Source organism: Nomia melanderi, chromosome 2 (assembly GCF_051020985.1).
Source record: "Nomia melanderi isolate GNS246 chromosome 2, iyNomMela1, whole genome shotgun sequence".
Taxonomy (NCBI): domain Eukaryota; kingdom Metazoa; phylum Arthropoda; class Insecta; order Hymenoptera; family Halictidae; genus Nomia; species Nomia melanderi.
This window is the reverse complement of record NC_135000.1, coordinates 26,128,904-26,655,283: the sequence shown is the minus strand read 5'-3', so window position 1 is coordinate 26,655,283 and position 526,380 is coordinate 26,128,904. Positions and strand designations below refer to the sequence as shown.

General features: G+C 46.5%; 30 protein-coding genes across 86 annotated transcripts in view; 14 read left to right on the top strand and 16 right to left on the bottom strand.

Moving 5' to 3' along the window:
- LOC116433949 (protein Wnt-6) overlaps positions 1-26,335 on the top strand; it is a 64,397-nt gene extending 38,062 nt beyond the window's left edge. Inside the window, exons 2-6 of one of the 2 annotated variants that reach the window (XM_076364323.1) lie at positions 2,312-2,974; positions 11,992-12,212; positions 24,680-24,799; positions 25,030-25,229; positions 25,340-26,335. In XM_076364323.1, the coding sequence (XP_076220438.1) occupies positions 2,907-2,974; positions 11,992-12,212; positions 24,680-24,799; positions 25,030-25,229; positions 25,340-25,801 (1,071 nt within the window). In that variant the 5' untranslated portion in view covers positions 2,312-2,906 and the 3' untranslated portion in view covers positions 25,802-26,335. The remainder of the gene's footprint in view (positions 1-2,311; positions 2,975-11,991; positions 12,213-24,679; positions 24,800-25,029; positions 25,230-25,339) is intronic. The other variant, XM_076364322.1, reaches the window with a different exon arrangement.
- A 13,314-nt stretch (positions 26,336-39,649) lies between these two features.
- On the bottom strand, positions 39,650-53,653 carry wg (Wnt family member 1 wingless). The gene is made up of 4 exons (XM_031992621.2): positions 53,266-53,653; positions 49,320-49,582; positions 42,072-42,346; positions 39,650-41,628 (listed from the first exon to the last, which is right to left on the bottom strand). Exons 1-4 carry the CDS (start codon positions 53,364-53,366, stop codon positions 41,071-41,073), a joined length of 1,197 nt encoding a protein of 398 aa, XP_031848481.1. The 5' UTR covers positions 53,367-53,653; the 3' UTR covers positions 39,650-41,070.
- Positions 53,654-77,375: 23,722 nt separating this feature from the next.
- On the top strand, positions 77,376-83,145 carry xmas (RRM_XMAS2 and SAC3_GANP domain-containing protein xmas). Its single transcript, XM_031992620.2, has 3 exons — positions 77,376-81,794; positions 81,885-82,166; positions 82,250-83,145. Exons 1-3 carry the CDS (start codon positions 77,818-77,820, stop codon positions 82,827-82,829), a joined length of 4,839 nt encoding a protein of 1,612 aa, XP_031848480.1. The 5' UTR covers positions 77,376-77,817; the 3' UTR covers positions 82,830-83,145.
- A 181-nt stretch (positions 83,146-83,326) lies between these two features.
- fzy (cell division cycle 20 protein fzy) lies at positions 83,327-85,803 on the top strand. The gene is made up of 7 exons (XM_031992615.2): positions 83,327-83,770; positions 83,860-83,996; positions 84,087-84,181; positions 84,260-84,548; positions 84,693-84,990; positions 85,086-85,402; positions 85,475-85,803. Exons 1-7 carry the CDS (start codon positions 83,658-83,660, stop codon positions 85,801-85,803), a joined length of 1,578 nt encoding a protein of 525 aa, XP_031848475.1. The 5' UTR covers positions 83,327-83,657.
- Positions 85,804-86,227: 424 nt separating this feature from the next.
- Positions 86,228-90,252, top strand: in (inturned planar cell polarity protein). 4 transcript variants are annotated; one of them, XM_031992611.2, is made up of 11 exons: positions 86,228-86,578; positions 86,665-86,968; positions 87,046-87,318; positions 87,390-87,461; positions 87,540-87,796; positions 87,877-87,966; positions 88,059-88,395; positions 88,455-88,792; positions 88,865-89,193; positions 89,260-89,426; positions 89,499-90,252. In XM_031992611.2, the coding sequence occupies exons 1-11, from the start codon at positions 86,421-86,423 to the stop codon at positions 89,982-89,984; spliced, it is 2,811 nt and encodes a 936-aa protein (XP_031848471.1). In that variant the 5' UTR covers positions 86,228-86,420; the 3' UTR covers positions 89,985-90,252. The 4 variants fall into 4 exon arrangements, with proteins under 4 accessions (XP_031848471.1, XP_031848470.1, XP_076220953.1 ...); XM_031992610.2 differs by having other exon boundaries at positions 86,229-86,578; positions 88,053-88,395; XM_076364838.1 differs by lacking the exon at positions 87,877-87,966 and having other exon boundaries at positions 86,229-86,578.
- On the bottom strand, positions 89,990-92,064 carry LOC116433947 (F-box only protein 44). 2 transcript variants are annotated; one of them, XM_031992616.2, is made up of 3 exons: positions 91,054-92,063; positions 90,824-90,967; positions 89,990-90,702 (listed from the first exon to the last, which is right to left on the bottom strand). In XM_031992616.2, the coding sequence occupies exons 1-3, from the start codon at positions 91,606-91,608 to the stop codon at positions 90,526-90,528; spliced, it is 876 nt and encodes a 291-aa protein (XP_031848476.1). In that variant the 5' UTR covers positions 91,609-92,063; the 3' UTR covers positions 89,990-90,525. The 2 variants fall into 2 exon arrangements, with proteins under 2 accessions (XP_031848476.1, XP_076220957.1); XM_076364842.1 differs by having other exon boundaries at positions 90,562-90,702; positions 90,782-90,967; positions 91,054-92,064.
- A 133-nt stretch (positions 92,065-92,197) lies between these two features.
- Positions 92,198-93,340, bottom strand: RpL18A (ribosomal protein L18A). Its single transcript, XM_031992617.2, has 3 exons — positions 93,261-93,340; positions 92,694-92,873; positions 92,198-92,611 (listed from the first exon to the last, which is right to left on the bottom strand). Exons 1-3 carry the CDS (start codon positions 93,276-93,278, stop codon positions 92,276-92,278), a joined length of 534 nt encoding a protein of 177 aa, XP_031848477.1. The 5' UTR covers positions 93,279-93,340; the 3' UTR covers positions 92,198-92,275.
- Positions 93,341-93,521: 181 nt separating this feature from the next.
- Positions 93,522-97,636, bottom strand: LOC116433944 (uncharacterized). Of its 2 annotated transcripts, XM_031992613.2 has the most exons (8): positions 97,140-97,636; positions 96,819-96,930; positions 95,046-96,740; positions 94,925-94,939; positions 94,440-94,800; positions 94,067-94,356; positions 93,880-93,991; positions 93,522-93,809 (listed from the first exon to the last, which is right to left on the bottom strand). In XM_031992613.2, exons 1-8 carry the CDS (start codon positions 97,150-97,152, stop codon positions 93,687-93,689), a joined length of 2,721 nt encoding a protein of 906 aa, XP_031848473.1. In that variant the 5' UTR covers positions 97,153-97,636; the 3' UTR covers positions 93,522-93,686. The 2 variants fall into 2 exon arrangements, with proteins under 2 accessions (XP_031848473.1, XP_031848474.1); XM_031992614.2 differs by lacking the exon at positions 94,925-94,939.
- A 74-nt stretch (positions 97,637-97,710) lies between these two features.
- Positions 97,711-111,804, top strand: Smox (Smad on X). The gene is made up of 6 exons (XM_076364841.1): positions 97,711-98,152; positions 106,486-106,694; positions 107,402-107,670; positions 107,751-107,974; positions 108,247-108,560; positions 109,067-111,804. The coding sequence occupies exons 1-6, from the start codon at positions 97,953-97,955 to the stop codon at positions 109,333-109,335; spliced, it is 1,485 nt and encodes a 494-aa protein (XP_076220956.1). The 5' UTR covers positions 97,711-97,952; the 3' UTR covers positions 109,336-111,804.
- Positions 111,805-114,286: 2,482 nt separating this feature from the next.
- LOC116433206 (uncharacterized) lies at positions 114,287-118,052 on the bottom strand. Of its 2 annotated transcripts, none has more exons than XM_076364843.1 (3): positions 117,912-118,052; positions 116,000-116,078; positions 114,287-115,797 (listed from the first exon to the last, which is right to left on the bottom strand). In XM_076364843.1, exons 2-3 carry the CDS (start codon positions 116,048-116,050, stop codon positions 115,654-115,656), a joined length of 195 nt encoding a protein of 64 aa, XP_076220958.1. In that variant the 5' UTR covers positions 116,051-116,078; positions 117,912-118,052; the 3' UTR covers positions 114,287-115,653. The 2 variants fall into 2 exon arrangements, with proteins under 2 accessions (XP_076220958.1, XP_076220959.1); XM_076364844.1 differs by lacking the exon at positions 117,912-118,052 and adding an exon at positions 117,633-117,874.
- Positions 115,795-126,695, top strand: LOC116433205 (integrin beta-PS). Its single transcript, XM_076364839.1, has 16 exons — positions 115,795-117,606; positions 119,953-120,150; positions 120,325-120,530; positions 120,610-120,837; positions 120,911-120,995; positions 121,120-121,290; positions 121,647-121,745; positions 121,830-121,994; positions 122,062-122,220; positions 122,328-122,459; positions 123,037-123,336; positions 124,390-124,605; positions 125,134-125,250; positions 125,321-125,513; positions 125,578-125,711; positions 125,789-126,695. The coding sequence occupies exons 1-16, from the start codon at positions 117,589-117,591 to the stop codon at positions 125,861-125,863; spliced, it is 2,496 nt and encodes an 831-aa protein (XP_076220954.1). The 5' UTR covers positions 115,795-117,588; the 3' UTR covers positions 125,864-126,695.
- Positions 126,696-158,284: 31,589 nt separating this feature from the next.
- Positions 158,285-269,306, bottom strand: LOC116433208 (homeobox protein aristaless). 4 transcript variants are annotated; one of them, XM_031991047.2, is made up of 5 exons: positions 268,776-269,306; positions 267,628-268,703; positions 181,099-181,492; positions 166,574-166,619; positions 158,285-160,897 (listed from the first exon to the last, which is right to left on the bottom strand). In XM_031991047.2, the coding sequence occupies exons 2-5, from the start codon at positions 267,779-267,781 to the stop codon at positions 160,304-160,306; spliced, it is 1,188 nt and encodes a 395-aa protein (XP_031846907.1). In that variant the 5' UTR covers positions 267,782-268,703; positions 268,776-269,306; the 3' UTR covers positions 158,285-160,303. The 4 variants fall into 4 exon arrangements, with proteins under 4 accessions (XP_031846907.1, XP_076220436.1, XP_031846908.2 ...); XM_076364321.1 differs by having other exon boundaries at positions 267,628-269,306; XM_031991048.2 differs by lacking the exons at positions 267,628-268,703; positions 268,776-269,306 and adding an exon at positions 187,871-188,109.
- Positions 269,307-269,887: 581 nt separating this feature from the next.
- On the bottom strand, positions 269,888-326,327 carry Lrch (Leucine-rich-repeats and calponin homology domain protein). Of its 6 annotated transcripts, none has more exons than XM_076374201.1 (14): positions 325,937-326,327; positions 296,700-296,844; positions 296,379-296,611; positions 294,604-294,740; positions 293,559-293,774; positions 293,078-293,242; positions 289,286-289,407; positions 289,005-289,151; positions 287,276-287,676; positions 287,049-287,200; positions 286,093-286,230; positions 285,362-285,439; positions 284,358-284,505; positions 269,888-273,474 (listed from the first exon to the last, which is right to left on the bottom strand). In XM_076374201.1, the coding sequence occupies exons 1-14, from the start codon at positions 326,121-326,123 to the stop codon at positions 273,455-273,457; spliced, it is 2,289 nt and encodes a 762-aa protein (XP_076230316.1). In that variant the 5' UTR covers positions 326,124-326,327; the 3' UTR covers positions 269,888-273,454. The 6 variants fall into 6 exon arrangements, 3 of the variants coding, with proteins under 3 accessions (XP_076230316.1, XP_031846948.1, XP_031846945.1); XR_013001393.1 differs by having other exon boundaries at positions 273,324-273,474; positions 279,513-284,505; XR_013001392.1 differs by lacking the exon at positions 269,888-273,474 and adding an exon at positions 275,545-278,331 and having other exon boundaries at positions 279,423-284,505.
- Positions 326,328-326,526: 199 nt separating this feature from the next.
- On the bottom strand, positions 326,527-330,025 carry mEFG1 (mitochondrial translation elongation factor G 1). Its single transcript, XM_031991054.2, has 9 exons — positions 329,816-330,025; positions 329,550-329,705; positions 328,977-329,475; positions 328,638-328,899; positions 328,379-328,550; positions 328,020-328,310; positions 327,727-327,930; positions 327,340-327,651; positions 326,527-327,262 (listed from the first exon to the last, which is right to left on the bottom strand). Exons 1-9 carry the CDS (start codon positions 329,885-329,887, stop codon positions 326,993-326,995), a joined length of 2,238 nt encoding a protein of 745 aa, XP_031846914.1. The 5' UTR covers positions 329,888-330,025; the 3' UTR covers positions 326,527-326,992.
- Positions 330,026-330,195: 170 nt separating this feature from the next.
- Positions 330,196-335,975, bottom strand: wit (kinase protein wishful thinking). Of its 2 annotated transcripts, XM_031991052.2 has the most exons (12): positions 335,499-335,975; positions 335,201-335,411; positions 334,640-334,933; positions 334,431-334,533; positions 334,148-334,345; positions 333,829-334,065; positions 333,591-333,746; positions 333,327-333,509; positions 333,083-333,252; positions 332,608-333,004; positions 332,314-332,532; positions 330,196-332,237 (listed from the first exon to the last, which is right to left on the bottom strand). In XM_031991052.2, the coding sequence occupies exons 3-12, from the start codon at positions 334,817-334,819 to the stop codon at positions 331,204-331,206; spliced, it is 2,877 nt and encodes a 958-aa protein (XP_031846912.1). In that variant the 5' UTR covers positions 334,820-334,933; positions 335,201-335,411; positions 335,499-335,975; the 3' UTR covers positions 330,196-331,203. The 2 variants fall into 2 exon arrangements, with proteins under 2 accessions (XP_031846912.1, XP_031846913.1); XM_031991053.2 differs by lacking the exon at positions 335,201-335,411.
- A 26-nt stretch (positions 335,976-336,001) lies between these two features.
- On the top strand, positions 336,002-339,485 carry Jasper (JIL-1 anchoring and stabilizing protein). 3 transcript variants are annotated; one of them, XM_031991044.2, is made up of 13 exons: positions 336,002-336,395; positions 336,808-336,878; positions 336,956-337,110; positions 337,183-337,346; positions 337,637-337,841; positions 337,910-338,005; positions 338,076-338,180; positions 338,364-338,424; positions 338,487-338,661; positions 338,743-338,796; positions 338,866-338,931; positions 339,029-339,161; positions 339,222-339,485. In XM_031991044.2, the coding sequence occupies exons 1-13, from the start codon at positions 336,315-336,317 to the stop codon at positions 339,356-339,358; spliced, it is 1,503 nt and encodes a 500-aa protein (XP_031846904.1). In that variant the 5' UTR covers positions 336,002-336,314; the 3' UTR covers positions 339,359-339,485. The 3 variants fall into 3 exon arrangements, with proteins under 3 accessions (XP_031846904.1, XP_031846903.1, XP_031846902.1); XM_031991043.2 differs by having other exon boundaries at positions 338,076-338,424; positions 339,231-339,485; XM_031991042.2 differs by having other exon boundaries at positions 338,076-338,424.
- Positions 339,486-340,762: 1,277 nt separating this feature from the next.
- On the bottom strand, positions 340,763-413,563 carry Ndae1 (Na[+]-driven anion exchanger 1). 13 transcript variants are annotated; one of them, XM_031991060.2, is made up of 23 exons: positions 413,344-413,563; positions 411,819-412,064; positions 394,594-394,724; positions 390,615-390,749; positions 384,752-384,817; positions 379,530-379,668; positions 375,916-376,135; positions 374,983-375,106; positions 372,781-372,957; positions 363,911-364,020; positions 362,396-362,581; positions 361,873-362,079; positions 360,320-360,732; positions 360,085-360,250; positions 359,523-359,681; positions 359,276-359,425; positions 358,310-358,585; positions 356,680-357,069; positions 356,498-356,605; positions 355,756-355,890; positions 352,086-352,267; positions 351,226-351,349; positions 340,763-349,703 (listed from the first exon to the last, which is right to left on the bottom strand). In XM_031991060.2, the coding sequence occupies exons 3-23, from the start codon at positions 394,715-394,717 to the stop codon at positions 349,626-349,628; spliced, it is 3,669 nt and encodes a 1,222-aa protein (XP_031846920.2). In that variant the 5' UTR covers positions 394,718-394,724; positions 411,819-412,064; positions 413,344-413,563; the 3' UTR covers positions 340,763-349,625. The 13 variants fall into 13 exon arrangements, 11 of the variants coding, with proteins under 11 accessions (XP_031846920.2, XP_076221099.1, XP_031846918.2 ...); XR_004236256.2 differs by lacking the exons at positions 411,819-412,064; positions 413,344-413,563 and adding an exon at positions 399,727-399,819 and having other exon boundaries at positions 351,114-351,349; XM_076364984.1 differs by lacking the exons at positions 411,819-412,064; positions 413,344-413,563 and adding an exon at positions 409,338-409,420.
- On the top strand, positions 341,422-343,966 carry LOC116433209 (putative gustatory receptor 28a). 2 transcript variants are annotated; one of them, XM_031991050.2, is made up of 4 exons: positions 341,422-342,405; positions 343,054-343,122; positions 343,603-343,692; positions 343,763-343,966. In XM_031991050.2, exons 1-4 carry the CDS (start codon positions 341,422-341,424, stop codon positions 343,964-343,966), a joined length of 1,347 nt encoding a protein of 448 aa, XP_031846910.2. The 2 variants fall into 2 exon arrangements, with proteins under 2 accessions (XP_031846910.2, XP_076221123.1); XM_076365008.1 differs by having other exon boundaries at positions 343,603-343,956.
- Positions 413,564-414,971: 1,408 nt separating the features above from the next.
- On the top strand, positions 414,972-415,455 carry mRpL34 (mitochondrial ribosomal protein L34). The gene is made up of 2 exons (XM_031991083.2): positions 414,972-415,121; positions 415,196-415,455. The coding sequence occupies exons 1-2, from the start codon at positions 415,081-415,083 to the stop codon at positions 415,422-415,424; spliced, it is 270 nt and encodes an 89-aa protein (XP_031846943.1). The 5' UTR covers positions 414,972-415,080; the 3' UTR covers positions 415,425-415,455.
- Positions 414,977-417,222, bottom strand: LOC116433218 (pseudouridylate synthase RPUSD4, mitochondrial). The gene is made up of 4 exons (XM_031991081.2): positions 416,595-417,222; positions 416,355-416,526; positions 416,077-416,266; positions 414,977-416,015 (listed from the first exon to the last, which is right to left on the bottom strand). Exons 1-4 carry the CDS (start codon positions 416,794-416,796, stop codon positions 415,533-415,535), a joined length of 1,047 nt encoding a protein of 348 aa, XP_031846941.1. The 5' UTR covers positions 416,797-417,222; the 3' UTR covers positions 414,977-415,532.
- A 51-nt stretch (positions 417,223-417,273) lies between these two features.
- LOC116433216 (TBC1 domain family member 20) lies at positions 417,274-421,229 on the top strand. 3 transcript variants are annotated; one of them, XM_031991078.2, is made up of 5 exons: positions 417,274-418,014; positions 418,424-418,581; positions 418,718-418,921; positions 419,006-419,225; positions 419,299-421,229. In XM_031991078.2, the coding sequence occupies exons 1-5, from the start codon at positions 417,646-417,648 to the stop codon at positions 419,602-419,604; spliced, it is 1,257 nt and encodes a 418-aa protein (XP_031846938.1). In that variant the 5' UTR covers positions 417,274-417,645; the 3' UTR covers positions 419,605-421,229. The 3 variants fall into 3 exon arrangements, with proteins under 3 accessions (XP_031846938.1, XP_076221122.1, XP_031846937.1); XM_076365007.1 differs by having other exon boundaries at positions 417,274-418,105; positions 418,338-418,581; positions 419,282-419,485; XM_031991077.2 differs by having other exon boundaries at positions 417,275-418,105; positions 418,338-418,581.
- Positions 420,422-422,435, bottom strand: LOC116433217 (lysosomal phospholipase A and acyltransferase). The gene is made up of 7 exons (XM_031991080.2): positions 422,284-422,435; positions 422,068-422,210; positions 421,764-421,998; positions 421,448-421,675; positions 421,209-421,380; positions 421,010-421,132; positions 420,422-420,930 (listed from the first exon to the last, which is right to left on the bottom strand). The coding sequence occupies exons 1-7, from the start codon at positions 422,384-422,386 to the stop codon at positions 420,711-420,713; spliced, it is 1,224 nt and encodes a 407-aa protein (XP_031846940.1). The 5' UTR covers positions 422,387-422,435; the 3' UTR covers positions 420,422-420,710.
- A 116-nt stretch (positions 422,436-422,551) lies between these two features.
- On the top strand, positions 422,552-425,679 carry IntS14 (integrator complex subunit 14). Of its 6 annotated transcripts, none has more exons than XM_031991065.2 (7): positions 422,552-422,693; positions 423,711-423,877; positions 423,955-424,279; positions 424,374-424,585; positions 424,647-424,901; positions 425,002-425,331; positions 425,395-425,679. In XM_031991065.2, exons 1-7 carry the CDS (start codon positions 422,552-422,554, stop codon positions 425,620-425,622), a joined length of 1,659 nt encoding a protein of 552 aa, XP_031846925.1. In that variant the 3' UTR covers positions 425,623-425,679. The 6 variants fall into 6 exon arrangements, with proteins under 6 accessions (XP_031846925.1, XP_031846933.1, XP_031846931.1 ...); XM_031991073.2 differs by having other exon boundaries at positions 422,579-422,693; positions 423,444-423,877; XM_031991071.2 differs by having other exon boundaries at positions 422,580-422,693; positions 423,401-423,877.
- A 48-nt stretch (positions 425,680-425,727) lies between these two features.
- Positions 425,728-426,401, bottom strand: LOC116433219 (pyroglutamyl-peptidase 1). Its single transcript, XM_031991082.2, has 2 exons — positions 426,183-426,401; positions 425,728-426,117 (listed from the first exon to the last, which is right to left on the bottom strand). The coding sequence occupies exons 1-2, from the start codon at positions 426,399-426,401 to the stop codon at positions 425,728-425,730; spliced, it is 609 nt and encodes a 202-aa protein (XP_031846942.1).
- A 378-nt stretch (positions 426,402-426,779) lies between these two features.
- Positions 426,780-433,708, top strand: Socs36E (Suppressor of cytokine signaling at 36E). Of its 6 annotated transcripts, none has more exons than XM_076365006.1 (8): positions 426,780-426,930; positions 427,211-427,832; positions 427,913-428,226; positions 428,306-428,545; positions 428,620-428,886; positions 428,983-429,517; positions 429,629-431,539; positions 432,203-433,708. In XM_076365006.1, exons 2-6 carry the CDS (start codon positions 427,358-427,360, stop codon positions 429,271-429,273), a joined length of 1,587 nt encoding a protein of 528 aa, XP_076221121.1. In that variant the 5' UTR covers positions 426,780-426,930; positions 427,211-427,357; the 3' UTR covers positions 429,274-429,517; positions 429,629-431,539; positions 432,203-433,708. The 6 variants fall into 6 exon arrangements, with proteins under 6 accessions (XP_076221121.1, XP_076221120.1, XP_076221119.1 ...); XM_076365005.1 differs by having other exon boundaries at positions 429,623-431,539; XM_076365004.1 differs by having other exon boundaries at positions 428,983-429,526.
- Apf (purine phosphoribosyltransferase family protein Apf) lies at positions 430,870-432,418 on the bottom strand. 2 transcript variants are annotated; one of them, XR_004236258.2, is made up of 3 exons: positions 432,275-432,418; positions 431,110-431,479; positions 430,870-431,018 (listed from the first exon to the last, which is right to left on the bottom strand). XR_004236258.2 is itself a non-coding variant. In XM_031991084.2 (2 exons), the coding sequence occupies exons 1-2, from the start codon at positions 432,381-432,383 to the stop codon at positions 431,163-431,165; spliced, it is 426 nt and encodes a 141-aa protein (XP_031846944.1). In that variant the 5' UTR covers positions 432,384-432,418; the 3' UTR covers positions 431,051-431,162. The 2 variants fall into 2 exon arrangements, 1 of the variants encoding a protein (XP_031846944.1); XM_031991084.2 differs by lacking the exon at positions 430,870-431,018 and having other exon boundaries at positions 431,051-431,479.
- A 1,283-nt stretch (positions 433,709-434,991) lies between the features above and the next one.
- LOC116433157 (serine/threonine-protein kinase MARK2) lies at positions 434,992-487,920 on the bottom strand. Of its 13 annotated transcripts, none has more exons than XM_076364988.1 (17): positions 487,777-487,920; positions 462,571-463,454; positions 461,927-462,254; positions 457,847-458,062; positions 457,393-457,771; positions 457,056-457,276; positions 456,839-456,950; positions 456,193-456,305; positions 455,847-456,054; positions 455,293-455,493; positions 454,431-454,632; positions 452,838-453,005; positions 449,915-450,029; positions 448,832-448,920; positions 439,683-439,724; positions 438,557-438,668; positions 434,992-438,240 (listed from the first exon to the last, which is right to left on the bottom strand). In XM_076364988.1, exons 2-17 carry the CDS (start codon positions 463,281-463,283, stop codon positions 438,022-438,024), a joined length of 3,438 nt encoding a protein of 1,145 aa, XP_076221103.1. In that variant the 5' UTR covers positions 463,284-463,454; positions 487,777-487,920; the 3' UTR covers positions 434,992-438,021. The 13 variants fall into 13 exon arrangements, with proteins under 13 accessions (XP_076221103.1, XP_076221107.1, XP_076221106.1 ...); XM_076364992.1 differs by having other exon boundaries at positions 454,431-454,614; XM_076364991.1 differs by having other exon boundaries at positions 456,851-456,950.
- Positions 487,921-493,804: 5,884 nt separating this feature from the next.
- Positions 493,805-495,776, bottom strand: LOC116433187 (macro domain-containing protein PG1779). The gene is made up of 6 exons (XM_031990987.2): positions 495,560-495,776; positions 494,923-495,049; positions 494,526-494,777; positions 494,331-494,447; positions 494,066-494,274; positions 493,805-493,992 (listed from the first exon to the last, which is right to left on the bottom strand). The coding sequence occupies exons 1-6, from the start codon at positions 495,572-495,574 to the stop codon at positions 493,906-493,908; spliced, it is 807 nt and encodes a 268-aa protein (XP_031846847.1). The 5' UTR covers positions 495,575-495,776; the 3' UTR covers positions 493,805-493,905.
- A 1,455-nt stretch (positions 495,777-497,231) lies between these two features.
- Positions 497,232-502,237, top strand: LOC116433186 (lysosome-associated membrane glycoprotein 5). The gene is made up of 7 exons (XM_031990986.2): positions 497,232-497,418; positions 498,095-498,231; positions 498,666-498,866; positions 498,954-499,070; positions 499,373-499,460; positions 499,550-499,688; positions 499,774-502,237. Exons 1-7 carry the CDS (start codon positions 497,376-497,378, stop codon positions 499,982-499,984), a joined length of 936 nt encoding a protein of 311 aa, XP_031846846.1. The 5' UTR covers positions 497,232-497,375; the 3' UTR covers positions 499,985-502,237.
- Positions 502,238-510,951: 8,714 nt separating this feature from the next.
- Positions 510,952-519,291, top strand: Six4 (homeobox protein six4). The gene is made up of 4 exons (XM_031990954.2): positions 510,952-512,061; positions 512,586-513,047; positions 515,156-515,481; positions 518,498-519,291. Exons 1-4 carry the CDS (start codon positions 511,715-511,717, stop codon positions 518,680-518,682), a joined length of 1,320 nt encoding a protein of 439 aa, XP_031846814.1. The 5' UTR covers positions 510,952-511,714; the 3' UTR covers positions 518,683-519,291.
- The last annotated feature ends 7,089 nt before the right edge of the window (positions 519,292-526,380 follow it).

Here is a 526,380-nt window from a genome sequence, read left to right as displayed (position 1 = left end):
CACTCTCGATCCGTCCCGCCGCTATCTGGGCCGGTGGGACACCGAGAAGCGGAGGACAGAGCCGAGCGGATCGGCGTCGACGCTGCCTCGCGCCGGATCACGCGGGACAGCCTTATCGATCCTCGCGCCGCTATCGATACGCTTTCCGAAAAGGAGACGCGTCCGAGGGACGGCGGATCGGCGAGGGTACCTGGCCGGAGCGACCGCGGCTTTGTCGTGGCGGCGGAGATGAAAAGGATGTAGCGAGCCACACGCCGACAGCTTAAGCCCTCAATAGCCCTGTACGATGCGCCTCCGCCGTGTACCGGCGAGACGCGATCGGAGGGAGAGCCGGGATCGGGTTAGAGCGAGGCGGACGCCGCGCGAGCGACGGAGACCGAGAGGAACGTCGGACAGCCGGAGAAGTGGGAGGATAACAGCCGAGGAAGCGTACGGTGTCGAGGAGCGGCCAACGGAGAGGAGATCGCTACCGAGCTAGGTAGATCCCGCGACTGTTACAGAGCTTTCCCGAGTCGCTTAACGAGGAGATCGAATCGCACGGTGGCACCGTGCGCATCGTCGGAACGATCGTCTGTCCAGCGGGCGGAGAATGTCATTGTAATCGATATCCTTCGAGGTGGCGCTACCCGGGAAGAGGAGTTCGCGCGGAAAAGAGGCTGCTCGTTGGCTAGGCCTGGGAAAGCAGCAGGCTGGACGCGAGAAGGGTCGAAGGGATTTGCTCGGCCATGCGTAGATACGACGGACTCCTCAAGAGCGAGGATCGCGTTGAAAGGAAGCACCGAAAGCTCGCGACCGGCCCGATTATCCGAAATCGCGTGCACCGTTGCCCCGGTCCAATCGGAAAGGTCGAAAACGATAGTGGTCCGCGCTCGGGACCCGGTCCTCCCTCCGTGGACCTCGAGGCGGCAGGTTGCGAAGCGGAGAGGAGCCGAGCCGAGAGGTTCTAAGAGAGGAGAGCTAAAAGAGGAAAAGAGGGGCTCGGTTGCGTCTCGTTGCCGCCGAGCGGCGCTCACCTGCCTAGTCCGCAACAGTCTCGTACGGTTCGCTCCGACCGGGAGCCTCGTCGCCGATCACGGACCAACGATTCTCCTCTCCTCTCCCCTACCATCGGCTGCTTTCCACCTCCGCACGGATCGCGCCACGCCACGCGAGCTTTTCGACCTTCTTCCTTCACCCTTCTCTCACCCTTTCTTCCCGCCCGCCCTATTCCTCGTCTTTGTCTTCGTCTTCGGCGTCGTCCTCTTCTTCTTCTCCCGCCTCTCTCTCTTCGCCGTTGTCCCCGTTGCACGCCGATTTCCCCGAGATCCCGAGCGATCGATCTCGCCTCCTTCTCCCGTTCGCCCCGCGCCGTCCGGGATAGGCGATCATTTTTCTCCAGGGGGGATGTCGGCTTTCCTCTCGGTCGCGAATCCCGCTGACGGAACGATCGAGCACGATGCCGCGATCGTGGTGACGATGCCGGCGTCGACGTCGATGGTGCAGTGAAGGTGGTAACACGGTGATGTCGTCGAGAGATCCCGAGCTGGGGGAGGAGAATCGTCAGAAGAGGCGAAAGTAGAGGAGAAAAGGCAGAGGAAGAGGAAGAAGAAGAAGAAGAAGAAGAAGAAGAAGAAGAAGAAGAAGAAGTGGAGGAGAAGGAGGAAGAAGAAGGAGAAGAGGAGGAAGAAGAAGAAGAAGAAGAGGAAGAAGAGGAAGAGGAAGGAGGAGAAGAAATAGAAGCAGAAGACGAAGAAGCAGAAAACGAAGGCGAATGGTGGGGCAGATGTTCTCTACTCCTCGGTACATTTCTGGTGGGGGTAAGGCAACACTCAAAGTTCGTGGTGACGTAGTTCTGGCAGGAACGCGACGCGTTTTTGTCCCCGCCGGAAGAAAACGGCAGCTTCCTAGATTCTGACCGCGTCTCGGCGACGGTGCTCTCATCGGGATTCGACGGGAAACGTGGAAAACGGAGAGTTTCGCGTGACCGAGGACCGCCGTTAGAAGGGGTTGAACCAGCGGGAAAAGCAACGGCCGCGAAGAACCGGGGCCCCGAGAGAGGAAGCGGACAGAGATAAGTGGAGCGGAGCAAGAACGGAAAGAGGGAGGGGGACGTGTCTAGCCGGGGAAACCGGAAGAGAACCGACTCTTCCGGAGGTTTCTCGATCGGTGTCGTGACAGCGGCCATTTGCAATCCCCGCGGATTACGATCGGCCAGCCGGCGGGCCAGGCCGTATAATCTGATTGTTTTTCCACGGTTTCGCGGTACTCCGGAAGGAGGAGATCATGAAGATTCGAGGCAGCCAATATTTATATCCGTTCGCGTGTTTCAAAGAGGCTGGTTCTCTTTGATCGGTGTATACCGGAGCTGTAACGGGGCGAGAAAAAGCCGAGGAAAAGGAACAGCCGGCCCTGGGGAAGGAAGAAGAGGGCTGCTACCACGTCGAGCAGCAACGGGAGCAGCAGCAGCAGCAGCAGCAGCAGCACCACCACCAGGAGGAGGAGGAGGAGAAAGAAGAAGAAGAAGAGGAACAGCGCGATCGTGCTTCGGTGAAGTGTCGACAGGAGCAAAGACCAGACACGAGAAAGTAGTCGAGAGTGAACGGTCGAGGAGATCGGGTGCTCGATAAAGAATTTCTCCTACGAAACAGAGGAAAAGGACACGGGCGTCGTACCGGGCGTTTCTCGAAGGAATTTCGTGTGATCGAGCGCGGCCGCGGGCTGATTCGTCGTGCCGTTCCTCCGCAGCCATCGGTTTCCCGTAGGTCAGGAATCCCGCGAGGTTCGCCGCGGCGACGTCGAACGCACCAGGACTCCACGGATCCGCATCGGCCGGGAACACCGCGCTGCAGTCTTCCGGTATTCGGCGAACGGCAGAGAAAGGAAGCGACCGGCAACTGTCGACGGCACCGCTCCACGGGGCGGAGGGGATGGAGATGCGCCTCGTTCTCGTGGCGGTCTGCCTCCTTCTCGTCACCCCTATCGCCGGCTCGTTCTGGTACGTATTCCTCTTCCGAGATCCACCGGACCCGCTCCGATTTCCGCGGCCGGCCCCCGTCGAGAGATCGCGAAACGTCGTTCTCCACTGATCTTCTGTTCCAGTTCCGGGGATCGCGCGCGCGCGACCGCCGGCTCTTCCGTCGCTAGCGAGGTCCCGCGAAAGAGTCGTTGTAATCAAGAGCGTAACACTTTTACACGGGTAATTACGCGGAAAACGGCCGTTCCTCGGGAGCGGTTAACGTCGGTACTTTCCAAACGTGACGGACTAACGAGTGCTCCAGTTCCGAAGTACGTCATCTGGGTTATCAATTACGCGGCACGTTACGGGCACGCGGAATGATTAATGACGCCATAAATCCACCTTTGGTTGTTACTCCTGCTTCTCCCCGTGAGTAAGACCTGTCCCGAGATTTACGGTTTCATTTCTCCTCGGTTAAATTGCTCGTTACCGTTGCCGGGAAAATCTCGCCGCCGAAAAACGGGCGCCGACGCGGCCCCATCTCCGGCTCGGGACGACGCTCCGCGGGAACAGAGCCGCGAGACGACGAGACGCGAATCCGTGGCCGGCGCGTGACGATCCTCTCGTAACTGCGTCGCGCACACGGCAGGTATCTCGGGGAACAGTAAATTATTCGGTAGCGCGAGCTGCGCGCTGCGTACCGGAGTTTATTGCGTAAATATTTGTACGACGATAGACCGTTATCGCTGCCCTGCCATCCAAGGTTCCAGCATCCAGAGACGAGCCAGCTTCGTAAACGTTCCACCGATCAGCCGTCGCGTCCGAGTTTTACTCGACCTCGATCGCGCCGACGATTCATTCGCGTTCGTTCGTTACTCGACGATCCTCGGGACGTCGTCCTCTTTTCTCGCAACGATCTCCTAGATCCCCGGAGCTCGCCGTCGCGGATATGTTCCCGTGGGAAATTGACCGACGTCGAGAACGTCGCGGTCGAAACGTCGAGATGTTGCTGTTACCTCCGAAAGCCGAGGGCGAAAGGTGATGTTGCTCTCTCTCCGAAAGGTCGAGCAAATATTTGTCAACGATTTAAAGGGGATTTCTGCGCGCAGCCGACGCTGTACCGTCGCACCTCGCGCGCCTACCTGTCCGCGTCGTCCACACGACCGAGTGTTTGATAAATATATTAGAAGGTCCGCGGTTTGTTTCCGACGACAGGTATTTAACAGGTATTTAAGCGGGTTCGAGGAACCTTCCCGGCGAGCATCGCCGACTTTTTCGACGTCCCGACGCGACGCGACGCGGCGTCGCGCGGAATTTCGCGTCCGTGGAGCCGTCCGGAGACGGTTTATCGATGCCCCGTCCGAATCCGAGGGCCGATTACGCTCGATCGGAACCGGATTCCCTCTCTTTCTCTCTCTCAATCGAGATTCCCCGGTTTTTTCGCGACGAATACTGCATCCTATCTCCGTCCCCCTCGCTTCGGCCGCTCCGCTCCGTCCGCTGGTCCTCCCCGTGTTCCGTTTCACGGCACCGGAGGAGACACACGCGTAGCTCGGATCCGTACGATCCACGGGAGGACAAAGACGACCGAGTGGAGGAGTAAAGAGGTAAAGAAGCGAGCAGCGAGGATGGACAATGGTCTCGCTCGGAGCGTCACCGTAAATCTCGTCGGGCGCGTATAATTTGTAAGTCGGCAGCAGCCCCGTTTCGTCTCTTTTTCTCCGATCCCTCTCCCGCTCCGTCTCTCGCCGGGGTCCCTCTTTCTCGCTGGCCAAACCGCGAACCGTCTCGAAACACGAAAATCGAGAGCGAACCCGGCCCGAGTGGACCGCGCGGCGACTTCGAGCGCAAGAATGCATTCTTGCGCGTTCCGTCCGGCGAATTCGCCCGGCGACGCACGGAATTCGTCGCGCGAGTTGCTGCTTTTCCGCCTGACGCGAATCACCCGTCATTTCCATCCGAAGAATCTGTTTCGCCGGATTTCGTTCCGGCGTGCAACGACGAACGACTTTCATTACGCTACGCGGCCCGTTCGAGAGTGAAACCATCGCGAGTTGTTCTCGGAAGCGTTTCTCGTGAACGGTTACCGTCCCGAGAGCTCATCTTCGCTCTCGGGTAATTACTCCGGGCCGCTCGCGAAAACACTTCGAAGAGCGACTCGCGATACGCTCACCGTGAAACGAGCGCGTACCATTAGATCGCAGGTGGAAAAGGTGTCCGGCGACCGGCGGTGCCGCCGCGGTATCGTAACGACCAGCCGCCGATAATACGATAGCGTTCGGTCGGGTCGCGAAGTCGGCCAATGAGCCGCGGTGGGCAGTCCACGGCTACCTTCTCGCTGGTTGGACAACCCGATACTCCCACCCGATGCGCTCTCTCTCTCTCATCCGGCTCTCTCTCTTTCTGTGCCGCGGCCGGGTATAATCATAATCATAAGAGCGGGCAGACCGTGCGACGCGAGGTCACGCGTTTCGCATCGATCGGCGAGCGCGCGATCCACGGCCCCTTACACAACCGAATCGCCGGAACACCGTGTCCCTCGCCTCTCGCGGGCCAGCTTCGGCTTTTCAAGGTGCTCGCGCCTCCGCAGGCCCCCGTCCCGGGCGTGTTTGCTCCCGATACGGAGCGTATTTCGGTCAGCCGCAGCCTCGTAATGCTTATTTTCGTCGGGAACGTTCCTCGAACGTTTCGCCGAGGATTAGTACCCTCCTCTCGCGCGCAGGTTTACCCACTTGCAGTCGTAAAAGCTCCGAGGTTCCTTCGGCCGGGACCAGGGATGCGTGCAACAACGTCTGCGCGCGTTGCCAACGTAAACAACGAGAATTCGTTCCCTTTTCGCCGCGACGTTTCAACGCCGCATTCTGCCCTAGATCTTCCTGCGCCCCGCCGATCGCGAGGGATCTCTTCCGATCGCGATGGACGATGCTTTTGCAATCCGAGAGGTCGCAATCGCTCGAGGCTGTCGGAAACGAGCGCAACGGAGCCGGGCGCAACGGCGGCGGAAGACTCGCGATAAAAGTTTGACTCGCACGCGTATCCCTACGATCGGTTTCCTGTTTCGAGAGGAAACACAGACGCGCGTCGCGCCGGCAACGCCGAGGCTAGCGTAATCTCGGCTGCTTATCCACGGTCAGTTTCGATTCGATCTACGTCGACGGAGCGATAAATTTAGTGCTCAGCCCTCGAGTCACGCGCGCACTCCATCATCCCCGGCCGCGACATCTCGATCCCCAACTTGCAAGACAGAAATAATTTTGTCCGGCTCTGATTTACCGCCCGGCCGACAACATTACCGGGATTCTGAGCGCTGTTCTCCGAGGACTTTACACGCGAGTCGGCCGCGACCTCGAGAGTCCGGCTTGTAGGGAAATGTTTCGTTTCTCTTCCGCGGACCGTTCGTCTAAGCAGGTTCCACCGGGACCGAACAAGCGAAAAACCCGGCGACGATAATCGGCGAACTCGCAATTACGTTTACCGGTGCCCGAGAGTCCGCGGCCGAGATTCCCGAGCGGCACGGACGACAATCGCGAAACGTCGAACCGACCGCGACCGTTTCCCCATCTGCGGCGCGTTAACTGGCGAATCCAGCATGCCGGGCGTCGTTTCGTCGCGTCGAACGGTCCGTCCGCCGCGGCGCGATCAATTAGCGCGAGGCGATCGGCAGCGTAGCGCGGTCCCGCTTACAAGCATTCCGGCGTAAGCCGTCCGCGTTGCGTTCCTCCCGAACGAGGAACGTCGGGACGCCGCCGTCGCGGGGCGGCGCGCTAAAGAAATTCCCGATTTGTCACGATACGGGCCGCGTCGATCACAGTTGACTCGGAATACGGCGCGGTCGCAATAACGCCGGCCGGTCGGCGACACGCGTATCGGCGAGCGAGGCGGTTAACGACGAATCCATTCACGGTGTTGCACGCGTTCGCCTCTTCTGTTCGCGCGGAATCGGCGTACCGTGGCGCAACGGCACGCACGAACCGCGCGAGCCGCCGCGCCGCTAACCTGACCTCTCTCCGGCGCTTTTCAATCTTCCCGCTCGCTCGTCCGTTCGCCGGAGATCGAACGTTGCCGGTCGGTTTCTATTTGAATGCCCCGGCGAACGTTGGCCAACCGGCCGAGCAGATTTACGCGTTTTCCTTTTACCTCGATGGAAACGCCGGAATCGGGTGAAATCCCAACGCGACGTTCTGAAACGCGAACCGGGGCAACGGAGTCGATTCGAAATCGGCCCCGAGCTCGATTTTATCTACGATCTCCCCGGTGTGTGTGTGTGTCGTGCGGCGAACGCTGGAAGGAAGAGGCTTAAAACGTTTCCATCGTCAGTAGTTGGGCTCGTTAATTGGAAGTCATCGATTACCGGTCGCTAATAGCGCGTACGCGTTCTGGTGACGCAACGAGCGATTAGCTTGAACGACGGCGGCGGCGGCGGCGGCGGCGGCGGTTCGTCCGAGGACGATCGAGAAGGAGAAGGGACGGAGGAGAAGGCCCGGTGAACGTAGTTAACGCGGCTGGAACGCGTGTCCCGCACAGGCGAGAGCAAGGAATCGATTTTCGTGGAATGCTCGGACGGGGGCGTAGCCGCGTTTCCCGGCGCTGCTAGACGCTGCGGCCGCGCCGGAAGAATTCGAAATTGTTCCGCAGCGGGCCGCTATGCGCGGAATTTTAAGACCCTCGCGTTCGCCCGGGCTTGCGCTACTCTAATTTTATTAGTGCTCGATTCGATCGAATCGGATTTCATCGGGCCGCCGCGTGCCGCGCATAACCGGCGGCGAGCGGGGAAACGGAAACGCAGACCGGGATCGGCGTCTCGCGGAGGACCGGCCGCGCGAGGGGCCCTCCTTTTCTTCCGTTCGAACGATCCCGAGGCTCGGGACGGGTCTCGAGCCACGAATTCCTCGGGGTTCTTGGGAAACGACGCTCGAAACGCGATCTAGACTCGCGAGAGCTAACCCTTGCCACCAATTTGTTCGGGCATTCCCGGCCCGAGTCGAATCGGCCTCTTTACCCGCGCCACTCATCTCGCGCAACTTTGTTTCGTTCGACGGCGCGACGATCGTCGATATCTACGATCTTAGAGGAAACAACGATGCCGTTGAACAATCGGCGAGAACTTTCTCGATGCGCTTTGAAGCACGACACGGCGCACGGTGCGAATCGTAGGAACCTGGACTGAATTCGTATTTTCGTTATTTTTATGTGTATAATTATGGGATGATCTGTCTTGTAGGGTTTCCGTGGTCGTAGAATCTGATTCTGGCCTCGATTTTTAGTGAGATGAGGAGGTATCTTTATAAAACTACCCTTATGGGAGGTGTCTCATCCTAAGAAAATGAAAGTTCGCCGATTGATTCAGAATGTTGTTTTAATAAAACAAAATTCCTGTTCATTTTGATGTAGGTTTACGCGTTCAGGATGAATTTCGACGGCTACGGCCTCTTTGAAAAGGTCGTAATACGTCTGTTTCTTTAAAATTACACGTGCGTATAGACAAAAGAATGCTCTTCAAAGCTACACAATTAAACCTGAGGTAACTCTTATTCGTAATCAACAAATAGTAAAACAAGGTGCACCAATTTCAAAGAAAACGGTATTCTATACCAACCGTTCCCTATGTTCGAAGCTTTCCCAATCAATTTTGAATGACTTCCCGCGAATTATAAGCATATCACGGGTTACTACATACATTCAATACACGGTAAAAATCTCGTGTCCCTCGAAACAGTTCGAAAATTCGATTTTACCGCAGGTTTTTACGATTCCGGCCTGTGCGGCGGGGCGTTCCGTTGCTCTCTTTCGTTTCCTTCGTATCCCGTTGCGTCCTGTCACGTGCCCTCTCAACGCGCGGCAGAGCAACAAGAGAATGATTTAGATTAAGTGCGCGTATTTAGCCGGCACGAGCCCTGTTGTGACTTTCGACTTCCGTCCGCCTCGTTTTTTCTCGAGTTTCCCCCTTCGCGGTGTCCGCTTCTCCTCCCGGCCGCTTCTTTGGCTCGCGGCTGACGGATTCCTGCGTGGAAGTCGCGCGAAAAAATGGAAGAATCCCGGTGACAACGAATCGACGCGAAAAGTTGATCCTATCATCCTGGCCCCTCGAGTCCTTGGAGTCGCGGCGAGGCGAGGCGAGGCGAGGCGAGGCGAGGCGAAGCGAGTCGGGATTCCCGACTTCCGTCGTGTTTTCTTCCTATCCTCGAGGGTCTCGTCCGGACGGTGCGAGATATTCGAGGAATTCGCCGATGGACCGAGCCAGCTCGCGTTCCTCTTCTGCTCGTCCCGCTGCTCGCGTTCCTCGTTCCGTGCCTTCTTCTTCGGGGTTCTTTCGGCAGCCGGGGGACGGCGCGCCCGTTCTCCTTTTTCTCGCGCTCTCTATCGCGTTCGTCGTTCTCTCCCTTTCCGGCTCGGCGGGCATCGAGCGGCGTGTACCAGCCGGCGACGAGCCGAGTGAGGCCAGCTACGTTTGCTCTCTCGTCACTGTCTATCCGAGCAGACAGCGTGGAGCTGCCTTCGAGCAAAGTGAGTGCGTCTAATGAGGCAATAAATAAGTCGACCGCCCTAACCGGCCTCTCCACGCTTTTCGTCCGCGACGACGTGTCCATCCTCGAGTTCTTTTCTTGCATGCGCATACGCTGGGACCAACCCCTTCTTCTCTCCCTTCCTGCCGGGAATACCACCCACCCCATCCCACCGCGTCCCTCTTCCCTCGGCCGGTATCGATCCTGTTCCTCCCGATCCCTCGAAGTACATCGAAGTTTCTGAAGACTTTCACTCTCCTCTCCGAGTCCGTCGACTTCGCGGCGAGGCTGCTGTGGGAGCCGAGAGAGCCGGATGGAACGCCGATAAATCTTAGTTCGCAGTTGCTGTGATCAACTGAATCAGTTAGATAGTAGATTAATCTATTAATCAATTATCTAAATGTAGCCATATGCGTCGTGTTTCTACTATTCGCTCTCATCTGCCGAGCCGATCGAGTATCGCAGCTCCGTTCCCCTGATCCGTCACTGAGAAGATCAACTCGGAAACGAGACTTCCTCCTCAGCTCTTGACCACTCCAATTCCCATCAAACCGAGCCGATATTAATAGCCCGCGAGCGATCGACGGGCCAGAGACGAGTCGAACGACGTGTTTGCACTAATAACGTCGTAACGTTCCTCGCGCAGGAGATCTGTCTCGTTTATTTGCGTTAGGAGAGGCTAGCTGCACGCTCGTTAAAGAGCCAACGCAAATATTCCCCGGCTGTCATCCTTTGAACCGGTAAGGTCGGGACAGTGTCACGCAGCGGGGCTCCGGTTCTCTCGCTTCCTGTTTTTTCGCCGTCGCTCTTTTCGCATTGTAACCGAAACCGTCGAAGACGGGGGGGACCGGGATTGTTCTCTCGCGGCCGAGGATCGGACGGTTCTCTCTCCTCGCCGCGACCCGCTTCGAGGCCCGTCCGACGGAGAAATTCGCTATTTTTAGGAGCGCGCGCGCGTGACGGCTAGTTCCTCGTTTGTTAGCGGCGAGATAAGAGAATCGTGTCACAACTTTCGACTTCCTGGAAACCGCGTCGCCTGTTATTCACCGCGACGGCGCGGACCGAGAGAGATCCGTTCCCACGCGGATCCGTGGAATTGGCCGCGCGCGAAATGGGAATCGCCGCGACGTCCTCTATGTTTGGCGCACTCCGTTTGCGAACCGTCCGTTCGATCCGTACAGCTCTCCGACTCGTTCCGCCGGGGCACTTACGGCCGAGGTCGATTGTCTCGCGAGACGTCGCGTCATATTTCGTCCGCGGACAAGAACGGCGGCAGGCGTTTAGCCTTTTTCCTCCGACCGGTGTCCCCCTCGGGCATCGCGCTGGCGAGCTTTCGATGCCCGGTTCGCGAGTTTCTCGTGAATTCCTGTCCGCGTATCGGACGTTCTTGTCCTCGCTGTTCCAGTCGCCGTCCGAGGCAAAGAATCCTCGCCCAAATGACGATGTCACCGGTGCACGACTCTCCGCCGCCCGTATTACCTCGGACTTCTTCTCCTCCTTCTTCCCCTGCTTCTCGTTCCACCTCCTCCTTCTCCTCCTCCTCCTCTTCATCCTCCTTCTCCTCCTCCTCCTCCTCCTCCTCCTCCTCCTCCTCCTCCTCCTCTTCCTCCTCCTCCGTTGTTCCTGTTCTGGTCGCGGTTCGTGCGGAACGAAAAGCGGCAGCGTCGCTGCCCGCAACCAGCGTCGTACACGGGCGCGAGCAACCGTCCTTAACGGAATTATTGCCATTAAGGTCGTTGCATTCCCGAGAGGCCGTCGTGTACGCGCCCCGGCATCCTACCGACGCAGAACTAATGATCTTAATTAACGTTTCGTAACGAAGGTCGCTCGGACTGTCTTCCCGCCTCCCATCCTTTCCATCTGCCTTCTCCACCTCGCCTTTCGTTTCTCCTTTCGTTTCGTTTCGTTTCGTCCCGACGACCCATCCAGCGTCTCGTATCGCTCCTCTTCTTTCGATTCGTACGCGAGTCCTCTCTTCTTCAGCCGCTTCCCAGGCGTTTTTACGCCCGGATCCCGGTCTCGATCCTCCGTTCGTCCCTGTTCTTCTTGCCCCTCTTCTTTTCGGTCCCGAAGGAGAGAACTCGCGGTTCCCACTGGCGGCCGCGGTTCCCTTCGGCTCCGGACTCCTCTCTTTTTGCCACCGAACGATTCTTTCTTGCATCGGTTCCGTTCGCTCTGTCCGTTTCTGGATAGTTCTTTGCCGCTGCCCTGTCACGAGTACAATGGCTCGGAGATTTAATTACCGTAATGGCTACCCCGCGGCCGTGCACCACCGGCTCGTCCCTTTTGTTGCCGCGCGCTTCGGCTCTACCTTCAGGGAGGGCCTCGAATCGACGATTCCTCGGAAAAACGCTTCTTCGTCTCCGCGGTGATACACGGCCGCTATCGATTCGCAGGAGACAATACAGAGGCTCGTTAATTGAATTGAAAAGTATCGCGAATTCCTTCGGTTCCGAGATAAATTGATAATCGAATAGGAGCATTTTTAACGCTTGACACGAACAGCATTTCCCAGGAAACTCGAATAACCGAGTTGGAATTCTTTGATTCCAGGACCATTGGTAATCAGCTGGTGATGGACCCGATGCTAATCTGCAAGAAGACCAGGAGGCTGAAGGGCAAGATGGCGGACATCTGCCGCAAGGAGCCCTCGCTGCTCAAGGAGATCGCGAAAGGTGTGCAGGTCGGGACCAAAGAGTGCCAGTACCAGTTTCGGAACCGCAGGTGGAACTGCACCACCATTAGGAGGTCCCTCAGGAAGATCCTGCTGCGGGGTAAGTGGCGACAACGGGAACCGGGTCAAAAGGCGTGCGAGTCCGGGGAGAGGTGCGACCGAGGCAAAGATTACAGGGCACTCAGGGGCCGAGATTAGGCGAGCCGGATGTCGATTACACACTCCTTTTCGAGGCTGCGGGCCGATTCGTTACGATGAAACGCAGGCGACCGAACGGAACGCCTCCGGAAGACGTTCTCCTCGGGGTCCGTTGCGCTCCCGAGCTCCGCCTTGACATTGATCGCTCTATTCGAGACGAATCGCCGCCGATCGTTCATCGAAGCAGCGCGCTCTCGCTCGGGGACGCGACTCTGTTCTCGTACCGGTCGCCGAAGGACCGAGCGAAATCCTTTGATCGCGAACCAACGTGCTCACCGCGGCGAACGCCGTTCCCCGGCGCTGATTCGGAAACGCCAGCGTCATCGGGCGATTTCTTTTTTTCGAAGAGTCCGCTCCCCGGACCTTTCCAGGGTTAACGTCTCGACGAGACCGCGGCGACCGGGAGAAAGCACGCCGAACGACGGAGATCTTTTTGCGCCGACCGTGTTGCGCAACAATCGGTTTCATTAATCTCGGAAATTGTTTGCGTACTGCCGAGATTGCCGCGGCGAACGATCCCGTCCGTCCCGTCTCGAAATCCGTAGGCGGTGCAAACGGTTTCGCTTCTCGGTACTTTTTTCCCGGCGATTCCAGTGCAGAGGGCGTTCCGTTTCGTAAGAGATGTTTAATTAACGCGGCAGACTTTACTGCGAGCGTTCGTTTAGCGAAATGCCCTCTCCCGCTTCGGGGAACTCGAGAGCGTAAACGGTTATGCTCGGTCGGAGAGAGAGTGACGGAAAGTGACAGAGAGGGAGGGAGAGAGAGAGGGAGAGAGAGAGAGAGAGAGAGAGAGAGAGACGGGGAGGGCAAAGGAAAAAAAAGAAACGGAAAGAAAGAGGAATACGCGCGCAATCTCGAAGAACGATTTCCCCGGAATTGAAATCGTCGAAAGGCTCTCTCGGCCGGTCAGAATTTTGCGGCGGTAAATGGAAGAAATTGATCCGGAGCGGGGCCCACGTTGGAGAGCAGCGGCGGCGGCAGCAGCCTCCGGCTCGTGTACGGAGGAAAGATTCTCACGCGGCTGCGGGTTAGCGCGCGCGCTCCGGACGAGACGGGAAAGAAGGAGAACGAACCTGTCCGCGTGGCTCGCTTAGTTACCCGTCCGATGTATTAATTCCGGGTGATCGAGCACGACAACTAAATCGAAGACAGCGTGTCCAATAGGCCGAACTGCTCTCTAGGTTCCGCTATCAGATCGGTGCCTTTTGGTAGCTTGACAGATTGACACTGTCCGTCGGATATTAGTGGCAATATGTTCCCTTAATTAAAGGCTTCATTGGCGGACAGGACCTGTCCTCGAGGACCGTTCCATTCCGTGCCGTTCCGCTCCGTCTTCCCTCTGTCCTTCCCTCCTTCGATCTCCTCCCGATCTCCTCTCGATCTTCGCCCCCCCCCGCCCGTCCCGTTTCGCTCTTCAGCTTCTTCTCCCTTTCAACTCCTCCCGTTGCCCGACGATCGCGAGATTACCATCGATCCTGTCGATCGTGATCGTGATCGTGCGCGGGCCCGATGCGGCCCGAGCCGAATATCTCGCCGGGCGAACCGCGCGCACCGTCGCGTCGCGTCGGTACACGGACGCGCGTGGATTCCACGCAGCGGACGATCGATGATCGAATTATATCCGACACTGTCGGCGATGCCTGACGATCGGCGTCCGCCCCCTCCGAGATTCCAGCGATACGGCTCTACGTCGTATTATTTCACGAGCTGCCTCGGCCCGTCTCCTCGATGGTCCCGGACGGATCGCGACGGGATTAATTAACTCTCTCTCTCTCTCCCGATGCGATACGATATTCGCGATCTTTCCGTACCACGATGGAATTCACGGAATCGAATTCCGATACCGCACACCCGTGGACCACGGAGGACGGGGAGGGCAGGAGCGAGACGGGACGAGACGAGACGAGACGAGACGAGACGAGACGAGACGAGGGAAAAGAAGCTTCTCGTCCGGCAGAGGAGAACCGGCGTCGTCGGGTGGGTACCCGTCGCAGAAATTGCCACACGGCGGACCGACAGGGATCTAATTTGCGTTCCACCTGGCGCTTACGAGCTCCCCTCACCCCATAAAAACGATACCGCGCCGTAAAGACGACAAAGTCCGATTATATTATGCTTCGTATGGGAATCGTAAACTTCCTCGCGGCGGCTGCGTCGTAAACGATCAACAAGCTTCCGTTGCTACTGATTTTCTACGCGATTCTCTTGTAATCGCGAACGCATGCGCCTATACGTATCCGTTCAGCGTGCAGCGTCTCCGCTGTCCGTTCTTTCGTTCGTTCGTTCGTTCGTTCGTTCGTTCGTTCGTTGGTCGTCCGTTGCGGGTAATTAGCAATACGGTCGGTTGGTTGCATGCTTTTAGCCGGTGCCGGTTTTAGTCGGTCGACGAACCTATCTCGAGACAACCGGGTCCCGGGAAAGCAGAAGAGGGAAGCATCATCGACGCGGTACCCCGAAACGGTAGTCGGCACTCGGCTCCGCTCGGAAAAAAGGTTGAACGGCAGGTACATAAATCCTGGCTGCCGGGTGCATTATTGGACGGCGTGGATCGATGACAGGGGCGGCGATGTGTTAACCGGTCGTTTCGGGTGACAATCCCGGACGTCGTCATTTATCTGCGACCCCGGGCGAAGACAGCTCGCCCTGGGAAGTCCGCTGCGAGAAGAATATACGAGTTTTTGGCCCACCCCGGGCGACAGTGCCGCCCGCGTACTCGCACAATCGCGCTTTATGCTCGCGGCGGTCGCGTTTCCACCTTCCGCCGCGTCCCCTGCGAAGCGGAAACCGCGCTGTTGTGATTCGCATGACATAAATATCGTTTTTTCGAACTTGACGAGATTATAAGGGAGAGGATAACGGTAGTCACTGAAGCAGCAGTTCTAATGAAATGAAAATGTGAGGTGAAATATTCATTGAAATGAGTGTTTCGTGAAACTAGATGGATTAGAGGAAAGTATAGACCAAGAAAATTAGCAACTTCGGATTTGTCGCTTTGTAATCATATCATCACTGTCAGCTGATTACCCTATTCTCTATTTAGTTTTGATAGCCTTTTACATAGGAATACAACATATTAACGCGTTATCGAGAAACAATGACAGTTTCTAATGACAGCATTGTTTTCGGCTGTATCTGCTTCCTCTTCTCTTATTCCTTTTACAGTCTAACTACAGAAAATACGGAATCATTGTTATCAAATCATTCTTTATCGTCCCGACCGCCTTCTAGACTCCACAAAAGTTTCCATTTCGATATCGTAACAGAATTCTGAGCATCGGTAACCTTCTGCGCGAAGAGGAGGACAAGGATGACGCTTAAATGAAATCTGACCGGTATCAGGACACAATAAATTACCGCGCGTACGTCGGCGCGCCGTTGATAAGATGGGCCGGCCACGCAACAGCGCTTTATGCAACTTTATGCAAGTTCCTCTATTTGCAAACACGCCCCCCTTCCTCGCGCGGCTCATTGGCTCGCTCCACTCGAGCCGACCGCGCGTCGACTAGATTACCACTATAATCTTTCGCACAAATTATAGATATCCCGGCTAACCTGTGCAACAGAGATACCACCGCACGATTATTTTCAGGTTACTCAGAATAACGACAAAGTTGGCCGTAATTTCTCAATCTCGTTTCTTTCGCGTATCGTACGGCGACTAGAGCGCAGGCTGCTATTAGTACACGTGTACACCGACATTGAGACGCATAATTACCCGGCCGTGTAACGAGAACAGGAATTTTTCGTTCCGCGGCGCACGATACACGTGTCCGGCGTGCACGTGTCCGTTTAATGCACGCTCAAAATCATGACCTCTAGTCGCTGCGCCGAACGCATTCCATTCGAATACCGGAGGGGTACGAGCGCCAGCCCTTTCGGGGTACCTACTTGTTTCGGTAATTAATTACGAGGCTCGCGGTGTTCGTAAACGAGGTTCATCATCGTCGAGACGGAACAAAGAGAACAAAGTTCCCGACGAATTGAAAGAAATCCACGCGATACGACGTGAAAATCTCCCCCGCGAAACGTCGCGATAACGAGAGACTGACGGGTAAACGGCGGGACGTGTCCGTGGGATAGAGAAAAATTCGTGGGAGCCGGTCGAGGATCGAGTCGGGTCCTGTCGGCCGATCCTTCGAGGCGAGTAGGATCGAATCGAGGAAAAATTCCTAACGGGCGAGCAGCACAGAGGGAAAAGGCGAGGAGGAAGGCACGCTACCGGCGGCGCCTATCTTAATTCTCGATTGACGTTTATTTATCTGGCGACGTTTAATTTTTATGGGCGCGATCCGGCCGATAGGTTAGCCGCGCAGGTAGCTCCCGCTGTGTGGTCCGAGTTCGGAGGAGATCCGAGGTTGGACTGGTAGAACATTCGTGGACGAGCAGCACCTCTTAATTGAGGGGTGCCGCGTGTCGCGATAAGAGGAACACGGGCGTCAAAACCCGTGGAAAGAGTTACCAAGGGGGAAACGAAAGGAGGAAGGAATTTATTGTGCTGCCACATGGTTCCTCGGTTCGGCCGCTGATGCCACGGACCCGGCCAAGGATCCTCGGCGGACCTCTCGAATCCTCCACGGTCGATACGGTGCCTGTCTCGGCCAAATTAAGAGAGTGGTTCTCTCCTCGTTCGGCCGGGATTTCGTCGAGTCTTACCCGGCCACGGAAGGAACGGCTGGCTCCCAAAAACGGCCTCCACGAATCAACAAATTGCTCTTTCTTCTCTCGATCGGGAGGCGGGCTTCCAGGGACAATTTCGTCCGGCCGCCGAGATTTCTGTAGGCCCCCGGGTGAACGACCGGCTCCGATCGAGCCCTCCGCCGTTTCAACGAATTTTCCCAGGGACAGCTTTATCGCGTTCCCAATCGAATCCGTCTAAAACGCGTCCCCGCTCCCTCCCGGCGTTCGTGAAACCACGTCTCCCAGGCGGCGGCGGCGGCGTCGCGGTGGCCACGCTCGGAGACCGTTCTCAGCGCCGTACGTTTCGCATCGGCTCGAAAAACTTTCTTTTCGCCGACGTTTCTCGACTCTAACGAGGATGCTCACCTTGGCGCGTTAATAAACTCGAGCCCCGTCTCGCGCGATTCGATCCGTGCGCGCCGTCCGGCGTTTTCGCAACGATTCCGTCCGCGATAATTGCCTGCGTTCTATTTCAGTTAGCCGGAGGAGCGACGGACTCGGCCGCGGGGCCTCTCTCCTGCCTCGCCGCTTCCAAAAACGAGCTCGAAAAGCCGCGCGCCACGGCCGACGCGATGGCGATTAAGCGATCAAGCGATCAAGCGATCAACGCTCGCCGTCCGCGACCGACTGCCCAGAAACTCGGGCTAACCGGAGAGCGCTCGGTAGCTCTGCCCGGAATAAAGAGGACGGTTTACGCTTAATAAACCACGCTTTCGACCAAGGTGGTCCCGAGGATGCCGCGTCCCCGTACCGTCTCGGGCCGCTTCGAAACACCGGGCTCGCGTTTATCGGTAATAGGGTGGGAGCGGCGAGCTAAATGGAATCGCCACTAAATCGGAGGCTAATTATTTGGCGGTAAGAGCGCGGCGAGCGGCGTCGCCGGCTCGTAAAAACTCGCTCCTGAATATCTCATCGGATCCCCGATCCCGCGTCGCTGGAATCTTCCAGTAAACTCGATAACTTACGACGCATCGCGCTCCCTTCGGCCGCGAGAGCCACCTTCTTCCCTACTAGCTCTCCGCCGGAACGGAGGACGACTCGCGAGCCGATCGTTCCCCGAGCCGCGCGGCTCCTCGAGTCCCCGTCCGTGGAGAACGGCCGCGTTCGTTGTTCACGGTGGTGCGTTCCGCGGTGCCTGAACCGCGAGGAGAGGCGAGGACGTGGGACGGGCCGGGGCAACACGATAATGAGCGAGCTAAAACCGATTTAGCGCCACGGCGCTAAGTGTTTTGTCGCCTCGCGAACGCGGTGCTAACTAATGCGCTCCGTAAAGCTGCGCGGACCGGGCTCGACTCGACTCGACTCGACTCCGCTCGGCTCGCCTCTCTTCTCTTTCTCGTCCTCGCCTTCCGCCTGCGGATATTCGTCGATTCGCCGACGCGTTTTCCGCACGGACAACCTGGACCTCCGTGGCAATCGCCACACACGTCGATCGTCGCGCTCGTACCTCGGCTGTCCTCTTTTCGCGTGCCTCGGGGAGCTTTCGTCCGTTCGAGCTTCGCCGCTTCTGTTGATGGATCGACAGATCCCCGTTTAAACTACGTGCTTGAAGAAACTATTATGTCACGGACACCATCGATGCCTGATGGAAGCGGATACATGCGCGGAAGCGAACACGGAGATGAGAACAGTTAATACGCTCTGGGATTTCGAGCTAATCGAATATTCTTCATTTCTTAGCTTCTCGCTTATAAAATAAAGGTTTTTAAGCTCCTCGACGCTTTCTTCTACTGATGTTCAAGCGGAGTGTCTATTTATAAGGAATTTACGAACAGAATTGTTCATTCTCAGTTTCAACTATCAACTCGCTGTCAAATCTGATTCGTCTCTAAAATGTCAAATGTCTATACTTTCTATTACTTTTGTAATTACTATTGTACAAGAGTCTAAGGTAGACCATTTGACATTTTAACACTTTGCACTCGAAAGTTTTTCACTAGAAATATTCAATATTTCAGACGACCTTTGAAACTAATTAATGAGAAAACATATATGAATTAAGAGGGAAAGTTATTTTCTTTCAACATTCCATGTATCGATGCATCATACAAAGCTTAATATTACACATAAGACTTTATAATTTTGCAAATCAAATCAAGTGGTGACTGAGAGTCACCTCTCGAGTGCAAAGGGTTAAATCGACTCGTTTCACTGGGAATCACCCTATAAGAAACCGAACCCTGTCTAACGCTGTTCGAGCCGGGCGCTGCACCTAGAATCAAAGTCCCCGGGCCCCTCGCGTTTCGCTTCCTCCCGTCGGAATGTATTCCTAACGGTCCGGGCCCGTTGTTCCATGGGATTCGAGGAATCGCGCGAAACTCAATTGACACGGTGCGGCCGAGGAGTGGGGACGTGCCTCGCCGGTGGGTCCGAGGCAATTTTTGACGATTTATCCGTGGCACTCTCCAGCGGCGAGGCGGCGGCCGCTCCGTCGACACCCTCGCCGCAGGAAACGACAATACGCGAGCTATGAGCGCCGATTATGGGGGAAGCGTGTCTTCCGCTTGAAAAGGGAAACCCGAATTTCTCTCGCTTCCAGCGAGGAACGAGCGGCCGAGTCGCGTCACCTCGGCCGCCGGAGGAAATTGCCCGTGACTAAACTGGGCCCCGGTGTCCACCGTCGGCGGGGACCGTAGCCTTTTCGGCCGTACCTCGCAGCCGTGCCTTTCCACCTTTTCAACGTCTTCTAACGCTTCTCCATTGTCCGCGCGTCCACGGTCGCGTTACGCGCCGGTGTGCGCGTTCCCCGATTCGAGACGGCGCTAGGCGTGTGGCCAGATAACGCGTACCGTTAACGCGTTCGGTGCCGGACTATTTCCGTGCGTCTTACCTGCGGCGCCGAGGCTTTCACGAAACAGAATTGCGCAAGTCAAAGAGTACAATGTGAAACTGTCGGTCGAGTTGCGCTGTCTTGGCGAAATTTGACGAGACGCGATTATCGTAGTTTGAGGGAGGAGACGTTTTATGGATGTTAATTTGTTCGTTAGCTCAGTTAAGATGTTACGTGTGTTACAAGTAGTATGTAGTTAGATTAACAGGTGATCTGGAATTAGAAGATTAATGGTGTGTTTATAGATATACAGATGGCGAAAGAGACTTTTAACCCTTTGACGAATGTCGACATTTCGGCGAGATGAAACGTTCAGATTCGGAAGACTAAGTCGCAGGCGAATGATTTAATCGCTCGAACAGCAAGAGATTAGCATGTAGCTTCTGTTTTTGCTATTATTTAAGCAATTAATGTATAATTTAGCTTCATCTGTTGAAGATTTCATTCATTTCAAAGAATCTTCGTCTGCAAAGGGTTAATTCAGTTTTCCAGGGTTCAGTTCGCCACCTGATTTTCCTCTGATAATCACGGCCGTAGGTTAGCCATTGCTAGTTGAGTCGGGCTCGCCGCAGTAATTCGATTCGCTGGACGATCACGATCGCGAAGCCTGCACGTGGAACCTGGAACCCGTGGAAAGGATACTTTCCCCGGCGACTGTACCCGGCGGTGCTCCGATGCACCGCGGAGATGCGCGCAGCCGGTATCCCCCCACAAAGGATTGACAATAGCAAACAGTTTAATGTCCCGTACGTTTATTGTATCTCGGCTACCGTGGCTTTAACTTCCATCGGAGGAATCGGAGAAAGGGTGAAAGGATGGGGAGCGCGAGCGGGATAGAGCGAGAGAAAGAGGAGAGCGGAATGCCGGGACAGATCTGTTATTCTGTTAGACTCTGCCCGTTCGCCGGTGACATTTGAATGCTCGCTCGATTTCACGAGTCGCCGAAGGGAACGCCGGGAGGAAGAGGAACACCGGGAGGGAGAGAAAACGAGAACTTCCATATCTTTTGCGTTCTCCGTTCCAGCGGTCTGCGATCTCTCTCCCCCTCGCCTCCCCCACAGTGTGTTCCAGCAGCTCCGCCTCGTATCTCGTGCGCCTCCGGCCTCCTCGAAACGCGTTTTCCCCGCGAATTCTCGGCTCGAATCGCGCGGCGTTCGGCCCAGATGCGCCCACGTCGCCCGGGAAAAGAGGAACGGAGAGGAACGGAACGGATAGAGAGAGGACTCGCCGTAATTACCGCGGTATCTTCGAGTCCAGGCTCCTTCTGGGCCGCCGAGCAGGGTGAAGGTAGAGAAACGGAGAGAGCGAGAGAGAGAGAGAGAGAGAGAGAGAGTGTGTGCGAGAGAGGGTAGGGACCGCGGAGAAATTCCTGCGAGAGAAGAGAATCCAGCGGTGATACCGCGCCGCTCAAAAATCCCGCGGAATCTCGAGAAAAGGCGAGTGGCCGTTGCCGCAATTGGTCATTGGGCGATTTTTGCCGGCATTCATGCGTCCGTTCTCGCTGTATTTATTGGAGAGGTTTCTCTCGTACTATCCGCTATACACGGGGGTTAACTAAACGCGTATCACGCGGCCTCTCTCCCTCGCTCGCTCGATATTCCCCTCTTTGTTCGCGCGAGCCGCGGCCCGCAATTTATCTCCGGCGTTGTCCTCGGTCGACGCGATCTTCCTTCTCGTCCTCCCTCCCTCCCCCCCTGCGCGCGCGTTCGTTCGTTCCCCTACCAATAACCTGCGGACCACCGGATCTATTCGCAATTAGAGCGGAGTCGATGAAACGGCCGGGCAACACGGCATCCGGTCCAGAGCGCGATTCGATCCGTTTCAAAAAGGGTCGACGCGAAACGACCGAGCCGATTTACGAACGCGAGTCGATCGATCCACCGCACCGGCCGCTCGGCCGGTCGGCCGGCCGAGCGGCGATCTATTGCGCACGAATCGGCGCATCCACCGCGATAAATCGCGAGCCGGCCAAACAAATCACTCGGCGAGACCGATCGATGGTATCTGGCCGCGTCGATCGGCCGGACCGGCGACATAATTCCTACAATGGCGGCACGACGCACCGCGTCGTCGCAAATTACACGCTTACATAATCCCGCGGACCGATTAATCACCGGGCGATTTACGACGGAGTCCCCGAGGCCGGGCCTGCGCGCGAAAATTCCATAAATCAACCGGATCCTCTTGCCGCGCGGATCCTCCGCGATTCCGCAATTTCGACGTGATACCTTGGCTCCCGCGGAATCGGACGTTCCGCCTTCTTCGGGCTGCCGTCGTGCGTCGGAGGCTGCGTCGCTTCCAGAGACGGCCGCCGGATTCCCTTCGCACATAAGTTTGAAACGTCCGCCGTTTAAGGAGATCCGCAGGCGAGAGTCGCGCGCCGTTCGTCCCGTTAAGCCGTGCGTCGACCGGTCGCCTCGCCGAGAGTGCCTTTCGGCGAAGCCCGTCCGCCGTTGCCGCGCTAGATCGACGATCGGACCGACGGAGATCGTCCGATCGTTTCGCGACGAATATCGGAGACGGGTGCGCGCGATCGACGCCCGTTCGCCCGGCGGTGCGCGGGTTGCCAGCCTCGGTTCGCGAGTAAACGCGAAAATCAGAGTCGACGCAAGAACCGGCGGGGGAAGGAGACGGGCCGAGGGGTGAGAAGAAAGGGGAGAAGAAGGGGAAGAAGAAGAACGCTCGCAATTAAACACGGCGTAACTCTCGCTCCGAGGATAATGCCCCGGAATGCTGATAATTGGCTGAGCCGTCGGGGCGACCCGAGACGATGGCCGCGGTCCGTGCACCTGGCAGCCCGGCACTGCAAGATCATCGGCTCGCGATCCCTCGTGTCTAATTGATTCGAAGTGATTTATATTACCTGCTGCTCCTCTCCGCCTCGAACATTCCCCGACCCCGACGCCACGCTCTTTTACCTTTTCTCCGCCGCGAACGCAACTTCTGCCCCGATACCGGCGACTGCCGCTTATAAACGCGCCTCGCGTCGATCGGCCGATCGACGAATTTCAACGCACCGCGCGATCCGCCGCGTTGTCTTTTTGCGCCCTTTTCCCTGCGGGCCGAGGAGACAAACGGGCTGGCCGCTAATGATCGATCTCCTTTCGCCATCGTCTTTCTTCATATTCACGGGATACCACGGGGGCCCGACGCACCGGAGATCGAACGATTTCGTCGCGTTAAAGGATCGACGAGAACGCGCTGGATCCGGGGCTGCGGCCGCGAACCACCGCCGGGGGGAGACGCGATCGCGATCGGGGGAACGCCGGAGCAAAAGGCAAGAGGGACGCGGCGCTGCCGGCGGACGCAAACTCGGAGCCAGCGGGAGCAGCCAGCCAGAGCCTTTCGCTCTCGAACCTCGATATCAGATCGCTCGTATAAAACTATCGTATCGTTTAAATACGCACTGAAAGGTGAGGCGATGCATCGGGAGATACGCGGGCGGTGGCAGGCTGCTTCTCTCTCCGCTCGCGTCTTCTCGTTCCGTCTGTCCGTTCGTACGTCCGTCCGTCCGGCCGTGCGTCGATCCGCGCAGCAGATACCCGCCTGGAATCCATGGGAACCACCGAAGAACCAGGCTTAACGCGTACGTATAACCCATTCTCTGGCTCGCGCGAGACCGCGCCGCCCCGCGACTCGCTTCCCTCGCGTTTCGCGCGCTCTGCTCGCGGAGTGCACGGGATTGCACGGTTTCAGCGTTACCACGGATCAACCGTTTTCGCCAAGGCCCTACACACCTGTACGGACATCGCGGATTCGAGTGACGAACGCGACGGATCACGGGAACTCTCGCGGACGATTGGTTTTTGCGCCTCGATCGGAAACGAGCGAACAGCATTAGCCGCTAGAATTTCAACTCAGATTTTATCCAACTGAACGACACTGCAGGAAATCGAACGACGTTCGTGCAAATTCTCTTCCAAGAGTTTCTTCCGTCGACAAGAACCTCCTTGCCCCCGTCGAACGTTTTCCCCGCGACGTCGGCCGGGACACCCTCGCGCGGGCTTTGATCCGCGACATTAGTATTCCCGGCCGGTCGTCGCCGAAGCGTATTCGAAACGGATAATTGCCTCGCGTCGCGATACCGCCGCGCGGAAGCGGCGGAGCCGGCCGATTCGATCGCTCCCTCGAGCAGATCTGCTCGCGATACACCGCGCCCTTCCGCCGTTTCCATGCGCAACGAAACCCGGTAATTGGCCCCGCATTCCGCGTTACGATTATAAGTTAATCCGGACCCGCGAGATTCTATCTGTCGCGAGTCGAGCGACGCGAGCTTCGATCGGAACCACGGGGACATCGGTTGCCGGGGGCGAGGCAGCGGCGCGGGGGCGGGGGAGGGAGAGAGGAAACCTCTCGAGGCGCGGCGCGGATCTGGAGAAAGGGAGAGGGAGGAGGGTCCTGGACACGCGGAAGTGGAGTAAAAAAAGGATCCGAGAGGATTTGCAAAACCCGGATGCCCGGGCAGGTGAGAGACAATGGGTGACGCGGATAGACAGGGAGGGGACACAGGGAGCCGCTGCACGGAGGCGGTGGTAATCTGCCGTTTTGAAAAGGGGTGGAACTCCGGGGCACATTGTCCGCCTAATGATGGAGTGGAGACGTGACAGGTGAAACCGAATACACACGCCACCGAAACCCGACGTCGCGGCCCTCTCGCCCTCTTGCCCGTTCCTCTTCGCCGCGCTCTCCCGATCACCGAGTCCGCCTCGAATCGTCGGACGCGTTCGGACGCGCGCTCGTGATCTCGAGATCCTTGATAATGTCCTGCGTTTCTCCTCCGCGGACACGTTTCTCCCTTGCCGGAAAGCGATCTACGCTGACCTATTGCGCGGTTTTCACCGGGATTCGTCGTTTCGTTCCAGATACGAGGGAGACGGGTTTCGTGAACGCCATCACTGCGGCCGGCGTTACTTACGCCGTCACCAGGGCTTGCACCATGGGCCACCTCGTCGAGTGTTCCTGCGACAAGATGACTTCGAAAGGTGAGTCTTCTTTGTTAGCTCCCGTTGCTGGGGATTCGTATGATTGCTGGCGACAGTAGCAATCGTTGGAGTTGCTACGAGGTCTATAGAGTCGCGTGTACGCTTGGAAAATGTCACGCGAGACACGGGAGATATTGACGATTCGAACGACCGAGATTCGCGTCCCGACGATCGGTGGCTGAAACGCGTGGACGCTCGATCCATCTCGCGAGTCTCTGAACCTTGTGCAGGTAATCGCCTGGGGAAATTCGCCCCCACCGCTGACCTCGAGAAGAGCCTGCCAACGGAGGGCGATTGGGAATGGGGCGGCTGCGGGGACAACGTGAAGTTCGGATTCAAAAAGTCGCGGGAGTTCATGGACGCGCCATACCGAAAGCGCAGCGACATCAAGACGCTGGTCAAGCTGCACAACAACGACGCTGGTCGTCTGGTATGCAACCCGCACCCTTGTTACCCCTCCCGGTGCCGCTCGTCGAACCGGCGAGCGTCGCTCCACGGATCTGGCACGGTTTCCGCGACGAATTTCACTGTTTGATTCAGGCGGTGCGCGACTTCATGAGGACGGAGTGCAAGTGTCACGGGCTGTCCGGCTCGTGCACGGTTCGCACCTGCTGGCGGAAGATGCCGCCGTTCCGCGACGTCGGGAACCGGCTGAAGGAGTCGTTCGACGGCGCGGCGAAGGTGATACCGAGCAACGACGGGCACAGCTTCATCACCGAGGGGCCGACCATCAAGCCGCCGGATCGGTTCGATCTGATCTACAGCGAGGACTCGCCCGACTTCTGCAAGCTGAACAGGAAGACGGGCTCCCTGGGCACCCAGGGTCGCCGCTGCAACTCCACCAGCCAGGGGGTCGACGGCTGCGAGCTGCTCTGCTGCGGCAGGGGATACGACACCCGGATCGTCAAGGAGAAGATCAACTGCGAGTGCAGGTTCCGGTGGTGCTGCGAGGTCACCTGCAAGAGCTGCTTGGTCAAGAAGACGATCAACACCTGCCGCTGATGGGCCCGGGCGTGTTCCAGGCTCGCGCTCTAGGATAAGCACTGTTGTAATATACGCGTCGCGCGGATCGAGTCGCGCGTTACCAGCGGGAGGACCGTTCGTTCGTCCCCCGCTGCTCGAAGCTTTCCAGGTATCTCCAGCTGTTCGTTTTTTAAGCGTTTCTCTTTCGTTTCGCGCGCGGAATGATTCTCTTTAAGCTTCCCTGCTTGCGTCCTTCGCCCGAGTTCCAGGGGAACGCCTACTCCTCGTTGCGTGGGAGGAGACCTCTGGAAGGAATCCAGTTGATCGGCTTTGCTCGTCTCGTTTTCGATACTAATTTCGCGGACACGGTTACGCGTGACCGATCAAACCCTCGACGTAACCTCTTGCGTCGTCCACGGGTCTTCTCCCGTGCAACGAGGAGTACCTGAACGCGACCCGTTCCCCGTTACTCCCGTTGCTTGCGTACGCCGCGTACATGTTTCTGTACATAAGACTGAGACCGAACAAATCGTTTATACATTGTGCACCGTAAAATGCGAATAAAAGCGTGTATCCTCGGCCGACTTCTCGTTCGTTACTCCCGATGCAATTGCAATGATCCCGTTCCGCGTGGCGATACATCACCGTCTCGGAGGCTCGCAGCATTGATCCATAGGAAGAGCGGTCAGGGCTGGCGGATTGTTCCAGCCGGATAGGCCGGCGATTCGTCTTCTCGGCGGACCGCGAAAGCGTCAAGGTAAGAGTCTCGCGGTTCCCGCAAGGAAACACGACGGCGGAGGGACGCGTCGAACGCGGTAGACGCGTGGTCGGAGCGACGCCGGCGAACAGGACGGTAAAGTATGGAGGGGAAGTCGGCGGAACGTTGAGAAGTTAGGAGGTCTCGTATATTAACGCGTCTTGTAGAACACAGACTTTTAGCTGTAATTCGACCTTGTACACGGGAGAGGTCGCGCGAGCAATAAACAACCGGTGTCTACATCTCCTATAAAATAGTTTTACGGCGAGACCGGGGAGAGGAATTTCGCATCGTCATAAAGCCGGAAAGGAGGCGCGCGTCGCGTCGCGCCGTCTCGTCTCGTCTCGCCTCGCCTCGACTCGTATCGCGCAGCGGCCGCCGCCGCCGCCGCCGCGTTTCGACGATAGCGGAAGCCATAAACCCGCAGAGAAATCTTTTTCCCTCCGTGGATGCGCGCACCGTTTATTAGACGTGAAAATTAGCGCGTGGTCCGACCGGCCGAATATTCGGGTCGGACACGACTCGCTCGGAATCGGCTTTTTTTTCCGACGCTCGGAAAGGACCCCATCCTGTTCGAGACTTGATTGTTCCACCTCCCTTTAGGAGAACAAACGTCTAAGAAAACTTGAGCGTTTCAAAAATACTGCAGTTCTTGCATTTAGAGTCGAAGCGGTACTTTCCAACGGCCTATTTCTCATCGATCCCCTCGATTAAACGTTTCGATAGTTCTCTGAGACTATAGCGATCGCTGTAGAGAGCCAAGAATCGTTCCGAATCACCGAGAAGTTTTACACGGAGTAATTCTACTGTACAAGTAGACGGAGTCGAATCTCGCGCGGGAAGGTGGCAGAAGATCGCGCCGCGTTTCGGTTCCGCCGGAGGAAGGGTGGACGGGCCGATCGGCGGGCAATCGAGGATCGAGGGTCCTCGCGAGCCCGAGGAAAGTCGTTCGGAGGGGTTAAGTAAAAAGTTTAGGATCTCGCCTACACCCTCCAATTTAATACGTGACGCGGCAGAGGAGCGGGCCGCGCGAGAAGAGGCAGCGTAAAAGGTCTCTTAATAGAGAGGTCGACCTCTGGAGGGTACGAAGGTGGTGAGCTGCAATTAGCCCCACCAGCGATCCGGACCGGACCGTCCGGACTCGATTAGCCCATGGCCAGGAGATTGGTCTGCTCGTAGCCGGCTGGGTGGTCCAACCGGGGTAATTTTCGGCTGCCGTCGACGTTCCCCTTTGAGGGAAAAATGGCCCCCTTCCAAAATTGGTCCCGGACGTTACCGAGCGCACCGCGTACCAGAACATCGGCCGGGTTCGTACAATCCGGCCGCCATTTTCGTCGTTCCCGGCCCGCCTCTCTTCTCCTGTTTCCAGGGGGAGCAGCAGAGGCGAGATCTTTCGGTGGTAATTCAATTTCACCCGGCGGAGACGCTCCGTACAGGTCATTACCGGCTTAATGAAAACATCGCGGCTACGGAACGATGCTCGATTTATCGATTACCGAGTTTGCGCGCTTATTCGCCCCTTCTTTTCCCCTTCCCTCTCGAGCGGTGCGCGGGACGTGTTAAAACGGATGAGATACACTTTGACTCTTCGATCGAATATCAGCTAAAGTCCTGGAAGTTAGCAGTACTTGTCAAAGACGGAGCATTCTTCTAACTCTGTTCGATCGTGTAAAACGGAAAGAATAAGGATCATTCAACGAATGCGTCCGTGGTCCGCGCTGGCGTCTAAAACGCTCATAAACGTCCGCGGCGCTGAAAGGGTTGGACTCGCACAATGCGAACGCACCAAAGGCTGCGGAGTTTCACGGGAACACCGGGTCCGGCGACAGCCGCATGATTTTTCAATCGGTCCGAGCACGCACGGTGAAAAGCAACGCGCTGCGCTGGGTCGGAAGCTCGTAAAGCGGCAGGAGAAACGAGCCGGGGGTTGTCCGCGGACATCCGGAGTGAGCGGAGGGCGCGCGAGCGAGACTCTCCCACGGAGGACGATCGTTCGGCACCGTTCCTGGAACGATTAGACACGGAACAATGGGGCCCGCGGAACGCACGTGGGTCGTGACGCGCGACAAAACCGCAAAACGCGACCGTGATTAATCGTCCTGCTCGCCCTCGTCGCACCGGGCCCGAGGGAGAGTCAAGGGCCGCGCGCTGTCCCCGTGGCTTTTTCCTCCTCGCCTGCCCCCCTTACCGTCGGCGTCATCCTTTTTCGCTGTTTCCGCGGGCTCGTCGACGATCCAGACATTTCCTCGTTGCCTTTTGGCTCGTTGGAAGTTCAAGATCGTTCGGTTTCTCCCGGAGGGAGACCGGCGAAACGGATGCCGCGCGGTCGGCGAGGAACGGGCGCGTCGACGGGAATAAAGGAAACACGTTCGACGCCGGTAGGAAAGGAAACCTCGCCGGCGGGGAGAGGAAACTGGAAGCGGACACCGGTGGTGCGCGTTAGACGGCGCAAGTCGCGAGTGTACGGGGGCAAGACATCGAGGCGCCGGAGGTGGTCGGTCGTTCGAGCCGGCCGCGCTGCTCCGACGCCAATATTAATTAAACGATCCCATAAGCGCCTAACAAACTGGCTGTACGTTAGGCGGTTTATTGGGGTCCCCGAGCAGGACGTTAAAATGTTCCAATCTTAATTAGGTAGGTGTTTACAGGAGGATAATTCCACGGGCCTTAAGCCGGTGCACCGTTCACCGTTTCTACCGGACGCGGGCCACCGGCCACGAACGCATCCGCCGCACCGGTCGCATCTCCCTCCTCCTCCTCCTCCTCCTCATCCTCCTCCTCTGCCTCCACCTCCTCTTCCTCTCGCCACCCCGGAATATTCTTCGAAAAGATATTTACTCCGACGTGGAGGACCGACGTTCCCTCTTCTCCCGTCGTCCTGGTCGTCCTCGGCGTCCGCATCCTCGTCGCCGTTCCTTCCGCACCCTTTCCTCCGTCCAACCCGAAGGACGAAGGACAGTGTCGCGAGGTAGGTGGAGAAGGTCGTTGAAATCTTTACGGTTCTTCCAGCTTCTCGGAATTTCTCCGTCCGCCTCGGCACCCCTCCCGCCCGCCCCCGTCCCTGCCCGCCGTGCGGACGGTATACTGGTCTTGCGTAATTAGCCGCGCGCGCGTTCTTTTCCTTCTCGTTTTTCTCGGTTTCTTTTATTTCCCTCCCGGCGTCCCTCGAAAAGCAGCGCAGAGCAACAGGGGCGGGACGAGTAATTTTCGCTCGGAATGCGAAAGCGCGGTCCGGATAAGCGCGGCCGTCCGTCCACTCCCGGCAGCGAGATCGCCGATTATACCTGGCCCGCGAAAGGATTCGCGCCGATCTAATTTTACTCCTCGCCCCGGGGTAACGGCGGTGCCCGCAATTCGCGCCGGTTCGAGAAACGTTTAGGAACGGTTAGCGTTTCCTCGCGCGGCGCGCTCCTGATACCGGGATCGGGAAATCGCCGATCTCCGTGGCCTCCGGTTGCGCCCGCCGTCCTCGGATCCTTATCGCGGGCCCGATCGAGCCACGGAAATAATCCGATTCACGCGAATCGCGGAAAATCGGTTAACCGGCAACGCCGCGCGTCGCGTAGCCAGCCGGCTCGTAATTTCCCCGTGGCCGAGCCGGCCGTAGCTAATTACGAGCCGCGCGCGCGAGCGCGAGCGCGCACGCTCGCTGGTATCGGTCAGCTCGTTTTAAAGAACTTTCCTCCTCCCCCGGCGAGGAATTCGGCGTTATCGGCTCCGCGCTCTCGCGGTACCACCGACTTCCACTGAACAAGACCGGTCGTTTCGTTTCGCTGGACCCGCCTTCGTCTCGATTTATCGGGAACGCCGGTGATTTAGACTCGAGATACCGCGGCGATACTTCATTACCGATTCGTACCTGGCTCTGTACAATATGTTTCTATCCCAGAAGTTTCCCCTGTTACTACCATTGAGAATCTGTAACGAGAATAAAAGATACATTTATCCTTGCATACCTTCGGCAAGTGTTCGAGATTCGATGTATTCTTCGAACAAATCTAGTCTATTATCTATCGTTCTCGATGGACAAGTCGAACGGATCGCAAGAGATCCGGCGAGTCCTATGAAAATCGCGTTCACCTCGCGAGCCGGAAAGTAGGAGCGTAACGAGGCGGGCGAGCCTCGGCAGAGAGACACGAGCGGAGTCGGAGTCGGAGGCAGAGGCAGCAGGACGATAAATATCTCTGTGCGGTCGCGTTGCGAGCACACGACATTGTGGGCAATGGTCGTAAACCGACGTGTTGCCGACCCCTCACGGCCCGCGGCTCCCTCCTCCCTCGCACACTCCGCGCCGTGTGTTTCCGATGCCAGATTATACGCGCTGGACCGTGGCACCGACAACTTCATCCGCGGGGCGCCTCTGATTTATCCTTATTAATAAAACTTTAAAGTGCTGTTAACATGTGCCGGAGGGTGGCGGTGACGGAGAACGCGCCGCAGAGCCCGAGGAGGACCGGGCGCGCGCGCGGAGGGTGGGACGACAGGCTGGACAACGAGGAGGACGAAGCGAGCCACGGCCGGACAAGTATTGCGCCTTACCCCGTCCGATCGCGCGAGACCAGAATTTCGCCTCGTCGATTCCGCTCTTCTACCGTCCTCTCGTTATCGAACCGGGGCATTCTATTCGAAGAAACTACCATCCTCGAGTCGATGGACTAATCTCGATTCATGGAATATCTCCATGCACCGAAGACAGCTCGAAGCCGACGGAGTTTCGGATAGTCTCGGGAAACTCTGATAGCGGAGCAAAGTAGTAGACGATGTAGGACGCAGAAGAGACGCGGATAGAGAAGCAGCGAATCCGGTCGAAAGTTTCTCCGGCTCGCCGGAGCACACGCATGGTCGCGCAGCGGGGTGCTCGTTGCCGGCCGGCGGGGGGGTCGAGGGCGCGGAGGATGGTCGAGGGGTCCCGAGGATTCGAGCAGCGCCTCGACGAGATATCAGGCATTATTAAAAGTACATAAACACCGCGAGGTAAAACGCGAATTATGGCCGAGGCCGGCTGTGAATTAAGGAGGGGCGACGACAGAGCGATGAGAACACCGGATAAAAAGAGCCATCGCGAGCTTACGCCTCGCTACTTCCGAGCCCCCGGATCCTCCGTCTGGCTCGAGCGTGTCTCTCCTCTCCGCCTCCACCCGTCGTTCGAAACCTTTTTTATTTATCTACTCGAGCCGAGGCTGATCTCGTAATCCCCGTTGCTCGAGAAACCGTGAGATAAGGATCCGGGGCGGTTGGCGAGGGGTGGGCCGAACGGGAGATGTCGGGGCAATCGTATCGCGAGAGGTTCGTGGACCGCGTCGATCAGCCGGTGAAAGACGAGGACGCGGACGAGAAAACGAAGGAGAAGAGGGGCTGAAGGAAGCCCGCGCCGCGCGCCGGTCCAGCCCTAATGAAGCCGTTTTCGTGGACGGACCCACCGTTGTCCCGCGGGTGGGAGCGTGGATCGCTTCTTTATCGCGGACGCTCGATCTGAGATCAACGTTCAGCTCCGTATATCCGTTCGATCGGCCATCGATTCCCGATGGAACTCGGACGTAATTCACGATCTCCCGTCGTCCGGGGACCTCCGCGAACGCACGGGGCCAGATATCCTGTCGTGACTGCGATTTCGATTTCGAGCCTCTTTCTCTCGATCCCCGGTACGATCGTCGCAGACGCCACGACACATTCCGAGTGGAGTTTCTGATTGACCGTTCTCCTTGATCACGAACAACGGACTTGCGATTTATCAGCGGTAAGTATTCCGAAGCGAATCTTGTTCGTCCGCTTAAACGACGGAAGTTACATTCTGATCAAGACGCGTTAATCGATAGCAATTCATTGGTATCGGATTCTAATACCGTTCGCCTTTATTACGAAACAATGAGTAGCGTTATAGAGAGCACTCGAGACGCTCGTGGCACGGAACGCGCGAACAGCGACGAATGGCACTCGAGTTTCCAGCAACGCGAAGACACGAATTAGCGCGCGCTTAAGCGAGTTCCTTCGCTCGCGGCCCTCGTTAATCGCCGCGCATTTTTCTGCGGCCGAACGCGCGGCTGTTACGAAAATCCCCGGGGAACGGCGCGGCGTGTCTCGTGCTTGTCCCCCCGGCTTTCGGCTCATGTCGCGCGTCCACCCACGATCGGGAGGATATGGATGCGAGCAGTTAGCCGGTGGAAGGGTCCGCGGACGCGCGGTTGAATCATCGCGGCCCTCGCGATAACGCGACCCGTAACGTGTTCTCGGGCCAGCTTCCCGCTGGACGGGGCCGATCCTTCGTCCGGCCGGGGCGAACACCGGAACCGACAACCTCTTAAACCGGCTACTCTGTAGGAAATATCCCGTCGATCGGCCCATACGCCGGTCGTTCGATTTCCCCGGAGCTATCGGCGACACGGTCGGATGCTTCAATTTTCATCGAGACCTCCTTTTTCCCCCCGATCGGCACCAGCTCCCCGCTAGGATCCAATATCTATCGGGAAACGTTGAACAGCCGGGAGGATCGCGAGCGCAGGTGTGTCCCCCCTTCGGCTCCCTAGTCCCGGATCGCTAGAGAACGTTTATTGCACGGCGACCGGTGGAAACGATCCCTACTCCGGCCGCGTCGGTCCCATCTCATAAACGGCCCCGTTTTACGATCCCAACGGTGGTTTTCGCTGCACTTTTTGCCGGTTGCTCGCTGCCCGAGAGAGCTTACCTACCGGCGACGGTGCTCGGAAGGACAGGCCCCGTTCCCCCGCCGCCAGTCCCCGCCACCGCCCCGTCCCCCGTCCGCCGGTCGATGGAACACCTACCGCGATAATTACGTGACATTTTGTTTTGCGACCGCAGGGGATTTTTTCCTCGCCTCCGTTCCGACCTCGCGCGCCGAGCCGTCGAACGCTTCCTCTCTCCCCCGAACCTTTCCCCCGGAGAGGAGCGCGTCGGTCCCCGGGCCGGCCAGCGCCAAATCATTTGCCCGTTTTAATTTCAGCCATTACCTTCAAATTATCCCGGCCGCCGACCACGAGTAGCCTAATTTTTATCGTCGCCGGACGGGGACGAGGGGGCGGACTCGAAAAAAAAGTTCGATCCCGTGATACCTCCCTCCCTCCTCCCGAGACCCGCGCTGCCCCGACGCCGCGGACCAATCGCCTCCGTCCGGATAGACCGGGCGAGCCCGTCGGCGACGATCCGCCGATTATAAACCTCGAATTATCCCGGGCGATTCGTAATTATCGAGAAATAACTCAATAAAGGATAGAAGGATTACATACGTGGCGCGGGCCATCGATAAAATATCAATTTCGATAATGGTCGGTGGGGCGGCGCGGGACCGCGCGGGCAGGAGCGAGCCGTGGGGTACCAGGGCGGCGAGGACGCGAGAACCGGAGAGGAGAAGACGATTTTGACGCCTCTCTTTCGCGGCGGCCTTGCGGCGTAATTACGAGGCTCGCGGAACACGGCGGTGGGTCCAGCTGAGGCCCTTCGGTCTTCTTTCCACTCTCCTTCTCCCACCGGCCGGCCCTGCGCCCCCCCTGCCTCTCCGCACGAGTCTACCCCTCTCATTCTTGCTCCCCTGTTCGAGACGTTTCTGCGAGTCGCTCCACCTTTCTCCGCCGCCACCCCCCGATCGATCCGATTTCGCCGGCGAGCTCGCCCCTCGCGCGGAGGAAAGCGGTCGCGCGATTTCTGCTCCGCGAGGAATCGGGACCGTCGTTCGTGCGTTCTTACGAGTGAGAACAAAGAGGCACGGATACCTCGCCAGTCACCGATCCGAGCGGTGTATGCTAATTTACCAGGAATCCCTGTTCTTCTGCTTCTTCTTCTTCTTCTTCTTCGTCTTCTTCTTCTTCTTCTTCTTCTGTCGCTGCTGTTGTTGCTGCTGCTGCTGCTGCTGCCGCTGCTGTTGCTTCCGTTGCTGTTGCTGCTGTGACTGTGGCTGCCCCGCGTCCGTCCAACGTCGGACAGAAGAATGAGCCGAGTCCTCGGATGACCAGGTGGTCCTCTCTTTGCGCGTACGCGTCCCGAGTGCTCTCCACTTTTTCCCTCGCTTCGCCTTCGTTGTCGATGATCCGTACGTCGAATCGAATCTACCGTGTCCGGTTACACGCGACGTTTCGCTCGCTACGCTTCCCGGAACATTTTCCTTATTGGTCCCGTCGCCGTGACGTCTATTCCTTCGCGTCCGATTCCTGCGCGTCCTGACACCGATTCGATCGGACTGGGAGCGGACCGTGGGTGTCCGGTCTTTGACTTGTCTGCGCGCTGCCGGAGGAAGAAGAAATCCCCTTGCGACAGAATTCCGATCGCTTGCTGTTCGATTCGACGAGGGAAGATTGTAAAGTTTAGAATTCAGTATTCAACGATCAAGTGAAACGGTCCTTTAATTTATGCAAGATTGTTCTCCGTATTGGTTGGACGAAAATATCAATTACATCGGACAATCAACATTTATATCAATATTGCCTTATGTGTGCTAGAAATAGAGACTGACTCATTCGTTTACATCCACGTTTATCTGAAGGTATTGTATCAATTGATAACAAGAAAACAATAATTCATTTCTATTGAAACAATTGCCGTTTATTTCTCATTTCCGACGCGATGTATACAATCTTATGGCGCCGCGGTATTACCTTTCCCAGACCGTGCGTCGGACACGGAATGGACGAAGAGGGGACGTGGGATTTCGATCGCGAGAGTCCTACGATCGCGCGGGCTCCCGGCAAAAAAGCGCGGACCGATGAGTCGTCCGGCGGCCGCGACCGGGGGCGGAGGCGGGGACCGACCTTTCGTTTTGACGCCTGAACAGATTCTGCTCGGCTGCTCGCAAGATATTTCCAATATCGTAAAACCATTAATTACCGGGTGGACCGGTGTCGGTGTATCGGCTCTCGCTCTGCCTCCGAACGGATCCTCTCCTCTGGCCGACTACTTAGGTGGCCGTCGCAGGCCGGATGATGTATTTCGGCGTTTTTGCTCGACATTAATAATAACGTCGCTGGACCCCGACCCCGGGGCCCCGTTCTCGAGTCGCTTCTCCGGTGAAAGGACCTCTTTTCTCCCCGATTCATTACCGGTCCCCGGTTTTCATTCCACTTCGCGAGCAGCTTTTTCCGCATCTGGCCCTCTTTTCGGAACGTCGGTTTTATTCAATCGTCCCTCAATCATGAACAGTGTTTCAAATGAGTGTCAGACAATTTCATCGCGTGGTCCCCGAAAGCTCGAACTTATCCATAGAATCTAATCGAGTTGATGTATCCATTTGTCTCTGCATCCATTGCTTAGAAGCAGAGAAACGAGACGCAGACGACGCTAAGTGTGTCGAAAGTAGAATTAAAAAGACTCCGCGAGTTGTTTCCGCATGTCGCCCTCTTTTCGGAAGGTTGGTTTTAGCGAACCGTTTCTGAATCATGAACAGTATTTCAAGAGTGACAGACGATTTCATCGCGTGGTCCCCGAAAGCCCGAACTTATCCACAGAGTCTAATCGAGTCGATCTATTCATTCGTCTCTGCATCGATCGCTTAGAATCAGAGAAACTCGAAGCAGACGGCGCTAAGTGTGTCCAAAGTAGAATTAGAAAAGCCGACCGGAGACCAAAGACCTCGAGTAGAAACCCGATCGTTCGGGAACCGTCGTCGACATTGGACTTAGTCCCCAAGTCTAGCCGTGGGGGCGGAAAGAACGTCGAAACGAGCGCATCGCGCGAATTCCTCGCGCGGCCCGTCGAACCCGATGGAAGGGGAGGAAAAGGGGCGCGAGATAAACCTAGATAGGATAGGAATCTGGTTGTCGATGAACGCCGAGGAACACGGTGTACGGAGAATCGCGATCTCGTGCTTTCGTTCCCACAGTCGACGGGGACGTGGATTCCGGAGGAGATTCCCTTTGCTCGTTCCGCGGAAGACGGTCGAGGCGGGAATGGGAGGACGGTGGAACGGGCTGGACGGGGCCAGGAGAGAGGAGAGGGAGGCCTCGACGAACAGAGAAGGACCGAGCGAGGACCGAGGAGAGGCGAGGCGACGGGAGGAAGACAAGCGCAGGACGTGCGCGCGCGCGCGAGCGAGGGCGAACCGCTGCGACCACGCGCAAATTCGGCTACCAAGAGGTGAGAGAGAAGGAGAGATCGCCGGGGAGAGCCCTGTAACATGCCGAAACACCGATAATTCGACCGTGTGGTCTCGAACGTCAGCCGATATTCTTTCCCACGGATGGCCCTCGGAAAGGACGACGAGATCCAGGACCCGCCAAAAGGGATTCCTGCCATTCCGGCAGGGTATGCCCCGGCGAAGACGTCCACGACCCACCTTCCTCCCAATCGCAAAAACGATAAATTAGTTGATTTACTCGCCCGTTTTTTATCGGGAAATAATTCCTGCCCGGGGACGAGGCCTCTCGGTCCTGGAAGATTAGCGCAACAGGAAGCACGCCGGACTTCTTCTCCCTCCGGCCGCTCCGCCGCCTTCCTTCGTCCTTTCTCGTCCCGGGCTCCTCGTTTTCTTACGCTCCCCACACCCTCTGACCGTAATCGTTTACTTTAACCTCTCTCGCCGTGCCTCTATTTTCCCCCGTGTCGCCCGCTTCTCGTTCAAGCTGCGCGATCGCGAGCAACGAGGATTACGCAGGAGAGCTTCCAGACGCAGGAATAAAACGTGACTTTGATTATGTACTTTGTTCAGAGATTTCATTGGTTAGGTTGCTTGAGACTTTCGAGTAAGAGTGGAAGAAATTTATCCCAATGTTTCGTCATATGGCTTCAAGGATTCGAAAGACGCGCTGACATGCGTCCAGCGCGACGCTGTGTAAATGGTACTGTTCGAGTCTCCGTAGTTACCGATCGGTCAGTTTTTACAGTCGTCCAGCCGTACGTGTAACCGCACCGAAGAATAGCGAATTGGTTTCGAGAGTAAAAGACGAAAGCCGATCAATTAGAGCCGCATTCCGTCCGGAGCACTTCTCCCGAGCAACGGGGAACAGAGGTGCGCGAGCGAGATCGCGCGAAACGCGGCCGATGGGAGGAAGGCGAGGCGTTTCGACGGAGGCGGAACGGACGCAAAGTTTAAGGGTTAGCGGAGAAGCCGGGAGGAACGATAAAATCGGGGCAGCAGGAAGGCGGGCGAAGCGGCACGCGGCGCGTCGCGGCCGATCACACGCGCGTGGCATCCCTGATGGGGTTCCCGTCCACGGGGACGCCCGTGGGAGGCCCCCTCGCCGATTGTTAACCTCGCGCTGACTGAATTTCGTATTCGCCGGGCATAATGAGAGCCGTCTCGATCGGCGATCGAGGCGGATCTTCTCGCGGGACCGTGAGAGAACGACCGGTTCCCGTTGCGACGCTTCCGCGCGCCCGTTTTTTGGCGGACGGTCGAGCCTCCGCGGGCCCGTCGTCTTTGGACCTGAACGCCGGATTATTTTTGTACAACTTCCATCGAAAGTTCTTCTCTTTTTCACGCAACCTTCAACAGAAACATCCGTAACCGTTCGCTAATCGCAAGAGAAGAGATCGTGACTGGTTGTCTTCGCTCGTTCGCTTTAGGGTAAACCATCGCGACTTTCTCCGGACGAATCCACGCTGTCTTCGATTCCTCCCGGAGTCGAGCGTGACGTTCAATCTCGCAGGCAGCCGAGATTTCCGTCCAGACGGAAATTGGCACGCGCTGGTCGCAAAGGTCGCGTCGCTGCGAGTCGGCAGTCGTGAGGAGATGGCCGGAGGCGGCGAGCAGTCAAGGATCCGCTGCGCCGCGGTCCCCCAGGACCCGCGCAGGACATTCCGGGACGTGGAACGACGAGCTGCACGCGTGACGGCATGCGTAATAATAGTAAAACTGAATGAATTCGGGCTGATGCCCCGGTATATCTCGGCGGGCCTCGGGTCGTGCGAGACCGCGTCGCGCGTAGAGGAACAAGCCTCTAACGAGGGGAAAGGGGGCGGCAGCGAGAGCAACGGGTAAAAAGCCGAGGGAGGCGGTCGTGGTCGCTGCCGTTGCTGGTGCTGGTGCTGGTGCTCGAGTGACCGTGATGGAGACGAGGGGGTGGTCGGCCAAGATCAAAGGGGCCGCCGTGAGAAGTGGCCCCGCTGCCCGAGATTCTTGTCTGCCGGGACACGCTGGGAGCTCCTCGCGCACCAAGAATTTGTTTTAGTATCGCGGTCAGCCTACTACCCTTCTCCGGTGCCACCTGATTCCGTCTGCTCGCGCTTGCCCGACCAAGTCCGGTTAACCCCTTGGCTAGCGTTAAAAGTCTTTGTCAAAGAAACCTGAATTATCTATCGAACTCTCAGATATTCGAAACAGAATGAAGCTACGTGGATCTCAACGTTTGAATAACTGAACCATTCCCTTGCAACTTCCTGCTCTAAATCTGAGCGTGCGAGAGGTTCTTATTCCAAGTTAGGTTAATTCCATGTCTTTTCTAGCTCGTGCTACCTGTCGAAATAGGTCGAGTTCACGAGCATTGCATCCTCCGAGCAACCGCTACGACTGGCTCGCGTCGGCGTTCGATGCGCAAGGGTTAAAAATCGAATCGATCGTAGGCTTCGACGCGCAACGCTCGATCCGTCGATCGACCCGCGGAATTCGCCGGCCAGTGGGAATACCGATCGTTAGAGAGAGAAGGAACGAGGACGGGAGCAGAAGGTAGGCGATGCCCGGTGAAAAAAGGAGCAAGAATCTAGGGAAGGCGGAGGAGCGGCGGCGGGGCCGGGGACGGCGGGAGTGTCGGAACCATTAGCGCGGATGCCTGTTCGTATGCGGTCAGAATCCTTTTATCCCGTACAGAGATTCCTGCGGGATTCCTTCGTTCGTTATCATCGCGTGCAGCAGCGCGCGGCCAACGAGAAACGAAACAAGGTAGAAACGTAGGAGGATGGAACGCGATGGGAAACGGACGCGCGGGGGAGACGCTGAGGGTAGGCCGAGGAGGGAGGGGGAGGAGAGTCGAACCAGTCTTCTCTTCGGGGCACGGGCCTCCCACGATATTCGCCCGGCGAGGAGTTATGAAGTCGTCCAACTGTGGAGAACCAGTCGGCTATATTTCGCGGGCAGAGAGAGAGAGAGAGGGAGAGAGGGAGAGAGGGAGAGAGGGAGAATGGAAGAGAGATGATAAGGAGAGCGAGGGGACAGCGCGCGCAGCCTCCGCGGAAAATCCGTGGAAAGATCGCGCGCGCACAATCGGCCGAGACTATTCAACTCGAATTACGCCTTTATTCTTTTCATTCTTCCTCTTACACGTCCATAAATTACAAAAAAGAAAACAATCGGGAGTTATTGTCGTTACACTGTGCGTACAAATATATCTTAATCACCGTTTTCTCGTAGGGGGACGGGGTCGGGGGATGAAATTTAGGGCCGAGCATCTGACACTGGGCTAATTGAGAACGGTATTCTAAACCTACGGGACAACCGTGCGCGGTCACGGTCCGTCCGGGGTGAATTGTCGGGGGGGCGGGTGACGTAAAAAAATAATTTATCCGCCCTCTCGCGGAGCGTCGGCTTCTCTCGTCTCGGTAGATTATGTACAAACGCGCGGCTACTTTATGGCGCGGTAGTCTGACGAACGCGATGCTAGAAAATATACATTATAGATTTTTACATTCGATATATCCGGTATTTATAATTGTATTTATATTCATATTTATATTTATATTTATATTTGTATTTATATTTGTATTTATATTTATATTTATATTTATATTTATATTTATATTTATATTTATATTCATATTTATATTTATAATATGTATACGCATACAGCCGCACTCTATACGTATATACAAGCGCGCGATCCTGCGGATCGGAATAAATAACGAATCTAAGATCGTGCCTCGCGCGCGGCCGCGGGATCGAGAGGATGGAGGGCGTGTGGCGCGCGAATTCGAAATTCGGTATCCCGAGAGCGAACGGGCAACGGGCGGAGGAGGGGGATAGAGACGCGTCGACGGAACGGAAAACGATCGTATGTACATACAGTGGAATCTACGAGGCGTCGACGTCTCAAAGTTTCGTCCACCCGGGCTCGTCGGGAGAAGGTTCTCAGCCGACGATCGCGAACCACCGAGCTGCTCTCGACGCTTTCCACCGCCTCAGTCTCTGGTACGCGTCCGTGGAGCGTCGCAATAAATACATCTGTGTACGTCGCGGTATCTCGATCGTCTCGCGTAATACTGGGAGAGAAGAGCTCCCCGTTCGGACGAGGGCTCCGCGCGACTGTTCAACCGTTCGAGTGCCAGGCGGCGCGAATCCATTCGCCGAAAAGTGTCGCTCCAGTTCCTTCTTTCGCTTGTCTCCCTTATAACCGTTCACCTTCGTTCTCCGTTACCCTCCTCGAAGTACAAAAATACGATCGGCATTCTAGACTCGTCCGAACGGTCGCGCCGCTTGGCAATTTCCGAATTTTCGCGATCCGTGGCGTCGAGACGGTTGAACTCGCATAGTTTCGCGGTAGGATCACCTGGACCACCTTGTCTGGGACAGTGCCGGGGGTTGATGAGCGAGAGACTACGGGAACATCCTTCACCGGGAAGGGTGTAGTCTCTCGGAGAAGAGCTTGGAGAAGGGAGGGAGCGGGAGAGGGGGGAAGGTGGCCTAGAGGCATGTGTGTATCGTCTTCTTGTTTCTGCAAAGCTGGCACTTGACCTCGCAACACCAGTGGAAGGTGCATGCGCATCTTTCGACGACCGTCACCTCCTGGGTCTTGAAGCCTCTGCCGCAGCACATCAGGTCGCAGCCGTCGACGCCGATGCTCGTGTCGTTGCACTGCCTGCCGTGCGTGCCGAGGATGCCCAGCTTCGGGTTCTTCTCGCAGAACGGCGGGGACGGCTCCAGGTAGACGAGATCCTTGGACCCGGGTGGCTTATGCTCGGGGTTGTACGGTTTCAGGTGGAAGTTGTACCGCTGCCGGCGACCCAGGCCGTCCCGGTGCCCGTGCACCGAATTGCTCGCCGAGTTGCTCGCGATCGCGTTCCCGTTCCCGCGGACGCGGTCCGAGTTGCTCACCATCACCCTGGACGCGCCGTCGAAACGGTCCTTCAGGTTGTCGCCGACCATGCGGAAGTTCGGCAGCCTTATCCAGCAGGTCTTCACGGTGCAGGAGCCGGACATGCCGTGGCACTTGCACTCCTGCCTCATTTCCGAGGACACGTGCTGCAACAGAAAGCGAAGGTCCGGTGCTACTCTGGTTCTTTCTCGATTGCGTCGTCGGCATTTAGAACTGGAGCGTCTAACTGTATCTCCTTCGACAACTGAGCCATTCGTTCAGCTGGACGAGAGAAGCAGCAGTGTACATTGATCAACACGTTAAAACCCGCGCGATTTTATACAGCAAAATTCACGAAATAAAAGAAGTATAATATTAAATCGTTTGCTTGAATCGCATCATTATTATCGTAGGTTCAGCAGGATGTCATTGCAATAGCATTATTTATAATATAGAAATTTTCAAATAATCATTTAACCTCCATGGCATTCAACGTGGTGAAATTCCCTTTTAAATGGAGGGTCACATAACAGTACCAGGTATTAATACAAATAATATCGTTGGTGAATAGACACCAGTTTACTCCTGCTCCAAAATAAAGGACACTCACCGCTCTGCCAGCCTCGTTGTTGTGCAGGTTCATCTTCTCGCGGAGATTCCGTCCGCGTTCGCCAGTATCGACGAACTCGCGGGAGAATTTGAAGCCGTACCCGATATTGTCCGAGCAGCCGCCCCATTCCCAGTCCTTGGAGCCGGACGGCGCGCGCGCCTGATGGGTGTAGTCGCAGGAGCACGACTGGATGCTGCCCTCGCTGCACGCTCTGGCGATGCTGTGGGTCACGGCCGCGCTCGTGATGGCGTAGATGAACGCGGTCTCCCGGCATCCTGCAACCAAACGATTCAATCCTTTTACGACGGATCCGGTGATCGCGGACGATCCTCGGCAACCCCTAAGAATCGCGGTTCCGGTCGCGCGGACTAAACTTTTGCGGCGGTCGGTATCGTGGGAGGCGAGCGAGCGAGCGAGCGGTGACCACAGAGAACGTCTCAATCCTTCGTGGACTACCTGCGAGATCTCTCCCGGGCGCAGGTGTGGAAGGAACCCGCAACGAACGGCGCGTGCAACGGACAAGGACGCTAGCCGAGCAGCCGAAAGAGGAGCCGAGAGGGACACGGCAGCGGAGGAGAAGAGAGAACGAGAGAGAGAGATAGAGAGAGAGAGAGAGAATGAGTGGGAACGCGACCTTAACCCCGAGTGGGCTGACCCGAGAGGCACCTCGACCTTATCTGCATAAGGCGCAGGTGCCTGCCGGCACCTTTGCGACCCGCCGAGCAAGGTATCGTGAGCCACCAGAGGGGAGGAGCCAGTCGTTTCGCAAATTGCCACCTTTATCGCGGCGCAGATAACGGGCGACGTTATCTCTCGCGCCGTGCACCGTCAGTTTGTCGAACGGTACCGACGGTAATGTCCGGGCACCGTGACGAGGTCGATGGTTCGCGTAAGCCGCTTCAGACCCGTTAGCACCCTACAGCTAGCGATGAACGCTCGAGCCCCAGCCTCGAAGCAGCTCCATGTTTTCGTGACTGTCCGAGCCGGACTCGCTTCCAACAGGACAACCCTGCGTCCATAGAATACCCCGAGAGTCTCGAATCCGTGCAGAGAGGCACAATGCTCGACCGATAATATTTCCCTGCGCGCGAGCGTAAAAAGCATTCCAGGTGGGAAAACGAGCGACGGGGGTCGGGAGGACCGAGGAAATTGGCTGGAAGTGAGACGTCGAGCGACTCGGCAGCCGCGGCAGAGATAATCGACCGCGTCAAATTCCGGAGCGGATCCTGGATTCGTCACGAGTGTTTTCCGCGCGGCAGCCTCGCCGGGCCCCGTTTCCGTGCGCGCGATCTGGCCGGGGAGTCCTCACGGCGGAACGACGGAAGAAAGGCGCAGGGCACGGAAGAAAAGCGGACGGACAGGGACAGAGGGAACCGATTTTCCCTAATCCCCGTCCAAGGCGAAGACCGGGGGCCGAGAGAGCGGTCGACGGTAGCTGCGACCGCACGGTTCCCTCCAGGCCAGAGGCAACTCGCTCCCGGCCGCGCATCTACGGGGGGGAAGCAAGATTTACGCCGTTTCACCCTGTTACCGCACCCCGTAGCCTCGCCTCGCTTCGACCTGTCACCGCGAAATTTCATCGGTTCCAGATATTATTCGTCATCATCCCCGGACTGGCATGACCGAGAGGATTACACGGCCGGCGGGGGGTGGGGGGGTTTCCCTCGCGAAAAAGGGCCTCCCCGTCGAAAGCGCGGCCAAGGACCGGGTGGAATCGTTCCCGACGATGAGCACACATTCCGGTAATCCATCGGGCGGCGAGCAAAGGACCGCGACTTTGACGGCGCACGGGCCGCGATCGTTTCCCCGAAGATTTTACGATCGTCAAACAGCCGGATAGGCCGAGATAACGGCGATCCCCGAAGCGAAAAATCGTTATCGACGGTGGAAAGCGTGGCTCGATAATCCCTCGGAGCGGCCTGTTTGCCGTGCAGGACGCTGCGGCGCGCGCGGCCGATCCCGCTCTTCGACTTTCCGCGCGCGATAAACGGTTTGACGTCCGCTTTGTCGGGCCGTGCAAACAGCGCGAGCAAGGTGGAGACCGGGGTTGGTTACCGGAGGGCAAACAGCCGGTCGAATCGATGGAAATTCCTGGCTCGCGTACTTCTACCTGCCCGAGGCGACGACGACGACGCGCGCTGGTCCAGGCGTTTCTCCCGGAGCGACGAAAAGAAAACGGCGGAGCCGGCCGGATAAAAATTGCGCCGAGGGAAACGCGATCCGGCGATACCTAGGCCGAGAGGGCCGGCCGAGCGCGACTCGTCAGCTTCGAGATCGAGCCGAGCGACATCGCGACGCGACTTTACGGCGCACGTTCGCGACCGCGCTGAAATTCCAGCCCGATAAGATCGCCGGAAATTATTGCTACCGCGAGGAGGAGGATCTCTCCGTGTCCCCGCGCCGGCAGCCGAAAGCGAGGGGAAACGAGAGAGAATCCGGAGAGGAGGCCTCGCCGGGGCCCGTCTCGCGGCGGGCAGCGACGCCGATCCACGAAAAACTGCATCGACCGGCTCGTGTCGTTCGAATGCGGGAGCGGTTCCGTGGCTGTTCGCGCGAGGGGGGCTGGGGGGCGCGAAAACGCGACCGCCATATAGGCCGGCCTCCGTCCGTGCCGCGGGAACTCGTGCGTCGAGAACCGTGGAAGCAAACAAGATGTAAAAATCACGGAGTACCGATGCTCGGGGGCCGGCCCATTGGCTCGCGGCTCACGTTTTCGCAAGAAATCGTGGCGTGCCGTCGACACATGTAGCCCATCATAGGCCGCGATTTATGGCGGCGTAACGCCGTCGCAAAAACCACGGACCGGGTCTCCGTATAAGACGCGACCCGCGCCACGCTGCTCCACTATCGATCCAATTTATTTATTTATTTCTGCGTTTAGTTATTTACATGGCGAGCTGTCCGCGCTAACGACGGACCGACGGTGGATCGAGTGTAACGCCCGGTTCACCGATAATCGGTATCGCTTTCGGTGATTGAATCGTCGGACGTCTTCCGAGCTTTTCTTTCGACTGTTCCTCGAGTTCGAACCGTTTCACCGAGATAGACGCGCGCATCGATACGAACGGTGTACATTTACGACAAATGATATTCGTTTGCCACGGTTCGCTCGGCGTTTCACTAAACCGGTGTGAAATCGCGGACGTTCGTAATCCAGGCTGTACGAAGTGTGCGTCGCTCGCGAGGATGAAGGTTCGTTTCGGTGAAATCTATTTGGGGATTGTAATAAATAGTGGTTTCCGTAAACGGAAAGCAATTCTCGCGGCCTCCGGCTTGCGCCATCCACGTCATCGACGACTCACGATCTCCGCGTCATCCCGCACGACCGTACGAACCCGTTCCCGCGGCGTCGGCGGACGCGAGATCCGTGAAATCGGCGGAAAACGCGAGCCGCACGGAGAGGCTCTCCCGCGGGATTCGCAGTTTACCGAGCAATTAGGCTGCGGAGCTGTGCTCGGCTTCCACGCGAGTGGCCTGGAACGGCGTGGCGCTGCGCCGCGCGTGGGACAAGGAGAGGAGAGGAGCGAACGAAACCGAGGGTAGAAGACCGATGCGGTAGGTGGCTCTTGGCGGCGAAATGATTACAGGCCGCAAACCTACTCACTACCAGCTATAATATCGAGTACAAACGCTTCCAAAAGTATCGCGCCGCTCCGACAGCCCGAACACGCGCGAAACGTTGCTCCTCTCTTCGTGGAACGCCGCGTGATCTTTCGAAGATCGACTGCCGGACGAATCCGGATCGTTTCCGTTGTAAAACCATCGATCGGATAATAAACGGTCTCACCCGCTTTGTCAGACGAGCGATTCTTTTTCGAAAGTTCGAAGATGTTTCCTCTTCTACTTGAAAACATTCGAGTTCTCTGGGACTGTTTGCTAAACGTTCGGTTAATAAACAGACGCGTTTGCGCGAGTAGTAAAATGGGGCGAAGTGGGTTAAAGAACGAGTCGAGCGGCGCGACGCGAAAGGGAGGAACGAGGAAAAAGAAGAAAAGGGCGCAACCCCCGAGCGCGCGATCCGGAAACGACCGTTTAGGGCGGCGCGCGACGGCCACGAACCAGTCGCCGGCGATCCCCTTCTCGATCTCCAAATACAGACGAGTACGTACGCGCGAGCGTTACGGATCGACGATAGCGATCTGCGTTTCCCCTGCGATCCACGGACCGAGCCCAGATCTAATCTCGGAGATCGGTTCGATGACGAACGATACCGGGGAAAAACGAAGAGCGAGTGGGACAGAGACGGGAACAGGGGGCGAACGAAGAAACTGGTCCTCTCTATGCGCTCGAAAAAGACGACCTAAAAGGGTGAAAGGTCGAGGCTGTTGCCGGCCGAAAGGGAATCCCGTCCAGAGGGGGGACGAACGATAATTTCGTTTTGTGCGGTGTCTCTCTCTTTCACTGCGATCCGCTGCGACTCAATTTTCACCGGGTAGCTAAAAAAGCTGTAGGCCACCGAGGGTGTTCCGCATTGTTCGCGAACGCGATGCGACGCTGCGATCGGCGGGGCGGGGCAGCGGGGCAGGGGTCGGGGAGGAACGCGAGGCTCGTCGCTAATAAGGTCGTCGAGGATTTCGATCGGAACGATGGCATCTGCGACGACTATTAGACGCTTCGCAGCCCATTCTTCGATCCCCCGTTTTCGTCGCGTTCACGGGGAAGACTATTAGGCTGTGCGACAGGGGGGTTGCGATCCGGGGTGGGGTTCGGGCGACGCGTCGTGGCGTCACGCCGCGGAAGGGTTACGCTCTCGGGCGCGATCTCTGCTATTTTGTAACCCGTGCCTCCTTTTTTTTCGGTTTTACTAGCGCGATAAGTGGCCATATGGGGACACTGGACGCGATGGGGTGGGACGGGAGCGGGCCGAGCGAAAAAGCTCGGCTTACAATCGCCTCGACGAGATCTAAAAGAGCCGCAGGGGAGCCAGAACTGGTACAAGAAGGTCCATTATCAGGTTGCAAAACATACATCTGGTCGGTGAGGGCACGTGCCCGGGGTCTTCGGAGCAAGGGCACGCCCCTTTCGATCCCCTCGTCCTCTCCCGCCCGCTCTCTCTCACTCTCTCTCTTTCCCGCTCACGATCCTCATCCTCCCCTGGCCCCTGCAACCCTTCACGGCTACCCGTCGACACCCTGTCGTCGTCTTCGCTCGAGTTTGCAATCTTCCGGACTGCCAGCGAAATTCGAGAAAGCTCTTGAAACCTCTCGGCAGCCTCGATTGCGTCTTATACGAAGCGAACAACCGCTGAACCTTTCATCGCGAGAACCTCTGTTTCATCGTTGCAACCGTCGCGACGCGAAATGACCTATTTCCGACAGCTCCCGTCGCGTCGATCGCGAATACAACGAATTCCCCCGTGAATTCCACAGAGAGATTGATTCGATTGTGCCTAATAGGAATCGGCTAACATTAATTGAGATCTCGATAGCTGCACTATTGAAGTTTCTACATGAGAAATTAACAAAAGTCGATTAGCCGGCCCGGTAGTGCGAACGTCGAGACGCTTTCGATACACAAAGTCCGCTCGACTGTAGAGGTTTCACCGGCGTGCCTATATGTATACCGCAAAGGAAACTCGAGAACGTCTATCGCGACCGATTTATGCCTCCTCGAAATTATCGCGTACGGCTAACTAACCGTAATCCGTTTACCGGTACTCTAATTATGCGGCCAAGGGGTTAGTTTTCTACGGTGCTTCACCAATCGATCGGCTAACGCTATTACCGCGCGTTGAAACTCGAGCACGGTACGCGTATTACCCGCCCGCCCACCTGCCCATCGACGCGATTATCGATCACGCGGATACCCATGATCGAGAGCGACAACGACCCTTATATATCCTCGATGATCCGGGCATTCCGCAACGCGGCAGTCAACCCGTTGTCCGTTGACGGATTTGTCGCTTGCAATTTGGTGGATTCGCGCGATCGCGGAACCTTCCGTACCCTCCCCCCCATTCCTCCTCTTTCCACCTTTCGTCCTCCGCTCGCCGCTCCCCGCATTCCGCCGCCTCCGCCGCGTCCGTCTCTGTTTCCACCGAAACTCGTCTCCTGTAAATCTCTATCGAGAATACCGGTTGTCGGAGACGACCACGGACAATGGGCTGTTTTTTGGAACGTGGAACGAGTCCACCTTATGGTCCGTTATATATACTTGTATAAACATACACGGACACAGGCGGCCGCGTGTGTACACACGCACGCACACGCGCGTAGCTTTATCACGAATCTCGACTCCTACCGACCACTCCGATTCGTAGTAGCCGCGTCGTCGTTGTCGTCGTCGTCGTTGCTACCATCAACGTCGCGCTTGAGAAAATTGAAACACGGTCAACACTTCGTGGTTCACAGTGTTCTGAGACTTTACAGATCGAACACTCGATGTTCAATTGTTAACCCCTTGTCATGCGATGACGAGTGAGATGGTGAGGATTTCTAGATTAGTTTAACCCTTTGCACTCGGATGTTTCTTACTAGAAATATTTCACATTTTCTTACGATGTTCTTTGAGACTAATTCGAAGGGAAATCACCAGTGCATTGAGGAACAAAGCTGTTTTATTCCAATGTTTCACGTATCGAGGCGTTATACAAAGTTTAACGTTAAATATCACATTCTATGGCTTTATTGTGTCAAATCAAGTGGTGACTGAGTGTCACCTCTGAAAGGATTAACGAGAATCGATGTTGTTCATTGCTTATGGATCAAAGCGAAAAACTATCGCTATTATCAATTTATTTTTAAGTGGAATTTTTATTTTAATGAAAGAGGAGAATTATGTTGCGTTTCTTCCAAATCGTCGATAGTAAAATGTTACGAGTTTAGTAGCGAAAGTACGCCAAGGGGTTGACGATTGAACGATTTGCTTGGGAAGTTTTGGGAAACACTGTACTCACACACCTGTAACGATCAGGAGATTACGAGTAATTTGCAGGAGAAACCGAGAATACGGTGAACGTTCGAGGAACCCGTGAGATTTTCGATGTTGCGTCACGATTCAATTGTCCATCGCGCCGCGCGACACTGAATAATTCGACTGTCATCCGAGGGTTGCCAGTATGCAACGATTCCGAGCGAACACCGTCGGCCGCAAGAAACGGAACGCTTTCGCCGTTCCAATTAGCGGTGCTCGATCGCCTCGGCCGCGTAATTCCGCGAACGATAATTGAATTCTTCCCGCTGCGCGGCAGCGAAGAACGCGCAGGGAAGAAAGGCCGGGAAAAGAGAAAGGGAAACTCGGTTTGCTCACCTCTGTCGACGATCTTGCCAAAGAGATTTTTCCCACGGAGGAAATTCTTGGTGGAGCAGTTCCATCGGCGGTTGCGGAATTGGTGTTGGCACTCGGTGATCGCCTGGTTCGCGCCCCTGGCGACCGCCATCAGCACCCCCGGGTTCTCCCTGGCGAGTTTCCTCTGCTTTCTCCTCAAGGTCGCGTACACCGTGGGATCCATGTTCAGGGAGGCCGGCGACAATGGCAAAAAATTGTTCGGCTCGCCAGCCTTCGCGATTCCCCTGAAGAGAAAGGAAAAGTTATCGAGTCGGTCGTAACAGCGCGGCTTCCGCGAGGCTTCATCTCGCTGCGCGAGCTCTTTCGATCGGACGAACAGTCCCTCCAAAGCTGCGACGGCACGGTCGTTTCGCGCGTTAACGCGCGGCCGGGTGTTACGGTGTTAAGTAATACGATAAGAATCGACGAAATAGAAAAATCTATGTTGCATAGTTCGGATGTCTCGATTAATATTAACGAGAGAAGTGAGCAGCGAAACGGAGATATTCTCGCTTCAGCGGAGGAACCGCGGCGCGAGACACGCCCGTGTAATCCCGGCGTAAACGTTTCGCAGCTTATCGCTGTCGTTACACGCTTCTTATTACGAAATAATTGGACTCGAACGTTAGTTAACCTTTTGCCGCGTAACGACGGGTAAAACTGGTACCGGAGATTCCTAGGTTAATCGAATAAAAATCACGGCTATCCCGTGATTATCAACAGTCTGCCTTCGACGTAAATTTACGCTCGCCAGTGGAAGCTTCCTGTGTATTCCTTACAAGTTGTCGGTAGTAAAATCGGTAATACCAGTCGGGAAGAGAATCACACGGTCCGACCGCGGTGGGACGATCGAAGGGTCGCGGCGAGGATCGTTTTCGGAACGGTCGTCGATCGGACGATCGGTATTTCTCGAGCGTCCGATCGACGCTAATTTCGTTCGCGCGTAAAAACGACACTCTCCGGACACTCGGGCGGACGAGGAAAGGCGAAACGGTCCGGAGAGGAGAGGAGAGGAGAGGAGAGAGCAGATGGGAACGGGGAGCGAAGGGAGCCGACGATGATGCCGGGAAGGGAGGCCGAAGAGGAGGAGCGCGGTGAAGGATTAGTCCGAAAGACGAAACTGGTTCAACAGTTTCGGTCAACGGTAGCCGGGGTATATATAAATCAAGCTGCCGCGCGAGTCCAGCCTGCGAAAGAATTCGCGTCGTCCGATCGATCGAGCGTCGCGCAGAAAAACGCTTAAGAGCGTTCTGCTCGCGTCCCTTCGTGGGAAGAACGTGCAAACTTTCGAGAGAAAGGTCTCGCGCGCTGCCCGGATCGCCGCCGCGCCGAAATCCCGCGATATTTACGACCGTTTTACGGCCGCGATCGCACGCGACAACGACCGCTCCCGCCGCCGGATCCCTCTTCCGATCTCCCGTGCGCGCCCTAGGCGAGCCGCGCGCGAGAAACCTAGGAGACGTTTAATTATTTTTCCTGCTCGCATGGAACACGCTCCGCTCTTCCCTCTCCGGATACAGTCCCGTCCAAAAGTCTGGTCGTCCCGTGAAGTAGCCGGTTGTCGAAAACCGTGCTCGATCAACACCCGGTTACACGGCCACGGCTCCTCCGCGGCTCGAGGACGATCGTGTATGGTCTATAAAACGGCCTTAGCGATCCGAGATTTCTCGACGGGAACGCCGCGCGAGCAGGGATCGGATCGCTCGTCGCCGCGCCGTCCATGATAAACAGCCGATCGCCAGCGCTGCTCCGTCGACGCTCCGTTGTCAACGACTTTCCTGACGGCTAGCAGAGACAGCTAGTCGGATAGACAGATAGACAGACGAACGGACAGACGAGAACCCGGACGCTGGATGCCACCGCGAAAAGCGTGCCAGCTGCGGCCGAGGCTTCCCGTTGACACTCTCGGTGCGCTCCGAGTAAATAAACCGAATCACCGAGCACAACCTCGTAAAACCTCGCTCCGGAGCGGCTGGCTGCGGCGAATCGGTGTCGGGAAATCGTCTTCCAGAAACCGAACTCTCTCGTCTCGACCACGTCGACGCGACGCGTCTCGTTCTCGGTTTTGGAACCTGAAAACCGGCGACGTCCGCCGGCGCGATTCGCGAAACGTTCGACGAGCGGCGAACATAAATACACGCCGACCGGGACCGGTTAGAACGTATCTATCGCTTGTAATTCACGTCGAGCAGAAAAGCTCACGGGGACGAGCTGCGGAGCAGCGCGATCCTGTCCCTGCCCCATCCCTCGTCCCCTCGGCGAGACCGCCGCGCAGCCCGTCCACGTGTTTTCTGCCAGCGACCACGAAAATAATTTATCGAGCGGAGAGGGCTAATATAACGAGCCGGTGCCACGCGCTACCACCGGCAAAAATCCCGCATTAAATTCCCGCGATTACCGCTGAATTATCGTCCCCGCGCCGCGGCTCGAACCGTTCCAACCTGCTCCGAGGCGGCCGTGGACTGGCTTTGCCGGAGACCGCTCGACGACGCGACCTGTCGCATCCAGGACGACGACGCCTCCAGCGAGATGCCACGAGCCGGAGAGGAATCGCCGATGTCTTTTTCAATCGGCCGACCGACTTGCTCGGCGCGTCGCTGCTCGGACGCGACCCCGCGCGCCTCGTTTCTAATGCCGATCCGCTGCGACGAATGCAGTACGCGCTACTGGTTTCCAACCGGCGCGTGATTTTTAGTATTATCGTTGCTGTTATCCTGGCGTTTCGGGGAATCGAAATGAAATAACTTCAAGATCGAAGCTGTCGCGAGACGAGTTTGATACGTGCACAATTCGGTTAAAATGGAGTTCACCTTTGACTTCCGAAGAGGATTACGAACGTTTGTTAATATTTTGTGCTCGATAACGGAAGAAAGCTTCGCAACCGGAAAGTCTCCCGCTGATCGGAGTTCGAGAGGTAATAATAAGCGACGCGGCGAGGTAATAAGCAAACGCGATGATGTGGGTTTTACGAATTCCGTTTCCCTTTCTCGCGGTGGACGTTACGCGGAAATTGCAGCGAGTCACGGGGCCTAAGCCCGACGAGACCACCCAGAATCGGCACCGCTCCGGCGAGGAGCCGGCGCACGGCACGGCACGGCGATAAGCGATTCCCCCGTTACCGCGGGATATATCGCCGATCCGCGCGCGATATATCTATTTCGGGAACGCGACCGGCCGCCGCGAGCCGGCGGTAAATTCACCGAAAAGATCAATCCGCCTTTCGCCGGGGGAGTCGCGATAAATTACGGCCGGCTGGGAAATCCAGGTGGCAGGTTGTCCGGCGTCCGCGCGTCCACGCGAATTTACCGACGTATTAGATTAATTAATTCGTAGGCAATAATTAGCCGCGCGTGGCCGTGCCTTAAATCAACTCGCGGCTTGGAAAAGCGGCCGGGCAACGGTTGATTTATCGCTGGCAGTTTATCGTTATGTGGATATTTCCGTGGCTATCTCTTTCGGTTGTAAACGCGGCCGTTGGTCCGGTCCCGGGCTGCTCGGTAGCTCGATCGCACAGCGAGCATTATTTATTGCCCGGCTAATGAAGTTAGCCATTATCTAACATCCATCCAGCGTTTTCTTGTTCCTGCGAGAAATCATTTGCGGGTCGGGTGGTCGCGCGCGGTGCCGCGAGACGTATGATTAATGGATTAATAAGAAGCCGCGCGCGGGCACCGGTGCCACCGTCGCCGGGATAAAAGATTCGGGGGACAGGTGTTAACGCGGTGCCGGTGGCGCGGCGCAATTAACTCTGAAAGGTTAATTCGATTCCGCGTGGGATCGTTGCGCAATCTATTTTCCCGTCCCGCGGGCTCCGCCGGACGGCGCGACGGGCAGGATCGCGCGGCGTAGAACGCGCGGCGCGCTCAGCGTGGCCGGCACGTTAACCGAAGAACGCGAGCGAAACGGATGACAGACTGAGAGAGCTTACCACCACATGGATCCTCTTCCGCGGTTCTTGTTCCTGGTGATTTCAGTGAGAGAGGCGTGGATCGCCACCGCGAGGGCGCCGAGGATCACCCAGAGCCTCATCTTCTCGACGTCGGTAGCTCAGCCGTTGCCTTGCCGGGACCCTCTGTGATCGGGCTCGCGATCGGTCTCGATGGAACACGACGATACACCATGCACCAATCCCGTGTCACTCACCGAATTGCGAACATCACACGGTACCGGTCGCGATCGGGCGTCGCGCACATAACATAAGCCGCAGTACCGAGCGTTGTCAGTTTTCCACGTCGGTTCGGAGAGTCCTCTCGTGTCTGGGACGGCACAGCCCGCGCGTCGCCGAGTGGAGATCGGTCCCGAGAGCTTCTAAATCATCGTCGAGGTCGGTCGCGTGGCCGTTAAACTGGGGAATTCCAGCAAAGCAAGAAGCGTGGTGGTTCGTGGCCGTGCCCCCTCGAGTGTCCGAACGGAGCGGTGTGGTAGAATGGTCAGCTGTCAAAGCAGGAGAGTTCGGTGGCAAGAACCGCAATGCCGACAGTCCGACAGTTGAGTGACTGTAGCTGGTAGCGGGCGACGTCGGCAGCCTCACGGAAACTCACCCCCCGAAGGGCTTTTTTCGAGGGGTGGGTGTCACCCTTGCCGAGTTCTCGCCGAATCAGAGGTGGTGGGAGAGGCACGGTGCAGCCGCCAGGATACCTGGCAACCCTCCTCGGAGCTTTCTGTCGGCTCCGCCGGCCCGGATAATAATGGAGTTGCCTCGAGCCCCGAAATCGGTAGTCGCTGCCGTCCCGACCGAACGGATCGCTCCGTTCCGTTTTGCCCCGTCCCGTCCCGTCTCGTCTCGTCTCGTCTCGTCTCGTCTCGTCTCGTCTCGTCTCGTCTCGTCTCGTATCGTATCGTCTCGTCTCGTTCCAGTCCGTCCCGTCCTGTCTCGTACCGTACCGTACCGACTCGACCCTTCCCGCGTCCTGACCCGATTCCGATTCTACTCGCGCGAGGACGCGCGCTATCGCTCCTCTAATCGGAGAGAAGAGTGCGCGGGCGCGATCGATCGGCCGATCGATCGAACCGACGAACAGACGAGCGACCGGACAAACGAACGAGCGTACGAGCGGACGGAACGATCGAGCGAACGAGCGTCGACCCGCGAGAGAACGCGCCAAGGGGAGCCAAAGCTCGTGGTCGTTTCCTTTTCTTTCGTTCGCGTCTCGGGGGGTACGGTACCGCGGATTCGAGAACCAATACCCTTCGACGGACAAGTATAGGCCTCGGCTAGCGACTGCACGCGCTCGTCCGCGGAAGAGCCGATCTCTCTTCACAGAGAGAGAGACCGAAACCTTCTCCCCTCTCCACCCCACGAGCTGTCCGCTCCTCGCGTCTCGCTTCCTCTCCTCCTCCACCTCCTCCACCTCCTCCTCCTCCTCCTCCTCCTCCTCTTTTCCCTCCTCCTCCTCCTTTTCCTGCTGCTCCCTCTCCCCCTGATCGCCTCCTGCTCGCCTCCTGCTCGCCGGTGCCCGTCCAAGGCACCACTCTTCGACTCGTTCTCTGTTCCTGTTCGCGGTCCTCTCTCCGCCGGCTCGGCCTGCGCCGTTCCCTTTTCCTCGCCTTTTCCCTTTTCTCTCGTCCTCTCTGCTCTCTCTTCCCGGTCCGTTCTCTTTTCCTTCGCCTCCGGTCCTCCGGTCCGCTTCCTCTCCCGGGCCGCGCAGAGATCTCGCACCGGCTCCCCCGAAGATCGATCGGATCTCGCTCCGCCTCTTCGTCGTCCGGCCTCTCGCCCTTCTTCACACGCCGATCCTTACTCTCTCTCTCTCTCTCTCTCTCTCTCTCCCTCTCTATTTCTCTCTCTCTCTTTGTCCCTCTACCTACGATCCTACTCCAGCATCCCTCCCCCTTTTCCTGCTTCCGCTCGGACTCCGTTCCGTTCCTCTCGTTACTCCGCCGGTTCGCCGTGCGAGCGATTCGAAGGGATCGATCGTCTCGCGCGGATCGAACGTGACGCGTAAGTTTAAATCCCGGTGTCTCCGAGCATCGCGCGTGTACACCGGTCATGCGGGGGATCGGCGAACGTCGGCCCGTTTGCTCGAGAGCCTCGCCACGCGCTGGACCCCGTGGGGAACGGTATCCGGCAGGCTCTGACAGACGTCTCCTCGGAAGTTCTCTTTGCTCCTCGTAGACGAGCACGTGGCTTTCGAGGGGAAATGGCGGGCGGTCCTTATCAAGGCCACGCCTGTCGGCCTCCCCACCATGCGGCCCGTGGTCATCGCGCAAGGAACTTTCGTCGATGCTCTCCCACTCCCTGAAAAACATCCCGGATGTTTCCCTCTCGCTCTTTCCTCTTCTCGCGCCTCCTCCCGCCCCTCGCCGTCGTCGTTCTCGCCCGTACCCTTTCTCTGTCTTCTTCCCCATCCTTCTGTCTCTCTCTCTCTCTCTCTCTTTCTCTCTCATTCTCTCTCGCTCTTTCTCCCCGTGGCCGCCGTTGGTTCGTTCTATCCCTCTGCTCGTCGCTCTCGATCGTTCGCAGCATCCCTCTCCTCTCGCTCCTCTTTTTTTCCCCATTCATCCGTCGGGAGAGAGAGCTCCTTCCTCGTTCCTCTTTCCCCCTGTTCCCTCCCGCGGCTCGTCGCCCGTTCGATCCGTCGTTCCCGTCACCCTTCCTTCGACGTCGAGGGACGTCGCGTCCCGGAGAATGCATGAATCGAAAGGCGGTGGTGCACATGCGTGCGTGCGTGCGCTCGTGCGTGCGTACACGGCCGATACGTGTGTGGGAACCGCGGCTCGGAATGCGGGAGAGAAGCTGCGTAGCCATGGAACCGCGCCGCAGCCACCGCAGCAGCCAGCCGCCGGTGCTTTGTAGCCGAGAAGCTTTTTCCGCCGATTCACTCTCTCTCGCTCCGTCCTCTTAAGCGACGTCTTCTCTTCCGGTGCGGATTCCGCTGCGAATGCCTCCCGCGATCCGACAGTGGACGACACTCCTCGACGATGGAACACCGCCGTTTAACCCCGGCGAGACGGACGCACGGAATATCCTCCTATTCGCTGTTTTAGCAACGGTCGCGCGGCGCTGCAAAATGGCGCGTGGAATCTACTGCGTCGCTGCTGCTTCGGAAGCGCGAGAGTTGCCGTGGATAGGGGTTGAAATCTACAATCTTTATTACTTCGACTGCCATTAGCGTTCTACATGATGTTACTTGCGCTTTTGTAATAGAGGTGGTAGAAATAATTAAGAATTTCCTATCGCAGCTGTTACGGTACACTATTATCTACTTTCGATGCAATTAACACCGTCAACAGGTTCACGCCGACGCTCTTTCCATATACGGTGGTTTACATCAGCCGTGAACCACCAAATACGAATCTCTTTACTCGAGTTTTCTCAGTATACTCGTTCCCAAACGATTTGGAAGCTGTATTCATCGGTGACCACCATGCGAACGTTTCTTATCGTACCATCGGTCTCCTTGTCGTCCCCGAATTTCACGGTTCCAAGTGGAGTACGGTTCCGCGCGAAATACGCAAAGATGTCAGGTGGCATTCTTCCCTCGTGTCTGGGTTAGGCTAGGTCCCGTGGTAGCGAGAGATTCCGAAAGGTCGGCCAGAAGCCGAAAGTTTAGGTGGCGCGGCCCACGAGAAAGCGTAATTTACGGGGGTTCGCGCAAAAAGGCTGGCGAAACAGCCGGATATTCGGGAACGAGGTCAGGACAGTCCCCGCGAGTTCCCGGCGAAGAGTTACGGAGATTGATCGGCGTAAATCGCCGCGGCGACGAGCGCGATTACGTTTTTGTCGGCGCGTGCCCGTTCGCCTCGCTCGGAGCCCTCCGGATCGCGGATCACGCTGGAAACGCGAGCAGGGAAAGGAGACGGGGACCGAGTTTGTCGCTCGACGGCAAAATCCCAGGCAATTATGTGTCCGGAATGCTCGAGCCGAGCTCGCGGAACCTTCTTTCGTCCGTGTTCTTTCGCTCGCCGCAGCGAGTCTGTCGCTGCTCGCTGAAAATTGATCGCTTAACGACGCGACGAACGCGACGGGGAATCGATGAAAAACGCGTTCCACGAATCTTCGGTTCCCTTCGCGCTCCGGGATTTACATCGATCCGGTCCTCTTAAAGATACTCGGCTCTCGGAATGCCTGCTCCGAAAATTCGATAATTGTCAATCTCTGCGCGTCATTGTTCGAGAGTCCTAGATCGCGATCGTCGCGAAGTTCCTTCTATCACGGTTAACACCGTACAAGTTCACCTCGAACGCTGGATTGTCATTTGAATTTTAAACGCGACTTATCCCACCGCGCGAGAGACAAGTAAATGAATCCTCTTCGCTACGAAAGCGACCGAAGACGGATAATCGCGGAATCACCGCGAAACGCGAAGCAAAGCTGAATTTCGCCGGGCCAGTAATGGCCGGCGATGATAGCGCGCACGGTCGAAAACGAGCCCAATTCGCTGATAGGTTCCTTCACGGTTTTCTATCCGCGCCGGTGAAAGAATGGCGGCCGCGTCCGAGTCACGGGCGAATAAGTCGTTAGCCGGCACGATCGCCGCGAGCCCCGGGACCGTGGTTTCGCGTGACGGACAAGTTCGTCGATTGCTCGGCCGAGTCGACGCTTTACGGTAATGACTTAATGCCGGTACACAAGCCGGTAAGGCGTGTTGTTGCTCGACAACGTATTCCCCCGGATCGGGGCAAAAACGGGCGCTCGTTTCGTGTTCGCGGCCGCGTACCCGGCTCGTGCTTCGCGCTTCGAAGCGACGAAAATAAGCGGATCGGTGCGTGCACCGCGACGCGGCGCCAGATAAAAATAAGCGCGATCCCATTCCCGTTATCACCGCGAGTGGATCTGGCGCGTGGCTTTCCGAGCAGATACGCGCCCTTTCCGACGAGGTGCACTGTAAATCAAACGGTTATCGGTCGCGCGGAGCACCGATTTAGAACCGACAAAACCGCGAGGGGGTGGCTGAGTCAAAGGAACCATTAGGGACTGCTTGTTCTCAATGAGAAGGACCGTTCACCGATCATTAGCGACTCGATCGCTCAATGACCATTGAATCGTTCGCGAGATCGCGTTTTCGACTCGTGTGGTTCCCAACTGATTGCTCGCTGACCTGGTACTTTTAAATAACAGTAGACTTCAACGAGCGAGAGGACGGTAAGAATCTCGATCGTCGACTAATCGCAGTCATCAGAGACTCGAACACTCTCCAATCTATTATTCCTCGCCGATCTGGTATTCCTACGATCAATAACTCTAACAGCAGACTTCACCGAAAGAAAGGACCGTAAGAATCTCGATCGCCGACTAATTGCAGTCATCAGAGACTCGAACGCTCTCCAATCTATTATTCCTCGCCAATCTGGTATTCCCGCGCGCAATGACTCTAACGGCAGATTTCGGCGAACGAGAGGACCGCAAGGGCCGCGATCGGACTCGGTGGCCCCGGTGTCAGGGCGAGAAGGTGGGGCGGCGAACAGAAGAAGATGGTGGAACAGCGGTGGCTCGGCAAAGCTTAGCGAGGCGGAGAAGCGGAGGGAGGCGAGGCCAGGCGAGAGCGAGATAGCTCGTAAATCTAGAGGCCGTGTTCAGAAGGAAGGAGGCTGAATAGGTGTAAATGAAGTTGCGCGGCCTGTGGCCCGCCGCAAACTCGACCGGACCACCCCACATATTTTGTCTCTCGCGCGCACCGGGCCCCGAGCTTCGGCTGAACGCTGCCCGCTCGCACACGCGCGGTGGGCCCGCTCTCGACCCGCGCGATAACAATGTCGTTCGGAACCCACTCCCATTTTGGGCTCGATCTTCCTCCCTTCCATGTTCCTGTTCCTCTCGGCGTCGACGTACGCGGTGGTCCGCTCCGGCCGCGCAACGCGAAATCCCGGCGACCCTCGCAAGACAATTCCGAATGTTTAAGCGGATAATCCGATTTCACGGTCGCCGGTGCCTCGCGCAATCCCGTGAAATCGATTTTTATTGGGCCCACGGACCGGGGGGGGTGAACCCCGCGCGTCCGCGGACGCGCCCTTGCGAATTCCAGCGGCGCTGGCTGCGACTCGGCCCGACAGGTGGCTCCTTCGGCCCCTCTCCCGCGGGGCAGGCCCAGGGAACGGCTTTCGAAGGATCGGCTTAATGTAGGTTAACGCTCATCCTCATTAGCTAACCGAATAAACCGGCAACAAAGAGGGACGAGGTTTACCGGGTAGATGGACTCGTTTGTTTCGGATCATCCCCGGCCCTGTTCCCTTTCGCTTCGCGGAGGAAAGCCTCTGATCCTGTTTTCGAGATTACTCTCGCGGAGGATCTCTCCGCTGGAGAGTATCGCCGAGACGCCGACGGTATAATGGCGCGTGATTAGCCCCTAACTGCTCGGCAGCGTCTAACGGACACTGTTCCCGACTGATTTATCCGCATAAATTGTTTTCCTAAATAAATCGCTGCGGACAGACTCTCTGCACAGTATCCATGACCTGTACAACGCGGTAACAATGGACGCTTAGCAGATCACGCTTCGCAACCCTAGGAACGCGTCGGATTTCAGTTGTACGCTTTGAATGCACGATTTCACAGAGCGGAATACACAGAAGAAGAAATGTAATATCGAATCATTCGATTGAATCGCGTTATTGCACATCCATCTAACTGAATATCACCTAGGTAACATTATTTATACAGTAATGTTTCCAAATAATCGAATAACAAATAGACTGCAGTAACTCGATTTAGTCGGACGTCACCGTTGACCCCATTCAACGCAAAATTGCGCCATGAACTACGCTTTCAACGATCCGTCACACGTCCGATTACCAAAGTGTCCACCAAGGGTTAAAAACACTCGTGTCACTCAGAACCTCTACAGTTCCAATTTATTCCCCAATTCGTCTCGATCGCCGATCAACAGATCGACGATTCCCGACCACCGCGCCGACGAAACGAGAGTAGCCTCGCCACGATTCAGCCCCAGGGCGAAAAGGTCCCCGCGAGGCCCGCCGTCCAGCGAATTCCGGAACGTCCGTGTCCGGGGATGAATGCAAAAACGCGAATGGACACGAATCCTCCCGGGCCGGGTCCCGGATTCGGCGAAAGGTGCGCGCGGACGCGTGTAACGCCGTACACCGTCGGCCGGACGATTTCGGTGTGCGTGACCGTGGTATGGCCAACGACCACCCGGGACACCGGTACCGGAGGATTTCTGGGCGGAGTGCGAACGCGTCGGAGGACATCAAAGGACCCGCGAGAGGTAATTATTGTTTCTCGATGGTAGGCCAAGCGGAACCGTGAACACGGTGGCGCCTGGTGCACGATAGGCGCTGCCATTCTCACCCTCGTCCGCCCCCTCCGCCCCCGCCGTCACGGACGCCTGGCTCCGTTCCCCCGGCGTTCACCTCTCCGGCCGGCGGTCGCAGCGAGGCTTTCTTTGCTAGATATCGACCGGGACCAAGGGAAGAAGAACGAACCTGCTTTCCCGAGGCACACCTCCGACCACCCTTAATTAAGAGAACGCCATTCGGCTCACGAGCGATTCTCCACGGTCTCGCATTCCTGCGAGATCCCGCGCGTCGCAAGGTCGCCGTCGTCGTTCTGGAATCGTCCGGGGCCCCGCAGGCTGACGGCAGACCTCGCGGATCTTCTCGATGGATTTCCGGCAGAACATTCTCCGCGCTCCACTTTAACCCTTCGCAATGGAAGTATTTCGCTGGAAATACTTAACGTTTTCGAACTGTACGGAGACGATATTTTTTCAAATGAACTCGAAGGAAAATCGCAAGTAAATTGAGAGGAAGCTCTTTTGTCCGAATATTTTATACAACGATGTATTATACGCAGTTCAATGTTAACCCTTTGCACTCCGTAGACGCCTCTCAGTCGCCAATTGATTTGACGCAATAAAATTATTAAGATTGATATTTAATATTAAACTTTGTACAGTGCATCAATATGTGAAATATTGAAAGAAAATATTTATATATTAAATATTATACGCAGTTCAATATTAACCCTTTGCACTCCGTAGACGACTCTCAGTGGCCAATTGATTTGACGCAACAAAATTATTAAGATTGATATTTAATACTAAACTTTGTACAGTGCATCAATATGTGAAATATTGAAAGAAAATAGTTCAGTTCCGTAATTTATGTGCGATTTCTTGTCACCTCAGTTTGAAAGAATGTCGTCGACATCTCATTAGAAAATGTTGAGTGTTTCCACTAGAAAACTGGAATGCAAAGGGTTAAATATCAAATTTTATAGTTTTACTGCATCGAATCAAGTGACTGAAAGTCACCTCTCGAGTGCGAAGGATTAAATTCCATGCTAGAATTCGGGCAAGTCTTTAGAAATTGTAGAATGAAGTTCTAAACTGAATTTTATTCTAGAACTATGGGTGGACCATGATCGTTTTGAAACTCGTTTCAGTATTATTGTAGTTAGGATACTTTCTAGAAGATTGTAATAAATTCGTATATATGGAGTCTTCGAATCTAAGGATGAACTACTCGAGCGATTTGGTCGATGTGCTATACCATCCTGTCAATGGCGATGAAAATTTGAATCCGACTAGTCTCTCGTTAACTATTCCCAAATACAAATGAAATACTACTGTTCTATTATCAAAGGATATTCTCCAGAGCGAACGCAGTGGTAGGACAAACTGAAAATCCCCGTCGTCTTAACAAATTAACAAGAAGGTGGCTTCATCAGGCGCGCTCGCGAAAGAAGTCGCCGGCCATGGGGTTAATACCTCCACGCGATTTCGATGCTCCTCGGCTGAAATGGTTCTTGCGCCGCGCCGCTGATTGCTCCTCCGCCGGTGTCGTTACATTAAAGACGTGCAAATGCCGGCACGTAAACGGCGCAAAACTGCTGGATTGCCCCTGATATTCCGGAACGAACGATTCCCGTTCCGTGATTTTCCTCCGGCCCCGATGATTTCGCAAAAACGCGCGGCTCACGCGCCTCGATTCTGCCCGCGAGCAGCGGCGAGGGGGCCGAGGGAACGTCGCGAACTCGCCGGGTTCTGGGAAAACGTCCGGCCGTTCGCGGATGAAGAGATTCGCCACGGAGTTCTAGCCAACGGAGAAGAAAGAGGAGAGCTCGTCCGCCGCCTTGTCCTCCGGTTCCCGTGTCGGTTGCGGCCGCTCGTTCCTCCGGTCTCCCGTCTTTTTCAGCCGACCGGCTCCACCCTCTCTTTCTCCCCGTTCTTTTCTCTTTCCCCGCGTTGCGCTCGACTTAATAAATACGTTACGCCGAACGTGTGACTCTCCGGTGCTGCAGACGACGGCGACGGGAAAGAAAACGCGTGCCGCGGCCAGGCTCTACCTGACCGAGGCCGAACGGCCGGGCCCTCCGACCAAGAGACCGGGGAGTACCTGAAGCACGCCACCCATGGGGCTTGCACGCCGAATTATCCCTTCTGTTATGGGCAAACATTTATGTATTTATTGCCGGACAAACGGCTGGCATAATAACCTCACGGACGTGATCGATACGAGTTACTACCGCTTCGGGTTCCAGACGCTACGGGGTCCCCGCCGGGGCACCCCGATGAAAAAAGAGAGAATCCCGAGAACAGAAGGAACCCGGTGAAACAAGAAGCGTCCTGCGAGCGTCCCGTAATAGTGGGCCGCGGTTCGCACCCGATTCTCTGCGAGTCCCGACGGAGGGAACGACAAAGGAGGGAACGGTGCGGTGAGCAGCGAGGAATATTGCTTTCGACTGCGATTTGTTGGTTGTACTGCGGTAAACGGGTCGTCGGGGAATCATCGCTCGGTTGTGTTCAGCTGCGACAAGCTTAACTCCTGTAACAATGTCGATGATGGGAACTAGAGATTCCATATGATCGAGAGATTTAAGCCTTTGAACTCTGTAGGCTCCAATATTAAATTAGAATATTGAATATTTTAATGAATCAGAGAAACTACCCTAAAATTATTAGATTTTCTGTTCATCTAAATTTTGTACTAAGGAAAATAAAAGATCGAAGGAATGTTATAGCATTTCTCATTTTCGCTAGAAATATTATAATAATTAGTTACTGATAGATTACAAAACAACATGCAGTACTGAGGGTTAACGTTGTATCTACTCTTTAACTAGTTAACTGTGTTTGACGAGTATACACGTCATAAAGCTTGACATGATACTAATTCTTTCATGAATTCTTGATTTTTTCACATAAACATGTGATTCTTTGTTTCGCTTTGCTCATTCATTAAAATATACTCTACGCGCATCCGTCCTGCGTTCGACGAGTACACGCTCCATCTTTCGATTTTATTGCGCGCCGAACGAGAGGTTTTTCCAAATAAATCCCACAGTCAACTGGTTAATAGAACTCGAACACGATTTTACAAAATTTGCGACTCGACTCTATGGTGTCCTTCTGTCTGTTGTCTTCCCCTGCTTTTCCGTTTCGTGATATTCTGTTTTTCCAGTTTTTCCGTTTCTTCGGAGCTCATCCAACCTGTCAATGGACTATCAAGTTTGAAGCTTTGAAGATTTGAAAATATGAAAGTTTGAAGCTTTGAAGATTTGAAAATATGAAAGTCTGAAGCTGTGAAGTTTTGAAAATATGAAAGTTTGAAGCTTTGAAGATTTGAAAATATGAAAGTTTGAAGCTTTGAAGATTTGAAGGTGTGAAAGTATGAAAGTTGAAATTTGAAACTTAAAACGTAAAACTTAAAAGTTGATTTAACCCTCCATGGGTCGAATTTTTGTTCATGATTATAACAAAATCTATGTAGTACAAAATTAATGAATATCCACATATGAATACGAGTTAACAATGTACTCGATAGTTTCAATAATTTCATCAAACGAGTGTATTATGTAACTTTCAAGTTACAATGACAAACTTTCATGCCTGAGCGTATAAATGTTGAAGTTAACCGATTACTTAATTTCACTCACTTCCAGTGCAAAATGAAATAAATCAACAAGATTCCAATATACTGACATGTGACTTCAAAGTTACATGGGCCTGCAGAGGGTTAAGCCAACACTACCAAATTACAAACAGAGTTCGAAAAATCGACTAATACGTGGTTCGCAAACTATCTGAAATTTCCAATACGAGTATCTTCGTATCTCAAACATATTTGCGAATGCGTTCAGTTCATATTATTCAGAACCGCATTGCACTGGACTCGTTATTAGAAATCGTGTGAATCCAATGACTTCGCTTCGCGTTACTGACAACCGTGTTCTCGGATGCTCGCAAGCACGCGAAAGAAATCATGCAGCCGAAGTACCGTGTCGTGCGATTAATAATCCGGTTATTGCGATTCCCGGCCGCGCCACTCGAGCGCCGTAATTTTACGGGTCCGAATAATATTCGGGACGACTCGGGGAACACCGTAGGAGGACCATCGGCGAACATAATGTTTTCATTAGGTCGCGATCATTATCCGAGGCAAGCGAACAAACGAGCGGATGCCAGGGGGCGCATAGTGCGCGCGTATTAAGACGAATGGCTGGCCCGGTACGGTAATTAATTACGGCCTCCCCCAGTGTTACTAATATTAATTAATCCCGTTGGCCAGACCCGGAGAGCCGTTCCGATTTCGCTCGCCCCTCTCTCCCTCTCGATCTCTCTCCATCCGTCGAACGATATTCTCCGAGGACTCCGTGACCGTGCCACCTGTCCGCCATCCTAAGGCCCGACACACACTATCGGTCGGGTCTCGATCTGCTCTCGGTTCGATCGAACATTCTTCGGCAGTTTGCAACATGTTCGATCTAGTTTTAACTGTAGGCCCATGTAACTTTGAAGTCACATGTGAGTATATAGGAATCTTGTCGATTTATTTCATTTTGCGCTCAAAGTGGTGAAAATTAACCCTTTGCACTCGAGAGGTGACTCTCACCACTTGATTTCCTACAGTGAAGCTATAAAGTTTGATATTTAATATTATACTTCATATGATGCATCAGTCTAAGAAATATTGACGTAAAATAGCTTCGTCCGTCGATTCACGTGAATTTCTCGTCGAGTTGGTTCTACGAAATATTGTCTTCGTCTTATCAGAAAATGTTGAAATATTTCTAGTGGAAAACTTCGGAGTGCAAAGGGTTAAGTGATCGGTTAATTTGTACTTTTATACGCTCAGGCGTGAAAGTTTCGCGTCGTTGTAGCTTGAGAGTTACGAGATATACTCGTTTGATGAAATTATTGAAACTATTCGATACGTCGTTAACTCGTATTCATATGTGGACACTTATTAATTTTGCACTGCAGATTTTGTTATAATCACGAACAAAAAGTCGGCCCACACAGGGTTAACCTGTTGGCTACGGCGGAATTTCTCGCAACACTGTATCTCCGTGTGCAAGCTTCAATATGGAGTGTATATGAGGATTAACTGCGAGAGAATTGCGAGGAAAAATTTTAAGCGAGCTTCATGGATGAACAAATTATTTAGTTATTTATAGGCTACTTTTCCAACGATATCAGTTGTAATACAAAACCGATAGAACTAGAAGTAACATTTTGACGATACATTAGGATAATGCACAGAAGCTATTTGAATAGTAATACCAGGCTATGGATATCCTGTTTCTAAGGAAATCTTAATATATGGGTTAACTTTTTTATAAAATATTTCCCACAGTTCCTTGCTGAGCAAGTTAATACACAATCTAAAAAGAAAGTTATACATTAGATCGGATCCTCATTAGAAACGTTGTTAGGGGACAGTTAGGCGATATGTTAAATATTTAGATTCGGTATAGCGTTTAACCCTTTGAACTCTGTAGGCTCCAATATTGCACCAGTTATAATATTAAATATTTTAATGAATGTTAAAGAAACTGCCCTAAACTTATTAGGTTTTCCACACATCCAAATTTTCTACCGAGAAGGAAAATAAAAGATCGAAGGAATGTTATATTTTTCATTTTCACTAGAGATACCATAAAAATTAGCAATTGCTGATAAATTATAAAACCATCTGTAGTGCTAAGGGTTAAAAGCGTGATATCCATGAAAGACGTCATAGTGGCGTGAAAAAAATCACTTGCGAGAGTCACTGTAGTAGAGTACAGTATCTAAAAGGTTACGTTGACTGCCACAAGAACAGTTTTATGTATCACTCAATTTTTCTGCAGTAAAGATGAAGAATTATTAGTTGATCGCAATTCTGTCGTTGCACTGTTATCTAGTTACCTACTGAACACTTTTATCCAACATCAGTTATGTTACAAGTAATAATTATTTTATAATTTGGTAGCTCCGGTCATCGTTGACCGTGACGGTCAAAGTACTAACGTTGTTCTTCGAAGACACCGGACAAGAAGAGAACATAGAGCAGAGCGTGATAGACCGGATACGCGCCATCTCCGATGGACCAAAATACGAGCGAGATCGAGGAGAGATCGACCGTGATTCATAACGCGAGCACGTGCAGCTAAACAACCGAAGAATATTTAATCGAAAACGAGGACGAACCGATACGAGATACACGGTGCGAACACGTGTATTATAAACAACCGGGGTATATTTGATCGAACCGAGAGCGGACCGAGAGTTCCGAGCGACGGTGTGCGCCGGGGACCGACTCGGATTCGACGCGCGTACTCGCGGCAATTATTCGGGCGACGAACGCGATACACGATACGGGACGATAACGAACGTGATCTCGGACGAGGAACCGGTCGATAAATCTCCCGCGCGCTCCCGTCGATCGCGCCGAGGGAAAAAAGGGGAGTGAACGGGCGAGGTGGTGGCCGGCGAAAAAGAAATAGAGACGCGTCGACGCATTCTTCGCGTGACGGGGCGCGTTAATATCGATCGGAGGATCGGGCCCGATCTGCCAAGAAATGACGTATCGCCGAACGCAGCGGGCCTGCCGATTCGCGAATCGGCTGAAAAAAGGTTTACGAGGCGGGGCCCGGTCCCCGGGCTGCGGGCGCAGCCGGCGCGAACCGATCTCGCCGGAAAGATTGCGCTTCTTGTGCGCGCGGTCGTTCGCTCGGTCGCGCGTGCCGCGACGCGTCGATCGCCTGTCGGCCATCGGCCGAACGGAAACAGAACGGGCCGCGCTCGTGTCACACCACCGGGGAACGGACGTCTTCGTTCCGTCGCGACAGCGGTCAAGCTGCTCCGAGCGGAGCGGCCGCTCGACGGAAACACCGATCGTAACGGAGAAATGTCACCAATTGGGGAATCGATCAAAGGTTTTGCTCGCCGCCGCTCGGACCTGTCATCTCCGAAGAAACGGAATTGCTCTTGGCGCTCGGATTCCATCGGTCGACCTACCGAAGTCACTTCAGGGGAATCACCTTGAAACTTTATGCAAGGGTTGAAGTAATCAAGCCTCGGGAACTGTGAACGGTTTGGAATTCCTGGTTCCCTATGTGGCACTACTAGAGGGCTACGAGATCCGAGTCTTTCTCGCTACTGCTCCGTCCTCCGCGATTTGTATAAATACATCTTGAAAACCTCCGTTACGTCTCTGTAACTAAGGCAAGGACCTACTGGGAGAAGCTTTTACCGATGAGTCCATGGAGATGTCTTCATTGTTTTCTAATTCTTCCTTCTACCACTTGTTCAGCAAAGCTACCTATCGAGAACTATTCTAATAGAAATACGGAACAAAGTGATTCGATCGAGTCGTGAACAGACACTGATCCGAGGCTAACTCGAAAGAGGGGCGTGTCCGTCGTTTACGGGTCTACTCAGGAAGTCAATGACTCGAGGAACGAGATTGACTAATGCCATTCCCCAAAGAAACGTCAGAAAATCGGCTACCCGTGGAACCTCGGATGCTCCCGCTCCGGTCTCGCGCACTCGAATCGATATTGATCGATGATCCGTACTTCGGGACCACCCCGTGGGGTCGGCCTCGATCGGATATTCGTCCCCCTTCCACCGGTGATCCCCGTTTCCCTCCGGACGACCTTTCTTCGTCCCAGCTCGGGCTCTCGGGCCCGCGTTTCCCTCCGGCGGCGGGGCCCGGGGAAAAAAGTAACGAATGCTGTGGGCGCGCATTAATAAATCGGCGTGGACGCACCAAGCGTAGATCATCGTGTCGCGGGCCCACGATCCACGCGGGGATCCACGGCGAGGTTCGGGTTCGTGCGGGGCGAGACAGGGCCGAGGGGATCGGAGGATGAAGATCGAAGGAGGAACGGACGGACGGAGGGGTGGGCACGGGACGGGCCGCTCTCTCCTCTTCTCCTCTTAATTGCTCCGATTAATTAGCCACCACGGTTTCGCTAGAGCTAATGGCCGCTCGTACGTTTCCCCGTGGCCCCGCGGACACGCGGATATATACGTTTTAATAACGTTGCGTTAATCACGCGACACGCGAGGCGAATCGGCGAATCGCGGGCCTCGCTTCGTCCTGGGACGAAGCCGGGCCACGGACCCTGGATCCTTGGACACGGGACGATACGCTTGCAGGAGATTCTCTCCGTGCATCCTTTATACTCCGTGTACTCTGTACTCTGGTACTCGGGATGGTGCGAGGACGACAAGGGTTAGATTTTAACCCCTCGTCCTATTTCTTTCCGAACTGCGTCGATTTAACTACTTCGTTGTCGATGATTTAGTAGAAATAAGGGAAAATTCCAGTCTTGTTCTATGTCAACGTGCGCTCTGTATAATTATTGATGACGGGATATGTAACTTGCATTCAAACGAATTGAATATTTGTGTTTGTTAAATTCTGTTTGGAATCTTCACCATGGGTGACACAAAGGGGTTAGATTTAAATCTTTGGCTGTGTTTTAGGGTATTGGTTAGGAGAATTATTTGTAAATCTTGGATAAATAGTGAAAATGTCATATTAATCGACAGTCGAAGTATTCGCGATTCGCCACTGGGAAGTCCTACGGTTTCTGAGATACAGACGTTTTCTGGGAGTAACTTGGGAGACCGAGAACGCCACGGATCGCAGTAGGTTAATTACATTTCTCCCGAGTGGCAATTCGTCAGCAACACGGAATATGTTCGCGGGAGGGGGGAGAGAGGGGGAGGAGGAGAAGAGTTCACCGCCGTCGGGGAAAACGTCGTTTCACCTACATCAATCTGAGCAGGCGCTCTCCCGCTTGCTCCTCGGTGCCTCCACGAAAGCTTGGATCACGAAGATCGTGACCGCGCGGTCGATCGAACCACCCGGGATCGATCCATTAGCGCTCCGCGGGATGCGTTCCTCCGCTGTCATCGATACCTACGATTCCCACAGTGGGACCGAAAGGAGTCGAAGGGGTCGAAGACCCCCTCGAAGCGTCCGTCCGGTAGGATCGAAATCGATTTTCTGGAGCGGGCAGCTTCGCGGTCGAAGAGAGAGAAAGCTGACCCGCCTGGCGGGAGAGAGAGATAGACCGGTGATACGGCTCCGATAGTTTTCAACTTGTAATCGTTTAGAAATCTGTCCGAGGTTTCGCCGGTGATTCGTCGAAACGTTCCGTTCGGAGAAACGGCTGATGGGCGCAGTGAATCAACGTTCGAGGCGTTCGCGCGTCATTTCCGCAAACCGTTCGCACGGCCGGCTAATTTGCGAGACCGGCGCGGAGAGTCACCTTGGCGAGTCATCTTCGTTAATAGAAATAAACGAGCGTCGCGTTCGATCGGCCCGTCCGCGACTCACCGGGACTTTTCGTCGTGAAAGTGGACTGCGACCGAACGAATCCGCTTCCGAGGGGAGTCCGAGCCGACTGCCGGGCGGACAGGTACGCGACGTAGCCGAGGAGGAAAGCGGAGGCGAAGCGAGGCCTCGGCGAAAACGAAACGGACGAAATCGACGAAACGGTCACGGATGACCATCTGCCGATCGGCCACCCGCGAGACCGCCGACATTAAGGCGCGTGAAAAATCGGAAATGCCTCGGCTACGTGGAATCCGAAGAACAAACAGGTGTAACTACGGTTCTTCCCGTGGCCACGGGAACGTCGGGCCCAGCCCAGGCTTCTTCTCCGTTGTTCCCCGGAACGTTTCACCGCGCTACATAATTGCATCCAGCGAATCCGCGTGTCCGTTGAACAGCCGTGAAACCATTCGTTTTTTATAACGTCCACTGCGTACATTTAGGAAACACGCTCGCGCGCCGCGCCGCTCGAACGTTCCCACGGTGCGAGTTATCCGTGGCGGTTCGCTCGCCGAATTTGACTTTTCGCGGTGGAACTTCGAAGCGATTTTCCTGAGCGAGCGGGAAATGGAGGAAGATTCTTCGCGAGGATCGCTCCGTTAACACGTTGAACGCACGATTTCACGGAGCGAGACACATGGGACGGGAGAAATCGAATATTAACCCCTTGCCGTACAATGACGAGTGAGACTCGCGATGAAGATTTCTAAACTAATTTAACAAGAATCAATGTTGTTCATTACCCACGAATCAAATGAAATTTCCACCTGAAGTAGAATGGAAAATTTTGTTGTATTTTTTACAAAATTGTCAATAGTAAAATATTATACGAGCTTAGTAACGAAAGTAAATAGTACGCCAAGAGGTTAAATCATTTGATTGAGTTGCATTATTACTGCCCTTCGATCTAGCCGAATGTCACTGCGTTAGGTAGCATTATTTAGAATATAGAAACGTTTGAAGCGATCATCGTTTAATTGAGTGAACCATAATAATTCGATTCGGTTGGGGTCACCGGTGACCCCACGGCACTCGACGTGTTAACCTCCTTGCGTCCCGTAGGTGATTGTCATTAATAATTCATTGGAGAGAAATTCGGAGCGTATTCCACGTCTTAGTTGCTCGACGGAATAATTGATGGCAAAAGTACAATGTTCCATTTGAATCTAAGAGAATCGAGCGACATTCACTCTTCGTCGGATTCCGTGCAAAATCCTCGGCCCGCGATTGACACGTTATACTAATGGGGGTTGAGATTATTGTAAAAGGGGCGCGACCCGGAAGAGAACGCCGAGGCGGTTCGAGGAATGAAGTTATTAGATTCGTCGTTCTTCTTACCCGGGGCGAATCGAGGATCGTTGCGGTAGGTAAGAACGGAGCGCAGGGATAACAGCGCCTCCCAGGCCGAGGCTGCTCCCTCTCCGGAGGATAATTAGGCGTCCTGTCGTAATTTCGGCGCGAAGAAGCGCGCGAAACTTGCGCTCGACGGGCGGTTTCGGTAACGGGTCCCGGAACGGCCGTGCGAAATCGCTAATAATCGCGAGCCCGGCTGGCGGGGTGGCCAGAGGCGAGGGAAAAAGGAAACAATAAACGGGCGTTCTCCGTTATTTGGATAAAATCCGACCGGTGGTATTCGACGAGTCACCGGGCGAGGCCTGGCCCACCGCGGAGGCGGAGGGAAAATAGAGGATCGCCTCGCTGGGAGCCGTTGTCGGAGGATGTCGCGCATCGGCGGCCGTCCGAGGCGTCACGGATTCTCAGGTACGAATTCCGAATTAGCCATCCCCGGTGATTTTCCATCGGGAACGGATCCTCTTTGGAGCGGGTGCCCTCGCAAGAGCTGGTGCTCCACCTTCGCGGCGTGCCTACAAATATTTTTTGAATTTGTCATAGCCAGGTGAGCTGAGGGCGAGCAGGCGACGACTCTTTTAGGCTGTGCGCGCGGCCAGTCAACCCAGTCACCCCGGATGCACGGTAGTTAAGGTTCGGTCAAAGGGGAATTCGGTCTGCTTAAAACTCGAGCCGGTGGTGACACCCACGGCTGCACGGAACCCCGCCGGCACCTACCTGACCATGAATGGACGCATGAACTAGTTGTCCGGTTCGTGTCGTCCCGGTGACAGTTTTAACAGGTCCATTCATTGCCGCACTCGAATCAGCCTAGGAAACGGAGAGGGTTGCCGAGAGAAAGGGAGGAAAGAGAGGCGAAGACGAGAGAGAGAGAGAGAGAGAGAGAGAGAGAGAGGTAACCGCAGTGGCTATCTCCGATTCGAGTTCTCGAGAGGCAAGCTACCGGAATCTTCTGGAGACGATCGATCGGTTTCCCATCGTTTCCTTTCACGAAGCATTCGACTATAAAGTATCCAATTTCGGTAAATTAATCGATCGTCCGTGGACATAATTTATCGAGCTCCCCGGGCCGAGGTATCCCGAGTGTGGTCCGAGTGTATCCCGGCGTATCGTCCGGATTCTCCGATAAATTAATAGCGAAACGACATTGACGAGGGCCGATAACGATCGACGCTAGGCCCCGGCAGCATGCGAACCGTCCCGGTGGCAGGGATTTCGCGCAAAACGGCCGACGCGACGGTGGGACGCGATCGAACCCGCCGCGCACACCCACCGAACGGACGAAACACGGCCCGGGACGAGAGGAGACGGGAGGAGAGGATAGGAGAGAAGAGGAGAGCCAGACGAGACGAGACGAGCAATCACCGATGGAAACAGACGCGGGAGGAGCGAGCAGAAACCGAACGGAGGCCGAAGGAGGCACGCGGAGGTGGAGACGGCGGTGGCGGCGGAGGTGGAGACGGGGGAGAGAGAGAGTAGACGACGGGCACGAATATCCCTCCGTGGAGGAGCACGACATTCCAGGTGCGCTGTAACCAATTTGTGAGCCGGACGATAGTGACAAATACACGATATTGCCATAACGTATCGCCGAGACACGACTATCGTTCGAATTAATAGTCAACGCCGCTGACTAATAGCCTCGTTAATTAACGATCCGCGGGGCCAGATTAGCCTAATCCGGCTTAATTTAGTGATCGTGCCGTCGCCCTGCTATCCACCTACCTGTCCTAGAGCCCGGGAGTAGCCCATTTCTTCCGTGCAGGTAAATCTCGAGGTTTCCGCTCCCCTCGCCGCCACGCTCGCGTCCTCGTTCTCTGCCCCCGTCCCGCTCCGTTCTTCCCTGGTCCACCACCACCCCCCCCCCCCGCCCCCCGTCAACCCCGCCCTCGAAGCGTCTATCCCGATCGAATCTACGAGCGTAAGGCTCTAGGCCTAGGCCAGCATCCGCTTTCGTGCCGATCACCGATCCCTCCAAGATGGTAGCTGACGATCGGCCGGTCTTAACGCGACGCGACGTCCCCAGGATTGTGAAATCGAGACGGCCCGAAATCCGTAGCCTGGAAGCCAACGGGAATCCCGTGAAAACAAAGAAGTCGATCTCGCTGCTCGCCCGCCGGTCGCCCGGTCCGTTCCCATCGATGAAACGTCGCCGCCATCGGCCGACGTTTTTCCGCCGCTGTGCGCGCGGACTCGCCCCGGCCGGCCTCCCGTCGACCTTATCTTCCGGAACACGATTAATACGAATCGCTAACGACCCGGAGGATCGAACGTGACGGCCGACGGCGGGGGAGGAGGGAGGGGGGGCGGCGGGGGGGACGGCGGGGACAGGCGAGAGACACGAGGAGCCGGCGAAGGAGAACGCGAACGGGAACGAGGAGATCGAGGAGGATCGAAGCGTCAACAGGTTGGCCCGGAAAGTGGCACCCTCGAGAGTCGATCGAGGGTTCGCACAACTCCCTCGAGGAGGCTCGAGCCCGGCTTATACGTCCAGCCGGAGTTGTTTAAGCGGTTGTACAAATAGAATACAAAGCGCCGTGCAAACAACGGCTAAAAGGTTTGAGTTGTAACGCGCTCGAACGCTCTTCACGCGGGTAAACAGTTATCGGGACTGTCGCGATCCGGGGCCTTCGTCTTTGCCTCCGGACCGCGGTCCCCGCCCCCCGCCGCCCCTTGCTCGCCACGCCGAAGTATTTCGCTCCGGCGGCTACCAACGAATCCCTGTTAACCTATCCTCCGTCGTCCCGTGGAAATATTTCTCGAAACGCGGCTTCGTTCCTGTGAAAACGCCTCGCGAACAGGACGCGCGCCCGCGCGCCTGTTCGAATCGGAGGGAGCCGATGATCGAGCAGAACGAGGCCGCGTAAATGGAGAAACGGGCTGGGCCGTGCGAGGGGCAGGGAGGACAGGTATCGGCGAGGATCGAAAATGAGCCGGGCCCGTGGCAAAACGCACGTCCGTGTTCCATTATCGCCTAATTGGATGAAGATGCACATCCTTTTGTCCCTGGCAAGGGGGCCACGAGCTCCGAGTCTTAGCCGCTTACAGGTGATTTCGCCTCGTCTTTAGTGGGCATTAGCCGATCCGGGTAGGTAACGACGAGTCGCGTTTAATTGTTTTGCTCGGGGAGATAATTGGGGAGAGGCAGTGCCGCCTGCCGATTGCCCGTTAAGATGACTTAAGCATTCGCGGCGTTTAAGTGCTCCATTGTTGCACGACATCTTTGAAGAGAGAGACGGCGGAGGCGGACGCAGACGCAGAGGCAGAGGCGGACGCGGAGGCGGAGGCCAAGGCGCCCCTTAAGTAAGAGTTAATCGCTACCAAGCCCACCCTCTCCGGCCCTGTCCTTCGTTAAGGCCTTCCGCTCGACCTCTCCCTCCGCCGTCGTCCATCGGCTCCGCGTTTCTGTCCTGACGCGTCGTTCGCTCGTGGGATCGGTATGGAGACTCCTCTCTCTGCTTTCTCACGAATTCCGCGCGCTCCTTTCGGCGGGCCGTCCTCGTCCTCCCTCGCCCGCCGCGTCGGCCGTCTTTCTTCGCCTGCCGGAAATTTCGAGCCGCGAAAACGCCGTGCGGCGCGTACACCCCGAACACGTGCGTCTGGCTGGGTTACCGGACTCTATCGCCGCCCTACGACGGAGCCCGCCGGCGTGACCGATCGATTCGAGATCGACGGCGCGCCACCGGACAAATCGGAGAAGCGAAATGTTGTGACAGAATCTCGGAACCGGGCCGGCTCGATTCGGACTCGGTGATCCGCGCGCGGGCGGACCGTGAGATCGGTTCGAGTATGGTTCGATACGCGTCGATTCCCCGCAACGTACAACAGTCGGACGCCGCGTGGAAACACGTCGGGCATGTCGCCATCCATCATCCGACGGTTCGATCCCACGATCGTCTTTCCTCGCCTGGACCTTGCCCCGGCGGGCTTGCTCGCGCGGATCGGTACAAGTAAAACACTCGAACTCCCGCGAATCCATTACGCTTCGGGGACCGCGTCCAATCGCGCGCTCCGTTGCCCGATCGAGAGTCGTCGACGCGAGACGGGGTGGAGTTGTGTCTCTCGTCCGGTGTTTACGTTGTTGCGCGAGCCATTATTTGGTAACGGCGATCCGGAGGATAAAACGTCCGCGGCAAATTGGTACGTTACGCATTGCCGCAGGAGTAGGTTTCACCGTTAAAAAGATTAGACGAGGACCGTCATAGTTTTTATTGCATCCTCGGCCCTCCGTGAAAGGAGATATAGAAGCGAGCCCTTCCGCCATGAATGTCTTCGATTTGCCTAAGCAAACGGAAGGGCCATAAACGCGTGCTTGGCCCGTACGACCCGACATTAGCATCGCTATCGAGGAACCATCGGCCTGTGTGATTGCTTAATCCTGCGTGGCGCGGCCGGGCGCTCGTCCTGGGAAAGAAATACGGGCTTTCCGAGTTGCTCGCCTCTCTTTCCCACTCTCGTCGTTTCTTATCCCCTTCCCTGTTGTATTCTCCTTCACTCTTTGCTCTCGTTACCACAAAAATTCATCCACGACCGTCGCGGCCCTCTCATCGGTTCGCTAAGATCTCCTCTACAACCTCGCCTCCATCCGACGCGCGACTGCAACGGTTCGTCGCGTCGCGTTCCCTGTCATTACCGGGTTTATGGATTTTCAGAGTACACCGAGGGAAATCGTTAAAGTTATTTTCGGCATTCCGTGGCGTCGATTGCTAGTGGAATTTGAAGAGGACCACCTCCACCTTCCTGTAAATATTTGCCAGCAACGTGGCCGGAAAAACCGCGCGGATGTTCTCTCGGTGACGCTCCTCCGTGCCGCGCTCCCGAGTGCAACGCAAATATCGGGCTCTCGGGGAACAGGGGAAAAGTCGATTTTTCGGCTTCGGGCGGACTCGAGAGTTCACGCTGATATCCCCGTTGTTCCGTAACCGTGCCGGAATCGGACGTTCGTAGACGGCCGGCAGACAGCGCGGCGCGCGTATTGAAATCGCCCGGAATGTCAAACAATGGAACGCTACACTTTTAACGATCGGCCCGCGCGGTACGGCACTTTGCCCGTTCCACGCAGGTGTCCAAGGTAAAGCGTACAGATACGCGCGCGTATCCGATAATATTTGATTTGAACGAAAGGAAAGGAGGCGCGCCTGGTTTGTTCCTGCTTGGCCTCAAACACCGTGCTCTCCACGGCCCTTGCACCTCTTCCTCGCCGGCTTATCTTAATTCCCAAACAAAGGAAACGTCAGGAGGATAGACCTCTCTTATCTGATCCCCTTGTCGCGTCTTTGCCGATGTCCTCGGCCACCCACGATTCGCTTCCGTGTTATTCTTTCGACATTACCTCGTCACCATCTGTTACGGATTTCGACTACCGCTTCCTCGAAACAACGGGTCTCCTAAACTGTGTCGAAGATCGCTCGATGTACACCGCTACTCTAATTTTCCTTCGTTCGTTAGGAGCGTTTGATACTTTTCTCGATTTTGATTCCCTTGTTCGGCGTAGTCTGGTATGAACAGACTTGTTAATGTTCCTTTTGAACTTTTTAGATACCTTGTCTCTCGGCGATGAATATAATTCTTTTGAAATTTTTTCAATGTTCGAAATTCTTCGAAAGGAGAGTTGATACTCTATCTTTGGGAAGGCAATTTCAAATTCAAATTTGAGTGATGTAATGTTTGCATATAACCGTTTCGTGTAATCACAAATGGTTCTTGACGTTTTGGGTATAATGGAGTAAAATTGGTACAAATTATGCGCTTAGTGGAATCTGCTTTTTAAGCTGGTGGCGCCATCGGTGGCAAACCCTCCAAACTGGTAGACGAGTGTCACGAATTTAAGGTTTGTACAGACTGTGCGTACAATGTATTCTTCTGTCTACTGTTCTGAAATATCGACACTGTCAAAAATGCCAATGTGTCGGTAACAACGGTTTCTACTTGTAGATAAAGTCAGTTTCTGTTTGTTATTTGAAATCGTTTAACTGTACATTTTAATGTACTTATAATAATAATATATACTTATAATAATATTTTTTTAGTTTCAGTTAGAAACAAGCCGTCATAGAAGTTGGTCGATAAAATATTTCAATTTTGTCGAATTAGATTTGTACGAAATTGAGGCTGGTAACGAAAGCGTTCAGGTTTATAAGATAATTTATTATTGTAAAATACGATAAATGTTCTACCTATTACGGATATTAACTTTGTTTATATTTAAATACACACTGGTAGGTGGCGCCGCAAACGCACGTGGTCAAGTTTGTTATTGCGTATTATAAAATGGACATTTTTTACTTCTCATTATAAATATCACAAAGAACAATTATTAATATATAATATGAGTTGAATATAATTTTATGAACGATATAATATCTGTAAAATATATATTTCATAAGAATTTATATGGTGTTTCTCTCTTTTTCAAATAACTCTTGAATCGTCAAAGTGAAAATGGTAACGGATTTGACTATTTATGTTAATATCGGCAACTCAGAGGAGGTATACAAACCTAACCTTACGTGTGCTTGAATCAACTGAGATCAGGCAAAGGTAAAAATAGGCGTTACTGGAAGAAATGACGTTTTAGTTAATAGTTAAATAAAACTTCAGAGAAACATCTCGAAAAATGGAACACAGAGAAAATACTCAAGGTAATACAATTCCAGGGGAAAGTATAACTTCTAAAGCATTTGTATTTTCTGCACCTAATGTACTTAGTCTGCCTAATACTATTAATTCCGAAGTGAATACAGAAGCGACAGATACGTCAATCATTAAGAAAAATGTTTTTACTTTCGCTACACCAACGTCGGTGCCGCAGATGAACTTTCAAGATGCATCCATTCATCAGACAGGAACTTTTGAAAAACAGTATAAACCTAAAATATCTAGACACTCTTTTAAGCCAGCTGTTAATGTATTTGCTCAAGCTCTTAAGGATACTGCAATGTTCGAACAGTTAAGGAAGAATGCTAGAACACAAGCTGTTAAAAGTAATCCAGAAAATTCAATAACATGTACCAATGTACCTCACACTTTACTTACAAAAACAACAGCGAAAGAGTATTTTATGATGTTTGGAAACCTTATAAAGATAACTATTCGTCCTAAGAAGCAAATAATTATTGTCACGTATGCTACCAAGGAAGAAGCAACAGTTGCATTTAATGAAAGTGGGGAATATTGTGGTAAAAAATTTAATGTAGAATGGACTAAATTGTGTGTATTACCAAAATCACCAACAAAACGAAAAGATATGCAGAAGAATATTGTTACAAATTTTTTGAAATCATCTGATGATGATATTAAATCTGAATTAGATGCTATGATGAATCTGGAATATAATATGCATGATCCTTATGATGAAACTTCACTTAAGAAGAAGAAAATACAAAAGTCCAAAGGTACATCAAAGTCAACAACAAAGGTAGAAAAAACATCTGCTAAATCTGAGAAACATAAAACTGATAGTCAAATATCAGATCTGTTACCCAATGCTAGCATTGAAGAATTACAACACATTGTTCGTCAACCAGCATATAGTTCAGAAGATAAGTATAAAGTGTTAGAAGCAAGAGATAGACTTATGAGAATGAAGCAAATTAAATCGCACACATTAGCAGCTGCTAAAGCAATGGTTGGAGTATGTCCTGATATGTGTCCTGAAAAAGAACGTCTAATGCGTGAATCCAAACGACAGCTAGCATTATATGAACAAGTTGAAAGCAATGAGTACAAAATAAATCACGCGATAGCAGTGAAACAATATTCAAGATCTTCAGCTGATCAGGAAGAACCAATGGCACATGATCTAAGACCCGTGAAATCTTTAAAAATGACTATGAGTTACTTACTTCATGAAATAGCATGTCTCTGTGACCAACAAGGCACAAATTTAGGAGAATGGTATCATTTTTTATGGGATAGAACGAGAGGAATTAGAAAAGATATAACACAGCAAGAATTATGTTGCATAGATAGTGTTGAGTTAGTTGAACAATGTGCTAGATTTCATATTGTTTGTTCTGAAAGACTTTGTGCAGAAGAACCGTCTGTTTTTGATAAGAAAATAAACTCTGATAATTTAACAAAATGTTTACAAACATTGAAATATATGTATCACGATTTAAGGGTTAAAGGAATAAATTGCAGAAACGAACCTGAATTTCGTGCATATATTATCCTATTGAATTTGAACAATAGCAATTTCATGTGGGATTTACAAAGACTGCCAAAAAGTGTACAAAGATCAGCAGAAGTTCAATTTGCACTGGAGGTATATTCTGCTTTAGAATCAAATAATTATTATAAATTCTTTAAACTTGTTCATAAAACTACATACTTAAATGCTTGTATCTTACTTAGGTACTTTAATCAAGTAAGATTAAGAGCATTATCAGTAATGGTAAAAGCTTATTGCAGAACTACATCAACAGCTTACCCATTGTATGAATTAATAGATATTTTAGGCTTTGAGAATGAGTGTGAAGCTATTTACTTCTGTGAACAAGTAGGATTAAATGTTTCAAAGGATGAGTTGCATGTACTATTAAACCGACAGAATTTCTCTATGCCTGTATTAAATATGAAGCAAAACAGAGCTTGTAATGTAATTGAATCTAAGAGAATTATGGAACGATTATCTATTGGAGAATGTATAGCAGGAGGAAAAATGCCAGAAAAAAATTATAAATTTCATAAACCACACAACAGTTTTGATTCAAAAGGTTATTTAATGCCGAACTCTATTAATGCGGAAGATCAACATAAAAATGATGTTTGTAATCCAAATGACCTGTATGAGTATCCAGATGATGGTATAGAATACAGTCACTTTCATTCAATTTCTGAACAAAATCAAAGTAAAAATGAAACTGTCGACACTACTGAATGTAAAAATCTATTTACTACAACTGCAAGCTTTCATTATAATATAAGTACCACACCTCAAAAGCCCAGTACAAATGTATTTTCGGTCTTTAAACCTCAAACTCAAATCACTGAATCTCAAGAAAATGTAAACTTAGCATCAACATTAAAAACAGAGAAACAGAAGAATGCTAACATATTTAACTTTTTACCAAAACAAGAAGGTACTGTGCCAGAAGCAAGTAAAAACAGCGAAGCTTCTACTTTTAGTAGCACATTGTCTACATCAACAACTTCAAAATCTTCTAATGTATTTTCAAAAACATTGGATCCACCACCGTATAACAGTGCAGCTGTACCATTTACAGCAGCTACAAATAAAAGTATATTTTCAGGAGTTACACAAGGAAATGTATTCATGAGAAATGTTGCTTCTTCTACAATGTTCCCAAATACATATCCAAGTATGCAAATTGCTTCAAAACTATCAAATGACTCTGCAGTAACTTCAAGTGACACTAAATTGAAAGATGTACAGAGTTTTCTTACTCATCCAAATCAAGTAAATGAAAAAACGAAAGCTAAAGATATAAAGATGAAAGAAGAAATTTCTGTAAACAAGATTGAACAAATTGAAAAAACAGCAACACAAATTTTAAACGATATCGAGGGCGAAGTTGTAGAAACTCATTGCTCTGATCTTATAAAAGAGGAAATTAATAGAATGAATATTTATAATACATTGAGTGAAGATATCAAAAATGAAATGTTAACTGAAGTTACTCATGAAATATGTAATAGTATTCTACAAGAAGAAATTAATGATACACAAAAATTACATGCATTGTTAATAAAAATGAAAAATAGAATAGTTAAAAAATACTTCAATGTATGGAAGTTGAATGCCTTGAAAAAAAGACAACGAGAATCACTGGACAGTACACCAGTATGGTTGCAGAAGTATTCTAGTGATCAATGTGCAAAGTTATTATATTCTGAGAACCAGAATCTAGTTATTGAAAATATGTGTAAAAGGCATGAACATGAACCAAAAATTACCAAATCTTACATTGATTCTTTAGCTCCAGTTGAAGTTATAATCTTTATGGGTATTAAAGAAAATTTGAAATCTTTGGAAATAAATATGCTTTCCAATTATTATTGGAAATTAATTATTTCTTGGCCAGACTTGCACGATAAACCAATTTTATGGCATCATAAAAAAATAATGAATCAATATCTTTGTCCTGAAGATTATACTAGAAATCCAATTATGAAGACATATCAGTCAAATCCACTTGAAACTTTATATACTTGCATTCGACATTTTGAAGGCCTGATTAGTGACTACCATTTAGTGGGTTCAGATGGTCTCCTTTTCATAACAGGTACCTCTGAAGACACAAATTTTGTTATAAAACGTTTAACAAAAACTATATTATCAAGAGATAGGCTTATGCCCATACCTCTGGTATTTATTGTTTTGGGTGATGAAAATTCACACCATGTACAAGATGCAGAAGTTGTTTCTACCTTAGAAAAACTATTAGATGCTAGATATTTATCAATATATACTATTATGCGTGAAAAGGATTTAAATGAAGAAACAGTTTTAAATCTAACACAAAGTGCATTACTATGGCTGACCATAAATAAGCCACATCAAAACCCATTGGAAATGGATTACTTGGAAAATATTATTGACATTTGTTTAACAGAAGAATTATGGTTGAGGTAATTACCAACATATTTTTTTATTTGCTTAGATTTTTTATATTTCTTACTATCTCATTTATCATTTGTAATATCTTGTTATCTTTACAGAATAATGGATGGCTCATCCTATAATGAAAAACTATCATGTGCACTGAAGGAGCCTAAATTCATAATTGATTTATATAATGAAGCTGTTACTCATCTAACGGATATAATATTGGATCCAGAATCTTATATGTATACAAAGTTTGCTCCAGAGTTTAAAAAATTCGTTAAAAACGAGTACATGATGCCATGCAGCTATGAACACTTTGACGACACCTGGAAAAAAGATGATTATAAAGCAAGAATAGAAAATACGGTGCTTAATTTTAAATTACCTCAATGGAAGTGAGTACTACTATAAATTTTCCATTCTCGGTTAAGTATAAACGAATATAATTAAATTTCTTCGTGTATAAATATTATTTTAGGTACAGTTGGCCATTGGATGATTACATCATGTTTCATCAAAGTATAACAAATTATTGTAAAGAAGCATTATTCAATGCCGATAACAACGAAGTATCCAGCGGTTTATTAAGCAACTTATTTTTTACATCTGACATTTTGACCATGTCAAACTTTATTGATGTTTTATTATATATTATTAAAAGAAAGATAAATTTTATTGATAAAGATTTGAAAGTGGTTTACAACAAGAATCATATAAAACACTTTCGAACTTTACCATGGTGGTTCAAATCTAATATATTAAACGAATATAAGATTGTATCAAAAAAATTTACCATACAAGAAAATGATAAGGAGAATGAGGAAATGAATGATACAAGTGAACCAATGACAAAAAAACAAAAATTATATAAAGATAAAAAAAATGATTCCGAACTTGATCCATTAACAGAATTTTGCAAAAATAGTCAGAACCAAGTAATGGAGATACATTGCATTTCGAAGAAAGTAGAAGATTCTTTAAGGATTCATCAAGAGGAAAGTCTTCTATTTGAAGAAAAACTAAAAAATGCTTTATTTAGTGAAATTGAATTTACTTAACATGTAAATACCATTTTATTTTCGGTTTTTGAAATAATTTCATTGCTATAAGGACTACTGTATTTTACAGTATTTGGTACAAAGTAAGGTATACAATTTAAGTATTAGATTGATGAACATTGTAATATAAAGAGTGTGAGTTATAAGACTTCTCTGTTTAAGATGTACAGAATAGAATATTTATTATAATATCATGGACGTATGTATGAGTTGTTTAAAGTATATGAATGATACGACATTTTGTACATAAAATTTTCATTGTAAATGTTATTGTTGGAATATGCTGAGACATGAAATAAACTTCTGTATTATTTTATTTAATTCATTTCCCACATTACATTTCATTTAATCATAAGAAATACTTGCGTTATAAATTTTAATGTGATTGAAAAAAACATTAAGAAGTTTTCCTTTAATTAAAAATTCATTAAAAATTCACCCGTAATAATTCCTTTAACCGCCCGATTGGAAATAAGCCTTTACGTTTGTGACGACCTCTGGTAGCAAGCTAGCTTACGAAAGCCTTTAAATTTTAACGGAAATTTTTAAATGTCGTGTGTTGAGTTCATTGGAACAGTTAAGTTTTCACGAAAGAATTTCATTATTTTGAATGACAAACTGCATTAGTTTTGCAGTATATTATACATTAATGACCAGATTTATTTTTTAAAAAGTTAATGTATCTTTTAAATAAGCTAGAATATTACTACAAGAATTATTTGAATTGAAAATTTTCATCCTGTTTGTGTTCACTGTCTAGTATAAACTGTTATTTTATTTTCAATACAGTACACTAGTATTAGCATCTGAATATCATATATTTTGATAATGTCACATTTAAAATATATGAAAGAAATAAACAATTTAACTCGAATGGATGAAAATATTAAAGGACCACTTCCCCGATGGCAAAAGAAATGTTTGGAAACATCAAATTCAAGGTATTAATTTAATATTAGACTACTTTCATTTTGTATAAGATTAGAATCGTTACAAAGTGTTCAAATAATTTTATTTTTTTGCTATGCAGTGTTAATCTTAGTGTTAATTCCTCTCGAAAAGTTACAAGTGGATCATTTGCAAGTACTACTACCGGAAAGACTCCAACAAAAAAAAGTGATAACAGAACTAAAAAGACTCCTTCTAAAGGTTCCAAGAAATCGCCAAGTATGGCTATATATTTTATTATTTATGATATTATTTAGTTAGAATAAATCATTTATAGATGGAAATATTACATAAATAAAATTGAATTAGGTCGGACCTCATCTACCCCTGCTAAAACTCCCAATGGTGGTGACAGATTTATTCCTTCAAGATCAACTACCAATTTCGATCTTGGACATTATAAGGTTTTCAACTTTTAATATATTTCAATAATTTTGCACATTCTTATTTAAGTACTAAATGTCAAACTTTGCAAACTATAGCTTCAGCAAGCAAATGCAGAGAAGGATGATGAAAAGCTAGACAATTCAAGTCCTTCTAAGAGAGAAATGCAACGTCTTATTGGTGAAAATTTACATGGTGGTGATATTAATAATATGAGAGTTTTGTCTTATCAAAACAAAGCACCTGCTCCTCCAGAAGGATATCAGAATCCATTACGAGTTGTGTATAGTCAAAGTAAAACACCAGCAAGTGTGAAAGCATCTACAAGATACATTCCACAAACTCCTGATAGAATATTAGATGCACCGGAAATTGTTGATGACTATTGTAAGAAGTTTTTAATTTATTTAAAGTTGATATTTCTCAGTTCAAATTCTTCAAACTAGCATCATAACTTGCACAAAAAAATTTGTATTATTTTTAAAAAATTTAATTATGAAAATTTTAATAAGTGCTCTACGTGTGTTTTAGATCTGAACCTGATTGATTGGTCAGAAAATAATATCTTAGCTGTAGCATTAGGCTCTAATGTATATTTATGGAATGCTGCAACTGGAACTATAGAACAGTTATTTGAATTAGAGGGAAATGATTATATTTGTTCCGTTGCATGGATTCAAGAAGGTCCATATTTAGCTGTGGGTACTACAGTTGGAAATACAGAACTATGGGATTGCAGTCAAACAAAAAGAGTACGTGTAATGAATGGCCATGCAGCTAGAGTAGGTTCTCTTTCTTGGAATTCACATATTTTGACGAGTGGATGCAGGTATAAAACATTTTATTGGAATTGAATAATATATTTTTATATACTAACAAAATCGATTTCGTACTGATTCTAGTCACATTTCATTTTATTTTTAGAGCAGGACAAATAGTGCACCACGATGTTAGACAAAGAGACCATTTAATATCAACCATAAATGCACATGCTCAAGAAATATGTGGTTTGAAGTGGTCACCAGATGGAAAATATTTAGCGAGTGGCGGTAATGATAATATGCTTCAAATATGGTCATCAGTTTCTGGACAACATCATACACATAGTCAACCAATTTATTCGTTAAATCAACATCAAGCTGCTGTGAAAGCCTTGGCATGGTGTCCATGGCAAAATAATATTCTTGCAAGTGGAGGTGGTACAGCTGATAGAACAATTCGATTTTGGAATTGTAATACAGGTAAATTGCAACAAAATAACATTTACACAAGAAAACAGTGACTTAATTTGAAAATCTTCCTTGAAACAACAGGTGCATGTTTAAATACAGTAGATACCAAATCACAAGTTTGTTCTCTTCTCTGGTCCACAACATATAAGGAAATTGTATCTGGTCATGGATATGCACAGAATCAATTGACAATTTGGAAGTACCCAGGAATGACAAAGGTTGCAGAACTTACAGGACATTCTAGTCGCGTTTTACATTTAGCAATGTCTCCTGATGGCACTACAGTTCTTAGCGCCGGAGCTGATGAAACTTTACGTTTGTGGAAATGTTTCCAACCGGATCCACACAAGAAGAAAGAAACTAACGAAATTAAATCAGTACCTTCTAAACTTAAACAATCTATTCGATAATGTTATGCTAATAGGAGAAATAAACTTTTATATTTATTTTTTATACGTATTGAAACATAATTGCTAATCGACATTTCAACAATGAGGATTTATAATGGAATTCCCTTTCATTTATCATTTGTCAATGTATTTTAAGTAAATTTATGACACTTGGTGCCTGGAAGTATCGAGTTATTTTTATAAGCGTGATTAAATTCAATACCATTTGGACAAAATCAATTGTAATTACAAATAAAATTATCCATAAAATTCTTAAGTAGAAATTATATTTTTATTATATTTGCATAAAGTATATTATAAGACTATATATTTTAATTAAAATAAAGTGATACTTATTACTTAATCAGCTGCCCAGATTTTAAATCTATTGTTTCTTGTTTCATAATTTAATCTTACATATCAAAGTGAAAGGTACTTTGTAGTCCCCACCCTTCCTACCAGGTATTCAAGGCTGCAGGTAATAATTTCTTGACCCAACCTGTCCTTAGAAGGGCAAAACGAAATAAGTGTTTAGAACATAACAAATATAACAACAATTTAAGGAAAGGTTAAAAGTACCTTAATAAGTCCATTGCATTATAAAATTGTAGAGCAAAAAAAGTTTTATAATATACAGTATGGATAATACAAGTTGCAAAAACATGTCAATAAAGTCACAATGTAAATATAATGATCAAATTTGTACTGCAGAGGATACAGCAAATGATAATGAACATGACTGGTGGGCAAGTGATAGTGGATCATGCACTGGATCATATTATTCAGATACGGATAGGTACATCAAATTTTTTTAATATTGCGTAAGTTTTCAATGAAATATATGTTTGTAAAAAGATCTAATGTATTTTACATTTATCACAGTTCTGCAGCAGAATGGGAATCTGAAATTAGTCATACTGGAGAATTATTTTACATAGAATCTGCAGCAGAAAGTATAGCTGATGGTCAATCATTGTATAATGAAACAGAACATGATTGTCAACCAGAATTAACAAGACGTCGTAGTACCAGAGCTGGGAAGCTTATGAGGCTCATAAGACGAAAAGAAAGCAAAAGATGGAGCATGAGAAACAAGAAAAATTATTCCAACGCTACATCTAATAATCTAATGAATTCTGGAAAAGAAGGAAGTACAACTAAGGAAGTAACATTCAGGGATTTTCAAGTAAATATGCTTTTATCGTTGTGAAAGTACTCTTAGAAACAATATGTATTTAATATGAAAGCATATAAATGTTTTAGGCTGGTGAAATTCGGGAAGTTACATTATGGGTTGATCCAGATAGAAGGCATAAGTTAGGAAGACGAGCAACATTATGCGAGGCATATTTTGGAATTACACCAGGTGTATTCTCTGATAAAACACGGGTTATGGTGGCTGGATTTATCCCAGATGGAGAAGCAATGAAAAATAAGAATATTAAAATTGGTGACTGGCTGAGAAGTATAAATTCAACCAATGTTACATATCAAAATTTAGATCACATATTATCGGAAGTAACTGTTGCAACAAATGTAAGACTAAAGATGACAACATTGAAAGATAAAAAAAGTGTATATTGTAATTAACTTTAATTTTTATTTAGATAACATTGGAGCTACAAAGAGTTGCAGGTATCGATGTGACAGAAAAATTGCCTGGATTAAACAGTCCTAAGGTAATTACAATATTATCTAATATACACATAGTTGATAATTTTGACAAATGAAAATTGTTTATTATATTTCATCATTAGCAATCTGTATTGGTACAAAAACTAATGAACAAAGAAGAAAGTAAAGACCTAATGGAATCAATATTAAACTATCCACTTGGTGTTCTATACCTACATACAACAGAAATTTCTGAAATGGGATCAGAATTGCAAGGCGTGCTTTATACATTTCCCCGATCAGAAAATAAAAATGCTCAATCTATTTTGTGCACAGCAAGAGGAGCTTTTATAACTCTTAATCATTTATTACCAGGAATAACAGGATTACAACCTACTAGGTATTATTTATTAATTATACCAGTAGTTGACATCATTTTCCATAACAACAAAATCGCCTTTTATAATACAACTGTTATAGTACCACTATACAGGTAGCAAATGAAGAAGTTCATATTGTATATGTGCCCCGAAATGAAGAACTACTCTTAATAGCATTACCAAAAAAATGGTAACCAGGCATTATTTATCACTCATTAGATAATAATGAACTATAAAACAAATATATTTTTTTTATTTAACTTCTAATATTCTTAGTTGCAGTCTTGAAGAAGCTGTCAGCTTAACACTTGATATAGTCAGAACACTGGAATTTGTATACCAGTCGTTAGCAAACTGTTTTACACCTCTTGAAAATCATTTTTCTTTAGATCATTTTTTTATTTTACTCTTTGAACAATTACTAGATCTAAAAAATTATGCAAATAACATAGGATTACCTGATTGTTCTATGAAAATTCATAATGATATTGAAAGTATGGAAAATTACAAACTTAGAAGCACTTTTTCAGTTGCAAATTTTATTGAATTATCAAGAGATGCACAAATTCAAATTGATGCTGCTTTAAGTGAAATGGAAGCTATGGATTATAGGGATTGGGTAGGTATACACTACAAAGTAAGAAAAGAAAACAAATAACATAAATTTTATGTTTTTAGAATGAAGATCCCATGGACTGCCAACGGCTATACACAATTTTAGGTAGCTGCATCTATCATAAACATTATCTTCTTGGTTCTCATTTAACGCATAGCGATTTGATCGAAGTTGACGCTTACCTTCGACATAATTGCCTTTTAAATTTGGTAACAAGTGAACCTGTAAATAATCTTGTTATTTGGAAAAAAGTTTATCCTTCATCGTGTAATCGTGGAAATTTAGATAACAGTAAAAACATTCAACCATTAGTTCCTAATGGAAAATGGTTTTTACTTGTTGTTGGATATGGACATGACTTATTAGCAGTTCTTTTAGAGTCTGGCGGATGTACTGCAAAGTAATGACGTTATAATTTAGCATTACTCGACAATTTATTCTTACTAAATTACTAATGTTTTTATGAATGCAGATGCAATGAATCGAATGGGCCAGATGTATTCTATGTGGAAGAAGCTCAAGAAACTCTAAAACATATACAAAAAATAGGAGTGACAACATTAGCAGCCAAATGGATTGCATCTAACACAAGACCAGAAGTAATACCTAATGAGGATCATGCATCTGCAAAACCATCATCTAGTATCACAGAAAACTTTTTAGGTCTTATAAAATCAACTGATGTGCAAAGTTCACCCACGAAATCACCCCTTGCTTTAACTTCTGGTAAAAAAGCTCAAGAAATACCGTCTATTTTAAAGAAACGTTGTACAGAAGAGAGTCCAATGGTTTTAGGATCTGGTAAATAGAAATGTTAATAATCATCATGACTTACTGTAAATAATAATACATTCAAACTCTTTACAGTGTATTCTTTACATACATCAGAGGATTCATTAAGTCAAGGGACAGGTGGAATTAGTGAAATAAGTGACGAAGCCGTTCCTATATTAGGAAGGCGAGCAACGAGAGAAAAAATTTCAAGTGGGTCAAAATATTCTGATGACAGCGACTCTGACATTGACATATATAAGGTAAATAATAATTTATTCCATACAGCATTTATTTCACGAATAAAATATTTTTTACAAAATATATTATTACAGAATGACTGTCGAATGTTAAGTATGGATATATCGAATATACGAGAAAATCTGTTAAACCAAGCTGAATACTTAACACCGAAAATATTGACCACAGGCGAAAAAAATTATTTGTACCACTATGTACATTTAGATATGACTGAAGGTATTCTTTTATCATCAAAACCATTAGAAAGTCCAGAAAAGGATCATACGATTATAGTTAATTTTAATAAATGTGTTCATATCATACATAGACTTTTGCATAATACAGTAAGATTTAAAAAAATGTTAAATTCAGATATGGATAAAACCGTAATTAATAAGAGCTTAATTGCTGTTAAAGAACACGGCGTGCTATTTGAATGGGATAACGTTTCTTATTGGGTTGTTGGACGTCTCTATACAACTCCTCATACAAAGGAGTTATATGTATGTTACCAAGATTCAGCACCACAAAATTTAATTGAAATAGCATTCAAATTGCATTCATTGCACACATTACATTAAATCTGTTTATATTGCACATAAAATCATTGATTTTATTTATCATACATATATAATTTACATACTTTAAAAAATCTTTCTTTGGAAACATACATTCATAGCATATAACTTCCTTTTTAAATATTATGTTAGTAAATTATTTATATTTCTCATATACAAGTTTATATAAAATGGCATTTTTACTTACAGTATAATATCTTACTCATGCTTATAATTTACATCTTGTTATATTTTTAATGTGCAATGTACCACCAGAATACAACATCTAAAAGCTCTCTTTGATTTTAATGATGTAAGATAAGACATAATTTGAGTATTTTTGAAAATGTAATAATCATATATTCAAATTCTGGTGGAACATACTATTTAGGACAATGAACAATATTTAAACATTAAAAATCAAAAACAAATATAGAATTAAATAACTGTTCACTTATAACTTTGTTAATACCTAGAAATATTTTTTTACTGTATGAATGCAGCATAATTCATATTTTTAATAAACTTTTTGATAAAATTTTGATTTAATTTCTGAATACATGTACTATGATATATTACTTTCTTTATCATCAGAACATAGTACAACAGGAATTTTCACTTGTATACTAGCACCAGCCATTTTACTTCCATAGTGTCCTGCCCAAAATGATCGATCTACACCTTCATGATAAAAGCAAATTATCCTAAGCCCAGTTCCATAGTTTGTGAATTCATGTGTTACCTATTTAAAAGAGGACTCAATGAATTTTATACCATAACATTTTTGTAATAAAATTACATGATCAATAGAAAATCCATACATATATGTTCACATTATTGTATATTATTATTTATACACATACATGATGCCACTGATTTTGTTTTTCTCCTTCAATTGTATCAGTAAATCGAAAAGAATCTAAGGGTTCATAATTCCGAGTCAGTAATGTGGCTCCACATTCATATAAAGCTGGACAATCCCATCTACAACTATACCATTCGCTTACCTATTAAAAGAGATATCAAACTATTCAATGAATTTTTATATGTAAACACTATTATATAGATTTTAATAATTCCAATTGTACAGTACCACTATCGGGGGTTGTAATTCATCCAAAACATATGGTGTGAAACCTTCTTCTTCCAGATCAATCGTTTGTGCTTTCATACATTTTCTATAGGAAGTAGCAAAACAAAATTTCTTTCCTTCAAATACAGGTTCATTGCTTGGTAAGAGTGGAACACCCAGTGGAGGATTTTCCACTGTCCATCGATCACCACCTTCCTCTAAAATCTTCCAATGCTTTTTTATTCCATGTTCTCCAGAATTATTTTTTATCAAATTCCTTTCAAAAGGTTTCTTTTTACATATTAAATAATATACGTGCCAAGGTACATTTTTAGTAAATAAAACTGATCGGCCAACTGAAAATGCAGCCCTTTTGCGCCAAACGTAACTTTGAATTAAAATTTGCCAACGTTTACAAACTAATTGACAATTTAACAGAGATTTATAATCAACGTAAAGGAAAATATATGATAGTAATTCTCCAGGAAGATACTTGTCGGCAAGGACTAATCCATTGTCACTTTCTTCATCGAATTCTATACGTTCACCCATTGTACTGTCATGAAATTGACCCATTTTTGTTTGTGACAAGTCACAATACGAAACGTAAATCAACAATCGATGATCGGTTAAAAATTGATATTCTTATGCCTAAAAATATTTTTTCTCCTTTCACACATCTAAAACAAAATGCTCTTTAAGTTTGGCAGTATTATTATGAATTACATGATAGATGCACTGATTAAATGTTAGATATTTGTTTTTCTAAAGATGAGTCAACTGTGTAACCTATTACGTATATGATCATAACTACGTAGAGGCATTCGTCATGTTTTATTTATTACGATGTTTCAACGAAAGTAATATGTGGAATTTACTTTAATATTTTCTAATATATAAAAAATTAATAATTTGTAAAATATTTATAAAAAAAATTTCAAGTTAAGTAGTTACAACTGCACACCGTCAGGTTTCACGAATTGTGACAATATACGTAGATATTTATAATCGCGTTAACGGTACTTTCACAGGTACTACATTCCTAACTCAAAATTCCGTATCACAGATTTCTAACATAAATACGCAAATTTCAGTCATGGGAAATATTTAAAAAGAAAAATATCAGGTATTGTAGGATAAGTAATAAAGTGGTGGAGGTATCACATTAGATCAAACGTCCATTTATTTCCCTTAGAACAATATATATTTATTGTTAATGTGTAAAACATTCAGATGAAAATATTTATAGGAAATAGGTACGTGGTTTTCTAACACTGAAGAGTGGCATACGATTCCTGTGGTGAATACGTTTTGGTAGTGGAAACCTGATTTTAGAATCATGAAATTGTTTAACTTGTGGTCTCCTGCAGTTGGCAGCTTTTACCACTTCTACTTTAATGATTTGGATTGAATGTGCACGAGCTCGATGACGTGCTCCCATATCTCTGTAACATTGTGTTACAGCACCACTGACAGAAAGATCTCTATATTCTCTGTACATATTGTGAGTTCCAGATCTTGAGTCATATCTTAACCAGATTCCAAAATTCTTGATTTTCATAGGCGTCTTCTCTGAAATCTAATCATTACCAAATTAAAGTTTATTATAATGTTATTATTCTTCAAACAATTTAGCTTATAGTATTTCATTTATTTTTTACCTTTTTAAGAGACACAATTTCTCCAGTAGACTTCTTGAACTTTTTGAGTTGACGAAGGAAATACCAAAATCTAGACTTCGCAACAATAGCATCAGGAGCAAATATTCTCATTTTATACAAAGGTGTGGTTTTCTCTTTTTCAGTCGGCAATTTGCGACCGATCACTTCGAACTCCTTCAACTGTAAAAAGAAAATAGTTATTAATCAAAGTAGTCACGTGTGTATACAAATAATTAACTTTGACATCTGAAAAATTGTTAATATCCTTCATTGCGATAAAGTATATTGTTCATCTAAGTAGAATAAAACAGTCATCTACGACGATATCTATTTTGTTCCAAATACAAATTTAATAAAGTATAATAAACTTTGAAGCTTTTGAATACAATCTGAACATGTGTCGGTGATTATGCTGTTATAGGTTATGTTCATGTTAACGCACAGTATCCTTTTATTTCAATTATTCTAAGTAAGTTTTTATGATATGCGAGGGTATGACGACATAAAAAATCTCCTTAACAAGATTTCTTTATAATTTTTCCAGTAATATTTATAATATTTACTTACTTCACCCTTAGCTTTCATTATGTCGTGCTTACTATATCACGATAAACCGGAAAAAGAGGTCGCTCGAGTTCGTGCTAGACGGAAATGCAACCATTTAATTTTTGAACATACTAGAAGTTTAAATATCTTACATGTATGTTTTATTATATAAATGATGCAACGAGAAAAAAGAATGTTATCAAGCAACAAATGTTGTCAGTAATTTATCTTGTTCTATTTATTTACTACCTAAATTTAGGATACAAACGTAAATTTAAGAAATACCGTTTACAATTGTTGTCCAACTTTTATTGAGCATAATTGTAGTTACAATTCTATAGAGTGTCGTAACTTAATGTTGAGATAATGCAGGCTTTTATATACGCTCGTACAGTTCTTGTAAATTATATATAATATTCGTCATGTATAGATCGAAATGTGTTGCTATTACAAGGACATTTTGCGTCCTTCAATAGATATATCCACAGCCCTTCTCGGTCCTTTCATCCTTTTATTATCTATGTAGTTTTTCATATGCCTTTCAAATCTATTCATTTGTTTCTTGGAGCTCTGTTAAATTATTACAGTAATTGTTGTGAGTTACATTATACGTATGTAACTGATAAACAAATATACTTACCCTGCTAATATCAACATCAGACTTCCAGTCCGGTCTTACAACGTAATCTTTATTTGAAGGTCTAGGAACTCTGGCTCTTCCAACCCATCCAGGATCTCCAGGTCTTAAAGGTCTAATACGATAAAATTCATTAACATTTTAATAATGTCCCATGATTTACTGGTATAAAAGTCTATCCAATTCATACTTGGCATCTCCTTTTAGAGCTTTATTTATATCTTGCGACTTCTGAGAAGATCCTCCATCTTCAGTTTTCCTTCTTTTTTGAGGTGTTTGTTCTAAATCCCTTTGCATTCTCTCCTCTTTCGATAAAGCTTTGAAGTCGGCCGACAGATTAAATATAGGGCGAGCCCATTCATTAATTAATTTACCAGCGCGTTCTTTGTTTTCTTTAGTTTCTTTCGGATGTTTATAAAGATACATAACAGCTTTGCCAATGCCTGACTGTTTCAAGGAAGACTGATCTATTCTTGGAAACTGAAATATCAATGCACACAGTATACACATATGCAATATTGTTTTATGATTACTAAATGAAAATTTTATATTCAGAAACTTACTTCCCACAAAAGCTTCAAAAGACTATCACGAATTTTTAAAGAAGGTAAAGATCGATCAGGCATCGGGGCTAACCAATCAGTTAAAACTGTTAATACATTATGTTCTAAAAACGCCAATTGTAGGTCATGCTTTTTTAGCTGTGACAGGACTTTCGGCAACATAGCTATTTTGTTAGTGGCAGGTTTATTTTGTTGATTTAATTTTCTGTCTTCTTCCGATGCAGTTCTCATATCGGATAAAAGCTGTGCTATAATATCATCGTTATCATTAATTATATCAATATCTTTTCTTTTTCGTCTTCGTGATTGTTCTTCTTTTTTACGGGCCAACATACGATCGAAATCCGACAAAGCATCGTCCCTAGAAAATAAACATATTTTGTCACCGTTCGTTGGCATAAATTTTGTGCAACACGAAGATTGCTCGTTTCGATTGACAGTCTGTCGTTATGACGTTCATTTTCCCCTAAAGAACTATTACTTACAGATATCTGCTACTCCTGATAAGCGTACATTAAAGATAAATATGGATTAGCGCTACCATAATTTAACTTTGCGTAATCTTTTAAATATTCTGTATTTTTTGATAAAACTTCAGTAACTTACATTCCTCCATCTGCGATTACACCATCATCGGAATCTTCATTTTCCTGCTGTTCAATGTTTACAGTATCTTCGATTTCTTTATTCCCTGCTTCTTGTTCTTCCTCTTCCTGTTCATCTTCACCCTTCTTTTTCTCTGCTGCTTCATCGTTGCCTTCGTTTTCAGAATCAGACAAACCATGCTTCGATTTTTTTATTGCCTTAACTCCGTCATCCTCCTCTTCGGAATCTGAGAGAACTCTGTTCCTCTTTTTAACAGCACCTTCAGAATCCTCACTGCGACTTCTTGATCTTCTAGATTTCGATATCGAACGTGACCTCGACCTCGATCGGGAAGAGTGCCTAGACCCAGCTGCCGATCCCGATCGCGATCGCGAACGCGAACGGGATTTCGAACGCGATCGCGATTTTGAACGGGATCTTGACTTTGACCGTGAACCTGATCGAGATCTTGAACGGGACTTCGATTTCGATTTCGAACGAGATCTTGATTTGGATCTTGATCTTGACTTTGATCGCGATCCCGAACGCGATCTGGAACGCGAAGCTTTCGAGCTAGAACGAGATCTAGATCTTGACTTTGATGACTTCGAGCTGGACCTCGATCGAGAACGAGAACTTTTCCTTGAACCAGGGGACTGTGATCCTTTCCGTGATCCCGAGACCGATCTTGATTTTGATCTTGATTTTGATCTTGAAATCGACTTTCTTGAACCCGACCTGGACCGTGATCTAGATCCTTGTCTTGAACCCGACGGTGTCCTCGACTTTGATCGCGACGGTACCTTAGGCTCCGCGGATGGTGATCTAGACAAAGTCCCTGCTCGAGAAGCTGTAGGTGGAGTTTTTCTTGATGCTGAGCCAGATCTAGACCGCGATCTTGATTTATGTTTTCCATCTTCGTAAGTCGCAGGTGATTTCGAGTGGGAACTTTTTGGAGAATCGGGTGCATCCTTCCTTAAATTATCTACCGAAGGAGATTTCGATCGTGAACGGGATCGGGACGTTTTGACGCGAGATGGAGATGGTGATGGAGACCGCGACGGAGAACGCGAACCCTTTTTGTCGACGGAAGGAGATCGAGACCTACTGTGGGATTTCCGATGAGGACTTTCTGAATGGGAACGAGATCGAGCTGGAGAAGATTCTCGCGAGCCTGATTGAGAACGAGATCTGGCAGCCGCTTTTGGTGAACCAAAAGGGGACCGAGAATGTGATCGGGAGCGTGATTTTGAACGAACAGAAGGCGAAGGAGATCTAGACGGTGGGTTACTCCGTTTAGCGGAAGTCGATCTGGATCTGGATCGTGAATTCTGCCGTGATGGTGGATTAGAACTTTTCCTAGACTCCGCGGCCGACGAACTCCTTGATCTCGATCGTGATTTCGCTGAACGTACTGAACGCGGTGATTGCGATTCACTTTGTACAATTTTTCCATCTTGTTCGGGTGAAGGAGACTTGGAAGGCGACTTGGATGGCGATTTGGATGGCGATTTGGATGGCGATTTCGAAGTGCTTCTCCTGCCCCCAGATTTTGAACTGGATCTAGACGATCTCTGATTTTTAACGGAAGCGGGTGATGCAGATCGATTTCGAGATGGTGATCGCGAAGGCGATCTAGAGTATGATTTTCTAGAGTTAGCATTGGAATGAACGGAAGCTGGTGATCGTGGTTGTACAGGCGAAGATTGATTGGATCTGAAACGAAAGATGTTAGAAATTATATTGTAGTAGGAGCTGTATTATCTACGTGTTTAGATAAACATGATTTTTTACCTGGGTGAACGACTGGTAGAGTTTGACTTAGATCTACTTCTACTGGATCTATGAGAATCTATCGAACGACTTCTAGACTTCTCATGCTCTTCTTCCGATTCGCTTCTTTCTTCTAAAAACAAAATAATATTACATTACAACGATCTAATATTCTCACAATGTTTTTTAAATGTATTCTACAAATACAAAAAGGAATGTCAACAATTGAATAACACACACGCACACATGCAAATGTATTTAAGTATATATATGTATATATTCTTGGCGTACAGTACTTGTAATTTTTATTAAGTAGCTTGGAAGAAGTATAATAAGATTTACCTTCAAGATCCATTGTATTTATATACAAATATACACCTTGTCACTAAGTATTATGAATTATTTTTTCTCTAAAATAACAAGACTTAATGATTCTTTCTTAAGGGCCCGCTAAATTTTTAAATAACTTCTTATTATTAACAACAGTTCAGGTTCCAAAAACATGCTCAAGAAAATGTATTTACGTTAAAATAGCACGAGAAATGAAGAAAATTCACGAAAAATACCCGTGATTGGCCATTTCGATTTTGACCTGCAACTTTGTCAGGTTAGACGTTTAGTATCAACCAATCGCTATAATTCATTAATTAAATGGAGCCTGTTTCACAAGTATTTACGATTCGCAAATGTGCAGCTCTCGAATTTGTTCAGAAAAATATTTCGTTGCAATTATTTTTGTAACATTAAACGGTCACATAATGTTAAAAACAGACGTCCGTCCAAAATCATTGAATATCAGATGGACGAGCGCAATTATTAAACAAAGAAAAACTCATAAAACTTACAAGAAATTTGGAAAACGAAAAATAGTTTCGCTTTCTATTTATTACGTATTCTATGATCGGCTCGGAAACGGCCGAGTGTTCCCGAGTATCGCCGAGTACGCTTAACGAACAATATGGCGGCTGTGGCAAAGTTTTCGCCGCCCGTATGAGAGATTCGCGTTGTCTGAAATCGAGCAGTTGACGGTAAAGGTAAACCGTACGGTGACCCTTGTCGGGCCACTACACCGAAATCGCGAGTGGAAATTTGTTAGTGTGGTGGCACGTTGAAACAGCCCGATGCGGGTCGCGCGTAAGTCTCGTAACGCAAATCATGACTTCGATGCTGTCCAGCTTTAACCCGCCTATCGTTAAACGATTGCTGGGTTGGAAAAAATCCGAGGGGGAAGATAAATGGAGTGAAAAAGCAGTGAAAAGTCTGGTGAAAAAGTTAAAGAAGTCGACTGGCCTCGAGGAACTCGAAAAAGCCATTACCACGCAAAGTTGTAACACCAAGTGCATCACTATACCAAGGTACGCTCGATTCACTTACTCCTGCCCGTGCATAGATATTACGATCTCTGTGACTGATTCTTTTCTCTTTTTGCCTATCTGTTTTTGTACCTACTACGTGACGTAACGTAACGGGTTCCGACGGGATTTCACGTTCTCTGTATTTATCTCCTTAGTCTCTGTCTCCAACGAAACTCCATGAAATAGATAGTGTGTGCGCCGCGCGGCTCTCTGTGTTAGTGTTTTGTTCTTCGTTCTTATTTACACGTCTACGTATTCGTGCGTATAATGTCACGACGTCTATCCATATGACGTTTCTCTTTCACTGCACTCGAACGTAGAGGAGATGGCTTTCCGTTCTTATTAACGGGATCCGGTATCGCGATGATTTCTATTTTCGTATATACTTCCTTATAAACGGCTGACAGTTTGTCATATCCGTTACATTATAGCGAAACGCGAATTCACTGTTATTATCGCGATTAACTACACTTTCCGAAAGAGACCGTTACCTTTCGGGGCCAAGTGCGCTTTCAAATCATATCAAAACGTCCATCACCGATCGCAAATCCCAACGGATTTACTCATTAATATAACAATTACCAACACGTGATTCATCATTCCCATTGCATTGTTTACGGCCAATCCCCTCAAAAAAATGTCATCGAAATAAGACATTGGCCATTTATGGGTCAACCGTTTTGAATGTCGCCGTTAATCCCGCGTTTTTTACCTGGCAATTCTTTCGGAAATCGTTGATAAAAAAACCTATAAATTTCGTCGATCAATTTTCATCATCTTTACATTCCCTTCTACTACAGCTCGTCATTTTTCCCTACGTCTAAGCTAATCGAGTTAATAAACTATAGTTTTTTAAACTTGTACTTGTCGTAACGGATCTCTACGATTCACAGTTTCAAATATTAATTTACAGAAGAGGAACCTTGGTAGTATTCTACTCGCAATAACATCGCGTTACTTTTCGACATCTTAACTTCCCTGAACTTTGCAGGTTAGGAGACGCGTTTACGTTGTAAACGCGTAAACTTTCGTAGCATTCTTTTCGTCGGTTCGTTAACGATGAAAAAAAGGAACAGATGTCTCGTGCTATTCCTGTTAATCTAATTGATGTCCCTTTTTCTCTCTCGACTGGTACCGGTGTCGCTTCTTTACATCGAATTACGAGTTATTACGAAGATAATCGTGATCGATGCCAGGTGCTTCGTCGGGACGTTCGTTTTCTCTTCGACGCGTTCATCGCAATTAATACTCCTAACGTTACGTCAGCCTCGCCGTTGGTTCGGCGCTCAATGGAAATTCGACGGCAATATTTTCTTTCTAACCGACGAAGCGGCAAAGAGTACGTCCAATGTAACGCCCGAAAAACATTAGTCGCGATCGCGAGCGGTGCGCTTCTTTTTAACGCTAGAACCATTAGACCGGATCCATTTCGGGTTTCCTGTTCAACACGTTCACTTGCACGAGAATCTTGGACGTTTTATCGCTTATCTCTTCGTTGCAAAGATAAACAATACTAAAAACAATTATTAGATTTTTTTTTCATATCACACCTCTTACCATATACAATAAAACCTCGATTATCCGAATCAATGATGTATCGTTCTATTATTCTATTATCCGAACTGTACATTTATTAACTGTTATTTATGTCTTATTTTCGATTAGTTTGGATAACTGAGATTTTATGTTATAGAAGTCACCATCAAAGTTCTTTAATTAGGAGTTCGTATATTAGACGTTCGACATTTAGTAGTTGATTATGTAGTTACATTGCTAAATATTTGTATTCGACATCGATTATTTTATTCACTGGAATCATCTTATTTGCGATTAGTTCGGATAATCGAGATTCTACGTTATAATAGAAGTCACAATAGTTCTATAATTAGGAGTTCGTATATTAGAGGTTCGGTATTCAGTGGTTGATTATTATGTAGTTACATCGCTAAATATTTATATTCGACATCGATTATTTTATTCACTGGAATCATCTTGTTTGCGATTAGTTCGTATAACCGAGATTCTACGTTATAATAGAAGTCACAATAGTTCTATAATTAGGAGTTCGTATATTAGAGGTTCGGCATTCAGTGGTTGATTATGTAGTTACATTGCTAAATATTTGTATTCGACATCGATTATTTTATTCACTGGAATCATCTTATTTGCGATTAGTTCGTATAACCGAGATTCTACGTTATAATAGAAGTCACAATAGTTCTATAATTAGGAGTTCGTATATTAGAGGTTCAGCACTTAGCGGTTGATTATTATGTAGTTACATCGCTAAATATTTGTATTCGACATCGATTATTTTATTGTAATTGACACCGACGATTAACAAGCCGGTTAATCGCTGAATACGGGTTGGTTTTCGCGGTATAAATTCATTCGCTCCGTTGCGTTACGCGAATAATTTTTTCAAAAGGCATTACGAACGGCCGCGTCGTCGAAGCGGTAATTTTCATTTTAGCCGAGCGCGATACGATGGCCGCGCGTCGCGATCGCTGATTATTATCTAGTCAATTACATAACAATTTTAACGAAGAAACTATCGGGGACGAGGGAACGAATGGAACGAACGGAATGGCAGGAATTGTCGTTGCCGATGCGTGAGACCGTTGAAACGGGACGTTCGACGGTTCTTAGCGTCGGAATTTAGGGTCGGAATAAATAACAATTAACGCGTTCACTATCCGTTTCGATTTCGAAACGCGGCGCGAACGAAACGCGAGACACGTGCGCGTCACGTTGCCCGTGCTCGTACGCGCGCCGGCTCCATCTTTACGCTCGCGAAGATTTACCTTAACCGTTTGCGATCTTACGCCGAGAATTGGACTGGGCATTCGATTTGTTCGAATAGTCGAGCGGTCGATGAATTTTCGCCGCAGTTATTTGCGATACGACGATGATGTTAGATGCGAGTACAATTTCGATTCTCGAGTGTCCTCAAATAAACGATTAACCCCTTTCCATACAATACCGCGTCGGACTCGCGATGAACATCTAAAATTAACAAAAGTAATTGAATCTCAGTTCTCTCGAGCTCAAATGAAATATTACGATTCCGTTAGCAATTCTTACGCTTTAATGTAAACGCAGGTATAGATAAATACGGAATTCTCTTTCGTTTCTGGCAAATGATTAATGTCGAAGCAGTTATCGTCGAAGAAGGTATAAAAGGAATCACAGGTTAAAGGGTTAAAGTTCCAGAGTGAGGAACTGAAAATTTTTCGGACCGCAAAGGGGTAAAAGAACTGCCGGACGCATTAAAATATATTTCAAAGATGTTCAATGTATTATTTCAAGTTTTTTAGTATTCCATTTCTATATTTCAATACTTCGAAGATGAAGTCATGTATCTCGCGCGACAATGATTCTTACTTCGGACGGAGCATAAGTAATTTAAAGGCATTTACCGCGAAGGCCGAGAATATTTGTGGATGCCGTGAAAGTAAGCCGCAAAAAGCAACTGGCAGCATTAAAAATATCACGTCTGCCTTCGCTTTGTAGTTTTATTCCGCTCCGCGAATGTTTTCCGGGACCGGTAATTTTTCTCCTGGGAACCGGTATCATAGGTCACGGACCGCCATTCTGTCGCTTTTTTCGATTTGAGCCATCCGTGACGAGTCGTAAAGCTATTGATCCGCGTAAGAAGTTACCGTATACCCAAGAATCGAGAAAAAAAAACACAAGCAACGACACACACAACAATGCGTCCACTTCGAGGGCATTATTTCCCCGATATAACAGTCGAGTTTCATTCACGCGAGAAAGTTCGAAGGATGAACGTGCCGACAGATGCAAATGCGATCTGACAGAGAGCGTATGCAAATGTAATGAAGTGTGCGTTCTATTTATACATAATGACAGTAAACATGAAAAGTTGCTTCGGCGAAGATGAGTTTAAACAAACTTTCCGCTCGCGCGCGCTGGACGCGCGTTAAACCGCGGCTTCGGTGCGTTTATTATTTCCCAATGTTATATCATCGGGGCATGAAATATGATTGTCTCCTCGGTGTTCGTTTGATCGATAAACGCGCGTCGGGAAACAAAAATTGGTTACACGGGGACGGCATTCATCGTCGGATATAAAATAATTCATGCACCGACCGAAACGAATTTCAGTCGCGTTCATTTCGCCGTCGCCGTTACACGTAAAGCGTTGTACACGCGGCGGTTCCCGGTTGAAGGATTAAAACGACCGGCGCCGCGCGCTCCCGCGATCTCGCGCGGATTCATCTGCCTCGGTGATTTGTTTGTTTAAATTTAAACGCGTCGTGTTCTATCTTATCTGCGAGATTGCACATCGTAAACTTTGCACATCGCGTAACGGAACAACGCGAAAGAAAATAATACTTGACGGCAGTCGTGTTGCATACGGCTCGCCCGCGTTCCGAAGGATCGCCGATCAGATTCTTCGCTTTGTTTCATCGTTTTCACGACGATATCGGTTTTTTTTTTTTGTAAAAGATTCTCGATAGAGTATTTCGCTTAAAGTACAGCAATAAATTCTCGCTGTATTCTGCTTCTCGTAGAACAGCGCGACGCGCGCCGTCGTCGCGTTCGTATTTACTTCATTTTTCTTCTGCATCGCACTGTCTCAGTTTTCGCTACTATATTTGGTAGTGTACCGAGGACGCATTATTATTATTGGAATCGATTGCGGCACGATACGCACCTCGCAGGCGAGTTATCAATAACAATTCTAGTCGTCGCGGTGCCCCAAGGATACTCTCGCAGGAGAGAGGGAACGAAGTTTGTCGCCGAGAAAGGCAGATCCTTCCACACACGCGTGCAACGTCTTTTGCGTTTCGCAATTCCGCTCCGGGCGTTTCTGCCGCGACGAAAATTTGCTCGAATAGTTAGCATCCTCATAACCGCCGTTACAGCTTCGAATCGCTCGGTCGCCAAACGCGGCTCGATTTCAAGGAAAAATTTTCGCCTACCCGGAGATCGGCAATCGCGTTGCACCGTTCTTCCGAGAACGTGTTCCTCGTTGCGTTGCATTCGCGGAACGCCGATAAGATAGATGCACGCCGAGGACAAAGAACCACCCGAATGTCCAGCGTTTCTGGGGAAAGAATTCCCATGGTCGTTCCCATCCTATGACTGCTCCCAATCGTGCACGAGGCGACGTCGCTCGTTGCCGTGCAATGACGAGTGAGACCCCAGATGATCATTTTGCTACCACCAATTCATTATCCTCGAAGCGAATTAGCATTTACAACGGAATGGAAGATTCCTCCGCGTCTCTTCTACAGTATTCCCAGCGAGAAGTGACTTCGGGCTAGCGAGGAAAGGAAATACTACCGAGCAGGTGATTAATGAAATATAACGCACGCGTTATTCGCCGACGAAATACTCGCAGGCGGTAACACGAGCTAATTAACGTTCACGTAACAGAATCGACGAGGAGCGTTCGCGCGAATGATCCGGACGGATTTCGCCCCGGAGACCATTCTTCTCGCAGGAAGATCGATGGAAACAGTGATTCGTGAACGATGAAGTTGCGTAAGTTCGTGGCCGCGTTGGGACCGGCAGAAACGCGAATTATTACGGCGACGGGAGCATGAGCTGGCAAGGAAGTATCGCTCCGGGAATTAATTTCGTTATCCTCGCCGAGGCGCACGGGTAGGCTGCGCGGGACAGATTCGCAGCAGAGACCTGTACGACTTTGCAACCGTGTCGCCTCGGGCAGCCAGATACATAATTGTGTCGCGTCAGTTTCGTTGACGCGTTTTATCAAAGTCAATGATCCTTCCTCGCCCGTGTCTGCTCTCAGCCTTCGGGTATTCTTCAGCGTCAACCGACCACGCGATTCCGAAGGCTACCGCAACGATTCCTCGAGGTCTTTCTCGACGGACCTTGGGAGACGGTTCTCATCGCTATCGGGCGAAACGTTCTTTTAGATTCCGCTCTTTCGATTCTTGTCACTTCGAAATCATTCGGAGAGGCGCTCGTCTGCGTCGAATCGTCGCCGCGAGTTCCAGTTCTTCTATGTTTCACCCAGAACAGCCGGCGATTCGGAAACGACGAGCGATCCAGGGAAATTGTCGGTCACGTCCGATCCTCCTGTTGCTTTCCTCGCGATCGGTACCAGTACTTGTCCTCGAGTGTGCCGTGCGTGGCCGGCCGCGTTCAGCGGCGAACGATCGAGCGTGGCAGCGGTGCGTGCAAGTAAGTGCAGCTCTCGTACCGAGCTGTGTTTTCGTTTCCTCTCTTCCTTTTGGGGGAAAAAAAAAAACGTGGGAGCACATGGCACGGCGCGGCGCGGCGCCGCCGTTGCTCCGTTGCACGCGCAATCACCGGTCAATTTCGATCGAGTCATGGCTACCGTTCGTTCGGTGCATACGCGGAAAGAATTTCACGGCTAACGCGATTCCTCGAGTCCTCGCGCGAGCTGAAACGCTGCGTCAGCCGGTCGGCTAACGTCGCAGAAGGAACGAGACCGCGCGGATCGCCGCATTCTCTCGGCCTCCATTGATGCGATTTCACTGTTCCTCGGATTCGATCGCCTCGCGGTTTTAATACCGTCGCCGCTATCGACGGGCAAACGAATCGTTCGGCGTGCACGGGCAATTCGGCGGCGGCTAGCGAACAGCGCGCGATAAGGATTACGCCCACACCGAAAATTGTTCGCTCGCCGGAGCGGCCGTGCCTCGTGATTCGTGTCACGGTTACTGGATTCGTATTCACCACAAAGTTAAAAATGATTCGAAACGATCGATGGCAACCGCGAAGGAATAGGTCGGCGGAACTTTTGAATCGGCCGCCGATATTACCGGGTAACTCTGTACACTGTACACTCCTGGCAGCGTGTTGTCGTCATTCGAGAATCAGCCACGGGAGGATGCGGAGAAGCGGTTTTTCTCCCGATTCCGTACGGAACGGAGAGGTTTCGAGAAACACCTGCGTTCCGCGAACAGGCGGCCGCCTTTCTGACGTATCTAGTTGTTTGTCCGCCTTTCGTCGAGCACGTGCCGACGCGGCAGTGAGTTCTCGAATCGCGACGCGTCGTCGTTCGGAAAATACCGATTGAAATTGGACCGATCGCTCGTCGAGCGTGAATCCGCGAATCGAGGTCCAGCTCGCGCATGGGAACTGTTTCCTAATTATGCAACGAATCGAGATGTCGTGCGATTTTCATCGGGGCGAAGGGGAGTATCCGTGCGCCTAGATCGTGCACGCGTCGCGACGCAGCGACAGATAGACCGGTTGAAAGAGAGAGAAAGTGGAAGGTTGTGCGAGGCACAATCGCAGAAGTAGAACGACGGAAAAAGGGATTCTCGACTGTGTCGTGAGACGAACGTCGAGATCGGATCTGATCGAGGATCGCTGGATCCGCGGCTACTCCCATCGGTGGAAAATGAAAATGAATCATACCATAACGGCGGGAAAAGAGATCCTCGACGGTCGCGGAACGAAAATCGAGATCGGATCGGCTCGAGGATCGCTGGATCCACGGTCGTTTCCATCGGTGGAAACTGAAAACGGAGCGGTTCGCGTCGCAGACGGAAATCGGAACTTTCGAGAACCGTTGGTCGGCTCGATCGTCGTTTCGCCGATGCGGCGCGCCCCGTAGATCTTCGGAGATCGTCGCGCGCTCGAGTTTCATTCAATTTGCGGCACTCGCGGGACGAGATCGCAGTTAAACGCGGTTCCACGTCGAGATTGCACCTCCGCATCCGTTTCTGCGGCCACGCTTCCGCGAGTAGAGCGACTCGTTCGGCGATGTCGCGGGGAATGCCGATCTCTCGAGGTCAAAGATACGCTATTGCGCGAGGTCAACGCGTTCGCGCGGTGCGATTTTCCATGGGAGACCGCCGTCACGTATCCATGACTGTTATATAATATCGCCGTTAACGTCGAGGAGGCGCACAGAGCCTGTCGCTTGTTATTTCGAAGCAGAACTCGCGTCTCGACGACGTCGAGTATCTGTCCGCTAGGAAATATGCTTACGTAGTTCGTAACGACGGGTCTCGTAAGCGAATCACGGCAAGATGTTAGAATACCCCCTTCTCAATGGACCGTCCTGCGTCGGTCCTCTTTGAATAAATGGAGAAAGAAAGTTGTGCAACGACGATGACTCTGAGAAATCGACGTCGCTCGGGGATCTGTTCTTAACGTTCCCGTTATCGTCTCCAACGGCGGACACGCCAAGAACCGCATGGTTTAGAGGATCGCGTTTCCGGTTCCGTGGGCAAACGTTACGCTATTCGCCGAACGACGCCAATCGAGAGCTAATCGTTCTCGTTCTCCCTCGGAAAGCAATCTCAAGCTGTAGGATCGATCGAACAGACGGTAATAGGTTTGATTTGTTTGAACGAAAGGCCTAGCCCGGGCGGAGTCGGCGACAACGGTGTCCAAGGAGCTCGCGGCAAAGGTCTGCCGCACGTGATCTACTGCCGACTTTGGCGCTGGCCGGACTTGCAGTCGCATCAGGAGCTGAGGGCGATCGAGCACTGCGAGTACGCGTTCACGCAGAAGCGGGACGAGGTCTGCGTGAATCCGTATCACTATCAACGAATACAGACGCCAGGTAGGTGGGCCACCGCGTGTTCAGTCGTCCTCTCCCGCGCGCGCGTTCCCTCTCGTTCTATCGTCGACGAGGATGAAACTGTCTCGCGCGTATCTCGTCGAAACGGATTCATCTTTTGGGCAGAATCACGTGGCCGTACTCGTGCAACTATTAACCCTTCGAACGCCGAATTCGCTCAGTCGAAGCGCTCCGCGTGGGTGAAGAGAACGTTGCACGGTTAGCGACTGCGATCGCTAGGGACGGAACACTGTTTCACTGGCGTTGATCGATTACACGAGGCGCAAACAATAATAATCACCGAAGTTCGTGGCGGCGGTATGATAGATCGAAGCGAAACGGATCGTTTTCATAAAAAAAAATAACAAAAGGTTTCTTTCGCAGACGAGAAGGAAGTGAAATGTAGGTGATTCGTAGTGTGACAAATGTAAACTAGATTCTCATTTTGATCCGATTCTCCTTGCGATTTCATTCGCATCGGTTTATTCTACGTGGGGGATCGAGAAGATAGACGAAACGCGTGCACGCGTCCGTAGCTCGTGCTGGTAACTTTTACTGGACGAATATACGCGGCCGGAGTCCGCGCTGATAGCTTTCGCTGGACGCGTATACGCGTCCGTTGCGCTCAAAGGGTTAATCGGCTGGAACGTAACGACCGTAAGCAAAACGATCGAGCGATCGCGTGACTATTAACGCACGAAACGTTGCAGTTTTGCCAGCCATTCTCGTGCCGCGGCACAACCTAGCCGGGGACGAGTCCGTCCTCTACAACACCTCCCTCGAGGAGCTCAGCGTCAGCGTGCCGGAGAACACTAGCTTCCACGCGACGCTGAACCACCAGCATCATAATCAACAGGGTATACCGCAGTCTCCGCAGCAGCAGCAGCAACAACAGCAACAGCAGCAGCAACAGCAACAACAGCAGCAACAACAACAGCAGCAGCAGCAACAAGCAAACAATCCGTATCAAGGAATGCAGGTTAGACTCCCCGCCGTTCTCGAATCTCCGAACCGAACGAAGCTTCGACGTGTTTCTATTCCTCTTTTTCCTTGTACCAGAGTATGCAAGCGACGAGTCCGGCGAGTGTGGGGAGCCTAGGAAGCGTTCAGGGTTCACCGCATCCGGCGCCTGGATCTATGGATCCTCCAGCGGACACACCACCTCCGGGATATATAAGTGAGGATGGTGACAACATGGATCACAACGACAACATGTCTTTGTCGCGTTTGTCGCCGAGTCCAGTCGACGCGCAACCAGTTATGTACTGCGAGCCTGCCTTCTGGTGAGTCTCCGATCATTCCTGGACCGCGCCGGTTCAAGCGAAGATTCGTACTTTTAACCGGCAATTCTTGCGTCTCGCGAGAAAGAGTGATATTCTTGTTTGGCCCGTTTAGTTTAGGAAATTATGATCGCGAATGAGACTTTGAAGTAGTGCAAGTGGTAGTTCATAGTATCCGAGACGTTCGTTTACCGCGGATGGAGGCGTTGCGAACGGTTTTTAGTTCATCATGGAATGTTCTTTGTATCCCGTTTCGTTCGTGTTCTGTTCGCTAGGTGTTCGATAAGTTACTACGAACTGAATACAAGAGTGGGCGAGACCTTCCACGCGTCACAACCGAGCATCACGGTCGACGGATTCACCGATCCAAGCAACTCCGAGCGTTTCTGCCTGGGATTATTGTCGAACGTTAATCGCAACACCGTCGTCGAGCAAACGAGACGGCACATCGGCAAAGGAGCCAGACTTTATTACATTGGCGGGGAGGTGTTCGCGGAGTGTCTCTCCGACTCGAGCATATTTGTCCAGAGTCCTAACTGTAACCAGCGTTACGGTTGGCATCCGGCTACCGTTTGCAAAATACCACCCGGTAAGTAGCACCGTTCCCCACCGTTCGCCCGGCGATTAATTGTCCCCCCGTTGCCATACGATTCTTATTATTCTTGAGGCCTTTCAAGCTCTGTCCTTCGCAGTGAAATCCTCTAAACGTTTCGCCAACATCGCGTCTAGCTTTATCAGCAGCTCAAGTGCTACAACGATACTGTTCTGTATCGTACGGTGGTCCACTTGTTAAACGTAGCCTGTTCGCGTTTCGGATCGATAGCCGGCAACCGCAGATTCGAATTGGTTCGCTTTCGAAAGGGTATAGTTCGCTCCTTTATACCCCGATGGTCCTTTAAAATGTCATTTCCGTCGGAACGCGGTTTTGAATGGAATATGTTTAGACGTCTCGTAAAATCTAACAGAATCTCATTCGAATTGCATATAACTATACGCGTGTTCAAAACTTGAAGGCTCAATGGTAAGAACTGCATGGTGCATTGAGAGCTTCAGATATCTCAATATCGTTTTTCCTTTTTTTTTTCTGCGATGCAGGCTGCAACTTGAAGATCTTCAATAATCAAGAGTTCGCCGCATTGTTGTCGCAGTCGGTATCCCAAGGTTTCGAGGCGGTGTATCAGCTGACTCGGATGTGCACCATCAGGATGAGCTTCGTGAAAGGCTGGGGAGCGGCGTATCGACGGCAAACCGTGACATCGACTCCCTGTTGGATCGAGCTGCATTTAAACGGTCCGCTGCAATGGCTGGATAGGGTGTTGACGCAGATGGGTTCGCCGCGTTTGCCCTGTTCCTCGATGTCATAAGATTGTATATTTCTCTTCTTCCTGGATGCGAAACAAAGAGAAACGATTCGCGCGCTACCGTCGTCATCAGCGTCATCATCGTCGTCGTCGATTGGTTTTCCATTTTACCCGCGAATTATACCGCTTTGTATTCGATTCATCCGGGATCGTTGCAGCCGCGCCGATACCGGCGACCGGCGAGAATAAGGTGGACAGGAACGTTCGCGTTTTCGCCTCGACGATGCGCGCGCGGTAACGCGAGAGCCCGACTTTGCGTTCAAACATGTCAGGAGAACGTTCGAAGTAACGACCGCTCGGCCGAGTGCTCAAACAGAAGAATACTAAAACGGATGTTTCCTACGGTTGTGGGAAAGAACGGCATGTAAATAAACCAGTCACGCGTTTTAACGAAACACGGAAAACACGTTTTCCGACGAAACCGATAGTGTGTCAGCACACTTGTAGCACTCTAACGTTCGCCGCTGCTAACGATTCAGGATTCGATTTGAACCGAGTCAGGGGGGGGGGGGCAAAGAACAAGTGTTTGTACTTTACGCGAACGAATTTGCGCGCGAACAACGCGGTAAACACAGAGAGTTCAGCCTTTGCATATTTTTATCGCTTGTTAAAACCAGCGCACTCCGGTCTTACAGTATACGTCAACTCTTACAAGGTAATATATAATAGTACGTTACTCACGTTTAGGATCCGATGAAGAGAATTTCTATTCAGCGAACGAACGTGTACTCCCATTGCACAGTACTCTCCAAATGGCACCGGTCTGTTCGGAGTTTTCGTCAATGTTTTTCCTACGAGTAAACTAACCGCAAGTAACGATACAAACATCCAATTCTCTCGTACGATAACAATAAGAATGGATTGCAGTGTTCAATACATGTGTAACTGTTCAACGCGTTTCCTTAACGGTTGCGCCCCGGTATGGATCAAAACGTTCGAATGTCTCTGCGAACGGCCGCATTGCATGTGGATTATTGTGTCTCCGTCTGCTCGAAAGTCTTAGAAACGGTTAGCATCGTGGAATGAGGGTCAGTCAGTATGCGTGTGTAATTACCGATAACGTTTCACCGGGAACGTACGTCCCGGGCCGAGAATTTTAATGAAAATTTGCTACGTACTATGGTGTCTTATCACGAGTAACTGATATAATTATTAAGAGTAAGCGTTGTGTTTCTTGACATTGGTAGTAAGTACCGTGCGTCTCGCAGAAGTTGGCCGACTGCCTACAAATTAAAACTGCACAGGGGCAAGGGTAATCGCTCACTGGCGCCTCGGTTGAATAGTTACAGCAGCAATGACACTTCGATTTCGACATGTTCTCTGTATTGGCCAGATCACGCGAAAGAAAAACGCAAGCGAAACGAAATGCGACCAAGCGAGATGTAACGATAGAGAATGACCAGTAGTTTACCTTATGTTTACGGAACTTGTAGCAATTATCCGAATATCCGACGAACATGGTGGCCCTACTATTACGTGTTAGGAGTGTCCTTGGGGAGAATTATACGAGGCAACGATTCCCCTTGCCTCTATGTGATTTTAACTTGCAAGCAGTCGGCTAACTTCTCAGAGGCGTACGGTGCCGAGCGCTCGGAATCTGTGGTAGACAGAGATATTTCCACGGTACCGTGGGTCGTGAGTCGACGCGAATGCAGGAAACTATTATACGTATATCTATTGCGTGTCTGAAAATTCATGCAGCGCATAGTAAACATTACGATGCACATTTTCGTGTTGGTGTTAACATAGCGAGAACCATTCGTTAGCTGGGAATCGTTGAAGAAGTTGTTCGGTTCGATGTGTAGAATCGTGAACATCGTTCTCAGTGAGGGGAGCATGTGTTTCGCTTCGCGACAGAAACAAGGGATGATCGATCCGATCGCGTGAACTTCGTCGAACGTGTAATTTGGATACGTCTCGCGGAGACTTTCCGCGGGAATTATTCGGAGGGAGGTGTTAACGGGAGAATGCGAAGAGTTTCTTGACCGATACCAAGGCGCAGGATGCGAAAAGAGAACTTGTAAAAATAACGGAAATTTTATTAACGGATAGGGAGCGAAGGAAAGAAAGATGATTGTATGGACTTGAATATGAGATGCTTTTACACGCGTCGAGCGTAATTGATTCTATGATGTTTCTTGAATTTCTTCACGAATTGTTTTAAGAATCGAATCGTATTAGAAGTTTTTCTATTTTAGTGCAGATTTTATAAAACATGTTTCATATTCGAGACGAACCGAGAAGAGAATACCGTTTAAAGAAAAAGGTTTAAGAAAAGAGAAGATAAAAAACTCGAAAGCGTCTTTCACGTAGAACGTACGAAAACGAGATAACGAGTTACGTGTTTTTATTATATTATGAGATATATATTAGTACCGAAGTACGGGACAGTCTTTGCACCAAGTGCATGGATTCAGTTATCTTTTTTCTTTTTTCCTTTTTTTTAACGAATAAAATTTTAAAGATAACATATACGACTTCTATGGAGTCTTTACGTACGATGGGGGCCAATCGCACGCACAGAATGCGAGATTCGATCTCGACGTGAACGTCAAACGTTTCAGAGAACCGGTTCCTCTTTATATATATATATATACAAATATATACATATATAAATATATATATAAATATATATATAAAAATATATATTATATATTTTTTGTCGATATCGTTTGTAACGTTTCATTTTTACGCTGTTTGTAATTAGTTCGTTTTTAAATATTAAAGACTTGGAAGTGAAAACAGTACGCACCGAAAAACCGTACACGATTTAGTTCACAGCATTCGTGGTGGATCCGTGCGAATTAGAGATAGAGAGAAAGGGAGAGAGAGAAAGAGAGAGAGAGAGAGAACGAGAGAGAACGAGAGAGCGAGAGAAAGAAAGAGAAAAAGAAAGTGATGGAAAACAAAATCGAGCGTCTCACGTTCAGACACACAATTAAAACTTAAGATAAACGGGTCGTCATTAGTTATTGCGGAAACGAGATCTATTTTTTTAAAGCATCGTCTTAATCTTTCTCGACGAGATAAAGGATTGACTAATCGAACGATTCATTAGATTATCTCTCAACGTGTTTTTTTCTTCTTCTTTTATGTGTGCGACGCGTCTGGATCGTTTCTTCATTATTCTTATTATTATATTCTTTCGTGTTTTTCTTTCTTCTTGGTATTTATGAACGTACCTTTTCTACGCAGTAAGGCGAAGACATGAGCGTCGATGTCTCGCGTGCACGCAACAGTGACGATGACGACAAAAAGACGACGACGACGACGACGACCACGATTCGTGAACTTGCCAGTCGACCGATTTTTCGCTGAATCGACGTTATATTAGAACATTCAATTGTATACTTGCAGGTGACGATGCAGCGAGACATTGAATCCAACCCGTGAGGTCAGAGGGTATCGCGACATCCTCCCCATTGCTATGCAAAGTTGCATCTCCTAAGTTAGCTACTTTATCGAGACCAGTTCTGAAAATATTCCTAAATACCGGTGACGATTCCAGATTCGAAGACCTTATCTGGTCCGAATTCGCGAACGAAACATTGGATACATTATCTCGCCGTCTTGTCACCTATAATGTCACGTTACCTATTACCAGACTGCGGATTTTATGCATTTATAGAGCATACACGAAGTGCATAATAGTTTAACGCGCCCGTTATCTTATTCGAAACTCGATACCTTCTTCAACGCTAAAACTATCGAGCAGAGCTAAATCGACTATCTCCGATTTCGTGCCGACCATGCGAAAGCGTACTTACGGAGATGTCAGTTCACTTACAATTCAATTTGCATGTTGCACATCAAACTTTCCAACTAATTTCTCGAAGAAGCTACCGTTAAACACTGCATGTAACTGCGTAAACATCCGCGGTCTACTTATTACCTACTATCCGCGGGGGAACGTTGAAGGGATGACAAGCTCGGACAGTGGCGATGGGTGTGCGTGCCAGACAGAGCACGGGATTCAAAGAAACAACATCGGTGTATTCTATCGACGTCTCGACGTAGTTTAATCGTGTAGCCTAGGAGCGCGTTGGTCTTTCGCGGGGAAACATGTCTCGCGCGAAAAGTAAACGAGAGTTCTCAGTCTTTCGCGCGTCAGAGACGGCCGGGGAAACCGGAAGGAAGTGCAAGAAGGCGCACGATCGTCGGGCGGCTCGAGTAACGAACACGACAACACGACAAAAATTACAAATTTCCTCGCCCCCCCCCCCCCCCTCCCCCCTGGGCGCGCCGTTGCTTCGACGCGCGACTAGAAGCATCGGGAACGCAGCCGCTGATCGGAAACGGCGACATCCGAGGTACACGCGGAACGTACTGTCTTGCTTGTCGAACGATCTACCACAACCACTTGCCTCCTTGCCAGACTGCCACTAATTAAGAAACTAATTAAGAAAGCAAACGCGAACAGGGAGGACCAAAGGAGTCGCCGCCGCCTCCGTGAACGGGATCTTCTTTCGTTCGCCGCCGAAAGGGAAGCTTCTCCGGGAAAGTCGGGCACGCTTCTTCTTTGGTCCCCGCCTGTTCGTTTCACGTTACCATAATGTTTAACACACAGATTCTCTCCATCCCCGTCGGCGAAAGAACCAAACAGTCCTATCTTGAAAACGCGTTTCGTTCGCCAAAGTATTTTTTAAGTGTAGCATTTGCCAAAGTTTCTTTTAAGTACAAGGGTATCGATTATAGTTGATGCGGGTAGGCAATCCGAACGCGAGGCGGACAATTTTAATTCGTGAAATTCTCGGCGGTGTTGCTTCTCTTGGGTATCCGTTAACATTGTTGATTCTATCGTATTCATTTAACGCTGTCGTTACGTTTCTTCTTCTTCTTCTTCTTCTTCTTCTTTTATTTTATTTTATTTTATTTTATTTCTTCCGTTTTGTTTTTACTTTAGATATGTTTTAACATCGAAACCTGTCGAATCGAGCGGTCCGACGATTATGAATTCTTCTTTTCTCTCTTTTTTTTTCTTTTTTTTTTTTAATTCTATAGCTACTTATACCTATACATACGCATATATCTATTATCTTGTGTGCGAATAGCCGCATGCACACGAGGGGAACGATCGACCGGGGGGCATAACTTTTTTAGAACTCCGATATTTTTTTACAAACGAACGAACGTGAAAATTGATTTGCGCAAGGTGCATCCGAGGACGGTCGATCTCTCTCGCGTCGATGTTCCCCCGGTGTGGATGGGACCTCTCCTCAGAGGGTACGAGGCGAAATCGAGAGCTTGAAGGAGCGAGTGTGGGAGATAATAGAGACGAGACGTTACGACAAGAGATATCGAGTGTGAGACTGTATAATAATTATAAATAAATGTACACATTAAGTCCAATAAAAGATGATTCTACCGCTCTTTGTCGCTCGACTGTTGCTGGTACTATCGTCTATGGAATGACCGCGAATGATTCTACAATCCGAGTACGTTTGCGACGCTAATTAAGAGTTTCCGAATTGTCCACGCATAGAAGACAGCGGCGAGTAAGACGCAAAACTTCTTTGGTATACAAACGCGCGCGATGAGATAGGATGATGATGTGGGGTCGGGGCGGAAACAAAAGAAGAACTTAAAAGAACGTGTTCATTTGGTATGGCAAAAAATTGTATGATTGACTACGATAGTAACGGATACAATCTATACGACGGTACAGTGTTGCGTTTACATGAACATGTGATCGTATCTGGCGCGCCACAGTTTCGCAGCAACAATCATAAAGATCCCAACGGATCGATTTTTTTAAACAGCATTCTTAAGACGAATTTACACATGTTTATCGACCATATCGAAGATTCCACGTCTAACGGACGTGTCGGTAAAATTTCATTTGCCGATCGACATTTTTTGAGCAGAACTTTTTCCCGCTCCGAAAGACTAGAATTCTCCTCAAACAATGTGAAACGATCGACGACTCGCATCGTCGCCGACCGGATCTTTGTTCCGAGGTATAATCAACGATCCTTTTTCCCATGCATCGCCATGCCAACTCCGATGCAATCAGAACGCGAGGATACGATCCGTAACATTCCCAATTACAAGTGTTCAATGACGATTTCGATCACTGGCGTACCGCCTACAATAAACACTAGCACCTTGGCTTGAGGCGAACGAATAAATTCTACTGGATTCGTGTTCTCGGGGTGAACAGATTGCAAACGGAGAGGGACGCTGGGAACGGTGTTCTCTACGTAACGGTAAACTTCTGCTGCGAGCGTGTACTGTGATATATTTGAATCCGGTGGACCATGCTAGTTGATTCCTTCCCCCTGCCCCGTGTGAAATTGTTGCTGCCTAAATCGAGTTGGTATGTTACAGGCGTCCTCGGTGCTTCGAGGACAGCATCATTCTTATGGAGAACATGCTCAACGAGATGCCCATCGTGGCGAGGATAAATGCACTCCTCGGGAAGTTGCGTTCGATCGCGTGTCTCCGGAACGAAGACGTTACGCCTGCCTGAAAGCATTTCGAACAATTAGGATCGATAACGATAACGGATTATCGACGGAGCTGATACGTTACATAAGATTAAACAGAGAACTCCAGAAATTGCAATTGCTCGCGGGTAGCAAAACTTTTGGCGCCGTTCGATGACGCGTGCAAAATGTTACGTAACGTGTGTACACATTGTTGAAGAGTAAGAATGCATTGGCCGTACCTGATGAAACGATAGTCTGAGAGCGTAGCTGGTGGGATGAGTGGCGAACATCTCTACGACACGGCTTTGGCTTCGTATTCTAAACGCAAAAAGAATACGGATTATGTGTTTGTTATATAAAGGGCGAGTTTCGAATTTAAAGGCGAAGGACGGGGAATGTTGGAAGTCATCCAGGATGGACAATCGGACGAACGATCGGCTTATCGAACGATTTCAACGGCTACGCGTTCGCCTCCGGATGATAAGGGGTGCCAGCGCGAAGAAAGAAACGGTTTGCTTCTCTGATCGACTGAATTCTCGACGAACCTAGTTAAAATCGAATAATGTTAACGCCGAGCGATTTATCTTGTCATAAATGTCGGCTGCAATTTAAGTTATGTAAACCAGCTCGGATTTTATAATACAATCGACCGCGGAGAATTTTAGATGCACGATGGAACTGAATTACGGATCGGCGGTATAAATAATCGCAAACTATTCGATCGATCCCGCGACTCAATCCGGGAATCACATACTTTCACGCCGCCGGATGAAATGCGTACGCAAATCGATTTTTCAATCATTTTACGGTCTATAACTCGAACCGAGAATCGAGGTTACCGACGAGATATCGCTACAGACTAGTTTTTCGTCTGTTCAGGCCATCATTAGCCAGGCCTTATCAGAAAAGTTATCGGTGATTTTATCTGTTTTTTTTCTTTAGGTTGTGTCTGAGGAACAGGAATAATGTTTACAAATTAGTTATTTAAATAAACACGATCGATCGGTAAACGAGGGAAGCGTGAGTGGAGGGGATATCCATAGAACCAGAAAATTGATCGGCAGTATCGATTCCGACAAGTATTATGGCGCGGACTTACACGGGGCTTGCTGCAAGAGATTTTCAAACAGTTTACGCGCAGAATGTATTCTAAAATTTCTGACATCTTTATGTAACGACGCACGATATATAGTCGTCAAGCCCGGTCGGAAATTTTTCTTTGGTTCGAGTTACTGGCACTGCGTCTCATTTTACAAATTTACAGCCTAGGGTAGCAACGCCATGGTTACCACGTGACGCCGTGGCCTCCATAGTTTGTACACACATGCTTATCGGCATCGCGCCGATCGATCGTTAGCTTTAATTTTCCCTTCGATTCCTAAACGGTTTAACCTTAATCTCTACGAGAAGCTTCTTGAGCTGAAAAGTACTCGTCTCGACAATTGATCGGATACATTTTCCTCCATAACAAACATGTACGAAGACGTAGCTTTAATGGTATGAGTACTCCGTCGCAATAAGCGAGAGTCGGTTAACGGATGCCTAGAAAAACAAACGGTTAGACCCACCCCTGTCCAGTAGAACAGATTAAAAGGAACGTTATGTATCGAGAAAGACGCAAATCCGTTATCAAATGGATAGCTAAACTCCGTTCGAGTTCGCGTCTGCGTCTACATATTTTTATCGGACCACTGTTAACACATTGCTAACTAAAAAAATATGCTTCACGAGTACCAGACATGTCCTCGACGTTTCAATGTTACATGTCACGTAACAGTTTAAGTTTCACCATTCGATTAGACGCAGAAAATTTCTTGATCTTCGAAGAATGCACTGCGCGGTTAAGGTAACCTATAAACCAAGGTAACTTACGATCGTCTTTCCAATTGTCCGTGTCATTTCGATGGAGAACACATTCGGGAGAAACATTTTCTAGCCAGAATTTGGAGGAATGGTAACGACATTCGGTTTTTAAGTGAAATTTTTAAAAACAAATCCCTTTCGGGATATTCGAGAACAGCGGCGGTGCATTACTGTTCAGGGTGGTCGCTTACGTAACGAATAACGCTGTCGTAGCTCGTAATAAAAGAGAACAGCAACGGTTTTGATTCATTTTTCAAGGAAACATGCGATTTAGCGTGATAAACATACCGTTCTGCGCGAAACTTGCCGACAAAAGAGACAATCACCGAAGGCGCGTGCTCCCTCGTTCGTCGTTCTCTTAACACCACTGTTCGATTTTTCGTTTCCGACTAGCCTCGTGGATGCACAGCGCCATCTTTAAACAGGTCGCTGCACATTGTAGTGAAATTAACGCTGGAACTAAGGTGACTGCACCAGCAGTTGACCAGTTAACCCCTTGTCCTACAACGAGTGAGACTCGTGATGATTTTTAACATGATTCAACAAATACATGTATTACTCGGTTCATTCGAATTCAAAGTAATTATTCCTCTGTAATCAACTATTACACTTAAATGGAAATATAGGCATAACATGTGTTTAGAACTTTTCTCTTTTTCCAATAAATTATTAATGAAAAAGTAGCCGTATCGATCAGAGTTCAGAAAGAAATCATAGGCCAAGGGGTTAAGAAAATTTTTATTACACCTTTATTAAACTTTTATTGAATAGAGAGAGTCTACGCGTGAAAATGCTGTTTGAACTTCTTACAGTATGCAATATAACTTTTTTGAAATAATTGTATAAATTTTTCAGACATTTCTGAAAATTCAATATTTACGTCAGAAGTTGATTATACTTAAAAACGAGAAAAATAGTGATTGACCGTATGTTAGTTAGTAAGGTGACCGCTTATAAAACCAAGAACACTGAAGATAATTATTTTAACTTAACAACGTTAATGAAAGAAATCGTTAGTTTTTACAGTAATGAATTTCATTCAAGTAAAAGGGTTTAGTTTTGAAAATCTTATTCTTTACGTTGTCCTAGGAAATAGTCAACTACTGATAACTGGTGAATAACTGGTGCCTTTACATTACCGAGCATTTAACATGATTAATATGTAATCCCTTCAAAAATAAATTGTAACAATAGATTTCAGTTTCTTCAGACGTTCATTATACTCGAGTGAAACTATTTATTTTCAAAATTATTTCGAATATTCAGTGCTTTGATATTACTAATTCCAGAACAAAAAATCGAAACCGGTCATTTTGACCGGTAGTTCTAGTGTTTATATAACCATACGTCGGTAACATACACGTGTTACCATCAGATGATATTCTCCAGTGTATTTTATCATTATTGCCCGTTCATAGATGTCGCTGTATAACATTTTGTTAGTATAATTTTGCAGGTTTCACCTTAAATGTTTTTTATTGCAAATAATACCATCGAAAGTTGTAATTGTTTAAAGGTACGCGATTCGCTGCGTTTCATTTTGAAATGTAACATCGATTACTTCCTTTTTCCGAGTAACAGATGATACGAATCATTTTGCTGTATAAAACATAGATTATTTATATTCAGAATATCTTCTGCAAATTAGCTTACGTGTATTTAATTACTTTTCCTATTCCCCCGTTGCCCCTGCTCGTTTTCCTGTTACAGTTTCTTCAAGAGCAATTACAAGCGTGGAATATCATACGGAATTAGTTATAGCTGCGTAATGACGTATCTGCGGACTTATCAACGAGTCATTTCCGTGAAATCGTTCAGTACTCATTCGTTCGATGCCGTTGTCATTCACTGTCAAGTCGGTGGATTTTTCTTGATTAACACTAGGTTTGCGGGACGCGTCGATTTCACGCGTATTGAGTTTCATAAAAACATTATTTAGTAAACGCTCGCGTCGTCTTTGATCGATGCAATTACACGAACGTGCAACCGTCTATTTCAAAACCTCTGATATCCGAGATCTAAATGAGCCAACATCGATTCCTCCGGCAACAATCGAGTGAGCTGTACAATAAATGCCCGTAAACCTACCGTTAAAAGTGTGCTCGATCCGCCGCTCGTTACCATCGATCGAAGTCACGTCCAGTTCGACTAATACGTGACGAACATGCAGGGATCAGTGACGTTAAACAAACATTTTTTCCGCACCGTTTCACCAGCGATCGGAAGATCCGCTTGAACGGAAGAAATCGTTGCCCACTGACGCACCGTGATTTTGTTTTATCTCGGACTCATTTCCGCGCGATACCGCAATATCCTTTCGAATCGCCAGTATCGCCACACCTCGTCTAGTCAAAGGACAATCAGTAAGAAACCAGCAATGATGTGTTTCACGTTACTCCTGCTGTTCTCGATTCAACTTTTCCCGTCGATTTCCACCGAGTACAAGAACCCGGAGAGTCTCTGCTCCGCCCAGCAGAGCTGCAGAAGTTGCTTGCTGACTCCTCGATGCGTTTGGTGCGCTGCCAGGGTGATTATTACATTTTACCGTTCTAAATCTAATAACATACCTTGAATCGAATACTCAGATCAACAGGAGTGTTGCCTCTATCAGCATAAATTCATTAACGAAGGCATGCGAGATGCTGAAAATAACGTTAATCTCAAAGGTTCACTGTTATCGTAAATTAATTATCGATTTCAGGTGTCCAGTCAGAGCAACAGCAGTTTGATCCGATGCACCACCAGAGAAAGGTATCAGAAAGAAGGCGACCACTGGTGTCCACGATCGGACGTGATCAACGACGCGAACCAGGTGACCGTGATCACAAATCGGCGGCTGTCTTCGACGAATGGGGCCGGCGTTGTCCAGGTTCAGCCGCAGAAAATTCAGCTGAAGCTCAGACGAGGAACGTTTCACATCTGCATTCTTACGACGCCGATTCTATTCAAGGGAATCCCGGTTACATCTGAACATACTCTTTGCAGGCGAGGAACAAAACATAACGTTGAGTTACAGCCAAGCAGCGAACTATCCGGTCGACCTGTATTACATCATGGACGTGTCGTGGACCATGGAACGCTACAGGAACGAATTGTCCGAACTGGCCGGCCAGCTCGCCAAAGCGATGCAGAAGCTCACCTCCAATTTTCGACTGGGATTCGGTAGTTTCATCGACAAAGTCACATTACCCATGACCAACACGGAACCGTTGAAGTACACCGTTATTCTAAGTCTTTCCTTCCGACGCCGCTTCACGAGCTGATTAATGTACACGCGATTTTTACAGACTGCAGAATCCGTGTGAAAATTGCTCGCCTCCTTACGGCTTCAAGAATCACATGCGGCTGTCCGAGGATATAGACCTTTTCAAAGTAACGTGAAATTCTCTGATTCTTCTCGGACGCATCGTCCGATCAATCGGGTTCCTTTTGTTTCTGTTTGCACTGAGAAGAATAGATCCAACTTCTTTACTGACCGATGTTCTTTTTTTGACAGACCAACGTGAGACGCGCACGTACGTCAGGCAACTTCGACGGACCGGAAGGCGGCTTGGACGCGTTGATGCAAGCGATCGTTTGCTCGAAGGAGATCGGCTGGCGGGAACACGCGCGACGCCTTATCGTCTTCTCGACGGACTCGCCGTCTCACATCGCCGGGGACGGTAAAGTATGTCAACGCGATCGTTCGGAATCTAGAGTAGACTCCGGTAACTCGAATAATATAAATGAAAACTTCGTCGCCATTGCAATATTGCACCAGATATAATATGAAATATTTTAATGAATCTTAAAGAAACTACTCTAAAATTATCAGATTTTCCACACATCCGAATTTTGCACTAAGAAGGAAAATAAAAGATCTTTTATTATTTTCGCTAGGAATATAAAAATTAATTGCAGTTGCTGATAGATTACAAAACAACCTGGAGTGCCAAGGGTTAAGATAGTAAAATGTCTACATTTCACCGAAATACACTTCCTCTTCTTATAGAGATCCATGTTAATCGCATCGTGTTCGTTTAGCTCGCCGGACTCATCGAGCCGAACGATTGCCTCTGCCACATGGACGACGAAGGATACTACACGTACTCGGTACTGCAAGATTACCCGTCTATAGGCCAAGTATACAGATTTTTCCTCGATCGACTCCGATCTTTCCAATCAACATCGCCATTGCTTACAGTAAGTTTTCACGATTGCGAGCAGATCAACAAAGTGGCGCGGAAGCACGACGTTAACATCATTTTCGCGGTCACCGAGAACGCCATGGAGTGGTACAATCTCATGAGCAAAAGGATCACCGGATCATCGACTGGAACGCTCGATAAAGGCTCCAACAACATAGTGAACCTGATCAGCGGCGAATACGAAGTAAGACGGATGAACGCATCCCCAAAGAATTTCGTGGACGAAGCGTAATCGTCGGTGCTGTTCGTAGAAACTGGTGCAGTCGGTGACGCTGATCGACGACGCGCCGCGAACGGTCGACGTCAAGTATTTCTCCCGATGCCTGACGAACGCAACCGAGCTGCAGGAGCGACGCGAGTGCGGCGGATTGAGAGCGGGGAACGTCGTCCACTTTGACGTATTGCTGAAGGTAGACCGATAAATCGGAGGTTCACGATCGTCCGCGGCCGTCGCGACGAGCGCGGCCAATAAAATTCCGCGTGCCGCTCGGCGTTAAATATTTTTTCTCGGACGTAGGCGGTCGAGTGCCCGGCGAATTCCAGCGAGTGGCAGCAAACCGTACAGATAAAACCGAGCGGCATAAACGAGAGCCTGACGATCGACTTGAGCATCATATGCGGCTGTCCCTGCGACCAACCAGGACATCCGGTGAGAGCGACGAATGCGCGATAGCTCGCGTCGCCCGTTCACACGTTTACTACGAAAAGCTTCAGTTACGCGTCGCTCATCTTTTCGCAGCGAAGACAAAGACGAACAGTCAATCATTCGGTGTCGCGGTTCTTAACACTTTGCCGGCCGCACATTTGTCGCGTCGTTAGGTTGGCGCGGGCGAGTATGACGCAGGAAGGCAGCAAAAGACAGTTTCAAACTAACAGAAGCATCTGCTTATAAGATTTGAACAAAAGATCTGGTAAATTGGGGAGAGAGAACAGTGGAAGCAATTGTTTCTAAAAATAGCATCAATATGTATTCCTAGCATACGTACAGTGGCCGATAACAGCTGGCGGAAAGAAGTCACGTGTACATGACAACGGCCGGCAAAGTGTTAAGCTACCCTGTTATCTAGTTGCACGCTGTTGAACATTATTATCAGCGACAGTTAGCTTGCAAATTATAATTTCGAACCTCCAGTTATCGGAGGCCATCGCGGTCAACGTTGACATCGTGTCCACGTTGCTGGAGGATCGTTTGCACCTTTCTGACGCGTGTCGAATGAAAATCGCAGGGCTACCAGCCGGGCTCGGAAGATTGCAGAGGGAAGGGCACGACGGTCTGCGGCGTGTGCGTCTGCGACGACGGCTTTTACGGGAAGTTCTGCGAATGCGACGGACACGACTTCGGCGCCGGCAGCGAGGCTGCCATCGCGGAGTGCAAGCCCGACAACGAAACCGCCGAGATCTGTAGCGGCCGCGGGGTTTGCAAGTGCAGCGTGTGCAACTGCATGAAGCGGCCGAACCCGAAGGAGATCTTCTACGGGAAGTACTGCGAGTGCGATAATTTCTCGTGCAAACGTAGCAAAGGGCTGGTGAGTGCGAATTGTTCAACCGTTTGCAAATCCGCTCGTGAGTGCCAGGTTCAGAAATCGAACTGCTCTTTTCTGTTTTCATGTAGAAATAAATGCGATCGTTCCGTTTTTAACCGCTTGAGTGTCATGGGTCTTTGCAAAATTCAGGTCGAAAAGTGCCAAGCGACGTGATCGCGCTGTTTAGAAACTGAATGACGCTTTTCTATTCTTACATACAACAATTCTGAATAGTGTGATCGTTCTATTTTTCTAAGCAGATAGTAACAAATGAAAGTAAATAATTAGAAGGGAAAGAAAGAAACTTAATTCGATTCTACGAACATCGCGCCGTGCCGTAGTCAAACGGTTAAGCGAGTAATGAACAAATAGAGATAATTAATTAACCCTTTGCACTCCATAGTCCTCCCAGCTGCCACTCGATTTGGTATAGTAAAATTGTGAAGTATAATATTTAATGTCAATTTTTGTGACATGTTCAAACAGCCTCTTTCTTTATGTACGATTTCGCGTTAAGTTAGTTTCAAGAAATCTTGACTGTATTTCGTCAGAAAGTGCGTCGGGTATTTCTGGTAGAAAACTCTTGGAGTGCAAAGGGTTAAAAGGAGGAGGAATGAATATACTCAGTTCGATTCTACGAACCGACAGGCTGCTTATAGGCGGTGCAACGGAGAAGCGCGATCGCTTCGTTAGGCGATTGATATCGAAGCACTTAATGCGACTTTCGAGACACAGAGCGTCGCGCGCGAGAGTTTTGCACCCGCATGTCTGCGAAAGTTCTCCGGCAGCTAAGTAGTATCTTTATGTAACACGGAATTTTCCGTAATGGACACGTGTGACAACAATGTCGTCGATTGTTGCGTGTCCTATCAGATAGGGGCGAGCGAGCGTCTCGTAAAGTTGTCCCCGGGACGCGTTTATTCGCGACGGAACTGCTTAAATAATTTCCCGTTTAAGGAAACCTGCAGGATGTCCTCCGGGGAGGACGGCGGATAAATTATACGCGTGTCGCGCGGATATTCTATTATTCCATCTGTCGTCGTGCTTGCGTTTAAGGTTTGCAACGATAAAGGCAAGTGCGAATGCGGTACTTGCGATTGCATAGCGGGATGGAGCGGCGAGGCCTGCGACTGCCGAGAGACGAATAGCACATGCTTACCACCCAAGATCGGGGAGATTTGCAGCGGACACGGGGACTGCGTCTGCGGTAGCTGCCAGTGCCACGAAAAGGACGGCGTTCGATACTCGGGGAAATACTGCGACCACTGTCCCGTACGTCTCTCTTCTATTGTCTGTTCTTCTGGTCTCTTAACCAGTTAACCCTTCGCACTCGGAAGCTTTTCACTGGAAACATCCGACACTTTCCGACGAGACGTAGACGACGCTATTTGAAACGAGCTAATGAGAAAACATACCTAAATTAAGACAGAAAGCTATTTTATATAAATGTTTCATGTATTGATGCATTGTACGAAACTTAACACGTTGAATGCCGTGGGGGTCACCGGTGAACCCCAACCAAATCGAATTACTGTAGTTCATTCAATTGAACCATGATTATTTGAAAACATTTTTATATTATAAATAATGCTAGCTAATGTGGTGACATTCAGCTAGGTGAGCCTGCAATAATAACAACGAAATTCAATCAATTGATTTAATATTATATTTTTTCCATTTCGAGTACTTTGTACTATGAAATTGTGCGGCATTCGAGTAGCGAGAATAAATAGAAACGATTAATATTCAGTAGCAGAATCGTTGTTGGTGCAATAATATTCTCGTTTCTAACGTTCCCAGACGTGTCCCGCGGAGTACTGCGAGGTGCTGAAGGACTGCGTCGAATGCAAGGCGTACAACAGCGGGCCTTACAGCCAGAACGGAAAGTGCGACCTGTGTCCTCACCAGATCGACATCGTAAGGAATCCGTCGATTGAACGCGGCGCGTTGCTGTAAGTTCGTGAGATTTAAAAATGGATGAACGCAGGTCGACGTGATCGAGCCGGACTCCGTCAAGGATCTCGAGATGGACGCTAAGATTTGTCACATGCCCGATGACGGGGGTTGCAACATTATCTTCAAATACCAACAGAACGACGACGCTTCCAGGGGAGACATTAAGATATTCAACATTCTCGCTCAGAAGGAGAAGATGTGTCCCGAACCTCTCAACGTTTTCGGTGAGTGAATAGCATTTGCGGGCGGTTTCACGCGCAACGCGACGATTTTATCTCCTTTTCGCAGGCATCGCGATCGGACTGGTCGCGTCCACGGTGTTCTTCGGTTTCCTAGTCATTGTCATCTGGAAGGTATCAACGATGATATACGATAGGCGAGAATTCGCGAAATTCATACGCGCGCAAGCAGTCGAGAGCAAGGTAAAGAGCTTTCGTCTTATGTTGAATTGTGACGGTTTAGCAACATTATTCACGTAACGATTCTACGGTTGATTTAGGGGGATAATCCATTGTACAAGCAGGCCACGTCCACCTTCCAGAACCCCACGTTCCGCGGGACTGCCAGGGATTAACCCTTCAACTGTGCTCGAAGAGTTAACTCGTCATGGAATCTTGAAAGCGACGCGCGTAGATTTCAACCCCTTGAACTATGACTCATTTCGCGATCTTCTGTCGCGTCTACGTTTGCTGCAAAGGCTAACGACTGATAACGGGAAAGTATTTAATTTATCTTCGGAAGGAACAAATTACAGTTAGATTTGTGAAATTCAGTTGAAAATTCTCGTCACGAGACCGATGTCATAGTACAAGGGGTTAACGCGATACGTATGTACCGTGGGCGTGACGAGTTATCTCGTCGCATTTAGCAAAGCTGCGCGTTTGAAAGATTCAACTCGAACGGGAGTGAAATGAATTCTCTGGAGGAGAATTTCGTTTCCGAGGTGACTTCCTGGGAAGAAGAATCCGGCCTCGCAGGAGGAAACGAGACGCGACAGGTAGCGCCGCGGCAAGCCCGCGAAGCGAAGCAACCGGGACGCCATGTTACTTAATTGCTGGCCGGCGAGAAGAAGTCCGTTCGACGAAAAGCATGTTTTTTCTCTCCTCCCTTTAATCCCGCGTCACGCGAATCCCGCCTCCCTCCGCGCCCCTCCCGAGAACCGTTCCCGAAAGCGCCTGCCTACGTGGCCCATTATTCCGTTACACGGAAAATCCGCGTCGGCCTCGGTGAAATACTCCAACGGGCGATCCGATCGAGGGATTCCTTTAGAAGCGAGCGGCAAATGAACCCTGAACAGTAAAAACTACTTTAGCGTACCGGAAGATAACGACTCCGCGGCCAGACGTTCATGGCCCGAGAAAATAAAACGGGGATATTTATTGCATGAAACGCGAGTTGTTCTATTTAAACAATTTCCCCGTCCGACTCGGCTGCACGAGCGCACGGGGCCATTAGGCTCGTGCAGGCGCGGGTCGAATAAATCGTTTCCCGAAATGTCGATCACGGCGATTCCCAATCTGGTTTCCGTCTCTATAGACAGCAGGAAGTTAGGATAGAACGCGGATCGGGTAGCGCGAGAGGGCGGCCGTGGAAGGCATAGAGGGGGGTGAGGAGCCGAAGGTCGGCTCGCGATCACTCATAAATCAATTTTAAATTCGATCCCGGGATTTCGCGTGGAGATAGGTCCTGGCCTCTCGGGCCGATTGTTTCGAATATCCTCTGGCCCCGTACTTTATTGCTCGCTACGCTCGAAGAAGGCAGCCTCGTAAGGAGCTCGTAAATTCGTCACCATAGTCGGCTCCTGCTGCAAAACCCTGCGGCGATTCGCTATATTTCCCACCAGAAACCTAAAGCTCTACCCACATTGACGATCAGTCCGCCCATTCGACTTGATTACCCGACATCGGTGCTGGTTTTACGGACGGAATTCCTCCGATTCGAGTACCGATTACCCAAGATTCCTGGTATTCATCGTAATTGGTGTAGATGCATCGAATGTCCCGGCTCGAAATGGTTGTACAGTAAACGGGGTTTTTTCCGATGCCGCGTATTGTTTCGCTGACGTAGACGTCGTTGCCCGGCCCCGTCATCAATCATGATCTCCTTAACGCCTCGTAAACCTCGGGAACGCGACGCTTAAGACACGCCACGCCTCGCGCTTGCTCTCTCGCGTTCGGATCGCGGCTACGGTAGTCATCGATAAGGGCTCGCCTTTTACCGTGTACGTGTCTCTCTGTGTGTGCGTGTGTGGGAGATCTCCCCGATGTACGCTTACGGGATCACCGGGAACGCGTGCATCCTGTTTCGGGCTGCGAACGCGCGTCGCGGAAACAATGGCGGGCAACATTTCAAGAGGTTGCTACAAATTGCATACACACAGGTAGTCGGCCGCGGGTGTGGGTAAGAGCGAGCGTTGCTCGTTTTGTGGCCGGCCACGAACCGGATCAACGATTTCGCGAGGCGGACCGACCGGCCTCGTAGTCGGGCCTTAAGGATAGCTCACCGGAGGAAGGAGAGAATAGCGGAGCCGGTCCGCTCCGCATACTAAATCACCGCCGCACGTCCGTTTCTTTACATTGCGCAGATTTTATTGATTATTTTACGGCCAGGAACATTGTAAATCTCTTCATCCTGTATCGGCGTTCCCTCCACCCCCCCCTCGCTCCCCGGATGCTCCCGCCGGACGTCGGTACCGCCAATTACAACGGTCGCGCTGCATTGTCGTCGCGTACGCTCTCCGATCTGTCAGTCCCCGCGGAGTAAGCGTTTACGCTTGTCGAATTTCGAATCGGCCCCTCGACGGGGCTCGTAAACGTTGCTTCGGCCCCGGCGGTGATCGTCCTTTTTTCTCCCGCGCCGCGACCGCAGTCGCAACAAAGTTCTCGGACGCGCGGCTTTTCGGAATGCTGCCGGATCACCGGGGCCCGGGACAACAAGACCAAAACGGGCGCGGCCGAGCCGCGGAGCCGGGGATCGGCAGATGAAATTACGAACCGCTCGGAAAAGGGTAAGACAGGATCTTTGCGCAATTTGATATACGCGCGGAACGGCGCGGCGTGGCTCCTTTCGCCCGCGGAACAATGTTGTTCGTTTTCGCGGTCGCTAATGGCCGCCGCCGGTGCCTTAATTACAACCAAATACGGGCCAATCAGCCCTCGGGGGCCGGCGGTGCTGGCCCGTTTCGAGCTTTCGAGCCGTCCGGCGTATTGTCGGATCCGAACCTCTCCGCTGCCCTTCTTTCCTCCTCGCTCTGCATCCATCGCGAGCCGTATCTCGGGCATTGGCGTCGCCTCGCGAGGTCGTTCGCGTTCAATAGCCGCGCGCGTTTTCAAAGAAGAGATCGATTGAGAAATCAGCGTCGCTTGTTGACCTTTCGAGCTTCGGAACTTCGTCTCGATCGACGCGTTCGCTGGTCACCGATAACGTGCAGCTTGCAAATTGCTCGAGAACAATTGCAGGAAGATTGTTATCGGTCGATGGAATCTAGTGGCGGAAACACCTAGATCGTAACGCAACGCGAGAACTATGCTACCGAATGGTTAATAATTATTTCTATCGTTTGTGTCGCTTACGAAGCGCGCGGAAAATGCTCCGAATTCTCGCAGCAGTGAACGAGTTAGAGATTTCCGCTGTTCCCGGCGTTCAGACGTCGAAATTTCGAAATTCCGCGGCGACACCGGTGATCGCGGCGCATCGTGCCGGCGATCGAGAGCTGTTGCACCGACGTGCACCACCTCCTCGCGACCGATGCAGTCCGAGGCTCGTTAGTGCGCGGCCGTAAATCAAGCCGCAGGGGTGCCAACCCGCTAATATTACCGGGGTTCCCCCGGGATAGGAGGAGCACGTTCGCGCCGCCGCGCCGACGCGCACGGTAAACGTTCGATATATCTCATCGATAATGAGTTTGTTAAATGGATTAATATTCCACTTTTTCTTTTACCCTGTTCCGCCGTTTAAGCCTCGGCCCTAGCGGTCCGTGTGGCATCGGATGTTTTCATAGGTTAGAAGGGGTTTCCTCCGTCCTTTCCGCGCGGCGGCCCGCCCGCGATCGGATTCTCGAACAACGCGCTGCACGATTCAATGATTTCACTGTCTCGACGCGTTGCTTGCGACGTAACTTTCTTGAACTAACCACGGAGCAGTCGGAGTGACTTATTTGTAAATACTGATGAAAATTACAATACATTCCTCGAGAGTTCACCTTATTCTCGTATCAGTAGAAATGCACAATTGTATCCCCCAACTTTTGCAAAAGCATAATTTAACCCTTTGCACTCGAGAGGTGACTCTCACCACTCGATTTCATCCAGTGAAACTACAAAATTTGATATTTAATATTATACTCCGTATAACGCATCGATTAGAGAAATATTGAAATAAAATAGTTTCGTTCCTCTTCGAGTTAGTTTCACACACTATCATCTCATCAGAAAACGTTCAAACATTTCCAGTGAACAACTTCCGAATGCAACGGATCAAATACTCGCAGAATGCAAATTCTGAAGCAGATCAACGCGACTCGTCCGGTACTTTCGTAATTAAAACATTCGCGAATCACCCGCGAGGAAGTCGAAAGATCGTCGAGCGGCACCAACGATCTGCGATCCGATAATCCGAAGCAGTTGAACCGCAGGAAAGGGAATTCGACACGACAATAATGATCGCAAACATTTGATTCCCGGTAACACGGGCATCTCCCTCGTACACGGATTCCCGGCAGCGCGATTTCACGCAGCGCATTAACCGAGCGCGTTGCACGGGAGTCCGCTGTAATTTCCGAGCGGCTCGGAACGCGCGAGCCGAACGCGTCAAGCGTTATCAAGAAAATGGGAAATGGATACTCGTTGCGCGTTCCCTTCGATTTAATATCCATCCGCGAGACGCGGCGGGACGCTGCTCGATTTTAGTGCGGTCCTAATGACGGGTTACCACCGGCGAGCGTGGTTGCCGGACTGTGATACGCGTTTAGCCGTCGATTACCCGGGAATATCGTTTCGATCCCGCGGAATCTGGTGCGCTCCTGGAGCCCCGGATAACCCGTGTATACAGCCGGATAATTAATGGAGCCGGTAATGAGCTGATTATTATTAATAATATTTAGCCGGGGTTAAGCCGGGCCGACCCCGCCGCGCTGGAGCCCGGCTGCTCGTTAATTGAATCTGCCAATCATCGTAATGAGCGTCAGCGCCGGATCCGCTGTCCGTTCTTCGTTGCCGATCTGCTCGGGGCCTCGGGAGAGCTTGATGCTCGCTCGCTCGCTCGCTCGCTCCACTCGCTCGCCTCGTTCCTTTCGAAAAACGAAATATCCGTCTTGCTTCTCTCTGCAACCTTATCCAAAGAAACGCGCGCGGCCAATTTCCTCCGGCCGACCGCCTTTCGAGAACTTGATCGATATCACGGTGCCGCGTCCCGAATCTCTTCATCCTAATTGTTTCTAGTCGTTCCCATTAATTGCGTCGGCGCGCCGTTCTGGCTTGGCATTGCTACCGAGATACGATCGAAACGTTCCTTGTTTCGATGGTTCTTTAACACGTCGAACGCCGCGTGGTTTCATAGAGCGTAGTACACAAGATGGCGGAGATATAATATTAATCGATCGAATCGCGTTATTATTGCGCGATCGTCTTGCTCAATGTCGCGTTAGGTGGCATTGTTTGTAATATACTTATGTTTTCATACGATCGCCGTTTCATTGAATGAACTATAGTGATTCCATTTGGTTGAGGGTTGTCGGTGACCTCTATGACATTTTTAATGTGTTGAGAAATCATGTAAATTCAGGAAGCTTCTTTCAATTCATACATTGATGCATCGTACAAGGTTTGATATTAAATATTCATTAATTTTATATTGAAAGAAAATAGCTTCGTTCCTTATTGAACGTGTAATTTCTCTTCGAGTTCCACGTATCGTCTTCACCTAATCAGAAAGTGTTGAAATATTTCTAGTGAAGAACTGCCGAGTGCAAAGGGTTACAGAGCCTCATCAGGAAATGTTCAAACATTTCTAGTGAAACACTTCCGAGTGCAAAGGGTTAGAAAATGATCTCACCCGCTGAGTCACGGCGACTCACCTCTCGGCCACTTCGCCTACTTTCCCTTCTCGTTTTTTCCATAAAGCAATTACTCGAAGACGGATCAGTTCGGCGACCGCGAGCCGGTCCGAACAACAGAAGCGCCGCGATAAGTCGCCGGGGGACAAGTGTTCGCTGTTTCTCGGAGATAAGGCCCGAAATTCTCGTACCTGCGCGCATACCTCCTCGCCCGGCCACCTCGGGAGAGGTACTCGTGTCTCCGAGACCTATCTCTCCAGCACTTCCGGCAAATTCCCTTCCATCGGGATCGATGTTCAACCATTAAGCCAGCGCCCGTTCGTCTCCGATTCTCGCGCTGTCTCTTGCAATCCAAATTAACCGTTCGGGGACCATTAATGCGTTGAAGTATAATATTAAATATCAAACTTTATAACTTCACTGTAGGAAATCAAGTGGTGACTGAGAGTCACCTGCCGAGTGCAAAGGGTTAATTGTTATTAGATTGGTCTAAAAATCTTCATCGCGAATCTCACTCGAAGAGACATTAACCAGTTAACTGTTTGACGAGTATACACGTCAGCGAGAATATTATTGCACCAACAATGATTCTGCTACTGAATATTAATCGTTTCTATTTATTTTCGCTACTCAGCTCGTGTAATATTTTGTTATCGACAATTCGGGAGAAATGCAGGAAAATTCTCTATTCTACTTCAAGTGGAAATTTCATTTGAAGATAATACCTTTTGAAGATAATACCATTTGAAGATAACCCTTTGCACTCCGAAGCTTTCCACTAGAAATATTTCAACATTTTCTGATGAGATGAAGACGATATTTTGTAAAACCAACTCGACGAGAAATTAGAAATGCTATAACATTTCTTCGATCTTCCATTTCCCTTCATAGTACAAAATCTGGATGCGTGGAAAATCTAATAATTTCAGTTGGCGATGAACTAACGATGAATGCGTGAATAAGTGGAAACAAACATCTGCACAAATCAAAACGCACTGTAAGTCGTCGAGATTTGCGATTAAGGTTAGCCAATTGTACGTAGCGAATCCTATGCAGCTTAGATTGCTTTTTCTTCGAAATCTTGCGCTTCAGAGTCGAAAGCATGTATACAAATTCTGAATTGTGTATTATATACACAGTTTCTCGCAGTAACCTTATAAACTTAGCTATTCACTTTTCTTCGCGCCTCTAAAGATTTCCAAATTCCCGAATGTCTCTAGTAGATTAGTTAGCAAAACTTCAATTTCCCCAGCAAACTTTCGCTCGCCGCATACTCGTCACGAAGAAACGGCAATTTTCCGCGTCACGACTGTACCCGTTGCAGATTGCTATCGCCGAGTCACGTACGTTGCCCGTAGAATTTTTCGCATTAGAATTAATTACGAATGATTCGATATCGCGGCTGTTAGGCTACAAGTATTATCCAGTTACTCGCACCACCGAGTGCTTTTTCTTCGCTTTGCGAGTCGGTTCTCTTATCGTGTCCGTTCCCAAGCGATCTGGGAGCACCACGTCACCGATGACCACCGTGCCAGCGAACGTGTTAACGAGCGATCGCGAGAGATAACGGTCCGCGCCGGATCGGGGACGTCGATCGGCAAAGAAACGACACGACGGTGACGCCCGCCAGTGATTCCGCGCGCAGGAATTAATAGATTAGCGAAGGGCACGTCTCCGCTTAATTCCATCCCATTACGGGTCCGGTATCTCGGGGCGAGGCGGGCCCGGCCGATTATGGTGGATAGCCGAAATCACCGGTGGATCGCGGAATTAGATCGAATTACCCGGACGCTGGATGATCGCAGCGTACGCAATTTCTCGCGGGGCGACCGGCAACCTTCCGTCGATAATTTCGTGCGTGTATCTTTCGAATTCTCCACTGATATCTCGTAATCATTGTTTTTCATTCGGTATCCACTATGTTCTTGCTCTGTGCAGTAAGATCTTTCAGTTATCTCGCTCGAAAACTTCATCGGCCGCCTTTCGTCGATCATTTTACGCGTATCGTTCAAATTCTAGACTGATATCTCGTGAAAATTGTTTTTTATTCAATGTCCTCAATATTCTTGCTCTGTGCAGTAAGATCTTTGTTATCTCGCTCGAAAACTTCATCGGCCGCCTTTCGTCGATCATTTTACGCGCATCGTTCAAATTCTAGACTGATATCTCGTGGCAATTGTTTTTTGTTCAGTGTCCTCAATATTCTTCGTCTGCGCCGTAAGATTTTTTAGTTATCTCGGTGGCTAACGTCAACGTTTCGTCGATCATTATATATGCGTATCCTTCAAATTCTAGACTGATATCTCGTGACGATTGTTTTTTATTTGGTATCCTCAATATTGCTCTGCTCTGTAAGATTTTTTAGTTTTCTCGCTCGCTAGCGTCAACGTTTCGTCGATCATTACATATGCAAATCTTTCAAATTCTCGACTAATATCTCGTGGCAATTGTTTTTTATTTGGTATCCTCGATATTCCTGCTCGGTGGAATATCTTCCAGTTATCTCGTTCGTTAGCCTCATTAGCAATCCATCGATCATTCATAGATCATTTGTTTTTTGTTTGGTATCCTAGAGATTCTCGCTCTGTGGAATAAGATCTTCCAGTTATCTCGTTGACATTATTAAGATATTAGCACAGCGTTGATTATTTCACGCAGTCTTCCAAATTCTTAACAAGTTGACTGTCTTCTGAAAACCTTCAGAGTTTTATGTATCGCTTATTCTTCTGTAGCGAACGTAAAGAGGTAGAGTTACTTAATTTAGTAGGCCCATGTAACTTTGAACTCACATATCAGTATATTGGCATCTTGATTTATTTCATTTTGCGCTCAAAGTGGCGAATAAAATGAAGTAATCAGTTAACTTAAACTTTTATATGCCCAGGCGTGAAAGTTTGTCACTGTAACTTGAAAGTTACAAAATATATTCGTTCGATGAAATTACTGAAACTATTGAATATATTGTTAATTCGTATTCATACGTGGATATTTATTAATTTTACAAAAATACTGCCTATAGCGGATTAACTAACGTTTCGCAATAAATTGCCTCGAATCCGATGTCCTCGCGGCTGTCTGTCCGCCGTGAGATTTCGCACGGATTTCGATTACAAGTTTTCGGGATTAGAAGCGGAATCGTGTTCCACGGATACACCAGCGGCACGACCGGCTACCGAATGACGGGAGAAATTAATCAAAATAATCATCTGTGGGGCCCGGGGCGGCCAGCGGGGCCTGTCATTTACTCCCCTGGAACTCTCCCCCTCCGTCCTGCCTTCTAGATACCCGGTGTATATATTCCACGCTATCCGGTAGCCGGCCGAAAGACCTTCCTTGGCCTTTAGCCGGGAATCTAGAAGTCCTCCGGAGCCCGGCCCATGGCCCCTTCTGCCCGAGGTTGAATTTAAATCAACGTTTCGGGAACGCGTCTGCCCTTGACGGAATTTCATTTCCGAAAGGCTTTCGACTGTTTGGCCAGCCTCGCTCGATTGGACGCGCCGTGCTTCTCGTCTCGGGTTCCTTTCGTCTAACTTTTGTCAAGGTTTCAAGGGAATTCGCGTTTCCTTAACGCGTTCCCTGCCAGACCGTTTTTCGAAGACTGTCCGTTCAGGATTTACAACTGTATTGTTTCGTTTCTGGAGTATGCCTTACGATGATTAAAATAATGCAACTCATAACTGTCGAGAAAAGGGTGTATAGTTTAAGATGCATAACACAACAAAGCAATAAATTTATTTTTTTAGGAATTGGTTTAACAGATACTTGGCTGAACATTACCGAGCGAGTCGCATCTTCGTACATAATATTTTTTTATTTTCAGGATTACGGCCGTCGCAGGTATGTGACGCTAACTTAAGAAATAGATCATAATCAGAGATGCGACGGAGTTGAAACAGTTACCAACAGGATTAAGCATAATTTTCTAATTCTTACTGTATAAGATCAGAAATTCATCAATCGTCCAGTTTTCACTCCTTCTCATCCCTTTCTTGATGCTAATTTACTGTTCATCAGTTCGATCACACGTAATCAATCGAAACTACAAACAAAACACACGCATGGCTCTCCTCTCGCCTCTTACCCAATTTCCAACTGCCAGAAACACAATACGAACCTTCTACACAGATTTCCTATAGACAGAAATCTCTCAACAGATTCCCAATTTCAACAAAGTCTTCACAGTACCTCAGCATCGAATTCAACAGTTCACCCGTCCCACGATCCTCATAGATCTTCAGCATCTCGCGGTGCATCGGGAAGTACTTAAACCCTCGAGAATTTTCCAAACCGTTAAAGCTTCCTCCATAAAAATTAGAATTCCGTATCAGAAAAACCGAACATCAGAAAAGAGAGAGAACCACGCGTAGAATTCCTCATTATCCAAACAACCATATTCTTCATGGTGGCAATCGGTTTCAGATCCGACAGCTGAAAGTCGTTACGTCGAGACTCGAGCGCAAAGAGTTAACCCTTTGCGGACGAAGATTCTTAGAAACATACAAAAGCTTCAACAGATGAAGCCGAACTACCTAGCAATTGCTTAATTAACGTAAAAACAGAAAGCTACGTGCTGATCCCTTGTTTCAGTAACCAAATCATTTGCTCGCGACTTAGTCTTTCAAATACGAAAATTTCATCTCGAAACCTCGAGATTCGCGCGCAAAGGGTTAACTCCATCGATCAGACGTCCAGCATCGGTCCTAGAGTCGTTCGTCGGAGGTGTTCCGCATCGCGGAAAGCGTAAGATCGTCGTCGGCCGGATCGGAAGACGGAAAGCGAAGGGGGAAGGGCTGCCGGATGAGAGATGGGGAGGAAAAAGGGTGGGATTCGAGGGCGCAAAGTAACGCCATCGGACACGCGAATGAGAAACGGCACGGCGCGTCGTGGAGGCAGGAGGTCCGAATGGGCCAATAACTTTGCGAGCTTATGTTCCTGAATATAAAGGGGACAGTGGTAGTTTGCGGTACGACGTCACTCGAGTATCCTACTGGCTACCCCTCCTATTATTCCCCTCGCCCCGGCCGGGGCCCCCACCCCTCCGGGGCCGATGCTTCTGATGCACGACAGTCGTTCTTATTCAAATGCACGCCCCTGCAAACCAGACGCGATGGCTCGCGCGAATTTACCAAGTGATTCACGGCTCACCGGCAGCGTTCAGCGCAATTTTATTTCGATAACGAACAACGAATAAACATAACTAATAACGTTATATCCGTGAATAAGGGATACGTTGTTATACGAGTGGAAACATGTTTCGATAAAGAATCCCTCGAATAAAATTGTCAGGCCGATGTATAATACCGCGGTCGTTACGCTTCCAGGGGAGGGACGGGGCCGCGGGACGGGCCAGGCGAATCGGGTGCGCGTGCATAGGCCCGCGAGTTATCCGATCGATACTTTGATCCTACTCCACCGATCGCGATCCCGATACCATTCCGACCCAAAACGACGACGAGGAGACGCCGGATGATTGAACTACCGCTCGGAAGTGTGCTCGATCGCTTGTCCGATCAGCGATTTAGCGATCTACCGATCTGGCTTTTGATCTTCTCTTGCTTTTGATCTGGCGGAATCGACGGTGGATTCTTTGGATTTCATGTAGTTGCGCTCCGATTGTAATGCGATGGAATTCTTTGACAGAATTTCACGAGCAATGCGAGTAATTTGTATTGCAGAGAAAATATTAGGCTCAGTTTCTTTCGTGTAATTGTAATGTTTGGCAGAAATAGTGGAAGATGACACTGCGAGGTATTTGGGCAAAGGAAAGATCGGTATGATCGGAAGGTAGAATAGATCGCAGTTACGTAATAAGACAAAACGCTGTGCATTGATTACATCAACAAAATGAAAGGTACTTTTGGGACAACCTAATGTCAGTGGATAATCTGTATTTATGTCGAAGAATGTTTTTGAAATTTGGTTTTTTTAATTTTAGAATGTGTCATTTTGATCTATCCAGCAGTTAGCGTTAAATTTCTAACTGCTTCTTTTACAATTGCTGCGAAGGTACAGATTCTTCGAAAAATGATTAACGAAGCTAATTTAGTAATACTCCACATAGTTTTGTGATATGTCAGCAACTCCTACCAACTTTGGTAGTAGTCCTACTGAAGATTAACAACAACAACAACATTTCAATTAACAACATTTCTTAGACCTCTGATTCCCTTCTCAGTACAAACTTTGTATATCTGGAAGATCTTAATGCAGTTTTCTTAAAATTCACTAAAATATTTAATATTAGAACTGGAGCAATATCGGAGCCTACAGAGTTCAAAGGTTTAACCCTTCGCGGTCGAATGCCGCCATAATGGCGACTCCGAGCTTCGATATCTAAATTCGAAAGCTCCAAATGAATAATTTAATTGTTCAAATAACGAGAGATAGACACATGGTTTTTTTCTAGTGTTTAAGACTTCGATACATAACTCAACTTTCGTAGACAAATTCTCACAAGTTTCAGAAAGTCCCGACCGCAAAGGGTTAACCCACTCCAAAAATTTGTCACGAGAAATATTCATTTTCAATGAACTCAACGAGGAATCTAGTCACAGAATAAGGAGAACAGTGGTATTTTATTTCTACATCCCACGTATCGACAGATTACTCACGACTTAACGTTACACGAAATTTTACAATTTTGATGCAATCGAGTGACCGAGAGGCACCTTTGGAGTGCAAAGGGTTAATAAATCCCCGTTTGTAGCTTTCACAAAGCAACGTCGAAAAGTCCGTTGAAACGCTCGGTAGTTCTACCGTTAAGAATCTGTTACCTCCTCTCCTCCTCTAAAATATCCTCCCGCGAGAGTGTGCGTCTCTGGCCGTGTCCGACGCGTTCGATGAAACATCGTTCGCGAACGTCGCTGTTCCGATCGTTCCCGTTCATCGCGTCCCCGCAGAATTTCTTCGCCGCCGCGTCATTCCCGGGTAAACGGCACGGCTCGTGGGACAAGCTAATGTTGCCGGATTGCGGAAAAAGTTGTCGGGGACTGGTGGCCGCGGGCTAAAGACTGCTAAAGGTTGCCCAGCGGTTACTCGTGCACGGACACGCGGCACGTTGCCCACGGAGCTCCCGTGGCGCTCACCGGGCTTCGACACCCACACGCCGTGTCGCCTCACCAAACACATAAATAAAAACAGTTTCGGAGAGGCCGCGTCACCGTCCGCTGCAACTATTCCCTCCGGTACGGTCCCATTTCTTGGATCGTTGCGTTTTTCCACGAAAGCTTCACGGACCTGGTAATTGGACGGCATCTGGGACGGTTCGCCGGGGCTCGATCAACACGTCCCCTGGCAACGTCACTCATTTGTGACGGGCACAATGGGAAACTATGGAATCCATGCTGCGAGTATTGTTATCTAGGATATTTTATTAAACGCGGCGAATCGTCTTTGTGAAATGCAAATGGAATTCGAGGAAGACGTCTCGACAACTTCCCACACGTTGCACCGCGCGATAGGATTTAGGAAGGATGCACACTTCGGGGTAATTCAATTTTCCTTGCGGATGCGAAATGTTGGACGTGACTGATATATGTAGGAAATAATAGTTGACGTAAAATAATACATACACGCTGAGTTAAAATTTAAAAGGGTACACACATGCTTTATTAAGGAGTTTGATTGTAATTACTCGCCGTTACGCTCGCATAACTCGACGTCAATATTTCAACCCTTGGCACTCCAGGTTGTTTTGTAATCTATCAGCAACTGCAACTAATTTTTAAAATTAACTGAAATCAACGAAACTAAAAACTGAAAAGTCGAAATTCTTCGCAGCCGTTGCTCAGGAGTCCAATGAAATTCAATTCCTTCGATGTAGGAACGTTAGTTTTCACTTTGAATATTGACCCTTTGACTGTCGAACCTGTGACAATCGTGAATAAATCGCTTTTAACCTTTAGCACTCCAGATGGTTTTGTAATCTATCAGTAACTGCAACTAATTTTTATAGTATTCCTAGCGAAAGTTAGAAATGCTATAACATTTCGATCCTTTATCTTCCTTCTTAGTACAATATTTCATCGAGGAATATTGAATATTTCTAGTGAAAAAATTTCGAGTGCAAAGGGTTAACTCAAGTATCCGTTAAAGTGTTATAAACCAAATTAAAGAATGGGTTGAAAGTCAAAGTTACTAAAAACTGAGGTGCGCTTACCCCACTCCACCTTATATTCTCACACTCAACACATTCATTCCCACATACATATTACGCTCGTCGTGAAGTGTTCGAGTTGTAAGGTATGACGTTGCACTTTGGAATTCGGTAATTGTCCTTCATTGAATTCCTTCGACGTTTTATTTCGATTTGTTAGACGGAATATTACAGATGAGATCATCACCGAAATGGCAGCAACGGACGCGATGCTTGATTGCGTCGTTCTGTATAAACCCATCGGCTTTTCCGGTCGGAAATAAGGCGAAACGTTGGCGCCAAGGTGGACGGCAAATTAGAGACCGGTAAGAGGAAACGGGGCGTCAGGAGTTAACTGGCTCAACGACAGCCGCAGAGGACGCCGACGCGAGCGAGTAACCGAAATTGTCTTAACGCGGCCGCCTTCGCTCGTCCGCCACCTGTTACTCGATAAATTTCTCAATTTCCACGCGAACGACGCGACGCCCATTAGGGTAACGAAGTTTCCTGCGGTAATTATAATCGAGCGTTTCTGTAATCGCCCCGGCAGCAACATTAGCTGCCGAGCAGTCGAACTTCAGCAATTTGCATTCTCTTGTACGAATCAAAGCAGCGTGGTCATTCAGATTTCGATCGGCGTTTCGGAATACATATTAGTAAGTTAATCGACGTATTAATTAATCCTTTGATCTCGGAAGCTTTTCACTTGAAATATTCAATAGTATGCAATTAGATGTAGTGAAGATTCTTTAAAATGAATTTACTAAGGAAACACACGTCAATTAGGGAACAAAGCTATTTTCTTTGAATATTTCACGTATTGCTTGTACAAAGGTTAACGGTAAATAACAAGGTTTATAATTTTGCTGTACTAAATTATTTGGCGACTGCATCGCCTCTCGGGTGCAAAGGGTTGATTTACCCTTTGATCTCGGAAGATCTTCGCTAGGAATATTTGATACTTTCCGATGAGACATAGACGACACTATTTGAAATGAACTAATGGGAAATAAATTGAGAAACAAAGTTATTTTATATAAATGTTTCACTTATTGATGCATTATACGGAACTTAAGACTTAGGCAACCGTTTAAAGAGAACTAATTACAACCTCTTCATTAGTTATCTCTTCGAGAGTTATTAAACAATGAAAGAAAAGATTAAAATAATGTTCGAACAAAGTATTGTTCACGAACGAAATAAAAGGCAATGCGCTGGTAAGGGAATGGTGGGATATCTCATTCGGTTGGTCAAGGGTTAATATTATATATAACGCTTTGTAATTTTGTTATATCGAATCAAATGGCGACTGAGACTCACCTATCGAGTGCAAAGTGTCTAATTAAAGTATCTGGAAAAGGAATTTTCGAATGATTTCGTCTCGTCTGGTGGTTCTACCTACTTCTGGCTAGTCGAAGCACAGAAAAGGAGCTCATGCAGTTGGCCAAGTGTTAATATTATATATAACACTTTGTAATGTTGTTATATCAAATTAAATGGTAACTGAGACTTATCTCTCGAGTGCAAAGTACCTAGTTAAAGTATTTAGAAAAGGAATTCTGAAATGATTTCGTCTGGTCTGGTACACCCAGCTGGTTTCGTCTAGTCGAAGCATAGAAGTAGAAACTAAGTGAACAATGGGAGATCTCACTCGATTGGCAAAGTGTTAATATTACACACAACACTTTGTAATTTTGTTATGTCACCTCCCGAGTGCAAGGGGTTAAGCATAACAATCGCTTACAGAAGAGTAATATTCATGTTTATTCAATCACATGGGAAACCTTCACCACGAGTCTGACACGTTATTACGCAAGGGGTTGAGAAACGTTTACTAACCGCCCCACTTATTGGAAGTCGATGACCGAACGGTACAAGTACATTCGCGTCTAGTCTCCCTCCGAACGGAGAATTAAATAAATATTATATTGTCGCATTAGTTAGAACGATCGAAACTCGATCCGAAACCAGCCGACCATCACAGCTCCGCCTAGAATCGCGATCGAAGAGCGACGTTTTATCGTTGTGTGCGACGCGCAGCTCTTCCAGCTTCTATCCGCTGCGAACGTGGACGATCGTTGCGAATGAGCTCGCGTTAGGACGCCGGTTACGTCAGATCCGTCGCCCGTCGAGGCGCGGCAAACGCGAAACGTCGTCCCCGCGACGGCGACAACATAGTGACCGTTGTATACGATTGTGACCGGCGTTCCCGGCAATCGAAACGCGCGATTAATTTAATGCCCGCGGCCCCGCGGGAATCGCGTGGGCGTATACCCGCCGCGAAATATCCCTCCGTCGCTTCTTTTCTCCGTTGCTTCGTGATCGTTGCCACGAAACCCTCGATCCCGCCTAATGAACGCAGTCGTCGTTCGCAGTTGGCCGGCGTTTCTCCTTTTCTATGCTTCGACTAGCCAAAACTAGCTGGAACCACCAGACGAGACGAAATCATTCGAGAATTATTTTTCTAGATACTCTAACCCTTTGCACTCGAGAGGTGACCAGTCACCACTTGATTCGATATAACGAAATTGCAGAGTGTTATATGTAATATGTTTTGTAGAACGCATCAATATGTGAAATATTAAAATAGTGTAGCTTTGTTTCTTAACACTAGATTCACGGATATTTACAGTATAGTTTGTCCTATCGTTCTTAGAAACATTGATATTTTTTTATTTAGACTTTACAAATTAGAGGGTTTAAAAGTATCGAACAGTGCAACGAATTAAAGCGTGGCTCCAACGTAATTCTCGAGAAACGAGAGATCTCGTTTATATAAAGACACTTAGCTAAGCAATTTCGCTAATCACTATAGTACTCAGAAAAATATGAAATTCGATTGAAATTGATTATCCACTTATACATTACATAACATGATATCTGAGTTTCCGTATATACAGCAATATAAGTTGATCTCGCTGAAAATTTCCATCGGAAGAATTCAGTTTTCAGAAAAGTAACCTGTACGCAATGTGTTAACGAAGCCACGCACCCGACGCCGGCGCGCTATTCGAGCCGAGCGTCGTAAACGCGGCGATCGTAGTTCTGGACCGTGACCCGAGTTACGAACAGCCCGAAACGGCTAACGATAATTCCGCTTATTTATTCCTCGAGAAAATCGGCGCCGCGCGATCATATTTACGAGACGACTGGGGCCCCACGGCCGCCCCCTGCCTCCCCCTCGGGGCAACGGATCGGACAGTCCCCGTCCAATCTACCGAATGACTTACAGCCTTCTCTAATCGGGTAGGAATTCTAATCTCCGTGCCGTGGACGTGGGTCTTAATGACGAATCTATCTTAATTAAATTAAAATTCTCATCGTGGCCCGGCACGGTCCGTTTCTGGGGCGTGTCCGTGGCGCTGGGCCCGGGCCCGAGCGGTGAGTTAGCGGTTACCCGGCCTCCCGGGTCCGGCGAGAGATCGGCCGGCGACGCGGACCGGCCTGCCGAACAGTTGTCGAAAAATCGAGAGACTTTCTCACAGGGCCGATAGAACGGAACGAGTCTATCCCCGGGTCCGGGCTTTGATCGATGAATTCACCGGCGTAAACGCTTTTTCCACGCGTTTCGGCCCCGGCCCTAGAGCTCCGTGGAGAGCGGAGAGCCCGGGGCCCGAGGAACGATCGGCCTTCTCTCTTTTTCTCGATCTTTCTCCGGATGGAGCATCCGCGAGGCATAATATTATCATTCTTTATTCTTTAACGATCGGCAGCCAGCGGAGTGTTCAACGGTCGAAGCTCGTCCCCTCCCTCCGCCTCCCTCGCCCCTCTCGTTTTATCTTCCCCTCCGCCGGGGTCCCTCCTTCACTCTCTCCCCCCCTTCTCCTGTCCACCGGAGGCTGTATCTTCTTTACGATTCCGTCGCAATTTATTATAAAACCGAGAGCTTTTCCCGCGAGAGCCGGGAATGTCGAGCGTTTAGGGGGCAACGGGGAGCTGAGAGTGGCTCGTCCGAGAGGCTCGTCGAATGTGCCCTCATTTCGTATTCATAAAGTGGCGGGTTCCAGAGGGGTCTCTTAATATTCGAGGAATACGAGGGCCCCGCTCTCTCGAGAGAGCGGGCCCGTCCCCGTAACCCGCTCTCTTCGCCGCCGCGGTCCCGCCGCTCACGACCCTGAAGAATCTTCCCTCGGTTAATTACCGTGAAATACGACTGATCGAGAAATTCGGATAAGCGGCGCGCGTCGTAAATCGAGCAATATAATTCACTTTACCCTAATAACCCGTCTAATAAGAATTTTATCCCGTCGCCGGGTAATGGATATACATGTGAGATAATAATTCGGACGTCGATTAACGCTTTCGGATGCTAGAGAGCGGCGGGCAGGGGGGAGACGAGAGAAACGACCGACTCGATTTTCAACGGGGTGAGGCGGCGGAGGGGCTGGGGGAGGTTAGGGGGCGGCCGCGGGCCGGTCAACGAGTTACGACCCGAATCTCGGGCCGGGTCGCCGTCGTTCCGATCGCGAGGGATTCACGGGACGAACGGGGAGGACCCGGCCGCGGCCGGTCACCGGGCGAGAGGCTAGTTTTCGGGGATTTTCGAAAAAATCCCTCCGTTCCCCGTAATTGTTTATTGTGATCGAGGGTTCGGCTCGGGACGAGAAGCGCGCCCCCCCGCGGCGCGTCGCGAATGGGATCTTAAAGGACGAGAGGAGTGGAACGTGGGTTCCTACCGTTAACATCCGACTTTACGACGCATCCTGGTCGCACGAGGCGGCGTGCACCTCGCGGACCCCTATACAAGCCCCCGTAATTTGATAATATAGGGTTATGGTGGCGCCAAGCTGAGCTGTTTAAATTCATAACATTGTTTATTCCTATTAGACCGACCTATTGGGCCCGTTCCGCGCGATATTTCATTCGGAGCCAAGGACGTCGGTCTCGCTCTCGCAGCCGCCGCGCGTGGATGCGCGCTCTTACCACGGTTCCGTCTGTCCCGACCATTTTATGGAGCCATCCCGGCGACGACCAATCGCCTGCGCCGGGAACCGGGGACCCGGGACGCGCCGCGTAAACCACCCGGATCGATCGAATCAATTTACGCGGATAAAAGGTTAGGCTTCTCGGATCTCCTCGGCCTGTCGATCGGGAACCGCGGGGAATGGCGGATCCCTCGGGAAGTCTCGGAGAGTCTACCCTTTCGGGACGACCGGTATCCACTTGTACCGTTAAGTTTTAACCCTTTGCACTCGGGAGGCGACTCTCAATCGCCATTTGATTGAACGCAGAAAAATTGGAAAATCGGGAATTCAGTATTAATCCTTTGCACTCGAGAGGTGACGTTCAGTCATTTGATTTGATTGAACGCAGAAAAATTAGAAAATCGGGAATTCAATATTAAAACTTTGCACTCGAGACGCAATTTTTAGTCACCATTTGATTGAACGCAGGAAAATTTGTAAATCAGGAATTCAATATTAACTCTTTGCACTCGAGAGATGACTTTCAGTCGCCATTTGATTGAACGCAGAAAAATTAGAATATCAAGAATTCAATGTTAACCCTTTGCACTCGAGAGGCGACTCTCAGTCGCCATTTGATTGAACGCAGAAAAATTAGGAAATCAGGAAATATTAACCCTTTGCACTCGAGAGGTGACGTTCAGTCATTTGATTTGATATAACAAAATTACAAAGCGTCGTGTATAATAGTCTGTTTTATATATGCATCGATACGTGAAATATTTATATAAAATAGCTTTCTTTCTTAATTTACGTATATTCCTTCATTAGTTCGTTTCAGAGAGAGTCTCACCGGAAAGTGTCGAATGTTTCTACTGAAAGCTTCCGAGTGCAAAGGGTTAAACGTTGAATAAGGGTATCAACGCATGAAGCATAGAGATAAAACAAATCTGTCCCTTAATTTGAAGGGTTAACCCTTCGCGGACGAAAGTCTCTAGATGTATTCGAAAGTTTCAGAGGGAGCTGAATTATAAATGGAACTTTGGGTACTAGACAAGAAAAGAAGGTCCAATCTTCTGTTTGAATAATTCAATTATTATTCGCTACTTCACGTTGCAAATACATTAGCACATATAAATTAAATACAACGAATAACACTAGCATCGCGATTTTCTCTTCGATTGGACTCACAAAGCCGATTCAAACTTTTAGACGAATTCGAGAGTCGTCTGAAAAGAGTCAATGAAACGACTGAAAGGTAACAAAAATTACATTCGAGTCATCGTGTCTACGAATAACACGGATAATTCACAGAAATCGTTTACTCGATCGATCTACGCGATATCCATCCTCGCGAAAATTCAATTCAAGCAAGATCGTTCCCCGTCGAGGAAATACACTTCCTCGCTGGGCCGTTCGCTTATTCGATATCCCGAATTGTAAATGTCACCGCGTCAACGAATTGATTCCGGGGAAGAGATTGTCGAGCGCTTTAGCATGGTTCCGAGCTGTTTACGAGCGGTGTGTGGCACGGTTGTTCGAGCGGCGGTTCCCCGAGCGGGACCGGGCGCATCCTTGTTGCTCCTTGGCCGGCTGGCCTGTCAGCGAGAACGTGAAATATCGTCTTGCCCAACTAGCATCCAATAATTAGTTTACTCCTCATTACAGCTGGCCCGCGTTATTAGGAAGGGCCACGGGTTGGATGGAGGGAGACGGCAGAGGGCGAAACGAGAAGGTGGAAAGGGAAAGGGAGAGAGCTCTAATTAACTGAGCGTTTAGGGGTTGCTCGACCGGTCGACCGGCAACCACGCCCGATCGGTTAACCAATTCCATTCTTACCTGCTTTGTGCACCTTTCGGATACTTTGTGCCAATCCCCGAAGGGCCAGTCCGCTTGTCGCTTGTTTTTGCGCCTCGCACCGCGATCGGCGACCTGTCTGCGTTTCCCGCGCGGAGCGGAGCGGAAGGATGCTAATTTCTCAGTGTCAGAAGTGTTTTTAGTCGTCGTGGAAGAAATCAGGAATTGGTTCTATTTACAGTTTGCTCTCTGATGGCCACTCTAGGTAGATACGAAATTAACCCTTTGCGGAAGAATGTCGACATTTCGACGTGAAATTTTCGTTTCTGGCACCGAGTCGCAAACAAATGATCGAATTATTGAAACAGTAAAGGAACACGTAGTTTATGTTTTTCTTATTATTTGAGCAATTGATGTATCAGCTTCATCTGCTGAAGGTTTTATGTATTTCAAAGAATCGTCCGCAAAGGGTTAAATTTACTGGTTAACCCCTTAATCTATTTTTCACTTTGGCTACTGAGCTCCCGTAACATTTTACTATCGACGATTTCGAAGAAACGCAACGGAATTGTCCGTTCTACTTTAAGCGGAAATTTCATTTGAAGGTAATACAGTGATAATGGGAAAATAATGTCACTCACTGGTCAATAGCTCGAAGCAAAACACTATACGAGCGAAGCAGCTCGTATCAACCCCTTGCCGTACAACGACGAGTGAGAACTCGCAATGAAGAATTCTAGGTGAATTTAACCCCTTGCCCTACAACGAGTGAGACTCTTGAAGATTTTCAACATGGTTCAACAAATATAGATATCACTCAGTTCATTCGAATTCAAAGTAAATATTATTCCTCTATAATCAACTATTACACTTAAAAAGAAATATAGGCATAACATATGCTTAGAATCTTTCTCTTCTTCCAATAAATTATTAATGACAAAGTAGCCTTATCGATCAGAGTTGAAAAAGAAATCATAGGCCAAGGGGTTAACAAAACTCAATGTCATTCACTGGTCAATAGCTCGAAGCAAAACACGAGTTTCGTTAAATTCACCTAGAAATCTTCATCACGAGTTCCCACTTGTCGTTGTACGGCAAGGGGTTAACACGAGCTGCTTCGAAGAAGGTTAGGTCAACGTCCTACAATAGTTCCTGTCTGAATTGACAAATAAATTGCTCGAATCCCTAAATCATCATGCAACCTTCCGTTACGCGAACGGCGACGTCATCGACGCGACACTCGTTCCGAAAGGGTTAGAGCGTCACGCGCGATCCGACGAACCCCTCCGGGCAAGGGGGAGAGGACAAAGTGGCAAAGAGAAGACGACGATCGCTGGCAGAGAGTAGCGAGGAGGCGGGGGAAGGGGGGGAAGGAGAAAGTCAGCGTGCTCGCGCACGAGGCTATCTTCGATCTTTGATCTCGGTAACCGGCCGGATCGAGGTGGTTCGAGGGAGGAGACCGGAGGTGGAACGTACACGGAAGGAAAAGAGAAAGGGAGCGGTCCGTAGGAGGTATGATGCGCGGGAGCCATCTCTGTTAATCATCGCGTAATTACCGCTCCAATTATCAGATGCTGAGATACGGGACCGGCGGATCACGCAGGACCCGAAGAATCTGTTAGTCGGAGCCGCTCCGGCTCCGCTTCGAAACCGCCGGAATCGGGTAGAGTTAGGTTCGAAGGATCTTTTATTATAAATTATCATGTACCATAGGCTTCAAACGAAACAATTTAGTTACCGTACAATTTACTCGGACGCTCTCGTTTCGTGACATGTTCGGTGGAAAAGTGCAATCGAGAGTCAATGGACGAAGAAATTGACACTAGAACTACCAGTCAAAATGACTGGTTTCGTTTTTGTTTAGCAATTATTGAATATAAGCATTGAATATAAATGATTTTGGAAATAAATAGCTGCATTTCAGTACTATAATGAATGCCTGAAGGAACAAAATAATCTACAATTTTTATGGAAATTGCAGATTAACCCTTTGCACTCGGAAAATTCTCACTAGAAATATTTAACGTTTTTTGACGAGGCGAAGCGAATTCTTTGAAATTAAGTCGAAGAGGAAACACAAGTATATTAAGGAACAAAGCTATTTCACTCCAATGTTTCACGTTCTGTGGCGTTATACAAAGTTCAATATTACATATCATATTTCATAGTTTTACTGCGTCAGATCAAGTGGTGACTGAGAGTCACCTCCCGAGTGCAAAGGGTTAATCGCATTAAATGCTCGTTCTAGTGTTAACCTTGCTCCACAATATATTACCAGATTAGTGTAGGTTTCAAACTGAACTCGATAAAACTAAACGTTTCCCTTGAATACAAACGAGACATTACTCTCCCATCAATCAACCTTCGCAGCAGACGCGTAGACCGGCAAACGCTAATTTTCCCGGTAAACCACTAACGACAGTGGCTTCGTCGAGCAGAGCTGCGAAAGGGATCACAGGGCAAGGGGTTAAGGACACGCGGACTCGGTTAATCGAAACACGCTGCCCCGCACACATTGTCCGAAACGCGTGCACGAATGTAAGTATACGAGCTGCAAAGAATTTCGGCGATGCCCGAGAAACGACCGGCGGGAACCTCGGAGATCCTCCGTTAGCGTCGATTCTGGAGGCGCACGGACCGCGTTTAGGGTTGAACAGGGGCGGGACAATACTTGTCCAGCGGCCGGTAGGTTGAACAGGGCGTTACCCGACATTCCTTGGTAAATTAACTTAGCGGGCGGCTGCAGCGCGATGCGATGCGAAGCGATCCGGCACGGCGCGGCGCGGCGCGGCGCGGTGCGGCTTCGCTCGGCCGGGATCGCCACGCCACGCAGCACCGAACGGCGCGTAGCCGGGCCGCGTCTCCCGCCAAATATTCATTTAAAAAGGTAAATGCAATTTTGCCGTTTTACGTGATTGAGATAATGCCCTCCGATTAACGGGCCGGGCCCGGGGCCCGTCTCTTCCTCGCCGTTCTCTCCGCTTTCGACTCTGCCCGGTCTCGCCTCGGCTCGCCTCGGTCGTTCCCCGTCTCCACCCTCTTTGTTCATTCCAGGGGCACACCCCTACGGTAGCAAACGCGTCATTACCGAAATTCAAGCTGACCGTCCCACGGACATCATCGTCGAATCAAAGTAGCGGTTCAATTACCCGCAGGTGTACGAACACCGAATCCTCGCCGCGATCCTCCGTGCCCGAGGATTCCGTGATTCGGCCGCGTTCCGTCGTTAGGTGCGACGATGAGATATCTCGTCGCGGCGCCTTTGCGGCGGGCCCCGAAACTCGACGGGAATTATCGTTATCTTCCGCGAACCGGCGCACCGGGAAAAACGTACACCGCGAGCGTAACCGGCGCGCATCGCGGCCGTTATTTGTATCGCTGCTCGATTACTAGGTTCGCGCGTCGCTCCGCGGCATCCGGTGATCGACATTTCGTGAGTAATCGAGTTAACGTGCGAGGCGATCGGCAGTGTTCACCCTTAACGGGCACGCACATGGCACTTTCACTCAGAGTTACAACGTAACCTTGGAATACCAGTTACAAGTGAACACGCGTAGTTCGTAATTATAAAGTTGTAACGTTGTGAAATATACGTTACTGAAAATTACCTCGACTTACGTACAAAACGCGCGAGCTTCGACGCGTCTCTCGTCGAGCATCCGCAGCTCCGCAAATCCTGCTCGTCCCGCGGACGACTCGGCGGAGAGGCTCTCGCGTCGCCGAAGCGTCGATTCCATCGGACGTAAATGCAGGCGCGATTAATCGGCGAACAAGAGGGGTTCGTTGTCGATGCGCCGGCCGGTCCGCGTTCGGTGGTTAAACGGGGGCGAGATGCTCCGGGGAGGCGAGCCGACGGGTAATTCGCGGAGGTCGTACATCATCCCCGGCGAATGGTTGTCCGCCTATTCGGTCGCTTCGTTTGGGCTTAAATCAAATTTACTAATTAACACCATTTACCAGGATCTATAGCGGGCGACTCGCGCTGTCCGGTCGTCCATGGCTCTCTAAGCTGCTCCTTTTTGTTTCCTCTTCAACGTCGGTACGTGTTATTGATGATGCTCGTTAAAGAGCTCTCACGTGCCGGTGGGGCAGTTCTTCTTCGTCCCGGTGCCTCTCTTTTTCTCTCGCCCTATCCCCCGGCCTCGTTCCTCTCCGTTTCTCCTCCGACCGCGGCAGCCATTCCAGGCTCGAACCGAACACGCCGACTCCCGTACGGCCGTGATCCATCCTCCGCGGCGCTCGCCGTGGCTGCCGCGGGACATTAGTCATCGACAATCAAGATGAATTCACTGTTAAACAATGACGCTTAATTTCAAGAAGCCACCGACGAACAATCGCCGAATATTCTCGTACCGGCCGGTTCGGCCGTGATCGTTTTCCCGCGGGTCTCGTCGCACGTCCACCTTTATGTCTCTCTCTCTTTCTTTCTTTCTTTCTCTCTTTCGTTCTCTGTCCCTTTGTCTCTCTGTGTTACTCTTTCTCACGTTATTACACGAGCGAAGGTAAGTACACACGTACGGTCGCGGGCAAGGATTTATGGTGCGTCGCATTATCACGTGAGGTAACGCGACACCGCAATTCCGCTCGGCGGCACTGACGGGCAAACGCGCAAATTACCATCGCGATTGCGGCTAACTCGGCCCTTTACGCTAATAACGGCAACACCACGCGGCGAATCGCAAACAAGGACAAGCGGTACGCGAATACACGCCGCCTCGGGACGGGACGCGCCGCGGAATGGGACGCGCAATCTTTCCCACCGAGGGCGTAAACCGCAACGCTGCACCATCCCGCCTTCGGATTATTTATCCCGATGGTTTTGATCACCTTTTCCTCGAAACTACCGGCATTTCTGGAAGAGACCTTTGGCCGTCTGGATTGCGACGTCAACGGCACCACGGATTCGCGGTAACCGATTATACCGGGGGAAAAAAGGTTAAGGACTCATTTTACTTGAATCGATTCACCTTTTAGCTGGGGCTGCTTGGTACACTGTGATTTGGGACTGATACAGTTGTCCACTGGGTGATTGGGTTAGGGTGTAAATGTGTGATCATCGGTGGTAGAATTCGCTATAATGGCGCACTGTTGGAAAAGGTATACCACTGTGGTGGTGTATGGTAGCTGAAAGGTTAACTCCAGATGGTTTTGTAATCTATCAGCAACTGCAACTAATTTTTAAAATTAACTGAAATCAACGAAATTAAAAAAAACTGGAAAGTCGAAATTCGTCGCAGCCTGTGACACTCCTGAATAAATCGCTTTTAACCCTTAGCGCTCCAGATGGTTTTGTAATCTATCAGCAACTAATTTTTATATCTCTAGCGAAAATGAAAGATGCTGTAACATTTTTTAGATCTTTTATTTTCTTTCTTAGTACAAAATTTGGATGTGTGAAAAATCTAATAATCTTAGGGTAGTTTTTTTAAGATTCATTAAAATATCTATTATTCCCGCAATATTGGAGCCTAGAGTTCAAAGGGTTGAAGGAGCGAATCTTTCGAATCAGTACTTCAGTCTCGACTATATATCAAATGTACAAAAGAAAATATAAGATCTTATAAAAGCTCAATCTTGTAAATAAAAGAGAATATAAGTTGCAGAAGTTTAGTCTTCTCAAGTTTCCAAGTGAAAAAGGTTCACCTGAAACCTCCATTAACACTAACTACCGAGTAATTGACTTTTTCAAATTCTTCTATAGAAACTTTAAGAGAATATCTATCGAGACTTTGATTGATCCATAACTCAGTGTGTGTGTTTCCAAAGAAATTTCTTTGCTAACTTCTTTTTAACCCCTTGGCGTACTATTTACTTTCGTTACGTAGCTCGTATAATATTTTACTATCGACAATTTGTAAGAAATACAACAAAATTTTCCATTCTACTTCAGGTCGAAATTTCGTTTGAAGATAATACATTGATAATAGCAAAATTCGGCCCATAGAGGGTTAAATGCTTTGAAAAGTTAGCTGTATTCACCCATTTGCATCATGACTCTTCCCCTGTTCAGACATCAGCGCGTTCAACTGCAGTTTACATTGCCATACACGGAATATTCCGCGGGCTGAAACAAAGTCGCGAAGTATTCCTCGGTAAACGATCGTCATACGAATATTCCGTTTACAGACGCAACCGGTTAAAGTCTAAGCGTCGGAGCCTCTTCAGAATTGAAATTGCCGGTCCGAAAGTGAAGCTAACGCACCGTAACGGAGAGCCAAGGCGTTCGCAGGATCCGCGTCTCGGAAAATCTTGGGGCAATTTCACGCGCGAAGTGGACACGTCAGGAGTTTCTCGCGGCGGGCTGGCAAACCGCAAGCAATATCGCGACCACGCACCGAGCGGCAGTTCCGTCTGCGATTAAGTCGCCGGTCCCCTCGCCGCGGCGTGACGGCAGCCGGTCACACGCACGCAGCCTATTCAAGGGAAAATCGGATCCGCTTTCGGGCGAAAGGTCGCGCGAGGTCGCTCGTGGGCGTCCATTATTCCGCGGCCCGCCGAATGCAAATGCCGCTCGGAATTGTATCGTTACTCGCCGGATCCGAATGGCGTGGCCCACGGCCGTGTGCGTGCTCGCCGTCTCGCTCCTTTTTTCCTTCAAATAAGGAAATAAATTAAGACGTAATGGGCTTAATAAGGCTCCGGTTGGATAGCATTCCGCGCCGGTGCCAGTAACTAATGGCGGCGTTTGCGCGTTTTATGTCGCGTCGAGGGGGGACTGCCGGGCTCCGGGCTCACCCTGTAAACTTCCGAAACTCCCGCCTTCTCTCTCTTCCCCATTAAACTCCGAATATGCGCGGAGAAGCCGCGCGAGCGTATTTCTATTCCGTCCCTCCGTCGGGGAACGCTTCCCCCGGCGCTGGTTTAATCGACTCTTCCGAATTTGAAATTCACTCTGGCGATAATATATCGGGCGAATTAAATTTCTACGGAATCTCCGGGCCTCCGCCGATTAAGGGATAATTACGAGTACCGATTCCTTCGAGAGCAGTCCGGGAATCGTGAATCTTTTGCGCTCGTCGACGCTCGGTCACTGTTTGACTCGATGTAACGCGGTTTGGGAGTTTTGTGTGTAATGTTTAGATTTCTGCGGTGAGTACGTAGATGAAACTACGCTTTGCACTCGGTCTTTGATTGGAAATATTCCAGTTTCTAATGAATTATGGACATCCAATACGGATTGAATAAGGGAATATATATAAGTTATGAAACAAAGTTGTTTCAATATTTCAGATATTCATGGATTATAAATATACGTAAGTCTTTGATTTTGATATATCAAATCGTATGGTCAGATCTCGAGTCCAAAGGTTTATAACCCTTTGAACTCCAGAGGCGTCTCTAGATCACCAAATAGTTTGACACAGCAAAACTGTAAAATTTGATATTTAATATTAACCTTTGTATAATGCATCAATGTACAAAGTATTGAAAGAAAATTTCTCAATGCATGTGAGATTTCTTAATTCAATCTAAGAAAATGTCATCTGCATCTCATTAGAAAATATTGAATATTTTCGAAAAACTTCTGAAGTCCAAAGGTTTAACCCTTTGCACTCCAGAGGCGTCTCTAGGTCACCAAATGATGACACAGCAGAACTGTAAAATTTGATATTTAATATTAACCTTTGTATAATGCATCAACATACGAAATATCGAAAGAAAATTCCTCAATGCACGTGAGATTTCTTAATTCAATCCAAGAAAATGTATCTCATCAGAAAATATTGAATATTTCCAAAAAACTTCTCGACTGCAAAGGGTTATAACTCCTTCCATTGCGTCAGCACCGGTCAAAGCTTTCAAGACACACACCTAGAATCATCACGTCAGATTTCCACGTTCCCGTCTCATTCGCGATACTCGCGTGCTACTCGTCGATACGTTCGAAGACGATCAATCAAGGTAACCGGTAAACAAAACACCGAGCGAAATCCATCCTGCCCCTCTGTCGTCCGGTAACATTCTCATTCGAGGCGCGTAATGCATCACTCGTCGAGGGTCTGAAATATGGATCATTGAAAACGGCGGAAACCGAGGGCCCCCGTCGGGCCCCGGCGGGCGCGGGAGTGGGGGCCGAGGAAAGAAGTGGAAGTAATAGCAGCCACGGCCAAATACGACGCGGATCGGCCGCAGAAAGCTGATACTTGTATACCTGGGATACAGGAGGCCGTGCAGCGGTGTAAATGCAATCAAGAAGGCCTCAATTAGACCGTCACGCCGTACATCCCTCATCACGGAGTCTCGCTCCTCCCTTCTCTTCACCCGGCGTCGATTTCGTCGTCGTCCTGCTCGTCGTAGCCTTCCTCTTCTTCTTCTTCTTCTTCTTCTTCTTCTTCTTCTTCTTCTTCTTCTTCCTCGTCTTCCTCTTCTTCATCATCATCTTCCTCCAGTTCTCCCTCCGTTCCACCTCTCTCGCTCCCGCCATCAGCGGATGCCTCTCTCCTCATCCTTCATTCTCCCGGCCGTCCAGCGATCCTTCAGCCCCCGATTGTTTCGCATCTGCCGAGCACGGTGGACCAGCCGAAAAAAGGACGCCGAGGAAGCGGAATCGTCGATCACGGGAAACGCTCGCGAAAAGATATCCCTCGGTTCGCGACGGAGAGGAGTCGAAGCCGTGAGACGAGAGCGGTGGGAGGAGGCGAACGAGGATTCGAGCGGAGCAGTCCGCTCGAAACCTATATTCCGGCCGGAGGCTCGGCGCTGGTCTTTACATTTTATCGCGAGGCTTCTTAACCGGCCCGATAAGATCGGCCGACGCGGAGTTTCACACTTTACCGCTAATCTAATTATGAAATTGGAGACATAATTGGAGGTGAGACGATTACAGTCGATTAGTACACGGACGTTTCGGCGGCGCGTCCTCGGAGGAGTATGATTCCGTCGTAAACCGTCCGGTTTCCCTATCGTTAGGCCCTATTAAACGGAGCATAACGGTGGAGCCACACGAGGGAGGTCCGCGAGCCACGGCGGAGCCCGGCTACGCAGCGGGCCGAGATTAAGGGGCTGTTTAATCTGCATCCATCGCGATGATAGGTAACGCCGGGGAATCATCGTGGGGGCCTCCACGTTAACCGAGTTAGTTACAGGAAACCCTGCAATTAGGGATTGTTAACTGGATAAAACCTTACGCGTGCTGCGCGTGAGGGGACGCGGGAAAAAAGGAGGACCGGCTGAAGGATGAGGAGCGACGCGGCTCCTGCGTCTCGGGCAACCCTTTATCTCTCGAATATCGTCCGCGAGGGATCATCGGACCGTTGACCTTTGCGGTTTCCAGAATTTCGAATTCCCTATTTTATATTTCACCGATGAATCAACATTCCGCTAGAACTGGAAGCAGCAGCTGTTTTATAGATGTCCTGGATGATACGGAGAATCATGAACCTAACGGGTCACCCGAATAAATCACATTCTGAAAATCAGCTTTCTGGAAGGCAGCCGAGTGCGACGGTTAGCCAGCTACCGATCGCTAAATTCGTTCCGACGCAGACAGTTATTAGGTGGCTAGACCCGGTGTAAAACGTCGCCATAATGATCGGTTGCTAACTAACCGGCTCCCTCTCCACCGACCGGTGCCCGCGGTGTATAAACATATTCACGTGTGCACACGTATATACAAGTGGACCGGTGCACTTAGGCCGGCGGGACCTGCGGGCACCGCTCGATACTGTTTACACCGTAGTAATTTGCTAATGGCCAGGCCGACACGATGAATTCGGGATCGAGCGGCTGCGTGGTCTGCATCCCGATCGCGCCGCGATCCGCCGGGATCCACGGACCCACGCGGCCCGAACGATCGTGGGGATCGATCACCGAGAGAGGCCCGGGACACGCCTCTGCTCGTTCTCGTCTCGCTCTTATCGTTTGCCGCGCGTTATCGATCGGACGATTTCGGGGTCCTCGCGGAGCAGTTGCCTCCAATGAATTCTTCGCTCGATCGTCGATCGTTGGAGCCTTAATAGTTGGATTTTTCTAATTTCGTTGTAGGAACTCTGAGAGAGTAGCTGTTCGGATCGATTTAATATGTTTACTAAAATATTTCTATAAGAACGAGTTTCTAAATTCTGTATAGATATTATCGATCTAAAATCAAATCTAGTTGTTTCCAATGAATTCTTCGTTCGATGGTCGATCGTTAGAGCCATGATAATTGGATTTTTCTAATTTCGTTGTAGGAATTCTGAGAGAGTAGCTATTTGGATCGATTTACTATGTTTACTAAAATACTTATGTAAGAACGAGTTTCTAAATTCTCTAATAAATAGATATTATCGGTCTAAAATTAGCTTATTCGCTAACTATAGGAGCACTGAGGAAACAGCTATTTGTATCAACTTGCAATCCGGTCTGAGTGTTACTAAATCAGTTCGGTAATTTCTCACGGAAGATTCCTCTAAGGGAATTTCTATAAAAACCATCGAATTTCTAAATTCTGTAATATGTAGATATCGATCTAAAATTAACTCATTCCCTAACTATAAGGACACTAAGAGAGCAGCTATTCGGATCGACTTACTAAATCAGTTACTCCAGTAATTCGTTACAGAAGATATACCTCCGAGGTACCTCCATAAAAACGAATTCCCAAGTTCCGTAATACACAGATATTATCTATCCAAAATCAATTTCTCCGGTGACTCCTAAGAAAGGCTTCATCTTCCCAATAACCGTGAATCAACTAATCAAGATCCGATCGAACCGCTCGGGACTCCTACTACCGAACACCGATTCCATCGGTCCCAATATCGGCGTCGTTAATTTACCGTACAGGTTCGAAGCGTCGTGAGCGCGTAACGGTCGAGCAAAAGAAAAACGATCACGCACGAGCCGGCGAGGAAAGCATAAATTAGATTAACGTAGAGCGAATATCCTCGCGACGGCGTCGCGGTATCTCCGCGCGGATCTCGAGCGTTTCGACGGTCGGATATCTCGAAATAGATCGTCGGACGGAAAAGAAAGAGACGGAGGGGAGGAAGAAAACAAAGGGGGAAAAAAACGAGGGAGCAAGAAGCGGCGCGGCGAGCGGCACGTAACATTTTCAGAAAATTAGAGTGCAACGCCGGTGTTACGTGTTGCGGAAGGTGTCATTAAACCGCGTCTATTACGCGTTTAGCCTGGAATCGCGTTAGGCTCGCGCGTTATATCGCTCTCCCCTCGACCCTTTCGCGGGCGAGTTTCTCGATCGGCGCGCGCACTTAAGGCCCCCGTCCGGTTTCGGTCCAGACCGTCCCAACCGCCCGCCCGTCCGTCCGTCCGTCCGTCCGTCCGGCTGCGGTGCACTTAAGGCCGTGTCAGTTTTGATCGGCGGATCATTTGGACGGTAACCGTTCGATTTATCAGCGCGAGGATCGTTAGCGCTCCGAGGGGAGCGCAGGCATTCACGACTCCGCTAATTAGCTGACGCGCATTAATGGGCCGGGACTCCATTAAACTGTAAAATATTTAAATAACTCGTCGACGGGCGTGCCCGGCCGCGAATTACTTGTCATAAGTCAGCCCCGGAGTGGCTGGAAGCTCCTCGGGAACTCCTCGCGGCGCGAGCACTCCGGTAATGTATGTGCCAGGTAATGGCGCGCTTTCGTTCAGGAAGTTGACGAGCCTGTAAATTAATACCCGCTAGACCGTTCTCGGATCCGGTAATCGATAGAGGAAGGAGGTTTTCGTTGAATAAAGAACGCCGATTCGTTTTTCAATTTTCACTTTTTTCCCCACTGCTCTCTGTTTTCTTACTTCTCTGTTTCTCTTTACTTTCTCTCTCTCGCTCTCTCTCTCTCTCTCTCTCTCTCTCTCTCTCTCTCTCTCTCTCGCGATCGCTCGTCATTTTTCTTTCTCTTCTGTAACGTATCTCTTTCTCGTTCCGTTGTCGTTAATCATTCTTTTATTCGTCGCTGAAGAAAAGGGGGAGGATAAATGGATTTCTAAGATTATGAAGGGCAATGGACGCCGGAGCGCGTTCCCTCGGCTAGACGGACGAACGATCGGATTCGATGATTGCTCGAGGTGTTACGGATGTCCCCTTCGATCGTCCGTCGCGAGAGGGTCGAGGGAACGAGCTCGCCGGTCTTGTCAAGCGCTCGCGTAATCGGTCGCAAAGGTTTGATCATCGGCAAAGTTACGCATACGTCGTCAGAATTTTATTTACACGAGGGCTTACAGTAGGCTAGGAATGCTTACACAGTCGGTAAAACTTATCGCGGCTATCGTTTAATAGTTCCTCAAATCATAGAACGCGTATATAAATAGTAGTTTCTCCTTATCTAAAAACATTGTATGACGGCTCGGTGTAAAAGTAAAACGGGCTCGCGCGTCTCCCTCGAACCTGGCCACTTGACGCGAACGTTCTCGGCCGCGACGGTAGCAGGACAGGGCGGTTCGGCCCCTTAAAAGACAAAAAAAGTTGCGTTTCCTTTCAATGATAAAATCTCGCGTTAAAAAATTTTCGTTCCTCGACTGCCCGACGAGGACAGCCGGCGCTTATCCGACTCGATTGGAGAATATCGTTCGACGGACGAACGCGCTCGTCGCGACATCGAGAATCTCTCTGGACGGACATCTTTCGATGATGTTTACTCGAAGCTCGCCTCGCGGTCGTTGAACACGACGTTCCCATTCCCTCGGTCGGGCGGGCGACCCACCGGTCCCTCGATCATCGTCCCGCGGGACGCGTCTTTGAAATCTCGACGCGTCGAGCGCGACCTCCGCGATCGCGCGAACGTCCGGAACGAACAGCCGCGACAGGCCAGTTTCGAGCGTTCACGGATCGCGAGGCGCGGATTTTAAAGACGTCCCGGGGCGAGCGTCTCTTCTGTACAATTTTCGCTGAACGGGTCGCCGCGCTGCTACTGTACATTATATACAGTACACTAACGTAAAAGCTATAAAACAGAATTTCGTTCGTCTTTTCGTCTTCTTTCTCTCTCTCTCTCTCTCGCTCACGTGGTTCCCTCCGTTGAGAGCCGTTCGAACGTGGACAGGACGTGTCGCGTCGGTCGTGGGGAAGGTTGAAGAAGCATTTTGTACGTGGACAGGTACGCGCGTTATCGTTCCTCCCGCGACGAACGCGGCGATCGACCGTTCGGATCACGATCCGCGCGAAAAGAGCAGCGACATCACCAACGACCACCGGGAAACGTCGAGCTTTCGGAGTGGTCGTCCGAGTTGCCAACGCAGACACAGCGATCCCATCGGTCCGGCGTCTCCTCCGACTTACGTCGTCGTGGAACCCCCGTCCGGCGCGTGCAGCCGGCGGCTCGTCGAAGCGACGCGCTGTTCGAATTCCATAGGAGGCGCGCGCGCGTGGATCGGTACGGATGACAATATCGGACGTCGCTCGGACGCACGATTATCGTCGCGCGCTCGCGGGCGTTCGTATGCGATTCGAACCGGCTCCGCGGGGGGCCGCGGACGGCCGTCAAGCGCGATAACGGCGCGAGCGGTCGCAGGAGGAAAGGATACCGTCGGTCGAACTTCCCCCGGCGTGCACGAGGTTTGAACGGTCGCGGAGCGTCCAGCCGTTCCGATGGAAAGTTCTTTGGCTCGTGTCTCGCGCGACACAGGCAACTGCGGACGAAACGGGACTCGATGGGGGCGCGATGGATCACGGCGTTGAAACCGATTAAAGTCTTCCGTGTCGCGAGTGCTCGAGTCACTTCGAGTACGACTCCGCACCGCTGTGTCCTGGGAATATTCCAAGTGCCACCGGCTCGCGTCGCGAGTTCCACGATTGTGAACGGTCGTCGCTACGACTGACAACAGACTGCTTCGGCACGAGCTACTGGAAGTTCCGGAACTTCGAACACCGGTGGGAACTTGGAATCTTTTCAAGACCACGCATCCGACGCTTCCATGTTCGCAGAGTTCTACTCGAAGCGGCTCGATCCTCGCCGCGGATTCGACGTGCTCGGCGGCATGTCGCGCAATCCGTAGTCGCAAAGTCTGCGGTTCACTTCGTCACATTCGTTCCCCACGGCTTCGTTCCACTGGCTGTTGGATTCGGGTAAAAAATTAAACAATGGCGATTCAGCGGCTAGAGATCATCGTGGTCGACCAACACGGCTGGCCATCGGGCTGGCTGCGGTGGACGGGCACGAACGGCGTTCGCATGGCCGAGGCTCGCTTCGTCTCGTCTCTTCAGCTGATGAGGTCGCCGTTCTTGCGCAGCATCTCCAGGTGCAGCTCGTACTCTCTGGCTTTCAGCCGGAGCGTCGCGATGCTGTTGGTCCGCCGGTCGATGTCGGGCAGGCCGACGCTGCCAGTGGGCGAGCCCTGCGGCGTGTTCACCGTCGGCGGCTGGCTCGGGACCCCGGGGTGGGCCAGGCTGATCTGGGCGGCCTGCGGCGGCGGCGGCGGCGCCGGCGACGAGCCGCGCATCAGCTTCGGCCGCTGCGCGGCGGAGATGTTCGCCAGGAGGCTCTGGAACGACGCGGCCGACGCGTAAGGCAGATGCATCCCGGGCGGTAGCAAAGGTGGCGGCGCGCGATGATAGGGATGAGTGGTGTAACTAGCAGGAAGGACCGGCCCGTGACCCAGGGGCGGGTAGCGGAACGCGTCGAACGGTTTCCGCAGGGGAAACGCGCCCAGGTGGGCGAAGGGGTTCGGCAAGGTCGGCGCGACGACCGCCGATGGCGGCGGTGCGCCTGAACCCAAGTACGGGTTGTACGGGTGCGCCTGGGGCCCGACCTTCTCCTGCTTCCGCCATTTCGCGCGCCGATTCTGAAACCAGACCTGCAACCAAACATCGATTTTTATGGTGAGACGAGTGATCAAGTCATTCAACACGTTCGCTGCCGATCTCGAGCCGAGTGATCTTGAGAGGGGACTGAATGTTACTTGGTAATCGGTGCGATATACGTAATCGTGGTTTATTAACAGTTTTCAGTCATATTTGGTGGAGAACGTAGGTCGCCCCATCGCCTTCTCCTCGAGTGACCGGCAGTCAACGTGTTGAGAAGCTGTGTTCCGGAGGATCTTGCGATTTCGAAGGATGAATGGTGTTTGGTCTGATTATTTAGGAAAATCTGCGAAATTGATGGCAACCCTTTGCACTCGGAAGGTGACTCTCAGTCACGTGATTCGATACAAAAACTGTGAAGTTGAATATTTAATATTTCTAATTAAAGTTTGCACTGCTACGTGAAATATTTAAATGAAACACCTCTGTTTCTTAATTTATCTATGAATTATCGTTAAATTAGTTTCAAATAATATGACCTATATCTCGGTTAAAGGTTAACCCTTTGCACGCTGTAATGTAAGTCTGTGACTCCGTTGACGCTACATCTAGGAAGAATTTTCTTTTCTATGAATCGTTTTTCGTATTGTTATATCTGTTGTATTGTAACTGTATTAATAAGACGTGACATTAAAGTGTATACGCGTCTGTTTTTAATGATACACGATGGTGCTCTCGGAGTAGCTGCTACAGTAGAAGTGACTCGGTGAGAGGTCATATCAGAAATTGCTCGGAGTGCAAAGGGTTAGAGGTTCAAGCGACCGGGAAGGCAATTCTTTCGAACAGTGTTAAAGGTGTATTGAAGGGAAATAATGTGTTTTATTTATATATTGTAAGCAATTGGTGTAACAGTGAATACATATAGGAATTCTGGGAGTTCGATAGAATATGGGAAGATGAAGGAATACTGTAACATTGGAAGCAATAAATTCCACGTGATATACCTGTATAAGTGTTTTTCAATATTATGTGTACAACGTAGAAGTTCGATACATTATTACACTCTATCGATCGATCGTACTCGCAGGCGAGTATTATCTTGTTCGAGGAACGGAAGAACGAAGAAGCGATCGACGGATTCGAGGATCGACGGTGCGTCGAGGTTTCGCGAAAGCGATTCCTTCGATCCCCGGATTAGAAAGGAAATAGCATTTTGTTCGCTGGAACTTGTTGGGGAGCCAATAGAAGCGCGAGTTCTGGTTACAGTGACGCATTCTCCCTTTTTCAGGAAACTCGCGGTGTATCATTATTTCCGACGCTGGAGGGAAACGCAGGATCGCTGCGAGGCATCGGTGTTCGCTGCTCGCTTGTCCTGTTCCCTTTCTCTCTCGCCTCGTTCCTGCGTCCGTCTACCTGAGGGTCCCCGCGTTCCTCCTCGGGAATTAACGAAATATCGACCATCGTAAAACCGTCAGAAGTCAGTCCGCCCGTTGGCCTACTTTCGTTTGCCGAAGTCTGCGGAACTGCGAAGGGCGAAGAGGTCGTCAGTCGAATTCAACGGGGACTCTTTCTCGTTAGTCCCTCGTACGCAGAAAGAGTCGAAGACAAGGTCTGTCGTCCTTAGATTCAGCCTGGGAGCAAAGAACTTCCGCTTCCCAGGTCTAAAAAATGAGCCATTGTCCTACTTTCGTCCGCCAAAGTCTGCAAAGCTTCGAAAGACGACGCGCTAGTTGGCCGAATTTCATAACAGTTCATTCTTATTAATCCTTCGTATCTAGAAAAGTCGAAGACAAGGTCCATCGTCCTTATATCCAGCCTGGGAGCAAGGAGCTTCCGTCTCCCAGATCTAAAAAAAGGAGCCATTGTCCCACTTTCGTTCGCCAAAGTCTGCAAAGCTTCGAAAGACGACGCGCTAGTTGGTCAAATTTTATAATAGCTTATTCTTGTTAGTCCCTCCTACGCAGAAAGAGTCGAAGACAAGGTCTGTCGTTCTTAGATCGAACCTGGGAGCAAAGAGCTTCAGTTTCTCAGATCAAAGAGAGAAGCCAATGGCCCACTTTCGTTCGCAAAAGTTTGCAAAGCTTCGAAAGACGACGCGCTAATTGTTCAAATTCTATAATAGCTTATTCTCGTTAGTCTCTCGTATCTAAAAAATTCGAAGACAAGTTCCATCATCCTTAGTTCCAGCGTGGAAGCAAGGAGCTTCCGTCTCCCAGGTCTAAAAAAAGGAGCCATTGTCCCACTTTCGTTCGGCAAAGTCTACGAAGCTTCTCAAGAGGACGCGCTAGTTGGTCGAATTCCATGACAGCTCATTCTCGTTAGTCCCCCGAACGAAGAAAAAGTCGAAAACGAGTTCCCTGCTCGCCTTTCGCCACGCTTCGATCGAGCGGAGAAGCAAAAGCTTCCGTAGCCGAAGCGAAGAAAGCCAATCGGACAATCACGAATGAAACAAACGTCGTTCGTGATGCGTCGACCGTTCCAGCGCATTCCATCGCGAAGGTTCCCCGAAGACTCGAGCTCTAATCAGTTCAACGGAAGCTCTTCCTCTCCGTCCCCCTCCGGCCGGGCCCCACTTCCCCTGTTCACCAGTTAGGCCGCTATCCTGTTCTCCTTATTTCGTCCTGCCTCCACCTCCTCCTCCTCCTGCTCCTCCTCCGCCCCTCGCCGCCGTTCTTTTTTTCCAACGTTTCTTCCACGGAGTTTAATTCCGCAGTCCTCTCCGTTCCGTTGTTAAGTCGATTCCGTGTCGTGCTCCGACCACGGGACACGCGTATCCCGATTTCGACGTTGACTTCTTGCGAAACCGAGACGAATGGGCTCCACTCGAACGGATTTCTTTCGCGTGTCTCGTGACAGAACGCAATGACGAACGGCTGCCGGCGTTCGAGCAGCGTCCCTGCTGTCGCGGACAAACGCGTGCTCGACTTCCGGAAAATTGCCCGCAACGGATCACATTGGTACGCGCCGTTCGCCAGACACAATCAGGCGAAGTCGTTCGGACAGCAAACTTTCCGAGCAGCAATTTCCGCGCGGCGTAACTTCTTTTCGTAGCGGAGCGTGTCCGAGACGCCGTAGGTTACCTGCGCGTGGCCCGTTCGATGCGTCCGACGGATCGGGCAAATGGCAGTGACACGATTGTCAATGTCTTCGTACACGGAACGTGTTGCCCTCTTTTCCGAGAAACGAGCGAGCTTCGCGGAGCGTTTCCGTCCGACTGGAGAACTTCGTTCCACTTTGCTGCTCGCCCCGGGATCGGTGCCTATCCTCGACAGCGGACGAATCAAACGCGCCGCCGGAAGATGTAGACACGACCGATACAACCGGTGACGATGCAGCGTGTTTTGGGGTCGCGAGCGGGGATCGTTTCGGGATGACGCCGCGATTCGGCGATCGAGCTGATCGCGATGACTGCCGGGGTCGATGAAGGCGTACCGTGACTAGCCAGATCTTAACTCCGACTGTTAGGTGCCTGGTAGCAGATTTTCCCTTAATAGTCTCTCTAGGTTGTTAATTCTCTTCGGTGATCCTGGGATTACTAATGTTCCCTTAGTAGCTTCGATCCGGGATAATAGCGAGTCAACGAGTCACCTCGTAGAGCTTCGATTACCAGGCGCTTGGTAGGGTTTTCTTTAATAATCCTCGAAGGTTGCTAATTCACTTCAGCGATTCTGGGATCATCGGCGTTTCCTCTTGCTCCATAATAACGAGCTGCCTACGGATCAGTTTGTAAAGTAGCTTCGATCGCCAAGCACTTGGCAGCAGAGTTTCCTTTAATACTCCTCGAAGGCCGCTATTTCTTCGTTGATTCTAGGATTACTGTTTCCTTAGTAGCCTTAGTCTAGGATAATAACGAGTCAGCGACGAGTCAGTTTGTAAAGCAGCCTCGATTGCCGAGCACTCGGTAGCAGAGTTTCCTTTAATAGTCCTTTTCCGCGGTACGAGAGGAAACGATATTTGTTTCGTTACCGGAGAGCTATCGTGCGCCTCGTTTCCTGTATTAAATCAACAATTGCCCGTGTTCCTTCCGCGAAAATATGACCGGTAGTTAAAGCGCCGGTACGTCTTGGGAACGGCGCCGACGAAAAAGACGCGGCGCGCGGAGCAGGAAGAGGACCGAGAGCCGCAGATACGTTCCACGGGCGGATCGAACGAATCGGTCGGATCCGTTGGAACATGCAAAGTCGTTGCCAGGCGTACGGAGAGTTAAAGGTGATGGGGTGTGGGGGGTCGGGTGCCAGGACCCCCCACGGCGAGCGGAATTGCCCCCAGCAGGGAGTTAAACATCCGACTTGCGGCTTTTAAAACAAAACGCAGCCACGATCCACCGCCGCCGCCGGAACCTAGTCGTTTCGTGCTTAATCGTGCCGCATTAATTACGCGAACGCCGGTACCTCTCTGCCCGTCCGTCCCTCTCCGCGCCCATCCCCACCCCCTTTCATCGATTCTCCGCCTGCTCCGCGGCCTGCGCGCCTCGCCGGACGAATCGTCTTTGGACAATCGCGTTTCCGATGGACTCGACGGACTTTCGGATGCGAGACGTCTGCTCGATTAGCTGCTTTTCCATTGTACTCGACGCTTTGGTCAACCTGTTAGAAGTACAGCGCTGCGTCGGTTCACTTTTCCAGAAGCGGAACATTCTGTGTCGAACACAGTGACGACTTGATTTGAATTTAGATAAATATTCATATGCGAAACTCTGCTGGATACCTTCCACGGAATTAGCTCGATGCGAAAGATAAAGTGGAAGTTTCCTCAGACAACTTTGTTGAGAGGTCCCTATCGAGGCGAAGGCTCGGAGCGTGTGGGAAAATTTCTTACTCACGTGTTGAGAATTCCCTTCCTCCTCTTCCTCCTCTTCTCCTTTAATACACCGGCTCAATGAAGGGTTTATTTACCCGTTAATAATAACAATTACTAACGCGGACTGGACAGAAGACACACGCACAAACCCCGGGACGGGCGAAAGCGCGATTCCCCGAAACGTTTTGTTAAATTAGCGCGCGTCCTGTCCGTTGGCGCGGCCCGCCGGACAATTTACACATCCCGCGGCAGAAAAGAAATATATTTTCACGAGGATCGCGTGGATATCGCGGGTACCGTTGCATGTATGTATTCGCCGGGCGCACGTACGTCCGCGCGGATCGTGTTCAGGGATTCCTGAAAATGATTAACGTGGCTGCTGCGGGCCCGGGGTACCGTGTCATTCTCGCCGGAACAGCGGTTCTCATTTGCCGAGCGGGTCGTGCGTCACCGATCGGAGATCTACATAAATATAATTAGTTGTTGACTAGCGATGACCGGTGGGAAATCTGCAAGTATAATGATCGGGGGAGCGAGTTTCTAGCTGTCGCCGAGTGGAAAACCGTCGATACGCGATCGATTCGAGAAGGACGATTGCAGGATAGAGCGAAGGTCTTCGACTAAGAAAATGATCGATCGGATCAGTCGCGGGAAGTGAATTCGCTGGAACGAAGAGATCGATCTATGGAATCGTTACCTTCGAGAATCTTTCTTATCAAAATAGCAATAACACGTTTCTGTATTTTCATTCAGCACGATAAACTACTACTACAGATCGTCGTGTATCTTTCGCATCGATCTAATCTTGTTAGATCTTCCGGATCACGCGATAAGTGCGCGTCCGTTTAATCATTCCCGGGTTGTCACCGATCTCGTTCTCACGATCGAACTGAGTTCGTCGTGCGAATCGAATGCTTGACTCTACTGACCTGTATCCGAGCTTCCGTGAGGCCGATCTTCATGGCGAGCTCCTCCCTGGAAAAGAAAAATGGCCACACGTTAGCGGGTTCGATCGATCGACGAACGGCGCGGCTGGGGTCGCGACATCCGACTCGATCGGGAAAAAAGGACTGTTGCGCGTCAAGAGGAATGATTTTAATTGAATCGTCTTATCTCGCATTCAAACGCGCGGGAAAAACACGCCCGTTAATCGCCGCGGAAAAACTGGAAAATCTCCGGGACAGGGATAATCGCATACTTTGATTAGGCTAATTAGGTTCGGCCGCGGCGTTGCCAGGCTATCAATTAATCGCATTACGCTCGCTGACATTATGCATGATTTTCAATTCAATCGGCCGATCGCGTAAGTCGCTGTGACGGCCGGGCGGCGCGGTCGTGTGTGCACCGAGCGACTGTTTCCATGGCTGTGTGCTCGCGCGCGCGCGGGCCCAGTGTCGCGCGGTCAGATAATATCTCCGGCTGACACATGTAATAAAAAGTATACACGCGTGTTACTATGTTCCTCGAGGACTACGCTGAATACGATTATTTCTAATAAATTGAACGATACTCGGCTGCGATCTTAAACCGATCGTACCTTACGCAACGAGATCGCCGCCGTTTCCGCTTCGAGGACCAGTGGTTCTCCCTTCCCCCTCCGTGGGCTCCATTTTCCCCGGCCGATCGAGTGCTACAGATCGCGGAAATCCGACACTGAGTACCACTAAATCGACTTCTGCGGCAATCTCGCGGAATCGTCGCTCGTGATCTTGAAGGATCTTAGAAACGGGCCATTCTGACGTACTCTATTTCTATCGTTAACCCTTGCACTCGAAAGTTTTTCACTTGAGATATTCTATACTCTAATTAGATGTGGACAAGATTCTTTGAAACGAGTTTAACAAGAAACCATGCAAAAGTAACAAAACTATTTTCTTTTAATATTTCACGTATTGATGGAGTATACGAAGGTTGAAGGTAAATACCAAAATTTGGAACTTTGCTGGAGGAAATCATCTGGGAGGCGCCTCTCGAGTGCAAAGGGTTGACCCTTTGCGGACGAAGATTTCAAATGTACGAAACCTTCAACGGATGAAGCTAAATTGTACATCAATTGTACAATTGATGGAATAAAAGGAGACAGTGCTGATCTCTTGCTGTTCGAGCAATTAAGTCATTCCTTTGTGACTCAGTCTTCGAAATATGAGAATTCCATCTCGCCGGAACGTCGACATTCGTCCGCAAAGGGTGAACGCTTTGCGCTTGACAGGCCCCGAGCCAGCATTTCATTCGGTCCACTTAAATCATAGTCTTCCACGCGATATCTCTGAACTTCCGTGTGCTCTCTGGTCGTTTCCAATGAGCGTCTTCCACGCCAGACCGGAAAATGTCGAACGTTTCCACTGAAAACGTTTCGCGTGCGAGGGGTTAACAACTCCTCTTCCCGAAGGCATAAAGGAAGCAGCGAATCACGCTTGGGGCCCCCGTCCGAGGCAGCGCAACAGCGCCGCCGACAAAAATCGCGAGGACAAAGCGAGTTTCGCCGGGCCGTGGCTCGAGAACACACCGGAAACCGATCGTTTCTCGATCTCTAATGCCGTTGCCGGCCGAGAATGGTCCGGCCGGTGATTACCGCGCCTCGGTCCCCGTCGAATCTGCGAATCGGCCGGGCCCGTGTGTGTCTCTGGGTGGAGGGCCCGCGGGGTTCCTCATCTCGCACGCAAATTGCCCAGATGTTCCACGAAATCGCAAGGAAATCTTGGTGATTACGTCGCTTACCGGGCTGCACGCGGCCTCGATCGGCGGCCGATCTCGTGTTTAGGCGCATTCGGCCGCGATCCATCGTTGCTTCCCCGCGAAATTACAAGGGAACCGCTGGTGGTGCGCCCGAAAATCGCGCGCGGTCCCCGGACGATTCGCCACAGCTGTCCATCGCGCGCATTCCTCGACGTTCCACCCTTTCCTCCAGACTTTCGACGTTCCGAAACTTTCGCTCCTCTCTCTCTCTCTCTCTCTATCTCTCTCGAACAACGCGAGCATTTCGATAACGTTCCGTTACCAGGAAGCAGCTACAAGCGTTTACGATAATGGAAAATCAACAGCGCCGAGAGAGATCGAACGCCGACGGTTACAGCCGTCGAGGGTTACTTTTCCGCGATCGTTGAACGCTATTGACTCCCGATTCACCGCGGTCTCTAAGTAACTCGTAATCGAATTAACTACCGCCAGCCAATCTCCCTCGTTAACGCGCGGCCGGGTCGGCCGCGTTATCCGGCGCTCGTGGCGAATCGGCTCGAAAACCCGATCGCTGGGAACGGCTGCCGCACAATAGACACGGTTCATTTCGCGGGAGACTCGTCGATAGACGCGGCCCGCTATCCGGGCGGAGAAGAACACGGTGTGTCGTGACGCGCTATTCATTTCGCGGCTGCCGGTTGTTTCTCCAATAAACCGACTGTTTATCCAACGAGTCGGCGAGCGGGGCGTACGTAAAAAGGCTCGTAAAAGATTTTACGTCCTCTCCTTGTTCTTTAATCTACGATCGATTTCTCACGCGAAGCCGGCTGTCCCTCCCCGCGGATCTCGGGGAACGCTCACCGCGGCGAGGCGAGGCGAGGCGAGGCGAGGCGAGGCGAAGCGAGGAGAGCGGGAGCACCTTGGCCTGCGAGTAATAATCATTCAGCCTTTCCCTTTTTCTCCGGCTTGCTCGCGGACGTCCTTCTGGATTTAATAAGATCACGAAATTTCGCGGTTAGACGGGGCGTCCCTAATTACACCCGCCGCCGCCACCGCCGCCGCCGCCGCCGTTCACCGGGTACAGCTCGCAGTGACCCGCCGCGCGCCGAGCTCCTCCAACTCGGTCACCCTCGGCTCTCGCGTATAGTATATCGTTATTATTACACGCTGTTTCTCCCCCTTCCTCTCCCCGATGTGTCCTTGCTACGGGAAACGCGCGCCGGTTGCCGAGTCCCAGAGACTATGGCGCGATCGGACCCGGCGCAAAAGGCGCGCGCCTAGATTGACTAGAGCCTTGTGCAACGTCTGGCGAATGAATCCTGGATTTCGTTTATCCCACCGACGGTTTTCCAAAGTGGACGCGATGGTTGCCTGTCTTTGCTCCTGTCGGGACCTTGAGCGGGATTAGGAAACACGGGAGTATTAGAACTTTGTCGTGCACCGTGATTGCTGTTTTCCGTCGGTTACTGATGCTATTGAGTTACCGATCTTGATCCTTGTATCTCTCAGTGAATTCGTATCGTTGAATAAACGGTTCTCCGAAGAGGTTAATACTCTTGTCAGCACGTTAACCTTCGCGAAAACCTAAGCTTCTCTCGTCTGTCGGACCGGTTGCATCTGTATCGTTGAGCCGTCGCGACGGTTTCCTTTGAAAACCGGGCGAGAGAACTTTTCAAAAGCAATCTGCCGATCGTGCGAACGATACGGGCGCGTCCGTGGTACGCAACAGAGGAAGTAAAACGCTGCTCGCGTTTCCTACGATACACACGGCTCGCCGCGGCTCGTTGCGACACCAGGCCGCAATCAGCTTCGGAACCAATGCGAGAACGGAACCGCAGTTTCGCAACTGCCATCGCGATAGAACGCGGGCTCCCGCGACCGCTAAGTGGATTAGAGCCGCGCGCTTCTGCTGCAATCTTTCTTCCTCGCCCGGCTGAGCCTCTTTCTAATCCGCTCCGCTCGGCCTCCGGTGAAAACCGCTTTTCCGAGGTGCTCCGCCGCTGGTAGCATCCCCGCGCCCGTATCGCTAGGAGGCTCCGCCGCCGGTCGGAGAGACACTTTTCCTCTCTCGTCGCGGATCATTAGGCATCCACGATATCTGGAGCAAGTAATGAATAAACATCGATCGCGGGCATAAAGTATCAGCGGCTATGCAAGAATCTTGCTCCCGACGTGGACCCGACACGTTATTTTCATCGTTCGCGACGCCGATACGTTCACCGTGATTTCGATCGGGTTTGATGGCTATCTGGGAAGTGTCCGTAGGCTTTACGGTATCCTTCTGATAAGGAACATTGAACACAAGGTTCCACTGGCAAATGGAAACCGGTGAGACGCGGCTGAACTTGATGATGCGGGGTACTCGACCCTTCTTCTTGATTAAACGGTTTACCGATCGGCTCGTCTTGATTCAAATTAACTCCTAGGCGGAATATTTTACTGTCGACACTTCGTAAGAAATACAACAAATTCTCCATTCTACTTCAGGTGGAAGCTTCATTTGAAGATACATTGATAATAGCAAAATAGTTGCCTTGATCCGTGGATAATGAACAACATTGATTCTTGCTAAGTTAGTTTAATCTTCATCGCGAGTCTCACTCGTCATTGTACGGGGTTAAAGGTCGATCACAACCCGGTGAGTGTCTCATGGTTATCGAACATATTCCGACGACAGGAAGGTAAAAATTCCTCCATCGAGGAAAAACCGAAAGTTTAACGCGCTACTGGGAGCCACTTAATTTCCCTCCTCGATTTTTCCTGCTACAAGGATTCGTTTTTTACCGCGGGAATGTCTCGGTTAAGTGGATTACGAGCGGCGGCCACCGGGACTTACCCGCGATCGACGATACAGCGTCATTTGTACACATTGTACGCGGTTGCGCGTTTGCATAAATCTCGTTAGATCGGACAGAGAGGAAAATAACAGGTGGTGCACGGTACCGTGGACTCGCGAAGAGAGACAGAGAGAGAGAGAGAGAATGAGAGAGAGAGAGAGAGGAGGAAAAGGGAAAGAGCGAGAAGGATCGCGGAGTGGCGTGTGCGGTGCCGTGCGGTGCGGCGGCGTAGGCAAGAGGCTTGGCGCGCGGGTAATTCGAGTAATTGCCGGACAATTACATTATCTAATTAACCTCGGAGGTCGGACCAGCCAGTCGCCGAGCGCTGCCGTGTCCGTGATTGTCTCTCGTGGCGCAACCTTAAATTATTATTGTTTAACACGCTCGAAATCGTCGCCGCGGACCGTGCTCGGCCAGTCGTGTTAGATTCGTGGAACCTCCACGGACAAAGGAAACCGTACCGACCCCCTTTTTTTTTTTCTCTCCATTTCCACCGGGAGCGCGTGAGCGAATCAACGGTTACACGCCGAGCGAGCGAGCCTCTCTATCTTTTCCCCGGGATCGCCGTTATGAATTCTCGCATCGTTAAACGCCTCTCACTTTTCCCCTTGTTCGCCGTTTTCCACGTTTTTCGTTTACGAGCTATTAAAACCGCCGTCGATGCCTGTCGAGGCGGGTGCGCCGATAGCCGAGCGGCGCGCGTTGTCTATGAATGGACGGACGAGATCAAAAATCGACGCGCGAGTGAAAGGCCGAAGATTTTCCATCAACGCGAAACCGGAGGCGGCGCGCGCTCGGTTTATCTCTTGACTGGGCTCCCGGATTTTTCGTTACGGTGAACGTTGCTCATCGATAAATCTTGCGACGCGGAGAATTCTGGGTAATTAATGATTTAGCACAGATAGCGTAGATAGAGTCTGTCCGAGCAGTTTCCACCCGGTTTTCTCTGGGTACGATCTCCGCTAATAACTCAATCCCGTCACGCGTTCACGGAAAGCAGGCGGAAGATCGAGATCATATTGGAAATCGTTGCTGGAAGAAGTCGAGCCGATCGACGATCCACTCGATCGCGCTCGCACCTGGGCGGATATCGATCAAACGGATCGGACTGCTTTCGAATAGAAACGCCGGGGTTCTCTGTTTTGCTCTCGGATCGATCGACGAAAGCCACGGTCCTCGATACGGCGGACTCTGAAAATCGGTGAAACTTAACCCTTTGCGCTCGAGAGATCAATTTCGTACAGTAAAACTATACAATTTGATATTCAATATTACACCGCGCATAACGCATCAATTCGAGGAACATTTCTCTTCGAGTTAGTTTCATAAATTATCGTCTTAAAATATTTCTAATGAAACTTCCTAAATATTTCAGCTAGGAATACGATCGAATTAACACGAGAATTAAGCTATTCGAGCGTCATAGTTCTTTTCCAAAACTAGAATGCTATTCATTGGCACCTAAAGTCCTTATCGTCGCATTTCTACGAATGCATTCTATTGTCAGATTCCCATAAAAGCGTCTTTATAATCGCAGTAACAGCAAGCTAAAAATCCTCAGAAGATTTATTCAGAGCCAGTTCTAATGCCAAGATTCGAAATTATGGCCGCCGCGTCTGCTACAATCTTAGCTCGCGCGACAGGCCGGGACAACAGAGTCCAGCCTCCGCCTTAAAAGTATCGTTTACGACCCGGCTGCATCGCGCCGGCCGTCGCGAGAAAGAACGGTGTGCCAGATCAGAGAGCGACGAGCGGGACGATGGAAAAGCTGGTAGCCGGCAGGTAATATCCGCGAGTAATGCGATGCAATCCATCTCGGGCTCTAACGATCGGGTTGGTCAACGAACAACCCTTGGAATTTGCCATTAATCTCGGTATAAATCATGCGTCCCGGCTGCTAGAATGTTGCGTCCGTCCGTCCGTGCCGGGCAATTACCTAGGGAACGACGCGACGGGCATCGGCAGCGGTTTCGTCGCTTTCCTCTTGGGAAACGGCGCGGCGCGACTCGCGCGACTCGGCCGGAAATGGATTCGCCGTAAATCGCGCCGGGGAAAAACGCGGCGCGTTACAAAGTCGAACGGACTAGGTGTATCCGCGGCAAACGAGCGGCCGATGGATGCCGGGTTGTCTCGGTTAGGTCTTGGTTAGGCCAGGCTAAGCGGTTCGCGCCGGAGCGAGACGGAGCGCGTCGCTTGCGAAAAGCGTGCGTAATTCGCGCTTAATGCCCGTGAGCCTGTGTACAGGCAATTACCGATCGGACACGCTGTCGTCGATCGAACCGCGAACGAATCCTGAACGATCCCTCCGCGTTCTTGCCTCCTATCGGGTTGTCTCGCGAGTTTCTCTCGGTCGCGTCCGTTTAGAGCGGACGTTTCGGAGGACTAGCTCCGAGATGGAGGACGAGAAGGATAATGTCGCTTTAAATGTGAAATCGTGCGTCGATTGAAGGGGACTTTGATTAAACTGTCGGATTCGTTTATTCTAGTGGGTAAGTGTCTTAGGCGTATTTACTGTAGCTACTTGTGTTGTAGTCGCAAGCTGCGACTTTGAAGTTTCGCGTTGAACCATGAGAACCAAGAAAACATCAAACCTTCGTATTTGGAATATTATTCGAGCATCTAATATATAATTCGACAGAATCTACTGAAAGTTTCGTATACTCTAAAGAATCTTCCAGAAAACTTAAGAAAACTGAACACAATAAGAAAATGTTCTTAAATCCACGTGCATCTGGTCTTTAGCCCTTTGCGGTCGAAGATTCTTCGAAACGTCCAAACCTTGAGACGAAGTTAAATTATACATCGATTGCTTAATTAATAAAACTACGTGCTAGGTATCGCGATTCTCGTGTTGCACTATCTAGTTACCGAGGGTATTAAAAATCATTGGATATCTTGTATACTGTGTTTCATTGTTTTCAATTCGGAGGTAATTCGTAGTTGAGTCGGTCATTGGTGATCCGTCTATGTCAGTCACCGTGTCGTGTATTCAGCGTGTTGAATAGTTTTAACCCTTTGCGGCCGAAGATTCTTTGAAACGTCCAAACCTTCATACGAAGTCAAATTATACATCGATTGCTTAATTAACAAAAAAGGAAACAACGTGCCGATCTCTCGCCATTCGACTAATTAAATCACTTGTCCGCGACTCAGTCTTCGAAATACGAACACCCGATCACGCCGAAACGTCGACATTCGTCCTTAAAGTGTTAAGCCCCGTAAACTCTCGTCCGTACCTCGTCGGACAATATTAATATTAACCGTACGCAACCTCCCGCGACGTGAGAAGCACGTACAAGCACCGATAAAAAGCGAACGCAGCGGTAAAGAGGCTCGGCAAAAAGATTCGTCGGCGCGACCGATCCACGCGAGACGAACAAATTGGCGCGGTAGCACGGCGAGCGGGGCCTGTGTTACGCGTGTAACGAGATTAACGGCGGCGAGGGAGAAAGGTAGGGACGCGACGCGTTCGGTCGAACAGTGGAACACCGGTGAGCACGCTTTCAGCGGGGATTTCGGCCGGTCGTCGTTCTAATTAGCGGTCGCGAGAGGGCCACTAATCCCATTTGCCCGAGAAACGAACGAGTAACGGACGGAGAGAGAGAACCAGAAAAAGAGAGAGAGAGAGAGAGAGAGAGGGAGAGTCGGGGAACTGGCGGCGTTTCTAATCGGGAGCATGACTCGTCGGCCGATTAATGACAGGAGAAGTTACAGGTCCGGACAAGAGCGGCTAGGCGGATAGGAGGGGAAAGGGCAGGGAGACAGGGTCGGGCGGGAGGGCTGGCCGAGCTCTCCATGGAACTGGTTCCGTTCCACGGATCACTGGAAACAATCATCCTTATTAAACTCACCACCGACCCACCCCACGGATATAAAGGTATTCTTCGGAATGATTTACCAAGAATCCCGGCTCTGCCCTCTGGAACAGGTGTATCTCTCTCTCGGGCCCGGCCGATCGTCGTCGTCGGAGGGAACGATAAATTTTCTAAGTGAAATCTATCCCTCGCGGTGCTGGCCGGTACGCGCGCGTATTGCTCCTTTGTTTATCGTCTTTATTCGGGCCGATAAAGCCCCGGCCGGGGAGGAGGGGAGGGGAAAAATCGAGGGGACCGGGAGCGAAAGTCGTTCCGCAGCTGAAACTTTCGGGGCCCCGGGATGATTAGTCGAGCCACGGTAGCTCGAGCCACACGATTCTAATCTAAATTAGATCTTAAGAGCTCGTAAAAGTAAGTGGCCGTGCGTTCGAAGGCCTCGCAACATCCCACCGCGTATCTGGACGTTTTATCGCGGAGATTTCATTGGGCCCGGGGTGTCTCGGGATCGGGATGAAAATTCGATGGCTCGATCGGCCGCGGATCGTTCATCGCCGCGGTGCCCGCTGTCTCGTTCGGGGATTTACGGGGCTGCGGGACTCGATTACCGCGGACCATGGAAATACGTGACCGTGTTTTCTAATGGCGGCGCTCCTATCGCGGCCGATCGGCGGAACGGTTAATTGTTGATAGACGATACGGACGGCGGTTTAGAGTGATCGGTCCGCGCGAAGGATTGGCCTCTTGACGTGCGATGTCGTGCCAGACTCGTGACGGGAATTTTCTACTGAATTTGGGAAATTCTATTTACTTTCAGAGATACGCTTTGGCGTTTATTTTTAACCCTTTGAACTCCAGGCTCCAATATTACACCAGTTGTATCAAATATTTTAATGGATCTTAAAGAAACTACCCTAAAATTATTCGATTTTCACATCCGAATTTTGTACTAAGGAAAATAAAAGATCGAAAAAATGTTATAGCATTTGCAATTTTCGCTAATACTATAAAAATTCGTTGCTGATAGATTACAAAACAACCTGGAGTGCTAAGGGTTAACTCCTCGGCGTACTTCCGCTACTGAACTTGTAATATTTTACTGTCGACAATTTGGAAACGCGACAAAATCCGTTCTTCATGTGGAAATCTCATTTGAAGATTATAGCAAAATAGTTTTTTGATTCGTAGGTAATGAAGATTGACTGTTCAATTAGTCTAGAAATCACCGCGAGTCTCACTCATCGTAAGGCAAGGGGTTAATATAAATTATACGTTGCTTTCCCGTTATCAGAATTTTTCTAATAAATTATTAAGGATACAACAGTTGTATCTTAAGAAATAAATCATAGGAGTTAAACGCACGAGGCGATTCGAACAGCACGGCTCTCCGTAAAAGTTTCAACCAAGGAAAATCGACGCTCTCAAACTTGTCGCTTTCTTTCCATTATCCAATGCAACGCGCAGCTCCGCTCGAGAGAAACCCGAAACCGGCGGAAAAGCTCGGCGCGAACGGTACGCGTTTCGCCGGACGTGAATCGCGCGCGCCCGCTAGCCCTCCTTCCTCCGTAAAAGCGGCTAATGAATATGCATCGCGGTTCGAGCAAAGCTTGCCTCCTCTCCCGGTCAGCTAGTCAATAAACCTAAGCGACCATAAAATCCAATTAGTGTGAAATTAATACTGCAACACGGTGCCGGGACAGAAGGAACAGAGAGAAAGGTGGAGAGGGAAGGGAAGGAAAGAGAGAAAGACAGTCTCGGAGAGAGAGAGAGAGAGAAAATGGAAGGGAGACGGAGCAACGGCAAGAAACGAGCAGGCAACGAGGGGCAGAGAGGCGGAGGGAGGGGATTAATTTATATGAAAACGGCAAAAAGGTATCGAACGACCGGCCGCGCAAAGGAAATGATCCACAGTAAGGAAACGGTAGATTACGGCCGAGATTGCTCGCAAAAATCGATCGATTTCTTTATCGCAACGCGTTCTCTATTCGAGCTACACCCCCTCCCTCTCTCTCACTCTCTCTCTCTCTCTCTCTCCCTCTGTCCCCTCCGCCTCTCTCCCCACGGAAATTGCAAAATTAACGTGAGCGCGGCTGCACCCGCCGCGCCGGCCCGCTTTCCGAGGAAAGTAAGAGTGGAGCGAAGGGCTGCTGTTGCTTGTTCCCGTTGCTGCCGGCTCGCCGTCGACGATGGGATGCCACGGACATTAGCCTTTATCTCGAAACGCGAGTCCGGACTTCGAATTTTTCGATAAGCCCCCGACCCACTGGTCCGTCCGGTACGACCATAACACGATAGCCCTTAAAAATTTTTACTCCGGCCCGTCTGCGGCCGCGTCTGCGTCTTCTGGCTGACGTTCGTCGGCCGCGCGGTACGCCGGAGACTTCTTCGGACTTTCGTAACGGATTCACTTCGCAAATTCCGAGCGTTTCTCTTGTGTTCGAACTCATTGTGTTGGACGAACGAGTTGCGAGGACTTTAAACTGAATTGAATTAGTATGAATGTTATTTGAATTCTTTCAGTTGAAATTAACACTGGAACTACGTACCAGTCGAAATGACTGGTTTCGATTTCTTTTGTTTAGCAATTATTGATATTTTTGAAGCATTGAATATTCGAAATGATTTTGAAAATAGTTTCATTTCAGTGCTATAGTGAATGTCTGAAGAAACTGAGAATAATCTATCGTTGCAATTTTTATGGGAACTGTAAATTAATCGTATTAAATACTCGGTAGTTCTAGTGTTAAATATACTTCGTCGGAGTATAGTTTTTAACCCTTAGCACTATAGGTTGTTTTGTAATCTATCAGCAACATATTTTTATAGTATTAGCGAAAATGAGAAATGATATGACATTTCTTCGATCTGTTATTTTCCTTAGTACAAAATTCGGATGTGTGGAAGATCGAATGATTTTAGGGTAGTTTCTTTAACACTAGAACTACCGAGCATTTAATACGATTAATACGTAATCCCTATAAAAATTGTAATAATCGATTATTAGCACTTTCTCCAGACATTCATTACAGTATTCAAGTGAAACTAGTTACTTTGAAGATCACTTCGAATATTCAATGCTTTTAAGATATCAATAATTATGAAATAAAAAGATCAAAACCAGTCACTTTGACTTAGTTCTAATGTTAAGATTCATTGAAATATTTTATATTATTACTGGTGCAATATTGGAGCCTACAGAGTTCAAAGGGTTAACTCTTTGCCTTATAATTTGTTTCATAACCATGATCGATACAACTACTGTATATTAATAATTCAATAGTAAAAGAAACAAATTTCATGCTTAATCTACGTTTACTCCATAGGTTAACGATTGATAGTAGAAAAGTAATATTTAGTGTATATTTAAAAACAATAATACTCTTAAATCAGTTTAAAATTTTCATCACGGTGTTGTATATGACTGACACGATGTTATAACTGATGCAACATTGGAGCATACAGAGTTCAAAGGGTTAAGACTCCCAATGCGGAGGAACGGTCACGCAACAAGTGACGAGCGTCCGGTACGATGAAAAGTGTAATGCCACGTGGAAGGTAACAGATGTTCGATAAAGGGTAAAACAATCGCGAATGATTTATTCCGCGAGCCAGCAGTAGACCGCGGTAATCGCGTATTCTCGGTCTCTATGATCGATGCTGACTCCGGGAAGCAATTCTAATAGACCGTTATCAGGGACACACACGCGAATGGCAGCCGAGAAGTCTGTCCCCCAGGAGGAGCAGTCACAATAATTACAGTTATCCCATCGATCGCGTTCCGAGGAGGATCCGCGCGACCAGATCGAATCGGCAGGCGACGGCGGTGCCCGGCTCGCTTCTCTGCATATCCTCCCCTTAACGTTCGTTAATTACGAGAACCCATACCGCGGCTCCACAGGACCGGACCTATTACGAGCGATTACACCGCTATTAGTTACCTACCTACCGGGTGTTCCGTTCCGTGCCGCGAAAGAAGCGACGAGGAAAAAGACAGGAGGCACGGCAGGAAAAAGCTAGCCAGGATAGATTGCGCTGCGCCCCGTCGCTGGCACGTTACCGCGTGCACGCGCGTGCAACTGGATCCCAACGACACGACGCCAACCGGAACTCAATAACCATCGTTACGACGATGCGCGGAATTTCCGCGGCGACGGGACGCGTCCGGCGCGGACGTCGCGGGGAAAAATCGGATGATCGATGGGTGGGCGCGCCGATAGATCTTCGCCGTCGTTTTCCTGGATTCCAACGAGCGCGCGCGTTCACCGTCGTTCAGTCGTTGTTGCGAATCTTTAGGCGTGTCGGGTTTCATCGTGTATTCGTTATCTTATCGATCTTCTTTATTTCTCCGATCCCCCAGTCGGGAGGATTCGGAATTCTCTTATCGCGCGTTCGGGGATTATAATACTTGTTCGCTTGTCGGAATTTGGGAACCAGAGTTACCAATTAACACGTCGGATGCCGTGGGGTCACCCGACCGAATCGAATTACTGTGGTTCGTTCAATTAACCCTTTGCACTCGGGAGCTGACTCTCAGTCACCACTTGATTTCCTACGGTGAAGCTACAAAGTTTGATATTTAATATTATACTTCATATAATGCTATTATACTTCAGAAATATTGACGTACAATAGATTTGTCCGTCGATTTCACGTGAGTTTTACAAAATATCGTCTTCGTCTCATCAGATGTTGAAATATTTCTAGTGGAAAACTATAAACATTTGTATATTATAAATAATGTTATCTAATGCGGTGCCACTCAGACATATCAACGTGCAATAATAACGCAATTCAAGCAATTTCATATATTTCTTCCATTTTGTATTTTGCTCTACGAAATTACGCAGCGTTCGACGTGTTAAAGAGACAGACGCTTCCCGGAGAAATGATTAAAGAGATTGATTCAGTGATCCGAATACCGAGTAAGTAAATGGAATCTAAACAACTCTCTTCGAGCTTCCACAGAAATTGCGAGGTCATTTCGACTGCTCGGTAGTTCCATCGCGAGGCACCGTCCTACTACAAATCTCCGCGCGTCTGACAGAGGCCGCGTCACAGGAGGAAAGTTATTTTGTTAACAATAGGTTGTCGAATCTTTTGTTAGCTCGACGGCGTGTCCGAAACAACCGGGCCTGTTTTACGAGCGCGTTCAAGGACTGGCTGTGTGTGTATCCGTACGTGTGAAAGCGCTCGCGCTCGGTCGCTCGCGCGCGCGCGCGTGCGTGCGCACAGGTATCCGATCGTAAATATTTTGGATCATGGAATCCGTTAAGAGACAATTCTTCGGGAGAAAGGGCAACGCCAGTGACGATCGTGGTTTCGTTTGGAAACGGTCCCATAAATACGGGAGCGCGCGCACGCCGGCCCGGTCACGAAATATTTCGGCTCGGTAGGAACTAATAGCCGGCTCTGCAAGTTCCCGCTTGTATCTTGATCCCGTTACACGGGGAGCCTGGAACCTGACAAACGCGACTAGACACCTCTTCCATCGGCTAGACCAGCGGGAGGTATACACGAGCCTTCTATCAGTCGCGCGGGAGATGCGCAGTAAAGCCTTTTACGAGCGATCCCTCGAAATATCTCGGGAATTATAATTCGAAAACATAACCGTTCGCCGCGGCGAAATTCTAACTCTATCCGACTGCGAGCCTGTTACGCGTTTCACTATCGGTAATAAGTGAAATTCACCGAACAATCGTAGCAACGGAAGTCACCGGGGGCCGTTAATTTCGTCGGTTATTCCCAATATAAATTCGCTAATGAAACCTATTATACACTAAGGATATTTCTGCCGCAACGAAACACATCGCTATGCGACTCTAAAGCTAATCGAGTACAACAGGAAATTGGAAATTATTATAAAAACACTTAATCGCCGGTGAAAGAGTCGAGCCACGTGTTCCTGGCTCGGCGTTGCTCTATCACTCGAGCAGGCTAGAGTGCCCGTACACGGACATTATCGTTATTAATTACACGATACGCGAGCGGCAACATTGCCAGGACCCTGGCAGCCCTTTCTTGCCTCCCGTACACCGTGGTACCGCGATGCTAAAGGTTTCTTCGATTCACGAGAAACATATCTTGCGAACGCTGGGCGTCGCGTCGCGTCGCGTTGCGTCGTTTACGTACCTGGTGAACACGTCCGGATAATGAGTTCTCGAGAAAGCTTTCTCGAGTTCCTCTAGCTGGAAGCTGGTAAAGGTAGTCCTATATCTGCGCTGCTTCCTTTTTGGAACGAAGTCGTCGACCTCGGCTTCGCTTTCAGGGCTGGTCGGCGCGGCTCTGGGGTGGTTGCTCTCCTCCTCGGCCCTCACCTCTTCCGTGGAGATTCCCATTTGACCGGATTGAAGTGTTGTCGTTGTAGGTGGCGGTACCGATTGCTGCTGCTGCTGCTGCTGCTGCTGCGGCTGCTGTTGGAGAGCTGGCTGGTTCGCCTGATTCACCTGGCCAGAGCTGCTCGTACTGCTCGCAGGACTCGTCTGCTCGGCGGCTGGCTCGACGCCTCCTCCTCGCGCCGAGTGATCTGTAAACAACGCGTCTTCGTTTAGAAATTGTTCATACGCGACCATCGTATACGGGGCGATACGCTTTCGAATGTTTAGGGTTGACCCTTTGTTATTGGGATCGTGAATCGAGGTTCCAGCTTGGAGGAATATGTTACCGAGGAGAGTTGCCTGCTGACTCGCGGTCATTCGGTAATTAGAGCGTTATCGTGAGGACGTACGATTTTAGACTGGTCAGTGCTCAACGTCGACGCCCGTCGACTGGTAGCTTATCAACGGTGCGATGCGATTCACTGAATCGCCAGGGAAATCCTGGCGGTTTAGCTTCCGCGGCGAGCTCGCTCGAATGTCCTTGTTCCGTGGAATTGTTTGAAAACATCGTGGCAGGTCTCGAGGGCACTGATTACCGAGCGAATTAACGTTGGGTTTATCGTTCGACGAATCTACTTTCAGTTTATATCCACCGTTGGGCGAGTTGTTACTGAATCTGGGACAATTGTCGAAGGAATCGACGTCGATTCTGGATCGATCGTTGACTGAATCGATACTGATACTAGATCTACCGTCAGACGAATCAATATTTAATCTAGTCCTACGAAATAAGTCAACATTGATTCTAGATCAATTGTTGATTGAGTCGAAATTGAACTTAGACCTACCATCAGACGAAAAGACTCAATCTAGTCTTACCAAATAAATTAACACTGATTCTAGAACAATCGTTGACTGAATCGAAATTGAACTTAGCCCTACTAGCAGACGAATCAAAACTCAATCTAGTCCTACGAAATAAATTAACATTGATTCTAGATCAATCGTTGACTGAATCGAAACTGAACTTGCACCTACCATCAGACGAATCAAAACTCAATCTAGTCCTACCAAACAAGTCAACCTACTAGACTCATCATAGAAGAAACCAACATCCGATCTAGACAGATCCTATCCCTCGATCCTCGTCGAATTTCTCGCGCGCGAGGATCGCGAAGAAGACGGTGAGCCAGTCGGCGACACGCGGAGGAGGACGGAGGTATCATTCCTTTCACCGACCTTGCCGCATTAATGATTCCCTACGAGCCCACGCTTCGGCACGTTCGACGCCGTGAGTGATCATGTAACAGCGTTCGATTCGCTTGTAACGACCAGAATCATTTTCACGCGCGATCGATACCTCGGCATACCACGGTCGAACGGTCCCTCCCCACACAGCCGCCCCCTCCACCGCCCCCTTGCCTCGTGCTTACAAGCTGCTACTGATAATTCCCGTCCGCAATTTGCAAACGCGGTCCACGGCCCTTTGGAACCGGTTCCCCGGGCTGCCTAATGAAATTCACCGAGACCGTTTGTCTCTTAATTCGTCATTATCGAAATTCGATCCGAGCGGACACACCGCGCCGGCGCAACGCGGGCAATTTCAAACGGGGAACAGCGTGCTCGACGTCAAAGTCGTTCAAACGGGATCATCTCGCTCCCGGATTCGTTGAAGCGAGGGTTTAATCTTTTCGCTCCTTAATATCCTGTCAAACTCTTGATTGGGATTTGAAATATAATTTAACGAGCACGAGTATCGCTTGATTCATCGAAGTCCAAATAAAGTATTACTTTTTCGTCATAAATCCTAGTGTGATTTTAGTAGGATTATACAATGAAATAGTTCTACGCTCTTGCGAAACTCAGTGCGAGAAGTTAACACTAGGTTCACGGGCATTTACTGTACACTTCATTCTATTGTTCCTAAAAGAATTGATGCTCGTTTATTTAGATCGTGGAAACTGGAGATTTGATAGTAATTGGGGTACACGTCAGTGTGGCCGCATCAATCAAAATCGGCATGAACATTTACAAAATAATATTTCTAAAATCCGATATGCATCAATTTGACGCCTTCCGTAAACCCAGTGTTAAGCACGAACGCCGCCATATTGGTACCTAATGAAAAGTCGCGAGCGATCGCGATTCGAACGCAACAACAGACCAATCCGCAGTTTCCTTTTCCGGCGATCAAGAGTTTGACACATAATTTAGCTTCTTACGAAGGTTTTCATTATTCAAAAAAAAAAGATCCTCGTCTAAGGGTTAAGGTGAACGGCTGATGCTCTTTTCATCAAACGAACGGAGAAGAAAGGAGCGAGCGTCCGAGCGGCGCTCGGTGTTTTTAGTCGAACCGATTTATCGGAAATGAGTTTATAATGCTGGTAGCCTGAACGGTAATGCCGAACGATAAGCGGAGAATCTAAGAGAGGGCCTCTCCTCTCTCATTTTTGTTGGCTCTCGCCATTAAGCATCGAATGCGCGCGCTGCGAGGCGACGTGCATCCAGGTTCGTGTTACCGGCCGGCCGTGCCCGTTGGTGGAAGACCGAGGGAAGACAAAGGGAAAGGGCGCGAGGGAAAGAGGCGAGCGCGTAGGTAGCCTCTTACATTATAATAGCATTAATGGGTTCGAAGCCGCACTTAATGCTCGTTCGTTCGTTGGCCGGAGTTCGGTTCGTTATTAACTGAAAATTACCGAAACCGAAATCTAATTCGCGTAAACACTGTAATTTCACGGGCGGGAAGGAAGCGAGCGACTGCGGCCGGCGTAGACACCGGGGTCCCGGCAGGCTCTGCGCGCGCTTCCAGCTTTTAGCCCTCGAGCTCCTTTTTTCGACGCTGCGAAACGCTCCGATTTTCGCGCGTCCTCCGGAACAGGCCGTACACTCGTTCCAGAGTGAATCTGTCGCGAATTGCTCTCCGGAGGACTTCCTACCGGCGACTGTTGCGCTCCGAGGGTTCGGAAGTTGAGATCGAGTCTCGAGAATTAACCCCTAACGACGTCTTTCCCAACTATGATCGATACGCTTGCCGTACGCTTGTCATTAACCACTAGGCGAATGCGAAGTGGAAAACAAATTACTTCATTTCTCGAACAGCACGAGATCGGTATTTAGTTTCATTTTTTCAGTGTTATTTAAGGATTTCGTGTATAATCTAGCTTCATTTGCTGACGGTTACCTGTGGCTTGACGAATCTTCGTCCGTAAAGGGCTAACGATTTATTGGAAATGACAAAATTCATGTTCTATGTGTTCCTGAATTATAGTAATTGATAACAGGAGAATATTCAATCTGTATCCACGACAATTGAGTAATATTTCCGTTTAACATCTTCATCGCGAGTCACGTTATAAGGCAAGGAACCCTTTGCACTCGGATGTTTCTTACTAGAAATATTTAACATTTCTTTACGAGTCGAATACGATGTTCTTCGAGAGCAATTCGAAGAGAAATCACCAGTACATTGAACAAAGCTGTTTTATTCCAGTGTTTCACGTATCGAGGCATTATACAAAGTTTAGCATTAAACATCACATTCTATAGTTTTACTCTGTCAAATGAAGCGGTGAGAGTCACCTCTCGAGTGCAAGGGGTTAACATTGAGAAGCTAGCAGAAGCGCCGAATAACAAAGGCCGTCACGCAGGTGCGTCGCGTGAAACAGTGAAAAGTTTTCAAAAGATACGCGGAGAATAGAGGCGTGAATTTTTTCGATCAGGGACTGTACAGGTTGAAGGGAAGGATCGAGGTCCGCGCGCTAGAAAGGCGATCGCGTTAATTGACTCGTCGTTAATTCATCGCCGGTATTGAGAATTTACGATGTTAATTTATTTCTTCTCCCGTGGCCGTTCCACGGCTCGTAACAGTGTATCGCGAATGCCCGATTAGATGCGTCACGCTCGATTAGACGCTTCGGATGGAGCGATTTCCGAGCGAGAGGGCCGGAGAGGAGAGAAAACGCGCGCGTGGAAGAGGGAGCGAGGCGGAGCGAGAGCGGCTCGAAAATCTGCTAGTCATTTCTGTCATATTTGCACGCTACTATGCGACCGTGCACCGTGTGCGCCGCTCACACAAGTGCGACGCACACGGCCGAGCGGACGCGCACACAGGCGAGCGCTCCGTATTAAGGCTCGGTGCATTACGCGTCCCGTGTGCATACGATCGCGATTTATGGGCATACAAATTAGCGCGGCGTAATAAACTAATTAGCCGACTCATTGGGGCCGCTTGTGTTTCTCGCGGACGTGTTCTAATGGCCGCCGCCGTCGCTAATACAACATGGAACGACGGTCTCGCGTGGTCGAGGCCTCGAGAATTTTCCACGACTTTCTTTCCCCGAGAGCTCGCTGGGAAAACCGCGTCGTTGCTTCGCGGCGTATCGGTTCGCCGAAACCTCGGGCGACTCGAGCGTTGTCCGTTGCAAAAGGATTATTAACCGTTCAACTCGAATGATCGATGCCGCGGAATGAAAAGCAGACAAATCTAATGGTCTCGAACATCCGCGTAGGATAGCGACGAGGCACCTCGGCGTCCGAAGTTTGTAAACATCGAATAACCGACGTTAATTGCTTACAACTCGCGCGAGAATGCGAAACAGTTCAACGTTCGTTCGGAGGGTATCAACGGTTCCCGTTGGGTTACGAAATTAATGAGGTCCTCGATGGAATTCATTGTGAACGGATACGCGTATCGCGCGGCGGTCGTTTTTTCACGTTGCACCGGCGTCGGGAGGTGCCGCGGACGCGCGAACTTTCGCGATCCACTTACCGTTACGATCGTTAAGATTGTCACGTTTATTAATGCGACCGACGCGGCGAATAGTCGGCGCGCTCGGTGCCGGGGCGCACCGAGCGGAGATCGAGACGTCGCCGCCGCGAGCAGACGCGCGGCGCGTTACACCGAACGAGGTGTTTTTACATCGAATCATACTTGCAAATTCGCCGCTAATAGACGCATCAATGCATCCTGCGACAAGAACCGGCGACGGTCGGACATGTTCGATCTCCGGGCACGATAATAACAAGCAATTACGAATTATCGGCGATCCCTTTTTAGCCGGTGGCTGCTCACGCGATAGCGTGCCCCGATAACGACGGATATTTACCTTCCGGATGCAGGCGGGCCCGTTTATACGCCCGCGCGTTCGCTCTCCGTTTCGCCGTTGCGGCCGAATTAATTAGCCCGTATGATCCCCGGGACCGGCGACTCCCGGTTCGCCCGATAGTAAGTGTAACAATGAAGGGACCGGCCGTACGGCGCGGCGGCGGCGGCGGCGGGCGAAGATTGAAAGATGTGAAAGCGAGACGAGGGCCATGTCGTGTCTCGAGGCGAGGCGAGCCGTGTCGGGACGAGGCGAGTCGAGGTGAAGTTAGCGAGCAGACGGATCGTCGGGGAAGGGGCGCGCGGGGGGGAAAGGGGGTCGCCGGTGGAACAGCTTCTATATGTAGGTACAACCACTGTATTAGCTACGTAACGTTACGTACTGTGGGAATTATCTGCGAGCCGATCGTAGAAGTAATTAAGTTGGCGGGAACGAATCTTTCTTATTTCGATACGCCTCGAATCAACGTCCCGTTCGCGCTCGCTGGTTTTCCGAGAACAGCGTCGCCTAGAATGTCGAGGCGCGAGGCTGCCTTTGAATTTGAATACCGGAACGGCTCGATGCGGATAGAAACTTTGTAACTATGAAACTATGGGAATATTCGAGTGTGTAAGAGCTATGTGGCTGTAAAGCTATGGGACTGTGTAAGTGTAGAGGTATACGACTATAGAAATATAGAAATATAGAGGTATATGAGTTTGAAACTATAGAAGTATTTAAATATAGGATGGAAACTATGGAAGTATTTAAATATAGAGTGGAAACTATAGGAGTATTTAAATATAGAGTGGAAACTATAGAAATATCTAAATATGGAGTTGAAACTGTAAAAGTATTTAATTATAGACTTGAAACAATAGAAGTATTTAAATATGGAGTTGAAACTATAAAAGTATTTAAATATAGAGTTGGAACTATAGAAGTGTTTAAATACAGAGTTGAAACTATGAAAGTATTTAAATATAGAGTGAAAACTACAGAAGTATTTAAATATAGACTTGAAACTATGAAAGTATTTAAATATAGAGTGGAAACTATAGAAGTATTTAAATGTAGAGTTATGTGAGTATGAAATTATAGAACAATTACATACAATAGAACTATAGAAATATTTAAATATAGAGTTATACGAGTATGAAACTATAGAACAATTTAAATACGGAGTTAAACATCTATAAAACTATAGAACAATGTATATATAGAGCTATATAGCTATAAAACCATAGAACTATTCAGATACAGAGCTACACAACTACAGAGCCACAGAAATATAGAGCAACGCAATTATAAAATTACAGAACTATAGAACCATAAAGGCTGTACCTTTTCAATAATTACGAACAAACAAATCGTAGGCCATTCCGACTCGATCGGTAGTTCCACTGTTAATGACAATCCCGCTCTGTCAACGCGCGGCAACGTTCAATTAACGCGCTAATGGAGTCGATTTCTCGGCGAGCCTCTCGCCTATACGAACGTACTTACCCGCACGTGTGTTGAAACGACAAATTCGATTGCGCAACGGATACCCGATTCCTAACCGTCGACTCATCAGATTTTTCCCGGCGTAGTCCGCGAGATTCGTCCTGGTTTCCGTCGCGATGCACGGGGGCATAATCGATTTTCGATCCTGTTCGCGGAAAAACGCGCTCGAAATACCCCGTCCACCTTGAGCGGAATATTCCGTTTCGGACACCGGCGAGCCGCTTCTCCTCCGCGATCGGGGAAAAAACTATTAATAATAATTATACTACCCGGCCTGATAAAACAAGGGTCCGCAGAGATAATTGCTTTTCGAAGAATCGACGTCGGAAGCCGCGCCGCGCCGCGCTCGGCACCGCATGGCTCCCGTTGCTGCCACGGCCGAACACGTTGCCGACGTGTGAACGCCCAATAAAACTCGGTTTACGAATCAAACAAACGATTCAATTTGCGGGCACACGCGATTCGTTCGAGCTCCCGTCGAATCCGCGGCGCTCGAGCGTTTCCGCCGCGTCGCTCGTCACTGCGGCACGGCGCGCCTGTAAATATAACTTTCAACCCCTCGAAAATTCGTTCAATATAAACATTAATCATTCCCTAACAAAGATGAGATTCCGTAACACGTTGAACATCGACGTTCAGATCCCGCGTGAAATTGAACGGTAACCGAGAGTCGTCTCTCCATTGCGAAGAGTTTAGATGGAACCCGATAAGATCAGGTTTCTAACGAGTCAATCTAATGGAAAGTAATGTTCATTTCACAGCTAGGAGCAACACTATTTCCTATTCTCGATATTTCACCTTCGTTCGCGATCGCAACGGAATTGCGATGATAGAACAGTGTAATAAATTAGACGAGTATCATGAAGACAATCGCGTGACAAGATATTAAACGATCGGCAGATTGGATGCATACGATTAACTACCGAGGAAAAACCTCGTTTCAATAGCTCCTTCGACGGAGAACACACGTTTCACAGTTCACGAGAAAAGAACACGCGATTACGTTTCCCGCTTCGAGCATCGACGACCATCGGGAACGAAAGGACCGCCGGGTCCGTCGGTGGATCGGTCACGGCGCGGAAATCTCTTTCACGCGAGGCCCGATGAAAATCTCCGTCCCGAATCGGTCTGTTATCCGCGGCCGCGTTTCGATCGACGGGCCGTGTGTGTACGTTCGCGGAATCAATTAACGATCGGTACACGATAGCGGGCCGAGTGTAATTTGTCGACGTCAGGGAAATCGTTTGATCATCGATCATTCGGAAATCAAAGGTGCCCGTGCCACGAACTGTAAATAAAAGGCCCGCCGGACGGTGTGCGCGGTAGGTAGGCAGATAGGAAGGTCTGCCACGCGAATTCGTTACGCTCTCTTCGCGTCTCGGGCCCTGAGATGTTAATGATTCCCGTGGAGCACCGTCGGGTATACACGGCTGTTGCCCGCGGCTGATACTTTTCTTTCGATCGACGATTATGGCGTCGCTCGTTTCATCCCGGATTGCGTGCGCTATCTCGATGAGGTCACCGCTGACAACTTATTTCTCCCTTCGACCAGTTATTACTTTCGCTCGGGACGCGACCGGGGAATTTAGCGCGCGAGGAAATAGGTGACGGATGAGGTAATTAGCCGGGGATAAATTGAAATTCTGCCATCGAGTCGAGTGTGCGGACTCTTGTATCGAACGAGATAACCGTTGCTTGCGATTATATTTACCGCGTCACTTTCGTGTTTCCTTCGGTCGGTTTTCTCTTTCAAGCTTTCAAACTAATGTCTCGGGATTGTTTAGAATTGTAAGAGACAGGCATCAAAGGGAACCGATTCAATGGTCTCGATGACGAATGTAAATTGTAGTTCTAGTTTCTGGTTAGTTCCACGTTCGATCCCCTGTTTTCTTTCGCGAACTTTCGAAGTTCTGAATTAATGTTCGTAAATTACTCAGACGGGATAGAGAGTAGAGAGACGAATCAACGCAATATGCACCAAGAATAAACGAGCGAATCCCCATCTCCTTCGGTTAATCTAGGGTCGCCGGAGTCCGAGGTCACGATTTCGACGCCAGTCCCCGTTCCATCCGTCGATCGCCGATAGGTGATTCGCGAACGATCGTTAAGCAGATCCTGAAAGGCGCGCGCGTGCACGCACGATAAATCACGCCGGCCACCGATGTGCAATTTACCGGCGTACTAACGTAATTGCACGCATCCTAATCTACATCTAAATACACACATCCACGGGAACACACACTGGCCTCGTCATAAATTGTCGACGGCGAGTTCTCGTTTATTTTTTTGCGGATCGAGGGGTTCAACGCACCTTCGCCGATCAACGGATACCTGTTTCGTGTAAACCTCGCCTCTATGCCGCAGAAAATTCTTCCTTATCGCCGCCCGAAAGAAACCGCTCGCAAGGGAGGGATGCGCGAGGCAGCGTGCGCACGCTGATGATCCGTTAATCGGGGAGAATCGGTGAATTTTACGGGGAGTGACCGTGTTATGTCGATTCGTTTCGCTTGAACGAAAGTCGCGTAAACAGAGTCTGTCGCGACAGAAGAGAACAAAGATCGGTATGCGTTTTAGTACTTATTCGTTTCGCGTCAACGAAGAGTAATGATAATCACAGAAATCGAACGTAAATTTTATTCGATGAAATAAAAGGCGGAGACTTTGAAGCCTAATTACGGAGATCGTGTTTTTGTTCGTCGTTGGAATGATAAGAAACTGGCTCTTTAGCATTTGCGTCAGATTGTCTTCTAGAGCGTAGATCGCGTCGTATTCTATGATTTTCCGTTTGACAAATTAGATAGCGAATTCACTTTTATGCGAACGAATCGATTGGAATCGTTGAGATTTTTGTAGAGTATTTGTTTGTGTGAAACAACTCGAGAGAGTGGAAAATAGAAACGATGAACACTACGCTTGTGTGACGAAGCTCTCATGTGTATAAGTAGGATAACATCTAATGTGGAACAGCACATAATATGGAACACAATATTTTGGAAAGTAAGTAGCTCGATGCGTGAATTACTATGGAGAACGCATCGTTAGTAACAGAAAATTGTGTTGATAGTCGGATATCAATTAACAGTTTGTCATTGAGTGGGAAACGCTTCATTAGTAATAGAGAATAATCGTATTGATAGTCGGACATCAATTAACAGTCTGTCATTGAATGGGAAACGCTTGATCGGTAATAGAAAACAATCTTGGACGTCAATGAACAATTTGTCATTGAACGCGAAGCATCGTTGTGTTCGACAGTGCGTTAAATTTTCTGTACGACGAGTTAAACAGTCAAATTTCTTAATATAGATAGGCTGAAAATTGTATTCCTTTTTGAATAATAACAATGAAAAACACATGTCCAATCCATTTTTTCCATGAAAACTGTAATGATCCCGATGTGTTATTCATATATCCAACGCGCGAAAGAAAAAAAAAAGGAAAAGGAACGTAACATAAGTTCAAGAAAGTGGAAAATTCGTTTACTTATTATTCTTAATTCGATGAATATTCATTTCTCCTGATAAAAATGAGTTTCGTTTACAAATTGCCGAGGTGTTCTGTATTAGCAGCCATTTTCTCAGACCGTTGCTTTTGACTTTATTTACATTTTTTACCGTGGTTTCGAGTCACTTCGGTTTTTGCATCGTTATCGATCGGTGTATAAATATTTATTAATTCGTGTTTCGATGCGAGTCTCATCGAAAAAAATGCATATCTCTCGTTTCGCAAGCTTTTCAGATCAGATGCTATTAGGCGCCGTTATTAGCGTACAGAATTCAGTGCAGCGGAAGTAAATCTACACATATCCAGGATTCTTAATTCGATTCTAATGCGATTCATCATACGATCCGATTCCGAGCTACTCCACTTCGCTGTTATACAACGGTTTAGAATTAATTGATTATTCGCAATTAATTACGAAGGAAAAAATACGACAAAAGAATTACCTGCGAGACGGGTACAGGTGATCGAGAGATCGCACCACGGTCGACGAATGAAATGTACACACGGTATATTCAACTTCGGTCCTCTTCCTTCGCAATAATTCTAGGGACTTCCCCGTCTTCGGTAAAACAAAGAAGAAGGACCGGCGGAGTTGTTGACGACGACGAGTCGACTAGGGTGACGGCGGACTGGCGAGGCCAAGATGGCGAACGAGCAACGCGGAACGGTGCGACGCGCTCGTCCGTTTTGTTTCTCTTTCCCTGGCCGCGTACCGGCGTACCAGCCGACAGACAAGACTTAAGTACAATCACAATTATCCACGGCAGTTAATTATCCACAATGTCACCATTAATTACTAAACTGCATCGTTCCCGCGGCTTCGCCGCCGCCGCGGTCCTCGCGCGTGGAAAATTGCACGCATACGAAGGCGTCGAGGAAAAAAAGAAGCTCTAATGGAAGCCGATAATTAGTTGCAGCCAACAACGATAAATTTTAAACCCGTGCGCTGGTGTACAGCTCGGCCGGCTGTATTATTACCTAACTGATCGTACATGTGGCGTGACAAGATCTATTAGATGTTCGCGATGAGTATCGATAACTGAGGAGCAGTTGCTTGAGTGAAATTTTCTATACGCACGATTTGTTACGCGATTCCCTGTGGATCGAGGAAGTTCGGGGAACAGCTGGAAATTTGGTTTTCGAAGAGATAGGAGATGGGCTGGAGGAAGACTAGAAAATGGGAGATAGAATAATATAAGAATAGATATTAGAAAGATATTAAAGTGTCTAAAGTTAAAGAGCAAGAGTCTCGGTAACGATTTCTCCGGATTAGATGTCGAAATCTAGGATTCCAGGTAATTACATCGTTTAGCCGACAACATAATTAAATATCCACCGTGACACGGAAACACGTTAGTCCCCTGAAACGCGGAGTAAAATCAACGTCCAAAGTGTTAGTTGCTTTGAGCGATCATCATCGCGCTCGGTCCTCGTTTTCCCCGTTAATGTCAGCGGAGCGAGCGTTGCGGGTTATTCGGGAATGAGGGTAATTGCAGTGGGGGCAGGGGCGGCGTACGGTATGCCGGAAAGAAAAGGAGACACGCGAAACGCGAGGGAGAGCGGCCGTAGACGGGGAAGGGCCGCGAAGAAGCTGGCCTCCTCTCGGACTTGTTGATTAATGGCTGGTAATTACGCTTTTTTTGCCGCGCTTGTAATTGTTAATAATTGAACGTAATCGTAATGCCTTTTTAATCGCATTAGCCGACGCGGCGGATTGCGCAACGAAAAAGAATCGTTGAACGTTCCCGCGGCGACACCGGCGACATTTTCTGCGCCGGAAGCGCGTCGCCGTCGTCCGGTTTTTCAACGTCCGGAGAATTATCGCGCGCGTCGCGATACTAACGGCGGCTAGCTCGTCTCGTCTCGTCTCGTCTCGTCTCGTCTCGTTTCGTCTCGGTTCGGCACGGCTCGGTTCGGCTTCTATTAAATGCGGTTCTTTCAAACTTGAATGGCCCTTAAAGTTAAGCGTTTCGCAAAATTTATTGCTGCTTTTCAAATATTCAGCTGTGCAACGCTTGATGTTCCACGATTATATTTTCTTTTACATTTCGTTGATGGTTGGAATTGAAATTATCTTGAGATATTTAATCTTGTAAAAGAACCATCATTCCTACGGAAAAGAACGTTCCATGGAACATCAGTTCACTAATTTCGGGTTAAGAATGCCCAAGAATATTCGGTTTCCATACGAAAACCGCTTTCAATGCTCTGTATCCTAAGTTAATGATTTCATTAAACGGTAACCCCGCAAACGACGCAGCCCGTTTCGTCGACGGCCCCCCCTTACCGGCCGCTGCCACGTCCGAGCGGGCCCGACGGTAGCAGCAACGTCACGAGGCGAGGGAATTATTATAGCTCCGTGGCGGAAGTACATTATTCGTCGCTGGGTTTTTTGTTCTCCCGGAGAGAGAATAATAACAGCGTTGCCGGACGGTGCACCGGGGCGCGAATAAAAGGATGGCTGTTTTGCATAATTGTCGAAGCGTATACCGACGGTGTAATCAAGAAATGAGGCAGCTTTTTGGAAGCGGTCGGGCAAATTTCACCTTGTACCGGGGCGCTGCGCGGCCATCGCATCGCCGCGTTGCCTCCTTCTCGCGGACCGATCGTTCTCATTAAATCCGATCATCTTCTCGCCGAGTGAATAGAGAGAGGCAAAACACGAAAGCAAAAACGGCCAAGAAATTTTCGAACCTCGAGGGGCGAGGCTCGCCTCCATCGCCCTGCCCTCCCTGTTCCCCCTTTCTCCCTTTTTCTCGCCTCCTCTCCGCTTCGTTCCGTCCATTCGTTTCCATTTACCAATATTATGATACTTCTCGATCGTTCGGCTAAAATCAATCCACTTTCGTACCCGATATTTCCGTAATTAATACGAGCTCATAAATTATCGAACAACCGCGCGGCGGAGCCACTTCATTAAACCGCCTCGTACGCGGCGCGCAAGCTGCCGCTGCCGCCGCCGCCGCCACCGTCGCCGCCGCCGCCGCCGCTGCTGCTACCGCCGTCGTCGCAGCGTTGCGTTGCGTGCAACGCGCGGAAACCAAAAGGGGGAACGAGACAGCGGTAATCAGGTTTTCTACCGGTTTTCCAAATCCACTTACGCATCGTTATGTCGTATACATCTCGCGCATGGGGCGCGCCGCTTCTTTTCACCGTGGATGAAGTCGTTTGATTTATGTGCGACGGTTAAGGGCCGATTACTCTGCCTCCCCGATGCTTTATCTAGCCATCGATCATGCCCGCAAGAACCGGCGGCCGCGCATTGTGTACCGGGACGCAAACGAATTAGGATCAATAACTATACTTTGCGTTTCTTGCTAGCCACTGCTTCCTCGTCGCCGTACGCCAGGAGCTTCCGAGAGATATCCATTAGAGCTGAAAACCTACATCCTGCGGGCACGCAACGCGCTCCTCTCGCCTCGCGATGGGCACCGGCGATGTACCCTCCACGAAGTCGCGTAAAGCCCGTCGCGCACTTAACCTTTTGCTCTTCTACGGCCATCTTCCTCGCGGCACCTACGTTGTGTCTGTGCCAGGACTCGATTACGTCGAGTTAGCTACCATTTTAACCGCGGTGCCTTCTTCTGCCGTTCAACTTCATCAATTCGACACGTTCGAGGATGGCTACCGTGATACTTAGGGCATCCCGAGACTCTTAAAATACCAACCGCAGCTCCTAAGTCTTTCAAAGTCTACCTTTCATATTGAACGTCATCCATAGGAACAACAATCTCCGTGATGCTCTATGTCTCAGGACTTCTTTCAAAATACAACCAACTCCCAAGGTTGCTGAATCCAGTTTTTCGCTTCGCGGAACGTGTTATCGCGCGAGACAATTTAGTCGGTGCAAACTGCGACTGCTCGTCATCCAGCGGCTCTGTCCGCGTCCCATTGTTCCGCGCTTTTCCAAGGGAATGCTAATTAAGGAGATGAACGGATACGCTGGAAGAGCATAGTAGCGTCGTTCAGCGAGCAGAGAGCTATCAGACCGTTTTCCCTTGAGCCGCGCTCGCGCGAGGAATGGAAACGCGGCTTCCCGCGGGTCGGAAGGGGGGAGCAGGGCGGCTCTAGCGAGGCCTGCAATTATTATTCAATTTCCGTAACTGCGCTTATCTTAATTCGATGTCACAATCGCGCTTCGCTCCCGCGTGCGTGCATCCAGCGTTCGCGCTCGGCGAACCGGTGGAAGAGGAGCCGTCGCGCGTTTCAGAGGGTCGCAATTAAAGCGCATTAGTGCGCCGCCGCCGCCGCCGCCGCCGCCGTGTCGGCTTGTGTGCGCGGTTGCGCGGGCAATTTTCGAGTCGCCGCCACCTTGACATTCTTAACGCCGTTCCCGAGCGCGCGCTCTTTCGTCAGCGTTCCCGCCGCGTCTGTTTCGTGAACTTTGCCATTCCAAAGAGCGACGCGACGCTCGCGAATCGCTCGCCGGATTCTTCGAGTTGCGTTCACGCGTGATCGGTCGCGGCTTTGACGCGGCTTTCGCGGCGGTTTATGATTGGCTGCCGGACCGTGGGTATCTTTATGCTTTGTTTAATAAGACGCGCAACGAAGTATTTAAAAGGGAAAGGGGAAAAGCTTCAGGGACACCTTCTGTAGGTGAATCTTGGGTCGTCGGCGATGTTGCGAAGAGGAAGCAACATCGATGTTGATGGTGTGGATAGACGAACTTAGGTTCATATTGGAACTTTGTGAGCATTAGAATCTTTTCGACGGTTTCTAAATGGATAGCTTAATCTTTTCGCGTATTTTTAGATTCTAAACGCGTCAATTTGACATTAGAATCTTTTCGACGGTTTCTAAATAGATAGCTTAATCTTCCTGCGTTCGTTCAGATTCTAAACGCGTCGATTTTGGTTGATGCAGTTATATATGTATCCTGATTAATGGCTCGGATAGCAAATGAAGCAGCAGGGAAAGACACGAAGTTTTACGCTCAACGGATGAATCCTCAATGTTAACGAGCAATTTTAATTTGTATAAGCAAGGCAGCGCCAACGTGAGTGCTGTAGATCGAAATGAAACAGCTCGGTGAAGCAACATTGCCGTAAGGATAAGGATCGACGTTGGTCGTGGCGGTTGTCACCGTTTGCGACGACATGCGTCCTTTTAATCGCGTTCCGAAAGCCCGCCGAGCGCATCGAGGCGACAACCCGCGTGACCCTCGCGCTGAACAAGAGGTCCCATGGTAGCCGGACACACGGAGGCAGCGGCGGGAATAATTAGTCGGGGCAGCCGTGAATCGTCGTTAAGTGTACAACGCCAGGATATCCTCTACGGTCGCCGGTAAACGCAGGAAACCAGACCGAGATATCCACGATACGCGCGCGACTCCGATGCTCGCGTTCGTGCGTCAAACGTTTAGATGCGATCAGCCGAATTCTGTCGCGGCCCGAGACAATCGCGTTGTTCGATGTCCGTGCGAGGTGTTCCTCGACAAAGTATTATTACCGAGTGGATGGGACCTGCGTGGACTGGATTCCTCCGAATTAACCCGTCATTCCTCTAATTACCAGATTTCCGACTGAGATGGTATTGTCCAATTAAAACAGCTCCGACTTAAAGAAACCACTTTAACCGTTCGCGGACGGATGTCAACACTTCGGCGAGATGAAATTTTCATATTATATACACTAAGCAGCGAACAGATGACTTAATTACTCAGCAAGATATAGTTTCCCTTTTTACTATTTAAGCGATCGACGTAAGCTTCATCTGCTGAATATATTTCAAAGAATCTTCCGCAAAGATTCTTAAACACTAAACAATACTCCTCTAATTACCAGATTTCAGACTGAGATGTTATTGTCCAATTAAAACCGCTCCGACTCAAAGAAACCATTTTAACTCTTGGTGGACGGATGTCAACACTTCGACGAGATGAAATTTTCATATTATATACACTAAGCAGCGAACAGATGACTTAATTACTCAGCAAGACATAGTTTCCTTTTTTACTATTTAAGTAATCGACCTAAGCTTCATCTGCTGAATATATTTCAAAGAATCTTCCGTAAAGGCTTAAACACTGAACAATACTATCAATGATCTTATCCCCCGCAACTTCACTACGGGTAACATAAGAAAAACAAAGAAAGTAGATCAACAGCATCGTTACAGAAACATACGAGATCTCCAAAGATTCGCGAGACGCGCTCGAATCGAGATTCCGAGCGCGTCCGAGGGACTTATCGTTGACGCCGGCATAGATTCACGAAAGCCAGTAGCCGATCGCACGCCAGGCCGTGCGCAACGCAAGGGTCCCAGCGGTCCGATCCTGGCGGTCGCGATCCGCAGAAACGCGGCCGGACGTCGCAAAAATTCCCAGGAGCGCAAGTTTCCGATTCCAATTCCATCTCTCGGCCGCAGTTCCTTTTCTTTAATCTTCTCCCGCGGGCAACTTCTTCTCCCCTGGTTCGTGGAACCCGGGAGGATTAACCCGTCACAAGATTCGGTGGAGGCCCGGAGACCAATTTAGTCTTTCCCTCTCCCTCCACGCCGGTGTTCCCGTCTTTCTCGGGCTGCCCCGTTCCCCGTTCGCAGGCCACGACGATCGACGTCGCTCTCCCGGGCCCCGTTCGTTCCACCACGGGGCTTTCAACGAACCCGGGTGTCGGGTTCTCGGAGTTTCACGGTGGTTTTCGTGGCGCTATCCTACCGCTATCTGGAGCCGCGGTAATGTGCTTGCCTTGTCCCCGATTAATCCGAGTCCTCAGGACCACTCTCGACCGCAGATATGTGCGCCGGCCGCGTCCTTCGGCCCGGTGGCGGCCGCGTCGACGTTCCGCGCCGAGCCGCGCCGGGCCGGGCCGGGCCGGGCCGCGCCGAGCCGCTTCCAATCCTTTTTTCGTTACTCCGCCCGACCACCGTTGGAGAGGAATTCAACGATCGTCCCCCGCGTACTTCGAATTTGCCGGAACCCCGGAGACAAGATCATTTCGTCGACTGTTCCACGGACAAAAGCATCGCGGGTTAACCCGTTTCGTTAATCCGTTCGCTGTCGATCCGCGTCTATTACTCGCGGTTAGGGAAGCATTTACGATTGTTGGAGTACTTGTCTCCGTTGTGTAACGTGTTAATTATACCAGGATTTTCCGCAATCGTAAGCTGTAACGGGTACCGAAATTGTAGAAGGATTCCTATTGCGACATTAGAAATGTTAGGAAATGTTTCGGAACGAATGTGAAATGGAAGAAATGAGGTGAGTCAGGCGATATATCTGTAGATAGAGTGAGTCAATTCAGTGGAATAATGTTTGAGAACATGATATCCTCGAAAGCCGCTATACTGGCGTATAAAGAATGACTTGCGCGAACAGGATGTAAACAGTAGCTAAAAGGTTAAGCGTATGTTAACTTGGGAGGCGACTCTCAGTCACCGATTGACTCGATGTACTAAAAATAAAGTCTTCCGCTCTGTGTAATGCATCGATATGCGGAAATATTAGAACAAAGTAACTCTCCTTTCTTAATTTCCGTATATTTCCTCATTAGTTTCAAACAATGTCGTCTGCATCTGATCCGGAAACGCTGAACGTTTCTAGTGAAAATCGTTCGAGCGCGAAGGGTTGAAAGCGAACCGAATATGAACCGAAAATACGAATCACGTGTTTCATCCTGGCGAGTGCGTTGAAACAAGGCAAGTGATATGGCGTGAACGCTCAAAATCCTCGTAGCACGTGTTAATGATGCGCCGCGTAAGTACGGATGATTCACTGTTTTCAGATGCTTCGTTGCTTCGCGCTCTGAGTCACTGCGTTCAGATATTCCGCAAGGGAATATCCTTGCGATTTCCCTAGTCGAACTTCTCTCCCTTACGTCTCGACTTCACGGAACACGCGAAGCGATACTTGAATCGTCCCTATCGAGACGAGTTTCATCGACGAAACGCGACAGCCACAGGCGACAATTCTCCGGCGAGATTAGGATGTATTCACTTCGGTAAATATATTTTCTTTATGTCAGGTATCAGTGATATTTACGAAGTAATAGGTCTTTTAAAAAAGATGGCCCGTGTCCCCCGGACTCAGGCGGCGTGCGTCCCGCGGCGCGTCGCGTCGTTCCCGTCCAACCCGGGGATCGCCGGATGTTATCTTGTGACGAGGAATGTCGCCGTAGGTATGAAATACAAATAAAAGCTCGGCGAGCCCCACGCGGTCGAATTAGGATCGGGAACCTTTTAGATGTTATCTAAGATTGGCGCACGCCGTGGCGGCCACGCGCCAACGGGTAACAAGACGTTCGACGGGGCCGGACGCGTTGAAAACGCGAGCCCCGGCTAATTAACCGATCCATCGCCGTTTACAACTCCGAATGGGATTTACACGGGCGACAGGGATTTATGCGCGGGACGCGATAGGCAGCGGCGATCGAACGATACGCGGCCGGTGCGATCGTTTGATCGATCAGATCTATTCGTAACAACGTCGAATTATTCCTGGCTCGCCGTTTCGATCGGTTCTTTCGCTGTGTCTACCGTGTACGCTCGAATATTATTGATTTATGTATATCCTCTCATTAGCTCCAAAGAATGTCTCATTGGAGAATGTTGAATATCTCCAGTGAAAAACTTCGGAGTTCGAAACGATCAATCGTCGGACTACTGACAACCGTATGCGTTTAACCTCTTACGCTGGAAAGACGTGCATTACACATACCAGATTCTTTCGAAATATATCACCGTACAAAAGTATTAATAAACAAAATTCCTCGAGCAACAGTTTACCAAGTCTCCGAATTAATTCCCAGGTTAATTTTATCTTCGATTTGAGAATCCGCGAACTTCGCGACAGAGGAATTCGCGAGCCCCGGAGAGCTAGCGTATAAAACGAGCAAATCGCAAAAATCCGCATTATAAACGCAGCGTAATTAACACGAGAGTAACGTACAAGATTCTCGTTTCCAAGATCCCTGCGCCGTAAGTCGTCAGCGAAACGCCCAATCTCGCGGCGATTGCTCATCCGCTGTAGTACACTGATTCACGATCCGTGTACCATGCTCGACCGATGGGAAGCCTCGATCGGCGTCGATCGAGCACGGTCACGCGAGCAATTAAACCCGCTTATCCCTGTCGCCGTGTACACGGTGGTTTCTCCGTATCCCGGCATACCTGTCGGGCTTCCCGGAACGCTCGCGTCCTTTTTCCGGGCGCGCTGGGAGCAGCAATTCATCGAGGCGACGCATTCCGCTGTCTAATTCGTTTAACATAAGGCCCGCCGTCCCCGTCCCGACCCGTCCGTCCGTCCGTCCGTCCGTCTGTCCAACCGGCGCTCGTCCCATTTTTTCCACCCCCCTTCCTGCGAAAGAATCCGCGCGCGACGAGTCAATTCCCGGGGATCCCGGGGGAACGTTCCGATCGCGACAGCAGAAACCACCACCCGATGGGTGGTCAACGAATTCCCGGGCTTCTCGGGACGGAACGCTCGGGCATAACGAGAGGACCGGCCACGAAACCGAGAGGTCGTGTTTTCTAGCGAAAAGGGACGTGCCGGGAATGCCCGATTCCCTCTTCCCATCCTTTTCTCCGACATTTTTAGCCGTTCATGATCTACGAAACTGAGACTTGTTTTTAGCCGTACTGTGCTTTGCATTTATAGTCGGAAACGGGGGAGCAAAGAATTGATTGCATTTTAAACGATCGGACCGTACGAATCCGTCGACATCACCGGTTTAATCGACCGTCGATGCTACACGCGCGCAGACGTAAGTTTCTTCGCTGTAGATGCGTTTTTAATAGTTCTATTTATAGTCGGTATTGTTTCTTCGTCATGTGTGCGACAGTGTTGTGCCATCGGAATAGTGTTGACGTTATTGTTATCTTTCTCTTGGAAAGAATCGTTTTGCTGTTAGAATCTTAGATCTGTTGGGTGGCGAATGACTGATTTTTCCGAAGAAAAAGAAATCGTGCGACGCGAGGAAAGTTTTCCTATTAGCCGTTCCCAGCGACGGGTTGCGAGTTACCTGAGCCGTTCTTTCGCGAATTCGGGTCGTGGTCGATGCTCGTGATAATGAAGCAATCTTCCGAATTAGCCGGCTCACACGAGCCGTATCTCTGTCTCGTATCTTTCGCAACATAGTCGCGCACGAAACACACGGTTTTACGACTTATCGCTGGTTTACGCTCGCAAATAGTGCTTTGTCCCCGACATTATTCTTCCATTCCGGCGTTGAACGCATCGGTGCACACAGGCAGTCCCCGAAGGCGTACCGCGGTGCATTACGTTGAGTCACGCCGCTCGTTTAGACGTAACAGGATATTCGAAGAAACGCTGCGCGCCGCTCCGGAGAGCAGAAGCTTCTGATCGGCGTCGAACTCGCGTTTCGCTTTAACCCTTCGCGGTCAGGGGTTTTATAGATTGTTTGGAACCTTTATCGGAGGAAGCTAAGTCACGTATCGAGCCCTTAAATCCTTGAACTCCTTTTCAAAAGGAAAGTACGCCTTAATCGTCTGTCGTTTGGACAATTAAATGTTTTGTAAACATGAAAGTTCGACGGTGTCTATCTGCAGACAATAATCCTCGAAGGAGTTAACGCTGATTCATCAATATTTTCCAATATTCTTCAATATTTTTCAATACATATCCACGAAGATACGTCCTTCCATGTCAAATGAATTGACTTTCCTATAGACTTCCGCAGAAATTATAAGGATGCACGTGTTAAGATTCCAATGAGACTCATATTTAATATATACCATAATTTTTAATATATACCATAAATCTTTCTTGGTCCGTTAGTCCCAGCAATAACTCTTACCCGTGCAACGCCAAGCTAGGCTCCCGAATGGAATCCACCGAGCACGAACAACAGGAAACCATTAAAATCCAAAGAAAAATAAAATCGACGAGAACCCAACAATCGACAAGGAAACATCGGGTCACACACGACCCGTTCACCGCCGAGCAAACTGTCGACACCGCAAGAACCGCAGGTCAGAAATGTAAAAAAAACCGGGACACGTATACGAGATTGACCCCTCGCGACTCTTACGGCCGCGGCGGCAAGAAGCCGGGCGAAGGGGGGCCGTTTTTACCGCAGTCCCCCCGCGACGGAAGCACTTAATGCATCATTTCTGGCGACACTCGGGGCACCGATTTCTTTTTCCTATCGGGATCGGTCGGCCCGACGAGTGGGAAGCCCTCCATAAAAGTCCGCACAGGTGTTCGACCTAAACATGGCAACCTTCGCGGAATCGGCCGAGGTTTCTTCGTCCGTGTCGGGGCCTTATAGGAGATCGCGGGCCGCGGAGTCGCAAGAAAGCCGCAGCGAGGATTATCTGGCCGGCCGATCGCGATCGGCCGGTTGCCCGCGAGCTGTTGCTCGCTTCATGAATTAAAGAGGGAGGCGCGCGCCATCGGCGATGACACGCCGCTGGTTTCTTGCCCGCTCCGATTTCCAGCCGGGGACCGGCGAGTCCGTGCGCGCGCGCCCTGTCGCCGTCGTTTTGCGGTAATTGTTCCCCGGACTCTCGTCCAGTTCATCTCCCGTTGCAGTTGGTGCCATTAAGAGCTTTCCAGCCGCGATTCCTGCCCGGCTCCCCTGCGTTTCCTCTCCCCCGAGACGTCCGTCCGCCGTCTCGCTCCCTCCGTCGGGCTCCTTTCTTCGGACGGACCGTCCGCTTTTTGCCCGCGAGCACGTACCCTGATTGGTAGTTCCTTGATGAAGACGTCCACTCGAACCGTCGCGTCGCATGCTCGACGAAACCCGCGATACCTTTAATCGCGTTACTCCGTTCCCGGGGATCGCGTGTTTCGCCGCTCGTTCCGAGAAACGCGATACGGGAAAGGAAATTGGAGGGCGAATGAAACGTCGCCGGTGTCCACGCGTGTACGTCCCAGGGAAAATCGTTTTCGAGGTTACCGCCTGTTTCGGGGTGCACCGTTTGATCTTTCGGCTTGGCTGGGACGTAGGGCTGGTAGAATTGTCTTGGGAAGCAAGTGTTCGTTAAACTTGTATTTTAAATCTTGTCGGTTAAATCTGAGACGTCTATGTATACAATCCTCCCCGAAATGTTGAAAGTTTGACGAAATAAATTGTTAAACTATAAACGTAGCGTTAAGACTTTGATAAGATTACACTGCGAAACTCTGAACTGGGTAATGTCGGAACTTCGGCAGAAGCTTCGATAAAATATCACCTGAGTTACATAAAGACAAAATCGTTACATAACCGATTAACGATCGATCGAACTGGACTGCGACAATGTCCACACACGAGCAACGCGCCGTTCCTAAAGTATATAATTCGACGCAATTGCTCGTATCTGTGGTTTCAATTTGGAGCACGGTGGCCGATAAACGCGACGTTATCGCGGTAATCGTCCGCCAGTTTGGAAACGCCGACGGAACGTTCGTCCCTCGTCGTACCGGCCGGTCAATCATGCAGCACCGCCGCCGCGCGTCGTCCAATTAACGCGTAACGCTAAAAACAACGAACGACGGTTCCGCGGCCCGCCGTGAATCTTCCTTTTCCAGTTTTTCGAAAGGTCGATCCGCTCACCGCCGCTCGGCGGAGCGGGAATGCACGCGGAAGCGATAAGGGACCCGCTTGCCCCACGGGCCGGCGAAGTGGAAGAAGCGATATCGCGTCTCATTACGTCGCAATTACGTCGGGTTATTATCATTCGGAGCGAGCGCGCGGCCCACATTTTTCGCGCTCCGTCCCTTCCCGGGTAATTGCGAATTATGCGTGCTGCCGCGGGTCCGTGCGACCGTTCGTCTCTCGCTGGCGCTTCGTAAATTAATATGTTTATGATGAGCGAGTGAAACGGCGAGGAAAAAGGAAAAGAAGCAGAGAGAGAGAGAGAGAGAGAGAGAGAGAGAGAGAGAGAGAGAGAGAGAGAGAGAGAGAGAGAGAGAGAGAGAGAGAGAGAGAGAGGGAGGGAGAGAGAGGGTGCGCTGTCACGGGAAACTGGCACGTGTGAATTGGCTCTCGGCCTCGCGTACCCTGTCGGCACCTCGTTTTTCATCGGTTTCCAGCCTAACGATTTATGCATTTGCATATCCAACATTAGAAATGATAATCGCGAACGGGCGAGCCGCGCGCGCGCGCCCCGATCCCTGCCGGGCAGCCGCGACACGCTTTTTACAGCTACCGATTTGCATGCGCCGATTCAATGTCACTGAATACACTGTTGCGAGGATAATAAAATTAGCATACGCGCTCTCGCGGGGAAAATTGCAAACAGCGGGCAACGTTAACGGATAAAGGTGTGCGTAACGAGCGCGGCTGCAGGAGACACTGGAGAACAACTCCTTCGTGTTGGGTTTGCGGTGGAATGAAGAGTGTGGATTAGATAGTAATAGATTGTACATTTTCCAGAGAAAACAACTAATTGTTTAACATCCCGATTGAGAAGGATCAGGGACCACACCGAGAAGAAAACCGAGTTCAAGTCGCGTGACTGGTAACTGGTATAGATTTATATTCGTCAAATCAGCTCGATTATGTCTCCGTCTAAGTCGGACGCGTTTAGACAACGTCGTTTCGCTCGCCGGTGAACTTCCTCTTTCGCAGCGAGATCCGAGGCTGACGGGAATTATTAATTTCATCGAGCGGACAGGCGATCTCGAGCGGTTTTCTACTCGAGAGGCGTTCCCAGGTCGCATTAACTCGTCGAAACACCTGTACCGGCCGGCGAAGAGGTTCCCTCTCGCATGTTTAAACTCAATTAGCCACGAAAATTCCATTTCCTTCACTCGTCATCGTCCTACGCACAGCCGCGTTCTTATGCACGGCTGCATTCCTCGGGCTAGCCTCGCCGGCGCGGAGGAACAGCGAGCGAGAAGGATGACGGGGAACAGGGCGGCAGGGATAATAAATAAAAAAAGGAGCCGAACGTGTTGGTACACGAGCGTTTGTTAATGGGAGAAGCGCAGCTGTCCGTGGAGGAAGCTGTGCGATGAACCCTGACCTTCTTCCGACCGCCTCGCCCCACCGACCCGTAATTGCTGGATACGGGCCGGCCGGCTCCGAGGAACGAATTTACCTTTCCGAAAAACCACCCGGACGATTCGGGAAGCTGTAAACACAGCGGCACGCTCTCCTGGACACGAATAATCTACATAATTCAATTTCTCGAGACGAACGAGTTTCTCGCTCCATCCGCGCGAAATCGTCCGAGCGTCCACGCGTTCACGAATGATGATCGGGACACTCACCTGCGAGGAGTTGTTTAAAGGAACGTGAATTGTAAACCGAATCCCTGACACTAGAACTATCAGATCGGTCAGAAGATTCCTGAGAAATTATTAACGAAGCTGATTCACTAACATCTAAGCTGAGACGCGAGTTAATTGGAATAATAAACGCACGGTTACAGTTTGCCTCAAGAAATTCGGAAAGCTAGTTTCAATGGTCGGTTCTGGCTTCAGATACCATCAGAAAAAGAAAACTACCAATTCTTTCGTCTCTGAACGATCAAACTGATTTACAAGCAGTCATCGAGAGCGATCGAATAACTTGTATCCCCTTAACGATTAAATTATCCGTTCCGTTTCTCGCGTTTCGCCGCGAACTCAAAAGTCGGACTCCCGGTTAGCCTGCGGAAAGCCTCTCGGCTGGGAAGGAGGGACACGAGAGCAGTGCGCGTAGACGTGCGATCATCCGGCTTCGTAATGACTCTTAATTGAAGATTCCGTTTTCAATTTTCACGCGAGCACCGCGGCCCGATGGAAATTGAATCACTGGAAATGAGCGTGCGTCGTTCGGCGCGTCCTCTGCGAACGGTCGGGCGGCCGGGACGTTACAGAGAAAAAAGGTTGCGAAGACGGGCCCGAAAGGGAGAAGGGAAGAGAGAGAGAGAGAGAGAGACAGGGGTCCTGGCGGGAGGAAAAGTGGGGAGAGGAGAGACAAAAGGGGAGGAGGGCGCGTATCGGTCCCTGACGCGGCGCGCTCGTACGATATGCAACGGTATGCATGCACGATTCGGTGCCGGAGGGCATACTTTTAATTTCGCGGGGCCCATTACGAAAAGTGATATGCACCATTCGGAAATAAATAGCCAGCAGCGGGCTCACGTGCTTTTTGTAATGAGCCGAGGCGAGTTGCGAGCGAGCCGGCCGCGGGGTGGGGTCCGGGGGGATAGCGAGGAAAATGAGCCCCGGTATGGTGGCAGGTAGTGGTTATCTCTCGAGTGAGCTCCCAGTTAATGACAACCCCTGGTCCAAGCCGGTGTGCCCTCTTCTGCCCTGTTCCTGCCCTACTCTGCCCTGCCTATCCCATGTATATCAGCTGTCTCTACCACTTCGCATCTCCTTACGGCCGAGTTTCGTGATTTCGTTTAGCGATTTCGCATCGTCGCCTCGGCTCGGTCCCTCCCCGACACCCTCTCCCCCCTTTCCGCGGTCCACGGACTGTTGTACGGTGTACTCCTCCGTGGTTAACCCTCGCGCACCTCCGCGATTTTATCTAAATTCGTCTCCTTTATTAATAACCCTCCGAGAATTGCGAGGTGGAATCTCGCTTGGGAATTTCGTAGACGTGCTTTCGTGGTTTGTTGGTTGGAGTGGATGGATACGGAAAGAGGCAAGATGCGATGAGAAAAGAATTGATTGGTTAGTATATAATTGTTTATGTAGCGATGTTGTGGATATTATATGTATACATTTGTAAGATACGTTATAGGTCAGACGTGAATGTCGGAATGGAAAATCCCAAACTGAACATTCCTGCTAACACAGAGACGCAAACGTCTCGGCCGATGAAGAACAAGGAAGAGCGTCGCGACGAAAATCGGACTCACGTTCGCCGAGGTTCCACGGAACACCGAGGGGTCCCGCGTCGTCTAGAGAGCGTCGCGAACCCGTTCGACCGGCTAAAATTTTAATTGAAGCCCTAAATAACACGAGTTTACGACATGGAAATGCATAGCGTGGCGGTCGTCGCGGCCGATGCCATAAAGCAATTTGTCGCGAGGTGGCTTTTTCTATTTCTTTTCTCCCTCCCGCCCCGCTCCCCGCGCGTAGTCCTTTTTTCGTTCGGTCGCTGGAACGATCGTCCGCACGACACTAAAAGCGACGGTCTCGCCTCGCTCTTTTTCTCTATCTCACTCTCTATCTTTCTCTCTCTCCCTCTGTCTCTCGCTTTCCCTCGGCTCCCCGCCGCCCTTCTCGCATTACGCGACTGTCGATAGCTGAAAACTTATGCAAAGTAATCGATAAAAGACAAACGTGTCGTAACCAACACGGATTATGGTTATTGTTTAAGGATATTGCCGGCTTTTATCGCTTCCCGCTGGCGCGTTCTTTTTCTCGGCTTTCCCCCGGCAATACCGTTCGGTCGCGACGGCGACGGGCCCCGCGAGACCGCGTCGCCGCATTGACAACGCGCTTCGACGATAATATATTTAATAACGGTCGATCCACGCCCCTCGCGCCCCGCGGTCGCCAGCTGAAGGGGAGCGAGCGAGACGGCGAGGCGAGCCGGCCAGCGAGCGAACGAGCGAGCGAGCATTTTTCACCGAGCCGCGCTATTAATTATCTCGAATAGGGGTACAGACACGGGGCCGTCTAATTGAGTATTCCATCGGGCTGGCGTAACGCTTACCGACGCGTACAAGCCGCACTACACGTCCGCGTGTATCTGCGAGCGGACTAAGATAGCGCCCGCATGTCCTCGCCGCTTTTTTCCGCAGCTGGAAACCCGCGGCGGACGGTTAACGAAACGGGGACCGCCTGCTTCCGACAGCTAGAAGACGCCCTGCGAGCTGACGGAGCCTTTTCAGCGTCGCCCGTTGCTTTCCGGTAGGGATCGGTAGCGAGACCGTTCGAGCAAACCGAACGACTAGGTGTGACTTCGTTGCGGAAACCGTGAAAGTGCGCTCGTTGAGATTCAGATTGATTTATGCGAGACACCTCGCGTGGACTGAGCTCCGCGAGATAGAGGGATTAGTTGCGACGAGTTTCTTTAGCGCTGCTCGCCGCTCGATGCTTTCTGGCGAGGATTAATGTGGAAACTGTCCGGTCAACTGATTGATTCCGATTTCTTTGGACTGCGGAGGTTTGTTCATTGAAATTTTGATTGACTAATTGTTCCCAGTGCTATAATTCGTCGAAGAATTTCTTCAGAGAGCTGGTGTATCTTTCTGACGATTGTAAAAGGAGCGATCAGAAGTAAGCTGCTTCGATTCGTCTGATAGATGTGTTACGCGAGCTTCCAGAGTGACTAAAATTGCCTGGCGAAAGGTTCTACCGAAGAGACAAGACATTGTACTGTTGCAATCTCTCGGAACCCTGTAGAGTTACGTTTAACAAGAACGCCGTTGATGAAAACGCTAAGAACAGGTACTCCGTGTTGTTTAAGCGACTTTTTATGTATTTAGCGGAGAGATCCGGCAATACCGGAACACCCGGTTAGCCCCCGGCGACCCAATCCGAACGGAAGACGTCACCGATAGTCGTTTTTTTGCGCGAAATCGGCCCGCTTATCGGCGGCTAAAATATGCGACAGTCGGAATACATTTGCACGCGATTAACTGACGGACGCGCGATTTACGGCGATGTTACCGAGACGCTGGTAAATTGAATCAAGACGACAACGACGACAACAACAACTCACGGGGACAGAGGAATTAGATCGCGATGAGCTCGCGAGCGGCGGACCGTGCGATCGACGACGTACAGTCATGCCTCGATTATCCATCATAATATGTTCCTGGGAGACAGATCGATAAACGAACTAGCATTCAACAAAGTCATCTACTTCAGTACATAGCACATAAACAAAAATAAAGAAACATGCGACTAAGAATAACGACATCTTCCTTTAACTTTTCTATCGAATTAGCCAATGTTCAATGTTAAAAACCAAGCTACATCGAATCTGCAAACTCTAATTTAAAAACATAATTAGAACAACCGAGTAGTATTAGAAAATTATCTGAAGATTGTAAAAATCCTGCTTTGGATACTTCGTGTATTTCATCAAGTTGCGTACATTCGGTGCAACGTTGGCACTTTCAAGTCATCCGTCGATGCATAAAAACCCGCAGTCTGGTGACAACGTTGCAAAAGGTCTTGCTATAATTCCATTGCATTACGACGGTATTACTCCCCGATCGAACGATCGGATACGACATGGAAAAAAGGAATCGTTCCCGTCTCAGTTGTCCGTTTCTTCATCGGCTGCGAAGCAGCGACCGATCCGGTGTGACCGCGCAGCCGGCGCGCGAGTCGACGGACCCGCGAAGATTCGCGCGATAATGAGAGTTCCTGTTAACCCGGTCGTAGTGGTACCTTCACAGGGTTTCATTCCGGCGAGAATACAAACGCGGGAACGGTAATCGCGTTGCGGTCGACGGTGCGCCCGCTCGCCGACGCGGAGGGGAGAAAAACCGTGATCGTTCGAGCATGGAGAACAGCTTTATAGTGGCGTGAATTATTTACTCTCGCCTGTTTTTCGACCAAATTGTTATCCGCCGTTGGCGCAACGCATAAAATCATCGGCCAACTTTTGCCGGAACGTTCGGCGGGCACGGCAAAGCGCGACGCAGCGCCGCGGGTTAATTAGAGCATAAACTTATTAAACGTGCGGAGCCGGCCGCGCGCGAAATACGTGTTATAATTGTTCGGCGAAAGGAAAACGTTTTTGTGTACGCCGGGACCTCCGTTAACCGAGTCGCCGTTCTTCGCGATCTAGAAGGTTCAGTCCCGGCTGCTCTCGCTAACTCGATGATTTAGATTGTCAGATCGTTTGAGGAATGCTTCGAGGAATTTCTCCTCGAGCCTCCATTTATCTGTTGCTCGGCTAATGGACCCTTTCAGCGTTGAATACTTTTTCGCTCGGCTTGTCGCTCGACGATCGACTTCGCCGATTGATACAAGACGCGAATAAATTTTCATTATAATTCCTCAGTTTCGAGTAATACCGAGAAACGTGTGTGGCAGCATTTTTCCTACTTTACGAGTCTTTCTCGCTACTGTTCAGTCATTTGTTTCTATATATACCATCCGTAAACCTATTACACTCGTCCTCGTGTCTTTAACCTTTTAGCTACTACTTTTAGCTACTTTCGTGTGTATCATCTTTTTGAATGGCACGCTACGGCGGCACAATTTTTTCTATGCCACCGACAGTTCTGCGCATTGTAGTCTAATCTAACGTAATCGCACAGACAATTCTATCGCTCTCAAATTGCGGTGACATTACATTCATGACATACAGACCGCGACGGACCTTGCGGTACAGAGATACCTTAGCAGGTAGTTCCGTAGCTAAAAGGTTCATTTTACGGGAACATACCCGAGGCAGTTCTCTTTCCCATATTACAGATAACCAATCAGGCAGCACCTGATTCGAAAAAATCCTACACTCATGCATCTAAGGCACGAGTCTACCAGAAACATAAATCCACTACATTTCTCTCTACATTTGGAATCTCTTCTTCCCATAACATTACAGACGTCTTAATATGCGTCTTAACTAACACTTGCCACTGCAGCACGTGTCACATCGAGAAGATCGACAAAACTGTGTCCGTGCGTAGCGATAGGACTGAAAGGGTTAAGAATCAGTCAATCAAGGTTCCGCCGTATGTCGGTCATTGAAACTTCCCCCTCCCCGTCCCGGGGCGAGCGGGTTTCGTCGAATTAGGGGAAAAAGCGTTGTCTTGCACGCGTGAACCGGCGCGATTCCGTGCGAAACTAATCGGGGAATATTGTCTGTGGTTATAAAAAGCGCGGAGGGCCGGGTCCCGGGACCCGGGGCGATCGTGCGCGCGGCCGCTGGACGAGCAAAAGCGGAAATTGTATTTACCTTAGGCAACGAGCAGCAGCCGGGACAATGGACGATCGCTCGCGCCAGGCCGCGCCAAGCTCGACGCGTGTCCAATCGGCGCGGCCGGCACACCGGCTCCGGGAACGACGGGTCCCCAGGGGAACGGGGCGGCGGGACGGATCGATCGTCGAAAAAACGATTTCTCGGTCCGAGTAATCCGCGCCGTCGAAAAAAGAAGGGGCACCGCGAAAGAGCCGCGCGATTGCTCGACTGTAAACTCGTAAACGGTGGTAGCGGTCGGTTTGGAAACCGGAAGTGACGCAGCCGGGTAAGTGGCAGTTATCGATAGCCTGTAGTTATGTCGAAAGCGCGCGTTTCGTCCCGACGCCGGGGAAGAATGGGTGTTAGACGACCGGCCTGGTGGGGGGACGGGGGCGAGGAACAGTTTCGAAGAGAAGTAAATAGAGGTGCACGGAGAGAGAGAGAGAGAGAGGGAGAGAGGGACGGAGTCGAAGGGAAATGGAGATGGAAGGAGAAAGAGAGAAGGTCCGAGGGGAAACAGAGATAGAGAGGAGCGAGGGGCAGTTGGAGGGAAGTAATTAGAGATTGAGAGAGGGTCAGGGAGAAATAAATAGAGATAGAGACAGAAGTGAATAGAACTAAAGGAAGATTCAGACGGAAATCAGTGAGAGGAATAGAAGAGGGAGAAGCGTAGACTGAGATGGAAAGAGAGAAGAGGAAGAAGAGGAAGACAGAGAAGGCGAGGCATCAAAGTGGCGGTGACGGAAAGAGGAACGCGAGAAAGCTCTAAAACGAACAAAGACCCTTCCAGCAAAGTGGAAACCGGAGGAATCATCCCCTTAAATAATAGGGCGGTCGGCGAGGCAGTAAACTTTTTACAACCCCCGGACAACGTTTTGTTTTTTTTCTTTCTCTCTCTCTCTCTCTCTCTCTCTCTGGCCCCGTTCCCCGTGTTCCGCTCCACTTGTTTTTATTTCAGCCTCTATCTCGCCGCTCGCGAACGCGCGCGCGCTCGCGCCCCCCTTCCCCAACCCTCCACGCGCGCAAGTAAAGCGAAGTACTTGCACACAGGCTTTTCCTCCGCGTTCCTGTGGTTCGTTTTCGATCGGCGTATCGAGAAACGCGTTTTCATTGGAAATCTAATAATCCCTCGGCTCGTAAATTCGCTCGTTAATAACTATCGTTCCCGTCGAATTCATTCCAGCCGATTCGCGCAACATCCGCGTCACGAGGGATATGATTACGCGGATCGGCGCGCGATGTATTATCGTCAACCGGTAATTGCCACCGGCAACGCATAATAATTATTATTACGGCGATCGATTAATCCGGTTGATTTCTAGCGGCGCTTATCTAGCAGTTTGCATTATTATAATATATACATATATATAGGGAACCGTGGCCGCCGTCCCCGCCGCCGTCGCCGTCGCCGTTGCCGCCGCCGCAGCGCCGAGTCTCGATTAGCGGGGCCGAGCGCGAATAATCGACCGGAGCCGAACAAAAAGTGCCGAGAACCCGCTTCGCTTTCTCTCGCGTTTCGACGAAAACCAGACGAACCACGATCGCTCGATTTATCGCTGAGACACGCCGACGGAACGGGATTGGACGGCCTCGTCGTCTCGACGCGAGCGATCCTCTCGTAATTCTACTGCCTAATTATACGCGATTACTGCCAATTAACCCGCTGACTGCCATGAGAATTTACTATGATTCTGTCAAAAATAGTTCACGATCTGGTATCATAAATCATACATTATGCTGTGGTCTAGTCACTAAATCACTTTGGTCGACGTCGATCTTCTTGCTCCAACCAACGTGGCAGCTAACGCCTTAACCCTTTGCAACCCACAATATTTTACGTTATAAGTGTTCATTACCTTCTGACGAAATATCGACGACGTTGTTTAGAACTTACATAAAACAAGGAACACTGTTTCCTTTTCTCCTATGTCGATACCTTATTCGAAGTTTAATATTGAATTACTTCTATAACTTTGCTGCGTCGAATCGAATGGCGACCGAGAGTCGATTCTCGAGTGCGAACAACAGTTCTCAATAGGGGAGTGCAAGCATTTTTCGTCGTTATCGTCGAGTCACCGCGCCGAAGAACGTTCCGCTCGAATCGAACGCGCGATATCCGCGGTTTCGAAATCCCGCTCGGCGAGGCGACCGCGCGCTCGCGCGCGCGCGTCCGTGCTCGCCTCGAGGAAACCCGATCTCCTAGCGAAACTCTCTCACGGCGCGCTCGGTTATTTGCGGTTTGCAAAAACGGCCGTCGCAAATTTCTTTAATTAGCTCCGTACGCCGGCGCGTATTCGTGAATCGCGCGAACCCTCGTCGCGGCAATTAACGAAATTTAACGGTTACCCTGGCAAAGTTCCGCTCGCAATCTGCCGCCAGCGAGTCGTGCAACTTCTGCGTCGGACGGGGCGCGGATCGGGTTCGAGAGGCTAGACGTCTCGCTTTCAATGGAAATCGTGACGATTGCCATTGTGAACGTACCGTATTACAATGGACGAAATTCAATTTCGAATGTTTGAGATATTCGAGTGTTCTCATTGTGACTAGTCATGTTCGCTTCAGACTCACTATCTTCCTTCGTCTGTGTTCGAATAGTTGCGATACTGGAAGATAAATTACTTGAAATCTGTAATGTCTGCAATACCTTCGACTCTCGCGGGAACAGTAATTTCTATAAAACGATTGTTGAAACGCTCGGAATCTCGCGAAATCTCGCTAAAAGTTTCTTTCCCGTTACAATAATGATATAAACACGTCACGGATCATTGCAATTACCAATTCTGTGACGAACGGATGATTATCCGGAATAACAGCCTCATTGTCGCCGTCAGTGAAGAGTTTTCCTTGTAAGCTTTGTTATCAAGCGTTGCATGTCAACGATTTCACGTTCACGAGGAAACGATAACGGGACCGACGCTCGATTCGGAATTCGAGACGCTGTTTACCGAGAAAATTCGACAGTTAACGGGTGAAACGCGAAGAAGAATAGGAAGGCTCGATGGAAAATGATAGCGCGGTAAACGCTCGGGGACAAGTATCGATAAGCGTGGCCGGTCGAATCGCCGGTAGAGGTGGCCACCAACAGGATCGGTGGGATGCTTTTAGCCAGGCGCAGGGACAAGTTATTTATTGTTGCTATCTGGTCGTGCCGCGACAGGGAAAGAGCCCACCGGTTCGTGGTAGTGCAGGTACGAGGAGCTCTCAATCCTTCTCTTATTAAAACCTGCCCCCGCTATCGGAACTTATACTTTAGTACCGGCAGCGGCTGTACAGTCGCTCATAGAAGTTGCTTTGGCCGCGTAACGGATCTGTCTCTGCTCGACTGACGCACTCCGCGACGGTTCGTACGCGTCGCAATGTATTTAATCGTAATTAAATCTCCGAACGGAGGCGAGAAGTCGAACGGAAATGTTAAAAAGAGAGGAACAACAATTCGAGCGAGTATGAAAACATTGGAATTCCAAGCGTTAAGTCTCCCGCTTAATTAACGCGCGATAAGATTGGATAAATCGCGACGCCGATCTACGGGCGGAACAATCGATATCAGGCGAACGTGCCCGTGACGTTACTTTCCTTATAATTACCGTGGAACGATCACGCGTATCTCTGCAATTTTCTAATCCGCGCGGCAGCCGACCGTGAGTTGCGAAAAATATTCAGCGTACAGATCCTTAATTCCTTTGAACTCCGCGCTTTAACTTGTTCTATAAAACGAAAAGCTCTCGATACCAGTTGCAACGATTTTTCATTCGCAAGCGATTAGTGAAGCAACACTCGGTTCGAATAGCGTTGAGTACCGAGAAAATTCAACTGTTAAGGGGTGAGTAGAGGAACGGAGATCAGAGGGGAGAATGAAATTTTAAGGAACGTTTAAGGAGCGAGGCAAAGGAATTATGCCCTGAGTAAAGATGAACGAGAATTCGGTGGGTTAAATGCGAAGACTATACAGCTCGAGCCATTACGCTAATGGGACGACCGAGCCGAGAAAGCTGGTCTCTATCAGCTTCCCAAAAGGACAAGGGTAGAGGAGGAGGGAACGAGCGGCCGCGAGAGGGACGGAAGAGACGTACGAGGAGAACCACTGCCTGAGAACGTGCCAAAGAACGCATTACTCATAATCTCGCCGAAGCGAAGGGCTCGGGCTTGATCCCCGCGAAAAAACCGCAGCTCAATTATTTCCTTGTCCCTTGTGCCGCTGCCGCGCATCCTTATTTCGACGTGTTCGCCTCTTATTTGCAATGTTAATTTCACGTCTAACACGAATCGCCTCGGTGAATCTTCTTAACCGGTCGCCGCTACGACGCGAGACGGACTCGCACGAACCCTCGCCTCGTGGCGGCAGTCTATGCGTTTGCCGCTGATTTTTTAAAAACCGCGTTGCCCTCGACGCTCGGAAGTGAATAATGACGCGACGCAAACTGAACTAAGTGGCGTTGGATAACACGATAACTGCTTGTTAGCTTAATTCTCCCTAAGATCGCTTGTTTACTGCCAACGCCGCGAAGTTTGGTCCCTTCGGACTTTGCCGTTATCGATATCGAACACAAGCTGGTAATACGATGTTCTAATATCGATAATCACGGGGTGTCTGTACCCCGAAAAGGTAGTTGACTGGAAAAGAGGATTGTCACAGTAAAGCGGCTGTTCCGACGGTAAAGATCGACTGGCGCTGATTCAACGGAAAGGAACTTAGCTTCTCGTTTGATTGGAAGGACTCCCTGTCACTCGCGCCGATCGACGCAGAACCTTCACGGACAATCAATGTCCGCGCGAAGGAAAGTCGAACCGCTGCGGGGCTGTCGGCTGGTTTATTACGCGGATACGCGTGAATCACGGAAATAAAGAGTACGCGCGATCGGGATTGGAAAGTTCCCCGCGAGAAAGCGAGATTTGTCGTGTACCTACCCGCCGTGCGCGCCCGATCGATTTAATTCTCGTTTCCTCGACGCGCAATTATCGGCGAACGAGCTCGCGCCGCCGGATCGAACCGCGCACCGGCGGGATCGGCACGGGGAGATACTTGGACCGGTAAGTTATCGCGCCGTAAAGGCAAAAGGTATTTTAATAGCGGGCGCGTCGTACTAAAGGCGGGCGTAAAATTCCATTATCGCGTTTCCCGCGGTTTACGTTCAACGAGACATTGTACGGAGCGATAAATAGCCGGGATAGACGTGGATGGACGGGACGTGCGACTATTCAGCCCGAAGAGCAAGGGAATAAAACGGAGCAGCTCGGAGAACGCGTATAATTGTCGGGAATACGGAGCAACGCGGTCGAATGATAAACCTTCTCGATCTTTTAATCATTTACCTCTTCCGTGTCCGCGCCAATACGAATTATTCCCGAATGTCCTACTCGTCGAAGTTGATCACCAAGCGATAATAACGAACGAATAAAGCGGCTGTCAGCGAGCGGGGAGAAAACAAGAGAAGAGACTACGTTATCCTCTATCCGGTGCACGTGTGTTCACTGACCTTGATGCGTCGACAGGATTGTTCTCTCGATGAGACCAGCTCGATTAATCTTCCCCCGGGTACTCGGGTAAACGGGCAAACGGAGAGGCACTGATCCCGCACAGGGTCCTTGTTCGGGCACGTTCCTCCTGGACCGGATGTCACGACGGAGCCGAGCCGCGTTCGCGATCCTTTCCGCGCGCAGCGGCCGGCGAACGGAAACCGTACGCGAAACGGGCCGGTGCCGGGTCGAACGGGGTGGGGTGGGGAAAAAAGGGGAAGAAACTGGTGAGAGATGAACGCGCGCGCACCGCTCGACGCGACGGCTCGTTCGCGGATCCGCGGCTTGAAAGAAGCGAGAGAGAGGCGTACGCTGCGGCTGCGCGAACCGGTGTGTGGGGCCGTTTCCTCGCGCGCGCCTCGGCCGCTGCAGCAGACGGCAAGGTGACTTCCCCCACTGCACCGGGGACTTTCGAATGGTTCGCGCCGCCGCTGCAGCCAGTCCACCACCTTGCCGGACCGCTGCGTTGGGTGAACCGGTCGTTTTGAAACGCCCGCCTTCGAGCTGCGACCCGCCTCGAGCGCACTCTCCCCGCCAATCCCGGCGCCGGGCAACGGCGCCAATCCACGCCGCTCCATGGCTACGCCTCCACGAGCGGCGATCTCTACCCTTTCACGTTTCTCTTTTCGCTCGTTCTCCGTCTGGCCGGAGGTGGTCGTTCGTTCCCTCTCGCTCGGACGCGAACCGACGAATCTCGTCCCTTACCGGGCCACCACCGTTGCGATTTGAAAATGGCAACCCGGCCACTCGATCCCCTCGCGGTACCGCTTGGGACACTTAGGGGACACCGGACTAGAGAAGCATGGCAACTGACTTGGTAGTTGGAGTGAAGCTGCGGATCAGCTGTTCGGAATCTGCAGGATCTTTCAGTGATCTATTGCGGAGGGAGGGTTGGGGCTTTACGGCTGTGGGAGTGGCTAGGTTACACCCCTTTGTTTGGCGAACGCTCGGTACTGTCCGTTGATGATGATGCCTTGAGATGTAACTCTTGTAGCTTCGTTTTGGTCCTGGACAGATTTGAGTGGAGGATCCGTGTGTATTGAGAGTATGCTTTTGATCAGTCAAGTAGCAGAGTGACTGGTATTGGACGCGGAAGATCAAGGACCGCGATGGAATCGTAGACCCGCGATATCGATGACGCGGCGGAACGGGTAGCTCCGAAAAGATCATTGACCGTTCTTGTCTCGATAATTACGAGTACCCCATGCGGCGAACTTATCTTCAGTTTCTCGGAGCTGCTGCTCCTCCTCCGTCGGCGAGAGGATCCGCTATCCACCGAGCTCTTGTATCTGATCTCCGATGATCGATTGCTGCTACCGACTCTCGAAATTACATACGGTTAACCGCGGCTACAAATAATTATCCCCGGAGCTACTTTCGTTCCTTCTGGCGATTCACGTGATCGCCGGCGGACCGAACTCGGGAACAACCGATCGACGTTATTGAACCGCGTTATCTCTTAATCTCTCGCCGAGCGCAATAAATTATCGGAATTACCCGAGCCTGGATTAAGACCTGGATGATACCCGCCGTCGCAACCCCTCGACCACGCGCATCGACCGCGCACCTGATATTTTAATCGAAATCGTGAAACCATACCGGCTCCGCCTTCCTCCCACCTGATTCTTCAAATTTATAACGAAGATCGATTGGGGCAGGGCACAGCAACTCGTGACTTTCTAGCTCAGGTCTAAGAATGACTATCCACGGACCTTTCCGTTTAAACTAGACTTAGGTTTTCGATCCTGGGTCGCAAGGAATTAGTCTTTCGATTGTAACCTACGAAGAACATTAGGTCTCTAACTCCAACTCGCGAAGAATATAAAGATTTCCGACACTGGCTCGCGGCAAGATGAAGGTTGCTCAGCGCCGCGTTAGGAGATTTAAGCGTGGCGAATCGGAGACCAGCGACGACGCTCGAATTTAGTTCTCGCGTCGAGTCTCACGGGTATCGCGCCGGCATCGATCGGCGATCATCGGCCATTGTGATCCTGTTTTCACGGTGTTGTTCTTACCGTGTCTGGGTACACAGTGACTGAAAGGAAACGATTACGTCACGATGATGTCATTAAGCAGGGGCCACGCCCCCTACGGCGCTACCCCATTACGCCGAATCATCGGTCGGATGAGTTCGCTCGGATAGCTTCTTTCCCCATCATCCTCGTTCCCTCGACTCATCCGCCCCGTAGAATCGTCCCGAGGTGTAAGAAACTCCGGAGTTAATTCGAGCCCCGGGGACCTCCGAGCACGTACCCCGACGGATGCCCCACTATTATGACTGGTTAATTAAATAAGACTTTTTGCGCGCGCGAGAGGCGGCTAATAAGTGACTCGACTCTCCCCGAGGATTCGAGCGCGTCCTTTGCACGCGAGCAAGCGCGCGATATTCGAAACTTGGCGGGCAGAGGCGTGTTCGGGTAACGTTCCCCAGAAGTAAATTGCCGGACCGAGGCTGAGTCGCACTGGAAATTTAGGTGACACTTTGATGGTTGATACCCGGGAGGTCTGAGTGAGGGGATATAGATATCGGCAGCGAAACGGATCCTCGAAACGGAAAAGGAAAAAAACGAGAAGGAAAAACGAAGCTGGCGGCGAAAGAGGGAGCCGAGGATGACGCGGAAAACGAGAGAAAGGGAATCATTGATCCGATCGGTCGATCGATACAGGGCCCGGCTAACAGTCATTAAGTCGACTATTGTGAGGTAGCAACACCCGTTTGATTGGTTAATCTACACCTTCGTCGGTCTTAAAAGGCCATCGACGCGGGACAAAAGCCTTTGGATGCCCGGCCGAGCTCGGACCCCGGAGCACGACTAATGACTCGGTGTATTAACTGCGTCCTCCGGCGAACCGAGTGCTTCGGATTTACTTTTAGCCGGCGAGTAGCGTCATCGTCTCGTTCGACAATTACCGAAAAGCTCGTGGCTCGTAAATTAGTCTGGCCACTTCCTTCGGGTCTGGTTTAAGTGCGTGTCTCGGATTTTTTCGAGGTTACCTTCGTCGGGAAAGGAGACCGTTCAACGTTAGAACTGCCGAGAAATTAGAATAGAAATAGTTATTCTCAATACCATTCGTCGTTGATACAAATGAACAAGCGATATTCCACGAAACACCCGAAGTTCCCCCGACACCCAACGCGTAATCTTCATCTTCCTGTCGACAGTCAGATACGATCTACCCTCTCGTCTCACCGACTTTTTCATTCAAGGCGACATCAACGTTCTGCAACACTGTGCGATCGGCAGGTAGAATCTCCATGAAAAAGGTGTCACCTGTTCCCAATGAAAAAACGCCGCAACATCGCGATGGTTGTCGCCCATATTTTAACGAGAAACGAGGAAAACGACACTCCCGCCGTTCTTTGTATACACTGGAATCGCGTTGGTTTCGTTGCCGCTTGATTTATTTCGAATCGGCCGGTCAACGAGGAACTTGCGGTCTGGTTTTGGTAAAAACATCGCCGAAGCGAGCCCGCGCGATCGAAACATCGTCGATGCTCGTTACGAGGAAGTGCTCTGCGGTTTGGGGAGCGAGAGAGCCGCTCACGGGCGCTTGTTTGTTTATCGAGAGAACGGCCGCGATTCCGCCGCGTTTCCCGTGCTCCCTTTCCTCGCCTCGAAAGTTAATGGAAAAATCTGCGGAGAGAGAAATCGTGCGGAGAACGATTCGACCGAGTGCCACCGGGCTCGTCGGACGAGCTCTGGGGGAGGACCGGATCGGATCGGGGATGCTCGAGGAGGTGTGGTGCAGAAGACGCGGCGGTTAATAGCGATATAAGTGGCGCTGAACTGCCGGCCGATTGTCAAATTATCGATAATATCGCTAAACCAACAAGATCATGCGGCAGTTGTCCGCGGGATCGACGCGAATCGGCCGGCGAAACCGCAAGCGCAGATTACGTGGATCGGCGGACCGATCCGCAACGAGTGAACACAACGCAACACGACGCGTCCGTGTACGGTAAATCGCTCTCGATCCACACGCGCGCACCGTTTGAACTTTCGTCTGGATAACAGAGGTCTCGGTGCTCGTAGGTATCTACAAGGTGTGATAGAACGTTTGGAAATATTCTCTGTTGCTCTTTCTGCGGTCTCATCGAGTCTCGCGATGCATATTCTCCGTTGATTGACATTTGCTTCACGAAAACGCGTTCTTGAATTGCCAACAATAATTGAGTTGAAAGGACACTCTGTTTGGAGAACGTGTGGCATAGAATTCAATTTTATTACGTCACTGTACTCGGCGTAGTATGCTTCAAGAGATCGAATCTACTATAGAAACCACAGGAAACAATAGGAATTTCGATGAAATTTGATAGGTTTATGGAACAAGCGACAAGGATATTCCAGATTTAAGTTCCTAAGCCCACAACAATCTCCTTTTGCGAACCATATCACCGAACTTCTCGATCACACTTTATATAAACGCGATTCACGCACACGCACCGTTCACCGTCGCGCGGTCCGCCGTTTAAGCGTATCGCGGCGCGTCCGAGCCGCGAGGATAATAGTCGAGCAGTCGATAGAACTGTCTGCTTGTGGTCAAACCGTTTCTAGAGGCGCAAGATACGATTATCCTCGATCCCCGGCCGATCATCGTGTCTCTCGACGTCGTATTCGATAAGGTACCGAGCCGTCCAATGGAAATGCAAATTGATGGGCGTGTCTCCGATCCACGCGGATAATAACGATACCCCTAGGGATATAGGTGCGCGTTGCAAGCCAACTTCCCCCCTCTCTTCGCGCCTCGTATCGACACCACCTCCGGAACGCGCGTTACAAAGTGACGATAACGCGCCGCGTAATGCGGAGAAATGATACGGTAGATCGCGGTTCCGATCCGCACCCCAATCATCATCCTCGGGGGTAGAATCGGATCGACGTGATGCCGCTGTGATAGTCTATGTTTTCTGCTGTTGATTGCGCGACTGGGTGTGGACGGACGTCGATGGAGAACGAAAGAGGTGCTGCTCGGTAGACCGACGGTTTCAACGTTTAGTTGAATTTCCTTTGCGTCGTATTTCACTCTAATCTATACTTTCTTCCGTACTCTTGCTGCTTGGTATTCTTCTTTTCTACCGTACGCAGTTTCAACTCTTCGTTTCGTCATTTCTTTCGTACCTACGTTCGCTGGAGTTATTTTGTCAGTTTACTAGAAGCAACGAAGAGTTCCATCTCGCAGTATATCTACGTTTGCATTGAATAACGATTGATAACAAAAGAATAATACTTAATTCGAATGGAAAAGGATTGAATTAAATTCTATTTGAAGCTTTCCTCTCAAAACTGACAGAATATTATAAGGAGTTACCAATTTCCTCTATTCCCATCGATCTCATCACGAATATCAGATTAATAGGATAACAATCAAATTACCGGAGCACGAAGATATATTATTTCACCATCCCACAGTCCCCCGAACCGTCGTCCCTCTAATTTCCTTTCTTCTCGAACGCAATTTCTTGCCATCGACTTCGCAACAATCTTGCAACCGGCAACACGTGTCCCGCGAGGAAGAAGCGTCCAGCCGCAGTCTCCGGACAAAACAAAATCCTCGCAAAACAACCGAACGGAAAAACATCTCACGGAAACCGTGACCGGAACTCGGCACGAATTCGTCGCGGCTGTAGGAAACGATTGCGGTCGCGGATACGGCGACAGTCGGACGTGCCGGGTGTTTTCTGCGGTCGTCGCGTGTCCCTGGCCGCGGTGCGGGCTATAGCGTTGCCGACCGAGGGTTAATTAAATAATTCATCGTCGTCGAACAGCCACATAGTATTAATCCTGCTCGATAAGCCGATTAAACTGCGCTATCGCGCGCGTGTATCGGCGAGCGTTAATCGAAACTTTCTACCGAGTACAGAAAGAAAAAGAGAGAGAGAGAGAGAGAGGTGGGGGACGCGGGACGTTGATTATGAAATAATTTTTCCCCGGCCGGGCGTCTTTTTTCTGGATCGCTTTATCGGAGCCGAGGCAGCGATAGATCGCGAGTCGAGCGCCGGAGGACGATGACTACTGAAAAATGATAGATCGCTCGGAGGATAATTCTGTTGAAAGGAATCTTGATTGCGATCTAATTTTACAGGCGGTGGGGGGACGGCGGTCGAACAGAAACGGTACGGTTCTTAAACAAACACCGAGGTCCTACGCATCGGTTCTTTTTGCCGTGTGCGTGCGCGCGATCGAAAGACGAGCCGATGATGACGGTGCGGATCCGCGTGGCGTCACTGGGACTCCTACCAATTTCACGGCGGGTTAACCGCCACCGCGCCGATGGGACAGCGCGCCGTCCGTCTCCTGGAGAGATTGCGCGACCGGTGCCGTGTCTCATCGCCTCGATCAGGCCCCGGTCGATCACCGGCCACGCTCATTCCCCATTTTTAATAAGTTCATTTCGCTCGAATTTCCTCGGACCCGCCTTCGGCCGAAACTTTCGTGCGATGGCTGAACTGGACGTGTTTGGACAACTCGAGTCTTGGGCCGGGGTCTGGCTTTCATTTGAAACAGCATGTTTTGTACACAACTGTTTGATAAGATAATGGAAACGTTCTGTGGATTAAGAAAAGTTTTTCCTACAAATTTCTGTAGAATGTCTGGAATCTAGAAAATGGAATCACAAGAGTTCGAAATGACGTTCGGCAAAATATTCCAACGTTGTTCGTGCGAAAGCTGAAAGCTCGATCTCGTGATCTCGTGATCAAGGGTTCGACAGTCGATCACGTTCCGCGTCGCAGTTACGCTCGGACGTTATCTGCGCGATGGCAAACGTTGCCCGTATCACCGATACCGATAAAGCTAATTATTGTTTGCTGCGCGATAATTATGCAAAACCGTGGCGCGTTTGAAACCCTGAGGTTCGGTTCAGGGACGCTTTTCGCATGGAAATCGCTTCTGTTTAGCAGTCGCCCGTGCATTTTCATTCGCAGACCTCGCATTTGTTGCCGATGAACACCGCCGATAGCGAATTCGGCCGGGGAACGGTACGGAAAGGGACACGGGACGGATCACGATTCGAATACGTTTGCCGATTCGCTTCCCCCCACGGATTCTCTAATTCCCCAATTTGAGTTTGGGCCGCATGCGCATGGCGCTCGGGTCCCGAGCACGCATCCCCGGCAATCAAACGGAAATGGAGGGTCGATCGTCGGGGTCCGATCTCCTTTCGAGAGAGTTCGGGGCCCGGGACCGGCTCTCCTTCCCGGGCCCCGGCCGAGGGACCGATCATTTACCGGAGAGACGCGCTGCATCGCATGGTGTGCACAACTCTGTAGACAAAAATAATCAAGTGTGATTGCTCGTAATGACGGGGCTAAGCTGTCCAGCTTAACAAATGATAGAGTGGTGCTGCCCAGCGAAAGGATCGGGGGAGGCAGGGGTCAGGGGTGGACAGAGGAGATCTCGGGGGGTTCTGGCGTCCGACCCGGAGCCGGATCGGTAATCGATCCGATCCGCATGGAAAACGCTGCGATGCGCGGCCGTTTCTTATTAATAGGCAGCCGCTTCCTTCGATTCTATCCTACTTTTTTTCTCCCCTCGAAAATTTAGTCCAACGAACGGAACGCCGCGACAAGGTTATAAGTAGTATTCCCTTCGACGACGATGGAAGCTCTGCCAGCCGGCTAGGCTGCTCGGCTAAGCACCTCGCGCAGCGAACCGTTTAATCGCTCGCGTGAAATTAAACTTGTTTACTCTGCCAGCGAACGTGTCTCGAATACGTCTCGCTTGACGCGTGTGCGCTCGCTCTCCTCGTCTAACTGCTTGTCGATCTAGTTTTGGAACTCGCGCAAGTTTCATCGAACCTGATCGGCGTGTTACGTGGAAGCTTCTGTTTGCTTCGGAATGTTCGCGGATAATTTGACTTTGGTCGAAACAGTTCGTCTTTATTCGAGGGAGACTCGAGTTTACCGGAGAATGATTGGAGGAGTCGAAATGGATTAGCGGAAATTGATGATGACGGGTTTTGATGGTTTAGAATATACTTTAAGCTTGTCGATGGTCGGAAGACTTGGACAATGGAAGATATTTGTTATTAACTGATCTTATTAACTGGAAAGTTTCGGGAATTGCTGGAAGTTTCGTAGAAGCCGATCAGAGTGTCACGTGGAGACACTTTCGACGGCGTTTGAACTTTCGCGGTGGAATTGCCTTTCATCGAGAGCCGCGTCAATCTCCTTTTTCTCTCATCGACACGCTGGTTCGTCGGCTTCGGAGTTCTCGTTTGTCATCGGCAGGATAAATATACCTATCGTCGTTCCTTAAAGACTGTCAACAGGTTTCGGCGTTTTACTTTCTCGCTGTTGCGTGATCGTGTGATGAACGACGTCATTGGCAAGACAATAAGGGAAATTCCTGGGACGGCTAACTGGCACGGTGATGCGTCCGACTGTGAAATTTCGAACGCGGACACCTGTCAGGTGTCTTTGTGGCAGGATGCCGAGCGTATTCGGGTTAATTAATTATACGGGACGAGACAATTAGGAACATACGACGTAAAGATGATAGGGGATGCACGGAGAAACATTGTAATTGATAAGGGTGTCAGCAGACGACGAATTAAGGCAGAATAGAAACAATTTGAATAATACACACCCGTGCGTGGTGTTCGATCGTTAACAGCAATACTACCGGCAGTTATGGTGGCTCATTTAAAATGTATAATAACATAATGATACGATCGCGAAAACAGAAATTCTGAGATGTTTCAACAGTAAGTAAATACTTTGCCGGCGAGCGAAAGAGTATTCTCTAATTTCCCGACGCTGGTAGACAAAACTCAGCAGAAAGTCGAAGATACCTAATAGACGGAGACCAATCCAATTACATCCACCTTCTCGATGTTTCCCAATTTCAATGGTAATTCTTAGTGCTCGTTACACACATTCTTCTATCTTGTACTCCGTGAAATTAATAATTCTCGCAGATGAAAGGCTCGCATCAACCCGCGACGCTTCGATATTCAAATAACCCTCGACGTCTTCGCAACCCAAACAAAACACTCACACACCGACATCGATTACCCTCGTTCCCAACACCTCGATCGCGATCAGCACTCCCGGGGTACCGAATGTTCAGGATAATTGCTGTTTCCGTTCATCGTCGTCCGGATAATCGACGCTGCGCCGTCAGCCTTATCTTAGAAGAAAGAGAGGCCGCGCTGAACGTGTAATTCAGCCGAGGCCTGCAGGGAGGAGAGAGAGGGAGCACGTGTACACGTTGATCGAACATTTAAAACGGGTGGAACGAGACGAATTCCTCGCGAAGAAAGGGAGAATCCTGGCCGGCGCTAACAGCGAAACGGAGAGGAACAGACGAAGACCGACGAGGACGAGGCTGGAGGAGTAACAGGCGGCTACCGTCCTCGGCAGCCTTAATGAAGGAGAACAGAGGGCGTGCTCGGGTGCACCGGCCAGTAAGCAATGTATCCAAACCTGTAATTATGTAGCTTGCTATACATCTCATCCATAACGGTTATTAACAGGAACCTGACGTCTCTCGCTGCTTCCTCTCCCTCTCTCTCTCGCCTCGGCGTCACCCTCTCGCTCACGCCTTCTCAATTTTTCCTCCCCGGCCGCTTTCAGCGACGCATTGGCACCGGGACGTAATAAAAATAATTTATATCTTGTTGCGCGCCGCGAATTAGAAAATTACTCGGTTAACCGTGACGCGGGGATACGATGAGCCGGGTAATAATTGTTCCATCAATCGGTCGATCGATCGAATGAGTTAAGCGTGGATCGTGAAGGCTTACCAGATGGTGCGTAAACACGGTTAACTCTTGGAGTCCGGAAAGCTCGCAGCTTTTCGCTGTATCGATATTCTAAACATTCTTTCGGTGAAACGCTGAATTGTTCTTGGAGTTTTAGATACTAGGAAAAAGAAAATGCCGATAGCGAACGCGTTAATCTCTCGATGTTTCGATTCTAGATATCGTAGCTCGAACTCGCCATTACGTCGGTATTCGATCGCGAACGGTTAATCATTTATGTAAGAACATCCGAGATGCACCGATGTCGTACTTACACAAAACGTAACGTCGTTATCACGATTAAATATAGGAAAAATTCATCGCCTCCTTAACGATTCGAATAAATTGAAGAACCGCGAAGGGTTGAACGCGTAACGACGCGAGATTCCTCTGCGTGACGAAATGCTTCTTCCTCCATCTTCGTTACCCGTCCCCCTGGTTTTCTGTCAGATTTTCGGACAGTTACGATGGACAGGCGGAAAAAAAGAGGAACGGAAGAAGGAGTATAGCCAGCGGCATCGATAACGTCAAAGAGGCGGCTGGAACGACGGCAAAAATGTCGGTGATTTACGTGATCGATGAAAGGGTTCCGGCGATCGGAGGACTTTAAGCGTGAAATACGAAGAAGGTATGCCGAATAAATTTCTGGAGAGTAACGACGCGAGTTACTCTTCCTCCTTCTCGTTCCCTCCGACGGCAGCGCAGCCCGCGAGACTAATGCACGTTGTTGCGCTATCGAGCGGGCCTGACGAGCAAAAGGCGTAATTTTCTCTCCGGTAATGATCGTTTATAGCCAATCAGGATCGCGTTAAGTTCAGTTACGAGGGCCTGTTGTCAACCCGGTGACAGCGAACTCGGAAGATTACAAGGTACCCGGTGTACCTTGTATCTATCTATGAGTTACGAGCGGGCGAGCCACTAGTCGTGGATCCATTCGCGCGGCGGATGCCTCAACGGCATCTTATGTGTTTCGACCTATGGCCCGCGGATGATGGAACGCGCTGTCTCGGTAGCTGCGACTTTTAAACGGGACCGAGTTTTTGTCGGTTCGAGTAGCTTGGATGCTCCGTAGAAGATGCTACAGCGTTTCCGACGTTTCAACGTTTTACTTGTTTGTAGAAAAGGGTTTTTGCGGGCAAATAAAGCTACTGCGAGTATTCTTGTTGTCGCATATTGGAAATGGTACTTCAATATTTGCGATGCTCGTTTGTAGAAAAGGATTCTTGTTTGTGAATACAGTTTTTATAGATAATATTGTGTATTGCTGCGCTAAAGAGGTTACGAGATTGCTTCCAACATTGCAAATACAGTTCGCTATTGGGACCGATTACGCGACGATAACGTTTCCGATGAAACTGTGATGGGGTCATTGTCTTTCCCGTGTACGCAGCTGTTTTCCTGTTTCCTCGACTTGTCGGAAACGTTCCAGTTCTTTTCGCTCGTAAGAGGAACATGTAGATTCCGGATTGTCGAAGAACGATCGGAGGAATCGAATGAATCGAAACGGATGAACAAAAATTCACTACGACAGATTTTGATCATTTCGAATCTGCTTCGAGTTACGTCCCAGTAAATGTGTACCGATCGATTTTGAGAAGATATTATACTATATATCGCTTCTCGTCGGAACTCCGAGTTACAATGGTCGAGTCCCCTCGGCCAGGGACGAATCCGACGGATTCCCTCGATCCGGCAGAAAACCGCTCGCAAAACTCGCTCCGGGTCCAGGGTTAACGACGCTGGAGGACGTGGGGACGAACTAACAGGAATCGGGGACCGGAAACCGCGGCCAACTAATTTCACGATATAAAAAGAGGGCCGAGTCCGAGCAGCAGGCTACGGAGGTAGACAAAGAACGGCCGACCTGTCATCTGCCGGTAATCTAAAGTAATCTAAGCCTGTCTCGGTGTGGGTGGGTTTCCACGGTGAAGCGCGGAGGATTCGCAGAGGACTGGCGAAGGACGAGACGCTGCTTTCCGCTTCGAACACGCTTACAGGTCCGGACAATCCGTTCGTTCAGCACTAAACCCACCGAACAGTCAAATTATCTTCTTCAAATTGTTCTACAAACACCCCAAGAATGCATCTACCGAGATTGCAGTTGATTTATAGTACAGTTTGCGTGTTACTAAATCAACTCCCTAATTCTCAGAGGTATCCGCCATCTATTCAATAATCGTAGAAGAATTTAGGAACGACTGATTTTGATCCATTTTAATTGTCATTTCGCGGTACGTTCTAATATTAACACTAGAACAACCGAGCAATTAATACGATCAACGTATAATCTCTATAAAAATTCCAACAGCAGATTATTGTCAGTTTCTTCAGACACTCATTATAGTATTCAAGTCAGAAATCATTTCAAACGTTCAATGCTTTGAAGACATCAATAATTGCGACACAAACAAACCAAAACCAGTGACTCCGACTGGTACGGTGGTTTCAGTGTTAAGGAATATCGACAACAGAAATCTCTTATGGCCGGAAGGAGCGAACGACGATATCTCGGCTGGATAAACCGATTCTAGGAAGATTACGCGGTCCATCCTCTTTTTCCTCGACCGACGGGGATCCGCTTGCAACGTCGAAGCTTGAGACGCTCCGTGAATCCTCGTACGATCCGGAATTACCGATAATTGTTCCCGTGATCGTGTCCACGCTAGCTCGCTCGCGACGGAAACGGTGATCCGTGGTCGGCGGCGAACCGGAAGGGCGGCCTGGACGCTGCACGATCCTGGATACCATGGATCGTGGTGCGCTCGGGTCGATCCTCGAGGGGAAGCGTGTTATTACGGAGCCGAGGCTCGAGGGACGACAGAGGTCAGCGGGAAAGGGGATAAACTCTTTTTTCTCGGAGCTTTATCGCTGGTGGCGTAGTCACAGTCGGCGCAAAAAACGGGCAGTTACCTAATGAGCGGCAATTGAGTGGCGACCAATTACAGGAGGGGCCGGTCCAGCGCATAAAATGCAACCGTCCAATGAGCACTGTTCAGCATCTCTGCCCTTTCCTTCTCTCCTCTCTCGTCCCGCGTGTCCGCCGAGCCTTTTCTTTTCCCTCCGCCTCTGGTCACTCGCGCGCCGCGCTCTTGCTCTCGATCGCGAGTGAAAAGCGATCCGAACGAATCGAATCGAACCCGATCGAAGGTACACGAAGGGAAGGGGGCGATCAGAGAAAAGGAACAAGACGAGAATTAACACTTTCGGTGTAACTGGAAATTACTTCTCGAATCGAGCAAACACGTAGTTCGTTCGGCGATAACGTTATTTCCGAAGCGACATTATCCCTAGCAAGACGGTACAATGGTTTCCTAGTCAACATGGTTGCTATCGCGGCGATACGATTATTCCAAAACAATGCTTCTGCTACGATAGTATAATTTTTAAAGCAATACTATCGTCTCCAAAACAGTATTACCGCTACCAAAGCGATACCATCATTTCCTAAGCATGACTGTCGCAACCAAGGCTGCACTTGTGCCAAGGCGATATTGTAATTTCCAAGGTATTCTAATTCTCGAGGCAGTGTCGTCATTCTGGAACGAATACCACGGCTCCGATGACAATACCGTACTCCCCGAGGAAACCGCAGGGCTCATTTTCAAAGATCACAGTTCCCATTCGTCCCGATCCCGTCGAAGGTGAAGTCGCGGGGGAAAGAAAGTACGCACGACTCGCGCCATCAAGCGACCGCGGTTTACTTCGGAACAGAACGGTACCGGAAATTGGCGTACGTCACGGAATCGAACACTCGCGCGGCCCGGCTAATACAAAATCAACGAGGTGGTGGCTCGCCGGCTGCGGAAATAAACGCGCCCGCCTCTCTCTTTCTCTAGTTCCACTCCGTCCCTCTCGCGCCGTTTCGTGAATTTCCCCGCGTGCTCGATCGCCGCGTACGATAAAGTCAACGTTGGTTTACGGCTCGTCGTTCGAATCGTTTTTCTGCACGGCAAAAGGCTATCAACCGTTGTTTCGTTATTGGATTACGATCGCGATTACGATTACGCGCCGGGGGACAAAGGTTTCGCGTCGCGGGAGTCCATGGCCGATAGTTTCATTAACTGGTCAACCGTGTTCGACGAGTGTACACGTCATTTTCGAACTCGAAATAATACTGACCAACTCAACAATTAATTACTTAAGCATTTCGAATGAATAGATTATTCTTGTTCACTCTACTTTCATCTCTCCATGTTAATCGCCACTTGTCCCATGATTTCTTTAACCCTTAGCACCCGAAAGGTGACTCTCAGTCACCACTCGATTTGATACAGCGAAACTACGAAGTTGAATATTCAGTATTTTAAATTAAAATTACATTTTGCAATATGAAATATTTAAATAAAATAGCTTTGTTGCTTAGTTTATCTGTGAATGATCGTTAAATTAGTTTCAAACATTGTCGTCTATATTTCATCAGAAAATGTCTAAATATTTCTACTGAGAAACTTCCGAGTGCAAAGGGTTAATACTTCACGGAATTACTGTATGGCAAATAATTGACTAAACAATGAAAAGATTTCAATTCTTAATCCACTTCTATGCTTGCTCCAAAGGTTAACAGATAACACGATCGTAATATTTCATTCATACTCGAAGCAAGTAAATAACGTTTACATTCCTCGTATGAACATATGATTCTTGTTCACTCCGCCATAGTTTCTCCATGTCAACCCCTTGTTCCATGATCTCTTTAACCCTTTGCACCCGAGAGGTGACTCTCACTCATCACTTAATTTCATACAGTAAAAGTATAAAATTTGATATTTAATATTATACTCCGTATAATGCATCAATTTGACAAACAATGAAATAAAATAGCTTTGTTCCTCAATGTACGATTCCTCATCGAGTTAGTTTCACAAAATACCGTCCACATCTCATCAGAAAATGTTAACCCTTAGCTTTCTGGGTTGTTTTGTAATCTATCAGCAACTGCAACTAATTTTTATAGTATCCCTAGCGAAAATGAACAATGCTATAACATTTCTCAGATCTTTCATTTTCCTTCTTAGTGCAAAATTTGGATGTGTGAAAATCTAATAATAGTAGGGTAGTTTCTTTAAGATTCATTAAAATATCTAACATTATTCCTGCTGCAATAGTGGAGCCTAGAGTTCAAAGGGTTAAAATATTTCCAGTGAAAAACCTCCTAGTGCAAAGGGTCAATACTTCGTGGAGCCACTGCACGTTAAATAATCCACTGAGAAACGAAAAGAATTTAATCCGTAATCCACGTGTATACTCCAAAGGTGACTAGATAACGCGAACGCAATATTTCATTCATACCCCAAGCGAATAAATAACATTTACATTCCTCGAATTCGGTTTAAAATTCATGGCCGCCGGTCTGACAAAATATTATAGGACAAGTTAATATACATTAGGCACCCTGTCCTTCGACGCGTACACTCGTCGACTCGGTTCCATTACACGCACACCGACGCCCCGCGAGAGATTCTTAAAACTGAATTCCACGGTTAACCGGTTAAAAACGCGCTGTTAAGCGGGCCCCGCGACGAAGCGATAAATCTCGGGTATTTAATCGATCTTCCCAAAAGAGGTGCCGATGGCGCGTGAAAGAAAAAACCGAGGGGACGACTGGAGGGTGAAAAGGGGAGGCGGGCTCGATAATAGCGTGAATTTTCGGACGAGTTACAGGCCGAGAGATAGGCATCTGCGTCGCTTCGGGAACGCTGTCACGAAAACGATCGAGCCGATCATCATTGTCCCGGAGCAGGAGGGCAGCCCGATTCGCCAACAGGAACAAAAGTGAAGACGTTAACGTACCTGTGACGTTGATTCGACTGGACGCGCCGCTACGTGCTCTCGCGCTCGCGAGATCCTCGCAAGGAATACCGGGAAGGTACCGTGACGCCCACCGTCTTCAACGTCCACGCACACGGTTCTCTTTTTTTCGAGTATCTGCCTCCAATCTCGCGGATCATGGTCGCGCCGTTCATCTTCGATCGGTCGAACAACGTTCCCGAGTGTTGGATCCCCTGATCGCGCAGGGAACGCTGCTTCGGTTGTGCTCTTGTAGCTTCGTTTCTCTTTGTCGACATCGGTGGCGTGCCGTCGTTTACTTCGTTTCGAGAAGACTAGTTTTATCGATGCTAACGATTCGTCTTCGTGTATCGATTAATCGCAGCGCGATTTAGTTACCGATGGTACTTACTGACAGTATTCTGTGGAACTTCGAGGAAGCTTAAGGTATCGATTGAATTATTATTTCTTTGTGAATGTTTATGATTATCTTTTCTGTTTTTTTGGTTTTCCATTTGCACCCCGTGGTTCTCTAGTATTTGTTTCTAACACGTGCGTACATAACCTCTTCTCTGCACCACTCTCTTCTTTCTGTGATATTTCCCCGTGCCTTTCTTCTCGTTCACTTTCAATTCATTTCACCTTTCACTTTTCCGCCTTTTTTTGTACACTTATTTCCTTCGTTTTGCCCTTTTCGATAATTGTCCTGCCTCCGCGTGCACTCTCTCTGGGTTCTCAACCGGAAGTGCCGAACGAAATAATTCGCAGCAGGTTACTGGTAGCATCGTCCATTTAATATTTACGAAGCCGAACTGTCGAAGTCAACGATTCATTTTCCGTTTAATTCGCAGTAAGATTAAGATCTACCAGGCGGTTAACAACGACTTATTTTTTAGTTCTTTTACAATTACTGGAAAGGTACGTTTCTACGAAAAATTGACGAAACTAATTTAGTAATAGCAAAACTGAAATACAACTCAATCGAAACTCAGTGAACGCACGCTTATAGTTTTTATGAAGAAATATGTAAAAGTCAGTTCAAGTGATAATTTCAGTGTTAATACGTTCCGTGCCACGTGTACCACATGTGGTACACGCCAATGTTTGTACGAAAATATTTTTAATGTATACGTTACGAAGCAGTGAGAACATAAAGAAACAATATCAAAATATATAAAAATGACCAGAAACTTGGATATAACTTATTATTTTACAAGCAAAGTATAACCGAAGTTTCCGTGGCACGGAACGCGTCAAGGAAAAAGGCGCGATTTTCGGTATTCCGGGTGACCAATAGGAGGCGGCGAAATTTGCCGCGAATTTCCACGGACGATGGATAACTCCGCGAGAGGGCCTCGACCGGGAGGAGGAGAGCGCGAGAGCCGCGTGGAGCGAGCATTAACGGATTGTTAATAAGAATACACGTACGAGGATCCGCGTGCAACGCAGACAGACGCAGCCGGGAAAACATATGGCCTGCGTTCACGGCCGCCGCGACCATTAGAGGAAAGGTAATAATATTTAATTGCATTTTACGACATCCCCGTTTTGCTGTTAATTGTAATTGCCATCGAAGATGGCGGCATGGTTAGTATACAGTGTTGCCGCGATTAGCGAGATCCCCGGGCGCGCTGTCACGCGAGCCAGCGACGATCCTATCCGTCTTTCTGCCTGCAACTCGCCTCGTCCCTTCTGTCGGACGTCCCGGTAAACCTGCACGCGGGAATCGACTCGAACGTAAGTTTATTACTCGAAAAACCACACGATCCGCTCTAAACAGAAATCGCGCGAGCATGTGTACCACACTGTTCTCTCGCGTTTTCAATATTCCTTTCTCTCGCCACGTACCCGCCCTCTGGAACCGAACGATTCCGAAGCCATGATGTTACCGGCCTCGTAAACGTCACCGGAGACGTTTCGCGTCGCGCACGCGAACGATCCGCGTCGACCTAATCAACCGCTTACCGGTTCATTTAGCTTCACGCGAGATCGACCTGCCGGGTCACGGCATTTTCAACGATCGAGGCTTCAATCGGTTCGTGGCTCGTTCTTCCGTGTGTAAATATTAGACTAGATTGTATCATGGAAATCTTGAATATTTACTGGGAACATCTCACCACTTGCGCTCGGAGGATTTCAAATGGAAATGTTCAACGTTTTCCGATGAGACGGACGACGTCGTTTGAAATTAATTGAAGGACAATTTATGGATGAATTAAGCGACAAGGCTGTTTTGTTTAAATATTTCACATACTAAGTTTGATGTAACCCTTAACCCAGAGTTTTTTTTGTGATACTCGCCCATAAGACGTTACATCATGGTAAATATTTTTTGTCATGATCAACAAAGGAAAGATGTTAAGTTGCAATATTTGCGAAAGAACACTACAGCGATGAATAAATGAAATGAAAACTAAATTCTTTTCAGGTCACCGTATTGGGCATTTCGTTTTCTATGGCAGAAGTACTATGTCCCTGTTGTAGGGCCTTTTGGCCGTTAAGGGTTGATGTACTGAATGTTCAACTTCATAGTTTTGTTGTATTAAATCAGGTGACTGAGTCACCTCTTGAATACAAAGGGTTAATATTCGACGTAATACGTAAATATTTATCGGAAACATGTATTGAACCAGAATTTTGATGGTAGTTTAGTCTAACTGATTAAAGTCGACACGAGAAGCCACACTTAACACAATTTTTGGCACTGAGGTACCATTCAACGGTCCACGTTTCAATTGGTTCACGCTTATTCTTTCGTGTATAGACATTAGACTAGATTATACGACGTAAATGTTGAATATTTACTGAATACATTTAATATTCGATGTGTAATACGTAAATATTTACCGGAAAAATGTACTGACCCAGAATTTCGTTGGTACTTTAACCCTTTGCCTACGGAAATTCTATAACATATACGAAACCTTCAGCAGCTGAAGCTGAATTACTTGTCAATTGCTTAATTAATATAAACAAAGGAAACTACATACTGATATCTTGCTGTACGAGTAATCAAATCATTCGTCCACGACTTAGTCTTGTAAATACGAAACTTTCATCTCGAAATGTAGACATTCGTCCGCAAAGGGTTAATCTAATCGATCAAAGTAGACACGAGAATCCACACTTCACACAATTTTTGGCACTGCGGTACCATTCAACGGTCCAATCCCATGATAGTCGATCAACGAGGTGAAACGTAACTCCGTCCCATCAAACAGCAATATCGCAACGCGTCGCAAGTGCTAACGGTAATTAGCATGGCCGACGCGGAGAGATCCGGGATCGCGTCCGGGTCCGACGCAGCGATCAACGGACTGTTCCCTTCTCGCGGGGAACGGGAGACGTCGCCCGTAAAGTGTAAATGATATCGCGATGCAGTGTTCGTCTCGCGGACACCCCGTAAAGCGTCCGGATCGCGAGGTACGCGCGGAATCCTCGATTTGCTCTGTAAATTGCGCTCGATAAGGGGAGCGCGAGAGGAGATAGCATCGGCCGTAGGAAGCGAACCGACTCGCCTCGAGGCGAGGCACGATCGTATAAATAATCGTGCGCACCAGCCGAGGATTCGGTGATTCGTCTTTGAAAACGCACGGTGACGCGTGCGCGGGATACGGGCGATTTATTGTTCGCATGGAAGTATGGGATTTTTTCGTGCGGACGATAATCCAGCTGCTCATCGGCCAAATGGTTACCTACCAAACGTTTTATCGTTAACGCGCTCGATAGACTTTTAACAGTTTATATGCATTCCAGGTTTCAAATACTTTTTTATTGAATTCAGCATCGTGGAATAATAAGAATCCCTTCGAGTATCAGGAAATTGCAATAATAATAAAGACTTGAAGGTATATTATTGATCGATTAAGACATACTGGTAGTAATCAAGTATCCGAAGTATGTAATCAATTTTTTAGAATCAATATAGTACAGTATTGCATTAATCTTCTCTACCTTTTGTTCTATAGAGTGAACCAATTTCTAAGTAGAAGCTAAAGGAAGCTCCATCGCAAATCTACGTTGAAAACCGAGTATTCACAATAGGAAGATGGTATTTAGTTTCAACTCGAAAATAATCAGTTTTATTATTCGTTGAATCTCCAGAGTTTCATCGCGAGTCCTCGAAACCGTGAGGCAAAGGGGTTAAGTTAAGGCTAGCCATGGCCACAGCATAATTCTAATTGCGATCGCATTACCCGTGGAACGCGATCGATCCCCTGGTAAATGTTCGCGGCCGTTTTCGCGTTCGAACAATCCTCTTCTTTTTTCCTCCCCTTTCCGTTCGCCTGCCCTCTCCCCTGGCCCCGGTTCTTTCTCAAGCAGAAAGATTAACTCGTTACAGCGCGGTGGCAATTAACGGGCAGGCTTTTTTCCCTTTTGGCTTAACGATCGGCCCGCTTCGACGGCGCATTTATAGCCGGTGTCCACGTAAACGTACATCAATTCTCGCATAAATCCGTTCGATCTCGTAAAACGGTGGATGGATACGCCAATGGTGGCTCGCGTGCGTCCGCGTTCCCGGGCCGAGCTACGCCAATGTGATATATGCTAATTGCAATTACACCGCGTGTACGCTATCGCCGACTGCTCGGTGCTCGGCGCGGCGCGGCGCTACGTTCGCCCGCTCGCCCGCTCGCTCGCTCGCTCGCTCGTTTCGTGATCGGTGTGCCCCGCGTGACGGGCCGCGCGGAGTTCCGCCAACTTTGCGCTAACTTACTAAACTCAAATTTAACTGGATCTCATTTGCCTCCACTTGTTCGAGCGTGTACCTTACCGTTCCCGCGGGCCGCGGTGCTGCTAATCGTTAATCATCGTCGTCGTGGTCGTCTCGCGAATTGAATTATGACTAGATAAGCTAATAGGGAAGCTACTCCTCTATAGTCTTGGCGATGTTCGATTTTTCTACTGTGCGCCGGAGTGAAGTTATGGATGGAGTCTCGAGAGTCAGGGATTCGTCGTGGTTGTTTCTAATGAACTGAATTATAGATAGATAGGATAGACATTATAGATATTATAGATATTAATTATAGATAGCGAGTCGAGCTATTGCGAGGTGGAAGTTCGAGAATATTTTTCGCGACGGGATACTATATTCAGAATGATCAATGATCTATCTTTTACTTAGATTACCCAGACTGCTATCTGTTACTTTATCTATTCTCAGTAGCAACTAACGATGCTTTCACCTTCAAACGGACATGTTTTCGCAAATTGTCGAAACTTAGCCTTAGACATCGGACTGATCGATTCTTTCAATTTTTCGCTAACCTCCATCACATTGTTCCTAGCCGAGAGTACGCAAGGTACTCGACAGATGAACAACGAGCAACTAGTACAGTCGTGAACACCTACAATCGAAGGACAACCAGCAATTTTCGCGTTTGGACAAACTACCGATCATCAATCGCGGCGAAGGATATTAAATCCCTGTATACCGGGTCCTCTGTAACGATACGATTTTTAATTACCGGGGCGCGGGGGCCCAGCGCGATTAAATTTATTCGCTCCGCGCCGGTCGTTACCGTTCCTCTATCGCGCGGCAGGATCGCCGGGCGTTTTTTCCGCGAGACTTTCGTGCCTGGGGCGCATTAGAAAAACACACAAAGGGATCGTACCGAGCGGCATTATATATCGACGTTAAATGAAATGAAATAAAGCACGCGACCCGATTCGCCGCGACGAACAGAAGCCGAGTTTTGTTTACCCACGCCGATAGCGCAACCCGTACGAATCCGGCGTTCGCGGAACCGAGCTTATCGCGCCCTGCTGGGAAATGGAAAAGAAAAATATGTATCGGTCCGATTCCGGGAATCGTCTACGACGCGCGGACGACTGTCTTCGCCGCTTCGATTCGATCGGTGGCGGCCTCGATTCGTAATCTCGATTCCGGTGACACCCGGCTAGAGATCTACACAAGTGACGAGCAACCTTCGGAAAAGCAAACTTGAAAACTTAACGCCCTGAACGGGATATAAAATGATCAACTTTTTGCACACTGGACTGTTCTCTTGAAGAGGATATCGTAAATTTGATGAAATTAAGGGAAGATTTTGTTTATCAGAGTGAGCAATAGATGAAAATTCTATCATAGATTTGGTTTGAAACGAAATGTTACTAATGTGCGAATACCTAATTAAGCTTGTGGTTTTAGCGAGTGATGTAACAAAAGTCTAGTGCGAAACGATAGTATTTAAGTACTTAACAGTAGAACAAGACTTTAAAGGTCTCAGTAATTGCGAAATAAGGAAACTGAATTCAGTCACTTTGATGGATGTGGTAGTTCTAGTGTTAAATGTATTCATACGAATATTATAGTTTATACAGATTGGAGATGATTTGCGTAGAGTATTTTGTCGTGTACGCGACGCTTCGCGAATATTTTGATTGAAATTTCGACGCTTGAGCTATTGGCGGGCCGCTGGATCGGTGATCCAGACCGCTAGTAAGATGGCGGACTGCACCTTCGGAGGAGCATCGGTTAGAGAAGTTCGGTTGCGCAATTCCAACCGCGTTGCCGGTCAAGCCAGCTTCATTTAACGGACCGATAAGTTCGATGGCCTGCGATGGCTGCGCCTAGTCGTTACCGCAAACAATTAGCCGCAATTACGAGCGGATCCGCTTTTTGCGTTCTCTCCTCTCCTTCTCGTAACACGGGTGTAGAGTTTCGATCCGGCGAAACCGTTTGGCTAAATCACGACAGTGACAACGAGCCGCCGCCTAACGATCGACGATCACGCGAGGCACGAGTGTGTCCCTCGGTAGCGGCCAACGAACGTCTGCGATCGATCGATCGATCGGTTCATTATCTCGAATATACCGCGCACATGGCAGAACGGATTGCCTCGGCTGACGCGTCGATTGGTCGAAACAATCTTAAGAAAGTTGAGAACTGGTACATCAAGATTTGTCACAGCTCCCTTGGCACCTTGTCGATCGCGCGTGCTTCGCGAGCGTTACACTTCGGAATTAACATTCTCGTTAAGTGATGATCCAATGGCGTCGATGCTTTGTCTTCTAGCACTCGGTTATAAAGAAAAAGGAAAAAGGACGCAAGCAAGTCGAAGTTGTCGCGTTGCCAAGAAAAATTGGAGATCTTTCCTATCGGAAAACGTGTCAGTCTTTTAAAAAGTTTGATACTTAATTTCAAAGTTCGTGTAACGCAATTATACGTGAAAGGTTGTAACAGAACAGTTCCGGCCCTTGATTCGCGTATCAACGAGATTTCAAGGAAACTTTTGAGCGCAGAGTCTTTCGGAATGATAATGTTTCGGTAGAATTCAACTGCACAATGTGTCATTGAGGGAACTCAGTTTCAAGTTTATATGAAAATGCTTGTCTCCCAAATGACGCGGTAATCGAACCGTTGTACAGTCAGCAGAGATGATCGAACAAGCTGCGCAAATCGTCAAGCTGCCAAGAAAGAAGCTTGCGTCAGGTTTGCAGCGAACGGAGAACATATAGGCTGTTTGACAGCGTGTTTGTAGAGACACGCGACCGTAGTGCTAGGTGCAACGCGGTAACGGATCCGCGGCGATTATCGAATCGATTAGAAGGGCCGCTCGCGTTTCGTCGTCGATGAAACGTACGATTTCGCGGCCGCAGTTTTCGCGGCGGTTATCATTCCGCGAGGGGGAGGAGAAGACAGCAACGGAGAGACTCGAAGTACGAGGAGAAGGAGGGAGGGGGAGGGGGAGGAGGAGGAGGAGGAGGAGGAGGAGGAGGTAATTGAGTTCTCAAGCTGTTGGCTGCACACGGTATACGATCGATCCATTTTTCATTGATTTTAGGCATCGCTGTCGGTCGTTTTAGAGGCTCGTATTCCAGCGGAGTTTAATTAACTCGTTCTTTCGAGGAAAATAGATACGAAAACGTTCAACTTATATTACCCCGGAGTGAAGCGATTCCGGCCTGGGCGCGTGTAATAAACTTAACTGAAAAAAAGAAGCGGTTACGAGCGGAGGATCGTAAATACATTAGTATTTACGCGGCGATTCGGAAACGTACAGCTGCGACCGATAAAAATGCCCGGCGGATGGGACAACGAACCGCGCGATTCGCGTGCGTTTCGACGGAGAGAGACGGACAACGGCGGCGGACAGGCGGGAGGGAGGGAGGTAGGAGAGAGGAGAGAGGAGAGGAGAAAAAAAGGAGGAATAAGAAGAGGGGAAAAAAAAAGAAGAAGGAAGGAGGAAACGGGCGAAAGAGGGAGGAAAAAGGATCGCCGGGTGAACGGCGGCTCATTCCGGGCCGCGGTGCAATATCTGAATTATATATGCACTCGTAAAACTTGTAATACTTACCTAATTGCGCGTCGTTCCTCCTCGATCGCGCGTTTTGTAATTATTAGCCGGCGTGTATATCGCCGTAATTATGCGACACTTTGATTTGCCCGGGCGTTCGTCGATTTACACGCGCCCCCGTCTATACGTGCACCGGGGGGGAGAACGCACACACAGGCCCGGCCGGGGACCGCGCGCCCGGTCCGCTCCGCTCCGCCCATTCACCGAGCTCCCACATTTTATCTACGGCTTTCGTTAATCGAAACGCCGAGTATTTTATGGGCTTTTACTTTATCTATAGCTTCGGGGAAACACGTGTAACCGTAGCTGCAGTTTGCTTTTACGATAGGACGCGCCACCGCTAACGGCCGACTCGTAACGCGTCTTATTGATAACGATCCTCGTCGCTGAATTTGATAGAAAATACTATTCCCCCGATTATTACGCTTCCTATCTGTAATCGCGCACCTATCCGTATATATGCGCGATACACGAATAATAATCGCGGGATACCGTGGAATGCTCGTTCCCGGGGCCCCGGGATCGCTCGATCGTGACGACGAGACCAGGCTTCGACGCTTTTATTACCGCGACGCCCCGCGGAACTCAACCCCCATCCCCTTTTCTGCGAGTCTACGGGCAATCTTCAACTGACTTTCGTACACTGACTTTTCTTTGTCCGTTTACGTAGATTTTCGAAGAACTATCGCGATACCCACAATGAGAACCGAAAGAGAAATAAGAGAAATCGAAGAAGGAAAAGCGAATGACTTTTTCTTTTCCTTCTTGTACTGTCGTCGGTTCTTTTACTTAATCTCTTTTTTACACTGAACCACTTGACATTTAAACCCCAGGCATTCTACACTCTTTTCCAACCCCTTTTTTAACAACAGGTTTTCACGGAAGGATTTCTTTTCGTGCATTCTTGCTTGTACTCTTCCTTCTTTCGTTATCGTCGCTCATCCGCTTCGTTCTCTTTTTCACGATAAACCCCGTGAGATTCAACCCCCACCCCCGTCTTGCACACCTTCGAATCTCGCGACGAATTTTCGTACATTGATTTTTCTTCGTGTATTCTCGCCTCTCTTCCTTCCTTCCTTCCTCTCCTACCGTCAACCGTCCGACTCATTTTCTTTTTTACGATAAGCCCCGCTCCGGAGGACCAGATCCAGTTGTTCTCCTCCCCTTCCCCGCCGTCCGGTCCCGTCTCTCCTGGGGGACCACTTAAACACCCAAATGGACTCTCGATAATTTCATAATGATTTACCGTTCCTCTCTTAAAAACGCCTCCCTTTCTTCGTTTTGCTTCCCCCTCCGTTCACCGTTCCCCCCTGTCGCCTCGTCGCCTCATCACCTCCTCGCCGCTCCGCTGCCCGCGCCGCGGTCGACCAGGTTCTTTTCAACGGCGTTCCAGTTTTTCATCGCGCGACGAGCGAGAGAACGCGCTCGAATTTGACCCGAATACGAGGGAATTCCTCTCGCGACCGGCCGATCGCGGCGATTATCGTGCCGCGGCCGGCCTCGCCGAGGAAAACTCGAGAGTGCCGGCGTCTACGGGTCGCGGTATGTCAACTCGTCGCGCTGGAATCCGTGGGATATGCCTATTCGATCGATCGATCCACCGATCGCCCCTGTAATTATCGGTGAACCGATCTGCCGGCTGAATGAAGCTAAACGTTGCGTACCGCTTCGGAGTAAAAAGGAACTGTTCCCGATCCTCGTGATTAACGAAGAAAATGTTCGATTTACAAGCAGCGGCGCTTAGGCCGAATCTAATTATACATTAGGAAATTGATATACGAGTCGAATTCTCCGTGAACACTACGCGCATTACATTAAAAAATAGAAACAATCGCGCATCGACTTGATCTAAACGGATCCGCCTAAGTAGCAATCATCGCGATTCGAACAAATCAAATTTCCAAGCGATTAGATCAATTGTACCGAGCACAATCGACTCCCAGGCAATTATCCGGACCCAAATGGCCTGATGGCGAGGCGACGCGAGGCGCGGATATCCACGCAACTTTTTGCCTTTGGGAATTTTTCAAGCGGGGACCGTCCGCGACCCGGTTCCCATAGAAATCTCGGATCTAGAGAAGAAAAGCGTTGCACGCGATCCCCGAAGGAAGCCGGCCGCGGCCTAATGTACGCCCGGCGTAGGTACGGGCGACGCAGTCACCTTGTTAAGGCGACGCTTCTGATTGGCTTCGGGACGCAGACCGGCGTGCAACGCATAAAACGGCGCGCCGCAAAAATCCGCCGGCTTTTCTTTCGTTAAACGCATGAAATACACGCGAGTTACTCGCGAAACGTTCCTGCGGCCGGACGATAATTAAGCGTTATATCGGGGACGTTCGAGGAGGCCGGGTATTCGAGCAATAACGGAGCCTAATCAGCGCGATGAATCTTCGCGTTTTTCCGTGTCCCAAGCGAAATTCAGCCAGTTATTGATAATTAGTTTGCGTACCGGCCAATGTCGCGTCCGGACCCCCCTCCCCCGTCCCTACCTACCGCGACATAAACGTCTAGCAAATAGACTCGTAAGCGTATCTGCGTCGGATCTACCGGCTCGCAGATGCACGCCCTTCGCGTCCGTGCCCGCAGCTGCGCCACCCCGCGCGCCTCCCTTTCTCCGCCATTCTTGCCGTTTACGCTAAATTCTTCCTTATTCTTCGACCACTATCGCGCGCATCCTCCGACGGTTTTTATACGGTCCCAGGACGCTCCGTGATTTCGCTCTTTTCAAAAGTTCGTCACGCTCGTTGCAGAGTACTCCGACCGTTCCCTTTGATGCACTACCCTCCCGCGGAATATTTTATATGCTATTTACGATGCCCTCTTAATTCTTGCATTCGGATATTACGAAATAATGGCGACAGAAGGATGGTTTCGATCATCCTGGTTGCTTTTTCTTTTCGTCTCCTCTCACCTTGACGATAATATTAATATTAATAGTCACATTTCAGTATTCTATGATTCTACATTACTCTATATTAATGAGAGTATCACTAACACCGGTAATAATCACCATTATTATTGTCAACATACGAGTTACACTTGCCCCGACTAAGAAGCATCGCTTCGACTTCTGCTCTGTAGCCACCCCTCCGTCCCTCTCATTCTATCTCCGATATTCCCAATCCGCGCCTCCCGGGGGCCCTCCCTCGGCGTCCCTTCGGCTCCGTATTTCCACGTTCCCGCATCGCGTATGCGCACGACGATAATAACAATAACGATAATAATAACGATAAATAACCGCGGCGTCGTCGGTACACTCGTAATTCGTAACGGTGTATTTTACGAGCATCGAACATCGATTGGAAGCGAAAGTTCGCTCGCTTCGGGCTGTCTTATCGCGGATTTAAGGGGCCGGAGCAGCGTTCCGTTTCCATCGCGAGCCGCAGGAATCCGCGGGAGTGAGTGGATTAGCCGCGCAAAAGGGTGGCCGGTCCCTTTGAGCCTCGCTCGGGACTGCGTAACTCACACTCGCCTGCTCGCGCTTGCCCGCTCGCTCGCTCGCTCGCTCGCCTGTGCTCGCTCTCCGCTTGTTCGACGCTTCAGACCGAGGACTCTGATAACGATAATTAATGTTGCCCGGCGTTGATTATCCCGCACGCGATACTCTTGCTTGCTTACCCTTCTGCCTCGCCTGAATCGCTCGCCTCGTTCTCCCTTCCTCTCTCCTTTCGTCTCTTTCGCTCTTGCCCGCACCACTCCTTCGTCTTGAAGGTAGTATTTACTTCTCCTCCTCCCTCTCTCTCTCTCTCTCTCTTTCTCCGTGGCATGCCCCCGCCGTCGCTGCTAATACTCGCGCAACCCGCTCGTCTGTATTTTCGAGCCATCCTCTCGACATTAGATTAGATTAGAATATCATCGCATCACGGGACGGTAGACCGCGATGCCCTTTGCGAGGGTAAGACCGTACACACGCCCCGTTTAAGCGTTTAGTACCGCGGAATTTTCTGTTCCCGTCTGCGGGCCGCGTCGTGACTTCATTAGACTAGACTTGGTTGGAGAAGAAAGCCTCTTGTATCTATCCTGCCTTGTCTAGTCGACCAGTGAATCGCCTATGAATTTCCCTTGGTTCGTTGCTTGTGAATAGACTGTAGAACTTTACGCTGTTATTGCGCGCTTGAATCTTCTATTTGAACTTTCGAAACGTTTCTAGCTTTAATTTATTGCTGTTATCCAATAGAGAAAATCGGATTTATTCTCAAGTACCTTCAACAAGTTAGCCGGAAGAATTGTTAAAGTCTTATAACGTGGATTAGAATATTGCGATCTCTTTCGAGAAAACAATTTTCTTCTGTCGAATGTGTGACAACTTACGGGAGACGAGGGACACGTTAATGGAAAATTGTTCGGTGGTTCGTAGCTAAGCACGAAAGAAGATGTCATCTAGTCGCAGGGCGACCGAGAAGCGTCACGATAAAAAGAGAACGAGGGGAAGCAGAGGGGAACGTTGTTCCACGATTCGGTCGTGGTCCGTCGATGCAAAATTAATCATGAGAGCTAAGTTCGGAGAATCCATTAAGCGGCCGGCGCGGCCGCGGTCGGAGACACGAGCGTATTAACCGGCTCCCGCGATATCGTCATTAGGAATCGGAATATACGAGGCAAACAGACCGGTGATCCGTGATTCTCGTCAAGTGCGATTGTCCGCTAAAATGAATATAAATCAAACCCGCGTTCCCGCGAAACGAGCGCCGTAATGGCTCCGCGGCCGAATCGCGGGCCAACCGGTGCTCCTTCAAAATGGCGGCTGGAGACGATTACTTACTTTCGACTAGACCCGGTGCTTTCGCTGTATAGAAAGCTGTAGTCGTTCGAAGCTTTCGAGAGTGAACTCTTTACACGCGGAAGATGTTTTCACCTTTAACTATTCATCATTTTCTCGTAAAACATAGGCATTTTGCAAAATTCACTTAAAGAGAAATCACACGTGAATTAGGAAACGGAGCTATCATATTTCAATATTTAACGCGTTAGTATATTGCGCAATGTTAACTATCAAACTTCGTAATCTCTGTTTCGCCATCGCTGCAACCGGACAATTAAAAAGGATTGATGATCGCTAGACCGAGGATTTCCACGTATTCGTGTGGAATTTGATAATATAAAGTTATACAGAACGCGCGCGATACGATCAGATGTAAGAAACGTTCAAAGTATAATGCATTGTATAATATTCACCACGAAAAACACTTATGCGTCGTAACTCAACTTTCCCAATTACGTTCTGTAATAACTCACCATCACGGAAAGGGAAACATTCAGAAGACCTTGGCGTCGAACGTGCTTTATTTCCAGAACCCTCGAGTAATCGCGATTGCGTTGAAAGTGTTTCTGGAGGAAGATTACAGTCACCCTACCGGAATTTCGTATTGTTCAGCGAGCCCGATAGAGCTCACTTTTAAAGTCTCGTCGTCCGGTGTCGTCGCGGAGGACCGTTCTTATCTGTTGGCTGTCGGTGAGTCGTCTAGACGGACGAGCCGAAGCCTCCACGGTAGAAATGCTCGCGTTCGGCTCGATTTACGAGCAGCGCCAACTTTTAGTGGACCATCGCGCGTAAGTGGACCTTCGATGGGTCTAATCGTAAGTGCCTCTTCATTGCAGGTGCTGTGCACCCGTCGGTCAGATAGCGGAATAGCTCGCCGGGAAAAGAGCGACGGGGAAAGGGGAGAGGGAAAAACAGAAAATAGAAGAAGAAACTGCCTAGATAACTGCCAGGAAAATCTTGAGCGTTTCACTCGTTCTTTCTCAGCAAAAAATAGAAACAATCGTTGACCATTCGGTATCGCGATCCTTACGTTACACTGTTATCAAGTTACCTATGTTACTAACACGCTTATTTCGCATCGTCGTCTTACATATTATAATTACCATAGCACTGTGATAACCGATAAGGGCAACCTGAATTGCGATGCGGGTGAGCAGGTGATCGCTTTATCTCTAGTTGTTAGGTGTCGAGCAATTTCTTTATTGAAACTTCAGCGCAACGGGGATACCAATTTGTCCCACATCATTTTTCCTCTTTTTTTTAGAGGAAACCCGGTCGCTTAATCTCCTATCATTCGCAAATTTGTAACTAGCTATCGACAACACAGTTCCGTTACATACTTGTCGCACGTTTGAATTCCCTTACAGCGTTCAGCCGCGGGCTTCGGTAAATTACACACGGCCTCGAGTGTGTTAATGAACAGTCTCATTCGGAACGGAAAGTTTATTAATCGCTCGTCTCGAGTGAAACGGACTCGCAATTTCAAAGTAGATAAGTGGAAATGGTGTGCAGCGACGCGAATAACGCGTCTCGGAGAATCCGGCGGCCGAGCCTAGAACGGCGAGTGCTTTAAACGGGGCGAGAGGGTCGTTATCGTGACCCCGAATAGCGGGACGACTTCGTGGTGGGCCGTCCTATCTTAACCGAATTTACGGAAAACACTTTGCTCGCTGGCCACCGTCGCCAGGAATGCTTGTCCTGCCACCGACGAACGATCGGTATTCCCGGCATCCCATCCCCGGCCCGGACCGCTGCGCTTCCAGATCGACGATCGTGTTAAACTCGTGTTTCCTAATGGATTCTCGGAATCGAATCATCCGCCCCTTCGAATCGCTCAAAACGAGTAACGTCGATCCAGCTCGGTCGTGTTGGCCGACTATCCGCGAGCTGAAAGGTGGATACACAGAGCCAGGGAAAAGGCCCACTCGCGACGATCTGTTCGGTAATTAGGGTAATTCCGGGTGGGATGGCCAGATCTTGTTTAGATTGCCAAATATCTATATTCACAATTGTATTCAATTGGTGTATTCAATCTTGCACGGAGGCCTATTTAATTAATCTTATACGTATTTTCTTTCATATATATGATATACAGAAGAATAGTTAATAGGCCTTCGTGCAAGATTGAGAATACCACTAGAAACAATTGAAAATATAGTATATACTTAGCAATTTAAACGAATTGTGCCTTCTCAGTCGACATTTTTTAGGTAGATATCAGTGATATTTATAATATAATATATATTTTTACTTAGGTGTCAATGATAGTTATAATATAATGGTTCTTTTAAAAAACGTCACTATAGTTTCGACTCCTTTTTATTATCCGAATCGCGTAACGATAATATTTTCGTTGGACTATATATTATTGTCACTTTCTACTGCTCACATTAACCCCTTCGCGTTCTATTTACCTTCGTTACTAAGCTCGTGTAATATTTCACTATCGACAATTCGGAAGAAATGCAAAGTTTTCCATTCTACTTGAAGTGGAAACTTCACGTGAAGATAATAAATTGATAATAGCAAAATAGTTGTTTGTTTTGATCCGTGGGTAACGAACAACATTGATTGTTAAATTTGTCTTGAAATCATCACGAGTCTCACTCGTCATTGTACGGCAAGGGGTTAAAGAATTCGTTTGTGTTAACCCTCTGTAGGCCCATGTAACTTTGAAGTCACATATTAATATAGTGGCATCTTGTTGATTTATTTCATGTTGCACGGCAAAGTGGTGAATAAAATTAAGTAATCAGTTAACTTGAACTTTTATATCCTCAGGCGTGACAGTTCAATGTCATTGCAACTTGAAGGTTACAAAATATAAATGTTTAATGAAATGTTTAATGAAATTATTGAAACAATTGAATACATTGTTAATTCGCATTCATATGTGGATATTTATTAATTTTACTGCATAGATTTTGTTATAATCATACTATACTTTTTGCTTGACTACAGAAAGACGCAGTTTGGCCAAATATGGAATTCAGCATCAAGAGTTCTCTTGCCCAGTGGAAATTTCAGTTTGATCCTGGCAACATTCCCAGGTAAACAACACTCGGTAGAAACTATCGACCTCGATGTCGCCGTGAAATCTTAATTCGACAAATTGCCGTCGGACCGAGACGCGGGAAAATCGTGCACCGGAAAACGCGTCACCCGCCCGTTACGAGACAATTTCATTCCCGAGCGGACTCATCCGAGCCGAACCCTTCTGTCCTCCTCGCTCCCCCGTCCGCTCGTTAACTCGTTCTCCGTTGGCTCCGTTTGATCGTCGCTTGCCCTCCGCGTTCCCCGTGGAAAGGCCGAAAGGCGAACGCTTCGTTCGTGGCGCGGAACTAATGACGAGCACGGTGACGGCCGGGCGACAAAGAACAGTTAGCGTCGGCCAGCGGCGAGAGATCAGCCACCGCGATCGGCAGAGCCGGAGGAAGATACTCGATAAAACGTCTCCGGTGTCTTGCCACGCTGGATGGCTTTCGGACGGCGAACACCTGTGCCAACGTCCATTGTGGCCCGGATTAGAGGACAAATCGAATCGGTCTCGACCGCCGAGGAAACCGGGCAAAAAGAGGGACGGACGCTGCGAATCGAGTAGAACGGTGCTAACCGAAGGGTAAGAGTAATGTTTGGATATTCGCTTCTCTTGTATCATCCTTTGCGATTTGCGTCGCAATCGTTGACAGATAATGTGGATAATATGGACTGAAGTGTGATATGTTAACCCTTTGCACTCGAAAGTTTCTCAATGGAAATATTCAACATTTTCTGGCGAGATAATTCATAGATAAATTAAGCAACAGAGGTGTTTTATTTAATATTTCGCGTAGCAATGCAAACTTTCATTGGAAACATTAAATATTCAACTTCATAGTTTTGTTGTATCGAATCATGTGGTGACTGAGAGTCACCTCTCGAGTGCAAAGGGTTAACCCTTATACCCTTGCCTTATGACTTACTTCTGAACTGTGCTTGATAGAAGTATGTGAATAATTTAGTAGAGAATTAAACGAATTTTATACTTTGTGTCTAGATTTACTCTAAACGTTAGAGATTAATAATGGATAATACTTAATTCATGTTAGAAATTGATAAGTCACTATATTTGTCGAATTCGCTTTGAAATTTTCATCGCAAGTCTGGTACGTTATGAGGCAAGTTAACGTAGCAATGCCGCGTTGTAGGCGTTATTGTTGTAATATTTATAATTAACAAGTTGTGCTAGGTCACTTCTATGAATTTGTTTCTTATCTATATTTTTTGGCGGTAAGCGAACTTGAAATTTTTCCACTTCGATAAAGAGTTCAGTGCTTTCCAGATGATCAGCAAAGAATCAGCAACTACTTCGATTCTAGTTTGCCAGTGATATCAGGTTTTCGATTCTAGGCTGCAAGGAACACTTTCGACTTTGGCTCGCGAGGAGCGCCGTTTCCGTCCCGCGACAAGGCGAAGCCGGCTCAGGCCCAGAAACTAGAAGAAATCTCTATTAACCTGGGATCAAGGCGAACGAAACCGTCGCACGGAACGGATCGTCCCTCGCCGGATAGCTCTCGACCGTTTCATGCGCAATCAGATACCAGAACGCGAATTAACCGAGCACTCGGACAACATATGTCAGCAACGTTGTAGCCGTGGTTATCGAGATCGCGGTAACGACCACTTACGTTTTCAAGACCATAAATTAGGGCATTTCTTTAGTTCAATTTATCTACGCGGTAAAGCGAGTCTAATGGGCGGACCGGTCGAAGAAGAAGTCATCCTCGAGAAAATACGCTCCGGCTGTGTCCCGCGAAGCACGACCATTAAAAACTTCTCTTCCACCGGGACGAGATAAAAATTTCAGTCGCGGACTGTGAAACGGAGAGAGGACGAGGCATTCGGTCCCGGAGCGGAGGAGAATGCGAACGGTTCTCGTCGCCGGTCGCTGTCCAACCGGATGGAGGAAGATCGAAAGAACCGAGCGGTCGCGTTACGAGACGATTCGATTCCTCGGCCCGATTTCAATGGCAAACACCGGGGAAGAAGCTCTAGATAATCGGTTCTGCGGTTTCGAGTCGCCCGGACGCTGCGCTCGAGAGCCGTTGCCTTAAGAATCGACCCGGGAGTTCGACAATTAACTCGCAGCGATTTCTAGCTGGGTATAACCCCTTGCCCTATGGTTTATCTCTCAGATCATCGTTTATTGAAACAGAGAGGAAAGTTTTAGAGACATTCAGCAATATTAGAATTCGGGCGATACTATTTTTCATAGAAACTTGGACATTCGTTTCGTTGGCGACGTATCGAACAAACCGAATTTTGGATATACGAGATATAAGAAAGGTGGAGCAATTGTTAAGACTCTTCGCTTCTCTGTTTCTAGTTAACGAGGAAAACTGTTTCGAGTACACGGGAGTCTGATGAGTGTTGCAGAGTGTTAAAGAGTAATAATTGCTAATAGAAGGGTAATATTCAATTGAAGTGTAAAGGAACGATTACGTATTCCGCGCGACGCTATTTTCCTATTGCTAGTACTCAGCTTTCGAAGTGAATCTATTCCCCCGTCACCTTAAATCATCGATAATAAGGTAAATCAGACGAGATCGTCGAGTCATTACGGAGATTAAAAATATGTAAAGACACGTCGACGTTCGAGCAGCTCCTGGGCGGAGAAGCTTGTGCGCGAAAAAGGAAAACAATACGGATGTAATGTAACCGTAACAAATTTCATCTCGACCGCGTAATCGACAGTCCGTAACGCCGTCGGGGTAATATAGCATTTTGAAAATGACACTTTCCGCGCTATCTGCCGGGATCTCGATTGCGTCGCATGTCTTTAAAGACGACCGTAATTACACCGGTGTAATGTCACCGGTCGTTGTGCCACGCACCTGCCAATCGCCTAAACAATCCCGTCCTACACGAGGCTCGATCTGATAACGATAATGCTGCTACTCGTAATAACGTTTTTCACCGCGACGAGTTCACTTCGCCGTACAACGTCTGGTTTCCCGCGTTTCCAACGGGACGAACACGTGTTCGGCAAACACGAGCCGAACGCTGCCTGTATGCATCGCGAGAACCGATTCGGAACAGATTAGAATCAATGCTGACTCGCCGTAATGAATAGGCGTCCATAATTACAATAAAATAGAAGATTAGTCGTCGAACAAGTGTATTCAACTGCATGTTGTCGCTTCCTGATCTCAACTAGCTTGAATCCTCGACTTCGCGTTTCGAAGGGTTGACTCTCGCTTCATCCCTGTGCAACTAGCTGCCAGATTGGTCCACCAATCAAGCCCGGAACGACCGAAAGTCGGCGTTGTTGCAAGCGAAAGCCGTTTCACGCGAGTCCTTATTGTTAGCGATTGAATCGCGGTAACGACCGCTTATCCGACAGGACGACGCGACGCGACGTCCCGTCGCAATCCCGCGAGAGCAATGAAATCCCGCCACCCACGAATCCACGTATTTAATCGCCGGCGAAAATTCCCGTGGGTATCCGCCGATCCGAGGAAGAAACGTCCGGCGCGGCGCGCGTTAGCGCGGGCTCCGGGGACACCGCATAAAATTCCACCGGGGCAAAGATGAAGGGATCCCGACGCGTCTATATTAATTTATCGTTCTATAAATAAAATCCTTATTCCCGCGGATTGATTTACGACATCCACATTAATTAACTTCTAATTGGCGCTCCGCTCGATACACGTGTCTCTGTCCCGCGGCCGACGGTCGTTTTTTTTCCCTCCTTCTCCGCTTCCTCCCCTCGCCGTCCCCTCTCCCCACCTTCTTTCCACCCGTTTCCTTTTTTCGTCGTCTTTTTCTATCCGGGATGTCGATGGTTTCTGCGAGCGGAGAGCGCAAACGTTAACGAGGTGAACATTCTACTTATGATATTTACTCGGGTCCGCCCTGGGTCCCGTTTTATTGAGTCATATATCAAATCTCGGAACCTAAAGAAGCGAAAGAGGAGGGAAAGGAAGAGCGCCGGCGTTTCTGCTCGGAGGACCCGATTCACCAAACTTCTACTCGCCGCCGATGATTCTCGTCAGCTCACGAACGCTCGGGGGCGCAAACTCGCATGCGAAACCGCTCGATCCGTGTCACTGATTCTTCCTCTTGATCGGCGTTGCCGAGCAGATTGAGAACGGGGGGAAATAAAATCTGTCGAGGGTAGAATTGTCCGAGACTCAACCCTTTGCACTCGAGAGGTGACTCTCAGTCAGCATTTGATTTGATGCAGCAAAATTAGAAAATTTTATATTTAGCATTGAACTATGTGTAATGCATCGGTGCGTGAAATATTGGGATAAAAAATTGTTTCTCAATTCAACTGTGATTTCTCTTTGAATTCATTTCAAAAAACATCATTTTTGTCTAGTTAGAAAATGTTAAGTATTTCTAATGAAGTACTTCCGAGTGCAAAGGGTTAAACATTTCTAGTCCTAGCGAACTACGATTTCATTTCTATCGCCGGTGCATTTCGCTTTTCATCGAAGCTTGGCACTATCTTAGAAACATTATCCGCCGAATGTTCGGTTCTGATCGATGTTACAGCAATACGTGTCTCTATTCTACAACCTTCAATTCACAAGATCTAGATAAATATCGACCCAAGGACAATGGAACACACATTAACACGTTGACTGCAGTCACCGAGGAGCGTCCGAATTACTCGAAAACAATTACAATTCCTAAGATAACGTCGAATGAGAGTATTCAATACAATCAGACAATAGTATAACCTAAGAATCGCGTTACCAAATACTTCAAATCATTCCCCATCTTCGCTACAAAGGAACAAGCGGCACACGAAACGCGGTTCCTCGCAGGCAGTCGACGCGTTGAACGTTCGAACGCCGTCGAATCGCAACGAAGACGCGAATCCCGAGTGCTCCCCTGCCCGCTCGCTTATCCGTGATTGGCAGCGAACGGGTTAACGGCTCGAGCATCGCGTAAATACTCGGATTCGCGCGTCGGAGCCGAAAAGATTCGAGGTTAGAGGACGAGGGGATAGAGTACGGTTCCTCGTCGCTCGGCCCGGCGCGGAGGAGCGTGGGTTTCCTGTAGCCGTGGCCCACATTCCAATAAATAACGAAACAAAGGAGCTGGAAATCCACCCCTCCACCCATCTGGTTTCGGGCTGCCGCCATATTTACATCCGATAACGAGCCGCCGGCAGATATTTACATTTTTAATAGCATAAACCCACAGACCTGACGGCCGGCTCGAATAATATTTCCCCTGTTCCCCGTGCGCTTCGCCCCATCGCCATAGACGACCCCACCGCGGACGCCATTTATTAGCCCTAATTGATCGAAAGGGGTACCTGTCTCTCTCTCTCTCTCTCTCCCTTCCCCTCCGGCCGTCCTCTTTCCACGGTTCCGCCGTGATGGTGCGCGCGGGGCTGTTTACGCGTTCGCTCCGGAGAAGAAATTTCATTAGGGAGGACCGAATCGGCCGGCGGAGGGGGAGGGGAATAACGAGGCGAACGGAGGGTTTTCGGGAGGAGGGCGAGAGCATCGTTTACCGCACGACACATGACGCCGGTGTGTTCCTCGGGCTGCGATTAGACCCCGGGCCAGCCGAATCAACGACGGACCCACCGACGGACTCGATCGGCCAGCGGAACCGGCGCGCTCGCTGCCATCATGGTTACCGGCGCTGCGTTTCTCAGTTTGGGAACGATTGTAAAACGGAGATCGGACGAGTATATTAGATAATATAGTTATCGAGTAACTAGGTAATAGTGGGGGAATCGTGATATCGAGTAATTGATTGATTCTAATTGTGTTTGATGGGATGAGAGCCGAAGAGTCTCATGGTTAATGCTTGGACAGGTGACGACTGTGCGAATCGAAGTGTAAGGGAGCTTCTGCGAGACAATAGAATACATTAGCGAAGTAATTGATTCATTACTGAATGTATTAGACTGTTATGCATGTTTCCGTCTCTGTCTGCAGTGTTTGATATGTGAGGTTTGAAAAGACGGCGTTCGCGAGGCAGATGGGGTAGATGGAGGAAGATAAATCAGAATGGATCATGTATAATTCAGTAGCATAATTGAACGTGAGATATCGTGGATTCATTGTGCATTAACGAAACTTTTGCGGCAGGTACTTGATTTGTTTGAGAGATCGATGATGATGTCAGATGCGATAGGAATAGTTTGAGGAAAAGTCAACGTCGAGTATACGTGTCGATTGTAGTTCGAGCTGGAAGACGGTTGTACTAGGCGTAAACCGATTGAAGTGTCTAGACATTGGTACGCGTGCGACGCAGTATCGCGATAATAGATAATCGATGCGCGAAAGTGGCTTGATAACGTCGAACGAACGTGAATCAAGGAAGCAATCGAACTTCCGCACTTCTGCACCTTAGTAAGAAGGCTAACGAGATAATCGGAATCGTATGGAATTTTTGAAACTCTTCCAACGAGGATTCCCCGTTATCGCGACGATGAACGTTGCTCGACTGCTGCTATGATCTCCGTACGCTTCCTTCTCGCACACGTTGCATTAATTAGCCTACATGTTTATCACGCCCAACACCCACGGAAAAGGTAACAAGCTCCTCGCGTAGACGCGCACGGATACAGTCCGCTCTGCACACGTGTTCACGCGGCTAATTGGTATACGACGTAGGCTGCGTTATACAGCGATCATTCCCAAAGAACCAGTCGCTCGATCAAAGCTGCGTTGCGTCATGCGAAAGTTCGAACAGAAAATTCGAAATTTTTGTGGGAAATGAAACAATGAAGTGGATAACAAACGAGACCGCGCGAGCAATTAGTTGGTTTGCAGGATTAACCCATTCGAGATAAATCATCGACGAATCACGTAAGAATTGAAGGTGCGTCAAGGTTAACCCTTTGCACTCGAATGTTTTTCAACAGAAACATTCAGACGACACGTGAATTAAGAAACAAAGCTGTTTTACTTGAATGTTTCACGTATCGATCGCAAAACTTAATACTATATCCATAATTCTATATCGAATCCAGCGGTAACTAAGAATCATCCAGTGCAAACGATTGAAACTCATATTAACCTTTGCTTCACTGGTTTTCAAGTAATTCAGAAACTGAATAGACATATAGCTTAACGTGTTAACTTTAACACTTTGCTAAGTAAACAACCATCAAACTCCCATGCAATCGAAACAGTTCTCTTATTAAAGCAAAGACTAAAGAGACAAGATTCTTAGTAACGATTCCTTTACTCCTTTCCTTGTACCTCGCACATTCAATAAAACTTCGTTCGATACGTCACGAAGGAAATGAATGTTCAAGATCACTTTAAAAAAGTGGTATCACTCAAAATTCGGGCGACATGCAGTCGAACTGTTAAAAACCTGATGTCACCGAAATTCGGGTGACGTGACTGTCAAAATGTCAACATGTTGAGCGCCGAATGGAAAAAATATAATATTAACACATTGCGTACTGGTAACGAAAAATCTCGTTTTTACATAAAGTCTCTTAGCTATATAACTTCGCTAATTACCATAGCATTTAAGGAAATGTTAAATTTGATTAGAACTAATTGTCCATTTAAAATATATTACATAACAATACAATACCCACTTTTTTTATAGATAGTGATATAAGTAATAAGATCACACTGAAAATCCGCACAATTTAATTTTCTGATAATTAGCCGATACGCAATGTGTTAAATCACTCGATCGAATTATTACTATTCTACGTTCATCTATCACAATGTCACTGTATTATCCAGCATTATTTATACTATAGAAATGTTTTCATATAATCGTCGTTAAATTATTTGATCGATTTATTACTATTCCACGTTCATCTATCTCAATGTCACTGTATTATCCAGCATTATTTATAATATAGAAATATTTTCATACAGTCGTCGTTTCATCGATTGAACTATAGTAATTCGATTTGTTCGGGGGTCACCGGTGACCCCCGTGGCAGTCAACGTGTTAAAGGGCACGCTCAGAAATTTTCCGATAGCAGCGACCGGCCGGTCACCGGGGAAAGTCGGCGATTTACGATCGGCCGATACGGGACAGGTTCGGGCCGCGCTCGCGAGCGGAATGAAATACGCGGGTTAAAATGGGGGGGTGCACGCGCGGCTGCCGCGAACAGGAATCATAGGCGGCGATCGAGCTCGTGGGAGGGTTAATTGGATGGAGTGTTTCAGCTCGCAATTAGCGATTAGCAATTACTCGGTATCGAAACGGTGGTGGCGGGGCGGGGAGGGGAGGGTTCGGCTGTCTCGGGCCGACGGAGCGATTAATGAGCCAATCGGCTAATAACGCGTCACGCAAGAATACGCGGTAACCGTTTCGGTCCGAGTTTCCTCGAACAAAATCGGTCCGCTTTTTCAAGTGTACGATACTATTTTGCTTATCGTCGCAGTCATGCTTCAGTACGCTCGCCGTATCTTCGCCCTCTCGAGGATCATCTTTGACCCTTCGTGGACGAAGATTCTTTGAAATGAAACCTTCAACAGATGAAGCTAAATTATACATTAATTGCTTAAATAATAGCAAAAACAGAAACTGCTGATCTCTTGCTGTCCGAGTAATTAAATCATTCGCCTGCGACTCGGTCTTCCAAATATGAACGTTTCATCTCGCCGAAATGTCGACATTCGTCCGCAAAGGGTAACACTAGAACTACCGAGCATTTAATACGATTAATATGCAGTTCCTATAAAGACTGTAATAATAGATTATTTTCAGTTTCTTCGGACATTCATTATAGTACTCTAGTGAAACTATTTTTAAAACCATTTCGAATATTCAATGCTTCGAAGATATCAATCATTGCTAAAAAAAAATCGAAACCATTTTGACTGGTACTAGTTCTAGTGTTAAGGCGTTCTGGCAGAATCGAACGTATTTGCAGTATGAGGTAATTACTTCATTCCTCGAACAGCGAGAGATCGATATTTACTTTTTCAGTTATTTAAGCACTTGACGTGTAATCTAGCTTCATTCTCTGACGGTTTTCTGTCGTTTCGTGAATCGAAGGGTTAACCTTTCGTGGAGAATTGTGAAAGTATTCGAATCCTGCGGAGGAAGGTAAATTATATGTTGATCTCATAATACAAAGGAGAAGTATGTACTAGGTTCTTCGTATTTGGGTAATTAAAGCGTTTGCATGTAGTTTGATGTGTTAGGTACAGAAGTTTAATCCGATTCGACAGCAAACTTATAAAATTTTCAATTCCATATTAAATCTTGTTTAACGTATCAACACAAAAAAAAAAAGTAAAATAGTTCTGTCTCTTAATTTCTATAAGATAATCAATTGTGTTAGTTGCGAAAAATATCGTTAATGTTCAGTCAGAAAGTAATGAATATTCTGAATAAAAAATATCGTCGAGTAAAGGGTTAATATCGACGAAATGACGTTTCCTTTGTCTCGTAATTATCGATATCGGAGCATCGAACAGTCAAAATGATTTTGAGAATAGTTTCACTCGAATGCTTAAATGTCTCAAGAAACAGAATAATCCGTTACAACTTTTAGAATTGCGTATCGATCATATTAAATATTTCCTAGTTATTCGCTCTAAATTATCGTACAATATAAATCGATAACAGAATAATATTTCACTGGAATTCAAAGGAATCGAATATTCATGTTCTCTATATTCCCTTTGAAATTTTCGCCGCAAAACCGATTACGGTGGTACGCTCTTTCAGCTAACCGTCGATGCGACCTGTTCAAAGATCGATGTTCCACGGTAGATAGTGCCCTCCATCTCCTTTACCGGTTCATGGATCGTTCTATTTTACAATCGAGTATTAGCCGAGTAATGCGCTTTAATGGGCCGCTCTCGGAGAATGGATAGGCCCCGCGCGAACCTGGACGCCCAACTCGTTCGATTAACCCCATCGCTGCGGCCAGCATCCGCCACGTAACGTTACGAGCCGATCTTTGCGCGACGATCCAGGTGAAATGGTTCTCGATATTTAGATGCCTAGATAGATAATCAACTGTACCATAAAAGATTTCCTCCCATTTCCTTCTTTCGCCATCGTCGGCTTATCAAATGTAAATCAATTTTCAGTATCACGCTCGGAATTTCTGTGACGTAATGTGCTATCATCTCGAAATGGGATTTTTCCCGTTAACTCGAAACAAAATTGAATTGAATTGCGTCCCTTTCTCCTGGGACTCGACAGGGAATTTCGAAGCATTTCGAATCGTTTTAAATTTATGACGGATAGTTCTCAAGAATCTCGGTATTCGAAGTGATTCGAAGTGATTCGACGGTCCGAGTATTCGAAGTATTTCTGACATTCGATTCTATAATAGTCTCGTAAGGCTTGACAAGTGTCGAGCCTCCAATGACTCATTAGAACTAGGAAGCATCGAAAGTCTTGGAAGTCGAGTGCTTTGATTAGATGATTAGATTTCATGAATCTCCACCGAAAGAACTCGAAAGTTATCTTCGAATCTTTTCAACACTTAGACCTGTTCCGGTAATAATTAGGCGCCGGCGCTGCCCAGTGACTAACATTAATCCTTCGCAGTCCAGAGGCTCTTAGTCGCCAATCGATTTGATGGCACAATTGTGAAGCTTGATATTTAATATTGAGTTTCCTATAATTCATCGATATTTCCAGTACCGAAAGAAGATAGTTCCCTCGGTGTATACACGATTCCTCGCTATGTTAATTTCAGAAAATGTCATCTGCATCTCATTAGAAAGTATAAGAGACTAAACATTCAGGTATAGGTGACCCGTTGCCCAATGATTTAATTCTCAACTACAACCGACACAATGACTTTATCATGAACGATTTATCGAAAAGAGGAGAAGAATTCTAGACGTATCCTATGTCCACATTTGGAGTAATTATTGATAACAGAAGTATATTTAAGTTGAATTCACAAGAACTGAGTAATATAAATCATTGATAACAGAGGAATAATGTAACTTGCATTCAAACAAAATAATATTTGTTTGTTCAGTTCTTGAAATCTTCGTCGCGTAGCTGAACCCTTTGCACGCGGAAGTTTTTCATTAGAAATATCCACCATTTTCCAACGAAATAGACGATATTGTTTGAAACTAATTTGACGATGATTCACAGATAAATCAAGCAACAAAGCTGTTTCATTTAAATATTTCACATAGCAATACAAAGTTTAATTTAAAATACTAAACATTCAACTTCATAGTTTTATCAAATCAAGTGGCGACAGAGTCACCTCTCCAGTGCAAAGGGTTAACCCTTAGCACTCGGAAGTTTTTCACTAGAAATATTTCAATATTCCATATATTGATGCATCGTACAAAGCTTAATATTATATATAAGACTTTATAATTTTGCAAATCAAATCGAGTGGTGACTGAGAGTCACCTCTCGAGTGCAAAGGGTTAACCCTTGGCACTCCAGGTTGTTTTGTAGTCTATCAGCAACTGCAACTAATTTTTATAGTATTCTTAGCGAAAACTAGAAATGCTATAACATTTCTTCGATCTTTTATTTTCCTTAGTACAAAAGTCGGATGTGTGGAAAATCGAATAATTCGAGGGTAGTTTCTTTAAGATTCATTAAAATACTTAATATTATAACTGCTGCAATATTGGAGCCTACGGAGTTCAAAGGGTTAATATCCTGGGACCGATCACCCAAGATTCGACAGATTTTTCCAATCGAATCGTACTCCATTCGAATTTCCGCGGTATCGAAGCCCGCCGGATCGTCTCGAAGCGAAGATCGGAACGGCGGTCGGTGAATCGTAAGCTTCGAGGAGAGCTTCTCGGAAGACGAAAGCTGGGCCCGAATGAAATACGCGCGGGCCCGGGACGGGATAAAGCTCTGCTAATTGGTGGCGGACGTCGAACGACGAGCGCCTACGCCAACATCGGTCCGCGGAGCCGCGTAATTCCGGCTAATTTATTTGATTGCGCCGGCGTGCTCGACTCTGCCCGCGGTTATAAGGCTCGCCCCTGCCCCCGCCCGAGCCTGCCCCACGGTCCCGACCCCCTGCCGAACCCCGGGTGGAAAGGAAAACGAAATTGCTCGACTCGGACTCGACCGGACTCTCTCGACTCTGTCTCCGCCTCCTTCGAAATCGGCCGCGTTCTCGCGCGCGAGCCGTTCTCGGGCATCCTCTAACCCGTTCACCGGGTGATTCCCCGATCGCTAATGATACCCGCGCAGCCACGACCGCCTAATGGCAGTGATAACGATCTGAAGAGACTTGTTCCGCGATGAATACAATTAACCAAGGGAATCGGAGATAAGATAAGTGAACGTCTTCCGCCTGGAATCGAGACTTGACGTTTCGGCCTTAGGATTAACCCTTTGTAAACGAACGAGGACGCCTCGGCGACGCGAAATTTTGATACTTTGAATACTAATGGTTGATTAATGATTCGATTACTTGAACGTCGAGAGGTCGGTACCTAAATCCCAGGGCGAATCGGGCATCGCTGTTTAGTTTTTCGCTAATGAGACCGAGACTTTTGAGTTTCATATTCTTCGTTATTAAAGATTGTAAGGGGTTAAATGCATTTACATACCCGGTCCAAGACAGAGAACGGATGGACAAAGCAATCGGAAAACTCGGGACAAAGTGTTTTAGCTGAACGTGTTACAGGCCGTTAACCCTTTCGCGACGGCGCACCTGTACCATTCTTCGCTACTTTTCGCAACAGTGCGACTGACCATACTTTGTCGTCGTCCGCGAAAGCGCAAGTGAACCATACTTCGCCACTGTACTTTTAGCTTTATTTCGAGCTCGCTATTGAAATAGAATAATAATATAAAAAACCAATAAGTGACTGCCGTATCTAGCACTTTGCCACGTAAACACTCATCAAAACTCCCGTGTATTCGAAACAGTTTTCTCTATTAACCAGACACTGAGAAATCAAGATTCTTCTTACTAATTGCTCCGCTATCTTTCTCATATCTCATATATCCAACAAAATTCAGTTCGTTCGATACGTCATGAAAGAAATGTCCACGTTTCTGTAAAATATGTCACCCGAATACAGGAGACGTGGCAGTCAAAGTGTCAAACGAAAGACGAAAAAGAAAGAAAGGTGCAAAGGCAGTTGAACGCTCGTATAGAGACGAACTTTGTGTTGAGATAAATTATCATTGGTCAAATCCTCATAGCATAAAAATCTAAAAATCTATCTATCTTTCTTCACGATGTACAAATTACAACGGCATACGTTACGATGCAAACAGGTTGAAAAACGGTGCGGCACGTGTGAACGGCTCGAAATCTGGGAGTCTCGACTTCCCGGTTCTATCACGGGAACAGAGACGCGATATAGCTTGTACTTTTGTTGACTTGTACTGTCAGCCGCTGTAAAGTAATAAGCGACTGCCGTGTATAAGCGGCGTCAGCCTCTGTGGACCAAAAAGTGGCTGCCGTATATACACGGCGTCAGTCGCTGTGATGCGCCAAGTGACTGCCGTACATACACGGCACCCGTCGCGAAAGGGTTAAAATGCAACTGTCCCGCAACGGTGGTTATTCTATGGGAAACGTGGTAGCGACGAAGTTGATACACCATTGTCAAGCGAACGTAGCTCTAGATCGAACGGATCGGCTCGGATAGCGTCGATGCCGGCGGTACCGAGGATTTCGCCGGGAGGCCGTCGAAAGCGCAGATTCTTCGGGGCCGGGGCTCCTTAACAGCCCTTAACGAGGCGCGCAGGGAGCGAACCGGAGGGAGCGGCGCGGCGGCCGTGTAAGCGCGCACGCGAGCGACTGTGTGGGTTCTTAGATACAGTGTAAGGACCCTTAATAACAATGTCGTTTATAGTTAGTACATGGGCGGAGGTTAGTTAGCGGTGATCGCGGACGTTGGTCGGCGAGGGGAAAGAGAACGCTAATAAAACACAATTAGCGGCTCTCTACCGGGTCGACCAATCACCGGGTTCCGCGGTCTATCGTGTACGCACGCGTAAAACTCCGACCGCCGGTTATTTATGGGTTTCTCGGCGCGCGTTATTGAGAGGACGATGCGTTCCTTCTTTTTCGCAATCAACCCGCTCGTTGTTACGAGTCGAACCTGCCGACGCCACCGCCACCGCCGCCACCGCCGCCGCCGCCGCCGGGACTATGGGAGCCCTACCCCGGGTCCCTTTCAACGGCGGCGTTCATCTCTCGGCGAATTGGGAACGGTGCACCGGCTGCAGGGCAGAATCATTCGCTTCGAGGCGACATTTTGCGCTGTGGGGAGGCGACTCGGTATCTAGGGATACTCGCCTTCTGGGGGAAAAACCTATGACGACTTCTCGCGCAGAAATATTGATAGATCTTTTTCAAATGTTTGGGAAGTATTTTTTGAGCTGTACTTCTTGATATGAATGAAATTTTAGGTCTAAATATTGTACGTATCTAGGGGTACTGGCCTTATGGGGGAAAAACCTATGAAGACTTCTCGCGCAGAAATATTGGTAGATCTTTTTCAAATGTTTGGAAAGTATTTGTTGAGCTGTACTTGTTAATATGAATGAAATGTTAGATATAAATATTTTTCTATGTATGTGTATATTTATATATTATGTAGCAATAGTAGTAATCTTCTATGTAGAAGAAGTGCAAAGTGAATGAAAGAAACTAACTAAATATTCGGAGATTTAAAGTAGATATTTGAGAAATATGTATTTAATGTATAAATAATATTGAATATTGTTATACGCATATAACGAAAATTGAAGGTTGGCGTACATGTTGCCGAATCCCTGCTATAGAAAATGATTTTTATTTGAGAAATAACAATTTTGTGTAAATAAATGCGTTTCACTATGGATATAACGTTGGAATCGAAACGTGAAGTACCCATTGTCATTGAAACAACTGCACGATATCCTTACAATGTAGAAGAAATATATCTACCAGGTGTTTAGCTTTATACCTTGCAACCTTTTGCCTGAAGCATTGTTGTGCATCACTCGTACCTTTTAAGGTATCGAGTTTTGTTCAGATAACGTTTGGCCGCACTGTGCAGAGTCAAGTTTTTAGGGGAACAGAGTTTTGGAATCATTATTTGGACAATGAAGGCGATTAACGAATATTGCGACTCGACTGTTCACAACAGTCGCGATTTCCTGTCGTCCTCTCACGTCCGACTGTCGCACTTTTTCCGAAATTGCATTTATTTCACGGGTCAGCCATGTTGACGTGTTCAAACGAGTACGCACTTACGCGTACTTTTGTTTGCCTCGAACACTTTTCCGATGAATAGCTAGTTAGCGTTGCAAGGCAGATGAGAGCCGACCAATCAGGCCCACATTCGTCAGTTCAGACATCGAGCGATCTTTCTAGGGTACTTAGGTACGTCACCAAGTTAGGGGTGGATGAATTCGACCCCAAACTCCATTGTGACGAGTCTCCCCTGTCGAAGCCGATTGGTCGAGAAATCATCCATGTTGATCGTTGAATTTCATGGGTGGGACCCGTTGTCAGACGAATGATATTTTGACGAGATGAAATTGTATTTGGAAGACGAGCAAATGATTTAATTAGTCAAACAGCAAGACAGCACGTACTTTCCCTTTTTTCGATTAACACTAGATTTACCGAAGTCAATTCGACTCATTTTGAATCTTATAAACATTATTTGCTAAATGTTTGTGTCGATTTCGATTAACCCTTTGCACTCTAAAAATTTGTCACTAGGAATATTCAATTTATTTTTATGAGATACAGATGACATTTTTTTCAACTAACTTAACGAAGGATCTATTCACAAAATAAGGAGAACTATGGTATTTTATTTCCCCATTTCACAGATTACTCAAGACTTAATGTTAAATACGGAATTTTACAATTTTGATGCACCAATCGATTGGTGACTGAGTCTATGTTTAAACCTCTAATTTCTGAAATCTAAACGAACGAATATCAATTTTTATAAAATAGAACAAGCTGTACTAATGTCCGTAAATCTAGTATTAAGCAGTCGATAGATAATTTAGCTTCATCTGAAAGTTTTGTATAGTTCAAACAATCCTCGTTAAGGGTTAACCTCTAGCACCATCATTTAGCAGGGGAAAATTCAGATCATGGTTGTAGCAGTCAATATCTTACGATATTTATGTTTGGCCCGAAATTGTGACCTCGAGTCTCACTCGTGTCGTTTGTGTTTCGTACAGAATTGTAATCACGAGTGAGACTCGTCGAAGTGGTGCAAGAAATTAGCTATTTGGGTTAGAATTTCGAGAATCTATCTAACTCTGTGGTACTTGTTTAAAAACAATCTTCTATGGAATAATGACTATAGGTATTCTGATTTTGTAACCGAGAGCTTCTCAGTTGTACCATGTTATTTGTTATTAAAAGTCATCGGTGTTGTTTCTATTCGATTCTTAACACGTTCGTAATCCTATATTTTACATAACGATGAAATTAATCCTATGGATATTATTATTAGAAATTAGAAACTGCGACATTATATTCAGGAACTCAACGACTCGTTTCAGTTCCATTTTTGTAACATTTTGCTTAGATTTATTGGATCGAAGAAAATATAATTGGAGACTATCGAACGCGTTAATGTGATTCACGTGTAATTCTTATAAAAACGGTAACAGAAGATTTCCCCCAGTTTCCCCGAACACCCGTTACAATATCCAAGCGAAGCTATTCTGAAAATCATCTCAAATATCTAATACTTCAAAGATACCGATAACTTCGACACTCGGAAACCGAAAAGGAGTCGCCCGACCGTTGCCGTAGTCCAATCGTTGGCGCAAAATTGTAACAATTCGGTAGCACGCGCTCGAAGCCTCCCGTTTGCGCGGCGAGAAATGAATACTAACAAACTAATAAGCCCGAACGTTAGCGAAGTCAGAGAATGAAGGGAAACGTCACGTGGCGTCGGCAAATTTGCCAATTTCCCTCGGTTCGTAAACGGTCTTCGGAAACGTCTAAATTACACCTTGAAAATTGATGGATAATCGTGTCGCGGCTATCGCGCAGCCGTACACTTCGCCGCTTATTAGTGAAATACGCACGTAAAAGGAAAGAAGACCAAGGAGCCGATAAGACGGCACGCCGATGAGGACGTAATTGTTCGGCGATTACGCGGTGTTTTGTTAGTAAAATTAGCGGGTCGGCCGGCCGAGTCGCGCGACTCCGTTTCGACGATAGGACACGGCCGCACGCACGCCGTGTCCGTGTCTAGCGTCCCGTTGGTTGTGCAACGGCGGTTGTTTACATCGATGAAATAAATGATACATTTGCAACTTTGAGAATACTCGGTCGGTCCCCGGTGAAATTTCACTGGCAACGCTAATTCCGCGCCGGGTAAAGAGTAAACCGTGTTATTACTTACTCCCGTTATCGCGTATACGTAATTGCGCGGCGCATCGCCGTAACATCGGCGCGTTCGCTATATCAAAAATTCATATTCGAGAGATTAGACAATGGTTCCGCCGTATCGCGTCGCTTCCCAACGTTTACATAAACACAATTAGTAATCATAATCGCTCCATTAACTCGAAGTACACCGCGACCGGTCGAACAACCGGCGATACCAATTTCAAATTTCAAATTCCGCTCCGCTCGTTCGCCTGATCTCGATCCCTCCGATCGGATCGGTCTCTCGATCGTTCTCCTCCCGTTGCTTCCGCTTCCACTAACATTCGTTCACCTTGTTTACTTCTACTTTACAATCATCTCCGTTCGACCGTTTCCTCGAAGAACAGGTAAACACTGCCGGAGCGTTCAGCGACATCCCTCGACTCGCGTATTATCCTCGAGACAACGAAATTCCGATCGCGAACGCGCTCGAGCCCTAACTTTCCGGCGCGGATCGGTGTCAATTAATACGCGGCAACCATCACCGGCCGACCCGGCGACGACCCCGTGCTCGCGCTAGCTCGCTCGCTCGCGAGTCCATAATTTGTTAATCGACGCGCTATCTTGTTAATTACCCGATAACGAGGCGATACGGCGCGCTCGTGGAATGAGATTCCGTTATCGCGCGCGCGCGGGCTCGTTTCGCTTTATCGCCGACGGCTAAATGGTAATTTGCTATTTATTTTCCGCGAGGAAAGCCGAGTAATGCGAGTTATCGCGGTTGCGGAACGCTTTGCATATCGACCGTGCCGCGGCTGGAAACTTGACCGAGCCGCGACGGACGTTCTCGCGGCGGTTTCGGTGTCCGCGGGGACTACTTTCCACGATCCGAATCCGACGTTTGCGCGATAGATAAGCTCGCTAACCGCGCCGCGCCGCGCCGCGGTGGAAAGAAACCTCCGCCGTTCGATTTCGTGTAACTCGTTTAATTGGAGCGCCCGGTAGAACGGGTATTAATTTACCTTCGATACGTGTCGGCAATAACGACATTGATACACTTTTTGCCCGGCAGCGCCGGCGGGGGGGCGGCCGAGCTAATTTCAACTTAATCGTCGTCTTATCGCAATTTACCGAGCATAAGTGAGCCTTAATTGACTCGATCGCTCTACAAGGACTGGTTGTTCCCGCTGCAAGCAGCGGGGCACAAAAGGCGCTCGCCGCGCAAAAAAGCTCGCTCGAACGAGCGTTTCTCGGCCGTGGAATGTCGAACGGTTCGGTTCCTAGAAAGTTCGTCTCCGCGATCGGCCGGCCTCCTCGTTCCCTAACTAGCCGGGGCTTTTCGGGATCGTCCCGGTCCTCGATCGAGGAACAATCTCCGGCGACGAGGCCGCTCGCCGACGAACGATCGATCACCGCGACGGAGGCCGCGTTCACACCTGACGCGCGATTTTCCGTCTCTTGCGCGATCGAATCCACGCGGATCGACTGTTACGCGACCGCGGGGAATGCTAAACGGATCGAGGTTGGCCTGCCCTCGCGCGTGTCCGCGGCTTCGGCGGACATTGTTCGGCGCCGATGGAAAGAAAGCGGGGAACGCCGGTGTAATTGGGCCCGGTGGAGGCAGGTAGGACGCTTGTTGTTTGTATTCTCGGATACTTATCGACACTGTCCGCCAATATCGCGTTGTATCGGTAATATCGCCTCTCGGCGGTCGCGGGCGACTGCGGGCAGCGTTTAAAATTCAATATTAAATTCCGTATCGCGATAGCGTACTCCGTTAATGTGTACATTCTTTCCGCCGTTGATTGCGAGGGGTACGGGCGATCGCGAGGAATATCGTCGGATGTCGGAGATTATCACTGAAACTACCGGATAAATGAAAACAAGGAATTCCAGAATCCCTGTTCCGCGAGCATCGGCATAAACACGCGTTCGTGAGAGGCGAAATCAGTTTGACTCGTGTGCTCGCTGGTAATGTTTATCATCACGGACTTAATCCATACCCTAAACCAAACATACAAGGACTCCTCGTGGCATCCCCACCAGCTCCCCGATCGACGCTACATCGGCGAGCGGGCGATCGAGTGAATCTCAAACGATCGATACAGGCTTTACGTAATCGCGATTATCGTGCGATCTACCGTGTAATGAATGGATCGACTCACTCTGAGCTGTGTCCGTGTCCTCGGCCGCGGGCAGGTCTGTCTCCTCCACGTCGACCAGGCTGCGGATGCTGAAGACGCTCTTCGCGACCCTGGTCTTCTGAAGGTCGCTGGTCATGCTCTCCGAAGCCCTCCTCGGCGTGGTGCTCAGGTCCATCGTTGACCCGCACAATGTACTCACTGGTGACGTCGGAAGAACCGGAGCCGGGTTAACGGAGAACAGGAGGAGACGAGGATCCTCGGTCACTGTTCACGTCCGTGTCCCGACACTCTTCTGGGATGAACGCGCGGTTCGCACTGTGTGACGCTTGCAAACGGGAGAAACGGAGCACGGATCGGCTCGGGATGGTTCCTTCGTGAAAGGTTGGTCGTCGGCGTCGCGAACTCGCGGACGGATCTTCGATCGAACAGCCTCGATGTCCCGGTCGCATTCGACGGTCCCGTGAACTAGACCTTGAAACGGTTCTCAGGGAGACGATAAAATGTCGTCCGAACGATCGCAGCGGCGGACAACGCGGACAAACACGTCGCACGAGCCTCGACAACTCTCCGATCGAGACGCGCGCATCTCGGTCCCGCGCGCCGGAAGGATCCTAATCGCGCGGCTCGGCCCGATCGATCGATATCTCGCGGGGATTCTTGTTATCGGCCTCCCGATAGAATTCCGACCGTATTATCCGGCCGATCTGCGAGCCGCCGGAAATTTGATATTTATCCGTAATGCGCCGATATCGCGGGCGACCGGTCGAGGGTATCTCTTTCTCTCGCGAACGCCCTGTCCTCTCCGAGCGCGTCCCGCGTTCAACTGAATTCTGGCTGGCCTGACGTCCGGTGTAGACGTGCTCGCGAGGGTCCCGAGGGATCGGCAGGCTGGCTGGTCGGTAAATAGCACTCGTCGTGCTCCGCGAAGAAGAAGAAGAAGAGGAGGAGGAAGGCTGCCAGGCGGGACGATGCTCGCGCGTTATCGAGCCGATTGTTGCCAACGCCGCGTATCATTGCAGACTGAACGGATTCGCCGGCAGCCGGTTTCGGGCAAAAACTACTCGTTGTGTACCAACGCGTATCGGCTGCCGCGTTACCTGGAAATATCAATGAACCCGTGGCAAACGAGTCACCGGGCACCGCTCGACATTCCCCGTGTTTGTGTTTACCGAGTCCCCTCATTCATCCACGGTGTCCACGGCTAGGAGCCGGTGGTCCCGGGTGCCGGCGACGTCTCGATCATCCTTCGCGGCCGCCGTGAGGATCGTGCCGTACCCGCGGTTCTCCGGTCGAACTGGTCCTTCACTGGAACCGGCCGTCACTTCGGGTTCACGAGCATGCGGAATCACACTGTCACAACGATCCGGCGATCGAATCACCGCGGCTGTCCATGTCCGGCGACGATACGCGATACGGGCCGACTAACCGCGACAGGCTCTGCCGGGTGGACGGCGTTGACAGTTGACGGAAACGGTCTCGTTGGATCAGGTGACGTACCGAAGACAGAGAGAGAAAGAGAGAGAGAGAGAGAGAGAGAGGAAGAGAGAAAGAAAGAAAGAAAGAGATAGAAAGAGAGAGAGAGAGAAAGAGAAAAAGAAAGAGAGAGAGAAAGAACGCGCGGTTACGCGGAGAGCCACGCGACTAGCAGCACCGCGAGAACCAGTATCGGGCAGCGACGAGCGAGCACACTCGTATCGCGAACTCCTGTTCGGCAATGTTCGCGCTCGCGTTCCCTCCACCTCGAGAAGGTCGATCGTGTCCCAAGGTGGTGCCCAGTAGGTAGAGGGGAAGGTGGAACACCGAGACCGCCTTCCTCGAACAAAATGGAGTTTCCCCGGGGCCTGAACTCCGCCTACCGTGGTCCACCCACGTCGTTCACCCGATGGATCCTCCTCGCGCCGCTCCGCGGGACCGACCGCCGCGCCGGGGCTCATCTTTCACCGGGATCTCGCCACGCCGATATCCCGTCCCCGCTTCCCTCCCTCTCCCTCTCCCTCTCCCTCTCTTTCTCTCTCTCTCGCGCTTGTTATTCCGCCGGGGAATTTCAAACGATCGCAATTACGGTCCCTTTCCGACAGCTTTCGAGTGGAAACAGAGCGAGAATAACCGATCCGTTCGCATGCATTTAAATTCAAATTGGACGCGCTCCCCCTTTCGAAATAAAGCTCCTTCGGCTCGGCTGAAACGCGGGTACCGAGCCGATCCCGGGGGATGGGATCGCGATGGAGAGCTGGGGAAGGATTCTTTGAACGGGTGAAGAACAATCTGAAGAACGGTTAGACATGCGGAGATTTCCTCGATTTATTTTATACACTGTATCCTGTAAAGGTTCTGTTCCTGCTTTGTTCGTTTGTTTTAAATATAATTGTGTGCGACGCGCATCTGTGTCGTGTACGTACGTGTTTATAATTACCGATCGGCCGAGAACGCGGTTCGCAACGAGAATCGGCCCGCGCAGGACGCTGTCGAGCCCTCCGCGGGGTTCGAGTGGTGAGATTCGGTTTCCGGTGGGTAATACTGTCCGTCGCGGAGCGTCGAGCGGGATGCTCCGAGCGTTCGATTTCGACGGCGCGTTCTTCCTCGTCCGATACAACGAAAGGTGAAAGAAATGTACGGGCGCGCGGCTACTTCGCTCGCGAGCGAAAGTGCTCCGCGCTGCGCGGGTCACGGGGTACCTACGGGGTAGGTATTGGTCGAGTCGAGTGGAAAGATTCAGAGGAATGATAGGGGAGGATAGAGGGAGAACAGCTTAGAGAAAATATAGACAATCGAGGAACGACGGTTCGACGAACGTCGTTCTCGAGAACAGCGCGCTCCTCTTCGGGTCTTCCGTCGACGATCGACGTTCTGGCAGTGCTGTTACTCCTTTCGAGACCGGTGTCAGCGGCGTTACCTCTGAAAAGACCCCTAGATAGACGCGCGGAGACAGACATAGAGACAGAGAGAAATTAACATACATCTTTGGCACAATAAATACGAATACACGGTGTGGTCGTCTTGAGTCGGTGTCTCGCCGGTGAGAAAACAGGGGGAAATCGGCGATGGCCACGAACGAAACACCGAGGGTTCGAGCGCTGGGTCTCCTGATCGATCACGACGCGATGAGATCCTTCGGATTTCCCTTTGCGCGATCGTCGAACTCGCGGAAATCAATTTGAGGAGAAACGAGAGAGCGAAACGAAACGATCATGAACGAACGTCGCGACGCAGGGAGTTACACGTAACGATATTACACTTAGCACCTAAACGGGGTTTCATCGCTTCGACAATTATTACTAAATCATCACCGCGCTCGGCGGGTGCCGCGCGCTTCTCGAAATGAAAACACAGGGCACTTGTCGCGCGGTGCGAACATCGAAATCGCGATCGTCGTCTCTCGGTACACGCTCGCCGTGAACACCTAGGCCTTAACATTACGCACGGATAATATCCCGATGCGACGATCGTTGCCGACGCGACGTCGAGCGCACCGATCGTCGGTAACATTGAAAAAGTTCCTAACTAACTTACCGTCGGCCCCGCGGCGATACCTGCCTTACCTGTCGCCGAGAATCGCGGTCTTTTTCGAAGGGGTCAACCGATTGACCCTTTGCACTCGAGAGGTGACTCGGTCGCCACTCGATTTGATACAGCGAACTATAGAATTGAATATTTAGTACTTTAACCCTTGGCAGTCCTATGTCAGACTCGACTACTTTATTGCAACCTCTACCTGTTTTAACAATTTTTTCTGTATTTGTAGCATCACAATTGTACCGTTTAAAGGTAACGTTTCAATGACTCACGAATATTCTTGAATAAATAAAGCGTATTAAGGTGTAATTAAATGAACTAACGTCGACGTGAACCTCGAAGGAACCGAGAGCACTTCGGACCGCAAAGGGTTAAATGAAACTTTGTACTGCTATAGGAAATGTTTAAATGAAATCACTTCGTCGCTTAGTTTATCCGTGAATGATCGTTATATCAGTTTCAAACAGTGTCTGTATCTCGTCGAGAAATTAACCCTTTGCACTCGAGAGGTGCCTCTCACCAATTGATTTCATGCAGTAAAACTATAAAATCTGATACTTAATATTACTCCGTACAATGCATCAATTTGAGGAATATTCAAACAAAACAGCTTTGTCCCTCGATGTGTGATTTCTCGTCGAGTTAGCTTCACAAAGTATTCTCTCTATCTCATCAATAAACGTTAAAATATTTCTAATGAAAAACTTTCGAGTACGAAGGGTTAAACATTTCCAGTGAAGAACTTTCGAGTGCAAAGGGTCAAACGAGCAGGCGATTCCAAGCTTCTTCGGTGGGTACTGAGTGTCCCTAAAAAGCAACGAAGAAATCGTCGAACGAAAAGAGGATTGGGTCAGAACTGGTTGGGACTCGCGTCGATTGAAATTGATTTATATTATCAGACCAGACAGGAGATTCTGCGTGCTTCAGACGAAAACATTCGGCGTTAACCCTTTGCACTCTGGAGGTGACCCTCAGTCACTGATTTCCTACAGTGAAGCTATAAAGTCTGATATTTAACCCTTTGCGTACGAACGTCGACATTTCGACGAGATGGAATTTTCATATTTGGCAGTCTAAGTCGTGAACAAATGATTTAATTACTCGAATAGCAAGAGGTCAGCAAGTAGTTTTCTATTTCTCTATTGTTCCAGTGATCGATATATAATTTAGCTTCTGTGGATGGTTTTGTATATCCCAGAATCTTCGTCCGCAAAGGGTTAATATTATCCTTGACACAACGCATCAATCTGAGAAAAATTCACGTAAAACAGCTTCGTCCAATTCACGTGAATTCCTCGTCGACTTGGTTTCACAAAATATTCATCAGAAAACGTCGAAACATTTCCAGTGTACTTCGGAGTGCAAAGGGCTAATCCGTTCAGACATCGATTAGTATATGAAACATTCACAGTCTAAATTGGCGAGCAGCTTCCCGAATCTTCAATATATATAAACATTCACGGATCATTCGCACGAATGCTTTATCTGAACGAAACCATCCGGATAATATAAATCGACTTCCGAGGAGCGCGCCTCGCGTTGAGCCGCGGCCAGAAAATCGTCCCGAGAGAGTTCCGATGCGTCCGCGTTTTTGATTCGAGCGTTCGCCTCCGCGTCGCGATATATAAACGCCGCGCAATGGTAACCAGCTATCAGAAAGCACGAGTATACTGGATTTCGGTCGCCGCCTATCGCTGTTTGATTCTCGCCGCGCGGCCTCGGGTCTGCGCCCTCGGCCGCGATTATTTAAACGCTAAGTCTTCGGGCTAATTCCTCGTTTCCGTACAAAGTTTACGCCTGCTCCTCCGATACAAAAGTTTCGTACATCTAATCGAATGTGTCATGGTCGATCGCAGTCCGTCGACTACTCTACAGCCGGGGTGGTGGTGCCTATTTCGAAACGGTCGCGCGTTCACCTCGCGGGAAATTAGGGGGGAGTAGAAAAGAGTCTCGGGTCCTCGGCAATCGCCGTTCCGATTCCCTCGATCGGATGGCGACCCTGCTCCGGTCGTTTTCTCGTCGTTTCCGGTGTCCAAGGTCATTCCTGTTCCGAATCAAAGAATCGTCCGCGACGCGGCGGGATGACTCTGTGGGGTGGGCCGCGACGAACGGTCGCAGGTATGAGGAAAACGTGATCGCAGCTGCGTCCTCTCTTCTCTCGTCTTCGGTCGACCAGTCTTCCGGGTGCGATTATATTGTCTGGCGCTAAGCGGGCACGTGGCTCGGCACGCTCGACGAGGACGTCTGCAACGGCGAGCGGGCCTGGTGGAACCTCAGCAGCTCCGAGACCGTCACCGCCACGCGGACCACGCCGCGGCCGCCCTCCAGCACGTCGCTAGCGCAGCACACGAGATTCTGGAAATTACAAGGCGTGTGCGTTTATCATTAATCTTCTAAGATTATAGGGCAACGCGGAGGTTTGCGATGGCGAAGACCTTTGGATAGCTTTGACACTAGAACTATGTAGCAGTCGAAGTGACTGGTTTTTGTTTGTTTCGGGATTATTGATGTTTTAACCCTTTGCACTGCAGGTTGTCTTGTAATCAGCTGCAATTAATTTTTATGGTATTCCCAGCGAAAATTAGGAATGCTGTAACATTTCCTCGATCTTTTATTTTATTAGTACGAAATTTGGATGTGGAACATCGAATAATTTTAGGGTAGTTTCTTTAAGATTAACACGTTGAATGCCATGGTCACCGGTGACCCCCAAACAAATTGAATTGCTATGGTTCACTCAATTAAACGATAATTACTTGAAAACGTTTCCATATTATAAATAATGTTATCTAATATGGTAACGTCTAGCTAGATGAATGTGGAATAGTAATAATATAATTATATTATAATTTTTCTATTTTCTGTATTTTGCTCTATGAAATCGTGCGACATTCAACGTGTTGAAATATTCTATATTATAACTGGTGCAGTATTGGAGCCTACAGAGTTCAGAGGGTTAAAAGCGTTGAATGGTCGTGATGATTTTGAAAATAAGTAGTTTGATTTGAATAGTATAATGAATGATTGAAGAAGTCGAAGATAATCTGTTGTTACAATTTTTATGGGAATTATATGTAATTGTATTAAATGTTCGGTAGTTCTAGTGTTAATGCTTTCTAATAATGAATATTACTTTCATATGTGACTTTTGAGTGAGAGCCAATAGGAATTTGTTCCTAACGTTTCACTATCATTGCAGCTGACTTCATCAGGAGCTAAAGACACTTAGTTCACCAGTAGTTTCTAAACTACAACAATTAAAAAGTTCAGCTGAATAATTAACTCCTTGCCCTATGATTTATTTTTTAACCGTGATCGATGCAACTACTATATCATTAATAATTTATTAGGAAAAATAAGAATTGTGATGCTTGCTTTCTGTCTGTGTCCAAAAGTCAACGATTGATAATAGAAAAGTAGGATTAATTTATATTTAAGGAAATAAACACTTAAATTTTTCAGATTCAGTTTAAAATTTTCATCACGAGTCTGACACGACATTGTCTGTCAAGGGGTTAAAAACTGATGACTACTGATCCGGAACATGAATCAGGTGCTTAAATAAAGACAGTCTTCCTAGGTACACCAGTATCAGTGTGTCTTTCGCTTCTGATGAAGTCAGCTGCAATGATGGCGAATCGTTGGAAACAAATTCCTATTAACACATTGCGTACCGGCAATTTTCAAAAAATTGAATTGTTCGGATGGAAATTTTCAGTGAGATCAATTAAAAACAATACGTTTTCCGACTTGATCTATGAATAAGAAAACTCCCTGAACAAAATTACATAAAACCTTTAAAAATTTGTATAGTAATTATGTTCTTGATGTCCTCATCAATTTATTATGCCTTTATGACTTTTTGAACAGAAAAACAATCTTCTACTCCCCGTTTTGTAATTTTGATAGGAAGACACTGGTAACCCTGCATAGAAGATATATAATCATATTGTTATGTAACATATTTTAACCCTCAGCACTCCATGTTATTTTATAATCAAAACGCTATAAATAATAGAAATGCTATAACATTTCTTCAATGTTTTATTTTCCTTCTCAGCACAAAATTTGGACGTACTGAAAATCGAATAATTTTCGAACAGTTTCTTTAAGTTTCAAATGTTTAATATCATACCTGATGCAACATTGGAGCCTACAGAGTTCAAAGGGTTAAACAGATAATAAATCCGAATCAAATTCAATATCTTTCTAAATGCTGTGTAATTAGCAAAGTTGCATAGCTAAGCATCTTTATATAAAAACAAGATTTCACGTTGCCAGTACGCAATGTAACTCCCATTCGAAAGGAACTTACGAACGTAAGTTCATGGAATTTTTCTTTCCTCATGGAAAATTCTTTATGGAATTCGATAGCGACCCGGTCACGACTCGCGCGGTCTCTGTGTCACGTTGTTCAGGGCGGAGTTTAGCAAAAAGAATATTTTATTATCAGTGGAAATAGTGTTACAATCGTTATCGGTTAGTCGTACAATCGATGTTACAGAGTACGGTTGTTCCGTTGAATGCGAAATTGTTTCCGGCGACCGTTCCCCGGGACCGATCGGAGCAACGCGAACGCAGCTGAGCGGGCAAGGAATCACGATTCGCGTTTCGTCATTCGATTGCGAGCGAGTCTTCTTTTTGGCAGCTTGCGATCCTCGTGTTTCCATTGCGCGTCCCAGTCGTACAGTTAACACGTTGACGGCAGAATTCACGTCAGCGGGACTCTTCGAATTGTGCTTTCTCTATCAACCCTCTGCACTCGAGAGTTTATCGGAAATGTTTTATATTCTCCGATGAGATAGTAACGATATTTTTGGAAACTCGTTTAACGCGTCTCGTGAGTCTCAATTATATTTCCTTCAGTCCAATGAATTTAAGCAAAATTTTAAATGAAACTGAAACGAGTCACTGAGTTCCTAAATATAATGCAGTTCATAATTTCTAATAACAATTATGTTTTCTTCAATCCAATGAATCTAAGCAAAATTTTAAATGAAACTGAAACGAGTCACTGAGTTCCTAAATATAATGTAGTTCACAATTTCTAATAACAATTATATTTTCTTCAGTCCAATGAATCTAAGCAAAATTTTAAATGAAACTGAAACGAGTCACTGAGTTCCTAAATATAATGCAGTTCATAATTTCTAATAACAATTATATTTTCTTCAGTCCAATGAATCTAAGCAAAATGTTGAATGAAACTGAAACGAGTCACTGAGTTCCTAAATACAATACAGTTCACAATTTCTAATAACAATATCTATAGGATAAATTTCATTTTGATTACGTAAAATATAGGATTACAATCAAATTACAAAAGTGACGTAGCAAACGTGTTAACCCTCTATAGACCGAATTTTTGTTCATGATTATAACAAAATCTATGCAGAACAAAATTAATAAATATCCACATATGAGTACGAATTAACAATGCATTCGATAGTTTCAATAATTTCATCAAACGAGTATATTTTGTAACTTTCACGTCTGAGCGTATAAAAGTTGAAGTTAACCGATTACTTAATTTTACTCACCACTTTGAGTGCAAAATGAAATAAATCAACAAGATTCCAATATACTGACACGTGACTTCAAAGTTACATGGTCCTACAGTGTTAAAGAGAAATTACACGTGAATTAAAGTTCAAACTTGAATTTCAATATTCGCGTATCGACACATTACAGAAAAATTAATATTAACTATCAAACTTCAAAATTTCTTTGAATTTTTTTTTTCGAGAGTCGCTCTCGAGTGCAAAGTGTTAACGTTCAACTGCATGGCAATTCTATCTACCAAACCAATCCAACGACATTCGATGGTACAATGCGAGCCAACGTGTCAAAGGTCGAACGAGTTCACCGCACAATCCACTCAGAAATATATTCCATTCCACATTCGACAGGAGATGAAACGATAGGCGTCTATAATACATTTAACATCGATCGGATTGAACCTCATACATTTAGCAAAAGTGTTAATTAGGCCTCCCTCGCGGAAAGTTACCCCGGTGAACTCGTCCGACGGTGAATTGCAGCCGTTCCAAGAGTCACAGGAATTCGGTTCCACCCATCGATTCGCGGATCCTGGTCGCCCGCGAATCCAGGCGGCGCGACAAACGAAATATTCATCGATCGCGAGCTCGCGACCGATCGGAAGAACGCGAATCGAATGGGAATAGGAGCCCTCCTATCCCCGAACATCGTAGAAAAGAAGCTTAGGCTTAGAAAACAACAAGGTAGAAAACGAACGAAGCACCGATTTCATTAGAGCGATCGTTTCAAGCACGCGAATCGCTTAAGTACAAATTTGAGAAACAAAAATGGAAACGACCAAAGAAAGTGGCGTCAACGTATCATATATCTGTGTTCATACAATACAGTATGATATAATAAAAATAATAATATTAATAATAATATAATAATAATAATAATAATAATAATAATGTATATATATAATATATATATACGCACCCATTTCATTCTCTCTCGCATTCACTCGACACACGCGCAGCATGCACTCTCTCATTCAGATCATTACAAAAATGATACTTATACAAGCTAATGCAACGGAATGATTTCGTGTGTTCGGTCTCGTTATCACGCGTCTCATCTACGTCCGCGAGGACGCGTAGAATCGACGATGCAGCCTCTGACGAAGAACTAGTCGTCGTGAAGGAGGAATCGTAAAAAAAAGGTAAAACAAACAAGAATAAAGAAACAAACAAACAAAAAAGGGGAGCACCGCGGTAGAAACAGCGGGGACGAAGATCGTTACGAAACGGACGAGTAAACTAACGCGAAGCGTGTCTGTTGTGTATAACCAGTCTTACGGTTGCGATTGATCTGTCGGCGCTGACGCGTCTCCTACGATCATCCTGATCGGAGTAATACTGATGATGACGGTGCCCGTCGAAACTCCCGTCAGCGCTCGAACGGCCGTCGAACGGTGACGACGGGTCGATGGGACGGTAGGGGCGGGGAAGCGGAAGATTTGCGAGGATGAAAGAAAAAGTAGATGAACGAACGGAGATTAAGTAAACTGGTCGAGCCGTCGAGACACCGGTATGCGAAACTTTGTTACGTGACTAAAGCGAGAACAAAGGAAAAATACGAACCTGCTGACTAGAACCGAAGGATCGACGCTGGAACCACCGGACCGAGCGGAGTCGGTGCTGAGTCGTTTCTAGGATCAATGGAGAGACGCATCTGCTCGACGTTACAGGTAGAATGAAATTTAATTATTAACCCTTTGCGGACGAAGATAGTTTGAGGACGAAGTCTTCGACGGATGAAGTTAATAGGAACTATGTGTTGCTCTCTTGCTGCTTCGCTAATTAAGTCATTTCGCGACTTGGTTTTCTAAATGTGAACATCTGATCTCACCGGAATGACGACATTCGTTAACCCATTGCACTTGGAGGTTTTTTGACGGGAATATTTACTGTTTGATGAGATATAGACGATTCTTGTTGCGATTGTTGTAATTTAGATAAATTAAGGGAAAGAGTGTTCTACTTTGATATTTCACGTAGTGATAAGTTATATGGAGTTTAGTATTGAACGAACTTTAGAATTTTACTGTATGAAAAAGTGGTGATGTCACCTATCGAGTGTAAAGGTTAACCCTTTGTATTCGAGATGTTTAATGAAATGTATTCGAAGTATTGAAATCGAATAGTTCCATCCCTTGATCGACAATCAGAAACTTCTAAAAAGATTCCAATTTATAATTCATAAAGTAGACGATAAATAAAATGATGATTGTAAGTTTGATCAACGTTTCGCTAGGAAATTTCGAAGCCTAAGTTGCGAACAGATTTTACCCATTGCAGCGAACGACATTTTGCAAACTATACTAATGCATTTGTTTATTCTTCGGTGATATTCAACGAAAATGATGTAAGTCGATTCTGTGCACGATTTTTCAAACAAAGAAAACTACGATTTTAACACATTGCATACCGGTAATGAGAAATCTCGTTTTTATATGAAGACACTTAATTATTCAACTTCGCTAATTACCACAGTACTGAAAAAATATAAAATTGAATTCGAATTGATTGTCTATTTAAGATATATTACACAACAATATATCTCAGTTTTTCTATGTATAAGTCGACCACACTGAAAATTGCCATCACAATTCAGTTTTCTGAACACTACCCGGTACGCAATGCGTTCATTGAAACTAGGTTAATCACCGATTGTACCAATTACCTTCATCCGCTGAATATTTCCTACATCTCAAAGAATCCATCAAAGGGTCAAAGAGTAAATTCAAAATCACCAAGGTATACCTGAACAATTACATTCCAGCGATTTCCGCGAAACAACAACGAACAGTCTGTCCAACCGTCCGGTGGTTCCAGCGTCAACGTAACACTTACGATTAGAAGTAATACCGAGGACTAGAAACGGACCAACGATGCGCGCGGTCGATCGACGCGGGGGCTGCCGAGATTGCAGCGAAAATGGAACTGATTATCGTCGACTGAAGTGGCGCGCGGGACTTCTCGGAAGAACAGGCGCGTGTTCACCTGAACGACCACGAGAGCCGGCGCGGCCGCGTTTATCGTCTCTCCCGTCGAGATAAACGCGGCGCGGTGTCGCGATAAACCCGAGATACAACGAGTTTCCCGTGTAAAAACGGGGGAGGAGATTGTACGCCGTTCGAAAAATCGAATACCGAAGGTAGACCGTGGCCGATCGTTTCCCGTGGAAAATTCCCCTGCGCGCGTTCGATCGATTCGTCCCGCTTCGATGTGGACACGATGTGCGGAAGATTCTCGGAGAGAACGGAGAACGACGCGCTCATTCGGCCACGCGTGTTTGGCACTAGATTTTCGTGGATGCTCGATCGGCAGCCGTTCGCGTCGGTTGCTGGAGATCGCGCGGAGATTCGCGCTAAAACTACCGAGCAGTCGAGTTCACTTTGGTGAGTTGTTCATTTGACGTTTGGAAGTGCATCGACTTCGAGGACTTAGAATTTCGTATTGTTGCCGATTTAACACTAGAGCTACCGAGTATTTAACCCTTTGCACTCGAAAGTTTTAGAAATATTCAACGCTCTTTGGTGAAATATAGACGATGCTTGTTGCGACTAATGTAAATTAATCGATAAATTGAAGGAAACTATTTTACTTTGATATTTCACATAGTGACGCGTTATGCAAAGTTTAGTGTTGAACATCGAACTTTATAATTTTATCAAACCAAGTGACTGAGAGTCACCTCCCGAGTGCAAAGGGTTAACACAATTAATATGTAATTATACAAATTGTAATAGATTGTTTTCAGTTTCTTGAGATATTCATTGGAGTATTCGAATGAAACTGTTTATTTTCGAGATCATTTCGAATATTGAGTGCTTTTGAGATATCGATAATTGCGAAACAAAAAGATCGAAACCAGTCATTTTGATGATGATCATTCAAATTGACTTTTGAAAATTGAAGCACAAATGCGTAGTTACTGAGACTTCAATTGGGTTAACCCTTTGCACTCGATAGGCGACTCTCAGTCGTCAGATGAATTTATACAGTAAAATTATAAACTTTTGTATTTATTATTAACCTTTGCATACTGCGTGATTACGTGAAATATTGAAAGAAAACTTTGTTCCCTAATTTATGTTCGGTTTCTTGATAGATTAATTTTAAAGGATCTTGTCTATATCTAATCGGAAAGTATTGAATATTTCAAGTGAAACACTTTCGAGTGCAAAGGGTTAATTCAGGAATTACTAAATCAGTTTCCACAACAATTTCTGAAATTCTGCTTTTCAATCATTCTAAAAGGAAATCGGGAATAGTTCTAGTGTTAATTTCTTAGAGAAACTTTAAGTGTTGAGTGATTATAGTGGGATTCTGTTTGACCCACCCGGTAGTTCCAGTAGACTCCCTTGCCTCGTTTCGTTCTAGACACAATAGTTGCTTTATCGTCGACTACGCGTTCACAGAGAAAAGAATTGAACGTTCGACGCGAGATTAAGTGCGTTGTAAACGTGAAGTATCGATAATCGGAAATGTTTAAGAGACGTACAGAGCGTTACGTTACAATATTGATAATCGGGAAGCTATCTAACTTCAGTCGGTGTGAATTGGATAACGTGCGAGGGACTCCGCCGAGTGTCTTTATCGCGAGATCGATTCGACGCGATAAGGCAAGGGGTTGCTCGAAACGAAACCTGGAAGTTAATCGCGGCTCGAAGACTCGTTCCTCCGAAAACTCCTTACTCATAGACAATAATCCCTTATCGTACGGATATATTACGCGTAGAATATGATATACGCGCGTATAATGCGATTCTAAACGATACACGTGGTTTGCCGCGCTACACCTCGTCTCTCTCCCGCCGAAACTCGCGTTTATACGAAAATATGTAGAACATCTTAGGCTACGGCCGAATTGCTTGGCCGGTGAAGTCGCGTGAATGGTATCGTTTTCGTTCGTCGCCGTATGGCCGAATGCGGACGAGTGGTCCTTGACGAAACGTCGCCGCGACGACTGTTCTGGAATAAACCGTTTCGAATCCGGTCGAAAAATGCCAAGCGGCGCGATGGCGTTTCTCTCCTTTCGATTTAGAATCTGAATTACATTTTCCTATTTTTACGAGAAATTTTCATTTTTCCAGTTGTAGGGTAAGAGAAATAACGCTGAGTAATTAGAAGGAAAAGAAATAAATAAGTGATATTAACACACTATCGGCGGGAAGGGTATTAATACCTTTTATGCAGAACGTACGCTAAGTGTTAGTAACACTTACCAATGCTTGTTCTTTTCATTATCACTAATTTTTGGGCAGTCGTAATTTTTTAATGTCGTGTTTGTGCAGTGCATAAAAAGAAAAGTTGAACTTCTTATATGTGTAAGTTTTGTCAGATTCCCCTTCGTAGGGGTGAGTGTTTTCAGAAATACCATACATTGAAAAAATATTAGAGTCAATAAAATTACTATATAAGAAACTGAATAATAAAATATTCCTAAACATTGTTACGCTTTTCTCTTACTACGTGAACTTTTAATACTTTCGAAAATTAACAATTATTGTTTGGTCCATGTTATACATTAAATGAAGTAATAAAAAACTAAATTAACAATTGAATTTTTTTTTAAATTTCATCTACATCTTGGAAATACTATGGGATACCTATTTTCCAAATTTCATTGAAATCCTACTATTAGATGTGAAGATATTACATGTTTTCTAAAAAATGCACTTTTTTCATACTTCACTAATTTTCGCTATACGTGAGTCAAGCTCATGTTACCCGCCGATAGTGTGCTAAGTGATAATCCTCTATCGAACCGATAGACCGGCACTTTTCAACGATGAAAAGAGAAATAATAAATAGAGAAGCGCCATCGCGCCGCTTGGAGCTCGAACGAACAGACACGAAGTTGTCTCTGAAGAGGAAGAACTTGGTGTCTATGATTTCGTCGCGAACCGATCGTGCACTTTGGCCGAAAGAAACGGAGGACGAGGGAAGAAGAAGAAGAAGAAGAAGAAGAAGAAGAAGAAGAAAAATTGAACCATCTTTGTACCGTGTCGAGGGATGCGATTTTCCGGTTTCCATGTTGGCTCCTACGTGAACGAAGGAAACGAATGCTGGAACGAAGGGACCCTCGAAAGAAGTGTCGACTTGTGCGTTAACAATCTACGTACCAAAATAGGAAATCCTCGAAACAGAAAGAGATCTCTAGCACCTTGTTTGCGAATTCTGTAGTACTCGAAGGCTACCTATCACAGACCCATCAATTCTGAAAGAGCCGTAGGCGATTTCATTGGTCGAACGTTAAAAAAATACTAGCATCCTTTTCTTTTCTCATTCTCATCCTCATTCTCATACTCATACTCATTCTCATTCTCTTTGCTTTGCTTTGCTCTGCTCTGCTCGAACCAGGCCGCCCGGCGGACGGTCCTGTACCGCGGGTACCATCTAAGAAGATTCCTTTCGTGTCTCCGTCGTGTCTCCCACGAGAGATTCGTCGACCTTTCACCGGACAGAGAAGATATTCCTGCGGGCATCACCGATATCGTTGGAGACCAGGCTTCACTCGTACGAAAATACTATTCTCTCGTCGACGTTTGCCCAACAATACAGCCTCCCCGGACATGCGACGATCAATCTTTAGAAACGAGTTCGACAGACGATCCGGTTTCAACGTGCGAGCGTTCAGCTTTGATTCAGTTCTTTGATTGTGCGTTCTGTTTCGTCGCGGGACGTCTAGCGAAGTGCTGACCGGAACTCGGGCGAAGCGAACGCCCGAGCCCTAGTTCAGGGTCGTACCAACAAGTATACTTATCTAACCTACGCACTACGTAGCGTTTCCTACAACTAGGCGGGCTAAATGTACGATCAAAAATCCTCGTGCTTAGGGTCTATCGCGTGGTACTTGCACGCCGCCGCCGAACCACAGAGCGAAAGAAACGAACGGAACCGGTGGAAGCTGCGGGGCCGCGATGCGGTTCGCGGCAACTAAATCGAAGTTTACAAAGCGAAGCGGTGTTTGTCTGCCCTCGTCAGGGAAACTGGCGGCTTCGAGGTAGCTCGACTCGGTAGCGATGCTCGTTGCGCGAAAGAGCTGGGAAGACGCTTTCGGCAACGAAGAGTAACGGTGTCGACGAACGGCGAGCCTCGAGCGTTTTAAAAATCACCACGAGTGACTTTGATATTAACGAATTATCGATGGAAAGAGACACGGATACTCTTTCCAAAGGAATCATTGTCAGCTCGACGATCATCGGCACCGACATGCCAGGTGACTCTGCGCGACACTCAGTCCTTCGCTCTAAGCAAACGGGCGCGAAAGAAAAGAGAAGGGAAACGCATGAGAAGATTATGCCGCGCTCTAGAGGTACTAAAATGGCGGGCGAGGCAGGAAGAGTATCGCGCGGCGGTCCGATCGAGCGGGCCGACGACTCGGCGACGATAGACTCGTCGAAGGAGCGAAATTCCGAGCTTGCCGCGTCGCAACGGGTCGCCGCGGCTCGGTACATCGGAGCTATCCCATCTTCGATCGTGCCACATTTCTCCTTCCGAGCGTCGTCGTGTTCGATCCATCGTTTTTCGCGCTCTGGCGTTCTCGTCTTCGTCGCTCATTTCGGTCTCATTCTGTTCCCGTCTCGTCTCGCACCGCTTAATCGGGGACCGGGAAGAGATAGAGCAGAACAAGGGTGGTTAGGAATGTGGCGAAAAGCATCGCGGAGAGAACGCGGTCCTGAATCGTACGGGATGAACCTGCGGCCGGCTCTTCGGTATCGTTCTCTCCTTCGTCGCGGAGAAGGAGAAGAGCGGAGACGAGACGCGCCAGAGCCTCCAGCCCGTACGCGTCCATGTAACCCACGTCCATGATTGCGTCCGCGTCCAATAACACCTCCTGCAACACCAACAACGATACTACTCAGTCCCAATCTCTACTTCGTCGCTGCTCGATTGTGTCTTTTGTTTTGTTTTGTTTTGGTTTATGTAAGATCTCTTTGGTCCCTATCTCCCTTTCGCCTCTGTGCTACACTTTCGAATACGTTCCTCGAGATCAAAGATTCATTCGGACGAGCGGTGAACAGAGATCGTTAATCGGGACGAACTTGAACTCGAATGGTTCGACGAAGAGACAATATGATCAAAGACACGTGAACACGCAGAGGAGTGATCGGGATGGAGGACTCTCGCGGACCGCGTTCACAGCGTTCGAACAAGCGACCAGCGACAGAAAGCGAACACGAATCTAGCATGCAATTACTTCTTAGTTTCTAGCTTCTCTGTTCCCACGTGTCTCTCTCTCTCTCTCTCTCTCCTCTCTCCTCTCTCCTCTCTTTTTCTCTGTTTGAACTTCGTCGGGTGTGTATCGGGGACACTGACGGATTGCGCATCATCGCGACTCAATCGAACTCGGGGACTGACTAGTAGTTGTTGGAAACATCATGGACAAACGTACCCGGTAGCCTCCGGTGCGTTAGCTACGTTGTCGACGGATCCCTTCTCGTTAACATCGATCGCACGTGACGTGTATGTTCGTTTCGCTCCGCTCGATCGCTACGAGTTATACCATCGGATTCCTGCGTCCGCGCGCTTCCGGGGAAGCGGCGCGAACGTGTCGTATCGAGCTCGTGGTTATCGCAAACAAGTGTGTGCCCGTGACGGAGAGTTAACGGGAAATCTAAGAGCGTCGGGCAAGCGCGAAGAATCTCGGGAGGAGGATCGGGGGACAAGGTGTCGGAATAGCTGTCGCTTACCTCGTCAACGCCTATCTTCCGACACGCCTCGAGGAAGTTGTCGACGTTGCGCCTGCATCTCGCCATCGTCAGCTTGGGCTGCGGATGGGAAAGTGTTCGTTTGATTCTGTGCTCGTTTAGAACGAAGCTGGTAATATTAACACGTTGAATGCCGCATGATTTCGTGGTACGAAATACTTGAAATGGAGAGAATTTAATATTAAATCATTTGATTGAATTGCATTGGTATTGTTGTAGGTTCATCTAGCTGAATGTCGACACATTAGTTGGCATTATTTATAATATAGAAATAATTCTATTATTTCTATATTATATAATAAATAATGCTATTATTTAATTCTTCGTTTTCAAATAATCATGGTTCAATTCAGTGAACTATAGTAATTCGGTTGGGGGTCACCGATGACCCCCATGGCATTCAACGTGTTAACCGTTTGAGTGCTGAGGAACGCTATAGCGCTCTTGTGTTGTGCCAAAATTGCGGAGAGCGCAAGCGCTTCTGTTTATCAGTAACAATTATAATTTTCTTACTGTTTTTCAAGAAATGAATCAAAGTAAATTTATTTGAATATTATTTTTTAATATTTTCTTGTAATAACACAATGTTTGTGATCTCGTTAGATAACTCTTATTAATTTTTTTGCACACACCCAATCGCTTCCGCAATTTTGGTAAATGTCCACAAAAGTTGTTTAGCATCCAAACGATTAATATAACCAGGAGATGCTTACCACTGCAGGCGAAGGAACGTGAATACTGGCAACCGACCGTGGCTTCACGTGGTTCGCCAAGTGACAGAGGACGACACCGTCCGTCAGCGCCGGAGCGAGGTCTTCCGGCAGCGCCATTTTCAGCCTTGTCTCTATATGCTGAAAAGTGATTCGAGGTTCAAACGATTCGATTAAACTTCCACTACCGCTGGCGATTAACACGCTCGCCACCAGTCACGTATTTGTCACGGCCGTAATCCTATATTTTACGTCAGTGTTTCCCAACGTGGGGCAATTTGATCTTTAAACGGGGCCATTTTAAATTTGAAATATCACTTCATGTATTATAATAAGTATTATAAAAATATTATATTAGTATTATATATAATACTAAATATTGTAAAAATGTTATATTGATACTATATATAATATTAAATATTATAAAAATATTTCTCCTAAGGAAAATATAAAAATGGAACTGAAACGTGTCGTCGAGTTCCTAGATATAATGTAGTCTCTAATTTCAAATAATATCTATAGGATTAATTTCATTTTCATTATGTAATTTCACTGAGCATTCTAAAATTCGTATGCCCCCTATGTAATATATATATAATTTCTAATATTATAATATATTAATATTATATATAATATTAAATATTATAAAATATTAATATTATAATATATTAATATTATATATAATATTAAATATTATAAAAATATTATATTATAATATTAGAAATTATGTACATGTTACATAGGGTGCATAAGAATTTTAGAATGCTCAGTGAAATTACATAATGAAAATGAAATTAATCCTATAGATATTGTTATTAGAAACTAGACTACATTATATCTAGGAACTCGACGACTCGTTTCACTTCCACTTTTCCATTTTGTCTAGACGACTTTGGATCGAAGAAGATATAACTGAGACCGTCACCGAAATAATCGCTGGTAACGTGTCGACTACTCACATTCCTGAGCTGCTCTATCAAGTCAGCCTCTTCCTTGGCACGCTCGAACTCCCGTCTCATCGTGAACGAGTATTTCTCCGGAACGTTGCTGTTCCATGTAACCGACCGCGGAGACTTCGGGCTCCCGCCGTTTCTGCTAGGACTCTTGTTACCTGTCAGACATCAGGATCGTTACATTCAATCGAACAACGTCAATCATCGTATCAAAGAACGTCGTATCAAATTACCTTCCACGTAGCCAACAGCAGTTTTGACTAGTCTGGGAGTGTGTCCGGGACTAGTGCCCGCGGACAGAATGCTCGTCGAGGTCTTGATCGGCGAGTTAGGCTTCTTGTACGGCTGCTCGAGGTACTTGCCATTCTTATTATTGTACTCGCTGTTGCTGCCATTGATGATCGGCGTGTTTTGATAGTTGATGCGCGACGGCGTCACTTTCTGCACTGGTCTCTTCGTGGCGTTCTCCTCGTTGAAGATCTGTTTGCCGGTCAGAGCGACGGCTTCCTTATTGTTGCTCGAGTCCGTCTCGTTGTTCTGCGATTCATTGCCGGGCGGTGTCACCTGTTCCCGGGGCCTGTACACGCTGGGCCCCTCGCTCGCCCTCTGTTGTCTCAACGCCTCCTTGTACTCCCTGGAAAGTTCATCGACGAATTAAACGACCCCGAACTACGGGAGGACACCGGAGCTTCGACTATTCACCTTCGCGTTCGTCGGTCGATACGCCGTATTTTTTACGCTGCCCGCATTTTTTTCACGCGCGGCGAGCTTTTATCTGACCCGCAACGGGCAATCGAAGTTCCGAGAGAAATCGCAAACGATTTCGTTGCTAGATCGCGCGTAAAGCGGTTAATATTCTGCCGCGCGTGACTTTCGGAAGATTGACGGCTAACCTTGGTTTTAGCGGGAACCGGAACCGAATGGGAGGTTCCAACGATTGTACGGTGGAAATGGATCTACATATTCCTCCAATATGGCGGAATATTCCCGAGTGTTCTGTATTTTTGATAGAATCCCGCGGAAATCGCCGCTTTCGCGCGTTACACGAAATGCTACATGAAATTCCCCTTGAAATTCTCATCTATGAAGTTCCATCCCTGTTTCTATGCAACTTCGATGGAAAATCGATGTCTTGAAGATGCATTTGAAGATACCTCGTTAAGATACTTCAAATGTGCTTCGATCAACATCATGAAACACGTGTTTTCGATGTGGCTATTGAACAGTCTGGAATTTATTCGAACAGAAGCGATACTAAGAAGAAAGACTGACTTGTCCGTCTCTCATTGTCCGTCAGAAACAGCCCCGCGCAAAATTCAGCCGTGCCTAAGAGGTTAATATGGAAGGGGTGAGCAGGAGCTCAGGCTTGGAATCCATAAGTGAGAGTTGCTCGGACTACTGAGGTGTACAGCAGTTTTTTAATTTGGATTTTTAGATTGCTTTCCCTGTCAATAAGGGGGTAAAGGGTGCGGAGGCAGGCGATTGCTTTGTTTGCTCTGTCCTGTATGGCTAGATTCCAGAATTGCTTAGATATATTACTGATGTGGACCAGGGAATTTGAGTTCCTTGGATTGTGAGACCTGATTGTGGTCTTTTCCTATTGAAGTTTCTAGCCTGAGTTTTAGCTGGATCGACGTTTAGCCTCCAGTCTCGAAAGATATGATTTGGTCAAGGTGTTTTGGGCATATTTTGCAGTTTGGATCCCTCGCGCATTCCCACCCGCTTCTAACACACCCCCATTCGCTTTCTCACCCTTGCATCCTTCTCATCATCTTTCGTCCATAATCAAAATTCACGCTTTTCTCGCGGTCCAGTCGCTCGGTTCCACTCTTCCTGGCATTCCTTCAGCAGCTAAAAATTTTCTAAACCCAGTCACACTATTTTCCAAACATCCTGGTCGCCCTTGCGCGCAACGAATCATTCACTCCACGACGCGAAAAAGGAAACCGTGGACCCGCGTACCTGTACGTTTGGATGTGATTCAGAGGCCTCTTCTCGTCTCCGTTCAGCAAAGAGGTAGCGTTCGCGGTCGTGCTGTGCAGAGGCTGAACCGGCTGGGTGTTCGCCGACGCCGACGGGGCTTGGTTCAAGTGAGAGGTCTCCAGGGGGCTGCAACGGGAGATTAACGGTTAAAGGTATAAAAGCGGCAGGAGCGCGGTTACGAGCCGGCACGGGCTAACTAACGCGGCGCGTTACGGCGCCTAGCGGTTTCTCATCGGCTTATGAACGGGTCGCTTGCTTACCCCGGCGGCGTAATTGACGCGTGATAGAGGCCAGAGGTCATCGGTCTTCTGACGTCGGCGCCGTTCTCCGAGGTGCTCCTCTCCAGCCTCCTCTTTTCCAATTGATCGTGCAGTATCATCGCCTGCGAACAGTGTTACGTTGATGCGAAGGCACGGACTGACAGGTAACGAGGTGAACGTGGCGGAGCGGCCTAACCGGTCGCCGTCGAATCGCCATTCGGGATTCAACGCCTTATCTTTATCGATAGGTTTGCGGACGTTTGTACAGTTTCTTGGGAATTAGAGGTTCAACCCTTTGCGAACGAGTGTCGACACGACATGAAATGTTCGTGTTTGGAAGACCCCTTGCCCTATTTCTTTCTCAACTATGATCGACATAACCAATTCAACGTCAACTTATATCATACATAGAAAAACTCAGATATATTGTTATGTGATATATTTTAAATGGATAATTAATTCGAATTCAATTTTATATTTTATTCAATGCTGTGGTAATCAGCGAAGTTGCACAGCTAAGTGTCTTTATATAAAACCGAGATTTCTCGTTGCCGGTACGCAATGTGTTAACACGTTGAATGCTGTGGAGGTCACCGGTGACCCCGACCAAATCGAATTATAATTCAGTCAGTTGAACGATCGTTATTCGCAAATATTTTTATATTGCAAATAACACTATCTAACGCGATGACATTCGGCAAGGAAAATACAAGATCGAAGGAATGTCATTAGCAAGTTTCGCTAGGAATACTATAAAAATTAGTTGCAGTTGCTGATAGATTACAAAACAACCTGAAGTGCTAAGGGTTAAAATATATTACATAACAATATGATATCTGAGTTTTTCTATGTATAGTAATATAAGTTGACCTCACTGAAAATTGCCATCACAATTCAGTTTCCTGAAAATTAGTCGGTACGCAATGTGTTATCAGCAACGGAGCAATTAATGCCGCGATTTTCACATATTTACCAAAATCAACCACAACCTAAGAATCCTGTATAAAAATCTAGCGTCCGATAAGGGTTGAAACCAGACAATTGCATATTCCTTTGCTCCAATGAAAATCGACGAAGTCGTTTGAATCGTTTCCACAGTTAAATGGCAAAACTCGTCAAATCGACGCGTTCGCACCTAGCGTTCTTAGGGTATCGATTGATCGTCGCGCGGCTGCATTCCTTCCGAATGCCGATTCGACGGCGACGCAGGATACTTGGGCTGTCAGGCGTGCATCAATCGCGAGGGACGCTGCGTGCGTCGGGCCGCGGCGAGTTCTTTCAATGGGTTAAGGTCATTCAACGAGGCTTGAACGAGGGCCAAGCGCGCCGCGACAACACAGATATCATTTGCAAGGGGCGCGCGGCTTCTATTCAATCGCTAAATATAGACGTTGTATCACGCGCGGCTCGTTTCGGTGTAGACTCCTCCGGGCGTTACAAAATCCGCGCGAAGAGAGCCAGTCGCGGACCGAGGAAACCGCGGGAGGACCGTACGGAGGTACGCGTCCGTTTGAAAGTAAAACCGCCGCGAGTCGCCGAGGGCACCTTCTGCGAGCGGACACCCTGACAGTCGCTATTCAAGTGCACTGTCGAACCGATCGTTACTCTTCGCATTGGAACTACCGAGCGCTTAACCTTTCCACTGCGAATATATATACGCCCTCGTAAAGCCGTCAATGCATACGACAGGCGTACAGCTGCTTGCGATAAATAAGAGAATGGATGTTGTTCATTTGTAATTATTATTTTGTTAACTAGTTAACTGTGGAATTTAGTTGGAAAAACCTCTCGTTCTGCAATAAAGTAAAATGGAGCGTGTACTCGTCGAACGAAGGATGCGCGTAGAGTATATTTTAACCCTTTGCAGTCGGGAGGTGACTCTCAGTCATCACCTGATTTGATACAATTAAATAACAGATTCTAGTTTTATTGTATCAAATCAGGTGATGACTGAGAGTACGTTAAATAATTAATGTACTTTCATTACGAGAGAGACATTAGAGAGACATTAAATATCAGATTCTATAGTTTTATGTTAAACTTTGTATGGTGCCTTGATACGTGAAATAGAATAAAATAGTTTTCCTCAATATACTGGCGATTTCTCTTCGAGTTAATCTCAATATCGTCTTTGCCTCGTCGAAGAATGTTAAATATTTCTAGTAAGAAACTTCCGAGTGCAAAGGGTTAATGAAGGATCAAAGCGAAACAAAGAATTGCATGTTTATGTGGAAAAAAGAATTCATCACTGGAAGAATTAGTATCGTATCAAGCTTTACAATGACGTGTGTACTCGTCAAACAGTTGACTGGTTAAACACTGAAAATGGTATCAAATTATATGAAAAATTTCTAGGGAAATAAAGTAACCTGAACACTTCACTTAACACGTTGAATGCCGCACGATTTCATGGTACAGAATACTTGAAATGGAAAAAATATAATATCAAATCATTTGATTGAGTTGCATTGTTATTCTTGCAGGTTCATCTAGCTGAATGTCACCACATTAGTTAGCATTATTTATAATATAGAAATGTTTTCAAATAATCATGGTCCAATTGAGTGAACTATAGTAATTCGATTTGGTTGGGGGTCACCGGTGACCCCCATGGCATTCAACGTGTTAACCATTTGAGTGGGAAGCACGTCCGCTTCTCCGTTACTGTCTAAAAGTGCACTCTATCGGTTCGTAGAATCAAATTTATTTGTCTTCCTTTTAATTATTTATCTTCCTTGTCATTTCTTGTTTCGAAATGGAAAAACGGAACGATCGCCTATTTTTCAATCTTTTCACGTAAAAATAGGAAAGTTTGCCACCTTTCAACCAGGTTTTTTCAAAGATCCGCACTCAAACGGTTAAAATCTTAACTGACTTACAATATAATTTGGATATTACAAAATCAACGTCTTCAATAGTTTCTCAAATAACCATCATTTCTCTTTTAACCCCTTGGCCTATGATATATTTCTCAACTCTGGTCGATACGGCAGCTTTGTCATTAATAATTTATTGGAGCAGTTTTCTCCATTAACCAGAAACTGAGAAATCAAGATTCTTCTTAGTAATTGCTCCACTATCTTTCTTATATCTCGTATATCTTTATGAAGAAAACAGTTCTGTCACTTAATTTACGCAAGGTATGTCTTTACGTTAATTGCAAAAAATATCATTGACATTTCATCAGAAAATAATGAATATTCATTGAGAAAAATATTCTCGAGTGCAAAGGGTTAATACCATTAATAAGCAATTCTTATAAAAATTGTAACAGATTTTCAGTTTCTTCAGACATTCATTATAGTACTCAAATGAAACTATTTCCAAAGTCATTTCGAATATTCAATGCTTCGAAGATATCAATAATTGCTAAAAAATCGAAACCAATCATTCTGACTGGTACGGTAGTTCTAGTGTTAACCATTTGCACTCTGAAAATTTGACACTAGAAATATTCAATTTATTCTTATGAGATATAGATGACATTCTTTTAAACTAACAACGAGGAATCTATTCCCAAAATAAGGGGAACAATGGAATTTTATTTCCACATTTCACGTATCGACAGATTACTCAAGACTTAACGTTAAGTACAAAATTTAACAATTTTGATGCGCCAATCGAGTGGTGACCGACAGGCACCTTTGGAGTGCAAAGGGTTAACAATCGAAAGAAATCAGGACCGTTAATTCGGATCCATCCGGTAGTTCCATCGCGAGTGACTCGCGACGGTTCCGCTCTAAAATGGACGGCTAGCTTAACGAACGAACGGTTGTTCTCGCCTTAACCTACCTTGCCAAGCTCGTCCTCGAGTGACGTGTGCTCGCCGGGCGAGATGGTGCTCGGGGTGGAGGTCCCGCTGCAGGATCCGTTCACGATCGCATGCTCGTGCGGCAGAGTGATCGAAAGCGGCGAACATTCTTGCCGCCATAGACCTCGAATCTCTCCGTCGTGCACCTGCGCGCAAAAACGTGTCCAGCAGGAGGTACTACGAGAAAGTCGTCGACATCGTGCGTGCTTGGTTTCATATTTTGCGTGCGTCCGACGCTAATTTTATTTGTAAGTATACTCCCTCTCTCTCTCTCTCTTTCTCTCTATGTTTAGCGTTCGATATCTACATGTTCGGATAGGAGGGGAGACAAAGTGTGTGCTACGCCGGCTCAAAGTAATCTACGCCGGGATCTACGGGCCGGCTGGCGAAAAGCATGCTGTACAGCCGAGAGAAGAAGCGCAGAGTTAAGGAGAGGGCGAGTAGAACCGCGAGGAAACTAACCGCGCTGTGGATCTCTTGGGACCAGCGTTTGTCGACGCCATCGCTGGTGCTGTACCCGCTGTCGACGTTGTGTCGCCTGTGGGACCGCGTGTCCAGGGTCGCGTGACCTCTCACGTCCAGCGGCGTCCTCCTGCCGCGGCCGCCTCTGGCCCTCTCGTGCTTCGCCGCCTGTCTCTCCAAGTACTTGAAGATGTGCGTTCGCCCGCGAATGCATAGCTGCGGGTGAATTAACAGATTGGTAACTGAGGATGATGAGAATCGATGATTAGTCGTGGAACTTTCAGCTGCGAAGGTTAAAGTCTTCAACCCTTTCGCGACGGGTGCCGCGTATATACGGCGGTCACTTGTTGGTGAACCGTAATTATATTATTGTTTTATTTCAATAACTCAAAATAAAGCTAGTACTGGCATTAGGCAACACGGAAAATGAGATACACAATTTAGCGAACAGTGGGCGACAGAGTATGGTCAGCCGCGCAGTCGCGAAAAGTGGCGAAGTATGGTACGCCGTCGCGAAAGGGTTAACACTAGGTTTACGAGCATTTATTGTTCAGTTTATTCGTTGATATTCGTTCATTTAGATTTTGGAAATTGTAGATGTAGAAATTGACAATCAGGGTTCAGATTCGTGTAATTGGATCGAAAACTGATTATAAACATTATTTTACGAAATAATGTTTGTAAAATTCAATCTGCGTCAAATTTACGCGTTCGCAACACGAAAGTGCCAGCGACGATATATCGTTGCGCATCCAATAGCGCCTTACTATACATTGCGGGAGAACTCTATCTCAAAATAAATTTATAAATGTTACAGATGGTTTAATTTCACTGCAAGAATTTTTTGAATTATGTAGATATCATTCTTAGTTTGGTTTCTATGAGCTTATCGTCGCTGGCACTAAAAGGGTTAAGGTTGAGCCTCGAAGACGTAAACTTTATGGGACTTTCCCAGGCTCATCCTTGAAGGTTGATCCTGGAAGCACCGATTCGTACGCTGCTTCGTTTCTAGAGAAATGTCCCCGACGAAGGAACGTTTGCTCACCGAGGCAGGCGGCGAGGTTAAAGGGTTATCGGACAGCCGGAAGTCGACCAGGCTCTTCATCTTCCTCATCTCGTTCGGCAGCACGGATATTCGGTTGCCGCTGATGTCCAACTTCACCAGTCTCAGGTACGTCAGTTCTGCGGAAGATGTTCACGTTTGCGTTCAGTGTTGAATGTCGAGGCGTGACGTGTCTCCGCGAGGAAAAAGCTACCGAGATTCGTCGAATGTTCGACTGATAAAAAACTAGCTGACTCGGCGAGAAGGGTCGACGGAGAAACGATGAAAAAGAGCTTTAATGCGTGCATTAAAGAAACGTTCACCCGGCTGAGCGTTTCCGTTGATGATGGCCACGAGGATTCCGAGAGTGGACGCGCAACGTTCGAATCGTTTCGGTTTACACTGTATTTTCCACGGAAGGACGTAGGCAATCGCCGAAGGAACATTATCATTAATGTCCCGCGCGGTCAAACCAATTTCGTTGATGGAACGGAAACTGAAAAGTCGAAATTCTTCGCTGCCGTTGCTGGGAGTTCAACGGAATTCAATTCGATGTGTCGGGAACGTGTTTTCACTTTGAATGTTGACCCTTTGACTGTCGAACCTGTGACACTCGTGAATCGCTTATACGAAGTGCATAGGGTTAACCCTTAGAAATTCAGATGATTTTGTAATGTACCAACTCCAAGCCGTTTTAATAGTATCCCTAGCATAAATGAAAAATGTTACATTGCAACATCTCTTAGATTTCTTGTTCCTTCTTGATACAAAATTTTGATGTATAGAAGATTCAGTAATCTTAGGGTAGTTCTAAATTTATTCATTAAAATATTTAATAGTAGAAATGGCGTCATAGTGGAGCCTACAAAGTGCAAAGGGTTAAATTAAGTATTCAAAACAACGTTCCAGAGGAAGCAGTGTGTCGGAGTACCTTCAGCATAGAAATTAACCCTTTGCACTCCGAACATTTCAAATGACTTAACCCTTTGCACTTGAGAGGTGACTTTCAGTCACCAGGTGATTCGATACAAAAACTATGAAGTTGAATATGTAATATTTCAAACTAAAGTTTGCACTGCTACGTGAAATATTTAAATGAAACACCCTTAACACGCTTAATTCATCTATGAATTATCGTTAAATCAGTTTCAAACAATATGACCTATATCTCGTCAGGAAATGTTGAATATTTCCATTGAGTAACTTTCAAGTGCAAAGGGTTAAGATTCATTAGAATATCTAATATTTTTTTTTTTCATTCCTGATGCAATATTAGAACCTACAGAGTTCAAAGGGTTAATCTTTTGCGAACGAATGTCAATACTTTGCCGAGAACAAACTGTCATGTTTGTAGTACTAGGTTGTAAACAGATGGTTGAACTACTTGAACAGCAAGCAATCGGCACATAGTTCCTTTGTTCGATGATTATTTAACACGTTGGATGTCATGAGGTGACAACCAAAAATTACTATGATTCATACGATTAAACAATGATTATTCGGAAACTTCTCTATATTATAAGAAATACCGTCTAATGCAGTGACATTCGACAAGATAAACCTGTAACAATGATAACGCAATTCAATTACTCTCGTTTTATTATCGCTTCGAATTATCGTTGAATTAGTTTCAAACTATCGCCTGTATCTCGTCAGAAAATGTTGAATATTTCCGTTTCCATTTCCATTATAAAGTTTGTCTGCATCGGCAAAGTGTTAATTCTTACGTGGCAGTCGGAGGGTCAATCAGGTTCGTCAGTGATGTCGAGGGGACTCACCAATGGGCAGGTGCACGAGCATGTTGCTCCTCAGGTCCAGGGACCTGAGCCTCGCGAGATCGCCCATCCTGGGCGGCAGGTTCGCAATTTCGTTGCAGCCAGCGTCGAGCTCGGCCAGCGCCGACATTCTGCCCAATTCGTCCGGCAACGATGCTAATCTATTGTGAGCGACCAGTAACGTTTGGAGCGGTAGCCTGCATATCTCCCGAGGTAGCGACGTCAATTGGTTCCGACTGTGAACAGAGGATCGCCGAAGCTCGTTAATTTCGCCCGCATCCTTCCTGTCGAAATAAATATCACGCTGAGAGTTGCGTCGCGTACCTAAGATCGAGGTAGTTGAGCGACTGGAGCATCGACACTGTTTCCGGTATTATTCTTATGGCATTGTGGTAGAGATGAAGCTTCTCGAGGAACGGGAACTCGGTGACTTCTTCTGGTAGCTCAGCGAAACGGTTCTTCGACAGATCTGCAACCGAATTACGACGGGTTGATTAAATTTCTTGTGTATTGTTAGTGGAACTATTGGGATATTTATGTGTTTGTAACGAAGCGTGGGAGTATGTTTGTAATATTAGGATGGGATGTTAGGAGTTAGTGGAGAATCAAATTTTTAGTGTATTGGCTAGGTGCTAGGAATATTAGAATATTGACAGTGTATATTTGCAGTTATGGGAATGTTAGAGTATTCATGATATTAGACGGTAGGATGTTAGGAATAAGAGACTCGCCAAATTTTTAGTGTTTTGACTGGGTACTAGGAATATTAGGATATTGACAGTGTATATTTGTAGTTATGGGAATGTTAGAGTATTCATGATATTAGACGGTAGGATGTTAGGAATAAGAGACTCGCCAAATTTTTAGTGTTTTGACTGGGTACCAGGAATATTAGAATATTGACAGTGTATATTTGTAGTTATGGGAATGTTAGAGTATTTATGATATTAGACGTTAGGATGTTAGGAATTGGGAATTAGGATATTATATTTACACTATATATTTATAGTTAGAAATAGAAATGTTAGAATGTTTATAATATTAGGCATTAGGATATCAGGAATTAGTGGAGACTCATCGAATCTCTAATGTTTTAATTAGGTACTACCTATATTAGAATATTGACAGTGTATATTTGTGGTAAGGCATAGAAATGTTAGAATATTTATGATATTAGACGTTAATATATTAGAAATTAGTGGAGACTCATCAAATCTCTAGTGTCTTAATTAGGTACTACCAATATTAGAATATTTATAATTAGACATAGAAATGTAGAATATTTATAATATTACACGTTAGGATATCAGGAATTAGAGGAGACCTATCGAATTTCTAGTGTTGTTTCCGGGTTCCCGGAAACATCGCGAAATGGAGAACCGAACGTTCTCGTCGTTTCAAGAAGGGCCGATTAATTGGGAACATTGGTAGGATTCCCGTGGCAACAGCTGTGTGCTCCGGTTAGGGGTGGCCTTCGTGTCCGCTGGGGGTTCTTATGAATGGGGTGCGAGCGACGGCCACGTGCGTGCACAGCCTCGAAACCTAGGAAAAGGATAAGGGTGGCTCAGCTGCTCCCGGCTTCGGACCTCCTTTCTGATCAATAACTACCGTCTGTGTGTTCCTGGCTTCTCCAGGGGTTGGTCGGCCAACAGAGTTCGACTCGGCGTCGTTTCCCTCCGTGCCAACTTTTCGAGTCTCCACGCCTACCGATCGAACGCGCCACTCGACCGACAGACCGAACCAACTACCACCTCGAATACAAACTGTCTCTCACCGTTAAACATTGAAACGATGCGCCGCAGACCGAATATTCAAGCGTGACAACTTGTACGTAAACTCTTTCAAAAATATAATCGAAACATATGATGTTATACATTCAATTTATTATATTCTACAGTGTTCTAATGAAATATAAGTACTACTGTTCACTTAACACCTTGCCATACAACGAGTAAGATTCGCGATGATTTCCAGATTAATTGAACAAAAATCAGTATTGTTCATTGCCGATAGCAAAATGTTAGCAGTAAATTTCAAATACAGCTTTGTAACTCTCCGTCGAGAGTTTCAATGAAGCTTTAAACGGAAAAAAAGGTACTACCACGAATAGGACGCAAACTTTCCGAACAGCGCGTGTATAAGCGCTAAACGCTGGACAACGTTAATCCCAGGGAAATCACGGTACGCCCTCGGAAATTGGGAATGAACTGCGTATTCGGTTTGCCGGATCGGAACAAGGAAATTCGCGGATCGATCAATGGTACGGAGTTCTCGTCGAAGCTACCCCCTTTGGTTTCTCTGTTTTTCAAGCCCGTTCGATGATTCTATAGGGCCGCACGTGGAATTCTTGTATTTCCGTGTAGCCGTTCCACGTGATTTTGTTACCGTTCAGGATTTCGAAATAGCGCCGCTGGAAACGATTCGAATCACCATTCGTCATCGTTATTTTATTGACAGTGCGTTCCTCCTTTTACAAGCTTCACGGCGGGTGCGTCGATACGGACGAATTACCGTCATCGCCATTTACAGATGGAGAAATAGCATACGCCCACGCCGGGAACGGTCACGAATCCATGGGGTGGAAACGCGGAGCGTGGAACCATCGGAGCACGGTCGGTCGCATAATCGCCGAGCAAGGGCGTCGGCCCGTTCGTGCTCGATGAAGACGCGAATAGCAACCCCTATACCGCTCCCAGACCATTGCCATTATTTGCCCCCGTGGAAACAGAATTCGTGCAAAGTCTGCACTAAAATCAAACACAAATGAAACGTTCCGGTAGAAACCGCTGCACTCTGCAAGATGACCGAATCGATCGCCCTTTCCTTTGAAAACATCGGAAACCACCGTTTCTCATGCCATAGCTCGTTGAGAACATTCTTATGGGGATCATAAGCGTACTCGTGTAATACGATACACGTTACACCGAGACAAACCGACGATACGAATAAAAACATCGAAACGTTACTAATAAACAGTGAAAAGCGGTTGAGTCGTCGTCGGAGTTTCAGTCAGAGCCGCCAGTGGTTCTCAACCGACTCGAGCGCTGTAAAGTCGCGCAGCAGCCAACGCGGTTAACTTCATTTTCTGATATTCTCCGATTCTTCTGAATGTTAATGCAATAACATTTTTTCTAGTTATTAAAGGATTTACTCGTTCCTTCGTTTTCCCAGAAATCCCTTCTATAGTTTCTGTGTATATTGTATAATAATATCAGAAGCTCAAACATTAATTTTCTCAATGTTTCTCTTCTGCACGCGGCTTCCAAGCGACTCGTTTATTACCGTTGCTTTATTACTAACAGTAATTCTGTTTTAATCGCTAAGATCTCGCGAGTTTCACCTATACCTAATATACTTAATATTTTCATGTGTACCACACGCGCGCACGTAAATCAACGGTCAGAGCTCGAACCCTTCCAGCTCCAAACGAATACGCTCCATTCGCGTGAGGAAACGTCGAGCAGACTTCCGGCGCTAACGGTGAACGCGGCCCGTTGTGCGCGCGGGCGCCCGCTAAAAATCGTAATCAGCCGCGACGTGGTCTGCTACAGGGTGTTCCACGAAGGGGTCGATGCACCGGCCAGTTCCAAGGACCAAGGTCGAGGTCCGGTGAACGGGGAGATCGATACTACCGCGTCCGTGTGGCACGCGAACGTTCGCGCAAAGCTGAACCAGGCGAATTTCGTGGCGCGGCGCGGCGTGGCGCGATACCGCGAGTCGCATGGGCGTGGTCCCCGGCATCCGTCGGTGTCTCGGTGTTCCCGATAATCGAAATAATGCTGAGGGACCGGCACGTCGCGTCGGATCGTTCCTCCGAGCTGATAAAACGCGACGCGACCGGAATATCGAGCCGCGTTTAACCGGCTCGATCGCGGCGGTGACGCGCCGGTGACGCTCGCTCGAGACAATCGCACCGGAAGGACGGTGGTAAACCTTCCGCCTCGCGGTTTCCGTGTTAAAACTTTATCTACCTGCTCGGCCAACTCTGTTGCACGCTCGCTATCTGCCTGCTGGAATGAAAAAGCGGACGTATCGCTGTTCAACCTTTTAACTGCACGATCGTCGAGCAGCATCAGTACAGACCGCGCGATCTTCTGTCAGTTGGTGCGATTGTTCGCTGACAAATGCAGATTCCTCTAGTTTTCGTTGGTAATGAAATGTAAAAGAGAAGTCTGGAAGTTATAATGAGAAAGAGATCTTAGACAATTTCAACGTGATAATGAAGGTATTAACGATTGTGGATAATAAGATAATAAAACCGATTTAATGATCAACTTGTACGTATATTCTAACACATGTATCAACGCGTAAACCTACATGGCATTTGCATTGATAGTGGAGGGCGTATATTCGTCTTTCATATATATCGACAGAGAGAGTGTATATATGGGTTTCGGATTCAAAGGGTTAATCCAGTAAGCTGGTTTCGAAAATTCCAATGGTTGCCATTGAAAATCAACATATAGTTGACCGAGCATTGCCGTATGTAGTAACCTATTCAAATGGGAGTTCTCGTGAGGCGTAGATGAAACAATGAGCAATGTTCAGCGACAATGATCCTTTCTCCTTTGTAACTCGGTTACAAAGGAAACGAGAGAGGAGAAGAGAGCGTAAAGGTGAAGATATATTGCGTTGCCAAGTGAAATGGAGCATTTCTTCTGAGGATTGATAATGCACGAGCACGAGGACGCAGCGAGCGAAATGCCAGCGCAGAAGGCACTGAAGAGGATCGCTGCTCTTCTAGCGAGCCCTCGTCACGGTCCAAAAGGTCGCGTTAGGTACGGAGCACTTTTTCGCAAATCCTTGAGGCTGAAGGAGGTGGCGGTCGCGGTCTCGGGGCGTGTCGCGTCACGAAACGCCGGCTACAATAAGCGAAGGGTCAACGACCAAGCGCAAAAATTCACTCCGCGCTAATTCTAGGGCGAAGAGACCCCCGGCCGAGCGGAAAATAGTTTCCTCCGCGGCGTGGAAACCCAAACCGTGGCATCCGCTGCGCGTTCGCGACTGTTGCGGTCATTCTTACGGGGGCAATCGATGTCGCAGACCGCAACCGCGTCCGGAGGTCGTGTCTTAACCCTTGTGGGACGACGACGGATTCTCAATGGTGCCGGTAGGTCGTCGGATGTCGAGGAATGGTGTATCATGTCGTACGAGTGACGGACCTTTGGTATGGTAAAAAGTGTAATGTCACGTCTCAACGTGACGCATATCGGATACGGGTCAACACTTAGGCAACAGAATGATCTCTTCGTTTTTAGAGAGACTCGTTGCGTCACTGATCGAGGAGATTCGAATCATCTCGAGAGATCGTTCTAAGTTTTATAGGAAATTAGGAATAGTCGCTCTAATCGCTTGGTAGTTCTAGTGTTAACACACTGACTGTCACGAAAATCATCATTCACGTATCATTTTCTATAGCAAGGGTACAAAGCCAGAATTATTAATTCTTTGATATGAAAATTCTTATATTACCCTATTATCTAGTTGTATTCGAAATCAATTATCTTCCGAGTCCTAATTATTTTCTTCTAATTGGAAGCTCCGGTCGATAACCGTAGTCAAAGCGATGACACATTGCGCGCTCCGATAATGTGGGATCTTTAGTCTACCGTTTAATTGCCAGTCCTACATTAATGTAACATTTTAGATATATATAGCACAAATCCAAACTAAAATGACAAAATCGAATTCCTAATTCTTTCTCGCAAGTTACAAGATTGTTGAAAGTATACAAAACCTTTTGCAAATTCTGCTGAATTAAACACTGAATGCTTAAATCATAGAGAATAAGGAAACTGTGTACTGATTTCTTGCTGTTCGAACAGTTAAATCATTTGTTCACAACTGTGTATTCCAAACATGGAAGTTTGATCTCAGCAAAACGCCGACATTCGTCCGCAGAGGGTTAAAAATATATTAACCCTTGATTTAATATAACAAAACTATGAAGTTGAATATTTAGTACTTTAAATTGAACTTTGTATTGCTATGTGAAATATTTAAATAAAATAGCTTCGTTGCTTAATTTACGTGTGATTCATCGTTAGATTAGCTTCAAACAATATCGTTTAGATCTCGTCGGAAAACGTTGGATATTTCCAGTGGAAAACTTTCGAGTGCAAAGGGTTAACCCTCTGTAGGCCCGTGTGACTTTGAAGTCACACATCAATATACTGGGTTAAATAGATTTATTTAATTTTTCATTGAAAACTGACGAATGCCATTAAATAATTGATCAACTTAAACTTTTGTACACACAAGAGTTTACGTTCAACGTCATTGTAACTTCAAAGCTACAAGATACATTCGTTTGAATAAAATTATTAAAACTATTGAATACGCTGATAATTTCATACTGATATTAATGTCATACGCCCCACGCGGAAGGGAACGTGTTAGTTTTGTACTGTATAGGTTCTGTTATAATCATGAAAAAAAATTCGGCTCACAGAGGGTTAAGTTCAATCAGAAAAGCTCCCCATCTTCCGTGTCCCAATCTGAAATAAAAGAAAAACGCGTTCGCACTCGGCGGAACAGCGATCAGATTTTCGCCGAGTCCAGTGGCTCTCAAACGGTTAATCCGATGGCAGGCGAATGGAACCCCGAGGAAAATACTGTAACGACGTTAAGTTATCCTTGCCGGGATGCGTATGGGGTTGTAAGAGGCGGCATAAGGGCCGCCGTGAAACCGTGGAAACAGAGGGTCGGCCGATCGATAACGCCCCCATAGCAAATATCGCGCTAGGGGGTTCTCGCCGGTCGGTCGGGCCGTGCGCCGGGAGAGCGCAAGGTGTCCCATGGAACACCGCACCCTCTCGGCGAGTTCTCCTCGTGGAAAATAAAATCATTCGGGACGGGGCGAGCGCATTGGGAACTAATGCTCGATAACGAGGAACGCCGTTAACGAAGCCACGGATCCAAGCGGCTGGAACGGATTCAATTTTGCTCCAGTTGGCGCCGCTGGAAGCGTCCGACGACTAATTTCCGAAGCGACGCTGACATCTATGCGTCCCGACATTTAGACATCGATGCATCGTCGTTGGCTCTAGGCTATTCGATGTCGCGCGGACTGCTGGGAGGTGCCTGATCGTGTACGCGACCAGGCGCTGTCTTCGTGGGTTAACACCATTCCTACCGCGACCAGTCAAATGACTGTTTTTAAAATTTCGATTAGAATTTCCTATAGACAACGTAATTCAATCGCCCCGAATGTTTTCTTTTACCAGTGCATTATTAACGATGAATACTTCTAACGAATGTATCTACGAAACTAAATCGCAATTAATTCGACTGCCACGTCACCAAATTCGAGCGACACTGTTCGCCGCATAAACTGGAACATTCGTTAGTGACGCATCGAACCGAATCTAGTTGGATGTATGAGACACAAGAAAGATTGTAGCAATTATTATGAAGAACCTTGACCTTCTAGTTTCCGCTTAATGAAGAAAACTGTTCCGAGCATACGAGTCTTAACGTTACACCGAGCAGGAACCGAGCATTCCATTCGTCCAGCACGTTTGTTTCTTCTTCGATCGATATATGGATAATTCTAGAGTACTGTCTATAGTTTTAACACGTTGAATGCCGTGGAGGTCACCGGTGACGTCCAACAAATCGAATTAACCCTTTGAGGACGAAGATTCTCTGAAATATACAAAACCCTCAACACGTGAAGCTAAATTCTATCACAATTACTTGAACAATAGAAAAATAGGAAACTACGTGCTAATCTCTTGCGATTCCATTAATTAAATCATTCGTTTGCGACGTAGACTTCCAAATATGAAAATTTCATCTCGTTGAAATGTCGATATTCGTTAGCAAAGGGTTAATATAGTTCACTCAATTGAACAATGATTATTTAGAAACATTTCTATATTACGAATAATGCAAGCTAATGTAACGACGTTCAGCTCGATGAATATGCAATAATGACGATGCAATTCAATCAGATCGTTTAATGTTAAACTCTTTCCGTTTTGTGTACTTCGCTCTGCGAAATCGTGCGGCATTCAGCTCGTTAATTAGCGTTTCATCCACGATAGGATCCAAGGACGCACGCGAAGCGTGTATGCATCCAGATCGCAACGGCCCGAGAGACGCGGCTCGATGGAAATCGGATTGGTTCCGCGTGCCGCGATCGCGTCCTTCGAAGAGGACCGAATGAAGACATTCATCCTGCGCCTCGTCCTTTCGTTCCAAGGCCACGGGTGACCGAGGCAACAAAGAATCCACCGTTTCTTTTTCTCGTCACGCTGCCGGTGGCGTCGCGGCGTGGGTCCGCTTCATCGATCAGAAACGCAGAACGGCTGCACCTTGCGCGCGAGGTAATTGACTTTCGCCGTCGTTCTCGCGCGTCGCGACGAGGACGTCGAGGAAACAGAATCCGCAGGGGGAACGCGAGGAGGGAACGAGAGAACGAGAATGAACATTCGAATCTCCGTTTCGAAACGATACGAAGTTGATCAGCGAAATCCAAACCATTTCTGTAAACTTCTTCGAGGTCTCGAAGGAAATTCAACGCGATAAGAATTTCGAATCTTTTCGAGACTCAAAATCTGAATAATTGAGGACTCTCGAAAATTCGAATGTTTCATCGTGAATTTGGAATCATTGAAAATACTTCGAGATTCATCGTTACTGACAGTAAACGCTACCCTTGTGTCCCACCGTCCTTGAACCGTCGCCATTGCCGTGTCAAAGACGATGGGACACAAGGTAGCGTTTACTGTCAGTAATGATGGATCTCGAGGCATTTTCAATCGCTCCGAATCCACGATGAAACATTAGAATCTTTTCGAGACTCAGAATCTACGGAATAATTAAAGACTCTCGAAAATTCGATTATTTTATCATGAATTCGAAACGATTGAAAATCCCTCTAGATCCATCATTACAGTAAACGCTACCTTGTGTCCCACCGTCCTTGGACCGTCGCCATTGCCGTATCAAAGACGGTGGGACACAAGGTAGTGTTTACTGTCAATAATGATGAATCTTCAATCGCTCCGAATCTACGGAATAATTAAAGACTCTCAAAAATTCGATTATATTATCATGAATTCAAAACGACTGAAAATGCCTCTACATCCATCATTACAGTAAACGCTACCTTGTGTCCCGCCGTCCTTGAACCGTCGCCATTGCGTGTCATTGGCGAGGCGATGGCTCGTCAAAGACGGGCAGAGGAAAGCGCGGAGAAAGAGCGAGGGGCCACGGGGAACGGCGGGAAGAAGGAAAAGCAGGAGGAGAAACGCGGACCGTAGGAGAGAGAAGGAACTCCGGCTCTGGCTCCGCCGCTTTTGTCGGGGACCGCCGCCACTTCCGGCGGCGAGGACGCGAGCCCGGACAAGACTGGCATACTCGATTGGACTCGATACACGGAACGAACGGATCGGGGGAAAAGTCGCCGGACGGGCTCATCTATCTATCGTTTATGGATCGAGACTCGACTACAGCGTTTTCTTCGCTGATCTTCGCCTCCAGTGGTCTAGGATCTCCTTTGGACCGTGCGCCGCCATTCTCGCGTTTCCTTTAAAAGGCTCCCCGCTTCTTGCGAAAATGCACGAAGATTTATGTATCGTCTGCGCACCAAGACTCGTCTGCGGCGTTTCTTCACTCTGTCTCCGTCCTCCGCTCGCCCGTGGTTTCCTTTAATCCTCGCGTAGGCAACCAAGTTTCCATTTTTACGTCTCCTTTAGCAGCTTCCCGTATTCTTGCGAAAACGTTGCAAGTTTCGAGTACGCTTCGGTACGAACCGACTTTGTCTTCGCTCTTTCTTCTAGGTCTGATTTATCCCCGACTTTTAGTGAAAATACAGAAAGTTTCGAGAGCAGCGTTCTTTCTCCGAAGCATCAGAATTGTAATGAATGTTTGAATGAATGAGAACGAATGGAATAGAGGCGAAAGATGCGAAGGATCGGTGGATGAGGAACGAAAGAATGCGAGCGAGTGTTGCTAAATCGAGTGCCAGGAGAGGACGAGAGTCAGTTGTCGGTTGACCAGCGAAGAACAACGGAATAACGCGTCGAGAAGCGATTGCGACAGAATTTTCACGAGAAGCCGGCGTAAACGCGTGATCGTTCCGATCGCCGCATCTGGAACGCGATGATTCGAGCGACGATGCGTGTGAATCGAACGGCCAGGCGGAGAACGTGAAATAAAGAAGGTGGGTATCGCGCAGCCGGTTTCCATAGTCCTGCAGTCCGCCCGAGCCGGCCGCTACGTACCCCGAACAGTGCACCGTATTGTGCGCGCTGCGTGTTCGAGCGTGCCGGTACGCGTGCACGCCTCCGTTCGACCGCAGCGTATTCACTGATTCTATGAACAAAGAACAAGGCTTTTCCCGCGATAATTTAGTTTCCATGTCGCTATCGCGCTGCCACAGTTCCGAACTTCGTCGTCTGTTGCCTGAAACTGTTTTCGACCAGTTTTAACGATCTGGCGTCATAGTCATTGGCCCAGTCTGCCAATAGAAGAACTGAGACCTCACTTACTTGCTTATCGTGGGCATTTTCGAATATATTACTTCATTCGAGCGTTAACGCCCTCTGAGGAACAATTTTTCGTTTGAACGTATGTGAATAACGACGTCCCTTTGTCAAACTTATAATAAATCAATGACTGTTCATTGCTTCTTCCAAGTACAGACGTCCTTTTGTCAAACTTATAACAAATCAATGACCGTCCGTTGCTTCTTCCAAGTACAGACGTCCTTTTGTCAAACTTACAACAAATCAATGACCGTCCGTTGCTTCTTCAAAGTACAGACGTCCTTTTGTCGAACTTATAACAAATCAATTGGTTCGTCCGAGTACTGAGAAGAGCGTAGAGAAATAAGGACGTCGGAGCACCGCATTATTTTCATTTTCCAAGATTCCGTCCGTAAATCTCCTACACTCATCCTAGCATCTAAGACATGTGTCTACCAGGAAGTTGTACTTCTCTAATGTTCTCGAATCTCTTCCTCCGCCAATAACAGACCACTCTAATGCCACCGAATATTTGTATCAAATTGCGGCATCAATCCTCTTATTCCAATCGTTTCGAAGCAACTTAGAAACTCCGGTCACCAGTGACCGTAGCAGCGAACGCGTTAATGAAAGATGTCTTCCAGCTAACTCGCAAAGTTCTCGTAGCAAACGCATTAACATCATCCTCGGTAACAAGCACCAACCAAGGAACGCTCGCAAACATCATCATCGGAGCACGACGTCCCCGCAGATCGGAATGATTCATGTCCCTCCGGGGGGGTGCAGCATACGAAACTCGGTTTATACACGGCGTTGCCATACAATCCCGAGCAGCCGGGTACGAGGAGAGTTCCCGACGTCAATTATTCGGCACGCTATTACCCGTTTTCGCGGTTCGGAGCGGCGAGGAGAGCGCAAAAACTCGTTTCGCCCGTCTAAAAAGGGAGCCAAGGCTCTCTCCCCTTTGGTCGTCGCCGGAGGCAGCCCGGCAATTATCATAGGCCCGGCGGAAGAGGCGCGGATCGGCCGCGTTTTCCCGGCGACCACGAAAACCCCGGCTCCCTCGAGGGTCGCGGCGGCGCTCCTCGCCGAGCCTCCTCGTTTCCAGCGGAACGAGCCCGCGAGCCGGGTTTCCAGGCGGCTCCACCTAAATCCTTGACCTAAAAACCGGCCGCGTTGCCCGCGGTGGAAAAAACTGTGCGGTCTGGGACGCGGAGCGAGCAGCGGCTCGTCGAAAGGTGCGCACGGGGTGGAACGGGACCGTCTCGCGGACGAGAGCGCTCGAAAGATCGCGTTACACCGCGCGGCGCAGCTACGAACGGCGCGGTTTTTCTCGCGGGCCGAGCGATCGAATCGCAACGGTTCGATGTCTGCTCGCCGCAAAACTGCTTCTCGTCGGTTTCGAGCGAGGTGTCCAGCCCTGAGGGTTGCCGGGGCTTCGTCGGGGGGAGATACGATTGAGCCCCTACTTGTTTCAATCGGTTTACTTCTCTCGGTGTTGGAATCTTTTTAATTTTACCGTCGAAGCGTTTCGCTAGCTGGTCGTCATGCTGCTTAGTCACTGTTCTGCTTAGGACACCGCGAGAAACGTTATTTCATGTGTTATTCTTTCTGCGGGAATTATGGAGAGGAAGGATTATTGATTGATTCAGTAAGTTCGTAGTTATTGAAGAATTATTGATTAATTCAATAAGTTCATAGTTATTGAAGAATTATTGATTAATTCAATAAGTTCATAGTTATTGAAGAATTATTGATTAATTCAATAAGTTCAAGCTACTGGACATTTGTGTTAATCGTTATCTTGTGAGATATAATTATTGTCTCGTAATTCTGAAGCTGTCACCGATGACCATCATAGTGCTACATAAGAAACAATCAGGAAGAACTATTGACTAATTGATATCGCAATTCGAACGCGTGATTACCTAGTTATTCAAGCTACTGGAAATTTGTGTCAATCCTTATCTTGCAAGATATAATTATTCTCTCGTAATTTTGAAGCTGTCACCGATGGCCATCATAGTGCTACATAAGAAACAATCAGGAAGAACTATTGACTAATTGATATCGCAATTCGAACGCGTGATTACCTAGTTATTCAAGCTACTGTACATTTGTGTTAATCATTATCTTGCAAGATATAACTATTCTCTGATAATTTTGAAGCTGTCACCGATGGCCATCATAGTACTGCAGAAGGAACGATCAGCGGTCACATATGACCATCATGGCGGTCAACGCGTTGAAACACTGTCGAAATGGGAATGTACAGAGAGGAACGGCACCTGACGGTTTCCCCGAAAAAAATCCACGAGGTACCGCGACGGTGGTGAAGGGCCAGGCTCGATCGCGCAGTGGAGTCCCTTTGTTCTTAACCACGCTGCGTAACCGCGAGACAAAGCCCTGAACACGGGGTCCGTCGTTATGTCCCCGGAGACTAGACCGAAGGACATACTCCTGACGCGACGTGCCTTTTGTCCGACGTCATCGTCGATGAAACGATGACACTTTTCCAGCGAACACCCAATCATCGAAGGATACGGACCGCTGCGTCCTCAGGTTCTCGCGGAAATATCGATTTAGGCTGCGATGACAGTGAATACGAACTGCGTTTTGACACATACATCAGAACAGAATGTTTCTTTGCGCAGGTAAATGTAGAAAGAAGAGAAAATTCAGTTTTGAAGTTCTTACTTTGAACTGTTGAACACTAGAACTACCAGAGAGATCAAAATGACCCATTCCTGACTCCTTTTCACAATTATTACAAAGATAATGGATAATTCTCGGAGAAATTACTAGAAATTGATTTAGGCAGACTGAATTGTAAATCAATAGGAATCTCAATACCATAGAGTTTCTATGGAAAAATTTCGAAAAGTCAATCTGTTCGGTAGTTCTAGTGTTAATCGTTCATGGCACGTTTTCCATAAACCCAGTCGAAAAATGCCAAGAGTTCGTTGCAGCTCAGAAACGACGCTTTTCTATTTGCACATAAGCGAATTCTAAATAGTGCTATTATAAATCGTCCTATTTCTCCGTTTCCAATCGAACAATAACAAAGCTAAAATCGAATAATTAGAAGGAAGACGAATAAACGAACTTCATTTGATTCTACAAGCCGACAAGATGGCACCTTTGGTATATCCAAGAAGCGCGATCGCGCTGCTTGCCACTTAAGCGGTTAACAGCGCGAACGAGTGCATCGTAAACAACTGAAGAATATTTGATCGGAGCAAAGTGGAAACCTGACCGATAGCGTGTGTGCACCGGGTCTCGCTCCGGGACCCGGCGAGCGACGTCTTCCCGCTAACGACGAGACTAATTTAACCCCGGCTAACGAGTGCAGCGAGAACCGGGGCTGCCGCCTGTAGATTTGTTTCCACGCGAATTATTTGCGCGACCGTCTCGCCCCGGTATCGCCTAATTGAAGCCGCGTGGGTACAGATTCGGTTAGCCTTAATCGCGCAGCGGCCTACTAATTACACGCGTTTGCGACTCCCCGCTGGCAGCGTCATCTTCGTGGAACCGGAAAGAGGCGTGGGCGAAGCAATATCCGCGGACACGAAATCGGTCGTTTCGCTTCGGGAATCGATGCGCCGGCTATTCTCGTCGTGGACTCGTTTGGGTTCGATGATTTAGGAGACCTATATTCGCGGATACCAATTGAGGACGTGTCAGCAGAATCCGATCGAGCGGCGTGTTTAACCCTTTGCACTCGAGAGGTGACTCTCACCGTTCGACTCGATATAACGAAATTACGAAGAGTTGTATATAAAACTAAGTTTCGTATAACGCATCGATATGTGAAATATTTATATGAAATAGCTTTGTTTCTTAACACTTTCACGTCCGGTGACACCAACGTGGTGCCATTTGCATCCCGTTTGTTATTTACGGTGACCTCAACGTGGTGCTATTGGAAATTACACGTATTACACGTATCGTTTAATAAAAAGCAGCTGAGTTTATGTTGTAATGAATTTTATATTTGTACATTTTAATGAACTTTGCAAAAAGTTCCGGCGACAGAGAAGAGAATTTCTGTGAACCGTATCGTCTCATTGGAAAGTGTCGAATATTTCTAGTGACAAGCTTCCGAGTGCAAAGGGTTGAAACACCGATTGAGATGCGATTGATGAGCCTAGTTTCCAGGAGCCTCTTCGATCTGTTCAGTCTCGCGAGTAACGTTATTAGAGAAATCGTAGGATAATGAGATGATAAATAATTTTTCTTATTGAAGATAAGAGGACAGGATCGAATCAGGTATTACACTCGAATCGTCGGTAACGCAGCGTAATCGGATTACGTTTCAGTCGTCGGGACGCGTATCCATGGACGCGAAGTGAGTTCGCGATCGAACCCGCTGGGAAAAGTAGCTTTAATCTTCCTTTGTGCGTCACTTTTCGGTTTGGCGTGCGGTTAGAGTAGGCGCTCGTTGCGCCCGGCTCTACGACTACTTCCCTCCGGGTCCCTGTGCCTCTCCCGTTTCCTTTAGCGCGGTCTCGGCAGCTAGGAAACCCGATGCATTAGTGAAATCGAAAAGATTAAAGAGCTCGGGGAAACGGCGGTTGGCTGCGTCGCCGTGAGCCGATGCAAAATGCCCCGGAACGACCGAGCGATTCGAAAAACGAGCAACGGCAGGATTAGGGGTGGCGCGCGCGTTAGGGTGCAGCGGAACCGCGGCACTCGATCGGACCAACGTGGAAACATTCAAATGCGTGTTGTTCTCTTACAATGGGAGCATTTACGTTGATCGATAGAGCCGCCGTTTAGCGACCGACCAATTAGCGGTTCGCTGAAAGCTCTTCCATCGTTGTCTTCGTTTCTATTGATTAACGATTTAACGAAGTTTCATCGAAGTAGAGAAAACCGGTGGAAAATGAAGCTAGATTATATATTAAATACTTAAGTAATATTGAAAGAAAACTATCTCTTGCTGTTCGAGGAATTAAATAATTCGTTTGCGTATTCCAAATGAGAATTATCGGTCGATTTGATGTAATAGAATTCTAAAGTCTTATAGGAGTGTAATATTAAATGAGAAATGCTATAACATTTCTTCGATCTTTTATTTTCCTTCTTACTACAAAATTTGGATGCGTGGAAACTCTAATAATTTTAGGGTAGTTTCTTAAAGATTCATTAAAATATTTAATATTAGAATTGCTGCAATATTGGAGTCTACAGAGTTCAAAGGGTTAAGTTCTGTACAAACGATTTGTGAAATATAGAAATTAAATAGCTTCGTGTTTTAACCCTTGCTGACGAAGATTCCTTGAAATATACTAAACTTTCAGCAGATGAAGCTAAGTAATATATCGATTGCTTGAACAATAAAAAAAGGAAGCTTGTTTGCTTTCAGCGTTTCAAACATGAAAGTTTGATTTGATTTCAACATCGGTATTCCTTCGCAAAGGGTTAATTACCGGTAACCTCGTAACGCAGCGCTAGAAACGCGAACGCTTTCGTCCCAAAACGAAAGCGTGTGTTTCCAGGTTTCCGATCGAGCGTCGCAGCTCCGCCGCGAACGTACCCTCAGACCGCGTCGACGGGGATGAAAGCGCGTCCCGATCGTTTCAGAAGTCGATTGCAAAGGTTCCGCGCGCGAGAACGCGGCAAAGCTGCGCCAGTCGGGCGAAAGCGCGCCGGGTTGTTCAGCCCGTCTGCGAGCGAGGCCGTTCCGCCAACAAAAGCCGGGAAAATAAAAAATTCCACTTGTCCAGGGCGCGGAGAGACAAAAGTGTCGGCGCGGGAGAGCCGTGTAAATGCTGGCGGCGTGATTCGCGGGGAGATATTTCTTTCCTCCGATGGTCCCGACGCGATCGCCGTGCTCAGACGCGTTTCCGCGTTCCCCGGGCGGACGAAAAATTTCGCGAACAATGCCACATTCGAGAATGCACCGCGAGAAATAGGTTTCTCGCTCGCGGAAAAACATTCGCGGCGGCGAAGCGTGTCATTTTCATTAAACGCCGCGGGGACTGGAGGTGGATTTCGTCACCGGTTTAACCAGTATCCACCGCGCGCGCCGTTTATCCTCTTCGTCGAAAGCTCCGACTCGCTTCGAGGCGAAACTCGCTAAATTAACTAAGGACATCGCGATCCGCGCGCTCGTTGCTCGTGGAACTCGAGAAACAAACGGCGGGCATTTACGTCGGCCGTCGTTCCGTTCCGTCGATTCCGTTCGAATGAAATATTCTTTCGATCGTCATGCTGTAGAGTAACCATAGACGCGGAATATGAGTTAAGGATTCCTTTCTTTACCCAGCGAATCGTAGCAATAAAGTAGCTCCGTCGAGCACAGTTGCGAAACAAATCATACGGCAACGGGTTAATCATCTGAAACGGACGGCGCCGACGACTTATCGGTGCAACGATCCAAGAATAACTTAATTACATCGGTTCGTCGTCTATAACGCTGTCCCGAGGAGCGAGACCGCAGCCGCGGACCGTAACAGCGCTTCTCCGGCGACGCTCGCCGCGACACGCGAGACGCGTGCTCGGACTACGGAGCGGTTCTACCTGGAACGATAATTACTAAACAGCGGGACTTTATTTCGGATGAAAAATGTCGCGCGGCGACGCCGGGGGGACGGAAAGATCCCGTGGAAACCGATTTCTTCTCTTAAGGGCCGCAACGATTCGAAGATAAAGTAATGGCATTCTTAAATCCCGGCGAGGATTCGCTTGCTTTATATTCCGGGCACTCGTGTCCGTCATAAACGCATAAAACCCGGTGTCCAATGATTAGCCACTGTTGCCTTTTCCCCGGTTGTCTCCGGTTGCCAATATACGGCGCCGTTTCCAGATAGTTTACGATTCGCCGGCGACCAGCGGATGTCGAGAAAGGCGGAACGACTAATTAAAGCGCGCTCGGGCTAAAGAAGAAATCCGCGATGATGGGTGACCAGGCTCGCCTCAATAAAGTCCCCGTGGCCAGCCTCGATTCCCTTCGAACACGTTCGCCCACCCCTCTGGCCGATTTATCGAGGGACCCGTACAGGGTGTTTCAAAGGTCGTATACAACTAACGCAGCGTGATGCTGTACCCTTCGCAGGGGAATGTGAATAACAATGCAATAACAAATTCCAACCGTTTCGAGATAAATATTCCGATCGGTTGTTTACATCCTTGTTTACATCGGTTGGAATTCGAGACTGTCGAGACACTCGCGGGTTAAAGGGTATCGAACCCTATTGGAAGCGATTCGAATGTTTCACCGTATACCGGGTGTCTCGGAGGTATATCGCTCGCATCTTTGTCCGTGAAACAAAAGGTGAATATCGATTCGCGATATAGATGCCCGTAACATCCTGTACACGTCGCTCGCGGCGAAACGACCATCGATCGGCTAGCATCGAAAGGCCCGCCGGCGTGTTATGGCAACGATCCCCGGTCAGGCCAGTGCAAAGTGCGTCGCGGGGTAGGCGGACAACTATTTCATCGATTCTTAGCGCGCACATGCCAAGAAGGAGAGGAACGTTCCTAGAAAGACACGGTTCGTATCCGCAATGCGGCTAGAATTTATCGACGAACAAAACGCGGTTCGAGGCGGCCGCGCCAAGTTAAGCCAGCCGGTCGATCGACACGCTTATCGTCCCCTTTTCCTTCCCGACCGAGCTAAGCGTTCCACCGCGTTTACAACCGGCGACTGCACCGAGCATGAAAAACTATTCCGAGTGTGTCTACGGCGCGACGTCTTCGGAGCAGTCCAGGGAAGCCTCGGCCGGAGCGGGGAGCGTCGTTCGCGTACCGTGTGGAGCAGCGACTGACTAATCTCTCGGTTTTTCAAAGGCTTTGCTCCAAATCCTCCGCGCTGCTCGCCAGCATCGACAAGGAACGCCGTACTCTTTCCAAACTGCTATCCTCTGCTTTGGACAAGAACAGGAATGCGGGTCTAATTGATCGGTTTTCGCCTGTTCTCGTCTCGTTTCTCAATATTGACCGGTGCCAGCCGGACAACTGTAAAGAGAACAGCCAGCGAAAAACTAGCATTCCTACGCGAGACGCGTAATAGCTTGCACAGACGCGTTTCCCGGCGCGGATCCAGCTGGTTCGCCGCGGCGGTCTCCAATATCGCGGCAGATTGCATCCCGGCCGTGTTTGCAGACCCATCGCCGGTCTCCACCGCGAGTCAGCACTTTTTATCCGTTTTAGAGCTGACCCAGTTCGCGAAATAGAGCGCAGGCAACCCGATATCGGTCCGCTCGAAGGTCGCGGCCCTGAAACCCCGCTCGGATCGCGGCGGCCGGGGAGGACGCACCTTCGTCAAAATCGGCGAGACAGCTTCTGGCCGATCGAAAGGGAGTGTGACGGCCGCGACGTCCAATAAAAATGTACAGTGGGCTCGCGAGCCTGCTAGGACGGCCCTGTTACACTGCTAATTATAACTCGGCAACGAAACCACCGCGTTGCTGCCTTGCAGTCGCGATACGCCGGAGAGCGGCGTGCACGGTGCACCGTAAGTAAAGCGGGCGCGCATTAACGTCGTCGACGGAAAGTGGCCGGAGCTGCGCCGGGGAACACGGTGGATTTTCAAAGAAACCGTTCGCTCCTCCCTTACATCTTCCGCCCACGGTTCTACCATTTTCCGCGCGACTACTTTCCCGCCACCTTTCTTGCCGGCCGACGCCGCGCGATGTCCGTTTACTCTGCAGCCGCGCTAATTAGAGCCCCCGGGGCCTCTAACCGAGGTGTTTAAATAATGTCTCTTTCGCGGGGACACGCGAGGCGGGCGTCTCCGGGACCTGACACGCGACGGGTCGATCGATACCGGGGGAATTCTATAAGAACGGCCGCGAGGATCCGTGAAGGCGGCCGAAGATTCACGAAGAATCGTAAGGGTTCTTAACCCTGCAGCTGCTATACAATGAGAACTCTTCTGCACCGTTCGCATTTCTCTTTCGACGTGCAGTTTCGGTGTTTTAATTATTAGAAATTATTACTAATTGTTACTGGTACTCGAGAAAGTTCGGATGGAACGTAGACATCTTGTAAAAGTAACGTTAAATGCCATGGGGATCACCGGTGACCCCCAATCAAATCGAATTACTATAGTTCACTCAGTTATACTATGATTATTTGAAAAGATTTCTATATTATCAATAATGCTACCTAATCCTCTAACATTTAGCTACATGAACGTGCAGTAATAACGATGCAATTCAATCAGATGATTTAACATTATATTTCCTCCATATTAGATTTTGCGCTATGAAATCGTGCGGCATTCAACGTGTTAATGAGAAATTATACATAAATTAGGGAACAAAGCTGCTTTGTTTTGATGTTCCACATATAGGTGGATTACATGAAATTTAGTTATCTAGCTTCATAACTTTTCTGTATGAAATCAAAAGGTTAAAAAAGGTTGAAAATATTCAGAGATTCACGAGGATGATCGAAGATGTCTAACAGTTGCACAGATTCGTGAAGATACTCGGAGATTCGTTGTTCTTTTCGCTCGTTCGCTGGGAAACGACGGGCGAAGAACGAAAATGAGCATTCGGCGCCGGTGGTGGCTAGGCGAGAGACAAACAGGGCGTAGCTCGGGGGCACGCGAAACACGAGACACACGGTCGTATCGGTAACATTCATCGCGTACTCTCGATGCGTGTGCGATATGATCCGTGGGCGCGCGTTTACCGATACGCCGACACGATTCCAGCGTGAAGTACACGCCGCGCGCGGAGAGCAGAATGCCATACCGCGATATCGTGTTCCCCGGTGATGTACGAATTACAGCTGAACTAGTGCGCGAGATACTGGAAACAGGGACGCGGAAAGTACGGGATAGTTTTGTAAAAGTGTTCTCCGCTTTAGGAAAATCCGCACGCGACTTGCATCGTTAACGCAACTGTCGAACAATCGGATCAATCAGTTTCTATCATCTCGCAGCCGAGGTAGAATCGAGATCTCGATTCACTTGTAGATAATGGTAGCGTCTCGGTACTTCCCCGCAGCAACCGATTTTAACAGATTGATGGCAATTTTCACTGAGGCCATAGAAAAACTCAGATATCACATTGTTACGTAATATATTTTAAATAGATAATCAATACGAATTAAATTTTAAATTTTCTTCAATGCTGTGATAATTAGCGAAGTTGCATAGCTAAGTGTCTATATAAAAACAAGATTTCTCATTACCGGTACGCAATGCTTTAATAAAACCATTGCAAGAAGTTTTTCAAAATAAGCAATTCTTGCGATATCTCAAAGTTTTACTAAAATCGATTACCGCGGGAAGTACTGAAATACCTAGTTTCCATTGCCAATTACATATCAATTCATTCGAGAATCTCCTAGGCAAGCAATACCCTTCCAGCTATGAAACAAGAATCCAAGAACAATTTGGAACCGTCCGGTTGTTCCATGGTTAAATTAGATAAGACCAATTCGCGAGCGCGGTTAGATAGATACGGAAGCTGCTTGGCACTCGACTCGATCTGCGAGGAGTGCTCGTTCGGCGGAGAGACGAGAGCGCGAGATAAGCAGTCGCCCGGCGAAGGCGAACGATGTAACGCGTTATAGAGTATCGACCTGTTGGCACCCCTGCGCTCGCAGCTGCGGTGTATCTCTATCTTTAGCCCGGCCCATCGCGCGGGACACTTCCATACCCATGGTGGCTGCTCTCTCCCCTTCGGCGTTTCTCCGCTCCCGCGGACGCGCAGCTCGCGCGTACTTTGCCCCCTTCGCTTGGAACCACGACCCTTCGCCGCGGACATGTCCCTGCGAAAGTTCAACGAATCCTACGCCGGCTCGATAGCGAGGCTCGCCTCCGATCTGGGACATCTCCGGAGGACGGAAGGGTTGTCGTCGCCGCGCGGAAGAGCGGAGTTCCCCGAAGCGGAACGCTTCAAGAGCCCCGAGCTGCTTACCCCACTTTTAATACAGTCATTTTCTCCGGAGTTTCTCGTTTCGGATCGATCCGGGTTCTCGGAGCAGCGCACGCGGCCGTCCCACGAGCCTCGATTCGGACGGAAAACGCTTTCGATTCGGCCGACCGGTTCCCATCGGGAGACACCTGTCGCGAACCCGACCGCGATCGAGAAAATACAAGGAACGGGAGGCGCGACGCGGGCCAAACGGAGAGGAGAAGCACGCGGCAGCCGGTAAGAGGGACGAGGCCGCGATCGCCGACGTCGCCACTCGAGCCCAGTTATCCGGATTCCTTCTTTCTTTTCGTTAATCACGCCGCACACCTGCTCGCCGCGAAATGCGCTCGCATCGGGGCTCCCCCGAGCGAGGCGAATTTACGAATCGCGCGGCGGGCGGACGAGCCGAGTCGGATCGCCTTCGGGATGGAGAAGAAGTTGGACTATTTGAATATTAACCCTTCGGTTGTGACAGAATTTTCATTCCTAAGAAACTAATGTAGAGCAATCGCATTTATGTAATATACGACTAATGGAAGATGTGATTGCTGAATTAGAATTCACTTAACCGTTTGGATAAACAACTTTTGTGGATATTTACGAAAATTGCGGAAGTGATTGGATGTGTGCAAAAAAAGTAATAAGAGTAGTTATCTATGATACGACCTTCATATCTCCTTGACGCCTCCACCTATCAAAAAACTAGTAACATCCGATGATCTGTCCCTCGATACCAAATAATTTTGGTCTGTTGCATTTTTTCCTATCGCCAGTAGCAGCCAAGTTATTCGGGTGGCCGGTTTTAAGTGGCTCGCCCTGTATACGAGATATTTCGTGACTACGCAATGTGTTAACCGTTTGGATGCTAAACAACTTTTGTGGATATTTACCAAAAATGCGGAAGTGATTGGGGCAAAAGAATTAATGAGAGTAGTTATCTAACGAGATCACAGATATTGTGTTATTACAAAAAAATATCAAAAAATGACATGTATTCAAATAAATTTACTTTGATTTATCTCTTGAAAAACATAGTAAGAAAATTATAATTGATACTGATAAACGGAAGCGCCTCCGCGCTCTCAATTTTGGCACAACACAAGAGCGCTATAGCGCTCCTCAGCACTCAAACGGTTAATCTAATCCAAGCTCTGCAATTATTGTCAGTAACATTTTACGGGAGCCTATGGGCGCTAACAGTGCACCGAAACGAAATTTCTAAAGCGCCCTTAGAACCAACAGTAGCCAAGAGGTTAATAATAGACGCTGGTAATTACTCAATTTCGTTAGTCTGTTTCATTCGCCTGATTTTATGGAGCCTAGCTTCAATGGATCTTTTCTCTGACAATTAACAATTTTAAAAAGGTTAGGTGTTCAGATACTTGAATACATAATCGACTGTACTATAAAGTACTCTCCTGTCGCTTTCCTTTCGCCGAAACTTCTGTTAACCCTCTATGGGCCAAATTTTTGTTCACAGTACAAAATTAATAAATATCCACATATGAATACGAATTACAAACGAATATATTTCGTAACTTTCAAGTTACAATGACGTTAAACTTTCACGCCTGAGCGTGTAAAAGTTGCAGTTAACCGATTACTTCATTTTATTCGCCACTTTGAGTGCAAAATGAAATAAATCAACAAGATGCCAATATACTGATACCTGACTTCAAAGTTACATGGGCCTATAGAGGGTTAACCTCCCGAAACTACGTATTCTGTCTGTATAATTCTAGAATCTAGATCCGTGCTCACGTGAAAGAAAATTCGAAAAATACACGCGACTTCATGGGGCTGCACGATCGAATCCGCTGGACTGGAAAGAGAAACGAAGAGAGCCGAGGGTTGGAAAGAGGGCAGGAAGGATCTTCCACCCTCCTACACGCCGAGGTTCCTCGAAGAAAGCGCGCAGCACGCCGTGACATAATCGATAAGAAGTTTTTTCCGTTGCGGGAGCGTATCGCGTCGCGACGTTTGCCTTCGTCTCGTCCCCAATTCGGCCTGCCTTCGACTTTCGCCGCCGCGGTCGCTTCCTTATACGCGCCTAATTACGAAAGTCGTTAAGGGTATCGCCGCCGAATCGGCCGAGTAACACGAAAGCAATTTGTCGGCATTAGCAAGCCCCTTTCTCGGGGTTTTTCCGGCCGGACTCGCCTATCGCAGCCAATTTCCCTTTCTTTCTCCCGCATCGCGCGTGCGTTGCTTCCGTGCAACAATGGCCCGCGATTTTTCTTTTCCGGTGCGCGCACGGCCGTATCGAACCCACGAGTTTCTCCGGTGAATGGGACCGGGCTGTCGCTCGGTGCGTTCGCGAGACTCGCGCGGAACTCGGGATCGAAAAGCCTGGCGAGCACGGGGCGAACGGCGATCTCGTAATTTTCGTTCCTAGCGTTCTCCTCGTGGCTAGCATCGTCGCGGTCTATTTGCACGAGAGACGCGTTCGAGCACAGCCCCAGAGACTAGGAGCTGTCGAGTCTTCCAATCGTTTCTACGCTTTCGTCCGATGGAACAGAACCTGAGCAAGCACTTTTGAAACACCCGGTACACATGAAAGATTCGAATAGCTCTTAATAGAATTCGGTACCCTTTAACCCTTTGCGGACGGATGTCGACATTTCGACTAGATGAAATTTTCATAGTTGGAAGACTAAGTAAACAGATGATTCAATTACTCGAATAGCAAGAGATTTCCTATTTTTCTATTGTTCAAGTAATTGATGTATAATTTAGCTTCATCTGAGGATTTTGTATATTTCAGAGAATCTTCGTCCGCAAAGGGTTGACTCTAGAGTATCTCGGAAGTCTCGAATTCCTAGAGAACGTAAGTCTGTCGAGACTCCGAGTATCGATGATTCGAATTTCATCGGAAACATCGAACCGCTTTGAAACTAGGATTCAAGCGCACATCGCTAGTAGAGACGCGGTCGGCTAGATCTCTCGGCGCACGGAAAACTGACCTGGGGTTCCTTAATGAAGTTACGTCCCCTCTTTGTCATCGGCGAAGCTCGGAAGAAAGTCCGTCCGCCCGACGAAATTATAACGGCCGTATCCCTCTCCCGTCGCGCTTACGCCGCGCCGCGCGATCATCCCTCGGGCATTGAAGGGAGGCCGACCGAAATTGCCTCGACCCCTCTCGCCGGTCGAAAGGATCGCCATCGAAAACCGATAAGCAGCACTCGGTGTCCGTGAAGACCGCCGCGCGATGAGAACGCCGCGACAATTATTTGTTCCTTTGCGCGCGCCGGGGATCGGAGAGTAATCACGACCACCCCCTCGCGATTAATGCTCGCTTGGACAAACGTATTGCTGCTCGCGGGTTCCCGATGCTCCCCGGGATGATTGGAACGGTCCGCCTCCGCTGGCGCATTGAAACAGCCTGCGCGCTTCTAATTCGGTCGCGATGGTTTCCCGATGAAGGGAAAGAAAGTTCGTTTCCGGCGAACATCTGGCCGAGGCTCTAGACCGGGGCGACGCCGGAAGAGGAGGACGGCAAGACGAAATCGATCGGCGTGCCCGAACCGCGAGGAATGCAAGCGACTTCGACGTCGATGCCGAGTCCGATCCGCTCGGCGAGTCGTGTCCCGGTGGTTTTGTAATTTTAATCGCGCCTCGTTGACTCACGATCCTCGACGCCAACGGAAAATATTTGCGATTCCCGCGAAGGTGTATCCGCGTTCGATAAACCGTATCGCGTAACCGATGGAGACGCGATAGCAGTCGCGATCGCTAGCCGGCCGCGAATCGAATGCAGCGAGATAAAACCGCCGATGCACGCCGGTTCTAATCTGGGAAAACGTTCGAGCGCGTTACGCGCACGAATGAACATGAAGTCGTTGCTGGTTAGTATAATTACTTTCATCGATAAATGACATCCATTCGCCGCTAACGATCGTCGGATGTATTCAACGTATCGCTGCGCTCCGGTCTCGCTTCTTTCTCGGATTACGCGGCACGGTGTTTCACGCCGATCGACGCACCGCGGGATTATCGACGATCTCGAGAGTCGCGGGACGTTCTCGCGCTTCTGCGCGCGTAATTCCTCCTGTTGAGTCCCGGCGTGATCGGCGACTGTCGAACGCACCGCCTATCTTAGGGACAGGAAGCATCGGGCGTGTCGAGATAACGTCGCGCCGGGATGAGAGTCGCTGGCCATGCAAAACGAATTACACCGTACGGCGGCGCGCTGCGCCCTTCTACCCGACTGCTCTCCTATAAAAGGGAAACCGAGGTGTACAACGGGCATCCCGAGGAAAAACCGCGATACGCCGCGGACGGACGGTATTAATAGCGCGGGATGCGCCGGTTATATTTTTATCGGCCACCTTTCCGTCACGTAAATCCGGAATAGGATCAACAACCTGCGTTTTAACCCCGCCATCGGGTACGGCACTGCGGTCCGCTCTCGCCATTTATTATATTAGCCTGTCCAATTAACTCTTCCGGTTTCTTGCGAGCGCTCCTATTTTTCTGAAAACCATCCAATTGAATTTCATCCGTTCCACAGGGTTTTTAGTAATATCTGTTCTATACTTAGTCCCCGACGCGAGGCGAGCTTAATTCCGCTAGTTCTCCGGGGGAAATGCCCGCTTTCGTAGGACTTTCCAGGCTGAGCGCTGCCGGAGAACCTTCTACCTAGAATTTCGGAGAACCAACCGCTTCTGTTCGGTTTGCTGCCGTGTCGGGTGTTCGTTCAACTGGAAAATCGCTGTGAATATGTAGCAAAACCTGCTAGGAGCTCTCGGCACGCCAGAAATATGGTAAAAGAACGCATGAAACATAAAGGGACAATAGTGAATGATACAAGCGAGGAATAACATAGGTACCAGCGTCGATAATTGACGAAACATCATTGGATATTCGACTGAAACGATCATTTGATCTCGGAAATCCAATATGTCACGAGAAACGCGCGAACGTATTGGACAACCAACAGCGATAACTCCGGTAAAAGTATTCGGTAAACGTGCCATTCCATTTTTCTTGTTCAACGGTGAATTCGCACGCGCGAGTTTCACTTTTACCGGTCGAAAACTAATAACAGGTGCACGTAAATCGCAGCCACGGTGCGTTGTACCGTAAATGTACAGATGGGCTCGAATTATGTAACTCTGAAATATTTTCCGGTGGCGGTTTGCCATAGCCGATCATGGAGTGCGTGTTCTTAGGACTGTCATCGCAGTAGGGTACGCGCCGGCATAAGTTTCCGGCTCTCTATTGTCATTCGTTTGTTTTCCTTTGTTTATCGTCAAGGCAACAACGGAAGTTCGATTGTCCGTTCAGCAACGGCGAACGACGCTGAACCTCTTGCCCTCGTCTATTACCATTCTTACTTCTCATTAATGCTAAAAGCTACCTAGTAGCAACATTGTCTTATTAGTTATGAGTTATATATTATATATTGTGTCATATTTTAATTTAGGTATATCTACGTCGATTCATTGAATAGTTTCATAGAAAGGCGTCCGCTTATTCTGAATAATTATAAAAATATGCCACTTTCAGCCACCTAGTACTTCTAGTATTATCGTCTTCTTGGTTTCCGCTCCAGATATACCTCAAGGTCTATTCAACTAGCATGATATTTACAATTCTTGCAATCGTGATAATACACAAATACGTACAATGTCATTTTCAATTAGATTGAATTAAATTTGTTCTTTTAACCCTTTGCACCCTGAAGTTTCTCACTGGAAATGTTTAACACTTTTTAACGAGGCGAAGACAATTTTCCCTGAAACTAATTCGAAAGGAAATCACAAATACATTAACACTAGAACTACCAAATGGGTCAAAATGAGCCATTCCTTGATTTTCTTTCGCGATTACCGAACAAGTACAAATACCTCTTTGAGAAATTAAGTAATACTTAAACTGAAATTCAAACCAATTCAAATCTTAATAATAAATTTCCAAAGGTCAGTTTAAGTGCTCGATAGTTCTAGTGTTAAGGAACAAAGCTGTTTTATTCCAATATTTCACGAATCATTATACAAAATCTGGTATTTAATGCTGAACTTTGTATAATGCCTGTGACAATTTTAGTTTTACGTCGATTCAAGTGGTAACTTAGATGCAAAGGGTTAACCCTTAGCACTCCAGATGATTTTATCATCTACCAACTCCAAGCCGTTTTTATAATATCCCTAGCACAAATGAAAAATGTTACATTGCAACATCTCATAGATTTCTTTATTTTCCTTCTTAGTGCAAAATTTGGATGTATAGAAGATCCAGTAATCTTAGGGTAGTTCCAAATTTATTCATTAAAATATTTAACAGTATAAATGGTGTCATAGTGGAGCCTACAGAGTGCAAAGGGTTAAATTAAGTATTCAAAACAACGTTCCAAAGGAAGCAGCGTGTCGGAGTACCTTCAGCATAGAAAGGGTTAACCCTCTACACTCGATAGGCGACTCCCAGTCGCCAGATGATTTTATACAGTGAAATCATAAACTTTTGCATTTACCATTAACCTTTGTATACTGCATGAATACGTGAAATATTGAAAGAAAGCTTTGTTCCCTAATTTATGTGTGACTTCTTGATAAATTAATTTTAAAGGATCTTGTCTACGTCTAATTGGAAAGTATTGAATATTTCAAGTGAACAACTTTCCAGTGCAAAGGGTTAATGGTTCATTTCTATAGAGAAACGTTCAAGAACCTTAAATTTCGTTTTGAAAAAGGAAAATTACAAGTACACATGGATTCACGTCTTTTAATTTGTCTTGTCAATTTCCTATATTCGAATAGAAAGAAGAATTTTACAATTTCAGAGTAATGTAACATGACATCTGTGATGCAAATTATGTCCCCATAACAGAGCCAACGGAGTGCAAAGGGTTAACCTTTGACTCTCAGTCGCCACTTGGTTTGACACAGTAAGACTATAAAATCTGATATTTAATATTATACCTTATATGAATCATAAATTTAAAAAATATTGTTCCTCATTGTACGTATAATTTCTCTTCGAGTTAGTTTCACAAAATATAGTCTTTATCTCATCAGAAAATATTCAAATATTTCTAGCGAGAAACGACCGAGTGCAAAGGGTTAACATAAGGGATGCACCGAGTACGCAACACTTAAGTAGTCACAGTACGTAACATAAACACGAATACACGTTCCAAACTGTCCCCGCAGGGTGTTCGAATAGGCGAGCGTAGAACGTACGCAGGTGGTACCCTCGGACAACATTTTTTTGGCCGTGGCAAACGGTCGCAGGATTCAGAATGAAAAGAAACGAAAGAATTTCAATTGGACAAGTTTCTTTCGAAACGGTCCACGGCTGCATCGCTCGGCGTCGTTGAAAATTCACGATAATGTATCGCCCGCGGCGACGATAATCTCCCCCGTCGATTGGTCAACTAGCATTTTTATTACGTTTACGGTTAACCTGTCAAGCGAGTGGCCACCTTCGTCGCTGGATACGTGGATAGAAATATTCACCATGGTAAATCCATTGTTCGAATGATTTCGAGTGACGTAAATATTATTAATTATTCATGAAATTATTATTTCATTCGTTTTCATTGTTTCATGGAGATATGAATTTTTCAGTAATCAATTCGAAAGGCGAAAAGTCATGGTAAGACGCGAGAGGCGTGTTAGCTCGTGTTCGTTGGTTAACAGGTTAATGATGGAATATAATTAACACTAGAACTAACGAGTATTTAAAGCTTTTCAAAATTTCTTTATAAATGCTAAAAGCGTGAATTTATTAAGGTTTCAGTTGGTATATATTTCAGTTTAGGCATTACTAAATCAAATGCTTTAATCATTTTTTAATGAAGTGTCTATGCCTTTGTGATAATTGTAAAAGGAATTAGGAAACTGGTCATTTTATCCCACCTGGTAGTTCTAGTGAACTTATTAAGATTTCAATTGGTTTATACCTCAGTTTAGGTATTACTAAATCACAATGCTTTAATCATTTTAATGAACTGTCTATGCCTTGTAATAATTGTAAAAGAAATTATGAAATTGGTCGTTTCAACCCACCTGGTAGTTCTAGTGAATTTATTAAGATTTCAAATGTTTATATCTCAGTTTAGCTATTACTAAATCACAATGCGTTAATCATTTATTTACTGAAGTGTCTACACCTTTATAATAATTGTAAAGGAAATTAAGAAATTGGTCGTTTCGACCCACCTGGTAGTTCTAGTGTTAAGGAGCAAGAGTCGAAGAGGACTCACCGGCGAAAACTGTATCCTGCAGATTGTACTTGCTGGATCCGGTTTTCCCGACTTTTGGGAAGTCCTTTAGCTTCCGGCCGCTCAACTTGAGCTCACCGCTCAAGTGCGCTTCCTCCAGGATTCGCTCGAGGCTTCTGGTGAGCTGCTTCTGTATGTGGCCGCTCATGTTCGACGCGACCATCGCCATATTACATTTTTTGGGCACGTACACACGCGGAAGCACGACAGCGGTTACCCTCCTCCCTGGCGCGCGGCGGCCGCTCTCGTCTTTTCAACGAGGCAAGAATGTCGCAAACAAAAAAATACACTGAACGCCCACCAACCGACCACTCCCGATACTCGCTCCTGCGCTACTGATCCACCAGCCTCGGTGGAACGTGCATCGGTACACTGCGACGCCAGCGCTGCCGATCGGACGCCATTTTAAAATTATTCGAAACTCGAGACGGGGATTCGAGAATCGCAATCCGAATCGAATTTTCGAATTGGCGAGATTTCGTTATTAGCCCCTTTGCGCTCGGACGTTTCCCACTAGAAATATATATATAAAATATTCTTTGAAGTTAACTCGAAGGAAAATTAGAAGTATATTGAAGGATAAAGCTATTTATTCGAATATTTCACGTATCGAGGCGTTATACAAAGTTCAACATTAAATATCAGACTTTATAATTAAATTAAGTTTCACCGCGTCAAATCAGGTTAAAGCGGACAGTGATCGTGCGAACGTCGGTATATTTGAACGGAATAGTTCTTTCTATGTTCTTTTTGTAATTCAAATCATCGTGATTTCAAGGCATGTGTTGTGTAATTTTTCATTCGGAGTAATTCGTGATCGATAAGTGAAAGGTACTAAATAAAATAATTCGTTCTTTCGTATTTTATCGTCATCGGTTTTGTAACGAATGGAGGACCAGCTCCAGACATACTTCGGATTGTAATTGCGTACTGTCCGTTACAAATATACTTATATTTAGAAAGCTACAGTTAGTTTATTACAACGTCGTTTAATATACAAAGTCAAATTGATTCCTAGTTTAGTACGACCTCGTATATTCATTGATTTCTTTTTCGTACATTGGTATTCAAATTATGCGATTCTTGGTGCTGCCTTATCATTTCCTCCTCTAGAGCTGATTGGCAAGGGCTGTACCTCGCGTACTCCATAGTGAACTCTCCTTTGCCTTGTGTAAGGGACCTTAATTCTCCTGTATAACCGAACATTTCGTTCAACGGAACTTCGGCCTCTAAGGCAAACCATCCGTCGGAAGTATCCGTGTTTAATATAATTCCGCTTCGTTTCGCGATCTGACTTATAACTGTTCCCTGCATTGGCAAACAAATTGACATCAGCATAACGTGCCGTTCATGAAAACAATTACCTCAATCTAAACGACTCATACTTGAAATTCTGAAGGGGCGGTCACTTCTACCGTCATAACCGGTTCCAGCAGCCGCCATGCTCCTTGTTGGTACACATCTCTCACTGCACCCTGCGCTGCTAGAAAGAATGCGTAGTCCGAGGAATCAACACAGTGATGCATACCATCCTTCAGTATGAATTTAACACCGGCTACTTTGTGACCAGTAAGATGTCCACATTCGCACATTGATCTGAACCCTCGTTCTACAGCAGGGACATATTGTTTAGGAATATTGGTTCCTACCGTTTTATCCACAAACTCGAGTTTGGTATTCTCGTGAGGCGGCAGTGGCTGAAAGGGTATATCTATGTGACGTGTGCTGTGTTACACGGAAGAAAATTAATTGAAAGTAATAGAAATCTCTACCTCTATCACTCCGGTGACACGACCGTACTGACCAGCTCCACCCGTTTGTTTCTTATGAAGATAATCGAATTCACAAGAACTCATCAGCGTCTCTCGGAAAGAGACTTTTGGTTTTCCAAAAGTAACAGGACACCCGTATTCCCGTTCCAATCTTTGCCCATAGATTTCTAAATGTAACTCTCCCATTCCCGAGATAATAGATTCCTGCATTGTACAGCAATGTCTTATAAAGCTGCTTCAATTTGTAAAATCATGTTTTAAATGCAGATATTTCAAAGATTTAAAAGATTCACCTTGATGTCTACATCGTAGTGAAACCTTAAAGTCGGATCTTCTTTAGTGAATCTTGCAATTCCTTTCGCAAAGCTGTCCCTGTCCTTTGAGTTCCTTGGTTGAATGGACATAGATATTACAGCGTCAGGCACAAACATGGATTCCAGTGATAACGAGCAATTGAGATTACTGATAAATGTATCACCAGATGCGCAGTCTACCCCAAACAATGCGAAAATGTCTCCAGCGTAAACTTCATTTACATCTTCCATTTGATTGGAATGAAGTCGTACTACTCTTTGCACGCGAACCTATGAAATAGTATATCGATAGGAATACTTATTACCAATTGGAAGATATCAAATTTTACCAAACATACTTTCTTATTAGTTCTAGTGTTATATATATAATCTGCTTTGCTCAACATTCCTTGATAACAGCGGAAATATGTTAATTGACCAAACTTGCCAGCTTCTAATTTAAATGCTAATCCAACAAATGGATTTCCAGAGGTCCTCTTAGGATCTAATAACACTTTAACAGTTTCGTCTCTGCAAATCGAGAATAAAAATACCAAATAGAAAAGGAGAAGAAAAACTTAAGAGAAGGTATAAAGTAAAAAAAACGAAAATATATACCCTCTTTCTTGAAGTGCATAATTTTCAACTTCACCAGGATTAGGTAAATAATCCAAAACTGCATCCAACAATGGTTGGACACCTTTGTTCTTTAATGCAGTTCCAAGTAGAACAGGTGTGAATTTTCTCTTAATACAATTTCTTCTAATAGCATTTTTAATATCCTCATTCTGTACTTTTACATCGTTTATATACATTTCTCCAAGTTTTTCATCAACATTACTTAAACGTTCAATTAATTCTTGTCTAGTGTTACCTGCCTCTATATACAGAACATTTGTATAACAGTTTGATTAATTAAATATCATAAAAATAATATAATTAATTATTTGAGCATACCACTTCTCATATCTGATGGAATTTCATCTTCTCTGATCTGGTTACCAAATTCTCCCTCAAAGTATATTGCTTTTTGAGAAATAATATCTATTATTCCTTTCATATTACTTTCTAAACCAATTGGTAATTGTAGAAATGCAGCATTATGGCCCATTTTAGCATTCAATTGCTGTACTACTTTCTTGTGATTCGCACCCATTCTGTCTAATTTATTAATAAATGCTAAGCAAGGTACATTATACCTTTTCATTTGCCTATTTACCGTTAGTGTTTGAGACTGAACACCACCCACAGCACATAATACAAGAATAGCTCCATCTAAAACACGTAAAGCTCTTTCTACTTCAACTGTGAAATCTACATGACCAGGAGTATCAATGATATTAATATTGTGATCCTTCCATAATGTGTAAGTGGCTGCTGATTGAATAGTAATGCCTCTTTGTCTTTCTAATTCCATACTGTCCATTGTTGCTCCCACATTATCTTTACCTTTCACCTATTGAGTTTTACATGTTACGTAGAAGACAAAACTTATGTATACAAATTTTAAAGAAATGGTGTTTCTTTTACCTCGTGCATTTGAGATATCCTTCCAGTATAAAATAATATACGTTCTGTTAACGTAGTCTTCCCAGAATCAATGTGTGCGGATATGCCAATGTTTCGAATTTTTTCTATTGGTTTATGTTCCGCAAATTTTATATAGGATGATAGAAATCGTGAATTCTGTAACAAGTGTAGAAGAAACAACAAAAAGTGTCAATGTATAATGTCGTTTTAATTCAATTTGGTAATTCATTTGTAACCTAAATTCTATAAAAGGTTAGAATTGTTACCTTACAAACGTATGAATACATTGATAATGTATTAAAATTTATATTATGTCTTAAAACTGTTATGATAGACATGATGATTAACTCTTTTCTTTTTTAATTTGTTCACTTTAATTAATTTAAGTTTAACGCTTGAAGTTTTATCCTTTCTTGACTCTTATACAGGCGAAATTTTGTACATAGACGAGGTTTAACGAAGATAGCCGAAAATAAACGATGCTTATTAAACTCGCTAAACACGTGATACAAGTAATGGTTCTAGGAAAAAATTATCTATTGTATATCATTTAATTATGTATTTTATTATTTTCTTCGCAGTATCCTTATCTTATGTTTTGTCTTAATGTAAAGTAGTGCACACTGTGAATATAAGAATTTCACAGTCTTGACAAAATAAAACACAACAAGCTTATTTAACGAATACATTAAATTTTTATGCTACAGATATTTACATTGAGCTTACAAAGCCAGGATGTAAAACTATAGAATTTAAACAATTATATTTTGTGCTCAAGTGTAAAATTCATCTTTACATTCTTTTTTTTTCAATAAAAATTGTCATTATATCCAATGCACGACTTAATGTATTACAAATGTCATAATTACCTTCTCCCTAAAAAACTAATCAAGTATCTAAATGTATTTAAAAAATAATTGTCTATAAAACATATAAATCGGTATAAACATTATTTTAACAATATTAATAATTTTTTTTTTGTTAGGCTCAAAGGTACAAGTTTAGAAATACATTATACACTTTATCAAAGTAAATTCAAAGGACTATGAAGAAAATAATTAAATATCGCGAATGATACTAATAATTTACGTTTTAATAAATAACAACACTGATTGTCTTTGATCAATCGTGCGTAATTCAATGGACCATGAATATCCGATTTAAATACATGCACACAATGAGAATCGTGATTTACATTCATTACATTTATCAAAATGCGTTTCTAATGAATTGTACGTTACTAATTTGAACATAGAAAATATTAAGAGTGACACTAATACAATATTCATAAGTAGCTTCCTAATTACACAAGATTAACGCAGTTCTCTTAAGCATGTTCTGATTTTGAATTAAAAGATCGTATAAGCACAAAATATATTTGCAAGGGTTAAATAATTAATACAATACATGGAATACCCCCTTCAATGCCTTAATGATATTCCAGTACATGCTGCGTTTTTTTACGTTTCATTATTCTTTTTATTTGTTTCAATACTTGAATGTTGATAATGTGTTTTCGTAAAGAGTATAAAATCTGTCTTATTCTTATAAATTTTCTTTTCTGTACATACATATATTTATGCTGAAGTTAAACTACAGCCGTTACTATACTTAGAGTTAATGACCTTTACAAATACATTAATATTATATCCGATTAAAAGCAAGTAACATTTTTGGTACTAAGTTTAGTCGGCGAATGTTTGTCATCGTTGTCGCCGAAATCCATACCGAACGGTACAGAATTCCAAATGGCTTTATCGCTACGGTCGTCCTCCTCGCTTAAAATATTGCACATCATTCGATCGTCGTAGAGAGAAAATCTTGCGGTTGATTGCCCACGACCACGAATCTTTCTTACAGAGGGTGGTAAGTCCCCTGGCGTCTTTATTCTCATATGTGGATCCTTTAATACGTTTACGTTAGATCCGACGTTAAAAACTTCGTTGAATTTATCGATACTCTCCTGTCTACTGAGATTGTTTTCGCTTTTTTTATTTCTTAAATTGACAAGAGGCAGACTAGACGGTCGAGTATTCGTATTATTATCATTATCTAGTTTTTGTTTTCCAACTTGTACAGCATTTTTATCATTTTTATCTAATGGAATGGTCGATGCCGGTGCCTTAGTGATAATACCATTCACATACTTTCCTCCAGGTGATATCGTTACGTTCGTTTCAACTGTTTTGATTTGCACGTTTTGTTTGGATAGTAAATTCGATTTAGAATCTTCTCTGTCTATTTGGTATTTATTGTAAGTGTACATCTTTTTATTTACGAGTAACTTTTTAAGATTCGGCCATCCAAACAATTTCTTCCTAGGGCTCTCTTGAGCACAAACTTCATGCACATTTGTTTGTTTGCGTTTACCGTACGATGTGGTACCATCATCAGAGATAACATTTTGAACGTATGGTATAGGCGTTGCTGGTCTCAGCTGTGTCATTTGCGTTGTGTGTTGACTCAAGTAATCATGAGAAACGAGCCCTTGCGCTTCAGATACAATTTTGTATTGATCGTTACATGCATGTTTCATAGATTTGTCAACGAGTACATTGCCGTTACACCCTAACTCTTCGAACGAGTCCGACTGTAACATTAAATTTCTTTCCATGCAAGGATTACGTCCTTGATAAGGTTGAAGTGTCTGAGCATGATTGTATATTGCGACTTCATTTGAATTTTTAACTAAAATGCGGAGACATAATTAAGTGATATGAATTCGAATCGTTCAGTATGTAAAAACTAGCTGCCGAATACTTACAACTATGTTCGTGAACAATGCTTTCCGAAGGTGATAATGTTACTAAATTTTCAACAATACCATCGTTACTTGTACTATCTTGTACCATGTGCAATGACAGGTGACCGACGTGAACGTTATCGTGATGAGAAGTTTCGCTGTAAAGACTGTTCGTAGTTGAAGGCACTAAGGTGCAATGGGAATTAACCATTGGACTCCCATCGGTGAAGTGCATGGTCACTGAAAATTCAGAAGTGCTTTTTTCCAGTAATCCATAATAATGTTTTCATACTGTGATCGTACAGTAAAACGTACCACGATGAGATTGTAGCTCCGAAAGACGTTCTTCTATACATAAAGCAGTTAATCTAGCTTCTGCATCTGCATCCCAGCAATCTTCCATCGTTTCCCTAATCAAACGTACTCCGGGTCTGTCCACTAAACTACCCTCTAATAAAGGTCTAGCTTTATTACGAGATACCAACACTTGCATTTGTTCGAATGTCGGGTGAAGTCCAATTTCTTTTTCGTACGGTTGTCTGTATATAGGTATTTCTGAGCCTGGCATATAGATGTCGGAACATCGTGAAACTAATTCCCATAATACTAAACCCATTGCGTAAACATCTATTTGTTTTAAAGAGCTTTCACAATCTCGTAAATTAACAGCACCTTCTAATACTTCCGGGGCCATGTATCTTAAAGTGCCGACCTAATTGACGAGTATGGAGAACATTATATACTGACTTATTGATGAAACAGATTGCACAATGTATTCAAATTGTCTCACATCGTTGATTGATTTTATTTCCGCATGTTGCTCCTCTCCATTGGAATAGTATTTAGAACCAGAGATTTGAACTGCCAACCCCAGGTCACAAATACAACAAGTACCATCGGCTTTGATTAATATATTCCGTGAATTAATATCTCTATGCGCGATACAAGGCTTAAACTTATCTGTAAAAATAAAATATCCGATCTAAATTACGCCATAAAACGTTGAAAAAATATTCTTTTTATACTCTACTCACCACTTTTATGTATATCAGTATGTAAGTAAGCAAGTCCTTTTACCATAGAGAGACCCATTTTACAAAATGTGGGCCAATCAACTGTACGAGTTCTTAAGAAATCAGTCAAAGTACCACCTGGTGCAAAACTAAGTACCAAAAGATATTCAACGCTGCCTTCCATGCTTACTCTTTCATCCACACCTAAGGGTTCGAAATAGCTTTCAATAATATATTTTAGTACATAACATTAGAAAGGGAAAGTCTTGAATGAAAGTAACAGACCATAATAGCTTAGTAAAGATGGGTGTTCCATGAATGGGAGGCAGTAAGTATCTCGTTCATTTTGAAAATAATTACGATAATGAGAAGGAAATATTTTTACAGCAACATCTTGATCTCCCATACTACCTTGCCACACTGAACCATATCTTCCTTGTCCTGCAGACACGTGATATGTATCAGAATATTCAAATTATTTAAACACAATATAGATTAATTATATAGTCTGCAGAAAACATACCCACAATCGTTGTAAGTTTCAAATGATCCACTGTATAAGTACCAGTTCTTAGTGCTGTACTGTCCAAAAACTGATCTGTGTAAGAAAGTGGTTTCCCTAATCTTGCTAACATATTCATATGGTACATACGATATATCATTAATGCTAAAATGCATATCACTAATAATATGCAAACTAGGACACTTGTTATGATAATCATCCATCTTCCAGAATCTAATTGTTCCAAATATTCAGTTGCTAAAAACATTCACATATGAAAAGTATCAGTGACTTATAACATGTTGCATAACATTTTTTCTGTAATATTCATTGATCTTACTTGGTTGATTATTTTCTGTAGTAATAGAATTATGCACTTTATTTTCAGAATATAGAAGATTAGTACTATTAATATTCAGATTACAATAATCTCCATGACAACAACAAAATTTTGTATTGTTCAATGCTTTGGTAGAACGTTGAAGAGCAATACATTCTGAAGTTTCACATTTTTGTTCACCAGACTGTTTCCAACAACCTAAATTATTGTACATTAAAAATCATACTGTGTTAAAAACATAATTTATAAATAGTTAAAGTACAATAAATAGTATTATATGTACCTTGGGATAAAATGATTATTTCTGTTCCATTTGCAGTCTTTTCTTCTTGCCATAGTGCATGACAAAAGTTGGTACACTCCTCAAATTTAATATTATCATCAGTCTGTAAAAATTATATGAATGTATCTTAATGCAACTCAATGCATTTAATATCAAAAGATTTATTTTACAAGTGTATTCTTGTAATAGATAACATATTTTAAACTTACTATGGTATGAGCTACATTACTGTTATTGGGTATATTTTCAGGTACACTGGGTATATGTTGTTTTAAAGAAAGATTTTCAATATTTTTCTTTCTGCTGGCACATAATCGAATGGCATTAATGGGTGCTGAGTTTATCCCACACAGTAGCACGACCAGTGTAATTGATACAATGGCTTTCATTGTGCCTTAGCAGGCCTCTTGAACTCAAACACTTCAACGGAAGCGTTGGTCCTTAAGAAGTGGCATCTTTGATTACATCAACATATACTACTGCCATGTGTAGGCTTTGCTCATCTGTTCATTATAAATTGTATAAATGCTTTAATTGCAAAAATAATGACAAACATAATAAATGAGGCAAATTTAATGCTTGGTAACAATATTTACACATTATTATAAAAAACGTAATAAAATATTACATTCTATAACATCATATAAATATTATAAAAACATGAGATTGTTATACAGTCCTAAATACTGATCAATGTCAGAAAATAATTAGATATAATAGTCAAGAAATACAAATATATTAAAGGTTCATATTTTGTGAAAAGAGAATACCTTATTAACAGAGAGAGACTATTAATAAATTCACTGGATTACATTGTTTGTGAATTAAATCTTTGCATAAAAAATAAAAGCGGCGGCAATTATGACATCACAGAGCTGCAGTCTCTTAAAGATTGATGCCGCAGAAATATCGGAATGATATTAAAATTAATATATTACAATATACATTAGAAGTGCGTGGAAAAAGGAAGCATGGTGCATGCTGCAAAAAATCAAGAATAGGAAAATGAAAAAGAAAACTGCGGTATCGCACGATATGTTGCATGCAAGTTAAAAGAAACGAACTTACATTTTTGTGAACAGGTTTCTCGAGTTTCTTAGTCGAGAATCTTGGGAAGTTGAATTTGATACCGACGGTATCATTGCACACATCCGTAACCAAATATAACAGAATTTTAAAGTAAATACCGTGTCACAATTCAGATATTTGACAGACAAACCGTATCTATTGAATTGTAATTCATTCACGTGTTCCCAAAGACAACGTAAAACGTCAGTTCTGTACGCAGAAACAACAATTCGGTGGTCGCCGTATCACTTTACGTACTACCAACTTTATATAGTATACATATGAAATTTATAATTCAAATAAATTTATTTACGTTTCTTCCATTTAATTGTTACTTTCATTAATCGTTAAAAAAAACAGATATATCTAATTAAACGTTCAATAAATTACACGATGAGCACAATATGGGCATGACAGAATAGACACTAAAGTGATCCACTAGTGGTCATTTTTTTCTTTAAAGGGGAACGGTTTTCCACTATTACTAATTTGTTTATGAGACGAAATAAGATCTTTCTTTAACGCAAAATAATCTATCAGCATGTGATATATAACAGTGTTTATAACTAATCGAATATAAATGTTTCTAATACTACGTAGTTTAAGTTTGTGAGGATTTGTAACTAGAGACTTATGAATTGGCGCGCAGCGTCTTATTCTGCGTGTTTTCGATGTTATATCGTGCAAATGGCGGCTTTCGCGATGTTTTGTTCGATGTTTCTTACAAATTAAGTGTTCATACCATTCGTTGTGCATAATTGACAAAGAGGTAGCATTTGTCGTTTGACTTTATAATTCAGAAAACTTGTCGTCGACATGGTGAAGCTTCATAAGAAATTTTTCGCTGGCGATAAGGTGTTTGCGAAAGTTCGAGGTTATCCACCGTGGCCAGCTAAAGTAAGAGCAATTGAGAATATTATTTTTTTGTTAGTTAGACAGGATAGGTAACAGTTAACCTTTCAAGTGTTAATGATGATTTTCGGATTAGATGTACAGTGGAACATATATTTCTTCTTAAGTAGCATCGTTCCTACATAGCATGATGTCGGTGTTAATTTATTCTAAGATGGTGTTTACACAAAATAAATATTGACGCTTATATTTTATGATACGAGTAATGCCTTCTACATTAAACTAAATTACGTCCTTATGGAAATAGTTGTGTGTATGTGGGGAACGATTAAATTAATTAGATCCAGTCTTATTTAAGTTTATAACATATAAATACATGGATGCTCTAAAAATACTATGAAACATTTTTGTGATAGAAAATTGTGTTACAGTGTACAATTTATAAATATGTTTCTAGGTGGAAAAAGTTATTGATCCTAATTCAAAAAATTCAAAGTATAGTGTTTACTTTTATGGTACAGGAGAAACGTAAGTATTCGTTCATTCAGTCCTTCGTGAGGAACGTGGAACAGACATAGGGCAACCAAACTTTTGTTTTGTTCTAGTGCTGTATGTAAGGTGGAAGAGTTGTATACGTACATCGAAAATAAAGCAAAATTTGCGAAACCTATTAGGAGGAAATTTTTTCATGAAGGGTTATTACAATTAGAGCAAGAGCTTAAAAATGACAGAAGCAAATCGGGACTTAGTGACCTTAAAGGTAAAAATAATATTTTTCTAATTTATTAAGATATGACAAAAATACTTATTTATTTTTTGTATATAAACAAAGAGCCTGCTCTTGGGGAAGATGCTGGAAAGGACAGGGAAAATGCAATGGATTTACCAACAGTCAGTGCAATGGACAGTGATATGGAATCAGGATCGTTGGTTATTGACGAAGAAGAGAAAAAGAAATCCATGAAAAGGAAAACCATGCTGAGTGCTACTAATCCTGTAATAAGCTTGCATCTGTATACTCTTTCTTACATCTATAAGCATTTAGATATAAATACAGATATAAATATATAAGATTTAGTTTGGAGTCCTAGCTCATCACGGTCAACATTGTTTAAGACAACAACTGTTGAACCGAGCACTCCAATAGAAATTTAGGAATTGCCGACAAACATTCGTTGAGGTTGAATAGTTTGTGCGATTATTCCTTACAGTTATATAATGCTTTCAGTACAAAAATGATTTGCTATGTTTTGGTATATCAAATTAAAAAATGTTAATTCATTTAGGACACACCCGAGATAAAAAAGAGACGTGGGAAAGCAAAATCCTTATCAGCATCTACAAGTGATGCAACAAGGCAAGATTCTGCTTTGGATTCACAAGGGGAAGAATCACCTAAAGAAGTTGTAAGTCGTAGTGGTAGGAAGATTAAACCCAAACGGTTTGCTGATTTTTCAAGTTCAGAAGAAACAGATGCTACGGAAAAGAGCGGTACATATTACCTTATGAATTGAATTTCTTATTGGAACTTTTTCCAGTAAATATTCGGTGTATTTCAGAACATGGAAGGGGCCGTACTAAAGTCAAAATTGAAGATTCGAACGATCAGCAAACGTCACCTGGTGTAATGCATAAGAAAAGGGCTACTTTAGAAAGTAAGTACTGGAAAATAACCTGTATATTTTAAATAAACTTATACGGAGTTAAATGTGGTGTACTTCGCAGAAAAGAATAATGCTGGCGAAGCACAAATATTGGAAGGTACTGTAGTGTCCAACACTACATCCAGTGACACACCAGGACGATTTCTGCTGGCATTAACATTCGCTGGTGAATATGTAGGCATTAAGTTAGACATGGATAAACCAAAGTCTTTTGAAAGTGAAAAAGCTCGTACACAGTGGGAATGGTCCACCGCTAGAAATGCTATGAAATTGAAAGCACAGTTAGAGAGTGGCGAAATTTTGCCGGAGCAAGTGAAAGATTGTTTAGATTTTAACGTACACGTTCCAGATGAAGAAAAGCGGCTGGTAGCGAAGGATGGAGCACTCCATCGAAAAACTAATAAGTTGAGGTAGTAGCAAGAAATTAGATAGTTAAAAATGAAAAATTTTTGATCCTGAATATCTATTATAGATGGCTGCGTATAGAGGCGCAACTTCTACAGTTGGATGCTCAAATAAAATCTAATCTCGGATTAGATCGAGCAAATCCAGATAAGTGTTTACAAGCGATGGATGATATGTTATCGCTTCCAATCGATCCTCTAATGTTGAAAAAACATCCGCATATTGTGGAAACGGTTAAAAGAGTATGATAAAATCAGATTCTGTTACTATTAGATTTAGTTGGTTAATAATAAAATTTATTTTAAATTGTGACCATATTTTAGTTGCGGCGGTACATTGGCAATTTAGGTGATTGGACATTAAATGAAGAAGAAGAGGTAGTTTATTATTTTTTAGAATTCATATTAACTTATTTTTTCATGTGACATTTGGTATTGTGTTTGTAGGCTACGTTCAAACAAAAGGCAGAGCAAATCAGACAAAAGGCTGAACACATATATAATAAATTTAAGGTAATTATGGTTAAGGGTCTGCGCATCTAACGTGCGCACTGTTTCCATTAAACTGGGCCAGTATATCATGTTTTCCGTTTCTGTGAACAATGTGCAGGCCATGTTTACTATCCCCGAGGGTCAATCATTTTGGCAATCGTTTTCGGATCAAGTGGTCCATTTTAAAGAGCTGACGAAGGACATGCCTGAAGAAAAAGTATTTTCTTTAATGTCCGATCCCGCTTGTTCAGGTGAATATAAAATGAATCATTTAGCCAAGAATACTCAGAATTCTGAGAATGTAGAAATAGAAGTTACAGATGCAGCCATATCAGAGGACTCACCTGCAGACGAAAGTGGTAGTCAACCAGATACAGATGCGCCAGTCGAAGCAAAATTAGAAGTGCCTACCAGGAGCGAGACTCCAAAAGATTCAGAGGCCAAGTAACATAGTGATCTTTTGTATCTGACGATGTGAAAAATCATGCTTACTTTCTTTTGTACTAATGTAGTACTATATGACACGAGTGTCTTAAAGCTGGAAAAAAAAATGAGTTCGGTTTTTAACACTTGGATATCACCTTTGGATAAATTTTGACACTATACTTTATTTAATGGATCTTCTAGTAAATTTTCTCTTATTCATAACACATCCCCCTTGCAATATCTGTAACTGTGAAGCCCCGTGACACTAATGAACAGCTTTCACTATTTCAATAATGTTACGAACATTGGTTAATCATAATGCACGTAGTATATATAGAATAGATATCATAATTATTTCTACTATTAAACAACACAGTTTCTTTATAATTGCAATTCCTTTTGAATTTTGGGACAACACCAAAAAAGAAAAGTGGAAAAAAAAATGGGATAACATGTATTTACAATGACAATATAGGTATCGTTGTCTAATGTCTCGAAAAGCTTATTTACTTAAATAGAATAGACATTAATGTATATATTGAACACAAAATTGAAAATTACAATAATTATCTATACTCAATGATTCAAGATGCGAGGTGGGCACAAATGTCAACATAATTCGGTTACTTTAAAAGTGGAGGTTTAATATCACGCGTTGAAGTTTATGTTCCGTTCTTTCGGTTGTAAGCGTTTTCATCGCACTTTAAAGGCATAAGTGGGATGGCTACTTACAGAGCGACAAAAAAAAAAAGAAGAACATAAATAAATACTGTTGTAGACTGATCGACTATCTTTCAAACCGTTGAACGTGTTTATTAATACTACTACACTCCTGGAATATACAATAATCTCTATTGTACTCCAGCTAAAGAATATCATGAAACAATTTTCGTAACACTACTGTCTAACTTAAAATGGGTAAGTATCATTCTGTCGTCAGAATGAAAAAAAAAACTTCTTCAAACTAACATAGCTTATCGTTGAAAAATCAATTACATCGATGTAACTTGTAACCTACACTTTGATACGAGTTAAAAATAAAATGTGTCTAACGTTTATTTCGATTGAGATATTTTAATAACTTTTAAGAACGATGGTTATTTGATCTTGTTAAGTGTGTTTCTTTAAGAGGATTACATTTTAATTAATTATCACTAACGTTTACGATATAAATGTACTTTTTATAACGGTCTGTCGAAGAAAAATCCCAAAAAAAAGAAAAAAAAAACGAACATACACTGTAAAGGTGATATTGTAAATAAAAGAAATTAGTGTATCTGTCCTTGTCGAATAACAAAAATAACCGCTTATTCTTGTTGGGTTTGGTTGTTACGCTGCTGTTTATTTATTTTCACGACGGTTTGAACGAGTGCCTTTGAAGTGCATTGAAAACGATAATACCAAACGAATATTTTTTGTTAGTGAGTTCTTCCCCCCCCCCCCCCCCCCCTCCTATAATTTTAGTTGTTTATCATTTTAAATAATTACAATAAGGTCTATTAGGTGTTCGTCCAGAACTAAATGGATAAACACGTATGTTAAGTAATTGATATCTTGATTATTAAAAAGCAAAATGTTTATTTCAAATGTCAAAGGTATATAATATTTTGAATAAAAAATTGACAACAGATTTCTCAAGTTCCGCCACGGTTTCTCCTCTTAATTTATTTCTATTTTCGCTCCCCGTTTTATTCGATAGAATTCTCGAGTCGACACTCTTACAATATCTGCTCTCGCTTTTATATCAATACAACATTCCCGACCGACTAATTAAGCTTCATTAGAATCTACGAATCGACTCCATCTGCGATGGAACGTATACAATTATAGATGAACATTATCAGCGCAACAGCTACCGTGGCGTGCAGTGTAATTGCACAGTTCGCTATTTAATATTTCATTCTAATAGAACAACACTCGCGAATTCCTCGGAGTTGTCAGATCTCTGCGCCATCAGTGTCCGCCGAGGCGCCAATCGCGAATCCAGAGCAAATTAATTCCATTAGCGAACGCTCGTTCCGTTGAAACAGCGATTCCCGTCGCGTCGCGAAGACGAATGTCCTCGGCGTTCGTTTCTCTACGAGGATGACACGCAAAGTGTGCTCGCCTTCCGTTTACTCGATGTTCCTGCTGTTCTGGCTGCTGTTCAAAGTGCTCGGTCTCGCGACAGCCTCTTTGCGGAGCGGCGACTCGAAGAGCAAACAGTCCGCGCGACTGTCGTTCGCGACCAGACCCTTGGGGACGATTTACAACGTGCTCCTCTGCTGCGCGATTCTCGTCTCGAGTCTGTTCAGTATTCCGGCGTTGTACATTTACGAGTACGCCAACAAATCCTCGACGACGACGGTCATAGAAAAGATCCAAGGTATATCCGGATATCTGATGATCCTCGGCATTCTGCTGTATTACTGCGTGAACCAGCCCACCATCAAGAGTATCGGCAACTGCTTGATCCGCGTCGAGGGGAAGCTGCGTCTCCTGCGGTACTCGATCGATCACAAGCGGATCGTATGGATTCTGACGATCGTCTACGTTCTCCACATAGTTTTGTTCTTCGTCACCCTGGTCACCCAGCACGTGGCTTTCCTGGATAATCCGCTCATCTGGTTCACGGACGTGTTCCCCACGACCTTGGCGAACTGGCTGCTCATTCAGTATTTCTCGGTGATCAGCCTGATGAAGATGAACTTCGTGTGCGCGAACCACGTCCTGCGAAACCTTTGCAGCAGCTCGCACGCGGCGGACAGCTACGCGAAGTACCTCTGCCGATCTCGACGCGTGTTCGTCAACAGCTCCACCATTCAGTCTCTCCTTCAGCTGAGGAACATTTACGACGACCTGTTCGACGTCTCCAAGGAGATCTCGGACTTTTATTCGCTACCGATTCTGATCGGCATCCCGTTTCTCTTTTATACGTTGCTGTACAACTTTTACTATCTGCTGCAGCCGTTGATCATCGATCACGAGTCCCTGGAGCTGCTGTCGTTCGTCAACACCGTCATCTGGATCATGTTTCTGATTTATCCTATCGGACTGCTGACCGTCGAGGTCACCAATCTGCTGAACGAGGTAGGGTTGTATCAGTGGCTACAAATATTCCTTGGCTGTGTACCGTTCGAGCGTTTCTGAAATCCTGGTGGCCTCTGGGAATTCCTATAACGCGGGGGAAGACTGAAAAACCATTAGCTTGATATATATAGATCATATATATATATATATAGATCACACGTTTTCTCCATTTCCCTGACCTTGAACGACCTTGAGTCATAAGTAGTTGAATTCGTCTTAAAACGCACTGTTTGATGGATGAAAAAACCTATCATTCCATTTAAAAAAAAAAATATATATATATATATATATATATAGATATATATAGATATATATAGATATAATATATATATATATAGATCACACGTTTTCTCCATTTCCCTGCAAGTGTGACCTTGAACGACCTTGAGTCATAGATCGTTGAATTCGTCTTAAAACGCACTGTTTGATGGTGGATGAAAAAACGTATCATTCCATTTAAAAAAAGAAAGTTGACCTTCACGTCACCTTGGAATGTCCACCACATTTTCGGAGATATTCGACTGTAACGCTTTATAAAAATGGACGACTACAGCCGTCGTTCGCGGCAATGGGTTAAAAATCGAATTGCTCTCCGCATTGGGAACCAGTGTACCGCGAGCGGAAAGTTCATTATATTTTTCCTTGCAGGTGGAGAAAATCGGGATCCTCGTGCACTCGTTGCTGAAGTGCGCGATCAACGGGGAAACGAAGTCAGAGGTAAAGCGATACCAACGCGAAAAATCATTTAACATGTTAAACGCCACGAAAATCTTGACCGTTTCCCCATAGAGTTATTCTTTCGTAGCAAAGGTTTAGTTAAAGTACTAAATATTCAGCTTTATAGTTTTGTTATATTAACCCTTTGCACTCGGGAGGTGACTCTCACCACTTGGTTTACCACAGTAAAACAACAAAGTCTGATATTTCACGTTGAACTTTGTATAACGCCTCAAATTGAAATATTGGAAATAAACTATCTTTGTCGCTCAACGTATTTGTGATTTCCCTTAGAGTTCCAAAGAATATCGTCTTTGTCGAAAAACATTAAATACTTCCAGTGAGAAATTTCCGAGTGCAAAGGGTTAAATCAAGTGTTGACTCTCAGTCACCGCTCGAGTGCAAAGGTTTAAAACGTTCTCGGCTGTCCGAGACTCTCGCACACGCGCGCAGAGACCGACACAGACACGCTTCTTCCAGCTGAAGCAATTCTCGCTCCAGTTGCTCCATCGGAAAATTAAGTTCACCTCTTACGGGTACTTCAGTCTGGACAACTCGATGTTCCTATCGGTGAGCGAGCGTGGCATCGATCGGCGATCCGTCTCGATCGCGGTAAACAACGTTCGGAATTTCTCTTCAGATGCTGGGCTCGATGTCGGCGTACCTGATCATCCTGCTCCAATTTCAGCTGGGCAGCTCGGTGAACAGCTGCAACTGCACCGAGTCGGAGGCGACGCTGGAAAACGAGACGCTCGCGACGGGGGTGTCTCTCAGGGTGAGAAATCAATGGACAACCAGCGGTGTACGGTCCTTCGAATCAGAATTTATCAATAGCGTCGTTTAAATAGGACTAATGTACATCGATTTGCATGCACGGCAGCGAATTACACGAGTGCGACTGATTAAATACCTTCTCGCTCGCAACCTGTCTCTCTCTCTCTCTCTCTCTCTCTCCGTTCACTCGTATGTACAAACACGCGTGGTCTCGTAAGTACGGTGCGATTAACGCTAGGTTTACGGTCGTTTATTCTGCTATTCCTAGAAAACTCAATATTCGTTCAGATCTTGGAAATTAAAGTCTACGATAGACGATTAGGATGAATATTCACGTCATCGATCAAAATCGACGTAAACACTTCATAAATAATATTTATCAAATTCGACACGCGTCAAATTTCCGTAAACCTAGTGTTAAACGCGTGGTAACGTTCCTATGTACAGGGTGTTTCAAAATATCTCACGATCGCAGCGTGGTTCCACGCGTTCCGAAAAGTCTGAGGAAGCGACAATGTTCTGACCTTGAAGAACAACGGATGACACGAATGTCATCGACACGGTGGTCGTGGCGTATGTTTTTGAAACATCCTGTACAGAGTTTCCATACGATATCGTTTGTTTAAAGGAGGTTGCCCGTTACGAGAGCGGAAACGACGCCGGATACTCGGACGAGATCTCCGCCGGATCGTTCAGCACGCGAACATCTTTTCATCTTACGCCATTGAGCTTCTCCTATTCGCCGTGAGTATACGAAACATGTGTACCAAGTACGCTACATCGATACTATTACGATCAAGCACGCCCGCGATCTCGCTTGTCGGCAGACGTTTCTGTCGTCGACGAATCCTCGACGGTATCCCGTTGCGATTGCTACGCTATGCTATCGGTTCGCGCGAAAGTCCTCGCCGATTTCGATTGAACGGTTTTGTGGCGATGTCGAAGTGGGAATGTGTGATCGGTAACGAGGGGAATTATGTGGTCGGTTAACACGCTGAATTTTCCGTTCAGACCGAAAATGAATTCTCATTGAAAAACGGAGAACTTTTTAGAAATTTATTGTAGAGTCAAAGATAGGTATTTCGATATCATGTATACTGCGGTTATTTAATTTTAATTGACTGTAAAAATGTGGGTCGTATACGCCCCATGCGGCCTGAAGGGAAAGTTTCAAAAAAATCCAGCACGGAACGTGTTAATAGAAAATACTTCTGTTGAATTTGAGCTCCTTTTCTTCACCCTTTGACTTAGAACAACGTGTTAGACTCGTGGTGGAGGATTTAAAGAGTTTGACCCTTTATGGACGAAGATTCTTTGAATTTACCTTATTAATTTACCTAATCGAATTTACCTGATTTATTTATCTTTGAAATGTACGAAACAGCCGAAGCCGAAAAGATTAGATTAGAATACATCCTCCGAATCCCCAACGCCCCTGAATTCGGTTTCTTTTCCTACGCGAGTATCGATTCTTTTAGGAATAATAGAATGAAGTGTGCAATGAATGCCCGTAAACCTAGTGTTAAAATGGGGCGAAACCGGTTAAATCGGCAAGAACCTTCGCGCGCACCTGATGCATCTTGACGATAAGGCTAGGCCCGGTAAACGGTATTCGACAGACGCGCGCGTTCTCGCATTAACATTTCTCGTAGAAAATTGTGGCCAGAGATCGGAACGATTTCTTTCTTTCGGAATTATGCAAATGGAAAATATACATTATATATTTATGTATGTATATAATATTCTTTGTCGGAATACCGCGCGACGTTCAATCGACCGCGTCTCCAGTCTAATCACAACCGATACTATACTATAGCGGCGATTGTAGCCCGTTTAAAGCCTATCTCTTCTTGACTATGCACCGATATGATCCGCCTAAGACGCCCGCCCACGCGTTCCAACGGGTCATTACCGTTTCCGTTGTTGCTGTTCTTCTATGAAAAATACTGGTGTCGTATGCGCGGACTTGTCTTCGCGAGGGTTGCATTGAAATCACCTTGAACGTCCCGACAAAAATTCGAAACTATCGCTGACCCTTTGCACTCGGTGACCGTCACTCGATTTGACGTGAAAATTATAAAATTTGATACTCAATGTCAAAGATGTAGTGTAATTATATATGAGATATAGAAGCGAAACAGTTCTATCGCTCGATATAGTAAAATTTCTAATCAACGTTCGATTGGACAATTGCGAATGCGTTTGTAAATACTTTCGAGTGGGATTAATTAACCCTTTGCGCTCGAGAATATTCATTATTTTCAAATGAAATATCAATGTTACTTTTGACAACTGACATAAAGAAATACCTTGCATAAATTAAATGACGGAACTATTTTATTCCGATGTTTCATGCGTTGTATATAAAAGTTTAATATTGAATTTTAAATTTCATAATTTCCTTGGATCGAATCGAATGGCACCCTCGAGCGCGAAGGATTAATATTGCCGCCATCTTTGAAAGACGTTCAGATTTACCGAATAGTATTTTCTTCTATTTGCTCAATGTAATGATATCTTAATGCACGAATAAATACGATAAATAAATAGAAATGTCATTGGAAGATGACAGGAAGTTTTAAACAACGAGCGACGAAAAATTTGTTTCATCCTACCCATAAAGAACGAGAAGATTTTGTCAGCAATTCACAGAAATAACGACGCGCAATGTTTAAACTTGTATATACGAATGCTTCAGTTCTTTCGCGACGAGAATTAACTCGTGACTCGTTTCAGTTTCATTTCTTCAATATTTTGTTTTGATCCGTTCAGTCGAATAGAATATTACAACTGAGGTCGTCACCGAAGTAAATGCTGGTACTAATGTTGCAATTAACTAGCAGGCGATTTTTATAAGTTTTTCGAAACTTTTCTTATATTCCAAATATCAAAGTACTTGGTAAACCAGTAATTCTCAAATTAAAAGGGTAGAGAGCACTATGCTCTTATTTTTTAACCCCTTGACCTACAATAACGGGTTAGACTCGTGGTGAAGATTTTCAATATGATTCAACAAATATTACTCAGTTGATTCGAAATCAAAGTGAATATTATTCCTCTGTAATCAACTATTTATACTTAAAAGGAAATATAGGCATAACATAGAATTTTTCTCTTTTTCCAATAAATTATTAACGACAGCAGCCGTATCGACCAGAGTTGAGAAATATATCATAGGCCAAGGGGTTAGAAACCCCCAGGCTCAATCTACAGGCCAGTCCTGTACGTCAGTGATTTTTTTATCCTCAAAATGTTCACTCGACGGCGTAAAAGTACAATTGAAAGTAACGAAAGTAGTGAGTTTTAGAAGAAGAGTTATAAATAAAGTTTCATCGAGTTCAGACTTGGATATGGAGGACGTGTAATGTGTATATTTTCAATATTTTTATGTTGCACATCCTATATTTATATTTCAGTACTCATTCCATTGAATTCCTTTTAAAAATCCAACTGAACCTCCTATTAATTTGAACAAGAACTTGGACAAACGTGTTAAAAGAAAAATCACCGAAATAAACGCTGGTAGCGAACGTGTCAAGGAACCATCGTCAGCGATTTCACCGCAACCCGTCGAGTTTGTAGGCGTGTACAGCGAATTACCTTGTATATACAAAACACACACGCGCGAGCGATCGCCTTGTCCCTCGCTTACTTCCCTACTCGGTATCGGCACAGGAGTATGTCCTTAAACATTACACCGGACGAGGTTCGCTAAAATATCTCCCGTCCACGTGACACGGTCGCAGAGCGAACGGTTGCTCTAACACTTTCTTAGAAAATACATACGTTGCATCGCCAACGAATTTATCGCGCTGCCCTCGAACCGATTTGAGAAGCCTCGGAGGTTCGTTCTCGATACGCGACAACCAGGTAACGTGAGATCTGAAAAATATTCTTTTCTCGTTTCCCGTTTCCTCGATCGATCGATCGGCCGTCGAGTGGAAACCGGCGAAGACGAGAATGTCGTCCGTTTCTCGATTCTGCCGCCTGAAAGACTGCAGCTGCGGCCATCTTGTCGCTCGGCTCGGGATCTCGATTAAAAAACGCGGGAAACCTTGTCGTCGAGGATTTCAGCGTACGCGTGGGAAAACGGTGACAACGTTGTCGGGTCTGGCCGGTGTTCGAGAGTTTTTCTGGACGATTGTTCCTCAAGTAGGAGTATAAAAACGAATCGAGGCGGAGAAACACGTTTATCGCGCGATCGCTCGTTGGTACGTTCGCTACCAGCGTTTATTTCGACGAGGACGTCCTCAATTGTATTTTATTCGATCCAATACATATAAACAAAATATTTAAAAAATGAAAGTGAAATAAGTTATTGAGTTCTTAAATATAATGCCATAGTTTATAACTTTAAATAATAATATCTATAAGATTAATTTCATTTGCTTTATGTAAAATATGAGGTTGAAAAAATGAAACTGGAACAAGTTATTGAGTTCCTAAATATAATGCCGTAGCTTATAACTTTAAATAATAATATCTGTAAGATTAATTTCATTTGCTTTATGTAAAATATAAAATTTTGCCTGTCACAAACATGTCACGCTGGTAGCGAACGTTTCAGACAGCGGAACTGTCCGCAAAAGTGTTTCAAGATAATCCGAAGAAACAATAAAATTATTGTACAGTTCATCCTGTCGTTCCTAGAGAAATTGACGTTCGTTCCCTTAAAACTAAACAATTGGAATACACGTCTTTGCGGACGAAGATTCTTCAGAGAACACTCTTCAAGTTTTACGTTTTAAGTTTCAAATTTTAACTTTCAAACTTTCAACTTTCAACTTTCAACTTTCAACTTTCAACTTTCATACTTTCACACCTTCAAATCTTCAAATCTTCAAAGCTTCAAACTTTCATATTTTCAAATCTTCTAACATTCAAGCTTTGAAATCTTCAAATCTTCTAACATTGAAGCTTTGAAATCTTCAAATCTTCAAATCTTCAAATCTTCAAATCTTCCAAAAGCAAATCTTTCAAAGCAACTCAATATTCGAAATATGAAAGTTCTCGGCAAAACGTTGACATTCGTCCGCAAAGGGTTAAATGCTCGATAATTCTAGTGTCAAATCGTTTCGCAAACCTAGAGCCAAGAACTCGAAAACAAAATAACAATAATTTACACCCTATTCGCCCGATAAACGCGTCAATCCGCCGTAGAACCTAATCATCCCCCATCCACACCGACCAGCTTTTCCCATTCGCTTCTCCCTTCGTTTCCTCCGCGAGATTCCTCGGTTCGACGCGTCGTTGAAAGGGGTTTCTTTGGCATGTCGGTTACGGGTAAAAACGGGTACGTAAGCTAATCTCGATTCAGATTAAGAGATATACACGGGTAATCGCACACTGGCCGGCGCGAGGCTCGAGACCCGCCGGGATCTACGACACGCTACGTGTTCAATTCTCGAACGGTGTGCGTTTCACTTGTTTTTCTCTCTTCTTCTATGTTTCCCTCTCCCCTCCCATCCGTCGCGATGCTATCCGCCAGCGGCACTCGTTAATTACACTCGATCGGGATAAGATAGCCTTCCCGCGCGACTTTATGCGCTACAAAATAAAAAATCAATTGTCTGTCGCGGATCGGCGTGTCTCCTTTCCTCGTCCAGTTTGAATTCTCCTTCTCTTCTGGGATTCCAGCGGCGATCAGAGAACTCGGCGGAACCGTGATTTACGTGACGAATCGGGAAGCTCCTCGATCGTTCTCGATCGCGAACCGATCTCGTGGACCGTTAAACTGAAGTCTCGGCCGACGTCGTGCCGTTCACAGTCAACGGGCTGATGCTCTCCTTCGATCGTATCAAGTCTACCTGGAATTATCCAATCGAATATGTAGCGTGGTTTTCTTTGAATTCTTCGATTCTCGAGCAAATTCGTACGAACGAGCGACGATTACAAGTTCAAGGTGCATAGCAAAAATCGAAGCAGTTGTTTGGGTTGAGCTCTTCACCTTAACGCTGGAACTATGGCGAGTTAACCCCTTGCACTATTTTCACGAGTCTGACTCACGATGAAAATTTTCGGTCAAATTTGAATATCACGAGTCGACTTGCACTATTTTCACGAGTCCGACTCACGATGAAAATTTTCGGCCAAACTTGAATATCACGAGTCAGGCTCGTCGTTTATTTTCATGGCAAACATGAATATCATGTTAGCACGTTGAATGCTATAGTTTTTATAGAATACAGTTCATTCGATGAAACGATTATTTGAAAACATTTCTGTATTTTAATGTTATATAATGTAACATTTAAATAGAACGTGTAATAATGCAATTCAATCGAGTGATTTCGTATTATGTTTCTTCCGTTTTGTATATTTTCAAATGCGGCGTTCAACGTGTTAACCCTTTGCACTCCAAAAATTTGTTACCAGAAATATTCAATTTATTTTTATGAGATATAGATGATTTTTCAACTAACTTAATGAGGAATCAAATATTGTAATATATATTCTTATATTTAATATAATATTTAATTTAATATGATATTTTTATATTTAAAATAAAATTTAAAACTAACTTAATGTTGAATACGAAATTTTACAATTTTGATGCACCAATCGATAGGCACCTTTGGAGTGCAAAATGTTGTTACAAGTTTCTGTATCATCAGTTTTCTTAAGCGAAGATGAGACCAACAGATTAATATTAACCCTTTGAACTCTGTAGGCTCCAATACTGCACCAGTTCTAATATCAAATATTTTAATGAATCTTGAAACTACCCTAAAATCAATCGATTTTCCACACATCCGAATTTCACTAACAAGGGAAATAAAAGATCGAAGAACTGTTATATTTCTAATTTACTAATTTTCAAAATGAAAATTAGTTGCAGTTGCTGTTAGATTACGAAACCTGGAGTGCTAAGGGTTAAAAACAGAGAAGTTTGATAGTTCTAGCGTTAATTATTCGAAGATGTTGGTTGGAGTTTGAATTATTTAAAATAAATGGAGGTGAATGACGGTTCCTTCGTTTTCAACAGGTTGCATCGTTCAATCGTGATTTCTTTTCACGCATGCTAGACGACGCTGCAGTGCAGTGGCGCGTTAAGAGGGGACCATGCGAGAAATAGTCGGGAATTGGATCAATGACGAGGGAAATTGAAATTGGATATATTTTCCTTTTTAGCGGTCGTCGTTGTTGTTCGGGGGATTTCTATCTACGACGACTCAACCGCAGGGTACCGTGCAGCCCCCTTTCATAGTCTTACTCACAGTAGCGTACAGGGGTTAAGTTGCATGCCGGTGTATTGGTGCTCTTGCTCTGTGTGTCTTGCCATGTGAATTATCGGATTGGTGATGGTGGTTAGAATTTAGAGTCATTTACGTGTGTCACCTTGATAGAGATCCCACTGTCATCCTCGTCCTCCTCGGTCATCGTGGTCAGTCTCGTCGTCTCGTCGGCCATCAACGAGCTATCCTTTTTCGAGTGCTTCTTTTGCTTCGACGTGCTGACGTGGCATTTGGAATTTGAAAATTTATTTATTTGAAGGTTTGAAAGTTTCAAGATTTTAAGGTTTAGGGGATTCGAGGTTTCAAAGTTTCAAGATTTCAAGATTTCAAGATTTCGAGATTTCAAGATTTCAAGATTTGAAAGTTTGAAAATTTGAAGCTTTGAAAATTTGAAGATCTGAAGATTCCAAGGTTTCAAGATTTCAAAATTTCAAAATTTCAAGATTTCGAGATTTCAAGATTTCAAGATTTCAAGATTTCAAGATTTCAAGATTTCAAGATTTCAAGATTTCAAGATTTCAAGATTTCAAGATTTCGAGATTTCAAGATTTCGAGATTTCTAGATTTCGAGATTTCAAGATTTCAATATTTCAAGATTTCGAGATTTCAAGATTTGAAAGTTTGAAAATTTGAAAATTTGAAAGTTTGAATGTTAGAAAATTTGAAAATTTGAAGATTTGAAGGTTTGAAAATTTAGTGATCTGAAGATTTGAAAATTTGAAGCTTTGAAAATTTGAAGATCTGAAGATTCCAAGATTTCAAGATTTCAAAGCTTGACTGTTAGAAGATTTGAAGATTTGAAAGTTTGAAAGTTTGAAGGTTTGAAAGTTTGAAAGTTTGAAAGTCAGAAAAATTTGAAACTTAAAACTTAAAAGTTGAAATTTCAACTATTCGTTTCCAGATTCCACATTCGATCAAAAATATAGTTTCCTTCTTCCTCCAACCGATACATACTTGATCAACTTGGTCTGCTTCGGCTTCTCGTTCCCCTCGTTGACCTGTTGCCAGATCCCCGTCTTGTTCACCTCCTCGCTGATATTGATGCTCGTCACGGGGATCCTCATAATATTCCCGTTCGCCAACGAGATCTGTATGTTACCCGCGGTCGTCCCGTATCCCGTCGATTCGTTATGCTCCTGCAGAACACATCGTCGAATTAATTCACGAACCGGCTGCCAGTTTCAATAATCGGTTACGAAAAGCCTCAAGCCATGCATCGAGCTGAGCGAAAACTCTCTCTCTCTCGACATACGTCGTCGATAGAGCTCGAGCAACAACGAACTTGGACGCCAATCGATCGACATCGATCGAATCAAACGATCACCATACCATTCCCATAAAAAAAACAAACAATCATCACTCGAATCTCAATAAATAAAAAATTCAAACACTCTTCGATCGATGACTCGACAATCCAAAGCTTCGTCGCCACATTCGCAAACGGATGTATCGCAGTGATCGACATTCGGATGTTAAACGTAATGACAGTGTGATCTTCAGCGGGGATGTATATATAATATGAACTTGAAAATTACATTCCTCGTGTGCTGAGGAACTAAGGACGTGCACATGTGGTCACGTACCAAAAATGACAGCCACAGGACTCGATGACGACTGCTACCTTTTTGCCTCCGGCCTCTCATTTCCTTATCGATCATTTTTCCCCCTGTCTCCCTGTGTTTTCAACCCATTCGCTACCAATGCATAATTAAACACTTCGAAATTTCAAATTCCTAACGCGATTCCTCGTTATATTTCAAACTAACATAAAATCAATCGACAAATCAAATCACATACTGTACGACAGCGAATGCGTTGAAATAAGATTCGTCATTGTTATGAAAGAACAAGCAACATTGTATAGAACGCTCAAAATGTTCATGACAGTGACCGCGTGAACCCCCACCCTTTCGCCAGCAAGAACAACCTATTCGAATTTGTTAGTCACACTGGATTCAATCGAGACTTGTCATTGTGTACAGACCTTGTGTCGCTAGCACCCATCCTGTCTGACCAACAACGGTCTACTCTACTTCTGCCGCGTGACGGAATTTCAGACGTATCGTGCGTAGATTGTAGGTATTAGAACAGTGTCGGTTGTGTTCGGATGCTGCGCAAGGGAACAGTCTGGGTTTACAGAGAGATTTTGGTGTGTGTTTTCAAAGAATAATGTATTTCCAAATAGGTTTCGAAGACGGGTAATCCAAAGTGTTCGACGGTACACATCGTGTGTCGAAGGGTAGGCGTGTTGTCGCGATGAGGTGACAATGATATCGTATACCAGAGTTGGGCAGGCGATCGATTCAATTTCGAGTTCAGTTTGTTAACGGCAATTAACGACTAAATTAGTGGTTATCGTTGGTCGTTGATTGCGATTATTAATCGGATCCCTCGTAATTGCGGCGATTACGGATTAAACTCGCAGTTCGATCGTTAGTTAAACTTAATCACTGATCAACTACCGACACTTTCGTCATTGAATCTTTTGTATCATCGATTAACCCTTTGCACTCCGAACTTCCATCTTTCTCGACAACTCTATTATTATATTTTATTTGAAATGCATTTGAGAATAGTTCGTAGAGAGCACTGTAAATCCTCCTTACTAATATTGAGAATAACATAATTTATTTTAAAAATCTTAACAAAGTCAGAGCTGTGAAACTCATAGGAGTGCAAAGGATTAAATCATGCGATACTCCAATGAATTCTCCTTTGTTAACCCTTTGCACTCGAGAGGCGACTCCTAGTCGCCAGATGATCTGATACAGGAAAATTATAAACTTTTATATTTACCATTAACCTTTGTGTATTGCATCGATACGTGAAACATCGAAAGAAAACAGCTTTACCTAATTCATGTATGATTCCTCGTTAAACTCATTTTAAAGAATCTCGTCTACATCTAATTAGAAAATACAGAATACTTCAAGTGGAAAACTGTCGAGTGCGAAGGGTTAACGATCGACGATTATTGTCATTAAGTCAAAGATTTCTCGAGAGTCAATCGACTAATCGAACTAAAACCTTCCACGGATTAATACCCAACTCCATCGTAACTTGGCCACGTTCCAACGCGTTCGCAGTAACTTTTCTCTACCTCGTCCGTTTAGGCCGAGCATAAATCGAAGATCGTGACACGAACGATCTCTCGTCGACGCGAACATTCTCGACAGTAAATACCGTGAGCGTGTACGATCCGCTATCGCTCTAACTCAGTGTTACTCACAGGCGGTACAAGCTTATCTGCGAAAGTGTCCGAGACAATAAAACGTTGCATTGTTTAGAGAACAATGAAACGGCGGCGCAAGAATCGTTCGTATAATTAATACTGGTCGGACCGGCGACCGGTTCGGTCTCGCGGTCGTGTGAATTTCTATTTGGCACTCGCGGGAACGTGTCTGCGCGAACGAATCCATCTTGGTCGGGATTGTGCGGATCGCGCCTCCTCGCAGACACAAACGGAGACGATGGGAACTTTTCGTTTCGCACAGACGGTCATTGTTACTTTGCTACGTCCAGGGACGGACAGACTGTTATTGCTTTTGGTCGGAAGAAGATTAACAATAATAACAACGAATAACGGCAACGATGACGTCGACGACGACGACTCTCTTTCCTATGGTCCACTAGCGCAGCGGTTCTCAACTTATAAACCGCGACCCAAAAGTCGCTGTTCCTTCTCTTCAACGAGACACGAACGATTTTCAGATACGATCACGTAAGTCTACGTTGTAACACACATTTTACATTAGATTCTCTATCGAACATCGGACAATATAAAATAAGTTACAATAACATGTTTATTGTCTGTTTTAGATATTGGATCGTTCCCTTTAACCGTTTGACTGCTGAGTTCGGCTGTTTTGCCAAAATTGCGAAGAGTGCGATCCTTTTTTGTTCAAAATTAATTTGCTCTATTTGTAAAAAGGGAATTCACGCGCTTTGTATAGCAAACTCGTGTAAAGGATCATAAAAAATTATTTGCGTTAATTCGAGTGAATTATAAGTGCTTTTTACTAATTCTATCCACAAACTGAATTAAAACAAATTTAAGTAAGTAAATGGTATTTTTAAAAATTGTTGTTGCAATATAAGAGTTTATTCTATGAAAAGTGTTTTCAATTTTGGAAAAAATCCGTCAGCAGCCAAACGGTTAACGAGACGATTCTCAGATACATGTAACGATCTCTAGATTGTAACACACATTTTACATTAGATTTTCTATTAAATATCAGCGGGATAATATGAAATGAGTTATAAATAACATATTTATTGTTTTGGATACTGGGTCAGAGACTTCTCTAGACGATTACACGTTTCGTATTATAATTTAACAAGGATATCTTCAGCGAGATACTGATAAAGTTCGAGATAACTGTTTATCTCCGTTTGGGTCGCGAATGGGAAAGGTTAAGAACCGCTGTCCCAGCGAGACGTCTCAAGCTGCTCTGACGCGATCGACGATCAAGATACCTAGTTCCTTGCGTTTCTGTCGAAACGGTGGCTCGTCGTAGTCGCAGACGGTCACAGTGACCACGGGGCAAATGTTCGCCACGCGGTCACTTCTCGCGTGCTATTTACGACCAACGATCGCGTTTAGTATTCGTCTCACGTAGCTAACCTCGCCACTCTCGAGCTGGCGAAGATCGTCCGCGTGCTTCTTGCTCGGTTCCGGCATCACGTCGTCCAGGATCTTCAGCTCGCGCTGCGTGAACATTAGGTCCAGCGATTTCCTTATACCGATCATCACCACCAGCTGCGGAAGGGAAACTTCGGTCAGTTTGAAGATCGTCGACGGTATACTCTTTTTAACACATTGCGCGCCGGCTCCGCGATAATGCGGGATTTTTAGTCTATCGTTTAATTGCTAATCCTACGTTCATATAACATTTAGATTAGAAAGAGCTATTCCGTCGATTCAGGATTGTAACTGCTATTACAACTGAAAATTTGATTAACAAATCCGTGTTGATTCCTACTTATTTCGAGTTCTAGAAACTAAAGTATGCGCTAATTTATTTTATAATTCTCCATAAGAGTATTGATACAATTTTAACCCTTTGCATTCCATAGGCGCCTCTCAGTCGCGAAACGATTTGATACAGCAAAATTATGAAGTATAACGTTTAATATTAAGTTTCGTATGACATGTTAGTATGTGAAACGTTCGACTAAAACAGCCTCTTTTAATTTATGTACGATTCCTCGATAAGTTAGTTTCAAGGAATGTCGACTATGCTTCATCAGAAAGAAGAGAAAGCAGAAAAAGAGAAGAAGAACACTCTCGAAGTGCAAAGAGTTAATAACAAAACCTAGGAACTTTCAGATAGGTCATTCTGAACCATCTCAGACGCTATTCTCACCATCAGAGGGAAGAGGATGGAAGTACTGCTGAATGATTTGATGATCCAGAGGCACGCCAGGCAAGCCAGTTGTATCGCCGTGAACAGGTGGACGCGTTTCAGCGGTACCTAAACGACAATCAAAAATGAACGACAAAGCTCACCGAATTATATCAGGCGACGATCATCGAATTCTACGTTACCTGTCGAAGGAACATGTAGTCTGGTTGATACTTGACCGGCATCAGCATGATCAGGATCCTGTCGAAGAACTGGAGGCCTTTCAGAGATGCCACGCCCATGTAGAGGAAGACACCGAACAGGACCGGCATGGGTATGTGTCTGAGCATCGGCGTCAACAGGACCGAGCAGCCGATCATCAGGAAAATCAGGATGTGGGTGAGCCGTTGTTCTCGGACGCCGAGGAACTGCGGCTTCTCGCCGGGCGCGGCGCATTCGGACTCCAGCTTCAGCGAGTTCACGTGGTTGATCGAGAGCACGGTCGCTGCGACGAACCACGGCAGACCCATCACCGAGCAGATCTCGATCAGGATCGCGAGGATGAACAGGTCTAGATGGTAGCCGCACCCTTTCTGCGGAGAATCGTCTCCAACGATCATTACGCGTACGACCGGTAGTATACTGTCAAATGTGAGGAAGCTGGCGCTCGCTACTAACACGTTAACGCGTTCCGTGCCACGTGCACCACATGTGGTACACGCCAATTTTTGTAAGAAAATATTTTTAATGTGAACAGTTACAAAGCAGTGAGAACATAAAGAAACAATATCAAAATACATAAAAATGACCAAAAACCTGAATATATCTAATTATTCTATTGAAAAAGTCAATACAGTTCATAAGCAAAATATAACCGAAGTTCCCGTGGCACGGAACATGTTAACTGTGTTCGACGAGTATACACGTCATCGTAAAGCTTGACACGATACTAATTCTTTCAGCGATGAATTCTTCATTTTTTCACTGAAATATACTCTAATAAACGTGGTGTGTCTAAAAATATTTAACGTGCATTCGTCCTGCGTTCGACGAGTACACGCTCCATTTTTTCATTTTATTGCGCGCAGAACCAGAGGTTTCTCCAACTAAATTCCACAGTTAACTGGTTAAATAACTTTGAATATTTCGCTTTCGCGGTATTCTATATTGCCCCGCATTTGAAAACTTGAAATGGCTAATGGAAGTGCCAGCACGGATTAACCTCTCAGGCACGACGCGCCACTATAGTGGCTTTCGCGATCACCCATTTAGACTAGCCGAAAAACATTTTCCATTCTATTGTAAGTCCAAAACATCTGGAACAGCGTTCCGAAATTGTATCGTATGTTCAAAGAGCGGTACAAGACGAAGATCGCGCTATGAGTGTGAAGATCGTGACGTAGGTTTATGTGTCGTACCGTGCTTTAAAATATATCATGCCCAATTGTATTATTAATTATCAAAGTAAATTGTTAAAGTTAAATTATGCGTATCGTGTCTTTAAGAAAAATTATAATTTAATCATGAAAAACTTTATTCCAATGTACTCGCGTAGAGAACAGTATTGTCCGTCACACATTGTAGCGCTGTATCGTTTACACGTAATTCGTGTTGAGCTCTGCCATACACAAAAACAGCCCCGCACAAAATTCAGCCGTGCCAGCGCGGATTAACTCGTGACCGGTCAACAATGTGTTAACATTCGGTTCTAACTGTACGATTCGCTGAAAGGTTTACACGCATCAGTCGCACCGTATAGCAAAGAGAGCGAAGTGATCCCATAACGTTACGAGCGCCAGTAAAATATCAGTGTGTTTATCGGAAATAGCTTGCCTTCAGCTTGTTCTCTTTCCTATTGACTATCACGGCCGTGATCTGTTGGTCCATGAAGATCAGTATAGTGCCCAGGAGAGCCGGCAGGCTGGCTACAATGGCGCTCCACCATGGATTATTCTGGAAAGGCCAGATCACCCACCCTCGATTGTGCAACGTCGGCTTGAACTCCTCCGGCACCTCCAGCTTCGGCGTCGGTATGTTCACGAAATGATCGAGCGTGCTCATCGAGAAGATCGCGATGATCACTGCGAAATCGCTGACCACCTGTCTGACCTACGATCACGAGCACGGTAACGTTTCACTGTCGATAATGTAACCAACTTTTATTTATATCTCTTATACTTTCATTAAATTAATTATAGAATTATTCATATTCTTTAAGGAAACTCGCGAAACTCAGATTTAACCCTTTCGCTACTACGGATGCCTATAGTCACCGGCTACAAAGATGGAGCCGAAAGTTAAGACAATATAAACAATAACAATAAACAAAACTATGAACACTAATCGTTTCGCTTCTAAAAGCAGTGTCAGTTTTTGAGACAAAAGGGCCCGAAAAAAGCGTTACCTTTGACACGGCAGCGAAAGGGTTAACAACAGAAGTAAAATATATACTTCTGCTTGCCGACTCGCGAGGTCATTCAGCATCATTCACTATCTTAACACTAGAACCGAGCATTTGATACGATTGAAACGTAATGACTATGAATATTGTAGTAATAGATTATTCTCGGTTCCTTCGGACATTCATTATAGTATTTAAATAAAACTATCTTCAAAATCATTTCGAATACTGAATGCTTCGAAGATATCGCTAACGCGAAACAGAAGTTAATTCTAGTGTTAATTCCAAACGTTCGTTCACGCCAAAACTTCTCGAAACAATAGATCCGTTCCGCACACTTTCATTTTATGGGAAGCCCTACGGTAATTTCAAAAAGAAGATCCTCGCAGAGGGAATACCTTGGATGGGAAGAAGAGAGCGTTCTTGAAGTCTTTCAGCTCGACGGATAATAAAAAGGTGCCCATGAACAGTATAACTGACATGAGGAACACATCGGGTATGTAGTGCGGCAGGTTGCACCCGTCGCCCACCAAGGTGCCATTATAGCTCTGAAAGAGGGTTAACGACGTTGCCCATGATATTAAGGGGACAGCCCGAAGGTTTGTAATCTCGCCTAACGAGACGGTCTGCCGGCTACTGTCTCACCTGGCACGCTCCCTGATCCAGCGCCGTCCAATTGACGTTGTCGTAGCTGGACGGCAGAGTGCCGTTCGGCGGCTTGCACCAGCACTCGTAGTCGAACTGGTCGTTCGCGTGTGTATTTATGGGGTACTTCTTGCCTATAGACAACACGTTCTCGATCGCCTAGAACAAGCGGAGCCTATAAAGCCATCGGAACGCGACATTATTAAAAGTTCTCGATCGCTCGGAACGGTTGAGTTCCTCGGAACTGGAGCGTCAGACCAGCCGTCGCTGAACGCGTCGCGGCGACGATGAAATATCTATGATCGCGACGCGATACAGAAGTTTCGCATGGAAGGCCATCGAAAAGAAGGCGTCCGTAACTCGTGACCCAAATGCCGGCGGTATCGCTGATGAAGCGATCCGCGAAGCACAGCGGTTACCATCCAATTAACTCGGATCGGCCGGGAAGGACGCGATTGCATAATTAACGCGATCACGGCCGGGATACTTTCCGAGAGAGCCCGATCGTTCGAGGCCCTTTCAGCGTGCTGGAGGAACTTTGATCGGTTGCTCGATCGAGTACCTTGTAAATGAAGATGAAAGCGATCAGAGTGGCGAAGTTCTCTTCGGTGAATCGCGTGATGTAGCAGACCAAGGCGCTCGCGTCGATCGCCACGAGGATCACTAGGATCAACGTGATCCAGGAGCCGATCCAGAAGCGGAAGGACATGTAGTTCCAGCCTGCCTTTCTGTGGACATTCAATGAACTCGGTTGCGTGGATTGGGTAGGTGTTAAGGGTTTTTAGAGGGAAACTCACTTGCAGAAGTCGTAGACGATCGTCTCGAAGACTAGCACTGGACCGGTCGAACCGAGGATCGTCAATGGCTGCCCGGAAAAGAGGCCGTACCCGACGCCGCATACGAAACCGGACACGAGCGACTCCATGGCGGCCATGTTCTTACCAGTGGCCTCGCCCAGTAGCCCGCCGAACGTGATTATAGGGGACAGGCAGGCGAAGTACAGGAAAATGAAGGACGCCACGCATTGGATCGCCAAGGCGTCTTTGAAGTCGGACAAGTAAAATGGCGCTTTCCTTTTGATGTCGTTGACCAGGCCGCCGAACAGCTTCCCACTCCTGGACAGACCGGACTCCTCCCTTTGCTTCTGCTCGTCCGCTTCCTCGTCCAGATCCTCCTTTGGCTTCTCCTCTTTTGGCCGCTTTCTTACCTCCTAAATCAGGCGCGCTGATCAAATACCTTCTCGAGGAAAATGCGAATGTGGTTTTCTGTGTGGTGGATGGAATTGAATGATGGAATTTGGTTACGTGGTGATCGGTGGATTGTGAGTCTTTGGTGTTTTGAAATTTTGGAGATCTCAAATTTTGGAGGTTTGAAATTTTCTAATTTCTTTGTTATTATGCTTTTAACGTTTTGGAGTTTTAGTTTTCAAGCTTTGAGCTTTCAAACTTTTGAACTTTCAAGCTTTAAAACTTAAAACTGTCAAGATTTCAAGCTTTTAAACTTCTAAGTTTTCAAACTTTCAAGCTTTTAAACTTCTAAGTTTTCAAACTTTCAAGCTTTTAAACTTCAAACTTTTATGTTTTCAAACTTCAATCTTTCGAACTTCCAAGCTTTCAAGCTTTTAAACTTTTAAACTTCCAAGTTTTCAAACTTCCAAACTTTTAATCTTTTATATTTTTAAACTTCCAAACTTTCAAGCATTTAAACTTCCAAGTTTTCAAACTTCCAAACTTTTAAACTTTTATATTTTCAAACTTTCAAGCTTTCAAGCTTTTAAACTTTTAAACTTCCAAGTTTTCAAACTTCCAAACTTTCAAATTTTCAGATTTTCAAATTTTCAGACTTCCAAACTATTACACTATTAAACTTTCATATATTTAAGCTTTCAAAGGTTAAACTCTCATATATTTAAGCTTACAACCTGTTAAACTTCCATATATTTAAACTTTCACATATTTAAGCTTTCAAATATTTAAACTCTCATATATTTAAGCTTACAAACTGTTAAACTTTCATACATTTAAACTTCCCCATATTTAAGCTTTCAAACATTTAAACTCTCATATATGTAACCTTTCGAACTGTCAAACTTCCATATATTTAATCTTTCAAACTGTTAAACTTTCATACATTTAAACTTTCCCATATTTAAGCTTTCAAACATTTAAACTCTCATACATTTAACCTTTCGAACTGTCAAACTTCCATATATTTAATCTCTGAAACTGTTAATCTTTCATACATTTAAACTTTCATATATTAATCCTTTCAAACATTCAAACTCTCGCATCTCCAATCTCCCAAACTCCAATCGCATTCCACCGGAGCACCCGAAAAATCCATCGCATACCTGCGAAGGAATCGCAGCGGGCGGTTCTATCCTAATAGCAGGATCCCACTCGCCGGGCGGCAGGACCGTAACAGCGTCCAGGAACTCGTCGATGCCGGCCAGCAGGTGATTCCTATTCTTCGCTTTGTACGCCACGTCGTGAAACACCTCGTCCGACATCAGCGTGGCCATGGCCCGGCCGATCTCATGGAAACCGGAGATACCTCCCTGCGACGAGTTCCAAGAACAAAGGGGCGAATGCATCGCGTCGCCGACGAGACGGGGAATCGAATGGATTACGGGGCGAGCATACGGCTAAATCGTCGGGCGGAGTATGCGAAGGTGATGATATTGAACGATATAACGAAGCCGGTATTCGTGTCAGATCGAAATTACTTCGCGTATCGGACTCTCGAGCCCGAGAGCAGACGGGGCAATCAGCGTGGACAATTGCTTCGTTAAAACTCGAATTACTCGGAAAGAGGAGGCTAGGCTTTCAAATCGGATCCGACTGTGGAGTGGGTCAAGGTTGAAAGTATCTTACCGTTGGTCCCAACAGGACGAATATGAATCTCGTTGGCACAGGGACTTCCGTCAGGTCTCCCATTATACCGGCTTGGCTCAAGCGAATGAAGGCTGACAGGGTTTTATCTAAAAAATCGACCTCCCCGACGAGGATGTTGCTCGCTTCGGCTCCTGCCGGGATTTTCCTCATGAAATGAGTGTTCCCCTGTTGAACGAGGATCATCAGGACGCATTGGAGGATATATTTCTTGCTATAGAAACGTACGAGGCTAATGAAAAGCCCCGCGCACCTTGGATTTCTACGTTTCACAGGATTAACGAAGAAAGGGGATCATTCGAGCTATCGTTGGATCACTGCACGTGTCTGTATTGATCCTTTGCACTGCAGAGGTTTTTCATTGGAGATATTATTGTTTGATACTGATATTTTTTTCAACTAATGTTTTATGGATTGTGTTGTACGAAGATTGATATTAACCCTTTGCACTCGACAATATTTTGACGAACGTTCATTTTTTGATGAAATGTTAACGATATTGTTTGGAACTTATATGGAGGAATATATTATTTTTATGTTTCATGTTTTAACTAATTATTCGACATTTTATATTGAATTCTTTATTTTGTTCTTTTGTTGCGTTTGATTAAGTGGCGAGAGTCGCGTCACGAGTGCAAAGGGTTGTCTTAGAAGTGACCCTCAGTCGCCATTTGATTGAACGCAATAAAACAATAAAAGGAAAAATTAAATATAAAATATTGAATAATTTCTTAACACATGAAACATAGAACTAATATATTCCTCCATATAACTTCCAAACAATATCGTTAAAATTTCATCAGAAAACAACGAGAGTTCGTCACAAAAAATATTGTCGAGTGCAAAAGATTAACCCTTGCACTCAAGACACGACCCGCAATCGCCATTTCATTGAACGTAACAAAACAACAAAATGAACAATTCAATATAAAATATTGAATAATTTTTTAACACACGAAACAGAAATAAAACAACTCTGTCATCTTTTATGCAAAATGTTTCTTCATATAAATTCCAAACAGTATCGTTAAAATTTCATCAGAAAGCAACGAACATTCGTCACGAAAAATATTGAATAATTTCTTAACACATGAAACATAGAACTAATATATTCCTCCATATAACTTCCAAACAATATCGTTAAAATTTCATCAGAAAACAACGAGAGTTCGTCACAAAAAATATTGCCGAATGCAAAAGATTAACCCTTGCACTCAAGACACGACCCTCAATCGCCATTTCATTGAACGCAACCAAACAACAAAATGAACAATTCAATATAAAATATTGAATAATTTTTTTACACATGGAACATAGAACTAACATGTTCCTCCACATAACTTCCAAACAATATCGTTAAAATTTCATCAGAAAATAACGAACGTTCATCACAAAAAATCTCATCAAACGCAAAGGCTTAATCCTGTAAAACATAAAAGCTCCACGCGCGGTATCCTTTCCATCGAGCCTCGTACTCCCGCGAGACTCCGTACGAACCCTATGATTCCCATCGCCGTTCTCCAAAGCGGACGAACTGTGATTCCTGCTGATCGACACGTTGCTCGGACTCCGGTCCATCCCGTTGCCGGCGGACGCTGGTTCTTGGCCTGAAAGAGGTCTAGCTTACCGCCTACTGCGTCTCCCACCGAGGACGAATCGCAACGAGAAGTCGCGTGGGAAACGTAATCGAGGGGACGGCCGCATACTTCCCCGGTTTCCCCTCAATTACCACGTCCATCCAGGCCCGTCCCGTGCCGGATAGTCGTGACCCAGATCCGCGTGTCGAAAGTTTCCGAGTTGCAGGAATCCGATACAGAGGGGTTTCCATCGGGACGAAGGGGAAGTCTTATAACCGGATCCTCTTAAACGCGTCGCGGGACAGAAATGCGAATTGCAATGCGTTCGAGCTAAACATCTCTGAACCCTTTGATTTCTTTTTCACCGAAACACTGACACTAAAACTACCGAGCACTTCAATTGACTTTTGAAAATTTCGCTGTGGAAACTCCAAGAGTGCGTCTGTTCGGACTTCAGTTGATGTACAATTCAATTTGCGTAGTGCTGAATGAATTCTTTTAGTAATTTCTCAGGGAAAGATTTGTTACCTTTCTAATAATTGCAAAAAGAAGACATCAGGGGATCATTTGACCCGTCTGGTAGTTTTAGTGTTAACACTAGGTTTACGGGGATTTATTGGTAATTGGGGTACATGTCAGTGTGATCGCATCAATCAAAATATTTCTGAAATACAATATGCGTCGATTTGACGCGTTCCGTAAACCTGGTGTTAACTAGAATCGTGTCGATCGTCGAGCCTTGTGTAAATAACCGGAGTCTTGTGCAACCTTAACCCCTTGTTACGTGTCAGACTGTGAAGATTTTCAACATCGTTTAACAAATACAGATATTACTCGATTTATTCGAATTTAAAGTAAACATTACTCTTCTGTAATCAATTATTATACTTAACACACTGTATATTGGCGACGAGAAATCTTGGTTTTATGTGAAGACACTTAGCTATGCGATTTTGCTGATTACTATAGTACTTAGAAAAATATGGAATTTCATTCGAATTGATTATCTATTTAGAATACATTACGTAAGAATATGATATCTGAGTTTTTGTATGTATAGCAATACAAGTTGTTCTTACTGAAAATTTCCATGTGAACAATTTTCTGACAAGTAGCCGGTACGCAATGTGTTAAGAGCAATTTACTTACTCTACTTTGAAGTTTCTTTGTAGAAACTCGAAGAATGCATCTATATATCAATTGATTTACGATTTGTCTGAGAAATTCTAATAGTTTTCTAGTAATTTTTTCTAGTAATAGTTTTCTAGAAACGTCGCGAAGAAATTCCTATTGGATACGGCTCTTACGCGAAAGCCACTGATTAATGTAATATTCCAGGCCATGAAAGCATTAACACTATTTCTACCAAAGGTGTCGAAAGACACCTTTTGAAATTTTACCTTAAAATTATTTTCTCAATTTAATCATGTTCCCTTGATTGAATGTTCTACATTTCCTATAATCAATTTTACAATCGTTACTGGAAAAGTCGAGAAGTCAATTCAGAATATACGATTAAACATGGAAAATAATTGTAAGTTAAAAATTCGAAAGGTGTCTTCTGACACCTTCAGTAGAAACAGTGTTAAAGCTACTATTCCAAATTGTCGATAGTAGAATGCTACACAAGCGAAAGTAAATAACACGCCAAGGGTTGATAACAGCACAACGATGCGCCATAGACTCAATTCCAAAAACGATCTAGAATCTTTTTAACTCTATTATACAAATTTCAATGCTTTGATAAAAGCAACATCACATTCATTTCTCCAGCAACATCTACCACAAAGTTGTCCCTTTCCAACGGCAATGCAGAGCAGCTCAGTATCGCTGTCGGAAAGCGGTTGCTCGACTAACTGATTATTGACACAAGAGTGAGGAAAATTATCTCGTATTTCTTCGAAATCCTCGACAAGTAGAATATTACACGAGCTCAGTAGCGAAAGTAAATAACAGCACGATGCCATAGACTCAGTTCCAAAAACGATCTAGAACCTTTGAACGCTACTATACAAACTTGCTTCGATAAACAACTAACATCTACCACAAAGTTGTCCCTTTCCAACGGCAACGCAGAGCAGCTCTATCGCTGTCGGAAAGCGGTTATTGACATAAGAGTGACGAAAATTATCTCGCATTTCATCGAAACTGTCGACAAGTAGAATATTACACGAGCTCGGCAAAAGTAAACAACAGCACGATGCCATAGACTCAGTTCCAAAAACGACCTAGAACCTTTGAACGCTACTATACAAACTTGCCTCGTTAAACAGCCAACATCACATTCGTTTCCCGAGTAACATCTACCGCAAAGTTGTCCCTTTCGAACGGCAATGCAGAGCGGCTCAGTGTCGCTGTCGGGTTGCTCGACTAACCGGTTATTGACATAAGGGTGAAATGTCAAGTACGGCAAACCTTTCCGATACGTGAGCACGGAGGTGTGCACGGCTGCTCGAGCCGCAGCGTGGATTTTGTTTTCCGTGTCTCTCGATAATCGTTTGTCGATACACGTGTTATTTTCAGCGACCGCGTCGGGTTTCTCGCCGAGCGGAGGCGTCCGCTCGGAAACCGGGATTCGTGCGACCCGCGGATCTTTCGTCGGGAAGCGACGTTCGCCGAGGAAACGCCGCGTCGAATCTTCGATTCCGAAGTTTCCCGGCGAACGTTCGCGTTTCCGCTCGCGGAGCGGGCGTGGATGCGCGTTCGTCGTTGCCTGGGGGACTAGCTACCGTGTATCTCGGGTGTGTTAGTGAAGTAAGCAAGCACAGAAAAGCAGTTTACCGGGATTACCGGGTATGGCAAGGAAGCGGCTACCGGGGTGCAGCGCTGCTCCACTGCCGTGACTTGTTGCGCCGGCGATCGCCGGGGCGGAATTCGATTCCTCCACTAAAAATGACCATGAAACACACACGCACACCAGGCTAAACCTTTATTTACAGGGGAACGGTACGGTGTGGACTGATCGTTGGCGAATGGCAGGCTGACCTTTCGCGCGGGACATTTTCTATAAGCAATGGAACTTGTTTCAGAGGGTAGATGATGTTTCATCGATACTTCGGTAACTGTGTTCCTCGTTTAGCCCGAGGCTTCGAAGTAGATAATTGGGATATATTTATATAACTCGATCAAAATCGAGCCGAACGTTTAGTAAATAATGCTAAAATCCAATATGAGTGAAATTGATTTGTTCCGTAAATAGTGTTAATAACTATCCACCAATGCACAGTATTGACAGTTTACACCTGGAGCATTTAACATTCGAAATGTCCCTTCAGAGGGGACTACCGAGTGCAAGGGGTGAAACGTCAATAGAAAGAGGACACTTTCAGCATAGAAAGGGTTAACCTTTGTACTCCGAACATTTCAAATGCCTTAACCCTTTGCACTCGAGAGGTGACTCTCAGTCACCACGTGATTATACAACAAAACTGTGAAGTTGAATATTCAATATTTCAAATTAAAGTTTGCATTGCTACGTGAAATATTCAAATGAAACACCTCTGTTGCTTAATTTATCTACGAATTATCGTTAAATTAGTTTCAAACAATATGACCTATATCTCGTCGGGAAATGTTGAATATTTCCATTGAGAAACTTTCGAGTGCAAAGGGTTAAGGTTCATTAGAATATCTAATATCATTCCTGGTGCAATATTGGAGACTACAGAGTTCAAAGGGTTAATCCTTTGCGAACGAATGTCAATACTTTGCCGAGAACAAACTGTCATGTTTGTAGTACTAGGTTGTAAACAAATGATTGAACTGCTTGAACAGCAAGCAATCGGCACGTAGTTTCTTTGTTCGATGATTATTCAACACGTTGGATGTCATGAGGTGGCAACCAAAAATTACTGTGATTCATTCGATTGAACGATGATTATTCGGAAACTTCTCTATATTATAAGTATTACAAGATATTACATTATTCTCATTTTGTACATTTCTCTCGGTAAAATTGTGCAGCACTCAACGCGTTCATCATTCGATATGTAACTCAGCAGGATCTGCAGGTTTCGTATACTTTAAAAAATCTTCGTTCGCAAAGGATTGATATTAACCCTTTGCACTCTTCGATACACATCACTTGATTCGATACAAGAGAACTATCAAGTTGAATATTTAATATTCCAAATGGAACTTTCCACTGCTACGTGAAATATTGAAATGATCCTTTGTTGCTTAATTTATCTATGAACTATCGTTAAATTAGTTTCAAACCATCGCCTGTATCTCGTCAGAAAATGTTGAATATTTCCATCGAAAAACTCTCGAGTACAAAGGGTTAAGTTCGCTGAAATACGCGTTTAGGTACCAGATCAGACATGATCAAAAATTCGATCGAAAACTCTACTTCCATCACTCTAATATCAATTTTCACATACCAATTGAATTAATACCTTAATCCATCATTCTCCTTATACAATACACAAAAATTCAATTACAAATCAACACTCAAACTTCCTACAAAAACGTCATAAGTTCCAAAATCTCCCTAACCACGCATCAACTTTCCAGATTTCCTACTTCAAGTCCCAATGCCTACAGTGTACCCGCGAAAAGTCAATCCTCCATGTTCGTGCCACAGTCCCCGAGTTAGATCGGTCGTGGACGGTGTACAATACTACGAGAGGAAAGAGGAAACGGAAAATCGGTCGATTAGCTGAAAAGACAGAGACGAGTGTTAGTTGGTCGGAAGTGCGACGGTTAGTATATAGACAATATATATAGCATGATATGTATATATATATATCGAGTAGTCAAAGTACACAGTTAGTGAATGCACACGTGCGTATTATACAATTAGAGAACGTAAGGTCATGCCCCGTGGATCGGTTCGAGACTCGTCCCACGCGTTCGCGCGGTAGCGTGCACTCGAGAATCGTCAGCGAGACCGGCGATCCGTCGGCGTTCCTTTGTCGTTCGCGCGGAGTGTCCCAATTGAACACTCGAACGGCCGGAATCGAACGTTCGAACGGGGAACGGTGAAAAACGAGCGAACCGCGCGAAAACCGCTGCGCCTCGCAGTGGAGGAGCTCGATATTGCTCGGGCAACGCGACGACCCGGTGTATACGGTGCGTTGATACGGTTTCCAATCTGGGAGGCGGCGAAGTTTCTAGGGAACAATTGTTTTTTTAACACGCTGCACGCGGAAACGTAGTTTTACGTTTTTTGCGGTCTGTCGCTGGAGCGCGGTCACGTGAAACGTGTTTAGTAGATTTGTGAGGGATGGTGTTTGTGTTGCTAGGCAACGATTTACAGTGTTTTTTTAAGAGAAATAATGGTAGAGAATACATTGAGGTGTAAAATGGAAAATGTTTCGTTGAAAAGAATGAAGCGGTTTATTGCGATTTTAGTGAATAAACTCGAAATGAAAAACGACCGCTACGCGTAAGTCCACGGCGAAATATAACATGCAATGTGTTTAATTAATTAAAGTTTGATTGATTGAAATTTGTTCGTACCGTATGTAGAAATAAATGAACTTCGTATTATAACGTAATAGTATGAATTCAGTGAAGTAATGTTTATTTTGTGGTGAAGTTATTATTGAAAACGCAGCTATATTATTATGTCTATTAAAAAATGGAAGCACGGAAAATTAATGTTCATACTATAATATCTAGAAATAAATGAACTTCATATTACAACGTAATAATAAAACTTCAGTGGAGTAATGTTTATTTTGTAATAAAGTTATTATTATTGAAAACGTGGCTATATTATTATATCTATTAAAACATGGAGGCATGAAAAATTAATGCTCATACTATAATATCTAAAAATAAATAAACTTCATATTACAACGTAATAATAAAAATTCAGTGAAGTAATGTTTACTTTGTAATAAAGTTATTATTATTGAAAACGTGGCTATATTATTATATCTATTAAAAGATAGAAGCGCAGAAGAAAAGATATTTTAAACTTTCAATTAAATTTAGGAAGCCGTGCTGGTTTTGAAACTGTTTCGAAAATTTTGGGAATTCAATCTTCTCAATTGAACATTCACTCTACATTGTTCCATATTAAACAATCGCGTTCGAGAATAATTTCACCGTGGATTTGAAAGACAGATTACCGTACGTTTCGCGATAATTACTGCCACAATCAATGTCTAACGATTAATATCCGATGAAAACGTGATGTTTATCTTGTCCGACGCTAAGCTTTAATTTCCTTAATCACACCGACGTTACGTCTTTATATCGATATACATCATCGAGATCATGTTTTCGATTTAGACCTTCGTTTCTCCCCCTTCCGTTTCGCAGTTCATACTTTCCATCCATTTCTATTTAGCGTCGTTAACCTGTGATTGATGTATTTATAAAATCCGATTCTTCCGTGGCGCGGGGCAGCTGCCCATCAATCACCATTAAACGAATTAAGCCTTTAATCGATAACCGATAACGAGGAGACGCGAACATTTCGCGGATCGAACGATCCCTCGCGAGCCCGACGCGGGCGAACGGATTGATCGATTCGACGCAGTGCTAAGCTACTGTGAACACCGAGAGAATCCGAGGAGAAACATCGATGCGTGAGAAGAGTAATCGATCGAATATGAAAAAAATTGGTTGCAGCACTATGATACTTATATATATATATATATTTAGAGTATAGATGTATACGTATGTACAATTGCGTGACTGAGAGAGAACAGACTGGAAAGTGAGAAGATTCTCAAAGTAGACGGCAAGAGAACGGGAATATACACGAGCTTCACTTGTGCAGTCGATTTAAAGTTCATAGCAACGATAACCACCTGACGATCTAACCTTTTAGCTGGCACATCGCGAACCACGTCGTGAATCCGACCACGTGGGGAACAGCGAATTCGTCTGGCAGAAACACAAGAAAGATACCACGTCATTCCTTGCCGATCGTCTTTTTCGTTTGATTCCCAATCAGGCCGTCGTCGTGTTCAATACTTCGCGCGTTCGTGTTGGGACGATTGTACGTTTCGCAAATACCGAACATTGTCATTGTCATTCGTCTCGTAACGTTACAGTGGCTCGAATCGACCTTGTTGATTTTTAAAGGAGGCAATTCGAGAATCAACGATTAACTCTGAATTTTTTGTATATTACTCCTGATACCTCGATCGTTTTAATTCCTATATGATGAAATAAAGGTAATAAATTCTAAATGCAGTTTAAGCTCATCGAAAGATAAGTAGACTGAGGATAACAAAAATCGAGAGTAGAGATTAAAAATATAATTTGTTGAAAATATTTAACACATTGCGTAGAGCACTTTGCTTCCTCGATAGTCCGATGGAAAATAATTTACTTCGAGGAAATGGTCGAACACTTCCTTGTCGTCTCTGGTTATTGATATTATCTCATCTTTGCCTCGTAATCTCTTGTTATGGGTCGTTGAATGGAAATCATAATTGGCTTAACCCAGACCACGAATGACCTTTCCAATAGGTCATTGTATTCGTCTTGAAATACTCTATCAGAGTGTAAGTAAAAAAATATACTGTTCCATTTAAAAAAAAACAGAGATGACCTTCATATCTTTTTGACGCCTCCACCTATCAAAAAACTAGTAACATCGGATGATCAGCCGCTCGATATCAAATAATTTCGGCCTGATGCATTTTTTCCTATCACCAATAGCAGCCAAGTTATTCCGGTGACTGGTTTTAAGTGCCTCACCCTGTATACGAGATATTTCGTGACTACGCAATGTGTTAACCCTTGGCACTCCAGGTTGTCTTGTTATCTGTCAGCAACGCAACTAATTTTTATAGTATTCCCAGCGAAAATGAGAAATTCTATAACGTTTCTTCGATCTTTCATTTTCCTTAGTATAAAATTTGGATGTGCGGAGAATCTAATTTTAGGGTAGTTTCTTTAAGATTCATTAAAATATTTAATAACTGGTACAATATTAGAGCCTACAAAGTTCAAAGGGTTAAATCTAGCTACAACTTATTGCTACTATACCCAGATATAAAAATATATCAAGAAAAACATCAGTTATTCGGAGTTTTCGAATGTTAACCCTTAGCACTCCAGGTTGTTTTGCAATCTATCAGCAAGTGCAACTAATTTTTATGGTATCCCTTACGAAAATGAAAGATGCTAAAGCATTTCGTCGATCTTTTATTTTCTTTCTTAGTACAAAATTTAGATGTGTGGAAAATCTAATAATTTTAGGGTAGTTTCTTTAACCCTTAGCACTCCAGATGGTTTTGTAATCTACCAACTGCAACTAATTATGGTATCCCTAGCGAAAATGGAAAATGCTGTAACATTTCTTAGATCTTTTATTTTCCTTGCTAGTGCAGAATTTGGACGTGTAAAAAATCAAATAATTGTAGAGTAGTTTCTTTAACCCTTAGCACTCCAGATAGTTTTGTAATCTATCAACTGCAACTAATTATGGTATCTCTAGCGAAAATGGAAAATGCTATAAGGTTTCTTCGATCTTTCATTTTCCTTAGTACAAAATTTGGATGTGCGGAGAATCTAATTTTAGGATAGTTTCTTTAAGATTCATTAAAATATTCAATATTATAACCAGTGCAATATTGGAGTCTACAGAGTTCAAAGGGTGAATCTATCCTCTCCCTTTACTGTATCCTATTTTCAAGACATTTAACGAAGCACGGTCGTAACAAGGTCGAGAACCACCGATCAACGTAGTCTGTCCGCTCCGAGGAGTCCGAAAAGGAATTCCCTAGCCGAGAGAGTGCATGCTGATGACGTTCACAACACGTTTCGTTCAGATGAGAAGCGATCGGAAGCTGGATGTTAGCGGTCTGGCCTACGTTATACCTGGAACCAGTAGGTACGGTCCTTTCAGATCTTTCGCTTCTTTCGAGAGCAGTGCCGTGTTCGAGTTCGGGCAGCTGCTGCTGCGAGCGACCGAGGCCGCGTACGCGTCCCCGGCGTCACGGCGCTCCTGTAAATCTGACGTCAACAACGCATGCAAACCACATGTACAGTCGCAATCTGTAAAATGTCGAGCGTTTCGCACGCGTTTAGTGTTCTGCGACCGTTTCACGTCGCAGGCCGGGGACTGCCGCGCCGGCTGACCGTTGGCCTCTCTCTCTCTCTCTCTCTCCCCCCGTGCGTAGGTCTCCGAATCGCATTGGAACAAAATAAATAATAAGGAAACAAACAAACGGGACGGACGTAAGAGACGATTAAACTGAAACGGGTCGTGGGGAAAAATTAAACGCGAATTAAAAGGGCTAGGTGAAAATCAAACGCAAGGTACATCGAGAATTCGAGGTGTGCGAAGAGGTTCTATGGGAAATCGAGGGTGTAGGGTTTTCTTTTTATTAGTTGATCATTTATATTGAATTTTAGTTGATTATTAGTTAATTATTAATTGATTGTGCCAGGGCAAAACCCAAATATGTATCTGTAGAGACGAGTTTTAGCCTGTTCATGCGTTGTGGTAATTGCGCTTGGTCTGCTAGTACCTTGGCCGGAAGTGAGTTTGAGATGATTTGATTGGAAAATCGTAAAATCGTTAGAGTTTTAGCAAGGCGAGTTTCTCATGCAGACGAGAATAAGTTATAGGAAATGTTAGACGATTTATTAGAGAGAACTGTGGTTTTTTGAGGAAAACGAACGGCGAAACGCGGTTATGTGGTTGTTACCGCGAATTGAAGGGAATCGTGAACATTTGTCGAATTAATTGTTATAGTAATTAGATATATAATAATTGGAATGTTCTACGTACCAATTAGAATGGGAAATAATGTTCGCACTTGTCACGACGATCTCGAGCATGCAGACTCTGACGAAGCGATTAATAATATTCTGAGAGTATATCGGTTTCCGAGTTTACGCGAGAAACGAGAGTACAATGAGAATTGTTTGCGATTTATGGAATATTGTTCACCCAATGGAAAGAGAGAAGGGTTTCCGCAGAGTTCAGATAGAGAAATATACATTCAAAGATTACGATCATCTTTGATCAATCGAGAAAACGGGAAAATGATTTGAACTGTCATTTTGAAGGATACTGAATCTTTTTAGCATTGTTTAGTAACAATTTAAGTCTTTTTAATTTTGATTCTTGTAAGTATAGGAATAGATATTGTAATACTCTAGCCTCGAAGCTACAATGTTCACGATTTATATTAACGAGTGGTGTTCTAGAAACAATCGAATGAAGTGTGGAATAAACGTGAATCTAGTGTTAAGCAAGTGGTTAGTTTAATCTGAACTAACTCTGTATCAAACTATACACCTAATATTCCAGTTTAACACTAGAACTATCACTAGAAGGTTTCCTTTGTCTCGTTTCGCAATTATTGATATCTTAGAAGCATTGAATACTCGAAACGATCTTGAAAATAAAGAGGTTCACTTGAATACTATAACGAATATACAGAGAAACCGAAAATAATCTATTCTTACAATTTTTGCAAATCTTCGATAATTCTAGCGTTAAAATATAAATGATGTTAGTCACTCTTGAGAACAATTTTTTAGCGTCCATATAACATATCAATCGTATTAAACCCTCAGTAGTTCCAATGTTAAATATAAATGAGGTTAATCACTCTTGAGAACAATTTTTTAACATCCATATAACATATCAATCGCATTAAATCCTCAGTAGATCCAATGTTAAATATAAATGATGTTAATCACTCTTGAAAACAATTTTTTAACGACCATATAACATATCAATTGTATTAAATCCTGATTAATTCCAGTGTTAAATATAAATGATCTGTTAGTCACTCTTGAGAACAATTGTTTAGCGTCCCTACGAATTAGGAATCAAAGGCAAATAAAATAGGAGCATGAAATGGAAGTAAGGGAAGTTTAATTTAGGATGAAAATATAAAGAGAACTGGAAGCGATGCGTTCGAAACGTTGTACCTTTTCGCCCAGTTTCGACTCGGCGCCGCGAATGCCGAGTATCGAATATTCGTGAACAATGTCCGTCGGTCCGTTAGTATCGAACTACGGTGTCTATGGGATACTAGGGCGGTAGATCGTTGACAAACTTACTCTTCGACGAGGAATGGTTCCGTCCGATCTCGGCCAGCGATCTTATGATCGGCAGTCTGGACATGTTGTTGTCCTTGCGTCTCTCGTGCTGATGTCGATGCCTCACTAGGAGAGCCTCCCTAACCTAACAACAAGAGAGTTGATTGTAGAACACGTTCCTCCTCGTTTCAATCTGAAACGATTTCATCGTGCGCCTTTGACTGCGTGGTTTAGCTATTTATTAGCTGTTGTATCTATTTGTCATCTATTAGATGTTAAATCTAGCTGCAACTTATTGCTACTATACTCAGATATAAAAATATATCAAGAAAAATAGTTATTCGGAGTTTTCGAATATTAACCCTTAGCACTCTAGGTTGTTTTGCAATCTATCAGCCAGTGCAACTAATTTTTGTAGTATCCCTAGCGAAAATGAGAAATGCTACATTTCTTCGATCTATTTTCTTTCTTAGTACAAAATTTGGATGTGTGGAAAATCTAATTTTAGGGTAGTTTCTTTAAAATTCATTAAAATATTTAATATTGTAACTGGTGCAATATTGGAGCCTACAGAGTTCAAGGGGTTAAATCTAGCTACAACTTATTGCTACTATACTAGTAGCAGTCGACTGATATTTATGCTCGTTAAATTCTCTTTAGAATCTTCACCTCGAATCTAACGCGTTATTATAAGGCAAGAGGTTAACCCTTTGCAGACGAATGTCGGCATTTTGCTGAGATCAAACTTCCATATCTGGAATACTCAGTTGTGAACAAACGATTTAACTGTTCGAAGAAATCAGTACACAGTTTCCTTATTCTCTATGACTGTGTTTAATTTAGCAGAACGTGCAAAAGGTTTCGTATGCTTTCAACGATCTTCCGCAAAGGGTTAAAGTTACAATTGCCTGGAATCGTAAATCTATTCCAAGTGTACGATCACGATCATTGTACCTTCTCCCGCGCATCAATGGACAACGATCCCTTATTAATCATGCTGTCCAGGACCAAATCGGCGATCTGCTCCAGGCTGTTCGCCTCCATGTCCAGCATCACGGTGCCGTTCAATAGGAGACTCCTCAGCTCGAACAAAGCGTGCAGCGACAGGGTCGCTACGTGGGGTTTGCTCCATCTGTTCCCGCCCTCCTCCACGTCTTCCTCGAACTTGATCCACCTAGGAAACACCGTTAATCGGTTCACTGTGCCTGGCGACGCGCACGCGTCGCGCAGTTTTCTCGGCTTATGACGTTACTATTATCAACGCGTTATCTTCAAATGAAATTTCCACTGAAAGTAGAGCAGACAATTTATATTTCTCCTAAATTGTTACATTCGTGAGTAGCTTTCTGGTGAGAGCAGTGTCCAATAGGAATTTCTTCCCAATGTTTTGCCAGTATTGCAGCTGGCTTCATCGGGAGCTAAAGACACACTGATTCGCAACGATGGCGAAACGTTGGGAATTCCTATTGGACCAACCACCAATGAAACCACCGAGTAGTTAGACTTTCGAAATTTCTTTATAGAAACTCGAAGAATACATCTATATATCAATTGATTTACGATTTGTCTGAAAAATTTTAATAGTTTTCTAGTCATTTGGAAGCGGCGGTCATCGAAACGTTGGGGAGAAATTGCTATTGGACACGGCTCTTACGCGAAAGCCATTGATTAATGTAATATTTCAGACCGTGGAAGCATTAAAGCTACTATTAACCCCTTGCCTTACAATAACATGTCAGACTCGTGGTGAAAAATTTGAAACAGGGTTTAGCAAACATAAACGTTACTCAATTCTTTTGAATTCAAATTAAATATTCTTCTGTAATCAATTATTACACTACAGACTAACTGAGTGAGGATAGAATATACCCATAAATTTTCTCTTTTTTACTAAATTGTTAATAACAAAGTAGTTGTATCCATCATAGAGAAATAAATCATAGGGCAAGGGGTTGATAACAGAGGCACAACGATGCGCCATAGACTCAATTCCAAAAACGATCTAGAATCTTTTTAACTCTACTATTCAAACTTCAATGCTTTGATAAAAGTAACATCACATTCGTTTCTCGAGCAACGATATCTACCACAAAGTTAAAGACAGCGGTTGCTCGACTAATCGGTTATTGAGATAAGAGTGAGGAAAATTGTCTTGCATTTCTTCGATATTAGTGGCGAAAGTAAACCGTATGCCGGAGGTTGAAATGAAATTAAACTGGTCATTCGATTAACACGTTGAATCCCAAGCGAATCGAATTACTATAATTCACTCAATTAAACGATGATTATTCGCAAACACTTCTATATTATAAATAATGCTACCCATTGCGGTGACATTCAGTCCGATGAACATGCAACGATAATCCAATTCAGTCAAACGATTCAACCCTTTGCGGACGAAGATTGTTTTCAGTACACAAAACCTTTCGCAGATTCTGAATTAAACGCTGAATACTCAAATCAGAGAATGAGGAAACTGTGTGATTTCTTGCTGTTCGAACAGTTAAATCATTTATTCGCAACTTGGTATTCCAAACATGGAAGTTTTTCTCAGCAGAACGCCGACATTCGTCCGCGAAGGGTTAACATCGTATTTTTTCCATCTCGTGTATTTTGCTCGATAAAATAGGCGTTCAACGTGTCAATCTTGTAGGAGAAAGAGAATTTTATTTGAAACAGTATAATTATTTCATCACGGCTCACAATAAAACACTAACTAAATTAAACAACGCACACGCTATTTATATACTCAGATGCTCTTGTCTCACTCACACACTTTCTACATTCTTTCATCACCGTGCATTAACTTCGCATATATTCGAAATATTCTAGATTCTTAAAAAAAGAACATTATTGTAGAATTATTTAGCGTAGGTTAAAGTATTGTAGGATGAATGGTTCGTTGTGCGTGCGTAAGAGCGACCAGGTCGTATTGCGACGGACCGGCGCCGGGATGTTTGGAAAATAGTGTGACTGCGTTTAGAAAATCTCGAGTGGCTGAAAGAATGCGAGGAAGAGTGTCTGGAACTTAGCGACTGAACCGTGAGAAAAGCGTGTACGCGACTGCGTGAATTTTGACTATGGACGAAAGATGCGAGTGAGAAGGGTGCAAGGGTGAGAAAGACAGAGCGAATGGGGGTGCGTGCTAAAAGCGAGTGGGAATGCGTGCGTGAGGACATTTTGATGAGAGACAGCGGAGAACATTTTTGTGCGTGATAGAGTCGTGTGTTAGCCTTCGTGGTATTAAGTTGTATTTTTACGTGTTGTCCATATTGTTTCTCTATCTCATTAAATACATATACATTGTTTCCTAATTCTCTTTTTACTGAAGATCCACATTTTCAATGTCTAATAATAATAGTGGCCCCACTATAAACTTGAGGGCTCATCCGGGATCACTATAATATCCACAGTGATCTGAAGATTTGAAAATTTGAAGATCTGAAGATTCCAAGATTTGAAGATTTCAAGATTTCAAAGCTTGAATGTTAGAAGATTTGAAGGTTTGAAAGCTTGAATGTTAGAAGATTTGAAGATTTGAAAGCTTGAATGTTAGAAGATTTGAAGATTTGAAAGCTTGAATGTTAGAAGATTTGAAGATTTGAAAGCTTGAATGTTAGAAGATTTGAAGATTTGAAAGCTTGAATGTTAGAAGATTTGAAGATTTGAAAGCTTGAATGTTAGAAGATTTGAAGATTTGAAAGCTTGAATGTTAGAAGATTTGAAGATTTGAAAGCTTGAATGTTAGAAGATTTGAAGATTTGAAAGCATGAATGTTAGAAGATTTGAAGATTTGAAAGCTTGAATGTTAGAAGATTTGAAGATTTGAAAGCTTGAATGTTAGAAGATTGGACGGTTTGAAAGCTTGAATGTTAGAAGAAAGAAAATATGAAAGTTTGAAGCTTTGAAGATTTGAAAATATGAAAGTTTGAAGCTTTGAAGATTTTAAAATATGAAAGTTTGAAGCTTTGAAGATTTGAACATATGAAAGTTTGAAGCTTTGAAGATTTGAACATATGAAAGTTTGAAGCTTTGAAGATTTGAACATATGAAAGTTTGAAGCTTTGAAGATTTGAAGGTGTGAAAGTATGAAAGTTGAAAGTTTGAAAGTTAAAATTTGAAACTTAAAACGTAAAACTTAAAAGTTGATTTAACCCTTCATGGGCCGAATTTTTGGTGAGAGACAGCGGAGAACATTTTTGTGCGTGATAGTCGTGTGTTGGCCTTCGTGGTATTAAGTTGTATTTTTACGTGTTGTCCATATCGTTTCTTCATCTCATTAAATACATATATACTGTTTCCTAATTCTCTTTTCACTGAAGATCCACATTTTCAATATCTATAATAATAGTAGCCCCACTATAAACTTGGGGGCTCTTCCGAGATTACTATATTATTAACATACGGAGAGAATCAATATAATCTAGAATATTCCTACGCTTTGAACATTCATTCGAAACGCGTTCACGCACACAGTCGTGTCATACATCTATCGCACGCACATTCATCACTCAAACACATCCATTCCCACGATCTTTTGTATCGAGGAAACCATGACGCGGAATTACCTGGCCGTTTCCTTCCACTCCATCTCGTCGCCGTCTCTGACGAGCTCCTCCATCTCGGAGAAGAGAGGATGGGACTCGTGCGCATCGTCCCCGACCTCCTCGCCCAGGATGAACTGCACCCTTTGGGCCGGCGGCGTGACTGCAAATTCCAGACGTCGAGCCGTGAAACTTTCCCGTGGACTTGCTCTTTCTTATACACGAAACTCGTTAACGCGTTCACTGCCGCGGGAACGTTGAGCTTTCTCTACTGTTGCTCGCATTGCTAATTGATAAGTATCACTCCTGCGGTACATCATTTTTGCAATCACGTTGGTAATGACGATACGCGCGTACAATAATTAACACTAGAACTACCGAGCATTTAACAGGTTTGCGGGCATTTATTGTTCAGTTTATTCTATTGTTCCTGGGGAAGTTGATATTCGTTCATTTAGATTTTGGAAATTGTAGATGTAGAGATAGACAATCAGGACTCATATTTGTGTAATTGGATCAACGAAAACCGATTGAAACTTTTACCAAATAATGTTTATAAAATCCTATATGCGTCAAATTGACGTAAACCTAGTGTTAATACGATTAATATGCAATTCCTATAAAAATTGTAACAGATTATTTTCAGTTTCTTCAGGCATTCGTTATAGTACTCGAGTGGAACTGTTTATTTTCAAAATTATTTCGAATATTCAATGCTTCGAAGATATCAATAATTGCTAAACAAAATCGAAATCAGTCATTTTGACTGGTACGGTAGTTCTAGTGTTAACTTTGCACTCGGAAGGCTCTGTTACCATTTGATTCGACGGAAACTATGGAATCTATTTAATGTTGAACTTTGTGTAATGCCTTGATACGGAATATTGGAATACAATAGCTTTGTTCCTCGAGGAACCTTGCGATTTCTCTTCGAGGTAGTTTGAAAAATGGTAAACATTTCTAGTGAGAAACTTCTGAGTGCAGAAGGTTGAGATATGGAATTAGCGACGATATTACTAGGTACTAGAATTGATTCTTAAGGGTTATCAAAGTTGTTACGTTAAAAATATTGAACTTCTCGAAAATTTAGCAATCTATATACGTGAAGGAACAATGTCTCTTAATTTGAGTCTTAACAATTATCAAAGTTGTTACGTTAATAATATTGAACTTTTAGAAATTTTATTTACCAATCTCATGGATGTAGAAGAACAGTGTCTCTTGATTTGATTCTTAACCCTTATCAAAGTTGTTACGTTAAAAATATTGAACTTTTCGAAAATTTAGCAATCTCATAACATGAAAGAACAACGTCTCTTATTTAAAATTCTTCGCTACCCACCATTCTCAAGACAACCCGCAGAAAACCTTGCATTTCCTCAAAAGCTGGTTCCACTCCAAAACGGAATTCATCATAAAAATGCAATCGCGACGTCGAGTCGCGCAATATTTCATAATTCCTCGAGTTTCCGAGTTCGATAGCTTCCTCGTCAGTTATCTGATTACTTCATTACACGCTGATATCCTTATCGCGGGTGCTTTCGAGCGATCGTTCCGCGGTGGCAGTGAACGCGTTAAAAAACGAACATATCGATGCATGGTAGAGCGAAGAGAGTACGTGACAATACACCGAAGTTCATGTATTATTCGTCGCGCGGATGTTCCGAGCCGATTGCGTGCACATGTGATTCTATGAATGAAATGCCGCGAGACGGTGTGGACGCTCGTTTCCTGCGGGATCGAAAGCTGAGAACCGCGAACGTCGTCGCTGGATGGATGATCGATGCCGAACAACGTGAGAAATGAGAAGATGTCCAGTGTCGGGAGCCACCTAGCGAAATTATGCGGTGATGACTTTTTTCCAGAGATCGAAATGAGAGACGCCGAGGCCGTGTGCGGTGCAAGAAACAGGGTACCCGCGTCGATGACGCATGCACACGCCCGGATGATCGCGCGAGGCGGAAAACATTTTGCAACGGTTCCCCGGATCGCGCTGCTCGCGTGGAAGCTGCTCGATCGTGCTGCTGCGTGAACAAACGTGGAGATCTTGTGCATCGAAAAATCACATGGAGCACGGGGTAACGGCGCTTAATGGGGAACGCCGCCTAATATGGAGCACGATCTTATGGGAATAAATAAGTTTAGTATCTTCGTGTCGTTTCTTGTATAGAAGAGAATTAGCGTAATGTAAATTGAAGAGAAGATTCGTTTATTCATTCTTTCGGATTCAATGTTTATGTGTTAGTTGCTAGATTGTTTCTGGAGCTTTACACAGTGAAAGTTTTAAGAACTTGTTATATACAGTCGAACCTGTTTTTGTGCGGTGGATAGGACAGCATGAAAGAAACCGCACAAAAAAATGTTCAGAAAACAAAATTGTTACAAAGTAGTGAGAGAATGCTTTCGAAAAGAATAAATAATTAAATTACACATGGAATCATTTTGAAAAAATTTAATTTCTCATAGATGGAGAAATTTTCACAATGTATATAATTCACTGCTACTCGTCGTAAAACGCGCATCTTCTTGTGGTGGACTGGCTCAAAGTCAATTTTGTCACTTGAAAAACAACATCGTTGGAATTTTTATACCGCATAAAAAAATCGCATAAAATAAATCGCGTAGAAAAGGACCGCACAAAAACAGGTTTGACCGTAAATTGAAGAGAGAAGAAGAAGAGAAGAGAAGAATTCAATGTTTATATGGTGTTGTTTTTGGATCTTTACACAATGAAAGTTTTAAGAACTTGTTATAACATATAGAGGATATATTGAGAGGATACTGTAAAGAAATCGACACTATTCTTTATAGATAGTTTTTTAGAAATGAATAATAAATAATTGACGTATTCTAAAGGTTATTATGATTCTTTAATCCTTTGAACTCTGTAGGTTCCAATATTGCAGTTATAATAAAGCTCGACATGGTACTAATTCCTTTAGCGATGAATTCTTCATTTTCTCACATAAACATGTAATTCTTTGTTTCGCTTTGATCTTTCATTAAAATATACTCTACATTCGTCCTGCGTTCAACGAGTACACGCTCCATTTTATTTTATTGCGCGCAGAACGATAGGTTTTTCCAATTAATTCCACAGTTAACTGGTTAATTTCTCGTGATAAAAATGGACTTTGTTCGAATGACCCAAGCGTTCCATATTAGGTGCCATTTCTTCAATTCCCAGCCTTCGACTGTATTCACAATTCAAATCTCTGCATTACCAATCAGCGTACGAATACTTATTAACACGTTCGCGACAGTAAGAATTTTAATGAGCTGCGAAAATGGTAAAAATGAAAATTCAGTTCCCCGAGAGTTGAAATGCGTGACAATCTTAAAAAATTAAGGCTACGTGGAATTAACCCTTTGCACTCGAAAAATTTGTCACTAGAAATATTCCATTTATTTTTATGGGATATAGGTGACTTTTTTAAACTAACTCAACGAGGAATCTATTCACGAAATAAGGGGAACAATGGTGTTTTATTTCCACGTTTCACGTATCAAATTTATTAAAATTCAATACTTAATTAAATACGAAATTTTACATTATAATAATGTAAATAAATCTAAATTTTAAATTAAATTAAATTAAATACGAAATTTTACAATTTTGATGCACCAATCGAATGGTGACTGAGAGGCATCTTTGGAGTGCAAAGGGTCAAACGCCTAATAATTTTGTCATAGCATAACAATTTCGCAGTATATTTTATATTTTATCATATTTCTATTAATTAAACTATCAACTATATCTTCCTGTCATAGTATAATAGTACAATAATTTTGTTATAGCATCCAAGTAACTTGACATCGCAATAAATATAAATGCCATATCATTCGCGAACGTGTTAATTCCTTCCTGTTTCGACGCAGGTTCCATTGAGATTTTTTTATCTTTCTTATTTATTTTTTATCTTAATTATTTATTTTTTTATCTTTCTTGATATTATATCTTCTTTAAGCCTTTCTTAAAAAATCGGCGGTTCCACATCAGCTGCCGTTGCCCCGTTTATCGAGACCATTCGTAGAAGTTCCGCGAGTTCCTCTTTCCCGGCGCGAAGGCTCGAAGGAAGATGCGTATTCATCCGCGTGATCCGCTTTACGTGGCCGCGGCGCATTAACGATCGCGGCGGGCCTTTATGTAACGATGATAAACCAGTTAATGAGACGTCCAAGCAGCCGTACACGAGGCGGCTCGTCCCGATAAATATTGATGCGCGTCGAAAGAAACGTCACCCGACTGGCGCGAGCCGGCCCACCGTATCCTCGTCTATTATTCCGGCTGCTCGCGGTACCAATTTAATCGAACTTAATTACCGTCGCTCGTTTAGATAACGGAACGACCGTCGCGCGTCACTTCTGATCCTGTAAACTCGCGTGCCGATCGAGCACGATCAACTTCGATCCGTACGAATGGTCTCTCGGTAAAAGTGAACGTAAATGCAGAGAACTCTGGTGCACGAGCCATTCATTAGGCAAAGCGATTAACTCTGAATTAAGAACCGGGAAGTTTGATTTCTCGGTTAAATCGAATCTAGGGGATGTTTCAGAGGATTCTAACACCAGAGCATTTAATACGATTAATATGCAATTCCTATAAAAACTGTAACAGTAGATTATTTTCAGCTTCAGACATTCATTAGTACTCAAATGAAAGTATTTTCAGAATCATTCGAATATTCAATGCTTCGAAGATATCAGTAATTGCTAAACAAAAAAGTCAGTCATTTTGACTGGTACGGTAGTTCTAGTGTTAATTATAAAACATATCATTGATTTTCGAGTGCAAAGGGTTAATGCATGGTAATGAAAGGATGTTCTAGAAATTATTATATTATTTATAATAGTATTAACACTAGACCGAGCATTTAATACGATTAATATGCAATTCCTATAAAAATTGTAATAACAGATTATTTTCAGACATTCATTATAGTACTCAAATTTTCTTCAGACATTCATTATAGTACTCAAATGAAACTATTTTCAAAATCATTCGAATATTCAATGCTTCGAAGATATCGATAATCGCTAAACAAAGGAATTGAAACTAGTCATTTTTCCTGTTACGTTCTAGTGTTAAAATGTTTTCGTGATCTCTGGTATGGTTTAATTAGGATAAAATATTTTCCCGACTGATTAACATCCTAGATGAACGGATACAAGTTTTTGGAACGATTCGGATAGCAGAGTTGATCGCTTTGATGCACGAGCGACTCGCGCACGTGTTGGGGGCTTACATATCATCTCGCCGTCGGGATCGCAGATGCTAGATAGTCGACTCCTGCGAGTCATCAGCAATTGTCCTGAAACGTCAAGTACACAAGACACGTCGGGCACAGTTTCAACTGACGTCGGATTCGAGTGGGACCTCGTCGGACCGACGGGCTCTTAATTGCTCGTTGCCAACGTCTAATAAAACGCGTGCACGCTCTGTCAGCGGCCGGAAAGTATCGATTGGAGTGTCGCGCGGTTGGAAATAGGGAAGAGAATGCATCCCGGATTGCAACTTGTGCGTGCGCGATGCTTGTTCGCGCGAATAAACGAGCTTTCGGTCAACGTCGGGTGGCTGGGCCGACGAGATTTTATACGTGTGTGAGAAGTAAAGAAAGGGGAGGAGAAAACGCACGCTTGAGATCCGTACGAGTTAGAATGGAGATAAGAGTAACATATTATTTTTAGTTTGTGATGCAAAGTAACATTCGTTTTGTACACTGCGAGCTATATCGTGTCTATTTATTCGTATTTTACTCAATTATCTATTACTATTTCTTTTAAATAAAACATATTCAAAAAACCATTGATACCCCACTAAAAAATCACCGGCGTCTAGTCACCCCGTCGTTAACGGCGCCCACGCTTGTCTCCATTACGGTCTGTCGCAGCGGTCCTAACAAACTTTCATCCCCAAAGTTCGCCGTGCCGGCTCCGAGGATCGATCTCGGGTTTCCCTGTGGTTCGCCGAGGAGTTTCCGGCGGCGTTCTCGGTCCGGTGGCACGGAAACGCGGACGGTACGAGCCGGCACGCGCGCCGCGAGGGAAGCCGATTTTCCCGTACGTTTAAAAATGAAACGGAAACCCGCAGCCGCCGCAGGGGCTAACTCGTCTGGGACGCAGGGAGATCGACGGACCCTTCCGCGGGACTCGATATCGGTCACCAACTTGTACCCGGTGTGCCAGAAGTAGGGTGAACAACCGGGCAAGTCCTGACAAGTGGTTGGCTCGGTGCCACGCACCGCTCGATACGGCCGCAAAGTGCAACACACCGTGGAACGTTTGCGCGCGATACCCCCTTCGACGACGCGACCGCCGCTAATGGGAACGACCAGCCGGAGGAGACCGTTGTTTTCAGTTCGGCTGCTGCGCGTCTCGTCTCCCTTTGTAATGTTTAGCGCCGCGCGGTCCGAGGACGACCTGCCGTCGCTGTGGAATCGAAACGCGAAATGTCCGTTGTCAGTGGGAAATCCTGATGGGTTTCTCATGGTGTAATGAAAGTATCGTAAGTTCTGCTCTGTACTCTATAACATTTGGTCTGAAGCAGTTTCTTGTATCACTCGTAGTTATCTAGTTTTGAGTTTTGTCTGGAAAACGCAGTCTAAGAAGATATCATCATCTGTACTGCTCTGTACTCTATAACCTTTTGTTTGAAGCAGCTTCTTGTATCACTCATAGTTATCTAGTTTTGAGTTTTGTCTAGAAAACGCAGTCTGAGGAAATATCATCTGTTTTGCTCTATACTCTATAACCTCTTGTCTGAAGCAGCTTCTTCTATCGCTCAGAGTTATCTAGTTTTGAGTTTTGTCTAGAAAACGCAGTCTAAGAAGATATCATCATCTGTACTGCTCTGTACTCTATAACCTTTTGTCGGAAGCAGCTTCTTGTATCACTCATAGATCGCAAGTTTTGAGTTTTGTCTAGAAAACGCAGTCTGAGGAAATATCATCTGTTCTACTCTATATTCTACAATCTTTTGTATGAGGCAGCTTCTTCTATTACTCATAGATCTCAAGTTATTAAATTTTGTTCAGAAAATGGCTTATTTGCGCAGTCTGAGAAAATATAATCATCTGTTCTGCTCTATACTCTACAATCTTTTGTCTAAAGCAGCTTCTTGTATCACTCATAGATCGCAGGTTTTGAGTTTTGTCTAGAAAACGCAGTCTGAGAAGATGTAATCATCTGTTCTGCTCTATACTCTACAACCTTTTGTTCGAAGCATCTTCTTCTATCAATCACAGATCTTATGTTATCGAGTTTCATTCAGAAAATTCAAACAAGTTGTAGAGTTCAAATACAAAAGGTTGTAGAATATAGAGCAGAATATACAGTGGTTATATTTTTGTCACGTTATGGGAATATTACTTGGTTTTCCGCAATGACGATGGATATCTCACGATTCGATTCCAACGTTATGTAAATCGAGAAACGGAATTTACTTGTAAAATTAGTATTTCTGTAATGAGAATCGTTTTGTATGGAAGGGACTACTTAGCAGTAGGTAACCTTCAATATTCGTTATATGAATGGTTGAATCTCGGATTTCGTCGCATGCCGCACTGTGCGATCCAGGGAGTACCAAGGGTTGGTGTCTATATTTCTAATTAGTAAGAAGCTGAGCAGATTCGTCAGAAATGGAGAAGCAAAGTATTGTCAGATCTCGGTTAAATAAATCGTCTGCACATAATACCAGAGGCATCCACGTAGCTAATAAAAGAAGCTAAGCGACAGCGTTATCAATTATAAAAGAACAGAGGAAATTATACTATAACATTATAATCGTTTCATTCGACTCGCGTTTCGCTTTGAGACGTTACTTAAACGAGTCGTTCGAATGTATCGATCTGTATTTTTAGTTAACAGAAGAAGTTAGTTGAAAGCTTTGTCGAAGATGGCGGAGCAGAGGAAATTGCGTTGTTGCATTATAATCGGTTCGCTCGAGCCTGTAACTGGTAGAAATTTTCCTGCGAGATGTTTCTCAGTTAAACGCATCGTCTGAATCTGTCAGGGAGGCCTTATCCACCAGGCGGGATCGATATTTCCACGAAAGAAAGTTAGAAGAAATCTCCGCCGGTGATGGACGAGCGGAGGAAAGTATACCGTCGCGTTATAGTCGGTTCGTTCGACTCTTTCGACCGTAAGAAATCCTTCTCCGAGAGGTTTCCCGGCTAAATGGATCGGCTAAATCCATCAGGGATTTACCAGCATCCCTTTTCGCAACAGCCGGGATCAATTTCTCGTGGAAAAGCTGTCGAATCCGTCGCGACGCCGATTAACTTCCGCCCGCGAACCGCGGAAACTCGTGACCTACAAAAGACGCTCGGTCTCCCCCCTGTCTATTCGCGGATGGTGATCGATTCGCGGGAAGAAATTCGGCGGCTGGGAATTGGCCGGTTCCGACGCGAATCGACCGGTCCACGGAAACGGGGAAGAAAAGGGGAAGAGCGGGATACGGGTCGCGGCGGAAATCAACGGTGTAAAACGGGGATCGAGTCGCGAGTGAAACGCGATGCTAATATAGGGTGAGCCTTTCGCTAGGTACCTTTGAAAACGCTGTTGATGAACGGTTTATGATAAACAGGAGAAGCGAAAGAGATACATTGATGGTAGATGACAGTGAGTAACCCTTTGCACTCGGAAATCTTTGAAGAGAAAGATTTTGTTTTTCGGTGAGTTGTAGGGGATTTTCTTGGAGGTGAATTGAGTGATGGAATGTATGTAATATAATTGTGTATAGATTTATGGAATTATGTGTAGAATTGTAGAATTACATATAGAATTATAGAATTACGTATAGAATTATAGAATTATAGAATTATAGAATTATAGAATTATAGAATTATAGAATTATAGAATTATAGAATTATAGAATTATAGAATTATAGAATTATAGAATTATAGAATTATAGAATTATAGAATTATAGAATTATAGAATTATAGAATTATAGAATTATAGAATTATAGAATTATAGAATTATAGAATTATAGAATTATAGAATTATAGAATTATAGAATTATAGAATTATAGATAATTCTACAATTTTATACATAATTTTATAATTCTATATATAATTCTATAATTCTAATTATTTTATATTTTATAATTCTATATACATTCTATAATCATAATAACATTATAACTTATAGTTATAGTTATCTCATAGTTACAATATCATAATATAAGAAACAAAGTTATCGTTTCTATATTTCACATATTTACGTACAACACGGAGTTTAATATTGCATGTAAATCTTTCTATTCTTTAAGCACAACGAGCACGAGCTAATCCGATTTAACAGGCTGCCATACAGTCATCGATTCGAGTTACAGACAACCGCAGAAATTGTTTCCGAGTGAAAAGAGTTAATACTCTCAGTGTGAGGTCGATGCATATATCGAGCACAAGGTGCTCTTGAATGATTCAGTTCGATAGATATGTATGTCGAGAGGCTTATAGCCGCGCGGCGATAGATCTTCATGAATAGTGAACATCCGCTTGTTTTAACACTATTTCTACCGAAGGTGTCAAAAGACACCTTTGGAATTTTTAACTTAAAATTACTTTCCAAATTTAGTCGTATACTCTGAATTGACTTCTCGACCTTTTCAATAACGATTATAAAATTGATTATAGGAAGTGTACAAAATTCAATCGAGGAAACATGATGGAACTGAGAAAATAATTTTAAGTTAAAAATATTTTCCAAGTTATGTCGCATACTCTGAATTGACTTCTTGACCTTTCCAATAACGATTATAAAATTGATTATAGGAAGTGTAGAAAATTCATTCGAGGAAACATGATGAAACTGAGAAAATAATTTTAACTTAAAATTAAAAAAATTAAAAATTCAATCGAGGAAAGGTTATTAAACTGAGAAAATAATTTTAAATTAAAATTTCAGAAGGTGTCTTTGGACAACTTCGGTAGAAATAGTGTTAAATTGCGACTTGTGTCTTTCTAATATAACCCTAATTATCATTTCCAGAATTGCAACGTGGCGATTCAAACCGTAAATGCCCTAAGCGTTCCGAATATTCGAAGCGTTTGACCCTTTGAACTCTGTAGGCTCCAATATTGCACCAGTTATAAATTTAAATATTTTAGTGAATCTTAAAGAAATTACCCTAAAATTATTCGATTTTCAACACATCCAAATTTTGTACTGAGAAGGAAAATAAAAGATCGAAGAAATGTTATAGCGTTTCTCATTTTCGCTAGGAATACTATAAAAATTAGTTGCAGTTGCTGATTCGGATGTGTGCAAAATCTAATAATTTTAGGGTAGTTCCTTTAAGATTCATTAAAATATTTCATATTATAACTGGCGCAATACTGGAGCCTGCAGAGTTCAAAGGGTTAAGACAGTGGGACAGCGAGTGTTCCGAGACCCATAAAAGAGAAAGGGACCCATGGAGACCAGGCCCAAGGGTTGCTGGGTTTTTCCGAAGGATGCGTAAGCGTGGATGACGAGTGCGTGGTGGTAAGAGTGGGGTGCGTTTGAGAATTTGTTGGAAGTGTGAGTAAGAAGAATGCTTGTGGGGGAGAGAATGATTTTCAACCCTTTGCACTCCGTTGGCTCTGCTACAGAGACATAATTTGCATCACAGATGTCACGTTACAATCTCAAATTGTAAAATTCTTCTTCCTGTTCGAATATGGGAAATTGACAGAACAATTTAAGGACGCGAATCCATATACTTGTAATTTTCCTTTTTCAAAGCAAAATTTTAAGTTCTTGAACGTTTCTCTATATAAATGAACTATCAAGGCATTTGAAATGTTCGGAGTGCAAAGGGTTAAGTGATAGCGAGAGATTTTGAGAGAGTTGCGTTGACTCGAGAGAAAAGACCTGTACACTGCGAGCTATATCGTTTCTATTTATTCGTATTTTACTCAATTATCTATTCCTATGTTTATCTAACATAAAACATAAAACACCATAAATACCACACGTGTAACATCGTCATTGGTCCCTAGCGAGAGGACCACCCCGTAGGTTTCCCGACGAAAGATCAAGGGTCCCGAGAAGAATAGGGGAAATACAAAAGAAACGTCTCCGAGAGACGGCGGAACGAAGAAATACTCGAGACGAGAACTTACTGGGCCTATCGTTGTCGACATTCTCCTTATCGGCGGTGTACGACTGACGTTGGGAATGATGATGCTTGTGGTGACGACGGTGCCTCCTCTCGCCGGGCAGATGCACGCCCACGTACACGGTGTGCGCTCTGTGACCTGGAAGCAGATGAAAGAGGGCTCGGTGAGCGAGTGTCTCTCGTAATCGACGCGACGTCCTATCGGCTCCTACGATCATCCATTATAGAAATCCTCTCGTCATGATTCCCTGCCCGTTAACGCTCACTCCGGCGCGAATCTTTTTTTCCGCTGTTCGACCGTCTAACTGTCTTAACACTTTCACCGGCCGCTGTCACGTACGCGTGACTTCTTTTCGCCAGCTGTCATCGGCCGCTGTCACGTACGCGTGATTATCATTGCGATACTTGTATAGGAATACATTGATGCTATTTTTAGAGAAACAATCGCTTCCACTGTTCTCCCTTCCCAAATTACCAGATCGTCTTTTGTTCAAATCTTTTAAGCAGATGCTTCTTCTGTTAGCTTGAAACTGTATTTCGCTTTTTAACCCTTTGCAAAATTTTCGTTTGACTTGCAAAATTGTAAAGTCTTGTATATGTAGTATCGTAGTTTTAACCGTTTGAGTGCTGAGGAGCGCTATAGCGTTGTGTGTTGTGCCAAAATTGAGAGCGCGGAGGCGCTTCTGTTTATCAGTATCAATTATAATTTTCTTACTATGTTTTTCAAGAAATAAAAGTAAATTTATTTGAATAAATGTTATTTTTTGATATTCTTTTGTAATAACACAATATTTGTGATCTTGTTAGATAAGTACTCTTATTAATTTTTTTGACACATCCAATCACTTCTGCATTTTTGGTAAATATCCACAAAGTTGTTTAGCAGCCAAACGGCTAAGCACTTAATGCGGAGCGCGTTAACCCTTTGCGGTCAAATGTCGACGTTTTGGCGAGACGGAATTTCTGTATTTGGAAGACTACGTTGCGCCAAATGACTTGATTACTTAAGTAGCAAGAAATCAGTGCGTAGTTTTCTTTCTTCCTATGATTTAAACAATTAGTATATAACTTCACTTTGTCTGCTAAAGCTTTTGTATATTTCCAAGAACCTTCGCAAAGTTAACTCTTCTCGCTTCGACCTCCACTCGGCCGGCATGTAAATGAGAAGCGTCTGTTGCGAGCAACAGGAATAACAGAAGAAATCTCGCGTTGTTTTCAGCAGTCTAATGAAATTCATTGCGAAGGACGTGCGCCGAGATTTTCATCGTAAAATATTGTTCTTCAAATCTATTCAACTCGACGCATTCAAGGAAAATAATACTACACTATATCAATTTCTTTAACACGTTGAACGCCGCGCGATTATATAAAGCAAATTACACAGAATGGAAGAAATATGATATTAAATCATTTGATTGAATTGCATTATTATTGCACGTTCTTCTAGTTGAACGTCACGAAATTAGGTAGCATTATTTGTAATATGGAAATGTTTCCAAATAATCGAACTATAGTAATTTAATTTAGTTGGGGGTCACCGGTGACCCCCACGACATTCAACGCGTTAACACTAAAATTTTCTTATTTCGCTATTACCGATGTAACAGTTGATTATCCGAAATCATTTTATACCAGTTTCACCTGCACCAACGTACATCAGCAAGAATCTAAGAAAATTTCTAATTGCAAGCATCTTCAATAATCGTCAGTTCTAGCGTTAAATTCAGAAGTGCGATTTATTTTTCTTGCGAGACGAAAGCTTTCGTAGCTACGAATCGAATGGCAATGATGTGTTCGTAAGCAAATGGCAACACGACTGACACTCGACTCGAAGCTCGCGAACAACACTGTGTATCAAGGAAATTCGAGGGTTCGGGGGTTAAAGCTGTCGCCCACTTAGCGGCGCGGCGTCTGACTGGCAACGTTCAGGAGTTTGCCGATGCTGTCTGCTTAACGTCGTGCTTAACGTATCGATATCGATTTGACGTCAACGTTACGGACGCGGAGCAGCTACTGACGCATACTTCGCGAAAATGGAAATGCCGTGTCGAGGAACCGACTGGAATAGAATCATTACGATAAGAATACTCCCATTCCCATTGACGTTCATATATTTTTACTCGTCTCCCGCCGTCAACGAAGTGAACGGAAAAACGTCACGATCCAACGTCGAAGACTCGACCGCGGCAGCATCGTCGCTCGAACATTAAACGATCGGAATAATGTCAGCGGGCAATTGTTATATATTCCCACCATCGATCCGCTAAAAAGAAAGGTATCGCAATTTACCGAGGAATTCGCTGTAACAGCATCATTAACCGGCGAGAGTGACGCGAATAGAATGTCAACGAGCAATTCTTACTCGTTTTTCTCTATCGACCACGTAACCATAACGGTGTCGTAACTTCGTATCGAAAAATCAGTCGCAGCATCATTGTTAAACAAGAAACCCGCGACTCTTATTCACTTCTGCCTATCGACCGCGCGGAAAACAGCGATAACGGCCGTCTGTGGACAAAACCCTTAAATTCGACTATTCGCGTAACGAAAATTGAAGGTTACCAATACGTTGCTAAGCAGTCAATGTTACAAAACGATTTTCATTCGAGAAATCAACATTTTCTGCGGAGAAATCCCGTTTCTTTGTTTTTGTAACGTTGGAATCGAAGCGCGAAATGTGCATTGTCATCGGTTGAACTTCTTAATATCCCCATAACGTGGCAAAAATGTAACCATCGTGTGTTGAGCTGTATACTGTACAACCACTTTGTCTGAATCATTTGTTTATATCACTCGTACATGTCAAGTTTTCGAGTTTTGTCCAGAAAACGGCCGTTCGGCCGCAACGTGCGCCGGGACGTCTGGGGTTCAAGATCGCGTGCCGGGACAGGTGACCTCGGAGACGAGGATCGCGACCCCGTTCAACGGGGAATAATGATTTTCGAAGCACCGTCGCGGCGGTCCGACGCTCCCGATGGACAAACATCGAAGCCGGATTCGTGTTCGCATCCGATTGACCTAGACGCGCGGACAGGCGTGATCGGCGAGTCGATTTTAAAACTGCTGCGCCGCCGGGAATTAAAGGACCGGACTGTAACCGGGAAATCGTCGATCTTTGCGCTCCTGTGACTTTGCGATAAAATGTCGTGTGTAAAATTTGATAAAATGACAAACGTTGTAGATAAATTTCTCAGGAATTGTTATAAAGATACTCTAATCTATAAATCTATGAGTTGAGTTTCGAAAACAATCTTTTAACGACCCAGACGAAATCTGAATATGTGGAATTTTGAAAATGGGAAAGTTCATTTGTTATGTACAGAAAAGATTACAAAACGACAAACATCGTAGATAAATTTTTCAGGCATTATAAAGATACTCTAATCTATAAATCTATAATGAATTAACACTAGAACTACCGTATCAGTCAAAATGACTGGTTTCGATTTTTTTGTTTAGCAATTATTGATATCCTCGAAGCATTGAATATTTGAAATGATTTTGAAAGTACTTTCATTTCAGTACTAATGAATGTCCGAAGAAACTGAAAATAATCTACTGTTACAATTTTTATGGTAATTGCATATTAATCGTATTAAATGCTCGGTAGTTCTAGTGTTAAGTCTCGGAAACAATCTTTCAATATCGCCAAAATCTGAATATCTACAATATTGAAAATGGGAGAGTTTCTTACGTAAATAAAACACATTAGAAACTGTGGTTTGCGAAATAAGAAGCTTCATGTTTCTAAACGAGCCTAATCAAACAGAAGTTTCTCTCACAAAGTTACAGGAGATCGGAGATCGTCGATTCTCCGATTACAGTTCGCGTATCCTCTAATCTCGCGGAGCAGTGTGTTTCGTAGATGAATGGATCATCGAGTAGCCCGGAGAATTAGCGGAAAGCAGGGCCGATCGAAGATCGACGCGATCGACCGTTATCCAATAGCCGGAGAACGATGCAAGCGAAAGAAGCTTCGGTACCTTCGTAATCTTTCTCGGTGTAAGACTGATGGGTGATCCGAACCCCGGGATCTTTCGGAGCCTCGTCGTCACCTGTCCCACCTGCGTGGGCCGCGCCACCTCCGCCTCCAATACCCGGCTGCATCCACGGTCTAAAAAAACAAATCGAACGAGAACACGTGAAACGTGAATACAAAGTGACTGGGATCCGTTCGGAGTGCGTCCTAGCCCGCGGATCGTCTTGCTATGCGTTCGCATAGCTGTTCACGTTTCTGCGATCCCTGTTGAGCTCGCGATCATATATGAACTTGACGTGTGCATTTTGGGCCTTTTCAATTATTAACTCTGATCAAGTATTAACGATAACGTATTTGTATGAATCATAGTTTCTGCGATGTTGAGCGAACTCGCGATCATCATATAAATTTGACGTGTGCATTTTGGGTCTTTTCCTGATCAAATATTAACGATAACGTATTTGTATGGATCATTGTTAAGAAATAAATGATAGGGCAAGAGGTTAAACTCATTCTTTCGAAGGAACAATCTATAACCGATCTAGAAACTTTTCAACGTCACTGTAGATGTCTAATTAAGTTCAAGAAAATAACGTTAAATAGACTGAAAGTCATCAATGCTATGCGTTCACGTTTCTGCTATCCCTGTTGAGCCCGCGATCATCATATAAATTTGAAGTGTGCAATTTGGGTCTTTTCCTGATCAATCATTAACGATAACGTATTTGTATCGATCATAGTTAAGAAATAAATCATAGGACAAGAGGTTAAAACATTCTATCGAAGGAACAATCAAAAACCGATCTAAAAACTTTTCAACGCCACTGTAGATTTCTAATTAAATCCAACAAAATGACATTAACACTAGACCGTACCAGTCAAAATGACTGGTTTCGATTTGTTTGTTCGCAAGTTATCAGTACCTTAAAAGCAATGAATATTTGAAATGATTTTAAAAATAAATAGTTTCACTTGAGTACTATGATGAATATCCAAAGAAACTAAAAATAATCTATTGTTACGATTTTTATAGAGATTGCATATCAATCATGTTAAATGCTCGGTAGTTCTAGTGTTAAATAGAATGAAAGTCACCGATACTATACGTTTACATTTCTGCGATCCCTGTTGAGCTCGCGATCATCATACAAATTTGAAGTGTGCATTTTGGGTCTTTTCCTGATCAATTATCAACGATAACGTATTTTCATCGATCATAGTTAAGAAATAAATCATAGATCATGAGGTTAAACTCATCCTATCGAAGGAACAATCCAAAACCGATCTAGAAACTTTCCTAGATTAATTAAATCCAACAAAATAACGTTAAACAGACCGAAAGCCATCGACGCTCCGAGGAAAGAAAATACGTGTCTGACAACTCGAACAACGCAATTCGGACCTTAAGTAATATTATCCCGGATGATTCAATTCCGCTTTCGTACCTTAATGATTCGATGGTCAAAGGTCGAACGACCAAAAGCCGGTCGCTATGATTCAGAGCTTACGGCGCAGCTTCCTTATCGTTACTGAATCATTCTAAACAGAGACTGGTCATCCGATAATGTTCCATAGATTTATTAGAACTATTAAAAACAACCGAACAAGGTTCGCAATTTCTACGATACCGATTCGCTCCTTATTACCGTCGATCGCGCGAGCGACTGCGGATTTCGTCGCGAGCCGAAGCTGAGGAAGTAAATTGCTTCCCCGAACCGGTCGTCTTCGCAGCGACGCGACGCGACGCGACGCGACGTTTTAGAAGAGCGAAACGTCGCGCGTGGGATCACGGAATATTTCCCGGACGACCGCGTCGACGATTGCCCGGCGACGCGCACGCGATTTTATAATAATTAAACTTCCTCGGCAGGAAGCGCTTTGTCCGAGCCGCGCGCGCGCCGCGTTAACAACCGCCGACCCTTCGCAGGTTCTCTTGCTATCGAGTGACGCTGATTAACACGTTACAGGCAGCGCGGTTTCGTGAAAAACCTTCATTGGCGGCCGACGTTTTTTTTTCTAGGGTTAAACCGTTATTTGAGGAATAAACTAAATTACGGTTGAACTATAGTTTGTAAGTCGGCAATCGATTGTCGGGTGAACCCGAGGGATATTTCGATGCGAATGATAAATGTTCGAACATTAAAGTAAATCGAGAATAAGAGTATTCAATAAATATTATAAATAAAGCTAGAGAAGAATTTTCAAGGATGAAAACAATCACGATGTTAAAAATAAATGTTGGATTTCTCAGTTCTTGGAATTTCATGTGTAAAGCTATATAGAAAGCTTTGATAAGTAAACGAAATTATAACCCTTTGCGGACGAATGTCGAGATTTCGGCGAGATCAAATGTCCATATTTGGAAAAGTAAGTCGCAAACAAATGATTTAATTACTCAAACAGCAAGAGATCAGTGTATAATTTCCTTTCTTTCTATTATTTAAGCAATCGATATATAATTTAACTTCATCTGCTGAAGGTTTTCGGGTAAATCTGACGACTATTTCAATCGAAATGATATAAAATATTCGGTATTAACAGTAATTAACTAGCTTGAACTTTTATACGCTGTGACGTGAAAGTTCGACGTTCCTATAATTTCGAAGTTACAAAATATATTCGTTCTAATACGAATATTAACCCTTTCCGGACGAACGTCGACATTTCAACGAGATGAAGTGTCCATATTTGGAAAAATAAGTCGCAAACAAATGATTTAATTACTCGAACAGCAAGAGATCAGCACGTAGTTTCCCTTTTTTCTATTAATCAAGCGATTGATATACAATTTATCTATTCCTCTCGAAGGTTTTGTACATTTCGAAGAATCTTCGTCCGCAAAGGGTTAAAACTATTCAGCACACTGAATACATAACACGTTGACTGACATAGACGGATCACCAATGACCGACTCAATTAACTACGAATTACCTCCGAATTGAAAACAATGAAATGTACAAGAAGTATACAAGATATCCAATGATTTTTAATACCCTCGGTAACTAGATAATAGTACAACACGAGATATGCGATACTTAGCTAATAAGTTATCAGTAACAACTCTTTTATCTTCACGACGGAAAAATAAGTGTTAGGTATTCGCATAAACCTCGTACTCGCAGCAATCAACCCGTCAATCATTCCATCCAATTACTTTACATTCTCGTTCCGTCGACCTAAACGTTTCCTCATAGATTCCCATCAGTTTCCTACGATCTCCAGCTTGTTCCACGAACATCGCAAAACCGGAAACGCCTTCGAGAACTCCAATACCCAACTTCAATCGTTTGGAAAAACAACTTCTGTGGATACTTAACAAAAATGCGGAAATTATTGGGTGTGTATGCAAAAAAATTAATAAGAGTACTTATCTAACGAGATCACAAATATTGTGTTATTACAAAAAATATCAAAAAATAACATTTATTCAAATAAATTTACTTTTATTTCTTGAAGAATATAGTAAGAAAATTATAATTGATACTGGTAAACAGCGCCTCCGCGCTCTCAATTTTGGCACAACACAAGAGCGCTATAGCGCTGCTGAGCACTCAAACGGTTAAAATGTGTACTCACGGTCTGCCGGAACGAAAGCGGTCCTCGCGGTTCATACTTTTCCGCGGCTTGTCGGGCAATCGAAACTCGCCGGCGAAGAAAACTTCTCCGCGAAGCAACAAAGTATTTACCGGAGTCCCGGGAAATCAGCCGCTCGAGTTGCCCGAGAGTTCTCGCGAGCCGGGCGGATCATTATCGCGTAACAATGGCCGTGCATGAAAAAGCGCTACATCCGGGGGCACAGAGGCGCGCTTGTTGTCGTGCCCAGTGTCGTTAACGAGGAAATAATTAACAGGAGAAGCGAGCTAGGCGGCGTCCCGACGGATCCGAAGATTATTTTTTTATCGTCTCGATGACGGATCGCCGGGACGAGCCTCGCCGCAGTCGTATCGAGAGTCGCAACGAGACTCGCGCAACCTGCGACGCACGTGTGCTGTCGGCTCGTAATGCAGATTTTATGCATTTCGACGAGTAATGCAGATTTTATGCATAGGATATGAGGTAGAGAGGTGTTCGAACGGATTCGAAAATGACATTATTTCCAACTGATTAATAAAGGAAGTTGAAGCAGACTCGAAGAATTTTGAAACGCGTGTGCCTCGTGATTCATTTTGCAATCTTATAGACGTGAGAGGGTATTTGTTGGAACTTTTTGTTATTCCTTATCGTTCCGAAGATAATCTGCGACGAAGAGAAGCTAGTGAGGTTACTTGTAATTTAGTAATATGATTTCATCGCAAGCAGAGGTACCGAGCGAAGGAACTCGGAGACGACATTCGTTGATCTCCTTGATCAGAGGCTGTACTTGATTCTTTACATCGCTTGGGGAAATCTGGTTTGCATAATGGCGAGTCGATGCTTGTAACAGAGTAATAACGTAATAAAGTTACGGTAAGATGGTAATAAAGCTTTATGCGAGCGAGAATCTTGCGAAATTTGCATTTTTAGAGAGAGAAGAACGCCGAACGTCGAGAGAGGTAAATGAATTTACGAGCGTACCAAGGAGACGTAGCCATCGATGCGAATTTTCGACTGGAGCTCCTCGGTGTTTTTAATCCTTTGCAAAATTTTCATTTGACTTGCAAAATTGTAAAGTCTTGTATATGTAGTTTCAACCGTTTGAGTGCTGAGGAGCGCTATAGCGCTCTTGTGTTGTGCCAAAATTGGGAGCGCGGAGGTTTATCAGTATTAATTATAATTTTCTTACTATATTCTTCAACAAATAAATCAAAGTAAATTTATTTGAATAAATATTGTTTTTTGATATTTCTTTGTAATAACACAATATTTGTGATCTCGTTAGATAACTACTCTTATTAATTTTTTGCATACACACCTAATCGCTTCCGCATTTTAAAACTAATTTCTTTAATAATTTCTTAGAGAAACATTTATCATTTTAATAATTACGAAAAGAAAGAATCAGGAATGGTTTTGACCTGTTTGGTGGTTTTACTGTTAATTTATACATATTTTCTCATTAATTAGCTTCAAAAATCATCGTCCGTATTTCATCGGAGAACATGGAATATTTCTAGTGAAAAACTTTCGAGTGCAAAGGGTTAAATAGTTCGGCACTTACTTTCTAAGCGGCAACCATGCGAAGAAAGGTATCTTCTTCAACGAGCTGCAACGCGAAAAAAAGGGAACAACGAGAGAAACGATCTGCATCGGTTTCAATGCGCGAAGATACGATACGGATACATCGGCCGCTGATGACTCGTGACTCATTATCAGAGACCCTGTCACGTGCGCGCGCGTAATCGCGCGAATTTGCGCACTCGATGCCGTTTTTCAATGTCGAACTGTTATCGGTATGACCGTCGACAACAATATTGAGGAACTCGATATTTTAACCAGTTAACTGTGTTTGAACGAGTATACACGTCATCGTAGAGCTTGACACGATGCCAATTCTTTCAGCGATGAATTCTTGATTTTTTCACATAAACATGTAATTGTTCGTTTCGCTTTGATCGTTCATTAAAATATACTCATTCGTCCTGCGTTCGACTAGTACACGCTCCATTTTTCGATTTTATTGCGCGCAGAGGTTTCTCCAACTAAATTCCACAGTTAACTGGTCAAAGTAAAGTATCACGTGCTTTCATCAATATTTCCATTAAATTTCTAGTCGAAATTTCTCATCGAGTAGCTCAGTATATACTTTCAACCCTTCGAAGGCGACGCCTATAACCGGAAATTGCAACCGAAGAATTTATATATGTAAAATATGATTTAACTTTTTGCACTCGAAAGTTAGTTTACATATGATCTTCATTTTGTAATGAAACATTGGTTAGATTATCAATTCTATCGAATCAATTTCAGTTTATCATTGAACTTCATTCTAGTATTTCACATCTAATTATATTTTATACGATGTAACAGTGAACATTGAATTTTATAACTGTTCACGTTATGTTTGTGTTATTTTTACACTTGAATAACTACAATTTGTAGGATACAGTGTACCTTTACTTATCGAGCGACTGTTGTTTCGTTAGGAAACTGAATTTTCAGACTACTCCTTCAGGTTAACAACGTTGAACGCCACACGATTTCATAGTACAAAATACTCGAAATGGAAAAAATATAACATTCAATCATTTGATTGAATTGCAATGTTATTATTGCACGTTCATCTAGCAAAATGTCGCCGCATTAGATAGCATTATTTGTGATATAGAAATGTTTTCAGATAAACATCGTTTCATCAAGTGAATTATAGTAATTCGATTTGATTGAGGTCACCGGTGACCCCCATGGCATTCGTGTTAATAAGAGGTACGACGCTAACAAAAATTAGAAAAAGCTGCAGAATACAGCGTTCCAAGTATTTCCAACCTTTGAAATCTGACAGTATATACAAAAAACACGAATATCTACATTACGACGTAACAATAATTATGCTGCATCAAATCAAACGTCATCTCGAGTGCGAAGTATCGATTCGATATCAATTCACTCTTCCAGATTCGGTACGACACTAACAAAAATTAGAAAAAGCTGCAGAATGCAGCGCTCCAAGTATTTCCAACATTACGAAATCCCCTTGCCTACTACCTACTATTTCCGAATCATCTGACAGTATATACAAAAAACACGAATATCTACATTACGACGTAACAATAATTATGCAGCGTCAAATCAAACGTCATCTCGAGTGCAAAGTGTCGATTCGATATCGATTCACTCTTCCAGATTCCCAGTACCCTTGAAGACTCTCCGCCACGGATTGTCCGTAAGAATTGAAATCCTTCGAGTCTTCCAGCGAATTGGAGCTGCCCTCTTAGAGGAATCATTATCCAATCCGTCTAAACGGCTCGAAATTCCAGCGGTCGGCGTGTAAAGGAAGGCAATCGGCGATAGCGGCTAATCGCCGTAATGTCAAGATCACGACAGACGTCGAACTGTACGGCCGGCGATTACTAGCCGTCAACTGGATAATTACCCCGCTATGATTATCCGTGCGCTACCTATGCGCGCACGGTTTTACATAATGAATGGCCCCGGCTCGGCCGTTGCTGCGAGGGAGCGCGGCGCAACGAGCGACGGGGAGGGCGGACGATAATTGTTTAATTGTCGGAGGTCGCCGGGTGTCCGCCGATACGAAAGGACGCGGTCAACGATGACTCTTGCACCGTTGATGGATGACTCGGCGTCTAACGAGACGACGCGGGGACAAGAGACCTTTCGCCGAGTATTTTGTTTGTGTTAACAATAGAACTACCGTAACAGTCAAAATTTTTGTTGAGCAATTATCGATATCTTCGAAGCATTGAATATTCGAAATGATTTTGAAAATAGTTTCATTCGAGTGTAATGAATGTCTGTTGAAACTGAAAATAATCTATTGTTACAGTTTTTATAGGAATTGCCTGGAATGAAATGTCAATGATATGTTTTATAATTAACACTAGAGCTACCCTACCAGTCAAAATGACTGGTTTCGATTCTTTTGTTTAGAATTATTGATATCTTCGAAGCATTGAATCTTCGAAATGATTTTGAAAATAAATAGTTATGAGTATAATGAATGTCTGAAGCTGAAAATAATCTATTGTTACAGTTTTTATAGGAATTGCATGTTAATCGTATTAAATGCTCGGTAGTTCTAGTGTTAACACGTTGAATGCCGAACGATTTTACGGAGCGAAATACATGAAGTAGGGAAAAATATAATATCAAAGTACTTGATTAAATTGCATTGTCATTGTTGCACGGTTATTCTGCTAAACGTCATCGCCTTACATTGCGCGCCGGCCCCGCGATAATGCGGGATTTTTAGTCTATCGTTTAATTGCTAATCCTACGTTCACGTAACATTTTAGATATGTACAACACAAATCCAAAGTAAAATTTACAAAATTGAATTCCTTATTCTCTTCCGCGAGTTAGATATTTTGGTTTGACCGATGTTTAAAAATCTGTCAACATCGACGCTCGTGTTTTTAATAGCTGAAATTTAGCCAGTTTCCGCAATGATTTCCGAAAGCATCTCTGCCTTTTCAATAATTATAAAAGAAAAAATTAGGAACGGGTCATTTTGATCTGGTGTAGTTCTACTGTTAATATATGAGTCAGCGTTTAACAATTTGAAGATTTCAGTTAAAATTCTGCGTTCTCTCGCGATCATTCGATTTTATATCAATCCTTTTATTGTCCGATTCATCGGTTGTTCGATCTTTGTCTTCTCTTACGAGAACTTATAAAATGTGAAACTCTCATGCCTTATTCACAATAGCCTAAGTTGGCGTGTTATTGTAATAAGATGATTAATAATATTGCAATAATGAAATACGAGATATTTAGAAGTTACAGTTCAAAGGACAAAAGAATTCCAAGCATGGAGATTTGTAACACCTTGTTGCAACAGGCAACTCGTCTTATTACAGTACATACAAACTTAAAGCTCACTTTCTTCGAAAATGGAAAACCACTGTCAAACAAGGCATAAAAAAATTTCATTTCTTACGTAAATACTACACATGTATAGAGTTCCTCTGTACCCTCTCCTTGTAACAGACATTTATCGTCTACCTCGTTTACCTTTATTTTCCAATCATCGCTTCGCTGATTACGGTACAAACATGCATGTATAAAGTACCTGCACGTTTAGTGGTAAATAAGACACACATACGAACGTTGAATACAAGTTAACCCTTTGCAAATGAATGTCGACATTTCGACGAGATGAAATTTTCATATTTGCAAGTCTAAGTCGTAAACAAATGATTCAATTACTCGAATAGCAAGAGATCAGAACGTAGTTTTCTATTTTTCTATAGTTCGAGTAATTGATATATTCAGCTTCATCTGTTGATGGTTTCGTATATTTCCGGGAATCTTCGTCTTCAAAGGATTAACGTACAAAACCGACATTATCTACGGGTTGTCCAAACATCGTATCGACGAACAACAAAGTAGCATCGCAAATGAGACGATAGCCGGCGAATCGGACACAGGTTCTTCAGGCTAGCCGTCGAGTAATCCTCTAAAAATACTTAACGACACTTCGCATCGAGGAACCTTGTTCCGGGTGGAGTCGGGACAGATAAAATAGACCAAGGTGGTCCCCGAGAAGAAAAGAGAAGGAATATTCGACGGTGCAGACGAAAATCGCAATTATCGTTCGCGACGGAGGTCGTTCGGCCGGGTCGGCCAATGGGAGCATTAACGAGCGACAACAACGTCGAATGAAAAAGTCCTTGTGATACGGAATTTTTTGTAGTTAGAGCGACGAGCGTCCTCCTCGCTCGCTCGCTCGGCCACCGGTGCGCTTCAAATTGAAGCGCAAAAGTGTAATGAATGAGACGGCCGCTCGTCGGACTCGATTCTCTGTATGGTGTTCGACGGCTGCACGGCTGTAACCGGAGAGCAACGAATGCTCTGTAAAAATGAAATGTATGGCTTGTAGATATCGAGGTGTTAACGGTTAACCCTTTGGGGTTAGGTGGGTTAGAAACTGCACCCTTTGATTAGCTTTTTACGCATGGCGGGATGTATTGTAACCCTCGAAAAGTAGAAGTTACTGACAGTCGTGCAGTTTAATATTTTGTTTCTCATCCAGTTGCTATGAACTAACGACAAATCAATGAATAAGTGAAAACGAACATTTATACGAGTAAAACGCATCGGTAAGTTGAGACTGTTGCGATTAAGCTTGGCGAATTGTGTACGAATTCGCGCAGCTTGTTTGAAACCTGCCTTAGAGAGTTAAGAGGGGGGTTTCTGGTTTTAGGTTAGAAATGTTAAGTTTTTCATAGAATATTCTACTTTTCTATTTTTTAATAACTCAGATGTAGCTTTCGAAGATTCAAGTTTAACGTAGCTTAGAAGACTTGAGCTTTAAGCTTGAACTCTGAAGCTTCATGAACTCAAGGTTTCCGCAACTGTCGATCTCTATTAATCCTCCATCTCTAAACGCTCTAATTACTCACATTAACCCTTAGCACTCCAGGTTGTTTTGCAATCTATCAGCAACTGCAACTAATTTTTATAGTATTCCTAGCAAAAATGAGAAATTCTATAACGTTTCTTCGATCGTTTTTCCTTCTCAGTGGAAAATTTGAACGTGCGGAAAATCTAATAATTTTAAGGTAGTTTCTTTAAGATTCATTAAAATATTTCACATTATAACTGCTGCAATATTGGAGCCTACAGAGTTCAAAGGGTTAAATTCCTCTCTCCGCAATGAATAGTCGAAACCAAATTATATAAACCGATTATATAAACAACAAAAGATCAACAGTCTCTACGAGAACGATTTCTAACGCTCGCAAAAATCAGGATCGATCATTCGAAGACTGAAATGAAGGTTAATCAACCAAAGAACCTAATCCGAACCCTACGTTCGTAATCCATCGCGTGACCAACGCCGTTCTCAACTTTAAAACTCGATGCCGGATACTTTACATGGAAATGAGACGGTGAAATAGTGAACGTTTATCGTCGGAAGAGGAATATTCATTTTCCGCGGCGTTTTCCGCGAGGACGAAGGGAATTACGCGTAATCGGCCGCAGCGTCGGCTCATTTAACGGGCCGGCGAGTTATTCGACATAATTCTGCAAACGACATTCCCGAGGAAAATCGGACGGCGGTTCTAGCGTCGGAATTATTCTCGCGTTGGCGAGCCGCGAGCGGGATGTCGCAACGCGCCGCGTTACGCAAATCGTTCGCGGCGCGTTAGAATCCGCCGCGATTTTAAAATTGGACGTTTCGCGCGCGCGCGTGCCGCACTCCGCGGCGCGGCGCCTGGGATCCGATTTCTCCGAGCGGACTCGGCGAAATCGGCCCGACCTCGACCCGTTTCCGGTGCACGGGGCGGATTCATCGATCCTCTTCGTCGATTAGCTCCTCGAATTACGCCTCACGGCCACGACCACGCTCGACGCTTTAACCCCTTGCTCGATGATTTATTTCGTAACTATGATCGACACAATTACTTCGTCGTTAATCATTTGTCGGGGAAAGAGTCAATTTTCATGCTTATCCTACGTTTACTCGAAAGGTTAACGGATGATAACAGGAAAGTAACGATTCGTTGATATTCGAAAATAACGAATGTCTGATTTTGTTTTAGTTTTCTCAAATTCGGTTGAAGATTCTCGTCGCGAGGTTGACGTGAATCGTAGGTCAGAGGTTAAGGGAGAATCCTGTGTAACGGGTTCAATAAATCGATTCTTTTTGCGAATCAATGGTATATAACGCTTCGATAGTATTCTCCGAAATTCTTAAAACCATCGGAGTTCATCAGTTCAAGGTTTAACCCTTTACAGACGAAGATTCTTTGAAATATGCAGAACCTTTAGGAGGCGAAGCTAAATTACATATCGGTCGCGGGAATAATTGATGAAAATGAAAGTACCTACTGATCTCTTGCTGTTCGAGTAATTGGATCATTTGTGACTTAGCGTTCGAAATATGAACATTTTGCCGAGACGGAATGTCGACGTGCGTTTGTAAAAATTTAAAGCCGCTGTATTTAGATACCATGCTTCTCAATCTTGAGTACGCGATGATTGAAACACTGCTTGAACAATTGAGCCTTTTATGTATCGCTCTTCCACGGAAAAGATAAGGAGAAACGATTATTTATTTGTTGGTATCGCGATTCTTACGTTATCTGGTTACTTACATTATTAACCCTTTGCAGACGAACGTCGGCATTTCGCCGAGATTAAACTTCCACGTTTGGAACACCAAGTTGCGAATAAATGACTAAACTACTCGAACAGTAAGAAATCAGTACGGTTTCTTCATTCTCTATGATTTAACACTGAAACTACCCATCAGTTAAATTGACTTTCTGAAATTCCTCTATGGAGACTCTAAGCGTCCATTAGGACTTTAATCGATTTACAATTCAGCTTGCGTAAATCAATTTCTTTAACCATTTCTCGGAGAAACATCTATCTTCTTAGTAATTGCAGAAATAAGAAATCAGGAATGAGTCATTTTGACTCACTTGGTAGTTTTATTCAGCACTGAATGTTTAATTCAGCAGAATCTCCGAAAGCTTTCGTATTTCAACAATCTTCGTCCGCGAAGGGTTAAAGATTCCTATTCGAAACGAATCATCTGCAATTGTTTCGAAGCAATTTAGAATCGCGTGTAATCGGTAATTATCGTCGCAGTCGATGCGTCGCTAATCTCCGCCGATCGCGGCACACCTGCCGGAAGATTTCCCGCGGCTCGACTCCTCGATGCCACCTCCGACTCTTTCCTAGCACGGTTTTTCAGCGATCACGTAACCAGTCGCGTGACTTTTCGATATCTCGTCGACGCGTAAATTGATTCGCTTATTCCTCGAACGACGCTCGCCGTTTATCAAAAGGATCTCGATCGATCCACCGATATTATTGTTTGCCGGCGAGCACTCGAGATACCTGTACGACGCGAGACCAGTTTCGCCGATCGTTTGTCTCCGATGATGCCACTTTCTAGGAAAAAAGAGGCGCCGCGAGTTTCTATCGCGAATCGACGTCGATCGCGAATGAATTTCAAGAATACCGCTGGATCACCGTTGAAACGCCAGTCGCAGCGACGGGAAACAGCATCGGCGCTGATAAGATCGGAGCGATAAGACGTTACGCGCGCGGGTCGCATCATCCGCGGCGAAGTTGGAATATAAACTTCGGTGGAAATTGCTCCGCGGCATATCGCTTTCATCGATTCCCTCTTATCGATTGATTTCTCGCACGCCGCGGGATGCTTGGTGCCAGTCCCTCCGCGATCGTAGACCTTAAGGTCAGTGGTTCTCAAAATTTTGGCCGTGTGCCACCTAAGCTTGTCTCATATCCTGATGACGTATACGACCCATCCACCCCTGCGACGTTTAATTCTTATTATTCGAAAAGTGAACCCCCATTCTCCATAAGGAAGCCTGAAAGGCCATTAATTTGGTTTAAGAGCTTCCAAGGAACGTGGTATTCATGGAAGAGGAAGAAGAAGATCAGTAATAAATGATGAAAAATTACGAGAACTCGAAACGTAAAATATAGAACTGAAATATAGATCGTAAACAATTTTAACGGGAACATTTTCCAGAATACGTCGATCGTTTGAATTACACATTGAATTGATAAATTCAAGATACAATTGAAGCTCGAAGTAAAGTTAGCTCCCAGTACAATAAGTGCAAAAATTTCGCTGTTGACACTAGAACGCATTTAATACGGTTGATATGAATCCCTATAAAAATTGTTACAGTAGATTATATTCGGTTTCTTTAGATATCCATTAGAGTATTCGAATGAAACTATTTTCATAATTATTTCGAATATTCGATACTTATAAGCTATTGTATTAATAATTGCAAAAGAAGAAATCCAAAGTCATTTTGACCAGTCACTGGTACATTAGTTCTAGTGTTGATAACTCTTTTCTACTTTTCAGAAAACTGAATTGTTCGGATGGAAACTTTCAGTGAGATCAACTTACATTGCTATAAATACAAAAACTCGGACATCATATCGTTATGTAATGTATTTTAAATAGATAATCAATTCGAATCAAATTTCATATTTTTCTAAGTACTATAGTAACTATCAAAATTGCATAGCTAAGTGTCTTTACATAAAAACGAGATTTCTCGTTGACAGTACGCAATGTGTCAAAAACGAAATGACCGACGCGTGACTCGGTGCCCCGCGTTGGGAACCACGGCCCAAGAACGAGACGCACGATAAGAAATCTTCATCGTTTTCATTGTTATGATCTCTCGAGGTAGATGGAAACGGTGGAGGAACGGACACCAGTCACGAAACGACCATCAGGGTCGCGGAACATTTGCATGGTACTTATGCGTGTCGAGTTCTATGCAAATCGCGACAGCGTGCGACGTTGTTGCCTGACGCGCGCTCGGTCGCCGCTCGGCTTGTCTTCGATTAAACGAAATTATCAGCTTCTCCTTAACACCTACGAACTTCGGTGTGCCCGTGGAAACGATCTTTGTCGAAGGGGACCGCGGTTGTTACGATGGGACCTCGATAATTACGATCGAACCTTCGACGCGCAATCGGCCCAGGTCATCGTTCAGTTGCATGGAACTCGCACGCACACGAAACTCGGAGCAAAACATTCAAGAAACCGACTTAACGAACACGAACTCCGACACTTGACCTCGCATTAAGAGAACTGCAACATTCAACCCTACTTTAGATTTTCCCCGTGAAAACCTTGTCAACCTCTCGTCTTACTACCTTCGTACCAATACTTAATAAAGCTAATTCTGAAAAATTCCCAAAATGGAGTCGAAAACAATTTCAACTATCAATTCTAGAATCCTCGAATCCCAGTTCTTACACAACTATCGAAAACAAAATTATCAATCCCGGCTGCGCACAACTGTCTCGGTCGTACGTTAGCGAAGTCATAAAGAGGATGATCGCAAATCCTAATCAACGAGCGTACTTGTGACTGTCAAGGTTCATCTCCTGGTCCCTGTCGGTCCTTCGATCGGCGGCCTACGAGAACGGCGGCTGAAACTGATCGACGTCGTGCGGTCTCCTCCGTCACACGGCGGCCGGCCTAATGGCCGTTCCCGCGGCACGTTGCACGGCGCGGACAGAGTTGCAGTCTTCGGGCAGCTGCCACGAGGCCTGGCAAATGCAACGCGGCGATTCGGGCTTGACACGCGCGATTTCTGTACGACTAAGCAGCGCGATGATCGTCGATCGACTGTTTACCTCCGGCTGACACTGGTGAGCCTGCCATACGAAGGTCTTCTATCCGGTGAGCCGACCATTCACGACGCGCTCCGCCGGCGCTCAGCTTTGTTCCGCGCCTGCCTCGCGTTGATAGCTAATCGCCGCTTAGATAATCTTCGGATGCCGGCCAGACAAGGGATTTTTCGAGTTCAATCTTTTCGCCGCGGCGGCCTTACTCGCGAACGCGTTATCGCGGTGCGGGGCGATTCCGAGATGGAGGCACTTATTTCACCGCGAGCTGACCGACTTTACCAATGTAACTGTAACAGTGGCGTTTTGTAATCGATTAATTCTGCTGTGATACATACAATCGTGAAATACAGTGCGCGGAACAGGTATTCGAAATGTTGTTCAATAATTAACTGAAACGAGTCAGCAGTGAAATGACGTAGGTTACGTGAGACCTACTCGATGTGTCAGCAACATTCGATCTCAATAGCCGAATCGGTCTGCTTCGGTTTTTCAATGTTTTAAGATGCCATCGTCAACCGATCGACTGTATTTTGAATAAATTTCCTTATCATTCTGTTTATGCTATGATAATGATGATGAAGGTTACTCGAAGGTTATACTACTTTACGCATTGCTCGTGTTCATTAGGTTAAAACTGCAGCTGTAATGATGAAAGTATATTCCACAATGTTTACTTGATTTTCCATTGGAAGGGAAATGTCGACGATCAATGTATATTATTTTGTTACTTTTCCCTTCTGGAACCTATTCAACCAGTGAGTCATTTACGATGTGTAGACTTTAGATAGAACAATCTATGCTTAGATCCTTTCTTGTCCGCCTAATCCTCTTTCCGGAACGCCTTATCTTATCCCGGACAATCTCCGATGCAGAATCATCCTAAATACTCTGAACTTCCGCGGGGAAAACCCCCGGAACCTTGAAGAGCAGGGAGGATTTCGGGAAATCGAACATCACCGCGCTGCCGGACGACAACCACGGCTGAGTTAACGATGATCGATGGATTCGTATTATCGTTACGACGGCGCAGCCAACCGCGTGACAATTTTATCTGGAGCACACGATAACGAATGAAGCTGGCCGCTGATCCGAGCGCGGCTGTGTTTGAGAGCGGGATACGCTTCGACCAAATACGAGCCGCGTCGTGAACTCCTATCTGTATGATAAGAACCGTACGCTATCTCTTTTAAATCTTACATTCCACAAGATCCTAATCTCTCCTACCACGACCAAAACTATACGGTAACTCTTACAAATCACGAAGATCCCACCTTCGTTCTACCGGCGAAAAGGTCCTAGCTCCGCAAACAACGGCACGCGCGTCGAGCAAACAATCGTCGCAATTGATTCGTGCGTAATTCGCCGACAGCGGGGAAATTGATATCGCGTAGTCTGCTGTGTTTGCCCGGCCCACGCGACGATTCTCAAACACTTCTTGAAACGCGGCGCGCGTCGTCACGAGGGCACGGGCAACGTTCGCGAACCGCCGGCAACGGCGCCGCCGAATCTGTAGCCGTAAGTCACCGCGCGTCGCGACCGTTCCCTCCGTTATCTACGAGAATCGTCGAATTTATCGATGGAAGCGCAAAGCGACGACCCGGGAATACCGAATGATGGGTGGGAACTGCTTGGAACCGGAGCCAACTGGCTCTCCCAAGGTGCACGCGGAAGAAATGGAACGCGTTCCCGCGAGCGACGCTCGCGACGGCAATTTCGCAAGGTGTTTGATCTCGTTTCCCGTTATCGAGGCAGCTCGCGATTGTTGCCCGGCGTCTCGCTGTTTGTTTCACTCGCCGGCTGCAGCGCGGGGCGAAGATACGCGTAAAGATCACGGTCGACTAGGCGCTTTCTCGTATTTTGCATCGGCCACAGCTGGTTGCCCTTAACCCGCTAACCCAGACGAACGGTCTCCGGCTTATTTGCGTTTATCATAATCTGCGTCTTTTGATCGATCGTTCTCGTTTCTTCGCGCGATCGGTGGACGTACGCTTCCTCGGTATCCTTCGTTTTACGTCTTCGACCCCTGTATTATCGTGAATCCACGAAATATGAGTGCCACTTAATTCCTTTCTAAATCAAATATTACTTTATCAATCGTTTACACTTCAGACTAACCTTGGCGTATAACAAGCGTATTTCTTTCTTCTCGCAATGAATTATGAAGAATGAAATAATTCACTGAACAATTGATTAAGACTGACTATAATTATCGAAGTCACCGTTTCTCAGTTATATTCGTCCCTCGACGGCAGCGCGCAGAGACAAAACAGTTCCACCGGCAGCCGAAAGATACGGAGGATAATTATACGCGTTGTTATCGCTTCGCCAACTATCGGCCCTACTTTAGCGGCGTTCCCACACAATGACTCAGTTTTCTCTCGAACGTTTACCGTCCCGACGAGCCGCGGTCCGCGAGGAACGCGCGGCGTTCCCTTTTGTCCGTCGACTCGGCCGTCCGCGGTGGACAAGATAAATTCCGGTACTCACCCTGTGATTCACAGAGAGGCAAACCCGAACGCCCCACAGCCGCGCTCTTCCACTGCTCCTTTGCGATGCGGGGTGTTATCGCGTTCCTCTATCAGTCACTGTGCATCGCCGCCCGGGGACCCGCTAGTCGGCGCACTGATCGAAACAACGGCCACGGATCTTGATCACTGGGACACCCCCGTCGTCCGGCCGACGTTGTCCGCCGCGAATGCCCTTTCACCTTCCCCACGAGCACGGGATCCTCGGCTACATGAAAACGAAGAAGAAACGAGAGAGGTGAATGCGAGGCGCGAGACTGGGAGCTTCGGGGATTCGGTCGTGTCCGATTGATCGCTTTATTTACCCTTTGCACTCGGGAGAGTGCACTGACTTGACGCAGAGAAACTATAGAATCCGATATTTAATGTTGAACTTTTCGTGATGCCTCGATACGCGAAATATTGGGATTAAATCGCTTTGCTCCTCAATGTACTTGTGATTTCCCTTCGAGTTAGTTTCAGAGAATGTCGCCTTTGTCTTGTGCGAAGGGTCAACCCTTTATGAACCCTCTTATTATTCGTATTATTTCAAAGGTTTGACTTGAAATGTCGGAAGACGGTTGGCTGGTTAGAAACAGTGAGCATAACTGTTTTAACGAATACCTTTGAAATAGTACATGGTATAATTTAAAAATATCTCGACAAAGGAACACACGTTCGAATAGATCAAAGTGCAAAGTTAATTCGTGCCATTTGACCACTCGCACACAATTGTTACAGTGTATAAATCATTCGACTCAGTTCACTGGTTCGTTTGATATAAATACAATTGCATCGATGTAGTTCAATAATTCATTCGCAGATTTGTAGCATCTTAGAACGAAGTGCGAATACCGAGCGTTAGTAGTTTCTTTATTATCTGAATACGACATAAATATCGCCATAAGAGGAATTCCAGTTCGGAAGCCGGCTTGGCCAGCGGGATCTCCATCTTGCCGCTTCCAATCAAAACACGGAACGATCTACCTCGCCCCTCCCACTGCCACCCACACGAAACGTAAACATTTACGGAACAAAGGAGCTTAGAGAAATTTTTGAAATACTCAGTTTCCCACGAGAAGCTGTTCTCGAGTCGCTACAACAATAAAAACTACAGAGAACTGAAGCTGAGATTATGAACGATACCAATAACATGTTTCTCCAACGCAAAGATTCATAAATATCAAATACTAATCCCCCCGTTTACCAACATCAAACAAGAAACAGAAGTTAATGAGTACAAATCATTGGTCCAACGTACAAATCCTTCGCGTTAGAGTGAAATAATAAGATCCGTCTTATATCCGCGGTCCCAAATTTTGCTCGGGACTCGATCCTCATCGGAGCAACAGATGGACAAACGGAAGGACTCGAGAGTAGCTAGAAGGGCGCGTTATCTGGTCCACGGAGATCGTCTCGCCGGACAGGTGTCAGACCGTGGAAGGGTTGGAGGGAGAGGCGGATCAAGCAGCAGGGGTCAAACACCGAGAAACTTGAACACGCGAGACCTCGAAGTTTCGCTGGGGCTCGCGAGCAGGTGTCATCCTTTCCGGTACGATGTCTCGGAGTCCTGGCGAGAAGAAGGCGAGGGATGAAAGCCGGCTCGGGAGCAAACGGCGCGAACGGCACCGCTGCCGTTCGAATTCCTGCTGGCGAACTGGGCACGAAGGAGGCTCGGGCGTAGAGCGTGCGGCGCGTACCCGCGGCGCGAGCATACTGCTGCTCGCGGACGGTGGAGGCGGCTGCCTTCACCCTCTTCGGTATTGATCCACGTGGCCGCCGAGCAACCAGCCCCGCCGACCCTTTCTCGCGACCGATGGCTACCGATCCGTCCGCCCTTTTCCATCCGATGTCTGTTATGTCTTTTAGATTCGAAATTCTTTGAGACATTCGTCTGTTCCTCTGTTTAGTATGAATGGAACTGTATACTGAAAGGTTTGAATCCTATGTTCCTGAAGATTATGCTTCTTTCTACTTATTATGATTGGCGAGGCTTCTGAATCTTGAGCTGCTGAGGATGTGTTTCTGATTATCGTGATGGGAATTATGTGCTGAGGCTTTTCAATTGTAAGTTCCTGAAGATACGTAGGATTCTTTATGTTTGTTATGATTAGAACTATGTCTTTGAAATCCTAAGTTTTTCAAGATCTCTCCTGTCGGCACTATGTAGCTGAACTGATCAGAATTGTAACTCTTTCGAATTCTGACTTAAAGATTTCTGTGTTCCTTTTTATTTATCATCATTAGATCTGTATGCTAAGTTCTTTGAGTCCCAAGTTCCTAAAGATCTCTGTCTCTCCTACTGACAATGACCACATTTTAGCTACCAGCAGTAACAACTTCCCTTCTCGAAGCTGAATTCTTCATTATCGTGCATTGCATATATCGTAGGATTGACTCTAATTCGTTTCGTCTGCAACATTCGTATGACATTAGAGTAAAGCGAATCGGTGGACTATTCAGGTATTCAAACTTCTACGAGGTTTTCCTCTCTTGAGAAAAGATTTTCGGTTCCGATAAGTGAGCAGAAGAATTGAATTGGAAACGAAATGAGTGTACGATCGCGAAATCGTGGTGTGCGAGCGTCGTCTCAGGGAACAAAGCTGCAAACTTCCGTCTGTTCTCTCGGCTTGGAAACTGGGGGCGAATGGACCCTACGGTTGAATATAGGTCGTTGCCCCATTTCCCGACACAAAAACAAGCCAGCGGTGGGTTGGCAGGGCGTTCTCTTCGCTCGCTCCTCTGCCTGAAAACACGAGCGCGAGAAATGTATATTAAAAAATGTACTACCGAGGGAAATGAAAGAACGAAATGAAAAATGAATTGTGACAAACGGTACGGTGAATCTAGCGAACGTAAATATTTTTCAATTGTTTCTCACCAAACACAACGATGAGAGTGTAAGAAAGATGTAAATTTTCATTTTTCAAAGATTAAGTAAACGACGTTTGTTAAATATAAACCGGTATGATTCTTACCGGTTTATTTATATTCTTTAAGAGGAATTGGACTTGTTGGCGCCATCGGTGATAAAACGCTCAAACTTGTAAACAGCGTACAATGTAATTGCTGATGAGGGATAAGGTAGAATTCTACACTTTCACTGACGATGAACAGAATGCACTGGACTACCGACGTAAAACAGTTTGTTGCTGATCGCACGTAGGACGGATAAGATCTGTAACAGAGATTTAAATTACATTTACTTGAGGAGATCGTGCAATTAACTATCAAAGGGACACAATATGTTGGGTGGATTATTCTCTAATACTTATCAATTATTGCCGTACGTAATTGATTCGTAAATTTCTTTGGAAGATCTATGTGAATGATTTCGTAAAAGGTTATGTTTCTCTGCAGGCGTTTCGTAGCATTAGGTCAGACCTGTTCATCGATGATCGGTTCACCGGCATTGACGAATCCATGGAGCCTCACTTTAAGTAGAACAAAGATACGCTATCATTTTCCACGTCCCTGTGAACGTAAGCGCATTAAATGCCATGGTTGGTTGACAAGAATGTCCACGCCAAACGGTAGAAAAATAATTATGAGAAGAATATTAAAAGGCAGACATGTACTCAGTCACTAAGAATGAAATATAAACGAGCATTATGTTATTACGATCGTGTTTTTATTAAGTAATTAAAAAAACTTTAACCGATTAAAAAGATAATTCCACTTTTTATGTGATACAGTATTATTTATTTTCCATTGAATCCTGGAAGTGAAATTGTTTATATGCCCAATCGAAAGGAGGGATTATAGGAGCGTTAATCGTTAAAGTTTCTTTATTCTTGAGATAGGATAGTAGAGTTATTGACCTTAAATGAATATGAACAGGAATAATCTCTTGTTGAGATTCTCGCAAACCTAATAACCTATAGACCTGTTTGTCTAATTTCGGTGGCAGATAAGACAGTTTCACAGAAGGATCAACTTTAATATAAGTATTCCCAACTTTTCTAACCCGTGATCCCATCAGATTGTCTCCCAAAACTGGAGAATATAAGAATGTTGATGCGAACAATCTAACTGCATGGTCCTTATTTGTAGTTGATGTTATTTCGACTAAGGAAGATGACGTACTTTTGGAAGTGCTTAAAACTTTAAAGCTGACATTTAAAACCTTAACATTGTCCTTTTTGAACGCATTCTTTGAAGTCCTCTGCTTCATTTCTATCTGCAATTAAGTAATAAATCATTACAATAACCAAAAATTAAACATTGTTTTTTAAAATTACCCTTGTACTCTGGTCTTTCTTTGACTTCGACAGCCGTTCCATTTGTAGTCTTTCAGTACCCTCTGTTTGATTTGGTATTGCAGTTGTAATCACCCAATAAGTTTTTGCATTTGTATTACGGCCTAATGCATGATTAACTTTACGTATCACTGTCGGATTTGCTGCTAAAAGCATAATGCCAGTCATATACCTGTTTAAAAATTAAATTTACATTCTTATAGGTAAGTTCATACACTTTCATAAACTTTTTACTTTCTTTCTTTTAATCAAATTCTTACTTTTCAGGTTTCCTAATTATAGTTAACCCTGAAAAATTCAACTGCTTAGCAATATGTGGTAAAGCATCATATATTGTGTATTTCACATTATTTGCTATGCGGTGTACAACTTTCTGTACATTTACACGATCAACAGATATGCCATAAGGTTTATTTATAGCCACTAACCCATCTGTAAAATATTTATTTAATAACACAGACATTTTTTAATTATTTGTTATACATTTAACCCATGCTTACCCTTGTTATAAATGACATTGTTAACTAATTCTTCTGAAAATTCATCTAATGATTTCCATGGATGTATTTGTTGATAAGGGTGCAAATTCTTCGACGTGCTTTGCAAAACAGCTTGTACATAATTTCTTTTAAACAGTTTTACGAAAATTGAATTTATCTTAAGCGTTTGTGTACATACATGTTTAAACACTAACATCTCCATTTCTATTGTTTAAATAGTTAAACTAAATGGTTAGTTTCTCTATCAAGTATTATTAGGAAAAATTTTTTCAAATAATATGTATAAAAGCTAATTGATAAGATTGAAAATCTCCTAAAAATGTAGGTTAGCAATTAAGTATCTTTCATTTGTATTACAGTCTACAGGACATGTGCGATGTAACTGACTATGTTAAAAAAGTCGCAGAGTGGATTTGTCGACTTCTATCAAAACTTTTCTACGTATTTTCAGTTTGTTTATTTTTCATTGATAAGAAGATAAATAATTATACAAAGAAATACTTTTGAATGTTGATAAGCTCATTGGCGGGTTGTGGTATTTTTTTATACTCTATTGGTAAGGTTATGAATTACGCGAGATCGATAAGTAAGGGAACAAGGAAATCACATTACCTTCCGGCTGTGCGACCAAAATTTACGTTAAGTGTCCAATCTATCCTGTCCCTCGTCGATGATAATACAGAAAATAATGCATACAAAGAAGGGAAAAAGCATCCGATTTGGAAGACATTGTTTTTAAATGTATTTCAATAAATCGATATTAGTTGTATGTCGCCGATTAAATACAAGAGTCTGATTTTCGACAATATTTAGACCACTTGCAAATTTATCACAGAATTACGTAAAACTTTCACGCGAAATGAAGTAGTACGCCACGTCATAAAACCACCAGTTTGCTTTCGTACAATCAGGAGCTTCTCTTACGAGCATGTTACAGTGATCGATGCATGTCATTCTTGACAGATTGTCGTTCGATCAGAAATTCCGGGAAAGTAACTGTAAATTTATTGTGCTATGAAACGTATCGAAAAATTGTTGGCTTGAATTCGTCATGTCAAGAAACGGGGAAACCGAAGAAGAGAAAGTGATTTTGGACTCCAGTGGCCAAGAAACAGTTATGGAAGTGCCAGTATCTATTGAAAAGCATAACCTGAAAGTCAGACGAAGAAATGTAATCGAAACAATGAACTTCGCACAGACAGAAGATAAAAATTCGGATTCCGAAGACAGGGTGCCTCTTGTAAGAATGCCTGATTCAACAAGGGCATGGCATGACAATGTTATACCACATATACCTGACATCGCGGACTTTAGTTTGCCAGGTAAACAAAACGGAGTGTTAAATTGCAAAGACGATAGCAGTTTATTAGAAGACGATTTTGGTGATACAGACACACTGTCGCATAGGGAACGAATGAAAGTAAGCGTTATTCGAGGAAGCGTTGTTAATCCAAATTTAACATTAGGAGAACTCAGGCTACTGGGTTGCAGTAGCGAAGGCCTTGTTAATGGTATTTTATTAATACGATGATATAGTATTATCAACAAGGAACCTTCGTACAAGCTACTCTATCAAATTTTTCACTTTCTTTTGTGTAATTACCTTTATGACATTTACAAGAAATGATTAAATTATACCCAAATATTTTTCCTGTAATTTAACAGTTTAACATTATGGGTTCCTTATTGAAAATAATTTTGTACCTTGTAATTAAATCTTGACATCATGAAGATGATCTGTAGATGATATAAGAAGGATATTGTGGCCAAAGCTTCTAAGATTATCGGAAGAAAGTAGTTTACCTGAAAGTGAATTAAAAATGATGCAGGATTGTGTACCAAATGAAGTCTATCAGCAAATACTAAAGGACGTAGCTCGTAGTGGCAATCACATTCCCCAAAGTGCTACACAACATGAAATAGATTGCTTTCATGAACAGCTGACCCAATTGATGTGTTGGGTTCTGCACAAACATTCTACATTAAAGTCAGTATTATTTATTTGTTTATTGTACCAGAGAGCATTTCATTTTTTAATGCTGTCTGGTCATGTGTTAAAAATATTACCTTTAAGCATATATATATAAATAAAAATAATATAAAATGAAATAATACGTACTTAGTTACTACCAGGGATATAATGACATAGCTGCAACTGTTTTAATCGTCATGGGCTTAGAAAAAGCATTAAACATACTCGAAAGTATCTCAATAGAATTTCTGGAAAGATTTATGGAGAAAACTATGGAAAAAGTAAATCAAGAATTATATTACATATTTGCACTGTTGGAAAGAGTACATCCCTCTTTATTGGAACACCTGGAGAAGTTAGTATAATATTGAACCTATGTTATTTCAATGTCATTGACACAGAAAGCTTTTGCAGTTATTAAATCTATTTTATACTCTAGCGTAGAATTATTTCCACACTTTGCATTGGCTGAGTATACAACATGGTATGCACATAAATATGCGGAGAATAGGAAATTGTTGCACAGATTATTTGATTACTTTCTTGGTAGTCCTCCTCTGATGCCTCTCTATTTGAGTACTGTGATCGTAGCGCATAGAGCAACAGAAATTTTTAATACTACTCCCGACATGGGTCATACACATCAAGTACTGTGTACTGTGAGTACATTTTAACTGTATAAATAAAATTACATTTAATAATTCACAGTTGATAGAAAATTATTATTTGTAGTTGCCAGATGATTTACCTTTCGAAACACTTTTAATTGAAGCAAAAGTTTTATATCGTCAGTATCCTCCTGAGTCTATAAGTAATGATGTTAGAGAATATGATCAGAAACGAAAATGCAAAGAACAAGAATGGAAGGCAAAAGCAGAAGCGCTTCGTCAAGAAAGAGAAAAACAACGTCAAGTTAAAATAGTGAAATCTATGTCACGTTTACCGTATCGTATTAGAAATTATAAAACTATCACAGTGGTAACAATTTTGGCTATAGGATTGTACGCTTATTTTAAATCTTCTACTGGCCTCAACTGACATTAAATGAATCTACTGTATTTAAAAAATATTGTGTGCGCATTTTTTAAACAGTATTTGATTGTATTGTATACTGTTAACTTAAAAAATGGTAGCATAAATTGACCAGCACACAGATATTAAAGAAACGTGTTCTACCATGAACTAAGTGTGATCAAGAATCATTCAACAGATCATTTCACGATAATAACTTGTTTCTTAACGTGAAATAAGAATGTCGAGCATTCCTGCGCTGTCTTTACGCTGTTTTACAAAACTCAAAGTTTTTGTGCACATATTTACTATGTTAAAAACGGAAATAAAAATTTGTACAGACACAGAGAATGCATATACTTATGGGAAAAAAATATTTCTGAAATAAGTATATTTTGAGATATAAAAGGGACTTAGAATACAATGAGTATATTTATGATTTAGATTATAATTATGTCTTTACAGATATTATTAATAAAATTACATAATTTTTCAATTCAAGTTATTCTTGTATAAACCTGCACTCATATTTTTTTACTGATATAACTTTAACTAGAATTTTGTTGTTACAAATACATTTTTTGGAATCAATTTCCCTTAAATTACCCAAATAAAATTTGCAAACAGCATAGAAATATTAAATACTATTGTAAATATTTTGTATAATTACATTACATTAAATAAGTTACATAGTACCTACAGGGTTTCTCGAGGGGGTTCAAGTGGACGTCTCCTCTTGCCCCCCACCCGGATAGCCGACAAAGTGGTTACCAGGTGAGAAGAGGCGAACTATACCTGAAATACTATGAGTAAAGCATAAAACAATTTGAACAAAGTATAGAAATAGTTGTAAAAAAAAAATCATTCCTTTTTTCTTTATTTTCAATTACTTGTGCGAATTCATATTAGCACTATTAAACATAATACACATATATACAAAAGTATGATAAATTGGAATAATTACACAAAAATATTATTTAAATCTGCTATTTATAATTGCATATTTATAATATGGCAAGAATAGGAAATGGACCAATGTTATAAGGTATTTACAATAGATTCTACTTAATATACATTTATATTATACATTAGACTAAGTAATATGTAAGGGTAAATTTATCTGGGTAATACTCTCACACTTTCAAAACAGTTTTAATGTAACTTAAAACATTAGGGTTTCTGAGAATGTCCATATGATTTACACCAGGAAAAACTTGAGAATAAATCTTTTGCTTCTGTTTGCCCTGCCACTGTTTGCAGGCTTCCAAACTTCTTAAATTTACAGTACCGTCACCATCACCAGGAAGCAATTGAGGAGTACCTTCTATCGATACACCAGGCTTATAATATAATCTAAAACAAATTTATGTGCAAATACTAGAACAGAAAAGATTATTACTTAATATTATTAAACTGTAATGCAATTATATACCTTTGTACTGTATCTATACCGTTCCCATATAAACAATGAATTTCAACTCCTGGGGCAGCAAAATTCAATTGGTACTTTTCATTATCTTTTCTAAATTCCCATGCATTTGGAACATTTATGTCTCTGTAGAACAAATGAAATTGTTGTTACTACTTATATTATTATATTAATATTACAAATTGTGTATGTTATACATTACATTAAATAATCTTTTAAAGTGGCTAATGTATAATTTTTTTGTTCCGATTGAACCAATATTTCTGTTTCCTTCCAAAATAATTTTGATGGTAATAACCATCCTAAACTAGGATTAGTTATTTGTTCATCTTTGAGAACACTTTGACGTAGAACATATGCACCCAAATCATCTCCTACAATGACAAAGTAATTAAGGATATGAATTTTAATGTAAACAACATATTTGTGAGAATTATTTACCAATAGCAAAAACTTTAAGAGCCTTAACAGAACCAGCCCAAGCAGCTGAAAGAGTAATCAAAGAACTGATATGTTTATCTTTCCATTTTTGAGTTTGACGTTGTAAAAATATAAGTGTCATTGGTCCACCCATGCTGTGTGCTAATAATGTTACAGGTGTCCGGTTATTTGCATTATACGTTACTTCAACCAATTCCTTTAATTTGCTAAAAAATTCTTCATTCTCATCTAAATAAAAAAATTGTTCAAAAATAGTAAAATTATAGAAATTTGCTATTGTCATAGCTTTAATAAAGATTTTTACACTTATACATACTGGGTGCTTTTCTAAAATCATAAGGTGCTCCTCGTATAGAATGATTTCTAACATATCCAAGCTCATTAACTAACATATTACCAATGTCTCTGAAATAAGCTCCTGGAGATGCTTTACTGGGATCCAAATATTCAACAACAAATGGATCACCCCAGCCAGGTACACGTATATCAACACCATCTTGATTTCTTGTTGTTCTTGTTACATTATCATAAGTCAATTTCATATTATCAATCTAAAATGATAATATTTTTAAAAACTCAATAATAAACAAAGACATGTTAAATGTGAAATACACATTTACCCAACAGTCTATAACCACTGGCACAAGTAATTCCAAATTCAACCAAATATTAAAGTATTCTTTAGTAACTTTCTCACACAAATAATGTACTATTGTTGTCTTATTAAGTTTGGCTTCAATCTGACTGCCCCCATCGCCTGGAACTTTTCAATACAATCATCAATTTAGTTTACAATTATCATAATTTATTACAAACATATTATGAAAAAAGATTACCAAATATAACTGGCGATATTTGTTTATTTTTGACATGCCACAGTTTCGCAGATGGAATACAACACAAAGATGTTATTGCACAAATGAACAAACACAAGCGCATGGTAGTCCAAAACACTATAGAATCTCATTGAATCTTATTAAAATTGTAAATTAAAATTAATTTTTTTACAAACAATCTGTCAATTTTTATTACATTACACAGAACCACGGGAACACGTACAAAACAAAAACCGTTACACTGTAAATATTTGTTATTTCGATATCTATGGTATATATACAATCAACTGATGACGCACTCGTTTCAACATCGACATTGAGAGTGATCGCACGCTATAATAAACGAAATGCTTTATTGATGTTTTTAATGAGGAAATTCTTAAATGACGAACACATTAAACTGTTGATAAGTAATATCTTATAATGAGTTCTGATAAACCTTATTCTAAGAAATGAATAATGAATATCTATTGTTCTAAAATCTTAATAAATATTCACATTCCTCAAATATTAAAAATAATTATTCTATGTTTTTGCAAGTAATCCAAAATGACTTAAGTATACGTCATGAAGAACGTGCAAGTGCAATGTGTATTTATTATGCCACTTTTATAACCACGTTGCACTTATAAGTACATAATATATAGTGTAACCAATTACCAAGCCATTGATCATCAACATTTTATGAGATATTGTAATAAATAAAGACAATTAAGTTATTGCCTCAAGTTTGAAATGTTTTCACATTTGAATAATTTATTTAAAATACATATTAATATATCTCTGATCTAAATATTTATTGATTTCACTACTTCACAAAATGAAATTAAATTGTTTAATAAAATCGAGATTTGAAACTTTTAAATCTATTTAAAATTGAATTATAAAAGAAATCCATTTTAATATTGTCACATTTAATCAATGATTTTATGAAATATATTTTCTGTTCATAAGAAATGAAAAAAATATAGTAAACATTTTTGTAACAGTGTTTATTGAGCATTAAAACAGAAAACTTTGTTTTATTATTGGCATTTTCATATAAATTTTTTCTTATTGCATGAATAAAAGTTACAGTTTTTTGTTAATATCATTATTAAATTTTATGTAAATAAAGGGCACATAACGCACGAGTGATATTTATGTACTATTTTTTGGAGGTTGTTGAAGGATATTTGTATGACGAAAATGGAGAAAACATAATTAATAAAATTGGAAGGAGAATAAAATTTTAGTGTAATAATTTAATTAAATAAGAAATTGTATACGAGTCAATGGATATATATGGACTGTATAGAAACAGAAACTGTGATTAACCTAAAAGTTTCACTTCAATTAACATTTTAATTAATAAACGAACAAAGTAATTTCATAAAATATGTTAATCTAAGAGGATTTTAAAGTTTAAAATTAAAAAATGCCAACAGTTATAGCATTGGATGTGTCTCTGTCAATGAGACGTCCAATATTAGGAAGTGTACCTTGTGAGAATAACCAAAATGAACAGTTAACAAGACATCATCTAGCCATTCATGGAATAAATGCATTATTACATTATTTACAAGTAAATTCGAAGCTGGAGTTTGTATCTTTAGTAAGTGCATGTACTTTATTACTCATATTATGCTACTGTTATGTTCAATTAATTTTTATATTTCGTTTCTGCCTTAGGTTGTATTTTCTTCTTTATATGAAGTTATTTGTCCTTTTACTCGTGACTATGATAGTATTCGTTCAAAATTGCAAAATATAGAAGAATGTGACAAGACTTGCATTGAAACCGCTCTTCACGGTGTTAATAATGTTATTATGGCAGAGTGGGGCAATACTACAGCTTGTCAAGTAGTTCTAATTACAGATGGTAATCCTGGAGTAGGTCCAATGTCATTGGGTGACTCCTTGAATTCCTTAAATATAACAAGGGATGTAAATCCATTTCCACTACCTTTTCCATATCCAGGAAAATTAAGTATTGTATGCATTGCACCCCAACAAGGTAACAACTATTTATTAATAGTTACAACACACAGTGTTTCTATTAAAGTATCCATTAGCTATTATTAAATTCTATGATTTTGATGCACAAATAGATCTTGGTCTACACATGGGTTTGCCACTTTATCATCGATTAGTTGAATTGGCTGGTGGTGATAGTGTAGTACTTGTGCCAGAATCACCACTTTCAAAGAACTCTGTCACCACATGCTTCCAGAAATTAGCAGAAACTAATTATATTTCTTTTCAAGGATATTTGAAATGTGGCAATTTAGGTTCTTGCATTCTTCTATCACCTGCACCAATGGTAAGCAATACAATTTTTCAGAAATAAACAAGTGTAAAATTATAATACTTGTATATTTTAGCCTTATACTAAAAAGACAGATTTTGAATTAGTATCTGGTTTAATGATATCAAAAACAATAGAAATCTGTGGTTTTATATCAGTAGTAGATGTTGGAAGTCCTAGCGCTATATCCAGACATTTAGTTCTGCCATTAGCTACAGAGAAAAGTCCAAGTATGCAAGGGATATCTTTGGAAGAAGATTCGGATACAGATGAGAATGGAGATGAGGGAAAAATACCATCATTTTGTGTGTTATTACATGGAGCTTTAAAGGTAACACATAAAGTTCAATTCTTATATTTCCTATATTTCAATATTTTAATGATTACAAGCGTTTACATTGTTTACATAAGATTAAATGCTTTGACTGCAGGTGGAAAATATGGTAGCACTGTGTTTATTGAGTAATGAGTGGTATGGTTTCATATACTCATGGGCAGATACAAAAAAGAAATCAAACTTAATGTTGACAGTGTTAGAACCAGGTCTAGATGTAGTACCCTGGTTAGGTTGTTTCAATAATTTAGGACCAGTTGACCCAACTAAAGGGACTGCTGCTCTTTTTCCAGTTAGACCAAATGAAAAAAGAAGTTATACTCAAAATGCACCTTCTTGGATTCGCCAAGTTGGGTTGCAATCTGATATTCAGAAAATTTTGAGGCATGCAAGAAAATTGCCAGAGAAGACACAAAACTTTTATAAGGTAAATTAATAATACATCAAATTATGAATATCCTTAACTTTTAATGTCCATATTTTGATGCAGGAAGTCAATAGATTACGTAGAGCTGCTGCCTCTATGGGGTTTGTGGAACTATTAGAAGGATTAGCATGTATCTTGGAAAGAGAATGTACATTACTCCCTCCTAATTTAAATCCCGATTGTACAATTCAGATGGGTCATGTAGCTTCTATGATAAGGAAACCTGAGTTTCTTGAACTCAGGTATAATATACCACCAGCACGTACAAGATTCCAACATGGAGGATCATAGATGAGACAATAATAGCATTTTTTATATTATTGATTTTTATTAAAAAGACTTTACACATATCGTTTTGAAAAAACTGTATAAATCTAATTCCTTAATAATGTTTGGTTATTTATCTTCTAGACTATTAATCATATATGACAAAATGCAATACAATCCTTTTGCAGTTTGGAGGCTTGAATATTTATTCAAATCAGGAACATGAACAAACAATGTTCTTTGAGGTTTCATTTGCAAAGATTTATAGAATATATATTCACATAAATATCTGCCTGCATTATCCGAAACACAAGCATTACATTCTGTTTCTTTTGAATTTTTATTAACTGCCTCACAGACTTCATCAACATTAATAGCAGTTTTAAAAACTTCAGGCGTAATAGTACTTTCATCTGGACATTTCTCACATATATCTGGTTTGACATAGCCATTATTGTGAGCACAGCATTCTATAGTTAAACAGTCTGCTTGGCTAGACACGCCTACATTGAGAACCACCTAAAAAAATAATTGTTTGAACTTTAGTTAAACTTTAATAGTTTCATTAGAAACAAATGAATTACCATTGGATTGTACTCTTCCAAAAGTTTGGGTAGATAAGTAGCTACATCGTCATACGAGACTGGAATTTCTTCGGTGATTAATTTTACATTTTTTAATTCCTCTGAATCGGCGAATAATTTATTTAATTCTTTCACGGCTTCCCAGCTCGCGTTAACAACATGATTATTAAATGGACCGAAACCAGTTACTAAAACTGAACATTTGTAGTCCGAATGCATTATTACTTACTAATGTTTTTCTATTCTTTCGAAAACGATTCCGTTGTGTCTGTTATCTTTTTTCATATCAGTGAAATTATCATTATTTAAATATACAATAGGGATTTTAATTGATGCAATATCTCGGAGCGGATGGAGCCACGTAGGTAGCAGCAACAAACGAGCTTCAATCCGTACGCACAGTCTAGGTAGCAGATTATTTATGACACAGGAGAAAGAACCAGTTGGGGAAAATGGCTGACGATGCGTTTGGTCATGTTTTGACAATTTTACTTCTTTGATTACATCAGTTGAAAAGCAGTATATTATATTTTGAAGTATGATTTCGGTTGTGACGTGAAATAAATACTCTGATCAAGACTGAATATATTGATCAGCACACGTGTCTTGATCGATCAAGGGGAGTCTATTAAAACTTGTCTGGACATGTTTTGAGTAGCTGCCATCAGGAAATACTCATTATAAAAGTCAGAAAAATTTTATAGTAACGTTTACGGAAAGATTATATTGTGGGATTTTTCTACCATTGGTAATTATATTTACATCCTCATTTTGTCATTAAAACAAATATTATTTGTTTTTTTAATAGATTGATTAATTTTTGTTGCATAAATTTTTGTACTACAAATTCTATGGTTTACAATTACGATTTCAATAAATTAAGAAAAACTATTTCTATTAATTGTTTTTGTAACTTCTGTTTCCGCGTATAGACATTTTCCTTATATTCATAGACAATATTCTCATCACATTATAATTGTCACAATAGTGGATTTTAATGTATTTCATAATAAAACACTTTGTTTTAGATAATCAAACACTTATATTGATTGACAACTTATGTGATATAATGTAACAATATTGTGTAACATGAAAGTATTTATAACATTTCTATAAAAGAGAAATAAGAATGATATACTTTTGAGGCAATAAAATGTCTGTTGGTCCATTTAATAATGGGACAGCATTTCGCTAGTCTCAGAGAATTTTTTAGAATGGATGGTGAACGGCAGTCTTCCGAAGTGTGTAATAGTGTTATTCAACCATCGCAATTAGAAATGACAAATCAAGATAGCATAGAAAATTTACATGATAATGAGAATAATGGAAATGTACCTGTGTTAAACTCAAATTCATTTCTACGTGGAGAATGTAAACTGGATGGGAATTTGGACAACGATCGATTAAATTTAGAACTAGATAATCATAATTCTAAATTTGAATCTTTATACAGCCAACCAGTTGAAACTCAGGATTCAAAGCAAATTTGTAGCAATGGAAATGTTACTAATGATATAGTAACTTACAAGCAACAGGAAGCATGTTGCAGTAGTTCAGAGGGTAGTAATAATAGCAGTAGTTCAGAAGATAGTCCTGTGAATCCTCCTTTAAGAAGATCTTCTAAAACTTTATCGTTCGGAAAACGAAAAAGTAACGAAATATATTGTTTGTATTTCAGTTTTTGTCCGCCGAAACTTTAATACTATAATCTATATGTACTTTTCACGTAGGTAAACAGTGTAATAAAGAACAAAATCCTACGTGCACTCACGTTTTATCATCTAAAAAGAAGCGCAGTAATTGGGTTTTAAAATTTAACTGCGCCAAAAGCAAAGCCTCTAAGAGCACTGACATTATTCCCGGTCACGGAAATAATAGTTCAGATTGCGTTTGTACCAGTTATAGAAGAACTGAAGAGCATTCTGTTGGAGCTAATGTTGTACTTAACAGTCGGTCGGCTCCACAAAGTCCAGTACTGGGACCACTTCCACCCAGTCCTGTAATTGATCTGTCAAGAATCTATCAAGAGGAGTTTCCTATGGAAGTACGAGTGACATTAGATTAATGTAACTTTATGTAACTTTTTTTTAAAAGTATTGCAGTTTAGATATACTTTATTGCAGGATTGCGATAAAAGAGCTCGCTTACAACGAGCACGCGAAATGGAAGAAGGTGTTGAACCACCTCCTGGTTATAAGCCTAATTATCCTTCTGGAATACAGGTACATCCAAATGGAATAACGGTGGACAGTTTAGCAGCCTTATTTCAAGCTCACGCTGGTATACAAGCTGCTGCTCTAACAGCATTGTCCCAAATTGACTTTACTTTAATTCCGCACATCGAAAGGCCGGCGCATACGCAGGTAGACGAGTCATTTTCTTTGATGATCACCGAACAAACGGAGGCTTAAATTGGTCGATGTTCATGAATTTATAGGTTGATTATGTTCATTGTCTTGTACCGGATCTCAGATCGATTACAGCTTGTTCCTTTTATTGGGGTAAGATGGATAGATATGAAGCGGAACGATTATTAGAAGGCAAACAGGATGGGACGTTCCTATTGCGGGACTCAGCTCAAGAGGAATTTCTTTTTTCCGTGAGTTTTCGAAAGTATGGACGTTCTCTGCATGCGCGAATTGAACAGTGGAATCATAAATTTAGTTTCGATGCGCACGATCCTGGAGTTTATGCCTCGGAAACGGTACGTCGTGGATCTTTTTTTCTGAAGACGAAGAAAAACGGTAATTGACATCTCAATTATTATTGTTTTGTTGTTGTCGTTGCGTTTCTTTTTTAGGTGTGCGGCTTAATTGAACATTATAAGGATCCATCTTGTTGTATGTTCTTTGAACCTATGCTGACGATACCATTGCATCGTAATTTTGCCTTTCCATTACAACACCTCTGCCGAGCGGTGATAACCACACGAACAACATACGACGGTATAAATAAGCTGCAGTTGCCAAAGACACTTAAAAGTTATCTCAAGGAATACCATTACAAGCAAAGAGTACGCATTAGGCGATTGGATACTGAAAACGATTTGCAGTCTGATGGAAGATCCATATCATACTTACCTTTAATATGAATCGTTGTATTCATATTCGATAGAACTATCATATGTTACCTTGTTAATTTTTTTATTCGAATCTACCAATTTACCACAGACAGCATATGTACAGTACTGGGACCAATAATCGCTGCATGGATATGGATTGTCGATACTTAAAAAAAAAAAAAAATATTTATTAATTTTACGCAAATGTTGCACAATTTGAGAAATAATTATTTTCCTCCTACTCTCCGTCCCTTATTCTGTTTATTCTATGTTTGTAAGTAAGGTAATAGCTTTTTTCTAATATTAAAAGTTTGCGATTGTATTTACATTCCTATGGCAAGTATCGATAGTCTTCTTATTAAAATATCTGATTTGAAAGTTGCAGGGAAGAACGATTTGGATCCATTATTGTCGTATGCACAGTATTATAGTGTCGAGGATAGAAATTGTTTTCAAATGTCCTCCTAACAAAACGAATTGCAATATTAGTAACTAAACCATACATACTCTACAGTAAAAGGAACAGTAGATTAATTTAAACAATAGCTATCGTTTTACTTCATCAACGTTTGAATTACAATTATTGTATACATTGTTTTGTAAAGAACAACATGTATATACAGTACAATGGCTGCTTAAGATACACAACATGCTATAAGTTTTATATACTTCAGCAGTTAAACTTTTATCTTGTTTCTCCACACTTATTTGTAATTTAATTTAATCAATAACCCGTACACAATTTGGTTTATATTTTAATTGTGTTCATAGAAAATTGTAAGCTCAATATCGGAAAGCATTGTTACCTAGTGTAATCATTGAATTTTTCATTTTGAAGATGAAAGGAAAAATTTGTGATTCGTACAGCACCTGTTGTGCCTACTTACATGCGAAATATCATTATTGAAAAACTGTGTTCATGTTCACCATTATTAAATATAATGAAAATTACAAAAGTGTATACATATAATTATCTTCAACCTTAACAAAATAATTATTCGATGAACATACGTACATTCAAGTTTTGATAAATTATTAGATCTACAAATTATTACTTATACTAGAGGAGAGTGTGTTACAACACAGATGCAGGAAAATTGGTTATTGATACAAATAATAATAACTGTAAAAACTTATTAGTATTATGATTAATATTTTTTCAAATATATACACGTATACAAGTATATATTTAAGGTTTCAGTGCATCGTACAAACAAATTACATTACAAGTATAATTTCAAAAAAAAAGGATTTACAACTTTGGGTTAATAGTTGGTTGTCACAAGTCGTCTCATACATGTAATGTGTACTGCATAAATGGTAGCACAATATTATAATTAAACAAAAAGAACGACACAAACAGTACAATTAAAAAGGTATCTATATTTAATATAGGAATTAACATAGTTTCCTCTTCGTACGCGTGTACAAAGTTCAAATCGTTTTGCGTTCTCTATTTTTAGAAAAAGGATACTGATAAACTTTCTTTCCCACTTCTCAACCATATATAATTCTGTAACCAGCATATACCTAAAATACCAATACTCTAGGAACGAAAGTAATCTTCTCACTGGATTAACCATATTTTTATGAATATCCGTGAAACGGTTAAAATCGAATTAACTAGGTTATGTGTCCACTTAGTAAGGTGTGTCGCGCCATGACAGGTTTTAAGATTTTTACCAACTTTTCAAAGGATTGATATCTAAAACTCAGATATCTAAAAGATCTGATATAGAAAAATAGCGTCACTGTCACGTTACCATTGTATCACTCTAAAAGTTCATTTCAATAATTAAATTAAAAATTTCTCATGAATTATTTTTATTAATTACGGCAGAAACCGTGATACATAATCTAACTAACCATGTAACTATGTTACATATAATAATAAATACACATTTCCAAGGATGATTGTATTAAGAGAGATTTTTCAAAATATAATCATTGAAGTTTTTCAACGTGTTCTGCATGTCTTTGTATTCAGATATTGCACAAGCTTCTTCAAGCGGCAGCCATTTAAATGTTTGATGTTCGTCTGACAGTTGGATAGGTTTATTGCTATTTAATAGTTCCGCCAGCCAATAAATCACAATTTTTGGTGTCCCATTCACTGAATAGTTCAGTTCCTGTTTCGCATCCTCGAAAACCTTTAAATCGGTAGCTAGCAAACCTGCTTCCTCTTTTGTCTCGCGGAGCGCGGTTTCCATATCCGATTCGCCGGGATCGACATGACCTGCAAGAGTGACATCAACAACACTGCAATCTACTCACATTTCTCTTGCCGACAAAAGAGGTATCATCATTCATTTTTTTTTATATAAAAAGCATCTAACACAGGTTCACGCGAACACTAGACTTTCTACCAATCAATTAAAAGTAGCTAATCATTCTACAGTATCAACACTAAAACCAAGCAATTAAATCGCCTTTTCCTAATTTCGTCATAGAAACATTAAAAGTGCATCTATCGAGATTTCAACTAATTTACAATTGTTTATCTATTACCAAAACAATTTCTCCAGTGACTCAGAGAATAATTTACCATTTCATTTGAAAAAGAAATCAGGAATGGTCATTTTGACTGGTAGTTCTTGTCAGATACAAACGCAACGTGGAATGGATTGACACAAATTACTGTGATACAGCAAAATCTAGAAGTCATTAACACGTTGACTGCCACGGTGGTCACCGATGACCGGAGCTTCCAAATTGCTGAGAAACTACAATAAAAAACTTGATTTCAAATAAAAATATTCACTAACATAAGTGGCTCATAACGTAATATGATTACCGTGATAAACCATTAATAATTATTGTCAATATTATTTGCCTTTGATAAAGAATGAGTAGTACTATTCAAAACGCTAGAAATTTTCTAATCAACGTGTTGAACGAGGAAACCGGTGGCAGGCGATGCGAGTGTAACAAGTTGACGTTTGACAAGAGTATTCTACAGTTCACAGGTTAAGGGTTATGTACCAAGAGCAGATGTTTACACGACGTGGGAAAACAGGATTGCCCTACAAACCTTTCGGCGGTGTCCAGTGATGTTGGCCGTAGGAAACTTGCAGCATTAGATATTCTATGATCCCTTGAGCTCGACGGAATACAACGAAACCGCAAGCACGCTTTGCCATTTTGCCTCTGACGGAATTAACGGCTAACGCGATTATGACACAAGTAATAGTTTACTTCGGATGGAGTGCCTGATAAAGACATCAACATGTGCGAATCAGTGAGACTTTACCGGTCACGTTATTTGAACCGTTTCAAAAACGAGAAATGTTTCGAGGTACAAATGTAGTTAGCGCCAGTGTGCCATTGGGTGCCTTAAAATTGAACATGTATGAGTACAGTTGACCGTTTGCACTCGAAAGTTTCTCAATGGAAATATTCAACGTTTTCTGACAAGATATAGGTGATATTGTTTGAAACTAATTTAACGATAATTTATAGATAAATTAAGCGACAGAGGTATTTAAATATTTCACGTAGCAATGCAAACTTTATGAAGTTGAATGTTTAATATTTCAAATTGAAGTTTGCATTAAACTTTTTGAAGTTGAATATTTAATATTTTAAATTAAAGTTTGGTATTGCTACGTGAAATATTTAAATAAAACATCTCTGTTGCTCAATTTATCTATGAATACGTATATATAATACGTATATATAATAATATATAATAAGTACAATTTTTACAAAACTATGAAGTTGAATATTTAATATTTCAAATCAAAGTTTGCATTGCTATGTGAGATATTTAAACAAAACACCTCTGTCGCTAAATTTATCTATGAATTATCGTTGAATCAGTACAATTTTTACAAAACTATGAAGTTGAATATTTCAAATTAGCTTTGTTGTATAATCACGTGGTGATTGAGAGTCACCTCTCGAATGCAAAGGGTTAACGGTCCACGTTCTCTCTCTTCTATAATTCATATTAAAAAAAAAAGGTAATTCATGTCTTATTTCAAGGGATGACCGTATGTATTGATAACATTCTTATTAAATATAATGCAAAATAAGAGGAAGTATATTTCTCGACGGCCCGTTACTCGCGTTTCTTTACATTTTACAGATCCGACTCCTGTTGAGACGCCGACGTTCAGCTGAAACGAGCTTGTAACTTCGAAAGGAATCTTAGTTGGGAAACGATGCTTGTTACCATTTTATTAGAAACGCTTCTGCTACATTTTGTTGGCTAAATACCGATCACCAGAAAACATTTAGTAAAGCTGTGTGTGTGTGTGTGTGTGTGTTCGTATGTATATTTGTATGTGTATTTGTACGTATGTATGCATGTATGAATGTACGTATGTATATGTAAGAGTATCTACAAACTGTTGTATCTATTGCGCGTGTGACCGTTTTGCATGTATGGTTACGTAACTATACTTGGAAGTACCAATACAACGAGGTAGTAAATCTAATGAGACTAATACAAATTGAAACTCGTCACGCGTGTGTTTAATCTTCACCACCGGTTCCAAATCCCTGTCAATTGGTCCCAGTGGGTTTACCATCTCTCACTGTATCTCGCTACCTTCAAATATACGTATGCAACGATGTGCGCGTGGTACGTGGGCCGAAGTTTTGATGCAGCTGGATGGATGACGGGCCGCGATCGAACACGGGAACAGGCTTCGAGTCGAGCTCGCAATTGTCTCGTATAATTATCACGCTTTATTACTTTCATACAAAAATTGGAAAAAACCTGTCCGCGGACCGGCGCGAACAGTGCGTCCCATATCGTCCGAAAGGTTCCCGAGTGTCATCCGTTCAGCTGTTCAGAGTTTCTTTTCTGGGTTCCATCTTGAATTTGTCCTCCGCAATTTCGTCGGATCAGAGAATCTTTTACATTCACCCGACGGAGTTGAAGCAAGCGGTCGAACAAACGATAAATGTCTTATCCCTGGAGGGGGTGGGGGGGCAGGTATACGTGTGTATGCGATGTATTGTTATTAATATACAGCAGAGTCGATGATTTCGTTTTGCTTTCTGGTTTGTCTTCGCGTTTTACAGCCGTGAACCATCGTCGTTTACGCTACGGGAGGCTCTTATCTTCTGTAACATGAATTCGTAACTGCTATAATGGTAAACTTTCCTATATAATCGGTCCGGAGCCGCGACCGTTCGACGTCCATTTTAAATGGTAGACCGGCACACCGTTCGGAACTGTCTCTCGATCGTTCGCGACGCAATTCCGAGGTGTTCACAGCGCTCCGTCGCGTTTTCCTTCGTTCAGCGAGGAGTGGGCGGGAGCGACGAGAGGGACGTTCCTCGATCCGAAAATCAAGAGCGGGAAGCCCCGGAGCGGCTTCGTCGATGGTCGAACCTTCGAAAGAGAACGTCGCGCGGGGGAGGAATGGAGAAGTTCAGACGAGTCGCGAGCGATCCGTGTTTGTCGCGCGTACAATCTTCGCATTCGATTGACCCGGGAATCTGTGTGTGTTCGTCTCTTCCGTTCTCCGTCGACGGAGATCGACGGAGGAACGATTGGGTCTTGTTCGACGAGTGGCTACGTCGGAGGTACTTAGGTGCTATCAGTCGTTCATTCGATTCGAAAAGAAAGAGAGTGACGCATCTCGGAGGAGAAGAAGTACTCGGAAATGTTTTCCGCTCGGTGTTCTCGGTGTGTGCTCGGTATCTGGTAATTATTGTGTGTATTTTTGTGTGTTTTTGTGTATTTGTGTTTGTGTGTTGCGTGTATGCGCGCGTGTTTAGAAACGTAAAAAAATGCTTCGTGTTCCGTATTTATTTAAATAAATTAGTCATTGCCTATAAGTAAATTTACTCGAGATTAATCTTAGGCAAATATAAAAAAGTTTTTCCGCGTTTACTCGAATAATCCCGAGTTGTGTGTGTGTTTTTCCATTCGTTCGATTCGATTCGTTCTCCTTCGTTCGTCTCCGATTTCTCTCCTCTCGGTTTAATCATTATTATTTATATATCTCGTCCGCTCTCCGTCGTGTCCTTCTTCCGTTTCGTTCCGTTGTCTCTTCGTCCCCGTGTGTATTATTCTCTCTCTCCGTGTTGCGAATGCAATGTTTGTTGTTGTTTGTTGTTGTTGTTCGTTTGTTTGTTTGTTTTTTTTTTTTATTTTTTTTTTATTCGTGTTCTTGGTGTGTGAGGCTTCATTTATTTGGTTAATTTAGTACCTTCGTATATTATATTATTTATATACACCAAGTCTTCTCTAGATCGCCTCTACATTTACAATAATTCCTAATTTAGTTTCATTCAACCGCGAATACATTTGCGAATAAAAGGTTAAATAGCGTAATAGTGTATAGCCAATTACAATACTTAAATATAATCCTTATATGGTACTTTTTTTTTCGTAGAAACAACAGATCTCGTTATCGACGATGTCGTGCGCGCGTGCGTGTTTTGTTAAGTATGCTCCGGAATTCTTTCGGAGTGAAGTACTTGTGTTTTACTCGAACGAGTTTACGAGTAGAATCGCTCGACGACGATAATTCCTAAACAATGTTAAATAATAGCTTTCTTCTTCTTCTTCTTCTTCATCATCTTCTTCATCTTCATCTTCATCTTCTTCATCTTCTTTTTCTTCTTCTTCTTCTTCTTGTTCTTCTATCTTCTTCGATCTCGTTTTTATATCTTGTCTTAATATTATTTGTGTACTATGCGTAAAAATAAAAGTAAAAATAAAAATAATAATAACAATAGTAGTAGTAGTAACAATAATATTAATAACTAATAATAATAATAATTAATAATAATAACTAGTAGTAATAATAATAATAATAATAATCGTAATCATGGTTACAATAATAATTATCATTACGCATTGAATTAATTGGCTATCGTTTTGTAGGGTTTCCATAGCATTTAAACTTATGATATAAAAAAAGTGGGGGATAAAGATATTGTAAAAATATTCGAAAATGTAAATGTTTCGGCGCGCGACGACCAATAATGCTTCGCGGCCTATCGAAAAACGGCTGTATTTCTTTAAACGCTCAATGGATGATTGATTAATGTGTGAAGGTAGTTTCGTTAAGGGGTATAATTCTACGCGTTCCTTTACAGGGTTTTCCCTCGAGACGTGTATGATCGGTTATTTACAAACAGACCTCTCCTGTTTCAATGTTCTCTTTACGCGTGCGAAACATTGCGAAAAGAAAGACTCTCGTCGACGTCGTGTTGCATAGATTCTGTCGTGCGCGTGACGACACGCGCGCGTGTGTGTGCTCATTCGACCGGTTTCGATTTCTCCATTATTTCTTTTCTCTCCTCTCTTAATTTTACCTTAAACGTGGTACAATATCGTCTTGCCCTCCGTAGAGTACGTAATTTTTCCTCACTTATAGAACTCTCTTAATCGCACTGCACTCCACCGCACCGCACCGCACCGCACCGCACCGCACCGCACCGCACCGCACCGCACCGCACCGCACCGCACCGTACCGTACCGCACACCGCACCGCACCGCACCGTATCTCACCGCACCGCACATAGAGGCACACAGCGATTCCGCACAAATCCCATCTTAAGTGTCGCGAGAGATTCGCCGTTTCGCCCGGATGACGCGTCGTTTAGGCACAGTTCCGTTACAAGCAATGAAATTCGTCTCTCTGCCGTCGTTCGGTTCTTACGAAGCGTCCCGAGAAGAAGGGGAAAAGCTACTAGGGGAAGAGGGAAACGACGTGTCTCGACGGCCGGTGAAAGCTTCCCCTCGAGCCCAACGGAAAAAACACAATTTGGTATCCTCTTGCCTGAACGCGGAGCGGGGACGAGGATCGTGTCGCTTAGAACGAATAATACTGTAAACGCGACGCACCGTCACTGCGATGATGTGTCTCCTTCGTCGCGCACGCGGAATCGTCGGATCGAGCAGCTTCGAGGAACGAGCGGATCCGCGCGCGCGACGGATGCGAGAGCAGAAGCGTACGAGTTCGGATATATTCCTTCGTCTCGATCGTTTCCGGGTTCGTCCGAACGGAGACGGCAATTTCGAGTCTGACCGATATCGCGGGGAACGTTGCAATTTTCCTCCCCTCCTCCTCCTCGCGTTCTCCCTTTCTTCTCTGTTTCGCGGTGCACGCAATTCCTTCCCCCGTTCCTTTCGTTTGTCTCTATCACTCGCGCATTCACTCTCATTCTCTCTATCATTCTCTCTCTCTCTCTCTTAGTTTCTCTCGCTTCTTGACATTACAATTCGCAAACCGACGTAGTTCCAATTTGGCACTCGGGAGTATTTGAGTGACGTGTGTATATATGTATATATATATATATATATATACACAGATATACATATAAATACATAGACACGTGTTCAGCCATTAAATACGAATCACAGTGTCCCAGCAGCGTATTTTCGTGAACGTATGTCGGATCGGGCGCGTTGGCGGAGGATCGGCGATCGGCGAGAGCAACGATTCGTTCGACCGGGAATCGCTTAACGGTGTGTGTGTGTGTGCGTGCGCGCGTGTGTGTGTGTGTAGTGTGATATCGTTAGACAAAGATTTCCCGGGTGTCGGACGGGGGATCGGAATCGATGTCGGTGTCGGTGGCAGAATTGATATCGAGATCGAGATCGGCGTCGGCATCGGCTTGTTCTTTACCGTCGTCGGAATCGGAATCGGAATCGGAGTCGGACTCGGTATCGGAATCAAAGTTCAAGTCCCAGAAGAAGGAGGAATAGAAAACGTCGTGGTCGTCGGTGGCTGCGAGGAGTCCATGCGATCGTTCGGGAGGGCGTTATGGGTTGTTGGCGCGGGCTGCTATCGAGCCTGTCGTCGGCAGTCACAGCTTCAGTTCGTTCGCAATCTTGCTGGCAATATTTTTAAAACCGATCGACGTGCCCGAGATGCGTTTGAAACGTACACCGTTCAGAGAAAGTCGTGGCAGTTTACAAACTTCGATCTCCCATTGTACTTGGCTGTCTGTCGCCGCGTCGCCGTGCGCGCACAGCAGCAGGAACCTTTCGCGCTGTTCGTACTGACATTTATTGGCGTCCAGTACCTGAAGCGGATCGACAAACCGTTAGTTAAAACAACAACAATTCATCCCCTCGGATCGAGTCCGCGGTTTCGTTAGTTTTATTTTTTTTTTTTTTCAAAGCGTAACGCGCGCGCGGCGCGGCTTAGTAGTAGCAGTAGTAGTAGCAGTAGCAGTAGTAGTAGTAGTGAATAGCAAGTTCACCCGGTCGATCCGCTAAGCCGGTTCGCGCGGATTCGAGCGTGCTTTGTAATAGCGTCTCTACAGATCATTCGATTCATTCCGAAATTGGGAAACGTTCCGAGAAGCTTGTTCTACTTGTTCTTACTTAGGGCAATACCTTTCGAATTTCGGACATAATCTCATTCGGATCTCGACTACTGGTGGTTTTCATACTCCATGTGAATCGTAGGCTGCGTGGTTTAACCTGCTCGTCGTTAGTGGTCGCTCCGCTGTAACAAAAGAACGTTTTAAATCCGTACAGCTAAGAGAGGTTGTGGCACACGCGCCCGGAACATGCGACAGAGACACATTCGTTTAGCGCCGCGTTCTCGAGACCGTGCCCGTCGCATAAACGGAGTATATGTAACGTTCTATCGGCCTCCGTTCCATCGTGGTCGGGGGTGCGCTAAGTTTTTGTAAGTAGAATCTGCAAGCTTGTCGATCGTCGGTTACTCAAACGGGCGCAGCAACACGTAAACCGGTGAAACGTGGAACGTACATGCGTGCATACATGCAGTTTCGTGTCGCATACACACCGACAGTTTTCAAGGATGAGGGGGGCTGGGAAATCGGGTGGTTTGGAGAGAATGTTAGCCGCGGTAAGATGTCGATTCCCGGTGTCGCGGCGGGACACGCCGATTCTCGTCCGCTCGGGAGATTCGCGGTTTTCCGCTTTCCCCGCGAGTCGCGCGTGCACCGCGCGTCGCGTCGAGCGCGAGCGGAGGGCCGAGGAACGCGGACGCGATCGAACGATCTTCCCTAAGTCCTCGTCGTTGTCCTCGTTTCCGTCCTCCTGCGCGTCCTCGCCATCCTCCGCACCTCCTCGTCCTCGTCCTCGTCGTAGTCACCGTCGTCGGCGTTGCACGAACGTCACCGCTCTCCGTTTCACAACGTTCTCTCTTCGGCGAGCTATCGCGCGGCTCGGTATTACACGGACAGACATACACGGCTGTTACAGGCGCTCCGCGGCGTGTCAAACGGCCGCGGAACGGTACACACTCCGTCGTTCGAGACGAACGAGACGCGAGATATGCGTTGAGTGAACAAAACGAAAGGAAAGATAGAAAGACAGAAAGAGAGAGAGAGAGAGAGAGAGAAAGAGAGAGAGAGAGTCAGTGAGAAAGTTAGAGAGCAAAAGAAAACGCACGGACAAACAAACAAACGTGACGAGAAACTGAACGGAGGAGCAGAATGAGAGAAGTTAGAACGTATGGATTGTGGTATTATGGTATGCAGCAACGTACCTCACTACTGGGTGCTTGGGGGGTACGGATGGGTCCGTGGGGCTGAAATAACAAAACAAAGGCAGTTGCTAACAAACACTAAATATGATATAAATCATCAAATGAAATTTGAAATCTATACGTGTAACCACCACCATTCTATCACCACTGCACACCGATTGCGAGACATTCACGGTTCACGATGCGACGGGGAGGTGCTCGGGGGGGTTGTTGCACAGCGGCGGGTCGTTACAGTAATCGCGAGGGGAACGCGACGAGTCTGGATGTACTCGGGAGAGAGATCGACAGTCGGACGATCGTATTTTTACAGAGAAACGTCGCGGAGATCGAGCAGCGTCCCGACGATTCGACCTACCCTAACGCCTCGATCGAGGGGAGTATCGTTCCGTCGACGTTGTCCGACGGGAACCGGGCCCGTCGAGGCGCACTGTCCCACGGGAGACGCATGCACGCACGCACGCACGCACGCACGCACGCTGAACGGCTCTGCCCGCGAACAGAGGGAACACGAGAGAACACTTTCCTTTTGTCGATAGAGGATTAAGAAATAAATAGATACCACATGTACAAGACAGTTTCAACATTGTTTATTAATACGAAATTATTACTATTATTGCTTCTTAAAATTACTTTAAATAATATTTCTATTCTGTTTCTATGTGCTATTTACTGCCCTCCATTCGTCGTGGAAATCTAAGGCAGACGTTTCTAAGGTGAAGGAGCCATCGATGAAAGTCATGCTAGTAGCCTCTGCCGAAGATTCGCTTGTCGCGGAACGAGGAAAAGAAACAAAAAAAAAAAAAAGAAAGAAAAAAACGAAAGAAAAAAAAGAAAAACAAAACAGATGATTAAGGTGAGTTAGAAAAAAAAAAAATTAAACGGTCTTTCAGACGCGCGTGGACGGGCGTAGCGTAGGAGCGCAGCAAAGAGCATGGAACCATTTACAAATGCGCTATCATCGTCATATACGTTGCGTGTATATCTTTTCTTTGTCCGTTTTCAGTTCCTTTTCTTCTCCTTCTCCTTTTCCCTTTCTCTTCCCTCACCGTCGCTTTTTTTACCATCTCTTTTCAGCCTACCGTCCGCTTCGTTCGCGGTTCACGCTCGCGTTTTTTCGCGCGTCGTTCGCACGTCTCTCTCGCCGCTCGAGTCTCGTGCACGCGTTTCGCGTTGGCGGTCGCGTTAGTTCGTTGCCGCGCTCCCCGTTTTCCGCCTTTCTCTCGCCGCGACGAGTATACGCGTTACACGCGCGAACGCCCGCGCACGCTTTGGAACTTTCGGCGAGGCACCGTTGCGATGGGTTTGCAGTTGTAGTTTCTCGTTTGAACATGGAAAATGAAGTTTTCGCTCGGAAGTCCCGTTGGCGTTTTAATTTATTTGATAAATTAAATAAAAACTAAAATTGATTTTAACCCCTTGGCGTTGTATTCACTTTTGATACTAAGTTCATGGATCATTTTGCTGTCGACAATTTGGAAGAAATGCAATGTCTACTCCGAGTGGAGATTTTATTTGGAGACAATACAATGATAGCAAAATTTGCTTTCCGTGGGTAATGAATGGCATTGGTTGTTGTTAAATTAGTCTAAATCTTCATCACGAGTTTCATTGTATGGCGAGGGTTAAGGGACATTTTCAATGCAACGTTGAACTCGGAGAGCGAGTGGAGTTGACCTTCGTCACGTTCGAGTACACGCGAGAAACTTTGAAACGCTTGACCCTTTGCACTCGAGAGGTGCCTCTCACTCAATTGATTTCATACGGTAAAACTATAAAATTTGATGCTTAATATTAACACTTTGAACGCCGCACGATTTCACAGAGGAAAATACGTCGAATGGAAAGAATATAATAAATCATTTGATCGAATTGCATTGTTACCGTTCATCTAGCTGAATGTCAGTGTTATGTAGTATTATTTATAATATAGAAATGTTTTCATATAATCGTTTCATTGAGTGAAGGTCGAGGGTCACCGGTGACCCCATGGCAGTCAACGTGTTAAACTCCCTACAATGCATCAATTTGAGAAATATTAACAAAACAGCTTTGTCCCTCGATGTAAGTGTGATTTCTCAAGTTTCACAAAATAATTTGAAATTTCATTAAAATATTTCTAACGAAAAACTTCCGAGTGCAAAGGGTTAACACCAGAACTACCTAACCAGTCAAAATGAGTTTCCGATTTTGTTTCACAATCAATACCTTAAAGCATTGAACATTCAACATGGTTTTGAAAATAGTATCACTTAAATCCTATAATGTCTGAAGAAATCGAAAATATTCTAATTTTTATAGAGACTGCATATCGATCGTAAATGTTCAGTAGTTCCACTGTCAAACTCATCGTTCACACGACCGGTTCGATCGTTCCTCGCGTTTTCTTCATGCATCGCACGAAATTAAACCCATTTACACGACGATTACACAGAAAGTTCCAAAGTGTGCGAAGACTGTTAGACTGTTCGAAGACTGTTCGTTTCCGGTCGCCGAGAGAAACGCGCGTCGGGAGCGTAGGATCGTCGGCGCGGAGGTAACACGTCGGAGAACGATACACGCGTGTACCGTGGCGTGTCGACGGGGAATCGTTTACAAAAGAGCCTCCGATCGAGGATCCGCGATCGGTAACTACGAAAGCCGATCGGATCGGTCGCGCGGCAACGGGAAACGACGTGCGTCGTTTTCGCGTCGAAATCGATCCTAAGCGGAACGCGCGTATGCAAATGTGCCGGAGAGCTCTCGTCTCGTCGAAGGCGGGAAGCTCGAACGAAATCTCGCCGATCGGGAGGATCTCCATTTCGTTCCTCCTTCGTCTCGCTTGCTCGTCCGCGTTACAAAACGTTCAACGCGTCTCTCGGCTTTCCTCCTTGTCGATGCCGTTAAGGTAGCCGTTCGCTTCGTCACTCCTGACGTTCGACGCGTGCACACGATCCACGCACCGACCGGGATTCGTCTAACGCCGACGCGCGTTGTTCCGGAGGATTCTGGAGAACTGACTAACCAACCAGCGCGACCGTGTCTTTGTCTCGTTTCTCTTAGTTTAGCAAAATACCCTTTTACGCGTGAAATGTACAATATCAAAAAGAGGAAGGCACGTAGTTTCGATAACGGGGTCGCCGGTCTCCGGTCTCCGGTCTCGTGCAAAGTATGCGGGCTACCAAATGCGCGCGCTTGGTATGGAAATACTACGCGGCGATAATACTATACCGTTCCAGTGCGTTCTGCTCGGCGCGTATGTCGCGCGTTCGTCTTTTCACTAAATCCTGGAATAAACCGCTCTTGTCCTCTCTATCTCTCCCTCTCTCTCCCTCTCTCTCTCTCTCTATCTCTCTCTTTCTTCCTTTTCGTTTTCACGATCAAAAGTCTGTCCGCGTCGAGAGAGGATTCGCATCGTTTCCCTAGCGATCGTGCCGATTTCCTCCAACGGAAACGCGAAACCCGCCTGGAATTCTTGTCGACTGTCCAAACCTTACGGCACCCGCGGCTCTCTGGATTCCTGACGCCTCTTCACGTCAATCGAGTTCGTACAATACGGGGGAACTAGACGGATACAATACAATATCGAATCGGCGCAGAGAAAGGAGAATCAATCGGTGTAGAGAAATCGTTCGTGGCCAGTCCGCGCGGTGTGATCGCTCGCGCCCGCGCGCCCCTCGATGCGAGTCGTTTGACAATGCGCCGGTAACGATACGGCTGAACAACGGCGAATATGTCCGATTTGCGACGGAGATCGAGAGTATGGGACGATCTTACCAGTGGCGCGGGAACCTCTTGACCTTTTGCACTCGGTCGTTTGATTGAACGCGGCGAAATGAAATGAAAAATTTTAGAAAATGAAACAATGATTCTGCTTGCATATGGCGTCTGCGAGATGTTTAGTTGAAGATATTGTTAATATTTCGTTGGAGAATTAGGAATGTTTCTACTGAAGTGTCGTCGAGTGCAAAGGGTTAATTTTAGAACTACCAGGCTGGAAAATGATCAATTCTTAGTTTCTTCTTTTACAATGATGTAATGACAAACTGAAATGTGAAGCAATTGAAATCTTTAATTTCTTTTTCTAAAAATCTTTTAGCATTTACAAAGGAATTTTGAAAAGGTTTAGCAGGTAGTTCTGTTTCGAACGTGTCAAAAGACCTTGAAATTCTCACTTCAAACTACTTTCTCAGTCTAATCATATCTCCTCAATGGAATTTTAGACACTTCCTATACTAAATCGTATAATCGTCATTGAAAAGTTTAAAACTCAATTCAGAATACACGACTAAACTTAGAAAATTATTAAAATTTCAAAATTTCGACTTCGGTAGAAATAACGTTGAATGCCGACCTGAATCACAACGATTCAATCAAATCATTCGCAAACCTCTCTATTATACATAACACTACTTATAACATTCTACAGGAGGTAATGAAATAATTCAATATCCTTTCGTTTTACGTTCTATTTAACCCTTTGCAAAAGTTTTTCACTCGAAGTATATACTTTAGATGTAGACAAGATTTAAAATGAATTTAAGGAATCGTACATAAATCATAAAGCTATTTTCTTTCATTCTTTCATGTATCGATGCAATACACAAAGGTTAACGGTAAACACCGAAGTTTATAATTTCGCTGTATCAAATCATCTGACGACTAGGAGTCTCTCGGCATTCAACGTATCGAATCCTTCCCGACGTAAGTTGCTCGAAGATCGATCCAGAAGTTCCCGTTCGCCACTGTTCGCCGTACCGTCGCCTCCGAACACGTCGACGAGCCGGTTGCTCGACGGCGTCGCGCGAGCGGCGACACGCGGGAAGGCTACAGCGGTCGAAGCCGGCGAACGCGGCCGGAAGAAGAAAGTGGAATGGCTTTTGCATCGGGCACGCTTCCGCGGGGGGGCGTGTCGTTAATGGAAAAGAGAGAAAGACTGGAATCGGACCGTCGTGTCCGTGGACCACGTTAAATGCAGAAGAAACCAAGGGGGACCCGCCGGTGGCTGTGAGGGGCCGCGCGACCTTCGGTCCGTCGTCGACTCGCATCGAACGCTCGCGTCGGCGCGGCGCAGCCGTACAGAACTACATACGTTTGCGATCGGGAGAATACTGCGGCCTTACAACGAGGGCAATGTATTTACATAAGTTACACGCAAGTCTGCGTATCCATATCGCGGCGCGCACGCAAGGAAACGCGCCTCCGATCGGTCGCCGTCGTCGTCGTCGTCGTCTCGAAGAGCGCGCTCGCAGCTCGACGCGGTGATACGGGAGAACGCAAAAATTCTACATTCTGTCGGTGCGAGGAATCTATGCTGGATATCAACAAAAGAGAAAAGAGAAACGAAAACAATGACAATAAAGAGTTAAGCAAGCGCGTTGTGTCAATTAACAGACAGACAACGAGCGAGGAAAAGGGGGGCGAGCCGTTCGCGGATAAAGGCGAGCCCGTTTGTCGCGACGGAAGCGAATCGAAATGGAAACCGGTGGATCCACCGGTGAATTTTTAAGGAAACCGTCGAGATCGGAGGAGCCGTTCGCGGAACACGCGTTGTCTTGCTTCGCCGCGATTTTCTAGGTATCATTGTTATCCAACATATTTTCCCGGGTTCGTAAGAATACGGTATGCATAAGGCGATAACTTTACACTGTATTTGCATCGTAATCCTAGGTAATATTGTTAACAAACAGAACGAGAAAGAAAGAAAGGAGGATAGAGAGTATGCGTGTTCTTGGAAGTATTCTTGTGTGTATGCTCGTGTACGCCGTGTAACAAAGAGTAAAGAGTAAATAGAGAAAAATAGAGATAGATAGATAGATAGAGATAGAGAAAGAGAAAGACACAGAGAAAGAAGAACGAAGAGAATACGCAGTGTAAGGAAGTCACGGCTGGCCACTCGATCGGATTTTAATAACGTGCGCCGCAAGTAACGTGCGGCCGTATATTTTGCCGTTGCCTCGATATTCGACGTGCGGCTCGGTCTCATTTCGGCTCGAGGGAAACAAGGCGAGACTCGAATCTTCACTTAGAAAACCTGTCAATGCACGAATGTCAAAGATTTACATGTACTCCATCACAAGTCACCTTTGAAAATAGTCGACGGTAGTGTAACGGTTTATTAGTATCGTATAATTATATACCACTCTCCTGCGGTTCCGCGCCCTTCCGGGTGAACCCTCGCGCGAACCGAGGACGAACGCGAACGGAAACGGGATCGCGTCCGGGGAAAACGGAAAGAGAGTAAACTAAATAAAAATAAAAAAAAAAAAAAAAGAAACAAACAAAAGGAAGAAACGATCTCGTTTGATTCTCGTGCGTGCGCGACAACGGACGTTTTCGAACCGCGCGAGTTCGAGAGAGTCGTCGGCGCGGCTCTCTTTCTTATTACGTCTAAAGGGAAGGAGAAAACGAAGCATCATCGTCATCCCCCGGGGAGATTATGTCGCCGCATGCGGATACGTATAAAAATATAAAGAAGATCGGCCGGGTGCTGCGTGGCGTATCGTTCAGGTGAGCGGCGCGCGGGAGCGCGCGGCGTTCGCGGTTAGTGAGTTGGCAGGTTGAGTTCGGAAAAGGCACGAGTTCCAGTGGTGTACATTCACGCGTCTACTAGCTTGACCGCGTGTGTCCGGTCGGCGTGTACCGTCTTCTCATCGTCGGGCGAGCACGGGAAGACGCGTGTCCCCGTCGGTCGAACGATCGATCGGCTAGCGCGGCCCTCGCGATCGGACGCGGGCACCGCGCGACGCAGTCGCGGATCGGTTCGGTCGGGTTCGGCCGTTGATGTCGGTCGTCGCGATTAGATTAATTTTCTTTTGTTTGCTTTTTTCTCTTTTTCTTTCGTTCTTTTGTTCGTTCCGAGAAGAACCAGGTCGATTAACTCGAGCTTCCACGTCGCCGGTGCATGCCACAGAATAACGGAGCCAAGTGCCGTTTCTTTGTTCTCATTCGGTTTCGTTATCGGTTTTTCAGTTCTTTTCCGTTTCTGTTACTGTACTGTTTCTGTTTCTGTTTCTGTTTCTGTACTGTTTTCTGTTTCTGTTCTCCAATGCATCTTCTCGATAATCCGTTCAGCATCGGGGGGCTCAACCGGAGAACGCTTAGAGAATTTTGCCAGTGTTCGAGGGCGGATTCGCAATCGAGTTCACGTCCTGTAGCATAGAATACAGACACACACACACCGGCATATATTAAACCCAACTGTCAAGAATTAAGCGATGCACCAATGGCTATGCTGCTTTGTCAGCCCTGTATTACCGGCGATGAGTCCAGTGACCATATCGTGAAAGTGCGAGTTGTTCACGGCGAAACGGGAGTGCACGCTACTCTTGTTATTCCGTGGCATTTTGCGATGTGATCGCGGTCGGTTCCAACCGGTCGGTTTTTTTGTTTTTTTTTTTTTTTTTATTCCCCTTACGCAGTTTCCGTCGTCACGTTTATCCGTTACTTCTTTCCGTTTTTCTTTTTTTCTTTTTTTCGTTTTCGTTCCGTACGCGTTCGATGGTTTAAAACGGCGCGTCGTCGATTTAAACGTTTGTTTATCGTTTTCCGGTTCGTCTCTCGTTTTCCGTTGTGTGTTCTATCGTGTTTCTTTTGTCTCGGCCGTTACTCGTATTATTTTCTCGTGTTTCTTTTCCGGTTTGTTTCGTTTCAATTTGTCGCTTGTTTCGCCGGCGAGATCGAAAGTCCCATAATCATCGATGTTACGTGTTCGTGTACGTATACAGAGAGTATAGATAAATCAATCAAGGATATGCCTCGCTACGTTCAAGTCAAAGAGGGATGCACAATGAGTATGCGAGGTGGCTCGAACTTGGCCAAGCAGTATCGCATTCGTCGACGACTACGAAGGGCCCCCGAAATATGTACTCTTTCTCTCACTCATACATTCTTTCACTCTCTCTCTCTCTCTCTCTCTCTCTCTCTCTCTCTCTCTGTCTTGTCTTTCTCCCCATTTTCTCTGAATCGTTCGTTCCTCTCGTTCCCAATCGCTCGCACATGCACGCCATCTCTCTCTCCCCCGATCTCGAGAGTACGACGAAACGTTTCGATGGAGTGGATACGAAACGGATGCGGAACCGATCGTTCGATCGGGTGTGGAACGATTTCCCCCGAAATGGTGTCTACACATTTCCAAATGGAAACCTGTCGTCGAGTGAACGAATGCTTGGGACGAGAACCAAAAGAGAAATGAAGAAGCGCGTCAGAAACGTTGCGCGGTCAAACGAACAAACGGGAGGTGGAATGAGAACGGTCGGTGGAATCGGGTCGGGCCGAGTCGAGTCGAGCACGGAGTCGAGTCGAGTCGGCCCGACGGGGAAGAAGAACAAAAAAAGATTCGTCGCGTGGCAAACAAATGAAATGAAACTGCGAAATGTCGTTGGACAAGAGAGCACTACGGTGTTTTTTTTTTTTTTTTTTCGTGGCTTTCACAGATAATGGTCGCTGCTGGCTCATCGGACTGTCGGCCGATCGTATCGCATAAATTTCCGTTGCAACGCACGTGTACCAAATGCGTCTATACGATATATATATGTATATATGTATATATATATGTATATATATAGAAAAGGTATATCGTATAGAGGTTTTGTAGAAATTTCGTATCAAGTACATAGTCATTGTGCATCCTTAAAACAATAGAATCGTATCATATTGCATGCAAACGACAGGTTCGACTGGTTTGAACGGATCCGGGATTAACGGATCGGCAAACGCAGTCCAAGAAGTCGTTATTTTCGGTCGAATCGATCGATACGCATGCATCGAGAGAGAGGTCCACTGCAAAAAAGCTGTCGTGTCGCAAAAACCGACGATTCGAACGACCCGGGCGTCACGGAGACGACGTCGCGATCCCGGTTGAACGATCGAATCGGTACCGAGGTGTTCGATCATTTATAAATTTCCTCGGTTTTCATTTTTTTTTTTGGAAAAATCAATCAGTTGCTCGTTGAACCGTTGCGCGGGCAGGTGTCGTTCGATCGTGACGGAATCCGAACGAGCTCGCGAGAAAAATTGAACGCCGACCGATGTTCGGCGGCAAGATACGAAACGGACGTGTGTTTGCGGACGAACAGTGGTACTTTACAGTGGTACGTGTACTAGCATGCTGTCGAATGTCGAGAAATGACTATTCGATGTACATACGTGTACTGTGAATCGATGGAACTTACCGTTTGGAGAACCTCGACGATAATTTCGAGAAAAAGGACGGTCTCGCTAGCGGGCTGATTGCACTCGTGTCCTGTGTATGAGTGTGATCCTGAAAAGTTCAGAGACTCCGTTAGAATAGATCCTCCGTCAATATTTTTATTATCGCTATTGACATTGTAGACATTATTCGTTCTTTTCGAGCGTTAAGCGCGAGCGATCGATGAAATCGATGCGACGAGGGAACCTTTTCAACTGGTACGCTGATTTCGATGAAACTGCGAGACACGGTTCTGAAGAAAATATTTAACACCCCTCAAAGTTAGGGTTGGAAATATCAGTGAGTCATTGTCTCTCTTTTTCTATTGTTTAAACGTAAGAGATATAATTTGGCCTAATGGAGGTTTTGTGTACTTTGAAGAATCTTCGTCCGCAAAGGGTTAACACGTTGAGTGTTATAAATTATTATTATGAGTAATATAAATTATTATTATTGAAGGTTTATCTTGTTCAGTGTTACTACACTAGGCAGTATTACTAGTAAAACAGAAAAGTTTCCAAATAATCATTAACACTAAAACTACCGAGCAGTTTAATTGACTTTTCAAAATTTCGCTATAGAAACTCCAAGAGTGCATCTGTTCAGACTTTAATTGATTTACAATTCAATTTGCGTAGTGCTGAATGAATTGCTTTAATAATTTCTCAGAGAAACATTTGTCACCTTTCCAATAATTGCGAAAAGAAATCATCAGGGGTCATTTGACTGTTCTGATACTTTTAGTGTCAATGGAATAAATTATAGTAATTCCATTTGGTTGGGGTCATTGGCGACCCCATGGCGTCCAACGTGTTAACAAAATAATTTCTTTTTTTCGTCCTCGAGTTTCAAAGATGTTGTAACAAATATACTTTCAACTTTCAACTTTGAGGGGTGTTTCCACCTGTCGAAAGGGACGTTGATCGACAAGGAAAAATACGCGTGAAATATTTTCTCGAGAACCGTCCCACTAAGTTACGTGAAAATGGCGGTGGTTGAAAAGGCGCCGCTGTCAGTGCGTCGGTAGAAAATCGTTTAACTTATGAAGCCGTGTGATCGTACTAACCTGATTATAAATTCGCTGAGCTCTATTCTGGCCAGAATGGAACGTACTACGACTTGGAACATTTCGAGGAAATCCTGGTGTTGTAGGCTTTTGTCTAATTCCAGACACACCCAGGCTAATTGAAAATAGTATTTTTCTATTATATTACATTTGTTCGCTGCGATCGTTGCGAAAATAAATCAAATAAATACATAAGTAAATCCATAAATAAATCGATACATATACACATATATATATATATATATATATAGAAATACGTACGTATATGTATATATGTATATCGACAAAGAGAGAAGAAGAAGAAGAGAGAGAGAGAGACGGAAGAAGAGAGAGCAAGAATAACTACGCGTAATAATTGCTTTGTCCGTGTAGACTCTCTGATAGAGCACTTGTGCGTTGAATGCGTGAGCTCGTTTGTATTCGTTTCGTACGAGTTTCGTTGCGAAGGAAGCGAGACAAACATGATGCAAAATTGAAAGAGAAAAAAAATAGAAAAAGAAAAGGAAGAGAACGAGTAACGAGTAAGGTAAACAGTTCATTTGATCGCGTGAACTCTACGAGAGAAGGAACGTTTACATAATGCACAAGCGATGGTTCTACTTCTTGCAAAGCGAGCTTCGACAGTTTCGGCTAAGAAAGCGGAGAATCGTGAACGAATCACTTTCGCCGATGAAAGTATTGCGACACGATCGAGTTGAATACCAACGCAAGGTGTTCGTAGAATCGTGGTACAGCCGGACGTGCGTTTGCGCGAGAAAACGAGCTGAAAGTTCGCCAAAATTCGTGTCTCAATTCCGTTCCCGAGATAATAGGCGGTAAGTGGAAATGGTCAGCCAAGCGCAGACGCGCCAGACGAGTCTATAAACTCTGCGATCTTGGAGAATAACGATAACTACTTTCAGCTTATTTTTCCACGTGGACAGCGTCGGATAAAGCTTTCAGTCGGTTGTATCAGCATTTCGGAACCACCTTGTACACCGATAACATCCCCGTTTGTTTGCACATGCTCCGCCAAAGATGTACGATCGATTAACCAGTTAGCTGCTTCTAATGAGTGTACTAAGGAATGGCAAGATTCTGGTTTATGACGAGTATATTCGTCGTGAAGACATGGCAAGATTTTGTTTTATGACGAGTATATTCGTTATGAAGATATGGCAATGGTTTGTTTTATGACGAGTATATTCGTTATGAAGTCATGACAAGATTCTGTTTTATGACGAGTATATTCGTCATGAAGATATGGCAATGGTTTGTTTTATGACGAGTATATTCGTCGTGAAGACATGACAAGATTCTGTTTTATGACGAGTATATTCGTCGTGAAGACATGACAAGATTGTGTTACGACGAGTATATTCGTCATAAAAATATGGCAAGTTTCTGTTTTATGACGGGTATATTCGTCGTGAAGACATGGCAACATTCTGTTTTATGACGAGTATATTCGTCATAAAAATATGGCAAGATTCTGTGTTATGACGAGTATATTCGTCATAAAAATATGACAAGATTCTGTTTTATGACGAGTATATTCGCCATGAAAATATGGCAAGATTCTGTTTTACGACGACTATATTCGTCACAAAGAAACGGCAAGACGCCTTTTTACGGCACGCCTTAGATACACACATTTCAAATAGGTCGCGACACCTGACTGGTTAAAGTCAGCGTGCACTCTGTTCTCGGAGGCGACTGATTCGACGGTAAACGCGTCGTGGCACGGCGCAACGCTAAACGCAACGGTAAATTCACCGTCGTCGAATTCGCGTGTCGCAACGAAAATTCCACGCAGTCGTGATCTTAGCCGTTAGTACTATATACGGAAACGAAAGAAAATTAATGTAAGCGTTTTCTGTTACAATCTATCGCTCTAAAAACCTTCTAATATATCCTCGAAAGTATGCGCTACGTGGTACATGCGATTACTAAATCAATGCAACGCAACGGTACGATACTGAGCTGCGTCTAATGTTCTGTAGTCTGAATGGTTGATCCTCGAACCAGTCCGATACGGAGTGTCGAGGCTGCGTTCGCGTGCGAAACGCGACTGATCGAGAACGATGCACGAGAAACAAAATACGCAACAACGGAAGACGAAGAAGAATAAGACGAAGAAGAAGAAGAAGAAGAAGTATTAAAAAAACAAAATAAAAAAGGAAAGAGAGAGAGAGAGAAACAAAAAGAAACTATTAAAAAAGAACCCAAGCCGATGACGATAAAACAGAAATGAAGTGGTCATGCAAGTTAGAAGCAGAACTTAAGAGAGGCGAATGGAATGCATCGAATAAATGACCAGAAACTGTCCTAGAGAACGCGAAATTGCCCCAGAGGACAATTCGTCGCGAAGATGGTGTCTCGGATGCTACGGTGTGCTCTGCGACGCGGCTCGTTGCCGCGCACGCTGGATTATCTCGAGCAAAGAACGGATGGCAATTCCAGTTACCCTAAGAGAGTTAGTGGCCCCAGAAGAGAGTCGATAAACGAATTAACGAATGAACGAACGATCGAACGAACAAACGAACGAACGAACGAAGGAACGAAAAAGAAATGTACGTTGGCATAAACTCGCGGTCTAGGCTGCTCCAAGAGTCTAACGTTCAAATCAAGCCGACCACACGCAAAGTTTAACACTACTGAGCATCAATACATAATCCTTATAAAAATTCTAATAGGTTACTTTCAGTTTCAGGCATTACAATATTCAAGTGAAGTGATTTTCAAGACGATTTCGAACATTCGATTTTCAAAGTATCAATAATTAAAACAAATCGAAACCAGTCTTCTAGACTGGTGATTTTAGTGCTAATCGTTGAAAACAATCGATCGCGATTCGAACGGTCGCCGCACGTTAGACTGTTGGCGCATCTTCTAGCGGAGGAATGCACGTAAGGTGGCTGATAAGGCATTTGGGGACCTGTACCTCTGTCTAAGAGGGTTAGCAGTGGCGAGTAAGGAGTTGTGGGCGTTGCGTGGTTGAGAGTCCAGTAGTGAATGTTCGCTGGGGGGTACGCCACTCGAGGATCGGTGACTTGCGCTGATGCTCGCAGACTTGGTGTGACCCCGTGTCGGTCTAGTGTCCTCGCCCATGCTGCGCACAAAACTAGTCAACAAACTGCCGTGTCCGGCCCCCTTTCTTTCTATACGATACTCGTAACACGGCCTCGGTCTCTCACGTGGATCGAAGCCGCGGCTCGTACAAATTCGTCGCCGAATTTTCACAGACAGAAGAGGAACAAAAAGAGAAAAAGAAAATGATACTTGTTCGCCGCGTCCCGGTCGGTTCTTGCGAAATCGGAAGGTCGTTCCGTCGTTTCGTGTGTGGTCACGTGCGATCTAACACGAGCAAGTGTCGAGAACAGTCGGCGAATAGGACACGGATCGAGAGAGTTTAGTCTTTATGTTTTTTTTTCTTCGTTTTTTCTTTGTCCACCGACAAGGTTCGTGGGAGAGGGAAGGTTCATGGGGATCCGTTGGAGGGATGGTGAACGGAATTCGCTGGTCTGACCGCATGGGAAGAGAGTTTCCGCTCGCGAGACGTGTACCGTGTGTCGAGAGAAACAGAACAACACGACGTTAAAATATTATAAGAATGATACATGTATGATGGATGATGTTAATGGTTGTTTCTATGCGCATACGCTCGCAAATCTAGATTTACGTTTGTAAAGACAGAGTAAAGTTATGTGATATGTAACTGTGAGACTCGGTATCGAATATTAGCAAGCGACTGTATATATATATGTGTAATGTAATACACGTTCAATTAGACTATCTGTTTTCGGTTAACATATCTGTCAAGCCATAAAGAAAGTGGTCTGAAAACGAACGACTGGCAGGCAGCAGCCAACATGCTAGAGCAACACAACAAACAAATCAACTGCCTGGGGGCTTAACGACAGATTATTGTTATTATATAGTCCGATCGTGAGTGAGAAAAACGTTCGTTTACATTGGTTTAGTACACTTTCTCGCACGAGCAATCGATCGCCTATGGTTAGTCGGTACAATTGAAACAGTTTAGGCAACGAGAAACTCTAAAAAAAACAACCAATTACGGACCGAACTTTTTTTTACTGTGCGCATTGAGTCGAGGAAACGAATAAATACGGTTCGATGGCGTAGGCACTGGGTATATCTCGCGCGTACACGCGCTCACACGTTCTACGAATCGTTGTCGTTGCCGTTGCGTCGACGCGACGACGGTGGTAGACAAAAGGTATACAAACGGAGAAATTAAATAGAAAGAGAGACACGCACAGTGAAAGAGAGATAGGCAGAGATAGAGAGAAAGAGAGAGAGAGAGAGAGAGAAAGAGAGAAAATAGAAAGATAGAAAGAGAAAACAGTTCGATCTCGAGGAACTCCAGTGTCTACACGCATCGTCGAAAGAAAACAGAGAGTACGGTATTCAATTGTGCGAGTTTCATTGCCGTTTCAATGGAATCGAAACTCGGTTCATCGGTAATTCGCAGAGAAAAAAAAAAAAAGAGTTAAATAATTGGTTATCACTATACCTGGGTGTATCGTTGGTTCGTTCGGTAGACGAGGAGGACGTTTTCGCTTGATCATAGGAGATGGTGCTACGTCGACCAACAGAACCAGGGGCAGGTGAGGTGAGAGGTCGACCGCCACCTGCCCCTGCATTCATTGTGTTGCTCTTGCCTGCCCATGCCCTACCACCGGGACTTGTACCCACGCCTAGAATGAACATTGTCACTGCAAGCCTCATTAGATATAGTTCAACACAAAACAAAGCAGCGTACTTTAAATTATAACGCAGGCGGTTGCAACGAGTATCGGGTACAGAAGGAACATTAGGAGTCGTGGCGAACATTGTCAACGTCTGATCCGCTTCTTCCCTCATGACAAAGATCGTCATCGAGTAAAACCGATTCCCATCGCCAAGGAATCCTATAAGATTCATCGAACAGCGAAAGAACGCGAGAAGCGGATACGACGTTGGAGCCACGAAAAAACGCGTGTTACTGCTCGAAACAAAACTTAGTGACATTCGATCAAAGAATACAGCGCACAGTCGTCGAAGCTAGGAACTGGATCATAGTCGAGAAGACGTCTGACTCGGTTGAATCAGGTTGCACGAGGACTGCGCGCTGTCGCCAGAGATCGCAAGGAATGAACGACGCGTGCGGAACGCGAGAGACGTACAAGGAACTGGTGAGCACAAGGAGATAACGAATAGATCGAATTGTACGGAGGGGATCGGGAACGGAACACAGCACAACCCAAAGTCCAAAAGCGGGCGTAACTTCGCTAAGCCTTAACGTAGAACGAACGATGTAACGGGAGAAACGAGTGGACGAGGATCGTAGGAGGTTCGAACGAGTACTTGGTGGGACGACAACGAAAAGAACTCACTGGTGTCTAATTGGCCTGGACTGTTCTTCGGAGCCGAGGGCCGGCTCGCCGATACCCGGGCGCTGTTCTCCTTGATGGTGGCGGCGTCCACGGTGTTCTGTCGTTTAAAATTGCTACCTCCGCTTCCCGCCGTCACCGTTCCCCCTGTCGTCGCAGTCGCGTGATTATGGTTCGTCGCGTTCCCTGGGCTCGATGTTCCACCTGACGGGGTAAACTCGAATGCGATAAACCGTACGGACAGGCGGGTTCTCGTTCTTAACGCTTAGAGGAATTGCGACGAACGGCACGGTTCGCGGAACCTGCGTGAAATCGTTAATCGTGACAGGAAGATTCTCGTCGGTTCGACGTCGAATCGATTCCGATGAACGTTGCGGCATCCTGGCAAGTTGTCCGGTTGAATGGCCATCGCACGGTCGACCGACGACGTCGTCCCTTACCTGAATATCCGGTCGGTCGATCGAGTTTCGTCGTTCCTCCGTTCCCGCTAAGGTTCGAGAGTAGCTCGAATCGCGGACGCTTAGAAAGGAAAAAAATATAGAGAGCGATCCACTTACGAAGCGTTTCAAGACCGGACGAAACCCGTCTATTGGGTTTTGGATTGCTAGCGGAAATACTTCTGTGAACACCTCTGTGCGATGGACTCTGTACGGCGCCGCCTGTGCCTCCTCCGCTTCCTCCACCTCCGCCGCCGCCGGAGCCAGCTTGCGGCGGAATGTTACGCAGCGACAACGAACTGCCCGACCGTGAACCGTCCGATTCCGGCTGCGAACGGGACGATTCGATGCGGTTAGTATCGGTTTTAGGGTATACGGTAATTTTACCTTAATTCGATCATCTTCCCCCCCCCCCCCCCCACCCTTTCTAGCCGTGGTTTCTCTTACGGCCAGGTTTCTTACTCACATCGGTGGTCTTCCTTCCTAAGAGTAAGTACGTGGCGAACGCGTCATCGTACTTGGCCTGTTCCAGCGAGTCCTCTATTTGGTTTCTCGTGTACCCCATACTAGCCAGGGCCTCTAAAACAAACAGGCGTAGCGGCATAGTCACAACCACTAAGAATATCGTCGCGACGCATCGCGCGACTACTTTGAAACACGAACCCATGCTCTCCTCGACATACCCATATCTCGCGTCTACGACAACACGACACGCGAGTCGACAAACAAAGATCTACGGTTAAACTGAACTAGGATTATTGATAAGAAGCGTTGGTGGTTTTGCCGTGCAGAAAATACACCTACTCGGAGACACCTTTGTATTTTTTTCTTTTTCTTTTGTTGTTAAAATACGATTTACCGTGTCAATCGTCGACACGCGGCGAGGTTAAGGGAAAGAGAGAGGTGCCGCCGAAGCTACGGACACGATACGTTGCACCGCAACACACTCGGATCTAGAGGAACGTTCGATTACGACCACCTCGGGGCGAGAGACGTGGACCGCTCGGGACGCTTAGCGGCCGCGGGCACGCCCAGTGGTCGTAAACGCACGGATGCAACACATTTCTACATTTATATGTAAAAACAATAAGTAGTAAGTGTTATGTACATACTGGCAGACTCACCTATCCTCTTGTGGTCTTTATAATCGGGCTCGGGTTCTAAGTACGGTTTTAGTTCGTCGTCCTCGTATCCCATGTTCATCCATTTGTCTTTCATTATAGTCTAGAAAGGTGGGGAAAGGGGAAAGAGAAACGCCGCGATTAAAAGCACCGCCGTGAATCATGTCGGTGGAACGGACCGCTGTACCAAACTTGTCTCGCCACGTACCTCTAAGCAGGCCCGTTTCGTCGGGTTGAGCACCAGAAACTTTTTCAGCAGACTCTCGCAGTCGGTGGACATGTAGAACGGGATTCGGTATTTTCCTCTCAACACCCTCTCCCTCAATTCCCTTAACGTCGAGCCGTCGAATGGTAACGAGCCCGACACCAGCGTGTACAATATCACTCCCAACGACCAGACGTCCACTTCCGGTCCGTCGTATTTTTTACCTGTCGAAAATGTAAGAGTTCGATGAGACAACGGTGTTCTCGTATCGGATACAATCGTCGAGGATGTCGGAATGCCTGGAAGAAACACGGTGAATCGGACGGTTACGAACGCGTACCCTGAAAGAGCTCGGGTGCCGCGTAAGGCGGTGATCCGCAGAAGGTGTCCAACTTGTTGCCCGGCGTGAACTCATTGCTGAAACCGAAGTCGGCGATCTTGATGTTCATCTCGCTGTCGAGCAACAGATTCTCCGCCTTCAAGTCCCTGTGGATGATCTTCTTTTGATGGCAGTATTGCACGGCAGAAACGATTTGCCTGAACTTCGCTCTGGCCTCCTTCTCCTTCATCCGACCGTGTAGAACCAAGTAGTCGAAAACCTCGCCGCCGCTGGCGTACTCCATCACCAGGTACAGCGTCTTCTCGGTCTCGATCACTTGGAAGAGCTTCACTATGTTCGGATGGTCGAGCATCTTCATTATCCTCACCTCTCGGAATAACTGTAAATCATTCCAACTCAGTTCTCCCTACCCCTGTTCGGTCTCTGTCGGTGTACTAAGCCGGGAAACGCTTACCTTCTGGAGGCTGTTCGGATTCAGTTGAGTCTTGTCTATGATTTTGATGGCCACTTCTTTACCGGTGGGCACGTGCTTGGCAAGCTTTACCTTGGCGAAGTTACCCTTGCCAATGGTTTTGAGTAATTTGTACTTGCCGATGTGGGGTTCCTCCGATGTCCGACTCCTCGACGAGAGCCGACCGACGTTACTCGACACTCCCACGCCATCCCCTGTCTGCAACGAACAGCAAATAGAAACTGTTAGAGACTGCGCCACTCGCGGAGACAGCGTACGCGCGAGAAAACTTTTCTGCGGCCGCGGCCGCGGCCGCTTTTCTTTCTTTTTTTCTAACTGAACCTCCCGTTCTTCGTTCCACGGTGGAATACAGTTCTCGTATCGTTCCCGCGAATCTACGCGACGCGATCGTTTAGCTGGTTGTTCGCACGGAAATCGGTAATAACACGACGCGCGTCGCTGGCGTTTATTTGTGAATCGCGAGACCACGCGCATTTCCAGGGACAGACGGATAGTCTTCAATAGAATTAATTGAACCTCGTTAATCCCGCGACGACGGCAGTCGCGAAACGAAAACTCAACGGTGATCGAACTTGTTGTTCCATCGGTGTTATAGCTTCGCGTCAACTGATATAAATTAAGATCTCGTATTTTCATATATTATTTTACTATGGTTCCCATGTCGAAGGTATCTCGAAATACGCGAATATATTCGTAGCGCGATCCCGATTCGCGAGTGCTCGTCGTCCGCGAGCGTACCGCGGAATTTCAACGATTCGGGAGACGACGGTGTCGCGACAGCCACTTTCGTAACTGCTTTCTACAACCGTCCGCCCGCTTTCGTTTCTGCACCGTTTCTCTGTCGCGGAGATGCGGGCGCGCATGCAAAAACCGAACCGAGTGATCACACATCAGATTTGAATTTTACCCGCGCGCGGACACGAATGACCATCTTGCGAGGGGTGGCAGGAGTATCTTTCCAGGCCGCCAGCTCGACCGATTCGCCGATCGATCTTTTCGATGCCCCGAAAGATGGGAAAGCGAACGCGTAAGTGGGACTAAGGGTCGTCGACGACGACGAGGAAGCGGCAGCGGCGGCGGCGACGGGCGGCGAAGGCGGAGGCGGCGGCGGAGGCGAAGACGACGGCGGTAAAAGCACGTATCCCACTTGGTATCGTGGCACGTGTGTCGGTCTGGAACGCTTTCGTCGCCCGAGTCACTCGTTTCCGCACGGAGAAACGTGAACGGCGGTCCCGGGGCTACGAGGATAACGTTCGGCCGCCTGCGTCAGCCGATTCGACGCGATCCCCTTTAAGCGTTTCGTCCTTATCGAGCATTCCCGTTCTCGCGGCGCGTCCCGAGTTTCACCGGAGCCCGATAACATGTCTATCTAACGCGTCGACGGTGGTTACGACCGCTGTGTGCAATGTAGCGCGAGCAACGTTCACCCAGAAAAGAAACGATCGCCTCGGTTCTCCGTCCGGAGGAACGATCGGTCGTCGTTCGCGACTTCGTTACGATCCGGCGAACGAGTTTCCGTGCCGTGAACGACGACGTTCAACCGATAGGTCGCGCGAGCCGAAAAGCTATCGCTATCCGTAACGGCGATTCGCTCTCTCTCTCACTCTCTCTCTCTCTCTTTCTCTCTCGGGAGAATAGCGATTCGAGGGGCGCGCGCGCGCGATTCGCAAGCAGTTCTACTATCTGCTATTTACACTCTTAACAGGCTCGCCCGAAGAGGTTTTCTTCGACCGCGCGTCACTGGACACTGTTCGTCGCGCGCTCGTATCCTTGGCTGGCCGCACGCCGGAAGCATCGGTTGTCGAACCTCGCGAGCAACTTTCACCGGAATTCGTATCCCCGACGAAACTGTGACGATTCATCGAAAGGGAGCGACTGCCACGGAATCGATCCGTCTCTCCCACGAAGCTCAGGCTTGACCTTTGAACTACCGTTGACCGGGGACCGTTCAACGAGACGATCCGGCACAGTGGCTGGAAGACGACGAGGGCTCGAGATGCTCGGACGAATCGATCGACGATTGAAACGGTGGCGGCTTCGGAGAGGCGTGCCGTGGGTGTACACGACGTCACTGACGACGGCAGCTCTTCATCCGTGGGCTCGGTCTATCCCGAGGAAAGCGAGGGCCGAGCGAGTGCCGAGAGGAGCGGAGCATCCTCTTCGTCTCGCTGGTCGGGCGGCGCGTCGACGTCGGACGGTACCGGACGCGGCGAGTCGCGTCTGCGAGCGAGTTCGAACGTCCGAGCAACACCACCGCGAGGGGTTGGTCGCCGTCGAAGTTGGCCGTCCGACGACGACCGTGTCCTCGGTGAGCCGCGAGTCACGCAGAACAGTCCACAGCCGAGGGATGCGAAACCGGAATCAATACGCGGCCCCACCACCCCTTGTGTCGGTGTTGCCGTAGCCGTAGCCGAAGCAGTCGCCGTCGCCGCCGCTGGAAACGTGGCAGCGAACCACCCTTGGAAGCCTGGCTCTTCCCGAACTCTCCCTGCCTTGCCAGCCTGCTTTCCTGCCTGCCTGCCTGCCAGCCTGCTTGCTCGCTTGCTTGCTCGCTCGCTCGCTCGCTTGCTTGCCTACCACCTTCCTAACGAGTTACCCCGACGACCGCGACGAGCAATTCGCACGCATGCGCCCCGCTGGCCTCTGCTCGAGTAACAGCCGCTTCTGCTACCATCACGCCGCGCATCCTCGCTACATTTTTGGCGTGTGCTGGCGCTCGCTACCAGAGGGCTGCCACGACGACGCGACGCCTTTCCCGCTTCCACTCGGTCCTCTGCCTACAGATTTCTATATATACCGTCAGTAACTTTCCCTCGAACCGCCCCTGCGCTCAGCGGATCCTCCGTTGGGTAGCCTAAAGCCAGGCGTCCGTTCGAGACTGTCGCCGGTTGATCTTAAGATTCCTCGCGAAAGGATAATACGCTCAGAACGACGACCAGATTGATGTCGGATGGTCACTTTCGGAATATTATCCGCTCGTGGAGTGCTTTCAGGAGCAACCGATAGCTTTACTCTCACACGGACATCCAGCTTTGTCGAGCCAAACCAGATCTCGTAGACGTACCGTCTCTCATCCGATTACTTCCGTCCTACACTTTGCTCCCCCGTATCCTCGTCGTTCGTTTCAGCCGCCAAAGCCGTGCCCACCTCCCGCTCGCGCCGTTCCTCCACTTGTTCGGGGGGAGACGCGCTAACCCCCTGCGCGCGCGATCGAAATCGAGTTTTCGCTCGCTCAGCTGATCGCATCGAACCGCCGCGACGGCCGCCCGCCGCCCAGGCGGCGCGTCTGCAGATGGTTGCTACGCGGCCGATCGAAACGGGTTACGCTCGTCGACGATTTCGCGACGCCTCGCTCTGGAATCTCCGTTTCGGCTGCGAGGCACGATCGCCGCGCTCCTCGCGCGATGAAATACGTATATCGGTAAGGTCGATGGATGCCGCGCGAGCCGGTCGATGGTACGAGGTCGTACTTTATCGCGCGATGCGCACCGTGAATCTTTCGACGGCGAATAATGCTCGGAAGACGGAAGGTCCCGTCGAGAGGAGCCGCCGAATGACACGCGAAACGGAAGGAGCCGCGCCGAGTTGCCGGGGAACAACGGGAGAACGGTCGGACGGGTTCGAAGTTCGGAGAAACTTTCGACCTATGCGACGACGTGGAGAGATATCGCGCGGAAAATGACTCGCCTACTCGAATTCCTGCCGAAAATCTTGCCGAGAGCCACGGGGAACGATCGTTCTCCGTTCGCCTCGCCTTTGTCCGCGGTTTAATCGCCTCCATCCGGGGACCGTGTGTGTTTTCGCTTAACACTAGAACTACCAGACGGGTCAAAATGACCCGTTTCGGGGTGCATCGTTTCGCGATTACCGGAATCGCAGAGGGTGCCTCTGCCTCTGCGCGGGAAATGGTCGAGTGAATTCGTTTATTCGTGGCCACATCACAAACAAGAGTCGGCTGGGATTACAACAGACGCGTTCTCGCGCCTTTCCCTAAGTAATTCAAAACGAGTCACTTTCACTGTTCGGTACTTCTAGTGTTAAAAACCCCACGACAGGGTTTACCTTGATTTTCTGGGCCTTCCGCACGATGTCTGACAATGGCTTTAGCGCACTGCGAACCGCATTGTTTTCCTGAGGTTGTTGTTGTTGTTGTTGTTGTTGTTGTTGTTGTTGTTGCGGTTGTAGTTGTTGTTGATGATGATGCTCCTTTTTGATATTAGGACGCGCTAACTGCTGCGCCCTGTTGTACGCTCGGAGCGGTATTATCGCTTCCTGTCCTCGCCTGGTATCCGAGGCTGTTCTCGATAGCTTAGCAGTGCCCTCCTTCACCGTGATCCCGGCGTTTCCCGTCGAGTTTCTCGTCGCGTCTCCTCGTTGCAACGGGGAATCCCTTATCGTTTCAATTTACCGTCATCAGATTTGCGTTTTCCCCTCCTCCCGACGCTCGTTCAGCGATTCGGTCGACGGGATGTAATACGTTATAAACGGGGGGGAACAAGAAAATAAAGAGAAAAAGCAAAAGAACAAAAGAAGAAGAGAAAACTAAAAGAAAGGAGGGCATACCCGACAACGTTCCGCCGCGATCGGTTGCGAGCAAAACGAACGAAGGTCTCGCGATGCGAGGAACGGAAAAGAACCGAACAAAACGAAATGAAAAGAGAATCGATAGGGAGGTTGCCCGGACACGCGAAGGAAAGAAAATTTACCCCTCGGCCTCGTCATCCGTCACGTTTCGAAGCAGGTCCTCGTGCTCCCTGTATCGAAGCTGTATTTCCGGCTCGAAATCGGAGCTGGCCTGCAACGGACGCTCTCTGGCCGCCAGCGTGCCCATTTCGATGGCCTTGACCTGCAGCTCCAATCTTTGGAGCATGTCAGTGCTCTCCTGCACCGCGGAATTGTCTTTCTGCCGTTGCTGCTCCTGCTGATTCAGGATCAAATCGAGGCTAATAGGCACGTCCGCCAACTCGTCGCTGGCCACCGCGATCGGTTGGACGATCTTCGAGTCCTTGAAGGCGTTCAGCTGGTCCTTCAGGCTGATCTGACGCATCGTTCTCGGCGGCACGATCGGGCTGGCCCCGATCGAGGCGCGAGTACTCGCGGTGCCGTCCGCGCGGCCCGATGGTCCACGAGGACTCTGCGAACTTTTCTTCTCGACGACTTTCAAGCCGCGGTCCCCTTCCACCAGCTCCCACTGCTTCAAATTGTCCAGCGGCGAGTGAGGAGCCACTAACCGGCCAGTCGACCTGGGACTGGACGTCTCCTTGGGCTGCCTCGGGCTCGGCGTCGGCGTCGTCTGTTGACGCTGACCGTTCGCCGTGCCCGCGTCGATCGTTCCCAACGCCTTCCGGCCGACTTGCGACCGAATCGAGCTTCTGCCCGGTTGCGTCCGTGAGAACGGGCTCTCCCGATTATTATCCATGACACGGCGGGGACACGGTTTCTAGGCGTTCCCTAGGGTTTAACCTCCTGACGTCGGTAAAATCGCCGGGAGGCTTCTCGGCGGGAAGGTTCGTCGGCTGCTGGATCTATGGGCTCGATCCTCTCTGTCTTTCTCTGTCTCTCTCTCTCTCTGTCTCTGTTCCCTCTATTTCTGTCGGAAAAACATGCGTCCTCGTTAAGGATCCCGCCGGCGACTCGTCGAACGCACGATCCTCGTCGACGGAGGGACGATTATCACACACTCAGAGCACATTCACATTTACCCGTTAGCCCGCGGACGGGACACGACTCAGGCGACCGATCTTCGTCGATACGGTCTGGCTCCCCCTTGGCGACAACAACATGGAAAGACGATCGATAAGCAAAAGAAAGCAGCGACGCGTACACACGATACGAAGGCACACAGTCGATGCTGGGCGAGAAGAGTGCGGTGCGAAGCTTCCTCTCGACGGGGCGGCGAGACGAAGGCCTCGCGGCCTCGCGCGACGATCGGCGCGCTCTCGACGTGCCTCGCGGACTCGGTCAAACCCGAAGGCGCGCCGTCGTCGTGGCGAGGTCGGCGCGCGAGCGGCTCGGCTCGCTCGTCTTTAACCGTTCAAGACCGCGGACGCGTTCGAGCAGGAACGAGTTCATCGTTCTACGAGCAACCACGAGAACCCACGAGAAAGCCGGAAAACGCGCGACGGACGGTGGTGCGGTCTCTCGTCCCTCGCATACGTTGAATCGGAGCACGATAAGCACGCGTGCGCGGCCGCGGGCGAGCTGGCACCACGCGTTATCGAGGCGTTGGTTCCCCGATCTCGAGCGACGGGACGGCCGGCTGGCTCCGATCGCGCGTTCGCTTCGCGGTTCAACGACGACGCGGTCCTGGGCCACCGGAACGAAACAGCTGTGCCGCTGTTGCGCGACGCGCGCGAGTCGAGGCGGGATCGGTCGTCGCCGAATCGCGGAGCACGGGAACGAGCGGCGAAAGCTCGAGCACGGACGGCCGGTTACGTGCAACTGGGTCCATTTCCCTCGAACCGATAAGCCCGCGGCCGGCCAACTTGACTTCGTCGGCTCGTTATCAGCGGTAGATGCAGATAAGCGATACCGTATACCTAACGCGACCCGATCACGAGCTCGCCCGGAAATCTCCGACGAACGAGGGAAAATTCTACGACGAGAAAATCTGCTCGATTCGCGCCGATCTTCGGACAGTTTTCCCAGACGGGCCAGGCGAAAGCCGAACGTCGAGGGAAACCGCGGTGCGGCCGGTTGGAAGCGGAATAAACGAGATTACGCGGTAATCCGTTACGTAAACAGCTCGGGACGCATGCTAAATCGTTCTTAATGGTTTTTAACGTGCTCGGTGGGCATCGCGGCTCGGCGAGATCGGCGGTCGATGGGACGCGCGCTGGGAATCGTAGAAACTCGGGGTGAATTCTTATGTTCGATCTGCTTGAAGATTCGTGGGAGCTTTCGGGCGTTCTTAGATGTTGTTACTGGCGATGGCTTTGCATTCGCGGGATTGATTGAAATTTGATTGAAATTTGATTGAAATTAATCGAAAGTTTTGCTATATTTGGATTACAGGAGTTATGTGAAATGCAATTGTATAGCGTTAAAGAGCAGTCTATTGTATATGTGTAGGCGTACGTTTGATTAAGTAGTCCTATCGCGACCCTTTCGAAACTACCCTTTCGCTTTAAGTAGATTTGTACATACATGTCATAGGTCATTATATATTTAAAATTGTGGATTTATTTTATAGATGTAATCCTCAATATATACTTGAGAATAAAAGATGTTTCAAGTAAAATATAAGAATCCAATCATTAGAAAATTTAACCCTTTACACTCGAAAGGTGTCTCTCAGTCACCACTTGATTTGATACAGCAAAATTATAATACGTGGAATATTGAAATAAAATATCTTTTCATCTTAATTCATACATGTTTTCTCATTAATTAGTTTCAAGGTCGTCTGTATCCTATCAGAAAGTGTTGCATATTTCTAGTGAAAAACTTTCGAGTGCAAAGGGTTAAGCGATCCTCCACTTTCCTCAGTTTCCAAAACTTCCGTTGCTTTATACGATCTTCATGAATAATTTACAGAACTGCTAACATTTCACTAACATTTCTTTAACACTTAGCCAACTGAATAGGGAGATCTCCCACTTCTCACTTAGCAACGTGTTACCTCTTATTCTGTTAACCTTTTCTTTTGTTTAGTAAGTCTCGAAGTCGGATTATTTGCAATTAATCAAATACGGTTCTTGTTTGTATAAAACAAAGTTTTTACCAAATCAATTGAATGATTTCAATTGAAGATAATGGAAGAGGTAGTTATAGTTCTTTTCAGGCGATTGCCTAAGTGTTAGTACTAACAACACATCGAAGTCAACAGGAATTTTTCTCAACAATAATTCTTCGACCACTAAATTTTGAAGCTATTCATATAACATTTCTTACTTAACACACTGCGGACCGGTAACGAGAAATCTCGTTCTTATATAACGACACTTAGCTGTGCAACTTCGCTGATTACCACAGTAGTGAAAGAATATAAAATTTAATTCGAATTGATTATCTAAAAATATATTACACAACAATATATCTGAGTTTTCGACTAAGAATTGCCATCACAATTCAGTTTTCTGAAAATCAGCCGGTCCGCAATGTGTTAAAACCACATTCTGTATCAATTAGCAAAGATTCATTCTCTCAGAGTGAATCATCCCCGATAAGACCAGCAGCATAAGGGTAGTTTCTCGTCTTGCAAAAGAAATAATGGCACAGTCAGACTCTGCGAGGCCGAGAACCCTGGAAACAGGTTATTTTCTACCAATCGATATAAAAATATCAGAAATACGAATTTCCCCGTGTTTTTACGATTCCGGCTCATAGTGCGTTGCCACGATGGGCAACGTGTCCAATCGCGGCGGTGAGTGCGCGTCGTCGAGTCGCTCCTCGGAACGCCACGTACTTGCTTCCTTCGAAAATCCGTTTCGGCGCTTACGGAAAACAATCTTTACGAGCGTGCCGTAATCGACGGTAGGATAAGATACGGAGTTATCGGGGTTTCTAAGCACGTCTCGCGTGTGTGCGTTCCCGTCTCCTCGCATTCCATTTTGTCGAGACCACGGAAAGAAAGCGCGACCGTTCCGGGCACGCGTGAAAAGTCATTCCCAGCCGAGCGTCGGCTCGAAATTCCTCGGCGGGGATGCGAGCGTCGCCGACCGTATGCGCGAATCGAACAGGTGTTCCCGAAGGACGAGCCCGGGAAAAACGAACCTCCGAAGGTAATCGATCGACGATCGAGCGATGGCGGGCTGGATCGAGCATTATGACATTTTGCCGAAAAACGGAGTTCCACGTACTGATATCTAATCAACTGCTTTTTAAATGTCCACTGACCTCAAACACGAACCAACAAATGAGATTAAAGTCGGATTGCAGCTGCAACGATCTTCGGAAGTAATATTTTGAAATTTACTGACTGGTTGAATCTTTCTTCTATAACAGAGTATAATATTTTCAAAGGAGAATAAAGATCTATTCTTCACATTATAAATACATGTGGAAGTATAGCAAAGGTGACGAATAAACGATCAGATTGTGTAAGATAATACAGTCTAAACGATCAATTCAAGGATCATTGGAAAAACATAAGTACCACAGCGATTATCCTTAGAAAGTAACAATGCTTCAACGAATTTCATCTGGATACCTTCCACGATCGAAGAGTCACACCGAAACGTCACCTATCTTCCGATCCAGCCCACTACACATCGTTTCCACGGAATCGGCTGAAAACGGAGAACGAAGAGAAGACCGAACGCGAGGAGGAGGCAAAGGACAAACAAGAACGCCGGCGGACGTGAATTACGTGTCAATTATGTAAACGGTTAATTCGCAGGTTCCCTTCCTACCGATTCCGCTCGTGTGCACCTTTGTCCTCTTCCCGGTAACTCGGGAGCGTCTGGGAAAAAACTCGAGCGGCGCGTTTCGGGATAGTTTCGCGATTCCAAAGTGTCTCAACGGAGAGCGCGCATACCGGTTCACGTTCGATTTCCACGTAGGAGCTAGGCTAGCTCCTTTCTTTCACAGTCGTTGCACTTTTGGAGCGGGCCGAGGCGGGACGTGGCACGCGAGACTCGTTCTCGAAAAAAAAAGAGAAAGAAAGAAAGAAGAACTCTGCTCGCAAGCGTGGACGAGTCTCGGCCGATGTCGGCGAGGCGCTACTGAAACGATTCGCGCGTCCTGCCGTCTGTCCGGTTCGGCCTTGCCGATCGCTAGGAAGCCGCATCCGGTCGGTCGGCACGGCGCGGTGCGCCGGGAACTGTGACCATGCCGTGACAAAGCAGCGCCGCCGGTCGACGATCGCAATCGCTGGACGTCCCGCGACGCGAACACTACTCGCGGCCGCGTATACCAACTGCGAGCGACTGGCGCGCGCGACCGGCGAAAGCCGCGTTCGTGACTCATCGACATCGGCATCGACATCGAGCATCGTGCAACTAGCCGGCAATGCCCTCCCTCGTTTCGCCTCGACTCGCCTCGCTCGCCACGCTTTGCAACGCCACGCCGCGCACAGTCTCGAGAGCCTATCGTAACGCGAGCTCAAAGTGCAAGTGCCGATAGCAGGTCCGTGCTCGATCCTCGCGGAGCCCGTGACGAGATTCAACCGGTTGCCGAAAATCGGAGATCGAAGCCGCGGGACCGGAAACGACGCGACGCGACGCGACGCGACGTTTCGGGGTGCGTTCGGGGTTGGTGGGCTTCGTTGAAATGCGGGTGTCGCGGACTGGTACGAGCGGATCGGGGTTGATTCAAGGAGTTGGAAATGTTGAATGATGTTAGAATCACAATGGCTATGGATTCGAGTGCATAGAATTGTAATCGGTTGAAACGGATCGAATCTCCGTGACAATGTGTACCGAACAGATGTGTTTATTTGTTGCTTTAGTTTGGAAAAAAACTCGTATATTGCAATTTTTTAAGCAAAGACAGAATGACGAACTAAGAATGAAGATGTTAGAATCGGCAATGGCTATGGATTCGAGTGCATAGAATTGTAATCGATTGAAACGGATCGAATCTCCGTGACAATGTTTATGGAAGTTCATATAGATCGTTGCGATTGTACCGAACAGATGTGTTTATTGCTTTAGTTTGATGAAAAGTTGGTATTCTATGGTGGAAAGAACTGATGATTTTCGTTCGACTTCGTTTTCGAGGAGATCGAGTTTAACACTAGAACTACCGAGCATTTAATACGATTAATATGCAATTTCTATAGAAATTGTAAAAATAGATTATTTTCAGTTTCTTCAAGCATTCATTATAGTACTCAAATGAAGCTATTTATTTTGAAAATCATTTCGAATATTCAATGCTTCGAAGATATCAATAATTGCTAAACAAAAGAATCGAAACCAGTCATTTTCACTGTTACGGTAGTTCTAGTGTTAAGGATCTACTTGGTACAGGTGCACTGGAACGAGTCTCGACTGAATGGGTATCACTGTGGACTGCCTTTGTTCGTGTTAATGATCGTTCATAATGTTTTTATACGGTTTTACAGAGATTGGATAACGAGAGTACGAGGCAGAAGAAAGTGCACGGTGTTACGGGGTTCTATTAACTTAGAAGTTGAAAGCGATGTTTACGAGTGCGGTTTTCCGATGAAATTCCGACATTTTCTAGAATGTTGTTTTGCAATGTTTATTCGACGAACGCTGAATCATTGTTTCTCTTAACTGTTCGATACTTGTTATTTCGTCAGTGCACACGGAGGTAATACGACTGCACAGATAAATATACGACGGTGATAGGTCCGGAGATCGTGGTGACCAAGCTATTTTACCATTGTCGATCCAACAATGGTGTGCAATGAATGACTACCCTATCGGGATGTCGGTGATTTGGATATTGCTCTTTGTAATACTAACGCGAGAATCGTATCCGCGTACTGCCGATTACTGTACGTAGTCGCATCGGTAGTTTGATGGAAACTAAGAGCTCCAATCGGCGAGTGAAGAAGTAAAGCAAGAGTAATAGAAAAAATGATAACACCGACGATGTTTACAAATACCGCAGTGGTTCTCGAGCACAAAGACAATCTACGGTATCCGTCGAGTTGAGCCTTGACGAATGATTCTGAGTCATTTCGAAGTTCGTGAGGAAAATAGAAACCATTTGCATTTTTCCTGCCACTAACTTTCATTCATATACCCCATTTCATCTATAAGATCATTATGAATAATCGTGTCTTTAAGTTATTCTTTAACCCTTAGCACTGCAGGTTGTTTCGTAATCTATCAGCAACTGAACTAATTTTTATATTCCTAGCGAAAATTACAAATACTATAACATTTCTTCGAACTTTTACTTTCCTTCTTAGCACAAATGGATGTGCGGAAAATCGAATAATTTTAGGGTAGTTTCTTTAAGATCCATTAAAATTTTAATATTATAACTGGTGCAATAGAGTTCAAAGGTTAAAGAAAATGTGATTCTGTTCATAGATCAAACTGATCCGTCTATAGTAAACCTAGCGTGAAAGTCGATTGCCTCAAAAACGGAGTCTCAAATGGAGAACTTTCACTCAATATTTTCGACTGATTTTCCGAACCAACCCCTAGCCAGTACCACAATTACATAACATCCCGCATGCTATCGTCTAAGCCATAGAAATCACCTTTCGACGGACGCCACGATCGAAACGTTCACGGTCCTCTAACTTTCTGCTGGTCCTCGCAAAGTACATGACCCGCACGCGATGGCGATCTGCTGACGGGACGCGCGTCACTAGCTTCTCCGTCGAAGGGGTGGACGATACGGCGGGCTCGCGCGATGCTGCATTTTCCTCGACACACCGGAGGAAAGCGCGCTGGATCGTTCGCGACGTGTTCCGAGCGTGCGAAACGAGGCTTCACCGGGAGTATTCGAATTGGCGCGGTGCACCGTAGGCCAGGTGCGTCGGGAGCGGACTGTGCGCCACGCGCCTAGAAAGTCTCTAACCTTCTGCGCGCGTTGTATCTCGGCGCACGAGATACACGCTTCGACGCCCACGTTTAACGCCGGATAAAAATGAAAGTCCGCGAAGCGAGCCGATCGGAGGGAACGCTTCGAAACGTCGATACCGCTCGGCCGCCGCGCGGACGGAGAACGTCGCACGAGTCAACTCGCGCACGACGCGACGCGACGCGTCACGCTGTTTTCGGCTGTCCTCGGAGTTTCCGCGTGCTCGAATTTTTGCGGTTCCCCGTCGACCTTGAACTCGATCCGAGAAACCGCGACTCGAGGGTGGAGAAGAGAACTCGTTCCGACCACGAATCGCCCGCGGCCCTCAAGGTCCGCACGTCGCGTCTCGAGAGAGCCGACGCGCGTTCCCAAGCTTTCCCCCTAGAACGGATTTTCCAGCCGTCCCGACGCGGCGACGGAGCGAGACCCGAACGAGTCCGCGGCCGTTACACCGGGGAGTCTCGCTACGCTAAAAATATTCGAAAGAAAGACTCGGAGAGTTTCCGTTTTTGGCGCGACTTATTCTCGATTACCTGGCTCGCCTCGCCGCTCGCCGTTCGGAAACTGGTTGGCGCGTCGCGCCACGAAACACGCTCGTAAATTACCAGCGGGACGGAGTCTAAAGATACTTCGATCTTCGTCGGCGTCCTTTCGACGGCCGATCCTTTTGTCGGAGGGAAACGATCGATCGCGCGTTCCCGATCGGGGATCGGTTCGAGTTCAACCTGCACCGATACGCGCGGTACCTCGCGGTTCGTGCACGCAGGTAATTACCGGGGTAACGATAACTATCCGACTTTCTTATCCGATCGGGATCTTCGGAACGCCGGGACGGGACCGGATCGCCGTGACCGAACCGATATTTCACGCGGCGGGCTTGAACAAACGTGCCGCGCGGCGGTATCGTCTTCGGGCGATGATAAAACGCCGCGCGAAAGAAAACAATTCCCCGAACGGCCCGGTGAAAACCGGGCTCCACCGCGCGTTTAAATTAGAGCCGAATCACGCGCGAAAATATTTGCATGCGCCGCGCTCGCTCGCGATGCACCGTCGCGGTCGCGCTCGCTCGTTCCAGGCACGCGCTACGCTCGTTCCGAGCTTTTGCTTTCGAGCCTGTCCCCCGTACTCTCTCGACTGGCTCGGGAAATTCTCTCGACGAACGATCGTTCCGTGGTTTCGATCGATCGACCGAAATGCAAATCAAAACGGCCGGCTCGCCGATACGCGAAGACATTAAACTGTTTCACGCGACGCGAAAGGCACGCCTGCAGCTTTCAGTCTATTCCCGAGCCGGCCGCTGGCTACACGAAGATCGTGGTAAGTAGAGCGTGCGGAGTACGCGCGTTGAAAATAAATAATCCCTTAGACCCGCGATTTATAGCTGAACGATCGACGGGACGCGTAGCGGGCTCCGCATCGGCAAAGTAGGTGACATTCTGCCAAAAAGTCGACTTTCTGCAATCGATATCTATTTGATGTGCTCTGGTTCTTCACCCTTTGCGGACGGGTGTCGATATTCTGTCGAGATTATGCTTTCGTGTTCGTAACACTAAGCTGCGGACAGACGATTCAACTCGAACAGCGAGAGTATATAGTTTTCTTATTCTCTTTTATTTAAGCATTCGATGTCTGATTTGACAGTCCGCGGATTTTCTATGCTTTAGAGAATCTTCGTCCGCAAAGGATTAACCCTTTGCACTCGAGGGGTCTCTCAGTCACCACATGATTCGATACAACAGAACTATGTAGTTGAATATTTAATATTTCAAATAGAAGTTTGCATTGCTACGTGAAATATTTAAATATCTCCGTTGCTTAATTTATCTATGAATTATCGCTAGATTAGTTTCAAACGATATGACCTATATCTCGTCAGGAAACGTTGAATATTTCCATTGAAAAACTTTCGAGTGCGAAGGGTCAAATGTCAATGAACCTTAGAAACGAAGAGATTACCATAATTCAGTAAACACTGCAGTTGTAATAAATATCAGAATTTAGACATTTCAATACACATTTCTCAAATTACCGATGACAGGAAACTTTCCATAGATAAACATCTATTTTCCCGATCAGCCCTCTATAGGACGGTATTCACCTACGGCGAACAGTCCAAGAATGGGTTGCATGTTCAGAGACGCGAACAAATTTCGATTTCGAGCGGCTGTTGTCGTGTCGGATTACAACCGTGACGCGACTCGATTAACGCGGCCTCCGCCTCGATCGTCCGGAAAAATGTGCGCCAGCTTGACGCGAGCGGGCACGCTCGAAAAGATGAGCGCTCACGCGACTCCGTCTCGTTTGGACAAGGATTAGAGCGAAAGCTGTTCGCGGCTGCCGTAGGCCGCGGCAATTCGCAATCAGACATCTTTGGGAATTAAAAGATCGGCGGGCGCCAGCATGTTTGCCGAGCTTTTTCCCGTAAAACGGCGCGGCGTGGCGACAAGTGCAGCGAGATAACGGCTGGCATCGATTCCCGGTGCACTCGCGTAAGCCATCGAATTTCCGTTTCGTAACCGAATGACTCGCGTGTCACGCGTGACGCCTTAGTTAGCAACGTTGGTTCCCCGTTTCGCTCGGCGAGTCTCGTCCCCGCTCGTCTTCGACGGGGAGGCACGTCGACGGCGGAAGCGACCGGGAACAAAGGCGAAGAGGTTCTCGATGTTCACTGGAGTGCGAGCGTTCGGTTGAAAATCGCGTTCAATACGGGACCGTTCGGCCGGGGGAGTCGGCGTTCGAGCCAGTTGCGGCTGTTGGATGAAAACGGCCTTGATCAAGCTCCCATCCAGCGTTCGTGCGAGCGTTGCTCGCGACAACATGGACGGCCCCCTCCGATGCCCGTCGCGGAAGTGAATCGTTTAAAGCGGATTCGAGAGCCGCCGCCGCCGCCGCGAACCGGTGTCGGCGAACAATATTTTCCATTACAACCGGCGAGCTTTCGGCCCTGGCGGCCGTCCGCTGCGGCGAGGCGCAAAAGCGGGGAAAAAACTACCTATTGGTCGCGCGGAAGCTTCGCGTTCGCGCAATCTTCCCGCTCCGTTCTCGATAAGGCAATCTCTATCCCACCGTATCTGCCGCGACAAACACAGCTCCGCGTTGCACGCATCAATATTTATAGAATCGCCTGGGCACGACGCAACGGCGACTAATTTCCCCGACAACACGGTTCTTTTCCTTCTTTCTCGTTGTCGCCGCGACGAGTGCCTCCGAACGTCTGTCCGTCCCACGGCGAACGATAACAACGCCTTACGCGAGAGGCTTCGGACTGTCCCACGGTGGTCCCAAATCGTCAAAACCGGCCCGGAACCTCGAAAATGAGCTTCCCGCCGGCGACAAGTTTATTTTTGAGTTGGGTACCTCAAAGTATATCTATGAGGATGTTCAGGGGTAGAGATTTCGCTGCGAAGTTTCCGGGCTTGGAGAATCGCTATTATTAGTCACGCAGTTGTCCTGTGGTTAAGCGCGATTTCATAGAACGAAGAGCAAGGAATATTACCAGTCATTCTTGAACATTAAATTTAGATTCGTAATTCGTGCGCGAGACTTGCAACATATGAAGCTAAACTATGCATCGTGTGCTTCGACGATAGAACAATAGGAGACTATACACTGGTCTCTTGTTATGCAAGTAATTAAGTCATTCGTTCGCAACTCGCTACTCCAAATATGAAAATTTCGTCTCGACAAAACGTCAACATTCCGTCACGAAGAGTTAATGTTACCGACTATTTTTTTATGTACACCCGCCGTGTCGGATTCGCCGCTTTGTTGCTGAAAATTTCAAGTTCAGATTCGCAATCAGCGACCCGGATCGTCCCCGAGCACGGACTCTTACTTTCATCGAAGTATATTTCGAGGTTTGGGCCATTTGGGACCATCGCGTGTCCGGGCGCCGATAAGGCGATCGAAGAGCGAGTAAATAATTCTACGTCACGCTGTTTACCGTCGAAAGCTGTGGCACGAGGTCTGTGTTTCTTGGACAAGCGTGGGAGTGGCCAGTGACGTACCCGCGATACGCGACGATCGGACGGAACGATGGAAACGTCCCGTTCGACGGTCAATTTCCAGGCTAACAGAGGGAAAGGACTTCCGCTGGAAGCGAGGGTGTCGCACTCATCGCTCGAGTCCCGACTTGCAGAAGAATTGCATCGCGCGTCGTTGCGAAACGCTCGCCGCCTAGATCGCAGCGCAGCGTTAATCGCGCGCTTTAGCAAACAAATTCGTTTCGTTCCGCTGGCTCGATGACGCGATAGAATCGTGCGGCGAGTTCACGATCTATCAAGGTTACGTGTCGTAACTTTCGCTATCTCGGCTTCCACGACAGCGTTTCTGCGGCAGGCTCGCGCGAAAATGTCGGCGCTGTTCGCCGGATCGGCGGCGCGCGCTGGTTTCCTCGAAATCGTTTTCTAGGTCCGCTAATCGCCGGGAACGCGAAACGGTCGGGCGGATGGCTGTCGCGAGGGCGCATTCTTGCGCGGTGAAAGGATGTCGGGGTTTGTCCGCTTTAGTCTGGACGGCGAACGGCGCGGTCTCGCCGGTGCGGAGCGGCGAGAGCGCGCACCGGCGAGCCGACAAGTGGAGGAACGTAATCGCCGGCGATAGATCGGATGGCTGGCGTGTTCATTGTTGTTCGGAGAAACAGCGTAACGGCTGAACGAGCCCGAGTTCCACGCGAAAAGAAAGACGGAACACGCGCAACCGTCGTGCGTCCCGCGTGAAGCGATCGAAGTCGTGGGACGAGCTCTCGCGGCCACCAGACGACGAACGCATCGCTGAGCCGACAATGCGCGAGAACCCATTGTTCCGCCGCGGAGGAAGTAATTATCGCGGCGGAGGTCGAAGACGCGCGCGACGAAACGGTGAGACCTCGAGGAGACGACCGAGACGGCTCGGGCCTCGCGTCGCGAATAATCGAACGCAGATCCGTCGCGACGGCAATCGTGTCGTTAACTGGCCGGCCGATTCGCCGAAACGACGGATCGCCGTTCGCATTCACGCTCGCCTTTCGGTCTCGTCGACCCGCATCGCTCCGTTCGCACCCGAAATTGGCCAAAAATCGGGCGGACGTCGCGCGGTGCGGTATCCGCACGATCTAGGCGGCTAAAGGCTATTGTTCAGAGTTTTATCTAAGTTGTAAAACTGTTGTTGTTTGAGATAATTGAATATAGGGGAACAATGTCCTGATGAGTCATCCTTGATGCACCGTGGAAAGTGCTGAACTTTCGCGAAAGTCGGTCAGTTTTTATTCGTTTTACGGTTGGATTCAATGGTTTTCAAGTGTGTACTCTTTAACAGTTCATTGCCTTTTTACCATGAATCTGTACGTGAATATCCGTACGTAGATGTAACTAGCACACCATCGACGTTTCCTTCCTACGTATTACACATCGTATCATGCAATATGTCATATACAAACACATAACTTCCAATGAAATATATATATGAAATTACATATAACTTATACGAACAAATGTATCGTTACATGCCCTATAATTGCATATCATTACACACGATCATGTTACACTGGCGTATATTCTATTACAACACCTCGGTATAAACCTGTTTTTAATTTCAGCCGCTCGGACCGGGCAGATACCCCAGCGCGTCGTTGTTCTACCCGCGAAATTCCTAATCGGTTGCGCAATCGTCGACAGGCTTCTCGGAACTCCTCGAAGGAACGAATAGGATAGATCGGTGGTGCACGGTTGCAGCCTCTAAATTGTGGTTACGTAAACCGTGAGCCGATCAAGGGGAAACGGAAAACGCGGCTCGGTTCGCGGAGAAGAGCGGCGCGCACCGTGGAAAAGTTTTCTCCTCGCGGCTCGGCCGACGTCGTTCTCTTACCTGGAGCGAAACACGTGGCCTGGAGTGTCGTTTGCTGGTTCTGGCCGAGTGCTGCGCGATAGACGGCGGGAGGGGGGGCTGAGATCTCCTCGCGATCGGGTCGTTCGCGTTGTTCGGCTTGTTCCTGACCGTAACCGTGTTGTTCGGGGGATTTCCACTCGGCGGTCGCGCGGTTGCGGTCCCGGTCCCGGTCACGGCTGCGGCGTTCGTGGACGGCGCGTCCCGATGGCTCTTGGTGCGGCGAAGTAGCCGCCGGAAGGTGTTCTTCACGGTGGCGGCGAGATGCGCCCCGCCGCCGCCGCCACCCCCGCCGGCGCCGCCGCGTTCGCCGGGCTCGTTAATCGGTTTGTACTCGAGCATCTTCGCTTTCGCGGCGGGCATCGGTGCCACTTTGTGACCAGCCGATTCCGTCACGTACATAACAGGCGAGTTGTCGCGGTTGCGAGACGGGCTGCTGCGCCGCGGTCCTCCTCGCAAGCGTTTATCGCTCTTATCCGCAAGCTAGGTTTCCAGCTCTCCGAGATATCTTTCTAGCCAGCAGCGTGTGGAAACCACGGACCTCCGCCGCACTCCTCGGGAGACCACGCGAATCACTCGTTATCGGAACGAAAGAGGATTCGGAAGACGAATCGAAGATGATCCTGTTCCCGCGTAGTCGTCCGTGATCCTCGAGCGATCTCGCAAGGGGGTATCCTCCGGCGGGAGGATGTATCGTTCTACGGTCGTTCCAGGCTGGCACTCTCCGCACAGAAATGGGATCGACGAGTGTCGCGCGCGGCATTCACTGGATCGCGTTCGTTAAAGCGCCGACCGTGTCGCGGCTGGGTATCTGCGAGCGGAAAGAAATATCGCTGCAACGACGGCTGGACCGGTGCGGGCCGGAATGGCAGCGCGACGAACAGCTCGGAGACCGTCGAAATCGAAGCGCGCGTGCCGTCCCTCACCCTCTCCGCTGCTTTGCTCGGTGTCCGCCTCTCCCACTGCCTCGAGCCTCTCTTTTCGATTTATCTTTTTCTCGGCGCTTCGGTTGCCGAAACTCGTCCAGCGTGTGCCCGCGCGGGGTCCGGATAATACCGCGAGAGCGCAGGTGTTGCCGGCTGCTGGCCGCGGCAGGTGGAAGGCGATGATTTTTTGTTAGTCGCGAGAGTTTCGAGTTTCAGCTGGCCAGGCGTTCGTCTGCGATTCGCGGCACGGAGTCGGCCAGCCGCGTTCTCCTTATCGCGATCGACCGGAGAGTCGGCGAATCCTGCCTGTCGCGGCCGGGTCGAGATCGAGATCTAGTCTAGAGAGACCTGCGGCAACGATCGCCGAGCCGAAGCGGTAAACGCGTCACCCTCGGTACGCGTTACTTGCGTGCCAGCCGTTTTTGTTCGCGATCCACGAGCCGCGTCGCGTGATCACCGGCATCGGTATCGGCCCGTCGACGACGGTGCTTTCCGCGAACGCGGCGAATCGAAGGTTATGCGCGCGTCCCCTATCGATCGGCAACGTAATCCGCCGGGAACAACGGGCACGCGACCAATCGACGAACAAAGAAAGCGGACGCCGAAAGAAACGATCCGCCGATCGACGGAGCGCGTTCGAGAGCGGGCTCTCCCGTCGGTGACGCAAGAATCGCGGGACGTTCGATAATCCAGCGATCGGCCTTGCCTCTTACCCTCGACGCTCGGAGGAGAATCTATAAAAATAGTTGCGCAACCGACGCGATCGGAGTTAACCTCTTCGGATAAGCGGAGATTTCGTATCGGGGAAAGGAGACGCGGATCCACTTACGTCGGGATCCGTTTAAGCGAACCACCTGTCATTGACTGGAATCAAGCGTAAACGACATCTGCCGCAATTTCCGTTCGAATTTAGCGCAGAACGATCCGCTCGGCCTCGTCCAGACGGGCAATTCGAAGAAACGATCTCGAGCGGGTATCGTCGATTCCTCTCTCCGACGCTCCGAACGAAGAGAGCAGGCCTCGCGAGAGATCCTAAACGCGTTCCGATCGTTCGCAGATTGCACTCGTGCGAGCCTAAATGGAACCGGACGCGCACAGCCCGCGACTCCGAGAGCGAGTTCGTTGCTATCCGCGTCTGTTCGGTTTACTCCGGAATTACGCGCAATTCCATCGCGTTTACCGTAACGAGGCTGTTTCGCGGGACGGACGTGTTTCCGACGCGAACGCGGGACGTCGTCTCGCAAGCATTGAACCGCGGCGGCAGCAGCAGCAGCTGACTTTCGCCGAGGCGGCCGCGAGTTTCCCTCGCATCTCGCCGACTCGAATTCTCCGCTGATTCCCTCGCCGCGGCCGTTTCACTCGCTCGCACTCCCGAAAAACCGACTCGCGGACACCGGTCTTTCCGCGACGAGAGGTCGTTCTCCAGGAGCAACGAACAGGCGGACGCGTTTCCCCGCGAGCGGCGTGTCACGACGTGGAATCGCGCGCGGCTGCGGAGTGGGAGCGAGAGCGCGCGACTTCCTAATGCCGTTAAGTTAAACGAATTAGGCCAGTTCTTCGATACGCGGACAAGCACGTAACCTTAGACTATATAGCCGAGCGAACGGGGATTGCGTTTCGACTATGACGCACGTCCGAGCCACGAGACCCCGCTATCCTCTAGGCGCTTTGCGGCGTGCCGAACACTTATTAACCGCTTTCCTCGTTTCCTACGGCGAACGCGCTGACGCGTCTACAGGAATGCTACACGTCCGCCGCCGCTTTCTACGATTCCGACCGATTATCGGAGTCGGCTCCGATCCTCCGCTCTCGATCGAATTTCGCAACCTCCGCGATGCAACGCGGTCGCGGTTATCTGCGGCGTTATCCGAAGAAGAGTTTCGTCAGATTCCGCCGCGGAACGATCGAGTTAATCTCCGCCGACGTACGAGCGAAACGAAACGAAAACAAACGGGACCCCGGCAATGTTTCCACTGGCGGCGCTCGATAAAGCGGAAAAAAATCTACGCCGAAACGGCGACGCGACGGCCGTCGACGAACCTGTTGCGTCAACGGAAGGCAAATTAAAAGGCAACGCGTACCGACCACGCTACGTACACCTATCGTTCCTCCGTTCGATCGGCCGTTCGCGTAGGTTCGACCGACCGATCGGTACGTGCACGGCCTACGATAAACCTGCGCGTCGATGCCCACGAGCGGCGGAAAAGTGGAACGTTCGAAATCAGCGGCGTCGGGCTAAACAGAGACGGCCGGGAATTCGTTTTCCCGATCCGTCCGACCGTTGTCCCGTCGCGGTTTACTCGTCGGTGTAGACCAAATCGAGATAGAATCGATCGACGCGCTGCGAGACCGATGAACGCGCGATACACGCGTGGTCAAGGTACGGCGGGACTAGATAATTTTAATGCGGCTAAACCGATGTTCCTCGATACATTCCTCGGCGAGACCTGTTATCGCGTCGAAATCCAATCCACGCGGCGACGTCCGTCTCGTTCGATCAAGCCTGGCCCGTTGCGACTCGCCCGACGATCGAACCTCCTTCGATCGCTCGAGACAGAGGGATCGCGGCGGAGTTTGCGTCCAGCTGGGAGAGAGAGATCGGGCAGGATCGCGGTCGCCGATGCAACGCGGGAACACGGTGTACCTTAAACGGCTCCGTTCACCGTCCCAGGAGGCACGCGGCATCTCGTACGAGACCGAGCCGTTTCCACGGATCTTTCTCACGCACGCGTACAACACATATATGCACACCGTCGTCTCCAACACTCTCGGATCCTAGCGGCACATCGCGAGACCGAAAGAACGCGTTCGCGAGGGGGGTGGTCGCGCGCTGCCACGTGCTCTTCCGCTCCGTTTCGTTCCGTTCACCGTGTCGGCCGCTCGAAATCAATTCCGAGGGGTCGCAGGAAGGGTGGATCGCGATCGATACGCCGGCTCGAGAAGAGACTCGCGAACGGGTCGAACGAACGTGCTGCTCGATCGCGAGTCTCGTACCTACTGAGCGCGGAACGGCCGCGGAACGAGCGCGAACCACGAGGACGCGCGAGCTCCGCTCGAGCCCAGCTCTTTCGCACTGGATCTTACCGCAACCGACACGCTCGTCCCTCCTCCCACCCTCTCTCGTTCCGTCTCTCTTCCACTCTTTCTCCGTTTCGCCCGTTCTCCTTCTCGCGCTCCCTGCCCGCCTCGAGCGCGCTCTCTCTCGCACCCGGCCTCCCCGTCGCGTCGTACGCGTAGTCTCGTGCACGCGTGCACGCATGGCCACGCAACCGGGAGAGTTACGCGCAGGAACGCGTCGCGAGGCAAACATTTTCGCGGACGGGACGCGGATCGTTTCGGCCGGCCGATCGGACCCCGGCGCCGCTCGACGAAAACGCGCCCCACGAAAATCCCATGACCCCGCGCGGTAAACAGAGCTCCGCGGGGCGGAACAGCGCCGCGCTTCAATCGCTTCAATGAACGTCGATATTAAATCGCGCAAACGTTTCTCGTGACTTTCGTTGAGCGGCCGACGACGGCGACGAGGCCTCGCGAGTCCGATTGCGGACCTCCTTTGTTCGTCCTGCGTTTAATCCGGTCACGTACGGCACCGTTGGACGTGCATGCGTTTATACGTGCATCGGATGCCACCGCTCGAATAGAAATTAAACGCGACCGAACCGCGCCTAGATGCGTTCGTTGTGCAACGAATGCGTTTAGAGGAAAAGAGTATGGTGACGAGGACAGAGAGAAGGGAGCGAGCGGAGCGGGAGGGGGCGAGGGTGACGGGTGCGGGAGAGACGCAGAGAGAGCGGCATCGCGGAGGTAAGGGAAGGTGATACTCGCCGGAGAGGCGGAGAGATGGATCCATTAGATTAATTGACTTCAAGACCCGGCGCATCGTACAACATGCACGGAATAAGCCTCTCGAGACCAGCGCGCCGCTAATATGCTTAATGTCAAGGTAAATTCGTTCAACTTTCCAGCGTTCCCGTAACGCTGCTCGGTTCGCTGTTTAAGAAAAATCACGAGGTTTCCCGTCGGGCAGGGCCGATCGGGGCGGAAGCGGGTCGCCGCGCTCGCACCCCCTTGGAAGCAGGGAAGCCGATTCCGTGCGGCGAGGCCGTGATCCGGCCGCGGAGCGGTTCCTTCGCTTTTAAATTCCGCTCGAAAGTGCAATTGCCCGGTGACTCGAATCGAGCGTAAGAGGGAACCGAGTTATCGATCCCCGAGTCGTATACGTGCAGAAATCCTTGACACGTTCCCTTTGCGCGGCGGCAAGATCAACCCAGTTAATGGTCGGATTACGGTCTCTCGTGGCGAGATGATCGCGCGGGGCCAGCCTTTCGCGGGAAGAACGCCTCGATCGATCGGGAAGAACGCGCTCGGTGTTACGTTACGAGCTGTTTTCCGCTCTAGTTCGGAACGCGGGTGCGATGTTCCCGGCGTGTCATCGGTTGGGGAACGCCTCGCGACGCGGACCGGAGTCTCGTTCGGTGAGCTTGTCCGGTGATTAACACAACCTTTTCTCCGAACGTTCTGAGCCACCAGTCGGTTTGGCGAAGGTGACGCGATCGCGGCGACCGGCTGCGCGTCATCGCTACCGTTAACGTCCCGTTTCGGTGAATGGAAACCGTCGGCTCTCGTCCGCGAGACCCGACGCGCGACTCGAGCCGCGGAATGATTTTCTCGAAATTCGCTCGCGACGCGATAACCCCGGAAGAAAGCGATGGTGGTCGCAACGCTCGCTCGTATCTTCTGGGGGGCGGATCGCATTCTTTTCTTTCGCGGATAGCCGGGACGAAAATATTGCCGCGAATTTCGGCAACGCGCCTTTGTTGTTGATCGACGGCTGGTTTTCGCGCGGTCCTCGCGACTCGTGATATTATTATTAACTTCACACACGTGCAACGTGCCTTTACCCTTCGATTTATCGATCCCCCAAACCCGTATACACATGTAGCCACGGGAAATGCGTAAATCCCGAAGAGTGGGCGTGCATAAACGTGGGGGAGCGCAGTCGGTGCAGATCGTTATGATTAATTTTTGGATCAACAAAAACTTAGGGCCACATTGTACTCTGTAGTAAGCAAATATTAATATTTCCGCGTGTCAAGACCTTGAATTTTATTTTTGAACGAGTACCGGTTAGGTAAAGTATGATTGAGAGGCAACGATTTCATCGATGGTCAGTCGAGCGCATTTCCTTGGTCAATCAAACTGTACAAGTTTGTTAAGATTTAGATTCGATATTCACTACGGACGTATACCTCAGCAGTATGTAATAAGCTGAAATTATCAATAACCGTTCCGTACTTTCGACGATCGAATCGAGTAATAAATTCTCAATAGAAACTTTGACGTCTGTAATGTTCCGTCAACGATTTAGCACTACTCCACGTCACTCCGCGCGATGATTCACGGATGAATGAAACACTGAGACTTTCTAGTTTGCGCTAAGCACCAAAATTATCCGCCTAACGGTCACTACGCGTCGTTAGGCTTTCCTTTCGAAGGAGAGAACATTTTAGGCGTGAACGAGGCGGCGGTTCGTACCGAGACGTAACCTTTGTCGCATCCATTTTTCAGACGTAATCGATGCGGAGTGGCCGAACCGCGACCCTGACATTACGTTCGATATAGAAGGGATCTTGAAAAAATGCAGCGTCGAATTCGCTCCGGCGAATCTTTCGCCGAGAACGCGGAGATCAGGTGAACGAGATACGAGACGTTCTTTCTCGCCTCTTCGATCTGAAAAACGCACCGACATCGGCGCCGATTTCGTTCCGTATCGATATATCATCCATGGAAATTAACCGGTAGGTAACGCGTGTCAAGGACGCGACGATCGTGTCGTGTGTTCTCTTATCTTTTCGCTCGCGAGGCGATCCCGCGGTTGCGAAAAACATCGGCGCGATGTTGAACGTGCATTATCCGATCGAGCGGAGAGACTCGCGCACGATTCCCAGGCGTTTTCGAGTCGATATCGCGAGATCGCTTTTGCGGTGATCTCACCGTGACGACGGTGATTCCGAGAAGGAGAACCGACTGAGCGAAGCCGAGCTCCGTTACGTAATTCCATTCGGGACCGATACGCCACGAAACGAAAAAGAGCCTGGAGTTTTCCAGCGCGCGGTTTCTCGCCGGAGCGGCCGTTGCAGCTATCGGTGTTGTTTCTCGTCAGGCTTTAGCGATAATTTCCAGCGAGCCGATATAGCTCACTCGAGGCCCTCGCCGAGCACGGGACGAATCCTCGTTCGACGAACGCCGCTAGGTAGCCCGGCCTTCTCGAGATACGATTAATTTGCAAAAAAATTCTTCACCCTCTCTGCCGCGGATCGAGAGGGTCGAGAGTGTATCGCTCGCAGTTTTCGACGGATCAGCGTTAAACGGACCACAGCGCGCCGCAGCCGAGGAAAACGCGGGGCCAATAACGTTTAAGTTAAAGGGGACATCGCTGTCGGCGACGATGACGCGACAAGGCGATGCACGTTGCCGGTATTTATAGGAGAAACACGAACAAAATAATGTTATTCGATCAATCGGTGTAAAACGCCGCGATAGAGGACGCGAGCTAATTAGACTTTAATTAATCGCTTACGATCGCTGGCTGCAAACCTCGCGACGTACCGCGAGAGAATGATCTTATTTCTCGTGTAAATCCGAGCCACGAGACGCGCTCACGAAATTTCAACGGAACCGAGCGATACCTAAGACCGTTCACGGATGCACGAACGGAGCGACGCGCAGCCCGGTTTGCGGTTACCATCTGCTTTCTTACCGCAAATTGCTCCCGAGCCGTGAAAGAACTCGAATACCGTGTCGGGTTAAACCCGGTACGCGTGGTTGATCGATTCCCGAACGTTTTCGTCGCCTATCGCGTCGGCGCGATCGCGCGGTTCCTTCTCGATACGCGACGGAAACGGGAAAACCTGTAGGCACGGCGAAAAGAACCGTGTTACGGGCCTCGCGTGGACGTCGAACGAGAAAGACACGGAGGTTTCCCCACCCTCGGCGGGGAAATCGCGCGAGATTTTCTCGTTTAGCGATGAAAGTCGAGCCGCTCGGTCACGCGCGAGGGAAAACAAGCCTCGATTTCACGCGGTTTTCGATCGGTCCATGTTTCCTGCGCGATTCATCGTTCCAGCCGCGTCGCCTGGCAAAATCTCGGCCCGCGCGGTGGAAGCGCGTGCAGCCGAGTTCCGTGGACAGTGAACAGCGGCGTGGTCGTTCCACGAGGTCAACCACGCCGGTTTCTCGTAGGTGGAACCCGACTTGAGAACAATTGGCAAGGACCGTGCCACGACAGCGTCGAGAAGCTGAGCGAGAACGGGGACAATTGATTCTCTATGCCCGGCTGCGCTGCCATTTATGGCGGCCACCGCTCCTCCCCATCCTCCAGCTACCTGTCCGTACAGTCTTACGTGCGAGTCCCACCTGATGAGGCGGTCTCTCGTAATCCTTTTAGCCGAGAACTCCCCGACAGACAAATTTCTCGACGAATCGGACGGACTCCGATTCCTTCGGCCGACGGAATGGGACTTCGCCTAGGACTTCTGCCCGCGGCCCCTCGCGAAACGAGATTTTCGAAAGGAAATTCATCGAATACTCGAACAACGGAGCCAAAGGCGACCCTGAGGATCCCCTAACAGGAGGCACTAGTTATAACTTCAACTCCAATCTCGGCGAAGATGGGTGGAAGCGTCGAGATTACGTCAGAAGCCGCGAACGGTTCTCCAAGAAAATAATGTTCCCTTGATTAATAGCGGCGGCACAAGGCTCTCTCGCCTGCGACACGAAGAGGTTCGAGCTGAACTTCGGAAAGTCGAACAAAGTTCCTTTCGCTTTCGCGCCGCTGAGATGGAATTATAGCCGGTTCGAAGGTTTAATCGATGGAGATACGCGACGCCGCGCGCGGCCAATAGAACGCGCCCGTCCCCGTCGATCGGTTTTGTCTCTGCTCTCGCGTCGCGCTGATCCGAACGAAAAGACTGCGATCGCCATCTGGCGTTACCTTGGCAAACGTCGCGAACCGACTTAAAACTCTATCGGTGCACCGCGACGATTACCGCATACGCGGAAACGTTCGGCGGACCGGCGTGGCGCGCGGCGCGGCTTTTATCGGCGAGACAGGCCAGCGTCGCTACACCCCCGCAAACGAGTTTCCGAGGATCGAGCGTTTCCCTCGATCGAATTTCGATCCGCCGGTCCCGCCGGTCGCGGCGGCGGCGACGGCGCGACCCGATTCTCGTAATTCGAGAAGACCCTTCGAACGCGGAATGGATCGTTCTCGGGGCGAGCATAATTTCGAGTCAGGTGAAACGGCGAAACGACCGTGGCCAGTTGGTAAATGCTCGAGCGACGAGCGACGAACGACAAATGCGTCAGGGTCCGGCGAATTGGCGGAATGCCGTGGACTAAATTCACGCTCGACGAATAATTTTCTGTATATACGACTCCGAAGAAAATGGAATGGCTAAACTTAGGTGTCAGCTGATACGCGCGAACGCCGGCGAACCGATAATCCGTTGATATCGACCCAATCGCGTTTGAACGGCGCCGCGTCGGACGCTGCCGATCGATCCAAGTTTCCGAATTACTCGAATCGAGCTGGGAACCTTATCCAGTATGTATGATTTCGGTACCGCTGGATCTTGATGGCTAGGCTCAGGAATTCGGCCGATTGATCAGTTTCCGTTCTTCCTCACTCAGCACGCTGTTGGTTCTATTTCATGTTTCCCGATATTTTCGGTAGTTTCCTGTTCGATTAGTTACACGTAACCAGTGCACACTACGAAACTGGAGGGACACCTCTCGCCCCTGTGTCGTTCCGACGAACATCGAATCATCTCCCAAACTGTAGACGCAACCGATGAGTCGGTGGGACGCTGCAGCGGCGTACGAACGGCCGGTTCGTCGTCGACTAAAGTCAGGCTCAACAATTGCGAACGGTAACGATCGAGCGCGTCGCGTGTCGCCCTGTTCAAGAGAATCGTCGAGGAGAATCGTCGTCGGCCAGGGAAAGAGGGATTCACTCGGGAGTGGGGAATGCGCTCGGGAGCGATACAAATGCGAGGGTATCGTTGGTAAACGACCGGCGGCCATGCACGTCGTTCTGACGGTTGCATCGTCGCGATTGGAGACTGCCGTCTGGTCGCGAGGTAACGCGAGTTTCTCCGCCGAGGCGTTACGTCGATGACGGCAATTAACGCTGGATCGATGTCGTCCTTTGGTAACGCGAACCGTCGTTCGGGTCAGGGTCAACGCGCAACGTCCGCATATCCGCGGCGGTTTCGAATCGGCTCGTTATTCCTAACGATCTGCTCGGCGAATCGCGACAGCCATTGAACTTTCGCGCTCGCTCGCCTCGCCGGTCAGCTTCCGTTGATCGCGCCGTCGAAGCGGATTTCCTAACCGGTAACGCGATGGCGACATCGATGGCGGGAGACCCGTCAACGCCGATTCGATGTCACCGACCGTACCACCGAAACCATATTCGGCCGGTGAGCCCTATTCAAGGTCTACCGGTAGGATCGAATCGAGCATCGCGACGCATCGGACACTTTCCATCGGCGACGGTCGGCATACTCGCGCGCGCAAAGGACGCCGATGGAGCGAAACGTTCGCGCGGCGATCCTCCTCGGAGGCGTTGGACGCGGCGGGAGCGGATGAACGCGAAAACGCGTGTTCCCGCGGCCTTCGCCGGGAGAAAATTCGAAAGCGAGCAATCGTGAAAACCTGTTCAACCGAGTGGTCACCGTCCCGCGGCCGGGCGCGACTCGTTTCCGACTCGTGAAACGAAGTTCGCGCCGGCACAGCTCGCTGGAAGGATGCCGCGTGTCGTCGCGTACCGTCGCGCGCCATCGTCTCGATCGTTTCCTTCTCCTCCTCGGGCAAGCGTTAGTACAGTGCAACAGCCGAGCACCCCGATCCGTTAACCAAAAGACGTCACGAAACAGCACGAAACGACGCGATCGTCGCAAAGTAACACCACTTCCAAAAAAAAAACATGTTTATGCGCGGTCACGAGCACGATTACAATCACGATTAGCTCGGCCGGACGAGTTTGCGGTAATCGGCCGGGAAACGGTACCGTCCTCTCTACTTGTTCATTTCCATCCGCGCTCGCCGGCGTCGGAGCGCCGATGCCGCCGGTTACCGCAGCCCGCGATCCGTGCTCCGAGCGTAATCGTTCAACCGCGTACCCTTAACGCGTTTCGCGTGACAAGGCACATTATCGATCGACGAAACGGTGACGAGCTTCCGATGGAACGCGATTCGACTTTCAACGGTCGAATCGCGGGTTTGTTTAAAGGAGGAACGTGCGCGAATGTCGCGACGTCTTCGCGCGTAACGGAGCCGTCGTCCGCGGCGCGAGCAAACGCGATGCGATCGATCATAGGGTCGCTCGTGAAATTCTCGTTTCACCCGTGGCATATTTGCAGGGCGGGCGAGATGAACGTTGAAAGGTCGAGAAACGGTTCGCCTCCGGAGCGACGTTACCGGGCGTTAATCCGCGGAAAATAACTGTACGCGGATGGTAGTCGGGGAAGAAAACGGAAACAAGTTAACAGGGGAACAACGCGGGGCAAATTTATCGCGCGAACTCTCTGTCACCGTTTCGTCCCTGAATACAAAACAACGAGTAAAACGGACATTACTGTAAGCGGACTTTCGCCAAACGTTGAAACTTACTTTGGAGTTTGTGACGTGGTCGGCCGGCACTGATTCTGGAACCGTTTGCAGAGTGCTCCGCATACTAGCGGACATTGTAGGCCAGCCAGTTTCACTGCCTCAAACCCTCCGACGCTTTAACGGTGTAACCTCTTCCCCTACGCCTGAAACAGAACGTGTACACGTGAACGATCGAGCGGCGAGGCGATGCGGTGACCGAAAGATGTACCTTCCGGTGGAAACGGTATTATTATAGGTTCGCTCGTGGTTGCAGTCGCGCCGAGGAACGAGCACCGATATTCGATTCATTTCCTAGCGCCCTATCGCGTGCGCAGGCTGGACCGGTCGGCTCCGTTCGAAAGGTTCGAACGCTTCTCGAGCTGCAGCAGCCGACTCGCTCGCGTCTTCTTTTTCGTTTGCCGTACTCCAGTGAAAAACAAAGTCCCGCTTATCGAACGCGGTGCTTGATAACGGTGCATCCGGTCCATCCGCGATCGCCGGGCCGCTCTTTATTAATTGGTATGCGCGGTGAACCGTGCGTTCAATTAGAACAGTGCCGTCCCCGCTTCTCGATCGAGCGGCGTATCTCTACCGCGCGCTCACGTTCCGCTCGGCCCGCGAACGGGGCACCGACGATCGATCCAAGACTTCCCGTCGACGAACGACGGAGGCACCGTTTAACGCGTCGACTGCCACGGCGGTCACCGATCACCGGTTTCATTCCGAATCGGCTCGAGAACGATTACAATGGAGCACCGTCACGCACGAAACACGTCGGTCCCGAGGCGCGACGCGAAACAATATTTTACGATCAGTCGCGAACGAGGACACGGACCCAGCGTTGCATTAGCTCGGCCGTCGAAATGGGCCGGCCGAACTTACACAGGTAGGCGAGAGTGAATCATACCTTGTAGCCCGCCATTCCTCCGAACGTATCGCCGGGGCAACTTCGACTCTCGTTCGTCCGACCGCTATCGCGATTCTCTCCCTACTTACGATTAGCGTCGCTCTTCCTATCGAGGCGTGCTCGCGCGTTAGATCCCTCGAATCTGTCGGAAAAGCGACGCTTTCTTCCATTCCGATTGTGAAAACGGCGAACGTTCGTTGCCCCCGGTGCCGGCGTTCAGACGATCGCACCGAACTGGAAGCCGTACGAACGAAATCGCGGAAAACGAAACTGCGCGATCGATCGATCTCGTCGAGCTGACCGAACGAGTCGCGCGTTTCCACCTCAGCTGGACCGAACGGAACAAGGTTGGCGAAAGTTGTTCCTCGGCATTGAGAGATTATTAATCCCGGCGAGCATTATCTCCGGCCGCCTCATGGACAAGGCGAGTCGGCGTGAGAAGAAAATCCCCTCGAATTTTCGGGGTTAATCGAAAACCGTTCCGATGCACGGCCATTATCGGTTCTGCCGGCGTGTCAATCGCCGACAGCATCGGGAAGGATGGGCGAAACTGGGAAACTTAGCAGTTTCCACGGGCCTCGAGCGTAATAGCGGGACCAGGTAGCTCGCGCGCTTCGGAAACCTATAACGTTTAACGATCAATGTACCGAGGATAACCGCCGCCTTGCCGATAACAGCGATTTCATGGTCCGTGAACGGGAAAGGATGCTGCTTCTTTGGAACGAGATATTTTCGAATCGCGACCACGCCGTTGCGCGTAATTTTCTTAGGAGTCCCCGCCGCCGTCGCCGCCGCCGCCGTGCAGCACACCCCGCCGGCGAAGGCGCGACACGCGAAGAGTGAGAGGACCGACACACTTCCGCCTTTGGTCGACCGCCGCGTGCAACACAAAAGCCGCAAACGGGTCGGATGTGTACGGTATTAAAGTCATACATAACAAGGAGAAACTCGGTCCGCAAGCGTTGAGAAACGGGTCCTCCGTCGAATTCGCTCCTCGAAGATGGAGGGAAAGGTGAACGTGGGCTGGAGCTGTTACCAAACTCGCGTGAAAAAAACGCGGCCGACAAGATCGATGGTTTCCCGAGCCGATCGGGAACGCCGGCACCCATATGCCGATCGTTTCGCGACACGGTGCCAGCGATTCGTACGATCGGCGGGCGCTGGCGTCGGGGCCGATTGCCGTGACCGATTCCCCGCATCGGGGGAACAGGTGTTTCGAATACGCTTTTATTGGATGGGCACCTGCGGGACATCGCCGACTAATTATAGCAGCCAGCGCGAGCGTAAGAATCGCTGGGGCGCGTCGGCCTCCGCGGCACGGGGAAAAGTTTGCCCGCGAACTAATCGGGGGCGTAGGCGCGCGCGTCGCCTCTCGTCGTCTCGTTGTCTTTTAAAGTTCGAGCCACCTGTGGCTGGCCGCGGGTGCGGAGATCGCGGAAGCGAGCCGCGCTCGCGAAAAAACCCAGGTGCGAGGAGCGTGCCCGACGTGGCGGACGCCGCGAGTCGAAACTGGGCTAGTCGGAGTCGCGAGAAATTAGGTCCTAGACCATCCCTATGAACTGGGTCAGCGGTACACGCGCGCAGCTGGGGGGGAGGTGGCCGTGCCACCTCGAAGTCCCGAATTTCCTCTGGCCATCGTCGATCAACGTTTCGTGTCTGCCTCCTCTCTCGCGTTCGTCGGTAGGCGTCGAGATCGGTTCTGGCTTGGGGGACACGGGTGATAATGGATCGCCGAGGGATCGTTGGATTCGCCTCTCCTCTCTCTGCCTTGTTCCGGTTCGTTCTGTCGTGTTTCGGTTTGCCGGTGGTAGCACGCTGGCCGTGTGCGAACGCTATTACATAAACTCGCGGACCGGGCTTCCATAACGTAATCCAAGAATAAATCGTTGGCTGACGGGTACCGATGAACTCTCGGTAAAAGAGATTATTTTGTCTGGTCGAGGTATCGAGCGCAACCGCTTTCGGTCGCGGGAGAAAGGGACCATCGGCGTCGTGCGTATCCGTGTGTCCCGTCCCGACCCAAACTCGACTAAACCCGACAGACGACTGGACGCGTCGCATCGATTCGCGAATGTCGGCGCGCCGTGGCAGCCGGAAAATCCGATAATCCTGATCCGCGGCGTCGTGGAATCGAACCACGCGTCTCGAGCACCGAGCACTCCGTCTTTCGAGCAGCGACGCGTCCTCGAGCAACGCGAGCGTATCCACGGCGGCTCCGACAGATCGGTGACGCGTTCGCGAATGCAGAAAAACGTTTCCTCAGCGTTTTCGAAGCCTTTCCGCTCGAAATTCCCGCTGCTTCTCGTACCGCGATCATTCCGGTGCGTCGAGGCTACGAATCATTACTATCAAAAGGATTTCCGAAGTATAGATAACACGGAATCGCGCGAATTCGCGGCGAGTTTCTCTCGTCGGCAATAGTCGCGATAGGGTGCATCGCGTTAGCGTACGCGAGAAGGGGGGACGACGCGTTTCGAGCGAGGCGGATTCACAAAAGGTTACGCGCGAGGGGAGAACACGGTAGAGTAGCGTGGGTGACTCTTGGCGAAGGAGACAAAGGGACGGAAGACTGGCTGGCTAAATAAAAAGGAATAGAAAAGCAAAAGCACAGAAAAAAAAAGAAACCGAGTATTTCGACCGGCTTCGAGAAGTCGCAGGTTGCGTTGCTCGGCGGACACGAGGAAGTGGGCGGTCCGAAGAAGGCGTTCGTAGTTGTCAAACGGTCGAGTACCGTCCGCACGAATGATCATTCTATATTCTACACCGAGGAATACCGACCGACCCGCTAGCTGGCCACGTTCAGCTCTTTCCCTAGGTGGTTCGCCGCGGACGCGCGAACCGAGTAACTCCGTTCGATGTGTAGACGGCGTGAGATGTATAGCGGAACGGATTAACGGATGATAATGGTTCCGAACGGGTGAAACACGGGTGGCGTCAACGAGAAATTCCATTCGATACGCGATAGCGGCGGACTGGGAACGAAAATGCGAAGAGTTACGGTGTACGGCGGCTTCGAGGGCGAAAATAAAAGGTGAAGCCGCCGCTGAACAGCAGGAGGGGAGGGGGAAGCCTTTCGGGAGCCAAATTGAATGTGTGTGTCGATGTCTGTGTGCGCAAAGAGAAAATAGAGAGAGAGATAGAGATGTAAAGAGAGAGAGAGAAAGAGAAAGAGAGAGAGAGAATGGAGAAAAGCGAGGTGGTTTCTCGCGAGCAAGTTTTTCACTGGCACTCCTTCCCCCCCTCCCGTCAGCACCCCCAGCGAAAATCCAATTTCTTTTAGATACTTACCACGGCTAACACGATCGTGCACATAAGCGACAGTCATACATAGGCAGAGACGCACGCGAACGCAGGTACACGGGGTACGTACACGCGAGCACACGCGCGCACGCACACACAGCCATACGAACGAAACCCACACCCACTTACTACCAGTTGGTAGGTAGTACGCGGCGACGAGCTTGGGAATATATCACTCTCTGTTCGTTAAAATACGTTTGCGTCGAGGGGATGATGCATACACGCGTACGCAAGTGCGAGAGCGGCGACACGAGTGCGAGTTCGTTTATCTTTCGAGGTAAAGTCTCGGCCCCGATGTCGATGTCGATTTCGATTTTGATGTCGATTTCGATGTCGACGTGTGACGGAGGTGGTAACGGCAGCGGCGGCAGCGGCGGCGGCGGCGGTGGCGGCGACGGTGGTGGTGGTGGTGACGGCAGCAGGATCAGCAGCGACAGCAACGATTTTAAGCCTCGTCCGCCACATGCAGCGAGTCCCCGATCTGAGATCGGCGACGAACGCGAGAAATACACCCGGGAGATGGTGATCGCGTATCTCGGTGGTCGCACATCGGTACTCGGTCGTGTATGGAGTCGCGAGCGCGCGAGCTCGCGGTTGCTCGCTCCGTACCTATCTTCCTCTTTTGCACACCCGTCGCGTCTCTTTCCACCGCACAAAGTCGCAGTCGCTCGCTCTCTCTTTTTCTTTCTCTTTCTCGCCCTCTCACTCCCCCTCTTCTTCTATCCGACACTCTGCCACCGTTTCTCTCTATCGTTCGGGGTTCTACCGACTACTCTCTCTCTTCTTCTTCAATGTTCTCCGTCGGTCTCTCTCTGGATGTCCGTCAGTAACCTAGAAAGCGGTGGCGGCGGCCATTCAGGATTACGGGACTCGGTCCGTACGTCCGCTTGTTTGAGCGACTGAGAGAAAGAGATTCACCGAGCGGATACGCGACTTACGTCCCGTTTCGGCAACGATATCGCGCGATTATCTCGTTTCTTTTTCGATCGTTACGTTCACGGGGCGAGGTATCCGTGAATTTTCATGCCAAGAGAGCGCGCACACGCACTCACGCACGCAGGCAAGCAGGCAGGCAGGCAAGTAGGTAGGCAGGCAGACAGGCAGGCAGGCAGACAGACAGGCAGGCAGGCAGGCAGGCAGACGGGCAGACAGGCAGGCAAGCAGGCAGTCAGGCAGGCAGGCACGCACACACTTCGCTCTCGCGACGTTCAAAGATGCAACAACGTTGAGATACACGCAGTTAAAAGGTTAATTCGAAATCACGGCCACCGACGACCACCGTAGAAATCATCCGAAATGGCCACGGAATCGGCACTGTACTCTCATTCGGACGCACGCACTGTTCACTAGCCGCGATCTCGCTCGAGAGAGCGCACCTTCGCCACGACAGATCGGCGAGAGTACCAATACCCAGCTATGGGTGTGCTTCTTTTACCAGCGTTCTCCCGTTCCGAACAACGCGATAACCACGAAACCGGCTGACCCTCGAAACGAGCGACTTCAATGCAAAAGATATTTACCCATTTGTGACAGATTTTCCGTACGAGACGCACCACATTAACGACTGTCCCCCACCTATTACCACATACAGACATTACCACACTTCGATTTTTCAAGATGGCGACGCGCCGTCGTCGAGCCGAAGCACGATGCGGACGAATCGTCAAGTTCTAGCGCTGCCGTCGCGCCAATCGCTGGTTACCCGACTATGAGCAACGTGTTTACCCGGGAATTTTTGAATTTTCGATACGCGCCGATATCGTATAATACCCATGCTAGTCGTCCCATGGTTCCCGATATATTTTAAAAAGGATAATGTTGGGAAAATAATATCTACGTTGATAGTTTCAAGAATATTATTTCACACACGCTCTCATACAATTTTTTAGTATTCACTCTACATTCCATTTGCATAATCGTGAGAAACCTCTTCCATTACATATTTATTCAGTAGTTAAATACATCGACGACAAGTCTTCGTACAGATCTTTGTCGGTTTTCAGGAACGTACAAAAGATGACTCTGTCCATCTGCAAGTAGAAAATATTTTTCTATATTCTAGCAGGTTTCGTTGAAGCTAATTTTACATGAATAGAATCTTACCGCTTCGTTGTTTTTAACCAGAAAGTCTTTAACTGTGGTCATAGCAGTTTTTGCAGCTGGTCCTTGAGGGTACCCGTATATTCCTGTTGATATGCAAGGGAAAGCTATTGTACGTAGTCCATTTTCTTTGGCTATGGCAAGACTATTTTGATAACATTCCCTCAACTTTTCTTCACCTGATCCTTGCGGACCAACGGTATGAATGACGTCTAAAAGATTACGTCTATGAAAGAGCTGCTTGTTATATCTTGTTGTGCGTACTAACATTTAGCAGGCAACATGTAGCCCCCAGTTATCTTAGCTTCTCCAACTCTACAGCCTCCTAAAGTAGCACACTCCCGTTTTAAATTTGCTCCAGCTGCCCTGTGGATAGCTCCATCGACTGGAGAATATTGTATACAGTTAATTCATCAAATTAACGCTATTGTCGCGACTGTTTCTAATAAATAAATCAGCATACCCCCACCACCACCAAGAAGACTCGAATTTGCTGCATTCACGATAGCATCTATCTCTAGGGAAGTAATGTCACCACTCCATATGGATACTTTTTTGGCTAGTTCATCGATTTTTTTCACCTTGTTTGTCTTGTCAGTGAGTTTCGCTTTGTTCTCATTTAAATAATCGTGCAAGGTCGGAATCTGATCCAACGTGGTAACGTTTCCTTTGTACAATTTCCTTTTCTCTTGAGATGGCATGGTCAAGAATTTCTCTATTCAAAAGAATATAGTGATGATAAATATTCCGTGTTATTTTCTACGCAACATTCGGTCTTGATAACATTATGCGTTGTTAGATCGAAACAATCGGCGTATACATAACCACCAAAATGCTATGAAAATAATCGTGTGCCTTACGTTTTTCAATTTCAAATGACATCTTCGCCTTGGAATTGGAGCTACTGGTAATGTTCCTTCCCAATAACGAACTTTGAACGATCGGTGTCAGTACAACAGAAACCGGAATTCGATCGGCAACCGTTGCCTACAAATTACAAACAAATCTAGGTTCACTCAAACGGAACTGTTAACACAATTGTAATACGAAAACATCTTTTAAGAGGTCTCTTAGGGCAATCTTAATTCGCCAATTTCGCACTAGGTGGTGCACACTTTAATTTCAGTATGGCAAAAATTCCGTTTCTGCTCGTCTATCAAGATATTATCATATGAAACTACCAACAATTTCCAAAATTATACTAATGATATGGGAGGTTTTGAACAACTAAACTGAATAATCGCAAGTCAGAAGTCATTTTACATAAATAGTTTGCAAGTGTACAAAGATTATTGTACGAATCACCATTACTTTGGACAACTGTATGTAGGACTGAAATAAACAGCAGTATCTTTCAAAAAATGGTCGCACGTTAAAAGTAAGAATTTTACACAGTTTGATCGAGGTATCTTAAAAAATAGGGGTACACGATATCCAATAAAAATTCTTGTCTCACTAGCCAATTCGCTCGATTTTAATTATCTTCTGGTCGCTTACTCTGAGAGCCAACATAGCCTTCCACTTAGAAGTGACGTTATGAATTTATATGAATTCCTTTCGTCACTAGAAAACTGAGTCGACGTTACAGTTTTTACGTTCCTGTTACAGTTTTACACTTATTTGTGGTAAAACTTTAAAATCCGTTGTTTTATTTCTGTTTACATAGGTTACGGTCTCGACCGGCACAAACGCGCTATCTATTGGTGGCTTAATAATACACGTTACATATAATGGGAATTTTTGTCTATAGCTTCGAGAGTCCATAAGCTGAGAGCCTCAGGGCCCCCATACCGTTTCGATTATTACCATATAATACACTCGTAGCGAAAATAAGATATATAAGTAATGAGACTAAAATCTTGTATTATCGGTAACGTCGAGCACGACACCGAAATGGTACGAGAGTTCTGAGCCAACGAAGCCTGAGACTGTTTCTCATAAGCTACAATATCTGTACATACATTAAGTTTGCGTGAAAATACCCTTGTGCACTCTACATTGAGGTAGAGTCCACTAGTGCACCGAGAAGACATTGTCGGTAATTCAGAATCGTGTATTAGTATTCGATCACTATACGCCATCTACCTGAAACGTGTAGTAGCTTTTGAAATTTACGTAATCTGTTTTCTTACTGGATCAAGGACCATGCTGAAGGAGAGCAAAGAAAAAGTTTCATCGGATAAAAGCTTATTTCTTGTTGTTCTTATATTCACATTATGGTTTTCTTTTTGTAACCGTACCAGATAAAATGTTATACGAAAGCATAGAGTACCTTGTTCATGTACTAATTATTTTCTTTTCATTATTTTATCTATTATTTTATGCTCTTACATCTTTCGTGCAATATTACACGTTAACTTTGTCGTTACTTTGCTATTCTTCAAATGTTTGTTCCTTTAGTAAAGATACATTTTTATTTGTCGTAGGCGTAATAAGGAGTGGAATCAAATAAACTGTGAAATGAGACCATCAACTTCACCAGCGATTCACTTCGTTACATCTTCGCCCCGCCCTTCACTTCGTCCAACTTCACCGACCAATTCTAATAATGACTATTTGAACTTTACCCATGTAACGTATCGCCCACGCGATGCTTTAGTGCGCCAAATCTGTCCTCGGACACAATTCTCGGTGCCCTTCATCTACTTCCTTCCGAGGGAGGTGATCTCGCTACGCAACCGTCCCCGATCGCAGAACTGTTCATTCAAGTTCAAGACTTAGTTTTGCATCACATGGATGAACATACTTAACGAGAAACTGATTATTCCCGAATTTAGGAGAATACATAACGATAAATTATTGAACGAAACGTGTCAATATTAGTAAACGATACCGCCGATTCAATCGTCGTAAGCTATGGGTCCGATTTGGGTGGGGAAATCGTTGGCTAGGTTGGATCTGAAATACTTGCAGCGGAGTTAGGGGGCATACGAGGTGAATGAAAAGTAATGGCAACGCCAACGCCAACGCCGATACCGAGCAAGACGCCGACGCCGACGCCGACGCCGATAGTCGACGTCACCGACGCCGACGCTACACCGAAGGGAAGCGCCGAACGACCGAACGAGCTTTCCAGTGATTTTCTCTGTACGCGTGTACACAGACATAGGAAGGCATCGCAGCGCATGCTGAAAGCTTCCACTATCGATCCACCTGCGCCCGAGCTTCCTCGCTCGCTTCACAAGTTTCGCGAACGTCGTCTAGATAAAACAGTGTTGCGTGCAGCTGCCGCAACGAGACATATTTTTTAATTCTCCGTAGACTTTCGTGATTTTTAGCAGCGAGTCGCGAGACACAGCAGGAGGAGGAAACGATGACGCGTCGTATGGATTATAGCAAGGCCATCCTTGTATTATGTGAGTACTTCGACGGCTTGTCCTTTCGCGACTTCCGAGAACGCGTTTTTTATTAGTCCGTCACTGAAGTCCTGCGGTTCCATTGTGACGCAACGTACGAATCGAAAACGCGTGATAATCGCTGTTCCATTGTCGCCTTGTAATCGAAGTAACGGTCACACTTGCTGAACAAGTCGAGATCACTTTCCTCGACGGCACTGAATAAATTTCTATATTTGGAGATTTCGATAATTGGAGACTTCGACTTGATAATATACTTGTATACTCGTCAATTGTAACGACCGCGACTTTCGTCGTCGCCGAGCGACACCGTGCACGGTTTCAATTTCCCGTTTTTAATCTCACGGATGGCGTGTGAGAATTACATTTGGTTAATTAATCCGTATCGCCAGTTCAAAGAAAATACTGTCGCGTGACTGGGCGATCGCGTGATGTGTGTTTGGACTTGGAGAAAGATAACGAACGCCGTTCTCCCGATATTCCTCGGGCTAGGCCGACCGTCCACCCCCGAAATCCCGTCGAAAGAGTGAACCACCTCGCGAATGCTTCCGGTTCAAGGAACGTGAAGAAAGAGCTCGCGAAAATAACCGTCGCCGAATGCACGCATCGCGCCGGAAAAGCGTCGCGTGCACCGGAAACAGTGTACCCTATCGTCTAACGAATGACCTTTCCACAGGGTGTGTCTCGAGCACAGCGATCAGCGTCCCCAGCACTTCGTCGTTGCCGCAAAAGTTAGACGAGCAACTGTACACGACACGCAGGACGCCGAAAGTGCGAATCGACCTACCTGTTTCCAAGTCGAAGCAGCCTGTGGTAAGAATACTCTTCCTTTAAATATAAACACGGAAAAAATAACCGCGCGGCGGGCGGCGTTTATAGACGGTTCAAATGGAAATTACGGATCGAGGCTGATAAATATTTAATCGTCGCGGAAGTCCACGGCTGGAGCTCGTCGGTGAACCTCTCGCGATCGATACACGCGTTGGAAGTTGTAATGATCACGATGCAGCGTGCACGCGGAATAGTCGCTTTAATCGGACTCGCGGACGTGCTTTTTTTAACTTGACGTGGAGGTTGACAGCACGTATAGATCTGACGTTTCCAGTAAAGGTTGCCTGTTGCTTTTAGATCGTTCTCTTGTAGAATCGAACAGCGCTTTCCTATAGCTAAAAGCGTGCTATATAATTCTTCTCCGAACATTCCGATAAGCAGCTCTACGAGCAAGATAAACGGTTTCCTTTTTTAAGGGAGATTTCAGCGGGAACGAAATTCTGAACTCTGAGAGAACCACGACGACGATGCTGTTGGAGTCAACGACAACGCACAAATCATTTTCCACGGACCAGCCTCTGTACCGTTTAGACGGCAGCAACGGGCAAGCTTGCATTCTTCTACAAGTGGACGCTTTGATCACGGTGAAATATCGCACAAAGCTGGGAGAGGATCAGGTATGTCACGGTATCGACCGTGAAACACGAACGGCGAAGGGGCGCGTGCTCCTGCGAAATTAACGCGAACGCAATACGTTCCCGCAGGAAGCGAACATTTATGTACCGAACGATGCCACGGTGACCGGGAACTGCAACGACGAGAACACGGTTACGATGTCTTTGAAGTGGAACGCGTTCCTGCTTTCGTGGAGCTTCGCAAAGGTAATCGTTTCTAGCTGCGTTTTACTGGCGGGAACATCGATACTAGCCGTCTTCGCCGGCGCAGCCTCGAGGTCGCGGGGGCTGCTCCGCCGCGTTCGAGCTGCAAGCGAAACGGTCCAATTGTTTCCAATGAAAAACGACACCTCACCCTCCCGCTCCTTCCCCCCGATCCCCTATCTTTCCAGTTCCATCGCGGCTTTCGCGCGGCGAGCGTTTCAACGACGATTCTGCTGCGCTCGGTGTTCTCTAACGGTGTCACGATTACGATACGTCGATCGAAGGGTGAATTATGAATGTTTTAGACGCCGGGCGGAGAACGGTGGTACGTCGAGAAAATTGAGCTGACCTATAATTCGAGCGACCGACACTTCGAGCACATCGATCAGCCGGGTAAGTTGCATCGAGCCTCCTCGGACGAGAACGGTTGCTCCACTTACGCCGCGACGTTCGATTGATTTCAATTCCTGTTCCTCTTCAAGGCAAGACCATCCGGTTGAGCACCGCGCAGAAACACAGCCCCATGTTGTTCCCCACGCCGATCGGGAAGTCGTACGCGTGCAATAACGAGACGGCAATACCCCTGACTGACGGCAAGAACCACGCCAGCGTGCTGCTCAGGTATACCGAGACGAGATTTCCGGCGTTCTACGATCGATCGCGTTGAAAACGCGGTAACGGCTCTCAACGGCGACTGACATTTCAGAGGTATGAAGCTGCAACCGTTCAAATTCAAAAACAACGAGTTCGCGGCCGAGTTCTCCTGCACGGCGCTGAGCGCGCGCGGATTCCGGGACGAGACCGCGCCAGTCGCTGTCGGCTCGACGTTGGCCGCCGCTGTTCTGCTGACCATCACCGGTTACGCAGCTTTCCGTTACTTCAAAGTCAAAAAGGTCAAGTACGACACCATGGAGTAAGGAAGGTGTCCAGGAGGTTTACAAGATGATCGACGATCAAGCCGCGCGAATGTAAATCAACGCCGAGGATAACGGAACCGATCGTTCGTTTTTTTCTTTCTTTATCGCCGGAACGATCGGTGCCGGGATCGTCCGCATCGCACGAATATATATCATCTCGATTATCGAACGCGCGGAGCCGGACTCCGGCGGATTCGCATAATTCCCGTCGATCTAAAGCGAACGCGGGAAATCGGTTGTCCTCGAGTCACCGATAGAACGAAGCCCTGTCAGGCAGCTAACAGTTTTCGAGGAACGAGTTGGAGGTTAGTCGATCGATCTTTATCGCGACGTCGCGAATTCCGTTTCCTTGCCGAACGCGACCGTAACGATCGGATCCGCGATTTTTCGAGTGTCGACGTGTACATAATACTAGTATTATTATTACTATTCTTATTCTTACTATTATTATCATTATCGTTTATCTTTCTTATTATCACTGTCGTCATCGTCATTATTGTTATCATCGAAGTTTATTTACTTGTAGCGATTTCCCTCGAACTGCTTCCATTTTTACGGCGCCGCGAAACAAGATCCCCGTTCTGAACTGCATCGGAATAACTGCTTCTACTTACACATTTTCCACGCGTTCAGCGTATTCTATTTTTCGCTAAACGCACGTTGGCGATCCAACTCACCGTAAATACCGTTGCGTTTCAACGGGCACGTTGACAGTCGGAACGATGATTTTCTAATTTGCCGATTGTTCTTCGCGGTCTTGCATCTAATTCCTGTTTACGTGTACTACGGTTCCTAGTATAAGTCGTTTCGTTTTCAACTTCAGATCGTGGATGTAATATATCGTGTAAATATGTTGCAGCGATCGGCGAAGCTCGCGATCCATTAGTCGTTCGTTCATGTTTACGACGAGAAGGTGTCTACCGCGGGGGGAAATTAAACGCGCGGTCGTCGTCTGCTCGAATAGATTGATTTCACTTGGTTATCCCGCTTCCTTTCGACTGCAAAACGACTCGAGCGGCCTCGGCGGCCCTCGGGCCGAGCGAACTTCGACGACCGCGCGGAATTTTTCAATATCCTTTAACATATCACGAACGTGCATTCATTGTTAGTCGATGAATAGACCATTTTACCGATGTACTAGCGTATAAACTCGTTCCTGGGACGATCGGGTCGATTTAGAAAACACGAACGGCTTAGACAAGCGTTCCTCTCGGTCCTTAAACTCTTCGTACGCAAAAGATTTCGTAGAGCGGGAAGAAATAGCGGAGGGAAGATATGAAAATCGAACGATTCTCCAAAAAAATCCCGTTGAACGTAGCTATAGTTACGGAGCAATTGCATACTTACGAGGAACCTGTATGTGTGTTTGCGACACGTATAAATTTAATACAATTATCGATATATGAACCTCTGTCTTCCAAGCGCATATTAAAGTTGAAACTTCGTGTGTAAATATATAAATACTTACATACATATACGTATATATACATATATATGTATATTATGAGTATCGCGTATCATATTTCTGTGACGAAGTCAACGTTGTTAGGATCGTCGATTCGCGAATCTGCGTTGGCAGAACGGAGGAATGTCTTTCCCTATTCGCGCGATTCGATGAATTCCAGAACGGACGGACGAGAGATAGAGAAAAAGTGTGAAAAAAGAGAGAAAAATGTAACGATATAGAGAATACGAGAGAAAGGGAGGGAAAGGGAGAGCGTGCACGCCACGGACCGTGGGTCTCCGCGATCGGTTGCAAGACATTTCTACGTTTAAATTTTTATGCTACGAGAAAGTTATTTACAATAGGTACTCCGATCTTATCACGGAGATGGTCTACATGTAATTACGAAGATGTATTTTTGTGCTAATGCCAATCTTATTATACATAAATATTATCAACGGTTAGGAGGTAGTCGATCGAGAGGTTGCAGGATTCCTTGCCGGAACGGCGCGGAGGAAAAGCCGCGTGGCCCGGCGAGGAAACCGTGCGAAGCCCCCGACAGTTCCGTTGGAACACGACCAGTCCAATCGAGTCGAGTTACGAGAGAACGCGACGAATTACGAATCATATCGCTTGTCCTATTTCTGCAATGTTAAGTATCGTAATACTTATTTTAACGCGTCGAGTCGCGTCACGCGAGAAACAGAAGGCGGACTACTCACGTATTTGCGGAACACGGCCACAGGATGGTACGTAATAAGAGTCTATTAAGATTGTAGCATATCGATCAAATAAAGGCTGTTATACAAGTTTGTTTTTCACCGCAACCGTTCATCCCCCCCCAACTTCTTCAGCGTCGGCGTGACGCTTTCAATCGCGCCGCGAATCCCCGAGACATCGACGATCCTTTGAAATTGGCACGGACATTAATATTTACGATAGCAGATGCGTGTTTGCGATATAAGAGAAGGGTGGTCACGCGACATAATAATTCGACGACCACCGCGCCGCGCCGCGCCTCGCCGCGCGGCACCGCGCCGCTGGAAAAAGGGCGTGAAAAGTACAGTCAAGCAGGCTTATACCCATCGAAGGGAACCTAACTAAAAGGGAACCTCCGCCCTTTACGCAACTCGACGCACAGTTGTCAACAGTTCATTGTCGCAATTTCCATTGAAACGTCGCCGCGACAATGGCACGAACAGGCCGATCGCATTGTCCCCGACGTGCATCTCGTCGACCCTCCGACTGTGGGTAGTACGAGCAGTCGAGGAAATCGCTCCTAACCGAGGATTACGCGCCGTAATCTCGGATCTTACGAGGCTGGCTTCCGTGTCCGTCTATAATCGCGAGCGTAAAATCGATGCGCTCGGAACCGCGGGAAAAGCATCCCCCTCCTGTCTCTCCCACCCGATCTCGTGTAATTACCGATACCCCGTTTTCCTTCATTTTCCGCGAATCCGTCGCCTCCTCGTGGACGCAACGACCGCGACAAACAACTACATACGTCAACGTCGACGGGGGCAAGCGGCGGAGGCTACGATGGCATCGCTAGATACGGGTCATCATCGGCGAAGGGGTGGTTAGCAAGATAATTGAACGTAATTGGCTGCGTTTGATGACAGATGTAATCCCGGCGGAAGCTGGAGGCGAGAGGTGGAAGGCACGGGCGGACGAGGAACGACGGAAGGGGGAGCGGAGAATGGGAACGGGGATGGGGTCGGGGATGGGATCGGAGATGGAGGTGAGAATGGGGATGGAGACGGGGTGGTCTATAATTTATAAACTAGGGGCTGTTTTCGGGTAATTGCAGATAACGATGGGGCGGTCCGGATAACAAGCCGACATGGGAGTCACTGGACACCGTGCCACCCCACCATCCACCGGTAACACCGTAACCTTCGTTATATACGACTATTCTCTGTATCGCTTGCATCGCTGTCCGGCGATAAGTTATGTCGCGCGTGACATCGCCGCGAGGGTTTGCCTAACAAATTGCCGCCTCTAATCTCCGGGCATGACGCTCTCGCGCCCGTTCTCGAAGACGCGAGGACCGAAACACCGGCTCGCGGGCCAAAACGTTTAATCGATCGAGAAAGTGGCGTTGAATAGGCACGGGGACGTGCGCGCTCCGTGACGCGAAATGTGCTTTTAATGGTCGGACAGGCTTCGAGTTCCCTCTTTAAAGCGTGCTTCGCACCTTTTCGGCCGAGTCCGCCGGTCTCGCCACGGGAATCCATTTAGTTCCGACAAAAGATGGCCCCGACTACCTGGATTTTGCACCTTCCCGGGTACGAACCGCAGCGATATTTTGACAAGCTCTTGATTCCCGAGCGTCTGCGGTCGAGCGGGCTCGTAGGCTTCGGAAGTTTTGCGTAAACTTAGCGAAGGGAACCCGAGGAAACCGGTGACACAGAGATTAACGGATACCGACAACGATACGCTCGAAACACAAACACTTTCGACGGTTTTGCATCGCGAAACGTAAGAAGAAACTGGTATTTAGACGCGTACGATCGGCCGTCGGTCCGTCCCGAACAACTTATTCGAGCACGTTCCGCGTTCTAATCGACGGTGCACGTGGACCCGATGGGGAGTCGCTTCCTGGAGCTGTTATAAATACAATTCCGAGAGGTGTGATGCGATAATTGCTCGATTCCCACAGCGTAGCAAGTAGTCTGGCTAAGTTGGTCGCGATAAGCCGACAAAGGTACGACACGGCCTTGGGCCGTCTGCACGGTCAGCGCGAAAGAATCGTCGCATAACAGCCTTTCGATCGCGTCATCTTTTCCTGTCCAACCAGTGGATTCTTAATCGATACTGTACGCCGAAAGTCGCGTGAGTTCTCGTTTACTCCGGCGTTTCCGGTATCGCGGAAATCGTTTCCAATGATTTGTCAACCCTCTGCGCTCGAAAGATTGTCACTAAACGTGTTCAACATTTTTCTGGTGACACAGACAACATTCTTTGAAACTAAATAATGAGAACACATAAATTATTAACAGAGCTATTCTCTTCAAATTTTCACGTATCGACGCATTATACGAAATATAATATTATATAGAAGGTTTCATAATTTTGTTATATCAAACTAAGTGGTCGGCGAGAGTTACCTCCCGAGCGCAAAGGGTTGACAAGAATAATAACAACAAATTTGTCCATGGAAGCACTTTTCCGCATCCCGCCGTCTCATCGTTCGCGAGAATTAGCGAGGAACGCTTGAACCGAGGGTGCAGCGCCTAATTAAATAAATCTCGGTTGCGGTGTGGACAAATCATATCGTTCGGAAAGCGTCTCTCGACAGAGATGGGGAACGGCGATACTCGCCGAGGGAGGGCGAATTTTCGAGGGTTGATTACGCGAGGCGTGCCGTCCCGTCGCGACGCGACGCGTCTCCTCGCAGAGCGGCGCGTATCCAGGCTGGTGTTGGGGTGCTCCGGGCACAATGATGTAACGCGACACCTGCGAAACTTCCCCTCGTTTCGCATTTTTTACTTTGTCGCCGCGGCGTCCCGACCGCGTCGATACAAGAATTATCATCGAATTACGAACGCCGGAGTCCTCCTCCGACGCGGCATCGAAGTTCGAAACATCGCAGAACGAAGACGTCGCTGCGAACGAAACGGAGGAGAATCGGTTGATTTCGCGGGAAGGGTCGACCCCCGCAGCCCTTAAAAAACACGCGTCACCAGCTTGGTTATCGGTCGAATCGTAAATACACGGGGTGGCGCGTAACGCGCACCATGTGGTCGTGCCTCGGTGGGACCGTCCACGAGGGTGCGACGAAGAAACGGGCCCGAAAGGAATTCCTGTCGAATGGAAAAGAGACCGAGGACGGGGGAGAGAGAGAGACGCGCGCGCGGGAGAAACCGGCGAGCGTGACGGAGAGCCGACGGAGAAGGACAGAAACGTGTCGTGAGTCCACGAGTCGTGAATGGGGGGGGAGTTCATAATAACACCGAGGGGCAACAGGGTACTCTATGTTCAGATGCTCTTTTCAAGAGTGAGAACCCTCCTCGACGCGCATTCAAGTGTCCCCGCTTTGTAATACCTCTTAATACCGTTCGCTGTCGTCGTTATTAAGGATCCGGAACATATTGTCGACATAACAGTGGCAATACCTCTATGGCGTCAAGCCTTTATTCCTCGCTGCCGGATGCGCGGCCGCGTTTTCCGTGGCGAGCGGCGGAAACCGGCGGACGGTTTTCCAGCGTCTCGCGATTCTTTCCACGAACGTAGTGTCGTGCCGGCCGAGTCACGATAAAAAGCAATTTCCGGGGAGCGCGAAAACGAGTGTGAGAACGAGTCCGTACGTCTTGCCGCGTTTGTGCGAGCAAGCAGGACTCGTACTTTACCTGCAGATAAACGACGCGAGTCAGCGTAAGACGATTCTGTTCGGAGACCCGCGTCCACCTTTTTTCCCACAAAACTCACCTGACACGGTGCCGCGCAGATAAGGGGACGTCGAATGTGCCAAGTGGCACTATATTAGAAACGCGAACGGTCTCTCCGGCGAGCGACGCGTTCTTTCGCAAATCGATATCGCGCTAAACATCGTGAAAGACGCGTCTTTTCCGTCGAACGCGACGATTCCCTTTCGCGTTGAAACTTTACGTTAGTTTCTTAACAATCAACCTTCCGTTAACGGTGTACCGGTGTCGTTCGCGTGATTCCGATGATTATACTCGTCGCCGGGAATCTCTATGGTAAATTTCTCGACAAACAAGTCCGGCGTGTGGTCGGTACCTGAACATTTCCAGGGATCCTTTCCGATGCCTCGAACACTTGGGCACTTACACGCGTCTGTAGGGTGTGCGACGTGCTTAGCCGATGCGCGTTGCAGCAGGGATGATGACAGTCCGCCGTTTCGACTACCCTCAAATCACCGAGCGCGCCTAACTAACCGTGTAATCGAGCATTTCAACCTATTACGACGTAATGTCCCGTGCGCTACACTTTCCCTGCTAAACAACGAACACAGCTCGGCTATCGCGCCCGGCAATAATAACAATAATTAACGGACCTTTTCGTTTCGCGAGCAGCAGTCTCACCCTGAAATCAGAATTTTTCTAAAGCGAGCGACGCTTTCGAAAACGAACGTTGGGATCTCGTCGACGAAACGAGTACCGATCGGGGACAAATCGCGAGACAATTGTAAGCGCGCGTAGATGTCGGTGTTCGATTATCTCGTAAGTAAAGATTCTACTCGATGGCGCAAGAGCTGCCAACGGAAGGAGCCTGTTGGACGCGACGCGACGGTCCAACGAGACGAGATCGTGGCATAAAGTGGCCAGTGACACATAAAGAGCATATTTTTGGGCATTAGGAAGATCCCTCGGTGAAAGGCCCCTACCGGCTACCTGTGTTCACGCCTGTTCGCGCTTTCCACCTCTAGAATCTCTCTCACCGATCTTTCGAGCGGCCCCCTTAATGGGGAAATAAGCGACGGATTACGTCGCCTAATCCTCCCGCCAACGCGATCTCATTGTCGCGCGGGGTCGGAGCGAATCTTGCGTTTTGTCCTCTCTTCGTCTTCCAGATCCAGTCCACTTCGATTCCCGGGAAACCGGCCGAACGACCTATCGAGTCCCCGCGATCGGGCGACGATCGGTACGCACGGTGTCTCAGACTCGTCGAACAATCGACGCTGGATCGTCGAATCTCGTCTATCCGTCTCCCGTGAATCGAAATGAAATTGTAGGATCGAAGTCGCCCGAAAAACCGATTGCCGCGAGCATGCTCGCCCACCTGCGATCACCAGGAATGTCAGCCTCTAAAAATAAACCGAACCGATTGCGAAGGAGTCTAGTTGTCGCGCGTATGCGTTACGCGCGCACAAAGATAGCCGCTATCTCGTCGGGGCGGTGTCCGGTGTCGGCCACCAACACGACCGACAATCCTTTCGACCCCGCGAGACCAGCTCGTTTCATTTATTGTTCGTCGATAATGAATTTTATAGATATAACCGTGTGTATAGCGGGTACACATGTATACACAATCGCGCCGACACCGTTTACACCGAAATACGAGAGCCACCTGACCATTCCTCCGTCTGGAGGTTCGAACGCGATCGGCGACGATATCGGCGGGCGCCTCACGCATCCGTCGAGCGGTACGCCCGCCTCTCCTCTCCGAATTCGATGAAAATTCGTTCACGCCGAGAAGGAAGAGGCAGCGAGCTATTTCATTCGAGCCGGCACTCTAGAAATTCGCTCGGGGTACGCGCGTTTAGTCGCGACGCGAGGCGCGGAGCGTTTGTCTGGCCGCGCCTCCCTTTGCGACGAATCCGCCGGACTCGCGAACGCGTCATTATAAACTCTGTGCTCCCCGGGTGCTTTGTACCGGTGGGTTTAGGTGAAGCGACGGATACTTGAAACGATGGACGGGCTGTGAAAGCGAATGCGAGGAGGGAAACACCGGCTGCGGCGTGCGCGCCGCGTTGAAATCTACGAGAGCCGGTCCGGTTTAATTTATCTGAATTTACGCCGGTGAAGATGCCAGACCGTTTGTCGGTGAACTTCAAGGGGCTGAACGAGGACGAACGGGAGTATCGTCGGGTCGATTTTGCACAGAGCCATTTTGGAATGCAATTAAACGCAGTACAGCGAAATCTGATGCCGATGCTGGTGCTGGTGCCGGTGCTGCCCGCCTGTGCCGTCGCCGTTGCCGTTGCCGTTGCCATTTCCGCTGTCAATGTCGCTGCTTTCTTCTGTCCCCCTTTCCCTCGTTCTCAACCGTCCTCCTGTTGGGTCACTACCTCGGAGACCTTAGCACTTGCACTTACCGACCTTCTAACACGTTTCGAATAAACGCTAAAACTGCAAGATCCATTTGAGCGTTTCATTATCCGAATGATTAAGGTGTTTTCGTGAGAAACTGTAAAATAACCGTATAATAAATTATATAATAATAGAAAGTTTCATTATTCGAATGATCAAGATGTTTTCGTCTGTAAAATAACCGTAGAATAAATTATACAGTAATTATCGTTCCAGATCTCAAGAACTCTATCAATTCTTATAAGAAATTGTATATAGGAGCGTAATTGCTCCACAGTTCTACAGTTCGAATTCTACACTTTTAACTTCTAAAAGTGTTAGATCCATTTGAAAGTTTCATTATCCGAGTGATCAAGATGCTTTCGCGAGAAACTGTAAAATAACCGTAGAATAAATTATATAATAAAAATCGTTACAGATCTCAAGAACTCTATGAATTTTTATAATAAATTCTATATGGGCTAGCGTAATTGCTCCACAGCTCCACTCTCGAAGGATACACCTGTACCAGTCCAGGTAAACACACCGTAAACCTATCGATTCGACGAGCATCGCGACAGCAACGAGTTCTCGCACCCCGTTCTCCTTGGACTCGCGTCGGGCCTTTTTCCTTGACGAATTTCGCCGTCGCTCTTCCGCTCCGACTTTAACGATCATCGATCCACCCGGTAATCCTCGAAGAATGGGAACAACGGGGCAAGACAAGGGCGGAAAGAACGCGACTCGAAAAGAAGAGACGAGTGGCGGAGCCGGCAGTCCGAGGATCGTTTTGATAAGGAAACGCATTCCTGTCTTAGGGAAGACGCGCGCAAGGGTGGAAACAGCCAGCGTGGGTGTACTGCGAAGGAGGGAGAAGACGAGCGCAGGGAGAGCGCGAGGGACAGAGACAGGGAGGAAGCGAGGAAAATGGCGGCTCGGGGGAAATCCGACACCAAATCGAAGGAGACGCCATCGCAAAGCGCGGCGCCGCCCCTCTATCATCGGCTCTTGCCTCTACCGGCGGTGTCATCGCGCTTCTGCCTAGGAGCCTGCCAGCCGCGCGATTTACCCGCGAATTTCAACGGATTCGCGATTTCTTCGGCGAGTCGGGAATGAACGCGTGCAACGTACCGTGCAACGGAAAAGAGTAAAACGAACAGCCGATCCGCGGGACCGCGATGACTCTATATCCGTTGCACGGAACCTGGCACTCACTTCTTAGTGGTCAGATTCAAAGGCGCAGGCCTTGTTCACGTCAATTTTCGATTTTGACGTACGATTCGCCGAGGCGCTCACGCGTACCGATGGAATCGCGCGACAGAAAGCGGGAGAGCTGTTTCCGGACGCGCAATTGGATTTCTCAGAGCGATTGTCTCTGCCCCTATGATGTCACGAGCGCCAGGTTAGCTGCAACGCGCTTTAAGCGAGTAGATCGACGGAGTAAGGGTTTGAATGCCTGTTGAGTTATGAAAGGAATCGGTTGTAAGTTTACTCGGCTGCGAAAGAGCTGGTTAGAGCGAGGTTTCGAATGACGATACGAATGTCTGTAGAGTTTGCGGCCGATCTAGGATCCTCGTGATTGGAAGAGCGAGATGTTGCGAGAGATCCGGTTGGAACGCGTCTCGGAAAGAAATTCGTCGGTGTCGCGTATCGCGCGGACGCTTGACGCGTCCTGTCACAGCGCGACAGCGCCGAACGATGCACTGAAGGCAATTAGTCGGAAAAGGCGGAGCTGGTGTAAAGGATTGGCGAGGCGTGGCGGGCATCGAGATTTTCGTGGCAGTCGAAAGACAAGTTCGTTCGTCTGCCGGGACATCGGCACCGATTGATCTACGTAACGCCGGTGGTCCATCGGGCCGGGCGCTATTTTCATTCGGCTGGCAGCCTCGACTTCCTGCCGACGGACCGAGCCGACCCGAGAATTTCTAGGTTCGCGCGAGAAACGAGTCTGATTCGAGCGATCCGACGATTCGTCCTCGGAGAAACGATCGGCGTCCCCGACGAACGGAGAAACAAACGGCCGCGAACAAGAGCCGAGATAAGGAACGGCGAGCAAAGCGGGGAATTGTTGCCGGTTGTTATGAAATTAGTCGAACGCGAGGCGTGATAGCACAGCTTAGAATCACAACACGGTGTACGGTAACGTTGACGCGTTCCGTTTCCGGTGTAAGTATGTTAGGTACGCTCGCCGCCGCCCGTGTTCTCGAGCGTCGGCCGGCTCGCATCCCGATTCCGCGAGACCACACGCATCCGCGCGATAACGCGCCCGATTAATTGGCACCCGGGGCTGATAAACGGAACAGACGACGCGCCGGGGGATCCCGGAATATCGTTGACCCCGCAACGGATCCGCCGAACGTTCCCGACCGCGGCGGACTCCGGGGCGAGCCGTCGTCCGGCGAAAAAAAGATCCGCGCGGCTTCGCGATGCTCCCGGTCGCCCGTGTCCCAGGATGTTAATCGAGAAACAACAAATCGCGCGGGTAGGGGGTACAATCGTGGTATCGAACTCGTCGAGGACGTCGCGTCGGCAGGTGAGGATCCACCGTAGAGTGGAAGCACGGCTGCCGCGCGAATGGGGTGGCTTTCGTCGGGGGTAGCTGTTTGCGCCGCCCCCGGGCTCGGCCAATGGGACGCGCTCGCGCGCTACTCGCCGCCCAATCGGAGAGCCGCGCCGCTCCCTCTCTCCACTCCTCTCCGCGCGAACGCGCCGCGAAAAAAAGAGGGCGAAGGGAAGAGGAAGAGAGAACGGCTCCGTCGACGCCACCACCATCGTCGACCTCGTCCGGTACCAACGAAACGACGGCGACTCCCGCATCCGCATCGGCACCCGACATCGGCATCGACCACGGTGTCGAATAATCGGTAAACATCCCGGTAACGCCTGCCAGCGTCGCGTCATCGTCGCGATCGTCGACGATCTTTTCTCGCGGGAGTTCTTTATTTCGCATCTTCCCAATTATCCGTTCATCGTAGTTACTGCTCGACGATCGGCTTCCAGTGGCGCGAAACCGTCGGAAGGGATCATCGTGGAGCACCGTTCGAATCCTGGATTTCCCGTGGACTCTAAAGTGTCGGATCTGTGTGTGTGCGAGCGTGAGTGCGGTTGATTTTGGGGGAACGTCGGGAACGATTCCGGAGAAGCTGCGAGGATTACCGGGAAGAACGATCGCGGAAGTTTGCGTCGTTCCAGGCGGCGCGCGGCGAAAGCGCGATAAGGATTTATGAATGGGAACTCGGCCGAGGGGACATGAATGAGACACTGCCGATCAAACAACCGTCGGCTGGCGTGGATCGTTCGAGCAGCGGATGCTTACTTTCGTCGTGAGCCGCTCATCCGGCCGATCCGCGGACATCGAATCGAACCGAATCGTTTTGATACTCCGATCGATAGCCGGACTGCCGAGCGTAGCGTCCGTACGCGCGATAGAGGCGAGGCTGGTTCGAGACCGCTGGCGCACGAATCGCGCGATCCTCGTGGAAAATGCGCCTCGACTGAGCGACGGGAAGCGGTGTGCCGAATCCATCGATAATGTCCGACAGCTCGGATCAACTGTCATCGCCGAACAGCGATTGCAACAGTCAGATGGGGGCCGTGCATCGGAACCCGTCCGTCGCCGGCCAGTACAACGACAACTCGTCGATGACGGGCCTCCCGTTGGCCCATCACTCGCATCCCCAGAATCTGACGTCCGCTTCGAACGGAAGCCCTCAGTACCCTCAGGAACTGCCCGGCTGCAACACCGCGAACGGGCCCGCGAACGTCGGGAACATCGCCGGATTGTCCCTGGGAACCTCCGCCAGCAACTTCACGCCGGAACAGATCTCCTGCATGTGCGAAGCGTTGTCGCAGAGCCAGGATATCGAGAAACTCACCAGGTGAACTGTCTTTCTCTTCTCCTTGCTCCTCGCTCGAGCACCGGTAACGTGATCATTGATATCGCGAGAATAATATTTATATTCCGGAGTTATCGCGCGAGAAAACCGTCGCTGGGAACGGAGATTCGCGCGTTTCTAGATGATTCGACGAAATCGCGACGCGTTAGCTTGGGATGCGAAGTGGAAACTTCTCTTCGAAATCGGAGGAAGAAGGAGCGATCTCGAGCTGCGATTCGCGTCGGAGAATCTCGAACCTTCGAATACTGACAAGCGACAGGTTTCGCGTTTAACCCTTTTCGAATGTCGACATTTCGAGATGAAATGAATTCATGTCTAGCAGGCAAATGATTTAATCACTCGGACAGCGAGAGAATGTAGTTTGTTTTCGCTATTTAAGCAATCAGTATACAATTTAGCTTCATCTGAAGGTTTCGTATATTCCAAAGAATCTTCGTCCGCGGGTTAACCGACGCGGATCGAGCGTGTTGAGTCGTTCGAGTCTCTAAAGGAATCGTTTCGATCAGGTTCCTTTGGTCTCTGCCGCCGGGTGAGCTGCTGCGAGGTGGCGAGAGCGTTCTAGTGGCGAGGGCGGCGGTGGCTTTCCACCGAGGAGCTTGCCACGAGCTGTACTCGATCCTGGAGAGCCACCCGTTCTCGCCGCGCCGACACCAGGAACTCCAGCAGATGTGGTTCAAGTCGCACTACCGCGAGGCGGAGAAGATCCGCGGCCGTCCGCTGGGCGCGGTGGACAAGTACCGGCTGCGGAAGAAGTACCCGTTGCCGAAGACGATCTGGGACGGCGAGGAGACGGTCTACTGCTTCAAGGAGCGCTCGAGGACCGCGCTGAAACAGTTCTACATGAGGAACAAGTACCCGAACAAGGACGAGAAGAAGAACCTCGCGGAGAAGATAGGGCTGACGATGACCCAGGTGTCGAATTGGTTCAAGAACCGGCGCCAAAGGGACCGAACTCCTCAAACGAGAACGTGAGTCGTCCGCGTGTATTTTCCCCTTCTTGCCGATCTGCTCGGAGCAATCGCGCGTAGAGACGATTCGGAGAGATTTCCTCGCGACGGTAGATCCGTGACGGAAGGCTGGAAAGGATAGGCGAGGTCCGCCGCGGAAAATTCCCCGAGGCGGAACGCAGAGGCGAAGTCGAGCATGGAGGGCACGTGTGCCGACGGGGGGTCGTCGTCTCGACTTTTCCACCGAGCAACAAGTGTTTCGACATGTGTACCGGACCGTGCGTTCTTTCTGGTCGGCACAGCGGGTACTTCGGAGTCGGTAAATCATTCTCTACGAGCCGCGGGGCGATCGTCCCGGAGAAGGAACGCGCTCGACCCCTGGGGGCTGCCTCGAACGAATCAAATTTCCAGGCACCGCGTAACGAGAACGATCGGATTTTCCGTCGGTCCGTTTCCTCGCGCGATCGTCGCCGGGAACGATTACCGAATCGGAGACGAGAGACGCGTCGGGACGCGTCGCGACCGCGAGCTTATCGAGCAACGATAACGAACTCCCCGCGACGATCGCGCGAAGCCTGCGTAAGTCTAGAACTCGCGATTAGCCCGATATTTGTAAACCCCGTCGACGCAACCGGATGAACAGCGATATCCGCTCGGCCGTGGTCGACCGTCGATCGACGGTTCGCTCGTCGACGGCGCGCCGAATTACGCTTCGCGAGTCGTGCACGCGTGTTCGTAAATCTTCTTCGTGGACGTGGGTGGAGCGAGGAAAGAACGGAGAAGAGAAGGAACGCGGCGTTGTTATGGCTACGACGAGCCTCGGTCACGGACCACCGCGAGCCGCGCTCGCTGACGCGACGAGCCGGCTAAGAGACGATTTCTCTCTCAGCGCGCGATATCGTTCGGATTCGCCTTCGGGAATCCGCCCCGCCGGATATTCGCTTCTCGGAAGAATGGCCCCCGAAACGCGGCGCGCTCCTTTTCGGAGCGTGCAGCGCGTACGTCCTGGCTTTCTCCCCGTCGCCGCCCGTTTCGCCCTTAACGTCCACCCTCGGCAAAGGCTCTAGGAAAAGGAAACGCGACGCCCCATTACCGTTTTATGACGCAGCTTCGGTTACGTCTCCCGTTTCACCATTGAGCTGTTCGCACTACCAATAGTTTACTACATAAAGGCCACGACCGGCCCTCCGCCGCATTCGCGATTTATCTCGCATGTTCGAGATAAACCCCCCCGCCCACGGTCCTCCGTCTTCGCCGCCATCTTTCCTCTTCATCCTGTTCCTCGCGTTTTTCGGTTGAATCGGCGTACGAAATTCTCGGGCGACCGTGCTCGTCACGGCTCGAAGGTAATCGGCTCGAGGCGACGCGAGACCGCGCGCTACCGGCGCGCAATGAAATTCAGACCTTGAGTCGCGATCATAAAAACGGGCGTCCCGTGCTTGCGAAAGAAGGTCGAACGAGAGGCCCGGGGGAAGTGCCGTGAACGAGCCATGGTCAGGGGCGGAGCTCGTTGCACATGGACCACCGTGTATGCACGTGCGTGTCCCGGCCACGTACGCGGCCGGCCTAGCCGTGGAGCAAAGATACAGCCGCTGCGAGGGGGAGACCGGCGGGCGAGGGGGCTGAGAAAAAGGCGCGCGTGCAAACGACTGAGACGTTTGTTTCCTACGGCGACGGGGAACAATGCGTGAATAAGGTGGCCTCTCCCGTCGACCTTTCTCGCCGGGAACGGGGCGACTGGAACATTCCTGGAAACGACACGGGGGCGGCCGCTCGAGCGCGCGCGACCCCTTAATCGCCTCGGCTGTTCCCGGGCCAAGGGTCATAGGTTTTTCTCGGACGGCCCGGTAAGACAATAGGAGGCCAGGCATATGTTTCTCGTTCGGCACACACTCTTCCCGAATTCCCGTGGCCTTTTCCAGCGGCCTGTCGCCGGGACACGTTGAAGAGGGCGAAGATTTACGAGCGGCCTTGGTCCGCTTCGCTCGGCGACGCGTTCCACGGTTCACGCGTCTTTCACCCCCGAACCGCGACACGGTCGTCCGTCTCGATTATCGCGTCCTTTGTTCCTGGAACCGAACTCTCGCGAGATGGCCCGCGTTGCGTAACCGCGCTTCTTGTCTTTTCAGGGACATGCTGCCGCTGAATTGCCAGAGCGGCGCTGGTAACGCGATCGGCAGTACCACTAGCAACGGGGGCAGCATACAGTCCTTGCAGAGCATCGACTCCGACAGCCCGAACCTGGCCATGTCGCCGCTGTCGACGATGGGCATGTCGCCGGTCGGCGTGAACCCGTGCAGCCCTATGGGGATGAGTCCCATGGGCGCGCATCATCACGGATACGCGGCTCCCGTCACTCCGTCCTCGGTGCACGCGACGCATCCCCATAACGGAGGACTCAGCCCCATGAACGACGTCAAGGCGCTCTGCTACGGCCGCGGCGTCTACGACACCGGTGAGTCGCTGCACCTTCGATTCTATTTTGTCTGATATACACAGGGTAGCCAGATACTTTGCTCTGATGTTCTGCTACTTGTGAAGTTTGACGCAGTCGTTAGAATCTATAGACGTCTCAGCGTTAATCGAGTGATCGCGCTATCAAACAATAAATAACAGTTCCTCTTTATCTTTGTTACAAAAGAATAAGTGATACATAAAACTCTGAAGGTTTCCGTGGCAGTCGACGTGTGAACCAGTTAACTTTATCTGATAAACACCTGGTATTCAGATATTTTCACTGATGTTCTGTTACTCGTGAAGTTTGATGCACTCGTTAGAATCTATAGACGTCTCAGCGTTAATCGAGTGATCGCGCTTCTCCGTTAATCTCTTGTCCTATGATGTTTAACCAGTTAACCCTCTGTAGGACCATGTAACTTTGAAGTCACATGTCAGTATATCGGAATCTTGTCGATTTATGTCATGTTGCACTCAAAGTGGTGAGTAAAATTAAGTAATCAGTTAACTTAAACAGTTAAGAAAGTTACAAAATATACTCGTTCGATGAAATTATTGAAACTATTCAATACATTGTTAACTCGTATTCATACGTGGATACTTATTAACTTTGCACTGCATAGATTCTGTTATAATCACGAACAAAGATTCGGCCCGTAGAGGGTTAACTGTGTTCGAGGAGTATACACGTCGTCGTAAAGCTTCACACGACACTAATTCTTTCAGCGATGAATTAATTTTCACATAAACATGTAATTTCTTTCGCTTTGATCTTTCATTAAAATATACTCTACGTGCATTCGTCCTGTTCGACGAGTACACGCTCCAATTTATTTTACTGCGCGCAGAAAGAGGTTCTTCCAACTAAATTCCACAGTTAACTGGTTAAATACCGTTCTATGGTGTCTCCTTAGTATTCTACAGTATCTTTCACACAGAGGCGTGTACTCAACGCGCGGCAATGCATGGCGTTAGTCTCTAGAGATCCAACGGATCGAATCCAAGACAACGGAAGCGCGCCCTCGACGAGGGACGTCGGAAGATTCGATCGGTCTCAGCGTTAACCCTTTCGCGACGGGTGCCGTGTATATACGGCAGTCACTTGGCGCATCACAGCGGCTGACGCCGTGTATATACGGCAGTCACTTATTGGTTTTTTTATATTATTATTTCATTTTAATTGCCCACTCGAAATAAAGCTATAAATACATTGGTGGCGAAGCATGGTTCACTTGCGCTTTCGCGAACGACGACAAAGTATGGTCAGTCGCGCTGTCGCGAAAAGTGGCAAAGTATGGTCAGTCGCACTGCTGCGAAACGTAACGAAGAATGGTATAGGTGCGTCGTCGCGAAAGGGTTAATCGAGTGCCAAGCGATCGCGCTTCTCTGTTAATCCCTTGTCCTATGATATTTAATGAATTAACTGTGACGAGTATACACGTCTTAAAGCTTGAAATGATACTAATTCTTTCAGCAATGAATTCTATTTTTTCAGATAAACATGTAATTCTTTGTTTTGCTTTGGTAATTAACCCTTCGCACTCATTTAAAATTTTCATTGTCTATGGAGGCAATGCAAATAATTTTCAGTTCTTAACACAAGGACAAAGACAAATCGTAAAAACTATTGTGTATAGGATATTAATTTTACAATTTTTTGTTTTTTTATATATTATAACATTTGTATACATAATCGATTCAAGAAACAATAACATACGACAATGACTTTTCCTTTAATGCGCATATCATTTACTTATATGTGAATATGATCATTCCACTGAAATTGCTTCGAGTTGCTGGTAATACGAATGAAAAAAAACTCCGAGTGCAAAGGGTTAAAATACACTCTACGTGCATTCGCCCTGCGTTCGACGAGTACACGCTCCATTTTATTTTATTGCGCGCAGAGCGAGAGGTTTTTCGAACTAAATTCCACAGTTAACAGGTTAATGTAAAAATAGAAAAGTAATTCAGTTTCTGAACAAACGAAAAGCGCGATCGCGTCGCTTGCCACTTTTCGAGCGGGTTTTCAAACTGTTAACACATTAACCCTTTGCACTCCAGAAGTTTCTCATTAGAAATACTCAACAGTTTTTAACGAAACACCAACGACATTCTTTCAAACTGACTTAACAAGAAATCGTAGATAAATTAAAGAAAGAGGCTGTTTTATTTTAATATTTCACATGTCGATGCGTTGTACAAAGTTTAATATTGAATGTCAAACTGTATAATTTTGCTGTGTCAAGTCAATTGGCGACTGAGAGGCGCCTACGGGGTGCAAAGGGTTAAGCGCCACGGGAACCTTGACCGTTTTTTCCGTAGTTACTCTTTCCTAGCAAATAGAAGTAGGAACAGTTATTTATTATTATTACTGTTCTATAGTGTCTCCTTAGATACCTATGTTTGTATAACCCCAGCAAGGAGTTAACGCGTTGACTGCCGGTCACCGATGACCAGAGCTTTCAAATTACTTGACAATAGTTATAATCTGTCAGACAACTAATGTCGACCTAACCAAGACCTAACCTTGACCGTTTCCGTAGTCACTCTTTCCTAGCAAATAGAAGTAGGAGCAATTATTTCTTATTACTACAATCTTTGCGTTACACTATTATCAACTTAATTGCATTATTAAATATTTTCATTCGATTGATTTCGTTACGATTGCTTTCAAGTAATTCAGAAGCGTCATCGGTGACTGACACGGCGCTTACCGTGTTACGTTAGAGGAGCTTCGAAATTGCCTGACAATTATAATTTGTCAGATAATGTCTACTGAAAACATTTCATAATATGAATTACTAGATAACAGTGTAACGTAAGCACTGATACCAAATGACAAGGAACTGTTCCTCTTCGTCTCTACAAAAGAACAAGCGATAAAACTGGAGGTTTCCGTGGCAACGCCACAGTATAATAATCAAGTCAAACTATAATTCGAGTAACTACTTTCACCCCTTCCCTCGCACCCTTTCACGAAACTGTCTAGCCTTTCGATCGCAATGTTCCAGGCAAGGACGTCGAACAGAGCTCCGTCTACTACTCGAGCCACTCGAGCATGCACCACCAGTACTACCAGCAACCGCATCATCAGATGATGTCCACCGCGCATCATCACCACCATCATCATCACCACCAGCAGAGTATGCCGACCGGATACGAATTGATGCTGCCGCCGCCGCAACACTCGATGTGACCGACGGACTACGAGGCCGATCGGGGCCACGCCGACGCCGCGAATCGTCAAAGCGACGACGCGTTCGGCCGCGTTCACGCATACTGACGCCCCTCGATCGATGTTTCCACCCCCGGATCACTCTTCGCTCATCGACCGATCGTGTTTCCCGTGGCTCAATGAACATTAAACGATGACCCGAAGCAGCCCCTCGGGAAACCCCCAAGAATCTCAACGATAACGCGATCCTCGCGAAACGCTCGCGATTCCGCGCGATCGGTCGCCGATTAAAGGCGAGCCGGTTCGCCAATGACTTCGGAGGAGACTCCGGAAGACTCCGTTTAGCGTCGTCCACTCGATTCGAAGGTTCCCAAGAACTTTCCGCCATGCCTGGGAACGACCCGAATCGACGAACGTGTCGGTTTCCCTTTCGACCAAAGAGAACGCGGCCGGTTTGCGATCGGAGCCGACGCAAACCCCGAAAACTGTACATACGGAATAGAATACCACGTTCGAATGCAACTGTGAAATATATTTTTGACTGTGGAATCGCGCGCGCGCGCGCGCTCGCGCGTCCCCGAACGATTCGATCTCGCGTTGCGTGTCCTAAATAGAAACGAAGGATCTCTCGCTCACACGATACCGCTTTGGCAAAAATTAATTGTAAAGTTATGACGATGCGCATTAGATGTGTGTAGGAATAAAACATGGATGCGTGGATTATACTCCTCTGTTTATAATCTCTCCTCCCCTGTCATCAACGATGATTATACCTCGTTACACCTCGTCCTCTGAATATTTCTCGAGACATTCAAATCCCCACTTCGAATCATTTGCAAAACAAAAATACTGCAATTTTTCAAATTTGCAAATCGACGGAAGATAACATTGCAATCATTACAGTAACTCCAGTGATCTACTTTATCAACCACCGTCCCAGAGACAAATCAGTTCATGAGAGTACTAAAATCGAAAAAGTTGAAATATTGCACCGGTTATAATATTAAATAATATTAAACATCTTAGTGAATCTTAAAGAAACTACCCTAAAATTATTAGATTCTCCGCACATCCGAATTTTGTACTAAGAAGGAAAATAAAAGGTCGAGGAAATATAGCATTTCTAATTTTCGCTAGGAATACTATAAAAATCAGTTGCAGTTGCTGATAGATTATAAAACAACTCGAATGAAACTATCGAATTTCCGATGGTTTAAAATCACTCAAATTAACAGAAAGTTTCAATTTTTTATTGTGTGCTAATTGGCAATTACCGATTGAAGGTTATGCACTATAGATCTGTTTTACCAACGACGCGAAGCATCGACGAGGGATAAGGTAGATCAGTTCCCCCACCACTGAGAATTTATTTTAGGTCGGATACCTCTTCGGTCATCATGCTTCGCGAGTAGGTACCAGGGACTGATGAGATGCTTCTTCCAAGTAGGTGGCATCGGGATTTCTCTCTCCATCCTTGTCGCACACTCGTTCTGTCCTTGTCTTACTCATTGCGGGGATAGGGAAAACGCTAGATTTTGCCCTCTAGGAATCGCCATCGCGCTGGCGGCCGCTGTCACGCGTACGTGACCGCGACCCTGATGGTCTGCAACCGGCATTGCACAGAATAATTTCTGTTAACCCTTTGCACTCGGAAGTTTTTCAGTAGAAATATTTGAACATTTTCTGATGAGATAAATACGACATTGTTTGAAACTAATTTAAAGATATTTCACACATAAATTAAGCAACAAAGCTGTTTTATTTAAACATTTCACACTGCAATACAAAATTTAATTTAAAACACTAAATATTCAATTTCATAGTTTTGCTGTATCAAATCAAGTGGTGACAGTCACCTTTCCAGTGCAGAGGATTAATACATTGAACGCCGGCCCCGCGAAGAATAATGCGGGATTTTTAGTCTATCGTTTAATTGCTAATCCTAAGTTCGTGTAATATTTTAGATATGTGTAACACAAGTCGAAAGTAAAATTTACAAATTCGAATTCCTTGTTCTCTTCCGTTAGGTGGAAATTTTGGTTCAATCGACGTTTAACCCTTTGAACTCTGTAGGCTGCAATATTGCACCAGTTGTAATATTGAATATTTTAATGAATCTTAAAGAAACTACCCTAAAATTATTAGATTCTCCGCACATCCGAATTTTGTACTAAGAAGGAAAACAAAAGATCGAAGAAATACAACATTTCTAATTTTCGCTAGGAATATAAAAATTAGTTGCAGTTGCTGATAGATTATAAAGCAACCTGGAGTGCTAAGGGTTAAAAATGTATCAACACAATCACCGACGCTCGCGCTTTTAGTAGCTGAAATTTAGCCGGCGTTCGACGCGTTAACACATCGAACGCCGCACGCTTTCATCGAGCAAAGTACACAAAATGGAAAAAATACAGTATTAACCGTTTGACTGCTGACGGATTTTTTCCTACATACGCCAAAACTGCGTCACTAATTGCGCGTGTATGGGGAAAAATGGAAAACACTTTTCATGGAATAAACTCACTTGTATTGCATTGCAACGACAAAGATTTTTAAAAATACCATTTATTTACTTAAATTCGTTTTAATTCAATTTGTGGATGAAATTAATAAAAAGCACTTATAATTCACTCGAATTAACAGAAATAATTTTTTATGATCCTTTACACGAGTTTGCTATACAAAGCGCGTGAATTCCCTTTTTACAAATGGAGCAAATTAATTATGAACGAACAAAAAAGGAGCGCTATCGCGCTTTTTACCATTTGGCAAAACATAAGAGATCCTCAGCAGTCAAACGATTAAATCATTTGACTGAATTGGATTATTATTGTTATACGTTCATCAAACTGAATGTTACCGCAATGGGTAGCATTGTTTATAGTATAGAAATGTTTGCGAATAATCATCGTTTAATTGAGTGAACTCTAGTAATTCGATTTGCTTGGAGGTCACCGGTGATCCCCATGGCATTCGTGTTAACCCTTAACTCGGATTATTATTGATTATTATTATTCTATATTATAAATAACGCTACCTAATGCAGTGACATTCGGCTACATGAACGTGCAATAACAATAATGCAATTCAAGCAAATGGCTTGAAAACATATTTTTTCCGTTTTGTGTATTTTGCTCTACGGAATCGCGTGGCATTCTACGTGTTAACAGTACGCAAACTGACTGATAAATCAATTAAAGTCACAGTAGACGCACTCTCGAAGTCTACAGAACAACTTCAAAAACTCAATGCAAGCTCGGTTTTAGTGTTAAACCTTCGTTCAGGAAACCTACAAATTGACGACTCTTCGAGCCAAGGAAAAACCTCAAACTTAACCCTTAGCACTCCAGATGGTTTTGTAATCTATCAGCAACTGCTAATTTTTATAGTATTCCCAGCGAAAATGAAAAATGCTATAACATTTCTTCGATCTTTTATTTTCCTTGTTAGTGCAAAATTTGGATGTGTGACAAATTTAATAATTTTAGGGTAGTTTCTTTAAGATTCATTAAAATATTTAATATTGTAACTGGTGCAATATTGGAGCTTACAGAGTTCAAAGGGTTAATAAGAATCTGTAGTGTCGGGATAATTGTTATTATTACAAAAGTTTAGATTCTATAGTGTTTAAATAATTGTTTCGATATTTTTTCCTGAATATATAAGCTTATATATTGCAGATGATTAATAGATTTTTTTATTTCGCAATTATTGATATCTTGAAAGTATTGAGTATTCGGAATGATCTTGGAAATAAATAGTTTCGTTTGAATACTGCAATGGATGTCTGAAAGAACAGAGGGTCATCTATTGTTACAATTTTTATGAGAATTAAATATTGATTGTATGAAACGCTGGGTAGTTGTAGTGTTAAAAATAAAATCCTTGTGATTTTCTCATGATGATGTCATGTAGGATTGGTCAGTAATGAATTATTCTGAATTTTTAAAGTAGTAGTCACTGAGTGTCTACAATTGACCACTATTAATTAATTACATATTAATCATATTACAGTAGTTCTATTGTTAAAAACAAAGTCCCTGAAATTCTTTCACGATGATGTCATATAGAATTGATTAGTAATGAATGATTAATTCTGAATGTTTAAAGTAGTAGTCACTGAGTGACCACAATTGACCACTATTAACTAATTGCATATTAATCATATTACAGTAGTTCTATTGTTAAAAACAAAGTCCTCGAAATTCTCTCACGATGATGTCATATAGAATCGGTTAATAATAAATGATTAATTTGAATTTTTAAAGTAGTACTGCCATTCACTCAGTGACCACTATTGACCACTGTTAAGTAATTTACTAAAGTGACGTATATTGATCGCTACCGACTATTGACCACTTTCTCGCTGACAAGTTGTGTTAAATACTCGTGAATGATGTACGTAGGTAATTTAGTTTACATCGACAAGTTTCAAATCTTCCGCGACACCGAGGTCACAGACGCTTCCGAGGATCCTCCAGCTTAAACAGAAACTGTCGTTGTTTTCTCAAAGTAAACGAAAATTGAAATAGTCGTTTTCGTTAGTAACGCGTATAAAGTAGCAGTGTTGAGAATGAACACGAAGTATATTTTTAATGACTACAAAGCATCCGTTGGTGCAGTCTTCTCCCTCGCAGGAGTCAGTTGTTTTTCCCGCAAACAGCCATTTTTATTGCACCTGCTGTGCGTCTTTTTTTTCTCTCCGCGTCGTTCGGCAGTTCGTAGCAAACGCAACCGTTGAACAGCGTTCTGTTTTTCAGTTTTTGTAAATACCGTAATACGTACTTTAACCCTTTGAACTCTGTAGGCTCCAACATTGCACCAGGAATAATATTAAATATTTCAATGAATCTTAACCCTGTGCACTCGGGAGGTGACTCAGTCACCACTTGATTTCCTACTGTGAAGCTATAAAGTGATATTTAATATTACACTTCATATAATGCATCAATCTGAGAAATATTGACGTAAAATTGCTTTGTCAATTCACGTGAATTTCTCGTCGAGTGGGTTTTACAAAATATCGTTTTCGTCTCATCAGAAAATGTTGAAATATTTCTAGTGAAAAACTTCGGTGTGCAAAGGGTTAAAAGGAAACTACCCTAAAGTCATTCGATTTTCCGCACATCCAAATTTTGCACTAACAAGGAAAATAAAAGATCGAAGAAATGTTATAGCACTTCTAATTTTCGCTAGGAATACTATAAAAATTAGCAGTTGCTGATAGATTACAAACCAACCTGGAGTGCTAAGGGTTAATAAATATACACTTAGTTTCTTCACACTGTGTCGTTCATCTTTACAAATAGACATTCAACAAGCAGAAATGAAATATTCCGTGCTGTTTCGTCGCGGAAGATGTCTATTGTGTCGACCTGGACACCCGGAACGCTGAAATACCGACACGAACGAAGATATCCTGGTACAATAGCGGACTCTGCACCGAGTAGAAAGGATATCCACCGAACTACGCGAGACGGCAACATAAAAACTGTTTCCAAAGAAGTTGTAAGCATCAACAGCTTTATCGGCAACAGTTTAACATCTCATTCGAGACCGGTTGCACCGCGTGTGCAATAATAATAATCAGCATTCATCAGTTCTGAGTAACGTAGTCGTCGAATTAAGACTTTTTCTTAATTAATAGTATCTGTGAAGTATAGAAAAACTAAATAAACATATTCACCAACAATAAAAAAAAGATTGAGTTTTTTATGACTATCGTCTAGAGATTTTAGAAAACTTAATTGGAAAACCCTGTGACAGAATTTCGCTAATGGGGACCGCGTTCGAAAAAAATCGCTGTCTCGAATGGGTTAAGCTTCCATTGATCGACAAACATTCGTGGAAAGTGAAAATTATGTCTATCGTAAACTCCGTATCCGAGCACGCGAACAGATTGCTCGCGATTTAAGCTGTGTCAACATTTTATTCCGATCATTTCTATTACAAGTTACGTTTGTTACCTTTAACCCTTAGCACTCCGTCGCCTCTGAGTCGCTAATTGATTTGCAGCGAACTTATGAAGTTTGATGTTCATTATTAAACTTTGCACGATGCATCGATATGTGACATTGAAAGAAATCAACTTCGTTCATCAATTTATGTACGATTTCTCGTTAACCAGTTAACTGTGACGAGTATACACTTCATCTCGCCGAAACGTCGACGTTCGTCCGCAAAGGGTTAAACCTCTAATTTCCAAAATCTAAATGAACGAACAACAATTTTTCTAAGAACAATAGGGCAAACTATACAGTAAATGTCAGTAAATCTAGTGTTAACGCATTGCGTACCTAATTTTCAGAAAACTGAATTGTGATGGCAATTTTCAGTGAGGTCAACTTATACATAGAAAAACTCAGATATATTGTTATGTAATATATTTTAAATAGACAATCAATTCGAATTAAATTTTATATTTTTCCAATACTGTGGTAATGAGCGAAGTTGCATAGCTAAGTGTCTTCATATAAAAACGAGATTTCTCGTTACCGGTCCGCAATATGTTAAAACTCTTAATGGTGCAAACATTTTCAACGATGGATTGTTTATTTTTTGAGACAAACATGTAATTCTTCTTCGTTTCGCTTTAGTTTTCCGTTAGGATATATTTCAAGTGCATTCGGCCTGCGTTTAACGAGTATACGCTTCATTATTTGATTTTATTGCGCGCAATGAGAGATTTTTCAAACTAAATTCCACACTTAACTGGCTAACACGTTGAATGCCACGGAAATTTCATTCATATTTTGCTTATGAACTGCGTTGATTTTTTAAATAAAATATTATGTTATATTCAAGCTTTTTTTTAATTTTATATATTTTGATATCGTTTCTTGTTTTCGGTGTTTTGTGACGTATACAGCTATTCTTGACCATGTGTCCCTTAAAAATATTTTGTTGCAAAAATTAACCCACATGTGGTAACTGCTGAATGTTTGAAGTTTCAACACTAGATTTACGGAACGAGTCAATTTGACTCATCGAATTCTATTAGCATTACTTGGTAATGCCTACTCGGTAACTTTAAAGTTTGAAGAAATGTTGTCGGTACCTCCTTAGAAAATGTTGAGTATTTCCAGTGAAAAACTTCTGGAGTGCAAAGGGTTAATCATCAACGCATCGAAAGTAAATATTGCAACAATAACGGTGATGAAAATAATAAACTGATTTTTACCGCTATGCATGCAGCATTAGACCACAGTAAGTAAAAGTGCCATGCCGCCAATATGGCCGATCTCTTCAAGGTTAATAATCAGACATCGATTAAGGATTTGCCATTTGCAATATTATTGTATTCGGTAGCACGATAACACTAGAACTACCGAGGATTTAATACAATTAATATGTAATCCCTATAAAAATTCTAGCAATAGATTATTCTCGGTTTCTTCAAACATTCATTATAGTATTCAACTCAAAGCTATTTATTTTCAAGATCATTTTTCATTTTCAATATTGAAGATATCAATAATTGCCAAACAAAAGAAATCGAAACCAGTCATTTTGACTGGTATGGTAGCTCTAGTGTCAATTATAAAACATATCATTGATATTTCATTAGAGAATGAGGAATATATCTAGCGAAACAATTTTCTAGTGCAAAGGGTTAATGCATGGTAATGAAAGGATGTTCTAGAGAATATTACACTATCTATAATAATATTAACACTGGAACTACCGAGCATTTAATACGATTAATATATAATCCCTATA

What these genes read in the sequence shown, in the direction of transcription:
- wit (XM_031991052.2), bottom strand. Translation starts at nt 334,819, where the DNA reads ATGAAAGCCATTGTATCAATTACACTGGTCGTGCTACTGTGTGGGATA. An exon ending in TACAGAAAATAATCAACCAA is followed by an intron (nt 334,066 to 334,147) that starts GTAAGATCAATG and finishes GAATGTTTTTAG; the next exon opens with CAACTGAATATTTGGAACAA. An exon ending in GAAACTTACAACGATTGTGG is followed by an intron (nt 333,747 to 333,828) that starts GTATGTTTTCTG and finishes ACGTGTCTGCAG; the next exon opens with GACAAGGAAGATATGGTTCA.
- mRpL34 (XM_031991083.2), top strand. Translation starts at nt 415,081, where the DNA reads ATGTTGGGTGGATTATTCTCTAATACTTATCAATTATTGCC. An exon ending in AATACTTATCAATTATTGCC is followed by an intron (nt 415,122 to 415,195) that starts GTACGTAATTGA and finishes GTTTCTCTGCAG; the next exon opens with GCGTTTCGTAGCATTAGGTC.
- LOC116433205 (XM_076364839.1), top strand. An exon ending in ATTACCCGTCTATAGGCCAA is followed by an intron (nt 121,746 to 121,829) that starts GTATACAGATTT and finishes GATTGCGAGCAG; the next exon opens with ATCAACAAAGTGGCGCGGAA. An exon ending in TGATCAGCGGCGAATACGAA is followed by an intron (nt 121,995 to 122,061) that starts GTAAGACGGATG and finishes TGCTGTTCGTAG; the next exon opens with AAACTGGTGCAGTCGGTGAC.
- Ndae1 (XM_031991055.2), bottom strand. Translation starts at nt 399,815, where the DNA reads ATGCAGATCGTTTCTCTCGTTGTTCCCTTTTTTTCGCGTTGCAGCTCG. An exon ending in GCATGGTTGCCGCTTAGAAA is followed by an intron (nt 394,725 to 399,726) that starts GTAAGTGCCGAA and finishes TTGTTTTTTTAG; the next exon opens with ACCGTGGATGCAGCCGGGTA. An exon ending in TGGATCAGGGAGCGTGCCAG is followed by an intron (nt 359,426 to 359,522) that starts GTGAGACAGTAG and finishes ACCCTCTTTCAG; the next exon opens with AGCTATAATGGCACCTTGGT.
- LOC116433206 (XM_076364843.1), bottom strand. Translation starts at nt 116,050, where the DNA reads ATGTTCGCCACTCATCCCACCAGCTACGCTCTCAGACTATCGTTTCAT. An exon ending in TCAGACTATCGTTTCATCAG is followed by an intron (nt 115,798 to 115,999) that starts GTACGGCCAATG and finishes AAATGCTTTCAG; the next exon opens with GCAGGCGTAACGTCTTCGTT.
- LOC116433218 (XM_031991081.2), bottom strand. Translation starts at nt 416,796, where the DNA reads ATGGAGATGTTAGTGTTTAAACATGTATGTACACAAACGCTTAAGATA. An exon ending in CAATGTCATTTATAACAAGG is followed by an intron (nt 416,527 to 416,594) that starts GTAAGCATGGGT and finishes AATATTTTACAG; the next exon opens with ATGGGTTAGTGGCTATAAAT. An exon ending in ATAATTAGGAAACCTGAAAA is followed by an intron (nt 416,267 to 416,354) that starts GTAAGAATTTGA and finishes ATTTTTAAACAG; the next exon opens with GTATATGACTGGCATTATGC.
- Smox (XM_076364841.1), top strand. Translation starts at nt 97,953, where the DNA reads ATGACTTCGATGCTGTCCAGCTTTAACCCGCCTATCGTTAAACGATTG. An exon ending in ATCCGTATCAAGGAATGCAG is followed by an intron (nt 107,671 to 107,750) that starts GTTAGACTCCCC and finishes TCCTTGTACCAG; the next exon opens with AGTATGCAAGCGACGAGTCC. An exon ending in CGTTTGCAAAATACCACCCG is followed by an intron (nt 108,561 to 109,066) that starts GTAAGTAGCACC and finishes TCTGCGATGCAG; the next exon opens with GCTGCAACTTGAAGATCTTC.
- Socs36E (XM_076365006.1), top strand. Translation starts at nt 427,358, where the DNA reads ATGGGACAGCATTTCGCTAGTCTCAGAGAATTTTTTAGAATGGATGGT. An exon ending in AAGAGGAGTTTCCTATGGAA is followed by an intron (nt 428,227 to 428,305) that starts GTACGAGTGACA and finishes ACTTTATTGCAG; the next exon opens with GATTGCGATAAAAGAGCTCG. An exon ending in GAGTTTATGCCTCGGAAACG is followed by an intron (nt 428,887 to 428,982) that starts GTACGTCGTGGA and finishes TTTCTTTTTTAG; the next exon opens with GTGTGCGGCTTAATTGAACA.
- RpL18A (XM_031992617.2), bottom strand. An exon ending in AAATTGTGTCTCTTAAAAAG is followed by an intron (nt 92,612 to 92,693) that starts GTAAAAAATAAA and finishes GGTAATGATTAG; the next exon opens with ATTTCAGAGAAGACGCCTAT.
- Jasper (XM_031991042.2), top strand. Translation starts at nt 336,315, where the DNA reads ATGGTGAAGCTTCATAAGAAATTTTTCGCTGGCGATAAGGTGTTTGCG. An exon ending in GGGACTTAGTGACCTTAAAG is followed by an intron (nt 337,111 to 337,182) that starts GTAAAAATAATA and finishes ATATAAACAAAG; the next exon opens with AGCCTGCTCTTGGGGAAGAT. An exon ending in CATTAAATGAAGAAGAAGAG is followed by an intron (nt 338,797 to 338,865) that starts GTAGTTTATTAT and finishes TTGTGTTTGTAG; the next exon opens with GCTACGTTCAAACAAAAGGC.
- LOC116433944 (XM_031992613.2), bottom strand. An exon ending in TTTTGAAGCTTTTGTGGGAA is followed by an intron (nt 94,357 to 94,439) that starts GTAAGTTTCTGA and finishes TTGATATTTCAG; the next exon opens with TTTCCAAGAATAGATCAGTC. An exon ending in CTGATGTTGATATTAGCAGG is followed by an intron (nt 93,810 to 93,879) that starts GTAAGTATATTT and finishes ATAATTTAACAG; the next exon opens with AGCTCCAAGAAACAAATGAA.
- mEFG1 (XM_031991054.2), bottom strand. Translation starts at nt 329,887, where the DNA reads ATGTCTATCATAACAGTTTTAAGACATAATATAAATTTTAATACATTA. An exon ending in GGATATCTCAAATGCACGAG is followed by an intron (nt 329,476 to 329,549) that starts GTAAAAGAAACA and finishes AAAACTCAATAG; the next exon opens with GTGAAAGGTAAAGATAATGT. An exon ending in ACTACGATGTAGACATCAAG is followed by an intron (nt 327,931 to 328,019) that starts GTGAATCTTTTA and finishes TGTACAATGCAG; the next exon opens with GAATCTATTATCTCGGGAAT.
- LOC116433208 (XM_076364321.1), bottom strand. Translation starts at nt 267,781, where the DNA reads ATGGACCTGAGCACCACGCCGAGGAGGGCTTCGGAGAGCATGACCAGC. An exon ending in GGACACGGACACAGCTCAGA is followed by an intron (nt 181,493 to 267,627) that starts GTGAGTCGATCC and finishes CGTTGTTTACAG; the next exon opens with ATCACTCGGCGCGAGGAGGA. An exon ending in TATCCGGACGTGTTCACCAG is followed by an intron (nt 166,620 to 181,098) that starts GTACGTAAACGA and finishes TTTCTTTTCCAG; the next exon opens with GGAGGAGCTCGCCATGAAGA.
- xmas (XM_031992620.2), top strand. Translation starts at nt 77,818, where the DNA reads ATGGAACACAGAGAAAATACTCAAGGTAATACAATTCCAGGGGAAAGT. An exon ending in ACAGAAGAATTATGGTTGAG is followed by an intron (nt 81,795 to 81,884) that starts GTAATTACCAAC and finishes TTATCTTTACAG; the next exon opens with AATAATGGATGGCTCATCCT. An exon ending in TTTAAATTACCTCAATGGAA is followed by an intron (nt 82,167 to 82,249) that starts GTGAGTACTACT and finishes ATATTATTTTAG; the next exon opens with GTACAGTTGGCCATTGGATG.
- wg (XM_031992621.2), bottom strand. Translation starts at nt 53,366, where the DNA reads ATGAGGCTCTGGGTGATCCTCGGCGCCCTCGCGGTGGCGATCCACGCC. An exon ending in GGAAGAGGATCCATGTGGTG is followed by an intron (nt 49,583 to 53,265) that starts GTAAGCTCTCTC and finishes CTTTCTCTTCAG; the next exon opens with GGGAATCGCGAAGGCTGGCG. An exon ending in TGGCAAGATCGTCGACAGAG is followed by an intron (nt 42,347 to 49,319) that starts GTGAGCAAACCG and finishes GTTTGGTTGCAG; the next exon opens with GATGCCGGGAGACCGCGTTC.
- IntS14 (XM_031991065.2), top strand. Translation starts at nt 422,552, where the DNA reads ATGGTATATATACAATCAACTGATGACGCACTCGTTTCAACATCGACA. An exon ending in ACACATTAAACTGTTGATAA is followed by an intron (nt 422,694 to 423,710) that starts GTAATATCTTAT and finishes AAATGCCAACAG; the next exon opens with TTATAGCATTGGATGTGTCT. An exon ending in AGCTGGAGTTTGTATCTTTA is followed by an intron (nt 423,878 to 423,954) that starts GTAAGTGCATGT and finishes TTTCTGCCTTAG; the next exon opens with GTTGTATTTTCTTCTTTATA.
- LOC116433187 (XM_031990987.2), bottom strand. An exon ending in TCTTCTTGGTGGTGGTGGGG is followed by an intron (nt 494,448 to 494,525) that starts GTATGCTGATTT and finishes AATATTCTCCAG; the next exon opens with TCGATGGAGCTATCCACAGG. An exon ending in TGGTTAAAAACAACGAAGCG is followed by an intron (nt 493,993 to 494,065) that starts GTAAGATTCTAT and finishes TTCTACTTGCAG; the next exon opens with ATGGACAGAGTCATCTTTTG.
- LOC116433947 (XM_031992616.2), bottom strand. Translation starts at nt 91,608, where the DNA reads ATGGGTCAATTTCATGACAGTACAATGGGTGAACGTATAGAATTCGAT. An exon ending in AATTACAACCCCCGATAGTG is followed by an intron (nt 90,968 to 91,053) that starts GTACTGTACAAT and finishes CTCTTTTAATAG; the next exon opens with GTAAGCGAATGGTATAGTTG. An exon ending in AACAAAATCAGTGGCATCAT is followed by an intron (nt 90,703 to 90,823) that starts GTATGTGTATAA and finishes TCTTTTAAATAG; the next exon opens with GTAACACATGAATTCACAAA.
- LOC116433216 (XM_031991077.2), top strand. Translation starts at nt 417,646, where the DNA reads ATGTCAAGAAACGGGGAAACCGAAGAAGAGAAAGTGATTTTGGACTCC. An exon ending in TAGCGAAGGCCTTGTTAATG is followed by an intron (nt 418,106 to 418,337) that starts GTATTTTATTAA and finishes GATGATCTGTAG; the next exon opens with ATGATATAAGAAGGATATTG. An exon ending in TTATTGGAACACCTGGAGAA is followed by an intron (nt 418,922 to 419,005) that starts GTTAGTATAATA and finishes TTTATACTCTAG; the next exon opens with CGTAGAATTATTTCCACACT.
- Six4 (XM_031990954.2), top strand. Translation starts at nt 511,715, where the DNA reads ATGTCCGACAGCTCGGATCAACTGTCATCGCCGAACAGCGATTGCAAC. An exon ending in GATATCGAGAAACTCACCAG is followed by an intron (nt 512,062 to 512,585) that starts GTGAACTGTCTT and finishes CGTTTCGATCAG; the next exon opens with GTTCCTTTGGTCTCTGCCGC. An exon ending in CGAACTCCTCAAACGAGAAC is followed by an intron (nt 513,048 to 515,155) that starts GTGAGTCGTCCG and finishes TTGTCTTTTCAG; the next exon opens with GGACATGCTGCCGCTGAATT.
- in (XM_031992610.2), top strand. Translation starts at nt 86,421, where the DNA reads ATGGATAATACAAGTTGCAAAAACATGTCAATAAAGTCACAATGTAAA. An exon ending in CTGGATTAAACAGTCCTAAG is followed by an intron (nt 87,462 to 87,539) that starts GTAATTACAATA and finishes TTTCATCATTAG; the next exon opens with CAATCTGTATTGGTACAAAA. An exon ending in CTATGGATTATAGGGATTGG is followed by an intron (nt 88,396 to 88,454) that starts GTAGGTATACAC and finishes TTATGTTTTTAG; the next exon opens with AATGAAGATCCCATGGACTG.
- Lrch (XM_031991085.2), bottom strand. Translation starts at nt 326,123, where the DNA reads ATGGCGATGGTCGCGTCGAACATGAGCGGCCACATACAGAAGCAGCTC. An exon ending in TAACCTCGCCGCCTGCCTCG is followed by an intron (nt 293,775 to 294,603) that starts GTGAGCAAACGT and finishes ATTCACCCGCAG; the next exon opens with CTATGCATTCGCGGGCGAAC. An exon ending in ACGTTCCTTCGCCTGCAGTG is followed by an intron (nt 285,440 to 286,092) that starts GTAAGCATCTCC and finishes TCCCATCCGCAG; the next exon opens with CCCAAGCTGACGATGGCGAG.
- Apf (XM_031991084.2), bottom strand. Translation starts at nt 432,383, where the DNA reads ATGGCAAAGCGTGCTTGCGGTTTCGTTGTATTCCGTCGAGCTCAAGGG. An exon ending in TCACTGGACACCGCCGAAAG is followed by an intron (nt 431,480 to 432,274) that starts GTTTGTAGGGCA and finishes TCACTCTTGCAG; the next exon opens with GTCATGTCGATCCCGGCGAA.
- LOC116433186 (XM_031990986.2), top strand. Translation starts at nt 497,376, where the DNA reads ATGACGCGTCGTATGGATTATAGCAAGGCCATCCTTGTATTAT. An exon ending in TTTCGTGGAGCTTCGCAAAG is followed by an intron (nt 499,071 to 499,372) that starts GTAATCGTTTCT and finishes TGAATGTTTTAG; the next exon opens with ACGCCGGGCGGAGAACGGTG. An exon ending in CGAGCACATCGATCAGCCGG is followed by an intron (nt 499,461 to 499,549) that starts GTAAGTTGCATC and finishes TTCCTCTTCAAG; the next exon opens with GCAAGACCATCCGGTTGAGC.
- LOC116433209 (XM_076365008.1), top strand. Translation starts at nt 341,422, where the DNA reads ATGACACGCAAAGTGTGCTCGCCTTCCGTTTACTCGATGTTCCTGCTG. An exon ending in TCACCAATCTGCTGAACGAG is followed by an intron (nt 342,406 to 343,053) that starts GTAGGGTTGTAT and finishes TTTTCCTTGCAG; the next exon opens with GTGGAGAAAATCGGGATCCT. An exon ending in ACGGGGAAACGAAGTCAGAG is followed by an intron (nt 343,123 to 343,602) that starts GTAAAGCGATAC and finishes CGCTTCTTCCAG; the next exon opens with CTGAAGCAATTCTCGCTCCA.
- LOC116433217 (XM_031991080.2), bottom strand. Translation starts at nt 422,386, where the DNA reads ATGCGCTTGTGTTTGTTCATTTGTGCAATAACATCTTTGTGTTGTATT. An exon ending in ACTTTAAAAGATTATTTAAT is followed by an intron (nt 421,133 to 421,208) that starts GTAATGTATAAC and finishes TTTGTTCTACAG; the next exon opens with AGACATAAATGTTCCAAATG. An exon ending in GGTATAGATACAGTACAAAG is followed by an intron (nt 420,931 to 421,009) that starts GTATATAATTGC and finishes AATTTGTTTTAG; the next exon opens with ATTATATTATAAGCCTGGTG.
- fzy (XM_031992615.2), top strand. Translation starts at nt 83,658, where the DNA reads ATGTCACATTTAAAATATATGAAAGAAATAAACAATTTAACTCGAATG. An exon ending in AGGTTCCAAGAAATCGCCAA is followed by an intron (nt 83,997 to 84,086) that starts GTATGGCTATAT and finishes AAATTGAATTAG; the next exon opens with GTCGGACCTCATCTACCCCT. An exon ending in ATTTTGACGAGTGGATGCAG is followed by an intron (nt 84,991 to 85,085) that starts GTATAAAACATT and finishes TTTTATTTTTAG; the next exon opens with AGCAGGACAAATAGTGCACC.
- LOC116433157 (XM_076364988.1), bottom strand. Translation starts at nt 463,283, where the DNA reads ATGGATAATAATCGGGAGAGCCCGTTCTCACGGACGCAACCGGGCAGA. An exon ending in CGAAACGGGCCTGCTTAGAG is followed by an intron (nt 456,951 to 457,055) that starts GTACGTGGCGAG and finishes CCACCTTTCTAG; the next exon opens with ACTATAATGAAAGACAAATG. An exon ending in TCCAGGCCAATTAGACACCA is followed by an intron (nt 454,633 to 455,292) that starts GTGAGTTCTTTT and finishes TGAGGCTTGCAG; the next exon opens with TGACAATGTTCATTCTAGGC.
- LOC116433219 (XM_031991082.2), bottom strand. Translation starts at nt 426,401, where the DNA reads ATGCATTCGGACTACAAATGTTCAGTTTTAGTAACTGGTTTCGGTCCA. An exon ending in TGGAAGAGTACAATCCAATG is followed by an intron (nt 426,118 to 426,182) that starts GTAATTCATTTG and finishes TTATTTTTTTAG; the next exon opens with GTGGTTCTCAATGTAGGCGT.